We start from the raw sequence: 502044 nt of genomic DNA, 5'->3' as shown, positions 1-502044 counted from the left end.
AGCCTTCTTCCAGCATTCTTCCACTCCTGAGTTTCAAGACTCTTCAAACAGCCTCACCAGAGACACTGCTATGAGTTCAGCCAGTTCTTTCAGCACTCTTGGGTGCAGGTTGTCTGTCCCAGCTGACTTGAAAATGTTCAAATGTCCTAAGAGTATCTTCACCTGTTCAGGACTGATTTTATGTGGACTGCTGTCATCGCTGTATTCTCTGGGCCTCTGGACAGGTGATGAGTTCTCGCCTGGTTTCAGGAATACTGATGAGAAGTAAGTATTAAGGAGCTCTGCCTTTTCACAGGTATCAACTGTGGGCTTTCTCTCCATATTCAGTAGGGGTGCCGCAGAGGAGCTTGATTTTTTTTTTTTTTTTTTCTTGCTCCCTATGTACCTATAGAAGGACTTTTTTTTTTTTTTTTAATCTATAATTTCAATTGCCAGCTTGATTTCCATGCATGCCTTGGCTTTCCGTGTCGCATGTCTGCAGACCCTGGCCATATGGGTGTACTCTTCTCTGGATGTTGTACCATTTTTCCATTGCATGTACTCTTTTTTTTTTTTTTTTTTTTTTTTTTTTTTCTTTTTGAGAAGTTCCCTAATGTCCCTGTTGAGACAAGCAGGTATCTTGGCCCCTTTCCATCTTTTTGACCACGTAGGGATGGCCTCTTTTTGAGCAGTGAGAATTGCCTCCTTAGGGAAGCACCACCATTCCTGAACTCCCAAATCGTCCAGTCACTAGTTGCATAGGGTCTTTCTGGCTAGACTCCTGAATTTACCAAAGTCTGCCCTTCTGAAGTCTAGGACTTCTGTTCTGCTGGCAGAATTCCCAGCCTTCCGGTGAATGGTGAATCTAATCAAATCACTGTTGTGATCACTGTCGCCCAGAGTACCTCTGATCTTCAGGTCACCTACCACGTCCTCCCCTTTGGTCAGCATCAAGTCCAGAGTGGCTTTACTCCTAGTCAGCCCCTCCACAGCCTGTGTCAAGAACAGGTTGTCTATAGTTGCCAAAAAGTTGCTGCACCTGCTGACCTGCTGGAGCTGGCTGTATGGTCTTTCCATACAGATGTCAGGGTAGTTGAAGTCACCCATGACAATCAAATCTTTGGTGCTGACTGCTTTGGTCAGTTCTCTATAGAATGCCTGGTCACTCTCCTCTTCTTGGTAGGGAGGCCTATAGTAGACTCTTACCATTAGGTCACCTTCTGAACCCCCTTGTATCTTGACCCAGAGGGTCTCAAGGGACTCCCCCCTGCAATCAAATGTAACCTGCAGGGAGGGGTAATGCTCTTTCACATAAAGGGCCACCTCTCCACCCTTCTTCCCAAACCAATCCTTTCTATAGAGCCTGTAGCCTTCTATATCCACTGCCCAGTCATATCTATCATCCAACCAAGTCTCCATCAATCCCATGAAGTCAAATTCCTCATTTGCCAGGAGTGCCAGTTTGTCCTGTTTGTTGCCCATGCTAACCCCTAGTTATCTCAAGTTTTCTGTCCCTCTGCAAGTGTCTCTGGGCATTGGTAGTCATCTGGATGTCCCCTATGTAAATACACTCCTCTGGATTATTTTGGTCAGAGGATTTATGCCCAGCAGTAGAATATTCCCCCACATTCCCAGGCTTTCCTGGACCATCACAGCTACAACAACACTGCAGTCCTACTACAGTTATTTTTCTTGCAGTTTCTCAGAAGATTCAGATAAAGAAGAGAGAAAACATATTCTAACTTGCCCCTATCTTCTGTTGGAATCTGCTTTTGACCAGCCACTTGCTCAAATCATTACAGCTGCAATTTACATCATGAAGACACTCAGTCTCAGTACTGATAACAATTAGTCCCCATAAGTGGTTCCTGTAGGTCAAATAAATGGCTATACATCTTTTAAGTCTTGAGCCTGAAATGATGGCAGGTATTTTCAGTCTGAATTGAAGGTGGCATGTGTATTTGTTTGATCTCCTCAGATCTAGGAAAGGGCAAAGATCTTCTTTCTTCATGATATTCAAAGCCAAAGCCTTTTCCCCTGTAGTCAAGTAATATACCTTTATAGCAACTCAATTAAGCAACAACAGCTCTTCTGTTTAAAAAAAAATGTTTTTTGAGAAGGGTTCAAGAACAAAGATAGGGTAGGTAGATGGATAGAAAGTCTGGGGTGGAAATATATAGGGTAGTCTTGGCCTGGTGTCTGAAGCCCATTTGTTAGTTGTGATTGCCACCTTGTCTCTTGTCTTTCCTGACAGCAAAGATAAGCTTTGGACCAATCCTACTGACTTTCAAAATTCCCTTCAAAACAGCTGACCCTGAAAAGTCACTGCATTAGTCTAGTAGATCAGTGTATAGGTAGGTACCCAGAAACTACCAAAGTTACCCTCAAGTCCTTGAGGGACTAGAGCTTTTTGTCTATTTTGTGACTGAACATCTTGTTTCCCTTGAAGTATGGGAGCCATATAGAAGCCTGCACCTTGTTTTGTTTTCTCAAAGCCAAGAGCTCTGTCTCAGTGTGACAGCTGCATCTATGGCAGCCTGTAACTATCTTGATTTTCTTAATCTCAACCACTCATCCTTATACTCTTTCAGAATTTCTGATAGGCAGTGTGCGACTACCACGTGAGGTGAAAAGGGCCCGATAGTCTGCCACAAAGCTTCAGTGAAGCTGATTAGTATGCATTGAACCCTAAAAGGTACATTTTTTCTTAGGATTTTTATATGTAGGAGCCCCTTTATTGGACTGCTTCAACAACAAAAGACCTACATCCAGACACCTGGGTGAGCATAAACATTTTCAAAGGTCTCTAGGAAGACCTAGTATCTCTCCCTCCAAAATGCTTGGAAATGGGAGGAAAAGTGGTGAGATTTGTCATAGCTTATGGCAGGTTTTAAGATCTCTTCATGAATAAGGATGACAATTCTGAACAATACCATGACACTCAAAAAATCAAAAAGTCACCTTTTCTGGTCTTCATCTACACAGTCTTGCTGTAAATCTATCAGCACTTGCTATCTTTTTTAATTGCATCCTTCTGATGCCAAAGAGGTACAGATAGCTGTATTATCTCAGGATTATTATTCAATCCCCCTAAATTAGATATTTTCCTTCTAAATCCATTTCCCCCAAGGGTCACCATCTTGTTTCCTGTCACCATGTTCAAATTTCAGTCCAGAAACAGGTACATACCATTGTTCAATTGCCACATTAGTGAGGTCCTCATTGGTACCTGGTTCCCCTGTATGTGGGCAGGCCAATAGGTGTTCTGTAATCTGAAAGTTTTACCCACGTCCACATATGGTGTTTGTATCATTAGAATACCCCACAGTTGCATGTTAACTTTAGTCTTCCCAACCCCTGTTTAGAAGAGGTTCACGCTTCTCTCAATGTTGGCCAATCCAGCTATGCACTCTGCATTCAGCAGTTTTGATATTCATCCTAATTCCCTCTTGTATAACCTCTAGTTGTGGTTGTTACATTTTTAGTATTTGTTATTTAGTAGCTGAATATGCCTGATTTGGGAAAGATTGGTACATGCAAAGAAACTAGACTCTGTCCCGAACAAAAGTTGCAAGTACATTACTGGATGCCTTAACCAAAAAATGGCATTAGTCTCCAACTACTTGCCAGAATCACCCCACCAGACATCAAGAGAGCAGTAGCAAGCAAAACAGAACACACCCAGCAGCTCAAAGACAAGAAACGCCCACTGCATCACCACATTATGGTTCCCAGTAGTTTAAAATCACAGAAAAGTTTTCTCTCTATAGTGCAGTCACTGCATGAAACAGCAACAATCACATGAATAAAAATGTGGCACTCATGACTAGAGATGACCCCCAAGGGTAAAATGAAAGTTAAAGAAAACTAAAAAGACTGCACTGAGTGCACCTTTGCTAGCTAGGGAGTTGCAGTTTTCACAGGCAATTAAGCTGAATGTAAATTAATTTTACTATGTAAATCGGAAAACATGTTGTTTTCACACTCCATTAAAAAAATTCTGCACCTCAACCCATTGATTGTGCATCTGTGAAAATGAATGCTGAATGGAATCTCTTCAGTTAATTTAATCATGTTTATGAGTGTTATAGTAATTCCAGTGGACAAACCAAGACTAGGGTCCCATTGTGCTGCATGTTGGGCAACAAAAAAAAAAAAGTGTCAGTCCCTGCTCAGAAGAAGTTTTTATAATTTAATTAGACACAAGTTCAGGGATGGAAGGGATATGACAGTGTGGTGGAAGATAATGGTGTGCTACTTCCATGATTCATTTTGATGGGGTTAGTTAGGAAGGATAAACTACAAGGGACAAAAAGAAAAAAATGAAGGGAGAGGCAGCCAGGGTAAGGTGAAGACAGGCAGGTAAAGGTGTAGAACACAGCCAAGGTTAAAAGACTGTGAGGGAGGGGATTGAAGCAAACCAACACTTGGCACACAGGACAGAAAGATTAATAAACTCTAGGGCTAGGGACAGATGTTCAAAAAGCCTGAGCCAGAATTGATTCAATCTTTGCGAGTTAGTCTAACCTGGTTAGGCTAAACTGGTTTGTGACCACACAGACATCCCTTCTGGACTAAGGAAATGCCAGCACATGCTTGCAATGGTTCAGGCTAGAAGCTGGGGATGCTAGAGCAGCCCTCCCTTCCCTTCCATAGTGCTGAGCTGAGGGGGGGGGGGGGTTGTGGCCAGGCCCCAGTAGAAGGCTTTGATTAGGGAGGGGTTCCCTCAGCCCCACGCTGCTGATAACAGCATTTAGTTACACAGCAGGGAATTACACAGGGAGTTATTAGCATTTATCAGCCCATCAAACAAAACAAAAGCCTCTCTCATAAGTTCAAGCTCTTCTAAAACAACTTTTTTTCAAGGAACTAATGGCAAGACATTACCAGCTATTAATTGGTAGCTGGTCTCCAAAAAAGACAGTGTCCAAAAAGCCCTAAGCTGACACTGTCCTATCTGCTTTTTTTCTGTCTCCCACAGCACGGACCATAGACACCATGTGGTATGCTAGCTAATGCTGAGAGATGTCTGTGTAAGGCAGAGGGGAGGGAAGAATCCCTGCTTAAGCAGGGAGTGCTGGGGGTGGTGGGGGGAGAGCAGGAGAAAGCCAGGCACACACTGCAGTACCTGCTGTCTCTGCTGGAGCTCCAGCCAGGTAGAAAAGAGGCGGGGCCAGCTATGCTGGGTTACAGCAGAGAGCAGAGCCACCCTCAGGGTTGCAAAGCTTCTGGGATGATGGGGGACTCTGGTTTAACTTAAACCAGGAAGAGGTTTGGGACAGATATTGCATAAACCAGTTAGCCCCAAATCAGTTAAGACTGATCATACATTCAACCAGGTTTATATCAAACTGGTTTCAGCCATTTTCAAGCTGGTTTATGCGCACTGAACTTCTGTTCTGGTACAGGTTTAGACAAGTTTATGATCACTTAAATTAGTGTGTGTCTAATGTCTGTCCCTAGCCTAGTACACCACCACACACACATACATACAAATGCATACCATCACCCCACAAATTATTTTAAAAAAAAATTCCATGCTCTGAGGGATGGCTCTGTGCTCCATAAAAAGAGGCCATAGGTGGCCAGAGACATCCCCCTTTTCCTTGCCAGTATGATGCTCAACCCCAGAGATACAATGCACACCTCCAGGGCTACTGGCTTCCTCACTGCTTGGGCCTCAACTGTCTCATCTTCCCAAAAATTGAAAAAGAAAAAAAATACATTGGCTTCTCAGGACATTGGAGTCAGAAGCAGACTGGCCAAGTTCGCTGATGACACCAAACTTTGGGGCAAAGCATCCACACCTGAAGATACAAGGGCAATCCAGACTGACCTGGACAGGTTCAGCAGATGGGCGGATGAGAAACTGATGGTGTTTAACATTGAAAAATGCAAGGTTCTCCACCTTGGGAGGAAAAACCTGCAGCATCCTTATAGGCTCGGCAGTGGTACGCTGGCTAGCACTACGGAAGAAAGAGACTTTGGGGTCATCATTGACTACAAGATGAACATGAGCCTGCAATCTGATGCTGCAGCTAGTAAAGCGACCAAAACGCTGGCTTGCATCCAGCTTTTCAAGCAAATCCCAGGACATCATTCTCCCCTTGTACTCGGCTTTGGTGAGGCCACAGCTGGAGTACTGCATCCAGTTTTGGGCCCCACAATTCAAAATGGACGTGGAGAAGCTTGAGAGAGTCCAGAGAAGAGCCACGCGCATGATCAGAGGTCAGGAAAACAGACCTTACCACAACAGGCTGAGATCTATGAGGCTCTTTAGCCTGGAAAAGCGCAGGCTCAGGGGTGATCTGATGGCCACCTATAAGTTTATCAGGGGTGACCATCAGTATCTGGGGAAACATTTGTTCACCAGAGCACCCCAAGGGATGACAAGGTTGAACAGTTATAAACTACTGCAAAACCATTTCAGGCTGGACATAAGGAACAATTTCTTTACTGTCCCAGCCCCCCAAGGTCTGGAACAGCCTGCCATCAGAGGTGGTTCAAGCACCTACATTGAACAGCTTCAAGAGTAAATTGGATGCTTATCTTGCTGGGATCCTAAGACCCCAGCTGACTTCCTGCCCTTCGGGCAGGGGGCTGGACTTGATCTTCCGAGGTCCCTTCCAGCCATAATGTCTATGAAATCTATGAGCCTGATCCTGAATTGATTCAATCTTTGCAGGTGATTCTAACCTGGCTTGGCTGAACCGTTTTTTTAATCACACAGACATCCCCTCTGGACTGAGGAAAAGCTGGCATATGCCCACTGTGGCTCAGGCTAGAAGCTGGGGTGCAATACAGCAGCCCTTCCTTCCCTTCCACAGTCTAAGTGGGGGAGGGGGTGTGTGGCCAGGCCCTGGCAGGATGCTCTGATTAGGGAGTGATCCCCGCCCCCCTTGCTGTTGATAACAGAGCATTTAGTTACACAGCAGGCAGTTGGTAGCATTTATTAGCCCATCAAGCAAACCAAAAGCCTCTCTCATTAGTTCAAGCTCTTCTTAAATAACTTTTTCCAAGGAAGGAATGGGGGGACATTACCAGCTCCCTGTTGATTATCTCCAAAAAGCCTTAAGTGAACACTGTTCTTGCTGCCTTTGTCCCGTCTCTCACAGCATGGACTGTAGCCACCATGTGTTATGCTAGCTAATGCTAAGAAGTGTCTGTGTAAGGCAGAAGAGAGAAGGGACTCTCTGCTTGAGCAGGGAGTGGTGAGCAGGAAACCAGGCAGTTGCCTGAAGTCTCTGCCGGAACTCCAGCCAGAGAACAGAGAGGAGGGGCCAGTCCAGCTCTCTGGAGCAGAGGGCCCCTCCAGAGCTGCAAAGTATCTGGTATGCTGGGGGACTCTGGTTTAACTTAAACCACTAGGGGGTATGGGACAGACATTCCATAAACTGGTTTGACCCAAATCAGTTATTAAGTCTGATACTACATTCAACCAGGTTTATCATCTCAAACCAGTTTCAGCCTTTTTTGAACTGGTTTATGTGCACTGAACATCTGTTCTGTTGCAGATTTAAACCAGTTTCTGATCACTTAAACTGGTTTATGTGTAATGTCTGTCCCTAGTCTACAGAATATGAACAGCTAAAGGTCTCTATTTTGGCTGTTGCTTCAGCTGCTTCCAGCACCTCAAGGCTGTGGCTGGGTTGCTCTCTGCAGCAGAGTTTGAATTACAGGGGGATTTGGGGGGGAACTGAGCCACACCCATAAGAGACAAGCGCCCCCCTGGCAGCCAGGCAGAAACTCGTTCAGTGCAGGGAAAAGTGGCCCCTCCCCCTCGTCACTGCAGGGCTGTTTTGGATGCAGCCACCCGGAGCCCACGTCCAGGCTGCCCTGCGGCTTCTCTCTGTGATTGCCACTGCTGCAGCCTCCAACCCCCCCAAGAGTCAAAGTGTAATTTGCCCCCTGCTCTGCAGCTTGCTCCCAAAGCCACATGGTAGGAAATGGAGAAAGGGAGGCACCAGCACCTATCAGTTTCGTCAAAATACATGTGGGTGGGTAGGTGGGTCTCCCCTGCACAGTTCTGGAGCTAAAGGGATTCTAAGGGAGAAGTTGCCCTATCTAGGCCACATTTTATCTTTTTCACTCTCATGTAGCAGACCCTGTTTGTCCTGCTTCTGCCTGGGAACTCCATGAAGAGCTGTAGAAAGTATGAAGTCTGGGAAGATCCTTATAATTGCAGGTTAAAGTATGTTATCTAAATTGATCTTAATCCTCTGTTATTTTGGCTTTGGTTATTTTGACTACAGACCTGAACACTGCCCTTAGCTTATTTTGTTAAAAAGTGCTCATCTCTTTGAAATGATCTAGATGAGATTCCTGTGAATTATCAGCTCCCTTTGTGTATCTGAAGTGAATATCCACAGAACATTTCTGGTTGTCATCTTTATTGTTTTTTAACTAGCGCATCTCTCTACATCTCCTTCCCAAAGTTGAAGTATTGCTTGTGAAGTAAGAATTTGTCTATGGGTAAACTTAAATTATCTTTAATTACATATTGTGGTTGCAAGCAAGAGAAAAAATGTGTTTTCCCAGCCATTATTTCCATTCTTGTTTTCTTCATAACTATTCCCTGTACTTAAGAAACTGGTCATATTAATACATTATATTAATGATGCTATATATGATATATATATATGATATACTGTGGACTAGCTTAATGTGACAAGGTCCATGTAGAATTGCATTAGAAAAAATTAATTGTTCATTCCATCAATATGACAAAGTACAAGAGCCATTTGGTGTGGAAAGAGCTCTCCCAAAAGTAACCATCATGCTGAAGAACTGCACAGGTATTCATCCACTGCATCTAACAAATATTGTTTGTGGGGACATAAAGTGTAACGTACATTTACTGCATCAATTACTGGATCACAATAGGAGTCAAACATATGGTTGACTAACAATCAGGGAGTCTCGGTATAATAACAATAGAAGAAACCATGAAGGCTAAGACAATTTTGTCTTCCCTCTCTTAAAAAGGAAAATTAAGCTCCCTGGCAGACAGATTGGCATTTTACACTGAACTAACTTATAGGGAAAAAGGTATATATGACTGTAAATATTTGTTATCCCTTATCCGTCATATAGGAATATGAATGAAAAATCACAGCCTGAAATAAAGAGAAGAGTCCACCCTACCTTTAACCTGGCAGACAACTTGAAATTCAAAGGTGGTAGAGAGAAGGGGAAGAGAGCAAGAGGGAAGGGGAAAATTTGTTGTTAACTTTTCACATTTATTTAATGGTCTAAGATTTTGCTCATGAGTTAGAAGATTTGTGACCTCTGATACTAGTTTGACAAGCCTACGGGCAAAGTTCTCAGAGCACTAATGCAGTGCAGACTTTAGAGGGGAAAAAAGCGTTGAAGTTCCAGACTATTTGGCACCAAATGAATAAAAAAATAAAATACAAATCCCTGCTTTACTTTAGTGTAGGACCTCCATGATAAGTACACTGCACAGGAAATTATTCTGCTTCCCAGAGTGGCTATGCTTCTAACCTTATTTTCCAGACAGTAGTTTCTAGCAGGCCACTGTGTAATGCAGTCACTCAGTAATACTTCTCTAGCTGTCAAAGAAGACTAACCCTGGGATAAGTTACAAATGTTGAGTAATAGTTAGAATACATGAGGACCTTCCATCATTTTCAATGCATATTTCTTTTCATATCTAGACAGCTGTCAGCGTCAAACATTTGGGTATAATTGCCTTTGCACTTTTACTCATGCTGCCTTTTCTCTATATGAAGGGTTAATTTTTCCAGGCATTACCAAAAGTTATGCAAGGAATTACTGTGTTAAATATATATATCATTCTACATTAGATGAGGGATATGAAGGGAAAGAAGTCAGTGTGAATGAAAGGAAGAAACTTAACCTACTGGCTTTCTGCTTATTTGTTTCTGATACCCTCTCAAATTTGAGTCCTGTTTAGACTGAATTAAAAATGAATGCAGGTAAAATACTTTATCGTACCAGTTTTTGTAAATTTGAAATGCTTAGATAGTATGCAAACTTCAAGATACAAGAAAAGGGTCCCTTTATTTGTTTTTTTAACATGTTATTCCACACCTGTAGCTACAGTTAATAAATGAAAACCATGTTTACTCATTGTTTCCACTATCTTGCATCATTGGTGTGAAGGAGAGGAAATTCTGTTCCCCCTTTTCTGACCACATGTACATTCTGGCCTTCTCTTCCCTGGCCACTTTCTTCCAAAAGCCTCTCAGATATCTGTATAAGGGGCAACCACATTCAGAATTTGTGTTTGCTTTGGGTGAAGCCACTGGATGCAGCAGAGGCAGTAGATTAGATGTTCACTCCTTACATCTATTTTATTATAATATTTTACTTATTCAAATCTAGTTCAACAATCTGATGAAACAAGTGCTCTACTCCCAGTTTAATTGTAATTTCATTTTAATGTTTCTTCAGATGCCTCATTTAAAAAAGCTGAAAAATATTTAAAGATTGTGTGTGTATATGTTTTTTACTGACCTTGATGGGACTGAGGACTTGAATATTCACACTCAAGTCTTCTTTGATAATGTTCAAAGAGCTGAACAAAGCAACTTTTTTCAGTATGTGCTATTAGGAATGAGTGGCACTGAGATCCAGGCAACAGGAGAGTGCGTGTGGGCGTTTGCCACAGGTCACTCTAACCTTTCCTTACTGCAAGCTTGCTGAACTTGAATGGTTAAGAGGAAGGGAGAGGTATTTCTAGGAAGAACAGAAGAAGAAGAAATAGGCAAGATAGGTGGAAGATGTTGCATTACCTAAGCTGCCACCACTGTCAATTCTCTTGCTGCCTGTACCTGTGTGAGCTTTGCCTGTAGGGAAGGTGGGGGGAGTAACCTACAAGTCTTCCACCTAGGTCCTGGTCTGACTTTCTGGGGAGAGCAGTTACAAACCAAGGTTGTCCTGGGATAGCTCCCTATCCCAGCAAACCTCAGTTCCACTGTCATTATACTGGACCCTGTAGCTGCAGTAAGAGAATCTCTGCCAGCCCCAGGTGGCCTCTCTCCAGAGAGGCCTGGGTTATTCCTCTCTCCACTGAGAGACCGAGCCTGGAATATCACTTGTCAAGAAAACACACCTTCTACAGGCAATCTGTAATAAGACAAACAACAAAAGGATTTACTATAAAAATAGAACAAGCATAAGAAATCTGCATAGGCAGATCTAGGATTTTAAAAGGGGGGTGCAGATAGTATGGTGCCTGATTACATATAAACGCAATATGCATTTTTCTCCAGTTAAAAATTTTACTAAAATGCTGGGAGCCCAGGGATGTATTATTCATCTCAAAATCAAAGCAAATTTTTATACACACACACACACACACACACACACACAGATATATAGAAAGATATATGATGAATAATATATATAGATATATGATGAATAATACAGATTCAGATATATAACTGTATTAGAATGTGCATTTATTTGCTATACCATCTATTATGCATAAAAAAATCAACAAACTAGGCAAAAATAATCAGAAGATACTACTTCATTAGTCCTGTACTCATTGGCACTAAACATACATCTCTTTTTCAGATTCATAAAACATAGCCTCCTTGAGCATCTTGACAGTGTGTCCAGGGCTTCACTAAAAGTTATTTCCACAACTGAGTTATCATTTCTAGCCAAAGTTAAAAACAGTCTGCAGGGCTGTGAAGTAGGAGCTCTATTACCAGGAGCCACTAGCAGAATAGCAGAAGAAAAGATAGCTTAATTAGTGGGACATTGGGCATTTATACACATACCTTTTAGTTCTTGGATGCAGCAGAGATCTACTGCTTCAGAGCAGACTCAGTTAATTGAGTCTGCTCCACACAGGAGCTGATGTGGACTGTGCTGCACCACTGGCAGTTGTATAAGCAGCAAAATATGCATCAGCACAGAGAAAATAGCAGCAGTGCACTTTTGAACTAAAGCACCTCCAAGAACCTTTGGTTCAAAAGTGCACTGCTGCCATTTTCTTCATGTTGGTGTGCATTTCACTGCTTATGCAACTGCAAGCACCGCAGTGCTGGGTGCTTTTCAAAGCGCCTAGCCCTGCAGCACTTACACATGTAAAATGCCCATCAAGACCACTAAAAAGACAGAGGAATGAAGTTTGCAAAGAATCAGGTAGATTATAATGAGCCATGAAGTCAATGGACACTTTCATTGCTGCCAAACAGAAATGCTGTTACCACTGCCAGGCAGTTGTTTTTAAATTTTGGGTGAAGCAGGAATAACAATGGGGTACAACTGTACCCATCCTCCAGATATGCTGGAAATCAGTAACCATATGTTGGGAGACAGGCAGATATAAGAGTAAACAAACAAGAAAATACCAGAACATTGACCTGTTCTTACATTGCACCTTAAATCCAAGGATGCAGTCCCTTCACAAGCCTAAATGCAGGCCCTGCCTCTGACCCTTCCTGGCAGGGCTTCCTGCATCTTCCTGTCAGCTTGCTTTTCACAGCCACCTTAGCTGTGGGACCTCATCCCCCTCCTTGTATCCAGGAAGACAGAAGACCAAGTCATGCTTTTGAGGTAGGCTTAAGTACCATTGCCAGTCTGGAAATTAACATATATCACCACTTCATGTCTAGGGGGGCTCACATTATGCCAATAACTGCCTGTCCCCCAAAGGTGCACATTTACCAGAGTACAAACTTGCATCCTTTTTAGACATGTAAATTCACTAATCTGATACCTGCCTCTCCTGTAATTTCTTCTCAGTGGGAGATGTTTCCCCTTCCTCCTCTCCTCCCTTCCCCACCATCTAGATGTACCTTTAAAGTGTAAAATCATCATTGTCCAGCAAGGACTATTCCAGAGAAAACAACTTGTGTCAAATGCTAATTTTCAGACATTGTCTTTTCTGATGGCCATTCAAATTAAATACTGCCTTACTAAACAACTCTGGCTGAAATAGAGGTCCATCAAAATACATTTCAAACACAAATGGATAATAGAATAATAAAACTGAACACAGCTTTGCACTACTTACAATTAGAGCCTAAAACATCCCAAGAGTAAACCTAATCTATGGTGGGCCCCCAAAGGATAATTTCGCTTTGGGGTGAACTTGTGACAGTTAGGCTCCTTATTAAAAGTGAAGGAAAATGCAATAATAGATGATGCAGAGAAGGCTGAAGTATTTAATGACTTCTACTTTAGTCTTCAAAAACAAAGCAAGCTACCAATTGAGAAGCACAGTTGGCAGCAAAGGTTGGGAAGAAGATAAACAGTGGACTGGAAGTACTTCTGGTCCACTTCTGGGTCTGCTGGGGAGTGTACTGCCCCCCCCCCTCCATGCTTCCCTGGCTCAGCAATTGGCTGCAGGAGGACCCTGGGTGCCCCCCAAGATCCAGGAGGCACTAGTTGCTGAGCTTCTGGTCCACTTCCGGGTCTGCTGCTGAGTGCACTGGGGAGCCCCCTGTGCTTCTGTGGGACACTCCATGCACCCCAGTATCACAGCATTCATGAGCCCCTGCTACCTAGAGGTATGTAGAAAAAACATTTAAAGCTTTCTCTGTCTCCAAATATCTCCAAATCGATTCGGAAGGTTCTGATTTGATTCGGAGAGATTAAGGGGTTCTTTAATTCAATTCAGATTCAGAGGTTCAGCCACCGAATCGGGCTGAATCTCCACTGAAAGGAATCAGGGATGAAGCTTCACACAGCCCTAATAAATGGCCTAGACTAGTAGAAGAACAGGTTAGACATTACGTAAGCATACATAGGGAAGCTAGATATTTTCAAGTCAGAGGCTAGACCGGATGCATCCTAGAGCACTCTAGATATTGGCTGAAGTGATTTCAGAGCCATTGGGTATTATCTTTGAGAATTTGTACTGGTCAGGTAAGACAGATAACCGGAAAAGTGCCCTTCTTTAAAAAAGGAAAGGAGAAGAATTTGATGCATTCCAAACCAATACTTACAAAGATTGTGGAGGGTACTATCAAGATATCTTTTTGTAAGCACCTATAAGAGAACAAGGTAATCAAGAATAGCCAGCAGATTCATCAAGAGAAAGCTATGCCTGAACAACCTGATTTCCTTTGATGACAAGGTGGGGAGAGAGCGGTGGTTGTAAAATACTCTAACTTTCCTAAGACTTTTGACACTATCTCCCATTACATTCTCATTTCTATTATGCCAAGGAAATATAGTCTGGATGTTTTTGGCACTCTATTTTCTAGCCATCAGATGTAACTACCGTAAGGTGGTTACATAACTTGTTGGATCATTGTGCTCAAAAAATAGTCATCAATGGCTCAATGTGAGATTGAGGTTCCCCAGAGGTCCATTTTGGATCTGGTATTGTTAATGTGTTAATTATTTGGAGGGTGGAACTGAGTACATGGAAAATTTTCAGATGGCATGAATCGAGGTGGAGTTGCAGACACTCTGGAGAGTAAGATTATGATTCAGAATGGGTTTATAAACTGGAGAAATGATCTGAAAGTAATCAAATTAAATTCAACTTTGAACGGAACAATTTCACACACACACACACACACACACACGCACGCACAGGTGCAGAACAGGGAACAACTGGCTGGGCTATGGCTGTACTGCAGTAAAGGACCTGGGGTTATAGTAAACAACAAGAGGAATATGAGCCATCAGTGTCCTCTTGTTGCAAAAAAAGCCAAAAGTATACTGGGCTGCATTAATAGAACCATGGTAAATCAAAGGAAGTTATCCTTTAACTCTGTTCAGCACTGGTGAGGCCTAACCTCCAGTTTTGGGCCTCACACTTCAAGAAAAGCATAAACAAATTAGAGTTCAATGGAAAGCAACAAAACTAATTAGAAGAGAAAGAAACATGATTTACAAGGAAGGGTTGGGAGAAGTGGGATTATTTAATCTAAAGGTGCAACCATGTGGCCTGGAACCCAGGATAGCTGTCATACTCAGGGGCAGTGGCAACTTCTGGCTGCTGCTGTGCTTCCACTGTGATTATGCAGCCAGCTGAGCCCTACTCCCTGCACTGTCTGGAATGGTAAGGGGGGAAGGGAGTGGAAGGGGGCCCTGGCGGTTGCCCAGCCAGTGCTGGAGGGAGGGCTTCAATCTACCAGCCCCACCCATTCCAATCCTGCACTCCAATCCACCCTTCTTGCCCTCCAGCACTGACTGGGCAAACCCTGGAATGAGCTCCCTCTGCTCCCTTCCCCGCTCCCATTCTGAAAACAGCACTGAGGCTTGGAGTGGGGAGGGGCAGCACTAGGGAAGAGCAGCTGCAAAGATTGGCTGAGGTGCTAGGGAAAAGTGGCTGTGAATGTTTTTTGGGTCCCAGGGATACCTGTAACTTGTGGTGCTTCCTGCGAAGCTCCATGAGTTACAGCAGGAAGCTGCAGTTCTCTCTGTGCCCTCAGTCTCATCCCTGCAGTTAATTCTGAAAGGTGAAGAGCAGATCTGGGCACATAGGGTTTTACAGCCTGTTTTACAGCATGCCCATTTTATAACACTGCCCATTTTACAGCACTACAGTTACTCCATACCTGTTTTACAGTACTGTAATTTAAAGTACTTTTTATAGCAGTATAAAGTTACAGCTCTCTTAAATATGACAGAAGTGCAGTATTTGGTGGAGGGAGGCTTCTGCACCTTCCTGCAGTTTCCAGGTTAGGAGGCAGGGGGCACTTTGCAGCCTCCTGGAGTTTCTTCACTACTCAGAAATTTGACCAGCCTACAGAAGTTATTTAAAGTGCTGTGGGTTGTTAAAGTTCAGTAAAATACAGCACTTCAAATGTAATACTTCATTTAACATGGGTTAATTTAAAGCACCGTGCCCATTTTTAAAATGCTGTAAAGTCATGCATTTCTGTTAAATCATGGCAATAAAGTGCTTTATATGACAAAAAAAGCAACTTCTATACATACCTATATACAGGGAAAATTATAGATAACATCTTCATGTTTTCACTGTAGAAAAATGAGATTAGCCATTGGAAAGCCATTGTATATTTATACGTTTCCTGCTGAAAGATCTATAGTACAGATAATACAAATCTAAAGTATAAATCATGTCCCTAATACAAACCAAGTCCCCACACTTTATTCCAGGATTCTTTGGTTCAACTTCTTACATAATAAGAAACGTCAATCAGGAATGTATGCTAAAGGTTTGAATTAAAATGTACAGGACAGATCAGACAGTTAGTATCAGTGGCATGTGCATCAAAACAAGTTGACCCAAAATTATTTCTAAAATATGATTTGACTTAATCACGGAGGAGGATCAACTGTACAGAAGCAGATACTTGGCTGCAGCTCCTGATACCTTCTCCTATCTGCTCCCTATTTCATGAAGCAGCCACACATTCTTATTCTGCCACAGAGTGCCACAGCTCTCCTTTCCAGTAAGTGACCAATTCTGACCTTTAATCATTCACATCATGCTGCCCATTTGCTTTCTTCCTCATTGCCAGATAATAATCTCATCATGCTGACTAAAAGTCCATAAATCATAACTGACTAGTCTCTCTTATAGCTCCCCTAACCAAAAGATGCAATCCACCTGACAAGAGTCTGCCTGACTCAGCCTACCATTGTCCATAACAAGATGACCTCCAGTATCTTAACTTCTGATAGGACAAACTCAAGCACTTTTTTACTCACTCTTTCCAGCCCAAATTTATTTTTTTGAAAACTGGTACTTGCTTTCTCATAAGTATTTATTCTATTCTATTTTTTAAAAGGATGAGATTTCTTATCAGGATTCATAAATCTATCCATTCTATATATTTGTTTGAGAGGGGTTTTTTGTTGGGTTTTTTTTTTCCCTTTCATGGTGCTAGCTCACTTACATCTATTATAAGCTTTAGGATATTCTTCATTAAAAGCTGCAACAGAGGTAGCTGAGTTTATGCTGTCACTTTTTGAGGTAGGTCCTGCTAAAAGGCAATGGTAGTTTTGCATATATCTTCCTGATGAAGGAAAGGATTTTTTGAATACATGAAAGAAATGGCTTACAAAAAAAAAAACAAAAACAAACCCAACAAAACAATTCCCTTAAAAGTGCAATTTCCCTTACCTTCTTGAAAACATTCTGTTGGCCCCAAATCATCCCTGCTTATTCTTGTCTTAGAAGTCTCATTCTAGCCATCCTTAGTCTTATCCTTGGAAAACATGAGCAAAACTGGCTCAGCATTTGTACAGGAACAGGAAAAACCTTCCTACTCCTCTTCCTCCTATGTCCCAATTAAAAAAAAAGTGCCCCTGTATACACTTCTCTCAAGAAGAGTTTTAAATGACATTTATCCACAGCTGGCTTATTTCATAGATGTCCTTAAGATTTAAGGACTAAGCCATATTTGAATAATTATGACAACTAGTTTTTAATTTACAAACAATTGAAGTGCTCTTTAATCACATTGAGGTAATGACATTAATCTAATGGATTTTTGTTTTGATGTTTTTGTTCTGCCAGACAGTGTCTACACAGTTTTTAGTAACTCAAGAGCACAGCTGCTTTGCCTATCCCTCTCTGTTTCTATTTTCCCAAGGCCCCCTTCCTGCTGTGCCAGCCATGGCCAAGGGCAGCCAGTGTCATCTGACAAAGACAGAGAGTTCAGGAAAGGATCCATTTTTTCCCTCATATTGAACAAAGGAAACAATTTTATCCCTATAACAACTCTTTCTGCCTGGAACCTTCTTCAGACCCCTTCATTCTTGGCTTTCTGTTACAGAATTAAAGAGCACAGATGCCCTCACAATTCTTTCTTCAGCAGTCTTAGCCAAAGATGTGGCTGACATTGTATGTTGTGTTAAAAAAAAAAGATAATAGAATCATAGCCTGTAAAGAGAGAAACCCTTTTAGGCATAAATAAACCTGGGTATGGGGCATGGCTATTGAATTTTCAAATTTACCTACAGTTACCTACAGTAACTTTGATGTACTGATGCTAGCTTTTGCTCTATAAATACATATAAAAATAGATAAATATTTACAATAAAGAGAAATATGTCAAAAAGTTTTACAAGACAAACTGTAGATGTAAATTGTTGGCATTGTTTTTTATGTAAATACATCATTTTTATATTGTCTCTATAAACACAAATTCTAAATATATTTTACAACATAGCAAATTAATATAAAATATAATCTGTGTTTCTCATACACTTTCTGATTATGGAGAAAAACAATGGATTTAAATATGACTTATACTTGAGAAAGAGTATATTCTTTTGCTGTGAAAGCAAAAGTAAGTGTGTCTGGAATATGTCAAAAAGTAAAGTATTTGAGCCCAAAAAGGACATCCAAAACAGAGTTAAACAGAGAGTAAAAGACATCAAAAATAGATATATCATCCAGAATGGACATTTTGTATTAAATTATGCTCTCAAAGGCTGTAATTCAACCTGTAAGTTACAAAAATGTTTCCATTCAAGGTTTGTTTAAATTTCTTCTTATTGAAAAAAAAAATCATCTGGGACTAATTTAAACTCTTCAAGAACTATTGCTCTTGATAAGTCAATTTATCAAGCACTTTTTATGGAAAAAACACAGACATGCTGTGTTTGGCAAAATGTTGTTATCACACAAAGTCAAAAAAAAGTTTGGAGGGGGAGAGAGGAGGGAGGGAAGAGGGATATAAGGTCTGGCATGTAAGATTTTGCAGGGGAGCACATGAAATTTTGCTCCAGTTGTTAATGTCTGTTGATGCACCACTGACAACACTGAATTTTTTTCTTGTTACTAACTCTTTAAAATCATAGGGCCAAACTCTGATATACTTGCTTGTTCTCCATCATACCAATATGCTGACTTGTGAATTTGGGTTGCAGAGAGTCTATCAGATGATTTTAAATAAAGATGAAAAGGTGTGATAGTAGCAACTATTTTAGACTAGGTTGGGAAATGAGGACATGAACCTTTTCTGCTGCTAAGTGCTTATCTCAGGCATCAGAGGTCCTTTGATTTGAAGGAAACACACAACATACTGGGTAGTCTGACTTCAGGAGCAGGATGCAAGAGCTACTGTAGAGCAATAATCCCTTCTGTGAACACCAATTTCCATTTATGATCTTGGTTAAATCAATTTACCAGTTTCTCATCTGTAACACAGATCATTCTTATCTACCTACCTCTCCAGAGTATCATGAGAAATATCTGTGCAACATAACAAAATTACTTCACATTTATATAACCCTTTTTTTCTGCTCTTTTTTTTTTTTTTTTTTTTGAAAAGTTGTTTAGGAGCTAGCAGGAAATACCTAAGACAACAACTAATTATAGATTTGCATGTTATAACAACTACATTAACTCCTGTTTTGAAAGGTTCCAGATAATTACGTTACTATTTTTACTGATCCTTTTTGCAGTGGGAAGAAAAGTTAATAGATATTCACTTCACAAGGTGTCCACACTTTTTACAATCCCTAGAATGAGGGCTGTCTTGTATTATAATATGAAAATAGAAGACGGCTTCCCAGGAGAGGCACAACAAGAAAAAAATAGCACAAAAATCTTGCTTATTATTTCCTGAATAAAAAGATTTTCTGAAAGAATCAATTAAGCAAAAAGTAACCCCACTACACTCAAAGTCTGCAAGGCAGAAAAGCAGTGTCATAAAACAAAAACTTTTCTCTACCATTTTTGTCATGCCATGCAAGGCTTGCCTAAGAATAAAAATGGAAAACTGTTAGCAGTTGCCCAGAATATTAATTGAAATATGGAGTTATCTAACCCAATTTGAAGTGCGCATCATCCTCAGATCAGATTTCTTAAACAGCACTCTTTAAAGAGCAACTTGAAATTGGCTGCTAGGATTCCTCAAGAGCAATATAAAAACTCCAAGCTCAGGGGTGAAATTTACAAAGTGAGAAAGCCTGCGAAATCCCTCAGACATTTTTTAAATATCTCTGTTCCAAATCTGCTTCACATGGTTAGTCATGACAAGTAGCACCTACTGAACCAGAGACAACTTGCATAACTGCTACCCACCACAAAAAGTATTAGAACCTTTTCCTTTCTTATACATGTAGCTTAAGCGTTATACAAAAACAAAGGGGGTAGAAATTACTATGACAACTACAGAGGTATCTCTCTGTTGAACAGCATTGGAAAAATTGTCACTCACATCATGGTCCCTAGGCTGCAATCGAGGTGAAAGAATCCATCCTGAATGTCAATGTTGTTTTTGCTAAGGACTGTCCACCATTGATATATTTTTGGTCAAGAAACTGCAAGAAAACTGTAGAGAAAAATGAATACCACTGTATCTAGTCTTCATCAATCTGATGAAGGTTTTCAATACAGTCAACAGGCAGGGCTGATTTACTGTTCTGAGAAACTGGGTTGTCCCCCCAAACTGTTGAACATCATTCACTTGTTACATCAAGGTATGAAGGCAATGGTAGTATATAAAAACAAAGAATCAAATGCTTTTGACATCAATAATGGGGTGAAACAGAAGAGTGTCTTAGCCTCTGTGCTTTTTAACATCTACTTTCCATTCCTGCTTCTTCATGCATTCAAGGACAGCAATTATGGCATTTATCTTTGAACCAGACCAGATGGAGGCTTATTCAACACTACGAAGTTTAGAGACAAAACCAAGGTGAAAGAACTGGTTCTGAGAGATTTCCTGTTGGTAGACAACAAGACCTTGGTTGCCCACAGTGAATCTTCCCTGCAAAATCTCTTGGGAAGATTTCTGAATCATGCAAAAGCTTTGAGAAGGCAATTAGTCTCAAGAAGACTATGATCATGTATCAAGGGGTGAAAGAACCAATACCTGACATCACTCTGGAAGATAAATCTCTTGGTGGTGTTGACAGTTTTTGCTACTTGGGTTCTATGATTAGCAGGAATTTTGACCTTCAGACTGAACTAACTAACAGAATTGGAAAAGCATCTAAGAATTTCAGGCTGTTACAGGAATGTGCATGGAATAACAGAAAACTATCAGCTGAGGTGAAGATACGAATCTACAAGGCTTGTGTACTGTCATCCCAGCTTTATGGTTCAGAAATATGGACTACATATGCTAGGCATATCAAGAGACTGAACAGCTTCCACACGAAATGTCTGTATAAAATCTGAAAATAAAGTGGGAAGACAGAATACCAAGCATAGAAGTATTGGAGTGCACTGGACTGAGACACTTAGAAACCACTATCAAGAAGAAAAGGTTGCAATGGATCAGCCACGTCAGGAGAATGGGAAAAGACCATACCCAAGAATAGTGTATAGTGATATTCAAGATGGTTCTAGAAAGTGGGATTACTCTCTATGGCAATACCACAACGCATGCAAAAATGATATGAAGTAATTCCATATCAACGTCAAAAGTTGGGAGGAATGCAGAATCCCATCCAATCTGGAGGGAACATCTGGCACTGGGTGCAGCTCAACATGAAGTGGCTTTGATCCAGAGAATGCAAGCAAAGCAGGAAAGAAGAAAGCAACATGCTGTAAATTTGGACTCCACCTTAGACAACATATAGATCTGTGAAACTTGTAACAAGCTGTGTTGCTCTTGAATTGGGCTTGTCAGCCACAAACAGATTCATCAGGCATCTGACCAGAACTCTTATGTGTACACCACTATCCAGAGGATCTATGGTTGCCTACATAAATAGTTCATGAAGGTAAAACAATTTCTCTACCATTCTGCTTTTGAATACCAATTTCTATATCTGTATACACATATAGATCTACCATAGCAACATAAATGCACAGGCAACAGTCAGTGACAGACACATAATGGACCCCCAAGGGCTTATAATCTAAAGACAGACAGAGACAAGCTTTGCATGCATGACATGAACTTGCTCATAGTGACATTCTGACACCAGAGTACAAATACTTAGCAGAAAAGGTAAGTTTACTTAAATAACCTTCAAATTTGGGTGGAATCTGAAGAACAGATTTAGTTGGCTGTTCAAAGCATGGGGGAAAACAAATCTTCTTATGGATTTAGAATATCATAGGTGTGAGAAAACAGCTTTCTGCTGAGAGATTTCCTACAGTGTTCTCTGTGAAGAAATCCTCCTCAAAATGCCTGCCACAGGACAAAGGAAGAGTGAGCTCCCTCTTCCTTTAGGAATTTGTTTCAGCCCAGTCACCTAGGTGATCAGGTAAATGAAACCAGGCAGTGTGAAAAAACAGAGGATGCTGGGCTGTCTCAATACAGAGGTGAGAAAGACTGAGGAGGATTTATTTACACCTCCCCCCTTCTTTCAAAAGCCTCTGCCCATTGCCTTACAGGGCTGTGGGCACCAGCTTTCCTTGTCGAGAGAGGTTATTTTTAATACCACAAAAAAAAGAAAAGAAAAGAAACCCGAATACCATACATAAGACTAACTATAACAACAAACAACAGAAAAAGTTGGGGTGTCCAAGTGCCAGAGAGCTTTGGGGTGGTTCTGTGTTTTCCAGTCTGTTACCCAGAGTCTTTTCTGGACAGCGAATCTGCTACCACCTTCTGGCATCCCTTCATGTGTTCTACTGTCATGTTGAACTTCTGAAGTCACCATGCCCATCTTTGAAGCTTGGCATTGGTGTTCTGCATTGTCTGCAGCCACTGAAGTGAGGCATGGTCTGATAGGATGGTGAACTGCTGTCCCCACAGATAGGCCCTCAGCTTGTTCAGTGTCCAGATGATTGCCAAACACTCTTTCTGTATAGACAATAGGTTTCATTCACAGGGAATCAACTTCCAGCTTAAGTAAGCCATGGGGTGTCATGTAGGGCTGTGCGAAGCTTCGGTAGCCGATTCTATCTGGAGATTTGGCCCAATTCTGCAGCCAAATCTCCAAATCCAAATCACATCGGGAGACCCATTAAAAAGTCCAAACTGAACTGGAATCCTCTGAATTGATTTGGAGAGATTTGGAGATTCAGCCATAGACTATATAGGCAGTCCTCGACGATACTGGACACAGCTGCCTCCAGCTGGTGATTCTGTTGTGGTGGATGGAGGGGGGAGGAAAGGGGCTTGGGGGTGCAGATCAACGCCCCACAGTAAGGGAAGGATTGGTGCTGGGGCTGAGACAAGCTGCCCAGCTGGGGCAGGGAGGCGCGAGACTTGGGGATGGTGGCTTTCACCACTGCGTGCCACTGCATGCCACCAGACGGAGAGCTGCTCTTCTGGTGGCTCCTCCGGTGGCCCTCGCCACCAGTCTGGGAGGGCATGGGAGTGGGCAGGTGCCTCTGGACCTGCACGGGGCAGGCTAGGCCAGGCTGTGCTCCAGGAGGCTAGGCCCAGCCACCCACCACCAGGCTGCACTCCATGGGGCGGGTGGAACCAGGGTGCACTCCAGGCAGTAAGCCCCCACGCCCTCTTGTACTCTGCAGGGTGGGCGAAGCCAGGGCTGTACTCTGGGAAGCTAGCCCCAGTCGCCCACCTCTGGGCTGCACTCCATGAGGTGGGTGGAGTCAGGGTTATGCTCCAAGTGGCAAGCTCCCACTGCTGGGTCATGCTCTGTGGGACCTGTGGAGGTAGGGCTACACTCTGGGCAGCTAGCCACAGCCACAGCCCAGAATACAGCCCTAACTCTGCCACCCTGCAGAGCACAGCCTGGCGGAGGGTGGCTGGGGCTAGCATCCCGGAGTGCAGCCTGGCCCAGCGTGCCCTGTGCACATCCAGGGGCATACACCCACTCCCGTGGCCTCCCAGAGCAGTGGTGAGACCCACTGGAGGAAGTACCAGAAGAGCAGCTCCCAGTCCAGCGGTGTGCAGTGGTGGGAGCCCCACTCCCCAAATCCCATGCCTCTGCTGGGCAGCTTCTCCCAGCCCCAGCCCCAATCCCTCCCTTTCTGTTGGGGCATTGATCTGCCCCCCACGCCCCTTCCCTCCCCACTTCACCCACCACAACAGACTTACCAGCTGGAGGCAGCTTTGTCCAGTGTCATCAAGGATGGCCTGTATAGCCTGTGGACGAATCTCTGAATCAGCGCTGAATCTCTAAATTGTCTGAACAGAATCAGGACAGTGATTTATTTGAATCACCTAATCAGCCAAATCTGAATCCTAAGCAACTACTTGCTGCTTCACACAGGCCTAGTGTCATGTCCCTTTGTGCTCCTGCAGGAGGGGAGCTCCAAGTCCAGTGTCTGAGGCATCAGTGGCCATGCAGAAGGGCTTATCATAGTCCAGTGCCCTTAAAATTGCCTGTTTGATCAGGGCTGCCTTCAAGGTCTCAAACGCCTATTGACATTCCAGCTTCCAGACTACCCTATCAAGGTTGTCCTTTATTTTCAGCTCATGCAGGGGAGTGGAAGTTGTTCCAAAGGAGGGGACAAACCCCCTGTAGTATCCAGTCAGGCCAAGGAAGGCTCTGACCTGCTTCTTAGTTTGTGGGGCTGGCCAGTCTCTAATGGCCTTGATCTTATCCCTCATCAGCTGGCCCCCACCCACATGATGTCCCAAAAACACCACTTCAGGTAATGCCTGTGAAGAAGTCCTCTGCTCTCTTTCTCTGTCCCTGAGCCTGAGACTTCCCATCCCCTCCCTTCCCCCCCACCTGTTTGGTGATGCTGAGCCCCCCCTCTCCCCCCTCCCGCCCCATCTGGGGATGCTAATGTCTTTTAAAAAGATTGGTCTGCCTCAACTAATGCCTGCTGCTGGTTGGGACTTAGTGTTGAGGTCATAAAGATTATAAAAAGGGAACACTCCATCTTGGAGTGAGGGGAGACATTTTTGCGATGCTGAAACAAGCAAAAGGCCTCCAAAGCTCCATCAGTCTCTAGATGAACATGTGAGTAACTCACCTGAAATTTAGGCAGTAATTTAGGATTAAGCAAACTAGAAGTGTATCAAAAGGGCCAACAAGCCTATTCTTTTTTTCTTTTTCTATTCTTTTTGCTCAAGGTGCTGTTTTTTTAATACTCCTCCATCTTATACTCCTTCCCCTCTTGGATTAGTAAAAGCTACCTGTTACAGCACACCTAGCTGGGAATGCTTGAGAAGAGGAACAGGCCTTTATGCTCCTAGTAGAGTTCATTGGAGTATTACCTGAAAACCTCCTGGGTGGCTCCAGGCTCTAAGGAGCACCCAGAAATACTGCCAGTGGGCAAAGCACCCCCAAGGTCAGCAGGGTCTGTGTACCCCAGGCAGCACAGAGACCTAATGGAAACCAAGGCCCAGGTGGTGGAAGCATTTGCCCCAGACTTGTAGGTGTGCTCCAGGAAACAGATCAGCTAGGCATGGGCACCCCAGAGGAGACACTTGAAGCACGGTTTTGGTTGGGCACAGTGAGGCGGTTGGCTCAGCGTAGTAGTGCCCGCTACTGGCCTGCAACAATGCCAATTGGCAGTTCTTTGCTTTCATTATAAGTCAAGCCTGTTTGATCCTATCTAATAGGGCAGTGCGAAGCTTTGGTCTCTGATTTGATTCAGAGGAAATTTGTCCCAATTTGGTGGCTAAATCTCTAAATCTGAATCAAATCAGAGGATCCTTTAATTTCTCCAAATTGAATCAAAATCCTCCAAATCAATTTGGGGAGATTCAGGAAGATTTGGTGATTCGGACATAGACAAGGTTTTAAATGTTTTTTCTACATACCTCTAGGTAGCAGGTGGCTCATGAATGCTGTGATGCTGGGGTAGACGGAGCGTCCCACAGGAGCATGGGGGAAAGAGGGTCCTCAGCACACTCGGCAGCAGACCCAGAAGTGGACCAGAAGCACTTCCAGTCCATTTCAGGGTCTGCCAGAAAGCACATGGAGGACCCCCCCCTGCACCCTCTGGCTCAGTGACTGGTGCCTCCTGGGTCTGAAGGGGCACTTGGGGTCCCCTCATGGCTGATTGCAAGTCAGGGGGGCATGGGGGGGTCCCCCTGTGCACTCCCCAATGAACGCAGAAGTGGACCAGAATTACTTCCGGTCCACTTCCAGATTCATCATCAAGTATGTCAAGGGCAACCCATCTGCCCCAGCATTGCAGAATTCATGAGCTGCACTTGGTACCTTGAGGTATGTAGAGAAAACATTTAAAGCTGTGTCTACATCTGAATCACTGATTCTCTGAATCAGCATCGAATCTTCAGATTCAGATTTGGCTGAATCAAATTGGGAACAGTGATCCAAATCAATTAATCAAATCGCTGTCCCTGATTCAGACTGAATCCAAATCCAAATCAAATAGGGCCTGTTTCGCACACCCCTGCTATCTAACACAGTGGTTAGATGAATCAGGTGTGAGTCAAAGTCCTAACTGAAGGTGGTGATGTCATTAATGTAGGCTACTGCAAACTGCTCAAATCCTCATAGTAAGTTATTATTCAGTCTTTGAAAAGAGGTAGGAGAATTACACATACTAAAAAGTAGGACTGTGAACTCATCAAGGCCCAAAGGTGTGGTAAAGGCAGACTTGGCTATGGCATCTGGATCCAGTGCAGTCTGTCCTTTGGCTAGATCAAGAGTAGAGATGAACTTGACTCAGCCCAGTGTGTTGAGCAGAAAGTCCAACCTGGGCATCGGATAAGCATTGGGGGTAGTGATCGCATTCAGCTTCCTATAGTCCACACAGAACCTGATGGTCCCATCCTGCTTCCATATGAGTACCACTGGGCTGGCCCAGGGACCCATTGAAGGCCATATTACCCCCACCTCTAGTATGTTATTGAGCTCACGTTTTATGTCCTCCAGCACCTTCACATTTACTGGGTAGGGCATTGAATATATAAGGCGGTGGCTGCCCATGTCTATAGTGTGTATTGCCAGGTTCATCCTATCCGGCTTGTTCAAGAACACAGTTTCAAAGTCTGAGAGAACTGGGCACAGCTTATTTTTGTCCTGGGAAACAAGACAATCAGACAGGCAAAGCTCCTCTATCCCTGCCTCTCTGGCCCAGTCAGCAAACAGAACCAGCTCCTCTTGGTCCTCAGGTGATTCCTTGATGAAGGAAATCCAAAGTACAACATCATTCCATAGTAGGGTTTAAGCATATTTACATTTACCACCTCAGACCTTTTGCCGGACTTGTGAATGTCCGCAACATAAATCATATCATCCAGCTTGTCCGGATGATATGGGGACCTTCCCAAGCTGCTTGCAGATCGTCTGTCTTTAATGGCAGGAAAACCATAACCTTATCCCCCAGTTCAAATACATGCAAGTGAGCTACTTTGTCGTACCAGACACATTGCTTCTCCTGGGCCTTGGCCAGGGAGTCTCACACCACCTTCATCATTTTAGCAGCTTATTGCAAAAGCCTAGCACATACTCTACCACTGATGTTTTGGAGGAGGAGATTTTCCCTTCCCATCCCTCTCTCACAAGACTGAGGGGACCTCTGACTCACCTTCTGAACATCAACTCAAATGGCAAGAACGCAAAGAGCAAATGTGGAAGCTTCTCATCCCAGTTGTTGGGGTTAGAGTCCGCATAGGCCTTCAGCATACCCTTCAAGGTCCCATTGAACCTCTCTACCAGCCCATTAGTCTTTGGCTGATAGGCTGTTGTCTTGAGGTGTTTAACCCCACAGCACTTCTACAGGCACTGCATCACCTCAGCCAGGAAGTTCCCACCCCTGTCAGTCAGGATCTCAGAGAGTAAATCCAACTGGAAAAAGATCTTTGTCAAAGTGTTAGCAATGACAGGAGTCTCTATGGAGGCTAAGGCAACTGCCTCTGGATACCACATCATGAAGTCCACAAGAGTTAGGATATATTTTTTCCTTCTATGAGTCTTATGCCTCAGATGGCCCACAATGTCTATCCCCACTCTTTGGAAGGTTTGATCAATGATAGGAAGGGGCTGTAGGGGAGCCTTTCTCTTGTCCCCACTCTTGCCTATTCACTGGCACATCCCATATGACCTGTAATGGTCCACCACGTTCTGGGCTAGCCTGGGCCAATAAAAGTTTGCCAGTAGCTGCTGGTGGGTCCAGCTCATGCTCATGTAACCAGCACAAGGTAAGTCATGAGCCATGGTGAGCAGTTGCCACCTGAACTTAAGCAGTACCATGAACTGGCGATAGGGCGCCCATGATTTGGCATGGTTCTTAGGTACCCATAGCCAATAAAGTAGTCCCTTATCCCAAACTACCTGTTCCCTCTTATCTGTGGTGAATTATGTTTCTTGCTGCTGGGCTATCTGTCAGAGTTCCTCCAAGCTGGGGTCCTCTAGAACCTCCTGCTTAAACTCCTCCTACCCAGCTAGGCAGTCAGCAGGGAATCCCAGTGCTTCTGTAAGGGGTGCACCTGCCTTCACATGGCTGTTCTCTAACTCCTCCCTGGGAGCCTCAGCTCCTTCTGCTACTGGCTGGCTGGGCTCCTTCCTGGGGCTGTCACTTAGCTTGACCCCAGGGTCATTGGTTCCCTCAGCAGTTGGCTGCCTGCTGCAGTCAGGGGCATTCTCTTCCCTTGCCTGCTCTACCTCCTCAGCCAACTGGGTTACTTGGCTCTGGGAGGTTTCCCCACCTCCCAGCTTTGCCTGCTTGCTCTGCTGGCGAGTCACCACATTAATGTGGAGGGATTCTATGATGTTTCCCCACTCTGCTCTCATTCACTCAAGCTCTGTAATATCCCTCTCCACCAGCATGGGGGCAGGAGCATTTTCCATCACTCCTATCTCCACTTCCAGTCCCCAGTTCCTCCACTGGAGGAGAGACATGCTACTTGTACCTCAAATGGCTGACGCCCCACCCCTTCAATGGTCAGAGTCTTACCAGGTATTATATCTGAGGGTGAAACAAGGTTGGCATCAGTCAATGACACACTGGCCCCTGAGTCCACCTCACTGATGATGGTTCTCCCATGTACTGATACCTCCTCCCTGTGGAAGGCCGTCACCTTCTTTGGGTTTGTAATCCTGTAAATACACCTGTCAGAGTGGCTTGGAGTTCCCCCCTCATTGTGGCTCAGCTGAACTGAGGAGGATTTCTTCATACTCTCCACTTATTCTTGCACTAGACCTCTAGTTTCTCCCCTGTTGTGCCTGCTCACAGCTTTATCCATTAATGTTAGTTAAAGGGCCATATTTACAGAGTGGTCTTAACCTGGCCTTTAATTCTGTGTGCCATTAGTCTGGCAGCCAAATGTTTAGGGCATCCAACACTGTAAGTTTTTAAATGATGTGCACACAGTCTGGAGTTTGTAGTTCTGAAGCTGTGGTTGAAAGTTTGGCCCAAGCTGTAGTATATACTTGCCTTTCAGAAAGTAGCCTTGAGCTGGGTATATTCCAGATGCAGCATTGCTTTCACAATTTATTTCTTTCACCTGCTTATACTGGGTGCCCCTCTAGTTTCCTGGCAAGCAGTGGGAGACTCCAATTCAAAGGCAGTCTTGTATTTTTCGCATTTCTTTCTCTCACTCCCTCTCTTGTGTTATTCTAATTGCAGCAAACCACCCCATGATCTAAGCTAAGTGATCAGCATTGTGACTTTTCTCCCTCTACTGAATTCTCCATAAACTTCTTTCCACAATGCCAATGAAAAAAACTTGAAATTCTAAATCAGAAATCTGAAGTGACTAGATATTAGATTTCAAGCTACATTGTAAGAAAATAGCATAGACATTCATGTCAGCAGCAACTGCAGCTGTGAGAGAAATACTATTGTTTCCTGTATTTCTAGAGAACATAAAAACTCAGAGTGACACATTAGTTTTGAGTAGCAGCTTAAGTGACACAATATGAAAATATTGACACATATCTGTAGGTCTGAATGTCTATTAATACACTGGCCCACACTTTAGCTTTGGTATTCATCCCTGTCCTAAAATGTCAGAAGGAAGATTACTCAATGTTTGCTCATTCTCTCAGTGGAGACTGAGACACATTTAGTAGAGAAAAAGAAAATACACGGCTGCCTCAAACGTACATTTAAAGAGAGCAGGAAGCTGCTTTGACTTAAGCAAGCAAACAAACAAAACAAAAAGCATTAATCCTGCTGACCTATTAAGCCTCTCCCTGATTACAGCCAGTGCAGGAAGGCATTTGGAACAGCTACTGTAGGGAGCTGAGGAATGGTTGTTTTTAGTGTGCCACACTGGATGTTTTTCAGAAAGAATAGCCACCTTCCACTATTTCTTATCATTTTACCTCAGGAAGACAAGAGGACCAGAAAGTAAAAATTTAGCAAGGACTGTTTGGCATTACTATAAAAGGACTTATATATATAGGTTTGTGCCCAATAGAGAGAGCTTATTATGAGTTCCGGTAATTTCTAGTTTTTTTTTCTATTTATTTATTTGAAATGTCAAGTTATTCCACTGATATAAGAAGAGACCTAATTTACCGAAGGGAACAGAACATACTAGCTCACTGTCATATAATCTAGGCTCAGTCATACCTCAGACAATATTTTTACAAGGTCACTTCGCTAAAGTATGTCTAGCCTCCCCAAATGACAATATTATTTATGCCAAAGGTTTCTCTTTAGGGATGGAAGTAGTCCAACTACTGTTTAATAGGCTATATGGATAGGCTAGAAAAACATCATTTTTGTAGCAGACACAGTTTATGTATATAGTACATAACTAAGGAGTACAGACTGATCATTGGAAACATGGACTAAAACTGGCACTAGCAAAGAAAAAAATAAGAATACCACAAAAGCAATCAGCTTTTTAGTTTTCCTCCTCAATATTATTTTTGGAAGTTCTAAGCTTAACCAGAAATATGAATACACAACTAAGAAACACTTCTGAATTCAGTGGCTACCTGAATATTCAAAATGACAAAGCTGTTTTCTGAAGAATTTGTAACATATACATGTGACTGTATAGATTATCAAGGCAAGATATTCTAAAATGCAAAATCTTAGAATGGTCAAATGAATTAAAGGAATGACACAAGCTGGTAAAAAAACTCATTAGACATACTTACCCAGCTTTTCCACATATGATGAGCTGAAGATAGTCATCATTTAAAATCAGATGTATAGTTACCACTTAAAATCTAAATTGGTAACAGGCACAAATGTCTTAGAGTAAAGTGGAATGGGCATTTTCCTTACATTTCAAAAAACCCTTTCTAGAATCTTAAGCCTGGGACACAAACTATTATTTCTAGTCACCATGTAGTGATTTGGATAACGTCTAAAACTTGCCAGTATTCTCATTCAGCATGTTTTCCAACTTGTAAATCAACATGATATACATCTCACTGTCTAAAACAGGAAAAGAAGTAAGTTACAGCTGTTCCAATTGATGAAGCTGGCTTTACTGCTCACAGGAAACTCATTGGTCCTCTGTCAGAATCTCATTTCAAGCCAAGAAGTGCCTTGATTTCAGTCCTCAACTGACTGTGAGTCTACTGTCCACACTTCAGCAAAGTATTGCCATATGTTGTAGAATGTTACCATGCCTGAAAAGTTCAGTGATGTCCAAATAATCTGGAAGTATGCAGATTTAACACGACATTGTAAATAGGAACTGGACAAACAGAAGCAGGAAGGGGACCCCACAGGCTGAAAAATAAGCTAGAAAAAAATTATTCAACTGCATAAGCATCTTAGGCAGAAAACTACTGTTCAGGAGTTTATTAAAATTTATTTTGAAAAAAAAGAGAATATTATGAATTTTAACTAGGCTTCAAGATAAATGTATCCATCGTCCTTTTGTATGATAGTACTTCAATCATTGTGTAAAAACAAACCCTTACTCTATGTTTCCTGTGATTATTCCAGATATTAGAAGTCCACTGTATGTTCCAGCTATTGGAACGGAGCCCACCGTATGTGCACACATACTTCATGCACAGGATTTCAATATGTGCTTTCCACACAAGCTCAGCTCCATCATTGTGCTTGTGTCTTATGCTTTAAATTCTCAAGCTGAGGGCAAAAAAGATGGCGTAATCACAACCTTCCCTCAGTTTATGGCCATGTCTACCCAACACTCCGCAATGTAGGTGGTGGAAGGCAGATTATACAATCCATAACTACAAGTAAAAAAAAATCACAGTTATCATATCCTACTTTGAGTTTTGACCATCCCGTATCAGTTACTGGAAAACGTAACCCCTCTGGAATGTCAGAATGAGAGGTATCAGCTACAGTCAGATCGGGTTTGGAGGATGATGCTTCCGGATTTGACAGCTGCTCTGACACCTAAATTCAGTGCCTAATGCTTAGCAAATGCAAACGCATGGCTCCGAATAGATGTCTTGGAGATTTCACATAGTAACACATTTTGCAAGGAGGCCAAACTTATTTCTAAGGGTTCTATGAAGTGCGATCGTTAATAGACAGTAAGGAAGGTACTGATCTGAGTTGACAAGGGAGGAGGGGGGTCCTTACTTGAAGTAATAAAAAAGGAACAGGGATAGCAGAGAAATACATTTCCAAGTGATGTTATTGCTTACAAGGTCAATTCAAGTGACTCCAGTACAAATACCAGTACAGTATGGACTCCAACATTACTGTACACAAAGCTGTTGCTTTCTACTGACTCTTCATTGTAGTTGGTTCCCTGTCCCCAGTCCTTGCAAATGATTGCAGGCTTATAAGATGCATCTCTGAAAAAATGTGGAGCTGGGATTGTGCTTGGCACACAGCTTTGACACTCAGCAAGCCCTGAGTTGGCAAATCTGTCTCAATGTTATCAGCACCTATGTAGTTGATGCAGAGGGTACTAGTGGCAAAACAAGCTGGAATCAGACAGCCTGGTACTAGTCATTATGGACCCTTTTTCTCTCTGCTCAGACTGGTATTAATAGTTTCTGGTAACTGTGGCAGTTGCTCTGAGTTACCCTCCTCAACTCAGACTTCTTGGTTTTTGTACCTTCAGGACCAGAAGTAACTTTACATCTACATGCACAGAAGGACCTAGAAGCAACAGGAGACCAAAAACTAAATATGAGCCAACAGTGTGCTCATGTTGCAATAAACAAACAAATAAATAAATAAAAGCAGCAGCATATTGGCTTGTATTAACCAGTGTCACTTGCAAATACAGGGAAGTGAATTTCTTTGGCACTGATGAGGCCTCACCTTCAGTACTGTGTCTGGTTTTGGGCCCCGCACTTCAAGAAAGATGTAGACAGACTAGTAAAGAATCCAGTGTAAAGAATCTAGCGGAGAACAAGAAAAAATGTTTAGAGGCCTGGAAAATATGACTTCTGAGGAAAGACTGAAAGAACTAAGGTTATTTAGTCTGGCAAAAAGAAGACAGAGGGGGTTTTAATAACAATCTTCAAATACCTGGAGGCATGGACAACTGGTGCCTCCTGAGTCTGGGGGGGTACCTGCAGAAGCTAGCAGTGGGGAAGGGGCTGCCAAGCACCCACAGAAGCTGCTAGCACCATCAGCAGTGGGGACGGCCCTGTTGGGGGGCATGTGCCCCTCCATGCCCTCCTACCAGTCACCTATGCCTGAGGGGGAATTATAAAGGGGCTGGAGATAAACTGTTCTTTGTGGTCATAAGGGACAGAGCTAGAAGCAATGACCTTAAGCTGCAGGAGCAGCATAAATTTAGTTTGGAGATCAGGTGGAACCTTCTGACTATGAGGGTGGTAAAGCATTGGAACAGGCTACCTGAGAGGCTGTAGAATCTCCAACCCTCAAAATTATCAAAATCAGGTTAGGCAGACACTTGACTGGGATGGCTTAGTTAGGGATGGTCCTATTTTGAATAGGAGGCTGGAATAGGTGAGCTCATGAGGTCCCTTCAGCCATACTGTCCCAAGATACTATAATTCTTATGAGTAATTGTTTAAGTTATCCTTCATGTCTCTCAATTTTTGGTTGTAGGACACAAAAGAGCTTTAGGTCAAGTCCATGTCACAGATATCCCCCTTTCCCAAGGGGCACACTATGCTCATCAACTACGAGTCAAATTCTATTTCTTTTTATGTGCATATATGGCATATATACTGCCATATAATTAGATTTTTTTGTTGTTTACTTGGGATTCAGCTGGGCATGCCCAAGCCAGTAGGGTCCCACTGAGCATGATCAATAGGCCATATGGAAGTCACTGATCAAGAGATTTCACAGCTAAGATCCAGGAGACAGCATTGTTCACCTAATTGAAGAGTTGGGAAACATGAGATTGCTTGAAATGCCCTTATCAACTGCAGTCAAACTACAAAAAAGCTCTCTAGCTACAGTTATCAAAAAACATAGTGAAAAGCCATGTGGATTCTGGTAAAGAGACAAAGAATCCTAGCTGTAGAAATGCCTACCAGATGGAGAGTAATTTCTTGCAAGAGCAAGGAAAAACAAAAACAACCATAGAGCATGTTTGAAATGTTAGCTCCATGGTGCTTGGCCTTTTTAAATTCAGGCTCCCCCCACCCCCCATTAACTTTTTTAAAAATTTGGCAGTACCACAGTTGAGAACTACCATTTTGTTACCTCCACTTACCTCAGTGGTTCTCAAACAAAGCCTACTTTGCTGCAATTTCAAGCCATTGGTTTGTGTCCTGTTCTCTACAGCAAGAAAGAAAAGGTGTTCTCTCTCCTTATGGCAGCCCTTCGTGTTTGAAAACTGCTGTCTTACACTCTCTTTAACTTCTCCATGTCTTTCTTAAAATGTGGAGCCCAAAACTGTACACAGTAGTTAAGATGAGTACAGTGCCAAGTAAAAGGCACTATCACATTCTGTGTCTTGCACCTAATGCTCCTATTAATGCAGCCCAAAACTGCATTTACCTTTTGTGCAGCTGTCACTGCAGATTCATATGGAGTCTGGGATCCACCAAGACTCCAAGATTCTTCTTCTCCATAGTGCTTCCTTCCAGCCATGTCACCCATTTTGTTTTTGTATTTTTAATTATTCTTCCTAAGGTGTAGAACCTTCCACTTGTCAGCACTGAACTTCATCTTGTTAGCTCCAGCTTAGCTTTGCAATTTCCCAAGATCCTTCTGAATTATGCTCCTGTGCTCTCAGTCCTTACCAGTTTTGTGTCATCTGCAGATTTGCTCAAGAAGCTTTCTATTCCAGTATCCAAATCAATAATAAACACATTGAACAGCAGTGGGGCCAGGACAGAACCCCTGTGAGACTCCAGTCAAAGCCTTCTGCCATTTTCATAGAATCATACAAGTAGGGTCAGAAGGGACCTTGTAGATCTTCAAGTCCGACCCCTGCCTGGGCAGGAGAAAGACTGGGCTCAAATGACCCCAGTCAGGTGGGCATCAAGCCACTTTTTAAAGACCCCACAGGTTAGGAGCCAGCACCACTTCCCTTGGAAGTTGGTTCCAGATCCTAGCTGCCCTAACTGTGAAGTAGTTCTTACAGATGTCTAATCTAAACCTACTCTCCAACAACTTGTGGCTGTTATTCCTTGTTATCCCAGGGGGCGCTAGGGGAAACAAGGTCTCCCCCAAACCCTTCTGGTCTGCCCTAGTGAGTATATAGACAGTCACCAGGTCTCCCCTCAGCCTTCTCTTGTGAAGGCTGAACAGGCTCAGGTCCCGTAGCCTCTCATTGTAGGGTCTGCCCTGCTGTCCCCGGATCATGTGGGTGGCCCTCCTCTGGACCCTCTCAATGTTGTCCACATCCCTCTTGAAGTGGGGTGCCCAGAACTGGACACAGTACTCCAGCTATGGCCTGACCAGTGTCGCGTAGACGGGGAGGATCACCTCCTTGGCCCTACTTGAGATGCACCTGTGGATGCACGATAGGGTCCGGTTAGCCCTGCCGACCGTGACCTTGCATTGTCGGCCCATGTTCATCTTGGAGTCAATAATGACTCCAAGATCCCTTTCTGACTCCGTGCTCTCAAGAAGGGAGTTTCCCATCTTATAAGTGTGCTGCTGGTTACTACTGCCCAAGTGCAGCACCCTGCACTTGTCCGTATTGAAACGCATCCTGTTTTTGTTAGCCCACCCCTGCAACCTATCCAGGTCTTGCTGCAGTCTTTCCCTCCCAACTATAGTGCCCACCTCACCGCAAATTTTGGTATCATCAGCAAATTTAAACAGGTTGCTTTTCACCCCATCATCCAAATCGCTAATAAAGAAACTGAACAGTGTGGACCCAAGGACCGAGCCCTGGGGGACTCCGTTGCCCACTTCCCCCCAGGTCGAATATGACCCGTCCACCACCACCCTCTGAGTACGACCCTTCAGCCAATTTGCAGTTCATCTGACTGTGTAGGCATCAATACCACAGTCACCTAGTTTTTTAATGAGGATAGGGTGGGAGACAGTGTCAAAGGCCTTGCTGAAGTCCAGAAAGACTACATCCACGGCGACACCTGCATCCAATGCTTTTGTGACCTGATCGTAAAAGGCAGTCAGGTTGGTCTGACATGACCTGCCCCTAATGAAACCGTGCTGGTTGCCCTTGAGCATCATCCCCGATGCCGGTCCATCACAGATGTGCTCCTTGATGATTTTCTCAAAGAGTTTCCCCAGGATTGAGGTAAGACTGACGGGCCTATAGTTGCCCGGGTCCTCCCTCCTCCCTTTTTTAAAGATTTTGACATAGTTCCATTTATAATTACCCTTTGCTTGCAGCTACTGAGTCAGCTGTCTATCCACTTGATAGTAGTTTTGTTTAGCCTACATTTCTCCAATTTGCTTATGACAAGGACATGTGAGTCCTTGTCAAGACCCTTGTCCAGATACACTATATTAACTACATTCCCTTCATCCACCCAACTAGTTATCTTGAAGAAGGAAATCAAGATTGTTTGGCATGGACAATGGTTGTGTTCATCAGACTCTTGTGATCAACAGTCAAGTTGAGATTGCAGGTAAAAATAAATAAAGATGAAATGAAAAAGGAATCCCATCTCCCACCCCCAATACACATGCCTACTGCATAGACTATAAATGAGGACCCTAGAGCTTAGAATGGAAAATTCATTGCAGTCAAGCTAATCAGGAAAGCTAATGGATGTGCAACTTAATTGTTACTACCACTAGATTGGAATTAGAATGGAAACCCTTTTCAGGACAGGCCATCTTTTAATTTTGTATTTTGTACTGTGCTGAACAGAATGGAATCCTGCTCTGTGGCCTATGGCTCTTGAGCACTGTAATACAAATACTATTACAAAGAGACAGAGAAGAAAGTAGTAGCAGCAGCATCTTCTAACAGGTACTACACATTCAGAATGACTGAAATAGTCATTTGTGAGATGTTATGCATCCATGTTTATTAGTTATTCAAGCAAAAAAATAGCATTTATTACTCAACATGCTACAAATAGGTATAATCCTGGGTAAGTGTGAATGCTCACATTGGACACGTCTACACATGCACAGTAACTTAATTTACTGTGCAGTAACCAAAAATTACTGCACAGTACAGGTGTGCGTCTACACATGCATGCCCGTACTACACAGTAACTATGGCAACTTATGTTGGCTCAGGAGTAAATTTGCTACCTGTATGATGCAGATAGCAAATTTACTCCCAAGTAGTTATTGTGCAGTAAGGCACATGTAGACACCTCACTGTGCAGTAACCTTGTTTGTGTGTAACTTTACTCCCAAGTCAGTGCACGCATAGTGTTACTGTGCTGTAACGCCTACAAGTGTAGACGCCAGTCTAAAAATTGTTTACTGTGCAGTAAATGTACGTGCAGATATGCCCAGTGTGAACAAGATAGCAAAATTGTTATTGAAAATCTAGGCTATACAAGGAAATAAGACAAAATAATTTGAAAAGAAATAAAATGTAAATATGTGCCAAAAATGGAAAATGAAACAACAACAAAATTAAGATAATGGAAATAAATTAAGCACTGTAAGGATCAAACAGAAAAGGAAAAAGAGGAGAGACACTGAAGGGTCAAAGTGGAACATTAGTGATAGATTGATGATATGCTGAAGGCCGGAATGGCTTTTTCACATCAGTACACACAAAAGAAAAGCAGATAACATCCTAGCGACTCAGGCATGTTTTTCTAGGGCTTCAGGGAGCAAGTTGTTGAAAGGTTTTACCCTCATCCTAGAACAGATAAGAAAGCAATTAGAACTACTGAAAGCCAACAAAGCACTAGACTCCAATGACTTAGATCCCTAAATTATGAAAGAAGAAGAAAGGGAAACCAGAAAGATTTATGACAGCTTACCAGAAATAGGATATTACTCAAAGACTGACTGCAGTTACCATATTACTGAGCAGCCAGGGAACAATTTATTTAGCTGTAGGCAAAGATATAGGGAAAATGATGAAGGAAATTAAAACTGCACATGTGGTGGCAGTGAATCTTCCAAAAAAAAATTTTTTTTTAAAGCAAATCAGGAAATTAACTGCAGTTTGTTTGTTTGTTTGTTCCTTTGAATGTCTCTTTGTAGATCACCAATCACAAGATTTTTGCATAGCTATTAAGAGCACAGAGAGTGAGGATCATTTATCTGGGTTTCAAGCACAAGTATAAAACTGAAAAGGAAAGCTGGGAGAATTAAAACTGAGTAAAACTAACTGCCTTTGATTCCAATTTTGTTCCAGTCATTAGTTGATCATGTAAAAGAAGAGCATAATTCCTCAAAATAGTTGGCACTATGCACCAATTCCATCAGGAGTTACCTGAATAATGTCAGCCCACTTAGTAGTAATTTCAAAAGCTGCTGAGGAACAAATACTTGCACATAATCCTTCAGGAGCTACAGAGCATCAGAACTTCACTGAACAGCACAAGTCACAATTCAATAGATTCATAGATTCATAGATGTTAGGGTCGGAAGGGACCTCAATAGATCATCGAGTCCGGCCTCCTGCATAGGCAGGAAAGAGTGCTGGGTTTAGATGACCCCAGCTAGATACCTATCTAACCTCCTCTTGAAGACCCCCAGGGTAGGGGAGAGCACCACCTCCCTTGGGAGCCCGTTCCAGACCTTGGCCACTCGAACTGTGAAGAAGTTCTTCCTAACGTCCAATCTAAATCTGTTCTCTGCTAGCTTATGGCCATTATTTCTTGTAACCCCCAGGGGCGCCTTGGTGAGTAAAGCCTCACCAATTCCCTTCTGTGCCCCCGTGATGAACTTATAGGCAGCCACAAGGTCGCTTCTCAACCTTCTCTTGCGGAGGCTGAAGAGGTCCAGGTGCCCTAGTCTCTCCACATAGGGCTTGGCCTGCAAGCCCTTAACCATATGAGTGGCCCTTCTCTGGATGTTCTCCAGGTTATCCATATCCCTCTTGAAGTGCGGTGCCCAAAACTGCACGCAGTACTCCAACTGCGGTCTGACCAGTGCCCAATAGAGGGGAAGTATCACCCCCTTGATTCTGTTCGTCATGCATCTGCTGATGCACGATAAAGTGCCATTAGCTTTTCTGATGGCTTTGTCACACTGCCGACTCATGTTCATCTTGGAGTCCACTAGGACTCCAAGATCCATTTCCGCTTCCATGCCTCCAAGCAGGTAATTTCCTAGGCAGTAGGTGTGCTGGACATTTTTCCTCCCTAGGTGCAGCACTTTGCATTTATCCTTGTTGAATTGCATTCTGTTGTTTTCTGCCCATATGTCCAACCTGTCCAGGTCTGCTTGGAGTTGTTCCCTGCCATCCGGCGTGTCCACTTCTCCCCACAGTTTTGTGTCATCCACAAACTTGGACAGAGTACACCTCACTCCCTCGTCCAAGTTGCTGATGAAGACATTGAAGAGTATCGGTCCAAGGACCGAGCCCTGCGGGACCCCACTGCCCACACCCTTCCAGGTCGATACCGACCCATCCACTATGACTCTCTGGGTGCGACCCTCTAGCCAATTTGCCACCCACCGGACTGTGTAGTCATCCAAGTCACAGCCTCTTAACTTGTTCACCAGTATGGGGTGGGATACCGTATTGAAGGCCTTCCTGAAGTCTAAGTAAACGATGTCAACCCCTACTCCTGCGTCCAGGTGTTTTGTAACCTGGTCATAAAAAAAGACTAAATTAGTCAGGCATGATCTACCTGCTACGAACCCGTGCTGGTTTCCCTTCAGCATAATTTTTCCTGCCGGGCTCTCAAATGTGAGCCTTGATAATTTTTTCAAAGACTTTGCCTAGGATGGAGGTGAGACTGGCTGGCCTATAGTTGACTGGGTCCTCCTTCCTCCCCTTCTTGAAAATGGGGACCACATTGGCCCTTTTCCAGTCCTCCGGGACCTGGCCCGTGCGCCATGAGTGTTCAAATATTCCAGCCAGTGGCTGCGCAATGACGTCAGTCAGTGCCTTAGTGAAAGTAGTGAAAGATACTTTCAAAAAGTGTCCTTCATAAATGAGCACATAATAAACTAGTTACCACAGTCTGAATTTACAGAGACAAAGAAAGAAATAAGAAGAAGTATTAAGAGAGGTTATCTTTGGTTTAAGGACAAATGCATTACAAGTAGAAGCAGGAGGAACACCAGCCCACCTACTGTCAGTGCCAACCTGGTAAAGAGATACTTGAAGGGACTGGATGTTTTTAAGTCAGCGGGACTGGATGAGCTCCATCCAAGGGTGTTGAAAGAATTAGCCAGTGTCATAACAGAGCCACTGGCATGGCCGTTTGAGCACTCATGGTGCTCAGGTGAGGCCCCAGAGGACTGGAAAAGGGCCAATGTGGTCCCTGTTTTCAAGAAGGGGAGAAAGAAGGATCTGAGTAGCTATAGACCGGTTAGTCTCACCCATATCCTTGGAAAAGCTGTTGAAAAAATTATGAAGGAACACATTTGTAGCAGTCCAGCAGGTAATATAACGTTGAAGGGCAACTAGCACGGGTTCATAGCAGTTAGATCCTGCCTGACTAACCTTGTTTCTTTCTATGACCAGGTCACTAAATGCTTAGATGCAGGAGTTGAGGTACATGTCATCTACTTGGACTTTAAGAAGGCCTTCAATATGGTATCTAATCCTATTCTCATAAACAAATTGAACGGCTGTGCCACAGATGATTACAGTCACGTGGGTGGCATATTGGCGTAAAGGTCATACCCAGAGCATGGTAGTGGATGGGTCAGTATCAACCTGGAAAGATGTGGGCAGTGGGGTCCCCCAAGGCTCGGTCTTTGGTCTGGTGTTAGTCAGTATCTTCATCAGCGACCTGAATGAAGGTGTGGAAAGCCTTCCATCCAAATTCACTGATGACACAAAACTATGCAAAGTAAACACACTGATGGCAAGAAAACAAATCCAGGCAGACCTAGACAGGTTAGAAAAGTGGGCAGAGAACAATAGGATGGAGTTCAACATGGACAAGTGCAAGGTGCTGCACCTAGGGAGAGGGAATCACCAGCACACCTATAGGCTGGAGAATGACCTTCTTGGCAGGACAGCCATGGAAAGAGATCTCAGAGTCATTGTCAACTCCAGGATGAACATGAGTCATCAATGTGGTGAAGAAATTAGCAGAGCTAACCGCACTTTGCATTAGGAGGTGCATCATGAACAGGTGCAGGGAGGTGAAGCTTCTCTTCTATGTGGCACTGGTCAGGCCACAGTTGGAGTACTACATCCAGTTCTGGGTGCCACAATTCAGGAGGGATGTGGAGAACCTTGAGAGGGTCCAGAGGAGAGCCACTCGTATGGTTAGAGGCCTGCAGGGAAGGCCCTATGAGGAAAGGCTGAGGGACCTGGATGTTTTCAGCCTCTGCAAGAGAAAGCTGAGGAGATATCTTGTGGCAGTATACAAACTCGCCAGGTGGGGGCAGCAGGAAATAGGAGATGCTCTGTTTACCAGGGTACCCCTTGGAAAAACCAGGAACAATGGACACAAACTGATAGAGAGCAGATTAGATTTACAAACTAGTCAGGGGGGACCAGCAGGCATTGGGGGAGTCCCTGTTTCCCCGAGCACTACCAGGAGTGACTAGAAATAACGGTCACAAGCTGGCAGAGGGTAGATTCAGACTAGACATCAGGAGGTGTTACTTCACAGTCAGGGTGACTAGGATCTGGAACCAACTTCCAAGAGAAGTGGTGCTGGCTCCTACCCTGGGGGTCTTTAAGAGGAGGCTAGATGAACACCTTGCTGGGGTCGTTTGACCCCAGTGCTGTTTCCTACCATGACAGGGGGTCAGACTTGATGATCTGTCAAGGTCCCTTCTGACCCTACCAACTATGAAACTAAGTTTTAGGTTGCACATCAGATAGAACTTCTTCACAGTAAGGGGTGCCAGAATCTGAAATGGGCTTCCAAGGGAGGTGGTGCTCCCTCCTACCTTGGGGGTCTTCAAGAAGAGACTGGACAAGCACTTGGCTGGGCTCACATGACCCAGGCACTTTTTCCTGCCATGGGCAGGGGAGTGGACTCAATGATCCATTGAGGTCCCTTCTGACCCTAGCATCTATGAAAACAACTGTCAGTAAACAGAAGGTATTCATAAGCAAAAGGACTATATAGTAGTCAACAGTCTGATCCTGTCTCACCACCCCCATGTACATATTTGGTCAAATTCATCACTCTAATAAAGCTACTGACTGCAGGTAAGTTACTCTAGGGATCTATTTGTTCCATTGCATATAAGTTGCTATAAAAAAACCTTTATTTCAGAAGTAGTCAAATGTGTTTAAAATCCTCAGGGACTTAAACGTCTAACTCCCCCCTAAATTCTTCAGGGCAAAACTCCATACACTTTACAGATAACCAAACTTTGGATTTTTTTTAGTCATAATCTGAATCAGCACACCAACCTGAAAGAGAGTTAGCCAGCCAAACAACACTTCCCATTTCACAAGTTAACAAAGTGCTATACAATCAATACACTGAGGATTTTCCAGAACAAAAGTATTAACTTTCCTAGCAAAATACAACTTGTTAGCCATGTGGTGGTGCCTATTTCTATCATAATGAGAAAGTATTTGTGTAGAAAACCCTTTCCTCCTCCTGTTGGCAAATCTGTGCACTTCCAAAAATAGTGTGTGATATACCTTCTTTCTTAAAAGGCTGGAAGTTTTTGTGGGAAGTTCTTGTTAAAAGGTTGGAAGCACTTCCCTGACATAAAGCAATTACAAAAAAAAGAAATGTTACTTGCTCTAATACTAAAGAGATGTGCCTGCTTGATTAGCAAAAAAAAAGAAAAAAAAAAAGAAAAATGTATTTTCTGGTGGCCAGAAATGTTACCAATAGGGAGGAGGAGGCATGATAAAATGAATGGATCGTAGAAGTTTAGTTTATTAGAAAGTAAAATGTCAGGTTTCTACCAGATACCCACAAAGACCCCACCAACACTAAATAAATAGAAAGCTGGTACAATACTGGAGCCTGTCTTCATTTACATATTACCAAAAAACACAAAATAGAAAAAAGGAGACACACCAAGGTGGCGAGTAACTTTACCAACTACACAGGTACACTATCTTTACAGGAACAATGTGTTTAGAATACGGTATAAGATAACAAAATTAGCAACAGAAGAAAAAAGCATATATCAAATTCAAGGGAGAAGTGAGACATTTAGAAAAAGGGCTGTTGAGACTTGGGGCAACATAGCTAGCTAATTCTAGATGGCAAAGACTGAGAGATGACAAGCCATAAAATCATGGCAAATGAACATTAATTTAGGTTTAAAGGAAACTCCATGCATGGTATTTAGTATCTATCCATTTGTAGGTATATTAAGCTATAAAGTCAACATTGCAGTTAAAATTAATTATAAAAGAAATTCAAAATTAAAAAAAAACAAAACTTATTTACATGGCTGTACAAAATAAATGTAATTTCCTTAACTAGACATTTTCTCACATATTAAACAGCTGAAAAAAAGAAAACAAAAACAAAGACTTGGCTCCTACATCTTTATTCAGACAAGTTGTCCATTGCAAAGGTAGGAATTATAGAAATAAATTAATATAGTTGCTAAGAAATATCATACAGCAGCACACAGATGAATACATGCTAGTTACAGAAACACAAATGAAAACTGAAATTTTTGATTTAGCAGCTGAGAACAGCTAGGGAGCTACTGGATGCTACTGGAACTGATTCAACTATTTTCTAATGCAGCACACCAATCAATAGTCTTCTTTGCTTAGCAGATATTTGCTCTCTGCTCATTTCCTTCACCTGATAGTCTGACTTATTGCATTTTACCTTCCTGGGTGGCCAGAAAGGCTTTTTACTAAACAAATGCATGAAATATAACAGTTTAAAGACAGCAAAGTTTGCACCTGCAACTATCTACAATCCCATTTGTGGCATTGTAACCATCTATTGCTTGAGGCTTCAGAAGCTCTATGTCCAACCTTTTGCATTATAAATCAAGCAACTTTTGCAGAGAGAGCTTCTCCCCCTCTGAAACAAATGGTTTTGTACAAGTATGCAAATAGAGATTTCAGGCTTCATCGGTTTCATGCTTTCAGAGGTGCATAGTCTGTTCAGGAGAGGGGAGAGTTATTGTGAGGCATTTCAAAGGATCATGGTGAAACTAACAACCCAGCTACTCAGAAAATAAGTAGCATATCCTGGGATATGCATTTGTCAGTCATTAAAACACATGGCATGGTGTGAATGTAGACAAGCCTTGCCAGGAGCTTTTATTCAGTGTCATGTTGAACCGATTTTGCCCACAATCTAGCTTGAAGTATTTCTGTGCCATGAAATGGTTACAAATTAAATGAGCCTATACATTTGAAGAAACATTTTAGTTTAAAGTCTGTTCATGAAAGTAGTTTTTAAAAAACTATATTTGGTTATATCATTTATATTTGGTAAACAATAGTTAGGATCAGGAGACAGATGAAGTAGGGGTTTCTGTATTTAGGGTAATGGTAAAATTTTTTTCCAAAGGACCTGTGCACAATTCCCATTTAACTCTTGATTCTAAGCCCTTGTAGGTTATGTTCACAAGGAGGACTTACGGTCCTGTCACTTTAAATGCCAGAATCCAAAGTGCACGTCCTCCAAACTGCTGCCAAGAAAGTCCCTACAAAGCTAAAATTCTGTTACCAGGCACAAGCAGAACTGCCAAAGTCCTGACAGTCCCAAGCTGTTCAGTGCCTCTTACACCTGAACCTTGTTGGGATTCAGAAAATAGGTATTCCCCTGTTACCTTCAAGGCTTGAGCCGACAAGTGTGCTCAGACCACATTTAACCTAAAAAAATAGTGAGCAAATGCCTCCTTTTACCTGATAGCCCAGTGGTTAAGACAGCCCTCCCAAATATTAGAGGCACAGGTTAAAATCCCTCTTCACCTGAGGGAAGTAGAACCTACAACCCCATAGAGAACACACTGAACACTAGGCTATATAGACCATCCAGCAGGAATCTCTCCTGCTGAACACGTTCCACTTTGCATCGAGCAAAGATATTTAGGGGCTAGGGAGAGTGAGAATGATTCTATAGCTCTAGAGATAGGATACTGACCTGAGATGGGCAAGAGGTGGGTTTGTTTTTTTCCTAATCAAAGATGGACACCTTCCTACAGCTCAGTGTTTCACATCTAACTTCTTGAGAAGGGTGTGGGTTAAGATCCTGGGCAACCAGAAGGGAGATGTGAAGGCAGGAGGCAGTAGGCCAATGGGCATGTGGTTCTGTTTTTGGTTTTGCCCTAGACCCTTCCTCCTAAGAGGACACATACTTCCACCATGTCATCCAATTTTTAATCCATTTTATACTATGCTCATTAATACAAGGGGTACAGTGCCCTCGCTTCAAGCCAAAGGCTGAAAGTATACTAGAAAATGACTAACCTGTGACTTGGTGGTTAGATCACTGAAGTAGAAAGCAAGAGAGATGTAAATTCAAACCCATCTTGGGTAAGGGGTGGGAATAGAATTTATGTCTCCCACTCTCTGGGAAAGCACCCCAAACAGCAATTGGGCTAAAACATAGGTGTATCCTGGTCCAACTGTTATGGTTTCTTGCATAGCTCCAGGTTCAGCATTTAGGTATGTACATATGGGCTGGGGACAGAAGTTATGTATAAACCGGTTTAAGTCACCAGAAACTGGTTTAAACCTGTAACAGAACAGAAGTCCAGTGCACATAAACCAGTTTCAAAATGGCTGAAACTGGTTTAAGATAAACCTGGTTGAATATAGTATCAGACTTAACTGATTTGGGTCAAACCAGTTTATGCAACTTCTGTCCCAGGCCCCTTCCTGGTTTAAGTTAAGTCAGAGTCCGTCAGCATGCTTTCCAGCCCTAATCTGGGGCTGTCTGCTCTTGCAGAGAAGTGTTAGGGGTGGGGAGGGGAGAGCAGGGACTGCTGGGGTCTGGGGCCAGGGAGGGGGGTTAAACCCCAAAGTAAAGGTCTGCCCTGACCTGTGAAACTTACTGAAAGGTACTGCTGGCTCTGACTGTAGACTACAAATCCCAGAGGCACCTGGAAGCAGGAAAAGGAAGTGATGAGCAACCCTGCAGAGTCCTGCTGCTGTAATTCTGGACTGCAAATCCCAGAGACCTCAGGGGCAGCAGGAACAGGAATCAAATACACAGCCCATGCTGGCTACATACCAGAGATCTGTACTCTAGCACGCCCCAGCTTCTGGCCTGAACCACTGGAGGCATGTGGCTGCATTTCCTGAATCAAAGTAAATGTGTGTCCAATTGTTCCTCTGTTTAATCTCTGCAGTTTAGACTAACCTGCAAAGACTGAATCAATTCAGCCTCAGGCTTTTTGACTGTCTATACTTAGCCATGGAGCTTTATATCTGCCCATCCAAAACATAGCCTAGTGAGCATGCATAGTAGCTGAGCGGACACTTTAATTTATGCATCCACAGTGCACATGGAATAAGATCACTAACTGTATATATGCCAAAAACAACACTTAAAAAGGCTGTTTGGGTGAGAAGTGAAATCGGATTCTGACATTTGTTTTCAAGGGAGGCTATTAAAAATAGAGCCCTTAGAAATTTGCTACTGAGGTAGCATATATTGCTTCCAATAGAGAACTTCCCCATCAACTAGTTCTACAACCACATTGTGGGATGAAAAAAACAGAATTTATTATGAAACCTGCCCTGATCATAACATATTATTTTTTGTTCCCTTACTTGTCATTAGAAGTATGATTTCTGTTGCTTATGTTGCCTGGAGCCACAGCTTCTTATAAGCTGCAGCTTTCTGAAATAATTCATATATAGAAATTTAATTTTTTTCAAACGTCTAAAGAAAAACCATATATTTTCCTTTTGTTTGAAAGGAATTGCTTTGTGCCTTAGTATGTTTGTTTCCTATCAGCCTGGCCTCTGGATTGGCACGGGCTGTAACCTATCAGCAAAAACAATCTTTTTTTAACTTATACATTTATTTTCCTCAAACTGATGATATACCACAATCCACAAAACTTTCCCTAGAACTGAAAATGAAATAAAGGTACCTCTGGATTTTTGTGGGTGGAGGAGAAGGGGTAGGATTTACTATGTTAGCAGTTGCATTTAAGTTTCTGAATAGCTTTTTGTAAAGTCCAGAGCAGACTAGACTGACTTACATTCTAATTGCCAGATTGCCTGATCCGCAACAAAAACAACCCAGCTGTCTCTGTTGGACATGGGCAGATATACAAAGGAATGAGTTCTCCAGCTGGGTTAATGTCATCACTACAGTTTAGACTAAAGGGGAGAAGGTGCTGATTATAACCTTGTTAGTCAATATAATTTGGAGGGGGAGGAGAAGACACCACAGACACAATTTTTTTTCCTCTAATTTCTGTAAAATCTATGAAATAACAATTTAGGAATATTTTTTGTTCACAGAAATTATTCAATTTTGGGGCATATTCTGGTGTCAGGTACTGAAATGGCCAGTGTATATACATCATATACTTGGGAGCATCTTCTTTGTTCTTCTTAAATCAAAATCTAAGGATATTTGTTTCTTTTAGAAAGTGAGGCCAACAATATCTCCAAAATCAGATCCTTTGTAAAAATATTATTTAGTAAACTTTAGATTGCCGAATATCTTATTTATTCACTTTGGAAAACCCAGTCAGAAAAGCTATGCAAAATTATTTAGTCCTATTTAATAATGGAAGCAGAAAAACAGTTGCTTAATAATGTGGAAGCATATTGTATGTGCTAAAAGTTGTTTTAGTTTTACAACATTAACAGCTGAACTGCTGATACATTAATATCATTATTGAAAAGCCAAGAGAATGAATAAATGGATCAGAAAAGAAAGAAGACACCTGGCACATTGACAAATGGTCTTTTTAGGTCTCGTTCAAATACAGAATTCAAGTACTCTGGCTAAAAACACCTTTCTATTCACTATGTATTGAGTATAATCAGGAATTCAAGAATGTAACCTGTGTGGCCTAATTTAATGGACATACCCCTGGGGTCTCAATTCCATAAGTGATTAATACATGAAACAAATGTCTGCTTGTCTTCCATTGGCTGCCATAAAATGTCATCATTGCTATTAGAGGAACAGCTTCAGTTACTGAAAAGAAGAATAAATGAGCACCCCTCTGGGCTACATGACCCTAACTCAGAGTAGCAACCTCACAATACCATTAACAGCTGTAGAAAATGTTTAGCATGCTTAGAAGAGAGGTGTTAATGGTTGGAAAATATTTGTATTTAATCTTTTAAGCAAGAACTTTAGACTATTCAATTGAAAAAGACCATTTAGAATAATAATAAAGATCAGGCAGCGTGATAATTTGGGAATGTGAATTTACAGTGAGATCCTCAGCTTCTGCAAGACAACATACCTGTATCAAAAATGTATGGAATAACCAACTTTGTATCATGTCAGGAGGTAAGGTGTAATGCGATGGTCCACTAGAATGAGAGTAGACCAGGGTTCCACTGCTTGCTTTGCCAGTGACCTGTTATGAGACCTTGGGCATGTCCTTTTGCTTTTTCCCTGCACTGAGCTCTATGCTACTGCAGCTAAACTGTTCCTGGTATCTAGTAGTCTGTTTCATAGAAATACCCTTAGGCTGTGCTATATATTTAGACTACATGCTTTTCATGGCAAGGATTCTCTTTACAATCATGTCCTGACTTGGGCTTAGGCTTACAGGTATTTGGGAACGGACACAAACACAGTCAAGGCAAGGTAAGAGAGGTTGAGTTTCACCAACTGCTCCCTAGTCACTCCCTGTGTACATGTTCTTTTCCCCACAAGTAAGTAAATGGAGGCTAACCAGTGCTACCTTGCCCTTTAGTGAAAAAGGGACACAGTTTAGCTTCCATTTTGCATGCAGTAAGAGTGCACCCTTACTGTTAGACTGCTTTCCAATCTGCACGCTGCAGGTGGCAGGTGGTGGTATGTTTTAAACATAACCCTTGTGTCAACATCAGACATTCTTAATATATAGTAATCTGGAGACTGAATTAAAGCAAAGTTTATATAGGAGCTGGAATTTTTCTGTTGCTGGAACATGCAGACTTGAATGTATATGCCTATTACTTAAGCATGGCTACTGATCAGTTCTTTTTCTAACTACATGCTATTCCTATTCTAGATACATGCTTCTGTAATGGCTCATAATTGCAGGACTGTGCTTTATCAGCAGATGTCACTTAATAGCATAGGCCAACATCTGGTTAAAGAGGCTGTACTGGACTCCCCTTTTCCACCTCTCCCTCCTCTCCAAATCTATTTGTACATGTTTAACATTATGCTATCTTCCTTCCCCAAAACATAGGAAGAAAACAAGATATAAAGAAAACAGTTAGTTTAAAATTTAAAGTAAATTTTAAAATACTACTATATTTTTACCAAAGCATTTTAAAATGAAAGTGTTGTCAGTATCAGCAGGGTTTATTAAAGACAGAAAACCATTTCTTCAAGCAGTTCTGAAAGACATAGTACAATTCCCACTCCTTAGATATCCAGTCCCCAAAAGATACAGCAGTGATTTTCTAGCCCATATATAAAGACCCAAATTAGTTTCTCTTAATCCAAGGTAAATAATGAATAAAATATGCAATATTGCTATCAACTGCAAATAATTGCATATATAACCCAAGAGATAAATACATCCAGGACTTGCTATTGTTAGTGGAATTTTGCCTCCTCTTCTTCCTTACACTTGCAATAGCATACTTCAACCCTCATCCCACCTTAACCTATACTGTGTATGTTGTGCCTCATTGTCTCAGTGCACTGGAAGCCAGAAATACGAAGTTAACATAATTCAGATAGATCTTATATTGCAAGAATAGGGCCTGTGTAATGGTAGATGGTGGAAATGTTTCACATTGTCTAGCATTCAAGACACAACTCTGGGCACCAACAAATCCCCCACAGCTGCAGTTTATTAAAATATTCCTGTAAATTAATTCAAACAAAATTCAGTTACTTTAGTAACTCAGGTTTCCAATGAAGGATATTCTTCAAGAATGATATAGGGAAAAAAATATTGCCATGCCTTTAGGTAGAAAGTTTCAGTCAAACCAAGCATCATCTTGTAACTGCTCTTATATAGCCTATTTCTCTGGGTTGTCTTTTCTGTGAGTAGTGCACTGATCTCACTGGGTTAGAACACAAGCCAAGTCACTGACTTCATATGCCAACATTACCTGCTGCTTCAAGGGTTTGTTGTTTGCAAGCTTGTCATTCTTCAGTGATTTTTTTTTTGTTTTGTTTTATGTCCCCGGCATACTACACAAAGGCTTGGGTGGGTTTCCATATCAATCTTCATGGAAAGTTAACCACTTACATTTCTCAAGCAAAGTCTAACATGTACATCTTGAAAGATACAGTAGAAAAAAGTTTTGAAAAATAAAGTAAACCAAATACCCAAATAATTTAAACACTATTTTAAAAAGTCTGACTGCTGTTGGTCTCAACAAATTATAAAAATCCTGTTTCAAGATGTGTTAAGTTCCACATTTAGTCTCACAATCCTGAATTGTAATGACTGTTATACAAGCACATGGGTGACTAGAAAGAATAAAGATAAAACAGTGACTGAATACAGAAAAGTGGCTTCCATTTTACTTTTTTTTTTCACTATTATCTAGTAACCCTGAGTCTCAGCACTCATTGGGTCACGTTCATCCAAAATTAACTTACACAGATTTTTCACAGATCATCTTTATGGTTCAGTACTGTCATCACAAGCAACAGAAATAGAGTGATAGTACCACAGCTGGACAGGTTAGTATGTACATGTAATATTAGTTGCAATTTGACAATGTAGGGTCAGATCCAAACATGTTGATCCAAACATACTATCAACAGAGGTGTAAGAGCAAGGGCGGCAGCAGAAGTAAGGGCCAAGCTGGCTGCAGAAGCTATAGCAGCTGCAGTTCATTTGCCTACCTCTTGTTACACTACTGGCTACAAAACAAGCCAGGTATTTTAAGTCAGACTGACAAGGTTCTTTGGGTGAATCTGATATCTTTTATTAGACCAGCTTAGATAGTTGGAAAAATTTTTCTTAGCAAGTGTTCAGATTTAAGTCAGACTGGTTTTTAATATTATACTAGTGGGGTTGCCAATAATCAGCTGATGAAAAGAGGCAGAGATGGTATCTCATAATACCTGTTCTTACCTCACGTCAGGTATGGACAAGGAAAATACATTTCAAATCATTTTAGAACCTCCAGCCCCCACATCCCTATGCCATTACTTCCTGGCTGCTCCTGCTGGATTCTAAACTGCTTCCGATAGAGCGGGGCTGTCCAGCTTCTAACCAGTCAGGGCCATATGACTCTCAGGACACACAAGCAGCAGCTGCATGCAGCACAGGATGTACTAAGGTAAGCCACAGGCCCCTCAGGCTGCATGCCATGTGGACAGACCCCCCAGCCTTACCCTCGGCTCTCCCCACTGCTCTGGGCTGTGCAGGGGCCCCAGGCTGCAGTTTGTGTCCTCCCAAGCCAGAAAAGGGAGAGGGAGCACCCCCCCCCCCGGTTGGTGACAGGCTGCTGGTGCCCCCCAGACTTAGGAGGCACCAGTTGCCCATGCTCTTGAGTGAAGAAATTGGAAGGCAGCTAAATATGGAGTGGGGCTTGGAGGTTTTCCTTCTGAACCATAGACCAGCTAGAAAGCAAATTAAGTTGTTAGGGTGGTGTGGCACAAGAGCAGTTAGCCAAGATGGAGGTGACTCTCAAGCTAAGCTTACAGACTTGTGTGGGCTGGGATACAGAAAGCATGGCACCACAATATGGAGGAGTCAGAAACAGGGCTACAGGAAAACAAATCAGTTTTATGACTCACTTGCTAACACTTTTTGTTCTAGCAGTGCAAATGCATTTTATGGTAACCGAACAAAAATGAGTGGCCCTAACAATTCATGCTAATAAGCATAAAATAAGTGAAGTGATCTGAAGATAAGGCAGTGCTAAGATAAATATGATGACATACCAATGCTGTATGTTTTGTTACCTTTAACTGGGAAGTTAAAATAGTAATTCAAGAGTATTTTACCCTGTAAGTTGCATATATGACTTATAGGGGCCAATTTTCCAAAAAAAAAAGCATGCTTTGTGATCATCTGTAGATTGCCCTTCCAAAATCTGTACTGCAGGAACAAACTGCTGTCAAGCTGGTAGGATAAGACAACAGACAGGCAGGACTCCTGGGTTCTGTAACTGAATCTGCCACTAACGTTTTGGTGCCCAGTTGACCCAACTCTTACACAACTGCAGAGACAGAAGTTCATTTTTGTAAATGATGTAGCAGTGTTCAGTAGCTATTGGAATTACGTTCAAAATAGGCTTGCAACAGGATGCTGAACATATCAATAATGACTTCTATGCTGTCAATAAGCAATACTAACAAGGTCATTATGCCACAGTAACATCATTGTGGGAGACTTTCCCAATGTCATGTTTGTGATATAACGTTCTATAAATATTTCCATTTATATAAAAGGTGTGAGCAAATTTTAAAAGCTTCTCCTTTCATTAGTTATAACCACATTTCTCAGAAAAATGCTGCCACTTGTACTCCAGTTTGGCTTCAATTACAATTCTACCAAATTTCCTTAATATTCACATACACATTCTATTCTCTCCTGCATCAGAATACTATATAGAGGCATTTAACAATACGATAAGTTTCAGAAGTATCTTAAGATAAAAGGAAAAACAAGAAAAATACTTATTTGAGGAAGGTATTAGCCTGCTAATAACTATACCAAGAAATTTAAATTGCTTTACTAGTAATTTCATGCGCAGGATCAAGACTCAATATATTTTTTTTTGGTGCAAACTTCAATAAGCTTTCCAGCTCCTACTAAAGTAAATAAGCTTTCTGACTACTAAAGTTTTGCATTATTATACATGAGTCACAGGGGCACCTGGTTATCACCATATAACTGGAGCCTTTCTTTTAGTACTCATGTACAAAAAATGGGTCAGAATATCTATCCAGAGAAATCACACTCTTCCTTGTATGTTTATTTCAACATTGTTATGTACTTATAAGGAATTGTTAAACTAATAGTATTTTTGCCAAATTGGCTATAACATAATCCACCAACCACTGACCAACTACAGAAGAAAAATTAAACAAACATTTTGCTGTTGTTAAACTTTTTTCTATGGGTTTGAGCTTCTGAAGCCAGAAGGTCACTTGGATTATGTATACAACATTGGTAATTACATTCCTTTACTCTACAAAATGCCACGACACTCACTATTTTCCAAAATAGCTTTGCAAACAATGACAATTACTGCCCAGACATTTTCAAACACAGCAGGTTATTGGCTTAGGCAGTGATGGAAACCGTAAAAAAAGATAAATATTTTGAAACACACTGTAAATCAAATTTGTGCACTGGACTAAGAATGGATTATCTGCCTCTAAACAGCCAAAGATGTTTTAGTTTGAGGGGCTTTTTTCCATGCTTATTTACTAGAGGATAATTTAAAATAGAATGTTCACAAACATTGGGGGATAAGAAAAAACAAAGTTTTTTTAGAGGTTGCATTACAAAAGAATATTCTGTAACGATTAATTATACATTTACCTTTCATAATTGCTAAACACCAAAGTAGTCACAGTGTCTTCAATGCTTAATGAAGTACATATTTCAGTTTAAAAAATAATTAAGAACAATGCTAGGTCAGCTTGATCCAATCCTGAAAGTATTGGTATCAGCTGTATCTCAAGCCTCCATGCTGGAAATGTCTGGGCCCATACTTAACTGCATGCATGATAATTACTGAATAAAACTGCTCCTGAGCACGTCCTCAATGGACTTGCATCTGTATTGTAGAGGTACAATACTCTAGTCTAACACTCTTTTAAAAGACCAGCTTTAGACCCTTCAAGATCAGAGGGTGGTACCCATAGTGAAATACAGCTGAAATTTGAGTAAATTTGATTAAATACACAAGTAGTGTTGACCTATACCGACACATGAGGAATATTAGTACAGTAAAAAATATCATGGGCATATCCACATGAGCAGGCACATGTGCTTTGTGGTACCTCAAAGGCTTTTGAGGCCTCAAAGGCTTTTGAGGCACCACAAAACACATCCCATGCATGTGATATGGTTCTCTATACCGCATGTTTGCAGTGGGGAGCCAAATTTAGATAATGGGAAATCCTGATATCAGAAAAAAAGCATACTGAATAAAAGCAGGCTGGCACACATGGCAGCAGCGTACCCTACCGAAAACCAGAGCCTGGCTGCCAGCCAGGTTCTGCAAGCACAGATCACCACTGGTACAGCCCTGGGAGGCCTCCAGGACTGCACATAAGGCTACAGGGGTCAGATTAGGTGCTGGCCCCAGCCTCCCCTACCCCACCCAGGGCAATTTGCTCCAGGTCAGTGTGTGTGCAGGAATGTTCTGCCGGGGGCAACTAGCAGTGGCACAAATATATGCTGCTGCTATTTGTCCCTGCGGAAATGCATGTATGTACTCATCTGGACGTGCTCCATTTGTCCATTTTAAAGTTACTTTTAACAGTATCATATTGTGAACATTGGAACAGATTCACACCCGCAGCATGAAGAGACCGCTGAGGCGTAGGAGAGGCAGTATTTCTATTGCAATCCTCTGTTGGGATTTCTATCAGAAGAGTACAGCTTCCCATGCAAGGAAAGCTGCTGGATCTTCCTAGCTGGAGCTTCACTAGCTGGCATTGAACTAGTTTTAGGCAGTCTCTGTTCTCCCAAGCAAAGGGGACATGCTGAGGGCCAAAGGGAGTATTACTATACTCTGGCAATCTTTAGCTTGAAGAGAGCCCCTTGAAACAGTCTGAGAGGAAGGAACATTTCACTAAGTCAGCTCATTAATTTTATAAAATGGGGAGTTAAACTTAAAATATTTATAAAACACTTGCCTTTGCTGAGAAGGATAAGAGTAACTGATACTGTTCTTAAAAAATACGTTGAGCATTCCATCCCAAAAAGGAATGTAATACAAATATTGCCAACCTTGACAATTTTATAGCATACTTGACAAACTTAGTTGTTTTTATTGAAAGATCCAACTGCTGGAGTCATGTCATTGCACAAAAATCCCAGCCTTCTTTTTTAAAGTAAGTTTCTAGTTTCCTGGAAAACCAGATTGAAGTGAAACATTAAAAAAATTAGAGGCAAATAAAAGAACCCAATTTTATTCTTAATTTTAAATAGCCAAATTTCATATTTTGGGGGGCCCACACTTAAGACATTTGAACACCTGGAGTGGGCAATGCCATAATAGACACTCTCTCACCAAGTACAGCAGACTCTGCCTGACAAAACATGGACCTTTACAAGCACCCTCTGAGACTATGCAGAACTGTGTGAACTTGGTGTCAAAAACAAAGTACATATATGACCATTTGAAATGCAATATATAGTAATAAAGCCACAAGGAAAGACAACCATTGTGTTGATCAATTTAAACAGCTAGCCCCATTCAAAGTGTACTACCTTTGCTAAACAACTATTTTTAACTGAAGTAGGAGTGTTGAAGAACAGAACTAGAGGGCAAGTTCTAACCAAGTTCTTGAAGTCACGAGCCTCAGGAAAGCCCCAAGTTGAAGTTAACAGGGAAATTATCACGAATTTCAGCCCAGATCTCCCCATTCCGCCCTCTCTCAGAAAGGACAAACAAAGTTTTCAACTGGCAGCTTTCTGGGCTGCACAGAATTTCACCCTGCTCTCACTGTGTGGGACATATTTATTGACACTATTCAGTAAGTCCCTGTTTTTAATAACTACTTGCCATTTTAATCATTTTCTGTGCACAGTGCAACAATCTCAGGGCTGCACATGGTGGCCAGTTAAACAGCATGTGACTGACAGCCCTGGCAGTTGACATTAAAGACAGTTTCTCCTTGAGCCATTGCAGAAAAAACTGCAAATGGTATATTCAGGACTTAAAGTAATGGGATAGGAAGAGGGGGTGTCCAACTCTCCACAGCTACAGAGTGGACTCTTTTGTGTCCTACACCCACTGCTTTCACCTTGTGTGGCTCCTCATTCCCTCCCTGACACCCACCCCTTACCTGGAGGGCTGTTGGCTCCAGACCAGGGCCCTCCTCAGACACCATACCACTTTTTCCACTAGGAAGAGGCACCTGGGGTCACCTCAGCAACTCTCCCACACACACCTTAGTGCATTGTATGCAGTTTCACATTTCACTGCATGCAGCTTCCTATGTCACCAGGGCTTTGATAGCAGTGCCCAAACAAACTTCTCTGAGCAACACCAGGCTCCCAGACCAGCCACAGGGCCAGGAGGGAGAGCAGCAGCTGCCTGCACCCTGTTTCTCTTCCCCAGATTCAGTGCCCCACTCCGGGCATTTTACAACTCCTAGCTGCTTACCCCTAATCTCCCCATACTTGAGTCAGGTAAAGGCACTGGCTGAGTGGAGCAGCTGCTGTCCTGCTTTCGGTGAGTCGAGCAGCCCTGTCACCTCCCTGCTTTCTTTGCTCTCACAAGCTCCCCTGGAGTTCAAGGGAGGAGCAGGACTGGTAACAGGGTTGACAACTGTTCATATATTTTGCAAAAAAAAAAAAACCCCTTAAAAACACCTGCCCATAAGGTCTATTAAAAATTGAGCCACTTGTAAAAACACTAAGAACTGAAGCATGTGAGGATGCCTCATAAGAAGCAAGTGTTGAAGGACAGACAGAGCAGAGATATGCCACCTGGTATCTGAGCTAGAGCACAGCATCCTGCAGGAAGCATTATCTCAAGGCTTTGTAACCCATACCCACTAGCCCACAGCGATGTGCTGCTGATGTGTCCCTCCCTATAACACTACTGCAGGTAGACAGTCATTCTTCTTTGGGAGGGGGAGTCTGTGCTGGAATTGGGTGGGGGACAGGTCCAGCAGAAGTAAGGTTGGGGATTGCACAATAGAAAGCAGGTTGAAGTCAGAGACATCAGGGTGTGGGAGTTAGTAGGGAACTCCCGGGGTGGGGGTAGCATGGTATAAAATTTGCAGCCAAGCAGTTTCCAACCCAAGACAATTTTTTTCCTGATAATTTGAGAACTTTTTACTGACAAACTTTTTTACTATGGTTGGTTTAAACCCTAAATTGGAATCTATCCTTGTCTAGGACTTTGACAAAGGGTTCATAGATCAGTAAAAATGTTTGGCTATCAGTAAAAAGTTTGAAGAGTGTCAGTAAAAAAAAAATTACCTTGAGTCAGCAACCCTGCTGATGATCCTAACTCCAGTCACTAGACTGTAGTACTATGTTACATACCACCCCAAATTACAGCTACTATCTAGTATGACCTGGGGCACTGCACCTTTAAGAAGCTGCAGCTGGTTGGAATTTGCTGTTGTGTTACCTGAAGACGCATTATGCAGATCTGCTGGAGGGAAGAAGATGTATCTGGCCGAATGATTAGGCCTCCAGTGATTCCTGATCAACACATGGGACCAGGAATAACACAAACTAAGATGTACTGTCTCTCTTGTATCTTTGATTAAGGGAACAGTAAAACAAGAAAAAACAAAAGTAAGACCTTCAGGAGAAAAAAACAGTCTTCTTTAGCACAAGCATGCTCCATACCCTTATGCATTCAACTGGATACAGTGCCAGCAGTCATTGGTCAAGAATGTAATACTGCTCATGGGTTTTAAAGGATTAAGAAGACCTGCTCACTAATGCATGTACCTAGCAGTCTGCTACAAACTGCCTCTGTAGCCAAAGAGTCTTACTGGAGAGTTGGGGTGGATTTTTAAAAGTGCTCAGCACTGGTCTACCTTTGCTCCCAGAGAAGTTGATGAATTTGTTTAGCCAACACTGGATGCATCTACATGTGCAATTAATGTGACATGACATGATAAACTCCTGAGCACTTTGAGCTGTTGTAATGATAATTATGTATTTCACATTCTTGTGTGCGATATATTGGCTGGTAAGACCAAAGTTCTGTTTCTGTACATACTTTAAGTATAGTTACCAGTTCTTCAAATCTGTCCCCGGAAAGAAAAGTAGGGTGGGGATGGATAGTTATAACCTTGCCTAGGAAACACATTGAGAAATTGCATGAAGTATCTTAAGCTGACTGTGTAAATTATTAGTTATTAATCATATAAACACTCTGCAGATCTTCCTGGTCCTGACCATAATAATTTCCAGATATCTGAGTCACTAATGTGTCAGTTGTCACCCTGTCCAAAAACTAAAGGCTTGCCAGGTATTTCTTCAGGGCTCCATAAACATACTATTTTCTATCTCTAATAATGCAAGACTTTCTCTAACTTTTACTGAGACAAGAAAAACTAAGAGTCAGCCCAAGAAAAATAAAAATGAAAATGCATTGAAGTTTTTATAGTTTTTATTCAAGCTGAATTTCCATTGAAATGACTGATTAGTACTGTCAGTATCCTCCTGTAAAGCTACTTTCCCCTTATACATTTAAGGACAGAGAGAGAAAAAAAAAATCCTGATTTTTCTCTATGTTCCTTTTAGGTTTAGTTTGTGGCACATATATTGAGATCTTAATGTTCTTGATATAAAATTGTGGCGGGCTCGGCGCTTTTGCCTGGCAAGCCCAGTTTGGAGAAGGACACTTCGGATTGGTGGAACATTTCCACCAATCAGGTAACAGCTGGGAGGGGCTTGCTCCACCCCTGCTTGGAATTGAGGCAATATGAGAAGCCCCTGGCCCTAATTGAAGACTGTGCTTTGCAGGTCTGGCAGACTTCAGAGGTGGGGCCTCTGGTGTAAATAAAAGCCCAGTGTGCTCAGTACGCTGGGAGATGCAGTGAGGGACGGTGAGGAGAAAGGAGCTCCAAAGAAGACCATTATCCAGACCCCGTCTGAGCCGCGATGATGCATGGATCAGCACATGGAGAGCCAGCCCTGGCACCTTAAGGCTGCTCAGGCCCCACACGGTGCACAGGTCGGTGCATGGAGAGCTGGCCCTGGGACCAGCTCGAGGCTGCTCAAGTTTGCCCTGGCTCTAGGCCGGATAACCAGAGCCTTGCAGTGTGGCTCAGCATTAAACTAAAAGAGCCCCAGTGCCCAGAGCAGGGCCTGGAAAGACCCCTGGCATGAGGCTGGGGAACTGGAGCCAGTGAGGGTTTGGCTCCCATAGGAGCTCCCTGGGTGCCCAATGCAGGGCCCAGAGGGAAGAACCCTCAACTCAAGGCCAGTGGCTCCAGGAGGCCTAAGATGGTGTGGGGACCTAGAGGCCAGATTGACAGCCCCTAGAGGAAGGGCTGTGAGTTACCGGGAACCCTGGTCCCACAGGGGAGGTGCCCCTGGGCAAAGGACTCTGGACGGAGTGGGCCTAGGGGAAGAAGACCCTATCCCATTTGAGGGACCAAGTGGATGGAACCTAGATAGGGTGCGTCTAATATCTGGTATAGTTATGTTTCTTATTCATTATCTATTGTTGTTGGTGGTGTTATAACTAGTTGAGTGTATTAATTCTGTATAATGGGCTGTGTAGCTTTATTAGCTAACAAATTTGTAGTATAAACTTGCTGGATTGACTGTCCTGGGATCCACCCCTCCTCTGGGCCTGAGGCATGGGTACTTACCCGAATGCCTTCCCTAGGACTGACTTCCTCCAGCTAACAGACCTTTATATGTGTATTTGTATCTATATCTGTAATTACATCTATCTTGAAGAGTTTTATATATACATATATATATATATATGTTGGTAACTCATTAAATTGTATACAGTTAAGAACTTTGGGTTTGGGCTAACTCTATAGAGGAAAGAGGGATCTGCTCGAAATTCTGGCATCCCTCTCACAGCCCCCCCCCCCCCCTGCTTACCCGTCCTATCTGATTGAGAATAGGGCACACTCATGGGTACACCTGGGTTACAAAATGCGCGAAGGTTTGTGCTTATCTTTTTGCACAACCCAATAAAGTTTCACTCTTCAAACTGCTATGTCACTATTGACGTGCATGCAGGGCTTGCTCCCACTCCCATTTAAGCTTTGGTAACATTCATAGATTCATCGATTCATAGATGTTAGGGTCGGAAGGGACCTCAATAGATCATCAAGTCCGACCCCCTGCATAAGCAGGAAAGAGTGCTGGGTCTAAATGACCCCAGCTAGATACTCGTCTAACCTCCTCTTGAAGACCCCCAGGGTAGGGGAGAGCACCACCTCCCTTGGGAGCCCGTTCCAGACCTTGGCCACTTGAACTGTGAAGAAGTTCTTCCTAATGTCCAGTCTAAATCTGCTCTCTGCTAGCTTGTGGCCATTGTTTCTTGTAACCCCCGGGGGCGCCTTGGTGAATAAATCCTCACCAATTCCCTTCTGTGCCCCCGTGATGAACTTATAGGCAGCCACAAGGTCGCCTCTCAACCTTCTCTTGCGGAGGCTGAAAAGGTCCAGTTTCTCTAGTCTCTCCTCGTAGGGCTTGGTCTGCAGGCCCTTGACCATACGAGTTGCCCTTCGCTGTACCCTCTCCAGGTTATCCGCATCCTTCTTGAAGTGTGGCGCCCAGAATTGCACGCAGTACTCCAACTGCGATCTGACCAACGCCCTATAGAGGGGAAGTATCACCTCCCTGGACCTATTTGTCATGCATCTGCTGATGCACGATAAAGTGCCATTGGCTTTTCTGATGGCTTCGTCACACTGCCGACTCATGTTCATCTTGGAGTCCACTAGGACTCCAAGATCCCTTTCCACCTCCGTGCCACCCAGCAGGTCATTCCCTAGGCTGTAGGTGTGCTGGACATTTTTCCTCCCTAGGTGCAGCACTTTGCATTTCTCCTTGTTGAACTGCATCCTGTTGTTTTCTGCCCACTTGTCCAGCCTATCCAGGTCTGCCTGCAGCTGTTCCCTGCCCTCCGGCGTGTCCACTTCTCCCCATAGCTTTGTGTCATCTGCAAACTTGGACAGAGTACATTTCACTCCCACGTCCAAGTCGCTGATGAAGACATTAAAGAGTATCGGTCCAAGGACTGAACCCTGCAGGACCCCACTGCCCACACCCTTCCAGGTCGAGACCGACCCATCTACCACGACTCTTTGGGTGCGACCCTCTAGCCAATTCGCCACCCACCGGACTGTGCAGTCATCCACATCACAGCCTCTTAATTTGTTCAGCAGTATGGGGTGGGATACCGTATCGAAGGCCTTCCTGAAGTCCAGGTATACGACATCCACCCCTCCTCCTGTGTCCAGGCGTTTCGTAACCTGGTCATAGAAAGAAACTAGGTTGGTCAGGCATGATCTGCCCGCCACAAACCCATGCTGGTTTCCCCTCAGCATAATTTGTCCTGCCGGGCTCTCACAAATGTGAGCCTTGATAATTTTTTCAAATACTTTACCAAGGATGGAGGTGAGACTGACCGGCCTATAGTTGCCCGGGTCCTCCTTCCTCCCCTTTTTGAAAATGGGGACCACGTTAGCCCTTTTCCAGTCCTCCGGGACTTGGCCCGTGCGCCACGAGCATTCGAATATTCCCGCCAGTGGCTCTGCAATGACGTCGGCCAGTGCCTTCAGCACCCTCGGATGGAGCCCATCTGGGCCTGCTGACTTAAAGGTATCCAGTTCTTCCAAATGACTCTGCACCACCTCAGGATCTACGCATGGAAGTCTGGCGCCTTGCTGCTGCCTCTCTACAACCCCAGTGAGAGACTTATCGTGCCCCTCACTTAGGAACACTGAGGCAAAGAACTCGTTGAGGAGTTCAGCCTTGTCCCCTCTATCTGTCACCAATTGCTTCTGCCCATTTAGCAGGGGTCCTATTCCTCCCTGGGCCTTCCTTTTACTCCCTATGTATCTAAAAAACAATTTCTTGTTGTCCTTTACTTGGGTTGCCATCCTCAGCTCCATGGTAGCTTTGGCCCGCCTAACTGCCTCCCTACAAGCACGAGCAGAGGAGGTATATTCATCTTTAGTGATCTCACCCTGTTTCCACTTTTTATGTGCTCCCCTTTTGGCCCTTAGGCTGCCCTGGATTTCTCTGGTCAGCCATGGAAGCCTCCTGGCCCCTTTCCCTCTTTTGCCTCGCTCGGGGATCGTCTTGCTTTGTGCCCAAAGGATCGTTTCCTTTAGGCACAGCCACCCTTCTTGGGCACCCATCCCATCAAAACTCCTACTCTGCAGTGCTTCCTTGACTAATCGCCTGAGTGCAATGAGATCAGCTTTCCTAAAGTCTAGCACTTTCACCCTACTAGTTACCTTACCCACTCGCCGTCTTATGTTGAATTCTATCATAAGGTGATCACTGTCTCCCAGATAGCTACCGATTTGGAGGTCCCCTATCATGTCATCTCCCGTTGCCAATACCAGATCCAGTATGGCATTCCCCCTAGTGGGACCATACACCTCCTGTGTCAGGTGGAGGTCCTGTACACAAGTTAGAAACCTGCATGAGCGATGGGACCTTGCTGTCTGCGTCTCCCAGCAGATGTCCGGGTAGTTTAGGTCCCCCATGACTACCGCCTCTTTAGCTTTTATGGTCTCCGAGAGTTGCCTCAGGAGCCCCGCATCTATTTCTTCCCCTTGGTGTGGGGGTCTGTAACAGACCCCTACCACCAAATCCCTTTCTCCTTGCCCCCCATGTAGCCTAACCCACAATCCTTCTACTTCCTCAGCCTCGGATTCTGTCTTGATGAGGGTTGATGTATATTGCTCACTGACATAAAGTGCAACCCCCCCCCCTTTCTTCCCCGACCTGTCCTTTCTGTACAATCTATAGCCCTCAATATGTACCACCCAGTCATGGGATGAATCCCACCAGGTCTCTGTTAGCCCCACTAAGTCATAGGTGTTTAGTGCAAGCAGGAGCGCTAATTCATCCTGCTTGTTCCCCATGCTCCTAGCATTAGTATATAGGCACTTGAGCCCTGCGACTGGCGCCTTTGCTGCCCCCCCGCTCCCAGTCCCATGGGGCCCATTGTTTCTTACCTTCTTGTTCCTTACCTGTTCTGTTGTGCTGGCCTCCCCATGGCTTTCAGGTTCCCAATGTTCTCCTTCTTCAGGTTGGGCTGTCCTTGTGGGTGCCACATGGTTTGGTGGTCCACAGCTTCCCCTGCCCTCGTACTCCCCTCCCCCCGACGAGCCTAGTTTAAAGCCCGCCGGAGGAGATCCGCCAACCTAGAAGAAAACACACGCTTACCTTTGGGGGACAGGTGAAGCCCATCCCAGCTGAGGATGTCCCTCGTCGTGATGTGCGGGTCATGGTCCAGGAAGCCGAAGCCTGCCTCGAGACACCACTGCCGAAGCCGCCAGTTGGTCTCTCTGATGCAGTTCTCCTGCCGTCTTCCTCGTCCGGTCACTGGTAGGATGGAAGAGAAAACCACCTGGGCACCGAACTCCTTCAGCACGCCGCCCAGAGCACAGTAGTCCGCCATCAAGTGATCGGGGGTTCTCCTGGCCGCATCATTAGTACCCACATGGACTAGGACCATGGGGTAATAATCGGTGGGCTTGATCCTGGCCTGGATTACCTCCGTCACATCCTGAATCTTTGCTCCAGGGAGGCAGCATACCTCTCGTGCCGAGGGGTCCTGGCGACAGATGGGTCCTTCCGTACCTCTCAGGATGGAGTCTCCTATGACGAGCACACGTCGCCTCTTCCTCTGGGTCATCGTGGATCTCTTGATCTGTTTGGGGTGTGAAGAACGTGGTGTTTCTTCTTGCCCAAGGGTGTCCTCCTCCCCTTCCATCTCCTGCAGGGTCGCCAGGGCCTCGTACCTGTTCACCAGTCAGACTGGAGAAGCTGGTACCGGTTCTCTGCGTGCCGCTCCGGTCCTGGCTGTGACCGTCTGCCACTCTGCTGTGGAGGGTATTCCCCGGGGTGCTTCTTCCTTTGATGTCAACCAAACACAGATACCACATATTCAGTGTGTTTAACAAGACCTCCAGTCCATCAGATATGAATTTGAATCAGTGCAGGTCAACCTTTTAGTTAAATCCATTTTCAGGGAACTCTTAGAGGACACAAAAAGGCTGTTGAAAGACTGGATTTCTTTATTTTAGATTTAGATTTAGGGACTAACAAAGGAGAGTGGAATTAGGGGATACTTCAGCCTCAGGGGCCAGGATTCTCCTGCCACAGAACTGTCTTAATGATTATTTAGATGTAATGTAAGTTGAAGAGATAATTCGATTACAGCAGTGGTGTTCAACCTTTTTTCCCAGTGGCCTGGATGGGCAGCGCCTGGTGTGTTTGTGGGATGGTACTGGCTAGTGGTCTTGATCCAATGTCTGGGGTGGGCACAGTGGGGCCCCATCCTGCTATGTGGAGGGGGGAAGAGGGCAGCCAAGCCCCAACCCAGGCCTGGGGAGCAGGGAGCTTGACTTGGTGTTGCAGGGTTGAAGAGGGCTTGAGCTGTTTGCAAAAGGCACAGGAAAACCCGCAACCCCATCCAGAGGGGAAGGGAGAGGGGGAAGGGTGAGGCCCAATGCTCACACTTACCAGAGGCTGCTTCAGGCTCATTCTTCTTGGAGGTAAGTGGGGCTTGGGGATTGTGGGGCAGGGCAGGGCTGTGGGGAAAGCTGGCTGGGGGCTGAGGGAGCAGGGAGGTTTGCAGCTGGTTGGGCACTCCAGCTGGGAGGCAGGGGGTTTGCAGCCTCCCCACTACCTCAGCCCCCAGCCAGCTTGGGCACTCTCTGGCTGGGCGGGGGTGGAGTTTGCAGCTGGCTGGGCACTGTGGCTGACAGCGGGAAGGTTGCAAAACCCCACCCCTTGCTAGTGTGCCCAGCCAGCTGCAAACCCTTGTTTGCAAACGCTGTGCTTCCCGCCCTGGTGCCCTCCCCCAGGCCCTCCAGATCACAGCGTGTGCAACTGGCAAAGCAGGGCACAGCAGGGCTATGCAGGAAAGCTTCCCAGGCCATGCTTCCTCTATGTGCACAGGGCAGAGCAGGGTTGTACCCCTTGCTGCTGCCCCCACCTTCAGGGTAAGTGTGGCCAGGGCAGCACGGAGCTCGCAGCAGTGGGCAGCTTTCATGCACATCCCCCTGTATGCTGCTGCACTGGGTTGCACACACTGCACTCTGGAGGGTAGCAGGGTGGGAGCACAATTCTGCAGCATGCACACACCTGCCCCCACCCCGCACAGATATTGGGGGTACAGGTCCCCTCTACCCCCCTGGGAGTGCATGCTGCAGCTGGGAACCAGTACTACCTGAGCCTGCAGCAGGTAGGAAGCAAGGGGGAAACTGGCTCATGTTCCTGCTGCAGCAGCCTCTGTCTTCTTTTGGGAGCGGGCAGCTGTGGACCTGGGTCCCTGGCCCCATAGCCCTGGCAGCTGGGGCTCCCTCCAGCAAGGCTGGGGGCAGGGGCTGTGGGTGGGGGGCAAGTGGCACAAGCAGAGCTGGGGGGGCTGGGGGAGGCATTTAATTTTAACCATGGATTTCGGGATTTTTATCAGTGAATTTGCAATTTTTTATCAGAGAATTTGTGATTTTTTTTATCCATAAAACCAGGATCCCTGCTCATGACAGACCTATTAACCATAAGCCAAACTTGGGTGAATTTTGCATTTGGGGCCTAACCCTTCAGATGATGCCTGAATGTTTTTGGTAAATCAGACTCTTGATGGGAAATAAAATACCAAATTAATGGGTTCTGTACACTTTTTATTAAAGTTACAGCACCAATGTATTTAAGTCCATATGGATACAAAGTGGTATCTCAGAAATAGCAACCTCTATCTATAATCTGAGCTGTAGATAAAAAGGTGTGGTAACTTGGTTAATATAGTGTCACAAGGCACTTAGGTGCCCTGCTCCTAAAGAGGGGAAACTGCTAGAGAAAGACCCCTAGCAGTGAGTAAGGTGCCCAGCTGTTGGTTGCCAGGGCAAATGGAGCTAGCAAGTGACCCACACCTGCCAGCAGTCAGCTGACTGAAAGGGGCAGGGCCTGGCTCCCTTATAAACCCTAGGAGCTGAGGCCAGAAGCAGTTCTCTGCCAGCAGCCCAGGAGGAAGGAGCTCCTTGCTGTGGAAGAGAAGCCAAGCCTGATGAAGGAGCAGCGTCTGACACGGCTGTGAGATGAAGAATCTCCGGTAGGCTTGAACGTGGTTATAGCTGGGAGACTTCAGTTTAAGTTATAGCTGAAGGGCTTGCATTTGTGTTGCTGTTTTATCACCGGTGGTTTGGGTGAGGCGATTAGGGGTTGGAGGAGGCCTCATAAGGGATCCACAGCAGTGTGGGAACCTCACTGCCAGCGAGGGCGCAGCATTCAGGGTGCACAGACCCCAGCCCTGGAGAAGGGGGCAGCGTTACAGAGAGGGCCCAGTGCGGGCATGGTGAGTCCCAGAGAAGGGGGTGGCATTACTGAGAAGAGCCCTGAGCGAGGGCGGTGTTACTGAGAAGGCTGAGAGGAGAGGGGCAGTGAAGAGCCCCAGGAGAGGGGGACTGCGCTTAAGAAGCCCCAGGAAAGGGGGCAGCATTGTGGAGAAGAGCCAGAAAGAAGGTGCAGAGACAGAGGGCCACGGAGAGCCCACGTGCCAGAGAGAAGGCGCAGAGAGAGACAGGGCCATGGAGAGCACGAGCACCACAGAGAGGGTGTAGACCCAGACCAAACAACGTCTATTCCATCTGCGAGGCTTGGGGTGTGGTAAAGGGATGGCTGGAGCCACGCATAGCCCCTAAGGCTAGGGTGCCCCTGAAGCACCCATTGTAGAGTGAGACCCACAAGGGGTCCGGGAAACCACGGGGTCTTAGGATCCATCGAGAAGTGACTAAGAGGGTGTAAAGGCAGCCTCCCTAATATATTGGAACATCAAAGACATGGCAGGCGAGAATTTGAGGGTGCCCTTGGGCCAACTTGGCACGGGAAGGGGGCCTTGAGGAAATCATGGCCCTCCTGTAGGACCCTGCTGTGACTTATAGCAACCACCATATAACAGGATGGAAATAGCCCCATTCCATACTAAAGACAATTCCCAGAAGCTATTTTGTTTTAGAGACTGGAATAGGATCTAGGCTTTATATATAAGATCTTCATGAATGATTATACTGCTTGGGATAAGAATGAAGATGAACTTCACAACACTGAAATTTAGACCTTGATCCTGCATCATTCTTGTCAATGGAAGTTGTCACTGACTTAACTAAGCAGAAGATCAAGCCCTCACAAAAAAGACAAACCAGGAGATGCATGTCAATAGAAATTAGGGTGGTCCACAGGGATTTACAGTCACATGTAATGTGAGTTGGGTACCTAACCTGTTAGGCTGTTGAAAAATCCCAGCTTGAATTCTTTACTAAAACTTACATTTGTAACTGAAACAACTGAAATATAAATCCCTGGTTTTTGTATGCACTGTTATAGGATTCATTTCCTAATATAATTATTTAGTTTTGAACAAGTTACAGTTAATTGCTGCATGTAATTTACAGCAGTAAAATAAAACAAAAGAACATTCAAGGAGGAACAGTGATAAAATGCCTGTGAAGAATAATGTGTTTGGAGTCAAATGTTATCTGTTAATTGACAAGATGGTTTCAACAATGTAACTCTATCTTGGGTAAATAAACCTCTAAGGAGACTTTGAGCCAGAAAACGCAAATGAGATGTTTGAGATTCCTTTTGCTGTGGAAGCTCTTGTTTTTATAATGCAATTTAGTGACAAACCTAGACATGAAAAGGAATTAAAAAAAAATCCAGAGAGATTCACTGGTTCAACTTCCTCTAATTATGTTTGGGTTTCTGACTCCCTTACATTTTTCATGATAGAAAGCAACATTTTAGTCTGCTTTTAAATTTCATTTTAGTAAACCAAAATGGCAGAAACCTAGGAAAACTTATACTTCCTCTTCATCTACTACAGTATTTTAAGAAGGTAACTGTATTAATGAATCTATTTTCTTAGGTTTTATATTTATTTTTATTGTTCAGAACAAACCTCCCATTTCAAAAACTGAAAATGATAAACTTAAAATTATCATCTGTTATGCACAGTATTAACATGCAGATGCTAAAACCGTTTTAACTACCATAAATATTAAACCATACACTCAAATAAATGAACATGTTACACCTAAATGAGGCTACACAGGTGAAGGCAAAGTTGGAAAGGAATGAAAAGAAATGAGCTGAAAAAATGCAGGAATGAGATGAAAGGAATAGGACAGAGAATGAGGAAAGACACAAGCTTAGGAGAACTTTGTGAGAGTAGTGAGGGCCCAGTCCTGAGAACGTTGTGGTCCCAGTTTCTATTAACCTTGGACTGCTTTGGGACATGTAGCTTAAATGTTCCTGGTGAGCACAGATTATGGGCACTTGTACATGTGACACCCAGATGATGTACTCGTGATGAAAATTTCCCCTTGTGTGGCTTAATGGCATCACACTTTACACATGTGAGTTTTTGGCACTTTAAATGGATTTTCATTGTCACAAATAAATACCCATCCTAATGTAGTTTAGTTTGTAATGATGCAACATGAAATACTGCAGCCATTAATCTGTCACTGAATGACATGGAGTGAGCCCCTTTGTCTACTGGGTGTTGCTACAATTTTTATGTAGTGAACCCCTTTGTCCACCAAGTGCCACCACAATTTGGAGGGATTTGTGTGTAATGAATGTTTTAGGACATCAGATGTAGCTGCAGAGCCTGACAGGAATCAATCTTCTGCTGACCAGTTATTAAATAAAAAATTCAAAGATGCCAATCTGTCATCTCTTATTTCACTGGTGTGGTGGGTGTCCAAAGGGCCCCAGGGTGTGTTGGGGGGGTTGCAAATTTGGGTGATCCCAGGCTCTTTTGGAGATCAATCAGTGTGTGTTGTATGTGCTCTCTTCTCCGTTATCAGGGATAGTGCAGTGCATGGTGTACCCCGACCTCTTCAGCACTATTATACAAATCCTGCACAGTAAAGCATGCTATTGAATGCTGATCATCTAACTTGGGGTTAATGCTGTGAGCAGTGTCACGAAACCACTCATTGGAATAAAAATGACCTGTGCTGGTGAAAGGTGTATCCTGTTCCTCTAGTTCCAGTTTTGGGGTTACTGCATGGAATTAATAACCAATTCCCGCTTTATGTGGGCTGCAGAGTATGGTTTTATTTGCCATTAAAAGCAGTAAGTAGGTGCCTAGTCTCAGGATCATGGATACTAGCCTGCAGGCATCATAACCTTTTTTTTTTTTTTTTTGGTATGCAGCCTTCCCCACCCCCAAAGCTGACCTGCAGTTCCAGGAAGGCAGACATTTTTCCTGGTTCACCCTGGTGGTATCTTATGGTAACAGCCCTGATGAACCCCTGTGCCCCTGCACCTCTAAAACTTCCCTTTTTGGCTAACTTCAGTGTAATTGTCCCCCTAATGCCATTAATTTACTCACTGGTTTTACGTAAACCCAAAAAGCAGAGTTCTGTGAACCTAATTATGAGCCTTAGTATGCCCGCTTTATGACTAGTGAGTGAGTTCTGTCGGCAAATCATTCCCTCACTGGCTATGTCTGAACTGCTTAGCATTTCAGACCATGTCCTGCTGGGAGTGATGTCTTGATACATGATGGGTCACTGGGCAGCCTGCTACTGTGCCATGGCATACACAGTAGCAAAAGGACCTAGCAGGGCTAAAACGCATCCAGAACAAACATGCCCATAAAATACCAAAAGTTGCCACTGGTGTAGACAAAGCCTTCCTGGCCTGCCACCAGCATGTGCCATGTGAGCACTGCTGACTGGTGCCAAAACTTGCAATAGTTGCAGAGCATGTCTGCTGTCCGAGCTTTGCCCAGACACAACAAGGTGGGAGAGGAGTGAACTTCCCTTGGCTTTGTCACCTCAAGACTTTATAAACTGAACACACCACTCCCCAGAGTACCCCTTATTGTTCTGAGATGTCTGTTTGGGGGAGAATGGAGCAGACTAAGGCACATAGTTCTAGGTTCAATTGGACCTCCGCAGAAACAAAAAATCTGGTGCGGGTGCTGGGGGCCCTGAGGTTGTGTGCCAGTTCATCTGCAGCCCATGGGCCAACTGGCACATCTACTTTGATGTTGCAAGGAGAATGGGCCAGCAGGGGCACAACAGGACAGCACTGTAGTGCTGGCCTAAAGCAAAGATGCTGCAGGCTGTCTTCCACAGGAATGTCACCAGAGCACGGTGGCAGGATACCCCACTGCATGATGTGACCCGCTACAGATACTTCCAGCCACTAATGGAGGTACTGAATTGCTATGAATGCACAGGGACAGAAGCCTCCAGGGTGTCCTTGTGTGCTGAGACATTGCCAACCACCGCTGTGACTTGCAGGGCTCCAGTGGAGAAAATAGTGGAAGGGTCCCACTCATGTCACCTCCTGCTTCCTCTGAGGTGGATAGACCACAAAACTTGACCTCCACACCTGGGGACCCTTTAAGTTGCCTGTCATTTGAACTGACACCTGCAATTAGGCTGGGCTGTGAGGTGAAGGGGGAGGGGGATAGCATAGGACCATGCTTTAAAGACCCAGGGAGTTAGTGGGCAGTGCATGGAGCTACAGGGCAACCCACAGCAAGGAGGTGCACCGGTGGCTACAGCAGGTGGTCACTTGTTTTCAGCCAGTCAGGGCCTGCTACCAGCCGTCCCTTTTTGTTCATTTTGGGCCAACCGCTTATCTGTTCACAAGATTCCCTGCATGTGTCTTTTTAGAATGCTGAGCATCCTTAATTCACTCTATTTCCTGCATTTCTTGATTTTGGTTTTTTGGGGGGTTTTTTTGTTTTTGTTTTTTTTAAAGCTCCACTTGCAACGCTGCAGCCAATGATACACAGGCTACTGAGGCAGGCTGCTGCTGATGCACAAACCAACATGGTCATGAATGCCCCTAGGGACTGCAAGCATTGGCTGAGACAGCTTCATCTGGCTATGGCAGATTCATGGCATCCAGCATGAAAGGAGGCATTCTGAGACCCGGCAGGACTGGCAAATAATGACTGGCCCCTCTCCTGTCCCTGCAGGGAGCAGCACAGGCCAGTGTGCTCTGTCAGCCACACATTCTCAGTCAAACTCTGAAAGTCCAACTTACAGCCAAATTCTTTTACTTAGAAACTATTATTGTTTAGATTTATTATTATTATTATTATTATTTTCCTATGGCTCATACACCATTATGGTAGTTAAAAGAAATTCCTATTATGTAGTAATTATGCATCACTATCTTATAAAAGTTGCTTTGTGGTTTGTTTAATTTCTGGTTTATAAATAAAGGTTTCTATCTGCTTTGTTCAATTCTTCACTTCATGTTCCCTCTGTTTAAGAGGGGGGTGTAGATGGGGGTGGGGATGGGTGGTGTCTGCTTGCTTGTAGAAGGGTGTGGGGAGGGCTTTTGCTGGCTTGTATTGGCAATTAGAATTTTGTCAAGTCTGCCTGACTGGTTTTGAAGTTGTTCTGATCTCTAACACTGTCAACCATCTGGTTCGACTTCTGACACCTGATAAGCTTGACGTAGTCAGAGGACCAACCCAATTAGTGCTCTGAACTTGATGTGCTCAGAGCTCCCACCCAATTAGCAGTCCCTGCATTACTAAATTCTGGGCCAGTCCACCACCACCCAGCCTTGGTTTGGCCACTGTGTCTTTCTCTGGTCACAATAATAAAAGCCCAGGACTTGAAAGCCCCTGCTCCCCCCTTGGGTGGGGTGGCCAGGGAATGATGGAAAGCTGCAAGCACTCAGAGGGAATTTGCAGCAGCCCTGATTACTGCTCACTACTGTACCCTGTGGTACCCACATTCTAGGCAACCCCCCCTGGTCAGTCTAGAGGTGGGTGTGTCTTCTTTCATTAGTGCAATGTGTCTGAAACAAGCCTGTTTTTCTTTGGTTTGGCTTACCTCCCCCCACCCGACTCACGCCTCCACAACCCTTCCCGTGTCAGCAAACAAACGTGGACAAAAATTCAATTTAACTTCACCAAAATATTTATTTTACTGTCATTAACTGAAACAGAACTGAAATAACACAGGAAAACAATGCCCACTCCCTCATTGCTACAGAAGCATCAGCACAACACTAACAACTAAAAACCCAGCGCCCATCATTGGCTCTTCTCCACCTCCCCCACCCTGTGCCCACTCTGTCTTACCCTCTCTTTCATCCCTAAAGTGTTGTGGCACTCTCCTTGTCCTGCTAGAGTAGGGGCACCCCTCACTTGAAGGCACAGTGGCTGTCACTGAGGATGTTGCTGTGTGGGGGTTGATCATGGATAGGGGTATCTCTGAGGGTCAGCTCACAGATAGAGGGACACACAGTGGATGTCACATGGGTGGTCCTAGGGGGGAGCAGCTCATGAATGGGGGCCAGAGTCATACATCTAAAGAGCTCCCATCTAAACTTACCTTCCATTCACCAACTCCAGGAGATGTTCTGAAAGCAATTACAAGCCAGGTCAAGAAATTCCCTTGGGCTGGCTATGATGTACTGCTGAGCTGCTGCCTCTTGCTCTTCAACCTTTCTATACACCTCCCAGAGTTCATTCTTCCATTCACTTGCTGACTGTACTCATGATTAAGAGGCCTCCACCAAAGCCTCCATCAGGCTTTCTCTTGACAACCACTGCCTGTGGCAGTGTTCATTAGGGCTGTGTGAAGCTTCGGTCACTGATTTGATTCAGCAGAGATTCAGCCCAATTTGGCAACCAAATCTCTGAATCCAAATTGAATCAGGAGACCCTTTAATCTCTCCAAATAGAATTGGAAACCTCTGAATCGATTTGGAGAGATTCAGAGAGATTCAATGATTCGCACATAGACACAGCTTTAAATGTTTTTTCTACATACCTCAAGGTATCAGGCAGCTCGTGAATGCTGAGATGCTGGGGCAGATGGAATGTTCCACAGGAGTGTGTGGGGGGGTCCCCAGCATACTCAGAAGTGGACCCAGAAATGGACCAGAATTACTTCCAGTCCTCTTCCAGGTCTGCTGGGGAGCGTGTGTGGGACCCCCCCACCCCCCAGCTCAGCATCTGATGCCTCCTGGGTTGGGGGGGCACCCGGGATCCCCCCATGGCTGATCGCTGAACTGGGGGTGCCTCTCTCAGCAGTGGACCCGGAAGTGGACCGGAAGTACTTTCAGTCCACTTCTGCGTTCACCGCTAAGCATGTGGGGAGTGGGGCCCTGCACTGTTGTGGGATGCTCCATCCACCCCACCATGGCAGCATTTATGAGCCACACCTGCTACCTTGAGGTATGTAGAAAAAACATTTAAAGCTGTGTCTATGGCCAAATCGCTGGTTCTCCAAATCAGCATCAAATCTTCAAATTCGGATTTAGCCGAATTGAATTGGGACAGTGACCTGAATCAACAAATCGAATCACTGTACCTGATTTGGGCTGAATCTGAATCCAAATTGAATACAGGCCATTTCACATACCCCTAATGTTCATGCATTTGCTCATCTCCAGTCCATGCTGGAGTCTGCATTTCAAGCGAATGTCCCAAAATTCCAGCTGATGCAGTAGCTAGTAACAGGAATGGGAAAAAAAATAAGTCTTCATGGTCAAAGATCTTGTCCCCGCTCCTTGTAGTGCCTGGACTATTGGTGATAACCAAACAACATCACTGCCACGTGCAGAATTAATACAGTCATTTTGAAAGAATGATTATGCAGGAATCCAGATGTCTCCCCAGTCCACTAAGGAGTTTATTGTACATGTCTCAGGAGCACAAATTCCTTCAGCTAAATGAATTAATGCTTCCCTCCGGAAGCAACTTTAAAAGAGGGCCCATCATGTCCACACCCATGTAAGTGAAATACTGCACACCTGCAATCAATGTACATAGTTGCCACTAACAAAATTAACATCCTTCCTCCTGCCTCACTGCACTTGGCCCTGGCACAAAAGTGGGGCTAGATCAGCATAAGCCCTAGTTGCCCAAACTGATCTAATGCCCCTTCCCCATAACTTACAAGTCCTGGGGCATGGATCCTCAGGCGTCTCCAGCACCAACACTGATCTTTAGGTCTCTGGAATTTCTGGCGTGTTGCACAAATCCAGAGATGGTACCATTGTAGAATATGACCCATCCTCCTCCTCTGCATTATGCAGGAAAAGCATCGGGGAGGCTGGGGTCTTGGTCAAGACAACTTTGCCTTGGTTCTCCCTGTCATGAACCTTCTGTGAGTACTCACCCCCCACCTCTGACTGATTGCCTGAAGGCTGCAGTGCATATTGCACTGCCTGCTGCAGTGGCAGGACAGTCTGTGGACTCTTGTGGGCTAGGTGATGCTGTGACATCCTGCAACCCTGTCATGTCAAAGGATTGGAGGCAAGTGTCACTTGCATCCTTCACAAAAATGCAGGACAGCTGTTCATAGAATGGGGCTGCTGTGTGTCCTGCCCCTAAATGAGAATTCTGGTACTTGGCCCAATGGAAAGCACATTTCAGGGCCTTCATCTTGCTGTGGCACTGTGCCCAGTCCCAGTTGTGGCCATGCTCCTTCGTTTCCTCGGCAATGGATGCATAGACTAGTTTATTTCATCGATTTTCCAGCTGTTCCAGAATGTTTCAGTCCCCACAAATATCAATCAAATCTTCCAGTTCTTCCTGGGCCCAGTTGGGGCCCATGGCTATGAGATGTATTTGGCTGTTGCTCCAAACCCAGCAGACATGGCTTGTTCTTCAACACCTCCATTGAGTGTATTTTTGGGGCCAAAATGAGTCACTGAGAAAGGGCTTGCTATGCTCTGATCAGAGTCATAAGAAGTTTTCTGCTCCTGACTGGGAGCAATTATATAGACATGTGTATGGAACCTTTTCATGCAGGTCTGACTTTCCACATATGCATTGCAGCTCTAGAGTTGGTGCCATCATGTGGGTTTTGGCTTCTACAACCACGATCCGCACTTCCATGAGAGAGGCATCGTCGGACAAGATGGTCTGCATCTCTCTTCTAAAGGTAAGAGTCTGTTCTCTTACAGGTTGGCTGATCTCCAAAGGACTTTAAACTACATTCATCAGGGGACGGGGAAGCAGAGGATAAAGAGAACCTAGGATCAGTGAGCCATGAGCAATGCACTGGATCAGCTGAGGTAAGCCCAATAGACATCAGGGGCCCGATAGACATCAGGACAGGGGGTACTAAGGGCGCCCATCGGGGGACTTAAATGTCTCTACACTAATGCTAGGAGCATGGGAAACAAGCAGGAACTTGCACTCCTTCTTGCAAGCAACAACTTCAACCTGGACTAACTAAAACCTGATGGAACCCTACTCACAATTGGGCAGTAGTCATTGAGGGTTACAGGTTGTACAGATGGGATAGAGTGGGGGAAAAGGAGGGGATGTTGCTTTCTATGTTAAGGAACAATATACATCCTCTATAATCAAGATGGGATCAGAGGAGGGCCAAACCGAGGTACTGTGAGTCAGGATACAAGCAGGTCATAGATTCATAGATTCATAGACGTTAGGGTCGGAAGGGACCTCAATAGATCATCGAGTCCGACCCCCTGCATAAGCAGGAAAGAGTGCTGGATCTAGATGACCCCAGCTAGATACTCATCTAACCTCCTCTTGAAGACCCCCAGGGTGGCGGAGAGCACCACCTCCTTTGGGAGCCCGTTCCAGACCTTGGCCACTCGAACTGTGAAGAAGTTCTTCCTAATGTCCACTCTAAATCTGCTCTCTGCTAGCTTGTGGCCATTATTTCTTGTAACCCCCGGGGGCGCCTTGGTGAATAAATACTCACTAATTCCCTTCTGTGCCCCCGTGACGAACTTATAGGCAGCCACAAGGTCGCCTCTCAACCTTCTCTTGCGGAGGCTGAAAAGGTCCAGTTTCTCTAGTCTCTCCTCATAGGGCTTGGTCTGCAGGCCCTTAACCATACGAGTGGCCCTTCTCTGGACCCTCTCCAGGTTATCCGCATCCTTCTTGAAGTGTGGCGCCCAGAATTGCACGCAGTACTCCAACTGCGGTCTGACCAGCGCCCTATAGAGGGGAAGTATCACCTCCCTGGACCTATTCGTCATGCATCTGCTGATGCACGATAAAGTGCCATTGGCTTTTCTGATGGCTTCGTCACACTGCCGACTCATGTTCATCTTGGAGTCCACTAGGACTCCAAGATCCCTTTCCACTTCCGTGCCACCCAGCAGGTCATTCCCTAGGCTGTAGGTGTGCTGGACATTTTTCCTCCCTAGGTGCAGCACTTTGCATTTCTCCTTGTTGAACTGCATCCTGTTGTTTTCTGCCCACTTGTCCAACCTGTCCAGATCTGCTTGCAGCTGTTCCCTGCCCTCCGGCGTGTCCACTTCTCCCCATAGCTTTGTGTCATCTGCAAACTTGGACAGAGTACATTTCACTCCCTCGTCCAAGTCACTGATGAAGACATTAAAGAGTATCGGTCCAAGGACCGAGCCCTGCGGGACCCCACTGCCCACACCCTTCCAGGGCGAAACCGACCCATCTACCACAACTCTCTGGGTGCGACCCTCCAGCCAATTCGCCACCCACCGGACTGTGTAGTCATCCAAGTCACAGCCTCTTAACTTGTTCACCAGTATGGGGTGGGATACCGTATTGAAGGCCTTCCTGAAGTCTAAGTATACGACATCCACCCCTCCTCCTGTGTTCAGGCGTTTCGTAACCTGGTCATAAAAAGAGACTAGATTGGTCAGGCAGGACCTGCCTGCCACAAACCCATGCTGGCTTCCCCTCAGCATAATTTGTCCTGCCAGGCTCTCACATATGTGAGCCTTGATAATTTTTTCAAAGACTTTGCCAAGGATGGAGGTGAGACTGACTGGCCTATAGTTGCCTGGGTCCTCCTTCCTCCCCTTCTTGAAAATGGGGACCACATTGGCCCTTTTCCAGTCCTCCGGGACTTGGCCCATGCGCCACGAGCGTTCGAATATTCCCGCCAGTGGCTCTGCAATGATGTCGGCCAGTGCCTTCAGTACCCTCGGATGGAGCTCATCCGGGCCTGCCGACTTAAAGGCATCCAATTGTTCCAAGTGACTCTGCACCATCTCAGGGTCTACGCATGGAAGTCTGGCGCCTTGCTGCTGCCTCTCTACAATCCTAGTGAGAGACTTGTTGTGCCCCTCGCTTAGGAACACTGAGGCAAAGAACTCGTTGAGGAGTTCAGCCTTGTCCCCCCTGTCCGTCACCAATTGTTTCTGCCCATTTAGCAGGGGTCCTATTCCTCCCTGGGCCTTCCTTTTACTCCCTATATATCTAAAAAACAATTTCTTGTTGTCCTTAACTTGGGATGCCATCCTCAGCTCCACAGTAGCTTTGGCCCGTCTAACTGCCTCCCTACAAGCACGAGCAGAGGAGGTATATTCGCCTTTGGTGATCTCTCCCTGTTTCCACTTTTTATGTGCTCCTCTTTTGTCCCTTAGGCTGCCTTGGATTTCTCTGGTCAGCCAGGGAAGCCTCCTGGCCCCTTTCCCTCTTTTACCTCGCACGGGGATCGTCTCCCTCTGTGCCCGAAGGATCGTTTCCTTAAGGCACAGCCACCCTTCTTGGGCTCCCATCACTTCAAAACTCCTACTCTGCAGTGCGTCCTTGACTAATCGCCTGAGTTCATTGAGATCAGCTTTCCTAAAGTCTAGCACTTTCACCCTACTAGTTACCTTACCCACTCGACATCTTATGTTGAATTCTATTAGGTGGTCACTGTCCCCCAGATGGCTACCGATCTGTAGGTCCCCTACCATGTCATCCCCCGTTGCCAATACCAGATCCAGTATGGCATTCCCCCTAGTGGGACCGTGTACCTCCTGTGTCAGGTGGAGGTCCTGTACACAGGTTAGAAACCTGCGTTAGCAGTGGGACTTTGCTGTCTGTGACTCCCAGCAGATGTCCGGATAGTTTAGGACCCCATGACTACCGCCCCTCTAGCTTTATGGTCTCTGAGAGTTGCCTCAGGAGTCCCGAATGTCTTTCTTCCCCTTGATGTGGGGGTCTGTAGCAGACCCCTACCACCAAATCCCTTTCTCCTTGCCCCCCATGTAGCCTAACCCACAATCCTTCTACTTCCTCATCCTTCGATTCTGTCTTGATGAGGGTTGACGTATATTGCTCATTGACATAGAGCACAACCCCTCCCCCTTTTTTCCCCACCCTGTCCTTTCTGTACAATCTATAGCCCTCAATATGTACTGCCCAGTTGTGGGATGAATCCCACCAGGTTTCCGTTAGCCCCACTAAGTCATAGGTGTTTAGTGCAAGCAGGAGCGCTAGTTCCTCCTGCTTGTTTCCCATGCTCCTAGCATTAGTATATAGGCACTTGAGCCCTGCGACTGGTGCCTTTGCTGCCCCCCCGCTCCGAGTCCCATGGGGCCCTTTGTTTCTTACCTTCTCGTTTCTTACCTGTGCCTTAGTGCTGGCCTCCCCATGGCTTTCAGGTTCCCAATGCTCTCTTTCTTCAGGCTGGGCTGTCCTTATGGGTGCCACATGGTTTGGTGGTCCACAGCTTCCCCCGCCCTCATCTTCATCCTCCCCCCAATGAGACTAGTTTAAAGCCCGCCGGAGGAGATCCGCCAACCTGGAAGAAAACACACGCTTACCTTTGGGGGACAGGTGAAGCCTATCCCAGCTGAGCATGTCCCTCGTCGTAATGTGTGGGTCGTTGTCCAGGAAGCCGAAGCCTGCCTCGAGACACCACTGCCGAAGCCGCCAGTTGGTCTCTCTGATGCAGTTCTCCTGCCGTCTTCCGCGTCCGTTCACTGGTAGGATGGAAGAGAATACCACCTGTGCATCGAACTCCTTCAGCACGCCGCCCAGAGCATTGTAGTCCGCCATCAGGTGATCGGGGGTTCTCCTGGCCGCATCATTAGTACCCACATGGACTAGGACCATGGGGTAGTAATCGGTGGGCTTGATCCTGGCCTGGATTACCTCCATCACATCCCGAATCTTTGCTCCAGGCAGGCAGTATACCTCTCGTGCTGAAGGGTCCTGGCGACAGATGGGGCCTTCCGTACCTCTCAGGATGGAGTCGCCTATGACGAGCACTCGTCGCCTCCTCCTCTGGGTCCTCTTGGATCTCTTGACCTGTTCAGAGTGTGAAGAACGTGGTGTTTCTTCCTGCCCAAGGGTTTCCTCCTCCCCTTCCATCTCCTGCAGGGTCGCCAGGGCCTCGTACCTGTTCTCCAGTCGGACTGGAGAAGCTGGTACCTGTTCGCTGCGAGCTGCTCCGGTCCTGGCTGTGACCGTCTGCCACTCTGCTGTGGAGGGCATTCCCCGGGCTGCTTCTTCCTTGGGTGCCTGGGCCTGCAGGGAAAGGAAATAACTTTCAATTTCATCCTCCACCTCCCTGATCCCCCTCAGCCTGCTAACCTCCTCCCGGAGCTCCCTCACCTGCCCCTCCAGAGCCCTAAGACGGGCACCTGCTGGACAGGTGTGGGGGCCCCCAATCTCTGCCCCCCCCGGCCCTGCTGGGGATCCCCCACAGGCCAGGAGGTAGGGGGACATCAGCTCCCCCATGGGCTCGGTCTGGGTGGAGGCCTCAGACCAGCCCCGGGTAGCCTTGTCCCCCTGGGCAGAGGCCCTAGCAGCACTCCTCGTAGACACCATTCTAAGCTGCTGTTTGTAGATCTGTGTGGTGTCTACGCCCTACCCCTACAGGAGTCCCACTCCTGGCCCTTCCTGCCCGCCCGCCGGCACGAACGCCTGCGCAAACACTGGCGCGCTCTCGCAGAGCGTGCCTGTTTGCGCGCTCTGTTCACGCTGCGCGGCTCGGGAGCACGGCTCCCTACCGGCTCAGCTATATGGGCCCCGGGGGGCTTCCCCTCCAGATCCGGCTCAGCTGTGCCGGGTCCCTCCGCCCCACTTACCTTCGGGGGATCAGCTGCTGCTGCCCCCGCTGCCGATTCCTCTGCTGCTGCTGCTGCTGCTGCTGTTGCCACTGCTGCCTCCGGTCAGTCAGTTGGTTAAGGGGCACATGTGCATGCGGGACACATGTGTACCTGACTCCTCTCCTTCCCACTGCTGGTTCCCGAGTGCTGGGAAGGTCAGGGGGAAAGAGACTTGGTAGTGGGGGTCTGCTATAGACTGCCACACCAGGAGGATAAGTTATACCTGAAATTCTCCAGACAGCTCTCAGAGGCCATACGGTCAACAAAGATGGTTGTCATGGATGACCTAAACTACCCTGACATCTGCTGGGGGGAGCAGTCAGCCAAATCTAACCGCTCACATAGGTTCTTAGCCTGCATACAGGACCTCCACCTAATGCAGGAAGTATACGATCCCACTAGGGGAAATGCCTTGCTAGACTTGAAGTTAGCTACTGGGGATGACCTGGTGGGGCATCTGAAGGTACAAGGTAACCTAGGGGATAGTAACCATCGATTGATTGAATTCACTATCCAGCAAAGGGTGGGTAAACTAACCAGCAGGGCTGAAGTGCTAGACTTCAGAAAGACTAACTTCAGTGTGCTCAGGAGATTAGTTAGTGAGGCATTAAAGCTCAAGAGCATTGGTGAAATGGGGGTCCTGGAAGGGTCGTCATTCCTCAAGGGAGCAATCCTATGGGCACAGGAGACAATCCCATTGTACATAAAAGGGGGCAAAGGGGCCAAGAAGCCCTCTTGGATGAATGGGGAAGCCCAGGAAAGCCTAAGGGCAAAGAAAGAGGTATACAGGCTGTGAAACAGGGGGTAGCTACAAAGAAGGAGTATACCTCCCTGCCTCGCACTTGCAGGGAATCAGTTAGGAAGGCCAAAGCAGGATTAGAATTTAGGCTGGCAACAACAATAAGGACAACAAAAAGTCATTCTTCAGGTATATAGGGAGCAAAAGGAAGGTGCAGGGTAGCATAGGACCCCTACAGGACAAACTAGGGCAATTGGTGATAGAAAGGGGGAACAAAGCTGAGCTCTTGAATGAGTTCTTTGCATCTGTATTCCTAGACACAGACCAAGACAAATCTCCCAGTTGGATCATAGATGGACACAGGAGGGATACCAGCCCACCAACTGTTAGTGCAGACTTAGTGAAGGGGCACTTGGAGCGGCTGGATGTGTTCAGATCAGCGGGCCCGAATGAACTTCATTCAAGGGTGCTGAAGGAATTGGCCAGTGTCATAGCAGAGCTACTAGCATGGCTGTTCGAGCACTCATGGTGCTCTGGTCAGGTACCAGAAGACTGGAAAGGGGCCAATGTGGTCCCTATTTTCAAGAAGGGGAGGAGGGAGGGACCAGGAAACTATAGGCCAGTTAGTCTCACCTCTGTCCTTGGGAAAACTGGAAAAAATCATTAAGGATCACATTTGTGGAAGCCCAACAGGGGAAATAATGCTGAAAGGAAATCAGCACGGATTCATTGCAGGTAGATCCTGCCTGACTAACCTTGTTTCTCTTTATGACCAGGTCACAAAATGCTTAGACACGGGAGTTGAGGTAGATGTCATCTACCTAGACTTTAAGTAGGTCTTTGATATGGTATCTCATTCTATTCTCATAAATAAACTGACAAGCTGTGATGTAGATGATTACTAGGCCTGTGCAAAGTGGCTGAGACTCACTTCAGATTCATATTCAGCTGATTTGGGGGATAGTGATTTGATTCAGTGATTCGCATCAATGTCCCAAATCGATTCGGCTGAATCTGGTTTGGAGATTTGGCTGCTGCCAAATCTCCAAATCACCCAGGCCCAACCCCTGCCTGCTCTCCAAGCCCTGGCACTGGCTGTCCCGCCTGCCCCAGCTCCCAGCAGTTTGAAAAAAAAAGCTCCCGCTCACTGGCTGCTGCCCAGCAGGGGAGTGATCCCCACTGCCCCCCTCTGCCACATGCTGCATAGGGGCCTCTGCACAAGCCCCCTGCCACCTGCCCCCACTGTCCCAGCCCCACCCATGCCCACCCACCCCAGCTCCGGCCTTTTAAGAAACCCCCCCCAGCTTACCAGTTCCTGCTGGCGGGGGCAATCCCTGCTGCCCCCCACTGCCCCACGCCACATGGGGAGATCTTCCATGAGCCCCCTGAAGCCCCAAGGCTGCTGCAGGAGATGGTGAGTCCTGGCGGGGGTTCTTAAAGGGCCAGAGCTGGGGCAAGCGGGTCAGATGTGGGGGGGGCTGGGGGAATAGTGTGGGTCAGAAGGCTCATGGCAGAGCCCCCCATGCAGTGTGGGGCAGTGGGGGGCAGCAGGGATTGACCCCCCCACCTGGTAACATCCAGTGAGTTGGGGCTTTTTTCAAAGCACCGGGAGCTGGGGTGGGCAGGGCAGCCATGTGGGGGCTGGAGGAGCAGGTGGGGGTCAGGGAGCTGGGGGAGCAGGCAGGGGATGGGTCCTCACAGGGGTCCCCCCATTTTCCCCTCCCTCCTCCTCCAGTCTCCCCTCCCCCACCCCCTACTTACCAGCATGGAGTCCAGCTCCAGCTCTCTGCTGAAGTGGGTGGAGAGTGCCTGAATCATCTCTGAATCTTTTCCAAAGATTCCAAGAGCTTCAATTTGATTCAGACCTTTTTATTGGTCCCCTGATTTGGATTTGGAGATTCAGCCACTGAATCAGGCCGAACCTCCTCCAAATCGAATCAAGACCTGAAACATGGTCAGGTGGGTGGCAAATTAGCTTAGAAGTCACACCCAGAAAGTGGTGGTGGATGGGTCAATATCAACCTGGAAAGATGTGGGCAGTGAAGTCCCACAAGTCTCAGTTCTTGGACTGGTGCTATTCAGTGTCTTCATCAGTTACTTGGACAAGGGCATGGAGAGCACACTGTCCAAGTTCACAGACAATACCAACTTATGGGGCAAAGTTAACACACCAGAGGATAGAGAATGAATCCAGGCAGATCTGGACATGTTGGAAAAATGGGCAGAAAAAAATAGGATGGAGTTCAACAAAGACAAGTGCATAGGGCTGTACCTGGGCAAAAAAAACCATCAGCACACTTATAGGCTGGGGGATGACCTTCTCAAGAACACAGTGGCTGAAAGGGATCTTGAAGTCATTGTTAACTCCAGGATGGACATGAGCCACCAATGTGAGGAAGTGGTCAGTAAGGCTAACCGCACCTTGTCATCCATCTACAGATGCATCACAAGCAGGTCCAGGGAGGTGATCCTTCCCCTCTGTGGTGCTGGTTCATAGATTTCATAAAGACTAGGGTTGGAAGGGACCTCGGAAGATCATTGAGTCCAGCCCCCTGCCCCAGGGGCAGGAAGTCAGCAGGGATCATAGGATCCCAGCAAGATTAACATCCAAATGTCTCTTGAAGGCATTCAAAGTAGGTGCTTGAACCACCTCCAGCAGCAGACTATTCCAAACCTTGGGGGCTCGGACAGTAAAGATGTTCTTCCTTAATGTCCAGCTTGAAACAGTCATGGAGGAGTTTGTGACCATTCGACCTTATCATCCCTTGGGGTGCTCTGGTGACCAAACGTTCCCCCAGATCCTGGTAAGCACCCCTGATAAACTTATAGGTGGCCACCAGATCACCCTTGAGCCTACGCTTTTCCAGACTGAAGAGTCCCATGGCTCTCAGCCTTTCGTCATAAGGTCTGTTTTCCTGACCTCTGATCATGTGCATGGCTCTTCTCTGCACTCTCTCAAGCTTCTCCACATCCTTTTTAAATTGTGGAGCCCAAAAATGGACACAGTACTCCAGCTGTGGCCTCACCAAGGCCGAGTACAATGAGAGAATGACGTCCTGGGATTTGCTTGAGAAGCATCTGTGGATGCAACCCAGTGTTTTGCTTGCTTTACTAGCTGCAGCATCACATTGAAGGCTCATGTTCATCTTGTGGTCAATCATGACCCCCAAGTCCCTTTCATCTGTAGTGCTAACGAGGACAGCACTGCCCAGCCTATAAAAATGCTGCAGGTTTTTCTTCCCAAGGTGGAGAACCTTGCATTTTTCAGTGTTAAACACCATCAGGTTCTCATCCGCCCATTTCCTGAGCCTATCAAGGTCTGCCTGGATCACTCTCCTGTCCTCAGATGTGGAAGCTTTACCCCAGAGTTTGGTGTCATCAGCAAACTTGGCTAGTCCACTTCTGACACCAATGTCTACATCATTAATGAAAATGTTAAACAGTATAGGCCCTAGGACAGAGCCTTGAGAAACCCCACTGGTCATAGGGCACCACGACAATTGACTTCTGTCCACCACCACCCTCTGGGTCCTACCGCAGAGCCAATTCCCCAGCCAGTGGATTGTGGTGAGGCCAAGGTTGCAGTTTGCCAGTTTTGCCAGGAGGTGATCATGGGATACCAGATTGAAGGCTTTTTTGTAGTCAAGATATATGATATCAATCTCTTCCCCCTAGTCCAGGTGACTTGATGGTATCCAGCCTCTCAATGTGTTCCTTCATGAGATCAGCTTTGATGGAGGATAAGGAATCTCCTTCACCTGGGCCTCCCTGTCCTGTGGTGGGCAGGGGGGTCCCTTCCTGGTAAGGCCACAGTTGGAGTACTGCATCCAATTCTGGGCACAGCACTTCAAAAGGGATGTGGTTAACCTTGACAGGGTCCAGAGGAGGGCCACTCGCATGGTCAGGGGGCAGCAGGCTAGGCCCTATGAAGATAAACTAAAAGGCATGAATCTATTCAGCCTCCACAAGAGAAGACTGAGAGGGGATCTGGTGGCCGTCTATAAACTCACCAGGGGGGACCAGCAAAAAATAGGTGAGGCTCTGTTTCCCCAGGCATCACCTTGGATAACAAGGAATAACAGCCTCAAATTGATTGAGAGTAGGTTCAGGCTTGATATCAGGAGGCATTACTTTATGTTTAGGGCTGCCAGGCTCTGGAATGGGCTCCCAAGGAAGGTGGTGCTCTCCTCTACCTTGGGGGTCTTCAAGAGGAGGTTGGATAGCTATCTGGCTGGAGTATTATAATCCCAGCACTCGTTCCTGCTCAGGGTAGGGGGGTCAGACTTGATGATCTGTTCAGGTCCCTTCTAACCCTAGAAACTATGAAACTATGATCAAGAAGGCTAACTGCACTTTATCATGCATTAGCAGATGCATGATGAACAGGTCCAGGGAGGCGATGCTTCCCCTCTATGCAGCACTGGTCAGGCTGCACTTGGAGTACTGCATCCAGGTTTGGGAGCTGCACTTCAAGAGGGATGCAAAGAATCTTGAGAGGGTCAAGAGGAGGGCTACTTATATGGTCAGAGGCCTGCAGGCAAGGCCCTATGAGGAGAAACTGAGGGACCTAGATCTCTTCAGCCTTCACAAGAGAAGACTGAGAGGTGATCTTGTGGCTGCCTATAAATTCATCAGGAGAGGGCAGCAGAGAATAAGAGATGCTTTATTTACTAGGGCACCCCCTGGAGTAACCAGGAACAATGGCCACAAATTGATGGAGAGATTTATGTTGGACATTAGAAAGAACTTCTTCCCAGTAAGGGTTGCCAGAATCTGGAATGGGCTTCCAAGGGAGGTGGTGCTCTCCCCTACCTTGGGCATCTTCAAGAGGAGGCTAGACAAGCACCTAGCTGGGGTTATGTGAATATATCCTTAGACCAACACGGCTACAACCTAAACCCCTTGAAAGTTTCAAAACGTTTCAGGTTTTGAAGCCAGCAGTGAGGTGGTGAGAGACAGGAGAGAACCTGGGCTGTAGGAAGTAGATCACAGTGTAAGGGAAGGGAACTGAGCCTGGGCTCAGTTCCCCTCCCAAGCACTGCAGTCTGGCTGGGGAAAGGAAATGACCCCAGCTGGCCCAGCCTGATAGTCAGGCTGGGGTTGGGAACTCAGCCCAGCTGGGCTGAATTCCTTTCCCCAGCACCATGGTCAGGCTGGGGAAACGAACTCAGCCCAGCTGCATTGAGTTCGTTTCCCTAGCCCCAGCCTGATCTAGCACTGGGGAGGGGAACTGAACAATCAGGCTCAGTTCCCTTCCCCAGTCCTAGGCTGAAGCATCGGCTTCCCTCCCTCATCTGGCAGGCAGATCAGAGCCCGCAGCCTCAGTGTGCCTGCCAGATGAGAGAGGCTGTTTCAAGCTTCCTCATTATAGCTAATGGGCGAAATGTCAAAACAGCATCGAAACAGGCTCACTGTTTTGATGAAGCAAAGTGGAAAATCTGTTTCAAATTGAAATGAAATTCGAAACAAAACACTGTTCCATGGAACCCTCAAAACTCAAGTTGAAATGGACTGGTGCTGTTTTGCACAGCCCTAGTATCCACTTCTCATGCCTTGCTATACCAGTCAATGGGCCATGAGCTGGAGTTGGAGAACTGAGAGGAAGCCATGGATCTCAAGGCTGACATGGTTCTGTGGATCAATCTACAGAGAAAAGATCTTAATGTCTGGGCCCAAACAAGCAGCTCTGACTGGTGGGAATGCATCGTACTGTTGACTTGGGATGATCAGCAGTGGCTCAAGAGCTTCCACATGAGCAAGGACACATTTTTGTACATAGTTGTGCTGCTATCATCACACATTAAGCAGTGTCAGCACACACTGTCCAGTGTCACCCCATCACACCAGAAAAGAGGGTGGCCATAGCCATCATGAAACTGGCCACCCCCACCAGCCTCCACTTCATTTGGAACCAGTTCAGCATGGCTGCTTGCATAGCTGGGGTGGCAGTACGTGAAGTATGCCAGCTGCTGCAGGGCATTGCAGCGAACATCTTCATCTGCCTCCAATAACCCCAAGGACATTGTTGAAGGCTTCAAGGCCATGGGGGTCCCTAGCTGCATGAGTGCATTGGACAGCACACACATCCCAGTCCTATCCCCATCTCAGGGGAGCCAGTCATTCACCAACAGGAAGGGATTTGCCTGGGTGATCCACCAGGCCACAGATGATCACTGAGGATGCTTCACTAACATTTATACAGGCTGGGCAGGAAGCTCTCATGATGCATGTGTCTTTTGAAACTCGCCACTGCCTGGCATAATGAAGAAAGGACAATATGTGACTGGGGTCCCCGATGCAGTGATCTGGGGTGTTGCTGTGCCCTCACTTATCATAGCGGATGCAGATTACCCCCTCCTGCCCTGGCTCATGAAGCCATATGGAGGACAAGTTACTGACTGGCAAAAGACAGCATTCAACTACTACCTCAGCAAATGCCAGATGACTGTTGAATGCACCGTTAGCTGTCTGAAAACATGGTGGAGGTCACTGAACTACAGGCTCAAGGTGGAGCCAGAAAATATTACAACATTCATTGTGGCAGCCTGCATGCTCCACAATATTTGTAAGACCAAGGGGGAGGTTTTCAGAGACTCCTGGTCTGAGGAAGTGCAGGAGGCAGTGGCCAGACAGAGACATGGGAAGGCACGGCATGGTGCCACCTATGATCAGCATGCAAATGGTGGTCAGGGAGCCATTGTTCAGAATTGCCTCACCACGCTTTCTGGCTGCTGCAGATGGCAAGGGTGCTCTGTAGGGCACTGATCAATCAGTGCTAAACGCAGTTTAACTGCCATTCAGCAGTTACCTTTGAGTGTTTCTATAAATAAAATTTAAAATTTCATTGCAAAACTTTTGACTCTTAAGTACATCATCTCTAGTTGGGGGGGTGAGGGGGGAAGGCTGTAGTGACAGTGTGGGACAGGATGGGGTGCGGGGGAGCCAGAGAGGGCTGAAGTCTAAAGGTTTTTCCTTTGCTTTGTAGCAAATATTAAAATACATTACCTATCACTGGGCACATTAACTCAACACCTGTATGCACAGAAGATCATCACCTCTGCTATAAGACCAGCAGGAAATATTTCAAAGTTTAGAAGTGGCCACCCTGCTAAGGTACAGTTTGCAGGACTTCTTGGGCCAGGGCAGAGTGGGGGAGGGAGGGGAGGAGCCACCCCTCAGAGCACTCCTGAGACTGTCCCCCTGTGCATGACCCTGCTCCTTCCCTGAGGGCTCTCCTCCTGGCAGAGGATCCTTCCCACCCCATGTTAAGGGACTGGGCATTTGTTTCCTCTAGATCCCCCACCCAGCTGCTGCCTCCCCACAGCATGGGCTCCCCCTCTCGCTCCCTCCCACTGGCCATCCTGAATACAGCCCAGTGCTGGTGTGTGGTCACTTTACACCCGGGCAGTCTTGGTTTGGATGCCCCTCATGCCCCATCCCCTGCCTGAGGTCTGTTCTGAGCCTGCCATTCCCTCCTCTGTGCTAGCTAGCTGCTGAGTCCCTGTGGCAGCTGCCATCTTGCCCCAGCTGTGCCATGGAGGCAGCCAGGGAGCTGGGCCTCCAGCCCTCCACTTGGTCCTGGGGTGAAAGTCAGTGCTGTGGCAGCTGCCCTTCACTGCCCAGCCTCCCTGATCCCCCCGCTCCCCTGGACACAGCTCCAGTGGCAGCACAGATCTGGCTTTTACTTTTTTACAAGCATCTTTGACCCTCTTTACCTGTGGGAGGCAGCTGTGAACAGAAGACACAGGCATCTCATTCCCCCTTTGGGAAGAGCACCCCCCCACCAGCTGTGTGAATGTGCTCACCACTAAATCCTGGTCTGAGGCTGGAGCAGCTCTTGTGTGGGATTCCCACAGGTCTCTGGACATGGTGGGCAAGCGGCTGCTTGCTCCTCTATATGCTGGTGTGGGGGGATCCTTAAAGCAATGATTGTTATAGGCAATGCAGCTTGGGCTGAATATGTTAATCAATGATCCCCAACAGTACAGGAATCTGAGTTCCAAGAATCTTCTGGGATTTGGACCCCCTGTGAGATAATACAGGGAGCGCATTATCAGCCTTCCAATTAGTACACTACAACACTATAATATGTGCGAGAACATATATTTAAGAAATTCATGGGGTGCAGATTTATGCACATATTATAAGCGATAGGTTAATTTCAGTGCCCTGTTTGTAAGGGTGGATGTTTGAATAAAATAAAAAAAAAGCAGATTTCCACATGAAATAAAGTTTACTTGATAACATAGAAATAGGAAAATAAAAAATAAGACAAGAATAAAAATAAAGATAGAAATAAAAAGAATAAATAAGAATTTAAAAAATTAAAATATTGGTTAAAAAAGTGTAAAAAAATAATTAATTTAATTATACTTAATTAAATTATTTAAAGTAATGAAATCATACCACTTTGAGTCATCTGGACATATCAGCGTGCTGTGAGCTACAGTCACCCCCTGCTGTAATTTAATATGAAGAGATCAGTGGGGTGGATTATGTGGCACCCTCTGCAGTAATTTATTGTGAATAGTGCACAAAGTATTTCATGAGATTTAAGAGCAATGAAGTGTACACAAAGATGGAAAAATAAAACCCACCATTTCAATTTAGGGAGCATAGAATGGAACCCTGAAGTCACAGAATGCAACCCTGAAGGACTAAGCCCCCACCACGTGTATACGCACCCTACATAGCAGGCTCATATTTAGAGCTGCTAGGACATCTAGAACTGCAGATAATACATAACAGATAACAATTAACCCCTTGAACTTCACCCAGGAGATTACTGTAGATAATGAAGACCATTTATATAAAACAGAAGTGTTACATCCTAGGTTAGATAGATTTTCCTGGTGATCTTCATAGTTAAATCCAAGCATATTGTGCTGCAAAAGTAGAGACTGAGATAACTGAAGTTAGGTGTTCTTTCAAGAGGAAGAGATACAGGGCCTATTATTTTTTCAGTAAAATCCAATCTATTGGCCAGCTGAAAGGGGAAAAATAACTTCTACATCCTTGTTAATTAGAAGCTCTGAACAGGTATCAGTTTAATAGTGAAGTTTGTTGGAGTTTAAGAAATTCAAACTATTCTTATTATGATTCTTTTCCATATCCCCCAAAAACTGACTATATAACTAAACTGTTGAAATTCTTCTGTTACTGAGTGTATAACCAACATGGTTACTGAAAAATAAATCTAGTATTATTTTTTTGACAATGTATTTTTCAATAAAAGTTGCTTATACTTAATTAAAACAACAATACACCATGTATAAACTTACAGAATACTTACATCACTGTAAGACCTATTAGCTTAAGTGCCTTGGTTTTATGAAGTCTTGGTCATGCTGAATGACTGCAGATTTAAAATGTATGTGGAGCTCAGCTTGATTAAAAGAGCAATGCTAGGCCAGATTTTGATCTCAAAGGGCGTAGCTACACAAGATGTGTTAATATGCATTAGCCTAACTAAATGTGCATTACGGGCACGTGTCTACACATGCACACCCTTAATGCACATTAAAAATGGTGAAACTAAGCCAATCATGCCTAAATTTGATACTTGCAAATGAAGGTATCAAATTTAGGCATGATTAGTTAAAGTGCATTAACGTATTCATGCATGTGTAGAAGTGACCTGGCACTAACTTTAATGCCAGGTCTGCCCACTGACTAGGGGCACATGGCAGGGCTGCAGTCACTCGGCACTAACTTCAGTGCCAAGTCTCTGTACTTGCATATACCTGCCAAAAATCACCTAATGTACATCAGCTTAATGCACATTATATTTAGTTGTGCTTAAATGAATGTGTAGATGCACCCAAAAGCACCTGTTTAATTCCAGAATAACTTGCTGAAGTGTTCTTGCTCCTGACTGGCACTGTGCAACTAATCCATCCTTTTTTTTTAACTTCAGCTTTAAAAAACTGTACCTTTTGCAAATCCCAGTCCTGTGGTTCTTCTTTGGAGGTGAATCTCAGTATAGGCAGCTTCTACATAGTTTATTTTAGAAAGTAAACGCATGTAGTTAGAAAGTAAGTTTTACATGTAGTTTTAGAAACGTAGTTTTAGAAAGTAAATTACATGTAGTTTTATTTAGAAAATTAATTAAAATAAATTCATTCCATTTTAAGAATCATGGATGTTTGAAAATAGGTGACAACTCTAAGAAGCAGTAAGGCAAGGTTCAGGTATACAATTCAGAAAAAAAATAATTTTGCTTAGAAGTTCTTTTAGCAGGGATGTTTCAGTGGAAATAAAATTTGCAGCATTTCCATATTAACACTAAATGTTATGAATGCTATCACCTGTAAATAACAAATATTATTTTTAAGAGAGGGTTTTGATCAAATTATACCATTTTTTCATCTGAATAATAGTTCAAATAACAAAGTTCCAAACATTCCTCACGATTGCTAGCATAAAAGGAGGTCTGCAAAATCCAGAAGGAAGTCAGCAGCCTTTGTTCCACTAGAGAACTGATTTGGGACATGTTGACCTTAATTGCAAATGACAAATCATGTTCTGAGATGAGTTTTCAGTCAGTTTGAAGGGTAAAATTATGTTGCACTAAGGGCATTGTAAAAAAAAAAACGTAATTAAGTATAAAGACCCAGATGTTGATTGGTTGATGGAGCAAAGCACAAGGCCAAAAACTTTGTTGCACTGAGCACTGAAGAAATCTATTCTCTGGGAATCTTCGTTGAGCTCCTAGAAGCCACGATGAATTTGATTCCTCTGGAATAACACTGAAATAGTGGTTATCACAACCACAACCAATGGAATGGTGCTCTCTACATACATACCTTGCTTTTGAAAGACAAAATGAAGAAAAAAAGATTTTCCTTGTAGTACGTAACTTAATAGCAGCAGCTAGGGAGCCAAAACTGCTCACTGTTCCGTTCCCTGTGATCTTATGCAGACTTTATTTTTGCTTTCACCCAGTAAACGGTAGAAATTGCTCATACCATATTTCCTTGCATATAATGTGCATTCTAATTTCCAGAAGCTGGCTTGTGGAAAGAGGTGTGTGCTGTATGTCAGAAAACACAACACCTTAAGCAAATTCTAACAGAATGTAATGGTTTAAAATATAGATTACTTTTCATCTCATGTAATTTGTTGATAGGAAATAGCTCTAATTGTATTAATATTTCATCTGTCACCTCTTAATCGTATAACCAGAGAACTCTTTCACATTTTCTGATGTCTTCATTAAGCAGTAGTAGACTAAGTACTTTATATCTTGGGAAGGCCAGATTTCAGAAAGACATTTTCTGATTGCACACACAGGGTCTTCCAGGGAACATAAATACTTGTGTTCTTTACACTGGCCTATTCAGTGAAAATCTTGGCTACATGTATCAAGGGCAGGGTAGTGCAGCATCTACCTTAAGGCACAGTGGGTATGTCTACATGAGGTGCTAACTGCACAGTAGCCTAATAACACTGTGCAGTAGCTTGCCAGGCAAAAACTGTGCTAATACGCTACTGTGCAGTAAGCATTACTAAAAACCTGTGCACTGGTGCTACTGCTAAGTAGCATTAGTTACTCTGCATTGATTTAGTATTCGTTTAACCAAGTACTAAACTTAATGCACAATAACTATGATACATTAACGAACATGTAGATGTGCCCAGTGGGCATGCAAATGAGCATCCTACTATATTCTGAGCAACACTTTTTTCTAATGTGGGCATGAGCACTCCCTTGTGCACTTACCAAACATATAGTTCTATAGTGAAACCTGCTACATGGTTGACTGAGTCCTTACAAATCTGTTTCAGATTCCATCCTGATTATGGCATGCTGCATGAAGCCTCTTACAGTGAATCGTTCAATATGTTGATTGCAAGACCACACAGCAGCAATGATCTCCTTTCTACCTACTTGTCATTTGTGGTAGAGGGAAGCCAGCCAGATGGGGTTTTACTTGTCACTGGGTGACAGTCACAGCTCAATCACAAGACTGTCGGCAAGCAGAAATTGCTACCCTATACAGATCCCTTATGGTCCTTCTACACATCAATGACTTCAGTTCCAAGAATGGTTTAGTCCAAAGGCCACTGAAGTTGGAGTCAAAATCCATGGGAGAGATTCAGATGAGAGCCTTCATGAATGTGCAAAATTCAAGATTGATAACTCTGTGCAAGATAGAGTCTATTATGGTATTGAATAATATTTGTAGAAACCAAGATAAATCAGAAAAGGGAAGGAATATTGTACAGGAAGTAATCAGAGACTCAAATATAAGTGTAGTTTTTCAATAGCAGGCAAAAATTAGAGAGTCTTTCAGTAGAGATGGCTTCCATGGAGGAGGAAAGGGCAGAAGGATTGTGGAGAATCTTGAAACTAGGATTGGCCTCAGAGTAAAGTACAGGATCAGGAAGAATGTATTTACGAAGATTTTAAAAAATGCACTGGACAGAGGATTTGAAAATGATAGATTCTACATTTTAAGAAGAATGGAAGCTTTAAAGCATGTCATTTACCACATGCAGTTTGTTGTTATGTTTGTGCAATAATGATCCAAACACAAGTCAAAAGGGGAAAAATAGTAGTATTATTGTTATAATTCTGGAATATGAGCAACAGTGGACAACGTATCAAGTAAGAACTTGTACTCTGAAAAACTGAGAAGAAAATCAACATTACTCTGGAATGCACATAGAGATGTATTATTAGACTATATATGATTGACAATCTCTTCCATCTTTACTTTCTGACCTGGAAGATAGTAGCATCTTCATATTAGATAGATGATAGCATTATTATCTCTAAAATACAGAACTGTTTCTAGGGTCCTTAACACTGAAGAGAAGTCAACAAATAAGAAAGATCAGGGAAGAGTAATAAAGTGCTTAACCAGTTGAGTTAAAAACTTTTAAATTTTCTGTATTTTCTTTGACATCTAATAATAGCTATAAATCAGTCATTTGTGCTAAAAACTGAAGTTAGCCTTAACAGTCATCCTAAGAAAAGCTGAGAAGAGAGCAGGAAATATCTCTCATATTCAAAGGCTCCAGTACACAAATAGTTTTACAAGAGCAGATGAGTCTCAGGAGTGATGACCTTCGTTATCAAATCTTCTGAAATAGTTTCATTTCTGATGTCTCAAAAGATTATGGCAAATTTTCATAAAACTCTAAATACTAATGCTAGAGAGACATTTTATTACTGACTGACTGGTAATAAAATTATGCCAAAATATACAGGATGTTCTGCTGCCTATTAACTGCATTCCTGATTTGATCTGCTTCAACATTTATTGCTTAAGCTATTTCTTTAATAATGTACATGATGATACTCTTTCACATTTTCCCTCTGTTTATTGTTATACTTATATATGACAAACATTGCTGTAGCCAGTGACAGGATTCTGAGACAACATATAAATGTTATGTAAAATAAAACACTGAAATGCATTTGATGAAATAAATTTGTGCTTGTAGAATTCTAGCATCTTTATATTAAGAAACAGAAAACTGTGTACCATATGAATCATTCTTAAAAGCTGCAGTTTTATTTTACTAAAGTATCTATGTTAAAAACAAATCTGTGCCTGGTGTGGAATTTCACTGCATCAAGTGTTACAATATTTTTGTTTTTATTACAAGCAGGAGAATGCATGTAGAACAAGTGTTAGGAAACATGACAATAAATTAGAATATAATTTACAAAAGCAAAAATAATAAAGTAACAGTGTACCACATTAATACTGAGTATAAAATAATAAGCAACTAATCACAATAATACAAAGGTAATTTCAGTCTGTATTATTAAGGATATCTATGTGACATTCACTCCATTAATAAAATTCCTAATGAAATGGACTATTTCTGGGTGTATACACCATGAGGGATTTATGTATAGATTTTTTTCCTTTTCGTTTGATCTGTCTCATTTGATGGTATTGTTGAATGGAAGTCCTGGCACCAGATTGCTCTTTGTATTTAGTACTCTACTATTCGATTTGCCAATAGTCTATACGCCAATAGTCCTATTGTCACTATTTAGGAATATAACATTATTTAGCTTAGATTACATAGGTGGCTACAGTGTAGCAGCAGCAATGAACTGTGCTGTAGAAACCAATGATGTTTCTTTTCCTTTCAGTTAAGTTTTATTTTCATGTCTTAGTCTGAAGTGTTGGTTAGTTTGTAAATCCAAATACATTCTGTGCTTTGTTCCCTTTAACAATGCAATTCTATGTTGCTCCAGGGAGATCCTTAAATTCCAACCTCAGTGCTGTTTTATGTTGCAGCGTAAACATTAGACTCCCTAGTGTTTTAGCACCAGTTAGAGAGCAAAATGTGTCTGTGGAAACACTCCTTGCAATTTTAATGTCCTAAGTGAGGTAAAAAAAATCTTTTTTTAATGCACTTAAAAGCAACACTTTCTTGTTGGTTGAAAAGACACATTAGCTAATAAACACAATTATGCCCTGGAGAAAAGCAGACCCTGATATAAAGAGGTATCTTTCTTGGAGAATGCCATGGTAACACCTTTCCCTTTTATTGTATTTTGACTTAGCCAAGGCATGCTAGCACCGTGGTGTTCTCTGAAAAGGATGTATAAAGGTCATTCACTCACTGGCTAAGATGTATATACTGCCCTTTATCCATGGGTGCTTGTACATGTGACTGCCATGATGTACATGTGACAAAAATGTTCCCTTGTGTGGCTTAATGGTGTTACACATTACATGTACATGAGTTTGGGGTGGGGGGTACAAATGAGTTTGCATTGTTGCAAACTAAGCTACATCCTGATGTAGTTCAGTTTGCAATGTTGCAACTTGGAACATTGCCACTATTAGTGAGTTCACCCCCCAGCTGTGGGAGAAGCAGGCAAGCTCCACAGAAAAAAACCATCAGGCCCCTTGCCACTTCTGCCTTTGACAGGCTTCTGCAGCCAGCAGGATGACTGGGGCTGCTGGGAAACAGGTTGTCTTGCCCCTGGGGCAGCACTGGGAAGTGACAGGAGGTTGGTTAGAGAAGGTGGCAGGGATGGTGCATGAGGTGTGGGGCCACTCAGGCGGACTGCTCACTTCCCTGAGCCTGCCCAGGCTTCCAGTGCCCTGTGCACCATCCCCACTGCCTTCTCTGGCCATCAGCACAGCCAGCCACCCTACTGCCACATCCCTGCACTGCCTCAGGAGCAAGCCAGTCCATTCCCAGGCAGCACTAGGTGTCCTGCAGGTCACAGGAGCCTGCTGAAGGCAGAAGCGGTGAGGACTCAATCCTTTTTTTCTGCAGAGCCTGCTCACCTCTCCCATGGCCAAGGGGTGAGCTGACAGATTAATGGCACAGATTAATGGCCCCCCAGCTGCAAGAGAGACAGACAGGCTCTGACAATAAAAAAAAAAAAAAAGATTGGGCTCCTCGCTGCTTCTGCCTTCACCAGGCACCTGCAGCCACCAGGACAATAATATATATAGAGTGATGGGGAAAAAAACCCCATCGTTTCAATTAAAAATTCACCATTTCAATTTAGGGGGCATAGAATGCAACCCTGAGGACTAAAACGCCGTCACGTATACAAGCACCCCATGTGTACAACTCCTGGCACTTTTTAAAATTTTATTTTATTTTCTTGGAGCCAGTATCAGTGGGAGCTGTGTACATGGGACTGAAAACAACAGATGGCCCAGTATGAGCCATACCTAGCCAACTGAAAATTAATTCCACTGGTCACAGGTGTATGGAAGTGAAAATACTGGCAAGAGGTAGCAGATGACAGGAATTTGATGGTTGTGAATAAGCGGGCAACACAAAATCCCATATATAGATTGTCAATTCTGTTTGCTTTTCATAGTACAAACATCCTGTTAAGAATATCTGTTTTTCTTCTTAATTCACATTAGTACATACTGTGCAACACATTTGGCTTATTATTTGTTAAATACACTGACACACTGAGATATCATGTGATTTTTTTTTTTCAAATGATTCATTTCACGGAAAGAGTACTTTTTTTAAAAGTGCCATTTCAATTTTAGTGTTAACACAAGATTTTTTCACATAATTTTAATTGCACTACAACAATGGAGGCATAGCTGGACACAAAAGCACATACATCAAGTACCTGCTGCAAACTGCAAGTGTTCAAGTACAATATATTAATATAAACAAGTATCCACTTTCCTTATCTCCTTGTTGAGTCTTTTATCAAGAGGTGATGGGAAGGAGGAGCCTAACATTAAGATTTACTCACACTAGATTTTGGAAATGACTTGCCCAAGGAGTTCCATTTCACATTTAAATTAAATTCAAAGTATTGATAAAAAGTACTCAGTGAATATTAAAACAATGGTAATATGACCTAAAAGACCTTGTAAGTCTTTTATTCTTTGGTTGTAATCCTTCCCCCCTCTGCTATAGTCTCCAAAACTGTGCATTCACATGATCTTTCTCATAAATAAATGCCCTTCTATTGTATCAAAGGAAGGAACATCTGGAACTCATTGCAACTGTCAGCAAAGTTTGCAGAGGGTCTGCCTTATTATTATATAGTAGGTTTATCTTTTGCACTGGAACTTCTTGGTGATAGTGAGTAGAAAGCAATGTGTAAAACACAACTAGATATCAATAAAACTGATGCCTCTTTATGGCTAGTGATGTAAACAATAGTGAGCTGGAGTCAAAATGTGAGCCTTAGGCACCCTGTGCAGTGGTAGCGAAGTACTTGGCAATATGTTCTTCACCACTATTGGAGTCTGGCTTCACCATTGTATTGAAATGTTTTTTCCCTTTTAGTGGAAATCTCAGCTTCACTTGTACAATGGCAAGATGGCTATAAACCTGCAACATGGATTTCATTTCATAGCACACTTGTATGTCATGCACCACTGCAATAACTGTTGCACCTCTTAAAACTAAGTCCCTCATGGTTGTTCTGTTTATTTATGGCTCACAGCAGCGTTCAGGAAATATGGATTATTCCTAAGGGAATTAGCTGTAATGAAAGAAAAATACAATTTTCTTTACTTCTGATTTATAACTGCTCCTTAAATAACATGTCCAAGCTCATTTTATAATTTAAGTTGTGGTGCTGTGTAGTGAGATAAAATAGATAAAATTTTTAAGCTATGTCTTAAGATTTTTGATTCTTCATTACTTCCATAGTAGACCAGGTCATAACAGCTACATTTTGAACAGTTTTAAATACAAATGGATTCAGTGTCATTGCTAAGTCCATAATAAAAATTATTTTAATGGTCCAAGGAGGTAAACAGACTACTGGATTTAGTCAAAAGAACACAAATGTTCCACAGTAAGCTATTCTAGATGTGTTGTGTGGATCTTTCCAATTTGGCATGCCCTCCTTATACTGTGTCCAGCACTTTGGATGAATAAATCCCACTTCACAGAAGTTAAAATAATATTGAAATCCTGTCAGCTGGGGCTGACCAGTGGTTACGTTTTCCACAGGGTAATGCATTTGCAAGGACGTCAATCTCATTCCGCTGTGTGGCTCTCTTTGATGGACACATTTCCACAATGATATAACAAGGCACTCTCTCTCTCTCACTTTCTGTGGGTCAGTGTCCTTGGCAGGTCTTACAGCACATCTGTCTGAAGTATGCTCGGCTGCAGAACTTGAACTTCAGTACCAGGGGGCAATAAGCCACTTTGTTCACATCTTTGCACTCTAATGATTGAAGGCATAAAAGAGTGGGGGAAAAAAATCAGAAATGCAAATTTACAGTACAAAATTAAATTTCTTGAGATTGAGCATGAAACTACCATGCCTATCCACCTTGCCTTCTATGTTGCTGTTCTTTCCACTACTACAGCCTAGTAGAATTTTAAATACATTTTTTAAAGTAATAAAAATGTTTGCAAGACTTCTCTCCCAGATGTTTATAAATGTGCACACTTTGTCTTGAAAGAATTACCATTTATTGGGACAACTGATCACTTTAGATAGCAAGGAAATATGAGTCATTTTTCTTATTATGATTTTATAGCTTCTTTCTCAGGAGTTATTTTATTAATCTGCGAAAGGCTATCCAAAATATAATACAAGTTGAATTGTTGAGTATTATGTCTGTGCATTTATAGGAATATTTGAAACAGAATGTACACTAGAGCCAGCAGCACCAGAGAAGATGAAAAATGCTAGAAAGATGCAGTAACTGCATAGTACAGTGGGTTTTACTGTAGCTTTAGCCCCATACATGAAACATTGTTTTATGCAAAGGAAAATTTATTTATATACTTCTAACTATCACACAAAGGCTTTTTCATAGTTATCACTTTCCTCTTAGTTTGGCCTTGCCAGAGGAGCAACCACTGTTAGATCGGGCTGACAGGGGCCTCTGAGGCAAGGAAAAAAATTGCTCTGCCATGGGGAGGAAAGATTCTTTCCTTTGCACCTAGCGCTATGCCCTGAAACTGTACTGACTACTCAGGCTTGATGCTTGACAGAGGATTTGTCCCTCTGTAAACACCTGCTTTCAAGCTGGTATTTAAATGGGACTTTGGCAAAGAGCCTAGCCTTGTGTGTAGGGAAATGGAATAGATGTTCAGGGAGGAAAAGCAGAACCCACAAGTTTGCACTGCAAAAATGAGGTGGAAAAAATAATCAGACTTGATTTCTCAGAAGTTAATCTGAAAACAGTGTTCTAATTTCTTGATTTCACATGTAACTATTTGATACTGCTCAATCCCTGATCACTCACTTTGACTAATTAAAACAGCCATAAAGAAAGTGTAAGGAAAGTGTTTAATGAGGTATAAGAATTAACAACATATTGAACACCATCATGTCACTTGTCCTGACTTAATGGCAGGAAGTGGTGACCAGGAATTGGGATCCTATTATTCTAGAACTTGAACACAAGGAGCTCATGGAAGCAAAAGCAGAACATAATAGACAAACATACTTAGTGTTTTCACACAATCAGGTGTCCTTACATCCTCAGAAAACAGCCACTTTCTACACAGTGAGCGTGTCTACATAAGACTCCTTAATGCTCAGTGGACTGTTCTACTGCGCATTAGCACGTCACAACAAAAACTGTGCTAATGCACAGCAAAATTAGTCTACTGTGCATTGTTACCAAAAAAAGTTTTCCTTTCCTACTGTGCATTAGTGCAGCTGCTATGCCTTTATCTAGTACCTGATATTAAAGATATAAACTTAACACACGCTAGCAAAGACGTATTAATGAACATGTAGATGTGCCCACAGGCCCCTACCAAAATATTTGCCCTACAAAACCATAATTACAAATGCTTAATATGGAAGTTGGTTATGTTGCATAGGGGCAGTATAGCAAATGGTTGTGTATAGAAGGGCAATGTGTGACACAAGCCTGTCATCCTTGTAACATCCTTGGTCATCAAACCCAACTGGAAACCCCTGTGTGTGGCTGGGAAGCCATGTGATAGGAAGGCATGGGGCTTTGGGGCGCATAAGCCTTGTGCCTAAGCCCAAGCAGACAGTCTGGGCCTGCATGCTGCAGGGAGAGGAGCTCCCAATAGAGAAGGCCTGCTGGAGACAGATGAGCAGGCACCCAGGTCATGCAGGATGAAAGGGCTCCAAGGGAGGCATGGTTTGCAGGCACTGTTAACCCAGAGTGTGGAAGACTTTTAGTTTGTGAAGCAGCTTGCTTGTGTTTATATTATGTTTTGAGCTTGATACCTGAGGACCAGATTGTGGCTATGAGGGAGGTAAGGAGCGGTTCCTGGTGAGGCACTCTGTGACAGGCAGCCCAGCCTGGGGTCAGAGATCCAGAGGACTGAGGCTGACACAGTGGTAGCAGTCCAGGCTGGTGTTGGGGGATCCAAAGGGCTGAGGACCAGGGACGCAGAGAATGAGACAGGGCCAGGGGTCCAAAGCATGTGAATGTGAGATAGCGCTGGGGCACAGGAGCCAAGGTCTGGGGCAGTGGACCTGGGCTGATGGGTGCAAGCAGAATAAAAGGGCCAAGGCCAAGAAACCCAAGGCCCAAACAAAGGTTTGGGGCCTGAGGGCCAAAAGCTGCACCAGGGCCAGGGGGCTTCCACCCAATGAACATGGAGTAACGTGTATGAGGCATGGGTGTAACTACAGGGGAGGACAGAGGCCACAAATATACCCAATAAGGCAACTGGTAACCTGAGGCCCTGATGGGGCCAAGAGGGCCACAACTTAGTGCACGAAGGCAAGACTGGGGCCAAACAGGTGCAAGAGGTACTAGCTGGCTAAAGTAAACAAAGCTTACTCTGGGACCCTGGAGCATCCTCCCATAACACCAGTATAGTTCCAACAAGGTGTGGCAGGTGAGGAAAAAGGAGGGTACCCTAAGGAGATGAAGAGGGGACAGGAGTTGTGTGGCCACCCCTGAGGTGTGGTCCTGCCACAATCCTTAGGGAAGTAAAATCAGAGTTACAGTTTGTGGTGTACCATTAGTAATACTTCTGGTAAGGTGTAAAGATATATGCTTGGGGATAGGGAAGCCTATGAGGTGCCTTTTCCCCCTTGTTTTTATGGGCTTGTATCTAGCATTTAATTTGTATAGTTTACTAAAATGCTAGTATAGCAATTTTCACGTGTTTACATCCAGGTTTCTTGCATATTAATTTTCTAATATTACAATTCATCATTTGGTATGACAGTTGTCTTGGAGTCAGGGGGAGGATAAGAAGTGGGCCTGTGGGGAACTAAAATACAGATTACTGAACAGAGAATACATCTATCTATCAACAAACACTTAGAGGGGCATGGAAATCAGAGGGGGATCTTGGTGGACCAAGAGACCCCACATGTTATATGTGGTGCTAAAAAAGTAGCATTACAGAGAAGCTCCTGTACAGAAGCATTCAGGAACATTTCTGTAGCACTTCAGCCATTTTTGTAGTGCTATGGGGACATGCACACCTAAGCCCTCCACTTCTGTAGTGCTACAGGAGAGTACATAGCACTGCAAATAAAATGTCTCACCATGGCTTGGAACAAAACACTTCAGAACTTTCTTGCAGCAACTGTTTTAAAAATCAGTTTTGAAATAGACATGGTGGTTGATGAAGTAGCCTATTCTGCATTGGACAGCCAAAGGAAGCAGAGACATTTTTATTCCAAGTAGGAGTGATATCCACAAAAATCACTGTTACTTAATCAGTCTGATTCCAGTGGTTCCAGTAAACCACAAATATTAACCTCTCCTTTCCTGAACTCTATGACTAGAATGGAGCATACCATGAAATTATGTGTTACACAACAGCAATAAATACAAAATGACACAGTACCCTCAGTTACTGAGGCTTCAAAGACACACCACATAAACTGTATGGAAAATTGAAACTACATGAAAGAGGATAAAATAGCATTTCAGACAGGGTTTCAGGTGACCTTGCACAGTCCAGATTCAGCTGCCGTATGTACTCAGAAAATAAAATCATTCTAAATAATTTTTCAAATGCCGTGGTACTTGTCTGTAATTCACTTCCAACAGCAAATGTAATGTTACTCTATTCAGTGGCAGTCTGTCAAAATCTGGCCTACAGTACACTAACTCTCCAATGAAGGGTTTGCTGAAACAAAGAGCTAAAGCTGAATGTGACAAGATGTATCATCACTTTCTTTTGCTCGCCTCTTATTCCCAAATTTTGACATTATAAAATAAAAACTACCTCAAAGCTTTACCAAAACAATTGTGGCAAAGGCTATTAGTAACACACACTAAACTGCAGTAATATTCATTATGGCTCAGTTGTATAGTGGGCATATAGCCAAAGTTCAAACATTCTTGTTTAGGAACTAAATATTATTTAAAAGAAGATTTTTTTTAAAGTCTTACTACAAACAGCTAGAATTGTCTGCTTAGCTCAGTCTACTTTGAGAGGAATGCAAAGGAGTTGATCTTTATGAAAAGAAAGGCTTTCATGTATTAAAGTCCTGAGATTAGTTAGCTCTTTCGGATTAGTTAGTTTTTTGAAATCCTAAAAGCTGTCACCTCCAGCATGCTGAAAGAAATTTGCCTGACCATTTACTTCAAGGTTGACATTATAATAACACAAGCAATTTGCTCAGGTAGTCTTCATGGTCAGAAGCCATTTCACAAGTTAATTCAAGAACATTCAGCTTCTATCATGTTTAAGAGGATTTATTTAAGATCAAGGGCCATGTCAACACATGGCGTGGCCGTTTGGTTCCCTGGGGACAACTAGCCACAGTGCACCTTGTGCCTGGCTAGTTGTCCCTGGGGAATGCCCATGCCAGGCATGCTATGGCATGCAGCACTGGGCTGGCCCCAGCCACCTTACCTGGGTTCTGATGGCCTCCTGGGGCTGCAGCTGCAGTGATTCTGCCACATGGAGCCCGGCTGGCAGCAGCTGTGCAGCTCCAGGCAGCCCGGCTCTGCTTCTGAGCGGTGCACACTGTGCAGGTATGTGCTGCTCTGCTTTTATTCTCCACAGGTTTTTTTGACCCCTGGATATCCAGGGGTCAAACAACCTGTGCACTGCTCCCTTGCACTGTGGAGAACACCTGAATGTGTGGTATGTGGCACTGCAGACATGTCTGCAGCGCCACATACCACATGGCCACACTTGTCTTGATGTGGCCAAGAAGGGCAAGGAGAAAATGTACAATCCATGCACTTTATTTTAAAACTGTGTAGTTTATACTGCATATAGTTATCAGATGTATATCAATACTGAGTTAGATGCAATAAGTACCTGAAAAATTTAGAGGGAAACTTATTTAGCAGTCAAAAACTAGTTATGCGCCTTTAGAATCTTGGATCTTTAATATTTCATAGTTCGTGGCCAAATTTTGCTTATTTGTGTATGTGTTCCTAATGAATTCAAAGGTGTTGTTCTAGGGTAGGCAAAAAAGGGACTATCTACCCTGTTCAGAATCATATACATTATGGGCTTGTCCATACATGCAGACATGTGTGTCTGCAGCAGTTCAAATAGGAGCAGCACAAATTTGAGATGGGGATTTTTGCCTCAGCACACATACCTGGAGATGCACTTTGATGTGGGACAAGTTGTGCCACTTGCCTGATGGAACTGCAGCCAGGAGGAGCTATAGCCTGGGGCCAACACCTGCGCTGGCTCCAACAGTATAAAAATCTGCCCTGGTGAGCAGCTCAGTTGTCCTCAGGAGCTTCTAAGGTCTGACCACTTGATATCTGGGGACAACTACCCCTTGTGCCAGCTGGACTGCTAAAGCAGTCCTAACCTGAAGTGGCCCCTGCACCCTCTATCCATTGCAGGAGTCTGGCAGTGGCGACTGCTGCCTGGCTGTGACTGCTGCCTGCTGCCACCTGCAACAGCATCCTTCCCCTTGGAGCTGTAACCCCATGGCTGCACCCCTGCCAGACCCAGATGGAGTGCCCCACCTCAGCCATCTGGGCAGTTATTGCCCAGAAGATGTGCTCCTTGTGGTGGCCCGCTTTGAACTAACAAAGCATGTCCTCTTGGCCCCAAATGGCCAAGAGCTCAGCCACTTTTTCTGCCCTCCAGCTGGATCCCCAGTGCTGGCCCTGGACAGGCTCCTCTGCATGAGTTCTACCACTTGAATCACCAGCAGAGATCCTTGTGTTCCCTGTTTAAGAATTGCAAATACTCTAATAAGAAACCCAAATTCTCTCATTAGAATAACCAAAATAGTGCTCTTCTGCTATTAAAATGAAATGCCACTATATATAGAGAGATCAGCTGGGCAATGTTTTATTGATATACTTACAAGCGTAAAGCAATTTGGAGGTGGGGAGATTGGGTGAGTTTATGGGTAGGTGTAGGGTTTTGGGGGGTGAGGTTTGGTGGGGTATGGGGCTTGTGCGGGGGTTTGTGGCTATGTATGTGTGCGAGGGGTATGTGGGAGTGGCTTGGGGATGTGGGTGTTGTGGGTGGATTGTGGAAATACTGTGGGGGGGCTGCTCAGGAGGGGTGAGTCCCCTGCCCCCCCACAGGGTTCAGCCCCCCCCACACAGTACACAGACTGCCCCCCCCCCACAGGGCCCACAGGGCACACACCGCCCTGAATGGCACACATGTTCCCCCACAGGGCCCACATGCCCCCCACACAGGGCCTTCATGCACCCGCACAGGGCTCCAGCCCCCCCACAGGGCCCACAGCTTACTCAGCTTGTGGGGCACTCAAGACCTGCTGTGGCCAGAGCCCCCAGTGGCACGGTGCAGCCCCAATCACCTCAGAGGCAGCACCACCTGTGCCACTTGGGCTGTAACCTGGGACCTGGCCCAGCTCACTGGGACCGTGTGTCATACTGGGAGCAGCAGCTGCTGCCATTGGGGCACTTGGAGCCTCTTGGCACAGAACCCTGAGTGGTGCAGGACAGCGGGGTGCAGCACAGCTCAGTCCCAGCTGCCTGGCACCCAGCGCTGCCTGTGCCATATCGTGCGAGCCCCACTCAGCTTGGCATGGGGCTGTGTGCCTTCAGGCAGGTCTGGGCCACTTGGGCTGTCACCCAGGACCCCACACCCATTATGGGGACTATCTGTCACACTGGACTGGGTCCTGTGTGCACGGAAGAAGCTGGGTCTGACAGCGTGTGGGGCCCAAGCACACAGGACCTGGCCCGGCATGACAGGTGGTCCCTGTGAGCAGCTCAAGGCCCTGAGTGACAGCCTGAGCAGCCCAGAGCTGCCCGAAGGCTCACACAGCCACACTGAGAAAGGCAGAGCCCATGCAGTGTAGCACAGACAGTGCCAGGTGCCAGACAGCTGGGGCCAAACCCCATATGTGGGCTGTGCTAGGAGGTCCCAAGCACCCTGATGGCCATCGCTGCTGCCGGTGAGTTGTGGGCCATGCAGGGGGGCATGTGGGCCTTGCAGAGGGCAGGCAGGGGACCCACTCCTCCCAAGGTGCTCCTCCATGGTCTCCTACACCCTCACAGCACCCCGCTCCATCCCCCCCACCTCTTACTTACCTGGAATGCAGCTCAGATCCAGGTCACTGCAGCCTGAACTACTCCTTGCCCTGCATGTTCTGCAGCATGTTGCAGGATCAGGAAAAGGGGCAGGCATAGAGACACTCTGGCCGGCTACCAGAGCATCTCTTTGGAGGACCTGAGCCTCTGGATAGCCAGGTATCAAATTTTTAGCCCACGCTGCAAATATGCAGCATGGGGAAGGTTATTTTGTCCCCAGTGTGCCTCTTGCTACATTCTCAAACTGCTTTGAGATGCAGCAACAGGCATGTGCGGGCTCATCTGGACACGCCCTATGAGTTTATCTGATGCTATAAAATAGCTCTGGAAGTAACTTTATATGTCAGTCTTCACTATCCACTTTCATATATCACAAGTCTCCACTGAATACAGTCCTGCACTTAGGACAAAACAATACCATGCACTTGCACAGGCTGGGGACTGATTGGCTAAGCAGCAGCTCTGCAAAAAAGGACCTGGGGGTTACAGTGGACAAGAAGCTAAATATGAGCCAACAACATGCCTTTGTTGAGAAGAAGGCTAATGGCACACTAGGCTGCATTAGTAGGAGCATTACCAGCAGGTTGGGGGAAGTGATTTTTCCCCTCTATTCGGCACTGGTGAGGTCATATCTGGAGTACTGTGTCCAGTTTTGAGCCCCCTATTTCAGAAAGGATGTGTACAAGTTGGAGAAAGTCCAGTAGAGAGCAACAAAATGATTAGGGGGTTGGGGCACTTATGAATAGGGGACTTATGAAGAAAGGCTGAGGGAACTGGGCTTATTTAGTCTGGAGAAGAGAAGACTGAGAGGGGATTTAATAGCAGCCTTCAAGTACCTGAAGGCTGGTTTCAAAGAGGATGGAGCTAGACTGTTCTCGGTGGTGGCAGATAACACAACAAGGAGCAATGGTCTCATGTTGCAGCAAGTGACATTTAGAGATATTAGGAAAAACTTTATCACAAGAAAGGTAGTAAAGCACTGGAACAAGACCCAGAGACATGGAATCTCCATCCTTGGGGGTTTTTAAGACTTGGGTAGACAAAGCCTTGGCTGGTTATGATCTAGTTGGGGGTGGTCCTGCTTGGAGAAGCGGGGTTGAACTAGATGACCTCTTAAAGTCTCTTCCAGCTCTAATTTTCTATGATTCTAATACCTTTAATGTGAGCCAAGAGCAGAAATGTGACCCTTGGTGGCAATGTAACTATTTAAGCATTTACTTGAGAGAAAAGTTAGAAATAGGAACTATCTTCATTAAAAAGAAATTTTAACATCTTTTCTTTGTCTTATTTTTCTTAGAAGATCATGATATTTTCCTGGTGCTAGTACTGAGTTATTATGTAATAAGGAAAAACTGTATGAAATTATTTCCTAGAAATTAAGAGGTGCTAGAAAAGGCCTAAGTTAGGGTCATTAATAAGGAGTTATTTTATGTTACTTGGCCTAAACAAAAAACACCCATTTATACACTGCAGCAACTGAATAATAAGCTCATTATCATTAGCAGGCAGAATTTATTTTTATATTGCTACTTTCATTAACAGCAGTTGGCCAAAAATAACTTTAAGACATTACCCTATCTAAATAGGAATTAAAAATGCTAAAATAAGAACAGTAAAGTTACTTGTAAGGATACTTTTCAAACAATATGAGATTATAAACAGAAGCTTCTGAAATCTGAATTCTAAGAGGCAATATAAGATGCTCACTGAAACTCAGAGAATCACACAGGATCACGTCACAACTGAGTTTTTTTGGGAAAATTTAAATTTGCTCCTCTAGTCCCGCAAAAGTCTCTATTTGACTAGCTTTCATGCTAATTTTGAATCTGTAAAGTCAACCTAAATGGTAATAGCAACTATTTACTGTCTTTCAGCTAGATACAAGTATTAGAGTAAATGCATGCATTGTTATATAGTAAAAACCTGAATGCCAAAAAAAGAAAGACTACAGTGTACTTGAGCTTTCCACATTAAAAAGCAGACTATTGTACAATACAAGTAGGATGATAAACCCCAGTTTTGTTGGAAAACACCAGTAAAATATATTGCATGCTGTTTGTTAAAACATACTCTTAATATAGTAAGAAACATCAAGTTTGCAAAATCAAGCATTTACAAGTTAGAAAATGCCAGAATTAAAACTGTCCGTGAAACTTTAATTTTACCCCCTTGTGTGCATGTATTATGATACAGGCTTCAATTACATGATCACATACTGTTTTTGGCCCTACAGGACCCCGACTTCATTCAGTGTAAAGAATGGAATGTGCTCACTTGATGAGCAGCTATTCAATATTGTTTTTGTCTCACTGTTCAGTGTGTGGCCCCATGCTTTATTTAATGCGTACTATTCAAAACCTGCTCTGAAGACAGGATTCTTAATTTGCTCACAGGCTTTTCTGTGCCACTCATCACTATAGAATTGGAGTCCTTCATAAACAGAAATAAGTTCATTTTCACACTAGTTCTATGAGCTAATTATTATCCCCATTTTACAGAGAGGGAGCAGAAGCATAAGGTTAAAAGTATCCACTGATTTTGGGTGCTCAATCTGAAATGCCTAAAGACTGACTCTTTAGATTATTTAGCATTATATAAAACTCTATAAGTTCAAAGCACAGCTCCTCTTGACTTCAGCTGCAGCTGTACAAGTCATACCCTAGGATTTAAAGTCAGTTAACAAAAGGAGAAGGAAATTAAAGGCCACCTGTGAAGTTTTAAGTAACTTGCCCAGAAACCCTATGGCACCGGCAGGACTAGAATTCAATCCCCCATGGCAGCTTATAGATTCATAGACATTAGGGACTGGAAGGGACCTCGCAAGATCACTGAGTCCAGCTCCCCTGCCATAGGCAGGAAGTCTGATGGGGTCAAATGATTCCTGCAAGATAAGCATCCAAATGCCATTTGAATGAGTCCAGAGTAGGTGCTTGCACCACCTCTGGGGGGAGTCTGTTCTAGACCCTGGATGCTCAAACTGTAAGAAGTTTTTCCTTATGTCCAGTCAAAATCGGCCTTCCAGAAGTTTGTGGCCGTTAGACCTTGTTATCCCTTGAGGGGCCCTAGTGAACAACCGTTCTCCCAGATCCTGGTGCATCCCCCTTATTTACTTATAAGCTATCACCTTCTTAATCATAAAGATCATAAAGTTGTCCTTTTTCATCATGAAATCCCCTGCCTCATTCACTACACACCTTCAGCAACAAAAGAAGCAGGTATAGCTCAGGGGCAGGCAAAACACACCATTCTATCCGACCTGCAGGTCCCCTAAAAAATTCCAAAAATTATCTGCCCCTGGCTGCCTGTCAAAGATGACATGGCGCCAGTGGCAGGAGGACCCAGGGGGAGCTGGCAGCAGAACCTAGGGGAAGCAGGAGGCAGCAGCGGCAGCAGCAAGGTCTGCCCAGCCCCGCCCCACCCCAGCCCCCAGCTGGAAGCCTCTGCCTAGCAGAGGCTAGTGACCCTGGGGCTGTTCCCCACCCTCCCTCCAGGAGTGCAACTCAATTAACAAAGGCGGGGCAGGGGAGGGAGGAGAGGACCACCAGCAATTGCCTCAGTCCTCAGGGCTGGGCTGGCTCCTGCTGCATTCTGCTGTCCTGTTGCTACAGCTGGGAACTGCATGGTGCTGGAGTGACGGTGGGCAGACGGAGGGTGGGAGAGGGGGGAAGAGAAGCAGTAGCAGTGGGAAAGTGGGGAAAAGGTGGTGGCAGCAACTGCAGGTGGGGGGGAGTGGCAGTTGGTGGGAGCGCAGGGCCCGTGTTGGTGCTCTGGGGCCAGGGCTGGTGGGGGACCAGGGCAGGATGGCAGGATTGTGGGGCCTGGGCTGGCAGGGGCTCTATGGAGCTGAGTCAGTCTGTACCAGCAGGGAGAGGGGGGAGCTGACCTGGTTCCATAGAGCTCCTGCCAGCCTGGGCCCCACGCTCCTTCCAGCCCACCCCGGGCCCCAACCGGCTGTGGCCCCAGAGCACCAGCACAGGTGCCATGCTCCCGCCCACTGCCACTCCCCCCCTCCACCTGCCACTTCTGCCACTGCCATTTCCCTCCTTTCCCACCTGTCACCTCTGCTTCTCCCCACACCCTGCCTGTGTGCCCAGGCACCATGCAGTCCCCAGCTGTATCACCAGGACTGCAGGATGCAGCAGGAGCTAGCCAGGCCAACCCCCATAATTCCTGGCTGCTTGTGTGTGATGCCAGCTGGGCTGGGCCAGCTCCTGCTGCAGTCTGTCTTCCCTATCATGCAGCTGGGAAGCATATAGTTCTGGGGCAGTATGGGGAGGAGGAAATGGCAGTGAACAGAGAGGTAAGGAAATTGCAGGAGAAGGGCAGTGGTGGCAGATGGAGGGGTGGGATGTGGCAGTGGAGGGGAGCACAGGGCTCACACCAATGTCCCCGGGCCAGGGGCAGCAGCAGTGCTGGGAGCACCCTGAGGCCTCACGACCAGGTGCTGCCACTGGTTGCAGGGACTGTGGGCATCTGCACCCCCCATGCACACCCCACACCCCCTCACACATCCTAGCCACCCTCCCCCTCCACGCATGCCACAACCCCCCTGTCCACCCTCCCCACCCACACTTACATTCCCCCACAAACCCCATACCTACCCACGCCCATATCCACACACACACACACGTTCCCCCACCCATGTGCTTACACACCCCCAAGTCCCATATACATCCAAACCCCACACATCTATCAACCCCCTCCCACAAACCCCCCACACCCTATATGCACACATACCGATACACCCACAGCCCCACTTCAAACCTATACCCACCCACCCATACCCCCTACACTCCCCCCACATTATACAAGAGTAAGTATTCATTTTAAGCTATTATACAATCACCTCTATGTACACTACACAAACACAAGTAAATGAAGAAAAAAAATATTTTTTGAAATCAAATTAATGAATGTTGTAGTAGATGTTTGATTTTTTTACTATAATTTGGTATTTTTCTGGTTCTGAGATGGCAAACCCCCTTTCTGAAAGGAGTACTTCTAAGGGTAAGGGGAAGGAATTTTGGTGGCAAAGGTCAGGGGTTAGGGGGCAGGACTTCCCGTCCCAAGATGACAAGGAACCTGTCTAGGGGTGGGGCTACCCATGTGGCCTTCAACAGCTTACCAAAACTTGGTAGGCGGCCCTCCAGTCAAAATAATTGCCTGCCTCTGCTATAGCTGATAATCTTTAAGGAACCTCGATTCATCCTCAGAATAGGACAATTCTGTGCATTGAGGTAGCAGGGATCCTATGTTAAGAACATGATCATGAAATAAATCGCCAAGAAAACCCTGTAATATTCCATGTGGAGACAAGAGCTTTATCAAACCAGATCCCTTCCCCAGCCCAACTGTCCCTATTCTCTCTTTCCCCATCCCAAGCTTTTTATCTATTCTAATTCTCTTCACTTAGCTCATCCCAATTTCATCTCCTCAAGCTTTGTATCCCAGTCTCCTTTCTAAGGAGGTCATCATCTAATTTTTGGACTCCCCAGTTCCTCCCAATGTGTTCTCACAGTCCTAAAGTCCTTCCCATCATTTCCAGTTCCCCATTTACTAACTGCTTATCTGACCTGTTTGTCCCCCACTGTGTTTTTTCCCCAATCATCTCAATCCCATTCACCATCCTCAATAGGTCCAGGTTCGAGTCTCTTTTCCCAAGTTCCTTATGCTAATCACAGTGTCCTCATTTCCTGCTCCTAGCCCCTGTTTATTCATACAACCCATTCCTTGTCTTCCATCTCATCACAGGTATTCATCAGGTCTTTTTTCCTTTCTTCTTGCCACCTCTCCTCTGCCACCTGCCCTCAGTCCCAGTTTCTTTGCCCATCTGGTCCCTGGTTTCCCCTATCCCCACTCTCCTCTTAGATCCCAGTTTCATCAGCTGCTAGTCCCAGCCTCCTTGGGCAGCCAGTCCTAGTTTTCACCTCTGATTCCTAGCTTCCATTGTTTTTGCTTAACCACACACAGCCTCCACCCAATCCCAAATCTCCCTCTAAGTGTCCACACCCTTCCTTTGCCACCCTCTAGTCCTAGTTTCTGCCCTCTTCCAAGCTCTTTTTCTCAATGTAGTCTCTAAGAGTCAAAAGTATACACTGAGGCCCCCTCTACACATTACAGTTATTGCACAATTAACTAATTAATTGAGCAATTACCTGGATACCAGCTACACGTGCAAAGTAGTTATTGCACAATAAAAAGCCAAACAGTTATAAAGTAAGACCTCAAAAAATGTGTACTAACTTTATAACTGGTTACTATGGAACATTAATTTGCATGTGTAGCAGGGTTTTCATAGATTCATAGATGTAAGGCTGGAAGGGACCTCAGACGATCATCAGGTCCAGCCCCCTACACCAAGCAGGAAAGACAACTGGGATCAAGTGACCCCAGAAAGTGACCATCCAGTCTCCTCTTGAAGATTTCCAGAGGTAACTGCACCACCTCTAGAGGGAGCTTATTCCACAGTCTGGACACCCTGACTGTGAAGAAATTTTTCCTAATGTTGAGTCTGAAATGGGCTTCCAGGAATTTGTGGCCATTCATAGGTGTCTGGTGTCCAGTTGACACCAGACAGTGACCGGTGGGGTCCCCCGGTGGCTGATCCTGCTGACCGGAGGGGGTGGTCCCCGCAGCCGATCTCGCTCACCATAAAAGCAGCCGCACTGCTTCCAGAACTCCTGCTGCCAGTTCCAGAAGAGGTGCAGCCACTTTTGCTGGTGGCCCCTCTCCCTGGCCAGCACTCACGGGGGGCACTGGTGCTCCCACCTGCCCACCTGCCCACTCACTAAACAAGGAGCGCAGCCTGACAGGGGGTGCATTGGCGCTCTCAGGGGGTTCACATGCACTCCTATGCACTGCCTACACTTCGCCCCTGTGGCCATTACTACTGGTTTTCCTCAAGGGTGCCCTGGTGAACAGCTGTTCACTGAACCCTTGACATACTCCCCTAATGTAGCAGTAAGCTGCTACCAAGTTCCCCTCTCAGCCTTCTGTTTTTCAAGCTGAAGAGTCCCAGGTCCCTCAGCCTTTTCTTGTCTGACTTGCTGTGCATGTCTCTGATCATACAGGTGGCTCTTCTCTGGACTCTCTCAAGTTTGTCCATGTCCTTCTTAAAGTGCAGTGCCCAGAACTAGATGCAGAACTCCAGCTGTGGTCTCACCAATGCCAAGTAGAGCCAAAGAATCACTTCCTTGGTTTTGCTGGGGATGAATCGATTGATCCATGCCAGTATATTATTTGCCCTGCTGGCTACAGTGTTGCACTTCTGGCTCATATTCATATTGTGGTTTATCATAACTCCCAGGTCCCTTTCATTCATGGTGCTGGTCAGTGTGGCGCTGCCAACTCTGTAGGTGTTGTTTGTCCCCAGGTGAACACTTTACATTTCTTGACACTGAACTTCATCTGGTTCTGATCCGCCCAACTTGCTAGCCTGTCAAGTCCACCTGTATCTATAGCCTATCTTCAAGCATAACTTGGTGTCATCTGCGAACTTAGCCAGAGAGCTCTTCACCCCCACACCTAAATCATTGATAAAGATGTTGAAAAGTACTGGACCAATCACCAACTCCTGTGAGACACCGCTGGCCACTTCTCACCAGGACAACACAGATCCATTCATTAGGACTCTCCGGGTCCTATTCCATAGCCAGTTTCCCACCCACTTGACTATCTCAGAGTCAAGCCCACAAATTCCAAAAACAATTATTCCAAAACAAGCATTAAAGCCCAGGGATCTAGAGATAATCAGGGTCAAAGTTTTCCAAATGCAGGGTATACCACACCCAGTGTAAAACCAATGGAGCCTGGGGTTTGTGGCTGCTGCAATCCCTAGGGCTCAAGGGTATGTGGAAACCCATGGGGCTGGAGAGATCATCCCTGCAGCAAATTAGTCCTGCCCGGGGGGGGGTGCATGGAGTGCTTCCACAGTAGGGAGCTCCTCAACTGTTGTGCATGGGGTTCCCAACTGTGGAAGCTTGCTTTTTACTGGTGCAGGAGGAGCCCGGGAGCCCCCTGCACCAGCAATAAGGTATGATAGGATCTAATGTGTGATGCCACAATCATGCCTCCTGCCATTATGCCTTTATCTGCACATGTAGAGGAGGCCTGAGATAGTCCAGTACATTGGCGATGCATAGGGGGTACATAAGGGGGCGTGAGATTGGCCGTGCACCTCCCAGTACCAGCCATGAAACTGGAAGTGCTGGTGAAAGTGCACTTCCGGTTTTGCCACTGGTGGTTCTGGCCTCAGCGATCAGCCACTGGGGGACCCTCCCCCCCCCAGGTCGGTGATCTGGTGCCCCCCCAGACACCAGAGGGGAGGCACCAGTCGCCCATGGCCCCATAGTGGGGGAGGGGATGATTGAGAATACAGGAAAGGCATTCTTATTTTTCACAGTCTCTGATCAGCATCTGACACAGTCTGCAAGAGCCTGAAGCTACAATTGAAGGGAAGGTTTTGTTTGGCCTTGGACTGGAGCATGCTTCAATGATAATGGAATCTATCTGCTAAAACTGAAGAAGCCTCCAGTGAGCATGTGCAAACTGTGATGTTTCAAAAGATTATAATTCAGCCAAATTTGGGTAGGTATTCACAAAAATGCCAAAAGGAACAGGCCTAAAGCAAATGCCACTTCTCTGCTAAATATCAAGCTCCTGCTTCACACCCTGAGGCTACCACTACTTTTCAGAAAGAGGTTGCCAGGATTTTTTAACTTTCCAGAATTTTTAACTGAAAAAAACAACATGCAATTCCCTGATCTCATTCTCAGAAATGGCTTCACCTTTTTCATTGAAAACTTAAAAATAATACAGACTGACACATACCAAGGCAAACTGCAGTCATTTAAGATCTGCTAAAGCAATGGGAAATTGGGTGCAATAATGGGAAGTGTTCAGCAATCTTAATAAGCAGTACTTTCCTCCCAGCATATAATATATTCTCTGACAAAATGTAAATTAAACTGAAGCTAAGGCTAAGAGAACATATGACTAAATTAGAGTAAAAGTAATTATAAGAATATTGTAATGATTCCAAAACAAGCATTAAAGCCCAGGGATATAGAGATAACTTTTTTAAAGTGTATTTCTGTACTTTTTATGGTTCTATTTTAACATACTCAAATGATAGAGATTACACTGAATTTAAGACATTATATGTTTTATTTTTTTAATCGTTCTTGCTTCTCTACTGTGTTCTGTTAAAGTTTTTTGAAAGGATAACAGCTGATTGTCAGGAAAGTCATTGGCAGCGTGGGGTCAAGTGAGGACTGTGCCTATGCAGCCCTGATTTTCCTGCTGCCTCATGATCCATCTCTGGCCCCACTGCTATAGCCACTGCCCCTGCTAGCACTGCTTCTGCCACTTGTTCTGCTGCTACCAGCTCCAGATCTAGCCCAGAAGGAGCCCCATGGTCCAGAAATGGTTCAGGGCACAGAATGACACCCCCAGTCTATATTATATCAACAAAGATACTGAAAAATCTTTAGAGCAAAATGCTTCTAATGTGTTAATGCAATTGCTAAAGAGGAGTGGTAAGAATGAAATGACTCTAGCACTACAAAACATAGCTTTTTAAAGGGAAAAAATGAAATTTTTAAATGTTGTTCCTATATTATACCATATAAAGTTTTGTCTCGCTGTTTTAAAATTAGCAAAGACATTTAATTTTTTAAAATAATTTGCATCTTTGTTTTATATTTTCAAGTCAATGACAAAATTCTGTAGGATTAATGAAGGTAAGCATTCACCCATGGTCTCTGCCCCAACAACCCTGTCTTTGTCAGTAAGTTAGACAATGTTATAGGAAAAATTCATTAAAAATACATGAAACTGTGAAATGCACTTTGGCCATATGGCATCATGAAGATCAGAGAGACTGTTTTACACTTGGACTTTAAATATCAAAATTTCCTTAAAACCAACAGTTACCACACTATGGTATCTGAGACTGCTCAGTAACTCCTTTTACTTACAACAGAGGAAAAATAAGGTTTTTCAGTAGGTAATGTTAAATAACTTTTTAATGAAGTCTGCTGTGGGAGACCAATATTTGTCATCTCCAAATCAGAATTGGTCAAGTAGTGGGAAAAAAAAGTTTGTGAATGATTTGTTAATTGAGTAAGGTGGGAAAGGGGAATACAAAAAATTCAAAAAAATTCAACAAAAAACAATATTCATTATTATTATTCATGATCTATTCTTTTCAGGAATTGAATGTACAAAGAAGCCAAACTTACCTTCCGTGTTGGAAATGGGAGTACTGTCACATTTGCTTTCACACTGTTGCATTGATGGAGGTCGAAGAGTTTCTGGACACTCACTCGATGCTTGTCCAGTGTATGAGAGGCACTGCACCGTTCGCATTTGTTGTCCTAACCCACACTGTGCAGAACACTAAGAATAAGGGATATAGGAAGAAGAAAAAACAACCTAGATCAAACTCTAGAACAACAAGATAACAGGAGAATGAACATGGAAGGGTTATATGTGAAATGGAAAAACCGTCAACTAAGGATGTGTGCTCACTAATAAAGTAAACTAATAAACCTGGTTGAATGTAGTAATAGGCTTACCTGATTTGGGTCAACCCGATTTATGAAACTTCTGTCCCACACCCCTTCCTGCTTCAAGTCAAATCACAGTCCCCCAGCATCCCAGCATGCTTTGCAGCCCTGGGCTGAGCTGTGCTGTCTGTTTGAGAGAGCAGGGTTGGCCACACCCCTCTGTTCCCTAGCTGGAGCAGTGAGGGCAGGCTGACAAGGGGATAGGGGTGGGAAACCTGGCTGGGGACTGCAGCTAGGCCTGCCTGGGGGAGGATGAGGCAGCCCCCGCCAGACTTTCCCCACTGGAGTGGAGAGGGCAGGGGGCAACCTCCTGAGAGGGACTGCCCCTCACTGGCAAACCCCAGCTGGAGTCTGGGGTTTAAGAGGGGCTTTAATATCCCCTTCCCCAGCTCAGTGTGCTGGCCATGCCCCCTACTCTTTGGCTCAAGAGATGAGGGCTGTGGGATCTCCACTCCAACACCTTAGGCCACCTGCTGATTCCCCAGGAAGGACTTTCTGAATATCTGGCTGTAAGGAGACACTCTGCCCTCATGATTATGTAAGATTTATGCAAGGCTTTCCCTTGCATCCTTGGTTTACATTTAAGTTAGACTAAGTCATGTGTGCTCTCACTGTGTTTTACTGGGTTGTATCTTAGCTTAGGCAAAGATTTTTGGTTGCTCTTTACTGTGTGCTTGAAGTTGCAAATTTCTGTGTTCAATACATGCTCGCTTCAAAGAAAGGACTATTCTTGTTCAAGCTTTTATGAATTGAATGCCAACTCATTTTTTCCCTACCCACCCCCTCCTCAGCCTGGCAGCCTTAACCAGGATGGAGGGACAGGGCTGAAGCCTAGCAGGCACTGCCCCACTCCCAGGCAGACCCAAGCTGGGGTGCCCTGTGGGCTATGGAGGGGATTTAAAAACTTCCACTCTCCAGCATGCTAGCTCCAGCCTAGGGCCTGGCCATGCCCCCTCTGCTGCAGCAGGGAGTGGGGAAAAGCTTTGGAGATTCAGTCCCTTCCCTTTGGCAGTGGCTGTCAGGCTGGGAGGTGTGTTCTAATGTCCCCCAGCTTCTGACCTGAGCCACTGCAGGCATGTGGCTACATTTCCTGAATCAAAAGTGAATGTCTGTTCACTTCCTTCTCAGTTTAATGTCTGCAGCTTAAACTAACCTGCAAAGACTGAATCGATTCAGCCTCAGGCTTTTTGACTTCCTGTACTTAGCCTAAAGGGCAATGAAGATTGCTGAGTTGCTTAGCAGGAAAGCACTTAAAGTAAGCCAATAGGAATGCAAGGCCTAGAGATGCATCTAAACTTCTGCTCCTTCTTGAAGTTTAGGTATCAGACTCAGGGCTGCAAGGGAGGATTGTTTATTCATTTTAAATTAGATAGGCATTGGTTAAAAACAGAATAACTCTAGTAGCAGAAGCTAGAACCATTACTTCCCCATTACAGGAGAAGGGCCCTAAACACCATGCTACAGAGACATTCGCTCTTTTATTTACTTCCCTTCTGCCCCATGAATCTTGCACTCCTGCACACCAAGTGGACCACCTACACAGAAGGATGAAGTTTTTCACCAGTCTTGTCCAGAGCACGATGGTTATGGCACTTGCCCAGAAAATGAGATCTGTGGGTTTGAGGTTAGTCAGACTGAGGTGGATAAGTGGCAAAAGTACCTATTTACTTCCTGGATAAATGCTTTTGCCAATAGGGTACTGGGCAAAAGAGGAGTGGCATTTTCTGTTGAGTTTTATTCATGTTTCTGACAGTAGCTTGGTATGGTTTGCCTCATTCCTGAGGAATCAAGGAGTTTATGCAACTTTGGATCACAACAGAGCTGTGGTAGGAAAGAGGCACTAAGATGACTGGTCTGGATTACTTTAAAGAGTGCACAGCAGCCCAAGTCTGGGTGACTTAGGATCTTGTAAGGCTAAAATGGAGGCACCTGATCATTCTTGGAGCAGTTGTGTAGCCACTAGGGCTGTGTGAAGCTTTCATCACTGATTCAATTCAGCAGAGATTCGGCCCAATTCAGCAGCTTAATCTCTGAATCTGAATTGAATCAGGAGACACTTTAATCTCTCTAAATCAAATCAGAACCCTGCGAATTGATTCAGAGAGATTCGATGATTTGGACATAGACACAGCTTTAAATGTTTTTTCTACATACCTCAAGGTACCAAGTGGCTAGTGAATGCTGAGAAGCTTGGGCAGATGGAGCATCCCACGGGAGCATGGGGGGGGGGGGGGGTTCCTAGCACGCTCAGTAGCAGACCTGGAAGTGAACCAGAAGTACTTCCAGTCCACTTGCACGTCCCCTGTAAAGTGCACAGGGGACCCCACCCTCGCACCCCTGGCTCGGTGACTGGTGCCTCCTGGGCCCCAGGGGGCACACAGGGTCCCCCCATGGCCAATCGCTGAGCCAGTGGGATGCAGGGCAGGGGGGGCCCATGCGCTCAGCAGCAGACTCGGAGGTGGACCATAAGTACTTCTGGTCCACTTCCTGGTCCACCGCCAAGCATGCTGGGGACCCCCGTGTGCTCCTGTGGGTTGCTCTATCCACCCCAGCCCCTCAGTATCCATGAGCTGCCTGGTACCTTGAGGTATATAGAAAAAAACATTTAAAGCTGTGTATATGACCAAATCACTGATTCTCTGAATCAGCATCGAATCTTCCGATTCGGATTAAGTTGAATAGAATCAAGACAGTGATCCAAATCAACTAATTGAATCACTGTCCCCTGATTCAGGCCAAATCTCTGAATCTGAATTGAATATGGCCCGTTTCACACACCCCTAGTAGCCACGGAGTCAAGTACATATGAATAATTCTATGCAATTTAGGTGCCTAAATCCTGGCTAACTCCTGTTTAAGCACTTTAGGAGACTGATTAGCATCACAAGCCATGAACCTTGAGAAGTTAGAAAAATCCTTGGAGAAAAGGGTCTTGGCTCCAGTAAAAGATAGCAAATATAGCACTTTTCCATCCCACCCCTTTTTTTGGCTAATACAGAAAAGGACATTCATAAGACAGTTTACAATTTTGCAGTACATCCAAGCATCTGGTTTACACAGGAAATGAAGAACAATGCCATGCTAGCCGCCTGAACCAATTCAGAGTTGAATGCAAGAGAGTATAATTTACACTACCTGGCACATCATATGAATTTAAGCAAATGTCTTAATTTGGAATCTTCTCCAACTTGCTTGTTTACCTCAAAGAAAAAATTACAAAGGAAAGAAGAATTTAAATCTCCCTGTTAGTTATCTTGAGAGACTTCTGGCTTTTGAGATAGCCGTGCTGAAGTATTAGAAATATTTCAAATGTGCTAAATCTGCTAAACCAGGGACATGTAAAAAAAAAACAACAACAAAAACACACCTCGCCCAAACGCCAAAACAGAAAAATCGCATTAGTTGCTACATAAAACTAATGACCTATTCATGGGTTTCCATGGGGTTCAGTGACAAATGATGTCCTCTTTTTAAAAAGGAGGTATTTAGGGCCCAGATGTGGTAAACCAGCCAATGGGAATATAGCTGATATAGCCATGCTGCAAAAAGGAAAAGAGACTTATCTTCCATGAAGAAGTCACTGCTTATATTCATTGTCCCCTTTTCCCACGGATCCCCTAGAGCCACAATATTTGGAGGATTTGCTCAATTCCAAAACCTAACAATGCCTTTTCTATGTAAGGCATGATGATCAGACTGCAGGTGAGTTATAAACTATTCATGGAGCTCAGAAGATCAAGCTTACCCTTAATAAAAAACAATGGATGAGGGGTGGGTAAAATATGGTCCTCAGGCTGTATCCAACCTACCAGTTGATCCTATCTAGCTCACTGGCCACTGCTGGAAGCCTGAGGAGAAAGCCCTGTGCTATTCCACTCTGTCATAGCTGGGGCCAAGGCTGGGCTAGGTCACACACCATGCAGACTCCTCCCACCCCCATATTCATTCCCCACCCCTGTTGGCGCTGCAGCTGTGCAGTACTGGCACTGTGGCCACTGGGCCCACACAGGATGGGAAGGACGCAGTGTGCCAAATCACTGGCCCACCTACCCACTATGATGAGCTGCTGCTGCCACAGCGCCACTAGTCTGTGCTGCCCATTGAGGGTGGGGGGACTCAGCCCAGGGCAGCCAACCCCAAGTTTCCTGGGGAAACTGGTAGTGTTTCTGGTAGTGGCAGTGGCTCATCACAGCAGGCAGGTGGGTGGGATGGCTACTCAGTGCACTGCATCACGCCCTGTCCCAGGGGGGCCTGGATGCTGGCAGCCACTGTGCCAGGGGGAAATGGATGCAGGGGGGCAGAGGAGTCTGCATGGTGTGCAAGTCAGCCTGGCTGTGGCAGAGCGGAGCAGCATGGGTCACAGCCCTCCCTCCCTCAGGTTCCTGGCAGTGGCTAGTGGCCAGATAGGACCAAATGGCATCTCCCCTCCCCGCCCCTGCTCCACTGCCCCCCTATCCCTCAACACCTCATCAAAACTCATGAAATAGCCATCCAGCCCAAATAATTGCCCACCCCTGCTACAGATCATACCTTAAATTGCTAAATCATGATCAAGGAGAGAATACATTGTAGTAAATTCAGCATAAACAGGGGTATTCACTTGCCTTACCTGACAATGTCTACTTCCAGTGTTGTGACAGCAGAGACCACTGAAATCATAGTTCTATGTTATAGGTAAGCATGTGCCAACTTAGTCAGCATAGCAATTTTGCTATAATAATACTATGGCTTTACACTTTCAATCTTTCAGTCTCTCAACTGAGAAGTCCAATATTTTTTAAATATTTATAAAGCCTAGCTACACTGTGACAGTCTATGTACTTGCTAGCTATTTTACATGCAGGTAACCAGAGGCACAGAGTCAAAGTGAGACGTACAACTTTGCAGAATCAGCCAGAGAAAAATTCAGATTTAGACTCAGAAGTTCTAAGTCCCAAATTTGCTGCTCTAACAACTAGACAATACTCATTGTAAAACACACAGTTTAAAATTGGTGATCAATAGTAAAAGCAGAGAACAAGAAACAAACCGTTACATCTTACCTGTCCCCAGTCTCCAGTAACCCAGCGAGGAGGTGGACACCGGCCTAAACTACAACGGATGCGGACTGGAGGCTTGCTTTCCTCTTGACATTGTGCAGCTGAAAATGTTTTTGAAAGGTCACTGCTTTTGCACAGAACAATTCGATGCTTGAATCCTGGACCACATTTTGGAGTGCACTGGAAAAACATGCAACCAAGTTTATAACAGCAATTTGACAAGATAGTAAACATTTTAGAAATACTCTTATGAAAATGCACCCCCTTGCATTTTTTAAATCAAATCATAACCACAGTTCCCACAAGATCTAATGACAATATCCTCTGTCTATATGCAGATCAGATGCTCACCTATATACATAGATGAGACACTAACATGTATGAATTATATGTGTGCTTTGTATGGAGTATTTTAAAAATGCTCAGACACACCAGGCATTTTTACACATGCTTTGGGGGTGGCGAGGAGGGCTTTAATTAGAGTGGCTCTGAGAGCCACTCTAATTCAAGCACCCAAAGCGTCTTGTGTATCAGCATCCCCACACTTCAAAATTGCAGCAGGGATGCTTTAACTAAAGCTTATTTGAGAAGCTTTAGTTAAAGCACCCCCGCTGCCATTTTGACACATGGGGACACTAATACACGAGACATGGAGGCTGCTGGACCTTGCTAATTAGTATGCACATAATTACAGAGCATCAGAGCAGTCTCCCTACACCCACAATTCTTTATAAATGAGGGGGCTAGAGATTGATTTCTTCATTATCCCTTTCTTATAGGTTTCTTTTTCTACCCTTGATTTCAGTCTACTGCAATAAATTACAAACATTTTGACATGTGATTCTCTGGCTTTTCTGCTGGGTAACTATTTCTCCACATATTTTTTTGCATTATTATCAATAATACATGCTTTACTTCATGAAGCAAGTTAAATATTTTGAGAATTTGAGTCTGAAACAGAGAGAGAGAGACTTATTTTGCCCTGCATATACTTTTGCCATATTAAAAAAGCCATAAGGTTATATTTAAGAAATACACCCTGTTGCAAAGTTAGCAAACTACAGTAAGGGTTTCATTGCCAGCAAATATTTCTGAATATGTAGTTCAGAGATTAATGTAAAATTCTTTGGCATATAACAAACCTCAGCAGTACAGCTTCCATTGACATCCTATATAGATTAGTGAAATATTGGAACTGTAGGGCAATGTATCAAAATGCAACATAAGAAAATTTTCAACATATGGAAACGTGAATATTAGTGGACTGTATAGACATGGGATTCTTGGTCAAGTAGAAAATATCTCTTCTATTATGTGTGATTTTCTTTTCGTCCCTTTTTCAAACTGGTACTATCTACTCTCAAATATAATCTTTCTTCTTTCCTTCTTTGTTGTCTGCTGGTTCTAATAATAAATGGGATAATAATAAAGCAGGCACTTGATTAAAGAAAGTCTGAAGTCCATCCAGCCTTTTCTCCTCGTTCCATTCTTCTCTTGCCCTTTTTTCCTTCCCTGTTTTGTTACTGTCCATTACCTGTTACTAGCATCAGTAGAACACCGAAACAGGGAGAGGACAGGGAAGCAGATAACAAGGTGAGGGAGACAAAAGGCATCAGAACTTCAAAATTCCACCTAGTGCAGTAAGAGGTTCCTAATATCTCATAAATCCTAATAAGGTATGTCCATCTCTCTCCTGCAAGCTTTTGATTAAGAGATTTGGAAGAATGTTTCTAAATGTACACATATGGATTGTCCTAAATCTGGCAAAAGACCAAAACTCCTTTTCTTGTGCACCACTGAAGAACTGCAAGCAAAATTCATGGGTAAATAACCAAAGGACTCCTAAATATAAACAGGGCAGTAAATATCAAAGGGCAGAGAGAAACATATAAGGCCTAGATCCACAAAGGGACACAAGTGCTCTGACATTAAGTAGTCACAAAGGGACATATATACTGAGACCTGTATCTGTTCAGTACTTAATTTTCAGATTCTGGTGCCTGTACCCAGTCTTCAGTTAGATGCCTAGCCACTTGGTACAGTACATATGCAGAAATTGGCTCTTTGGAATAAGATGACCAAAAACAGGACGCCTAAGTTAGCCAGTAGAGAAATGCCAAGGACAAGGACAGAGGTTCCTCTTAAAGCCCACCCTTGCTGGGGCCCCAGAGCCATACTCTGAGCTGAAAAAAGATGACACCATTTATTAGGGCTTCCCAGCCTGATATTTCAAAGTATGCCTACTCTTTCTTTCAAAAATCACAGGAACATAGGACAGAAAGGGAGTTCCTGAGTCATCAAATCCAGTCCTCTGTTCTCACAAGCACCAGATCATATAATCACTTTCATGAATATATCAACTCCCCACTCCTCTTATTGAAAGGCCGTCGCAGAACCTGACTGCTCTAATGATTAGAAACCTTCTAATTTCCTAGATTTACTCATGGTGAGTTTATACCCATCTGTTCTTGTGCCAACATTCTCCTTTCATGTAAATAGTTCTTCTCCCTCCCTCATGCTTATTCCCCTGATGTATTTACAGAAAGCAATCATATCCCTCTCGGCCTTCATTTTGCTAGACTAAACAAGCCAAACTCTTCTAGTCTTGATTCATACTGAAAGGCTGTCCATTTCCATGATTGTCCCAGGAGGCCTTCTCTGCATCTGTTTCATTTTAAGTTCAACTTTCTTGAACACAGGTAACCAGAATTGTGGGCTGTGTTTCACATGAGGTCCCCACAGCACCATACACAATGGTATAAATACTTCATTATCTCTAGTGAAACACTTCTCCTGATGTGCCTTAGGCAATATTCCAACTTTATACCTAGAGTTTTGATATCACTGGGGAACCTTTGCCCTGCCCTAAGGATTCAAACCTTGCCTACTTCCCAGGAAAAAGCTTTAAGCACCAAACTATAAGACATTCTGCTATGTGGGTAGATGTAAGGAAAGGTATTCTGAACCTCTCCTATTGAAGCTGCTACACTCTGTAAGAAATCATTAAAAATTCATGAGACAGAGAATGCAAGAGTGAGCTTGACTCTCTAGGGCACTCTGCTGGGAGAGAGGAGCCCTGTATATGAGCCTCTGCTCCAAAGGCTGTTTTTATATTTTACCAATGACAATTTAATGTAAAACATATAAACATGCCTTAGACCGGGGATTAAACCCAGGCATCCCCTTCATAGGTGAATCACTAACCCAGTCAATTCACTCTCGTATACTCTCTCTCATCCACTGAATCTCTTTAAGTATTCAGTACAAAGTAGAACATTGTGAGCAAAAGGAGTCCCTGCCAATTCTGAATAGCCTATAGCCAGGTGATCAGGGCACTTTCTTAAGGGGCTGGAATCATGGGTTAGAATTCCCAGAGGTAGAGGAGGGAATTAATCCCAGATCTCCCAAATCCTGCATGAGTATGCTACCAACTGAGCTATCACGTTAAAAGGGATACTATCTCTTCTTTGGCAATTCTAGAGACCACACAAGAAAGTGGCATTCTTAGATGGTCTCTAAGAACACTTACCAGCTAGAACCTATCAGCTGATATAAGTAGGAGAAAACCCAATTTGTGGATCTCAATGAGATTTGGCTGTGAGAATGGCATTCAGCTGGTGAGCCCAGTCAAGGCTAAGGCACATCTGGGAATACACAGAATCAAAACTTGAAGTGATTAATGAACTTAACATAAAAAAAACACAGGTGCCTAGGGGGGTTAAGTGCCTTCAAGGTAAAGCAAGAGTTAAGGGGGACTTTTAAGGATTGCAATTTTGGCCTTGGGTTCCTAAAGGTTGCCCAAGTCCCAATTTAGGCACCCAAGTTCTTTTTGTGGATCTGTGCCAAAGTCCTTATCTGAGAAACATGCAGTTGTAGCTACTGGTACTAGCAAAAAATAACATCCTTTAGAAGGAAAAATTTTATGGGAATATAGCCAAAATTCCACAAAATAAGATGAACTACACCCTGTCCCCAGAAATGAAAATTAAGTAAGGAAATAATCAAGTTGCCTACAATAATATTGAATCACCAAAAACCAAAGGCATCGCTAGAATTTAACAAAAAGCATAGGTCTCCAAAGCAAAAGAAAGAAAAATGCCCTTATAAACAAAAAACAGGAAATAAAGTTTCCTTTTACTACATGCACTCAGAATTTTTGACTCATTCAATAGAAGGAGGCAACCATGACTAAGGGGGATATGAATGCAAAGGAAGAAATGCATGTGTAAAAATTCTGATAAGTATCCTCCCAAGAAATCCCTATGGCAATTTTGGCTGTTTTGAGTTTATTACCTTGAGATACTTTGAATACATATGAAAGACAACCACAAGTTATTTTTTTTAATTTCAATATATGATTCTCTGCTTTGCCTAAATACCTTTAGATTATCCCATCAACCTAAATATATATTCACTCTTTCTACCTTTTAAAATTGCATTTTGTAAATTACCTCCAGTTTTCTATTACCGATTGTGTGAATGGAGGGTGCTTAAGAGAGGCGGGGAAAGTTTTATGATAATTTATTCACATAGTAAAACTGCTTTTCTTTCTTCACTAGTGTCAGAGTGATAGTGAAGCCATGATGGTCCAGAAATAATGTAAGACACAAGGACTTCTTAGGGTGAGATCTTTTAGTGGATGAACTTTTTCTTCTAATTTCTTAAAAACCTTGTCAGAAAACCCATCAAGATCAGTGGTTTTGACAAAGGTCTGAAACTATTTGGGGTGAAGAAATTCCTATTTCAAGACATAACACACGCAAACATTCACAAGGCTAGACATAAAAGACATGAAAATCCACTGAAGCTGCACATATTACTAGTCCCAGATATAATGGATTAGCTAGAATATACAGAGACAGTCAAAGGTGCATATTAAATGCAACATACTATCTGGTTCTATAATTTATCTCATATATTCCTATTATATTGCTATAGTGTCTGGAGGCCCACTCAGAATCAGGACCCAGTTGTTCTAGACACTGGTTCCAACAGCCTTAAACATGTATCCACGCTATGTAAGTGACATAAGAAAGGGTTTTCTATCTATCTCCTCACTCACTTGCTTCCATCCTCTAATCATCCCCTTTCCTGCTTCCCTTCTCAGCTCACCCTCTTTCCCAAAATCATGGATAAATCTTTAAATAGATAGTATACACTTGTAAATCTGTAAAGGAGAGTGGGGAGCCCAGTTTAAATGGCTCCTAATTTTTGCTTCTCTGCCCTAATCCTACCATGCTACTTCTGGTCATCTGTTTGAAGTCCAGGGGTGAGGATCTGCCCTCCTAGTCTGTAATGATGGCAGGCCAATACTGGGATTAAGAAATGCAGCGTAATACATGTTTTACAAAATGACTGCATAATTTTAGGGTTTTTAAAGACCTGATTCTATATAAAGAGAATTTGGAACAGGGAACTTACAGTATTCGGTATGTAAACCAAATGTCTTCTTAGGTAATAGACACCGATAGCATCACCATGAAGGGCCAATTATATCCCACAGTTCTTTGCACACTGCCATGCAAATAATATGGATTGCATTATGAAATTCAGTGTTCAATGAGATGGACCACAGCAGCTCCACAGTAGCACACAGAACCATACTTTAATACTTTATGACTGGAAGTGGCATACATGTGGCAAAGAGAATCTGGAGATGGTGTGGAACTAGTGGATCTGTTCTACCCCAGTCCCAAATGGCCTCTTCCATAGATGGGTGCTTGAAGAACTTCCCCAGCCTTATTTCCAAATGCTGAAACAGTTAATTGGAGCTAAAGGCAGTTGTGAGTAAAAGATCTGGGCAACTAAACACCCACTATCTGACTTCACAGTTTGCAAGATATTAGAATTAATTTGAAGGAAAGAATAATTAAAGATATAAAAATAAATAGAAAATGGGATAAAATACAACATGGATTTACTAGAAGTAGATTGTGTGAGGTTAACTCAAGATGTTCCTTCAGTAAAATAAATGATTTTTAGATATGGGAAATGCAGTAGAAGCATCTCTCACAGTGTTACCTGGGAAATTATTAGAGTAACTCGGGGAAAACAATAATTAGAAAAAGAATTGTAAAATGGGTAAGAAACTGGAGAGATGACAACAGAATATCTTGGAAGGGGAAGTATTGGGTTGGAGGGAGGTATTTACTAGAGGTCCTCAAGAATCAGTTTTGGGGCACATTTGATTTAATATATTAATTAACTTTTGGGAGAATCAGTAGGAATGTGTTAGCGAAGTTTAAAGATACCATAAAGTTAGGAGGAGTTATTAATATAGAAGGAGCTCTAACACACAGGAAAAATGGATTGACCTTTGAGTACTGGAAGAATAGAAACAAGATGAAATGTTATAGTATACAATGCCAGGCTATGCACTTAGAAACTAATAACATGATTTTCTGCTATAATACAGGAGCTCATCAATAAGAAATGACCCAGAAGGATCTGTGTGTAGTGGTTGATCACAAGATGAATGAGTCAGTAGTGTGATGCAGCTGTGAAACAGGCAAATACAGTTCAAGGTTGAGAGGGGATATAATTGCTCTCTATAAATGAATCAAGTAGCGGGACATCTGAGAGGTAGAAGAACTATTTAGGCTAAAGGATGAAGTTGGTACAAGAACTGGCCATGAACTGGCCATAAATATATTTAGGTTTTTAACTGTTGGAGTAGCACCATTCTGGAACAGCTTCTTTATAGGAGTAATGTGAAAAAATATAGTATCTAAAATTGTATGGGACTGGACATAAAGACCTAGGTGAGTCCCTTCTATTTCTATATTCATAACTTAGAGAAATCTCGAGGTTTCTCAAATATAAATTGGGGACTAAATCAGAATGGGAATATCAAGAGTTCTGAAAAACAAGAGTCACAGAAGATACACAGCCATCTTTACTCCCTTCCAGGTGGTGTTTGTTTGTGCACTTTTATAATTCAATTCAGAACAAGGACAAGTCAACTTCTGTTTTCCTTGCATTGGTTCACATCATTGTACTGGCTCATTCACCCATAATTAGGCTAATATATTAAGAGATAGGGCCATATAGATTAAAACTTATGTAAGGGCTAGTAATCTCTTTTTCATAAACAAGGAGTGCTAGGGATCAATTCTTAGTTTCACTTCTCATGTCTCCAAGATAAACTCTAAATTCTATGTCTCTAAATTCTATAAATTTAAATCTAATTCTATAAATACGTCTACATTCTGTAACTTCTATATGTCTTCCTGTTTACTGTTGGAAAAAATGGCATTTTTTGGTACACTAAAAATCATTATATCCTCTTTTCCGCTATATTTTCATACAGAAGTCCCTAGAAATTAGAATCTCTTTCTGTACCTATATAACTACACTTCAATGGTCTAAATCAGATGGGTACCTTTATGGACCCCTGCTCTTGGAGCTTCATTTTTAGACAGCAAACAGCAATAGGAAATTCATTTACATTCACTGGAAGGAACTCGTGACTTCCTCATTGTCAATGTATTAAAATGCTAATCCGTGAAATTTCCTTACTTCTGACCAGTCCAAAGCGACCCACTGAGGTGGACAAGACTGATTGTTACAGGGTTCTTTTTCGATAGGCCTGTGTGTTAAACAGTTGGCATTGTCCAGTGTCTCCTCCTCAGAAGGTCCAATCTTTCTGATACAGAGAACAGTCCGTGAACGCATTCCACCATCACAGGTCTTACTACATTCTGACCAATCTCCTATAAACCATCTGCAGAAAGAAAAAAATGGGAAACATTGCATTTCATGAATGTAACAGATTTAAACACACAGAGTCTGAACTGTTTCCATGAATAATCTTAAATTATTGCCAGTAACACAATCTTCTCAATGAAAAAATATAGGTACTGACACAGTCTTTTCACTATACATTTTTAATTAAAAGTAATTATTTTATCATAAGCAGCATTGCAACCATTATCTCCAATAACAGTGACATTTTGCATTTTTCAAGAGGTTCATTGTAAGACCAGAAGTCAAGAAATGTGATTATCCATTGTCCTGGACATTGTGCATCGATCACACTAAAGTGAGTGGGAAGTGAATCTAATATCAATATTCTGGCTTAGAAGAATTCTACAAAAACTCCGTATTTACTTTTCATCAATCTAAATGTCTGTACAATGTACAGAACATCAGAAAATCAAACCCAGGTACTATGAGTTCTATAACTGATTTTGCCACACACTTGCTATGTGATCTTGGGAAAGTCATTTACCACTCTGTTGGTCTGGTGTCCAGATATATAAAATTGAGTATTCATTCACATATGACACACATCTTTTTCCCCAAAAATTAGCTGCTGGAAACTGTGGGGGCGGAAGCAGACAGCTTGATTCTGTGGGAGCCAAACTGCTCAGCTCTTTTTCAGCTGGGTGGGCAGCCAGTGGTCCCTGCTGAGTAAGCAGAGAGACCACCCAGCTTTAAGAAGTGGGGCTGGGCAGTTGGGCTGAGCCAACAGATTCAGCTACTGAACTCAAATTGGGTGGGCACTATGTCCTGAAGGTAGGGGGTTAACAGAGCAGCCACAGGTTTTAATTCCACCTTCCTACTGAAGTTGCCTGTGTTTTCCCTGCAACAATACAATGCTTATTGCTATTTTCAAGGAAAGATCTTTTTTTGTATTCCACCTTCTAAAAACAAGAGGCACATGTCTTATATGGGGATGTGTGGTACTTGAGAATATAGGATAGATTCTGTGAGGCTTAATTCATGAAAGATTACAAAACACTTTAAAATATCTTCATAGACACATAATTTCCAGATATTAGAAATGCAAACACTGTTAATCACAATTCATTATATCAGCAACAACCCGCAAAATATTTTTCAAAACTTAATCATTGCAGCAGATCTGCTGGTGGAAACTCAGGGTGTTGGTGTACAAAAGGAGATGTTAGGAGCTATGGAATATTGCATGGCCAATTCATGCTACTTGGTGCTGCTGCAGAGTGGGATGAGGCAACTAGAATGTATTGACAAATCCGCATCTGTAAAAGCTACACTAAACTGGATATAAATATTGAGAACACGTGTCAAAATATAACAGTAAAAAATATTGCAGGGATGCTGTAGTTACCCTCAAAACACAGTCTACAAATCTAGAAACTTCAGTGACAGGTGAAGCTTAGATCAAAACACAAAAAGGTATGAAAAGATACTATTGGAGCAGTCAAACAATTCTATGTTCAATTGGTGATGACTGAAGAAACAAATGGGGGGGAGAATCTAATTTATTTTAAAAATCAGGTTAATTCAATCTGGTACCAGAAGCACTCTATTATATAAGTTGAGTTTGCAATAATATAAGCACTGATAACATTCTTGACATGAAATTTACTTAAAATCTCTGGTATGTACTGTCAACCTTAACTCCATCTTAAGGGCAAAACTCAAATCAGACCTAATTACAGTAGTTACAACTGGTATTTCCATCATAACCTAATTTCCTACAATGAATAATCAGTTCTCTACAGGCCAGTTTGTCTGAAATAACAAAAAGTTTGATCAACTTTCAGCAATACTTGCTTTCAATGTTTTATTTTTAAAACAGACTCTTGCTCTTGTTTTTATTTGAGAATGCCTGCCAAGTGTACAAATTATTATTTTATTTGATCTTTCATACATAAAAAAAGACTTGAAACTATCAGTTCCATTTTTGGTAATAAGAAAATTAATATACACCCAGACTGACAACCTTGAGACCAATGTGTTCTCCCTAATTCAGTGTGAAATACCGGAGATACTCATTTCCAAAAAATGAAGATTTTAATAAAAACAACATCTGAGTTATAAATGGGACAGCATCAGCACCACAAGCTGTGATTTCATTAGATCAGACATACTAAGCAGCATTGGGTCTGATCAAGACGACCTTCAAGGAAAACCCAGATGCTGCAGGAAGTGGTTTTGATGATTTAGTAGCTGGCATTTTTCCTTATGAGTCATTACTAAACCCATGCTCCAGCATACTTTTAGATGACAGTAACTATACTAATGGAGGGATAATCTTTTGAAGAAAACATACTGAAGATTCTGACCACTTGTGTCCATTAAAATACTCGAGGCACTTATGAATTTGACTAGGCTACTCATATTACTAAATCTACTCTTTCCAACTTGGAAAACAACATTCTATTTACCCACTGACATACAATATGGTAGCTGTTCAATACTGACTAAGAACATTGAAAAATTTTTTAGGACAAGATTTGTAGGATATTGTATCTCAAAGGCAGCAAATTTTTAGTGGTAACTGAACTAGATTTTGTGTCTTGTATGCAAATTTTAATGGTGCTATGGGCTCTGAAAGGAGGGGGTTAAGGTAAAATTTCACAACTATTTTTATTACAGTAAGTGCGTGCCATCAAACACATTATTCTTATTACAGATGGGTTCAAGCTACAAAATTCATGTAACAGTAAATGACAGAATTCTTAGGTGCTTAGGCACCTAGGTCATATTAACAACGGACATGCCGCAATGGGGAGGAGGAATCCTGAGATAACATAACACTAACACAATAATGTTCTTTCCCACTCCTATTCCAATGACCATGATAGAGCAAAAAGAGTGTAGCCAGGGCATACCTGCATTCCAGAGATCCTTGGCTGCCAGAGAAGGCCATTGCAGACAAATGCAATTCAGAACCCTTTGAGGCTGCTTTGGTTGCATGGAGGGCCAAATCAACCTGTATTCAGTCCTCAGAGTAGATGGAACTGGCATAAAGATATAAAATGATCTTTGCACTACCCTCAGCTGCTGCAGGGATAGTAACAGTGAAGCTTAAGGATCTGAGCCAAGAACTTTTTGCAAAATTTGGATGCTAAAAGATGTTTGGATTTTAAAAACACCTCCCAAACTGGAGTGTGTTCTGAGCTGAGGTTTTAGTGTGGGCCTGTCTCTAGATCTTGTTCCAGTGAATCTGTTGGCTTGTCTTTTAATACAGCACATCATGTACACAATAATTTGAATGTTTGGCAGAATATTTGTTATCAAAGATTGCTTAGTGTTGCTATTTAGATTCTCGCCATAACATGAAAGAGACAGTATGGCAATTTAACACTTCAAAGTAATGTACAGAAACTTTCAGAAGAAAGTGAAATAATAAATAAGCATGGTAAAAAGGAAAAGGAAGGAAAGAGGCAATACTTAGGCATGTAGAGGAGCTTCTACCTATCTCAGATGAAAGCGTTCCTTCTTCCCTGACCTGGTTTCTCATTCTTTAGAAACTCAATACAATTTTCATTGTCCACACCCAAAACTCTGAATTAGTCACAGGCTCCAGTGGAAGCCAATACCCAGCTACTGTAGTTCTGCATATGAGCATAAAGCAATATAGCAAAAACAGTGCAAAATTCAGGCTGCATTCCTTCTTCCTTACATACTATTCTCTCTCATCAAGCACTTCTGAGTAGACTTCTGTAAGTTCCTATAAGAAATCATACTATAATTCCCCCTTTTGTAAAGCTATTTACCCTATCTTCTCTTTTGTCAAATTTATTTGAGGTACAAAAATAAAATCTGAATACCATAACTGACAACATTTATGGGCAGAGTGCCAAAAACATCTGCAAACTCAACTCGTAAGATGCTGGTGTGCCAGGGGTGGATGGTGAGGAAGCTGTGAGGGGCCTGATCCTTGTTGTGGCGATGCAGCCTCGGCCCCTTCCCTGCCATCCACCCCAGGGTGTGCATGCACCCATTGCCAGCAACAAGCTGAGCCAGGGCTCTGCAGACCCCAGTGCACACACTTGCAGCTTCCCCGTTGCCTGCCATGGTTGGTCTTTGCTCTGGGCAGGCTCCTGCTGCCTACAACTGAGTCTGGGGATGCTGCAGGCAGCTGCACTAGGGGCCATGGAGCCCTGGCCTAGCTCATTGCTAGTGGCAGGTGCACGCCTGCCTTGAGGTAAATGGCAGAGAAGGAGCTGAGGCTATGCTGCCATATAAGGATTGGGCCCCTCGCACTTCCCCCACCATCTACCCATCCAAAATGCCTTCACATGCCACACACTCTGGCATGTGTGCCAGGGCTGGCTACCCCTGGTCTACATTTATCACACAGACAACTAGAAAAGGACAGATACAGTAGCAAGCATTAAAAGAAGACCCCAAGATTGCAGGGCCAGTAGACCTAACTTTGAAACCAGGAAAGATATTATAACATATTTTCATCCAATCAGTTTGGAGCACCTAGAGAGTAACAGATGATAAATAACAGACAACATAGAGTTATCAAGAGTAAGTCAAGGCCTAAATCAACCTGATCTCATTCTATGACAAAATGACAAGTTTTGTGGATAGGGAGAAAGCACTGTATATGATACATCTTGAATTTAGTTGGACTAGTAACATTCTCACCCATTCTCATAAGCAGGGATCTGGGTTTTCCTCTTACTGTGGAAAAATGCAGTAAAACCTGGATTTTCTAATTTTAAGGAGAAAAACCTGGATTTTCTCCTTTAAAGGCAAAGAACACAGGAAATTCCCCTTGCAGGATTTCCCCTTGCAGGCTTAAGGAGAAAAACCAGGATTTTCTCCTTTAAAGGAGAAAAACATGGGAAATGATGGGTTTCCTCTTGCAGGCTGGCAGAATGTGTGTGCATGCACATATATGCACACATATACATGGCTGTCAGCCAGCCTGGAGAGCAGCTCCCCATGGTAAGTGGGCAGGGGGGAAGGAATTGAGCTCTCCATAGTAGAGGAGGGAGGGATGGAATTGGGTAGGGCTAGGACTGGGAATGCTGCCCAGCTGGGGTGCTACATGGGGCCCAGGGCCAGAATGCATGGCCACAGGGACAGGGCAGAGAGCAGGATGGGGCTGCAAGTAGGATGAGGGTTGGTTCCCTGCTGCTACACATGCTCTGAAGGGAATTGGGGGCATGTGCCCCCCCAGATTTGTACATGGGGCAGATGCACACTGCCCACTGTGAGCTCAGGCTCCCTGCCCTGCTGCCCTTCCTCTGGGGCTTCTGCAGCCCAACAAGTGGGACTCAGCACAGCGTGGCAGAGTAGGGTGGAGAAGTTCAGTGCTACTGTAAGCCCCACGGCACCATGGTGAGGTACCCCCTGCCCATCCGGCAATACCAGGTGTAGCAGCATGGAGTTGTGCCCCCCGCTGCTGGGCAGGAGAGGGCACCTCACTGTGGCAATGTGGGGCTCCCACTGATGGCACTGAGCTTCCCTGCCCAGTCCTGCTCTGACCTGCTGCACCAGGTCTCACCAACCAGGCCATGGCGCTGCCGGGGCAGGGCAGTTGGACAGGGAGTTCTGAGCCCATAGCAGGAAGCCCGCACCTGCCTCGCCGCCCATGGGCTCATCTCCGACCATGCCACCTGTGGGGGAGGGGGGCCTGGGCTCCGGGTTCCACACTCCACTGTACCGCAGCAGCTGCTGCCTCCCACAAGCAGCAAATGGGGCTCTGGTGCTGCTGGGGGGACAGGGGGCTATGGCCCCAGGTCTCTGACCCTGTCACCCTGGCAGCTGGGGGCCCCCTCTGGCAGGGCTGAGGGACTGGAGGACTGTGGGTGGGGAGTGAGGGGCCTGCATTCTGGTGAGCAAAGGGGGCAGGGGGAGCTCTGATTTTCCATGATAAAAAACCCAAAATCAAATGCCAAAATGTATTAGTATTCAGAATTTATTTTATTATAGTGATTGAGGCACTGGTAGGCTTCCAAACTGCTTTAAAATTGTAAATATATTAATAAAACATTGTGTTCAACTGAAACATATATATGTATATAGTGGCATTTCATTTAAATCATGGATTTTGGGGGTTTTAATTAGAGAATTTGCAATTTTTATCAGATAATTTGCAATTTTTAAACACAGAAAACCAGGATCCCTGGTAAATAAGCTATGAAAATACAGTCTAATGAAGCTATTATGAGGGGGGAATATAAATAGTTGGATAAATGGATTTCAACAAGCAGTCATCATTGGTCAATGTCAAACTGGGAAGAGGCATCATACGGAGTTCTCAAGGCATCTGTTCTCTGTTCTGGGTCCAATGGGGGTTCACTGTCTTCATTAATGACTTGGAAGATAGAATTGGGTATAATCTTAGTATATCTGTGGATGACACAAAGCTGTGTAGGGTTTTAGACATTTTAAGGGACAGGATTAAGATTTAAAATTAACTTAATAAATCAGAAAAATGGTCTGAAATACACAGAATGAAATACAACAAATACAAGTTCAAAGTACTACTACACATAGGAAGAAAAAGCACATGAACTAATACAAAATAAAGAAATATGATAAGGCAGTATTTCCTTATTTTGGAAAAGGATGTACTGCAGAAAAGGAACTGGGAGTTATAGTGGATAGCAAGCAAAATATGAATGAACAATGCAATATTGTTGCAAACAAGTAATAGTATTCTTGGATGAGTTAACAGGAAAGTTGCATACAAGTCATAGGTTGTGATTCTTCCAAACTATTCAGTGCTGGTGAAGCCTCATATGGAGTACTGTGTCCAGTTTTGGACACTGCACTTCAAGAAGGACTGGAAAAATTGGAAAGAATCTAAAAGAGAGCAACAAAAATTAGAAGGCTACAAAATAAAACATATGAGGACTAGTTGAAGGAATTTGGTCTTATTTAGACTAGAGAAGATAAGAATGAATCAGTGTTCCTAAGCGAGGGACACAACAAGTCTCTCACTGGGGTTGAGGAGAGGCAGCAGCAAGGTGCCAGACTTCCATGCGTAGACCCTGAGATGGTGCAGAGTCACTTGGAAGAACTGGATGCCTTTAAGTCGGCAGGCCCGGATGAGCTCCATCCGAGGGTGCTGAAGGCACTGGCCGACATCGTTGCAGAGCCACTGGCAGGAATATTCGAACGCTTGTGGCGCACGGGCCAAGTCCCGGAGGACTGGAAAAGGGCCAACGTGGTCCCCATTTTCAAAAAGGGGAGGAAGGAGGACCCGGGCAACTATAGACCAGTCAGTCTCACCTCCATCCTTGGCAAAGTCTTTGAAAAAATTATCAAGGCTCACATTTGCGAGAGCCTGGCAGGACAAATTATGCTGAGGGGAAACCAGCACGGGTTCATGGCAGGCAGATCGTGCCTGACCAATCTAGTCTCTTTTTATGACCAGGTTACGAAACGCCTGGACACAGGAGGAGGGGTGGATGTCGTACACTTAGACTTCAGGAAGGCCTTCGATACGGTATCCCACCCCATACTGGTGAACAAGTTAAGAGGCTGTGACTTGGATGACTACACAGTCCGGTGGGCGGCGAATTGGCTGGAGGGTCGCACCCAGAGAGTCATGGTAGATGGGTCGGTTCTGACCTGGAAGGGTGTGGGCAGTGGGGTCCCGCAGGGCTCGATCCTTGGACCGATACTCTTTAATGTCTTCATCAGTGACACTCAGGAACCAGCAGCGGGAAGGAGAGGAGTTGGCACACGTGTGTCCCGCACGCATGTGTGCCCCTTTTACCAACTGACTGACCGGAGGCCGCGGCGGCAGCAGCAGCAGAGGAATTGGCAGCGGGGGCAGCAGCAGCTGATCCCCCGAAGGTAAGTGGGGCAGAGGGACCCGGTGCAGCTGAGCCAGATCCAGAGGGGAAGCCCCCCGGGTCCCATATAGCTGAGCCGGTAGGGAGCCGCACTCCTGAGCCGCGTGGCGCGAACAGAGCGTGCAAACAGGGAGGGCTAGGAAGGGGACTGTCCCCCCAGGCCAGGGGGCACCCCCGGGGCTAACCCTTGGGGGAGCAGCCTCCTGCAGCAGCAGATCCCCCCAGCGGGGGAGTGTAGGGGCGGAACTGACGGAAGGCACTTCTGGGTAGACCGGGGCGCCTGACTGGCCGTTGGAGCGGGGCGGGTAATTCAAACCGCGGGCTTTAAAGCCGCAGGGTGACGTAGTTCCCAGCACTCGGGAACCAGCAGCGGGGAGGAGAGGAGTCGGCACACGTGTGTCCCGCACGCACGTGTGCCCCTTTTACCAACTGACTGACCGGAGGCGGCGGCGGCAGCAGCAGCAGAGGAATCGGCAGCGGGGGCAGCAGCAGCTGATCCCCCGAAGGTAAGTGGGGCGGAGGGACCCGGCACAGCTGAGCCGGATCTGGAGGGGAAGCCCCCCGGGGCCCATATAGCTGAGCCGGTAGGGAGCCGTGCTCCCGAGCCGCGCAGCGCGAACAGAGCGCGCAAACAGGCACGCTCTGCGAGAGCGCGCCAGTGTTTGCGCAGGCGTTCGTGCCGGCGGGCGGGCAGGAAGGGCCAGGAGTGGGACTCCTGTAGGGGTAGGGCGTAGACACCACACAGATCTACAAACAGCAGCTTAGAATGGTGTCTACGAGGAATGCTGCTAGGGCCTCTGCCCAGGGGGACAAGGCTACCCGGGGCAGGTCTGAGGCCTCCACCCAGACCGAGTCCATGGGGGAGCTGATGTCCCCCTACCTCCTGGCCTGTGGGGGATCCCCAGCAGGGCCGGGGGGGGCAGAGATTGGGGGCCCCCACACCTGTCCGGCAGGTGCCCATCTTAGGGCTCTGGAGGGGCAGGTGAGGGAGCTCCGGGAGGAGGTTAGCAGGCTGAGGGGGATCAGGGAGGTGGAGGATGAAATTGACAGTTATTTCCTTTCCCTGCAGGCCCAGGCACCCAAGGAAGAAGCAGCCCGGGGAATGCCCTCCACAGCAGAGTGGCAGACGGTCACAGCCAGGACCGGAGCAGCTTGCAGCGAACCCGTACCAGCTTCTCCAGTCCGACTGGTGAACAGGTACGAGGCCCTGGCGACCCTGCAGGAGATGGAAGGGAAGGAGGAAACCCTTGGGCAAGAAGAAACACCACGTTCTTCACACTCCAAACAAATCAAGAGATCCACGAGGACCCAGAGGAGGAGGAGGCGATGAGTGCTCGTCATAGGCGACGCCATCCTGAGAGGTACGGAAGGACCCATCTGTTGCCAGGACCCCTCGGCACGAGAGGTATGCTGCCTCCCTGGAGCAAAGATTCGGGATGTGACGGAGGTAATCCAGGCCAGGATCAAGCCCACCGATTACTACCCCATGGTCCTAGTCCATGTGGGTACTAATGATGCGGCCAGGAGAACCCCCGATCACCTGATGGCAGACTACAGTGCTCTGGGTGGCGTGCTGAAGGAGTTCGGTGCACAGGTGGTTTTCTCTTCCATCCTACCAGTGACCGGACGAGGAAGACGGCAGGAGAACTGCATCAGAGAGACCAACTGGCGGCTTCAGCAGTGGTGTCTCGAGGCAGGCTTTGGATTCCTGGACAATGACCAGCACATCATGATGAGGGACATGCTCAGCTGGGATTGGCTTCACCTGTCCCCCAAAGGTAAGCGTGTGTTTTCTACTAGGTTGGCGGATCTCCTCTGGCGGGCTTTAAACTAGGCTCGTTGAGGGGAGGGGAGTACGAGGGCAGGGGAAGCTGTGGACCACCAAACCATGTGGCACCCACAAGGACAGCCCAGCCTGAAGAAGGAGAACACTGGAAACCTGAAAGCCATGGGGAGACCAGCACTACAGAACAGGTAAGAAACAAGAAGGTAAGAAACAATGGGCCCCTTGGGACTCGGAGCGGGGGGGCAGCAAAGGCACCAGTCGCAGGGCTCAAGTGCCTATATACTAATGCTAGGAGCATGGGGAACAATCAGGATGAATTAGCGCTCCTGCTTGCACTAAACACCTATGACTTAGTGGGGCTAACAGAGACCTGGTGGGATTCATCCCATGACTGGGCGGTACATATTGAGGGCTATAGATTGTATAGAAAGGACAGGTCGGGGAAGAAAGGGGGGGGGGTTGCACTTTATGTCAGTGAGCAATATACATCAACCCTCATCAAGACAGAATCCGAGGTTGAGGAAGTAGAAGGATTGTGGGTTAGGCTACATGGGGGGCAAGGAGAAAGGGATTTGGTGGTAGGGGTCTGCTACAGACCCCCACACCAAGGGGAACAAATAGATGCGGGGCTCCTGAGGCAACTCTCAGAAACCATAAAAGCTATAGAGGCGGTAGTCATGGGGGACCTAAACTACCCGGACATCTGCTGGGAGATGCAGACAGCAAGGTCCCATCGCTCACGCAGGTTTCTAACCTGTATACAGGACCTCCACCTGACACAGGAGGTGCATGGTCCCACTAGGGGGAATGCCATACTGGATCTGGTATTGGCAACAGGAGATGACATGATAGGGGACCTCCAGATCTGTAGCCATGTGGGAGACAGTGATCACCTAATAATAGAATTCAACATAAGACGGCGAGTGGGTAAGGTAACTAGTAGGGTGAAAGTGCTAGACTTTAGGAAAGCTGATCTTAATGCACTCAGGCGATTAGTCAAGGAAGCACTGCAGAGTAGGAGTTTTGAAGGGATGGGAGCCCAAGAAGGGTGGCTGTGCCTTAAGGAAACGATCCTTCGGGCACAAAGCAAGACGATCCCCGAGCGAGGCAAAAAAGGGAAAGGGGCCAGGAGGCTTCCATGGCTGACCAGAGAAATCCAGGGCAGCCTAAGGGCCAAAAGGGGAGCACATAAAAAGTGGAAACAAGGTGAGATCACTAAAGATGAATGTACCTCCTCTGCTCGTGCTTGTAGGGAGGCAGTTAGGCGGGCCAAAGCTATCATGGAGCTGAGGATGGCAACCCAAGTAAAAGACAACAAGAAATTGTTTTTTAGATATATTGGGAGTAAAAGGAAGGCCCAGGGAGGAATAGGACCACTGCTAAATGGGCAGAAACAATTGGTGACAGATAGGGGGGACAAGGCTGAACTCCTCAACGAGTTCTTTGCCTCAGTGTTCCTAAGTGAAGGGCACGACAAGTCTCTCACTGGGGTTGTAGAGAGGCAGCAGCAAGGCGCCAGACTTCCATACGTAGATCCTGAGGTGGTGCAGAGTCATTCGGAAGAACTGGATGCCTTTAAATCAGCAGGCCCGGATGGGCTCCATCCAAGGGTGCTGAAGGCACTGGCCGACATCATTGCAGAGCCACTGGCAGGAATATTCGAACGCTCGTGGCGCACGGGACAAGTCCCGGAGGACTGGAAAAGGGCTAACGTGGTCCCCATTTTCAAGAAGGGGAGGAAGGAGGACCCGGGCAACTATAGGCCAGTGAGTTTCACCTCCATCCTTGGCAAAGTCTTTGAAAAAATTATCAAGGCTCACATTTGTGAGAGCCCGGCAGGGCAAATTATGCTGAGGGGAAACCAGCACGGGTTTGTGGCGGGCAGATCGTTCCTGACCAATCTAGTCTCTTCCTATGACCAGGTTACGAAACGCCTGGACACAGGAGGATGGGTGGATGTCGTATACTTAGACTTCAGGAAGGCCTTCGATACGGTATCCCACCCCATACTGGTGAACAAGCTAAGAGGCTGTGATGTGGATGGCTGCACAGTCCGGTGGGTGGCGAATTGGCTAGAGGGTCGCACCCAAAGAGTCGTGGTGGATGGGTCGGTCTCGACCTGGAAGGGTGTGGGCAGTGGGGTCCCGCAGGGCTCGGTCCTTGGACCGATACTCTTTAATGTCTTCATCAGTGACTTGGACGAGGGAGTCAAATGTACTCTGTCCAAGTTTGCAGATGACACAAAGCTATGGGGAGAAGTGGACACGCCGGAGGGCAGGAAACAGCTGCAGGCAGACCTGGATAGGTTGGACAAGTGGGCAGAAAATAACAGAATGCAGTTCAACAAGGAGAAATGCAAAGTCCTGCACCTAGGGAGGAAAAATGTCCAGCACACCTACAGCCTAGGGAATGACCTGCTGGGTGGCACAGAGGTGGAAAGGGATCTTGGAGTCCTAGTGGACTCCAAGATGAACATGAGCCGGCAGTGTGACGAAGCCATCAGAAAAGCCAATGGCACTTTATCGTGCATCAGCAGATGCATGACGAATAGGTCCAGGGAGGTGATACTTCCCCTCTATAGGGCGCTGGTCAGACCGCAGTTGGAGTACTGCGTGCAATTCTGGGCGCCACACTTCAAGAAGGATGCGGATAACCTGGAGAGGGTACAGAGAAGGGCCACTCGTATGGTGAAGGGCCTGCAGACCAAGCCCTACGAGGAGAGACTAGAGAAACTGGACCTTTTCAGCCTCCACAAAAGAAGGTTGAGAGGCAACCTTGTGGCTGCCTTTAAGTTCATCACGGGGGCACAGAAGGGAATTAGTGAGTATTTATTCACCAAGGTGCCCCCAGGGGTTACAAGAAACAATGGCCACAAGCTAGCAGAGAGCAGATTTAGATTGGACATTAGGAAGAACTTCTTCACAGTTCGAGTGGCCAAGGTCTGGAACAGGCTCCCAAGGGAGGTGGTGCTCTCCCCTACCCTGGGGGTCTTCAAGAGGAGGTTAGATGAGTATCTAGCTGGGGTCATCTAGACCCAGCACTCTTTCCTGCTTATGCAGGGGGTCAGACTCGATGATCTACTGAGGTCCCTTCCGACCCTAACATCTATGAATCTATGAATCTATGACTTGGACGAGGGAGTGAAATGTACTCTGTCCAAGTTTGCAGATGACACAAAGCTATGGGGAGATGTGGACATGCCGGAGGGCAGGGAACAGCTGCAGGCAGACCTGGACATGTTGGACAAGTGGGCAGAAAACAACAGAATGCAGTTCAACAAAGAGAAATGCAAAGTGTTGCCCCTAGGGAGGAAAAATGTCTAGCGCACCTACAGCCTAGGAAATGACCTGCTGGGTGGCACAGAGGTGGAAAGGGATCTTGGAGTCCTAGTGGACTCCAAGATGAGCATGAGTCGGCAGCGTGACGAAGCTATCAAAAAAGCCAATGGCACTTTATCGTGCATCAGCAGATGCATGACGAATAGGTCCAAGGAGGTGATACTTCCCCTCTATCGGGCGCTGATCAGACCGCAGTTGGAGTACTGCATGCAATTCTGGGCGCCACACTTCAAGAAGGATGCGGATAACCTGGAGAGGGTCCAGAGAAGGGCCACTCGTATGGTTAAGGGCTTGCAGACCAAGCCCTACGAGGAGAGACTAGAGAACCTGGACCTTTCCAGCCTCCGCAAGAGAAGGTTGAGAGGCGACCTTGTGGCTGCCTATAAGTTCATCACGGGGGCACAGAAGGGAATTGGTGAGTATTTATTCACCAAGGCGCCCCCGGGGGTTACAAGAAACAATGGCCACAAGCTAGCAGAGAGCAGATTTAGATTGGACATTAGGAAGAACTTCTTCACAGTTCGAGTAGCCAAGGTCTGGAACGGGCTCCCAAGGGAGGTGGTGCTCTCCCCTACCCTGGGGGTCTTCAAGAGGAGGTTAGATGAGTATCTAGCTGGGGTCATCTAGACCCAGCACTCTTTCCTGCTTATGCAGGGGGTCGGACTTGATGATCTATTGAGGTCCCTTCCGACCCTAACATCTATGAATCTATGAATCTATGAATGGTGATCTAATTACAATCTTAAAATACAAAAAGGATTATTATAAAGAGGTTGACAGTTGATTTTTCTTTGTGTTTAGAAGGGACAGATTAAGAAATAATGGGAATAAATTCTAAGATGGCAGATTTAAGTTAGATATTATGAAAATTTTTCTAAATATGAGGGTGGTTTAAGCATTGGAACAGATTATCTAGAGAACCTATGGACTCTCTATCATTGGAAGCTTTCAAACGGAGATTACAGAAACATTTCTCAGTGTGGTGCTCATATTCTTAGCTCTGCAAATCAAATGAATGGTGTGGAGCTGGTCCATAGTCTTGATCAGTCCCCACACTGCCCCCACAAGCCTGGATCTGGCCCCAGAGCCCTGCATCACTTCCACCCAGCTGGAGTCTAATCCTGGCTGGGTGTGGGTGGAGTGGGGCCCTGGAACCCAATCCAGGCCAGGGAGAGGCAACACAGGGCTGTATACTGCCCCCACCCAGACAGGATCAGGCTGGCAGGGTAAGAGGGCTGTGCCTTCACCCATCTGGGATTGGACTCTGGTGGCCCTGCACTGTTCCCACCCAGACAGATACTGTCCTGCATGTCCAATAGCACACAGGGCTATGGCCTGTGGGACTTCCTACAGGACTCATTAATCTGGCCCCCACAGGATCCATAGGGAACCTCAAGGGCTGGATTACATGGCTCTGGGGCCAAATCTGGCCTGCAGGCTGGGAGTTGAATGCCCCTGGTTTAGATAAGTAATCTTGCCTTAAGCAAAGAGTTTGATTAGATGACCTCCTGAGTTCCTTCCAATCCTATATTTTTACGATGAAGACCAAATCTTTCACCCCTTATTTCTATACAAAATATTATATGTACCCTGCAGATGGTTTGATGTTGGTGTGACTGTAAGTCTTTGTAGCGACTACAGAAGATGCTTTGAACTTGACTATTCTGTGGTGTTTTGAGATCATATTCTGTTATCATTTGGCCATTGTCCTGTGTTCCTTTCATGTCCTACTGACCAAATATTACAGGAGCTTATCTTTCATCTTCCTCCATGCTCATGCTTTTACCTTGTCAGAGAAGGCAACTATTTTCGCAGTTCAGGTGAAAGGTATGCCTAGCCAGTGCTATGTTACATGAATATCAGTTTGTTTGTGTAACAAAAGTAGTAGGTTTTCTAGAACACCCTGAAAAAATAGTTTGATCTTGGTAATCCCCTGGCTAAAGAGCAAACATAGTGCCCATCTTTAAAAAAGGGAAGAAGAAGGACCTGGGAAATTACAGACTAGTCAGTCTGATCTTGATACTTGGAAAAGATTGTGAAGCAGGTCCTCAAGGAACCTATTGTGAAGCACATAGAGGAGAACAAGGTAATCAGAAACAGCCAGCATGGATTCACCAAGAGCAAGAAAGTCAAGCTTGAGCAACCTGATTTCCTTTTATGATAAGGTGACAGGCTCTGTGAATGGGGGGAGAGCATTGGAGATAAGAAAATCCACCCAAGACAAAAGTGCTGTAGGGTGGATACTGGTTGTACTATTATATTCATCAAAAGTAGTCCTCAGTGGCTCAGAATCTAGTTAGGGGAGGTATCAAGTAGGGTTCTCTAGGGGTCTGTCCTAGCTTTGGTTTTGTTTAACATCCTCATGAATGATTTGGACGATGAGACTGAGTGCACTTAGCAGATATGTAGATGATACCAAGTTGGGTAGAACTACAGACACTCTGGAGGGTAGGACTAGGACCCAAAATGACCTGGATAAACTGGAAAAATGGTCCGCAATCAATCACATGAGATTCAGCAAGGACAAATGCATAGTCCTGCACTTGGAATAATTACATGCATAAATATAGATTGGGGAATGATTGGCTAGGCTGCAGTAATGCAGAGAAGGACCAGGAGGCTTACAGTAGACCATAAGCAGGTTGGACAGGCACTTGGTTGTGATAGTTTCATCCAAGATGATCCTGCTTCAAGTAGGGAGCTGAACTAGATGATCCTGTGAGGTCCCTTCCAGACTTCTGGGAACTAGACATTGTTGCAAGCTACTACTATGACCATCATAGACAAAAAAAAAGGAAGCATTTTAGCAGGTATGTTTCCTCTGATCCTAAATTGTGAGAGGTCTTTAGCTTTTCACTCACAACAGGCTTTGGCTCCTGCCTGTGTCTGTCCTTTTAGTTGTGACTCTCTTCCACCACCATAGCCCCAGCATTAGTACAGCCAGCTATAGACCTCAAAGCTGTTTTTTGTCTTGACATCAAGCAAGTACCAAGCAGCACTGTAGGCATCCAGTGGAAGAGTTTCTCCATTAATGAAAGAATATTTTTACAGCTTTCTTTAATGGAAAATATTCTGCTTAGCCACCTGACTGGCTGTGGTGATGCCATGAAATGACTGAATTCCTATTCCTGAGTAAACTCAGTGCAAGTAAGCTGAGGTCTGTTGTTTGTAACTACACAGGTTTGGAAAACATACCTGCTAAAATGCTTCATTGTTATGTCTATGATGGTCACTGTGGTAGCCTGCAACAGTGTCTACTTCCCAGAAGTCTGAATAGTAGTACAATAATGAAGTAATCTGGTTTGTGGTGAAAAGGTCTGTTCCTATTTTTCTTGAGGCTTGTTGGGAAGGCTTGTCAATTTTCACAGCTTCTTCCTATTGCCTGGCCTGCATTTCCCTTTATATTACAACTGTCACCAGGCTCCAGATATCTTTGGTTATATTAGGCAGTATATGGGATCTTTAGCTTTCCCGAGACATTCTTCTGTTATGGAATAGTTCTGACATATTTTTGAGAGAATTTCTGTTCTCAATGACCTGGGTATTTTGATTGTGTTATAGTATAACTTGAAATAGGCTTTGTTGCTCACAATTTTTCTTTCTTCCCTTGCACAAATCTGTGTCACCTGGCACAATAATTGATACCCAACTTTATATTTGTCATTTAATTTTCTGCTTGCCTGTGTGGTTCTTGTTTTGCATCTGATGCTAGTCTAAGCTTTATAAACCATTTATTTTTCCTGTTTTGCATTGCATTAATGGCATAACTGTGCAAAATCTCATCCTCTGAGTCATGGCTTACTTCTTTAACATGTTTCAGTTTTTAATCTGCTTTTCTTCTTTGAAAACTTTGGTACAATGATTCACATATGGGGCATTTTCCATTATCATGTGTATACCCACAAAACCACAGGTCTTCCTTTGCATGTTGCTTGTCCCTTTTGATTTAGATTCATGTATCTGCTTTTACAAAAATGTTGGTGTATTTCTCCTTGTAATGTAATGCCTTCTCTGTGCTATTTGATGAATTATCTCTGTCGACTCTGCTTACATTCTGCATTTGGATGTGAGCTTTCTTGCTAACTTTGCACATGTCTGTAACAGCTGACAGAGTTAGTGTGGGCTCCCTGAACATTCTCATACATGCTACAACATCTTCTGTCCCTATTACAACTCTAGCACAAACTTGTTCACCTTTTAAAATGTAAAAATCATGTGAATCAGCCATGTTGCATCGCTTGGCAAGCCTATTGCTTCTCCGTCATATTATTTTACACTTGTTACAAAGATAATTTTTACATATGACATGTGGGTTGAAAACACTTTTGGAACGCTTCTAGGATTTTGTGTGGGCCAGCTGCTGACATGTGCAGATACTGTTGAAGCATGAGGCAAGGTTTACCCAATACACTCACAGTGATGAGCTTTAATGTGTTCATTTGTATCCAGTTCTGTCGCAATTTAATAGTTTTTCTCCTGCCATCTAAAGAAGGTCCAGTTGCTACATGTACCCCTTTCATGTCCATTTGCCAGACAGGAATCTGGCAGGACATCTATTTTTCCCATCCCTCCACCCCCACTTCACAATTCTTCTGATTTCACACACCTCACTTCTGAAGAAATACTCAGTGTATAAGCTTCAAGAATTAAAGCCAAGACACTACAATATTCTGGCTATATCCCTCCAAACCAAGTACTTAATGAAAGTAAACTTAACTCTGATTATACATGCAAGTACTATACATACAAGTACTTAATGAAAGTAAACTTAACCCTATTATACATGCTCACACTGCAGTGATCCTGTTTGGGAATTTGACTACTATAACATCCAGAGTCTTGCAGGATCAGTCCCACAATAAATCTCTGACCCAGTGGTGTAACAAGCTGAGCTGGTGCCTGGGGCAAACCCTATGCAGGAGTGGGGCACGTGGTTCCAGATGCATGGAAAGGGCTGTGAGCTGTGAAAGTGGTGGGGGAAAGGAGGCACAGGGCACACAGGTTCTGAGAACAGGGAGAAGTGGAGGGCATCTGTTCTGAGAGGTGGGGGGCATGGAAAGGTAGGAGAGCTGGGGCAGTAGCCCAGGAGCTTCTAAACAATCCCAGCTGGGCTGCATGTGTGCTCTGCCCACCCAGCTATTGCTCTTAAAGGAACAGCAGGTGGGAACTGCTTCAGAGTTCCCAGCGGGGCAGTTCTACCAGGATGTGAATTCTACAGGAGTGGTAGGCAATTCCAGAACCCCTCCTAACTTAGTGCCTAGGGAGGTGTCCCTCTCGCCCACCCCTACTTATACTACTGCTCTGACTTTCTCCTTGTCAGCCTTATGCAAGAAGAATGCCTTGTTTCATTCTGAGGGCTCCAACTGCAATTACACTTTCTTGGGCTTTTAGATAGTTGGGTCCTCCCTCATTCAGTTATACACTCCTTTGTCAGAACTGCAGGATCTTGGTGTGATAAAATTATTGCAACAAATATAAGCAGGGAACACTGAACAGCAACCATAGCTACAATCAGGAAGAACCATGCTGGAGCAGCACAGGTCAGAGACAGGGATAAACTGTAAACCAAAAGAAAAGATCCTAATGAAAAAGGTAAGTAAAGAAACTGTGGGGATTGCCCACTAATTGAGAGGGCTAAGGCTAAATAATAAGAACTGGAACAGTAATGCATCCTGTTCCAGCACTAGACAAAAGAGTTGTGAACAGCAGAGACTCTGGATGAGACCAAAAAAAGCAACCAAATCTGCTGGCAGGATGAGTTGGAGCTTACCTAGCACTTAATTGGTAACATAGGTAAAGTGAACTGTTCGCCAGAGGAAGAAAAGAGGGAATATTTATCCACAAGCCTAATTGAGGAAGTCCTGCCAAGTCTTGCTTCAGGCAGCATGGAAAACTTTTACAATAACAAGGGCTTGTGTGAAGCATTTGCTGTCAGTTTTGGGGTGGAGAAGCAAGCGCTTGTTCAACTCATTCAGTCCTTGGCACAAAGGAAGGAGGCAGATAAGACACTACCGAGTTTCACTGAAGATTTGCAGTGGCAAAGAGACAGTGTGGGGCAGTGAAACTGAGCACCATACTAGTTTATGAGATGGGATCTGAACAGGAAATAAACAAAGCCAGAGGGCCACCCAAGTACATTATAGTCTTGTGCCTATTGGTCCTCATCCTCCCAAGGGGTGCCTTTCTGAAGAGTTGCTCCCCTAGATCATGGTGTTTGCCCCTGAAATACTTGTAGTTGGCTATCAAGTCACCTCTCAGTCTTCTCTTACTCAGACTGAACAAACCCAGTACCCAGAGTCTCTCCTCATAGGGCCTATCCTCCAGGCCCCTGATTATGCAGGTGGCCCTTCTCTGTACCCTTTCAAGTTTATCCACATCCTTCTTGAAGTGCGGTGCCCAGAACTGGAGCTGTGGCCTCACCAACGCCAAATAGACGGGGAGGAGCACCTCCCTGGATCTATTGGCAACACGTCGGCTGATGCACGCCAGACTTCTATTTGCCCTGCTGGCAACTTCATTGCTTTGTTGGCTCATATTCATCTTCTGGTTGATTGTCACCCCCAGGTTCCTTTCAGATGCTGTGCCAGCCAGTGGACCACCACCCATCATATAGTTATGGAGAAGGTTCTTCCTACCCAGATGAAGAACCCAACACGTGTTCCTATTGAATCTCATTTGATTGCGTTCAGCCCACAGAACCAGTCTGTCAAGGTCATCCTGGATCCTTACCCTATCTGATGTGCCCTCATTTCCCCACAGCTTAGTGTCATCTGCAAACTTAATCATTGCACTTTCCACCCCCTCATGCAAGTCATAGATAAAGAAGTTAAAGAGCATGGGCCCAAGCACTGATCCTTGGGGGACACCACTGGAGATGGCCCTTCACGATGATACCATCCCATCGATTACAACTCTCTGGGATCAGCCTCTGACCCAGTTGATGACCCACCTCAGATGGACATGATGTCTGTAATGCAAATTTAGGCCCATATTGGAAACCAAGCTTCCCTGAGCCTTCAGGCAAGTGGGATAGAGACAGACATTCAGAAAGCTGGAGCCTGAATTGATTCAATCTTTGCAGGTTAATCTAACCTCTGTAGATTGAACCAATTTGCAAGTGAATAGACGTTCACTTTTGACTCAGGAAATGCAGGCACATGTGTGCAGTTGCTCAGGCCAGAAGCTGGGGGCACTAGACCATGCCTTCAGCTGCAGGGAAGCTGTGCTGTGGGGGGATGTTATCAGTCCCAGCAGTAGCCTCAAGTGAACTGGCCAGGGAGGGGGTTTACTTCCCCCCTCCCTGTCCCACCAGCATGGACCCAAGCTTGGGTCTGCCAGGTTCTCCCCCCTTTCTGCTGCAGTGGCCAGGGGCAGAGGCTTGGCCAGATGCCAGCCAGAATGGCCCACTGAGGCAAAGGGGGCAGGGAGGAGATTTATTCCCCCCTCCACTCCCTCTACCCCTAGGGGACTGCAGCCAGGGTCTGCCAGCCCTGACTGCCACCTCTGCCAATCACTACCTGCATGGGGCAAGTGGTGGGATAAGCCAGACACCAGAGGGAAATAAACTCCCTCCCTGCCCCCTTCACCTAAGGGGGCCATGCCAGCCAGCCTCTGGCCATGCCCCCACCCCTGCCACTGGAGCAGCAAGGGGGAAGGGACACTGGTGGGGCAGCAGCCCCAGTGATGGTATCCCGGGAGCACAAGACCCTTCCCAGAAGGGGTGGGGGGAAGCTGTGCTGTGGGTAGGAGTAGGGCGGGCAGAGCTCTTGCAGACTGCACAGGGGAGCAGAGGCACTGGGGCTTTGAGAGGTGGCCATAGCCCCCCAAATCCTCCTAGCATGCTGCCACCACTTGCCCCACACAATCTGTGACAGCTCTGCGCACCCTGCTCCAGCCCACAGTGCAGCCTTCCCTCTAGGAAGAGATTTGCACTCCCAGGAGACCATCACAGGGGCTGCTGCCCCATCAGGGTCCCTCCCTCCTTGCTGCTCCAGTGGCAGGGGTGGGGGCATGGTCAGAGGCCAGCCAGCATGGCCCCCTTAGGTGAAGGGGGCAGGGAAGGGGTTTATTTCCCCCATCCCTCCAGCATCTGGTGAAGGGGCCAGGAAGGGGGCTTATTCCACTGCTTGCCCCATACAGAAAGCGATCGGTGGAGGCAGCAGTTGGGGCTAGCAGACCCTAACTGCAGTCCCCTGGGGGGAAAGGGGGTGAAGGGGGAAATAAACTCCCTCCCTGGCCCCTTTGCCTTAGGGGGCCATGCCAGCTGGTGTCTGGCCATGCCCCTGCCTCCGCCCCTTCTGCTGAAGCAGTGAGTGAGGAGTGCCAGCTTGGGTCCATCCCACTGGGATGGGGAGTGGGGAATTAAACCCCCTCCCTGGCCAGTTCACTTGGGGCTACTTCCAGGGCTGGCCACACCTCCTGCTGCTCCAGCAGTGATGGTGAAGGGAGGGGGAGGGAATGCCTGACAGGGGCTGCTCTGCTTTGGCCAGGCAGACCCCAGCTGGTGTCCTGGTGGGGAGATATGGGGGTTAATAAACCTCCTCCATGCCCCCCTTCATCTCAGGGGGCCATGCCAGCTGGCACCTGGCCACACCCCTGCCATCCCTGCAGCAATGAGGGGGGACCCTGATACAGATTGCTGCCACCCAGCCAGGCAAACCCTGGCTGGGGTCCATGCAACTGGGACAGGGGATGGAGTGGAGAATTAAACCCCCATCTCTGTTCACTTCATGCTGCTGCCAGGGCTGGCCGTGCCCCCACCGCTGAAACAGTAAGCAGAGAAATGTCTGGCAGGGCCTGCTGTGCCCTTGCCTGGCAGACCCCAGCTTTGGTCTGTGCTGGTAGGACAGGGAAGGGAGGTGAGGGAATAAACCTCTTCCCTGTCCCCTTTGTCTCAGTGGGGTCAGCATCTGGCTGCACCACTGCCCCTGCTCCAGATAGGGAGCAGAAGGACAAGGCCAGCCCTGCTTTCCTGGAGCAGAGAGCACAGCCCAGCTCAGGGCTGTACAGCATGCTGGGATGCTGGGGGACTCTGGTTTAACTTAAACCAGGATCTGGGAAAGAAGTTCCATAAACCAGTTTGACCTCAATCAGTTAAGTCTGATACTACATTCAACCAGGTTTATCTCAAACTGGCGTCAGACATTTTGAAACTGGTTTATGTGCACTGAACTTATGTTCTGTTACAGGTTTAAACCAGTTTCTGCTCACTTAAACTGGTTTATGTGTAACTTCTGTCCCCAGCCCTGGTGTTGAGGGCAGAATACCAGACATAAAAGTAGCATTGAAAGCCCCAGAGAAGCTATTAGAGGTAGATCAGATTCCAAAATAGGAGTACAGATGAGTCACTTGCGTACATGGGAGACTGAATCATCTTGTTCATAACTGACTCTCAACATAAGGAGAGCAATTCAAAAGGGAAAAACTGCAGACAAGCCTTGGGTAAATTAAAGAAGGGTAGGAAAAAGGGAAAATAATCAACTCTTACTGTGGATATTAGATTCCCACCTAGAGACTTACCAGGGAGGTTCATCAAGAAACCTAAAAAACAACACAAGAAAGCTGAACCGAAAGGGAAGAGAAAGAACCTCAATGGATAGACAATGTTTTTGTAGACCACAGATAGAATGTTGCATTAACAAAAAATACTGAAGGCTTTATCGGGGGTCTTTGTAAAAAGATAGAAGTCTTTGATTACATCTGTAGACTTCAAAATACATAACCCCAGGAGTATTACTCTTGAATCTTTAAGCATATAGCAATTTACCCATAACACTAATGGATAATTCACTAACTTTTGAAGGCCAGTTTCTCTAGAACCATTACAGTGTTCCTGGACATTTAGAACTATGAAGATCTCCCCACTCCAATGACAGTGGCTATAGTCCTTTTTTGGCTGTCTCACACAGCAGTCCCAGTTGCATCCAATATTACATAAAATGAAATTCTGGCAGTGAGGTGGCCTGAAAACATAATGGATGTGGGGCAGAATTCTATTTCTCTTTGTGCAGGTTTCTATCCATCTACCTGGCTGTTTCTGGCCCTTGCTTTATGCTGTGGGCGAGTAAGCCAGCATGTAGACTGAACACATACAGTAGGACCATGTGTTGGCTGACCATGTACTCAGCTAATGTGTACTCAGCTAAATCCACCCCCCCTCCCCCAAAATGACCAGGGGAATGGTGACATTTCTGCATCTTGGCCCCAACCACTAATTGATTAATGCACTTGCACAGAAAGCTGGAAACCCAGATCCTAGGGGGACTGAATCTATATCTCTCCAAGCTCCTGGTACAGTGCTCTAATCAACATAGCACAACTGCAGCATGTTCCAGCATCTTTTGAAGCTGAGCTGTTTATAGTGGTTATAGTGCAGTAGTATTTAATAGTCACTGGATGAAAGGCAGTAACCAGGGAAGTTTCTGCCCCATTGGGAGCAAGACTCCAGGTTAGAACACAAGCCTCCCTTCTGCTAGAGCAGCAGCTCACTGAGCCACACTCCGTCTACCTTGTGCTCCTCCTCCTGACTCCACATACTCCCTTCTCTTGGCTGCCCAGAATGCCAGCTTCAAAAGAACACCAGAGAGGTCTCTGGGTAGTGTCTGACCTGTGATGTGATGATTAGACCCCATTGCTAGCCAATTAGAGAGAGGTAGCTTCAAACACTCTTTGTGGGAAAGGGGAACATCTCCAGCTTCAGGGACAACTGTTAGGATCTTGGGGCTAAAATAGGAGAGGGTCTTCTTCCTGAGTCTCATACCTGATAGCCATGAGTTCCTGGTCACTTATATTTTCTGGCCTCAGATGATGGTACCTGACCAGAAAGGGTGCACATATGTGGCCATTTAAACTCCCAGCCAGCATGTGACTATTGTGCATGCTCAGTCTACGCACATATATACACTGCGGGGGTTAAAGCATCATTTCCTGCCTGTAAGTGTCAAAAATGTCACTTGCACAGATAAAAAGCTGTCATTTGGCTGCACAAAGAATTCTACCCTGAGTCGAATACCTGGAGGATTTTATTTCCTTTGGCAGCTGCCCAGTCAGAGCACAGCCCTACTAAGCATGCCCAACAGCAATACTGGATCACAAATTGCGCATAAATGACAAAAATCACAGTTATACAGCTATGCATGCACTGTTTAAGCATATAAAGTGAAACCCAATATATCCCATAAGAATCCACAATGTTTAGAATACGCCCTATGGGAAAAGGCCCAGGAAAAGGAAACCTAGCTAAATGGCTTGTTTGTTTGTTTTTTCAATAAATCAAATGGGCAAAAATACCTTCAATCCTAAACACCCTCACACTAATGAAAGAGGTGCTAAGCTAATACTTCTGTTGTGCAAAGCAAGGGATATGGGCAGTAAGAAGGAACTGAGTTGTGCTCCAGGCCACCTGCCCTCATGTACAAGTAATGATAGTGCATTTTGTGTAGGCATAACCATAGGGAACAGGATCCCATATATACAAAGAGTGGAACAGATAATCAAATAATTGCTGCTTGTATAGTGGGAGGATAACCCACCATATCTGAATGTGTCTGAGGGTCAGCAATGTAATGTATTTCACCTGTGCCAATATCTGAGTTTCAGGTGAATGTAGTTTGCAGAGTGCAGGAGTGACTGACAAAGTATTCTTTACTGTGTGGTACAGCTTATTTATCAAATGTGTTAGGGGATACAGGAGCTGTTGCATGAAGATTTTTGCTACATTAAACTTTGCTGGATATTCCTTCTGATGTATCCAATGCTTAGTTTTGTATATCTAAAAATGTCCAACAGTAATATTTCCAGTACTGGGTGATATCTGTACTAGCACAGAGTAAAGATTTGCATTTGGTATTGGATTACCGATGATAAATTATCACCAGTCTCAAATTGAGCACTGTTGGTGAAGAGACAAATGGCTATATTACTCCAACTGTTTCCACTGCAAGTTTTTACTTGTCTCAAAATCATAAAAGGGAGCTATTGCATATGTGCTATAATTATTTTCCAAGTGAAATATTCCAGCTGTTTCTAAACAATTTTCAAGTAAAATTAGTTCCTTTTGAGGGCTAGCTCCTTGCCAAATTATTTTTAAACAAATGAGCTGCTATGGTTTTACTTAATTTTTAAATAAATTGTCAGTAAAATGTACAGTATCTTCAAACACTAAAACAAAATAGACTTAACCACTTAGAACTTAACCCTACAAGGCCCTTTGTAGCTCTGTAGGCTTCTGAACAGTTCAGAACCAGACAATTTCATTCCATTCATTTGTTAAAGAAGGTTATTCCTAGTATATAGTTGAAAGTGGCTAAAAGGTTATATATCTACTTTCATCCTTTTGAACATTTTATCTTAAATTTTAACTTGACACAATTTGATAGCAAACTCTTAGCTTGCAATATAAACATTACCTGGACATTTCAACTATATAAGAATTAATATAAAGACACTGAAATTAGAGTTTCCTCCTCATTTCAGGATTCCCCTGTGCTGTCATTGGTTCCTTACGGATGCTCCTTGTTCTTATTTTTAAGCAATCCTCCCTATGCTTTACACTTGCACCTCCAAGAAACTGTTGCAGTACCATCTTTTTGAGCAGGAGTGGCTGAGCTGTACTAGCTTTTCAAAAGGTTTATAATTACTGCACTATAACCAAATGGGAACCCGCGTATGTCAGAACATACTGCCTCCACATTCACTTGGTTTCTACTAGTTTCATATGCAAAAGACCATAACCATAAATTTAATACAGGTCTACTACATGATAAAGTAGGCCCAAAACTACCAGCTCAGGAAATTAGATTTTATGCCATGTTTAGCCAGAATTAAGTACTACACAATATTTTTGTACTAATAAAATAAATAATTGCTTTGGTGGTTGATGGATACATTTCCACTTCTCCCTAGTACTTACTCAGGTGGGCAAGGCTCAGTGTTGCAGGTTCTTTGGTTTTCTGGTGGCTTACTCTCAGGGTCACAGTAATTGTTCTGTACAATGGAGTTGTCATCCAGCCTTTTACACACTACCTCTTGTTTCTGTGTACCTTGAAAAGAAATTGGACACCACTGATTAGTAATGGCTACTCTTTTTCTACTTACTGGCTGTGTCTACATGAGATGCTGACTGAGCAGTTATTACTGCACAGTCCTTTAGTACTTATATATCCAAGTACTAAATTACTGTGCAATAACTAGCATTACTGCTCAGTAGCATCCCAGCATAGTTTCCTGGTAATGCTGACTGCACAGTAGCTCATTATTACTGAACAGTAGTGTCACATCACAGTTTGTGCCACGCAACACTACAGCACAGTACTAACAAGCTACTGTGTAGTAGTAACAAGCTACTTTGCAGTAAGTGGCTTGTATAGATGTGGCCACTGATCAGTAAAATTATGCTTCATTTACTAGCCATAAATGTTACAGTTCAACTCTAAAAAAAATACAAATAAAAAAATCATTGACAGAATATGACCACAAAATATCTTTCAATTTACTGTAATTTTAGGCAACCACACTGCAAAGAGAATTCCAAATAATTGCTGTATTATAAAACAAAGAGAATATATTTATAGGTTTAGTAACAGATTGTTTTTATTTGCATATTGCACGAAATCTACTTCCCATCTTTTTCCTCCCCCAGCAAAAAACTCCAATTCCAAGCAAAATACCAGCAGATAGACTGTGGTCACATTTCAGTGCAGAATTATTGTTTATATGTTTTGGGCATAGTGTAGGATGAAATGCCTTATTTTTTAACATTACATCCAATAAACATTTTTTCACTTAAATTATAAAACTGTAATCCATTCTGAGATGCAGCTTGTCCCTTTGAGAGCTCATCATGCCTGACATTCCCAGCTCCTCTTTAATTACATTAATTAGCAAAGGCAGTAAGAAATTGATCATTAGTCTTCCAAAACCAATAGTAAACTATTGTCCAAAAGGAATATTTTAAGGTAACTGGACTTTACTATTTAAACACCAGAATTCACAAGTGTAAATAAATCTGTTGGAGCTGAATTTGCATCTGATAATCCTTTAGACCATGGACATAAATGTGGTACATGCATGTTGAAAATTTGCATTCAATATGCTCCCTTCCCCCTCTTTTTTTATAACAAGCATTTTGATTTCTTTCCTAGCGTTAAAAGAGGATAAAGACCAAATATATAAGTAGTTCTTTTATGTAGTGTCAATGTAATAATGGGATTATTTGTGAGTAGGTTGCAGGGCTGGGAGCATAACTTGAAACAAAAGCAAAGTTAAAAAATGTGTGGTTTGTTTTTTTCTAAATTGTGAAATATCACAAAATAAATAGGAGTTAACACAATGTGGCTTTGAATTATCAACCTTTTTTTTTTCAGAGCTGTCTTCCCAGCTTTACATGTTCCTTTGCCCTTGAAGACAAGGGATTTATAGGAGATGAACTCTAACAGTGGTAAAATGAAGAATGAAGAAAAGAGAAGTGCACAGTGTTGTTTCAGCAAGCACAGCATTTTAAATATATCTTTAAAACAAAGAATACTCAGGAATTCCAAATTATCCCGCAGGAGGAAAACATAATCAGTGTTAACAACATTCCCTTAAACAACAGTTTTGGTTAACCGTTTGTTCCATGAAGTCCATCAACTCTTTCCCTGTGATGGAATTTAAAGGAAAATAGTGTGATACCATGTTAACTTAATTAATCTGAAATATGATCGTTAAACATGGGAAATTATCACCTCAAATGCTAGGCACCTAATTCTTTTTCTGACCCCAAGATAGTCATTAAAATACCGTCAGATTTCTTTTCACGCCTTCTGGTTATTTTACTTAAGATGTGTGAGTTCTAAACACTTCCCTCCTCTCCCTCCCCCCCAGTATTAGGCACAAGAAGCTGAAGGAAAACCCATCAGGCCCACCAAGCTTGAGGCCAATGAGCCATCAAGTCAGTCAAAAGAATACACCTCAGAGCTTCAGGAAGCATTATTTATGGTCTACAAGGACCCAAGGGCCTTACAACTAAATTTAAAATTTTCCTCAAATTATTTTTAAAATACTTTTGCTTGTTTTAAACTAGCCAGATAAATTATCTAATCACTTCTTATTCATGGAGGCCCAAATCAACAAAGGGACATAGGTACAGAAACACTCAGTGTCGCTTTGACTAACTTCTGGGCACACAGCTCTGGTACTGAAAGTCACAAATCCAAGTTAGGCATATTTTTTTTTCTGACAGCACAAATTGATGGGCAGTAATTATATCCCTTCCCAGCTTTCATTTTGCTAAACAAACCAAGCTCTTTTAGAATCCTCTCAGCTGATTGGTTCTCCATTCCCTTACTTAACCTAGTACTTCCCTAATTACTTCATCTTCCTTGAACATGGATGATCAGAATTGCACAAGATATTCTAGATGAGGTCTTACTAGTACTGTGACTCTAAATAAGGATGCTGTGGCACCCTGGGGTGCCTTGAGACATTTTCAAGAGTGGCACAGGATGCCACACAATGTTAGCACTGTTATGTGTGCAAACATGATTCACAGGATAAACCCAGAGGGCATGTGCAGATGAGCATGGCTGTATGGTATGTAGCACCACAAACATGTCTGCAGCGCCACATACCGAACAGTCTGGTGGTCTCTGTGCTGCAAGGGTGTGCTGCCCATGTGTGTGCGACTCCAGGTTTTTTTTCCCACAGATTTTTTTGACCCCTGGATATCCAGGGGTCAAAAAAAACCCACAGAAAAAAAAACGAGCAATGCACGCTCAGGCAGCATGCACTGCTGAAAAGCAGAGTCAGGCTGCCCGGAGCTTTGCTGCGGCTGCTGGCCAGGCTCTACCCAGCAGGATCACCACAGCTGCAGCCCCAGGAGGCCCTCAGGACCCCAGGTAAGGCTGGTGGGGTCAGCACAGTGCTGGCCCCAGCCTCCCCTACTGCCCCCAGGGTAACTTGCCACACGCCAAAGCACGCATGTCACAGGCATTCCCTGGGGACAAGTAGGTGCAGTGCAAGGTGCACTGCTGCTAGATGTCCCCAGGGAATCAAATGTCCAGGCATGTCTGGATGCGCCCAGAGATTTCAAATCAGAATCCACAGTGTTAAAAACATTCTGACATGTTGTGGTCTTTCTGGGTTCTCTGCAACAGAAACACTCTATAATTTTTTTATAGTAAAAAAATTAGTGAATATTAAAACCCAGCATTTTCCAGGGGGTGCCTTGTATTTAAGGAGGGGTGCCATGTGTCTAATGAGGATTGAGAATCATTTCTCTACTAGAAATAGCCAGCTTTATACATCATAGAATTGCAGTTGCATTTTTCATCCTGCTACATCCCATGATCAGCTAGAGCACCTTCTCCTCATCATTTCCAGCTGATTAGTTCTGAACATACAGCAAAAATTCTTGGCTGCTTACAGACATAAAAAAAAACCCCAAAACAGTGCTTTGCTTTAAACTCAGTGGACCCCCATCCCAAGCTCAGCGTATGCCCAGAAAAGGCATCATGTTAGTTTGACCCAGCTTGCCCAATGTCTGTAGACTGGGCCCTTCACTGGGGCTTTTTTGGAGCTTTTATCTAATAGCTGATTGATTCAGCTATTAGATAGAAGTGCCAAAAAGCCCCACTGAAGTTGTGATCTATACAGACACTGAAGAGCTGGGTTGAACTGACGTGCTGCCTGTTCCAGTAAAGCACATTTTTTTCACATCTGTCAGCAGTCCTTCTTATCAGTCCTAACCACATGATCTTGGACTTTATGCTATTAAGTTTCATCCCAGTTCTGTTATACAGGAGTTAAGGTCATACAGTCAACAGATATGCATAACTGGAACCAGATCTGCCAAGTCTGTCACCTAAGCAAGAGGGACATTTTTCTACTCAACCCCCACTGTGGGTAACTGTAAGTGCTTCATAGTACTAACATGAGCACTAATGCTAATTGCCCTCTTTCTCCTAGAGTTGCTAGTTAACAGTTACTAGATGGCAAATAGACCAACATTTAATCCTTTCAATTTCTGACCACACCGTTCTTCTCAGAACTGGAGAGTGCTACTCTAGAGATGACTTTACCCTCAATGGACATGTCCAGACGAGTGCAGTCGTGAGGTATGTGATGCCAGAAACATGTTTGCAGCACCATGTACTGCACAATCCAGTGTCCTCTGTGCTGCCAGCATGCGCTGCCCAAGCATGCGCTACTCCAGGGTTTTCTTCCTACAGGTTTTATTTACCCCTGGGTATCCAGGGTTCAAAAAAATCCACAGGAGAAAAAAAATGGAGCAGCACACACACAGGCAACACACCCTGTGAAAAGCAGAGCCTGGCTGTCCAGAGCAGCGCTGTGGCTGCCAACCAGGCTCTGCATGGCGGGATCAACATGGCTACAGCCCCAGGAGGCCCTCAGGACCTCAGGTAAGGCTGCTGCAGCCAGCACAGTGCTGGCTCCAGCCTTCTCTACTGCCTCTGGGGTAACTTGCCATGCGCCAAAGTGCATGTGGCACAGGGGGTCCCTGAGGACAAGTAGCTGCGGCACAAGGTGCACCAGTGTTGGTTGTCCCTGGGTAACCAACCATCCACACAAGTCTGGATGCGCCCAACTAGTATAATTTTTTTAAGTAATATTAAAATATTTTTAATTAACATGGGATTTTTTTTGTTTTATAAATTCATGCATTGAAGGTCTTCATGAAGTTACATTATCTTTTTTGAACAGAACTGATACATTCCTACTAAAGATCAGTAGTTTCCTCCAAATTTCCCTCTAGCATCATATTAATCTCCCTAGGGCTTCTAGCTGAAACTTGGCAGCTATGAAATTCATTTCTGAAGAGTTTGTAGTAGGAAAACGCTTTAACCACAGTGAACACAAAGCTTTACTGTGCTCAGCTTTCAATTCAATTTTAAACCACCAGGGTTGCTAAGTCCAATATAGGTAAAGTTTCATAAAGCAAACAAGACAGTGCTCACCACTGTCCATTCATACAATGAAGAATCTTTAATCCATACCAGGCAGACAACCCAGATGAGGACTTCCTGGCCAAAAAATATGTTGATCCAGTGTTAAATAAGCTACTTAGTAGCACCTTGCAGTACAGAGTATATTTTATGACTCAAAAATGAAGACATGGATTAAGGAAAGTTTAAATCATTGCCACAGAATTGAAATGCTACTTAAAATACTGTCTTTTAAACTTTTAATTTTAGAACAACAACAAACAACTGGAGAAAGTTGTCAATACTGTGGGTTTAGGTAACAGACATGGTCTAATTTAGCCCTGTGGACCTTGTGGAGTCTTTAAAAATAATCAATTCTTCCCTGAGTATATGGCTTTTCCTCAAATAATCTGAAAAACATTGCAAACCAGGTTCATTTAAACCCATGGGGGAATAATTGCAACCAGTTAGACAGAAACACTGCTTTCAAATCTACAGATTTATAGTATATACTAAAAGACATAAAATGTCCTCATGACTGGTCAGTGCAAGTGTAATAGAAAATAAAACACTAGCGGTTTAGTGACCATATTCCCTGTAGATTCGGAGATGTTTTGCAGATTTCAATTTCCAAATAGTCTGCATGACTTTCAGTGGCCAAATTTAAAATTATATGGGGCACATTTTATTCTTAAATTAAAATTGCAGGCATGTACATGCTAAATCTATTTTTAAAAACAACCCCCAAAAATTGTGGTTTGTGATTGCAACAGTTGATTATAAAGATGCCAATACCAATACATGGTGAGTTTTGCATCACTAAAACTAGTGCATGCTGGTTAACCCAGACATACTTTCTGAGCTCACTCATCAGATCACAAGATATTCATCACAGAACTAAAGTTACATTTTCCTTGATGAGGGCAAGTATATTTTATTTGTTCAGAGACAGTTTTACAATTCTTCTGGGAGCACAGAAGAAAATTAGTGGGCACCATTTTATCATGAAAGGAAAGCAGCCAGTTATTCATTTTTAAAAATGTGTTGATTGAAAACTTCATCTGTCAGGTGAAAAAATCCAATTTTCCTTCAGGTTATCTGTAATGAAATGCCTCAACTAAAGAGCAATATTCAGCACATTGTGATAGAAAATTTTATTGTGTTTCCTTTCCTACTTAGCTTCCACTTGACTTCTTGATAAATTAAAAAGGCTGGAAAGTTGTGAAATATTTCTTTGCATATTACTGGCTACAGGCAAATTGCTTCCTCATAGAGCAAGGGAGGCACTAGGGCAGGAATTATGGCCCTTACTAAAATCCCTGGACAAAGTCACAGACTTCCTATTTGAGAGTTAAGAAGTATCATTTAAGAAAAAAGTAGAAAGAGGATTAAACTACAACTCAATAATCTAAATAGGATGTACTTTCCTTCCCATTTTCTCCATTTGCCATTTCTTTATTCCTATCTTTCCTACCATTACTCCCATTATCTCCCTATGTTTCCATATTCCTGTGGGACTTCTATATGTTCTCTTGGCTTCCTTTTCATGCTGTTCTCCCTTTTTTCTCTTTCTAGTTCATCTTTATTTCTGTTCTTTAATCCTTGGGTTCCATTTTCCATTCCTACTAGTTATTTTTTCACTCATTTTCATCCTTCCTTGAAGGCTCTATTTGTATACCACATTCTGTTGCTTTCCATTCATTCTCCTTTATTCTTGTTTCTATTTACCATATGTTCTCACACATAACACACTCCAGCACACCTTGTTCTTAAAAAGCATGATGGATTTTTTTGTCCAGTTTTGGCTGCATGGAGCAGGGACAGACCCTAATCCTTCAGCTCCCTCACCCTACCTGTCCTGCTTAACCAAACCTGAACCCCTATAATGTTAAAAAGATTTGAAAAGTCTCCAAATTTGTGAAGCAGAAGCCCCAGAAGCAGCTAGCAGACAGCAAAATTGCCCTTAAAAAGGGCAATCTTATCTTAATTAGTGGAACATCAAGACCATTAAAAAGGAGAGATAATCATTGACACCTACAGAGTGAAAAACAATGAGCCATTAAAGTCAATTGGCTCCCTCAGTTGCCTGACTGGTAATGTCAAAGCTGCTGTACTGTGGAGCAGAAGTCAAAACAAGGTATCTTGGGCAAAAAATCAGTTTCCTTGCTTAATACATGCACCTCATTCTTGGGGGGATGATTTTTGGGGAAAAGGTGTTTAATGCAAGAACATATGGCATATATTAATCTCACCCTCAACATCATAGTTTGTGAGACCCCCACCTAATGCATTTGATTTTTTTTGGACTGTCCTTCTATCAGTTTACAGGAACCCATTGTGTTAGATGCCCAATAAAAATGGAGACACTGTTGTGCCTGGTAGTGGGGGCAGGCAATGCACGTGTTCTGCCCAAGCATATCTGCTTCACAGACCTAGACAAGCTATTCATTTTCATGTATAAAGCTTCTTACTACAAATCTAGCTAAGCACAGATTTTACTGCATGCACACAACATCTCTGTTTAGAAGATACACTAACTTGTATGTTTCCCCTGGGTTTTGATTTGAATTCAAGTTTAAGGGTAAGTTTTTACTAGTATCAATAACAGAAATTTAAATGAGGCAGTAAGGCTAACCTCTCCCATTTTTATGCAAAAAAACCCTGTAACTCTTATCAGGGGAGAGATGCAGTTAGCCATGGGTGTCTGAGGCCAGTCAGAAACCAGGGTAGGGTAGTACCTTAGAGATTAACTCATTCAGGAATGCATAAGTTTTCATAGGTAACAGCCTACTTTGCCAGATGCTGAGTTGACTTGCAGAGAGCAGGTGTACTAAATAAAGGAATTAAGTGTTTTAAATACATATGACAGATGTGGGGGAGAATAGGGTAAGGTCTACTGCTGAGAAAGGCAAAGGTGGGTTGAAGACATCAAAATAGATAAACAACAGTTAACTCACTGAGGGACATAAAGGTTATAAAAGCTAGTCCAACTGGGTGCTTCTAGACACCGGGATGCTGCTCCAACATGCTGTAATTATAGCGCATCAGAGCAGACTTGGTTAATCGAGTCTGCTGTAGCATGCTAATTAGCACACTCCAGCAGCCTCCATATCTTACGTACAGGTAGTCCTCAACTTACAACTGTTCAAGTTACGACAAATGTCACTTACAACCTTCGTAAATTAGGACAGTGTTTCAAGGTTCTGATGTGGTTTCGACTTTATGACCCTGGACACAGCTGCCTCCAGCTGGTAAGTTTGTTGTGGTGGGGAATGGGGGAAGAATGGCAGATCAATGCCCCCACAGCAAGGGGGGAATTGGGGCTGGGACAGGGGCTGCTCAGCTGGGCAGGGGAGCATGGGGAGGGGATGGGGCGGCTCCCACCACTGTGCACCGCTGGTCCAAGAGGGCATGGGGGGGAGGCATGTGTCCCCAGATCTGCATGGGACGGGTAGGGCCAGGGCTGCACCAGGCTGTACTCCAGGCCAGCGGTGGAAGGCACTGGGAGCAGGGGCTATGCCCTCCTGCCGCTTGCCAAGCTGAGGCAGGGTGGAGCCACTGCATTGTCTATGGATAAGAGGCGTGCAGCTGCCTCAGCCTCCCTGCACCTCCTGGGTCTGCCCCACCCTGACTGAGTGAGCAGCAGCAGGGCATGAGAGGGGGAGAAAGCGTGTGCCCCCAGATCTGCATGGGTAGGGAGAGGCCAGGGCTGTACCAGGCTGTGCTGCAGGTGGGCGGTGGATTTTTAGGGCACCTGCAGCCCCCACATAGGCCCCGCTCTGCTGCCTGCCCCGCAAAGATCCGGGGGCACATGCCCACACCATGCCCTGCCATCACTTGCCCAGCCGAGGAGGGGTGGGGTGAAGCTGCAGCTCATCTGGGAGGCGGGGGGAGGCTGTGGCAGCTCCAGCTGCTGCACACCGCTTGTCCATAGGCAACACAGCCAAAGACTCTCCAGCCTCCCTGTGCCTCCTGGATGAGCCGTGGCTTCTCCCTGCCTCGCCCTGGCTGGGCAAGTGGCAGGAGGGTATAGACCCTGCTCCCAGGGCCTTTCACCACTGGCCTGGAGCATAGCCTGGTGCAGCCCCGGCTCTGCCCATCCCATGTAGATTCAGGGGCACATGCCTCACCCCATGACTTCCTGGACCAGTGGCACGCAGAGGTGAGAGCCACTGGGTGAGCCACCAGACAAGCAGCTCCCAGACCAGCAACCCACAGCAGCAGGAGCCACCCACTCCCTCCCCACAACCCCCCCCCCACTCTGGCTGGGCAGCCCTTGCCCCATCCCCTGTCCTAGTCCCAGCCCCAATCCCTCCCTCACTGCAGGGGCATTGATCTGCCCGCTCCCCTACTACAACAGATTTACCAGCTGGAAGCGGCTGTATCCAGCATGGTAACAAATCCACCATCTATAACATTGTATCTATGGGAAAACTGGTTCCGAGTTACAACAATTGTACTTAAGACACGGTTGTCAGGAACCAATTACGTTGTAAGTCTGAGGACTGCCTGTATTCAGCGTCCCCGTGCTTTAAAATGGCAGCAGGGGCACTTCAACTAAAGCTCCTTGAACAAGCTTTATTTAACCCATTTAAACCCCGCCACCATTCTGAAGCATGGGACTCTATAAATGAGATGCAGGTGCTTTAATTAGAGCGGCTATGAGAGCTGCTCTAATTAAAGCATCTCTCCCCCCACCCCTGTAGTATGTGTAAAGATGCCCAGTAATGGTATAAGAATCCAGAGTCTCTGTTAAGACCATACTCAACAACATCCAATCTGTGGATGATTTCTTGTTCCCCAATTTTGCTTTCAAGTTGTTTCTTAAAATTCTGGATTCTTATCCCATCTACACCCTATGCAACACCACAGTATGCAGTAGACATACCCTTGGAAAAGTGTGGCTAGCTTTCTACTTTTGCCACACATTTTTTATTTTTGTGCACTGCATCTTTTATCCAATCAAAAGGGGAAAAGTGTTCCAAAAATAACCACAATTAATCGGAATCACATTTTTTGTGAAGTTCAATCCCAAGTTTGAAATTCAATAGGTTTGAGCACAGACAACATTCAAATAAATATTCTACATCCTCAGGAAAATGTGGAAGAAATCTGCATTATTTTTATGAAATATTATATGTGATTTAGTTTGCCTATTTAAATACTGCTTCTTACCTGACCTCAGGGTAACACTTCTTTCCAAAGACATACGCTCAGAGTTGGGAATAGGTGATCAATGGACTAACATGTATGCCTGGGGTGGGTAAGTGGACCATCAAGACTCATTAATAGTTGAGGAAGTCTCCTGGAGAAGTTCAGTGGATATGCTGGCCAAACAACTGATTCTGTCAAGTGAACTGGTAACTGGAAAAGGATCAGCTAGCAGAATTCTAATCTCCTGACAAGGGTAATTAATGGATCACCTGACAAAAGGATTTGGAGGTTATAAAAACTCTGGGTATGGTGTAATTAAGCTAGGGATATTTTGGAGGTCAACACTGATTTTAGAGGCCTACACAAATCTACATTAAAAGAACATTATCAAGGTTCCCCAAAAGTGAGGAAGAGCCAGAATTAAAGATGTCTGTGCAATCTTAATTTGCCCATTTTCTGTATGCATGTTATAATACAATCTTCTACATAATCAAATATATTATTTAAATAATATTTTTCCAAATTCCTTGTCTCATTCACTGCACAGAATCATGATGCTCAAACAATGAGGAGCCACTCAGTATTGTTGTATCTTCATTTCTAAACAGGTGACCTTATGCCTTATTAAATGCACACTATTAAATCCTTGGAAAAATTCAGAATTCTGTATTTTAACATGAACTGTCAAATGGATCCCATCATTATAAAGTTCAAGGGCTTTGAACAACATTAATTAATCTTTATAATATTTGAGTTGAGGGCTGGTAAGAATGCACTTTTTCGATGGAAGGCAAAAACAAAGAAATTGAAGTCAAAAGTTTGCATTCATTTGGGATGCCCAATTTTAGATACTTGAGTCCTGATTTTTCAGGGTACTTGGTATTATACAGCACGTTAAATATTGAAAGAACGGCTCTTGCTGACTTCAGTTGTCCTTGTGAGTGCTCAATAGTTTTCTTGGTGTCTAGAGTTCTTGTGAATCAGGCCCCAGGATCTCTAGATACCAAGAAAACAAGGAACACATAATGACTGATCCCTTAGGTAATGCTTGGTTTAAGTGACTGCTTAGCGTCACTTAAACACACCTCTGCTGTGCCAGAATCAAGTTCTCCAGGACAAGAATTTTTGTGGGTGAAATCTTTTATTGAACCAACTGTACCGTCAGTGTAGACATAGGTAAGCTTTTGGATATCACAGTATCCTTCCTAAGGCCTCCAAGACAGTAGCAGACACAGCTGAGCTAAAAAGCAGATGGAATAAAAGCTTGTTAAGTAGGGTCATTATGACCTGTGAAGTACAGGAGTTAGTATCAGGAAGATTATAATGGACCATAATGTCATTGTCATGTTCAGTCCCCAGTGTTTAGCATCCCATACACTGATGAATTTGCATTCCCATGCTTGTCTTGTGAAGGTGATGGAGAGATTTCTATTGACCACTAGAACTGTGAGGTCAGGCAGGGGGTGATTTTTCTATGAAAAATGTTCTCCTACATGTGTTCTATCTCTCTGCTTTATCTTTTTTTTTCAGTGGTTATTCATTCTGGTGTATAGTTTTTTGTCTGATTTCACTCACATGGTTTCCATGAGAGCATTTGTTGCACTGAAAGAGGTAATCCACATTCTACAATAAATGTGTATGATCTGTAGATTCTGATGGTTTTGTTTGAGGGAATTATTGATTGTTGTGGCAGTAGAGATATGCTGACAGGTTTTGTATGCCTTTTATTGTTAAGGAATGGCTGCATCCCACTAGGTACCTGTTTACTTGCAGGGAGTTTACTTCTAATGATGAGTTGGGTAAGCTGAAGGGCTGTTTGAAGGTCAGGAGTGAGAGTGTTCAGATTATTTTTCTCAAGGAACAGTCCATTTCAGGTATGGGCTGTAGTTGTTTGATGATCTTTCTTAATAAGTTCAAGTGTGGGATGGTACATGACAACCAAGAGTATGTGGTCAGTGGGGGGTTTTTAATACAAGTTTCCTTCGCTTTATGCTGTCCATGTGTTCCTGGAAAACGGCACACAACTCAAATTCGCATAAAGGGAACTCGCTTTACAATGTAGCAAATAAGGATACGTTCCAAGACCTTGACTATATTGACCCCCAGGCCCATTTCTACCACTTTTACAGGACAATTTTGGTACTCACCAACAGCAAACAGTACACACAAGCACAGGGTGGTGATGAATGTTACCATAATGGGGATGGCAACTACAGAAACACGTCACAGACAACGAGCGAGGAGCACAGATCCACACAGAAGACTATATTTTGGTGTGTATCACTCCCACAATGCACTGCACAAAGCAGCTGACTGTGGGCTTCCACCACACCGATCGCATAAGAGTGAATTTACCTTGCATAAAGCAAATTCTTGGTATAAAAAGGGTCATCGCATAAGAGCAAATCCATACATAACCCGCATAAAGTGAGGGAAACCTGTATATATATATTAGAGTAGGTTGCTGTGGGGAATCTAGGTCGGTCTTTCAAAGATATGGTCTATTTTGCTGCTGGAGTGCCCTGGCTGGCAACTTTCAGTTTGGCCAGATGGGTGTCAGAAGTTGTGACAAGGAAGGCCTTGGGGCTGGAGGGAAGTCCAGGGGGAGAATAATCCCCCTGTACTTACCTCAGGAGAGGAAAGAATCACCATGGCAGCACACCACGTTTCTGGAGTCAATGCTCCCCAAGGATTGACAACCGGTGAGTACAGACAGGTACTTCCAGCCCTGGAGAGGGGCAGCCTGGGAGAGACATCAGTGTCCAGGAAGCAGAGATATCATGGACTCTCCTGCCAGTGCCTGCCTATAGCCATCTGTAGTACAGAGGTACTCAACAAGAGGTATGGGTGGTGGGAGGGCCACTGCAGAGGGAAGCTCACTGCTGGAGCATGGAGGTCGTGTGCCTGAATCTGGTCAAAGCTACTGCCAAGTAGGTGCCAGGGAGGTGGAGGGAGATCCAGAGGGCCAATCCCTTGAAGAGTGAAGTGTGGTGTCATAGGGCCCCAAAGGGACTGTTATTTTCTTTTTTTCTTTTCCTTGTTCTTGATTTGGATTTAATTTGACTGCCTGATTTTTGGGCAGGAACAACAAAGGCTCTGACTTAAAGTGATAGGTAAGGCAAAGTGCACCAATAAGATACTTGCCTTGATACTGATCTAAGGCCTCACTTTTGGGGACACTGAAACATGAACTCTCCTTTTGGCTGTTAACTGCCTTGGCTGCTAATTGGCTGCTAGGGACTGCCGGAGATAAGATCTAGCACAGTACCCCTTCCCCCCCCCCGGGAGTTTGAGTACCAAGCACCAGACTATGAGTTTTTCCTGGCCCCTGGCCATCTTTGAGTAACCCTACTTTGGCCAGAAGGGGTCTGTCCCCTGAAGAAATCAATCAGAACCAACATCCAGGGTGTGGTAAGGGTGGATGTAGGGGAGGCAGAGCCCCATGATTACAATGTTCCTGAATCAGGATGGAATGCATATTGTGAAACATGTAGCACCAGATCCTATTCCATCTCTTGGGTACCTAAATGGACTTAGGCACTTAAAGGCAATTAGATTCTATTCTGCTAAAGTCCATAAAAATGCATTAATGTGTCTACTTTTGTAATATACCATCACATTCTTTTAGATTGAGTCACAAAAAGGCAAGGAAGGAAGACTTAGCCACTTTTTGTATTAATGGTTTTTCCATGACTTAAGCAGGGTGGAATAGGATAATGCTTTGGTACCCAAGTCCACTTGTGTGCCTTATAGGTAGAATACGTTCTGGCCTTCAGTATTTGGCTAGGGACAGAAGTTACACATAAACTGATTTAAGTGATCAGAACCTGATTTAAACCTGTAACAGAACAGAAGCTCAGTGTACATAAATCAGTTTCAAAATGGCTGAAACTGGTTTAAGATAAATCTGGTTGAATGTAATACCAAACTTTACTGATTTGGGTCAAACCAGTTTATGAAACTTCTGTCCTAGACCCCTTCCTGGTTCAAGTTAAATCACAGTCCCCCAGCATCCCAGCATGCTTTGTAGCCCTGGGCTGTGCTGTGCTATCTGCTCCAAAGAGCAGGGCTGGCCCCATGCCTCTGCTCCCTAGCTGGAGTAGTGAGGGCTGGCTGATAATGGGATGGGGGTGGGCAAGCCCACAGGGGGATACAGCCCAGTCTACAGGGGGAAGACTGCCCCCCCCCCACGGCAACCTCTGGTTGGGGCCAGGGAGAGGAGTTAAACACACCTATCCCTGCTCAAACTTAGTGCTGGCTGCAACTGTGGACTACAAATACCAGGGGCACCTGGAAGCAGAAAGAGGAAGTGATGAGCAGACCTGCAGAGTCCTGCTGCTGTAATTCTGAACTGCAAATCCCAGAAACCTTGGGGGCAGTAGGAAGAGGAAGTGAATACACAGCCAGAGATCTGTGCTCCAGCGTCCCTTCATTTCTGGCCTGATCCACTGCAGGCATGTGGCTGCATTTCCTGAATCAAAAGGTAAATGTCTGCTCACTTCTGTTTCAATTTAATCTGTGCACCTTAGACTAACCTGAAAAGACTGAATCGATTCAGCCTCAGGCTTTTTGACAGTCTGTACCTAGCCTTTATGACCTGCATCTTATAAGAGGACAGTAACAGCCAGTTAGGAAAATTTGAAAACTTCTACCCTATGTCACCTTAAAAATCAGCATTGTATTTAATAAAAAATATTTTAAAACCCCTAAAAGATAAAAGTAGCCCAGCTACCAATTTCCCCACTGATGTTTTTTTCCTTATTTATTACCATGATTTTTAAACTTTTAGTCATCAATACTTGCATTAGAAAAGTTTTGCTAATCTCTCACGTAGGTTGAATGAAAAGATAGCATTTGAATAGGTAAAACTGCAGTAGCTGGTAGTCATATATGAAAGATATCCTATAGAAATAAGAAAAGCCAAACAGTAGATGTATTTCTAGAATTTTTCTACCCTTCTTATTTTAATTAACATATTTTTAAAGAAACTGTCTCTTACCTCATTCTATTTTTCCCTAACTAAGCTTTGTGAATCTCTCTTCTTTTGATATATGAAAAAAGACGTTTTACATGATAATAGCTACAATGAAACAAAGATTTCCTGAACAGGCCTTATTTTCCTTCTTTAAAAAAAAAATCAATCACCATGTGACAGCAGAGTGACTACAAGCTCCACCCTCGGGCCACTCATGTCACTGGCCCGCCCCTGCCCAGGTCAGTCCACCCTGTTGTTAAAGCAGGAGGCTGCCCCAGTTGTGGCCCTGGTGTACTGGGCCAAATACATGGCTCAGAACCACCTCTACACCATGACCCACACCTCACAGATGGCATCCAAACTGCTGACAACTCTGGCCCCTTGCCGGGATAAATTCTGGCCCTTGCTGGGTCTCTAACACTCTGCCCTTTGCCAGGCCTCAATCACTCCACCCACTCCTGGCCCTCACCCTTCTTCCCTACTCCGTGCAATCCTTCAGGTCCCACCCCTGCCCTACTCTACATGGTCCTTTGGGCTACATTACTTACACACTCCGGCCGGCCTATGCTCAGTCCTTCAGGCCACCCACAGGCCGTTTCAATGTGGCCTCTAGCTTTCTGCCCCACACTGGGCTGAACTCAGCCTCTAGCCCCTCTCTGGGCCGCTACTCTGCCCCTCATAGGGCCAGTACTCTGCCCCACACTGGGGCCACTGGTCTTTACAGTCCTTGGGCCTCAGGTCCCACTCAGCAAGCCTCAGCCCCTGTTTCAGGCCCCACCCAGTGGACCTGGGCCCTGTGCCAACCCAGGGCTAACAGGAACCTCCTCCATCCCCATAGTTCCTACCCTAACCTCCAGGTATTCTGGGAGCTACTCTCCTCAGGCTATGTGATATTGCTCCACTGGCTCCCTGGATGTAACTGCCAGCTCAGCTCCTATGGCCTGGGCTTATACTCTGGATGCCTCATCCAATCTGGAATGCAGTCATGTGACTGCCTAATTGGGCCTAACTGCACCTGCCAGCTGCTCCACAGCCTGCTTAAACCTTTTAAAGTGACAGGTACAAGTTGGCCTCTGCCAAACACCACAGTATTTTTGCACATTAAGCTGAAAGAAAGGAGAAAAAAGGGTCTCATTTTAGCTACCATGAACTGCTTACAAATGAATTTTCATGCTGGGTAAAGTTTACAAAAACAGTTCGAATGTAATCACCTTTTAGTCTTTCATACATTTGGCTTAATTATCTGTGCCAATCTCTTGCTTCAGGATAGTTCTGTATTTCTGACATAGAATAGTTCATAATAGTTTGCATGACAAGAGAGTCATGAGGGAAATCTTCACTCTATTAAAATCAGTTCAAGTTCTGCCAAGATTTCATCCCTGCCATAGATGTGGGAGTTCATTACTTGTAGCCTCCTTATTCTTGGATTTACCTTTCTATCCTAATGAACTCTTCCTGCGTCCACCTCTTTCTTTCAACTTCCTGTTTAAAATGTAATTATTCTACAATGCTCACTAATGTACTACACAACAAAAAAACTACAACAAACAAAAAAATCTAAGTACCTTGCCTAGGTTTCCCCATGTATTTTTAATTTCAAACAAATTTCTCTTTAGCTCCACTGAAGAGGAAATTTATCTTCTTTTGAGTCTTGTACAAAAGCACAAACATAAAGTTGGCATTTAACTGCAAAATGAATAATAAGGGCCACTTTGGGATGCAACAAAAGGATATTATGAGGAAAAAACCCCTAAGCCCTATCATCTCCATCAGTAAGAAAGAAACAAACGAATACTTGGAATTAATTACTTTTAATCTTTACAAAGTATTAGTTTCCCTTAATTTCCCTTAAGTTCCCTTAGTTTTCCTTAAAGATATTTTACAGAAAAGGAACTACATAGTAGAAAACCAAAGTCCACGGATGGATTTAAAGGTCTCATTCCTTTTAAATCAATGTGTCTTGTGGAGGCCAGATATTTAGTCTCCAGAGAGAAGAAATATATTGCTTACAGGGCACTTATACTCACCAGTCCATGCAGCAGCAATCTTGTTGGCTTTGAAGGAAGCCAACTGTCCTGCTGTCCCAGTCAGAGGTAAAGAATTGCATTGGTGGCCACTAGAGGGAGGATGATTAGGAATACCATAAATTGTGGGCAAAAGGCACCCATGATGAAATCACCTGGGACCACCCAAATATCCCCCACCACTGCCAATAGAAAACAGTCCTCAGATACTGCTATGGCCTGGGAAATATCATCCAACTGTGAACTATCAGCTAGAGAAGGGCTACCAGTATGCATGCTTTGTTTTGGTAGCTGGAGGATAGGAGGTCCTGGCTAGGATCACATGAAGCACGCATACACCAATCCCTTTGTTACAGATGCCTTCTATTTGCCTTCTGATTCTTGTTCATTTCATTTCTTAAATCATCAGATGTCCTTTATAAAGAAAGCTTCTGTGAAAAGCAAACATCTTAGCTTCAAGAGAATCTCAGGGAAAGCATCTGCAGACAGAAACTCACTGTGCCAGAATGTACTGTTTTAATTTTAAAAATCCACAAAAATTACATGAGGTTGAAAACATATGATAATCAAAATATTTTCTTTCACCAACTTAAAGCTTGATGAAGATCTGAAAAAAATGTTTTCAATTAGTTACTGAAACAAAGATGCAGCTAAGCGTGTTATGCAATCCAGCTTACCCTTCAGATTGGTTGTCTGGTACATCTCTTACCTCCAGCACACGTGGCAGAACATTCTGACCAGGGCAGGTGATTCCATGCAAAGCCAACTTCATTGTCTCCACTTCCAGTGCGAGAGATGGGAACATTAAATTTATACCTTAGCCCCAAATTCTGTTCCTGTAGTAAAATCTGCAGTTGAAAAGAACTGGTTATCCCATTAAAACAGGCAAGCAGAGAGCAACTAAAATGATATTTTTAATCTGAGTGTGTGTTATATATTGTAAACAGAGAGAAAGTAGTAAAAATGCCACAATAGTTCATTCAGGTATTGCCAAAAGAAATCTCAACTAACTTTTTAAACACACACACAGTTTTTTCTCTTTTAGTGAGATTTTTCATTAAGTGAGATTTTCTTTTTCAAAATTTCCCTTAAGGACAGAAATTGTAAATTTTCATTGCTTTTTAATATATCAACACTTCCAATCATGCAGTTCTCATAAACTTCCTGTGTACTTCATGACTTTCTCAAGGCCCAAAATAACAAAAGACCATATTGTAGGTGACTGTACAACTGTTTAAAAACCGTTTTCCATCCTCCATACTGAGTTACTGTACAGGGAAGTATCCACAAAGTGACTAGGGAGCTAACAAGGATCTCACCTGGTTATATCTTAGGCATTACTGTAACAACAAAAATGATAATTCAATTTATTATCAACAATAGCTTTAGGTGCCATGAAGGTGCAGAAAGTATGGAAGCATTCCCATGACTTCCTAGGTCTAGTTAGGCAGATGGGCAAGCACAGACTGATGCCCTGAAAGGGAAGGAAAGCTCCTGCTGCAGGCGGTTCATCACAGATCCCAACATGGAACTACGCAGAATCATCACTAATTCTTGTTGTTTGCAATATATCCTCATACCACCTGCCCAACACAGTACTGGAAAACAAACAAGCCCTGAATCACCAACATGACAACATCTTATTACTGCCACTAGCATTTACCATACATATTAACATGACTCTCAGAGATATTTTTACTCTGTCTTGCCTTCAGTTACAGTTGGTTAAGGTATCAGTAGCTCTATAAGGGACAAAAGTGTGGAAAACTTTCAGTAGGGAAGTCAGTAGTGTTGAGCAGCTGAGAAAAGCAGATATGCAGCAGGCAGCATAAAAAAGAATTCTACTCAAAGCAAAATAATTTATTTAAAAAATCCACGCAAATTACTATAGTCTTACTCACTTTGCAGAACACTACACACTCATAACATGTTTAAACCTGTTGAAATTTACAGGGCTAGTGATGGAAGAAGAAGCTACTCCACACAGGTAAGAGCACCCACTCCAGTACAATTATCTCACCTTATACATTGATGCTTCAGCATAAGGTATGGGCAAACCATAAATCTAGTTCACAATTTCATAGTTTCATAGTGCTTAGGGTCAGAAGGGACCTAAACAGATCATCAGGTCCGACCCCCTGCCCTGGGCAGGAACGGGTGCCGCAGTCATATCACCCCAGCCAAATCATATCACCCCAGCCATATATATATCTGTCCAGCCTCCTCTTGAAGACTCCAAGGTAGGAGAGAGCACCACCTCACTTGGGAGCCCATTCCAGAGCCTGGCAACTCTGACTGTAAAGTAATGTTTCCTGATGTCCAGCCTGAACCTTCTCTCTAACAATTTGTGGCCTTTATTCCTAGTACCCCTGGGTGGTGCCCAGGGGAACAGAGCCTCCCCCAATTCTCACTGGTTCCCCCTGGTGAGTTTGTAAACCACCACCAGATCCCCTCTCAGCCTTCTCTTGTGGAGGCTGAATAGGTTCAGACCCTTTAGTCTCTCCTCACAGGGCCTGCCCCGCTGCCCCTTGACCATGCAAGCCCTCCTCTGGACCCTCTCAATGCTAGCCACATCCCTCTTGAAGTGCAGTGCCCAGAACTGGGCGCAGGTAAATTTATGTTACTATTGCTCTGAGGACCCATGAAACACACTAGACTAGATGAGAATCCTTATTTACACTTCTTACAGCATCATGGAAATAAATTAGTTCATTGCTTTTGTCCTCTTTTTCACCACCATAGCTAACCCATCTGTATCCAAAGCCCCCCGCACCAAATTGGCCACGTATTTTTACTCAGTTTTACTCAGTTCATGGCCCCAAGACATCTGGAACACAAATGCATAGTTTAGAGTTCAGAAAGATATGAACTGCAACTTTACCATGACTATCAGATTTTCTGACGTGGGGCCTAAAGCTTCCAAAGATTCAGGTTCATCTGTTGGTCTCTTGTAATGGAAAGCTGTCCCAGCAACATCAAACTTTCTAGGCCAGTCAATAGTCCAGGCACCATTAATATAGTAGTCATCCTCTTCAGATTTTAAAGCTTAAAAAAAAATACAAGCCACCTAAAAATTGGAAGCAGCTTTTATAATAGAGAAGCCATTGCAAATTAAGCTACTAATCTGACAAGATGCATGTGAACTTCAGTTCTATACCACTATTTTCAAAGCAATGTAAAACCTTTTCCTTGTAGCAGAGTGGCCAGTGTGGCCCAGGGAGTTCTACAATACTGACTCTGACTGTCATCATCTTCACTATGCAGGTGTGATCTACAGAGACTACAAAGGTCAACATGTACAGGCCATACAAATCAAGATAGAGTAATGCATGCTAGAATTGCATCTCTGCTGAGGGGACCTGCATCTCTGCTGAGGGGACCTCTTTTATATTTAAAAATTAGACTTGGCCCTTAAATTCATGACAATTTGTGAGCAAAAACTGAACAAAATTTATAACCCATGCCCTTTAAAGTATGACAATCAGAAGCATTACAAATAAAACAATAGATGGAGAAGTTTCAAATCTGGCAGGTGGAGTCTCAAATAGGCCCCTAGCGGCATTTGTTTTCTTATCTTTGACCTTTGCTATTCAACTTTAGAAGCATGCACCTAGAACGAATATGTTATTCAAAATAAAACACCTATTCTCAACCCAGATGATTTCTCAGTATTCCTGTTGTAAGGTCAGATAGTATGGAAGATAGTTATCTGTTCAATCATAGAATAAAAATGTGGCCCTCTAATTTTAGCATTAGAACAAGTCAGTTGGACATTCTATTCCAAGTGAACATACAATTTCAATTACAGTCCATATTATGGTTAAGCAGAATATCTACCTTTTAATAAGAAAAATATCAAGTTGCTGAAAATAATTTATGTCAGCAGGAAGTTAGTAATAAATACCAATACCTTAGTCAACTTAAACTTAGAAAACCAAACATTAGCTATTTCTTTTCTTAACATATTTGGTTATTTAATCATAAGATGTTATCAAGACAGCACTGCACATAGAATATCTATTTCTTAGTGAACAATTAAATAAAAGTTCCAGCAAATCGATAATCATATTTAAGGCAGCTTGAAACAAGATTTTTTTAATATAATCTTCATTTTTTGACAAAAGTAGGCAAACGGATTCCAGATACGGTGTTATAGCTGAGGGGTTTTTTGTTTTTAAAAAGCAAAATAGATTTTTGCATAGCCAAAGGACTTACCTGGAATACTCATTTGAGACTACTGACCTCCTTGGTTAAGGTTATGAATGGGGTTTACATTTGCTTGCCAGCAAAATTTGTCTATAGTAGCAAGTGACAATTTTAAAATACAAGGCCAAATCATGGAATCAGTGTTTATGGAGGCAAAACTCTCACAGACCTTAATAAGAAATTCAGGATTTTGCTCACAGCTTATAGGAATAAGGAATAAGGTAAGTAACTATCACGGGCCAGTTTTTCTTCTCAGTTATGTCTTTGTACATCTTATTTCATAGAATTCATTGGAGTTATTTTAGAATGATGTATAACTGAGAGAATTTGGCCCTCAAATTTTCACTCTTCCAGGATTCCTTAGTTTACTCCTGACTATGAGGGGGTTCTAATATCAGTGAAGCAGGTAAGAGAAAGAGAATGCAATGCAAAGAGAAAGGCTGTATTTAGGAGTGCACCAATAGAGATTTTTGGGGCCAGTATCAACAGCTGATTTTTAAGGAGGCATATCGACTGATCCCAATCTGATTTCCTATACGCAGCCTGGCAGCTTGAAGAACAGTGTCCAGCTAGTAAGTCTGTTGTGGTGGAAGGGGAGAAAAGGGAAGAGGCGTGCGGGGGGAGGGGGCAGATCAAAGTCCCTGTGGTGAGGGAGGGAGTGGGTCTGGAGCAGGGACTGTCCAGCCAAGGTGGGGCAGGGCATGGGATGGAGCCATGGCTTGTCCAAGGGGCACAGGGAAGGGAGGGCAGCTCCTGCCACTGCATGCACCCCGGGAGGGCACAGGGGACATGTGCCCCATGATCTATGTAGGACAGGGTAGGCTGCCACTGCAGGCTGGGGCTGAGCTGGGCTCTTCCTGGTGGGTGCTGGGCCAGGCTGTGCTCAGGGCAGGTGGTGGTGGTGATGGGAGTGGGGCTACATGGAGGGCTGCAGCCACCCCAAAAATTTGTCATAGCCCCCTCAAGCCTCCCCCTCCCAGCGCCACTGTCTGCTGCACCCTGAGTGCAGCCTGGCCCAGCCCCCACTGGGAAGAGCCCAGCACAGCCCAGTCCTAGCTTGAAGTGGCAGCCCACTCCACCCTGCACAGATCCAGGGGCGCATGCCCCCCCATACCCTCCTGGGGTTCATGCAGCAGTAAGAGCTGCCTCCCCTCCCTGCACCCCCTGGATGAGCCACAGCTCCATCCCATGTTCCACACTGCCCTGGCTGGGCAGTGCCTGCTCCAGTCCCACTCCCTCCCTCATCACAGGGACCTTGATCTGCCCCTCCTCATGCCCCTTCCCTCCCCACTCCCCTTCCACCACAACAGACTTACCAGCTGGATGCAGCTCTCCATGCTGCCAGGCTGTACTCCTCGCTGCCTACGTGCTATGCTGCAGCTGAGCACATGCACAGGGCATTTATCAGCCACATCAAATAAAAAAAGTCAATTTCTGATGCAGTAAATTTTCTTTATATCAGTGCCAATCTCATATCAGACTGATATATTGGTGCACCTCTAGATATATTTATTATGTGGTTTCTCACAACCTCCCATTCAGTCCCAAACTATCTGAACTACCATCAAACTCTTTTGAGAAAAGAAAGAATAAGTTATTACATAATATAGTACTAAAAGAAAGCAGCATTACTTGCAGTTACTCATCTATTTTAAGTAAGTGTATGAAAATTTATTAAACTAGAATTAGATATCAAAAATTTGGTAAGAATTTTTCCTAATACATCTTTGATGTTATGCTTCCATATAGCTCTATTTTTTACCTACTCAAAATTCAAAGTGTTCAATCACTTTAAATCAACAAGACGGCACATTTAAAAAATGGAGATGAGGAAAAAACGCAACCTGATATAATGCTTTACATTTTTAAATCTCGGTGCAATACTCAATTTTTAAAAAATATCCCTGCAGGTTTTTGTTTCACAAAATAAAGCAACATGTTTGTCCTTCAAGAGATTTTGTAAATAAATCCTTCAACAGATTTGTAAATAAAAATGTTTTTCAAATAATCTTTATATTATTTTAGATACTAAGGGAAATTCTTTACAAAATAGATGAGGTTTTGTGCAATCTGCACCTGAAAAATAAACTGCAGTAGCTACGAAGAATACCTATATTTCAGTTGATTTATATACTCAGGAATATAGAAATACAAGTGCCTTAATTTGTATCTATGTGCCAACTGTAGTTGTATTAACATGTTGTAGACTTTACAGTTGCAAACTGCCCTTCTAAAGTTGGTTCTTAACATGAAATATCTGCGCTGGAATATCCTCCCCACTGCTTGAACTGTTGGTTGTGAGATTCAAATGCTACTTTACTAGCAATGCATACTGACATATTTTTGGAGGGAGTGTGGTGTTGTAACTGTAGTAAACATCCCTGACTTCTGGGAGAGGGTATGATGCCTCCAAAAAAAAAAAAAAGGATGGAAGCTGACAGTCTTGCTGAATTACAAGGGGAGAAAGAAGCAGGCATTGAACACTAACTACAGCAAATAGATAAATTAGCTCCAACCCAAAACTACAAGGTTAAATTCTCTCCTACCTCTCACACATCTCTGTCCTTCACAATCGTTTGTGTCACTAGCTATTTGAATTCTTGTGAACTAGAGACTGGCAAAGCCTAGTCAGTCATCTGCTGCCTAACCAAATAAGAGCTTTTGGGAATGTCAGATCATAAGGTTGCTGGAAAACTGACTCATCAGTTTTTTGGAGCATTTTTAACTGAAAAATGTGTTCTCTTTCATGTTTCTGATCCAAATATTATGCAAAAGAGGTCTGGGAAATTTCTAGGCATGAAGGCTCTCTTGTGCTCACTCCATAGGCCTGGTTTGCATATGTCTGGCCCCAGGATTGGGAGAGTGAAAAGTATATTTAAAACTATGTTTAGAGAGGAAGGGGATATAGGAAGCTTGGATTATATTCTCTGCTCCATCATTGGTTACCTTGAACAAGTTGCTTAGTTCCTCTATGCCTCACTCTCTCCATCTATAAAATGTCAGTGACAATACTACCCTACCTCACAAAAGCATGGTGAGGATAAGTACACGGAAGAGTGTAGGATGCACAGATACTAAGGATATAAGGACATGCAAATACTTCCCTGGTCCTGCACTAAACACAGCTTAGCCAGACCAGAGAAGCACTTAACAAAACAGTAAGCAGTTATTTAAGCTCTTGTATTTAAACCAGCCTCTTACCAATGTAGTTCTTTGAAATTGCTACTTCTTTTATTTCAATATGAACTGAGCCTCTTGGAATTTGAACAACTTCCATGTACCCTATAAAGGAAAGGTAAACCTTGTTATTGTTATTACCCTTCAGCTTGAACTTTGAAACTAGCATATAACAAATTATCCAGTACTAACACTTTATATAGAATCTGAGATCCACTTTTATATGAGACAAGATAACTGAACACTGTTTTTCATGTACCATAATGGAGAGCTTTCTAGGTCTCGGAGACAATATGAAAACAACAGCAAGAACAGAACAAGCAGCTATAAGTCCCCTGTTTTAAAACACTAATAAAGCCCTTTTGACAATTATTCAGAACGAAATGATTGAACTAGAAGTTGGCTATTAAACAGAACAAAGTAATTTATTTCAACAAGTGTAAAATAAAGTACTCTTTAAAGTACTTTAATTTGCTTAAGATTTTGATAATGTGAAAAATGTAGACAAATACAGAGAAGCTTCCAGCTCTTTCCTAAAATTTCTTATATGCCCAACCATTGAAATCAACAACACAAAACAAACCTGAGTAAGATTTTATCAACAAATAGTTCCCCGCAAACCATAATGAATGCACCACAGAAATTATTCAGTTCTTGTTTACATGCACTGAAATCCATGAGAAGTGGAACAATATATTGCTATATTTGACATAAAGTCAAAGGGCAGAATCCTATTTCACTTTATGCACCCAAATGGCAGGTACCTAGCTGCATACCAGCCATTTCTGGAACATTAGTACAGTTTGTGACCCTACTCCATGTGCAGTGCATCGGCATTCCCTTGGCTACTGAGCACGTATGGTTGTCTGTGCTCAGGCTAGGTAGGTAGTTGGGTCATCACGTTCTTGTCCAAGGTGAGCATAAGTGACAAAATTGTGTCCAGCAAAAAACCTTGATTAGCAAGTGTCAGATACAAGAGAAGGGCCCTCACATGAGGTAGGCCAATAGCCTAGGGCACTTGTCCAGAAAGCAGGAGAGGTACTAGACCTTCATACAGACAGGGCTTTAACCTACATCTCTTTAATTTCCTAACTTCAGCATTGTCCAGTCCCCTCTCCAGCCTTCCTTTTTAAGCTGGGAAGCCAAAAGAGGAAGATATGGGACCAGGAATCAGGGAATTAATTACATTTTGTGGAGCTCAGTAACAATGCTGCTCTGGAAGGGAAAAGGTCCTTGTCCTCAATTTGGCAGGAACTTCCACATTATTCTCCCTATAATGTATCCAATAACTGGAAAATGTAGCATACAATGGCTCAGCTTCAAGATCAGGACTGGAAAGAGGACTGGGCAGAGTCTAACCTGTGGGAAGTATAGCAGGCCCAGGCCCCTCGGGTAGCCGTGATGCCCCCTGATGGCTGAGCTACTCTTGCCCCACTTCAGCTCCTTGGGGTGCCATCTTCTTCTTTATCTTTCCTGCCATGTCTTCATGTATCTTATAACACTCAGGGAGGCCACCCTAGGGTCCCAATGTGAGCCTCAGTCTCTCAGCTATCTATTGTCCACATGATTGGCACCAGTCATGCCCATAAATCATGGCCCTCCTGGCCCTATTCATGTGTTAGGGCACAAGCCACCTAAGAGGCAATAATTGTGGCCTCCATCCTCCCCTATAACCATGCCCATGTCTCAAAGGTGTTACTTTATATCAATTCAGAGGGGTTTCCCTGGCCCCAGCACAACACTTGACCCCCTCAGGCCTCAAACCTTTGTCAGGGCTTCAGCCATTCTGGCTTTGGCCCCTTTTCTCTAGCTGTGCCCCTCAGCCCAGGTCCATTGCCTCAGACTTCAGCTTTTGGGCCCTAGCCCTTTCTCACCCACTTGGGCTCTGAGCCTCTGACCCTGGTCTCACCATCTTGGACTCCAGGTCCCTGGCCATGGTCTCTTGTGACAGCCCCCTGGGGTCCCTGACTCAAGCAAGGCTTGCTTGCTATTCAGTCTCCTGGAGTCCATGACCTAGGTAAGGCTGCTTGCATGCCACTCAGTCCCCTGAGGTCCCTCACCCGACCCTTGCAGGGCTCTACATGGCATGCCTCTCAGGCATTGTTGTGGCTGCCATGCCACCCCTATAGCCACAATTCAATCCCCTGGCTTTAAACTCAACCATAACATAAATATAAGCAAACCACTTCCCAACTAAAATGTATCCCCACTCTGGGTCAATACCCCACCACAATCCATATTTCCTCCTTAGCTGTCTGTCTAGCTCCCTTGGGTAGCTTGGGTGCCTATGGGCCTATCTTTTGAACCCCTTTCTGTAAAAAGCTCCTTCCCCTGAAACCTGCAGGGCCAAACTGCCCTCCTTGCTCTCGGCACTGGTTTTTATATGCCTCTAAGCACTGCCCCTTCCAGTCAGGTGGCTCCCCAGACACCCACAAGGATTTCCCCTTTGATCAATGACCAGCTCGCCCTCTGCTACAGCCCCACACAACAAATTTAGCTAACCACTCTCCACTTAAAACTGACAGGAGCCTCAGTCTCCCTGTCACAAAAGGCAGAGAGATGAAGTTTCAACCCCACTCGGGAGGAGGAGGAACCTAGAACATGTGCCACTGCTTCCTGAGTGAATGCCCTAACCATTAAGACACTGGGCTAAAACCGTAAGGGGTGGGGGGGGCTTCTTCTCTTCCCTCCCTTTGCAAAGCCAGAATTTTGGGACTCGCGCTCAGGTGCACACGTATGGAGCCATGAATCTCCACAGCCTACTTCCCATGCTCAGAAGGTGTGTAGATGCTCGCATTTTCACACGGCACTTTGAACAGGATTGCAAACTCTGTAATTGCCAATTTTGGCTCTTAGCTCCTTACTCCTCGAGTAACTGCCAGCTGAGAGAATAATGTAAGAGAATTCTGCCCAAAATGTCAATAATTTAATAAAGCTTTGAAGAAAAATTTGGCAAAACAAAATCATCTAATTAAACAAACAATGAAAACCAAGAATAATATAAAATCAAAATACTAAACAAGAGGTCAAATGTCTGAAAAGAAACTATAGCTACAATTCTGAAATTTGATGTGCATAGTGGACTGCCATTCCAGGGTTTTTTTTGTGGTCTCCACAGTCCATCTGTACAAAATGATTCACAGGAATGGAGCCCATACATACCTCCTCTGGGCAATGAATCATTGAAGAAACCTTCAATGGCTTCACATGTGCTCCCATCTCCTCCACATACACGACATCTATCCTCCTTAGCATCAGAACCCAAAATATTATCACAACCTACATGCTGAGAAGAGATAAGGGAAAATAAACATTATAGCAGGAAGTGGTTTTCTGGGCCACTATCTGAACACAACTAATACATACTTGGTGTTTTTAGTATCTTTCAGAGAAAAATCTAACTGTGCTTTAAACATATGACTGGATTACATCTTAAAACAATTATCATGCAGTATTAAACAGTGTCCCAAAATATTATGGATCTGTCCAAATCATTCTAGCCCAATGATTCTATTATAATTCTATTATAATTTTGTTCTACCTTTAGTCCTTTGTTAAAGCAAAACTGTTCTGTATTGCTTTTAAATAGGTGCCTAAAACAAGTATTGCTGTATTTCTGTTTCTTTAACCTTTCCAACTTCCCCACCTTTGCTCTCTTAACCTATAGAAAAGGCTTTCAGTTAAATAATAACAAAATGATAATAAGTACTTAAATCTATGTGCTCACTGCAAGATCAAGCAGACTGAAAGGTTGAGTTAGACACAGAGAATGTTTGTGTATAATCTGGATATGATTTGTGTAGAATCTGGACATGGTTTTATCTTACATCTATTCTACAGCATCAGTTCTACAGGGAGATGTTTATCTTACTTTACCAGTCAGAGATAATATGCCAGAATAACAGTAGACGATGATGATAATACCTAGTGTTTTATACTTAGAGTGTAAAATAGGTCCTATTGAAGATAGGCTTGAAAGAACCTCTGCAAAAAATCATGAAAGGGAAGAAAGTCATTAAAGTTAACAGCTGATACGTTAATGGGGTTATACAAAGCGAGTATCTATATGGAATGATCAGCGCATTTAATCCTTATGAATTAAGGAATTGCCTCTTCTAGAGAATTGGAGAAAATAGATGCCAGGAAAAAAGGGAAGGCTACTTAGTAACAAAAGACAAATGGAAGAGAATGAACACTGTAGTTTTACTTTTTCCGATAATTATAATATGAAGAAGAATCAAATCATCTCCACAACAGAACAGATGGCAGCCACGTGGATATAATTTATATTGGGCTTACTGCCTGCAAATACTATTTTTCTACCAATATGCTTGAAAATAATATCAGATGTGATAACACAAGCTAAGAATTCAAAATATTTTCAGAATTTGACAAGTTAATAACTAGGCCATGAAAACTTTAATTTTCTTACTGATCACAAAAAAAACACTGATTGGACTAAAATAGCTCCTTGCCTAATCCTCTGGGGATAAATCTAAGTTCTATTTCTGGTAATTTAGTAAAATAAAGCATTATCTGAAAGCAACACAAGACTCCTGTATTTATTACATCAGTATTCCATAGATCATGTCTTGTAATTTTTTTCTTAGTTCAGCAATGAAATATACGGCAATTTTTTTGCTCTTTTCAACTTTGACCCAATCAAATATAAATCTTGTAAATATAAAACTTAGCCCTCCTTTCAGCAAAGTGCCCAAAATAAGGTACTAGATCCAGTGAAGCTGGAAGGTTTTTTAAGTCACCTATACTATTCAGTTATTTAAATATCTGGATTAGGAACTTCACTGAATCAAGACTTTAATGGAAATACAGCACTACAACTATACCTTTAGCAGAATTAACCCTTCTATCTCTCTTCATGTTCCTGTAATGTATACTTGTTTTATGCTCATTCCAATGAATCTGACCTCTTGTAAAAAGACAAATGAACCACAAAGCAAAATTGACAATTTGAGGGTAACAAATCCAACCAACCCACAATTCTCTTTAGGGAAATGGAAGGGTATAATGCTGAGTTTCTTCAACTCCATTTAAAGTCAGCAGGAGTTGAGGGTACTCAGAAACTTCTGGAGTCAAGGCCGCAGAATATACAGGTTATGCTCAGGAAACAAATGCCAACAGAAAATGTGATTAGAAATTTACACACGTACATGATAAAACTGATGTGAAATTCAAAACATTTAAGAGAATGCCATCCAAAGTGGTCAATGTTCCAAATATTATTTTCAATTTAAAATCATTTCAGGGATCTGTCTGTACCACAACTAAAAAGTGATGAAAAGTCATAATAATTATGAAATTAGATAACAGGACTATATTATTTTTCTCCTACTTACATAAGAGTTCAACTGGCACTCTCAACAACCCTTTTTTATAAAACCAGGGTGTAGAACTCATCCTGATCCATGGGCCAAATGAGTAGTGCAGGGCCAGACTGTGGGCCAGATTGGGCCCACAGACCAGTCCTGTGTCCTAGATATGACTGGTGGGGCTGGTCCCATGTGGGTGTTGCTTGTAGCATGTGCACTGGATCCAACCCTATGCTGGATACAGCGTGTCTGCTAGATCCAGCCAAATGCATGCTGCATACAGCACATGGATCCAATCCAAATACTGCAGGCAGCACCATGGGCTGCATGATAGAGCTCCAATTGGCCCTCATGCAGCCTTCAGGCTGTATCCTTGACACCCCTGATCCAGAATAATACAATCTGTACCAAAACTAAAAAGCTATATAGAATTATCATTGGTACATATGAAACACTATGAGGTGATCGATAGGTACTTTACAAAATGTATTGAACCTTGCATTCTCCATTGATGCAGATATCCAGTGAATCAACATTGCATTGAGTTCCATCTATTACTGCAGGGGCACGTTCAGTGTAAAAGTTGTAACCTTCAGCCAAACAGTTTAATGCACATGGTTTAACCCCACCTAGAAAAGCAAAGCAAAAGAAAATAACAAACCTGTTTAAAAGCCTAGAGAAAATTAGATTGGTCGGTACAGTCTCAACTCTTCTCAGCATCCACAGATTTTTAAGATTTATTTTACTACTACTAATTAATCTCTCTACTTGATTCTTTCTTTCTAAAAATATTATTTCAGCTTATACCAAAGCATCCTATAGTTGTCAAGAGTTAAGTAACTATAGTTATTACTATATAACTATATTTATAGTCAAAAGATTCTGTAATGCTACTATAACTTAGTGAACAATTTAAATTAATAAAAATATTATTTAAAAACTCTAGTACCAACAGTATAGTTATGGAAATATATCAAAAGGTATACAATATGCTTTAGAAGGTGAATAACATTTGGAGCACTAGGACCTGAATTTAAAGGGAATGTATCTGTTCTCTCTTTTCTTCACGGCTTATAAGACTGTAAGTTCAATTATTTGTGGAAATTAATGAGTATGTCTGATTGCCTGACTTTGAACAAAATCTGTTACTTAAATATCTAGGGGTGCCTGCAGACATTAAAAAAAATGGTGCTTTACTTTAAACTCAGCTCATTCTCTTGCTGAGCCCTGTGCATATGCAGGAGAGGCAGTGCATTACTTCAACCTGGCTGTGCAGAATCTATAAAGATTGGGTGCTTTAGTGGGGCTTTTTTGGTGCTTTTATCTAGTAGTTGATTGAATCAGCTTTAGCTAAATGCCAAAAAGCGCTGCTGAAGCGCCTGCCTAGGCAGGGGGTCAGACTTGATGATCTGTTGAAGTCCCTTCCAACCCTAACATCTATGAATCTATGAAGTAATGTGCTGCTTCTTCCCATAAAGTGTGTTGGGGGCGGGGGGGAGGAGGGGTAACATCTGCAAGCAACTTAGGTGTCCTTATTTGCGCTAGCAAATAATGATGCCATCACAATTTGATTCACTTAGTAATCCTCAGATGTGCTAAGTGCCCACAGCTCCCACTGACTTTATTGAGAGCTAAAGAGGCTCTGTTCTTTGCGGGATAAGGCCCAAAATTATATGTGCACAGAGAAAAAGACTGAGTTTAAATATCAGGCCACTTGAAACAGTATCTCACACAAGCACTAAAAAAATTATCTTAAACAGCTATATAACAACAAGGCACTAAAACTGCAAATATTAAGCAGAATTCTCAGCTGTGTAAGGAGTAGGCAAGAAACAAGTTCTTGTACAGAGATAATTTCCTTTCTTGTTTTTCATGTCCTTTTTATTGCTTACTATGCTAGCTGACATGTGGGTTATGGAATCTTAGAACTGCAATATGATCATTAGACAAGTGATTTTTCATTTATGGTTAATGTCCACAGTATTCTAAATCCATTAAAGCTTCCAGTATGTTTTAGATCAGGACAATCCAAGGTCTAAGCAGCCGAGGGCCACAGGCCCCCTGGGCTGCACTATGCTTGGAAATCATTCCCACTCCCAGCTTTCCAGGCCAAGGGCTCCCCCAACTCTGGAAGCTGTGCTGCTACACCCCACCCCATCCTCTTGGGTGGGGGCAGGAAGTGAAAGCCAGAGGAAAAAGGGGAGCCAGGGGACTCCAGCTGCTGCTGAAGCTGGAGCAGTGAAAAGAGTAGCAGCTGGATGGAAGCCAAGAAGCCTGCAAAGTAACCCCTTGCGGGCTACATGTAACCCCATAGGCCACAAGCTGGACAGCCTTGTTTTAAATCAAAAGATAACTAACAGTCCTAAGTGAATGTTAGTTGGAGAGGTATTGAAGAAGGCTGCAGATTAATAAAGACTGGGGAAGTGATCAGTCATGACGAGTACAGGTCATTGATAAACATGATACGGAATGGTTGGTAAACTGCATGCAGTTAAACACTACGCATTTCAGTACATCTAGGGACCAAGAGAGTGGGTTGGAGAACTATCTTAGGAAGAAACATCTAAAAAAAAACTACAGGTTATGCTGGATCAGCTAAACATAAGCTCCCAGTGTGACACTGTGGCCAATCAGGAACAGTGGAATATCTAGCAAGAGATGGAAAAATAAGAAAGACTAGAGAATAGCTTCATATTGACAAGCTCCAGGAGCTTGATGTATTTAGTGTATCAAAGAGAAAGTTACGGGGTCACTTCATCACACATACCTACATGGGCTCTTCAAGCTAACAGACAAAGGTCCAATGCCCAGAAACAGAAGTTAAATGAATTCAGATTAGAAATAACATACGATAATTTAACACTAAAAATAATGACTGTAGGAACAATTTACTAAATATTATGACAGACTATCCATAGTAAGAAATGCTTACACTAAGAAACATGCTCTAGTTCAAACAGAAATTAATGAAGAACGTCTTCTGGTCTGCATTACGCAAGAGGCCAAACCAGATAATTTACCAATATCACTTCTACTTTAAAATCTAGTGTTCTATGATTAGGTTTGTAAGAACACTGAGATGCAAGAGTCATCCCTATTACTAATGACATTTGTGAAATCAAATAGCAAAATCTTGTTTCTGTGTTGAAAAAAGAAATCTTTGCCACATAAAGCAAAAACGAAGAGAATAAACAAAAAGCTGCATCCCAATCCTATGTCATCCAATGTTTGACTCAAGTATGGAAAAATGTAAGTCATGAAAAATATGCACATGAAATACCTTCTTGAGCCTAAAAAGTTAAATTTAATTCCCTACAGAATAATTTTATTGTGTTATTTAAATTTAGGAAGGATTCTCACCAGGTAAAGTTATATTAATTGCATATAACAATTGAAATTAAAATCGAAATATATTTATTTATATGCTGTCAGCCCCCAGAAAACCAAAGCAAAACACCAGGACAATTTACAGTACCTGTATGCTAACAACAAATTATGCTCTTAATCATGTCAACATAATCTCAGGCAATTAAAAGTAGAATTCAGCCTTCATTTTTACTAAAAAAATTATCAAGACCAGACCTTGTGTCACTTCAGGGGCCCAAGTGATTAGATAAAGTATCCAGTTGCCTGGAATGCATAGTGTGTGGCTGGACAAAGGGAGTGATTCCTGGAAATCAGGAGGAAATGGGAGCTGTCCAAAAGTTGCTCCAAATTGTGCTGAGGTCAACTGGACTAAGGCTAGCCCTAGTATTGGGAGCAGATGGTTTTGCAAAGTCAACATAAAGTAAGAACCCAAGTCTCTAGCCTACCTGATCTATACCAAAATCAACTGACCATCTTTCCCAACTCCACCTCCTATTTTAAGTACAAGAAAACCAGGGAAAGAAAACCAGAAGCCAGAGCCATGTCAGTGACTGAAGAAAAAATAGCAAAAGTCAGAGGAAGAGAAAGTGGAAACACGCTGCAAAGTTTGTAGTCCTGAGGCTACTTTATGCAAGCCTGCTCTATTAGCATGTTAGATCAGCTGAGAACTGCTCTAACCTATTCCAGCTGCTAACGACCCCAAAATGATAAACTGCAAAACTGAGGTATTCATAGTTTTGTGTTTCTGAAACTACAGTTAACATTTAGGCTACGGACAGACATTCAAAAAGCCCAAGCCTGAATTGATTCAATCTTTGCAGGTTAGTCTAACCTGCAGAGATAGAACCGATTTGCAAGTACACAGACATTCACTTTTGATTCAGGAAATGCAGAAACATGTCTGCAGTGGCTCAGGCCAGAAGCCAGGGGGGTGCTAGAGCAAGCCCTACCTTTCCTTCCACAGTGCTGAGCTGAGGGGGTGGTGTAGCCAGGCCCTGGCAGGATACAATGGTTAGGGAGAGGTTTAAGCCCCTACCCTGGCCTGCACAGTCCCCAGCCAGGGTATGCCTGGAGGGGTAGGGGGAAGCAGCCCTCACCAGGCTTTTCTCCTCTCCTCACTGCTCAAGGGCTGGGAAACGTTGCTAGACCCTGGTCCCTGGCAAGCACTCTGAGGCAAAGGTGGGAAAGTGGGGAGGAAGCAGGAGAGAGGACTACTTGTGTGGATTGCAAGCATCTGCTGATGATACTCAGCTTTTCAATCTCCCTCTCCCTACTTCTTCATACTGTCTGCAGCAAACTGACAGGCACAGCATTCGTTGCAAACCAGGTCATTTCTCAAACCTCCCTCTGTCCCCTGTTGAACACTGACAGCAAGCCAGCAGGGTGCTTATCAGAACACAAAGCTGATCAGCCCATCAAGAAAACAAGGCCTTTCTATTAGTTCAAGCTCTTCTTAAACAGCTTTTTGGAAATATTTTTAAGGAAGAATGGAGGAACATTACCAGATGGCCTGCTAATTAACTCCAAAAAGCCTAAGCAGACACTTTTCTGTCTGCCTTTGTTCCAGTGAGATTGGAGACACACACATAGACACCTCTCAGCATTAGCTAGCATGGGGGTAGCATGACCATGCTCAAATGCCACTGGGGTCCTTGCTGTGAGAGAGGGGGGATCCCTGACTGAGCAGCAAGCGGGGAGGGAGGCATGGAGCAGGGAGAAATCAGGAAGGCACTGCTGTCTCCCAGCTGCAGTCTCCACCTCCTTCTTGGGCACCTGGGGCTCCAGCTAGGGAAGAGAGGGACAGGGCCAACCCTGCTCTCTGGAGCAGATAGGACAGTCCAGCCCAGCCCAGCCCAAGGCTGAAAAGCATGCTCACATGCTGGGGGACTCTGATTTAATTTAAACCAGGAAGGGGTCTGGGACAGAAGTTCCATAAACCTGTTTGACCCAAATCAGTTAAGTCTGATATTACATTCAACCAGGTGTTTCTTAAATCAGTTTTGGCCATTTTGAAACTGGTTTATAAGCACTGAACTTGTGCTCTGTTACAGGTTTAAACCAGTTTCTGATCACTTAAACCAGTTTATGTGTAATTTCTGTCCAAGCAGTACCCATACTGTAGTTTACCATCCTGCATTTGATGTAGGCAACGAAATTATCTAGTAAAGGGACAATATCTTTAGAGACTCAAAATCAGTTTTATAAAAATATTTTCAGTTCACTTTTGAGTGAAACTTTCCTATACTGTAATTTGTGGAACTGAGTTGCAAATCAATGAAATTATTTCTATTATATTATATAACCACCAAACTAGCGTACATGTTGCACAAACTCATAAGAAGAGAATTGAAAGAGCTTACAAAGTAAAAGACCAAAATAAGCAAGGATTAAAGGGAAGCTATACAATATACAACATACTAAGCAGAGTGATGACAGGCACACATCTGGCATAAACTAAATCTAATAAATCTATTCCAATGTGGGAAAACTATTAGTGCTTTTTCACTGCATTCAAATGCCCAGAATATCTGGCACAAAGAGCTAGGTTGAGTATTTTGCTGATGTGCAAGGCAGCAAAAATTCCACTTCCCTACACAATGGAGCTTCTATATTGTAGTGACTAAAGAAGTCTGTCAAAGTCTACTATGCAAGCTGCCTTTTTTTCCTCCAAGCCTGCACCTTCCATCAGCTCAGGTAAGGTAAAATCTATCTGGGCTTGTATATTGTATTTGTTCCTGCTGTACACAAATTGCATATTCTGTTCAATCTGCATGGTGCTGCCAATGCTCCTGATGGAGGATGGCTATATAGTACAAAGCGGTGTCCTCTTCTTACATAGCATTCCCTGAATCCAGACCTCCCCCTTTCACAGCTGACCCACTCCTATTCCACAACCAACATGGCCCTTCCTCTTAGTGAACTGGCATTTTTAATTAATGATTTTACAATATAAAAGATTACAACATTAATTCTATTGTATCTTGATTGAAACTCTGTGTTTGCAAATGTCACTTTCTTTGTAATACTCATACACTTTCATAGACCAGGCATATTTATCTCTCTTCTAAATAACACATTACCTCCAGTGTAGGGTTTCCAGTTATAATATTTTCCACGGAAAGGCATATTGTCAAAGTCTGCACATTGTTTTTCTCGAAAATCACGGGACCCTGAAGGACACGGCTAAAGTAAAATTAAAATGAGAGAGTTAATTTCTAATAAATCTCAGTATAAAAGAACATGGTTATAATATTATATAGAAAATGGTGCTACAGTCCATCAAATTGGCTCCCTGCTTCTTTTTGTGGATCTGATTCTGGCACTTGTTTTATTGTTTTACAACTGGTATTCAAACCAAAGTGTCTATTTTGTAAACTTAGGCAGGCATGAAGTAACTGAACTAATTTAAAGTTAAGTGTTACAACTCTTACTATATAACTTTACACACAGAATCATGTCACAGTTCACTCTGTAATCAATCCATCCATTATCTCCTTATAAACACATGTAAAAACAGCTAAAGAAACTAAAACACAAGATCATTTCTGGTAACTGTTCCAGTCTCAGTTGCTACAGCTGTTCTCAGGGTTGTATTAGAAAATCAAGAATGAGATTAGTAATGTTTCATCAGTGGTTCTCAACCTTTTCAGAGCCAGGCCATCCTCCACAATTTTTCTGAATGTGGGATCAACCCTGGTTGCCTTATCTCAGACATTCTCAACTGGGTGTTATTGCCACCAGGTAAAAAACTGTCCAGGTGGGGCAGCCCTCCCCAGTCTAACCCTGCACAGTATCTCCTGGAACCAGAGGCATTTAGGGCAGATGGAACTGTCCTGTGCACCTCTGTTTCTGGAAGGAATACTGTGGGAGATGAGGGGGCGAGGCAGACAAACAGACACCAGGAAGGGTTGCAGCACAAGCTGCTGCTTTCCTGCCTGCTTTAGCATTATCAGAAAACCCTAATGCAAGAAGAGCATGCATGCATACTCCAGCTCCGCACTCAGGGCAGTTTTACCTGACTACTACCATTGCAGAAGCACCCCTGAAGAAAGTCTGCAGAACCCTTGGATCTTGTGAGACCTCGGGGTATATGGCACTCCAGTTGAGAACCACTGCATTACATTTTACAGTTTGGATCTGTATCATTTAGGCTAGGGACAGACATTACACCTAAACCAGTATAAATGATCAGAAACCAGTTCAAATTTGTAACACAACTCAAGTTGCACTTAAGTGCACATAAAGTTGCACATGAGTGCACATAAACTGCTTTCAAAATGGCTGAAACCAGTTTAAGATAATCCTGGATGGATGTAGTATCAGGCTTAACTGATTTAGGTTAAATCAGTTTATTGAACTTCTGTCCCAGATCCCCTCCAGATTCAAGTTAACTCATAGCCCCCAGCATCCCAGAATGCTTTGCACCTCCACGCTTGCAGGCTGGGTGGGCTAGCCTTGGCCCAAGCTGTCTGCTCTAGCCGAGCAGGGACTTTTGCTCTAGTGCCACCTTGCTTCTGACCTAAGTCACTGCAGACATGTGGCAGCATTTCTGGATGCAGAAGTGAATATCTGTTCACTGGCTTATCAATTCAATCTACGCAGCTTGAAGACACCTATGAAGATTGAATAGATTCAGCCTCAGGCTTTTTGATTGTCTATACCTAGCCTTAACATTTATCCCTTGCAAAGCCATATTTTAACAATATATTTTGTAACAATTTTAAGCACCTTCTTAGTTTAAAGAATTTAGACTATTTACATGTAAAATATTTTTAACAGAATTGATTACTGAATCCAGAAATAAATTAAGTAGTGTGCTTATTTGGGGTGATGATGATAGGTAAGGAAAATTCTACAAATAAGAATTACAAGAACAATATTTCTTATTACAATTTTGTAGTTAACAATGTTAACTAATTGCCAAACTTTGAATTTATATATAATTTGTAGAAAAACATCGTGCAGTGTTTGAATAGAATAACCCAAGACAAATTGTCTTTTACAGTATTGAAACCTCAAGGTTTAAAATGTTATGGTAAAGTATCTGAAACATTAAACATATTAAAAATATTCCTTTTAAGCAAGAGTAAAATAACTTATTTGACAGAAATATTAATTGTTAATAAACAGTCCTGATTTTATGAGCAGCATCAGAGTTGACAGTTATCATGGTTTTACTTTTCTTCCAATATTTCTAAGCCAGTCTATGTTAAGCAATATTAAATGAATTCCTGTGAAAGAGGCCTTATACAAATATTTGCACACTCATCATAACTTTCATTCATATTGTAGTTCACATTCCTACCATCGCAAGCCCATAGCATCATGACTTGAAACTACTGAAGTTTTCTCTGCATTTAAAAATATTTTAAGCACAAAAAAATGTAGCTCCATCTTGCAACTCTAAAATCATATAGTATTTACAAATATTTCATAATAATTTATCATTATAGTATAGCATAATATAATGGTAGTGCAATATCAATTATGATAACTTATAATGATTGTATTTACTTGCAATTAATCCTTCTATCCCATTTCAGTAAAATACAATAGGATGATTATTGATGCATATTGTACTACAAGTTTCTTATCCTGGAGTCTTGTACATTCAGGAAAAAAAAAGATCAATCCTCATGTCTCAAAAAGTTTTTGACTGTTTGAGGTAGTGACACCTAAATTTGAATCTCCTGTATGAACTCCAGTTGGGAAAAGAAACTCCCATCCTCTCAATTCTCATACCTTTTCAGTTAGCAGCTGAACTGCACAGAAAGCAAAAGCTTCCTACACAAATCAATTACTTACAAAATAGAATCTTTAAAATACTGGATAATTATTTAAATACTTGCATAAACAACAACACAATGGGCATGTCTACACCGTCATTAATGAGTTTTTGTTAATGCACATTAAATTTAGTACCTCTATTGAGATGTAATAGAAAAGGTTCATTAATCTATTTTAATTCACATTAGTGAAAGTACGTTTTAATGAGCATTAAAATAGGCTAATGTTCATTAAAATGAACATGTAAACAAACCTAATAAGATACATGAGAATTATTACAGAAGAAGCAAGCTGTGATTGTACATGCAAGTTGTGTAACAGCTTCTATTATTACGTTTTCTTGTGGCCTTTATCTTTAAGAAAAACTCATATCTCTATTGTTTGTAACTTCCATAACAAGCCTGGCTATGAAGGAAAGTTAAAGAAGCTAGAATAAGTTCTGCAGAGGGGATAGGATGATAGAAAAGGAACTTATGCTTCTCCTGTGTATTGTATTTGTGGTCCCCAAGTTACAGTGCAGAGGGTGTCTAGTTAGCCCATGCTTCTGGGCTTTGCTGAATGCCATGGGGAGCCAGGAAGGAATTCTCCCCTACTGTTGCTACTGGTGCCTGGGTTTCCTTTTTGCCTTCCTCAGAAGCATTGTATGGAAAAAGCTGGTAGCTACTGGGTAACTGTAACACAGAGATGAAGATGACGCTGGGTTGCCCTCCCACTATACCTGATCACAGTTCATATCTGAAGGAGAAGTCATTCTAACATTTCATGAGTCTAACATTTTTCATCATGGGTGATAGTGAGGTTGTGCAAAACATAATTTGTTTTATGATATTACAAGAATTTTCCCATAAAAATACAAAATGAAAACCCAATTTGCAAAACTGGCCAAATCAAAGACATTCTGAGGGGGGAAGGGGAAGAAGGAGAAAGAAAAAAAAATCAAAGGAAATAAACCTCTTGGAGGTGAGAGTTTGAACACTTATCTCTTGAAACAGTGTTGAAATACTGAACACTAAAACCAGTGATTGTTGACCAGGATGCTATGACACCCTTGGGTGCCTTGAAATCTTATCAAGGGTGCCACGGTGTGCCATGCAATATTAACACTGTCAGATATAAAAACACAATGCACAAGATAAACCCAGAGGGTGCATCCCCACACTCAGAGGCATGCACTTGCTGTGGCAAAAGTAAAAGCAGCACAAATTTGTGTCACTACTTTTTGCTGCAGTGCACGCCCCTGCATGTAGTTTGGTGTGGGGCAAAATGCACAAACTTCAGGGAAACTGCCATTTCCCTGCTTCTAAGCGGGGGGGGGGGGGGGGGGGGGGGAGGGGGTAAGCGGCGGGCGGGTTGCTTGCCCCATTTTTTTTTTTATACCGGGAGTTCCTGGTATCAAATTTACAGCGTGGCAAACAGTTGCACATGCACCATGTGCAGTGTGTAGTGCCTCAAACAGGTCTGAGGCACTGCAGACTGCACATGCGCACTCATCTGACACAACCAGATTTCAAATAGAAATTCACAGTCTTAGAAACATCCTGACCCGTCATGGTCTTTAGGGCCATGTCAAGATGAGCATGGCCATGCATTATGTGGCATCACAAATACGTCTATGATGCTACATACTGCACATTCAGCTGTTCTCCGTGCTGTAAGGGAGCAGCAGGGGTTTGTTTTTATTTGCCCCCTGGATATCCAGGGCTCAAAAAAAAAACCCATGGAAAAAAAAAAGCGAAGTGGTGCATACAGGGACAGTATGCACTGCTCAAAACTTCAGTCTAGCCAGCTGGAGTCATGCTCCTGCAGCTGGCCAGGCTCTGAGCAGCAGGATCACTGCTGCTGCAGCCCCAGGAGGGCCCCAGGTTCCCACATAAGGCTGCTGGGGCCAACCCAGTGCTGGCCACAGTCTCCCCAACCCCACCCAGGATAACCTGCCACATACCAGAGAGCACATGGCACCGGCATTCCCCAGGGACAACTAGCAGTAGAACAAGGTGTCCTGCTGATAGTTGTCACCAGGGAAACACACATCCACATTCATGGGAAGACAGCCTATGAGTTCTTTGTAACAGGAGAATTGCTCTATTATATTTCCAAAAAAAGAATTAAAACTAAGAGCTGGCATTTTTGAGGGGTGCCTTGAGTCTAAAAAGCTTGAGAACCACTGCCTTAAACAGTGACTCTTTTCTAGAAGCAACATTATTTCACAATGGTCTATGGAAAGAACAACATAGTTTTTTTCTTTTTAATTGAAAATCTGCTCTGTGGCATTTAGGCAATTACACAGAGCTTATAACCATCTTATTTTAAAAGATCTGAGGCTGCCGAACATGAAAATGGCTGTTCATCCATGGGAAGGCTGGATTCCAGGAAGATGTTTTTCTTTTCCCTTTCTGTAGAACAGGTTAGAGTAGGGCACTAATCCTAGAGTGAGACAATGTTCCCCAGGCTCAATGTTCCAATGTCACCAATTAGGCTTTTCTTTGTGTGTGGTAGGTCCTCAAGCTTTTATTTCACCTTTCAAAATAGAAACTAGACATCTGCAGCCATGCATACGTATTACTATCCTGAAGCAGCTATTCTCACCATGATACCTCCTACTTCCAAGGTGTACACATATCTGATTTCAGTTCTGATCAGTATTTTCAAATGTCCACTCACACCTGAACTACACCCAAGAAAGAAGTTAGCCACTGAATGAGCTTTCTTTAATAACTGAAACTGACCTTTCTGCTAATCTACAACTTTCAAGATAGCAGCTGTGGCCTGCAAGCACTGCTGAATTGCAGAATTCTGGAATGCAGTTAGTATAAGTTTGGCTGGTCTTTTTTCTAGTTTATCTGAGTTCCCAAGGAGCATGGGAGATGTTTCCAGGGGCATCCTCAGGTAATATATATTTCTTATCAGCTGTCAAAAACAGGACAAGGAAGGTAAGAATTGAATAAAGTCCAAATAAAGAAACACCCCAGGCTAGTTCTGAAATACTGAGCAGAGGTCTCAGGGCAAAGGTCAGATCCTCCATGACAGTCAAAACTTACTTCCTTTTGCCCTTGGATATGAGTCTACTCCATCAGCAGCAGAATCGTGCACAAGCAAATAATTAATAAGAGAGTTGTCGATGCCAAAGAAGGATTTTGCATTGTCATCCACAAGATCTTGGCCACATGATGCACTGAATTTGTAGTGAAGCCATTTAATCTACAATGATATGAACAGGTGCTGGCCTGGGTGAAATGGAAATCCTTCAGTTCTGAACTGCATCAAAAGCAGTATAGGTACATTGTGAATAAATGATGGTATAGTCATTTCCAAGATTACCTTGATTATAAACCTGAATAAGGGGAGCAAATCAGTCATCAGACACCACCACTTAGTTTTGCACATTGTTTGCCAAATACTGCACTTTGATGAAAAATGATACATCTCAAGATTTCAATACAACACAGAGCTGCTTCATCAAACTCTTATGTTGTACTGTAATGGATCTCTGCTTCCTCTATATTTTTGGTTTTTGGCACTGCTGCAAATGCTTGATATTGCAAATGCTTGATTCCTAAAAAGGAGTGTAGCCATAGTAAAACTGACTTTTTTTGTTAACATAGCAAGTATGTCTGAATTTGGTTTTGATGATGGTGCAGGCAGCTTCAATTCAAATGATTAGATAGATCCACTAGGCTCTGAGAGAAACCTGAGTCTGTCACTACATGGCCACATATTCTCAGTTAATACAGCCAACTGGAGGAACTCATCTCAGGAACCTAATCCTGCTCTGGAGATAAATCATTCAAATTAATCCGAGTGACTTTAGGCTGAATTTAGTAAGACTTTAGATGCCCTCCTTGAAGCTTACCTGTACAAAGTGACAAACAGATCTGCATCATGCACACTAAGCATAAGGTGCAGTAGTTGTGCTCAGCTATTACAGGCATCTTTCTGTTACCTTTTTGGGGGCTTCTCCATTTATCTCTATTGAAAGAAAGGGCAAAATCCTTAAAGTGAAATTGCAAAACAAGAAGGTAATTTTAAACTGTTGTACTGCACTGTAAATCTTGAGACAGAAATGGCCCCAAAGGCATCAACTTAAAGTTTGAAGCCTGGCACTGAGCAGACTGTGCTGAAGTAATAAAAAAATACTGAGTCAGACTCTGAAAGTGGGTTTCAAAATGTTTAAATGTGGGGCTAATATAAATAGTTTGAAACACCGTTAATAAATCACCGGACCAATGTAGACATAGCAACAAAGCTGTGGTCTCAAAGAAACCCAGTGTTCTGTGATTCTAGATCATCAAGACAGACAGACTACAACAACATGAATTTATTAGGAGTCTCTCCCAGGAAAACACCAGAGTTCATAATGAACAGGACAAAAAGCAGAGCCAGAGAAATTGTGGTTGAAACCCAGACACCATTCGACAGAGAGCTCATTACATAACTGCAAATCAAAAATAACAGACTGGAAGATAGGGATCATTCTACATGCATGTCTGTGCATAAAACAGTGAGATAGTGGGTAGGTATAGACGTTAAAAAAGCCCAAGGTGGAATCGATCTAAGTTACGCAGTTTTCTGTAAAAGGCATAGTTTAGATAGTGAACAGAACACACAGTTGTTCTTTGGTGACGGGTGTACAAATCTTAGACTGGGTTCCACCATTTTTAAACCAGTCTATGTGTGCTGAACTTCTGTTCTGACTATAGACCAGTCTTATGTGCTGAACTTCTGTTCTGTTACATGTACAGACTGGTTTCCAATCACTAGAAGTCCAAGGGTTTGCATAAATATCTATATTTTTTTACACTTATATAGTGGCTTGGTGATAAGGAATAAGTTTCTGATAACTCTGTTCATTCTACTACCTTTTATTTCCAGGACTCACTAGCTAATGTTCTTTTCTGTTAAGCTCAATGTTTCCATCAGCAGATGTTTTCAGTATTACAAAGTCAATGATCTGAAAGTTTGGATGAAAAATATGCCTGGTAGGAGTGAAGTTAAAAAATGAAAATACAGTCAAAGCAAGGAGCAGGAAAATGAACTGAGCCCTGAAACAAAAGTTAGACCAGAGGTTTGGTTTTGTTTATGAATAGTAGAAACTTTGAGTAATACCTTTTTAAACTACTGACAGGTAGTTTGATAGGTATGGACACAAAAAACTTCAACACAGAGAGTACAAAACAGCATTTTTGGTTGTCTAAATTGCCACTAATGACATTTATACACAGGTTGGAAGTCTATACATATGTAGCTGTGCAGACTGAGCATGCCCAGGAATAGCTGAGGTTTGTGTGTGTCCCTTGTAAGGTTTTGTTACACTTGTACAGCTATAGATTCCTACTTATCAAATTTGCTATAATGTAACAGCTGCTAAACAGATTGATGCAGCAGCTTTCTCCCTGCATACACACACTTTTGAAACCAATCCCAGGGTTCAGTTTCCTTGCACAGAGTAATTTAAATAGGACTCACACACAACAGAATGAGCAACAGAAATTCATGAGTGCCAGTCATACTAGACCAGTGGTGCCCAAACTTTTTGAACCCATGGACTGCTTGAGTGGTGCCAGGTAGGTCTGCAGGCTGGATCTGGTCCACAGGCCTGATCTGGTATGCAGTAGAGGCCCAGCTGGGGCCCAATCCAGCTGCATGGGAATGGCCTGGCTAGGGCCTGATCTAACCAAAAGGGAACATCACAGCTGGGACCTGATCCAACTGTGTGGGAAAGGCCTGACCAGGGCCAACCCAGCTGTGCAGGGTTTAGAAATTTGGTGATGCGGTAGTGGTGGCAGTGTTAATAGCCACTGCATCCTGACTGGCAAATTTCCAGACCTATGGGGATCCCTACATGCCAGATGACATGGCTCTATGGGCAGGATCTGGTCTGCAAGCCAGGGTTAGAGCACCCCTGTCCTAGACCAATAAAAGAACATTCTATGATCATGAAAAGGCAGGGCTAGAATGGGCCTCCTGAGGTTAGAAATTCACCCAACGGAGTCTGATTTATCTTTTGTATATTATCCCCCTAATTCTCATGAAAAACTCACAATTGGTTAAAAATATCCAGTGAATTATCTTGTACTACTTGCCTGCCAAACTGACTAGAAGTATTTGCAAATATTTCTTTCAGATCTCTTTTAAAGGGTGAATTAGTATAATCAAGTAGAATTATGAACTGTGGAAAAGCTGCAGCGAGAAAAGAAAGTACCTGGATATTGTAGAGATGATACGGGCTTTTATATTAAATTATTATGGGTCAAACACAATAGTACTGTTATAGAAATACAAAAACCTATATATACAATGTACAAAGCCTTCTTACATACATACACTGTAGTTTTAGTTAGGTTTCCTGGCTTCTAAAACACAGACCACATAACAAAAAAGATTAAACAAGTTAAGGGAATACTAAACTATTCTATACACTGTGTATTTCTCACAATTCAATGAAAAAAAGATATTAAAAAGAAAAACGTACAAATGCATTACTATAATTATATGCATAACATGCTACCAGTTCAATCTGAGAGTTGACTCTGGGACATGCCTATCCTAAAAGTTTTGTGTTCCACAGCTCTCAGCCATACCAGGATTTGGGTTTGTAGCTAGAAGGATTAGGAAGTTTGGCCACCTCTGCAGTCAATCAATAGAAAATTTGCAATGGAGTGTTGTAAACAACCTTTATTTGGAGCTATGATATAAATCAGTTACTTAAATGTCTAGCCAAGCTTTTCATTAACTCCTGTATGGCAGGGAACATGTCTGGCAGTGAGGAGGAAGGGGTGGTGGCATGCTTGGTACCATTTCTTTTTCCAAGCTATCAAAAATCTTTGGATCCAACTACAGTTTTGTTGTGATAGAGGAGCAGTGGTGTTGATCAGTTTCATCCCAAAACTTCAGGTGACTTTTAGATATCGTATGCGCACTGAAATACCTGAAGATAAGGAACAAGACGCTGAACTTGATTTGATAGTTAATGGGAAGCCAGCGTAGAACTTAGAAGACAATTGGATGCATTCACAGAAGCTTATGTTACTGAAGAGAACCACTGCAGCATTCTGTATTGGCTAGAGTTGCCTAAGAGCTGAAGATGGCATAGCTGTAGTCCAACTGTGAGGTAAGAAAAGCATGAATAACTGCAGGCATGTCACTGTCCTTCAAGATGGGAAAGAGTCACATGGCCAATCAAAGTAGGTAGAAAGATTTACTGTTATGTGATCTTAGCATCAGTTAAGAAATGCAAAAATCTAGAACTCTTGGTTCAGAGATGATACCTTTTATTAGACCAGCTAAGAAATTGCAAAAAAAAAATTATTTTTTTGCAAACTTTCCGGCTCACACATCCTTCATCAGGCTCAGGAAAATTCAGGAAGGTAAAAAGTCCCCATAGATAGAAAATAAACCTGCTTGCCACAGAATCCTGCGTCACAAAGACACTCTCATGGACCCAGATGGACAAATTTCCATCTTCAGCTTTCTCTGTGCAAAAATGAAGTTTATTTCCTACCTGTGGGGACTTTTTACTGTCTTTAACTTTCCCAGAGCCTGATGAAGGGCATGTAAGCCCAAAAGCTTGCAGAAAAAGATAATTTTTTTGTGATTTCTTAGTTGGTCTAATAACAGGTATCATCTCTGAACTAAGAGTTCTAGTTTTTTGCATTTCTTTTTGTCTCAGACCAACATGGCTACCAAATAAATCCCTGTAGCATCAGTTAAGAAACCCAAGCACACTCCTAAACAGAGGACTGAGCTGACCAATGGTGAGATTTCACTTTCAGTTAGAGGAGACTGTACTGTGGACCAACAATTTTTTTTCCTCTGACTACCAACATAATCTCTCTCTCTCTCACTCAGGTTCAGCTTCATGCAGCTCATTTTCATCTATGAACTGATCTTGCTCAAGTACTGGCCTACTACAACTCTATCCCTATACGCTATAGTTTACATTTGCATATCTGTCAAACCTGCATACCATTTCCTACCTCAAATCTTTGAAAATAATTGCAAATTAATAAATTGAAAAACTCCTGTCTTCCAAAATTTGAGGTGGTCACATACTGATTTCTTCTTTTCTTATATTAAAAAAAATCAATTTTTTTAAAATATCATGAGTAAATCTCATTTTTAGTCCCCAGTAGGCCTCTTACTTCAAAAAATTACCCAATACTATATACAGGCACTTTAGATGTTCTCTTTATTAATAAGGTTTTCTATATATATGTATTTCATAGATTTCATAAACATTAGGGCTGGAAGGGACCTCGGAAGATCGAGTCCAACCCCCTGACCCAGGGGCAGGAAGTCAGCTAGGGTCAAAGGATCCCAATGAGATAAACATCCAAATATTTCTTAAAGGAGTCCAGAGTAGATGCTTGCACCACCTCTGGAGGGAGTCTATTTCAGGCTTTGGGGGCTCGGACAGTAAAGAAGTTTTTCCTTATGTGTAGCCTGAAATGGACTTGGGGGAGTTTGTGACTGTTTGACTTTGTCGTCCCTTGGGACTCTCTGGTGAACAGGCATTCCCCCAGATCCTAATGCACACCCATTATATACTTACAGGCAGCCACCAGGTCCCCCCTGATCCTGCCCTTTTCCAGGCTGAAGAGTCCCATGGCTCTCAGCCTTTCATTATAGGGCCTGTTCTCCTGCCCTCTGATCATACAAGTGGCTCTCCTCTGGATTCTCTCAAGCTTTTCCACATCCTTTTTAAATTGTGGAGCCCATACACACACACACACACACACACACACACACACACTGATAAACAATATACATATTTTCAATATTTATACACACAGTATATATACACACACACACACACACACATACACACACAGATATTGAAAATCATGTTACTAAAAATCTTAAATGCCTCTATACAGTATGGGGTAAGTTTTTGAAGTAAGAGGCCTACTGGGGACTAAAAATAAGAGGTTTACTCGTGATATTTTTAAAAATGGATTTTTTAAATGTAAGAAATTAAGAACTATATATATTTGGTATAACTGGCAAGAATTTTTACCAAAAAGGCCAGTATACCTCAATATAAAAGTTGTACCATATTTTCTTGTACACAACATGTACCTGCTAGAAATCAAGGTATTCATTATAATTAAGGAAATATAGTCATAGCAATAACATTGCAGTGCTGCATGTGGGACGCTGTAGCTGATGGCTATGGACACTTTCTCCTTCCACCTGGCAGAAGCTCTTGCTGTAGAAGCAAGAAATGATCTTCTGCCTTTCAAAAACAAGGAACATATCTTATTTAGGGGTATGTTGTATATAAGAAAATATGGTATATAGCTTATGATGCCATAAATCTAAAATATGCATGTTGCATACTTGGTACTTGGCGTACCAAAGAAGTTTATGCCTTCATCCCCCAGCTGCTGTCACCATGCCAACTCTAACCACCTATGGGAGAGAGCATCATCTCCTTTGGCTAGCGTCCAACTTACTAAATTCTCTATAACCTCAGGATTATTTCTTTATCTTTATGTAGTTCTCTACCTGTGACTAACAAGTGGCAATTACTTTTACATATCCAGTTTCAATCTTGCACATTAGAACTTACCAATTTTGCTGAAACCCAAGTCTTCGGGACAAAAACTATTGTCCTTCCTAAAACGGGTGATTCTCTGTAGCTACTAACTTTGCTATTTCTCAGTTTAGGCATAATATAGAGGTTCCATTTAGAATTTCCTGCATCACTGAGGCCACATTCTAAATGTTTAAGGGAATTGGATGGCCTCTACATCTACTGCAAAGTTTAGGGGAACAAAGAAAGAATATATTTTTGAAGGGGAAAATAAGAAAAGAAAACAGTTGCCCATATTATGCTCAAATGAATAAATGGCCTTGGGAAATAAATTTATTCAAATGAATACATGGCCATCTTACTCATTCCCACCTAGATCTCAGTGCACCCCTGATTTACCCTAAATTTGTTCATTCCTAAATCAAGCATAATTGGTCAAAAAGTAAAATAGAAAATACTAAAACAAAAAAAATGAAATTAGGGTAAAGGGGAAGAGAAGCAAATAGGTGACAAAAAGGTTTTATTTTGCTTACTGAAATTATTATTTCATAAAATGTATATATGAACATTTTAAATGTAAATGTTTTCATTCAAAAGAGTAGCTGGATTTTTTTTTTACTAGGTCTGCTTACATATGTTTGCAATAAAGCAGTAACCCTGGGAAGATTTAGAGAGTAGCACTAAAAATAGTGAAATTGTGCAATAGGGTGGTAACTTGAAACTTCTATACTTCTGACTATTAATGCTTCCCAGTGTGTTCTGTTATCTTGTGTCGGTTTATCCCTGTTATAATTCCACTTGATGCCTTATTGATTTTTCTTAATAATTATATAAACAAAAATCATCAATGCATATGAAGGTAGTTTCCAAGTAAAAGGCCAAAGTGATCTACAAAATGATTATGAATAATCTTAAGTTTCAGGTAAAAAAATATAAACTATAAAATACAGAAAATAGGCCAATACAGATTTTTTTAATTGACTGATGAGGCTAAGTCAAAGAAGTCAAAGAACACTTACACAAAATCAACCTTTGTTACTAAAAAGTACTCAGAGATTTACTTGGCTAAGCACTTAAGACTGTTCAAGTCAAGTCTTTGGATATGTATAGGCAGCAATATATACTCATCCCTTGGCTTATACCCATAGTAAGTTGAGCCAGGCAAGCCTTCCTCTGATTGCTTACATTGCATTGCAGTGCAAATGTTACAGACCTGTGTCAAGTTGGAACCTTTCTAGGAACTGACTATGGTAGGTATATTTTGTGACAAGTTTTCTTTTCCTCTTAGCTGAAAGGGCAGAAAAGGGGTTAAGTTAACTGTAGATGTTCTGCTCTTGATTGTGGGACAATTGTTTATACTGTTGGGGAGTTGATTCAAAAGATATTTGATAATTTTCTGAAATGTTGAAGCTTGCTGAACTTGGAGGAAAAGGATGATGTATTCTTAACAGATAGGGCAGATACACTATCTGGAGGGTAGGGCTAGGATTCAAAGAGACCTTGAAAAAATTGGAGGTTTGGACCAAAATAAATCTCATGAAGTTCAGTAAGGATAAATACAAACTCCTACACGTAGGATGGAATAATCCCATATACCAGTACAGGCTGGGGACTGACTGGCTAAGGAGTAACTGCAGAAAAGTACCTAGGAGTTACAGTGGATAAGAAGCTGAGTATGAGCCAACCGCGTGCCCTTGTTGTGAAGAAGGCTAACGGCAAACTGGGCTGCATTAGTAGAAGTGTTGCCAACAGATTGAGGGAAGTGATTCTTCACCTCTATTCAGCACTGGTTAGGCCACATCTGGAGTACTGTGTCCACTTTCGGGCCCCCCACTGCAGAAAGGATGTAGACAAATTGGAAAGAGTCCAGCAGAGGGCAATGAAAATGGTAAGAGGACTAGGGAGCATGGCTTAAGAAGAGAGGCTGAGGGAACTAGGCTTATTTAGTCTAAAAGAAGAGAAGACTGAGTGGGAATTTTATAGTAGCCTTCAACAACCTGAGGGATGATTACAAAGTGGATGGAGCTAGATAGTTCTCTGTGGTCACAGATGACAAAACAAAAAGCAATGGTCTCAAGTTCCAGCAAGGGAAGTTTAGGTTACATAAAAGGAAAAACTTTCTTGCTAGGAGGGTAGTAAAGCATTGGAACAGGTTACTTAGAGAGATTGTTGAATTGCCATCCTTGGAGGTTTTTAAGACCTGGGTACACAAAGCCTTGACTGGGGTAATACAGTTAAGAGTGGTCCTATTTTGAGCAGGGAGTTGGACTAAATGATCTCCTGAGGTCCCTTCCAACCCTAATTTTCTATGATTCTATATGAGTTATGCCACAGTTGCTACTCAATCACCACATATACACTGACACTTCCTAGGCATGTTTTTATATAGTTTTTAAATTACAAGGCCACAAAGAAGAGGTTGTTACAGTCTTTTAGGCAGTAAATGGTTCTTTATGACTTTTTGCTCTGTATTGGCTAAAAGCTTTTATCTTGATTACATGTAACTATTGTTTTGCCTGCTGTAAATACCTTTAGTTCATTTTATGTTAGTGGGTTTTGGACCCTGTGGTTCTGTGTATTTTTAGTATGAACTAGATGTGTGGTATTGTTAAATAGCAAAAAGATATAGGTGTAAAGAACTCTGGGTATGCTACTAGTATCTGTACTTGAGTTTTCTTACTATGTTACACCCACCAAGCAAAGTGCTGTGTTCTTGGGGAGAGGAAACTGAAAGAAAGGGTGGGTTGTAGCTTAGCCTTGCTACATACCCATACAGCATAGCCAACTTGCAAGCTTAAACTGTGCTCACCTCTATTTGAATGACAGATATAGACATGGGCATTTACAAGTGACAGAACATGTATAGAACCTACATATTAAGCAAACCTCCCTGTGCTACAGAGCCATGAAGTACAACATTTGCTACCTCCATCATTCCAATGTAGTAAATGAAGTTGAACCAGGATAAGTTTTGTCCATTGACTCCTAGAGATAAAAGAAGCTGATTAACTTTTATACTGGGATGAAGTTTTACTCACATCTGTATTACAGGAGCGATAACGTTTCCTTTCTCCAAGACAGTATTTTCCTCCACCTGAAGGTCTGAAAACACATTCATTTACATGTTGCATAAATATATATATGATTTTTATGCTGTATATACATATATATGTATAAGATATAAATAAATAAGCATATAAAATTCTAGGGTGGGATTTTCAAAAGTGATCTAAGCAGGTTTAACTCTTTTCCCATCAGAATGAATAAGAATTTTATCATTTTCCTCAATAGGAATAGAGGTAGGTTAATGCCAAACACTTCAAACTCCTAATTGTATGTAATATTTGCATAAATCCAAAGAATTACAAATTAAAGTATGTACAAAAAACTGCAGTTAAATGACATACCTTTGAATGATTGATTTACTGGCCTTTAAAATTAGAAAAATAATATAAAACAGCCTATATTATATTTTATTTTACTGATTACATTTGTGAATATAACAAGACTATATAGAAATTGTCTGTTACAATATTGAAGTACGTTGCAAAAGCTTCATTCTTTATCAACTGAAAATGTGATTCTGTTCTAAATTAGACAGTGCTAAGTTTGTAATAATAAATAATTATAATGAAGCCACACGTGTATTCCAGATTTATAATAATATGACTGAACAAAAATTGACCCATAGAGTGCCCAGTTACATCAAGGGCTTCTTTCATCAAGGAAGACTACCATTGACTTCAGTGGGAGTTGAATCAGGAACCAAAGCATTAACAGGTAACATACAAATTGAAAGTAGGTAAAAATAGAATTTCAGTGTTCCGTTTTATTTCAAAGGATATCAAGGTAGCTACAAATAATTAGAAAAAATACAAAATACAGATTTTCCTACTTTGGCTAGTTTATAATTTACTTAATCAGATGACATCATTGTAAAATAACAGTCATATCACTTGAGGAGATTTAAATTTTATCATAATAGAATGGAAATACCGTATTTACCAGAATATAAAATGACACGGATTATAAAACAACCTCACAATAATTAGCTTTTATATGTAGAAATTTAGAAATTTGTTACCTTTTCCAGGTATTGAATTTAATTGGAGGTTTGCCTTGAATTTGTCCCCCTCCCACTGGTACAGCAGAAAAAATAAATCTGGGGGTGGGGTTAGGCAGTCTCCTTGGGCTCTGCTCCCACCAACTTCATTCCCCTGCAGCTCCTTCCCCACTTCCTTAGTGTCAGACCCTGCTCGTTACTGAGCACATGGAAGTGACAAGCAAATTTGAAAATACTGACATAGAAATAAACATACCTGTAGTAACTTGCATATATGGAAGTTACTACAGATACTTACAGACCTACTTCATTCAAAATGGATGCATTTTACTTTTTTTGAAACTATTGCAAGTTTTAGCACAGGTACTCAATAAACACAATTTTAAGCAATACTTTTGTATGTACTTGTATATAGTACAAATTATGCAAGGTATTAGTTCAAAAGGCTCATGATTTACCATTAAATTCATTGGGCTGGGCCCCAGCAGATACAGTAATGTTTCAAGACATGGTGATCCCACAGCTCAGCTCTACTCAATATGGGCATCTTTACACATGCTCAAGGGGAGGGAGAAAGGGGGTGCTTTAATTAAAGTGGCTTTCATGAGCCACTCTAATTAAAGCACCTACAGCATCTCATGTATTCAGTGCCCCATACTTCAAAATGACGGTGGGTGTGCTTTAACTAAAGCTTGTTCAACGAGCTTTAAAGAGCCCCCACTGCCATTCTAAAGCACAGGAACAGTGAATACATGTGACACTGAGGCTTGTGGAATGTGCTAATTAGCACACCCCAGAAAACTCAATTAATCAAGTCTGCCCCAATGTGTTGGGCACATGTAATTAGCACGTGTCAGAGCAGGCATCAGGCATGTGTATAGGTGCCCTATGTATTTATACTCCAAATACCCCCAACAAAGGTTCCATATGCTAAACAGCTCCCCACTCATGACTGGAAATAGGTATTCTTATCATGAGTCCTGGGATTCTCCAAAAATGTATATGCAGATGAGGTCTGTCTCCATGTCATGGAGGGCAAGGCCACACTTTTATCATATGCAACAGGCTGAGATAGGGGGTAAAAGAGGGATTCTAGGTAAGTTGTTTGGGGCCCTGTTTGGTGATGTTTGCTAGACATTTAAGGCTGATTAAAAACTGGCCTCACTGGAAATGGGAAAGAAAGGTGCAGCTCAGCTGTCAGAATGAAGAGGAAATTGAAATGTATTCAATGAAGTGGCTCACTATGACTTGACAAAGAATCAGTGCTGAGGGAGACTGTGCTCATTGGGGACTACCGTATATGTTAGTCAGATGGGTTACACTAACCTAACCGAACCTTATAGTAGGTTCCCATCAGTATGTTTGCCCCATATCGGAACATGCATTTTATAGTTGTGCTTAGCATTGGCTGCATTTAATCAACCTTATATTTGGTTTCCATTTGCTTTTGGCAGCAGTTTAATAATAGGTAATATATTTAGCCCGATTTCCTTATATGTGAATGCAAGATGAGGGGCTTTTTCCCCCCACCCATGTTGATTGTGGGGGAGACCTTGTGTTATATTCAAGTAAATACGGTAGTATTTTTATTCATTTGCTAAGCTTTGAAATGTTAACAGTAGGAACATTTAGATACTGTGCATTACAATGACAAATGAATTATTTTTCCATTTTACCACTGCCTTCACTGGAAGCAGGATCCAATCAAAAGAACATAATTTACAACTACTTTAAAAGTTATTTTTATTGATGCTGAAAGATGCATTTGTTTTAGTTATGATGTTTTCATAATAGTATAAACTGTTTTTTTTATATTTATGCAAATAGCACTTTTAAATTTAAGAATGTTTAGCATGTGTTTGGCAGATATTTCTAGTGCTGAGGGCGTGAACATCTCATCTTGCACAGTCACAATGTCATAAGCAATATATCATGATGCTTTGGGCCATATACTATGGTGACTGGGCAGAAGCAGTTTGATCTACATAGTGCAATGATGAGGTGAATGCAGCCTGACATACAAAAGACCAACATAACAGGCAGAAGTCCCAAATCTAAAGAGAGCAGTAGAGAAGGAAGGAGTGACCAAAACTAGGGAAACATTGTGAGGGAAGGAGCAAAAGAACCTACTGTTTTAAAGAAGACTGATCCTAGGTACACAGGAAATAATGGTGGGGATTGAAATGGATACCATTAGGCATGACTTGAACAAAAATAAGGGTAAAAATGTTCCAGCTGCATGGGAACTATAGCTGGAATGAGGAACCTACAAAGCAAACAGTGGTAGAAAAAGCTGAGGTCCCTTCAGCAAAGAGCAACAACAGGGATAAAGAGGCATTTTAGGCTTAAAATGAGAATCAGTGACAACATAAAGAAGAGCAGCCACCTGATAAACCTCCTCTGAAACATTAATTAAGACAGAGAAGCAGATGGGGATGATAGAAGCAACAGGACTGGATAAAGCAGACAAACCAGCAAACAACAGGAGCAGCAGGGAAGAAATCAACCTAAAGGAGAGGAGCAGGTTGGCCAAGTGATAGTAATGGTGGGGAAAGGAGTAGTTAAACCATTTGAGGATTCAGTGGATAGAAGCAGCTCAGAAAAAGTAATTGCTGTTGGATGTGACAAAAGGAAAATTTACTGTATTTATGGTATTATTAGTCATTGTGATATATATGAAAATCACTGTATTCCAAAAGTTTTAAATATTCTGTTATTTTTAATATTAATTAGTAATAGTTATTTTATATTTAGGCAAATATTTGAGACAATCACATCTAAAAATATAGAAGCATATCTAAGACATAATAAAGAACTTTTGCATAAACAGGAAATTTGAGAAGGAAAGCTTGTCAGTTACTAAGAAATTTAGAGAGTGACTGGCTTTACAGTACATGCATAATGCATACATTTAAAAATGTGAAAGTATGTCTAGCAAGCTTCTCCTGCATAGCTGTTCCTGTCTGCTATTTTGAAGACAAGTGTTGGCACACCAGTGAAACGTTTTTACAGATAACACGTGAAACCACAGTTTTGAATAATTTCCAAATATATCTTTTTGTTGGCTTCGGCTTACTTTAGCTACTTACGCTGGACTGTCACAGTGTCTTATGGATGAGGAGACTCCTCCCCCGCAGGTCCTGCTGCACTCTCCCCATATTGACCACGGACCCCAACCCCCATCTATGCTCTGGGGCCAAGTGCCAAAAGGTACGCACTCTCCCTGATAACACCACTGAAAGATTTCACAGAAAACACAGAATTAGCTTTCAGGCTGATAGAGTTATCAGGACAGAAAAATATAAGGGTCAGGCAATGACCAATCATAGGCATTAGCATTCTCTGTATAGATAACTGACTGATATTTTACTTTTTCTAGCCATGTTTAGGCATTAGTGAAAGTATGTATGATCTGTTAATTATATTTAGTTAAGCCCTGAATTATAGATGACTAAAACACATGAACAGTTTAAGATAAATTTCTTCTTTCTTCTTTTTTTCTTCTTAAGTCACAACCCTACTTGGTGTGTATCATTAAAAGGACTAAAACTCAAATTCTTTTAGACATTAAGATCCATTTTTAAGATCTTTTAAATAAAAAACCCCACCTATAATTCAACTAATAGCTCAATAATGCAACATGGAAAATTCCCCACTATGGAATTTTTATTATGGTAATTTCTTCTTATTTTAAAAAGTAAGTCTGGGTGAAGTTACAATGGAAGAGGAATTTGTTGCTGTATTTCATCTACACTAAAAATTATGCCAAAAGATCAGAGGGGTATAGAAAACCATTATACACACATACTTGTGATATGTTCCAAAACCAAATGAACATGCGTATTGAAATACTGCTCAGATAATAGCTGGACTAATTTAAGCATAAAGCCATGAATCCATTGTAAAAAGAACAGACATTAAAATAAATTATTTTGTAAGTCCAGTTTGACAAATCTTATTTACATCATACAGAGCCAACTCCTATTATCGTTCCTTACAACAAAATTCTGATTTCTGTTACATGGCTGAAAATTCAAATAACTCTACTGAAACTAAACTGAGTTGCACTGAATTTACCTAGGTATAACTGGGCATATCTGCACGTGCGCTTTAATGTGTAGTAGCCTATTTTACCGCACATTAAAGCATCACAACAAAAACTATGCTAATATGCTAATTTACAGTAAAGATAGGCTACTGCGCATTAAGTGTCACTAAAAAAGTATGTGCATTTGCTACACTGCATTAGGGCAGCTTAATGCACATTTAGTAGAGTTACTAAATTTAATGCATAGTAGCAAAACTGCATTAATGAATGTGTAGACACTCCCACTGAGATAAGAACTTAACCTTCAACCTTATTCAAGCAAATACCACTTTTCATTAGGAATTCTATGTGAATAAGAATTACATGATGCAGCCATAGTAAACTTACGGTGCTTTAGGTTTTTTAAATAGAGAATTATGTTCTTGAACACTCTATTCTATATCATCAAGTATGTTCTGGTATAAACAGTGCTGTAATGAAGGAACATTAACATTTCATATTCTTGTCAATAAAAAAAATACTCTGTCATTTATTCTCATAGATCTTTATTGCACAACATGAAATTACTGATATGTAATTTGAAACAACTCCATTTTAATATATTTTTGTCTGCAAATTTCATTGTTTTTTAAATTTAGAAATCTACATAAATCTACATATGAACGCTAAACAAGAAATTCAAAGAAAACATTCCCAAGTGATATCTCTAGTAATATGAAATCTTACTTAAGTTTAACTTTTATGGCAAGATTCACCAATATGTCCCAGCTATTTTACATCACACTGGAGCACCAGAAATCAGCTAGAGCATACTGGCTGGCTAAATTGGGTTGGACCTGCTTTTCTCTTTCCAGAGGACTGTAAAGAAACCAGCATATACACCTTAGTTTTGTACTCTCTCATTCTCTAAATTTGATTTCTTTCTCCCACATGCCTCAAATGAGCTCTCTCTTATACAGAGTAAAACTGACAACTTTTGAAAAGAAATATTTAGGGTTATTGCTCATTTTTGCTGTTCTATTTTTTAAACTGAATATTTATCCTTTAGCAGAGGCTGGAGTTACTGAACATCTCTTTCAGGAAAACTCACAAAAATATTCTCTTTCAAAATGGTCATCATCTCTCCATCACTGAGGAAGGTGGCCCCACCTGCTCTCAGGAACAGACAAATAATATTGTTACCTGTGGAGCAGGTAAATGATAAATGTGGGGCGTTTGCAAAAAACAGTCAGCGGCCAATATTCCCAGTGGTTATCTCTATATTGTCAAAGGATCACAATAGAGATCACCACAGTGAAGCATGCTATGCCCATAACAGATGAACAGGTTGCACATTAGGCACACAACAATAAATTTACTCTCTCTTAATGATGTAGACATGCCAGTGAGAACAACAAGATATGACAATTCCTCATAGAAATCCGGTATTAAATCATTAATCTTCCATCCCTGCTGAAGGAGTACCATTTCAGTATGAAAAATATCAGTAATTAATGTGATATATAGATTAAAGCATTTGAAAATTTCATATTAAGATGTTAATTAGAATTCGTAATTGCCAAATTAAGATTTTCATATAGGAGGTATCTGCTAATTCAGTTAGTCTACTGGCTGTCTGTAGGGACCAAGAGGGAATTTTCCTCTCATGAATGCTTTATTGAATGCTGTGTGATGGTTCACCTTCTTCTGAAACATTGGCTGTTTGTCACAATTAGAGGTGGGAGTTTTGACTGGGGATGCTGCTACTTCTTTCTGCACTTTGAAACATGAGTACCTGGCTGCACTTATATTTCTACTCAGGGAAAAATTATTCACAAGATTTGCAATTGGAAAAAAAAACTATTTCCACTTAGTCAAGCAAGAACTGTGGAGATTTTTTTCTATGCTTTACAGAATAAGATATGGTCCACTTTTTAGAATCATCTCAGCATTAATTATCTTAATTATAGTAATACCTTGTCTGCCATCGCAGTGGCAGGCTACTGACAGCAACTTATTCACCTCGCTTTTTGCCTGTGACACACTGTGCAATGTTTTTGCTTTTGTTACTATAGGCTCCTGCAACGTGCTATATATATTATGCAATTGACTGGTTAACTGCATAATAAATTTAGACCAGCCACATGTGCAAAGTAATTATCACATGATAAAAATGACTAGCCAGTTAAAAGAGAGCCACCCAGCTATAAAGTTAGTGCTTGAAAATGTGTAACAACTCTATGGCTAGTTTCTAGCCAGCTTTATTTTGAAAGTGTAGCAGGGCCCCTAGAGTACTTTTGTGGCTGTGTGTGTGTGTGACAAAACTAGAGTGAACATTTTATAGGACTCTGGATCGATAACTGAGAATAAAGGAGATCGGACTAGATGGCCCAAGAGTCCCCTTCCAGTCCTAAGTTCCTGTGCTCCTATTATAAATTAAAAATACTTAAAATATAATCTATGCATAAGATTTTAGTGAGGGTTAACTACATGGAAATCCATTTCTGCCAGTAATGAAAATCAGGATAAAATGAAGTGGGATATCATGTGCTAAATTTAAAACCGCTATTAAATTAGTTTTAATTCCTAAACTTAAAGTTAATTAGCAGATTTCTATTTGTAATTTTTTTAAACAAGCCTTATATACTTAAAAGAAATTGAATAAAAACTTGTCTCAGTTTAACTACAGAACTGCAATTGGTGATTCCATAATGTTATTATACAAAGCTTTATGTCCGATAATAATTTCAATGAGAAGCTCAGGAGAATGCTTCAACTGAAACTTCTTTGTGTACAGTAGCGGCAGAATCCTATTTCACTTTCCAACCTCAAATGACATTTACTACTGGCAAATGACACTTGCCATTTTTGGCACTTACACTGTTTGCAATCCTACTCCATGTGCAGGGTGGATAAGCAAGCTCAGTAAACTATACTTTTGCTGACCAGGTATGCAGATCTATACACACATAACTAGAAGATTGTAAGTCCTGAAACTCGGTGAGCATAAGTTCTGAAACTATAGCTGGGAAAAACCTATGACTCACAGGTGTTAGAGGGGGATTCCCCACATTAAATAAATGCCTAATGGTTAGGGCCTTCACCCAAGAAGTAGGAGATAAAGGTTCTAAATCTTCTTCAGCTAGAAGCAGGGGTGAATCCAGAGGGGATGCAGTGGTGCAGTTGCACCCCCTCCCCTTTCTGACCACACTGTGGGAGCAACATCAAAGGACTTTTTTAAGTCCCCAAATCAGAAGAAGACTAGTAAGAAGTCTAGTGTCCCTTTTCTTCCATGCTCAACAGCAAGTACCTTCTCTTCTAATTCTCCCCTCTACCACCTACTGCTGCCATTGTCTCCAGGGCTAGGGACAGACATTCAAAAAGCCTGAGTCTGAATTGATACAATCTTTGCAGGTTAGTTTAACCTGGCTAGGCTAAATCAGTTTGTAACTGAACAGACATCCCAAAAATGTAGGCACATGCCTGCAGTGGTTCAGGCTAGAAACTGGGAGGTACTAGAGCAGCCCTCACTTCCCTTCTACAGTGCTGAGCTAAGGCATCATGGCCAGGCCCCGGCAGGACGTTCTGATTAGGAATATATCCAATTTACTTTTGCACGTGAAGACCTGTTAATTTAAATTAGCCCTGGCTTTATTTAAGACAGATCCCTGTTGCAGAGAATTGACAACACAGTATTTATCACTCCTAACTCAGTGTGTATCACCCCATTAAGAAAACAACAGAGCGATATTACCAGTTACCTGTTGATTCTGCCTTTGTCCTGTCTACCACAGCAGGGACCATAGCCAGCATGTGGTCTGCTAGCTAATGCTGAGAGGTGTCTGTGTAAGGCAGAGGGGATGGGGAATCCCTGTTTAGCAGGGAGTGGGGAGGGCAGGCGGGGAGCAGGGGGAAGCCAGGCAGACACCTGTAGTCTGTGCTGAGCTGCAGCCAGGGAGCAGAGGGGGTGGGCCAGCTCTGCTGTGGAGCAGTGAGCTGCCCAGCCCAACGAGTATGCCGGGATGCTGGGGGAGTCTGGTTTAACTTAAACCAGCAAGGGGTATGAAACAGACATTGCATAAATCAGCCATTTTCAAATTGGTTTATGTGCACTGAACATCCATTCTGTTACAGGTTTAAACCAGTTTCTGATCACTTAAACTGGTTTATGTGTAATGTCTGTCCCTAGCCCAGATAAGCCAGATGTGGGAAGAGCTCCTGAGCCACTCCTGCCCTACTCCATCTGGGCTGCAAGAAGAGCTGGGATCAGCCAGGGATAGAGGCAGTAGCAGATGATGAGTTCCTCCCCACTGTCCAATCTCCTCCCTCCTCCCCCGTCCAGGACCAGTCTCCCTTACCAGCCCAGGACTAGGCTCAGGGAAGGGAATCTTGCAGGCATGGGAAAACCATCACTGTCTCTGGCTGAACCTGGCTTCCTGTCCAGCCTGGCTGGAGCAGAACAGAAGCAATTCTCAAAAATACCCCTGACCCCCATGTCAAGAAGGACAGCAGCAGCAGCAGATAGGGGGAAAGGGAATGGGAGGGGAGGACATGCCCCTGAGCATGGAGGGAAAGGAAAGGGGTGTCAAGAGTTGAGGTAGGGATCCTTACCCAACTTGGGGGCTTAAAAAAGTCCCCATCTGTTGCTTTGCAGTGCAATCTGCCCATGCTGGGGAGAGAAAGAAGTTGGAAGTGAGGGTACAGCTACCCTTGCAGTGCCAGCCACTAATCTCAAATCCCACTTTTCAAAATCCTGGACTGTCCTATGCCTAGAAGGGGTTTGAAATTACATCTCCTACTTCTTAACTCAGTACTCTAACCATCAGGTGTTCGGAGGGATCCTCCCCAGCCACCTTCTTGAAGCTGGCCTCCTGTGCAGCCAAGAGAAGAAGATATATAGGCCCAAAAGAAAGAGAGAGTTAGAGAGTGTAAAGGGGCCTTAGCTTTCAGCCTAAAACCTTACTCCCAATAGGACAGAGACTTCCCTACTGCTCTTAGTCCTTTTTATCCAATGGATACTATATGCAAGGTGCAATGGGTCAGCTTCAAGAGCAGGGCTGGAAGCAGATGTGATAGTGTCTAATCTGCAACCTAGTTGATAGAAAATGTATTGGGACAAGGCAATGTAGGTTCAAACCTTATCTGGGGTGAAAGGAATATAGAACCGGGGTCTCCCACTAGCTGGGTGAGCATCCTTAGCACTAGGGTACTGAGCTAAAAGATATGAAGGGGCCTGATTTCTTCCTAGCAACAATTTTGTGATTTACACCTGGGCACATGCATGCAGAGACACACACAAACTTGCCCAGAGTGCAGCCTACTGACCACGTTCAGTAGCTGTGTGGATGCTTTGAGAATAAGACTGCAAACTGTGCTTAAGTGCCAACAAATGACAGTTACACAGCTTAGTAAGTGCTGTTTATGGGTGGAAAGTGAAATAGGGATTCTGCCCATTTCAGCTGAAGCATTATTCTGAGCTTCTCATTGAAACTATTATTGGATAAAGAGCTTTATATCATAACAACATTATGAAATCATCAACTGAAGTTTTACAGTTAAAATCGGTATGTATTTTTCACTCTACTTTTAAGTATGGAAATTTTTTTGTAAAGATATTGACTTATCAGCAGCATAATGTGCTATTGATTTAAGGAAAGGAAAGAATAATTAGAAAGACTTATGAATGCAATAATGTCCAGGACATTTTTCTGAGCAAGATATTGTGAGGGGCATAATTGTAAAGCAGTTTTTATCAGTAGGTAAGATACAACTCTCTCTATAAAAATATCCCAAACTTTGTTGAGCTATGTGTCTGAAAATAATAATTTAAAAAATGATCTTGTCCTCTGTTGACTATTCCCTACTGCCTATTGCCTATTTATCAGCTATTTCAGATGTAAGCAAGGCCTGAGAGAAATTTGGGAGCCCAGCACATCCTAACAGAAAGATTCTCCCCAACACCTCCCATTGGAAACAGGAAATAAAGAAATATTATTTGAATTTTATGCTGAAATAAAATGTTTTGAAATAATCTTCTAGATATGATACTTCTACATTATTTACACACATTCTTACAATTAATATTTTACTACCTATTAAAAAATAAAATTATCTTCATTTTGAACCAGCAAAACTGTATCCTCATTCCCTTCTCTCTTAGGTCCTGGCTGTAAGTTTTGTCTTTATGTGTAAATATTTTAAATTGGAAGAACACTGAGTCCTTTGGTAACCTAGCTAAAACAAGTCCACATTGATGGCTAATGAAAAGTCAGCATTTTTAAGCCGTTATAAATGTAATGATAAAAATGCACATTGCCATTTGTTCTGTCTTTTTATTTTACTTGTAAACTCTGTGTGACAGCTTTTTGTTTAAACTACTTATAATATTATGTACACATATACAAAAACGGAAGCCTCATCCAAATCTGAATCAAGTTTCACAGGGACAGGAAAAAGCACCTTTCTGATTCAAAGTGACATTTTGCTAAAATTAAGTCCTTGCATAAAAGAATTATTACAATAATAATGCATTATTCCCTGGTCAGATTCTCAGAAACAGCTGAACAGTTTTTCAGAATTATTCAAAAAAATTCTTTAGTCTGAGGCAGATACTTAATGTGGAAAATTTCAGCCCAAATAGTTAATGTTTGGCAGGGATATCTAAGTGACTGAAAAGAGGGTCTTATAATGGAGTGTTATGCAATTTTATCCATCTCTCTCCCAGCTTTGTCAACTAGACGTTAACGTACACAATTACACCCCCTACCAAATTCTGCTCCTATTTGCAGCGTATAGCTAGAAAAAGGTCACTGTCTTACTCAGAGTTTATACCAGTGTCACAAAGCAGAAATTAGTCTCCTGAGTACCTTTGGGTCTGGTTAAGCTTTTGGGAGCAGGAACTGTCTTTTATTATCTAACTGGACAGATCCTAGCACAATAGGGCCAAATCTGGTTGTCAATTTTAGATGTGGATACAATATAAATGTTATTAAGTGATATACAATAGCAAGCCATTAATTTCTTCTTAGTGTATGGTAAAGTAAGCTACGTATTGCGAAATAATTCGTATTTTATGCCTTTGTAGCTATCAAGAACCATTCATTTACAAGAAGCTTTGAAGCTGGAACCTATGGATAGAATTCTCTACTGTTTAGTGGGATGGATAGCTTTATCTCTTTAAATAAAATACCTCACCTATGCCTGCTTCTAAAATCCAGAGAGGAATTATTGATGAGTGGAAGTGATGTCTTTTAGAGAACAGAAAGATTATAACTTCTGGTAAATGGACACAGCAATAACGTCTTAAAACATCTTGACTTTTACACTGTAGTTTCACAATTTTAAACACATACATTGAGGTAAACTGCTCCTTGTCATTGACAAAAAGTGGTGGTTCCAAAATAAACCTAGACTGTTGATTTAAGAAAAAGCCTCCTAGCATTTTCTATTACTCTAATAAAAGGTAACATTTTTGTAGAATGTGAAGGTCTCCCTATTTTTATTGGCTAACTGTAAGTGCTAGGTTTTTGTTTTTTTAAATGACCCCTTCAATGAATTTATTTTACATGGTTTACCAGTATTTCTAAACTCAGCATGGAAAAGCCATCAGAATGGTGCTAGGTCATGGGTCCTGAATGAAGCCGTCAGCAAAGATTAATAAACCGTGACAGCTGCCCAAAAGCTTTCATTCTCTGTATTTAAACATCAGATTGCAAGTTGAAATGCAGTGTAATCTTTGTTGAAACTAGCCCAGCAAACATGGCAAGAGTCAGGACTGAGCACAGATGACAGTAGTCATTGTTAGCATTAATCCAGTCTGGAGCAGTAAATTGTAGGGACTCATCTGCAAATGAAGCAATCCCCAAAGAGTTATTAGGAATAGGTTAATACAATTACTCTTATCAATTTGAACCAACCTATGAAAAGTGTCTTTTACATATTCTTAAAAATGGATATATGAAAGTCAATTTATTTCAGTATTCTGCAAACAAATGTATTTTAAAATATTTTTCCCCATGTTCCTGTCATAGTTCTGAAGGAATTCAGGCTTTAGTTATGCAATACTTATTCTGATACAAGTCTTTTTTCCATTTATAAAATTAACATATCTTCACTAACCAAATAAAAAATGTTAAACTTTGTTTTTTCCTATCGTACGCACTTGCGGACACACAGATATTTATCTCCATAGCCTGCATAAACATGAGGAAAAAAAAGAATAAATCAAGATGCTGTCCCCACTGAAACAACTGTTTTCTACAGAGATCATTTCTACCCATTATATCCAGAAGTTTATCAGCTTTTAAGGCAAAATCCTTTTAAAGTGAATATTTTACATAAACAACAGGATTCTATAGAAATAAGTGAGACCCAAAACAGCACTGTCAACAGGAAATGAGAGTTATAAGGATCTCCCTTACTAAAACTATAACTATTTTACATGCTATAGAGTGATTTAGCTTGGATTTAAAAGAATAAAAATGATTTTATCATCTAGAAATATAATAACTTTCAATCTCGAGAGAGAACTTGAGAGATAATTCATAAGCCTACGATAGGCTCAAAGTTAAAATAGTCTCATATGGAAGAGTGCTATAACATTTAATAAAAATGAAACAAATAGAATGTTTATAGAAATTACTCTGAAAACACGAAATTTAATAAAAAATCTTACTATATTTTTTGTCAAGCCAGCCTATAGAATTCTACATCAGGGATAATTTCTTTATTAAATGAATATATATCTTATTTTCTGTTAAATTCTATAGGAATTTTCCATTAGGGTGGAGTTCATTATGCAAATGGATTCTAAATTAGCACATCTCAGTTTTAAAATCTCCTATCCAAGCATAAAAAAAATAGCTCTCTCTGGTCTTTCTCTTCTTTCTTTTTCATCTTCAAACTTCTCATAGAACAACAAATCACTTGAACTCACCCCTTTCTCAATGCTCCCTGTCTGGCAGAGAGTACCCTCAGCTGCTGGAATGCTGTTGGTAACACAGCGGTTACTCTTGCTGAGGCACCAGAGCTCTCTACACACTTCCTAGGAAAGAAGGCAGAAGCAAGTTGATCAGAATAACAGTCTAAAATTGTTACCAGTCTTCCCATACACAAACACGCACAGTTTTGTTTTGGATAAAGACAATAAGAATGGACTGGATTTTTTATATGTATTTAGAGAGTTGGAAAATATTTTGGAGCAATTACAAAGCAACATGTTTGCCTAAGCATATTATGCCAATAAAATCTGACACTATTGATTCCAGATTATAAAAATGTGTTTCCCTCGTTTCCATGGAAGTGATGTTCTGTCATAAGCAGATGCTACTGCTTAATGCTAGCAGTGTGCTTGATGTTTTCCAAATTCGGTTTTGAAAGCAGTCTTCATGTTTCCTAAAGTATCTTCATATATTTATTTGCCTCAAATACCCAATAATATAGAACTGGATATTCTGTAGTGGTATGCAAATGGGCCATATTTGATTTGGATTCAGATTCAGCCCGAATCGGGGACAATGATTTGATTCATTGATTTGGATCACTGTCCCCGATTCAATTCGGCCGAATCCATATCTAAAGATTTGATGCTGATTCGGAGAATCAGCAATTTGGCCACAGACACAGCTTTAAATGTTTTTTCTACATACCTTGAGGTACCAGGCACGACTCATGAACACTGCAATGCTAGGGCAGATGGAGCATCCCACAGGAGCACAGGGGGTGCGGGGCCCACGTGCTTGGCAGCAAGCCTGGAAGTGGACCGGAAGTATTTCCAGTCCACTTCCGGGTATGCCAGGGAGAGTGCTGGGGGGCCCCCCCAGACCCAAGAAGCACCAGTTGCTGAGGCAGGAGGGTGTGGAGGGTCCCCTGTGCACTCCCCAGTGGACCTGGAAGTGGACCAGAATCTGGTACACTTTCAGGTCTGCTGCTGAGTGCGCTGGTGAGCCCCCCGCACTCCTGTGGGACGCTCCATCCGCCCCTGCACTTCAGCATTCATGAGCTACCTGGTACCTTGAGGAATGTAGAAAAAACATTTAAAGCTGTGTCGCTGTCTGAATCGCCGAATCATTCTGAATCAATTTGGAGGGTTTCGATTCGATTGAGAGAGAGTAAATGGTCTCCTGAGTCGATTTGGGTTTGGAGATTTGGCCACCAAATCAGGTTGAATCTGCCAAATCAAATCAGGGACTGAAGCTGCACACAGCCCTAATATTCTATATTCTAGAATAATATAGCTACTTCTGAAATATGAAAAAGCAATATTTCATCTTTTTTTCTTTTTTTTAAATCATACCAGTTCTAGATTCAAAATACCTACAAGTCATTTGTTTACTGGATGCTAAAATGAAGTATGAAAGTGCATTTGGTAATAAGACAATAATATAGCAAATTAAAGATTTCTTTTAGATTTTTCCGATTTATACATATTTCCATGACCTAATTTTTACAATCGTGCCTCCATCGATTAAATCAATCAGTTTATACCATCATGCTTCCAGTATATAAAAAAAAAATCAATATCGTTTTTCTTCTATTATACATCCAATTTACTTTTGCACATGAAAACCCGTTAATTTAAATTAGCCCAGGCTTTATTTAAGGCAGATCCCTGCTTCACTTTATGTACCAAACTGACATTTATCCAGCTGTGCAGCTGCCATTTGTGGCACTTACACACAATTTTCATTCTCATTCCACATGTAACATGAACATGTAAGCAGCAGGCTGTGCTCCAACTAGGCAGGTCTGCAGCTCTGCACACACATACCTATACAAGCATAAGACATGAAATTGTAGTTAGGTGAAAACTTACAACTAGGAGGTGTTATGTGCCAGTGGGACAGGCCACTCCCATGTTTTAGTCCAATGGGCTAGCACTCCCCAGGAAGCAAAAGACCCAGGTCTAGGCCCCTCTCCTCCAGAGGAACATGAGTCTACATGTCTCTGACACTATTCTAACTGCCAGGCCATTAAGCATTAGGCATTTCCAAGTTCCTTTACTAGGCCTCATCTTGAATCTTCCCCATAGGCAGCCAAGAAATGGAAATAGGGCAGAAGAATGTAAGCTAGAGGGTGTGTGAGCTAGAGCTCAGTGAGAAGGCTGCTGCTTCTGAAGGAAGTGGGCCCTGGGTTCTTGCCTGCACTCTTGCTTCCAGTGGGTAGAAACTTACACATTAGTCTCTATCTTGTTTATCCATTGAATATTACATGTCTTAGCTCAGGAGGACTAGAGAAGCAACCAGCTAAAACCTGACCTGTGGCCTACTCATTCAACCACAACACTAGGGCTAGGGACAGACATTCAAAAAGCCTGAACCTGAATTGATTCAATCTTTGCAGGTTAATCTAACTTGGCTACACTAAATCAGTGTGTAACTGAAAAAACATCACAGAAATGCAGGCACATGCCTGCAGTGGCTCAGGCTAGAAGCTGGGAGGGGGCGGGGGGCGGGTGCTAGAGCAGCCCTCCCTTCCCTTCTATAGTGCTGAGCTGAGGGGTCATGGCCAGGCCCTGGCAGGACACTCTGGTTAGGGATGAGGGAGGGGGTCCCCACCCGCCACGAGCCCAGCAGGGAATTGATAACACAGAGTTTATCACTCCTAACTCAGTGTTTATCACCCCATTAAGAAAACAACAGAGTGATATTTCCAGCTATCTGTTGATTCTTCCTTTGTCTGGTCTGCCACAGCATGGACCATACTCAGCATGTGGCTAATGCTGAGAGTTGTCTGTGTAAGGCAGAGGAGATGGAGAATCCCTGCTTAGCAGGGAGTGGGGAGGGCAGGGGCAAGCCAGGTAGACACCTGCAGTCTGTGCCAAGGTCCAGCCAGGGAGCAGAGTGGAGGGGCCAGCTCTGCTGTGGAGTAGTGACCTGCCCAGTCCAGAGAGTATGCTGGGATGCTGGGGGAGTCTGGTTTAACTTAAACCAGCAAGGGGTCTGGGACAGACATTACATAAGCCAGTTTAACCCAAATCAGTTAAGTCTGATACTACATTCAACCAGATTTATCTCAAACCAGTTTCAGCCATTTTCAAACTGATTTATGTGCACTGAACATCTGTTCTGTTACAGGTTTAAACAAATTTCTAATCACTTAAACTTGTTTATGTGTAATGTCTGTCCCTAGCCTAGGGAATTGGAGTCCTACAGGTTCACACCCTATCTGGGTGAAAGAGTGCCAAAATCTGAGTCTCCCAGTTTCTGGACAAATACTCTAACCATTAAGTTGTTCTAAAACATGAGATGGTCCTCCTCCTGGACCACAGTTTCAGGACATACTCAGGTACATGTGTGTGTGTGAGCTTAAAGTACATGCTCATGAATCCACACTGCATTTAGAACAGGATCACAACTATATGCAGAAGTACTATTTAGGCATGTAAAGTGAAATAGGATTCTGCCCATAGGGACACAGAAAAAAAGTCTACCTTTTGGGTTTTCTGGAAAGGGCTGAAGCCTAGGAGTTTGAGAACCTAACTCAAAATTTCTTATAGCTCTGGAATTCTATTCATTTCAAAGGCCTTTGGATCAGGCATTGTATGCAAAACATAATGTGGAATATTTTGCTTTTAAATTAATTGATTGCATTGTAGTTTTTATTATGTTGGACTGTGAGCTAATATCTTTATGTGGGTAGAAGTTAATTCAATTCTAATCTAGATGAACTATCTAAAATTTGTTTATAGATTTTTTTCTCTTGTTAAAGGTCTACACTTTTTAAATTCAAAATCCAAACCAAAGGATTCATGTTTAAAATGACCCAATGTGATTTTTGATAATATAATTATTTTAATGGATCTTTGACATATCGAAAACATTTTCTCATATAGATTCTGTGAAAAAAAAATACAAAGAGTTAAAGGAAAGAGCAATATCAGTAAATAAAAGGTATTGGTTATATAATCACTCAAAATGCATTACTTTCCTGAGGAAATGATTGACAGACTTCAAGGCTACACTTTATAAATGCATCTATAATAACAGCTATTAAACTTTGCTACAAACTTTCATTTCTTTGCATTATGCTATCAGTGGAAATATAGATATTTATTAGCAGCTATAGTATTTGTTCTTTACTATGACATTCTACTACATAACTGTAATTCACAGACCTTCCAGCCTGCAAAATTCCCAGAGAAGTAATTCAGATCAGCAGAGTACATGGATAGAGAATGTTTGCACGATTAGTCTCCTAGTAAATTGGCTGTATTAATGGTATAAATATGGAACCTTTAAGGAACCATTTTCAAAGGTTCCTTAAAGGAACCTTTACACTGCAATGGAATGCACCCTGCTTGTTGGGAGCTAAGTTCTGAGGCTACAAGGGCTTTTTAATTTTCTAGAGATTTAATTCTAAATATTTTTTCTCAGTTTAATTATAAACCAGATGGACAATTTTCATCATTATTTGTGGCTCTGAAGTAGATATGATTGCTCAGACATCAGATTACTAAATGAATTATGTGACCATTCTTTTCTTCTTTAGAAGAATCATCGCCATATGCCAGATTCTTTATTAAACCTGAGAGAAACCTCCTAGTTTTCAAATTAAGGATTTTTTTCCATTAAATTGTTCATAACATCATGGGTGTTTACTTAAATATTCCCCTTCTGAGTCAAACACAGGTTTTTACCTCACCTGAACTATTTATGTGACAACTTTCATAGATGAAAATACATATTTTCAGATGCATATATTACTTAAAAGAACATAGGAAGAGGGAAAGCAAAGGAAAGAAGTTAAAAAGATATCATTTAAAATATATTTCAAAGATGTATTCATTTTGCATTCATTACATTGTTTGTTGCAAAATCACGATCTGAATCAAAACCATAAATAGTGCCTTAACCAAAACTTCTGATCTGAGTAAGGATGAAAAACTGATGTCTTAACAGGATGTCTTAAAACTTATAGGTTTAGCTTCCTGATAAAGTGTGAGGGCTTGTCTAGTTCATTTCATTTTTTTATTGTCATGTTTCCTGTTACATGTCACTTGAGCAACTATGTAAGCCAGGGCTACTCCACTTATTAGGCACCTACGCTAAGTACAGACATTCAAAAAGCCCAAGGTGCAGCCAGGTCAATCTACCCAGGTTTCTCTAAGCTGGGTAGACTGAACTGGGAATGAACACAATGCACATTTACTCTTGGGTGGGGGAGGCATGCAAATGCCTGCACTGGCCAAGCCAGAAGGCAGGGGGTACTCTTGCAAGCCTCCCACAGGGGCCTCTTGCCCCAACCCCACCTCTTCCCTCCCCACACCATCAGCAACCCTGTCAGCAGCAGGGGAAAACCCCCCAGCTGTGCTTACTCCAGTGGGGGGAGCAGGGCTACAGGGTTAGGGGGGCCTCTGCTCCCCCACCGCCTGAGGCTGCCTGGCTCACCTGACCACCCAAATGGCTCTCAGCCCTGGTCCCCCATGATGGTGTCAACTGAGCCAGGCAAGGTGGGGGGAAGGGTGGGGAGCACAGGCTCCACCCAGCTGTGCTTACTCAGGCCTGGGGGACTGGGGATGGGGCTGCAGGGTGGGGGGCTCTGCTCTTCCCCATCCCCTGGTGCTACCCAGTTCAGGTGATGCAGGCAGGCAGGAGCCAGGACCAAGAGCCATGCCAGGACTGTCAGCCCAGCTGCTCAGCACCAGAGGTGGAGGAGGGAGGACAGAAGAAACCTGCTCCCCATGGGCTTAGCTCCAGCCCCCCCAGACCTGAGCAAGCACAGCTGTGTGGACCCTGCACTCTCCCACCCTTCTCCCCACTCTGCTGGGCTCTGCTGACATGGGCAGGCAGGAGTAGGGCTGAGAGCTGACTGGGGGACAAGGGGCAGCAGAGCCCCCACCTAGCTGTGCTTGCTCAGGTCTGGGGTGCTGGGGCCAGGCCCACATGGGGCAGGGGAGATGAACTGACAGTTCTGGTGTGGCTCTCGGCCATAGGCGGCATAAGGGGGTGCTAACAGGGCTTCCCCCCCCCAAACATGGGGCAGTGGTAGGGCTGCAAGGCAGCCTGACCAAGGGCTTCCGGTGCAGCACGGGTGGGGAGGGAGTGGGGGTGGGGCTGGGGCCAGGGGAGAGGCAGGTGCTGCACAGCCAGTGGGGCATGGGACTGAGCTGTGAGTGGCTTGTCTGGGGGGTGCGGCTCCTGTTACTACCCACACCCTAGGAGGCATGGGGGGAATGTGTGCTCCCAGATCTCCATGGGGCAGGCTGCTGCTGCAAGCTGGGGCCAGGACTGAGCTGGGTTGTTCCCAGTGGGGGGCAAGGGGTGGGCTAGGAAGAGCCCAGTGCAGCCTCTGCCTTAGCCTGCAGATCCAGGGGCATGCTCCCCCCATACCTCCCAGGATATGTGCAGTGGCAGGAATCACCACCCCTTCCCCATGCCCTCTGGAGAGAAACGATGACTTGGGGCGAGGCGGGCACGGGAGCCCCATCCCCTCCAGCCTGGTGGCGCAGCTGAGACTGGCCCCACTCTGGCCCTCATGTGGTGCAGGGCCAGGGCCAGTGCAGGGAGGCAGCTGGGATTGATGTGGGGATGGGAGGGTGCCACAACCAGGCAACAACCCCAGGCATGGAGGAAGGAGCAACCACATGGGTGCAGTGGGCTCTTGTCCCGATTCTGGGCCCAGCTCATCCTCAATCCCTCCCAATCCCTGCTCAGTCCCAGGCCCATTCACTCCCTTCCCCCACTCCCATGACCCTTTTCCCCGCTGACTTTCCCACCTGGGGGGGGTGAGCATGCATGCACATGCATGCACACACTCAGCCTCCCCATCCCATTTTTTTCTCCCTCCACTTATGCTCTCAACCCTAGCTCCTGCCTGTCCATGTCAGCCAAGCTGGGCAGCAGTGGGGGCTGGAACAAGCAGAGTCACCACCCTGCAGATCTAGCCCCAGACTCCCCAGACCGGAGCAAGCACAGCTGGGGGAGCCTGCACTCCCCCACCCTTCCCCTCACCCTGCCCAGCTTGGTTGACACAAGCAGACAGGAGCAGGGCTGAGAGTTGTTCAGGTTATCAGCCAAGCCAGGCAGCATCAGGGGGTGCAGACCAGAGGCCCCCCACCCTGCAGCTCAGCCCCAGCCCCTCCAAGACCCAAGCAAGCACAGCTGGGGGGGCACACAACAGCGTGCCTCTGCTCCTCTCCCACCACCACTGGCAGGTGCAGGCAGGACACAGGCCTAGGGAGTAGAGGCTTTGCTCCTTCAGCAAAGTAACAGCCCAAGGGGTGGTGCCAGCCCAGCTCCATGGAGCAGATAGCATGGACATGCAAAGGATCATGGGATGCTGGAGAACAGTGAAGTAACTTGAGTCAGAAGTGGATCTGGGACAGAAGCTCAATAGATTGATTTAACTTAAATCAGTTAAGCCTGATGCTACATCCAACCAGGTTTATCTTAAATCAGTTTTGGCCATTTTGAAACCAGTTTATGTGCACTGAACTTCTTTTCTATTACAGATTTAAATCAGATTCTGATCACTTAAACTGGTTTATGTGTAATGTCTGTCCCTAGCCCTAAATGACAAATGTATAATTTAGCCACTTTAAAAAAGGGAGTGGGACCTGATGCTTTGGAGGATGAAGCAGCTGTTACAATGAAGCTGTTCAATCTACATGATGCTGTAGCAATACAGGTTAGCTAAAACACCCTAGCTTTGGCTCTGAATGAAGCAAGGTTAAAGTCCGAATGGTTTTGCTACGCTCGTATCTCTCAGAATCATGTCAACGTAATAGGTACACTGTAATACCTTGTATTGGTATCCTTTGATATGGATACAATCATGACATCCACCTATACCTTAAATAAACTTAAGCTGTTGATAGCAGTTCTATCCCACGCTTTTCAAGGCCCTGAAAAACTGTTAAAATAAAAGAGTCCTCCTCTTCCTTGCTGCTTTTTTTTACTTTGTCTTAAGGTTAAGGTAATAGCATGTTTCCTAAACTGATTTATTAATGAATTTTCAGGGAATCAAACAGGGTAGAATAGGATCATATCTAGGTGCCTAATAAATGGAGCTGGACCAGGTTGCAAAAGTTTAAATTAATAGCTGTACTTAGCTTGCAAAATTTGGATCAGGAAATTAAATAGCTCAAAGTCTGGATGTATTGAAAACATGGTTTTGACTCAGCCCATAGATACATAGAATCCATTTGCAAAAATCAGGTCTTAATTCTAATATGGATTTTAACCCATCTTTAACCTTTCATGGTTATTTAAATCCAGGATTCTGCTTCATACTTATCCTATCTCTAGTTTAAACACGGATGATAAAGTGTTTTTACCACAACCTATAGACTCCAAAATCTATTTGTAACTTCTAATAGGATCTTCTATAGTTTCACTCCTCAACTTTACAATATTTATGTATTAATACTAAGGGGAAATGATACAATAATTGCAGCTGGCCAAAGAAAGTATAGCTTTATCTCAGAGAAAAGTGTTTAAATATTTCTCATCAATTTGGGACAGGTTCTGCTATACCCTAGCTACTTTGCAACACAAAAGCAGTACAAAGCTGCTAAAGCATATTGGTAAATTTTTTCTTATATTTTATAACTGCAACAATTAACCAAAATTGCAATGTAAAACAGTGAATAGGATGCACCAGTTTGGTTCTATTCTAATCTCAACCACTGAACAACTGAATGACCTTGGTTAAATTACTTTACCTCAATTTCCTAATCTGTAAAATGGAGCAATGATGCCTATAGCATCTTCATAATGAAAAGCACTATATAAAAACTAGGTATTATTGTTAGTATAGGCCCATTCTGGCAGTCATTACTCAGATATTAGCACCAGTAGAAATTTGCTTTAGTAGTCTGCAGGCTGGGGCCCCAGAAAAGAAATAAAGAATAAGTAAAACTACCAAAGGCTATTCCATACTAGTATTTTTTTAATCAGAGACCCCATTTAAATGAGAAAGGAGTTCTCTTTAGAAGCTGATGACATGATATAGCTTCAACTGTATAAAATATTTTCCTTGTGGAAAGTACCAAAGCCTTAATGACCACAATAGCAAAATATATCACTCTATATAGGGATTTAAAAAATTAGGAACATATTTTTGTACTTTATTTTAAATGTTATGGGTTATAAAGAAATTGTTTCTTTTCTCCTAATATACTAAGTTTAAAAGAGACTAAAGGTTGAAATTGAAATTCCATAACCCTTTGTATGAAATCAAAGGTAGCACTTTATTATAACAAAATGAATACTTATTAGAAAACAAATATAGGTATTAGAATAAAAAGAAAAAAATCATCTGTAATACAACTTTGTTGAGTTATATTGACTAAATGTCTTCTTTACTTTCAGTTAATTTTGGAACAGTTAGAGATAAAGGCTTTAAAAGAACTGGAGTGCACCAAGTGACCATTGTCTAGGGCAGCTCTGAACCCGGTACTACCTCTGGTGCATGATTAGGGATTTAAAACATGCTCCTTATAACCATTATCACATCAGTGGTATCTCTAACAGCTGTTTCTAATAAGCCAGCCTGAAACCCATCTGAGAGCACTGCCCTGGAAAGGGCAACCCTAGAACCCCTATGAGAAAGTATACTGACTTTTTATCACACAAAAGAAAAAAAATAATTAGCAGAAGGTGACCTGATAGCCCTACTTGGGCTGATTTTTTCCTTAGCAGGCATCAAATTAGGATAATATATCCTTTTCCATCTTCAAATAGAATTTAATCCTGTTGTGTGAACAACTTGGTGAAAAGGACAAGAATAAAGGAAGGAAATGAGCTGAAATCTAATCAATAAGCTCGAAGTCAGTCACTGAATTTGTGGATATAATAACTATTAATTTACAAAGAAAACAAGGGAAAGTGTTTTAAAAATCCAGGAAACATAAACTGAAGCTGAGGCCTTTCACAAGATCAAGACAAGATAGATGACAACCTGTAACGGTGTATCTTAGGGCTCCATGACTTCAGTTTGGAATTCGGATGCTTGTATTTGCAGTAAATTAAACAAAGCTGAACCCATCTAGAGAAAAAAAACAGCAAATCAAATTATCTTCCTTTTGCCTATATCTTACCAATGATGGAGCCTCTTTCTGTATGTCATGCAGAGTTACATACAGGCATTTTAAAATTATGTAACAGCTAAGCAGCCTACATAATAATAATAGTAGTAATAAAATATAATAACAATACAGCACAATGAAAACTCTGTAATATGATAAAGTATCAACTTTCTGTGCTGTTTCAGAATCTAGACTCTATTGAAAGCCTCAAATTAAGCTAGTACAGTTTGGCTTGTTTCAAACCCACAATATTAAAAATTAAGATGGGAAATACATTCACAACAAATACAAATGTAGGCAAAATTTGGAATTTTCTTTAGTAAGATTAAATCCTATTCACTGGGATTTTCCATTCCTTCAGCATGTGTTGATCCATAGTATGCTGCACCCCTTGATGAGCATTTGTTAAAATAGAGCATTAAAAGAATAACCTTAAATTCTAATTTCTGATCCAGGTCTCCAAAAACTTCTGCCTAGTTTCTTCTCACCCTCATTACAGAAATACTGTTTGTAATATGACTAGAAATCTGAGGGTGATTATTAATGATGGGTGAACCTCAGAAGGTTCAGACCTATGGCTCAGTTCAGATAAGCACCCAAAAGTTAAAATGTTAATGCTCCATTTCCATAAATGCTCATTAAACGGTGCAGCATGTTATGAATCAAAACATGCTGAAGGAATGTGAAATATCGTTCTTAGACTTAAATTACACAGGTATATTATATAACTATCTTGTTTTCCTAAATATTGGGTGCTTATTTGAACCTTACCAAAACTAAGGCAGTCCCATCCAGGAACAATAGGGTACCTTCTGCTAGAAAAACATCTTCCCTTCTAGACCCACATAACATCTCCCTTCTTTATCCCAACCATCTTCCAGTATTTGGACCCTGCTTTATGGCCTTCTCCACCATCAACCTGACCATCATTTGGCCAGTAGTTTTCCCTCCTTGTTTTGAAAGTGTGTTATAGAACCAAGGTGCCCTTGTGATAAACCTAAACTTAATTTGTGTGTTCTGGTATGCATCCTTAAAAATAGAAAGAGAATGGAGACAAAGAGTGTTAGGGGAGTGAAAGTGGGAGCTAAGTCAGGCTGGTGGATGATGTTGCTTTAGTGGGAATCTATAAAACCAAGGCTGGAACAAAATGCAAAACTTAGCAGGAATCAGAAAGAACAAAAAGTCTGGGGCCCTGCTTAACTAATCTGACCTTAATCTTAAAACAAAGGTTCAAGCAGGGCCTGTGAGAGAAGTTTGGGGGCCTGGTGCATCCTACTATGGGGGCTTTCACACCTCGCATTTTAGACACTGTGCTCTGATTATAGAGGCCCTCCCAAGCTTGGAGGCTCAGTACAACTTTACTCCCATTCAGCCCTCTCATAGACCCTGGGTTCAATAGTTACCCAGCTGCACGTTCATACAGTTAATGGTGCAAGAAAACAGGGAATAAATCACAAAGTACGTGTAATAACTGTTTGGCTGGTTCCCATCTCACCTTAAATTGAACGTATGGCCAGCACTGATAAGCTGACTGGCACTCCCTGCCATGGGTGCAATGAGGCACCCAACTTGCTACTTACTGATGCAGGGGGAGCCAAGGATCATGATCCTAAGCTCCTCCTTTACCAGAAATAGGGCACAATTGGGATTTGATCCCCAGTCCCACAATTGTGCCTCCTGAATACACATATGGTATGCCAGGAGACATGATTGTTGGGATTGTGGATCAGATCCCATTGCGCCTTTAACCTGTCCAGGCCTACTTAAAGGATGATCCTGCAAGTCCTTATTCAAGCAAACTTTGACAGGCTTCAGTAATTATAAATGAGAAAGGTCTGTATGACTGTGCCCTTATTGATAACAGGCTTTGCACTTAATGGCCAAGATACTATGACCAGACAATAAAAAATAATAGAGAAGCTCATGTTAATGATAGAACACAATGTCAAGAGCTTACATTCTTTCTCAGCCTATATGTAGTTTTAATGCATGTTTATGATGAAATAAGCAGACAACAGTGTTGAATTTAACTACTTATGCTATGCTAACAAACATTAAGGACAGACTTCACTGTAAAATGAATCAACAGGAAGAAGGATTTCTGTACAGTGAGATAAGAGGCATTACACAAGGACTCATAAAAACTTACTGAATGATATGGAGTATGGTATCAGTGGTTGTGGGAACAAAAGCAGGAATTGACAGCTGTATGTGCAAAGGCCCATTCTAATAGCTTTATTTTCTTTTCCTTTCAGAAAAGCAACTTCTAGAATATGCTTTCATTTCCCCACATTTGCTTGCATAATTGCAAAGGGTCCAAGCAAGGTCATTACGGGTAGAATTCTATTTCCCTTTGTGCATCTAAATGGCAGCTTTCTAGACATGTAAGTGGCATTTTTGGCACAGGTAGCAATTCTCTTTCTATTGTAGTATGGATGTGTAAATGTGTGCATGTACACTGAGTAGGTGTAGTAAGGTATGCACTGGCTATGCAGCTGTGTACACATACCCATTCTGGATGGTTACTTCCAAGTCCTGAAAATGTAGCTGATGAGAAACCTATGATTACCAGGTGTTAGGTGGCCCTCTGTGTTTCAGCTCTGAAAGCTGGGTGGTTAGGGCACTCCCCCAGGAAGCTACAGATTCAGATTCTAGACAACCCTTGTCCAGGGGAGGTTTGAATGCATAGCTCTCTGACTTCACAAGTAGAAGGCTATAACCACCACGCTGAAGGTTAGGCATAAATCAGTGTCTTCTTCAGAGCTCCTTTTGAAGATACTCCTAAGCAGGCAAGAGAAGATGATATATTAAGCCCAGGAGGTAGTAGTGTAAGTAGGGGTGGGCAAATGGGTCATGATACCTGGGGGTAAGCAGGGGAAGAGGAGGGTGTGCAACAGAACAGAGGCAAGGGGGCTCGAGGCTCTGGCTGCAGGGAGCAGAAGCAAGAGTATCCTGGTCAGCTTCACCCCCACCCCCACTTCTGCTGCTGCAGGTGGAATTGCCAGCGTGGCCAGTGCCTAGAGTGTTAACCTGCTCCCACAGCTACTTTTTTATTGCTGTATTCATGGTTTTAAATTGCTACTCAGGATGGAAAATAGTGGTGGCTGCTCCCTTAATCCTGAATCTTCAGGCCACTGCAACACCTCCCCCCCAAGTAGTGCTCTTTCCCACAGATGGGGGAGCAAGGCTTTTGTGAGGACTCCTACCCAAAGCACAAACTCTATGATATATGCCACTGTCAGGAGGAAGCAAACAAACCAGTGGGTATGTGGTTTAGTAAGATGGCTACTGCCCTGGGAAGGAGGAGACCCTGGGGTCTAGGCTGGACCCTCTCTACAAGTAGGATAGAAATTGCATTGCCCTCCTGTCCATTTTATCCAAGGATCATTAAAGGCAAGAGGCAGTAGCCCAGCTTCAAGAGGAACATTGGCAAGGGCTCTGGCTACTGCCTGACCAATGGTAGGGGGAACAGAGTGCTATATGAAGAAGTCAGAGGGTATGGACACACAAACACTTGGTGCCCTTCCAGTTACAAAAGGGCAGCAGCTAGTACATTCTAAATCAGAGACGGGCAATTATTTCAGTTGGAGGGCCGTTTAACGAGGTTTGGTGAGCCCCCTCCCGGTCACCATCTTGGGACCAGAAGTCCCACATCTTAGCCCCTGACCATTACCACCAGAAGTTCCTCCCCTTGCCCCCTGGAAATACTCCTTTTGGGAGGGATGGGTTGCCATCTTAGAACCAGAAAAAAAACCACATCATACACTAAAAGTCAAACACCTGCTATAATATATTTTAATTTTATTACAAAAAATATTTTTGTCATGATTTGTTTTTGCATACAAGAACTCAAAAATAAATTCTTATTTTTATATGTTGTGTGGGGGGTATGGTTGGAGGGGTGTATGGTGGGGTGTGGGTATGGTGGGGTTGTGAGGGGGTGTGACTGTGTGGAGGGAAACAGGATATGTTGGGGGTGTCTATATGTGGCAGGGTTGTGGGGGCAGGATGTGGGTGTGTGGCATTTGTGGGGTGTGAGGGAGTGTGGTGGGGTGTAGGGACCTCCCCACGACTCCCCCCATTGCACGCAGACCCCACAGGCAGCAGCAGCAGCAGGAGCAGCACGGGTGCTTGGGGTGCTCATGTCTGGCGCAGGTGCTGGCACCCAGCAGCACACAGCTTCAGCCAGTGCTGCACAGTGTGGCAAGGAGCACAGCCCAGCTGAACTGCTTCTGTTGCTGGGACTTCATGCCATGCACAGGCAGCTCCCACACTTGCACGCCACTGGAAGGAAGTCCCACGCACTAAAGCCAGCTGCCTTCACCACACCCTGCCATGCAGGTCCCAGGACTCCACCGGAAGTGGAGGGGAACCCCAGCCCCTGCTTCCCCATGGAGGCCTGGGACCTGTGCAGCAGGGCGTGGTGAAGGCAGCTGGCTTCAGTACATGGGGCTTCTCTCTAGTGGTGTACGAGTGTAGGAGCTGCCCATGAACAGCATTGAGTCCCAGTGACAGAAGCAGCCTGGCTGGGCTGCACTCATTGCCACAATGTGCATCATTAGCCAGAGCTGAGCACCCCTGCCTGCTGCTGCTGCCACCACTATTGGCAGGGCTGCACACCATGGAAGGAATGTGAGGGGGTCCCCACACCCCTCCCCCACCCTCCCTCACACTCACACCCTGCCCACCCAAGCTCTGCACTCCTACCACCACCCTGGGCATGGGCTCCATGCTGCCACCAGCCCCAGTCCCATGCTCCCTGCTTCTGCCCAGCTGCAGCTCTCCACACCCCCGCCCTTGCCCCTGCCATTTCCTTACTTGCTGCCCACAACAAGTGGGATGTCAGGGAAGCTGGGCAAGCCCCCAGTGGCTGCAGCAGTGGCAACAGCAGCCCTGCCCAGAAGCTGTGTGCTGGCCAGACCTGGCCCTTCCACTGACAAGGCTGGGAGTGAGATGCAATAGGGTATGTTGGCAGGGTATGTGCATATATGGGTGCCTTGCTCCCACTCTTGTGGACAGAAGGGCTGGGCAGGGCCCGTGGTGGGTGCCACAGGCTGGATGAAAGTGCCTAGTGGGCTGGATCCGGTCCACAAGCCATATTTTGCCTGTCCGTTCTAAATGTTATATGTGAACAAGATAAGAGTGATTCAAATGCAGCAAACCAGCTCCAACTTTAATCCATGTTGAAGGAGTGTTAAAGTTGGAGCAGTTTTGTTGCATTTGAATCCTCCTCAGCTCATTCATACATAACAAATGAACCAAATCCTGCCCTTGTGAAACATTCCCCTTTAAGTGCTTCAAGCATTCAGGTCCACACTCAGAGAGCAGCAGATTCAAATCCACTCAATGTAAAATAGGGCCAAGAACTGGGTCTCCAGGTTCTTTAGCAATTTATTTTAATGTACAGGCAGTCCTTGACTTACAACGTTTTGAGTTACAACGTTTTGCACTTAGGTTTATAAATTGACACCCTGTTTCGAATTTACAACGCCAGTTTCGACTTTACAACGCTTGATCTGATCCGATGCCACACCAGCGAACAAGTTCGCTGCGTCACCCATCTCCCTGGAGAACATCTGTCCAAACGCCCTTGGACACTTTCTTTAAGAAAGCAGAGAATATTGCAGCCAAGACTCCTGAGAAAACTCCAGCAAAGAACCCTTCAAAATTTCAACCAAGAGCCCTTAAAAATGTCCAGCAAAGTCTCCTCAAAGAAGTCCTTCCAAATCAATATGATTGCTATTTACAATATAAATACATTAATGTAGCTATATTATTCATCTATAATTTATCAAGTATAAAATTCTGGGGTATTTTTGGTGAAAATATGGTTTCGGGCCTTGGTTCAGGAACCAATCCCCCATTTATAACATTGTTTCTTATGAGAAAATTGGTTCCAAGTTACGACATTTCAACTTAAGACATGGTTTTCAGGAACCAACTGTGTCATAAGTCCAAGGACTGCCTGTATATAAAATATGCATTAGCACTTTAAAATAATATGGGATTGATGATACATTATTTTCAAGTTTCCTACCATTTAAATCAGCAGTACCCTACCACAAGGGCCTACTATACCTTCATTCTTTTTACATTTACATTTACTTTGCATTGGAAAAATGTTGGAAAATTAATTAATTACTTGCCTTTTGGGATTTTTTAAAATTAAAATATCTGATAGTATATACTGTGACCAGCTACAAGAGGTTTCTAAAATGTAGATAAGCCATGTAGTGTCCTTTCTTTTATTCCTGGTCTGAGAATGTGTGCTTATACAATTTGTCTTCAGGCAATGTATTTCACACACAAAATGTCAAAAAAAAACAAACCTAAACCCTGATAGCAAGGCACCCATATATACACACACCCCGCCAATGAGTTTTATGATATCTTAGCTTACTGACTAGAGGGCTCAAGTACAAACATAAGATGATGACCAACAAGAGAGTTGCCAATTATTAGCTAAATTACATCACCTGATATGGGTCACATGGGCCATCGCATGTGCATTGATAACTCCTGATAATTTGTTCACATGAAGCCATGAACTGAGTTCAGCTTCATATGTATTTGGCTGTATTTTATTAAAGATGGAGCAATGAAGAAATAAACTGAGTATATTTAATGAACGTTAAGGCACTAACTTTGAGCCCACACAGTCAACAGATTCACAGATAATAAAAGGCATCACAGCAAGTCAACCATATGCATGAAGTATTAACCACTATAACTAAAAGGCTGAGGTTTTAGCTTCTGCCCTAAAAATGTGTGTACCAGATCTATGATTTGATGCAAACTAGCAATAACACTACACATTAATTTTACACACAAAATCCACAAGTTACAGACATGCATCTTCTTCATCTAATAAAACAAGGAAACTCACAGTAAAGACTCAGATTATTTTTTAATTAACCCAGAGTCAAACTATAAGTAGTTCCTATGCATAAGTTCAAGTGGTTGGGGAGATAATGCAAAGAACTCCCCTCCCCCATACACCAAGCTTTATGATCCTCATACAAGAAGCAAATAATGAATATTCTCCTGGCATTCACCTGAGTACAAGGTTTGAGCACATCTTCCAAAGCAAAATTTCACAGTAACAATTGCGCCTAAAGATAGTGGAGGAAAATGGGGCCATGGCTGATGGACCACAGAAGAGAATATTCACTCTATCATCTTAAAAGATGGCAATTAAAATTAAATTCTGGAGCTTTCTGAACACTAGGGAACTCAAATATGTGTTGTGCCATAACACTCCATCAAGCTGCCATTCTGCACTTCACCCAAAAACAGATAGTGCCTTAAAGGCCTGGACTAATTTCAGGGGTGTAGGTTGTAGTTGTGTTGGTGTAAGGGCATAGACAAGGTTCTTCGGGTAAATCTAATATCTTTTATTAGAGTTTGATTTAAGTTGGTCTAATAAAAGATATTGAACTCATTTCAGAAAGTCTTGAGCACATTAAGAAAAGTTTTCTTCACAGAGGTGTAAAACTGGAATAACTCTTTTAGAACCTCATGTTCTTCTCTCCCTTAGCACCCTGTGATAGTCCCTCCATCAGCATTCACATCCAGAAAGAGCTAAGGGGTCAGTGACCACTTATGATGAGAAGGATACACCAGCAGGTATCCAGGAAAAAATTTATGTCCTATAAAGTAACATTAGGTCCCTGGGCAGGGAGTTTTAAAAGTGCTCAGTGTTGAGCTAAATCTGTAGGATTTTTACCATTAGCTGCAATTGGAGCAGACGTAGGCCAAAGCTGAGCTAGTCTGCACTTGTGCTTCCTATTCTAACTGAACATCTATATGAAAGCAGCTAATGGCAGTGAGGTTCTTGCTGGAGCTATGCTGTCTGTAAAAATAACAGAGGATTCATACTGCAGCCAGGCTGTTTGTAGGTGAAATAACAGAGTTAAGGTCCTACTGCATTATACAATCAATACAGGGAAATGAAAGGGAAATGAGGGAAGGAAACAGTGATGAGCATAGGAGAACTAGGACCACATTTAGCTGGTCTTCATTCAATCAGTTTCTTCTAAAACTAAATAAGGCAGAAGGCTGAAATTTTCAAAAGACCAAATTGCAGCTAGACATCTAAATCAGCTGGAATCAATCATTTGCATTTCTAAGACTACTTTGAAAATTCCAACCTAAATATATAAAATAGCTCTAAACCATCTATCACACTAGATACTACAGGAAAGTTTGAGAAAGGATCTAAGTTTTCTTGCCTTTCTTCTTCCCATGACTTTCTCTATTGGAAGGTGTCATATGAGCTCTAGTGCAGTCTGAAATTATTCTAGGACTAATGAAGAGATCATGGCCCACAGTGACTGACATACAGTGATATGCATTTAATTTTTAACTATGGGATAAATTCTGCTTCTTCTTATGGAATTCCCTTAAATAAAAGGTTTAAATTTCTTTGGAGAGTGGGAACTGTAGAGATGTAAATGATAGCAGAACGTATTCCACAGGCTTTCATAGTTCACTTTTATTTCAATAAGTTTCTAGCAGTAATTCAGGGAAGTGAACTTAACCTAATCAACCTAAAATAATTTGAGACAGTAGAATTTGAGAGGTTAACTATACCTTACAGTCCCCATACCTCCTTATACCTTACAGTCACAAATCAGTGAAGACACTGAGGATAGAGCGAGGTGCCAACTTACAGATACATTTCTGGGAGATTTCTTTTACTTTAAAATTCACTTTTCTCTTTTTTTTACCAGGGCCCAAATTTCTTAATACAGTGGAAACACTGCAGTACCCATCTCTTCTTCTAGGCATTTGGATGAGGAGAAGCCTAACAATTGGAACGATTTTATTATTATGTCTGCTGTGTGTGGGTTTTATTTTATTATGTCTACTTGTGCATATTTGTATATTTATTAGCTGGAGCAAGATGAACACACTATTTATTGTGAAAATTAAATCCAATTGGGACATCCAGAGCACCAAGAGCATTGTATGTTTATGTTTATGCCAGTTTATGTTTTAAATTATATGTAAATACTCATCTTAACCCTATTTAGCATTTTGATGCAGTCTGAATAAGGATTCAGTTTTGCTCATGTTAAATACTTTCAATCTGCACTATCAAATGCACGTGGAAGATATTTTTTTTTTCTTGAGCTATTTTTCAGACATGTTACTTTGCTTGCTGATATGATATAAAATATCACATCAGTGCACAGCATTGGTGATCCTCCACTCGAATTGTTCGTTTCTTTTAAATGGTTATTTCTTCTAAGTTTTCTGGCTCTGTTTCAGAGCAGCATAGGGTAGGTACTGACATTCAAAAAGCCAGAGACAGAACCAATCTAAGTTACACAGTTTTCTGTAAGCAGCATTTTAGATCAGTAATAAACAGAACACACATTTGCCCTTTGGTTGGGAGGTGCAGGGGGACAAATCTGAGCCCAGGTTGTGCCATTTTTAAATCAGTCTGTGTGTGACAAATTTCTGTTCTGCTATGAGTACAGACTGGTTTTGTGTGCTGACCTTCTGTTCCGTTATGGGTATAGACCAATTTCTGATCACTTGTACCGGTAAAAGTATAATGTCTGTACCTGGCCTAGAAGTCTTTCCTAACTTAATGCATGAAGGGGGGGGGAACAGAAAGCTAAAGGGATCAATCGAATGACATAAATCTTTCTTACTTCTTATTGTTCTCATATTTTAGGCAAAGATCTTGGTTAAAGAACAGCATACTACTGTACAGCATGCTCATCACAACAGTAATAATATGGTTTAGCAGACTATGAAAAAATAATATACATATACAGTAGCCAGGTTTTGCACACTATTAACTTTCCAGTCTGATTTAAAATGCAGCATATCTTAAAAGGGCATGCTCAAAACAATGGACTAAACACCTGAAAAATTTCTGATTCTGAAACTGTGTGTGTGTGATAGGAATTTAAAACAAAAAGATTAAAAAAAGCACACTCCATATAATGAATTAAACACCTGCAAATTTTCTGATTCTGAAAGTACTAGGTGTATATGATGGGAATCTGAAATAATTTTTTTTTAAAGCGTGTACCTTAGATGGAGGAAAAGAAAACATGGCCCTGAAAAGCAGAGGAGGTGAGAAATAAGAGTTTAAAGAGAAACAATAAAGGCCAAAGAAGGTTTGCTGAGGGATCAGGAATAGGAGACCCAGCCAGCTAGCCAGCCAATTACACAAAACTTTTAAATCCTTTGCACTACAGGATCTGCCAAAGAGTCATCCCAAGAATAATATTGTATTTATCACCCAAGGGATATTAAAAATGAACCTCTTTGTACTTCTGCCCTAAGAGAAGTGATTAGTGCAAGCTCAATTATTATACTGTTTTATTTGAATTACTAAACGTTTTAATTTCCTTTAATATTTTCTAAAGGATGCAATAAAATAATGCTATTGTAAACTGTTACAAAATAATTTTAGGTTTATTTTGATTTAATCTCAGCTATTAAACTTGTCTATCCAGTGACTAGCACTGTAAAATTTATTTTTATTAATAGATATTTTAGACTGGAAGATTTTCCTTCAAGCAATATCTAAAAATACATTTCAAAAACTGAATAAAATATTAGCATGCTTACTGATATTTCTACTATAAATTGTTTTAGTTTTATACACAGCTGCTTGTAACAGCATATATTTTTGTGTCCTTTTCAACTATTTATTTTCACATTCCCCTAAAAGCCTACCCAATTATTATTTTTACCAGAGACTTGAACAGTGTGTGAAACAACCGGAATGCCAGCAAAAGTAAAATAAAACAAATTTGGCAAGCAAAACAAGTACAAAGTCACTGCAAAAATTGAAAAAATGAGAACCAGTACCACAAACTTCATATTCCACAATATAATACATTATGGGTCTGATGCTACTCCCCTTGAAGTCAGTGGGAGTCTGTCAACAGACTTAAAAGTGAACAGGATTAAGTCTCATGAGCTATTTTACTTGCTTTGTTTAAGGGACACTCGTCCAGCTCATTACCCAAATGTTTGGGAATACAGTGCACACAAATGACTCAAGCAAAAGATGCAGCATAAGGATTAAAATTTAGTCCTTCATTTATACTGGCAGCACTGCAAAAATTACTACAGGAAAACTGTAATGCACTACTGCATCTAACTAATGATTTAGGTAATGAAGGAATATATACAAATAACTAAGTAGAATACTCAGCAAAAGGATTAAGACTTCTTACCCCATATTTACATTGGCGGGATGTTGCTCCATACTGGAAGCGACACTGTTCATCAGCATCGTACACCTGACCTGGGGCCACAGCTGGATAAAGAAAGTCACGCTTGGGAGGCTCATTATCAAGGCAAGTACCACGGCCCGAACTGTTCAACATAAAGGACCAAAGGAATTAGGAATTCTACTGACTGTTAATCACAGTTATGATATCACGTATCTAGTTCTTACTTTTAATAGTGCTGGGTGTGTGAAACAGTTAAGGCCACAAATAAACAAATATACACCCACAGTGGAAAATTCTAATTAGAAAGGAATTAACAGATCAGGAAAAAATTCTCAATGATTATTAATTAACAAAAATGCTCATTTTAGACAATAAAATGGATTTCATGCTATCCTGAAAAATTTTAAGATAATTTCTGAGCCACACAAGACTGATTTTCATTTTTGTTCTAAGCCTCCTATTTGCCTTAATTGAAAACATAACTACATCTGGTTGCAGAATTAAAACAAATAAGCAAATATAATAAATATAATTTATAACCCTTAAGGACATAGGTACTAATCTTACAAACAGTTAAGCACTTCTGCAACCCTGCATATGTATCTTTTGATTTTAATGACAGTATTTAAGTGTGTAAAGTTACACATACTCTTAAATGTTTGCAGGATTGAGTCTTTTATGCACATCCATCAAAGCAAAAAGATATAGTGGTAAAGACTGCCTAGGATATTTAAATGTACATGCAGAAAACTTGTATGCAGCCAAAGGTCTCCACTAAGCACTTAGTAGTGTTTTATATTCAAAATGTCATATTTTAACTAGGGGTCATCTCTTGAAAAAAGTTAATGTTCTCTTCTTTATTCTTAACATAATATTTTAATTCAGTGGAATAAATAACATGAATACCAAAGTCAGACAGAATTCTTTTTTAATAATGCTTTATACTAAATATAATATTCAGTTGTATTTAGTCAGTGTGCATAACATAGGATAGATGCTTTTTTACTTTCATTCCACATGCAAATAAGTTGGGATTTTAAAGAATTACAATACCAACATTTTAAAGAAATTTCCAGCATTCCTGTAAATTTTGCCAGCACTCCCCCGCCCCATCCCCCCATCTTTTCATTGCATCTTGCCAAAGGGAAATAAGTGAACATTTTATAACGCTTAGTTCGAAGATCTCAGATTCTCATTGTTTTCTGTTTGTGGCTAAATAAGAACAAAAAACTCATTAATTATGCACTTATATGATCAATTTTCATTCCAACAACAACCTATTGAGTTATACACAAAGGTACTAGTCATGTAAAAATACAAATAAGTCATTTTACTTAATGTGACTTTAGTAGGTCTACTCAAAATCTGTTCCAATGAAGACAATGGGAACATTCCCACTGATTTAGTAGTTCAGGGGGGGCAACCCATTGGCACGTATGCCACAAGTAGCACAGGCAGCCTCTACATGTGTCACAGCAGATGAGAGAGGGAGCAGAAAGCAGAGCAACAGGTTGGGTAGGGAGCACTGTCCAGGGAGCAGAAAGCACAGCAACAGATCGGATGTGGGAAGGGAATCAGAGTAGTACACAGGGGTGCAGGACTTACTTTGTGGTACACCTGCCAAAAAGACTGCCCCCCCACTACAATAGTTGGCCTAGCATAGGATCTGTAACCTCTGGGCTCCTATACACATGCAGGGAACCGGCTCCAGGGAGCTGGAAATAAATTCGCTGCAGCACACTCTGGATTCATGTGTATTAGCATTCCCACACTGAAAAATGGCAACGGGGTGCTTTGAACTAAAGCTCATTTGATGATACATGTGACATGTGACACTCAGGCGCTTTTAATTAAAAGCGCTCGCTAATTAAAGCACCATCCCCCGCTCCTTCTGAAACATATGTAAAATGTTCTCTGATCTACAAGTTGACAAGCAAAATCTGATCTTTGCAGAAGTTCACTGGTTTCAATAAATCCTTACTTTGACATAAGGATTTACATGCACAAATAAGCTTACAAAATCAGGCCTGATTTTGTAAATCTGTAAACTTGCTGGTTCCCCTCTACCCCATATATTTCTCCACCAAAAATAATTACAATAAGATTATAGAATCAAATCATCCATGTTAAATTCCTATCATCTAAGTGTAAGTCCACCTAGAAAATTCCGGTTTTCCTTCTCTGTGCTAATAATAGCATCCTCACTAAAATGAAGTCCAATTAGACAAAGTAATAAAACAAGGAAGTGATTGAAAAGTAGTCATCATTTAGAGTCAGTGGGCTCAGAGGCAGAGGGCTGGATTACATTACCCATACTGCATAATATTTCTGTCTTTCATTCTCCTTCTTTTTATCTACTTGGACAACTAGAACATTTTGCACACTTTATGTAGAAATCTGATATTGTGTATTCTATAAAGTAAGATATTTTCTAACAGAAATATCAGTAACTGTAAAAACTGGGAGGCCCCAGTGGTCATCACAGATCCATGAGATGCTAGGCAAAAAAGGATAATTGAATAGATTAAGGCTGTATTAACTTTTCCATACAACTTCCAGAAGTCAAGAGAAGTACAAAAGTGTCTCTGATCCCATCTCTCTTACCCTCTCCCTTCTTCTTTCATCCCAGACACTAGAGAAAGATATCAGCAAAATCTGGAGGGAGGGTAGTAGAGGCATCTAGACCACTTATGTACAAAGAGAAGATAAAAGTGTGGAAGACCCTCTAAATACCAATTCAGTAGGTTAAGTTATTTAAAAAATGCTCACTGCCATGCATACAGAAGTACAAAAAATTGACAAGGACACTGGGAAAGAAAAAGGTACCCCAATTCCAACATCTCTGTAATTGAAACAAATGTATGTGTGTGGAATATGTATTGTGATGTCTGATATAGATGCCAAGGATAAAGTTGGGAAAAAAATCCAGAAAACCCTTGCCAGACTAGTGGATGTGTGAAATGGTAAGGAAGAGAACTATTTTGGTACCCCAAATATGGTGTTCACTTAAACCTGAGAAAGATACTGCAAGATACCATTATGTTCAATGACTCCTATTTTCTTAATTGTTAGGTACATTCTACTAGTGTAGCAGAGAGACCACCCCCCACCCCATTTTAATTTTGAGCGCACAATAGAATAAATGAGATGTAAGTTCATGGAACGTAACAGCTACACCATGGTAAATCTGAGGGACAGTCAAGTATTGCATGACACTTTAAACCAAGTGTTCAATTCTAGTATTTCGGGAGAATATACAAATTATATTACTTCTTGGATAGCACATTCTCTGACCAAAGATTTTGCAACAGCCTCTTCTCTGAATTGTATACGCTTTATCTCCCAGAACTGCCATCATAGCTAAGATCTGCTACAGCTGTGATCAGTTCAATTGCATCTGGGAGAACCCGCATTTGAATCTGCAGTTCTATGTGGCACCTCTGCAGATGTCACTGCAGCATAAGAGCAATTAGAGATGAAGTGCTAAAAACTTAATGAAACATACTTTTTCCCTTCATTTTACACTTGCATCACAGAACATACATCTAAAAGTCTCAGCAACACACACAATGTTCAACATAGCTCCATTCAGAGGTTGCAGAAAGTCTGTTCTTAGTTTAAACAGCACTGGACCTGATTAATAGTGTGAACATATGGACAATATACTTTAAGGTAAAAGGGAGCAGAGTGGTAAGTACAAAGTAAACCTTGGTAATTTTTCTCTTATTAAAAGCTAAGTTACTATTAGTTAGCTTTCATCTGCCACAGCATAAGAGTGTACACATGGGCAGTTACCAGGGAACAGCTGATGCTAAAGAAAGCCCCACCCTCTCTGTACTACAGTGAATTATTCATTTATCCTGACCTTTAATGTACCCTATAAGAATGTTTTTTTTTATGTCAAGTTCACATATACCATTATGATTATACATAAAGTAGCTTTTGAAAGGTAGGGCTTATAATCAAGCTCCAATGCTGATATCCTGCCCTTTCCTTTGCCCTCCCTACTCTCCTGCAGCTTCGTACTGGCTTCACTTGCTGGTTTCCAAGGACTCCACTCTTAGTCCTTGGAACTCTCCCCCCACATTGTGTGGGGAGCCTATATATCTAGTTCAGAGGAGAGAATTCCACTATGTCAGGATGCCTAAAAAGTATAGGCATTTATACACGTGCTCCAGGAGGCATGGGGGGTGCTTTAATTGGCATAGCTCTGAGAGCCACACTAATTAAAAACACCTTGAGTGGCATGTGTAGTAGTGTCCCCATGCTGCACTGGTGGGGCACTGGTGGGGCACTTTGAATTAAAGCTCATTTGACAAGGTTTCATTTAATGCGCCTCACTGCCATTTTTCAGCACGGGAACATTGATACAAGTGACGCTGGAGGCTACTGGAGCGCATAAATTTCCATGCTCCAGCAGACTTGATTAATCAAATCTGCTCCAACTCCTTGGAATTCCAGTGCATCAGAGCCAACTCCCTACATGTGTATAGAAGCCCTATGTGTCACTTTGCCAAGAACTGCAATGGCTAAATCTCTTTGTTAATTTAACCCTGCAATGTGCAGGACTGACTCTTAGATCTTTCTCCAGCTATGACACATTGTATTATTTTGTACTGTCCCACTGAATCAATTTGCCGTCCAGTTTGTAAACCTATATTTCAACTGATCTTTGTTGGCTTGGCAATAAGGAAGTAGCAACAACATACTTTGTTCATCCAAACAAGCAGCTGGAACTCTGAACATACAGGCTAGGGACAGACATTACACATCAACAGGTTTAAGTGATCAGAAACTGGTTTAAACCCTTAACATAACAGACATTCAGTGTACATAAACCAGTTTCAAAATGGCCAAAACTGGTTTGAGATAAACCTTGGTTGAATATAGTGTCAGACTTAACTGACTAAGCTCAAGCTGTTTTATGCAATGTCTGTCCCAGACTCTTTCCTGGTTTAAGTTAAACCAGAGTCCCCCAACATGCCAGCATGCTCTCTGGGCAGGGCGGGGCTCTCTGCTCCAGAGAAGCATGGTTGGCCCTGCCCCTCTGCTCCACAGCCAAAGCAGAGACAGGCAGGGGCAGGGGCCTGGCCAGATGCTGGCCCCAGAAGGGAACAAGGAAGAAGTTTATCCCCCCCTTCCCTCCCCTGTCCCACCAGCACAGACCTACACTTCTCTGTACTGGCTTCTTCAGTGGCAGGGGCATGGCCAGCCCCAGCAGTAGCCTTGGCTGAACTGGCTAGAGAAGAGCTTAATTTTCCCCTCCCTGTCCAATGGGCAGGGACCTAAGCCAGGTCTGCCAGTCATTCCCCCTCACTGCTGCAGCAGCAGGGCCAAGCATAGCCAGACACCAGCTGGCATGGTCCCTGAGGCAGAGGGGGCAGGTTATTTCCCCCTCCCACCCCACTGCCCCCAGGGGACTGCAGCCGGGTCTGCCCACCCTGACTGCCACTGCCACTGCTCACTCCATGCTTGGGGCAAGCAGAGGAATAAGCCCCCTACTGCCCCCTCTGCTAGACATGGAAGGGAGAGGGCAATGACCCCATGGTGAAGGGGCAGAGCTCTTGATGGGCACAGTATCCCCTGTCATAGTGTCTGGGAGCATGAGCCCCTTCTTGATGGGGGCTGCGCTGCAGGGCAGGCAGAGCTGCAGCAGACTGCACGTGGCAGCACTGGGGCTTGGAGGGTAGAAGAGTCCCCCCTCCGGCACCACCACCACAATCTGCAGCAGCTTTCCCCAACTCATAGCATGGTCCCCACACTGGGAAGGGGCTTGCACTCCCCAACACCATGACAGGGGCTGCCACTCCCATCATGGTCACTCCCCACTCACTGCTCCAGCTGCTGGGTGGAGGTGGGGTCAGCTGCCAGCCAGCAGGGCCCCTTAGGTGTGGGGCAGGGAGTGGGGTTATTCCCCCACCTGGCCCCGAGGGACAACATCAGGGCCTTCCCTCCCTGACAGCTGCTGGCACCACCGCTCACTCTCTGAGCCCAGGGCAAGCAGCGGAATAACCCTCCTCCCTGCCCCCCTGCCTAAGGAACCCTGCTGAGTGGCCTCTGTCACCACCCCTACTCAGCCACTGGAGCAGCGAGGGGTGGAGCGACCATGACAGGGTGTTGTCTACTTCTGGGTCCACCACTGAGTGTGTGGGGGGACCCCCCCCAGCACCCCTGGCTCAGTGATCAGCCATAGGGGGACCCTGGGTGCCCCCCTGACCTAGAAGGCACCAACTGCTGAGAATGCAGGGCCCCCCCCCACCCTGCTGCGCTCCTGTGGGATACAACATTCACCCCACCATCTCAGCATTCACAAGCCGTGCCTGGTACTTCAAGGTACACAGAAAAAACATAAAGCTGTGTCTATGGCCGAATCATTGAATCTCTCCGAATCAAATCGGAGGCTTCCAATTTGATTCAGAGAAATTAATGGGTCTCCTGATTTGATTCGGATTCAGAGATTTGGCTACAGAATCAGGCCGAATCTCCTCTGAATTGAATCAGCAACCGAAGCTTTGCACAGTCCTAATACCTAGTAATATTAGCATGACTGTAGATTTGTTATTGTTTTACTGTGTGTTTTCTGTAGTGCCTTTGAACTGGATAAAATTCACCGTTCTTTTTGAAAACTGGCTTGTCACTTGTTATTTCTGTCATAATGCCTGGAAGAGAATAGATTTACCAGTTCTGAGCTATACTCAGACCTGCTGAGATAATGTCATAGAACGACAAAGGATTTGTGGGAACAGCGAACTGCAGAACTAAGAAAGTGTATTCAATTTCTTAGGGTCACAGGGAAGAACTTGATACTGAAATTAGTGGTCCAGAAAAACAAACTGTAGATACACTTTCTGGGGCAGCTGGATTGATTTATGCAGGTAATTAATTGGAGATGCAGGGAGCAGAACAGTTTATCTGGAATTACAGAATAACTGGCTTTCAGAATAACATTCTGCAGCTCAAGGCCTTGTGGAGAGGCCACCTCAATTTATATACAGGGCTAAATGAATATTCTCCACTGACTCGGAGATAGTGAAATAGATGCAATAGATTTTTCTGACCCTCCGATTTTACCAAACTAAGACTGTGTTCTGTATTTTAGGAGATTATAGTGAGTCTTGGGCATCCTTGTCATTGCCCAATATAGCACAAGCTACAGAACAAAGCAGTTGCAGAAAGATCTCATGCTGAGCTATACTGTGTATCTATGCATCTGTGGAGAAAACACTGCTTAGCTATCATTTTGGCCTAAATATTAAAGACATTTTTCAGCATGTCCCTGATTCTGATACAATATGCAGCATGAATTTATTAATTCTCCTTGAGAAACCTGACTGATTTTTAAGAAAGAGTTTTAAAATTAGAGGATGAAGGTCAAATGAAAAACGAAAAGTATTTGTATCTTAGTAAAGAATTTAATACGGTGTCACACAAAAATCAAAATAATAAATGCAAGTTGATCTGGAAATAGAACACTGGCGTAGAATATAAAAATAGCTGAAATATGAATAAATGGTTGTTCAGTAAAGAGTTTATGTTTCTAGTGGCTACTTGGCAGAACTGTGCTACTTTCAAGTATATCTTCTCTAATGATCTGGAAAAGTACATAGGATACCACTACAATTCACAGATAGTACAAATCTAGCAGGAGTTACAATAGAGAAATATAGATATTAGAAATATGTGGACTAGCTCACCACAGTTCAACTCCAGTTTTATGCCAGTATAATGACTCCACTAATGGCATTCCACTGACATTAAAGCTGGAACATCAAGTAGTGAATCAAGACCATAGAATGAAAAAGTGAAGGGAAAGGATAGTAATCAGCATATTGGGCATGAATTTAATGATGATATGGCAAAAAAACTAAAAAGACTGTATCATTGGACAGTACATACAAAGGTATGGCATAAGACAAGAAAGTGATTTAATAAATTCACAGATTTTATGACTAAAAAAGGACTGTTATCTTAAAACAGTCCTTATCATGTATCCTGGCCGCCTTCACAATGCAGGCTATAGAATTTCACCAAGTTGTTCTTTCACCAAGTCCACAACTAAGAAATAAGTCTTGTCATGGCTCTGGTATGGCTATATGTGGAACACTGTATTAACCTGAAGACAGCTCATTTCCATAATATTGAAAAACCAAATGGAGTTCAAGATAGAAAGACAAAAAAAGTGTAAGATAGCAGTAAAAGTAATGGACTGCTAAAAGTTAAACATAAACAAACCAAAAAGCCCTGCAAAACACATTAATTCAGGCTGAGCAACAGGAAAAATTTCCACCAAGTGAGATTGGTTATCTTGCAGAACAGTGTCCCCTAAGAACTGGAAGTTTCATTATTTGGCACAATTCAAACTAGGCTGCATAATATTTCAGAAAATGTGCTGAACAGAACATTCCTGAATTGATTGAAATGGACATTGACAAGAAGATGTAGTAGACTTATCTTTAGAGTCTAAATCATTTTTAAATAAATCTGCTTACAGATTGTATTGGAAAATTGATTTTTATTCCCAAAAATGCAGATCCCAAATATATTAATGATTTTAATACTGAAGACACTGTATCCATGCTGCTTGCCTCCTAATAAATAAAGTTCTTTCATTATAAATATTTCCTTGATATTCTAAGTTATTCTTCTCTTATTCTCTGCACTGTCCTTGTGCATCTCTTTTACACTCTAAACTTTTTGTAAAGAAACTGTCTTCATCATATACATGTAAAGCACTCAGTACCTTGTTGACATGCATGCATCAATAATTCTTTTAAAGATGACATTGAACTAAGTAGCAAAAGTCAATATGTGATTATGAAAAAAGGGAAGTGTAGTTTAAAATACAGTTTTAAGTTACAGTGTTGACATCCTGTCCTATGACACTACTTGACTTCACAAAAATGTATCTATGGACATTTGTAGAAGAAAAAATAGACATGGTGGAGGAGTAGGGAGAACCCAATTTAAGATCTACAGAGCTAGGATCCTCAACATGAGGCTTAGGCTATTGTCAGGTTTAGTATAGTGAAAAGGTATCTCAGAAACACTCTTCTCTCCTAAGCCTTGTTTCCTGAATAACAAATCCCCTTGTAGTGGTGGATTTAGGGGAGGGCTGCACACCTCCTGGCCCCTCACATAGCCACATAATAGATGGATCAAGTGGGAAGGGGCTTGGCAAGGTTATTTTGCACTCAAAGGATCCCTGGACAATGCAATACCTCCAGCTGGTAACTACTACTAGCAACCCTATGGACCAAATAGTCTGTGCCTGACCTTGCAATTGATAAAATAGAAAAAATCTGATTGAAATCACCCTTTGTCCACAACATCTTGAGTCTTCTACTGACTGCATCTCAGTGGGCGCATTTACACATGCATTAACATGCTTTAATTAAATGTGCATTAAATCTAGTATCTCTGGGCACTTTTACACATGTTCTGGGGGTGGGGGGAGTGCTTTCATTAGAGCACCTCCAAAAGCCTCTTTAATTAAAGCACTGCAGCATCTCATGTATCATAGTCCCCACGCTTCAAAATGGTGGAGGGGGCACTTGAATTAAAGCTCATTTGACAAGCTTTAGTTAAACCACCCCCACCACCATTTTGAAACACAGGGATACTGATACACAAGATGCAGGAGGCTGCTGGAGTGCACTAATAACCATGCTCCAGCAAATTCAATTGAGTCTGCTCCAACATGCTGTAATTACAGCACACCAGAGCAACCTCCCAGCATGTCTGCAGGCATCCTCCATTTTGAGGTACTAGGAAAATGCACATTAACCCAGATTAATGTGCATTAACTAAAGAGCATGGTTTTAGTGATGCTTTAATGTGCATTACCCAATTTAATGTGCATTAGCAAAAGCTCACAGTTTTTAGGTCATACCTAGGACCTTTGACTTAAACAAATAGTTCTTATGCAAATAGTCCAATAAAATTCTATTTAATTAAATATATTATGGTGCAGTACATTTTAACTATTCTGAGAAAATCTAGTAATCCAAGTTCTGACTGATTTGTATTTTCTGAATTAAAATGTATGACAGCTGGTGAGAGCTGGCAAGGCTCACCAACTCTCAGAATGAACCCATTTAAGAATGTCAAGGGAAAATACGGAACAGTTTAAAGACTCTTATAGGAATGACTGTACCTCATGGAAAAGGCAGCCTGTGATCTCACTGAGCTGAAATGTCTGCTTCCTTCAGGGCTTAATTTTGTTGTCATTGTTGTTCTTGTTGGTTTACAACTACAGTATTGGAAATCTGTGCTGTACTTTATTTTGCATGAGTAAATTCCAAAACCATGTAGTGTTCTAATAACACTTTGGCCAGTACCAGAAATGGATCCAGGATTTTAAAAGTAGGGGGGGTGCTGGAGCAGTGACTAGTACTTCAGGGGGGCTGCATCCCTACTCCTAGCCTCCTTCCCCCACACCAAGGCAAGCAGATCATGACATGGGAGCAGCAGCTGGGGACTTGTTTTAAATCCCCAAAGCAGGTAAGAATTTAAGCACTCCCCCACCTTTCCTTCCTCTCCCATCCACATCTCATCCCTTCTATATCCCCTTCCCCTGCCTGTCACTACTGTCCCTGTTGTCCCAGGGGTGAGGGGAGCTCCAGAGCCACTCCAGCCAGGCTGTGCAGTTTCTGGGCTCAACCTGGAACAATGGCAGTGGTGGCACAGGGTGGGTTCCCCCGCCCTGCACTTGCTTCCAGACTGGTGGAGAACACCTGAAGGACCAGGTAAGGAAAGGGAACCCCCCAGCCCACTGCCACTGGCATTATCCCAGGCTGAGCCCAGCCCCTGCACACCTAGGTTGGAGTGGCTCTGGAGCTCCCCTCATCCCCAGGGCAGCAGTGACAACAGCAACAGCAGGAGGGGGAGAGGGGAATCAGAGGGAAAGGGACCAAGAAAGGAAGGGAGGGGATCTGCCTCTGATCATAGAGGGGAAGTGAGGGGGATTCTTACCTTCTTTGGGCACTTAAAAAAGTCCCTGGCTGCTGTTCCTGCCACATGGTCAGAAATGGAGTTGCAGCCTCACCCTCTCTGGATCTGCCCCTGGCCAGTACTCAGGATCAAGAAAACAGAAGTCCAAATACTGTCTAGCATCATTACACATTGAACAAAACAAACCTTATCATTCCCCTTTAAATAAAAACCTTCCCATTCTTGTTCCCCATCTCTAGTATTAATGCAATGATTAAATATGTTTAGCATGGTATATACTGAACAGTTCAAAATTGGGGCTTGGGTAGATAGAATACTTGTCACAACATAAAATAAATGATCCATGACACAATCCATGCTGTAAAAGTCTGGAGTGATTCATCATATATCTGTTATATCTACTCACTCTACATTGTATGAAGTATTAGAGTAGATCACCATATCTTCACCAATTATTCATTTTAATGACTATGAAATTGTGGAGCAATTTATCATTGCTCAGTAGAAATTACTTACTCTAAAAAGCTGGTGATGTAGTCCCGGCTACAGGCTGACCAAGAAAAGGGGTTGGTGTTTGCTGTAATGTGAGCTGCCATAAGCTTTGCTGCTTCATGACCTTTGGTCCCACAAGAATTTCCAATTCCATCATGGTTCATGCCAAAACTGTCCAAAAGAGGGGGAAAAAGGCAATCCATTACTTATCTAAAGCATCAGATAGCTAACATAACTTTAGATGGCTTCCACAAAGATAACAAGTTTTGAACTAGAAGGCCACACTTAGTTGGCCTTCTGTATAGTTTAGTCATAACTCAAACTACTGTACCATTAAATAGTTTCTTTCTTCCATACAAAGGTCTTAACCATTTTACTACTTCAAGCAAGTTTTACAACATGCCTATGAAAAAAACAGAAGGGTCTTCAGCTACAATCCTTATTTGGGGTTTTCCCTAAATGAGGGCTATAGGTGGTTGACAGCACCTGTGCTCAGATTAATAAACTAAAACAAAAAAAGATAGGTACTAGTGCCAAGCTCATACTGGGTGTATTACATTCATTAATGCACTTTTGCTGCTGCACATTAAATTTAGTACCTCTAATGTGAGGTACTAACTAAATGTGTATTAAGCTGCCCTAATGCACAGTAGCAAAAGCACATGCTTTTTTAGTGACGCTTAATGTATAATAGTCTAATTTTACTGTGCATTAGTGTATTAGCACAGTTTTTGCCATGACACTCTAATGTGTACAGTTTTTGCCATGACACGCTAATGTAGCAGTAAAATAAGCTACTGTACATTAAAACACACATGTAGACATGCCCACTGTGAGGCAATGATAGTTCAGATAGAAGTTAGGTGCTCTACTCCTAGGATCCTGTTCTACTAGAGAACGTATGCTCCCTCTATGCTTCCACTTGTGGTGGGCCAGTAGGAGGTGCTCCTGCAATGAGCCATCCTCCCTTACTGTGCCCAACCAAATGCCAAGCTTTGGATGCCTCCCCAAGGGCACCAATTTCTGGCCAACTCCCTTCCTGGAGCACATCTACAAGTCTGGGGTAACTGCTACCAGTACCCGAGATCTGGTCTTAAGTAGGACTCTGTGCCACGCCGTTTGCTTGTTGCCTAATCATCGTCCCTCAGAGCTTTAATCAGGTCCTGTTTCTTTTGCCTCTTTTTCCTTTGGAGGCCTCTTTCTTTCATTTCCTTCACCAGGCCCTCCGTAGTCAGGTGGTCATACTTGTCAGCCATCTTAGCTAGCTATCCTGTCCAGTTGACCCAATGCCAAATTAAAGACTCGTTTGCTCAAGGGTTTTCAGTGACTCTACTTCCTTCCCTGAAATAATGCCTTCCAGACAACAGGCTGTGGGATCCCACCCCTGTCACCATGTGTGGCAGGCCAGTAGGGGGCACTCCTGCACTGAGAAACCTGCCTTACTGTGCCCAACCAAATGCCAAGCTTCAGATGCCTCCTCAGGTGCACCAACTTCTGGCCAACCCCCTTCCTGGAGCATACCCGCAAGCCTGGGGTAACTGCTGCCACCACCCAGGGTCTGGTCTTAATTAGGGGTCTGTGCTGTCCGGGTACACAGACCCTATGGACCTTGGGGTTGCTTAGCCCACCATGGTACTTTGGGGTGCTTCTCTTAACCTGAAGTATTCACAAATAGCCTCCCTTAGCCAGCTGAACAAAGGGAGCAAAATGGCCCACCAATTCACTCTCAAGCACATACAGCAAGGTTTGCTATAATGAATAGCTTTATTGGGTAAAGAGGTTAGACATGGGGAGGGGTACAACTCAGAGTAGTATCAAGAGAATAACCCTGAGCAAACAGAAGCAGCTTGGTAGTCTTTTGATATGCTTCTAGAACACTGTTACTGGCTAAACTGGGAGAGGGCAGCTGTGTCCTGGATCCCATGGCTACTATATGCTGGCTTGGGACTCCAGGTTGCCCTGGACCCCATCCTAATGCTCAGCTGAGCATCTGGATAGGGCATGGGGCAGCTCTGGTTCTTGGGTCACCAGAATTGCACCATAAAAGTAATATCTACCAGGACCCTATAACATTCCTTTCCTAATGTAAATCAAAGATCACACAGTTGTGGAAAAGGGATGAGGTAAGAGCATCCTTATACTTCACAGATGCGAGACAGCTGGAACAGTTCCTTAGGGCTAAGGATAGATACATAATGTGGAAAAGAATCATCACCAAACTAAAACTAAAATGAAATTCCTGAGAATGGACTATAACAGACTACTTAAGAAGTACTGTTCAATTGTATGCATAACATTAAAGATGAAATAATTATTGATTTTAATACAGAACCAGTTAACAATATATTCAAATTGATAATGCTCTGATTGATATGATATAAATTAGTCATTTTAAAGGACATGAAGAAAAGTAATCTATCGTAAAAATGTATCTTCTCTTTGTATTTTATAAAAAGATTAAGTTTGTTTCAGTATAGCATATTTTTCTTAGTAGTCAAGTCATTTTGTAGCTGTGGAGGTCCTGAAAATACATGAGAAGCAAAGATTTTTGTGGATTAAACCTTTTATTGGACCAACTGCATGGTTAGGATGGACTTAGACACGCTTTCATATGAATTTCATTTTTCTTTAAATCAAAGAACATATTTTCCTTAAATATTCTTCTTTCCTCTCACAAGTGCTCAACAATCAAGAAATTGCTGTATTCAAGTCTGGATCACTGACAAATTTAAGGTCTGATACCTCACAAACCAGAAAAGAATGGCAAATTTTCAGGTCATGGGAAGGGATGGAGAATAAGTAGGGAATACAAAAGCAGAGAAAGAGAAATACTTATTTATACTCTATATAACACTGTCTTCCAAAGCCATACCACAGGAAAAAAATCAAGCAAAAGCATACATGTTAACTCTAATATGTGGTGCATTAATTCCAGTTTAATTCCTAATGGTATCACTTTTTAAATGTTAAGGCAAAAAGAAAATTCTGATCCTTATATGACAGAAAGAAGAAAATGCATTTTTATTCTCACGCTGTTTAGATCTAAAACTAGTCACATCTTTCTGTTCTGGAAATGAGTAATGTGATCCTAAAAAAATATGAAAATACTGTAACTTAATTCTTCATTACAATGTATATAAAAGGATGTTTATATATTCATTGTACAGATTTTTTGTAATAAAGTATAACTAAAGGTTTCCCAGCTCTAAATTGGACCTCTTTGAGATATACTTTGTATATTCACATTCTTAGGCTATACTAACTGTGCAGTTCTGATGGCAAAACCTTTTGATAGCAGTACTCATTGGAAGGCCATATGACCCATTTCCCTTTCTTCCTTTCACTGTTCCTACATATGCTCAAGGAAAGACTTAAAAGTAGTGTAGACCTCTAGTCACCTCAATGACACCTACTTCTTGCAAGTGCAAGATACTTATCAAGACCCTGATAAAAAACCAGGGGAGAGTGGGCCTGGAGTATAACTGTAATGAGTGCATGTTGCAGAACTGCAGTTGCAGATGAGTTACTTTGATTTTTTCTTTGAGTATCCTCTTCATAGTCCTACATAGGGGGTAGTTGGACTGATAGTATTCCTTGGAAGAAGATGGTATATGGAGCCTTAATTAAAGAGGGATTGAAATATTACTGCTCTGCCAAACTAAACATCCAATTTGGATCATCAGTCCAAAGCACAGTGTGCTGTAAATATAGCTTCAAATTGCAGTTCTAAAGATTTCTGTATGTGGAATATGCCTAAATTATGACACTGAATTTGCCTTCGCCTTAGCAGAATGGGACCTGGTCATCTAATGATGCCAATAGATAGACTTTCTGTATCATAGTCTAACCCATTCTGACAATGCTTGACTCTTTTTAATAAGCATAACAAATTAACAAATTCAGAGACCTTCTGCGGCAGGGCACTGTGTGTGCCTGCCACTTTAAGGGCCTGGAGCTTGCAGCTGCCAGGTGCTTGATGAGGGCAGCCATTTTGAATCTAGGGCTGCCCATATAAACAGGGCAGTTCTGCTGCTGGAGGCCAGGCAAGAACATTGCCTGGTCAGAGGGCTGCTGGTATCATCTGGAGGTAAGGGAGGAGCTGTAGGGGATGGTCAGGAGGCTCCTGGTCCTGGGTATGCCTTAAAACTGCACCCTGCCAGGAGTGGGTGGCCTGGTGGGGCTCTCAGTGGCATGAGAGCCCCCAGGAAATGCCAGGCCAGTTTCACCCTGGTGAAAGGTGGGTTGGGGCACCTTAACCCCTAGCTCCCACAACCGGGTAAGTTACCCCTTGTTTGGAGGGCCTGGAAGGTGGACACCTGGAGAGAGAGAAAAGGCCACAGACTCATGCCTGGGACTTCCCCTGACCACTGCATGCTGGGACCAGGACCAGAAGGGTTGAAGGGCCAGGGGCACACCACAAGGAACGCCCAAGAGCTGAGGGCCTGGGGTTCCGATTGGCCTGGAGGTGGGCCAGGGCTAGTGAGCCAAAGGTCCCTGGGGGACCACACATGAAGGGGAAGTGGTTCAGGGAGCTGTGCTGCCTAGTATGAAGGTGGATGAGACCGCCTGCGGAGAGGAATTCAGGCGGTGTTCAATTAGGAGGATTCTGGGGCCCAGTGTGGGGGCCGGTGATGATGAGAACATTGAGATGCCATCAGCGAGGCTTGGGCTGCAGTGTAGAGGAGGAATGGAGCTGCAGATAGTGCCTCCTGGCATCAGGGCAGGAAATGGGCAGCCTCCTGCTTAATTACATCATTTAACTAATTAACAACAAGGCATGGCAGGTGAGAACATGGGCAGTGAGCCCAGAAACAGGTGGGCAGGCCACAGTTAAATCAGCCCTGAGAAGGCCCCCTGTTACACCTTCTCAATTATTTCATCAGTTAATATATTAAACTCTGTCACAACCAAATTAAGTAGTGCCCATGTCACAAACAAGTAAAACCATTCAAAACAGTTTTTTTCTGCACTAGGTTAAGTAAGGGTTAACAATAATGATAGTAACCGCTTTTTTGCTGCGCATGTCAAAAAAAAATTTATTGCTGCGCCACTAACAGAGATAGAACTTAGCCTTCTGTGCTATACATAAATCATTATAACTGGTCAGAAGAAACAGGGAGTGTCCCTATAATAACACCCTAGCAAAGACCGCTAGATAATTGGCGATTCTAATTAAATTTATGACGTGGCGAAAAGCAATTGGCTATTACACAAATAAAACCCATCTTCACTTCCGTGAAGAACGGAAAACCTCCGCGCACACACCTGAAAAACCTCTGAACGTATGCGTGAGAATAACTAACAAATTGATCGCTTGTCAGTCTCCCCCGTCTCGACCTTATCAGACATAAATCAACGACCTACCGGCCCGACTTTTTTCTCCATTTATCTGCCTGACCAAAAAAATTTTATGCAGACCGACCTATGACCTACGAACCTTAAGCTGTAACTAACCAAGTATCGCTGACCTCCGCTATTCACCACCTTGATGGCGTGAATAAATAATCTTGCTTTGCAACCGATAAGCGTCCACCTAATTAATTCCACTCCAAGCGTCACTCCTGACGGCCTTCTAAGGCCCCGGACCCTTATCTGCCCAGGTGGGAGTCAGGGAGAGCTGCTGGCCGGCTGCCCTGGGTCCCGACAAACTCCTCTTAGCATCTAATGTACATAGTCAGTTTATGCCTACATTTGCATGAGGTCTTGGAAAAAGCACTAGAGGTTAGTTAACTAACTCACTCTTTTCACTAAAGTTATAGTTATAGTGAAAGCTATTGTAATTCAAGAATGAACATTCTATTAACTAAGAATATGTTAAGTTTCCACATTAGTGGAGGATCCCTAGATGGCACACAGATATTAATTCAACCTTTCATAAATATTTTAACTTGTATGTTACCAAGCATTTATTTTTTATGAGTGATATTCTGGTAATACTGCTAAATGAACCTTAACTAACTTTAGACAAGGGCCTGAAAGTTTCAGTTGCAGCAAGGACTCCTGCACCATTGCTCGAATTGCAATAAATATTATTTTTTGCTGGGAGAAGCACACTTCATTAGAAGCTGTGACTTGATTCTTTTCTAGACTTACTTTAAAAGCTGTTGTACCTCTAGTGAACATGTTTGTTCTAACCATGATAGAACTGTATAGCACAAGCCATTAAGTATATTTAATAAGGGTCAGAGTGAGCCTTCTTATTCTGCAGAATCAACAGATCTGAAATAAGAGGAAGAGATTGCAAAATCTTTTTTAGATATTTAAGGAGATCTATAACCCACAGTTGTTTCAGCCATGCCAGAACAGCTAGGATTCTTTTGGTTCTGGCCTGTTCTTTCATTTTTACCCTTAGAGTAAGCAAGAAGAGAAAATGGAGAGAAGGCACGTAGAAAACCTTGTTTTCAGTTTATCACAAATGTGCCTGAGATGGGTGATTACCGTACCTTACACTTTAGCAAAATTGAGACATTTCACATTTCAGTTTGATGCAATGGGGGTGTCTAAACATGCATTTACACTGGCTTAAATTTACTGTGCAGTAAGTTACTGCACAGTAAGCAGGAATAGGCCGATGTTTACATGTGCAGGTGTTAAAACACATTAACAGTGTGTGTGAATTGACCTGGGACTAAGTTAGTCCCAAGTCAGTAGACACAGTGTTACTGCACAGTAAAACATCTACATGTGCATTACTATGCAGTATCTAATTGGGAGTAAATTTGATACATGAATGATGCATGTATCAAATTTACGCTCAAGTCAGCATAAGCTGCCATATTTACTATGCAGTAACTTTGGTTACTGTGCAGTAAATGCGCACATGTAGATGCACCCAATGTGATCTACCTCTAGAAACTGCTACATGTTAAAGAACTCTTGAATCAGCAACTTTAGAAATGAGTCATGAAGTTCTATTGATTCCCTCCTGTTTCCTTCCCTGCCGGATGTACAGGTGGAGGGCAGATCTTGTGCTGAACATATTGCTTTTGCAGTGTTTACCTGAATATATGCACAGAATGAACCACTGAATGTGTTGTTGTTGTCCATGACAACCTCAACTACTCCATAATGATGATACAAAGAAACATGAATCTGGTATATCACTCACAGTCCTATTTTACTTACTTCTGGAACAGCCAGCTTTCCCTGGACATTCCAATAGCCACAACCTAGCTTCCATCCTGAGAGGTACGGAAGGACCCATCTGTTGCCAGGACCCCTCGGCACGAGAGGTATGCTGCCTCCCTGGAGCAAAGATTCGGGATGTGACGGAGGTAATCCAGGCCAGGATCAAGCCCACCGATTATTACCCCATGGTCCTAGTCCATGTGGGTACTAATGATGCGGCCAGGAGAACCCCCGATCACCTGATGGCGGACTACTGTGCTCTGGATGGCATGCTGAAGGAGTTCGGTGCCCAGGTGGTTTTCTCTTCCATCCTACCAGTGACCGGACAAGGAAGACGGCAGGAGAACTGCATCAGAGAGACCAACTGGCGGCTTCGGCAGTGGTGTCTCGAGGCAGTCTTCGGCTTCCTGGACAATGACCCGCACATCACGACGAGGGACATGCTCAGCTGGGATGGGCTTCACCTGTCCCCCAAAGGTAAGCGTGTGTTTTCTACTAGGTTGGCGGATCTCCGGCGGGCTTTAAACTAGGCTCGTCGGGGGGAGGGGAGTACGAGGGCAGGGGAAGCTGTGGACCACCAAACCATGTGGCACCCACAAGGACAGCCCAGCCTGAAGAAGGAGAACATTGGGAACCTGAAAGCCATGGGGAGGCCAGCACTACAGAACAGGTAAGAAACACGAAGGTAAGAAACAATGGGCCCCATGGGACTCGGAACAGGGGGGCAGCAAAGGCACCAGTCGCAGGGCTCAAGTGCCTATATACTAATGCTAGGAGCATGGGGAACAATCAGGATGAATTAGCGCTCCTGCTTGCACTAAACACCTATGACTTAGTGGGGCTAACAGAGACCTGGTGGGATTCATCCCATGACTGGGCGGTACATATTGAGGGCTATAGATTGTATAGAAAGGACAGGTCGGGGAAGAAAGGGGGGCGGGTTGCACTTTATGTCAGTGAGCAATATACATCAACCCTCATCAAGACAGAATCCGAGGCTGAGGAAGTAGAAGGATTGTGGGTTAGGCTACATGGGGGGCAAGGAGAAAGGGATTTGGTGGTAGGGGTCTGCTACAGACCCCCACACCAAGGGGAACAAATAGATGCGGGGCTCCTGAGGCAACTCTCGGAGACCATAAAAGCTAAAGAGGCGGTAGTCATGGGGGACCTAAACTACCCAGACATCTGCTGGGAGATGCAGACAGCAAGGTCCCATCGCTCACGCAGGTTTCTAACCTGTGTACAGGACCTCCACCTGACACAGGAGGTGCATGGTCCCACTAGGGGGAATGCCATACTGGATCTGGTATTGGCAACGGGAGATGACATGATAAGGGACCTCCAGATCGGTAGCCATTTGGGAGACAGTGATCACCTTATAATAGAGTTCAACATAAGACGTCGAGTGGGTAAGGTAACTAGTAGGGTGAAAGTGCTAGACTTTAGGAAAGCTGATCTCAATGCACTCAGGCGATTAGTCAAGGACGCACTGCAGAGTAGGAGTTTTGATGGGATGGGAGCCCAAGAAGGGTGGCTGTGCCTAAAGGAAACGATCCTTCGGGCACAAAGCAAGACGATCCCCGAGCGAGGCAAAAGAGGGAAAGGGGCCAGGAGGCTTCCATGGCTGACCAGAGAAATCCAGGGCAGCCTAAGGGCCAAAAGGGGAGCACATAAAAAGTGGAAACAGGGTGAGATCACTAAAGATGAATATACCTCCTCTGCTCGTGCTTGTAGGGAGGCAGTTAGGCGGGCCAAAGCTACCATGGAGCTGAGGATGGCAACCCAAGTAAAGGACAACAAGAAATTGTTTTTTAGATATATTGGGAGTAAAAGGAAGGCCCAGGGAGGAATAGGACCCCTGCTAAATGGGCAGAAACAATTGGTGACAGATAGGGGGGACAAGGCTGAACTCCTCAACGAGTTCTTTGCCTCTGTTCCTAAGTGAGGGGCACGACAAGTCTCTCACTGGGGTTGTAGAGAGGCAGCAGCAAGGCGCCAGACTTCCATACGTAGATCCTGAGGTGGTGCAGAGTCACTTGGAAGAACTGGATGCCTTTAAGTCGGCAGGCCCGGATGGGCTCCATCCGAGGGTGCTGAAGGCACCGGCCGACATCATTGCAGAGCCACTGGCGGGAATATTCGAACGCTCGTGGCACACGGGCCAAGTCCCGGAGGACTGGAAAAGGGCTAACGTGGTCCCCATTTTCAAAAAGGGGAGGAAGGAGGACCCGGGCAACTATAGGCCGGTCAGTCTCACCTCCATCCTTGGTAAAGTCTTTGAAAAAATTATCAAGGCTCACATTTGTGAGAGCCCGGCAGGGCAAATTATGCTGAGGGGAAACCAGCATGGGTTTGTGGCGGGCAGATCGTGCCTGACCAACCTAGTCTCTTTCTATGACCAGGTTACGAAACACCTGGACACAGGAGGAGGGGTGGATGTTGTATACTTAGACTTCAGGAAGGCCTTCGATACGGTATCCCACCCCATACTGGTGAACAAGTTAAGAGGCTGTGATGTGGATGACTGCACAGTCCGGTGGGTGGCGAATTGGCTAGAGGGTCGCACCCAAAGAGTCGTGGTAGATGGGTCGGTCTCGACCTGGAAGGGTGTGGGCAGTGGGGTCCCGCAGGGTTCGGTCCTTGGACCGATACTCTTTAATGTCTTCATCAGCGACTTGGACGAGGGAGTGAAATGTACTCTGTCCAAGTTTGCAGATGACACAAAGCTATGGGGAGAAGTGGACACGCCGGAGGGCAGGGAACAGCTGCAGGCAGACCTGGATAGGTTGCACAAGTGGGCAGAAAACAACAGGATGCAGTTCAACAAGGAGAAATGCGAAGTGCTGCACCTAGGGAGGAAAAATGTCCAGCACACCTACAGCCTAGGGAATGACCTGCTGGGTGGCACAGAGGTGGAAAGGGATCTTGGAGTCCTAGTGGACTCCAAGATGAACATGCGCCGGCAGTGTGACGAAGCCATCAGAAAAGCCAATGGCACTTTATCGTGCATCAGCAGATGCATGACGAATAGGTCCAGGGAGGTGATACTTCCCCTCTATAGGGCATTGGTCAGACCGCAGTTGGAGTACTGCGTGCAATTCTGGGCGCCACACTTCAAGAAGGATGCGGATAACCTGGAGAGGGTACAGAGAAGGGCAACTCGTATGGTCAAGGGCCTGCAGACCAAGCCCTACGACGAGAGACTAGAGAAACTGGACCTTTTCAGCCTCCGCAAGAGAAGGTTGAGAGGCGACCTTGTGGCTGCCTATAAGTTCATCACGGGGGCACAGAAGGGAATTGGTGAGGATTTATTCACCAAGGCGCCCCCGGGGGTTACAAGAAACAATGGCCACAAGCTAGCAGAGAGCAGATTTAGACTGGACATTAGGAAGAACTTCTTCACAGTTCGAGTGGCCAAGGTCTGGAACGGGCTCCCAAGGGAGGTGGTGCTCTCCCCTACCCTGGGGGTCTTCAAGAGGAGGTTAGACGAGTATCTAGCTGGGGTCATCTAGACCCAGCACTCTTTCCTGCTTATGCAGGGGGTCGGACTTGATGATCTATTGAGGTCCCTTCCGACCCTAACATCTATGAATCTATGAATCTATGAACCTGAAAATTTGTAAAAATATGCTTCCCAAACCAAAGTGTTTGTTATTGATGGAGCCAGAGAGATAAAAGCTACTGCCCACATAACATTGAAACTTTTAGATTCCTATGGCCCCATCTACATGTTACATTTAATGTGGGACTAACCAGTTAATCATGGGATAAATTGTTACCTAGCTGCATGTTCAACCAATTAATGGTGTAATAAAACAATAAGCTACAAAGTTATTCCAAAATTGTTCTTATCATGTCATTAATTGAACATGTGGCCAGATGCTCCACTGTGGCTGTGAGCCCCATCAAATGATGAGCTCCCAGCCACAGGGTGCACCACCCACTGCAAGCCCTGCATCAGACAAAGCTTGCAGTAGTGGCAGCATTCCCAGCTCTGCCCCCACTGTGAGGCTTATCCTGTAGGGCTTGCAGCTGGAACAGCAGGGAGAATGCTGCCCCATCTGTGAGCCTTGTCAGCTGCAGGGCTTGCAGGGCTCACAGCATGAGGAATGCTGTGAGCCTCATCAGATTTAGGGCTCGCAGCCATGAGAACCCCCTGTACCAGCAATAAAATGTGATTGGATCTGATGCTGGAACCCACAATCACACCTCCTGTCATGTGGCATGGCAGGAAGTGTGATTGTGTGGATCATGCATCAAATTCTATCACACCTTTATCTGAACATCTAGAGGGGCCATATGATAGACAGCAGAGTATGTCCTTTGGTATGCTGTCCAAGTTTTGTTTCTAATTTCTCCAATCAGCATTGGAGAAATTTTGTTTTAGTCGGGTATGTAGATTCCCACTGGTCTGAGAAAAAATATTATTCTGGTGCCAGCAAAGCTATGGAAGATTAGACCTTTAAAAGTCATTTTCCTGGTAACTTGTACTATGAAAGGGATCATTTGAGTTGGTAATAAGATCTACTTCTCTTGATTTATCCTTAGTGCCCGCTTCACAAATAAGGAACATGTGTAAAATAGTATACAACTGTGAATAGATTTTACTCCGAGAATATTTTGATTAGTCTAGGTATGGGTATATGTGAAACCTCTACCTTAAAAAAGATACTGCCACTTCCAAGGAGCATTTTGTAAAATCTCTAGGGTCAGTAGAAAGACCAAACAGAATGACTCAGAAAAGAAAATGATCTTTCAGTACTAGGAAACAGAGCTAGTTGTGGTATGACAATCTGACTTAAATATGGAAATATGTGTTCTTCAGGTCAAAAAGTTGCAAACCAATTTGCGTTGAAAGGAAAGGTATTACAGATGACAGGTTCAACAAACTGAATTGGAATTTCCTGATGAAGAAACTGAGTTTTTTCAGGTTCAACGTGGATTGAAGACATCCATCCTTTACTGGGATTAAGAACTATGTCAAACAGAAATCTTTTCCTCTCAGTTACCTTGGCACCACTCTTTTTGCCCTGCTTCCAAAGGAAACAGAATATCTAATTATAACAGACCCTCCTGAGAGGAGTTTCTGAATGGAAGGATTGGGAAAAAGAGTGATAAACTGGATGGGAAATCCACCGTGAAATATTTCCAATATTCAATTGATTAGCTTTACTGAATTTCAGTTGCTGAAAAAGTGACATGAGCAGTCTGAAAATTAGGGGAAGTGGGGAAGAAATGCTCCAAATGTTGTTTACTGCACTTAAGCCTCACATCAAAACTGGAGTTGGCAAGTGTGATGAGTCAGCACTCCAGCTGGGAGATGAATCATCCTTCTGGCAGTCAGGTATTGGCTGCTGAGCTGGCAGGAAGCTTACCCTATCCCTAAAAACAGCAGGGCAGACAATGAGAAGCTGTCTGCACAACTCTTCTGGTGAAGTTGTAGACCACCTTGATCTGAGCATATGTTTTGACTCTGGTCCTGTTCTTGATCCACATTCCTTTGTTCTTGGTATCTTTTCCTGGTGTCTGACCTCTTGCTTACTCCTCACTATGATTCTATGTCAACTTCACAAAAATCATGATACTTTACCAACACACCTGAAACCAGACAGCTTCTCTTCCACATGTTACAATTAAACAGCAATTCTTGAAGAATGTTGAGCATTTCCCCTATCCAGGTAGACAGGTGTCCCAAAAAGTAAGCATTGATGACGATATTCAACACTGGATAAAATCTGCCAGTGCTGCCTTTGGACATCTATGAAATCATTTCAACAATGATCATGACATCAATACCCAAACCAAGCTTCTCATCTACCAGGCTATTGTCATCCCTACCCTGTTGTACAGATGTGAAACTTGTACAACATATCAGAAACACCTTAAAGCTTTGGAACATTACATGTCTTTGGAAAATTCTTCCTATCACTTGGAAGGACAAAAGAATGAACACCAGAAGTTTAACCCAAGCAAAGACCACTGACATTGAAGCCACATATATATGGCACCAACTCTGTTGGACAGGATATGTCATAAGCTTACAGCTGACTCCCAAAACAGGTCTTATACTCCCAACTTGCCAATGGTCACTGCTCTAGAAGTGGGCAAAAAAAGATTCAAGGACACCTAGAAGGCTGATCTGAAGAAATGCAATATTCACATAAATACCTGGGAGACTCAAGCAATGAATTACCCTCAGTGGCACTGTGATGTATGACAAGGCATTGACCACTTTGAGCAAACTCACTTCACTATGGAGGCAGATAGATGAGAGAGGCAAAGGGAAAAAACTGCAACCTGACATTACCAAGATCTACTCCTTCCCAGAACTATTTGCCATGTCTGCAATCAAACATGCTGAACTTGTATTGGCCTCCTTAGTCATCAGTGACTTTCCTATTTACTGGAAGACTGTCATCCTCATATTGAAGAACTGACACCAGCACTGCTGACTTTTTGGCTGCTCCTATGATTCATAGTTTTTTACTTCCAGACTATTTCTGACTCTGCCTCCTGACCCTGGTTTGTCTCTCAACTCTTTATGTAGGCATGATCTGTAGCATTCTGATTTTAGCTTCCTGACCTTAGCTTGAGCCATAGTTTCCTCATCCTTTACTTTGGCTTCTTCCTAACCATAACATTGGATGGTTCCTGACCATAACTTCAATATCCAGTCTCAGACTGTGACCCTCTCTTGGCTCTGGATGTCAGGCTTAATAACTAGCCCTGGCTATTCATGTCCTTGTCTATATTATCTATGTGTCTTCTCCTCATGACTTAAAAGGTCTCTTCCTTTTCTACCAATGTTGAGGATGTTACTGATGGCAGTAGCATGTCTGAGAAAAGTAAGATGAAGGTAACCCTGGGTCTTTTCTAAGGCATATTCACAAAGATCTGGATGTAGCTCTAGGGCTTAGTCCTGTTTCACTTTTATGGGCTTAAGTGATTAATATAACTGCAACAGATCTAAGTTCGTATTTGCTGAGCAAGTGCCTTAACCAGTAGGCTACTGAACTAAAAGGTGGGAGGACCTTCCTCCTCTGACATCAACCTTTTGTTAGCCATTGCTTTTCTATGACTAAAGTTTATGGACTTACCCAGCATTATGCATGCAGAGATTCTATTCTGCCCAGGTGCCTTTGTAGCCACAGTGCAGAAATCTAAACATGTTCAAAAGGGTATCAGAGAGTGAATAGAATCCAAACTGCACATAAGTGCCAAAAATTGCACTTACATGTATACTAAGTGCCACTTCACCATGTGAAGTGAAATAGGATTTAGCTCACATCCATCTTCCTAAATAAGCCCCACCCTTTAAAGAGAAGGTTCACTACCTTCTCTCTTCTCTTTTCAGTGAGATAGATGGCCTAAGCATACATGGTGCTTGGAAAAGATGGCTGACAGATACATTCACTGAGTAAAGTTTAAGTTGTATTTTATGATAATCTGTCCTCAGAGATGAGGACTTTGGCTAAATTTCTCTGTTCCTCTGAAATGGATTTTGCAAAACTGCCATGTTGGAAGCATGCTATTATGTCCTGCTATTTATACCTAAAGTTGCAAATAAATTCTTTTTTACCTAGAATATCCTTTTTGTTGCCATCTTCATAAGAAGAAAGAGAGTAAATCTGGCTAGCATTAGATTAGGATTGCATCTCCTACTCCAGAAAGAAAAACAAAATATCCATCACGCACTAATCAAAATAATTTATCCATCTTCTTTGACCTTGCTTGCCTAAGAGCAAATCATATTGCTTTCATTGGTTACATAACCCTGTCTAGAATTGACAGTGTAATTCTATTCTTGAAGAAAAATCCAAGAATACCAAAAGATAGAGTAAGAATTCTCCTCAACTGACAGTGAAATTTTCAAAGAAGTTTCTATTCTGTCAACAAACTCATGAAATAATACCATATCCTCAGACAAGAAAGATGCCTCTTGTTTCAAGAGGCTGGATCCTACAGCTCAGGATCCATTTGCTGGCATTCTTCAAGCATCACAGACATCAAGAATGCATCAAAAATAATAGTAATAAATTGTTCTCTCTCTTTATGAAATGTAGCCAGATCCAGGAGCTTTGGCTCCAATAAATGAAATTCTCCAACTATCTTTCGGAGAAGGAAGTCTATTGCTATAGCTGGTGATACAATCCCAGAAATTCCAGGGAGAAGGCCAATAGGGCCATCTATTCCACTCATATACATGCCAATCCCATCAGTAATCCATGCTCATCTCCATGTCTGCCATCTACATATGCCATCCATATCTGGATGTGCTTTTCCTTATAAAATGATTTAAAAGTTAACTGAGTGAGACACTCCCTGGGCCACTTCCTGGTCTTTGGAAATCAGTGTATCAGGTACATTACATAAAAGGGCAAAAGAATTTTACTAGGAAAGCCTGAGGGATTCTTAGGCAAGGGGAGTGGTGATAAGACATGCATCTCTTTCATCCTTCTAAATAGTGTGGGTATTCAAGGAAGCCCTGCTCTTCTTTCCTAAGTGCAAGCAAAAAGCACAGATCTGCTTGTGGATCTAAAAGTGCATTATGCTATTTGGGTGTAGGTTGTAGCCATGTTGGTCTAAGGACATAGGCAGACAAGGTTCTTTGGGTGAATCTGATATCTTTTATTAGACCAACTTAAATAGCTGGAAAACAATTTTTAAGCAAGCTTTTGGGTTCAAAAACCCTTCGTCGGGCTAAGAAAGTTTCAGCAGTTGGTGTGTGGTCTTCCTGGATGGAAGCTCTGGCTTCTTTACTATTCATTCCATCCAGGAAGAGCACACAGCACCTGCTGAAACTTCCTTAGCCTGACGAAGGATTTTTGAACCCGAAAGCTTGCTTAAAAATTGTTTTCCAACTATTTAAGTTGGTCTAATCAGCTATCAGATTCACCCAAAGAACCTTGTCTGCCTTATGCTATTTGAGCAGGGATATCAACAAGTAAAAGATTTACAAAGACAAGATCATGACCTCTCTGGAGGAGAAGTTAATAAGAGCAGGATAAGACTTTATATCTAACCGGGGAGATGAGTTCCCTGGTTAATAAAAATTCTCAACAGAAGTCAGCAACCCTAAATACATTGCATGCAGACTGTGGGGGACCTTTTATGGAAAAAGAAGGCTTTTACTTCACCTGATACCTCTCCTTGGGACACTTTTAGCATTCAGTGGAACCAGATAGCAAAGGCAAACACTGGGAGGCACAATGTAAACTGCTCTCCTTCAAGACTGCTTTAAGGCTACTCAGGCAGCAGACTTAGAACAACAAGCTGTCATTCAAAAGCAGAAAATTTACGATCAGAAGCAAAGGAGGAAATCTAACGCCTGCAACTAAAATTGGATGAAAAAGGAACAAAACTATGTTCCAGTGCTTTACAGACAGAAGCAATTCAGAATGCCAAAGGACATTATAAAATGGATGCAAAAGGTCTCCAAGGACAACTGGAGAAACTTCAAACACAGCTTGTGGAAGCCCAACCCAGCATGTGTGCTTTTGTTGCAGAGTTGCCATTAACAGCCTAAGGCACATTTCCTCTGTAAACGAGACAGTACCCCTGTAAAACACCAACTACAGGCAAAATCAGGAGTCATAGCAACAACAATTGGAAGCAACTATAATGATGATAACTCCATACTTTCCATATTAGGATGACAGGGACAATGGAAACAGAAGCATTGCTGGATACCCAAACACAACCTAAAAAAGAACCTAGAGACAGTGAGAAACCAAGGAAGATCACTACAGATATAATAGAGGTGGTCATTAACTGCAGAATTAATTACATTAACCACCACCACCACATATAAAAAAGCCTAAACAGAATGAAGTCTGGGATTGTTCAATTAATTACAAGAGATAACCTAGTAATTGGTCATATTCGTCAGGTATTACAGTCCACTCTAGATCAGATTGGTGGGGAACTAAATTGGAGTGCCAAGAAAGAGAAATATGTGAGGCCAGGAAGAAGAGAGCAAATTTGAGACTTTGGCCTAGTAAAATGACTGCAACCCTAGACAGGAGGAAGCCCTGGGCTCTAGGGTAGACCCTTGCCAGAAACTTACCCACTGTACTACTCTCCATCCAGTGATTATTACATGCAAGAGATTGTAGCTCAAGTTGAAAAGGAGCACTGGAGAGAACTTTTAAAAATGCCTGACCGGTGGTGTGGTGGCTAGGGGCTACACTAAGACGTCGGAGAGATGCATGTTCAAACCTACTATAGATAAAGGGGCTGGAACCTAGGTCTTCAGTTGCCTCAGTAAGTACCTGCTCAGCTACTGGGAATGAGATGTGCATTTCCCCTGCTCCCCCATCACTTTTTCCAGGATCTGCATGCACTTGCACATGTATATAGCTGTGCAGCTGCACTTAAGTGACATTAAATTAAACAAAAAAATGAAACCTAAGTTCTTAAAATACATTTAACTTATTGTAGAGTCACAGATACCAATACATGTTAATACATGGTTATTGTATTGTGTCTGCTGAGGGCAAAGTTAAAGTTGTTAGTGAGCCTTCACTCTGCATTCCCATGCCTTAACCTGAAATTATTTTACTTTTAACTGCAACTGTAAATTTAATTAACTTAGAATACATGTTTTGGGGATAATTACAATTCTTTAATTCTTTTAACCCTAATTGTTAAAAGAAGGCTCAATTTAAATTCTTTCAATATATTTTTTTCTGGAAATTTTAAGGGAAATGAATGCAAAGTTAATTAAAAAGTACTTCATTTTAATAAGGACACCATAACTTTGTACTGTGCTACTTCCAAAGCTCTTTAAAATACGCTTAAGTCTGATTTACTGGGGAAAAAAAACATTGGCCACTGGGGCACAGGCGTTTTCAACAGAGGTATAGCCACTCCCATCTTACAGAACAGCACAGGGAAAAAATTGCCTCCTCATGTGCATTGTAGATAACCATCCTGCACTCTTAATCACCAGTAGAACACCTACAAAAGTTAGTTAAGTACCACAGAAAGGAGAACTATGCAATACAAATAAGCAATACAAAACTGCACTGTGTGTAAAAGAAGAATGGTCTGCCTTTAATCAGGAAGTAAATTGCTACACTCAGATTTCCTTTGGTAATATGAAACTAACATTCAGTGTTCTGCAGGTTAGTAAGCCTCTTTTTTCACCCTCATTTATTCAACTCCACTAACACTTTTATTAAGATTTGTGAAGAGTTATTGCATTCCTTTTCCTTGATTGGACTGTTTTAGTGCAAAACTAATGATTTTAGTATCTCATCATTCTAACCTTCAAACTATATTTTCCATAGAACATTAGATGTGAATCTTATTTCATGTCTATTATAAAGTTAAATATATCATAGAAACCAGAATTCTTTGTCTAGCCTCACATTTATATCAGTAACATTTCAGTCTATTTGGGTAATACATCATCAAAGCTAAAGTCCCAATGAAGTTTGTTTTTTTTATGTTTGTAGAAGCTGTGTATTTTTACAACTGCAACATAATGAACACAGGCATGAGACATAATAAAGGTCCATTTCTTGGACCCAAAATGGAAATTTAGAGTAATGAATACATTGTCTTTCATGATTTCTCTAATTAAGTTACTTTGCTTTTAAGGTGAAGAGGTTACTCATTAAATAATGGAGGAAAGACACAATGCTTGGACCCAGTGGATAACTGTGTTTCCATTACAGACTGACTTCAAAAATGGCCATTCATTCTCATTGATTGAGCTGCCAACAGCATAGTAGGGGAGTCTCTCCTGCATATGGCTGACTTGAACTATAACATATTGTTGAACTGGTAATTCTGGCAGCAGGACTTCAGAGATAATAGATTCTGGATAGATAGATTCTGGATGGATACTACGAATAGAAGATGGAGACCATAACAGGCACCAATCCCATCCATGACAAAATAATGAGGATTGATTTATGGGAAACCCAAATGTTAGTTGGTGATAATGCAATTCTAGTTAGTTCTAAATGTGGTTTAGGCTTTGGTATGCATGTCTATGTTGTTTTAGCTTCGAGTCTTTTCTGTCCTTGGTATTCACTTCCTTTTACATTACTTGAGCATGTCTTCAGATAGCTTAAATTTACATCAAATGCCACACAGCTCTTAAATGAGAAGCTAGATTCCCCTAGTTTAATGCAGTATAGGGAATCTCTCAATTCTAGATATAGGGAACATTAAGTAGCTAGGATATGAAGAAACAGGAATGTAGTCCCACTACATGATAGGAGAATGACTGCAAAGCCCCATAAAAGAGGCAAAATGGGGGAAATCAGGCATTTTTCTCCAGCATGTAGAAAGAAAAGCCCCACATATTCATCTAGTACCTGAAGCACAATACCACTGCATGAGCTACCTCAAAACTGAAGGGATATAGGTTCAAAATTGAAGTGTTCATCAGCTGTAGTAAATTCCTTCTCCATTTTCCAAGTAACTCACCAGTCTAAAATATATTCTTTTTTTTAACTATCTCCACTTCTTTCATTTCATCAGGATGTGGCTTCTGGGTTCCCCAGCAGCTTCTGGTATTGAAATTTCAGTTTTGACTTATTCCAAAATGATTTCACTAACTCTTTTTTCCCCTGCCTTCTCCATATAGTTGTCAATCATTTTCTCTCCTGATTCATTTCCTTCCTTAGTCTTCAATGTCTGGCTCTCTGTTGTCATTTTAATTCATTATCTGTGTCCTTAGAGATTAACATTAACAATCCAGGTTCTTTCACTCTCATTTTTTTACAATCATTTTTTAAGTTGACTTCCTTTATTACTGCTATTCTCTTTACCTTGAGTGTGTCTTTCTCCCTACCCCCCATTTCTAATTTTCAAACACTGTTCCTGATCCTAGCCAGCTTCATATTTCAACATTAATTGCTATTAATTACATTAATGTAACATTATTTTTTTATAACATTAATTGCTCAACAAACGGGAAGAACTGGCTCTTCTCCGGGCCGATAAGGAACTTGACCTCATTGTGCTGACAGAGATCTGGACGAACGAGATTTATGATTGGGCATTGGATATTGAGGGCTATAGACTCTACAAGAAGGATTGAGTTGGGAAGAAAGGAGGAGGGCTGGCCCCCTATGTGAAAGAGCAGTACCTCTCCCTGCAGGTCATGTTTGATAGTGGGGAGAGATCTCTCAAGACCCTCTGGGTGAAGATACAAGGGGATTCAGGAGAGGAAGACCTGATGGTGGGAGTGTACTATAGACCTCCTTCCCAAGAAGAGGAGAACAATCAGGCATTCTCCAGGGAAATGACTAAAGCAGCCAAAACTAAAGACTATTTGCCTCCATCATGAGGCAAGTTTGTTCAAAATGATTGATTTTGTGTTCATCATGGTGCGCTGGGGACAATTCATTGCTTGAGTCTCCCAGGCATTGAAATGAATATTACATTTTTTTAGATTGGCTATCAAGGTATTCTTGAATCTCTTCTTTTACCCACTTCTAGACAGGTGACAAGTGGCAAGTTGGGAATATAGGACCTGTTTTAGGGGCCTGTGGCAGGGCTTTGTGCCTGCCACTTTAAGGACCTAAGCCAAGCAGCCAGCAGGTGCCTGATTGCAGCAGCCATTTTAGATTCAGGGCTGCCTATATAAGCAGGGCATTTTGCTGCTGGCAGGCCAGGCAGCAACACTGCCTGGTTGTGAGGCTTCTTGGAACACCCTGGAGGTAAAGGAGGAGCTGAAGGGGATGGTAAGGAGGCTCCTGGTCCTGGGCTTGACCTAAAACTGCACCCTGCCAGGAGTGGGTGGCCTGGTGGGGCTCTCAGTGGCATGGGAGCCCCCAGGAAATGCCAGGCCAGTTACCACCCTGGTAAAAGGGGGGTTGGGGCGCCTTAACCCCAGCTCCCACAACAGGGTGGGTCACCCCCTAGAAGGGCCCAGAGGAAGACCCCAGAAGACAGAGTGGGGCTAGAGACTCAGAGACCTGATCGAGAGAGTACCCTTGACTAGTCAATGCTGGGGCCAGGACCAGGACTGTCAAAAGGGCCAGGGGCCTACCATGAGGGACACCTAGAGCTAAGAGGGCCTGGGGTTTCCAACTCACCTTGGAGGTGAGGCCAGGACCTGTGTGGCCAAAGGTCCCAGGGAGACCATACCCGAGAGGGGAAAATAGTTTCAGGGAGCTAGATAGCCTGAATGAAGGCACGGTAGGCTGCCTAAATGGAGCGATCTTGGAGGGGTCCTGATAGGAGGATTATAGGGCCCAGTGTGGGGCTGGTAAGAGAAACAGCTGGATGCCATCTGTGAGGCATGGGCTGTGGTGTAGGGGAGGTACGGAGCCACAGATAGCACCCCCTGGCATCGGGGCAAGAAATGGGCAGCCTCCCGCCCAATTAACAACTATTAATTATTATCAACAAGGCGTGGCAGATGGGCAGTTAGCCCAGAAACAGGTGGGCGGGCCAAAGGTAAAAGCAGCCCCGAGAAGGCCCCCTGTTATGGAGCCCATTGTCAGGCATCCTTATGACATATCCTGTTATCAGAGTTGGTGCTATATAAACATGGCTTTGATACTGCTAGTATTTGCTTGAGCCAGAATACTGGCATTTGTTCTTCTGTCCTTCCAAGTGATACGAAGGATTTTCCAAAGACACAGCTGATGGTAAAATTCTAACGCTTTCAGGTGTTTCTCATATTTCATCCACATTTCACATCCACATTTCACTGGCAGATTTTCTCCAGTGATGAATACTGTCATTAATGCTTACTTTTTGGGAAAGCTGTCTACACAGATAAGGGAAGTGCTTATTCTCCAAGAACTGTTGTCCAATTGTAATGTGTGGAAGAGCAGCTGCTTTGTTTGGGCTGTGTTGATAAAGTATCTTTGTTTTCATGAAGTTGACAGTGAATCCGAACATTTCATATGTTGCACAGAAACAAACAAGAGCGACCTGGAGCTCTGCAATTGAGTTGGCACAGACAACACAATACGTAGCATATTGAAGATCACCCTGCACAGAAGAGACAGAGTAGAAAAAAAAGGCGGAGGGGTAGCTCTCTATGTGAGAGAGCGGTACACCTCTCTGGAGGCTGACATTGGCTCCAGAGATAAGCAGCCTGAAACCCTCAGGGTCAAGTTACAGAGGGGAGGGAGAGGGCGAGGTGAGAGAAACCTAGCTAGGTATTTACTACAGGCCACCAAACCGAGGGGAGGAGCTGGATCTGGAGTTGTCTCAAACTGACAGTCTTAGGGAGAGAGTGAAAGGAACTTGGTTGTCATGGGTGATTTCAATTACCCGGACATAGATTGGGAGGAACACTTGGCTAGGTCAGATTGTTCATGCAGTTTCCTGACTGTGCAAGGGCCAACCAGAGGTAACACTCTCCTAGGCTTTGGTTTTGGCCAAGAGAGATGATCTGGTGTGTGGCTTGAACATTGAGGGTGACCTGGGCAACAGTGACCATGAAATTATCAGGTTCACCATCCACCACAAGGTCAACAAATCAACCAGCAGGATTGAAGTACTGGACTTAAAAAATACTGACTTCAACAGGCGTAGGCCATTAGTAGGGGAGGCGATGAGGGACCAGGAAGGCAAGGCATATGGGGCACACAAAGAGTGGTCATTGCTCAAGGGGACAATCCTCAAAGCACAAAAGAAAATCATTCCTGCAAAAAGGAAAAGTAGCAGAAGGGCTGGCAAGCCCCCCATACTTAATTGGGACATTGCAGTCCTCTTAAAAAAGAAAAAAGAGATGTACGCACAGTGGAAGCTAGGGATGTTCCTCAAGGAGGACTATACAACAGTGGCCAGCACTTGTAGGGGAATGATCAGGAAAGCAAAGGCAGCGATGGAGTTTAGGTTAGCTACGGGAGTCGAGGACAATAAGAAATCCTTCTTTAGGTATGCAGGCAGTAGAAGGAAAACAAATGGAAGCACAGGGCCCTTGCTTAACACCTTGGGACAGCTGGTAACCAACATTCAGGAAAAAACTGAATTCCTGAATACCCACTTTGCTTCGGTATGTCACCGAACCAAGGGAAAAGACAAGCAAGATAAGGCTCATAGGGGGCATGCCAGGACTGACAGCCTCCCCACTGTGGATGCTGAGCATGTGCAATACCAGTTAGAAAAGCTAGACATTTATGTCAGCAGAACCAGATAGACTCCATCCGAGAGTGCTGAAGGAGCTGGCTGAGGTCATCGCAGAACCCCTGGCAAAGCTCTTTCAGAATTCGTGGCACACGGGGGGAAACACCTGAGGATTGGAAGAGGGCCAACATTGTGCCCATCTTCAAGAAGGGGAAGAGGGAGGACCTGGCCACCTATAGGCCAATCAGCCTAACCTCCATCCCAGGGAAAATCCTGGAAAAGCTCATTAAAGAATCCATGTGCGATATGCTCGGGGAAGGTAAAATACTGGATGACAGCCAGCATAGCTTTGCTGCAGGTATGTGTTATCTTACCAATGTCATCTCCTTCCACAACCAGGTCTCTGGCCACCTGGACACGGGAGACATGGCAGACGTTATATATGTAGACTTCCGAAGACCTTTTGATCTAGTATCCCACGATATCCTTATGGGAAAACTGGAAGATTGTGGGCTCAGCTGCTCGATGGTTCAGTGGGTGGGAAACTGGCTACAGGGTAGGACCCAAAGAGTTCTCATGAATGGATCTGTGTCATCCTGGTGCGAAGTAGTAAGTGGTGTCCCTCAGGGGTCTGTGCTTGGACCGGTGCTTTTGAACATCTTTATCAATTATTTGAATGGGGGAATGAAAAGCTCACTGGCCAAGCTCATGGATGACACCAAGTTATGGGGCAGTGTGGTCAGAAGATAGGTTGCAGATTTGAGGCTGTCCAGGTATGCCTGTGAGCTGGGCAGACCAGAACCAGATGAAGTTTAACACTTCCAAGTGTAAGGTGCTGCATCTGGGGATAAACAACCGTCGACATACATACAGGCTTGGTGGTGACAGCTTGACTTGCAGCACAGCCAAAAGGGACCGTGGGGTATTGATCGACCATCACATGAATAAGCCGTCAGTGTGAGAAAGTGGTCAGCAGGGCAAACAACATGCTAGCATGCATCAATCAATACATCTCATGTAAAACTAAGGAAGTATGGCACTGTACTCAGGACTGGTGAGACCACAGTTGGAGTACTGTGTCCAGTTCTGGGCGCCACACTTTGATAAAGATGTGGAAAAACTTGAGAGGGTCCAGAAAAGAGCCCCCTGTATGATCAGGGACTTGCAAGGCAAGCCATACAAGGAATGGCTGAGGGACCTGGGCCTCCTTAACATAAAGAAGAGAAGGTTGAGAGGGGACTTGATAGCGATTTACCACTATATCAGAGGAGCGCATCAGGAGCTTGGTGAACCACTGTTCACTAGAGCACCCCCAGGGAAGACCAGAACCAATGGGTACAAACTCCTGGAAAGTTGCTTCAGGCTTAATACCAGGAAAAACTCCTTCACAGTCAGGGTGTCCAGACTGTAGAAAAACTCCCTCCAGAGGTGGTGCAGTCACCTACCCTGGAGGTCTGCAAGAGGAGACTCTACAGTCACCTCGCTGGGGTCACCTAACCCCAGTTGTCTTCCTGCCTAGAGGGGAGGCTGGACCTGATTATCTGCAAGGTCCCTTCCAGCCCCTAACAATTTATGAATCTATGAATTAATTAAGGTATTGGTTATCTTGGATTTGGAATGTAACCAGTTATGTTAAAAAGATTCCTGCCCATGAGAGATGGGTAGGGATCTCAAATTCATGCCAGAAGTGTATGGTGTTGCAGCTTCTTTAATCTTGGAGTCTCCCCCAGGCACCCTTCCACTATTCATTAGTGGAGGGGCCCTGTCACCTGCGCCTTATGGCCAGGAGGTGAAAAACACTGTGGGTTTCACCTCACAGCCATCACGCATGGGCGACAAGCAACCGGGTCCCCTCTACCAATCAGCAGTGGTGGGGAAGTGTGGGGGAAAAACTCCAAGTTTAAAGAAGCTGCCGTGCCACATACTTCCAGCACAAATTCTGGAGATCCCTAGATCTGGAATGCTAACTCCAGATAGAAGTCTATCAGCAATCACAAAATAGCTGTGATATAGAAAGAGTATTGGTTTAATTGCACATCCTTGCTTGACTCCAGTTTTAATAGCAAAGAGGTCCATTTCCAAGCTGCTGTTTAGGATGGTTGCTGTCATGTTGTCATGAAGGAGTCTGATAATTGTAACAGGGGGCCTTCCCAGGGCTGGTCAGAAGTTGGCCCACCCACCTGTTTCTGGGCCAACTGCCCGCCTCTCACCTACCATGCCTTGTTGTTTAATAATTGGTGTCTTGATTAGGTGGGGGGCTGCCTTTGGTGGCCCTGTTCTCCTGGGCCTATGTATGCAGCTCCAACCACCCCTGTACTGCATCCCAAATCTCACAGATGACATCCACATGATATTCCCTCACACCAACTGGTGCTCTTGGGTCTCAGAGGGACTCTCACTCCCTCCCTGGAGCAGCAGGTCATTGTGCTCTTCCTTGCTGTAATTTTTTACTGAGACTCAGCCTCCTCTCAGTGGAGGACTTACCAGGGTCAGGACTTGCCCCTGAGCCCCACTATTTGACCTCAGGCCCAACTACAGCCTCAGGCATCTGAAAACATACTTTGGCCTACTCCCCACACATGAGGTTCCTACTATGCCCACTCTGGTGCCTCTACACCACGGCCCACCCTGGGGCCTTCTCATTTTCACAATCAATTATTCATGGGGTTGGCCCTTGCACTGCCCTTCAGGTTTACTCCCAGTTTGGCCCTAGTCAATGCATCCCTGGGACTGCCCTTCAGGCCTATTCCTCATTCAGCCTTACTCAGCCCCCCTCATACACAACTCTTCAGGCCTACTCCCATTCACCCCTACTCTGTGCAGGGCCACTTATATCCCCGCCCTCTCAGGGCCTTCACAACTGCCCTCTCTCTTCAGGGCCACACAACTATCTCTGACCAGGGGCCTCCAGGATCTTCCTCCCCTGTGGGCTCAGGTAGTCACAACTGTGCCTGGCCCCACTCCTCTCCTAGGGTCTTCCACACCCTAGAGCTCAGGTGGCCATAGCCGTGCCTGGCCCTTGTACCCACCAAGTTGTGCAGGGTAGGGGTTATTAAGGTGCCCTGACCTGCCTTTCACCAGGGTGGTAACTGGCCTGGGATTTCCTGGGGACTCCTGCACCACTAGGAGCCTCACCAGGCCACCCATCCTTGGCAGGGTCCAGTTTTAGGTCACGCCCAGGACCAAGAGCCTCCTGCTCTTACCTTTTGATGTTCCTGCTGTAGCTCAGCCAGGCGAAGTTTGCTGCTGCCAGCCCAGGGAGAAACAGCAGTCTCACATATATATATATATATATATATATATATATATATATATGGTTCTCAAAATGGCTGCTACCATCAGGCACCTGCTGGCTGCCCAACTCTGCCCTTAAAGTGGCAGGCACCCAAAGGTGAACTGCCACAAGTTGGTATCCAAATCTTATCAAGAGCTTCCATAGGGCTACTCTGTTGACTGAATAAAAGCTGTTCAGGTCAGTGAAGCCCATGTAAAGATATTATTGTTGCTGTGGCACTTCTGAAGCTCTCCAGCAACAAAGATCATATTTATTGTACTTCTGAGTGGTCTGAAATCACACTGGCACTCAGGTTGAATCTCCTTAGTGAGAAAAGTGAGTCTCTGAAGAGAATGCAGGTGAGGATCTTCCCAGCTACAGACAGTGGTGCAATACAACTATAATTGTTGCAATCTGATCTATTTCCTTTCTTGAATATAGTCATGATTCTGGCACCTCTCAAGTCACTGGGACTCTGTTCATGTTTCCAGATTTTCAAAAATAACAACATGTAATAGGTGAGAGAGCTTTTTTCCAATTTGCTTTTAAATTTCAGATGGTATTTCTTCAGTACCATGTGCTTTATTGGGTTTTTTCCCATCTGTTTAATGGTTTTCATGACCTCTTGATATGTTGGTGGATCTACAAAATAGTCCTCAATCGGGTGGTGTACAATGGCTTTGATGGTATTGTCTTCAACAACAGAATCTCGGTTCAGCTCTTGAAAGTACTCTTTTCACCATGCTTGTTCTTTCACTCACGAATTTTCTTCCAAGTCTTGGTTTTAATGTGGTGATAAGTACTTTGCTTCTGTTTGGAGCTGATGTTATTCTGCCAAGCTTTGAAGGCTTTTCTTTTTCCATTATTGAGAGCTTGCATTTTCCTATAATTCTTACTGATCCAGTCCTAATATTTCTTTGTGCAGAAGCCTAGAGATTCTTCTCACCCTCAAAGATGCCTTTCCTAAGGCTCTCCCAGTAACCAACAGTGTCAAGATCATCAGGGAGGTTGGAGAGTTTCTCACTGAGGCACTGCTGGAGAGGACTTTCAGTAGGATCACTTTTAGTAGGGTGTTTCAAGCACTCAGTATTAATCTGGTAAGAATTAGTTACCTCAGGGATCCATAAAACCCAGGCCATACTGAATAGACAGCTGCCTAAGTTAGCCAATAATGGAAATATTGAAGACAATAGTGTGTCTTAAATTTTACCCCCCACCAGGGCTTGTGCCATCTAGGAGTGCATCAAGGAACTGCCACCATCCATTAGGAATTCACAATCCAGAACCTCTCCTGAAGGTATGTGCTATACTCTTTCCTTCAAAGAAGGACAGAGTTCACTTGTTTCCTAAAAAATAAGGGTGGGGGGGTTGCTTATTTTTATAACTATTCACACACCTATGGTGAAGGAGATCCAGGTTCAACACCCATCTTTGAAGGACTCGCACTGATATCTCCTACCTCCCAGGAGAATGCTCTAATCCCCAGGTTGTATAATATTTGGAGTAGGGACACTTTTTTTATTTTTACTTTTGAAGCTGTTCCACCTACCACACAATTCAAGAATTATTAAATCAAACAGAACAAATCTAATCCTCCACATTAGTGGTTAGGACAATTACCTGCAAAGGGAGGAATCCTGGGTTCTAGTCCGTGCTCCAAAATCTGTTTATGCATTTTACCCAATTGCTGTTTAACCTCAAATGCAAAAACAGTCTTAGGAACAGGTAGTGGAATCCAGGTTTCCTGTCAACTGATGAATGACTTAATCACTATGTTAGAGAGAGGTAGCTACTTCTACATTTGTCTTTTGTCTGATTATGCTAGACAGTTATGCTTATTCTTATACTCTCTCTCTTTATCTTTCTCTCTCTCTGAGCCTATGTAATTGAATTTTTTCCTAAAAGGCTTCAAAATATGGAATGGAGGGTTTTTGTTCCCTTCTCCTAGCACAACACATAATTTAGTGGGTAGTCTCACTCTCTTAAGAGGTAAGAAATGTGGATTTCAATCTCCTATAACACAGAAGTCATGTTCATATCCTGGGTAAGTGCCCTAGCAACAAAACTTTAGTATAAAAGAATGAATCACTACTTTTAAAGAAAGTGGTAGCTGCCACTGCATTTTGTGTGGAGTCCAATCCAGTAAGTCTGTGGCAGGGATTTTCAGTATAAACCTACTACATCAAGCCTCTCAGAGTTGATTAGATGAAGGAATGACTAGTTCATAGATTCTGACAGTTTAGGCATGATGAATTCCTCAAACTGGTCAAAAGTGAGTGCTTCTAGGCATGTGTCTAGGCAAACTTCAGATGCCTGGGAAGCATTAAGGCTGAAAAGAAAGACCAGACATCTCCAGGATTAGGCAAGAGCTAAGCAATCACTTACAGGATTGCAATTTGGAATGTATATACCTAAATTCCCTCAATCTATTTCTGACTACCATCTATCAGTTCACTCTGATTTCTTTGCTACTTTCAGCCTTCTCCATCCCTTAATATAATGCCTTCTCCTCGGCTGATTCTAAAGCGTTGCTTAAATTACAATCTCTCTACCACATTTATCCTTTTTCTTTGTTTCCCACACATCCCTAAATCTAGAAGACATCCAGAATTCCTCCTTCACAAATTAGTCTCTAATTCTTTACCATCTTTCTCTGCCAATATCTTCCCAATTTATTTCTCTATGCAAGATCTTTCCCCCTCAGTACATTTTCACTTTTCTATCTTTCCACCATCTCAATTTGGATGTCCAATTGTCAACTCAAATTCAACATGATAAACACTGAATTTTTCGGCACTCATTTCTTATCTTGTACTGAAAAGAAACACCTGCTGGCCATGTTACATGTACATTCTACAGAAAAGAAGAATCTGTGAATTAAACTAATTTTCTAATTAAATAATAAATATAACTTCTTAGGATGTTTGTAACAGGGGGCTTTCTCGGGACCAGTTCAACATTGGCCTGCTCGCCTATTTCTGGACCAACCACTGGCCTCACTCATCTGACATGCCTTGTTGTTTCTTAATTGGTTCTAATTAGGCAGGAGGCTGCCCATTCTTGCCCCGATGGCAGGGGGCATTATTTGCAGCTCCATTCCTCCCAAGTCTTGCAGATGGCATCCAGGTGACACAATGCTCCCGGCCTACAGCTGGACCAAGCTTAGTCTTTGATGTCAGGCCTCAGACACACACGCATTCACACCGCCCTCCTCTCACTAGGGTCTCTCACACTCCACCCCCTCTCACAGGGTGTCTTTCACGCATCAATAACTTATAACACCTTGCTCCCTCTCAGAGCGGGCCCCTTTGGCCATAGGCCTTATCTAACACACACCTTACAGGGGTTCCACACCCCTACTATTAATTTTGCCAACCTTGGCCTACTGTTTCCAAATGTTCTTTCTCGTAATTTTTCCTGCATGATAGTCCATGGCCTATTTCCCTCCTATGGGTTTTCTGTAGTTTCTTCCTCGGCCATTTATAGGGAATACCTAACCACTTAACAGTCAGTTCTTGTAATTAAATAGTTGGCAATTACCAGGGATCTGGGTTTTCCATTGGCCATGGAAAAATGCGGATTTTCACCTTTTAAAGGAGAAAAACACAGCAAACCATGGATTCCAGCCTGCAAGGGGCTGCTTAGGACTGGGAGCAGCGAGATGCAGGAGGTGCCACATGCATGTTTGCATGCACACACATTCACATGGCCAGCAATACAGCCAGGCAGCAGTGGAGAACAGCTCCCCCAGCTGCCTGCAGGTAAGTCTGTGGGAAGGGGCGGGCAGGCATAGGCAATGCAGGGGGACAGAGGATGGACTGAGGCAGTGGCAATCATGGTGAAGGAGGGAGTGGGGCAGGGTTGGTGACTGGGGCTGGGGCTGGAGCTGGGGCACTCTGCAGACAAGGTGGGAATGAATGGCCATGGGGCCCAGCTGGGGGAGCAGGACGGAACACTTTTTGGTGTTGGTGTGGGGGGCACATGCCCCCCAGATTTGTGCACATGGTGGGGGAGGATGTGGGCTTCCTGCTGTGGGGCTCAGGTATCCCTGCCCTGCTGCTCTCCCCATGGGGGCCTCTGTGGCCCAGCAGACAGGACCCAGCATGGGAGAGGAGAGAAACTTGATGCTGCCACTACCATCACCGGGACTCCCGCACTAGCCCACTGCCATGGTGAGGCACACTCTGCTGACCCAGCAGTAGAAGGGGCAGCAGCAGTGTGGAGTTGGTCCCCCACTTGACTACTGTTGATCAGGCAGTGGGTGCCTCACCATGGTAATACAGCAGGTGCAGGGGTCCCTTACTCACAGCAGGCATCCTCCCCCACCCCTGCTCTCACTTGGACTCTGCTTTGCTCTGCTCTGGCTGTGCCACCCATGGGGGGAGCCAAGGGATGGGCCAGGCTCCATGCTTTGCTCTGGCCATGGTAGCCAGGACCCAGGCATTGTTGTCTAGCTGCAGCTGGTGACCATAGAATAGGGAGTGGGCCAGATGCAGCTACCAGGTCCCATAGCCTTGGCAACTGGAGGCCCCTCCAGCAGGACTGGGGTGGGGGAGGGCAGGGGGCGGCAGGTTGGGATTAAAGGGCACCAGCAGGGCTAGAGGGCTGTGGGAGTGAGGGGTACTGGCAAGGATGAGGGGCTGTGGGTCAGGAGTGAGGCGCACTGGCAGGGCTGGAGAAGCTGTGGCTTGGAAGTGATGGGCAACGGCATGGGCAGGGGCAAGGCACTGGCATATCAGGGATGCTCAGTGCCATAAAATAGCAGAGGGGCAGCCACAGCTGGAACTGTATCCTGGTGAATGAAAGGAGCAGAGGAAGCTCTGATTTTCCATGATTTAAAAAAACAAAAACAAAATGAAACACCAGAATTTATAGGTATTTAGAATTTATTTTATTATAATGATTAAGGAACTGACTGGTAGGCTTTCAAATTGCTTTAACATTGTTAATATATGAATAAAACATTGTGTTCAACTAATACCTATATATAGTGGCATTTCATTTTAATCATGGAAAAATCACAGATTTGGGGGGGTTTAATCAGAGAATTTGGGATTTTTAAACAGGAAACCAGGATTCCTGGCCATCACTAATATTCACTTAATTTTTTCCTCTGTTGTAATTTGCTTCCTGTTCCTTTTTTTTCTTCCTGCTTGGATTCCACCACTTCCTCCCTTCTCTCATTTACTTCCTTTATATGCATTTTCAAAGCAGAACAGTAGAGTTGGAAGGGACTTCTACAGTCTACTAGAAACATGCACAGAGATGCAGGATTAGCTAGTTCTTAACATTCGAGACAGATGCCTATTCAGACCCTTCATGAAAACCTCCAGAGAAAGAGATTCCACAGATTCTCTAGGCAGCTTGTTGTATATCACTGTGCTCTTATGAGGTTTTTCCTGAGACATAATTTAAGTCTGCTTAACCAAATCTTACCAGATCTCACTGTAGTATACATTCAGAGCAAGGAATTTGTCTAGCTTCTAGGATCCTGGAATCACCAACCTCAAGGATGTTTCTAGTGAGGGATCAATATTCTTAAACACTTTAATTGATTTTTCAAGAAATATAAAGTCATTGCTGACAAAATTTGTAGATGATACAAAGATTGGCAGAACAAACAAGACCCTATCAATTTTACAGAGTGATCTGTATAGCAAAAAGGTTAACACAATCTTCCAATGTCTAACAGTTCAGTGATAAAATAGGCATTCCTTTCTGATAAAGTGAACATATAAAACTTTTAAGTTTCACATCTTAAAACTTTTTTCCCAGCCCACAAATAATATTCTGCCTAGAGCAGGGGGGCTGGACCCAATGATCTGCAAGGTCCCTTCCAGCCCCTAACAATCTATTAATCTATTTGTGGCTCTTTTTGCAATATCTCCAATTTTTCATCATCTTTTCAGAAATATATATCCCAGAACTGTATGCTGTACTCCAGTATTAGACAAAAAGGAGAATGAGAAAGGACTTAATTACATGAAATTATAAATAATTTCATATTGGGGTATATACTGCATACTAGCAACAGTTCCTTTCTCTAGAGGAAAAAGGGTGACAACAGACATAATGTTTTAAACATTTCCAAATGTAACAGACTTAGAAACATTTAAACATACCATTACAGCCACCAGATATACCTACACCCTATGTTGCTCCTCTCTGCCCCCACTGGATCTCATCAAAAGTTCCATCATGCACCCCACCTCTTGGGACTGTGGCTCACCTTAGGGAGGGGGAGGGGCAAAACTACTTTTAGTGAGTGCTCCCCTGCTACTTGGCCTCTACTCTTATCATGCCCTTCTTAAGCTCCTTTTCTGCAAGGTTCCCTCCCCTCCACACCCTGGAGTAAAAGAGGTTAATGGGAATCATGGGCTAGAGAACCAAAATCCCAGCTCCAGCAGTGGGGCCCCACCTATCTCATGGCAGGGGCTCAAAGTCTCCTGACTTTGGAGGTGGGGCCCCAGGAGTGCTCTAACTGCCAGAAGTGGCAGGCTCCATTAGTACCCTAATCGCCCTGAATACCAGAAGCCTCAGCAACACTGTCCATGGCACTCTGGGAAGAGGGTGGCAGCAAAAGCTGGGATATAAGTTGATGGGGGTGAACAGCAGTCCCTAGAGTGCTGAGAGACCATGGAGGAGGGTGCTGAATTATGGAGTACTGGAGGACTGACCAATCCATATGATGCAAAGTGTAACAAAATGATGCTAAATAATACTTATTTCCTGCAGGTACATTTCTGTCATGCTTGGGAGCATTTTATTCCATCAGTACAGCTGTACAGTAGCCTTTTGAAATGTTTCAAGGGCATTTCAAAACTGTCTGAAATCATGGAGAAGCAGGGCTGAAAGGGATCTGCAGAGGTCATCTAGTCCAATCCCCTGCCTGAGGCAGGATCATCCTTATCCAAACATCCTATACATTCCATAAATTAAACTATTTGTGAGACTATCATAAACCCTGAGGCAACAAAACATAACCTATACTGTCACATGTAGAGCAGGGGAACCGTGACAATCAATGTCCTGCTTCTATAAAAGGTTGTTAATACATGCTTAAGAAATCCAAGGCAGAGAGTCACACACACCCTCCCCCCTCAACTACAGAGGAAGGCAAAACCCCCCACAGTCCATGCCAATCTAGACAATGGGGACAATTTCTTCCTGACCCCAAATATGGTGACCAGTCTGACCCTGAGCAGAGGGGCAAAACCCTCTAGTCAGGAACCTTCAGCTTTGCTCCCAGCAAGAGCACTGGCACAACTCATTCAAAATCCCCAGCCTTGGCTGTACTCAACACTCAATATCTCTGAGGAAGGCTCAAAAACACCTTGACACAGCAGAAAGGGGGAACAGGGCAACTAGCAAAGCCCAAACACATGGGAAATACTTGTAGTAGGACATAGGCATAGCTATGCCTATATCACCCCTGACCAGTGGCTGTCCTGCTTCTTCTTGAATACCACCAGTGATGGGGAGTCCACAACTTCCCTAGGCAGTCTATTCCACTGCCTTACCATTCTAACAGTGAAGAAGTTTTCCTGATATCCAACCTAAACTTACTTTGCTGTAACTTCAAACCATTGTCCACATTCTACTCTCTTCAGCAAGAGAGCAAAGGTGCCTTTTCGCTTCTTTAAGGCATCCCCCTCAAGTGTTTGAAGACTGTATCATACCTCTCTTAAGCTCCTTTTCTGCAAGCTGAACATGCCTAACTCCTTCAGCCTCTCCTTGTTTGCCTTGCTTTCTAAGCCCTTTATCAGCTTTGTTGTCTGCCTCTGGACCCTCTCTAACTTCTCCACATCCTTTTTAAAATGTGGAGCCCAGAATTGTATGTAGTACTCTAGATGAGGCCTAACCAGTAGGGGTGTGAGAAACGGGCCCTATTTGATTCAGATTCAGCCCAAATCAGGGATAGTGATTTCATTTGTTGATTCGGATCACTGTCCTCTATTCAATTTGGCTGAATCCAAACCTGAAGATTTGATGCTGATTCACAGAATCAGCAATTTGGACATAGACACAGCTTTAAAAGTTTTTTCTGTATACCTCGAGGTACCAGGCACAGCTCATGAATGCTGCGAAGCTGGGGCAGATGGAGCGTACCACAGGAGCATGGGGGGGCCCCCCCACATGCTCAGCAGTGAACCCAGAAGTGGACTGGAAGTAATTCCAGTCCACTTCCAAGTCCACCAGGGAGTATACAGCCCCCCCCCCCACACACACACACACTCCTTGGCTCAGGTGCCCCCCCAGACCCAGGAAGCACCAATCACTGAGGTGAGGGGGGGCATGGGGACCCTGCCCCCGCACTCTCCCCAGTGGACCCAGAAGTGGACCGAAAGTGCTTCTGGTCCACTTCCGGGTCTGGTGCCGAGCACACTGCGGAGCCCCCCACCCTTCTGTGGGACACTCCATGCACCCCAGCATCTCAGCATTCATGAGCCGTGTGGTACCTAGAGGTATGTAGAAAAAACAATGAAAGCTGTGTCTATGTCCGAATCACCAAACCTTAAAGGGTCCTCTGATTTGATTCGGATTCAGAGATTCAGTCACTGAATTGAGCTGAACGTCCACCAAATCAAATCTGGGACTGAAGCTTCACACAGCCCTACTAACTAGTGCCAAGTAGAGAGGCAATATTACCTCCTAAATCTTACCTCTAATGCTTCTATTGAGGCATCCCAAAATCACATTCACCTTTTGTGTGGCTGCATCACACTTCGACTCATATTAAGTCTGTGATCCACCAAGACTCCTAGATCCTTCTTCCAGAGTGCTGCCATCCTGCCAGGTATCGCCCATTTTATGTTTGTGTTTTTGATTATTTTTCCTGAGGGTATAGCACCTTGCATTTGTTCACATAAAACTTCATCCTGTTAGCTTCAACTCAGCTTTCCAATCTGTTGAGATCCATTTGAATTGCACTCCCACCCTCCAACATGTTCACAAATCTTTCTCAGTTTTGTGTCATCCACAAATTTAATCAAGAAGCTTTCTATGCCAGCATCCAATTCATGAACAAACACATTGAACAATACTGGGCTGAGGACAGACAGACCTCTCTGAGACTCCATTCAAAACCTACAGCCATTCTGACATAAATCAGTTAATAATTACCCTTTGCTTCCAGCTATTGAGCAAGTTATCTATCCACCTTATAGTAGTTTTGTCCAGGCACATTTTTTCAATTTGTTTATGAGAAGGTTACTGTAAAATCTTCTCAAAAGCCTTGCTGAAGTCCAGATTCATTATATCCACAGCACTCTCTTCATCCACTCAAGTAGTTGCTTTGTCAAAGAAGGAGATCAAGTTTGTTTGACATGATTTGCTCTTTGTATATCCATGCTGGCTGCTTGTGATCAGCCTTTTCTCCTCCAGGTTTCTTAGGAGGAAACATCCTAGGTACTGAGCTGAAGCCAACTGGTGTGAGGTTCCCCAGTTCCTCTTTTTTGCCTTTAAAGAAGGGCACTACATTAGCCCTTTTTCAGTCCTGGCCCATCTCTCACAACTTTACAAAGATAGTTGACAAGGGCTCTAAAATCTCCTCTGCCAGTTCCTGCAGTACCCTGGAATGAAGTTCATCCAAGTCTTGGTAATCTGAATTAATTCAGGTCCATCAAAAGCTCTCTGACAATCTCTTTTGTTATTTTATCCTTCACCTTGCCCCTTTCCTTATCAAAATAGTCCTTATTAGGTGTCTGGCTGCAGCTTAATTTTTTTGTGATGGTAAAGGCAAAGTTAACAATGGATCCACAGATTCCTTGGTCCTTCTTTTCTGGCTAACATATTTATAGAATCTCTTCTTGTTGTCTTTATCCTTTTTTGCCAAGAGCAGCTCGTTCTTTTATCTTTGACTTCCTGATTTGTGTCCTGAAAGTTCTTGATGTTTCCTGGTACAATTCCTTAATGATCTGCCCATCTTCCATTACCAATATGCTTTCATTTGCATTTGAGACATCCTAGAATCTCCTCATGCATCCACTTTCATCTCTTGACTTTCTTCTTGCCATATTTCAAATGTTTTGTCTGAGAGAACTGGAAAAAAGTTACTTACCTATACAGTACCACTGAGTTCTGAGTTCTCTGAAATGTGGTATACATAAATATGTTCTCTCTTGGTACAGAAACATCCCATGCAGTTGATATTGAAGTCTTTAAGTCAGCTGTGTTCTTTGAGGCTACATATTATGTTCCTGCACCCCCATACTAATGACATAAAACCAATGAAGGATAAACTTTTACTCAGTTCCTTCTCCACTGCTTAATGGGAGAAGGAACTGAAAACTAGGAAGTACAGAGGACTCTGAAGTAGATGGCAATGACAGGAGGACCTATAGACAACATATCTCAAAGAAACACAGCTAATGTATAAGCAAATAACTCTTCTTTCTTTTTGGGGTGCTTATACATGTACATACAAAATTCTTGTTATTTCCCAATGAGTGACCGGGTTTAATTTTAGAGTCCCATCTCAAAAGAGGTGGTAAAAGTGTCTGCTCAAGAGTCTTGTACTAATAGGAATTGTTAAAGGCGTATATAAAACCCTAAAGGCTTTTACATATTAACAAGCTGCCTATGCCTTAGTGAAAGGGACATCTGGAGCATCTCATCTAGCTGGTTCGTAATAAAGTTTGATGCATCCACAAACCTATATAGATAACCTTTACATATTTATAAGCTTCTCGCAAGGATCAAATATAGTTCACTCCACATAAAAAGATAAGGCTATGAACACTAAGAGTATGCAGCTTAGATTCCCCATGATTAGAATGTATTTTAGTGAAAAGTGCAACTAGACGGATGGTTTGATTTAAATGGAAGTGTAGCCTACAACATATTATTGGAGTGAAATATTGTGTAGGGAGGAGCCAACCATGAAAGTAATTATCTTTCCAGTTCTCTCAGGTAAAATGATTGCTAATAGGAAAGTTTTCGTAGCTAGATGGGGCAAAAAGCACAGGAACAGAGAACTGAAATGGACTTCCTAGGTCTAAGTCCAGTACCCAGACTATATCATCATGTGTTCAACTATCATGACATCGGGAATTGAACAAAGCTCCTATTATATAAGACTGTGGTAATCCTAATTCTCCTCTACAGCTGTGAAGCTTAGGTGACCTACAGGGACTGCCTGAAAAGCCTGAAACACCTTTCACCAGTGCTACCTCCAGAAGGTCCAAGTGAAAGGATCGTCACACAAATGACAGTGTCCTTATCAATGCTGATACCACCAGCACTAGTATTCAACATCAGCTGCAGTGGACAGGGCATTGTGTGTGCATGCCTGATGTATGTTTACCAAAACAACTGCTATACTCTCTACTCAGCCAATGACAAAGGACACAAGGGGGCGACAGAAAACACTTCAAGTATACCACATAGAACCATTTTCATCACAAGTTGGGAAGAACTTGCCTGGGAAAGGGCTACATGGCAATGCCTTGTGAGAGAAGGTACATCTTACTTTGAGGAAAACCACCTCGCCCTGGAAGCAGAAAAATGACAAAAATGAAAGGAAAGGAAACAAGACTAAGAAATCCATGGTTTGACCATGGTTTGACCCCCACATTTACAGGCTGGGGGATGACCTTCTCAGCAGCACAGCAGAGGAAAGGGATCTTGGAGTCATGGTTGACTCCAAGATGAACGTAAGTCATCAATGTGACAAAGTGATCAACAAGACAAACTGCACTATATCATGCATTAGGAGATGCATGACAAACAGGTTCATGGAGGTGAACCCCTCTATGCAGCACTGGTCAAGCCACAGTTGGAGTATTGCATCCAGTTTTAGGCACCACACTTCAAGAGGGATGCAGAGAATCTTGGGAGGGTTCAGAGGAGGGCCACTCCTATGGTCAGAGGCCTGCAGGCAAGGCCCAATGAAGAGAGACTGAGGGACCTAGATCTCTTCAGCCTTTGCAAGAGAAGGCTGAGAGGTGATCTTGTAGCTGCCTATATGTTCATCAGGAGAGGGCAGCAGGGAATAGGAGATGCTCTATTTACTAGGGCACCCCCTGGAGTAACCAGGAACAATGGCCACAAATTGGTGGAGAGCAGATTTAGGTTGGACATTAGAAAGAACTTCTTCACAGTAAGAGTTGCTAGAATCTGGAATGGGCTTCCAAGGGAGGTGGTGTTCTCCCCTACCCTGGGGGTCTTCAAGAGGAGGCTGGACAAGCACCTAGCTGGGGTCGTCTGGCCCCAGCACTCTTTCCTGCCCAAGGCAGGGGGTTGGACTCGATGACCTACTGAGGTCCCTTCCAACCCTAACATCTATGAATCTATGAAACTTAATTATTGAGCTTTCTAACCTCTCATCCAAGTCATTAATAAATTTGCTAAAGATCATGGGTCCAAGCACAGATCCCTGGGGGACACCACTGGAGATGGCCCTCCAGAATGAGGCCATCCCATTGATTACAACTGTCTGGAATTGGCCTCTAAGCCAGCTGTCCACCCACCTCACTGTAGACTGGTCCAGCCCAGTACCCTCCAGTTTAGTTGTGAGAATCTCATGAGAAACAAAATCAAAGGCTTTACTGAAGTCCAAGTAAATGACATCAAGCTCATGTCCCTTGTCCAGATGGTCACAGAAGGATTTGTCAGGCATGAGCTACCCTTGACAAAGCTATGCTGGTTACTTCTTAATACCCCACCAGTTACCAGCTTGTAATTGATGGCCTCCTTAACAAATTTTTCAAAGATTTTTTCCTGAACTGAAGTCAGACCTACCAGTCTGTAGTTTGCAGGGTCATTCATCTTCCCTTTCTTGAGGATAGATACCACGTTGGTCCTCTTCAAATCATCTGGGACCACTCCTGAGTTCCACAACTCTTCGAACAGTTTCACCAGTGGCCTTGCTATAAGCTCAGCCAGTTCTTTCAGGAATCTCAAATGCAGGTCATCTGGCTCAGTAGACTTGAAAATGTCCAAGTGTTCTAAGAGATGCTTCACCTGTTCAGGCCTGATTTCATGTAGTCTGTTATCTTCCCCATATTCCCTGGGCCTTTGCACACGTGAGAAGCCCCTGTTTGATTTCAGGAATACCAATGTGACGTATGTATTTAGGAGCTCTGCCTTTTCATGGGGATCAACTGTGGGTTGCCCCTCTATATTCAGTAAGGGTCCCACAGTGGAGCCCGATTTTTTTTCTTGCTCCCTATGTATCCATAGAAGGACTTTTTTTGTTGTCCTTTATCTCGGTTACCAGCCTGATCTCCATGCCTGCCTTGGCTTTCCATGTCTCACACCTGCAGACCCTGGAGATATAAGTGTACTCCTTTCTGGCTGCTGAACCATTCTTCCATTGCTCGTAAGCTTCTTTTTTCTTTTTCAATAGTTCCCTAATATCCCTGCTGAGCTAAGCAGGTCTCTTGCCTCCTTTCCCACTTTTGGCCATGTTGGGATGGCCTCTTTTTGAGCAGTGAGAATTGCCCCATTAAGGAAGCACCACCATTCCTGAACTCCCAAATCGGCCAGTTGCTGCTTGCAGAGGGCCTTTTCAACTAAGCTCCTGAGTTTGCCAAAGTCTGCCCTTCTGAAGCCTAGGACTTCAGTTCTACTAACTGGTTTCCTAGCCTTTCAGTGGAGGGTGAACCTAGTCAAGTCATGATCACTGTCGCCCAGAATACCTCCAATGCTCAGGTTACTTATCGTGTCCTCCCCTTTGGTCAGTACCAAATCCAGAGTGACCTTACCCTTAGGAGGCCCTTCCAAAACCCGTGTCAGGAACAGATCATCTCTAGCTGTGAAGAAGTTGGCTGACCTCCTGGAGCTGACCAAATGGTCCTCCCAACAGATGTCAGGGTAGTTGAAGTCACTTATGACAATCACATCTTTAGTGCTAGCTGCCTCAGTCAGTTCCCTGGAGAATGCTTGATTGTTCTCCTCTTCTTGCGAAGGAGGCCTGTAGTAGACTCCCACCAGTAGGCCACCCCCTTAGGAGGTCATCTGGTCTACCCCCATGCTGAAATCAGGACAAACCTCAACTAGATCATCCCACCCTAGGATTTGTCTACCCAGGTCTTAAAAATCTCCAAGGATGGAGATTCCATAACCTGGACACACTGGAGGGCAGGGAACAGCTGCAAGCAGACCTGGACAGGTTGGACAAGTGGGCAGAAAACAACAGAATGAAGTTCAACAAGGAGAAATGCAAAAAGCTGCACCTAGGGAGGAAAAATGTCCAGCACACCTACAGCCTAGGGAATGACCTGCTGGGTGGCACGGAAGTGGAAAGGGATCTTGGAGTCCTAGTGGACTCCAAGATGAACATGAGTCGGCAATGTGATGAAACCATCAGAAAAGCCAATGGCACTTTATCGTGCATCAGCAGATGCATGACGAATAGATCCAAGGAAGTGATACTTCCCCTCTATCGGGCGCTGGTCAGACCGCAGTGGGAGTACTGCGTGCAATTCTGGGCGCTGCACTTCAAGAGGGATGCGGATAACCTGGAGAGGGTCCAGAGAAGGGACACTCGTACGGTTAAGGGCCTGCAGACCAAGCCCTACGAGGAGAGACTAGAGAAACTGGACCTCTTCAGCCTCCGCAAGAGAAGGTTGAGAGGCGACCTTGTGGCTGCCTTTAAGTTCATCACAGGGGCACAGAAGGGAATTGGTGAGATTTTATTCACCAAGACGCCCCTGGGGGTTACAAGAAATAATGGCCACAAGCTAGCAGAGAGCAGATTTAGATTGGACATTAGGAAGAACTTCTTCACAGTTCGAGTGGCCAAGGTCTGGAACGGGCTCCCAAGGGAGGTGGTGCTCTCCCCTACCCTGGGGGTCTTCAAGAGGAGGTTAGATGAGTATCTAGCTGGGGTCATCTAGACCCAGCACTCTTTCCTGCCTATGCAGGGGGTCGGACTTGATGATCTATTGAGGTCCCTTCCGACCCTAACATCTATGAATCTATGAATCTCTCTGGGTAGCCTTCTTCAGTGCTTTGCTACCCTCCTAGTGAGAAAGTTTTTCCTAATAACTAACCTAAACTTCTCTTGCTGCAACTTGAGACCATTGAACCTTCTTGTGTTATCTGCCACCAGTGAAAACAGTCTAGCTTCATCTTCTTTGTAACTTCAGGTCACTAAGGGTGTTATGAAATCCCCCCGCAGTCTTCTCTTTTCCAGACTAAATAAGTCGAGTTCCCTCAGCCTCTTCTCATAAGGTATTCTCTGTTTAAAAATCACAAATTCTATGATATTAAAATAAAACCCCAACAAGTTCTCTGATGAAAAAATCCAAATCTATGATTAAAATGAAATGCCACTATACATATAGGTATCAACTGAACACAATGTTTTGTTGATATATTTACAATTTTAAAGCAATTTTGAAGCCTATCAGTGCCTCAATCACTATAATAAAATACATTCTAAGTACCTATAAATTTCAGTATTTGATTTTGGTCTTTTATCATGGAAAATCAGAGATCTCCCTGCCCCCTTAGCTCACCAGAATGCAGGTCCAGGCCCTTCACTCCCCACCCACAGACCCCTGGCCCTGTTGGTGCCCCTCACTCCCCACCCACAGCCCCACAGCCCTGCCAGAGGGGGCCCCCAGCTGCCAGGGCTATGAGGCCAGGGACCCGGGTCCACAGCCCCCTGCAGTAGAGCTCGTCTCAGCTGCTGCCCATGGGAGGCAGCACCTGCTGCGACAGAGCGTGGAGCGGGACTCCTCCTCCCCCACGGGCAGCATGGCAGGGCCCAGCATGGCAGGGCAGAACAGAGTGAGAAAGGGAAGTTTATTGCCACTGCTGGGAGCTCTGCATCACCATGGCAAAGTGCACCCTGCCCACCCAGCACCAGTAAGGGGCACAACTCCACACTGCCACCCCCTCTGCTGCTGGGAAGGCAGGGGATACCTCACCGGGGCAATGCAGAGCTCCCAGCAGTGAGAGTTTCCCCACCCAGCCCTGCTTTGCCATGCTGGGTCCTGCCTACTTGGCCACAGTGGCCCTGGGGGGGAAGGCAGCAGGGCACACTGCCCCAGCCTGAAGCAGGCAGCCCACCTCTGCCCCCACTCCACACACAGATCTGGGGGCATGTGCCCCTCATGCCCTCCCAGGAGTGCCCTGGACAAGCTACCCATCGCCCCATCCAGCTGTCCACCCAGGCCCTGCAGTTATATTCCAGTCCTGGGCCCCAAGCCCCATGCACTGCCTGGGCTGGGCAGCATCCCCAGCCCCAGCTCCAGCCCCAGCCATGACCAACTCTCTCCCTCCCTATAGGGGCCTCAATCCCACCTCAACCCCCCTACCCAGACTTGGAGCTGTGGGAGCTGCTCTCCAGGCTGCCTGGCAGCCATGTGCATGTGTAAGCGCGTACATGCAAATGTCGCCTCCTGCCTAACCGCCCTTCTCCTACTCCCCCCAGACCCTTGGAGGTCAGAATTCTGCCAGCATGCAGAGAGCTCTTTGCAAAAGTGGAAAATCCACATTTCTCCATTAAAATGAAAAATCCACATTTTTCTTGGTTAAAAGACAGGCGGAAGACAGGCGGATGATCCAGGCTGACCTGGACAGGCTCAGCAAGTGGGCGGATGAGAATCTGATGGTGTTCAACACCGATAAATGCAAGGTTCTCCACCTTGGGAAAAAAAACCCGCAGCATCCTTATAGGCTCGGCAGTGCTATGTTGGTTAGCACTATGGAAGAAAGAGACTTGGGGGTCATCATTGACCACAAGATGAACATGAGCCTGCAATGCGATGCTGCGGCTAGTAAAGCGACCAAAACGCTGGCTTGCATCCATAGATGCTTCTCAAGCAAATCCCGGGACGTCATTCTCCCCCTGTACTCGGCCTTAGTGAGGCCGCAGCTGGAGTACTGCGTCCAGTTTTGGGCTCCACAATTCAAAAAGGATGTGGAGAAGCTTGAGAGAGTCCAGAGAAGAGCCACGCGCATGATCAGAGGTCAGGGAAGCAGACCCTACAATGACAGGCTGAGAGCCCTGGGGCTCTTTAGCCTGGAAAAGCGCAGGCTCAGGGGTGATCTGATGGCCACCTACAAGTTTATCTGGGGTGACCACCAGTATCTAGGGGAACGTTTGTTCACCAGAGCGCCCCAAGGGATGACGAGGATGAATGGTCACAAACTACTACAAGATCGTTTCAGGCTGGACATAAGGAAGAATTTCTTTACTGTCCGAGCCCCCAAGGTCTGGAACAGCCTGCCACCGGAGGTTGTTCAAGCGCCTTCATTGAACACCTTCAAGATGAAACTGGATGCTTATCTTGCTGGGATCCTATGACCCCAGCTGACGTCCTGCCCTTTGGGCAGGGGGCTGGACTCGATGATCTTCCGAGGTCCCTTCCAGCCCTAATGCCTATGAAACCTATGAGAAGGGAAAATCTGCAGTTTTTTTCTGTTTTTCTGTGGGAAACGGAAAACCGAGATCCCTGCTCATAAGTCATGTTCCCCAACCCTAAACATTTTCATTGCCCTCCACTAGACTCTCTCCAATTTGTCCACACCCTTTTGTAGTCAGGGGCTCAAAATTGGACACAATACTCCAGATGTGGCCTCACCAGTGCTGAATAGAGGGGAATAATCACTTCCACATCCCTTGATCTGCTGGAAACATTCCTACTAATGCAGCCCAGTAGTTGTTATTCTTCTTCATGAGGGTATACTGTTGGTTCATATTCAGCTTATTGCCCACTTTAACCCCAAGGTCCTTTTCTGCAGCACTGCTGTTTACCCAGTCAGTCGCCATTCTGTTCCAGTGCATGGGATTGTTCTGTACTGAGTGCAGCTCTTTGTACTTGCATTATTGAATTTCATGAGATTTCTTTTGGTCCAATTCTCCAATTTGTCTAGGTCTCTCTGAATATTAGCCTTATCCTCCAGCATATCTACTACTCCACCCAGCTTGGTGTCATCTGTAAGCTTGCTGAGGATGCACTCCATCCCATCTTCCAGATCATTGATAAATATACGGAACAAAATTAACTCCAAGACCTACCCACTGGGGCACTCCACTTGATACCAGCTGCCAAGTAGTCATCGAGCCATCTATTACTACCTTTGAGCCTGATGATCCACCCAGTTTTTTATCCACCTTCATCCAACCTGTACTTCGTTAGCTTGCTTGTAAGAATGTTATGGGAGACTGTATCAAAAACTTTGCTTACATCAAGGTACATCATATCCACTGTTCTCCCTTCATCCACAGAACCAGTCATCTCATCATTGAAGGCAATCAGGTTGGTCAGGCATGACCTTGCCTTGGTGAATTCATGCTGACTGGTCTTAATTACTACCTTGTCCTCCAAATGGATGCATTGAGGACCTACTCTATGACTTCTCCAGGGACTGAGGTAAGGCTGACTGGTCTGTAGATCCCTAGATCCCCCTTCTTCCCTCTCTTAAAGATGGGCATTATATTTGCCCTTTTCAAATCTCTTGTTAGCCACAAATTTTCAAAGATAATGGCAATCACATCTGCCAACTCCCTCAGCATCCTTGGGAGCATTGCATCTGGCCCCATGAACTTGTGCACATCCAGCTTTTCTAAATAGTCTCTAACCTGTTCTTTCACCGCTGCTGGCTGCTCACTTCTTCCTCAAACTGTGCTGCCAGGTGCAGAAATCTAGTGAAAACTAATGTTAAAAAAGCATTGAGTGCTTCAGCTTTCTCTACATCATCTGTCACTAGGTTGCCTCCCACACTTTCCCTGATCTTCTTCTTGTTGCTGACATCCTCGTAGAAACCCTTCTAGTGACCCTTCAGATCCCTTCCTAGCTGTAACTCCAATTGTGCTATGGCCTTCCTGATTTCATCTTTGCATGCCCAAGCAATACCCTTATGCTCCTCCCTAGTTGTTTGTTCAAGTTGTCACTTCTTGTAAGCTTCTTTTTCGTATTTTAGCACATTAAAGAGTTATCTGCTAATCCAAACTGGTCTTCTACCATACTTGCTAGTCTTCCTATGCATTGGGATGGCTTGTTTCTGTGGTCTTAGTAGATTCCTTTAAAATACAACCAGCTTACCTGGACTCCTTTCCTGCCTCAGATGGGCTTTCCAGGGGATCCTGCCCATCAGTTCCCTGAATGAGTTGAAGTCTACTTTTATGAAGTCTAGAGTCCATATTCTGCTGCTCTCCTTCCTTCCTTTGCTCAGGATCATGAACCCAGTCATCTCATGGTTGCTGCTGCCCAAGTTGCCATCTACTAATACATTCCCCACCAATTCATCCCTGTTTGCAGGCAGCAGGTCATGAATAAGCTGGCCCCTTGTTGGCCTTTCCAACACTTGCACCAGGAAGTGCAACACTCAACACTCTCCAGAAACTTCCTGGATTGCCTGTGCACTGCTGTATTGCCCTCCCAGCAGATGTCACAGTGACTGAAGTCCCCCATGAGAACCAGAGCCTGTAACTGGGAACTTCCACTAGCTGTTTGAAGAAAGTCTCATCTACCTCTTCCACCTGGTCTGGTGGTCTATAGCAGACACCCTCATTGCTCTCCCCTCTGACCCTAACCCAGAGACTTTCAATAAGCCTACCTCCAGATTCATACTAGAGCTCTAAGCAATCATACAGCTCTTTTACATAAAAAGCAACTCCTCCTTCTCCTCCTCCTCTCCCCTGCCTGACCTTCCTGAACAGTTTATGCCCATCTATGACAGTGCTCCAGTCTTGCAAGCTATCCCACCAAGATCTGTTATTCCAATCATATCATAGTTCCATGACTGTACAAAGACTTCCAATTCTTCCTACTTGTTTCCTAGGCTCTGTACATTTGGTAACAGACATTAGGCAGGACAGGGCAGGGGGGGCAGCAGGGAGCGCTCCCTGCCCTGGCACCTGCCTGGTAGCTGCCCCATGGCGTGGGTGCAGCACATCTCAGCAAGGTGCCACGCACTGTCTGGGAGCTGCGGCAGCTCCATGTGCCAGCCAGAGCCTGGCATCGCTCTCAGCCCCAGCTTCCAGACAGCGCGCAGTGCGCTGCTGCAGCCGGTGAGTGTTGGGTTTTTTGTTTTTTGTTTTTTTTAAGTACTGGGACTAGGCTGGGGCTGGGTGGGGGCTGTGGCAGGGCAGGGCAATCATGGGGGCTTCTCCTGTGGCTTCCCCCACCCAGAGAGAGGCAGGCACTAGGGCTGTGCAAAACAGCACTGTTCCATTTTGACTTCTCCAGAGCGATCATAGTGCTGGGGAGGGGAACTCTGCTCAGCTGGGCTGAGTTGCCTTCCCTGATGGCAGTGCTGGGGAGGGGAACTGCATGATTGGGCTCAGTTCCCTTCCCCTGCACTGCAATCAGCTTCCCACAGCCTGGCCAGGGGAGGCAGGGAGAGCCAGGGCTGAGGTCCCCACCCAGCTGAGCCACATGGCACTGCAGAGACATTGGGAGCACAACCCTGGTTCTCCCATGTCTCCCACCCCCTAGCTGCTGGTTGCTTTGAAACTCAAAACGTTTTGAAACTTTCAGAACATTTCAACTAGCCTTGTTTTGTTTCAAAGCTGTTTCAAAGCCCTTTGTTTCATTCCAGTTTCACTGTTTTGAGCTCAAAATGAGTCGAAACAGTGTCCAAATGAAACACCTGGTGAAATTTCACAGAGCCCTAGCAGGCACAACTGGAGAAGCTGCGGGAGAACCTGAAGCTGCCCGGCTGTGCCTGCCTCTCCCCAGCCAATCTGAATCACCGAAACTCTCCGACTCAGTGCCAAATCTTCTGAAACCGATTCAAGCAAATCAATTAGGGACAGTGATCCGAATCTCTGAATCAAATCACTGTCCTCCCAATTGGCTGAATCCAAATCTGAATCAAATACTTCCCTATTCGCACAGGCCTAACAGACATCTGAGTTAACTAGCTGATTGCCTTAATTTCTCAGGAAGAACATGAAGGCTTCACTTGGAATTCTGCAATTCTGGATACAAGAAGAGCTATATGGCTACAACATATCTCATCATAGAATATGACAGTACCTGTATCATCCAGCACTAATTGCAAAAATTAAGGATTTGAAATTTTCCCTATGTTCCTGTTGACACCTTGTCAACAAAATCTGTGTCTTATGAAAATCAGTGTGCAAGCTGGGCCTGATAGTTTGAAATTCTAACTTGTAAGACTGCCGATGAATAACTCTTGAATGAGAAGATCCAATAACTTCAGCTGTTTTTCAGCTTGAGTCATCTCAGATTGGCACTATCTATTCTTTAAAACATTCACAAGTAAGTAATTCAGCATGATAAGTAAATAGTTATTCTGCTTCTACAAACATATCTTTGTATCTTTAGTCTTCCTTTTCTGAAGGTAAGGTTAAGGTCACAGTGGCTAGTGTCTGTCAAAAGTTCTTGACAGATTCCGTTAAGGCCTCAGTAATGAGAAGCTATTCTTCCTGGCACCAAAGTATGCAGGATGTCTATACTGTGAAGGGTCACTCTTACCTCTTCAGTCAGAATCTGGACCAATTTAATTACTCTTTATAACATGTCCTGAAAACTTTTCAAGCTATTTGGGTAAGACAAGCCAAAGTGACTGGTATATTATATGGAGAATAAGATGAGAAAAGCCACTGGTGCTAACTTGAAGTTCTGTATATACTGAGGGTCTTCTGGAGGTGTCTGAGGTTCCACCACTTTGGACCTCTGAGTATATCTTTCTTTGATATGGCACAAGAGGAAGAAGCCTAGTGTAAGAACCACAGAGTCCAGTATGGCCATGAAGAAATATGTAAGGAGTAATAGTTCAGTGAGAATGGTACTGGTGGTGTGGCCATCCTCATAACTCCCATGGTGTTTGGATTTGTCAGAGACCCTGGATTCCCCATCCAACTACCAGAACTCAAAGGGGTCCCTAGAGTGATCCCTCCTCACTACGCTATAAATCACCAAAATATAAGAAAACTCGATCTCTAAAGAAGTCCAAAATACTAACCCAACAACAGCAAGTGGAAAAGGTCAGTAGCACTGCCCATGCATGCATTCCCATGTGGGTAGGGAATGAAAAAGAATTTAGACCTTTCTTTGTTGGCAGCTTTAAGAAGTTATCTGCTTCTAATCTTATGGGAGAAGCAATGCTTTTTTTCTCTAAAAATATTTAATAAGAACAGTTCAGTAAGAATTCCTGAAAATCAGTCTTGGTTGATAGACACCTGGAGGTTACTGAAACCAAGTTCCACAGCAGCACTTCCTGACACAGCGAGCAGTTGCCTAGGTTTGGAAGGGGTGGAGTGAAAGTCAGTTGGTTCCAGATCAGAGACTGGATACATGAAACAGTCAAGGATAAACGTGTTAAGTCCCACCTCTCTTGCCTTCAGTGCCTTTTTAAAAAGGTTTGCACACCATGACTTACTGGGGGCATGGGACTTCCCTAGAAGAAAAGGAACAATTAACTGAAGAGATTGAAAGAAAGAAAGAGAGAGAGGGAAAGAGTGGTGTCATTAGCTGGAATTACCATCCTACAAGAGTGACAATACTTAAATCCAGAAGATTTAAATATTAGAATATGTATTTAACTCTATTTAAGTAAAGAAATCATAAAGTTCCCAGTAGCAAAATATTTAGAAAGGAAGAAAAAACTGAAACCAAGCAACAAGAGATGCCAATAAACAATTATTACAAATATATATACCCGCTATAGTTTTATATAAAAAAGTGAGAGAGTTGAACATGGACAGTGGAACTCCTTCTCAAGGCCAGGAGTCTACACTTGAGGTACTGAATGGCAGTTGGTTTCACATGAATCTTTATGCTCTCAATACAAGAACATAAGGGAACTTGCAGCAAATGCATAGCCTTAAAATCTAAAGTCTTACATAAAAGTCTCTGATCTTGAGATCATGGGATACATCTACACTTCAGTACATACATATATGAACTTCAAGAAATGCCAGTGGCTGGAAACTGAAACTAGATAAATTCAAATAAGAAATCAGGCACAAACTATGATTAATCACTGAGCAGTGATTCTTAACCAGGGTGCCGCATCACCCTGGGGTGCCTTGAGATCCTTTCAAAAATGCCAGGATGGCATCACACAATATTAGCACTGCTCAGTGTGCAAATATGATTTATGTGATAAACTCAGAGATCTGAAACAGGAATCCACACTGTTAAAAACATTCTGACTTCTGACCTGCTGGTGTTGGCTGTAGCTGTGTTGGTATAAGGAGACAAGGATCTTTGGCATAAACAGACAAGGATCTTTGGGTAAATGTGATATCTTTTATTAGACCAACTAAATAGTTGGAAAAATTGTTCTTTGCAAGCTTTCAGGCACACTCTTCTTCGGGCATAGGGAGATTCTGCTGTTGTTTTGTGTTCTCCATGGTAGAATAGAAGCCAATATGCAAAATACAGGTCTGTGAAAATGTAAATGCTTGACAGTGAAGATCAGAGGCGATACGAGACAATAGGTGTGAGACAGGTAGGTGGGGGGGAGGAGGGAAGGTTGACCTAGTGAAAGAATGTAGCTGGTAAAATGTAGAGAGTTCAGGTCACCTGGGTTTACCAGGTGTCAGGCAGGTTATAACGTGCCATAAATCCAATGTCTACATGTAGTCCATGATTTCTAACTTGCTAGGCTCTTTCTGAGTTCTTTGCAACAGAAAATTTGCTCTATTATTTTTGTGTAGTAAAAAAAAAAAGTGAAAGCTAAGAGCTGGCATTTTCTGAGGGGTGCCTTGAGTCTATCCAGGGGTGCCTCAAAACTATCCAGGGGTTTCCCGAGACCTTAATTTCAAACAAAGAGTACAGAGCCAAAAAGCAAGAATGCAGATAGTTACAAACAGCTGCAGTTCAATAAGATAGAAAGATCCTTTGGCCATAGGACACGGAGGATGACTGCATCATTGTTCCCAAATTCAAATCCAAACCTTATGCAAAAAGATTCAGAAACCACTGTCATCATAGCAGTTTTGTATAGCATAATAGCTATGCATATACTTCACTATTTAATTATATTTTATTTATGTGTAGAATAACCTGCATAAAATGTATACCTGCATGATATAATGTCAATATGACATGCAGTAGCTGAGAGCAGATATATTCTATGAAGTTCTTTTTCCCTGTTAACAGTCCACTAAATTCCCAGTAAGACTGGATCTGATCATCAAAGATGTTAATGAAGATGTATTCCAGAATTATTAGTGTATCATAGAGGTTAATTCCTCATGAGTGGAAAATATTTCCTCTCTCTCATGTAAGTAATTACAGAAGGAGAAGAAACATAAAGAGAGTGAGACTACATGTGATTTAAATTAGGTTTTCTTATTTTTTATAAGGTCTTAAGCAATTGTATTTGGATTTACAAAAATGATCTACCCCAGTGCAAATGCCTGTAAAAATCAGGGTAAAGCCTTTTTTCACAGATAAAATAAATTAGATCATACTTGCCCAGCGATTATCTTGCCTGATAGGTGGGCTGGAAATAAGCGTGTACTTCCAACTGCAGATCTGATTAGTAGATTGACAGTTTCCATTTTAGTCTGTATGGGAACTTTTAGTTGCATCAATTAATGACTGGAAAAACATGTCATCCATAACTCAGCATTGGTCAACCCATGTAAACAAAGAAGGAAACTTGATGAATTATAATAGGAGGTGCCTTGTCATTTTTTATTCATCAGAAGTTACTCCTAGTGCCAGCTTTCAAATGGGGACCTGAAACATTGGAAGCCAATTTCTACTCAGATTTAATTGGTGTCCCATAACATCATGTTCTTTTAAAATGATGTGCAGGTGCTTTGTACGTGTGACTAATGTCATTTCTGTTTTGCATGCTTCATGGCTGTGTGAAATATGACCACAGCTGTACCAATGTTAAAAATAAAAGCAATGGTTTAATCAAAATCATATGAATTATGATTTAAAATAAAATATGAAAAGAAAGATTACCTGCTAACTGTTTTTGATTCATTGATAAACATAGATAAAAGAAGGAAAAAAGACAATATCACAGCATGTGTGTGTGTGTAACAGAGTAGGAAAACTGTAAGCAAAATCTCAAAACCAGAGATTAAACTGGAACCTGCAATTGAAGGGTAAACAATGAGTCTTCAGTTCTAAAGCTGGAGTTCTAGGTAAGATACATCAAACAAAATGTACTGCCTCTCATGAATGATATTATCTACAGAAACCAGCAGCACCAGGGGAGAGATGGTACAGCCAAATTTAGGAGATCATGACAATTATTAGTATTATATTGTTAAATGGTTTAATAATTGTTATTATAATTTTTTTAAACTCACTCACTTGTGACCAATCTCATGTGCAATGGTAAAAGCTGAACCTAGGCCAATGTCTTCATTAATGCTGCAGCTCCTTTCAGGCTCACACATTCCAGCCACAGAGGCCAAGCCTGAATAAACAGAAGGAGACACAAAGGGTCATGCCAAGGTGTTTCAGTCTTAAAAGCCCTAGTTATAAATGCCTGAATTCTTTTTAATAACCTCCACACACAGAAGGAGCAGTTGGCAAAAGGTTAACTTTCTAGTCATTTGCAAAATCACTGGGGGGAATTTCACTTTGCCGGCTAGACATTAATATTTTTTGAACTGCAGTCAGTGCTGGAAAATGTCTAGACTAGGGGTTAGATTTATAAATTTTACTTCTGGTAACTTGGGACCACCTAGTAACTTGAGCCAGGAGAGGGAATTCAAGAAAGCATTTCTATTTTAACATTCCTGAGGCTGCAGAAAGCAAAATGTATCCACATTATTTTTCTAAAGAAATCTGTTTAAGTTTAGTGGGTTCATAAAAACATACAAGCAACTTTTTTAGCTGCAAAAAAGCCCCAAGTGGGTTTTTTATTTTTGGAATTTTTATAAAAACAAAACTAAATGCATCAATGGAGGGAAAGGAGACATGTTAATAACAAGCATTCACTTAACCGTGGCAGGCCTTTTCATTTATCACCCATCATCTTCTGAAATTAAATCCTCATTGTATTATAAGTTCTGTTTAAAGATTTCTTAATGCAGAAAGTAGTTCTGCTATGCCATGCACACACTCTTCAGCATAAAAATATCATGCAGGTTGAATACTATTACAGACTAAATTTACTGACACTAATGATAAACTTTAACCAAGAACTTTAACCAAGGTATTCCTGTTTGGGGGTCTATTATCTGGAAGAAGCATTAACACCTCCTCCAAGGGAATTACCTGCAAGTACTCCAAAACAATGACTGGAAAAAGGATAACTGCCATGCAAGGCAAACTATTACCCTTTATGAGAAAAGGTTTCCCAAACTATGCTTTTTTTTTTAACCTAAAAAGATGTAGGAATAAGGTGAATAGTGGTCACTGGGGAAGAAGGATGAGGTGCATGAGGAAAAAGAATTGGTCATGAAAGAATTAAGAAAAATGTTTAAAAACTGTTGGCAGTCAACTATCCATAGCCATAATAACAGTAATATTCCAGCTGCCTACATTCCCCTCTTTTAACTGAATAAGGTATTTTTCAGTTCCTGACTCTGAATGCCATATAGTATCACTGACATTTCTATAGATGATTGTCATGATCTCACACTGACATGCCACATTTCAGTGGTGTGTAAAGTGATCTCTCTCTGTATGTTTAAGACACGATACAACAGCCCCTATTCACATGATTAACAACTACATGATTAGGCTTGTGGCTTTTAATTCTCTATGATGCTTTTAGATTTGCAGAAGACAGTGGAGGCCAAAGCCAGAATTCAGTGTCTGAGCCAGGTGCTGAGCCTGTATGCGCAAAGGATGGCTAAGAAAGCATCCACTGAAGTCTTAGAGCAGCTGCAGGCACACTTTGTGAGGGCTACTTTCTTCTACACAGCTGCTTGCACAGCTCCTTATGCTGGGATTTTGGAAGGAGAGAAAGATCTGTCTAGTCCTTTTCTCCTGCCCATTGGCCTGCTGCCATATAGGAACCTATGCTAAAGTTTAAAAAAATGAATAGTAGAGTACTAAGGAATAGTTAAATATATTTAGTATAAATATCAGGTAAGAGAAAGCTTTCTTGGTTGAATGCTTCTTTGCAATTTTCTCCTTTAAAACAGTGTTAGTGATAATTCTGACACCTCTTCGGTTCTCATCTGTCCACACAAATTTCAGAAACAGTAGCTTAATTCAAATATAAATAATCTAAAAGTGTTTGTTGAACAAGCTTTAGTTAAAGTGATCCCGCCCCGCCTCCATTTTGAAGCTCAGGACACTGAATACATGAGTGGTTCTCAAGAGCTGTTCTAATTAAAATGTCCCACCCCTACCACAGAGCACGTGTAAAGGTACCCTACTGCATTATTCAAGGTTGCAAAGTTATTTGTTATTTATGTATCTATTAGAAGTAACCCTTGCATGAAATCCCTTTAATAAACAAATTTTCAGTTAAAATCACTAGTGAAATGCAATAATTGTGACAAATAGCAAACACCTTTTTGGTGACAAACAGCAAGAAAAACAGCTCTCTACCATGACTCCAGTCATGTCCTCCATTTTTGACAAGCACACGTTACGTTGTCACAGCACTAAGGAGTTTCCGCATTTGCTCTTATTTATGTCACTATGTTACATTACCACAGGGTGGTACAAAAAAAAGTATTCTTGATGCTGTGCTTTGATGTATGTAACATGGTGGCAATTTAAGCCACAAGGTCCAGTTGCTGTTATTAGGGTCAGGTACAAATGCTACACTTATTCCACAATAAGCACTCAAAAGCACTCTACACCTGTAACTGAACAGATGTTTACTGTACATAGACTGCTTTAAACATGGTGGATCCCAGTCTAAGATATACCTGGATGTATGTAGTATCAGACTAAAGCACTTCAGGTTAGAGCACACTATCGAATGCATGCGCCAAATCCCCTTGCGACTTAAGTTACGCTACAGTCCCCTGGTGTTCTGGGGGCTCCTCCCTGGGCAGCATGCCAGCCTCAGCCAGAGGTCATCTGGTCCAGGAGAGCACCGGCCCAACCCCACTCCCTAGGGCTGTCACAGAGAGAAGACAGAAAAGGCTGGATGGCCTTTTCGCCATAGGGGGAAGAAACAGAGCCCCCTGCTGCACAAGCCCCTTAGCCTGCTGGTTTGTAGTCTTGGGAGGAGCCGATCTGGGTCATGCCCATTTTGCAGTAGGTCTCCCCCACCCCTCCATCCCCAACTGGGAACTGGGATGGGAGGAATAGAGCCCCCCTGCTGCATGTATCCAGCCTGCCTCCCCCCCCACCCCCCCCGCCCCCCCCAGGACCCAAGCCAACAAATTGGGGAGTCTGCTCATCTGGACTTGGCATTCTCCAGCAGCACAGGCAGGTTTTGAGCCCACCCCCTCCCCACACACACAAAAGGGCAAATGTCTGTTCTGTTTGCTCCCAACCTAACCTAGGGTACTTTGAGTAAAGCTCAACACTTAGAGCACTTCCACCTCAGGCTTTTTGAACATCTGTACCTACCCTAGGTGTCATCTTCTTCTGCCTGGGATTTTTGAAATATATGATGAATAAATATATATATATATATATATATATATATATAAATAAATTATATGGAAATAACAGTAAGTGCTCTCCTCTGATAATTGTTTGGTAAATTTGAATGATCTACTAGGTTTTATCAGCACTACCATGAGAAAACTTACTGGCACCAGTGGTAAAAATGAATCTATTAATCAAGCAAATGATAACTAGCAATAAAGCAAACAGCAAATACCAGCTGAAGTTCCACTTTGTAAACTTACCCAATGTTCCACAGGGCTTGTTTTTATAAGTGCAGATATCGTATCTGTTGAGATGAAAAAAACAGATAAATACAAAAGAGGATCCAACCTGTGTGATATTTTATATATTTATCACATTTCTGTTTCAGAGCTCAAGTTGTCAGACTGCAATCAGTGCAATTATGTGCTGCCAGCTGGTGCCGGCATTTTCTACACTCTGGTGTAAACCGCAAACTGCAATACACTCACAGCCTCTGGCCTCATGCCAGTGGGACACCTGCCAGTAAGAAAAAAACGGTTAAAGTAGAGCTTTGTAATCACCAGCTCTATAAAACAGCCTACCATGCTGTTACAGAGTTATAGCAGCATATCTTCAAACTGCTACTGCTTCTTCAAGAGACTCACTAGCAACTTCAGTTCTAAACCTACTTATTCTTTTTTCTTACATTAAACATGGCATATTTTAGAACAAACAAACCACATTAGTTTTAATTTCTACCATATCAACTTTTATTCTTTTTTTTTTAAATGAATTCTTGACAGTTGCCACAAATATTATTAAAAATCTGATAGAGATATTGGGTTTTTTCTCTAATTACCTTCCAATGATTATATCTGCTTTAAAAGTAGTCCATGAAATAATATTTTTTTTTTTCAATTTTTTTTCTCTAGTACATAAAGGTCTAAAAAAAGAAAACTCTCCTCCAACAATCAGTCTCCATTCAAATAGCATGGTGGAATAAATTATCAGTGTTTGGGGCTTCAGAAGTAATTAAAATGTTTTCTGAAACAGAGCTAATGTACAGTGTAAATAATGTAGCCAACATACTGCATGTAATACTTGTGTTATATCCACAACCTTACAAGTTGCCAGCACTATTTGATACTAAGCCTTTCCGGGATTTACATATATGTATATTGATTTCCTTGCAATACAACATTTTTAGAACATGTTTCTAGGGTTTTTTGAACCATTTGAAAGCAAAAACAACAAAGATGAGGAGACATGGCTTCTTTCACTTTCATTTTTTAATTCAGTTATTTTTTTAAAAATCAGACTACCAAACAACATCTTTAAAAATTAATACCTGTCTTAAAACTAGTGACATCTACGAGCATGGCTAAATACATATATAACTTGAAATGCCAACAGATACGTTTTTTCTCTACCCCAAATTTATGAGCTCAATTTGAAAGAGTAAAATTTGGCCCCCGTCTTTTGACTGCTGTATGCATGAAGACCACTATAACCACATGGAATCCCAGGGATTATAATGGGGGTCCAACTGAATGCCGAGGCCAGCCTTCATGAGGATCCATTTTCAGGACCAAGGCCAAATTCATTTTTCAGAAACATGTTTGTACAATTCAGAATTAGGCATCCAGGTCACCTATATAACTTGTAAAATGACAGGTGCCTTCAAAGGGTGATTCAGAAAGCTCCAAGATGTACCGAAGTAGCTGATAATAAATACTAAAGCACAATGCTAAAGTACATCTGAATTCCCACCCTCTTAGGAGCTTAAGCGCCTGACTCAAGCCAGCTGCTAGCTCCATTTACTTGCAATTCAAAATGCTTAGTCCCACTTCTGTTCTACTCCCCTCTAGCCAATAACCTAATAGTTACAGCATTTGCCTAGGAAGCAGAAGACCTAAGTTCTAGGCTTACCTCATCCTGATGAAATCTGAACTCAAGACTCCCATTTCTGAGAAGAATGATCTAACCATCACACTATAGAACAAACTGAACAAGGAGACTCCCTGCACCTGCTCTAAGGTGGGCCACGCTATGTGGTCAAGCATGTAAGAAGCATGGGGCTAGAAGAACAAAAAACAGGGAATCAAACCTGTAGCCTAGCTTTACTGGAAATGCCTATAATACATCCAACATATAACTTTTCTCATATACCTTTCCCCCCCTAAAATCAGCCCCCTCAAAATTGGGGTACATGTTTTAAGCAGGAAAGCTGTTTTCTTCCTTGGAAAAGAAGCAAGTCTAGAGACACTGTTCATGCCATTCAGCTGCCAAGAAAGCAGAGGCCTTTCTTAACCCTCTCACAGCCTGTAGTTTGTGTCTGAAGCAGAAAGTGAACTACTGGTAGTATCTTGATGAGGCTTGTGATGTGGAAACAATACTTTATTTACAGAAACTTATATTAAAAACTACTTACGGTAACCAGGATTAAAGGTCTTGCTACCACTTTTGCAAACGTCTAGGGCATGACTTTGTGTAAAATAGGTTTAAGTCCTCTTGGGAACACAGTGGACACATCTACATGTACAATTAATGTGCTTGAATGTTCTGCACAGAAAAAATTCAGGTGCATTAAATAGCACCTGGAATGCATCTGCACATGTGCCTATCAGGAACAAATTTGCTCCCAACAGGAACAGTTCATTCCAAGGCTTCTCCTGCCCTGCTGTGCCCCCCTGCAGCAGTCAGGGAGAGCTCCAGGCTCCCCTAGGTGGTAGCCCCAGGCTGACAGAGCCTGGTCCCAATCTCCACAGGGCAGGGAGAGCTGTCCTGGCTCTAGAGCAGGGGCAGGCAATTATTTTGGGTGGAGGGCCGCTTACTAAGTTTTGGCAAGCCATCAAGGGCCACATGACAGGTAATCAGGGGCAAATAAATATTAATTTTATAAATGTTTTCAGGGCCCCGCAGGCTGGATAGAATGGCCTGGCAGGCCGCATCCAGCTCGTGGGCCACATTTTGCCCAACCCTGCTCTAGAGGTAGCTGCCTCCCAGCCATGTGGAGATTGGGCAATTTCTGCAAGGTGGGAGGAGCTGTCCCAGCTTTGGGGACAGCCGCCTCCCAACTGCACGGAGATTGGGACCAGTCCCAATTTCTGCAGAGCAGAGAGCGCTGTTTTGGGTTTGTGGGGACTGGTCCCAATTGCTCTGCAGCTGGGAGGGAGCTGCCCTGCAGCCAGGACAGCTCCCCCTACCCCACAGAGATCAGGGCTTAACTAAGTAGCAGGGGCCCCCTGCTGCCTGGGTGACCAGGAGCAAATTGCTACACATGCGCTTCAGCACATTAGTTAGAAAATATGGTGTTTATGAAACAACTAACAGTATAAACCTATAAATAGGGACCTACCTAATTCATAGTGGCTGCCTCCAGATTTTGCAGTCCCAGTAGCATAAGGTGCCATTTTTGCAGTGGAGTGTGGTGGGTCCCCCCACGCCTTTGAGTGGCAGAAGGGTCCCAGCAGTCCCACCCGTCTCTAGAAATTGACAAATGAACATTTATCAATCTCCAGGGAGGGGCAAGACCTCCAGGGTTTTGTGGCCAATCAAAGGCATGGGAGGCTTGCTGTGCTCTGCCATGAAAATCTCCCCCTCTCTCTCCCCACCCATGCTTCAGGATGCCAGGGCTTCCTGACAATGTTTGCAGTTCCCTTCCCCTTCCCTTCCCCTTGTCCTTCCCCCACCTACTCCCTTCCCCCTCCCCCCACCCCCACTTCCTGACCATTTTCCTGCTTTTTTGCAGGGAGCAGGCTTTATTGTGAGAACTGAACTTTTTCATGGGGGCATAACAAATTTGCAGCTTCCACAAAAATGACAGAATCATGAATTTGGTAGGTCCCTACCAATAAGTGCAGTAGATATGCCTGAAAGGAACTAATTAGTGGATGGGAACAAACAATAGTAGAGCACAGTATATACTTTCTGCATATATCATAGATTAAAAAAAAGAGTGAAAATTGTCATTAGGTAAGTACAGACAGTCAAAGGGCTTTCCCCTCACAGCTCTGCTGGGCTGTGAATGCCCCAGCTCCACCCACTTGCCAGCCCCCCATCTGTCAGCCATGCGGGGGTCAGTGGGGATAGGGAATCGACCCCCTACTCTGTCCCGCCCCACCAGGGTCTGCATAGTGGGAGTATAAACCCCCAAGGCTGGCACGGGGGCTGGGGATGGGTGAAGAGTTGGGGCTGAGTTGTTTGCAGTCCAGCAGAACCACGCTGTTGAATAGAAAGCCCCCACCTCAGGGACTTTCTCTCCCACCTGCCATGTAGACCCCAGCTGATGGGCTGGGGCCAGAGCAAAGTTCCATTCCTCCCCATTGCCCACTTCCCCATAGCTGAGAGGGGGGAGGTAGTGAGGGGGTGGGGCTAGGGTGGCAGAGCTTTGCTGCAGAAAGGGAAAGCCCCTACACCTCAGGGGGATTCCCTCTACCCCCCCTCGCCACTATGCAGACCCCAGCTGGGGGGAGCCAGGGCCAGGGTGGGGGTCTGTTGCCCTCCATGCCCACACCCATACTACCACTGACAGGGCTGGGGAAGCTGCCTCCATTCTCTGACAGTCAGGGGTGGGGCCTCCTAGCTTAGCTGCAGCAGACAAGGTGGAGCAGAAGCTAGCCCACCCAATCTGCAAGTGAAGGCATTAGCAGGGGCTGCAATGCATCTTGGGATTCAGGGGGACTGAGACCTAATTTATGTTGGGCGGGGATCTAGGGCAGATGTTCAATAGACTGACTGGTTTAACCTAAATCAGTTACATCCCTATCCATGTTTATCTTAAACCAGTTTCAGACATTTTCAAACTGATCTATGTTCACTGGACTTCTGGTCTGTTACAGGTTTAAACTGGTTTCCGATCACTTATATTGTTTATGAGTAATTTCTCTCTCTAGCCTAGAAGTGTAAGCAGGCAGAATTAACATGAGACAGATGTAGACACGTGACACATTTAGTACAAATACATTGATTTAATTCCATAGTAAAAGTGAAACAAACATGTGATGCACAGTCTTACTCTGGGGTAAGTCACTCCATTTCAAGACAAGGACATCCTTCATACAGTAAGTAATAACTATATCCAGTGTAAGTTAAAATGATGTACTAGTTCTGTATCCACTTTCCCAGTCAGTTTCATCTAGGGGTGGCTATTTGTTAAATGAAAACTGGGTCTCTGCCATCTAGTGACAAGGTATGGGAAAAGCACCTACTTCAGTCGTCTTGGAAAAGTACCAGCTGGGGTACTTGTGGGGAAGGGGCACAAAGTGAAGGGGCTCTGATCCAAGCCCCCTCCCCTCCAGCTCAGGTCAGACAAAGCCCAGCCATCGGTTCAGTGCTGCTCACTTCCCTTTCCCCCCATGCCCCTCCCTCCATTCTGACACCCCCGGAGCTCGGAGTGGGGGAGGGGCTGGGAAGATGGGTGGTTCAACTGCCTTCTCAGAGGCTGCTGGAACATCCCCACCTGCTAGCCAGGAGGGCCAGTCCAGGCAAGCTCAATCCCCCACAACCCAACAGGCAAACAACTGTTGGGTTGGGAGGGGGGCACTCTAACTCATGGCTGTCTCGGACAGCCAGAGCCGACTCAAGGTGATTTAGTACTTACTCGTTCGTTGGGCGGGCTGGTGAATAGAGAGGTAGACAAAGCTTAATGGTTGCAAAACTTTACTTACGCCGCTTGTAGCTGCGACGCAGACGGTCCGGTCGTTTGAACAACTATGTGAGTTGTTCCAGCTGGCAGGGCTCAGGCCAGCTCATCCGTCCACAAATCAAGCCAGCGGGGAAAGGGTACGTTGAGGATTGTGCTCGGCGACGGGGAGAAGAATCGATAGGTGATCAGTCTATCGATCAGCTCAGCCGCAAGTCAGATCTCTTTTAGAAGCACTCTGCAGCGTGCTCAAAGTTTTCCGACTTGGGCGGAAATCACACGAAATTTTAAACGGCTAGCAAGTCAATTACTAGCCACCACGTAGGAATAATTTAGAACTGGCCAATAGCGGGACACAAATTTGCATTCGAATGGCGGGAACTCTCTTGCACCGGGGTTTTTCTGTTGCAGCAGAAAACTTTTGCTGTGCAAGAGGCTCTCATGTGGCGGGAAAATTCCATCGTGCCGAGGCACCAAAATCACTGGGTTGTGACAATGGCACCGTGAGTTAGAGTAGGGACCTGAATGTCTGTCTGCACCCTGTGTGTCCACTCTTTGCCAGAACAGATTCACTATAGATTAAAATCAGGGCCAAATTACTCCATAGTAATTGTGTTGGTGTCCAGACCGAGAGATCCACAAAAATGTAAGCACTAAGGAATATTACAAAATGACCTGAAAGCATCCCCATTTATAGAAAATTACTTTAGACATTAAGCAGCACTTGTGAATAATGTATTGTACTGAGAGAGCTGGTGTTAAGCAGGGCTTTTGAAGGACATACATTTCTTGTATGTAGATGTTAAGTTGGGGAGTGGGAAATAATTGTGGCTGGGAAAAAGTGAGTAGCAGACACTGCAAGGAGAGGCGAGACTCTCTTTGACATTCACCTGAAAGATGGAATTTGCTGTAAGATTAACTGCAGAAGCAGTTTCTCCTACTCAGCTGAATCAAGTCTCACTGGAGAATCAGACTGATTGCCAGGGAACAAAATTAAGCCTAATGTCTGGTTAGACTTCTGTACTGACTATATTCAGAGGAAACACAGCCATGTACTAAAATAATTAATTCGCCTTCCATTTCAAGAAAAATGCTGAACATTTTAAATATGAACTGAAAGTGGGTTTTTTTCCTACTGACTCTTATTTATTGGGGTGCACCAATAGAGATTTTTTGGGCTGATACTGATGGCCGATTTTAACAAGCCATATTGGCTGATACTGATCCTATTGCCGACATGCAGCCCAGCAGCTTGGACAGCAGTGTCCAGCTGGTAAGTCTGTTGTGGAGGAAGAGGCAAAGGAGGAAGGAGGGGGTTTGTGCTTTGTGGGGGGAAGACCAAGGCCCCTGCGGTGAGGGAGGAAGCGGGGCTGGGGTAGGGATAAGGGCAGGTGCTACATAGCCAGAGTAGGCAGGGTGCAGGATGAGGCCACAGGCAGCTTATCTGGGGGGTGCAGGAATGGAGGGGCAGTTCTCACCACTGCATGCACCCCAGGAGGGCATGGGTCCCACCCCAAGCGCAGTCTGGCCCAGCCCCCCACCAGAAAAAGCCCAGCACCGCCCCTGGCCCCAGCCTGCAGCAGCATCCCACCCTCACTCTGCGCACAGATCCAGGGTCATATGCCCCCATGCCCTCCCAGGGTGTGTGCGGTGGCAGGAGCCCCTCCCACCCCAGTGCCCTATGGATGAACTACTCACAGCAGCATCCCGCACCCTGGCTGTGCAGTATCTGCCCCAGCCCCAGCATCAGTGCCAAGCCCACTCCATCCCTCACTGTGGGGGTCTTGGCCTGCCCCCTCCCATGCCCCCTCCCCCACAACAGACTTACCAACCAGACACTGTTGGGCTGCACTTCCGGCTGCCTGTGTGCTGCGCTGAGGTTGCACTCATGCATGGGGCATTTATCGGTGACATTATCGACCACATCAGCCCCAAAAAGCTGATAGCCAATAATGTCAATTTTCCTTATATCAGTGCCAATACAATATGGGACCAATGTATCAGTGCACCTCTACTTATTTATTCTAGCCTTGTTTCTCATCATCTCAGATTTTGATTTAAGCTCTTCATACCAGGGACTGTCTTTTATCATGTATTTATCAAGTCCCTAACACAACTGGGCTGTCATCACAGTTGAGGCCAGCAGGCATGGCCATGATATAAATAAGTAAATAATCTGATTCACTCCACTATTATGCTCTTCTCACCCGTTTCTTCTGCCCTTATGCACACTCCAGACTTTTCAGGGGAAAGTCTATCAGTCTCATACTGGTAGACTTTCCCCTGCAAGGCCATAGCTTATGCGGAATCTGGCCCCATCAGTTTAATTTTTTTTTTTTTAATTCAAAAACTCAAAGCAAAAAATAATCAGTTTAAAAAGTCAAGTTCACCTAGCTGCAACACAAAATTATTAACTGGCCTAGATTTGTTGAAAAGGATACGCTCTGAGTTCAGAGGATTCACAAATCTCACAGAACCATTAGATCAATCTGTCTCATATTTCAAAATTACAGCAAGTGAAAGCAGGCCTATCTTGTCTAGTTTGGAGGTTCACTGTGAATATTTTGCACACACACAGTTTGGATGTACCAAAACATGTTGCCTGCATTTTACAGAAGCAAATGGTGCCCTTACTTTAAAGGAATGCATAGATAAAAATTCTTAGCATATTTAGACAGCTTTTGTGTAAGGATTAAATTTATAGAGTACTCATCAGCTCATCATTTTTGCAACATTTTAGCCCTACATCTGATGTGCATACCTTACAAATACAATACTTTTTATGACACTGAATCTTTTAAATTTCTTTCTAAAAGCTTTACTATAGCATTTGTTTAGCCTTAAGAAAGTGGTACACCACAACAGCATTTTGCCTTAAAATAAAGTACACGTCTTTATTTGATTTCTTCCTCAAAAACCTCAAAACCAAAAGAGCTATTTAAACCAAGAAAGGAAAAGCATATTATACATGCTACATATCACTCAACAAAAATAGCTTTTTCTATTATTAGTTTTCCATATCTTTTAAAATTGTCCGGGACAACCAAAGTCTGGCTTTACAGGCAGTCCTTGACTTATGGCGTTTCAATTGACGGCGATTCTCACTTGCAGCACTCCGCCATTTACACCCATGTTATTACTTACAGCGCTGGATCCTCGCACTTACGGCACAACAGGGAAATTTACAATGAGAAAAAGGGGACAGCAAAAAAAAATCCCTGGATCAGTTTCTCAAAAAGCCATCAAGTGGTCCTAAGTCTTCCCAAAATCTCCCCAAAGAAGGCCTTCTGAATTCCATGACCCTGATGAAGGTGTTCCTTCACCTTCTGATTAAATAAAATTTTATGTGATTAGTTACTGTATTGCCCTGTTTAATCGATTTTTATATAGTACATTTTAAAAAGCTTTGTACTGTACAGTGTATATCATTTATACTTGATTAAATAGTTGATTTAAATATGGTGTTTATGGTTGTTTCTATAAACAGTTGGGCATCAGGCCCTTGGTCAAAAACGTAACCCCCTATAATAACATTGTTTCTATGGAAAAATCAGATTCAACTAACACCATTTCAACTTACAGCACCTTTTCCAGGAACATAACCCGCTGTAAGTGTGAGGACTGCCTGTAACACTAATATGCAAGTAATATACAGTAATATTGCATGTGTACATGGGGAAATTACAAATTACAAAGAAGCTGATTTTTAAATACTTTTAAATATATTGTCAAGTCATATTTCACCCAAAAACATAGTCTTTGTAAATATAAAATTCCACAAAACTTAAGTTCAACAAAAATGAATCAATTACATGTTCCTTGAATACTATCACAAAATATTGCAGGACTGCATGACAGAGCTGAAGGGAGAAATAGTGGAATGAGACTGAGGGTATTGTTACATGTTAACTTAAATATGCACTAATGGCCATTAAACCAGGAGTCTCCACACATTAGGGCAGGGAAATACATCTGAGTAGTTTAGTTTTCACTTGCAGACTCCTCTGGAAATTTCCAATGGAGGTGTGGACCCCTTTGAATTGTATGTGTGGATATTCACATACTTTTGATTGATCATAGTACTCTTTTGTGCACCCCTTAGACATAGTCTGTGGACCCCTACGGGTCTGCAGACCACAAGTTGAAAACCACTGGTTTAGAGATCCTCTTCCATCAAGGATTATCTCTAACAGGTTTTTGGCAGCTCATGTTGCAGTCACATGTGACTGATCCACAGGCCCAAAATGAGTTGGGAGCAGTCTTCCAGCATCCCAGGATGCACTGCTCCCCATCACTCCATCTTCCCCCACAGTGACAGCACCTAAAGGCAAGGTTCCCTCTAAGGTGCGCGTGTGCATGGCTGCGCACAATTTAAAATTTTGCCGTGCACCAACTTTTTAATGCTGTGCACCTGCCCGGAGGCATCAGGGCCGGAGCGGGACACTTACCAGAGGTAAGCTCCTCACTACTCAGGCAGTGGCTTCTGCCCGAGGTGAAGCAGAGGTGGTGGCGGGGACTGGGGCTGGAGCAGAGTGCCTTCTTATGGTGCTGGGGAACTGCTCCAACTGGCTTTTTTACCTTGTTGCAGCCAGAAATTCTGGCCGCCACCTCTTCCGCTGCATCCAGTGTGCCGGGACATTCATTTAGTTACTGGCTGAGCAGAGGAGCAGTTCTGGGGCCCCAGGAAGGGATCAGGGGGCCCCAGAACTACATCCTTCAGGGGATCCCCAAAGATTGTGGGCCAGCCCTGCATGTGATTTCCCTCTCATACAAGCTTTACACCACTGTAAGTTTCTATTTTTTAATTAAGTCACTGCTGATTTGCAAAGGCATAGATGAAAAGAAAATATGGGCCTATAAACACCATAGAAGGAATCCATTGCATGTAAGCAGTTCACATGACTTCTAGCGGTGCACAAAACTCTTTTACTGCTTTCTTTATTTTACTTTTCTTTGGCACAATGTTTGGGTAAAGCTATTTAATTTAATATGTAAGTACCTATAGGAGTTTCTTCATCAATATACACTCAAGTACTGAGGTTATGCTCGTATCTGATTTTGTGTGAGGGGAATCAGACCCTAACCCTCTAGCTGTTTGTGACAACTGACAATTTTAACTCTTAAATCTGTTCATGAATGTATTATACCCCATAAACACAATACCTTACTGCTTTCCTTGAGACACATTGCAAAACCCCACCAGGCTTAATCAAACAATACGTAAGAGTGCTTAAGCAGAACTCAATTACTATTCAGGTGGTCATATGTTTGTTACACTATTAACAGGAACGGACCAAAGCAGTGCACTCCTGGACCGAAGTGGCGCGCTCGTGGATAGCTACACCTTAGAGGGAACGTTGCCTAAAGGTAAGAATCCCCCTTCCCACTCCAGGTGCTTTCCAGCATCCAGGGCTCAACCCTGGCCCCTGGGACTCCTTTCCTGTACCCTTCCTCTGTCCCTTAAACCCCCCCCCCAATCCTTGCTGCCCCTCAGATCTCCCCTTCTGCCCCACCCACCTGTCCCCTGGCTTGCCTGTACTGCAGACACTGTCCCAGGGGAGCAGGCAGGGAAGGGGAAACCTTCTGCTCAGCCACTGCTGCTGGGAGCTGCAGGGTAGCCCAGGCACAGGCTCTGTGTGGCTACAGCAGGAAGGGCCTGGCAGTGGCGAGGGGAAGGTGGCTGTTTTTTCCCTGCACCCAGCAGCAGCAACATCTCCCTGGACACCATTGCCGCCACCACCACCACTACCTCTGCCACTTGTCATGGGCAGGCAGGTCCAAAGTAGAAGCAGGATGGCCCAAGATTAGGACTGTATGTGTGGGTTCCAGCTGGCCCGCTCCAGTTGGAGTGCGTTCAGAGTGGATGCAGTGGGGCTGGGCCAGGGCTAGGACTGTGCACACGGATCTCCACTAGTCTCCATGGAGCCAGGGCTGGTGGTGGCAGCAGCCAAAAGGAGCCTCCACCTCCTGCGCTGCTTAGAAATGGAGTCCAGCTGTGAAGCTGTCTGAACCCCACTGTGTGCCTGGGGGCGGTGGGATGTGCCACAGGCATGCCATATTTTGCCCACCCCTAGTCTAGGGGCAGATCAGAGCAGTGCACATTACAGGATGCATTAATCTTTAATGGGTGACTGCTCAAAGAACGTGCTAATTTTAACACCAATTAAAATTAGCATGTGCTAAGTGTAATGTGTAACAAGGCCCTAAGGGAATTTAGAGATGACTGAGGAAAAGGAAGAGAAAAAGATAGTTGGAGAGACAGGAGAACTCGAGGGCAACTCCAGGCATAAGTCATAACACCGAAAAAATCACCAAGCATGCCACAAAAATTGACTTAATATCCTGTGATTTTAAAATAATAAATTTAAAGATTTGTTTTTGACTTCTAGAATCTGAACTTTAGGGTGGAATTCTATTTCCTTTTTTGAATCTGAATGGAAGTTTTCAAGCCACCTAGCTGGCCCTTTTTGGCCCTGGCTTTACACTGCATGCATAAGCACAGTCACATAGACTGTGTGTGTGTGCTTATTTGAGCATAAGTCCTGACAAAATGATAGAAGGGGAAGAGGGACCTCCCATGTTTTAGCTTCTAGAGATAATTGGTTAGGGTAGTTGCCCAAGAAACCAGGTTCTACAATACTCCTTTGCCCAGAAGAAGTTTAAACCTTCATCCTGACTTCCCAACACAGTGCTACCCATCACATCACATGTCAGACACTATCCAAACCTGTCTGTAGAGCTCCACCTGAAACTGACACTTGGATTTAACATTCATTGGAAAGCAGTGCTGTGGGGAAATTCTGCCCCCCTGGGAACTCCTGTGGTTCTACTGTCCTCTGTTTCAGAAATGTAATAATCTCACGGACCCACAGGCTTGTTCTCTTCTGCCTGACACCACATATCTTCCTCTCTTGCAGGCCCAGGGTCCCAGTTCAAAAGGCATACTGGAAAGAGCCCTGGATAATGCCTAACCTGTGGCCTAGTGCATTATATTAGGAAGTCAGAAAGATACTCGTTTCTTTAAGCAAAGCGGGCCTAGAACATGGGCAAGTCTCCTAACCACTCAGCTACTGGGGCTAAAACAGAGGAGGGTCCTCCTCCATCTGCTGATCATAGGCTTTTGGCCAGCTATACTGTTGTAACTTGTACAAAGGTGGGTGCATGTCTACAAGGGGTGTGTGTACATAGCCATGTATGCAGATTGATCATAAAAACATGAGAGCTCACACCATCATTGGAGGGTGAAAGTGTAAGGAAATTTAAAAGTGTAGGGAAGGAGTGAGATAATTAAGTAGCAGAGAAATAAAAGGCATAATGCAATGGAGCTAATGAAAAAAGTAAAGAGGGGATAAGCATATAGGATATTGGACGAGACCACAGAAAAGGAAAAGAGTACACTGAAATTAAACGTAGGCATATAAATCAGTAACTTACAGGTAAAATCTTTCAATGATAAGAAAACAGTAATGAGGAATCAAGAGTTAATTTAAAAGAAACTAATTAAATATCTGAATGTATGGAAATACCCTATTAAAGTAACTTAAGTAACTTTATCTTCATTACAATTAATCATTCCTGTCTGTCATGCTATGCTTTCTTCATGCCTATTTTGTAAGTTGTTTTATTTTTTCACAGTAATTGAAGAACAGACATACCTTTGGTCTAAGTTACTACTCATGTTGCACACCATGCCTTCCAGGCTATATAACCTGTTTCTCTGCCCACCCCTTAACTGAAAGCTCTGTAAAAAAGGATGTGGCCATTAATGTAGATCACAAACTGAACACAAGTCAATGATGTGTTACTGTAGCAAAAAAAAAAAGGAACATCATAGTGAGAACTGGATTTGTTTAGTCAAGAGAAGAGAAGACAAAGGGAACATGAAAAAAACTTCAAGTATGTTGCTGCAAAGAAGGGGGCATGTGTTCCATGTTCATCAAGGATAGAACAAGAATCAATTCACTAACATTTCAGCAGGGGAAATTTAGGGTAGACATTAGAAACAACTTTCTAACTATAAGGCTAACTAGCACTGTAATAGATCACCCATGGAATGTGTGGAACCTTTGCCTTTGGAGATTTTAGGACCAAGTTAGACAAACAGTTACCAGGAATGGTTTGATCCTGTCTTGGGTCAGAACGATGGGCTGGGTGATCTCGCTAGGTCTCTTCCAGTTATATTTACCATAATCCTATGATTTCTCCCTTGGTCCTCAACCAGCTCCCTCAGTTTGCTCCTTTTCTGCCCCTTTTTTTCCTCTGGGCAAGAGGAACTTGACCCCCAACCTTCTGTGACATGAAATGTCTTTCCTCTTATATTTACCTGTGTTTCATTATCATAATATGCATTAACTGGATCCACTCCTGGATATAGACTCTCTCAGAATTCCACTTGTTTCCTGTTCAACAAAATCAAGCTTTCCTAATTTCTTTCCTGATCTCTAAATAGAGTCAGCCAGGAAAACCAAAGCAATTGCACAATTTACAATTGAAAATTAAACCAAATTTAAACTAAAAGGTAGTTGGACTTGAAGCTGGAAATTGTATGTGAACTCACATGCTGGCTCTTGTTCTCAAGTTAACTTACTGGTTTAAAATTCATTGGGAATCTTGGGCATGCACACGAAAATTACAATCATGAATTCGTAAGTGATTAGAAAAATTATCTTCAGCTTAACTGGTTATACTTCACATTTCACTCTGTGTCCACACAGTAACTTTTAAGCATGTGTGGCATAAACCCACAGGGAAAAAGTATAAAGTTTTGGAGCTGGATTATTACTCAGTATACCAATGATATGCATCCTCTAGACTTGCAATCAGATCCAGGCTAGGATCCAGAATGATATGGATAAACTCATGTGCAAATCCAGAATTTTTAAAAGGGGAATGCAGGTGCAGTAACTGATGCTGCAGGGGTGGCTGCACCCCCTGCTCCCAGGCTTCTGCTCTCTCCTCAGGGCAGGCAGACTATGCTGCAGGAGCAGTAGTCAGGGACATTTTCTTAAGAATCCTGCCCTCCCCACTTTCAGCACCCCCTTCCTTCCCCTCCAGGCTCGGCAACACCTCCCTTTTGCTCCCTTCCTATTCCCCTTCTTGCCCTTTCTACTTATGCTTCTGGGAGCAGGTAGACCCATATACTGCTATGGCTGTCCCAGCTATTCCTGCTCTGGTACCACCAAGGCTGGAGAGGTTTCTATACAGAAAACCAGGTTCAGCAAGGGACAGTGGTGGTGACAGGAGGGTTCCCCTGTCCCTTCATCTGCTCCCAGGCTGGTGGGGAACACCAAATGGGGTTGGGCAAGGAGAAGGAACCCACATGCTACCACCACCATTGCTGCTGAACCCAGTCCTCTATGCAGCCTGGCTGGAGCATGGGAGGGAGGACTTAAAGAAACTCCCTGACGGCTGCTCCCACAGTGTGGTTTGAAAAGGGGGTAGATAAACTGGAACGATGGTCTATAATGAATCATAAGAAATTAAACAAGTAAAAGTGCAAAGAGCTATACTTGGGATGCAATAATTACATGCACAAATACAGACTGAACAGTGAGTGGCTAAAGTTGTATTAATAGGAATTTCACTTGCAAATAAAGGGAAGTGATTCTTCTACTCTATTCAGCACTGGTGGGGCCACACCTGGAGTAGTGTGTCCAGTTTGGGGTCCCACGCTTCAAGATGTGGACAAACTGCAAAGAGTCCAGGAGAGAGCAACAAAAATTATTAGAGGCCTGGGACTTCTGAGGAAAGGTTGAAGGAGCTAAGGTTATTTAGCCTGAAGAAAAGACTAAGGCAGAATTTGACAATCAACTAATGAGCAGTTATAGGCTAAGAAGATATTCAGGGAGGTTAGGGGGAGTTTAGATTGCATTAAAAATGGCCACCTGATCTAAGGTCAGTCAGAACAAGGCAGGGGCTTGCAGCAGAGGAGGTGCAAGCGGCATCCGCGGTGGAGATCAGGGGTGCAGGTGGTGTCCAAGGAGGTGGATTAGAGGCAGACAGGAGCCACAGGTGCAATCAGGGGTGTCCATGGGGGAATAAGTGGGGTGGGCAGGCCTGGTCTGCAGGAAGAATTGGGGGGCAGGCAGATCCACAGGGGTTGCTGGGGCCCAAGAGGGTTTAGCAGGATCAAAAGGGCTCACAGGGTCTCCAGGGGGTTTGGAGGGAATCAGGGGCTATTTTTAGCCCCCAACCTACCCAGTGAACCTACACCTCCATCCCTCCTGCCCCTCCCCCCCACCAACAATTACCTGCTTGGCTCCTGTCATCCACGAAAGCTAATAAAACTAGAACCTGGGTGGGGGGGGAGTCAAGAGGTGAAAAATAGCCTGGTGCCAGAGGGTGGGTAGGAAAAGTGCAGCCCTGGGGCTCGGACCAGCATTTGGGCTTTCTCAGCCCTGGGGCTATGTAGATAACTGTACAGGTTTCCCTCAGTTTATGCGGGTTCTGTATATGTGAATTTGCTCTTATGCAATGACCCTTTTTATACCCAAAATTTGTTATATGTGAAGTAAATTCACTGTTATGTGCTTGGCATAGGCGCCACCCCCACCCCGCAGCAGGTAAGTTTGTTAGAGGAGGGGAAAGGGCCATGGGGCCGGGACCCCACTCACCTCAACCCCTGCTGCAGCTGCTCTGGGAGTGGCCGACACCAGCTGCCTGCAGCTGCTGGGCTGCACCGTGCCCCGAGCCCCTCAGGGCTCCACTTGTCCCCATTGTTCATGGGGAGAAGCAGAGGCCCGGGGCTGCAGCAGGGAGCAAAGCAGAGGGGACTGTAAGTGGGTGCAGGGTGTGGAATGGGGGGACATGGCTCTTGTTGCTAGGTGCAACCCAGGAGGGTTGCGGGCTGGAGGGCTGCACTGGGCTCTTCCCAGGGGTGTGTGCCCCCAGATCTGTCCATGGGAAAAGAGCAGGCTGGCACTGCAGGCTGGGCCCGGCACTCGGTGCCAGTGCTGGAAGGGCAGCTTGTGGGGGCTACAGCAAATTTTGGGGTGGCATCAGCCCCCCTCCCAGCACTGCCACCCACTCTGAGCGCTGGGAAGAGCCCGGTACCACTGCCGGCCCCAACTGGCAGCAGCAGCCTGCTCTCCTCCCACACACACATCTGGGGGCACATGCCCCCCTGGAAGAGCCTGGCACAGCCCCCCAGCCCACAGCCCTCCTGGGGTGTGTGTAGCAGCAAGAGTGACGCCTCCCTGCCCTGCACCTACTTACAGTTCCCTTCACTTTGCTCCCTGCTGCAGCCCCGTGAATGGCCAACAGGTTGCGCCACACCCCTCCCCCCACCCCTTTCCTAGTCCCAGCCTTACTCCCTCCCTCCCTCCCTCACCACTGTGGGAACGTAACCCTATTTCTTACATTATAAACTAGGTTCCCTTTATGCAAATTCGATTTATGTGCAGTTTTCCAGGAACGCATGCACCACATAAATCAAGGGAAACCTGTACTGAAGTCCAATGCACCAATCTAATCTAGATCAGTTAAGTTTGAGTGTACTTGGATCCAGGTCTATCTTAGACCAGATTCTGCCACTTTTAGACTGCTCTATGTTCACGGAACATCTGTACTGTTATGGGTTTAGACTGACTTCTGATCACTGAGACTGGCTATATGTAAGGTCTGCACCTTGGCAAACTAAGTTAGATCAGGTGGCCATTTTAACCCAATCTAACCTCCCCTATCCCTCCTCCCCACATTGTTGGCACTTAGCTGTAGAAAGGATGGAGATGGGCTTTTCTTTGTGGCTGTAGGAGATAGGACTGGGAGCAATGGCCTCAAGCTGCAGCAGAGGAAATTTAAGTTGGAGTTTAAGAGGAACTTTCTGGCTATGAGGCTGGTCGAGCAGTGGAACAGGCTACCTATGTTGTAGAATTTCTATCCTTGGAAATTGTCAAGAACATGTTGGTCAAACACTTTAGCTGGGATGGTTTAGACAGGAATGATCCTGCTTTGAACGGGGGCTAAACTAGATGACCTTGTGACATCCCTTCTCGCCCTACTTTCCTATGATACTATCTATGATCCTCTTCCACAGATCTAAGTTCTATTATTTCATTGCTTTCCCATCACCAAGCCAAAATTGAGGTGGAGTTAATGGGTATGATATAGCTGAAGTTGGATTAGAAACAAGTTTCTAAGTCTGCTTCAAGTACACTGCTAATGTTTGTACTATGTAATTTTGACAGCTAAGCAATGGAACCTTACCCTAAAGGGCATTCACAGGTAATCACAGATAAATTTTCTTATTCCTTATTGTGATATGGGACACATATCAGCTCCAAGGGCATTTTCAGAGCACTGTGTTCCCAGGATGAGTGCAGAATTATTCTTGAAAAACAGCTATTCAAAAGAAGTAGATTATTCATATTCCATTATACCCTGAGACCTAAGACACAGAGAACCTTTCTGCTATCCCCACCCCCCAGAATGAAATTGAAAAATTTTCTTAAGTTGCTGTTTTCTAGTTAAGAAGGTTGATAACTGCAAGATGGCAAGCAAGCTGAGTGACCGTGATCATTGAAATGAGAGAGTTTATGATCCTTGATCCTAAGGAACGAAGAAAAAAAGAACAGCAGAATAAAAAATTAGCTTTCATAAGAGTGGAAGATAAACTGGTAGGCACTAGCCCATGAGTGGCAAATCTATGGGAAGAAGGATACCAGGAGAACTGGTTGTTAAAAACATAACAAGGGCACAAGAACATTCTATCCTGACGCAAAGAAAGGACAGAAAGTCTGGCTTGCCTACACAGTAACTCATCAAAAACTTGAGATTTTTTTTTTTTAATCTAACAAAAAACAAAAACTTAGCCATACTTCTTAACATGCAAAAAAGTATGCTACCAGCATACAGGGACAAAATCAGGAAGGCTAGCAAGGGTCATGTCAGGTAATAAAAAAGCATTCCATAAATATGTTAAAAGTCACAGGAAGACCAAAGAAAGTGCAGGTCTCTTACCGAATGTGGAGCAGAACCTGACAGTGGACAGTGCAAAGACAACTGAAATGTTTAATCTTTTTTTGTTCATGTCACTCTTCATAAAAAAGGTCAACTATCTAATGATAAGCACAGTTAGTGGCCAGTATAAAGGAGGTAAATATAATCAGCCTACAATAGGAAAATAACAGTTTAGTGATTACTTAGGGATATTTTCAGAGCAGCAGAGCTGAATAAAATGTATCCTAGAATATTCAAGGAATTAGCTGAAGTATTTGCATTGGCTATTAGCCTTGAGAACCCATTGAGCTTGTTCACACCATGCTAGTGGTGTGTCTAGCTAGCCTATCCCTAAGCACTCTTGTCAGTGATGTATTTTGGCATTGGCAGCACACAGAAAGGCATTGATGAGTGGGAAATGTTCATGTAAGCCCCAGCTGGAGCATGCCACCAGTGTGGTACTGGCATTCCCAGGGGGGTCAGAGAATGTCCTACAAAAATGGAAAAAGGTAAATACAATGCCCATTGTTAAGATTCATAGATGTTAGGGTCAGAAGGGACCTCAATAGATCATCAAGTCCGACCCCCTGCATAGGCAGGAAAGAGTGCTGGGTCTAGATGACCCCAGCTAGATGCATATCCAACCTCCTCTTGAAGACCCCCAGGGTAGGGGAGAGCACCACCTCCCTTGGAAGCCCGTTCCAGACCTTGGCCACTCTAACTGTGAAGAAGTTCTTCCTAACGTCCAATCTAAATCTGCTCTCTGCTAGCATGTGGCCATTATTTCCTGTAACCCCCGGGGGTGCCTTGGTGAATAAAACCTCACCAATTCCCTTCTGTGCCGCCGTGATGAACTTATAGGCAGCCACAAGGTCGCCTCTCAACCTTCTCTTGCGGAGGCTGAAAAGGTCCAGGTTCTCTAGTCTCTCCTCGTAGGGCTTGGCCTGCAAGCCCTTAACCATACGAGTGGCCCTTCTCTGGACCATCTCCAGGTTATCCGCATCCCTCTTGAAGTGCGGTGCCCAGAATTGCACGCAGTACTCCAACTGCGGTCTGAAAGGACCTACTACATGGTGAGTCCATAAATGGTTGGATAAAGAATAGCCAGCAGTGGCTCTATGTCAAACTGGAGAGACCAACTATGTTGGGTTCCCTAACTAATAGATACACTGGAATTGCAGTATGTAATTAAGTATACACTTAATAAATCTGCTAATGACACAAGGCGTGGTAGGCTAGCAGACTGTTCATAGGACAGGATTAGAATTCCTGATAAATTGGAAAAATGGCCTGAAATAAATAGGATGAAATCCAATAAGGGCAAATGCAAAATACACTATACTTTGACAGAAACAATCACACATACACAATGGGAAGCAAGTGGGTAGGCTGAAGTACTGTATAAAAGAACCTGCAGTTACTGTGGACTGCAAGCAAACAGTACGCCGACAGCATACTGTTTTTGCACAGTACTCATATGGAATACTGTGTCCAGTTTTAGATACCACACTTCAAGAAAGATGTGGACAAATTGGAAAAAGACAAAGGAGAGCAACAAAAATTTATTAGAGTACCTGAAAACATGACATATGCTGATAAGTTAAACGAACTAGGTTTATTTAGTCTGGTGAAGAGAAGGCAGAGAAGACATTTGATAAGTCTTCAAGTACAAAAATAACTTTCTAACTATGAGGTCCCTGCTACACATTACATACAGTATGCAATTAACTGGTTAATAATGCAGTACATTTAGACCAGCCACAAATGCAAAGTAAGATTGGCCACAAGTGCAAAGTAATTATCCCATAACTAACTGGTTAATCACACAATAAATTTAGGCCAACCACACATGCAAAGTAATTAACATACCATAAAAATGGCTGTCCAGCTATAAAAAGACCCAACCAGCTATAAAGTTAGTGCTTAAAAATGTGTAACGACTCTATAGCTGGTGTCTTCCCATTATGTAGGAAGGGAGGTAAGGGGGCAAAAAAGCCCCCTTGGCTGAACAGGGAACTCCAGCAGAGTCTGGGGGCAAAGAAAGAGATGTATAGGCAATGGAAGCAGGGAGCAGCCACCAAGGAGGAATATATCTTCCTGGCGAGCTATTGCAGGGAATCAGTTAGACAGGCCAAGGCAGGGCTTGAGCTCAGGCTGGCTTCAACAATCAAGGACAATAAAAAGTCCTTCTTCAGGTATATAGTGGGCAAAAGGAAAGCTCAGAGCACCATAGGGCCCCTGCAGGACAAATCAGGACAGTTGGTGGTTGACGCGGGGAAAAAAGCAGAACTCTTCAATGAGTTCTTCGCTTCAGTATTTCTATGTACTGACCAAGCCAATTCTCCCACCTCGATCATTGACGGATGTCCACATGGCACCAGTCTGCCTACGGTTAGTTCTGAAATAGTTAAGGAGCTCCTGGAGGAGCTGGATGGGTACAAGTCAGCAGGCCTGGATGACCTCCATCCATGGCTGCTGAAAAAATTGGCCAGTGTCATAGCTGAGCCACTGGCACAGCTGTTCGAGCACTCGTGGTGCTCCGGCCAGGTCCCTGAGGACTGCAGAAGGGCCAATGTGGTGCCCATATTCAAGAAAGGGAGAAGGGATGAGCTGGGTAACTTTAGACCAGTCAGTCTTACCTCTATTCCTGGGAAAATGCTAGAGAAAATAATCAAAGAACACATTTGTGCAGACCCAGCAGGGGAAACAATGCTATGGGGAAACCAGCATGGGTCTGTCACAGGTAGATCCTGCCTGACAAACTTTGTAGCCTCCTATGACCAGGTCACACACTGCCTGGATGAGGGAGCTGAAGCTGAAGTCATCTTCATGGACTTTAGGAAGGCCTTCGACACAGTTTCGCACCCTATTCTCATTGGGAAGCTAGCGGACTGTGTAGTGGACGCCTACACGGTCAGGTGGGTGGCCAACTGGCTTAGCGACTGCACCCACAGAGTGGTGGTGGATGGTTCCTTCTCGGCCTGGAGGGAGGTGGGCAGTGGGGTCCCGCAGGGTTCGGTCCTCGGACTGATATTATTCAATATCTTCATCAGTGATTTGGACGAGGGTGTGGAGAGCACCCTCTCCAAGTTCGCTGATGATACCAAGTTATGGGGCAAAGTTAGTACACCGGAGGACAGGGAGCAGATTCAGGCCGACCTGGACAGGTTGGATCAATGGGCAGAGAGAAATAGGATGCAATTTAATAACGATAAATGTAAGGTACTCCACCTGGGAAGGAGGAACCTTCAGCACACCTATAGGTTGGGGAGTGTCCTTCTCAGCAGCTCGGAGGCAGAGAGGGATCTTGGAGTCATAATTGACTCCAAGATGAACATGAGCTGGCAATGTAACGAGGCCATCAACAAGGCCAATCGCACCGTTGTGCATTAGCAGGTGCATGACTAATAGAACAAAGGAGGTGATGCTCCCCCTCTATGCAGCACTGGTCAGGCTGCAGTTGGAGTACTGTGTCCAGTTTTGGGCGCCACACTTCAAGAGGGACGTGGGGAATCTGGAGAGGGTCCAGAGGAGGGCCACTCGCATGATTAGTGGCCTTCGTGATAGACCCAACGGGGGGAGGTTGAGAGAGCTGAATTTCTTCAGGCTTCACAAGAGACGGCTGAGGGGAGATCTTCTGGCTACCTATAAATTTATTAGGGGAGGTCAATGGGGAATAGGGGAAGCGCTGTTTACTAACCAGGGAGTGACTAGGAATAACGGGTGTAAACTAGTTGAGAGTGGATTTAGGTTGGATATTAGGAAGAAATTTTTCACAGTAAGGGTGGCCAAGATCTGGAATGGGCTTCCAAGAGAGGTGGTGTTATCACCTAGCTTAGAGGTTTTCAAGAGGAGTCACCTGGCTGGGGTCATCTGACCTCGGTCCTCTTTCCTGCCAGGGGCAGGGGGTCAGACACGATGATCCATTGTGGTCCCTTCCGACTCTACAGTCTATGAATCTATGAATCTACGAGTCTATCCAGCTTTAATCTGAACATGTAGCAGGACCTTAAGGGTGGTCAAGTACTGGAACAGATTACCTGGAGAGGTTCTGGAGTCCCAGTCATTGGATGTTAAGTGTAGATTAGACAAACATTAACCTGCGGTAGTTTAAACCAGGATGATCCCTCCTTGAGCACATAGGCTGCCTATACATACACTTGTGGGATAGGGAGGGGGCATATTTTAATTAAAGCAGTTCCTGGAGAGCCACTCTAACTAGAACACCTCACAATCATGTGCATTAAGCCCCCACATGTTTAAAAATGGCCACAGGACACTTTATCTAAAGCTCATTCGACAAGATTTAGACCAAGCACCCCACAGCCATTTTAAAACACGTGGGGGCTTGTACATGTGACTGTGAGGCCACACTGGAGTGTTCTAATTAGAACACGGAGAAAACTCGATTAATCATTTCTGCTCCAACTCATTCTAACTAGAACATGAACCAGCATGTGTATAGGCAGCCATAGTTAGCCTAGATAACTTCCTGAGCTACCCAGCAGATCTCAGTACAGGAGATGTGATTTCTCTACCCTGAGAGCCTCATTTCTTTCTAGGGACAAAGTTTTAATGACTAAATGGAAAAAATATTCCTTGAATTTACATTTGGAATGAATTATGTGGAAATTATGAGGACTGCCTCTTTGAATTAAGTACAGGAGAGGGGTTTTGTTACAGAAAGCTCCCAACTTCAAAAAGTAAAACTCACCCTAGTGGAGGTAGCAGACAAATGATGCTCTACTCAAATGGATAGGGAGTATAATAATACTGGCCCTGGAGAGATTCAATCTGGATAATGTTGTTAGAACTATGAAACAAGTTTCCAAGGTTGTGCTCTGCAGTTTGTGGGTAAGCACTCTAAGGAAGCTTTTTTTGTTGGTATTAATACAAAACTACTTCTTCTTGAATATGCTGTGAATAGTATGCTATGGGCTTGACCTTTTTTCCTTGGACAACCATAAAAGCCCTCTTAAGAGAACTCAGGGCTATGTTCCACTTGTTTAACATGGTAATTAAACTATGAACTTTACTCAGGCTCTGAAATAAGTTCTGGTTTTTAATTCATTTTAGGGTCAATGAGAATTATAATCACTTCATTTAAGCATTCATTTTAAACTTGAATGATCCCAGCTGGAAGACTGCAATAGATCTCCTCCTTTGAGATAACATCAAGAACACAGACAATACCCGTCATACCTTAAATACTGTGTGCAGTGCACCTATCTCTATATTTACTTACATGTCTCTCACATAGGTACAGTGAGTTACCTGAGTAATAGGGGAGTTATTCCCTTTCAGGAAGGCAACAGGTTTATGAAAGGAAATCAAGAGCAGAGACTAAAGTCCTAATGAGGACTCAGATGGTAACCAAGTCTAAGAGGGAGACAATTTATGAGATTCCACTGTCATAAAAGTACAAGTTTTTCATATGCTGGTGTGTGACAAATAGAACTACTAGTGATAGATATATGTCCTCTAAGATGCTATCAGCACTGTGTCCTTGGCCAGCTACTCATGACTACCTGAAAATTGTCTGCTGAGGTGAACACTAGCAAGTTATGAATACCTGAAAGATGTAGGGCCAACACTGTGAACTGGTGATGAATACACCAAGGCTACAGCCAAATGGCCTCCTGGTAAGGTGCAAATGAATAGATTCCTCCTTAATTGTGAAGATAATATATAGTCATGGTGCTGCCTATCAGAACTTGGACTGTGAAACCTTAAAGCATGAATGTTTTGCACGCTAGGCAGACAGGCTCTGAATCCCAGGATGTTTATGTGCAGATAAGCTGTCTGGTGGGACCACATGCACAAATTTTGAAGGAGATCTGTATGCATTCTACATCCTTAAAGATGGTGCCCATCATGAGAGTCTTGATAAGTGGAGATACAGAACAGGATACTTCATTCTGCACCTTAAAAATATATTTCTACTATAATGAGGAGAATTTTTGCAGAACAACAACTACCAGATCCATGTGATGCCTGTTGGATAAATACAGTGATTTTAGCCACCCTTGTTCAGAGTGGAAATTAAGTCTTACAAGCTGCATTACTTAGATGCATGCATGTGTCCCAGATACCTGAAGTATACTCTTACTGATGTCTCTGAGGAGCCTGAATTTGGTTGAGGCACTTAATTATGGTTTGGACTCTTTTTCTTTTTGTAGAAGTTAAACTCTCATTGACCTTCCATCTAACACTGCTCCTAAGAACTGTCTGCTTTCAGTTTGAGGAAATGTGGATTTTTTGTGTTAACTTTGAGGTACAGTGTAGCAAAGACCTGTAAGATCACTTGTTAAAAGTTGGTCATATGTTGTGCTAATCATCTAGGATTAACCAGTCATCAACGTATAGATAAACCTGGATCCTCTAGATGGACTGTCACTGTTGCCAATGACTTGGTAAATACCCTTGATATCATAGAAAGAAAGACCATACATCATTAGTAGCAAGATGTTTCTGCTAAGAACATTATGTACGGATGTACAGATATATAAAAATATAACTACAGTACAATCCTCATTGTTTGAAATCACACCCCCACAACTAATCAATTTGATTCCATAGTAATGCTAAATTCACATAGCAATTCCCATAATTAACACTTTCTACTATCTTTAATTGACTGCAATCCCCTCATTCTGGTGAGCCATCACCTGAACTCAATTATTCACACCTTCAACACTTCTCAGAGGGACTATAACAAAGCAATATACCTGATTATGAGGCCTTAGTGCTTAGGTAACTCTAGGTAATATAGAACCTTGCGGTGCATCCCTTCAGCAGTACCGGCAACTCTGAATACATCGGACCTATTCTTTGCTCTCTACGCTATCATCCCATAAAATATCAAGCCAAGTTCAAGGTCTCGGTTCTTATTTTCAAGGAGTTCCCTGGTCAGAGCTTTAAATATCTAAAAAGTATCCTAAAGTGAATAACTGCATTTTTCCAACAGACTGGAACTCAACAATAAAATGAAGTTCATCAGTGTAGGAGACATACATTTCTCCTGGGCCTATCTAAGCCTGTGGAATGACCTCCCTCAGGAATTAATGATTATCACAAACTTTTCACTCTCTGTTTCAAGTACAAAACAAATTTCTTTGGCCCTGGCTCCTCTAACACATATAGAACAGCATAAAAATAAAAAACAAAACAAACATGCAAGCCCCCCTAAGTCTTTCTGCTACATACGCCTGCTTTTGCCTTTGGGGAGAGAGTTAATTCCACAACAAACATATAAAATATGTTCATTAGACACTACAATGATCACCTTGAAATAAATATTTATATGTAACAAAGCAGCTGGAGCATTAGAATTGAGACCATCCTGACCTTGAAATGATGGATTCATTTGTTTAGACATCAGAGGTCCAGAATGAGATACCACCCCTGTTCTTTGAAATGAGAAAATAATTAAAATAATCCCCTTGTAGGCTAAGGACACCAACTTCAACGCTCAACAATATATCAGGAGAAGGGTCCTTCAAAGTATATAAATGACTGAAAGAAAAACTAGCTTGCCTATTATTGATTAAAAAATTGCATCATTTTAAATTAAAAGATAATCTAATTTTATTGTAGATTGCTTTCCAACCTTTCATGTACTCATGTCAAGCCAGGTGTTGCTTACAAAGCACTGGATACTCTGCAGCTTTTCTTGGTTCAGCAAGACAAGTAAGTTCATCCATTCCAATGCCAGAATTATCTTCTATTTTGGTAAAGATACTGCACAATTATCATGAATGAATGGATTAATTAGTCATCGCCACTAATCCTCTTGGAGTGACAAGTTAACTGGATTTTACTGTATATATAGTTATTTTGTTCTTTCATTGCCCCACCCATAAAACTCCCTTCTGCAGTTTCTCTTGCACTTTTCCCAAGTTTGAAACACTTGTTTTGGGTTTTTGGTTGTAGTTCTGTTGGTCTAAGAACTAAAACCTTGCCTGCCAAATACTTGTTTTCACTTTCAAGTCTTTGTATTACTCCCCTCTTGCACCTGACATCTTTCTAAATGCCCCTTTATTCTTTTCTCATCCCTTTCTTCACGTTATTAATTCTGATATTCCTTATACTTGGAATATGTTTCTTGAACTCATTCATTCAGCCCTCAGCTACAAAAGTAGTTCTGCAAATAATATGTGCAGGAACACTCAGCCCTCTTTGGCATCTAATACACACACATACATTTGCACACTCTGCTATGGGAATGCACCTTGTCAACCACCTGTATCTGTCTGTATCAGTTATGTCCAAATCCTGACATCAGTTACATCAGTGTAAATCCAGACAAATACAAGAAAGTCCATTAAATTATTACAGATTCATACTGGTAAACACATTTGTCTCTTAAAGTATAAGCATTTTAGGTATCTGATTTGTCTTCCTCAATGTCTTGTACAGATATAATAAGAATTTGCCAGCTTTGAGATTATTTTTATTACCTATCTATAAACAGATAGGCTGCTTACAGATGTGGAAAAAATATGGTGCTTTCCTTGGCGCACCCCTGCAATGAGCGCAGCACATACCGAAAAGAGGCACTGCATTAGTTGGACCCAGTTCACCCAAAATCTGCATAAACTGGGAGCTTCAGCAGGGTTTTATTGGTGCTTTGATCTAATAGCTGACTGAATCAGCTTTTAGATAAAAGCACCAAAAAGCCCTGCTATAGCAATCTATACAGAAGCTGCAGAGCTGGGTTGAACTAATGCGCCTGTCTCTTCCGGTAAAGTGCTGTTTTGTTTTGTTTTGTTTTTTCATGTCTGTCAGTGCCCATATTTATTATTCATCTGTGTTGCTGAAACTACTGGTGGACACTGTATTATAAAACCTGTCATGTATTTGACAGTTTATTATTTATAGCTATTCTGCACCCTGGAGGAGCACTTAAGTGTACACCTGTTCTGTTAGGATGATATCCTGGTTCTATTGAAATCAGCTGCAAAACTGCATCAACTGTGGGTGGTGCCAGCAGGTTCCTGCCAGGGATTGGGGTGACTGCCTGGGACCGCAGCTGATGCACTGATGCAGTGTCACCTGCAGAGGGGCAGAGGGGGAACCAGAGAGATCCCACCACCCCACACCACCTTCAGGCTGCCCTGGGCCCATGGGGTGGCAGCAGTAGAAGTGGGAAGGAGACAGAAGGGCCCCAGAAGCAGCAAGCACACCCACTGCCAGGTCCTGCTTTTGCCTGTTGCCCAGCACTGGCTGCTGCCTCTTATCATGGGCTAGACCACCCCTCTGTCTCTCTGGTCTCCCCGTTTCCTCCCCTTCTTCCCTCTCCTCCCTGCCCACCCCCACCTCCAACTATCCCACACCTATAGCACAGCCCTGCAGCTTATACCATCTCCTGACCCATGCACCAGAAGCAGAGCCAAGTTGCACCCAGCACTGATGCCAGCATGCACCCACGGCTGCTTCCAGCACACAGGGTGGGACCTGGTGTAAGCTGTAGACAGGACCAGGACATGCCCACACACCTGGCACACAGCAGCAGCCAGAACTGCCAGATCCCTACAGGCCAGATCCTGTGACTTTGCAGGCGCCTACCCAGGTGCTGGATACAATCGGTTGCCAGGCTGGATCTGGCCCACAGGCTATATTTTGCCCACCCCGACCTAAGGGGTACAAACAGACATAACATTTGAATGGTTCTAAGAATGTCGCCAATTGAGAACTTTTGTGCACAATTGTTCCAGTTTAGAGATGTCTACACATACACCGCCAAGGGTTCTGAGCATTGCAGTGCTGTCAAACCACCCAGTCAATACCCAGCCCAGCATGACTCCCAATGGCAAGTGCCCCAGGGCATTTGTACACATGCACGCACCGCAGCAACGGGCACTTTGAAAAGCACCCAGTGCTGTGGCAGAGGCAGTTGTATAAGCAGCAAAATGCACATCAGTGCTGAGAAAATGGTAGTGGCATGCTTTTGAACTGAAACACATCAGAGGTGCTTTGGTTTAAAAGCTCACCACCATTTTCTGTGCATTGATTCCCATTTCGCTGTTGATGCAACTGCATGTGGTGCAGTGTAGTTCGCATCAGCTTGCATACTGAATGGACTTGATTAATCAAATCTGCTCTGACGTGGCAGATCTCTGGCATGTTGTGAGACAAAAACATGTGTATATAAATGCCCACAGTTTTCCGATACTTTAACTGACTGAATGCCAAGGAAGAAGAATAGTGCAACAATGTCAATTGCCTGCAATTGCAATTTTCTGATCCCCCTTCTCACTAGCATTGAGTTCAATAAAGACCATTCCCGCACTTTACCAAAATCTATGTGGTGGTACATGGTGGGGGCAGGGAAGTGAGGAACTACTTAGACCCCTACTTCCGGGTTCCTGAGAGCTAGGTGTTTTAGGTCTGTCAGTGATTGTTGTGTCTTTTAAATAGCATGTTCCCCCAAGCCACTCATCAATTTACTTCACTTCCTAACAAATACAGGATTTGGTGCAGCTCAGGCTGATTTTGGGGTGAAGGGGTGGCAAGCTTGTTCAGAAGGGAAGCTACCTGGACCCCTGCTTCTCCATTTCCAGGGTGTTGGATGCTCCATGGGGTTGCCCCAGGTCTCTGGTTCAGGCTACTACCTTAAGAAGATCTTCCTTAAGAAGATTTTCCCTAGGGGTGGCCAGGTACCCCTGTCTCTTGGTTCCTAGTGAACTAGGTATTCTGGGGACTGTGCAAAGTCTCCATCACTTTTAAACAGCATTTGCTCCCAAGCTGCTTACCCAATTCATTCCATTTATGGCAAATGATCAAGCTCTGGAGCATCCCAAGCAGATTTGGGGTGGGGGATGGGCTGAGCAGAGGGGTACACCTGCTTCTGGGTTCCCAGGGTGCTGGGTGGTCCGGGGGCTGCCAGGAATGGAATGGAATGGAATTGACCAGCAGCTTAGAGAAAGTGCTGTTAAAAGCTGCAGAGACTGTGGGCAGATCACTGGAATGTAGAAGCAGGAGTAGCCCCCTACCCATGAGGACAGCCCTTGGCCCAAAGCAGCTGGAATGCCTCAAAGCCTGGTCAATTGTCATGAACAGAATGGAAATGATAAGCAGCTGGGGGCAAAAGCTGTTGAAAAGCTGCATAAATATTTAGCAGCTCCAAGGAGCACCCAGCACCCTGGGAACCCAGAAAAAGCAGTACCCCTTTATACCTGACCATGGTCCCCAACCCAAATCAGCCTGGGGTGGCACAGACTAGGTTAAGTACAGGCAATATAGGTTGGGGCAGTAGAGTCCTGGGTGTGTAACAGAGTAGCCAGTTCCTCTACAGGGGTGGGAGTGGAGGGTGAGAAGCAGTGCAATGTGGGATGCCTGGAGGACAGATTAGACACTAGTAATGGAAAGCTTGGTATCTGCACATAATATTAAACTCGCTCTCGGATAAACTTTTCAAAATAACATCTGATTATCCAAGTATACTTTTGAAACATTCCAAGAGGTTTAAACCATTCTAAATTAGCTTTTACATCTGGATGCTTGTGGAAACATTTTAAGTGGTTTAAGTGTTGTATCTCTCCATGCTCAAAGACAGACATTACATAGAAGATTGCTTTCAGGAACATCAGAAAACCTCCTGGGTAGCCATCCTGTGTATATAAGTTAATTTATCCATTGAATCTACTTTTTACAACTCGTTATCAAGCCAAGCACATTAGTAATCCTGGATCTGTGGGCACAGACAGAAGAGCAGCTCCCTGTTGTAACTTATAATGCTTTGCACGAAGCATTCTGAGTTACAATGATACCCTACACCAAACAGAAGTTCACTGTTGGGTCCAGGAGGGAGTTGGGGAATCTAGCTATGAGCCTGCACCCTGTTTCCCCTAGAAATGGCCTCTTTTCCCTTCCAGTGGGAGTGGGGAAAGGGAGAGGAGGTGGCTCAGTCTAGGGGTTCTCCAGCTGGCACTGGAGAGTGGGGTGGGTGGATTGGAGTCCTGTCCCCCTCACCTTGGGGGGTGGGGGCAGGAGGCTCCAATACACCTTCCCCACCCTCCAGCACCAACTACAAAAACCCCAGACCAAACTCCCTCTGCTCCCTTTCCCCCATCCCATTCTGAAAACAGCTCTGAGGCTGGAAGGCAACCAGACACAAGTTACTAAAGACACTATATTTTGAAACTTCTTCATCTGAACCCTCATACAATAAGGGTACTTGTAAAGCACTCTGCAGTCATGCACTTCAGTTTGGTCACAGCCATAGAGCACTTTCAGGGGCCAGATTTTCGAGTGAAAATTGTCAGTTCTGTTTGTGCCTTGAGATATCTGAAAAACTGACTAAATCTTCAGGGGTCATGTTCAACAAATCCATTTTTCTCACACAATGGAGCCATCTAATGCAAGGATAAAATTCAGTGGTACAGGATTCAAAACTTTCTAAAGGGTAAGCCCAAGACTGCATACTGACTTCCCAAAAGATCTAAAACCGATTGCAAATGCTATCCTTCTTATTCAAAGTACAAGAAGTACCTCAGCCAGTCTTCACTAAAACAAATACTTACAAAAATACAGAAATACAAAAATAAAAACACAAAAAACTTTCCTCCCTGAGAAGGGGAAGAAAGGAGGATATAAACTAGTTATGTTTGTTTAACGCACTGCCTAGAAGGTGGTCATATACACTAAGGATGGATATCATGGTATAAGAATTTCAATAGAATAACATTATTGCAAACTATCATTATTAGAACATCAATCACTCTGTAATGGCTGCTCCACGGTGTAAAGAAGAAAGTTCCAAATATAAATACAGATACATTTTGTTGTTGGACTCATTGCAGTCTTGATCTTACAAGTTGGTCAGCTCAGGCTCTGCACTTGCCAAGAACTTCAATTATCTCCATACAGGTCAGTACAAGACACTAGAATGTGTCCACATGAACTGAGTCACTTGGTTGACTGGGTGCTGAATTTGGTTAAGTCATTTAGTTAAACCTTGAAACAGCATTCTTACAGTTTGATGTATACCTCAGCATGGAAAACTGACTGATATGAGATTCTTTTGTATATAGTTTTTGCTTTCATCACTGGTAATTTCACACCTTCATTCATGGGGAAAAAGATAGAGTCTAGTTCTTTTCTCCTGTATGTTTACTAGTTTTCACTACACAGCTGCTGTGACACAGCACTATCAACTATTCTACTTTTGATTAAACTCCTATTCCCATTGCCTTGGATGTTAAATTCTCACTGACATCAACAGAATGAGCTCAAGCCTTTTCAGTGAAGAAACAATGAAAACTTTTAAAAAGAAATATTATAAAAATGGAGAAAGCCTGTGTTGAAATTATGCCAAAATATACAAATAGAACAAACCTATGTTTTATATTTTTAAAAGCCTCATGTAGATCTTGGATAAGGCAAGAGTGGCCCGTGATCTTTGTTATGTCTTCTAAACTAAATTTTTTAAAAAAAGAGGGGAGACTTCACAAAAGAAAAACTGCTTTTTTTTACTAAGTACTTATGTCTTACTTATGTCCTTAGCCAGCTAAGCCATTAATCATTGTTATGCTTCATCATTTTTCTAAAATAAATATTAGGAGCAGCTTGAGTAAAGCAAATAAGAACTCTGCTTACGGCCAGCTCATAGACTTCTAATACACCAGTGCTGATTATATGTAAAAGCAAATGGGAAATGTGTGTTAACTAAAAGTGAGAATATCTCACAAAATTAAGACCTTTTTAACTTCCAAACTGTAGGCAGAAAAATGCAACTAAAAGAAGTGCACGTTGAATGATATTACAAATGTTTATTATCTACTATATTATTCCTGAATGGATATTAAGAACATTTTCCAAGGGTATTTTATATATATGAATGCCTCAGACTGATATAATTGAAACTGTGCTAGAAATTAAATCAGAGCTTAATTAAAAACGAAGATAGGCCCACATTAGCTTCCCAGCTTTGCTCTACCCCATCATATCCTATGATGCCATTTTATAGTAATATTTTTCTTTAAATTCTTTGATACTTTTTTTTAAACAGATAGCAATCTGCAACCAGCTCTTGCTGAAATCAGCTAGAGCTTTCATACATGATAACGTAACCCTCTTTCTCCCTAGGGGAGCCTTATAGCTAACCTATTGTTAAAAGGTTTATAATTGAAATCATATGCATAATGCATACCTTTGTTGAAAGATTAGCAGACTGCAATTGTGACTGATTTTTTCAAAGGTTTGCTATCACACCAAGATTCATGATTCTCTTCATTTGCATTTAGACGTTAAAGGAAAATAACTATAGTTTTCCTTCTAATTTGGCAAATTCTCCCTGGCCATAGCAATTTTTGTGTTCAGATATGTTTACAAATTGTTCAACTTTTAAAGTTATCATATATTTTATAATCTGATTAGTTTGCAAAACAAATTCCTGAAGTATCATTTTTGACAAATAAAATTAAAGTCCATTTCCTGAGACAATCAGAATAAAACTCTTGAAAAAAAACAAATAAATTTAAAATGTTGGGGATACCAGAAATATATCTAGGGAAAAAAACCCAGAAGCTTACATCCAAACCTTTATTTTTACTCTAAAGTTATAACATTATCTGCTACATCAAGGACTGAGAAATATTTCCAAACGTGCTACGATTAGCACTTCTTCCTTTCTGGTGCATTTTATACCAGCCAATCTTACAGATATTTGGAAGCAGACCACTTTTTTTCACACCTCTTTACTTTCTTACCTGTCAACTCCTTTGCCCTCTGGTTCTTTTAGATCTGCCTGTTGTTCTTTAACACTGACACAAGGTCTGTTTCGAGCATGAATTTAATTACTCTTTGGGTGTGTCTACATGTTGCCCTACAGCAACATAGCGATCATGTGGATCTACACGTGATCAGCAGCTATGTCACCATAATGACACGCTCCCCTGTTTTAGTGTGCCGTTACAGTGACATAGTGGCAAAATCTAACTGCGCTGCACACACAGGGCAGTATGGGCAGTTACTGCACCATGCTTTAGTACTTCCAAAGGGAAGTAGTAAAGCATGGCAATGTGTAGACACACGCTTCATATACTATTAGTAAACAGATACTGAGGAAAAGCAATCCAAATTTATACAGTAACATTTTTAAAACTACATTCAAACTCTCAATACAAGTGAAAAGTTTGTGTTATATCTATATGTACCAGGATCTCAAGCATATGGAGAATGCACCACTTTGAACTAAATTGATCCTATCTCCTGAACAACTTTCCAAAGGTAGGAAGGGGCCCAAACAGCGCAGATAGATGTAAAATCTCTACAACATTAGGATCTGCAAATGTCTGAAAGCTACTGATATGTCTAAATGCAGCTATTAAAAGGTGTATTTGGCACTTGAGTGGATTGCAGATCCTATTTCCATCTATGCAGCTATGCTTGTCCCTCTGAGCATGCTCAGAAGGCTCCACTATGTTCTGGAGTGACCCTTTTCTGTGCAGGCATATAATCATATCCAAATCCCCAGAAGTGTGGTCAAAGTAAAACTGTAACTAGTAATTGTTTGAGGAAGAGGACATTATTCCTACCCCCAGTCATCTGGAGGTTAGGGTATTTGAGCATGGACTGACAGATTAGGGTCTATGTCTCACCTCACTCAGAGGGGAATTAACCTACATCAAAAACTTCCCAGAAAAGTTTCTTAACCAGCAGGCCATAGGTTTTGTATACCTCATAAGGACAAAAGGTCATCTAGTCCAACCCCCTGCCTGAGGCAAAACAGCCCTATCCACATTACCATCTACAAATCCATAATCTAACCTTGTAGTAAAACAACTACAGGTAAAACCCTACAAGGAGAGATTGAGGGACCTGAACCTCTTCAGCCTCTGCAAGAGAAGGCTGAGAGGTGATCTTGTGGCCGTCTACAAATTCATCAGTGGGGGACAGCAAGGGAAAGCAGGTGCTCTGTTAACCAGGGCACCCCTTGGAGCAACTAGATATAATGGCCGCACACTGACAGAGATCAGATTCAGGTTAGACATCAGGAAGGACTTCTTTACGGTAAGGGCTGCCAGAATCTGGAATGGGCTTCCCAGGGAGGTGGTGCTCTCCCCTACCTTGGGGGTCTTTAGGAGGAAACTGGACTATACTATCTCTTGGAGGTACTATACTATCTCTAAGCACCTGGCTAGGGACCCCAGCACCCTTTCCTGCCTGGGGCAGGGGGTCAGACTTGATGATCTGCTGAGGTCCCTTCTGACCCTAGCATCTATGAATCTATGAAACCATCAACCCTGACACAACACAAGACATAACACCCTAACATGCCAGACAGGGGAACCACGGCAGTCAATGTCTTGCTGCTGCAAAATGTTAATATATGCTCAAGAGATCCCAGGTAGGGGGCCACAACCCCCGCTACAAGGCACCCTCCCCCCCAGCACACGCATACATACATGGAGTCCATACCAATCTGACCATGCAGTAAAATTCCTTCCTGCCTCCAAATATGCAATCAGTCTGACCCTGAGTGAAGGGGAAAGATCCTCTAGACAAGGAACCTAACTAAGGGTTTAAGTCCCAAGAGCAGCATTGGCACACCCCAGTCAAATCCCCAGCCTTGGCTGTAGTCAACAACCAATGCCTCTGAGGAACACGGATGTATGTAGCTAAAGAGGGCAGTGGGGTTGGAATCCATTCCAGCCCCATGTCTTAACCAGCAAATGACAATGGCAATACTACTGCAATGACAGGGAAGCAGTTGGTTATATGTGCTCAAAAGATCCTAGGAAAAAAAACGTGTTCCTTGTGTAGAAGAAACCTTGCCCAGTGGGAAAGATTTCTTCCTGACTCCACATTTAGTGATCACTATGAATGGACTAGCAAGACCCTTGGAAACCTGGGGCTCTGGGCTTTCTAGGTACGCAGGAGCATTCAACACATTCCAGCCAATGTTTATTATTAAACCCGGCTTAGCTGCAGCCAATATCCAATGCCACAGAGGAAAACAAACTCATAAGAAGGTAGCTGTTGTAAGGAAAAACAAATTCCTCCTTGGTTCCACCTACTGGTGACCACAGAAGCCCTGATGCATGGGAAGACCAGACACCTTCCACACCAAATAGCTACCTTTATAATCCAACCAGAGGACTGCAAACACGACTCCACATCACACATACTCCATAACTACCTGTCCTGTACCACCATACCTCTCATAAACCTAAGCAGTCCAGTCCTAAGGCAATTTGGATTCTCTGCCCCTACCCCCTTGCTTGGTAGATCATTTCAATGCTTCATTCTTCTGATAGTTAGAAATCTTCTAATTTCCTTTGTAAATTTACCTGTCATCTTGTAAATCAGAATAGCTTTCACAACCAAGAGAAAAAGTTCAATGTGGTACTCATCATTATTGAGGTAGTTAGCTATGTTAGTCTAACTAACTGAGCTAGGGCAGAGTGGCACTTTAGGGCATGTCCAAATGAGCACATGCATGCAGGGGCACATGTTGCCCATGGCACAAATAGCAGCAGCATATATTTGTGCTGCTGCTTTTTGTCCCAAGGCACACCCTTGTACATGTGCTCCAGCATGTGCCAAATTGCACTGGGTGGGGTAGGGGAGGCTGGGGCCAGCACCTGGACTGGCTCCAGCATCCTTACCTTGTGTCCTAGGTGGCTCCCAGGCTAGCAGCAGTGCCAATCCAGCCACACAGAGACTGGCCAGCAGCCAGAGCATGGCTCTGGCCAGCCAGACTCTGTTTCTGGTGGCACATGCTTCTACTGTGTGTGCCAATGCTGCTTTTTTGTAGCAGTTCCGCTTTTTTTTTTGCTACCTTCTGCCTACTCTTCATTATAATGACCATCTTTATAGATATCCTTGGAATAAAGTGCAGTTTTGTATACTCCATTAGAAAAGCTAAAAGTTAGGATTTGGATCACTTAGTGGTACTAATTCAGACAGTGTAGTCCAAGGCATATCTTTGGACTGGCATATGAACGATTTTGTGGTATGACTGTATAGCACTATCATGACTAGCATATTGCACATTAAAAAAAAATCTAAATTAAATCTATCAGCCTAAATAATCATGTAGGGAAAGAAGGGAGTTTGCAAACAGGTCACAGATCCAGCCAGAGATGATGGGGTTATTAGGCTTTTTGTGTAGAATCAGCACATGCATGCAGCTAAAACTTATAACCAAAGGAACTTCAGCAACAGCGCTCTAAAAGTATTTATACACTGAAACAATTCTGCATAACAGGATTTACTGTATACCATTATGCTGCCTATCATCATTGACAACGTTACCATATGCAAACATTATTTGCTCAGTTACTACTTACCAAATGTAGAGAACTAACCAAAAAGCCAAGAAAACTAACTGCTGAATAAACACCACACTGATAAATCAAAAGTAACTTGTAACTCTGTTGGAGATTATGTCCTAGGGTTAAATGCTAAAATAATATTCCAATCCACATTTATCATCATCACAATGACATGTGATGCAATAATATTTTAGAACCAGTGAGGAACCTACCAGCTTTTGGATTTGCTTGACAGCATCTTACTGTTGGGATTGCCAAAACATTCCTGCATCATCTTAGTCAGTCAAAGATGTCATTGACTTATAATAGATAATTAACAAATGCCAAAAAAATGGAGCACATAGTGTACATTTCTTGCATGAGACATTTCCAAACTTTCATCTCTTCATGATCTAGTGTCAAGTGCCTTTTTGATAGGTGTCCAATAAAAGCTCTTTTTTTCCTTATTGTTTTTGAAATTCATTCCATGTGCTCTATTGAGCAAGGCTGTCAGCTTATGATCATGTTCTGTATTAGCATCTTCATAGAAATTTCCACAAACTGATATTAAGAAGTCATTTGCAGTTACATCAAACCCCTCAAGTTTCTCTAGCACTTCATGTTGACATCATGGATACTTCTCTGGTGCTGAAGAAATGACAAATGGCCTGCAGAATCATCTGTGTCTTCCAAAAGGAGTCCATTAAGGCTGTGCAAAGCTTTGGTCCCTGATTTGATTCGGCAAAGATTCAGCCCGATTTGGTGGCCAAATCTCCAAATCTGAATCAAATCAGAGGACCCTTTAATCTCTCCAAATCGAATCGAAACCCTCTGAATTGATTCAGAGAGATTTGGAAAGATTCGGCAATTCGGACATAAACACAGCTTTAAATGTTTTTTCTACATACCTCTAGGTAGCAGATGGCTCATGAATGCTGCAATGCTGGAGTGGATGGAGCATCCCACAGGAACACAGGGGGGTCCCCAGCACACTTGGCAGCAGACCCGGAAGTAAACCAGAAGCACTTCCGGTCCACTTCAGGGTCCGCCAGAGAGCGCACGGGGGGCTCCCCCGCACTCTCCCAGCTCAGTGACTGGTGCCTTCTGGGTCTGGGGGGGCACCCAGGGTCCTCCCATGGCCAATCTCAAGCCGGGGAGACATGGGGGGGCCCCAGCGCATTCTCCGATGGACCCAGAAGTGGACCAGAAGTACTTCTGGTCCGCTTCCAGGTTCACCACCGAGCACGCGGGGGGGGCCCCCACACTCCTGCGGGACGCTCCATCTGGCCCATCATCACAGCATTCATAAGCTGCACCTTGTACCTTGAGGTATGTAGAAAAAACATTTAAAGCTGTGTCTATGTCTAAATCACTGATTCTCTGAATCAGCATCAAATCTTCAGATTCAGATTTGGCCGAACCAAGTCAGGGACAGTGATCTGAATCAATGAATGAAATCACTGTCCCCGATTTGGGCTGAATCCTAATCTGAATTGAACAGGGCCCGTTTCATACACCCCTAAAGTCCATGCATTTAACCAGAGTTTGTCTGTTATTTTACAAATTAACATATTGCTAATCCAGCATTTTTGCTACTTTCATTAAGGTTTCTATTTCCACAATGGTATCAGTCTATTTTGAGGTCTGTCTTCAAAGAAACTGTTTATCTGCATAATAGTTATTGTTGTTCCCCTTTCCCCACAAGTTTGATTTCCAAGTGATATCCTCGAGGCATCCACAGCATTTAAAAATAGCTTTATGTTAATTATGGTTTGCTTTTTAAATATGTAGGCAACTGGCTAGATGTATCAGTGGCACTGTATATTATTATATAATCCCCCAATTTTTCACTTTATTCTAATGGAAGTACCTTTATGTTCACAACTGCAGAGGGTACACTAATGTGCCATTTATAAAATGTTAGTTTCCAGTTGCTTTCCAATAGTTAGGGCAATTTATCTTGTACAACTTTGAAGTAATAGTTAAAGTTTATTAGATGCAAGCAATCAATGTCAATGACAACATGACATTTTAATGTCTAAAATGCCTTTGTGATGCTGGAAACTGTAATAATAGAAGCTATAGGTATGTAAACCATCCTTTGCATTTCAAAGTCTCAACTGAGTAGGCACAGGTAAAGGTGTCACTTTCATTCACAATTTATTGTTCTTGCTGCTATTAGTATATTTTTGTACAATTATTTCTTTTCCAACTGTAATCACATACAGTACCATTTGGTAGAAATGACTCTTGTGTTTTCTTCCATAATGTATGGATTTCTTGTCTTTCTTGGCAGACTCTGTTTTAATCACTGTTTGCCTCTATTTTGTATGTGATGTATATTTCTTCTGCTTTTACTAGTGCCATATATCACTAGTACAGTTTTGTTAAAATTCTTCCTCACAACAGGTACAGTATGTTCTGACTTCATAATATCTGGCTTCTAAAACTGTACTATCTCTAATACTTTTATCTGTAAGTGTGCCAAATTTTCATGATGTACCTAACTGACAAGGCCTTAAAGCAAAATTTGTTTGATCTCTTTTATTACACCAACTTCTTAGTTGAGAGAGATGTCAGCTTTTGCACACAAAATGCTTTTCTTCAGATCTGGAAAAGATGCAGATACAGCCTAATTTAAGTTAAAGTTAAGTTAGTCACATAGCACATGCTCCCTTTCTTCCAAAACTGGGGTGTACACCTTAAAAAAAAAAGCTGTTTATTCTCCACTGGAATAGAAGCAGGATAGAAAAGAGCAAGCAGACACTGGGACTCATGGCTGTCAAGATGGCAGCCACTTTTCCCTAGGGCTGCAAAGAGCAGGGACTGAGTCCAGTATTAACTCTCACAAGTGCTCCTGAGGCAGTAACTTTTGGCTGAAAAGTTACTGAGCTGGTAGAGGGCAAGTGAGCTACTGCATGTATTCAGTAATATCTTGATGAGGCTTGTGATGTTCTCAGAATGTTCTCAGCTGTACTTGCTTAATTATTCTTCTTATAGGTTTAAGTGTGGAATGGTATGTAACAACTGGGGCTGTGCAACCAGTCAGGCTTTCTTTTTGTATTACAATAAGTTTATGTGGGGGATTCGGGTGCCTTACTCAAAGATGCGATCTTTCTTAGTGTATTTGGGGTGGTTACTGGCTTCTTGAAGGTAAACATTGTGGTCATAGGATTTTTGTATGTGGCTGTTTGTAGCATGCCTGTGCATTATGGTACCTAGAAAATTGATATTAGTGTAAGAGTCTTCCACAGACAGAATATGATGGAAGGGTGGTAATTACTGAAGTTGCAGTGAAAATCAGTATGTGGATCCAGGTGCTTAAAATGTATTTTATGTTCTCTAGATCTATAGTTTTTCTAAAAATTCTTCAAGGTGGCTTATGAAGTTTAGCATACTGAGTTCAGCATCTTTATGCTCTTACTATACTCATCATGTGGAGAAAGTATTAATTGTTAAAGGTAACAATTGTGGATGAAGGTAAAAGGGATGAATTCTACATTGTGACTGAAAAGCCAAGTGTTGTCCATAATTTTTAGGTATTTCAGGTGGGTTGTGATGTTTTCCCAGTGGCATAACTGTGGCAGGAGGGGAAGGGGTGATAGGGGCAACTGCCCCAGTGTAACAAGTGGGCGTCCCAGGGCCAGTGTAAATGTAGGCCCACCCACTTGCTTCAGGGCAAACTGCCCACCTACTTCACCTGCCACACCTTTGATGATATTAATTAAGAGATGATAACAAGGCAGGAGGCTGCCCATTTACCTGCCCTGATACCAAGGGCCTATATACACAGCTCTGACCTCTCCTATACCATGTTCCATGCCTCACAGATGGCATCCATGGCCTAACACCCAGCCTATAAGCCTGTGCCCTTGCACTGGGACCCACACTCCAGAATCTCACATAAGAGTCTCTCCCCCCACTGGAGCTCACAATCTCTGTGCCCTCACACCGGGCTCTTATCCAATCAATCAGGGCTCCAAGCCCCTACCACTTCAGGGCTCCAAGCCCCAACCACCTCAGATACCATGCCTGGCTTGGGATCCTTTTGGTCCCCTCACGCCCCCATACTGAGGCCTCATCCCCTGCCCTACACTGGACCTCACAATCCCCTTATCCCCTTGCCTGAGGAGCCTCACATATAGCTCCCTTGGCTTAGGGCCCCACCCCCTGCTGCCACCCACCTGGCTCTGTAATGCAACTCAGGCCTCACAGTAAATGTGGAAGCTACCTCAGGTCCCTTCCTGACCTGGGCCCTGCCTCAGGACTCACCATGAGCCTGGGCTCCTGCTTTGAGTTTTGGGTGTGCTCCCCTAGCCTTTCTCTTCACGGAGTTACCCGCAAGGCAGTGGGGACTGAGGCTTTCTAGCATCCCATACTAGCCCTTCACTGGGGAAGCTCCAGATGTGGTATTTACTGGAGACTGCCCTGCCACTGGCAGTCCCACCACACCTAATCCTCTCCAGGAGGGTGTAGTTTTAGGTCATGCCCCAGGACCAGGAGCCTCCTGCCATCCCCATAGCTTCTCCCCTTACATCCAAGATGTCATGAGCAGCAGCTCCAGCCAGGTGGTGTTCTCCCAGCTGCTAGCCGCAGACTGCTGGCTACACTGCTCAGGGCCCTGTTCTTATAGGGAACAGCTGGACCCTGTTCCTAATCAGGCAGTCATGCCCATGGGCAACTGGTCCCTCCTTAGTCAGGGGGGGCATATTCCCCCCCTGCGACCAATCCTGCTGACTGGGGGGATCCTCCCCAGGCAATCTCGCAGATGGGGGGGGGGGGTCCCCACTGAGTGATCCCACAACAGCTGATCACTGCGATTGCTGCAGCCGCTTCCAGGAGTGGCTGCGGCCACTTCTGGGAGCAAGTGCTGGTGAATCACTGCAGCTGCTCCCAGAAGCAGCTTCAGTGATCACAGCAATCACCCAGCACTTGCAGGGGGGGCACCAGAGCTCCTGCTTGCCCCCTCTGCCCATTGCCTAAGTGGCAAGTGCAGCCAGTCAGGGGGTGCATCAGCACTCCTGGGGGGTGCACCCCCATACAGCCCCTGAGAGTGCCATATGCGTTGCCACTGGTCATGCCTGATTGGGAGTGCAGCCACCTGCAGCTTGCTTTGCTGTCTGCTCATGCCCCTGTGAGTAACAGAGCACACCCTGTGCTCTTTTATACCCAGGCACCAACTTGAGGGGGAGAGGGATGAGAAAAGCAGCTACCATCAGCAGCCACACGTTCACATTCATGGTCACTTCAGCAACCAGAAGTTGCTGCTTCCATTTTGCCCTGGACACACAGATGCATTTCCTGGTGTGAAATGATGTCCATGGTAGCTAGGATAGTATTCTCAGGGAGGTAAGTTATGTTGTATATTTTGTTAAGGAAGTCTTGTGTCTTGTAGAAAACTTGCTGTTTGAATGATGAGTGGTTTGGGGATGCTTTCTATGAATTTGGACAGTTTTTCAGTGAAGGTCCCACAATTGGATGCAACAGGTCTGCCAGAGCTTCCTTCTTTGTGTAACTTGGGGAGCATGTAAAACAATCCAAATAAAGCTTTGTTGAATATTAGTAAACAGTTATGTTTACAATACATAAGAAGTGCTATACTAGGTCATACAAATGGTCCACCCAGCCCAGGATCCTGTTTCTGACTGTAGCAGTAGTAGGTGCTTTAGAGGAAAAGTACAATATATAAACAGACTATGTATAGCGTAGTACATCCCCTGCCACACTATCCCTGATATCCACTATCATTGGTTTAGGAATATCAAAAAATACTGTTTGAACTTGCTTCTAAAACCTGTGGCAATGAGTTTCACAAGCTAACTCTGTGCCAAGTCCGAAAGTAATTCTTCTCATTTGCTTTAACCTGTTTCCTATTAATTTCAGCGGGTGTTCCACAGTTCTTATATTCTATGACTATTCTTGTATCCTGGGAATAGTTCCTTATTGACATCGTCCACATCCTTCATGACTTGATAGACCTCTATCATATCTTCTCTTTTCCAAACTGAAGAATCCTAGCCTTTTTGGATGCTTCTGGTACAGCAGCTGCTCCATTCCCCTGGCCATCCTTGTTGCCCTTCTTAGTACCTTTTCTAAATTCCACTACATGCTATACAAGATGCAGAAACCAAAACTACATACAGTGTTCAAGATGTGGGCACACCTTGAATTTATACAGTGCCATAATGATGCTTTCCATTTTGGTTTCAATTCCCTTTTTTAATAATGTCCACCGTTGCATTGCCTTTTGTTGTTGCTGTTGCACACTGAGCCAATGTTTTTAGACATCTACAATGACTCTAAAGTATTTTTCCTGGGTCACAGAAACTAGTTCAGAGCCCATATTTTGATAAGAAGTACTGAAAATATATTTTAAGTATTTTAAGCATCTCAGACTTTTATTTGTATCTTTCTCTGTTTGGTGCAAGTGCTGATAAATAAAAACTAGTCCTTACCCATTACTCTTGTTAGTGCAGTCAAGCAGACTGCTAAGCTTTTAGAATCCAATCTTGAAGCTGTTTCAGTTTTATCTATGTGACTTCAGTCAACTCAGATGCCCCTAAACATTTATATAACAGAAGAGGATGGAATGTAGCTCACAACCACTGCTGTGCATCCAGATAGCCACAATAAAGAATTATTACAGTAAGAATGTATTTATTTCTGACACTATATTAAAAGCTATACTCAGAAAGCTATTTACAACACATTACAACTCTACTGCTAGTATAAACTTATAAAGAAAATGACTTCTTATGTGCCTATAGATGACATCTAATATTCTTATGGCAGGAGTCACCAGATGGTGCTATTACATATGATTTTACAAGTTCTTTTTCTGCATGCGAGTGCTGTGTAGAATTGGAAATAGCACTGTTGTGTTAGTTTGGTGAAGCTGTTTGAAGTCATTTTTGGGAGGACTGGCAGTAAGCAGAAGGAAAGTCTACTCCCGGAAACCAAGTATTGGTATTTTGACTGAGATTTCTGAAAGCAGGATTGTTTACATGAGGTTTAGCCACCTCTATTCAAAGACTGGTCTATCTGGTAAATAAGTTAATAAAACACACACTATACCCTACAAGGTACACTATGAAAAACTCAGAGAACACATTGCTGTTTTTTCCTCCAGCAAGAAACCAAAACCTACCACTGTCTCAAATAAAGTGCCAATATTAACCATCTACAAAGACATATTTACATGGATATAAAACAGGAGTGTCACTTGGAAATCGAGTTGGATTCTAGTCTATTCTGTTCAGCACTGGTGAGGCCTCACCTGGAGTACTGTGTCCAGTTTAGGGCTCCACGCTTCAAGAAAGATAGGGACAGTTTAGAAAGAGTCCAGCACAGAGCAACAAAAATGATTAAGGGCCTGGGAAGCAAGACTTATTTGGAAAGGCTAAAAGAACCAGGAATATTTGATAACAGTCTTTGAATATCTGAAGGGTATTACAGAGAGGATGGGGATGGGCTTTTCTCAGTGTCCATAGAGAACAGAACTAGGAGAAATGGCCTCAAGCTTCAGCTGGGAAAATTTAGGTTGCAGATAAGGAAAAGCTTTCTGATTATGAGTATGGTCAAGCATTGGAACAGGCTACCTGGAGAAATTATGGAATCTCCATCCTTAGTTTTCAAGAACAGGTTGAACAGACACTTAGCTGGGATAGTTTAGTCAGGGATGATGCTGCCTGGAGCAGGGGGCTAGAATAGAGGACCTCAGCCCTATTTCCCAATGATCCCATATGTATCAACTGTAATGAATTCTCATAAAAGCAACCACAACTGTAATACTCTTATTATTTCTGGCCATCACATTCCCTGAAAGAAACTGACAAACAATAAACATAGGGGGTGCATCCTAATGAGCGCACAGGTGCTGTTTGCAGTGCTGCAAACCACACACAGCACATGTGCACCTGTTCTCCACAATGCAGATTTGCAGAGCCACACCAAAACTTGACACCGGAGATCCTGATGTCAAAAAAAACAAACAACCCTGCTGCAAAAAGCGGCACCCAGGATGTTTATAAAAGAGCAGTATTTTGTTTGTATATTTATCAGGGATCTGGAGAATCTAAGTTGGAAGAAAAGATTAGGTGACAAGTGGGCTAAATGTAATGGTTTCAGGTAGGAAAAGATGGGCATGGAAGCCAAAAAAGGAAGAAAAATTATTTGGTGCAGTACAAATCCTTAATGATTTGGATGACTGGATTCAGTGTACACTTAGCAAATCTGCAAATGACACCAAGTTGGGTGGAGCTGCAGACACTCTAGAGGGTAGGGCTAGGATTCAAAATAATCTTATTAAATAAACCACTATAACCTTAATAAACTGGAGAGATGGCTTAAAATTAATTGAATGAAGTTCAATAAAGGCAAGTGAGAAGTCCTGCACTTGGGCTGGAACAAATTACATGCACACATACGGACTGGGGGACAACTGGCTAAACTGCAGTACTGCAGAAAGAGAACTGAGGAATATAATGGACCAGAAGCTGAACATGAGCCAACAGTGTGCTCACTGAAAAAAGACAATAGCATTCTGGGTTGTATTAATAGGAGCATCACTAACAAGTGAAGGAAAGTGATTCTTCTACTATATTCAACACTAGTAAGACTTCACCATGACTAGTTTGGGGCACTGCACTTTAAGAAAGATGTGGATAGATTAGAAAGAGTATACCAGAAAGCAACAAAATTGATCAGAGGTCTAGGAAACTTCACTTACAAGGAGAGGTTTAAAGAACACAGATTATTTAGTCTAAGGAAGAGAAGACTGAAAGGAGATCCGATAATAGTCTTCAAATACCTGAAGGATAATTGCAAAGAAGTTGGTGATAGTCTATTTTCTGTGACTTCAGGGGACAGAACAAGGAGCAATGGTCCTAAATCACAATGTCAGCATCAAGTAGCAGCTTCCTCCTATGATATCCTAATACTTGGCTGCCTTGGTTCCAGGTGTTCCCCTCCCCTGCAAAACTAAGACACCTGAAGCCTCATCTCCTACAGTCCAGCAGAGTGCTCAAATTTAGGTATGGGCTGGAGCCTTCTCACCACTCTTGCTGAAGCTGACCCACTGAAGTACCAAGAGGAAAAGAACCACTCAGACAGAGGAAAAGCAAGCAAGAGAGCCTAACTGTGGCTCAGTGAGATAGACTGTGCCTTGGTTACAAGTTCTGAGACAGTTATGAGCTCTGGCCCACGTTCTCAATTTAGTTTTTGCATTTGATCAGGTAACTATTTAATGTAAAATGTAAGACAAAACAGCAATGATAATGTAAATTTGGAGTAAATCCACTGTCAGTAATGGCACTATTCCTGACTATGCTTTTATAAAGCAGGCAGGACCTGTCCCATTCTCACCAAGATGATGCAGATCTTTTGGCCACAGGGCACCAGCATCATCTTCACAACAGAAAAGGCACTGAAGATTCTCTTTCATAAGTCATTCCATTTGCTGCATGTGAAAGCTGAGAGCTGACTTTGAAAGGACATGGATATGAGCTCAAACACAGAAGTTCCTATTCAGTGCCCATCCTTTAACACCAGAGACGATGACATGACAGGAATAGATATTTTCACATGGCAGGAAGGTTTGGAAGGTAGATTCCTGCTGCACTTTTTGGACAGGAAGCATTTTATCCAGTCCATGAAGACAGAGCTGAACAGTGAGACCATGTGATGACCTATGAACCTTGTGCTACCTCCCTTGCTGTGTAGACTTTGGATTGACAGGCAGACAGAGTCCATAGAACCACAGGGCAGGGAAAGTGCAGGAGCAACACTTCCTGGGATACTGAAAGACTGAAGCATGCACTCAGGGATGGATTAACACATAGACATACAGGACCTAGCCCCCTGAGGAAAGTTCAGAGGGGAGGCTAATTGTGCATGCTGGGGACAAGCCACACAATAGCTGGTTCGCACACTAACTGACCCAGGGCTGTGTGAGGCACGGGAGCAGGGCCCCCACTGTGTGGGAGCTGCAGAGTCAGGACCAGCAGCTCTTCAGCCTGGCCAAAGCACTGTGCAAGTGGCTGCAGGAGGCAGTGGGTGACAAGGCTGCAACATGGGGCTGGCTGGAGCAACTTGAGGGCACAGCCCTCCAACAACTGCAGCACCAACAGCATGGGCCCACTGCAGGTGAGAGCATGGCCGTGGCACCAGAGCTGGGCTGGGGCTCCTGAAGCCTGCTGCTAAGAAGCCATGCAGAGGGGAGCATCCCATTCTCCTGCACAGCGGCTCAGCAGTGTGCTGGCTGTGCCGCAGGGGGCCCATGCATGGGCCTGTGGGGGCTGGGAAGGCTGTTGGCAACATGCACTGCTGGGCAACAGAGGGCAGGGACCTTGAGGCTGCACAGAAGGGGAGTTGCTTGGGCCTTGTATGGGAGCTGGACTGAGCAATGCCGCTGCCGGAGCACCTGTCATCTGGCCTGTGGTGAAAGCTGAGACTATGGGTGAATCTTCCCCTCTGTCACAGGCACTGATGGATGCCCAGAACACAAGGATCAAGGCACTTCTGCAGAAGATGAAACAGCAGCAGTACAAACTGAACAAGCAGAGAATGTGCAGATCAAAAGCTTGTAAAGCAAAGTGTGCCAGCTACACCCCTGCAAAGCAAAAAACAACCTACACCCCTGCAAAGCAAAGTGAGTTCTTCAGTCTCCTTCCTTCATGCTAATAGCAGTGCAAATCCACATGACTACAGGGAGCAGATGCTGGCACCAGTGGTGTTCCCTGCCTGCTGGGAACCTCTTGAAAGCCCAGGTCTAATTTACAGGGGTAATTTGTAGGTTGTAGCCGTGTTTGTCTAAGGACATAGGCAGACAAGGTTCTTTAGGTGAATCTGATATCTTTTATTAAACTAACTTAAATAGTTGGAAAACACTTATTAAGCAAGCTTTCAGATTCAAAAACCCTTCGTCAGGCTAAGGAAGTTTCAGCAGTTGGTGTGTGCTCTTCCTGGATGGAATGAAAAGTAAAGAAGCCAGGGGCTGGGCTGGTATGCATACAAGACAGGTAGTCAGTGAAAATGTAGATTGAGGAGTCAATGCGTGAGAGACTGGCTGGGGGGGGGGGAAGGGGGGGGGGAAGAAAAGGGGGATGAAAGTGGAGAGATACCTGAGGAGTAAGATGTCAGGCAGGTTATAATGTCTCATAAATCCAATGTCTATATTTAGTCCATGATTCTTAGTATCCTGGAGGTTGATGAAGTGGAGTTCATAGGCTCATCTCTGGGAAGTGTTTTGTAAGTTTCCTTTGAGGATCAGGACTGAGAGAATGGAGAGAGAGTGGTTTTCTTGTGAGAAATGTGCCCCACAGGTAATTGGGTATTCCTGTCTTTGATAGATTTCCTGTGTGCATTCATTCTGGTGCGCAGTTGCTGTTTGGTCTCTCCTATGTATTTTCCATCAGGGCATTTCATAGAACCATAGAATCATAGAAGTAGGGTCAGAAGGGACCTTGTAGATTTTCTAGTCCGACCCCCTGCCTGGGCAGGAGGGAAACTGGGCTCAAGTGACCCTAGCCAGGCAGGCATCAAGCCGCTTCTTAAAGACCCCCAGGGTAGGAGCCAGCACCACTTCCCTTGGAAGTCAGTTCCAGATCCTAGCCACCCTGACTGTGAAGTAGTTCCTACGGATGTCTAATCTAAACCTACTCTCCAACAACTTGTGGCCATTATTCCTTGTTATCCCGGGGGGCACTAGGGGAAACAAGGTCTCCCCCAAACCCTTCTGGTCCCCCCCAGTGAGTTTATAGATGGTCACAAGGTCCCCCCTCAGCCTTCTCTTGTGAAGGCTGAAGAGGTTCAGGTCCCATAGCCTCTCATTGTAGGGTCTGCCCTGCTGTCCCCGGATCATGCGGATGGCCCTCCTCTGGACCCTCTCAATGTTGTCCACATCCCTCTTGAAGTGGGGTGCCCAGAACTGGACACAGTACTCCAGCTGTCGCCTGACCAGTGTTGCGTAGAGGGGGAGGATCACCTCCTTGGCCCTACTTGAGATGCACCTGTGGATGCACGATAGGGTCCGGTTAGCCCTGCCGACTGTGACCTCGCATTGTCGGCCCATGTTCATCTTGGAGTCAATGATGACTCCAAGATCCCTTTCTGCCTCCGTGCTCTCAAGAAGGGAGTTTCCCATTTTATAAGTGTGTTGCCGGTTACTACTGCCCAAGTGCAGCACCCTGCACTTGTCCGTATTGAAACACATCCTGTTTTGGTTAGCCCACCCCTGCAACTTATCCAAGTCTTTCTGCAGTCTTTCCCTCCCTACTAGGGTGCCCACCTCACCCCAAATTTTGGTATCATCAGCAAATTTGAACAGGTTGCTTTTCACCCCATCGTCCAAATCGCTGATAAAGAAACTGAACAATGCAGGTCCAAGGACCGAGCCCTGGGGGACTCCGCTGCCCACTTCCCCCCAGGTCAAATATAACCCATCCATCACCACCCTCTGAGTACAACCCTTCAGCCAATTAGCAATCCATCTGACCGTGTAGGCATCAATGCCACAGTCGCCTAGTTTTTTAATGAGGATGGGGTGGGAGACAGTGTCAAAGGCCTTGCTGAAGTCCAGAAAGACTACATCCAGGGTGACACCTGCATCCAATGCTTTTGTGACCTGATCGTAAAAGGCAATCAGGTTGGTCTGACATGACCTGCCCCTAATGAAACCATGCTGGTTGCCTCTGAGCATCATCCCCGATGCCGGCCCATCACAGATGTGCTCCTTGATGATCTTCTCAAAGAGTTTCCCCAGGATTGAGGTAAGACTGACAGGCCTATAGTTGCCCAGGTCCTCCCTCCTCCCTTTCTTAAAGCTGGGGACCACACTGGCTATCTTCCAATCATCTGGCACCTGGCCCGAGCACCACGAGCACTTGTAAAGCCGTTTGGTGCATTGCATGAGATATATTACATTTCCAGAGGTGCAGTTGTAAGATCCAGGGATGCTGCTGGCTCTGTTGTGGAGTGTAGTAATTGTGGGGGTGGTGGAGATATGTTGGCAGGTTTTGCATTTCTTGTCATGGCACGGTCTGGATCCTTTTGGTGTGTTCTGGGCTTGAGGAAGTTTGCTTCTGCTGATGAGGTTAGCGAGGTTTGGTGCTTGTTTGAAGGCTAGGATGGGTGACTCTGGGAAGATCTTTTTAAGAATAGGGTCTCTTTCTAGTATGGGTTGCAATTGTTTAAGGATTTTCCATACAGGTTCAAGGGAGGGATGATATGTCATAACCAGCGGTGTGCAATTTGTGGGGGGTTTTCTTCTGTACTGCAGCAGTTCTTCACATGGTATCTGGGTGGCTCTTCCAAATGTGTGATCTATCTCTCTGGAGGAGTGTCTTTGTTGGGTGAAAGCCTTTTTAAAATTGGTGAAGTGGCAATCTCGGGTGTTCTCTTCAGTGCAAATTCGGTGGTATCTGAGGGCTTGGCTGCATATCACAGCTTTTTTGGTGTGTTTAGGGTGATTGCTGGTTCTGTGCAGATATGTATGTTGGTCTGTGGGTTTCTTGTATAACGTGGACTGTATTTTATCATTCTGGATATTGATCATCATGTCCAAAAAGGAGATGTTGGTGCTGGAGTATTCTAGAGAAAGTTGGATGGAGGGATGGTGATTGTTGAATTTCTGATGGAACTCAATCAGAGATTGTAGGTTTTCAGTCCAAATGATGAAGATGTCATCGATATATCTTAAGTATACCAAGGGTTTGATGGTGCAGTTCTTGAGGAAGTCTTCTTCCAGGTGGCTCATGAAAAGGTTGGCATACTGTGGGGCCATTTTGGTGCCCAGAGCTGTTCTCATCATCTGGAGGAAGTGTTGATTGTTAAAAGTGAAATTGTTGTGTGTGAGGATGAAGTTTATAAGGTCAGTAATATCTTTTGGTCTGGATTCTGAGTTGTAACCTTGTTCCTGTAGATATGTAAGGCAGGCTTGGATGCCACCCTGGTGTGGGATGTTGGTATATAGGCTGGTAACGTCCATGGTGGCTAATTTAATCATTCACAGCCCAGCCCACAGGCTTGGATGGTGCAAGTAATGAGAGTCTTTGTCATCTTCCTCCAGAGGGCTCTGACCAGTGCCCAGTCTGTTTTGGTGCCCAGTTTGGATGTGCAGTACTTTTTGCCTACCCCAATCAGTAGAAGGCCAACAACTGGAGCCTTTTGTCCAAGTTCTCTTGCAGAATGAAATCTGAAGGCTATTCATGGGGGCCCAGATCTAACCCACTTTGCTCTGCTGCCTCTTTGGTTTGTTTGCAGAGCAAACTTCTGACAGAGATGGGCAGACCCCAAACTATTCCATGCTCTGACAAATTCCAAGTAGGAACCTAATGCATAAGCTTTACAGGGGAGGTCAGTGCTCTCCAGAGGACTGCTCCTGCAGCAGAATCACTGGGAGTGTCATTATTGACTTCAGTAGGAGCAGGAGACAGTGCTGATATGAGACCAGTTCACACAAGCAATCATAGTGAAAGCTAGCTAAATAAATGGTTCACAGACTTGTCCATGGTTTTGATACAGGGTCAACCTATTAATCCCTTTCCATTTTAAGGACAACAAAACTCAGAGTCCAAAGTGGAGGACAGACCTAAAGAAAAGCATCAACCATGTCAACCAAAGTCAAAATGCCAGTATGGAATCTGCACAGACACAAAGCAAGTACCTGCAAATGCCCTTGTGACCCTTTTTAGTGGAGTCATCCTGCCAACAGTTACTTTTATGGCCCAGAAACAAAAGTTTCAACAGAAACAAAAGGTTATCCAGCCACAGTCCCACAGCCATGTATACGTTTAACAGGTCTATTTATTAATGCTTTTTGACACATTCATGCTTATAATGGGGCATGGGGGGCCTCCAATTTTCTGTTTGCCCAAGGCCCCAATAAATCTTAATCTGCCATTGCATGCACCATGGCACTATGCATAACTGGACAGGTGTTAATGGAGCTGAAAAATACTACAATGCCAAGAATTGCTTTTGAAAAGCGCTAACATTTGTTCATGGAACTTCTCCTTTTTTTCTGCAAAAATGCTTAAATGGCTTTTTGTAGTGCCACAATGGTGTATTTTTCACTACACACCTAAAGCTTGTCCATGGCCACAGTTATGTATCAATTTCTGTCCCCAAAATTAGTCTAGTGTTGAATGCAAAGAAAGAATAATCCCAAAGGCTTGTGGCTAAATATTTTTTGTTTTAAAAATGTCCTGCAACCAAAGCTTTCTGATTTTATTATGCACTGGCTATTAAGTTAAAGGTGCTCCGTACAATCATTCCCATAAGCATTGTAATTTTGAAGAAGTTGCTCAGGATTCGAAACTTCAAAATTATGGAGGAAATTAAATGAAAAAAAAAAGTAATTTGTACACAAGAAGTGGAATCTTTGCAATGTTCATGGCATTACTTATCTATAGACAAGACTACTTACTGTAGCCCAAACATTTTTTCATTAGAAAAAATAAGAAAAATAACATGCTCTTCTTCCCCACAATCTGGAATATTCCTGTGTCATATCAACAACTACCCATTAAATCTCATGAACTATATAACCTGTAGTAAATGGGCTAAATTTAAAGCTTCTGTATTTCTACTGTAAATCCCTGACCCCTTCTGCAAGATTGACAAGTCCCCACTAAAACACAAACTGTTATGGAACAAAAAAATTATCCAAGCAGAAAGAGGAAAGCAGAAGTGCATCCTACTTCTTTTCCAGTTGAAAAATAGCTTCTGACAATTAATGATAGGGAAAATACTACAAATTCATAAGCACAACGATCTACAAACATGGGGAATTAATTTCCACTAAAGTCAAATTCGGCTAGATAGTAAAAACAACTTTATTGGCTCTTAACCATAAATTATTGTGTTATCCTATATAACTGAGATAGCGTGCCTAACTGAACCAGCTAAACTGAGGCTCAATAAAATCAGTTGAAGCCATTCATGTTTGGGGTACTCGGGGAATAGAGTAACAGATATTTGGAGAAGAGTCAGAAAAAAATTAATTAGGGAAAATGTCATAATCTGTTTAATTAAGTAAAATGCATTTAAAAATAAAGAAAATCATCCTTGAAATTACTACTATCTGTGTTATAGCCTAATCTATTACAATAACTTAATTGAATAATACAGTGTTCCATCAATGAGTCCTTGGATTTTACTGGGTTAAAGGGTGGTGATTTTTCTTTAATTTCATAGACAATCAGAAGGGAAAACATTTTTAGCTCTTGAGGTCAATTCAGGCTTTCTAAGTATGTCACAATGTCATTTACTGCATTAAGTAAAAAGCTGTGTTATTCTCAGTCTTTATAATGGACCAAATTTAGATATATTTTCAACATATAAATTCTTTCATCTCTGTTTCAGATAAAAGCCCTTATCTTAATCACTTCTGAATTTAGCTTAGCTAACAGGTGCAAAGAGAATATTTTTTCACTTGAATTAGTTGAATTAGATCACAGCTTAAATAGTTATTGGGAGCTTGGGGAAGGGGGGCAGTAGAAAATTTGTTTTCCTTTTCTAATATATGAACAAAGATAGGTGGGAGAAGACGAAATTAACTAAAGACATACAGACAGATTTACAAAGGTATTAAAATATCTAGAGCAACATTTCCCAATGGGTGTGCCGTGGTGCACTGGTGTGTCGTTGGCCATGTCCAGGTGTGCCACAGAATCTTGGGGGGGCGTGGCTCCCATCGGGGCATGGCTACGGCTACAGCCAGTGCTGCCACTGCCACCCCGTACCACCACTGCAGCAATACCCCACCCCCCAACCCTGCATCCAGCCGGTCTGCCGTGGGATGGAAAAGGCTGGGAAAGTATGCCATGGGACGGAAAGGTTGACAGATGCTGATCTAGAGATGCAGATAGGTGTCTAGTGGAATTTTCAGAAGCACTTAAGCAGATTTGGTTTCTAATATCATTTTAAATGGAATTTAGATAATCTGCAGGACACTTTCAAAAATCTCTCTAGACCAGGGGTGCTCAACCCCTCGACCCATGAGCCAATCCGACCCACAAAAGCATGGCATCTGGCCCGTGGGGCTCCCCACGTCAGAAAATTTGGCAGCAGGGGAGCAGTAGCAGTTAACATTGCTATCACTCCCCTACAACCAAATTTTCAAGCTCCATGAGGTGGGATAGGGTACAGGCCAGGCCCAGGCTTTTAATAACATTTTAATTTTCATTCAAATAGAGCTTGATACCTGTCCTGAGTAAAAATCTACACTCTAGTAAATAAAAAGCAACAGTTATAACTTTCTGACTTAATGTAAAAAATGGAGATTCTAAATGTATGTACATTTAGCTTCACAGTTGCTTAAAGATGTATATAAATTTGTATCTAAAAGTTCAAAATTTAGTATAAAGGCTGTATTTGACTGCAAGACAGCCAATGGCTACACTGAAGAGAATTAACTTTTCTTTATGGGTATAAACAGGCATAACATTATATCACTATCAAAGAATGCCAATACAAGTTGTTATGATTAAACTGTTATTTCTGCATGATTTTGTAGTAATACAAATGTAACAAAACTGTTCCAACTTTAAGTCTGCTTCATTCAGGGTCAAAGTTGGAGAGATTTAGCTAGCTTATAATGCAGACATAACATTTAGATTGCAACACCTGCTGCATGTATTGAGCTCAGTTACCCCTCCCTTTTTAAACCAGCTAAAATGTATGTTTGTGCACACCTCATAAAGTACAAAGGCACAACAATCATTTATTTGATTTCCAGTATGTATTTCAAGGAGAAATGGGCAAATATTTATGTCATTGAACAAGGCAATGGTAAAACTTAATTGGGAATATTAACTACTGTTCTGGTCACCTATGTTCAAATTACTTCAAAAGAGACAGATACAAAGAAGGGCTACAAGGATTGTTAGGAGAGTGGAGAACTTTGATGGCTTAAAGAACTTGGCTTTTTTATTTGGCCTGGCAACACACAGGTGCAAAGAGAAATTACTGCTCTGTACAGATAGCTTAAATAGTTATTTTCCCTCCCAGGTATAAAGGACAATGTTCGCACACAAACAAATGGGTGTAAACTAGCCACAAATATACATTTAGATGGGAAATTGAAGGAAGATTTCTAACCAGCTTAGGAAATTGGTTCTAGAACAGCTTCTATTAGGAGCAGTAGGTGGAAAAACTCTTATTAAAGATCCCTTTTTTTAAAGGGATTGCGTGTCATCGTTGCTGGTAGAAGCAAGGAATCATGGTAAGTAACTGAGAAGGGTCCTTTTCTGTCCTCTGTTCTTGAGACAAGGCTTCCTGCTTGGTAGTGCTGGAGTGATTTAGCCATGACAGTCCAGGAAATACATGAGGGGCAAAAAATTCTGTGGGCAATATCTTTTATTGGACCAACTGCCTGGCTGAGATGGACTTAGACAAGCTTTTGACCACAGTGCTTCTTGCTTGCCAACTTACATCATATATGACATTGGTGACTTAAGTCAGTGAATCCTGTTTGGTGGGTAGACTGTTTCATGTCAGTCATATAATTTAGGATTCTGGTTTGTTATAAAAGGTGGGATATAAAAACAAGATATTTTGGATTACCAAACTATCTATCAGGCTGACAAACGTATTACCAAAAGTAATTTTACAAGGTATCACTGCACTTCTAGCTAGTCAAGTGTTGTTACTGGTGTCTTATTTGTTTTTTAAGAACTAAATTCAAGAATTTGCCATTGGTTGAGACAGGGTCACCAGACAATGAGACTGAAAATGAAAAGTTTCAAAAACAAATCTTTTTCCTGATGCACCTAAAACCTAAAACCTATAAAATGGAGTTTATATCCATTGGTCCTAGTCTTCCCCAGGGGTGCCCTAGTGAACAGTTGTTCACCGAGCTCCTGATGCACTCCTCTGACATAGCGGTAACCTGCTATCAAGTCCCCTCTCAACCTTCTCTTCTTTGGGCTAGAGGCCCAGGTCCCTCACCCTTACGTTGTATGGCTTGCCTTGCCAGTCCCTGATCATATGGGTGGCTCTTCTCTGGACCCTCTCAAGCTTTTCCACATTCTTATTGAAGTGCGGTGCCTAGAACTGGATGCAGTACTCCAACTACGGTCTCACCAGTGCCGAGTACAGTGGGAGTATCACTTCCTTAGTTTTAAACGAGATGCATCAGTTGATGCACGCCAACATGTTATTTGCCCTGCTGACCACCTCTTCACACTGATGGCTCATATTCATGCAATGGCTAATCACTACCTCTAGGTCCCTTTCAGCCGTGGTGCAAGTCAAGCTGTCACCACCAAGCGTGTAGGTATGTTGACGGTTGTTTGTCCCCAGATGCAGCGCCTTATACTTGGAAGTGTTAAACTTCATCTGGTTCCAGTCTGCCCAACTCTCGAGCCTGTCCAGGTCTGCCTGTATCTGCAACCTATCTTCTGTGACCACACTGCCCCATACCTTGGTGTTGTCTGTGAACTTGGCCAGTGAGCTTTTCACTCCCTCATTCAAATCATTGATAAAGATGTTGAAAAGCACTGGTCCAAGCACAGACCCCAGAGGGACACCACTGGCCACTTCGCACCAGGATGACACAGATCCATTCATGAGAAGTCTCTGGGTCCCACCCTGTAGGCAGTTTCCCACCCACTGAACCTTCAACCACCTAATGCCACAATCTAACAGTTTTCCCACAAGGATATCATGGGATACTAGATCAAAAGCCTTTGGGAAGTCTAGGTATATAACGTCTATCTCATCTCCCATGTCCAGGTGACAAGAGAGCTGGTCATAGAAGGAGATGAGATTGGTAAGATAAGACCTACCCGCAACAAAGCTATGCTGGCTGTCATTCAGTATTTTACCTTCCCCGAGTGTATCGCACATGGATTCTTTAATAAGCTTTTCCAGGATTTTCCCTGGGATGGAGGTTAGGCTGATTGGCCTATAGGTGGCTGGGTCCTCCCTCTTCCCCTTCTTGAAGATGGGCACAATGTTGGCTCTCTTCCAATCCTCAGGGATCTCCCCTGTGTGCCATGAATTCTGAAAGAGCTTTGCCAGGGGTTCTGCGATGACCTCAGCCAGCTCCTTCAGCACTCTCGGATGGAGTCCATCCAGGCCTGCTGACTTATAAATGTCTAGCTTTTCTAGCTGGTATTGCATATGCTCAGCATCCACAGTGGGGAGGCTGTCAGTCCTGGCATGCCCCCATGAGCCTTATCTCACTTGTCTTTCCCCTTGGTTCGGTGACATACTGAAGCAAAGTGGGCATTCAGGAGTTCATTTTTTTCCTGAATGTTGGTCACCAGCTGTCCCAAGGTGTTAAGCAGGGGCCCCATGCTTCCATTTGTTTTCCTTCTACTGCCTGCATACTTAAAGATGGATTTCTTATTGTCCTTGACTCCCATGGCTAATCTAAACTCAGTTGCCACCTTGGCTTTCCTGATCATTTCCCTACAAGTGTTGGCCACTATTGTATAGTCCTCCTTGAGGACCATCCCTAGCTTCCACTCTGTGTACACCTATTTTTTCTTTTTTAAGAGAACTGCAATGTCCCTGTGAACCCAGGAGGGCTTGCCAGCCCTTCTGCTACCTTTCCTCTTTGCAGGAATGGGGTATTTGTGTGCTTCGAGGATCGTATCCTTGAGCAATGACCACTCTTTGTGCACCCCATTTGCCTTCCCTTCCTGGTCCCACCTCACCTCCCCTACTAATATTCTGTGTAAGTAATATTTAAAAATGGTAATGAAGCCATCATTGAAAACATCCTATACCAGGCAACATTAAACAGTCTATGATGGCAGTCAGAATTTCCAAATATGTTTTTCAGAGTTGCACAATATATCACCCCAGCTTGGCAGGTGTTTCAAAGAACTAACAGGGTAGAGGTTTGTTCTCAAAGAATCTGGACAATGAATATTTGTCATCATTAACTACACCCTTCCAATTTTTAAATAGGATTAAATGTACTGAAATTACAATGTAAGCAATACCTTTCATTGCAGCTAAATTAATGTGCAAGTTATAGAACTCACTGTACCTCTTTTTTCTTATTTATCCCATCACTTAGCACTCAGCTTTCTAAGCTGCCAATAGAAATAAATGGGAAAACTGCCCATGATCTGGTTTAAGAAGTATAAAGTCCCTCCAGCTTCAATCATACTCAAAAAGATCATCCATTTAGCAGTGCATTAAGGTCTGCTTACATGGCATACTCCTCTCAAGGCTGGATGCGCTCCTCTCTGTGAAACACTGATTTTCATAGTCCTAGAGACAGAAGTGAAATAAAATGCAACAAAATAGCTAACAGAGTGATAGTACCATGATACATTATTAGCACTTGCTGCTCATACCATAATGCCCTGGTGTATGTAGTAGCGATACAACCCAACAGCAGCACACCTGTCCCCTCAGGAGAATACATATGCCTATTGTGAAAAATCAGAATTATGAGTAGTAATAGGTAATGTACATTATGTTCAAATATTAAAATGGCCTGGACCAAATTGGAGCTAGCAGACTCAGCATTGTCCAAGTTTCCCAGGCCCAACTTTATAGGTAGGATTAGAAGTAGGATCAAAGGGTGCCTGCACACGAGCAGGGAGGCTGCTCCAATGTGTTGGAATTCCAGTGTGTTGGAGCAGATTCGATTTATTGACTCTGCTGAAGTGTGGCAACTACTGCGCTCCAGCAGCCTCCTGCATCTTATGTATCAACATCTCTGCAGTTCAACATGGTGGTGGGGCTGCTTGAACTAAAGCTCATTGAACGAGCTTTAGTTCAAGCACCCCCACTGCCATTTTGAAGCATGGGGATGCCAATACATGAGACGCGATGGTGCTTTAATTACAGCGGCTCTCAGAGCCACTTTAATTAAACTGCCACCCCCTCCCCTACGCCACCACCACCCCTAGAGCATGTGTCAAAGTGCCCAATAAGCCTTTGTAATCCCGGGTCTCTGTGAAGAAAAGAAAAGAAAAGCATCCAAAAAGGAATCTGGGCCCCTTGAACAGAACAGAATATTTGGTATATTTTATTTTAATCTGGACCCTTGTGGGAAGGCGGGCCTCAGCCCTCAACCCCCAAGACTGCTGACATTCAAGCAAAAACCACAGGGTAGCATTCATGTACTGGCCGGGCACACTGTTCCTCTGTGACACATTTAGATAAGTAAAAGCAAAGGGGTGGGGGGAGTTAATTTGTCTGCCTTGCCTGCTTTACTCTTATCTGCTATGACTGTGTATCAATAAAATTTGCCTGTTATCAAATGGAAGAAGTCATGGTCAGTCTGAGGGCTTGAGTCCACCTGGAACAAGGTATCAGGACTGGGTCATAAATCCATTGCCAACAGTTACCGCTGAAATGCTTTTAGTGTACAAATCTATTAATATACTAAATTCCATTGAAGCCAAGGAGTTACCATGAATCAGCAAGATTTGTAATATAATAATAATAATGATGTTATTTTTCTTGACTGAACAACAGCACATGACACTGTCTGGTATACCAGTCTTCTGGCAAAAATATCAGGAATTCTCCACATTGAGCCACTCATCTAGTTAAACTATTACTATGTGGTCTATGCTTTAGACTTCACCTGGCCAAATGAACTAGCTCTTGGAGACATCAAACCAATGGCCTCCCTCAGGAATCAGTACTGGTACCTCCATTTCAACCTGTACATTAATGACCTGCCTGTGACAAGCTCACAAAAATGTATTTACGTTGACGACAGTGTCTTTGCCACCCAAACCCATGACTTTTCAAAAGTGGAACTTGCACTTGAAGGAGACATGTGACTGATGTCAGATTACTGCCTTAAATGGCACCTCAAACCAAATACCTCAAAGACCGTCTCAAGTGTTTTCCATCTGCATAATGCCAGCACTAATTATGAACTCACTATCACTTTAAATGCTCAGCTTTTCAAATTTGAAACCCACCCAGTTTATCGTGGAGTCACCCTTGATCAGACTTTAACTTACAAATCATTTCTCCAGAAAACTGATTTAAAAATCAAGACAAGAAATAACCTACTTGTCAAACCTGCAGGTTCCACCTGGAGTGCCAATGCCTCCATGCTACGTTCATCTGTCCTCGCATTGTGTTATTCAGCTGCAGAATACTGTGCCCCTGTATGGGCTCATTCATTGCACAGCAAACTAGTGGACACCCAAATGCATGCTACAACATGTCAGACACATTGCAACCCACTCCACTCCATGGCTCCCCCTCATCTCTGCCACACAAATCCTGAAGTAAATTTATTAGCCAGGCTCCATGATAATCCTATGCTGCCAGTGCATTGGTACATATTCCATGCACCAATAGCTAGGCTCCCCTCAAGACACCCAATATGAACTACCCTTTCAAAACCCCTTGACTTTTCCTTATTTATTCCATGGCATGAAGAATGGTCATCACGAGCACCGATAAATCATCACATCATCACTGACCCTACAATCAATCAACCAGGATTTAGCTGGCTATGCCATTACTGGGCACTAGTCAATTGTTTTCAAACTAGACAGGATCACTCTGTCTGAAACCTATACTAATGGGACCTCTGCAATAATAAAAAATACCCTTGTGGACAAGTTCAAACCATGTCCCACATTGATTACTTGTGTCCATTGACTATGCTACCTGGTGGACTTCAAGCTCTTCACACTGGTAATGACATCACCTTAAGATGGCTGAAACAATATGGTGAAACCACATATGCTAAATAAATTAATTAATAATGATAATCAAAGAATAGAGAACCCTTCCAACTAGGACTAAGAGCAGACATTCACAGCGGTTAGGGGGAGGTTAGATCACATTAAAAATGGTCACCAAATATAAGGTAAGTTCAGATGCAGGGGGCTATTAGGGGGAGGTTGGAAGGATGGGGGGGGCAACCAGGCTGGGGGGGATTGGGGATCCATGGGGGGATGGGGGCCAGGCACAAACTGTGGGAGGTAAGGGGACAGGTATGATATGTGGGAGCAATGGGAGGGAGGGCATGCACAATCCACAGGGGGTGGGGAGACAGGCATGATCTGGGGGAGGGATGGGGGGCAGGTGTGCTATGCAGGGGGATGGGGGGGCAAGTGGCATCTGTGGGAGCAACTGGAGGGTCAGGCAGGGACTGTGGGGGGTTGCTGAGGTCACCAGGATCCATGGGGGAGGCCTGGGGGGACAAGGGGCTAGTTTTAGTCCCCAACCCCTCCAGTGAACCTGCCTCCCATCCCCTCTACACCTCCCCACACTGATATTTACTTGCTAGGTTCCCAGCATCCATGAATGCTGATAAAATTGGTGGCACCCAAACAGCTTGCAGGATGGAGGATCGGGGGTGGTGGCTGGTCTGCAGCAGGGTGGTGAGAGCCAGAAAACTAAAAATAGCCTAGTACCAGGGGGATGGGTAAGAAAAGTACAGCCCTGGGCCTGAGGCAAGTAGCTGGGCTTTCCCAGCCCTGGGGCTGTGCAGATAATTGTACAGAAGTTCCATTCACCAATCTCACCTAGGTTGATTAACTTTGAGTGTACAACAATCCAGGTCTATCTTAGACCAATCTTTGTGTGCAGAACTTCCATACAGTTACAGGTTTAGATTGAATTCTGATCACTGAGATTGGGTCTAAGAGCAAGGTCCACACCTGGGCAAACTAAGTTAGATTGGGTGGCCATTTTTAACCCAATCTAACCTCCCGCAATCCCCGTGAATGTCTGCACTTAGCCCAAGAGACTCATACACCCATCTACTTTAGAGGAATATATATATATATATATATATATATATATATAAATTATTATTAAAGTAGAGAAATGACCCACCATTTAAATATTACCATCTCTGAATACAAATGTGGTTCAACATTAACAACACACACAAAAGTATAGCATAAAAGTAGGAAAGAACTGTTTATCTAGCTGAAGTGATAAGTAAAACAGAATTAAATCAGAATGTAATGCTTGAACAGAATTTTTGGCAGAATACCACAGCTAATGCTCTTGTAAAAACTGCTTAAATCACTAATGAGTATAAGCAGTCAAAATATGTTCTACAGCTCATTTGAAAAATGGTACCTCTAGTAAAAGAAATCCAGACACCTTAGTGGGGGGGTTGGTTTTAGGCTGACTCAGAGATAAGAGTGCCACCTACTGAGTGAACAACTCAATTATAACTAAAAACTACAAACCATAATTTTCTGAAAAACAATATGTAATCTATTTCTAAGGGCATTTATATCACCCTTCTTAATTTTAAAAATTCTACTGAAAAGGATTTACCATGATAATTATTAGAAATCTAGTTCTATTCTTCTTAAGAAACTAATGAAACTCCTGTTCAAGTCTTGGACCTACTTGGGCATAAATTTTCAAAGGTGGCTAATTATATCTCGCCATTTTGGGGCATCTCAGAAGACCCCCCAGTTTTCAGGTGGTATATCAACAGCATCTTTAAAAAAAACCTTGCCTATTTATAACTTCTCACAATTTGTTATCCAAACCAGTGTTCAAAATTACAAGTCACTTAAAAAATGCAGTTTTATTCCTCCTTTATGCCCCAAGAACATGGCTTTAACTATGCTGAAGGTGATAAAAAATAATTTAAAAACTAAGAAACCCTCCCCCTCATCAAAAACTGATATTAGCTCTTCTGACCTTTGGTCAGGGAACATGGTGATGATCAAATCTGCAACACAAGAAAGCATGCCCTCTTGCAGAAAAAAGAAAAGCATTATCTTTAATGCTTACAGTGTTCAAAACAGAATAAACATGTAACCCACTGTTCAGCATGTCATGCATTCTTTTCTCTAACAATCTACAAAGAATATGAATCTGTTACAGATCCCAACAACAGAGCCTGGCTCTTCAGTTCAAGACCTGTATTATTAGTTCTGGAAGTTTTTGGTTCAATTTCCGCCATGGCAGCCAAAAGTTGTCATTTGCACATGTACATGGTAGGCATTTGAAATCACCAAGTCAATGGAAATTATTACAAGTGGATACAAAGCTGCATATCCAGACTTTTTTTCAAAAAAGTTTAGCAGTTTCTAGGGATTTAATTTTAGTTTGAGTCCAATTTCAGAAATTACCCATATATTTTTAATATAAGGTACTTCACTTTATTTCACTGCACATGATTATCATATAAACACAAAAATATGGAAGCTGTATCCCTCTGTGATGTATGTACATGTTAATGGAAAGTACAGTTTAAACTAGGAAAAAGTCAAATGGCACAATACTGGATATCCCAAAACACCTAAATAAGATATGCAGAAAGTATCATTTTAAAGTAATTACTGAACTAAACTGCTATATTGCACTGTCAAAGCTCTATATCTCCAAATGCTATTCAGTAGCAAACAGAAAGTATGGAAAAAATTATATTAGGGCAGAATCGCAACTGCAAATGGGCTTCTTCAGGTGGTCCCCAGCATGCACTAAATAGATGCTGGCTGTAGCAAGCACTCCTATGGAGTCCTGTCTCAGCTCTTGCAAATTTTCATTATTTCTACCACACAGCTAAGTTTGCAATACATGCTCACTTCTTATTTGGGCACTTTGTACTATACATTGAAACTAGTTTATCCAAAAACAATCAACAGCACTTTTTCTCAACCAGGGCTCTTTCCATTAAAAATTTCAAGTGTAATTCCAGGCATTGCAATTTTGGAGCTACTAAAACAAAGCTTGTAAAAATATATTTTTGTACCTGAGGAAAACGATTCCTTCCCCATCTTCCTATTCACAAGTATAATGACTGCTTTCCAGATCTTCCCCAAAAGCAGTATGTGAAAACTTTTAAAAGCCTTAGGACGGCAGTGCTCCTCTGAGCCCCTGTCACAGACTAACAAGCGGCAATCTCTTCTCTTAGGTGTGGAAGGGGGGCAGTACCCTCATCTTTATAAAGAATCAGCAAATGTTAAAATTCATTTTACTTGATATTGTATCTTGGGGGTAGAAAGCCATTTTTATTAATATAGTTATCATATTCTTTCCCTTTAAATGAGATCATCACAGCAGTGAAATTATTTCTATTTGATATAGCTGAAACAGAAAAGAGATTCTGTTTGAACAGTTCACAGAAGTATTGCAACCCCTTTCTATGTATACAACTCCTGAACTGAAACTAAAATGGAACTAATTAAAGCAATGTAAACACAACTCCAACTATCTGTTTTTCTTTGTACAAAGACACACATTGAAGTCCTAACAAAACCTTTCTGCTTTGTCAACTCTAATCTGCAAAGCCTTCTCCTTCAAAATGTTCAGGGTTTAACAAGCATCAGTCACTGTAATCTCTGTTCATAGTAACTGAGCATGTAGTCTTTTTCTTTCCAGTACAGAACAGCAGCAGTGTTTATTCAAGGGAAAAGGGAAATAGAACTGCACAGAAGTCAGTCCTGATATATTTCAGGATACCTTGTTAGAATGATTATCAATAGAGAAAGTTAAAGCACTAGTCCAAGAAACTTAGAAACATAAAATGTATCATCCCCAAGTAGTTATTTCCAGTGCATTTCATGCTCATATTTTTACAAAAGAGATGGTTACCAAAGAGCAGCAAGGTGCCTGAACCCTACTATAATGTATGCAAGTCTTTCCATTAATGTCAGCATTCATTCCATCTCACTCACTGGGATGGGATAAGACTTTGAGGTATGATATTATGGATCTATCCCTGTTTATGTTCTTATACCTTTATGAAGATCCAGGCACTCAGAATTATACCACTGCATAACTGGAAGCCTGAATGTACCTTTGGTATCTTTTCTGCCTATCCAATACTAAATAATGCGTCTTCCAGCATAATTTTCTCTTTGTAATCATAGCATAGCTACCCCTTTCTAAAACATCAATAGTCCCATGAGTGAAACTATTTTAGGGTATGATCTGTGAAATAGAATACTTTAAGGCTAGGGGCAGACACTCAAAAAGCCCGAGCCTAAATTGATTCAATCTTTTCAAGTTAACCTAACCTGCAGAGAGTGAACCAGTTTGCAATTAGACAGACATTCAGCACATGCCAGCAATAGCCCTGGAGGGGGACTCTTCCCCTTGCTACTCCCGCATCACCAAGAGGTGGGGAGGGGGGCTCCATGTAATGCTGCCCAGCCCCAGATGGGCACTCTTCCCCAACCCCCCCCCCTATGGAGTGGGCAGGGGGGCTCTATTCCATACTGGGAGGTACACTTCCCCCTCCTCCTCCTCCTTGACCTGCCCCCACTCCAACCACCGAGGGGCAGGGAGGGGGGGCAGGGAAGCTGCCCAGCCCCAGCCCTAGAGAGGGACACTTCCCCCCCGGCAGGAAGCGGGGGGCTCTGTTCAGTGCTGGGGGGGAACTCTTCCCCTCCCTCTTCCACCCCACACCAGCATTTCATGGGGCGGGGAAGGGAAGCTCTTGAGGTGCTCCCTGGTCTGGCCCAGCCCAGCTGGGGAACAGGGAGAGGCTTTAACAGAGCTGCAGCTGCCAAGGTTGGCCTGGCCTCACTCAGCCCCAGCTAAAGCAGCCGTTTGGTGGGGCTGGGCTGGCCAAGGGGGTGCTGCCACCCCCAGTGGGTGCAGCTCAGTGACAGGGAGGTCAGTGCAGCCAGGAAGCTGCTTCCCCTGTCAGTGAGTACAGCCCAGCAGACGCAGCTGGTGGCTGGGTGGACAGCAGCTTATCCGGGCTCGCTCAGAAGCACTGCGGGCCCAAAGCATGGCAGCTGTCCACCATGGAGGTGGACCCCATGGTGCCTCCAAGTGGGCCCACCCCTGTGGCCCAGCCTGGCCCCACCAAGTAGCTGTCTTAGCCGGGGCTGAGTGAGGTCAGGCTGGGCCAGGTCACAGGTCTGCAGCCAGCCCTGGCAGCTGCAGCTCCATTAAAGCCTCTCCCCATGCCGCAGCTGGGCCGGGCCAGGGAGCACCACAAGAGCCGCCCCTCCCCACCCCACAATGGCAGGGGGCAGGGGATGGAGGAGGAGTAGGGGGAAGAGTTCCCCAACTCTAGCACTGAACAGAGCCTCCCCCCCACCCTACAGGTTGGGGGAAAGTGTCCCCTGCTGGGGTCAGGGTCAGGGACAGGGCCAGGCAGCCTGCACAGAGCACCCCCTCCCCTCAGCAGTGGTGGTGGGGTCAGGGGGAGGAGGAGGAGAAGGAGGGAAGGGGACGAGTACCTCCCAGCATGGAAAAAAACAAACCCTCCCCGCCCCGCAAGGGGTTGGGGAAAAGTCCCCATCTGGGGCCAGGCAGCATTGCTTGGAGCCCCCCCTCCTCACCATGTGGTGCTGGAGGAGGAACAGGGGTAAGACAGGAGGGGGGCTCTATGCAAGGCTGCCTGGCCCAGCCACAGCCCTGGGGCGAGAGGGGGGCTGTGCAGCACTACCCACCCAGGGTGCGGGGAGTAGCTGTAACAGCTGCAGCCACAGCTGGTGACAAGCAGGGGAAGAGTCCCCCACCCAAGGCCAGGCAGCCTTGCATAGAGCTCCCCCCCCACTCTGGGGGGGTGGGAGGAGTATTCATCCCCCTCCAGTGCCCCACAGAGCTCCCCTTTCCCACCCTGGGGGAAGGAGGAGGAGAGGGAAGAGTCCCCCGCAGCACAGAACAGAGACCCCTCCCTGCCCCGCAGGGCAACCATCCCAGCACGGCACCATTAAGGTGAAGGGGGCAGGGAGAAGAATTAATTCCTCCCTCTGTCCGTTCTGGTCCCTTCTGCCCTACAGCTAGGGTCTGCCAGTCTCAGAAGCCACTGCCACAGCCCCCTCCCCTCTGCTCCCCAGCTGACAGGCAGACCCTAGCTGTGGTGGGGGAGGAGGGGAAGGAGGGAAGAATCAATCCCCTCCTTGCTAACTTTGCTTTAAAGGGGCCATGCTGCCTGGTGTCTCGCCATATCCCATCTCTGCTCTGGCTGGAGAGCAGAGGGGCAGGGGCAGGAGCAGCCCAGCTCTGGAGCAGAGCAGAGCCCCACCGAGACAGCATGCCAGGATGCTGGGGGAATCTGGTTTATCTTAAACCAGGAAGGGGTCTGGGACAGACATTGCATAACCAGTTTGACCCAAATCAGTTAAGTCTGATACTACATTAAAACAAGTTTATCTCAACCTGGTTTCAGCCATTTTCAAACTGGCTTATGTGCACTGAATGTCCGTTCTGTCACATGTTTAAACCAGTTTCTGATCACTTAAACTCGTTTATGCGTACTGCCTGTCCCTAGCCTTTACGAGTGAAGTAATGATTGTAAACATGGCTTTTTTTCTACTAAAATACATTGGCTATACAAATATATAAATATAAACACAATTTGTAAGAAATAACTCAGTGACAAGGATTTTATCAATTTAAGTTCTTATTTTCTTTATCCCAGCTCCACAAACTATTTTAAGTAAAGGAAAATCCATAGTCAAGTTTCATAGAAATAAAATAAAAACAAGTATTAAACTAACCAAACAAATCAAAAAATACTATTATCAAAAGAATACTAAGGTAGTACTACAATGATTATATTTAAAACAGTACTAAAAAAATAATGGTCATGAAAACTGAAGTTCACAATAGTACCAGTGTAGTGTTTTGAGTTATTAATGAAGAATACAACATATTTTCATATAGTTCTGAAAAGAAAAAAAATTCCTACAGAGCTGTGTATTCCACAGAGTTTAGCATATCACTGATGACAGACAAATGCAAGAAACAATTTCTTGTCTTCTGTATGGCCTAAATCCTATCACAATGCAAGGTGATATAGACAGACCCTAGTTAAGTGCAAAGCCATACCACCTAATGCAGATATAAAAGAGTTTCTCCCCCTTACATACACAAATAGAATCAGAGCAGCTCAATCTCTAGTTCATTAAGGAAAACTACTTACAGACAATTACATGTTTCTAAAAAAACAAGGGCAAAACTATTCTAATTTTTTTAATATATCGAATTGGCTAGGGAAGATCAAAATTCTGCACAAGTTAAGAAGGTCCAGACTTTCTAACAATTATCTTCTCATAGATATTGCAGTGCCCGGTACAACTGTAAATCTTGGTAGAGTAGTATATACAGTGACCACTCAGAAACATATCTAATATGTAATTTAATAGAATTAAAGTTGTTTTTAATAAATGCACCATGCAGCAGCTGAAGTTGCAAATGATCTCTCTCTCCTAGCTACTTTAATGGCAACAAATTCATCCACAAAGATCCAAATGTATTAGAGCCTACACACGTTATCTGGATTACAGTGGTGTTTGTTATATGGTATCTTAAATGTAGATAGATATACAAAGACAAGATGTGTTTCTTCTATTGCTGAAATAATGAATTTCTTTTAATTGCTGAAACAATTTTGACTGCACAGTCTTTGTTTCAATTCATAATTGCAATAGGAAATTTCTATGAACTGTTAGGGGATACAGGAAAGAATGAATGGAAAGGTTTTGTGTCTTAATTAAAAATGCTTATCCATTATTGCATGATGATATGAAAGGGAGATGGTCTAATAGGGACAGGTGTGATAACAGAGATATTCAGATTTTTTTTAACTTGATAAGCTTGGCTTTAGCTGGAATTCAAAATTATTTCGTAGATTTGCCTCTGTTGTTCAGTTATCTGGTTCAATGTTTGAGAGGCAACTGTTTGCTAAAGGCTGACCAGTTAAAAAAATAGTACAATATGTGGGAGAAATTAGTCCCTTGAGTTTGGTTTAGCAATTGCAGTAAATTATGTCAAATAAGTTGTTATTTAAAAGATGATCTAAAATAACTTTTAAATTATGGATTTATACTTTCTTCTCATTTCTCTACTTTAATAATAACAAACTTGGCCTAAATGTCATGGTATTAGTTTGAAGTGATACCAGCATGGCCTGATCCTATAATCAATCTGCACACTATCCCATTGACTTCCATATGAGTTTTTCAGGTAAAATTAATACATTGATGGGAATTTGTTCTTTTCTGTTTGGTACTTGTTTTTCCATTGTTGAAATATTCCTGTCTTTGGCTTTATTATTTATTATTTTTTATAGTTACATCTTTGGAATTCTTTTACATTATTATAGATAAAAGTATATATCAAAGTGTTGTCTTTATAATGTCTGCACATGCTTCTTTTCTTGTTAGTAATAAGAATTCTTATTACTTATATAATACTTTATATTATCTATGTATTGCACAAGCATTAAATTACAAAGCATTTATTTAAAACAAGAAAAGAATTTTAAGGTACATACAGAACATTTTCATACCTGTGGTTGGGGAAGCAGATGAAACAAATTTTGATCTTTCCTTCAGGTCTAATTACACCAACATTCAAAATTAAAGGCTAACTCTATCTCCCCTGCTGTGTAATGTAAATCAGATGTAAGGACACAAAGTCGGCTCAGGACAAAAGACCTATGGCAATACTACAAAGAATAAGTTGCAATATTAAAATACTAGCTGCTACAAGAAATTAAAACAGTTGGTTCATTTAACTGTATACAATTTTTTTTTAGGTCACTCCACCAATAAAACAAGATCAGTCAGGATTCACATTAGCCAGGACAACTTCATCCATTTTAAAGAAATACCTTAAACTATTTTGGGTCCTGCAAACTTGAAAATATGGAATATCACAGACTGTTGACATCAAAAATGATATTTAATACTGCTAAATAGTAAGGGGGGAAAAAAGTTCTTTTTTGTTACATTGTTGATGTGTTATTAGATGGTGGCCTGTTATACTTCCAGGGATTCTTATGATAATTAAACATCCAATCCTGAAAATCTTTGCCTTTACAGACAAAACTCCAATTATGTGAAAATTAAATGCTTCAGTTTAAAGTCTGGAAGGTAACCAGGACATGCTTCTGAGATGAGAGAAGTCAGAAGTGTGTGCTGATTCAGTCATATGATATAGTAATCATGGCATAAATCAACAAGAGAGTGCAAGAAGCTTAAATTAATATGCCAAAATCATGCAGATATTTTCCTCCACATAAAGGTAATCTGCCCCCATCATCAGAGATAGATATATAAAAGAGTAACAAACACACAAAGTAAACCAATATTGATATACTGTCAGCGGGCAGATAACTCTGAATAGTTCTTTTAATCCTAAATAAAGGATTCACTCTGACTTAGAAAGGGCTAAGTAAGTTTTTCTGTCTATTCCCACCTTCTGTTTCTTCTAGTTTGAAGAGCAATTCAGACAGTGAAAAAAGAGAAAGCAATGATCACTCTCATTGTTTCAAACTGGCTTATAAAGCCATGGTGCTCATGTGCAATGAAGCTATTACAGACCCGAGTTCTCCATTCCATTTTCCTGGGAAGTAGGATCTTCAATCAAGGGCTAGTACTTCAACCTAATCCAAGCATAATTACTGTTAAGGACGTCATAGCTACTAATATGGTAAGATATATTATATAGAATTTACTGTAGAATTCATCCTTTTTTGCACATACTAGGGTGACTTCTCGCTCTCATATCAGGCATAACCACTGTTTACATTTTCGTCTGATAGGTAGTCTTTATTCTCTAGTCAACTAGTTACCTCTACAGCAAATCTAAAAATATCACTTTCTAGGGGATAAACAAAAATCCAAATACAAAGCAAAGGTTTGGAGAAACCAGTCCTTCACCTGCTATGAGCCACAGGCTGTTTATTAAAATCTGTATGACCATCTACCATTATTTGGAAGGGGTTTTCAAAGTTATTTCCCCCTACTTGCAATGATTGTAGGGCTACATAGGGGCTGTGTTATCCTGTTTCTTGGGATGCGTACAAAGTGCAGGGTAGCACTTGCAGCTGTGCTGTAACTTTTGCGCTTCACATAACACTTTAAAAGTTACAACACGATCAAACAGTCCCCTGCTTCTTCCCCTGCTTGTCTCCAGCCTCAGAGAAGCAGGGGAAGGAGCAGGGGACTGGAGACAGCAGGGGAATGTCTCTGGGGATGTCTCCAGTCCCCTGCTCCTTCCCCTGCTTGTCTCCAGTCTCAGGAGAGCAGGGAACAGCAGGGGAATGCGTCCGGGTCTGTCTCCTGCCCCCTGCTCCTTCCCCTGCTTGTTTCCTGAGGCTGGAAACAAGCAGGGGAAGGAGCAGGGGGATGGAGACAGCCAGGGAATGTCTCTAGGGCCTGTCTCCAGCCTCCTGCTCCCTCCCGAGGCTGGAGACAAGCAGGGGAAGGAGCAGGGGGATGGAGACAGCCACGGAGATGGCCTGACCCGGTGTTTTCCCCCAGGTTTTTGTTTGACCCCTGGATATCCAGGGGTCTAATTTTCTCCCTGTATTGCAAGTTTGCAGCATGGGGAACATTTTTTCATTCCTGCACATGCCTCTTGCCCCGCCTCAAAGGGGTTTGAAACGGGGCAAGAGGCACGTGCCCGCTCATCTGGACACACCCTTTAACTTCAAACTTGACCTCTTTCCCAGGCTTGTTCAGCATATCCCTTCCTAGATTGCTTGCATAGCTCCAGCACTTCCAGAGAGAGAATGGAACCTTGACCACTGAGCAGTAAGATCTAAACAAGATGAAATATCTAAGCAAAGTTGCTGAGATTCTTCCTAGCTCCCATGGGCTATGTAAGGACCCAGGGCAGTAAGACACAAACATATATATAAAGACCTTCTGTATCCTATCAGTTTTGACATTATTAGTCTCTTAAAATTCTTGTTGCTCAAATTCTTGTTATTCTTCCTATGAAGATTACTCACTAAAAGCCTAATTTTCATTTCCACTTAAGCCATTTCACATGACTTTCTTGGATCCATTGTATGGCCCTTTTCACTGTCCAAGTGGTTTAAATTGTCCTGAGTGAAAATGAGGATAGGTTCTAAAGTATGAGTAGACGGTGGCTTTAAGTGAGTTAGGGAACAAGAAGGTGAGGGGAATGGAATAAATAAAAAGGTGGATGAGAATAAGAACAAAGCAAAGAGTGGATGATAAAGGGTACATAAAAACAGAGGGATCAATGATCACCAAATTTATTGCTGAGGTCACATTCCCATTTGGAAGGCTGTTGTAATCCCACCACCTGACAATGACTGGTTTACAGGGCAGCAACACAGAGCTAAAGAGAAATAAAAAGGACGGTAGAAGAAAGCAGAAAATAGCATAATGGAAAAAGGGGTGATATGTAAATACAGGCCCAGAATGAATAGGTTGGCAATTAATTCCACACACACCCCTTCCCAATGGGCAAGAATTGCCTACATTACCACACATATTGCATGGTACTTATTCAGAGTATATCATCTGACCAAAATATGTTTTATCTCTCATTATAACTTTAAAAATATTTTACACTAATAAAGCTATTAACTGTAACTTTATATACTCTATAAAAAAAGCTTGCACTGCCAGTTCCTAAAGATCTCTTTGTTCTATCTGTATATTTCTATTCTATTCATAATCCCCTTCTAACACATTTATTTCACGTACAGGAGAGTGATCTTTAGAAAAGTATTTCTCATCCAAAGTGTCAGTTCAGAAAAGAATTAAGAATGTGGCAATTCCTAATCACTTTAATTTGAATATGTTACATGTAAGCAAATGGTGAATGCTTTCCATACTAACATCTCCTGTGTCTTGGACATAGCATTAAATCTTTTTAAAAGTTTAACAAAGTTTTTGAAAAAAGGTTATACAGGATCAGAGGCTGCCAGCTTAGTTTCTTATCAAATTTTCCTTTTGTTTAAAAATGTTTTGACATGGAGATATAGCAGAAGCACCTTATCTCATCTCCTGTAAAACAGATTTTTTACAATTATCTTTGAATCAACATTAGTACCAATTAACAGACTGCACACCCATCTTAACTTTAAAATAAGGTACACAATTCTGAAAATTCTTAGAAATATAGAGAATTTTCCATTTAGATAATGACTAAGCTATATTTGATAAAATAAGCATGAAACTGAGTAGCCACAATTTAATGTCATGAGCTGCAAAGTAGTTTTCTACTTAGAACAACTCCATACACCCTGTGTTTCTGTCTACTCACACCTGCTCTCTGTGTGGAAAATATCCAGACATTTCCTGTTAAAGATCACCTCTCTGCTCTGAATTCTCTCTAACCACAACTCATAAACGCAAGCCAAAAAAACTCATCCATAAGCAGTGCTAATCAGTTTGGTAACAATTTCCAGTACATGGAATGCATTTCTGAAATTAGTTAAGAAATTACCTATCTTCACTTAAAGTGGCATTTAATTTATAAAGAGCACTTAGTGAAATGCAAAAATAGCTGGAAAAAAAACAATGAAAAATAAAATACTAGGTACAATTAAAAACGCTCCATGGGCATTTATATTTAATTTCAACGTCTTGCCTTGTAAACATGTGTGCAAAATATTTTAGAAATTTGCTAACTACCCAAGACCAAATCCTGCTGATCTTTATTTCAGCAAGACTAGTTGAATAAATAAAATTAACAGGATTTGACCCCAAACTGAGATCCACTGAATTCAACAGGAATTTTGCTACTGATCTCCAAACATAAACAATTAGACCCTGTGTTAGAACTGGTCTGTAAACTAGTGCAAACTAAAGACTACTGAACTAAAGATAAATGGATATGTTGTTATCAGAATTAATTTATAACCTGACACAAGTAAAATCATATGCTGTAAATGAGTTCTTATGCAGAAGCAATCCAACAAAATCTGGTCATAAAGTTATGCTAAACAGTCCATGCTGATATTTCAAAAGTAATGAAAACATGAACATGCACTATATATACACGTGTGGTAAGAGGCAAAAGCTCTGCAACATACTGCAGCCTCTGGCCAAATTCATGCTTGGTGCAAATCCACGGTTGAAATTGGCCTAATATGTTTTTCTGTATTGTTAAAACTGAGGAACAGAACCACTCACTAGCATATGTTTTATTCTGACTGTCAGTGGTAACTGATAAAAATAAAACAATTACTGTGCCTCAAAGAGAGTGAGAGAAGAAGGAAAGAGGGAAAAAAGACTACTAGGATTTTACTTAGATTACTAAAAAATAAATAAGAGATATTTTGAACCAGTGAATGTTCTTTAAAAAGAAGTAAAATATGACATTTCAGGCTGTTAGAAAGTTCTTCCTCAGATATCTGGCCAAGCAGTAACTGAATGTTCTAACAGATATCCCAAACTATTACCACCAAACACATTTCCTGGAAAAACTATCATTTGAATAGTTTTATGACCGTTTGTGAGACACAGTCAGAAGATAAGTGCCTGAAAAAAACAAATAAGCATAGCACACAGAAGTGTTTTCCATTGATTATTTTCTTTTGTAGTAAGCTCAATATGTGTAGCAAGAACAGGATTTTTTTGTAACCTAAACCAATCTTTAACAGATTGTTAGCGTTCATAAAAACTTAACTTTTTACCCCTAGCTTATTAAATCATCCTGATGTTCTTTTTATTACTAAAGAATCAGTTGTGCCATTTAGTCACAACCCTAAGTTGGGGACAGCATGGGCCAGCCCCTCTGCAACAGCACTAGTGGCATCTTCCTCAAACTCTCCAGGATATAAGAATAGTATGCTGGCTACTACACCCCATTTTATGACACACCCCATTCTCCCTACTGCACTGTTCCTGCTCAGCGAGCCAGTGCACTTGGGGAAGAAAGTGAAGTTGTGGTTCTCATTTGTGGTATTAAGTAAACTGAGGAAGTTAAGAAAGAGGAGTCTTGCTCTTCTTAGTAAAACAACTGCATTAATGGCAGGTCTTAGCGTGGTATACAATGTTATCTTCCATCCACTATAAGCCAACATAATAATCACACAAAGACGTTCCCAAGTGACTATTTTGGGACATGAACCTGCAAAAATTATCCCTCAAATGGATTTACTCACATGAGCAGTTCAATTAAGCTCAATGCATTTGGCTACATGAGTAAAACCAAAGTTCTTGCAGGACTATACTAACGTTTTCCATTTTAAATTGAGATAGAAGTGTATTCTTGGTCTTGTAAATGTTGCGCAGTCATTCATTGCACCTCCAATATTAAATAAAACTTTCAGACTTTCTTGCAGTTAAAAACATGAAAATCTGGACTTTATTTGTAATAGTCACTTTTCTGGATTTGGTATTAAATAAAACACATTGGGGTCATCTGGAATGAATTAGGTAGTCTGTGGGCATACCTTCCCTCCACCATTACACCCCAACTCTCCCATTACATCCCTGCCACCTCACTCACTCTCACACACGCATATTTTACAAACTGAGTCTAAAGACATACCTGCTAACCATCTGAAAATCACAGGTCAGCTAACTCCATCACAAATGAAAAATAACTACCCTTTTAGTGATTAGAAAACATTCCACTCACATAATGCCCTTGTTAATTAGCTGCAAATCACCTGCTGGTTGACATTTGCTGTGTAATAAGCAGTTTTTCAGAATCACAGTCTAAGTTCTTAATTGTTCCTTTAATTCCCACAGAGTCTATTTCATTCCATTCAGCTACAAAGATTTACGTTCAATAAATTTGAAGGATATAACTTATACCAGGGAAAAAAAACAGCTAAGGGTGGATTCACCCTCTGGCTAAAAGTGAAAATCTGAGTTGCATCTTAGACTTCAACTAAATAAGAAGTGCACAAAAGAATGGAAATAAGTAAATTACAATGGTAATATCAATTGAAATTAAGGCCAAATTGCTGAGTGGATTTTTTTATTTTAATGTATCTGCTTTATAGCAATTTTCCTATCATCATTCTGCAGCTTAGAACATGCCCACCCAAGGAAAAGCTCAGAGAAGACTGGTGATGGCAGGGAGGAAAGGGAAGAAGCTGCCTGTGGAATTGTGCCTATTTGTTCCACAGCAGGGGAGAAGAAAGTGTTACATTTAGATCAACTGAACCAAAGTTAGGTCAATCTAACTGTCACTGTGTACAAGCATTCACAGGGCTTAGGTTGCCCTAAAAATGGTGGACCCAATGGTGGACCTCAGAGGTGAACTAACTTCAGATGAAGCACTGGTTAACCTGATCTAACGAGGATTAACCTGACCTAGTGAACACCTACACACATTTACAGCACAGCCCCAGGGCTGGAAAAGTCTAGCCACTCCAGACAACCCTGAGGCTGTGCTGTTCTATAGTCCCCCTTCCCCCGGTCCTGGGCTTTGGAGCCCAGTGCAGCTCTTTGCAGCTTCCCGGCTGCCTGCTCCAGCTGGCTTGAGCCTAAGTCAGGAAACCCTATTGGAACTTCTGAAAGGACAGTTGCCAGGATAGGCATCTAAGTAATAATCTCCTACAAAAATGTGAAGAACAAAACTATTTTCCACTTATTAAAGAAAAAAAGTTACACTACAATTTTGCCTACAATTCCCAAAGCCATCACATACACTAATTCTGAATTTATTTGTACAAAAAGTTGTTCCTGAACCAAAACTTACATGTTAAATTTTGAAATACTGTCTTAAGCAAGTAAATTCCTTGCTGGTAGTTGCATTTCCTATAGCCTGTGATAATCTGTGATACCTGGGCCTCTTTTCTGCAGATTGTCAAGGTCCCTCAAAGGTGGCTCACTGCTGTTGCCAGGCTACAGCTCTTAGCCCCACCAACCTCACGTAGTCCATCAAAAGAGTCTTCCAAAGATTTATGCAAAGGTGTTGACCAGATATTATTATACCTGCCACCTCAATTATTGACGGCTATTGATATAATGCCCAGAATGACAGAATTGTAGGAGATGTTGCTAACAAAAAAGGAAATTATCATATAAGAAATTTTCTGCTCTGTAGCCCAGCATCATCCATACTTCTGTCATGTAAGGAAGTAGTGATCAATGACATTAAAAAGTAGGGAGGGAACAAGGAAAAGTAGGAAGAAACAGTTCTTCCATATTATAAGATACATCTGAAGACATATTTCTTTCAGAACCACCATACGCTACATCTTACTACCAAAAATTCCTCAGCAGAAATCCTATTTCATAGTTTGATATATGATTTGCAAAACACAGAGTTTGATGGATTAAGACTTTGAAAATGCTCTGGAAATTTTATCAGATGAATCTTTCTATTCATAAAGCCACTAGGGGATCTTGCAGAGAAAGCCTCGATTGCAAAAAGGAACATTTATCTTGCGGTTAATATGTGAAGTGGTGTAGGATTTTAAAATCTTGGTCACAACAACCAAAGGCCCTAGCATGTTGTATGGAATAGGATGCTCAGAATGGAATGAGATTAACTGTTGCAATCAGTGTGTGTACTCTAGAATGCAGCAATACCTTAAGAACTCTAAGAATGATCATTTTAGTGCAGCCCTTCTCAAAGAATTCTCCTCTTGAAAAAGTATCTGCTTACTCCTTGATTTGTTGAGAGAGAGAAATATTTGTATTCATAGCAAACTCTTAACAAAGGGGGAAATTCCTCTTCCATAAATTACCTTTAAAGGGTTTCTAGTACCTTCATCTGAAACAGCTGATAATAGTCATGGTTAGAGATGGAATTCCAGATTCACTGGCCTACTACCAACAAGACCCATGTTTTTATTCGAACATACCACTGATGTTATCAAAATGATATTCTTGGAAATTAAACAGCACAAGCCCAACCCAGCAAAAGTTGAGATTTTCCTTTTCTTACGTGAGCTCTAAATCAGTGATTTTCAACCACAGTGCCGCACCACCCCCGATGCCCTGAGGTCTTTTCAAGCATGCCTAAGGTGCCATGCAATGTTAGCATAGTTAGATATTATAACAGAGTGGTGTCTCCTGTTAGAAGGTTTCAGCCAACCCTGTTAAGGACATTCAGCTGTGGGCCTCCTGGTAATAAGGAAGTGGCCCACTGGGAGTTTAAAAGCCTGGAGGATAAGGCTGAGAGGGAGGCTTGTGAAAGGACAGTTTGAGAGGAGGAAGCAAGTAGTGAGTTTGGGTGCAGATAAAAGTGACAATTTTTGCCTGATCTGGTCATAGAAAGCAGTTTATAGCTGTGACCAAACACAAGAACATGGCTGCAGAAAGCTTTAAAAATGGCCAGTTGAGTGAAAATCTGACCCCTCATTGCATGAGGTATCAGATAAAGACATTTCTAAATGTAGTGTCTTTTGTAACTTGCATCTGCAGAGCTCCCAGCCTGTTGCTGTTTTCAGAATAGGAAGGGGGAAAGGGAGTGCAGGGAGTTCAGTCTGGAGGTTTTTAAACACCCCTTTAAACACCCCCACCAAGGGTGGGGCAGGTGTTACAAGGTTACCCCAGACCAAACAGAAGTTCACTTTTGGTTCTGGGGGGAGGGGAATCCAGCTTCGGGCTGCAGCCAGGTTCCCAGAGCAATGGCCATAGCTCTCTGCCATTGCTGGCTGTTTTCAGAATGGGAGTGAGGAAAGGCAGTGGAGGAAGCTTGTTCTTGGGTACACCCAGCTGGTGCTGAAGGGGTGGGTGGATGAATTGGAGCCCTCCCACCTCAGGGAGGTATGCAAGTCCCTGAGGTGGGAGGGCTCCGCCTGCCCCACCCCCAAGGTATGACTTGCAAACTAGAGTATTACCTGACTGGGGACACATACTGGGTCCTGAAATCTGAGGCCACGTGCAGTTATGACACCCTCAGGTCTGCCATTTTAGAATGTGTGAGGCTCACAGGAGACATGCAGATACCAGGTCTGGGCAAAACCACTGCACTCAGACTGCTGGCCACAAGCCTTGGCACAGCACCTCTGTAGATTTATGCACCCAGTGGCTGAAATGAGACTGCAACTCAGCTGCAAAGACTGTGGAGCTGGAGACAATAAAACAATCTGGACAAATATTGGCAGTGGGGGCCCAGGCATGAGTCTGTAGACACCATGTTACAGAACTCAAACAGGCAGTTTGCCTCACTGAAGGCTTGTTTAGAGATTGAATTAGAGTGTGGGAAGCCTTCAGGCATGACAAATGGACAAGTGCAAAGCCCAGCTCTAAAGTATGGAAAGCTACTCATGGAGCATAAGCCGTGGGGTGGAGGTCATGCCCTTGGCCCAGGAGCCATACCTCACTCCCCAGAACAACAGGGACAGGCTCAGCAATGTCAGGCCATAGAGTCAGTGGGTGGAAGATGATCATCTCCAGGAGATGATATTAGACCCAGGAAAAGGGGAGCCTTGGCCTGTTTTTTGTGCCAAGCCTAGTGACTGTTGCCACAGCTGCCAACTCATGGGCTTCAGTTTTGCCTGGCCTGGGGTCTCTGACATCCTGAGACACCGCCTTCCCACCCCCACAACAGAAGGTCTACATATTCCAAATCATCATAGTGGATGTCCAGGTCCTGGGCCTTCTGGACTTTCACTCGAGCCAGATATTTGTGCACAGGCTTGTGGACCCACCCAACTATCATTTATAAAATGCATCTATGTAACCTGCATACATGGGGAGCATATCCAACTATAAGAGTGCAACCACTGATTGGGGCCAGAAGGCTGAATTGACTGAGGCTGTGGCCAGCCACCTTTCCCACCCAATGGTGGGTTAGGATTTGGGCCCACTGACCAAGCTGTTGCCTCTGTCAGTAAAAACAGGAAGGATAAAAAGATGCAAAATTGCCCCAAGACGGCTAGAGAAGATATTACCTTTTGACCCCAAAGGTCTTCAAAGCTTGAGCTACATCACACCAGGAATACCTAAGGGTCAAGAGGGATACCCTCTCAGTAGAGAAGGGACATGGTAAAAGGTCTAGCAAAGGTGTAGAGATCCAGTGTGATCTGAGTGGTCCTCAGCAAAATTCTGCAACACTGTTCCTCAGGCAACATGCCAGATGGAGAGGGAATGCCCCTAAGGGAAGGGCCTGATTTTATACAAAGGCAGAAGGAGGACCCCGTATTTGCTCCCCTCTATAGATGGTTGGCCCAGGTGAATGGCAAGGTGATAGACCCTCACCTAGACACTAGGATCCCCAATTCAAGTTACAGGGAAACATCCTGATAAGGGCTGCCAAAGACCAAGCTACTGGGACCTGGAAACCCCAGCTATTGGTTCCCAAAATCATACCATAACCAGGTGTTAAAGCTGGCTTACAACATACCATAGGCTGGCTATCAGGAAGTCAAGAAACCCCTGGAAAGGGTACTTGCGAGGTTCTTTGGGCCAAGGATCTACCAGAATCTTAAGAACTATTGCCAGTCCTATCCACTAGTGGCCTCACAGCCTAAGCACTGGACTCCACTGGTGCCTCTGCCCTTGGTTGGTACTCCTTTTGATTGGGTTGGAACAGGCATAGAGCGCCCCATAAAACTGAGCACCACTGGTAGATTACTGGTAGATTACACAATTCACTATCTGAAGATTATAGTTATCCTTAACACCTTGTCCCAAACAGTGGCTACAGAACAGTTGAAAACATTTTCACGGGAGAGTCTTCCACAAGAAATATTAACAGACCAATGCTGTATGTTTAAGTTCCATTTGATATAGGAAGTCTGGGCCACTTTAAAGAGCTACCCAGTCAGAACCTCTGCCTATCACCTATAGACAGATGGATGGTGGAGGGTTTTAATCAGACTCTAAAAGGGATTCTAAGGAAGTTCATGATCACAGAGCCCTGGAAATGAGATAAGCTTTACCCTATCTATTGCTCATGGTCCAGGAAGTTCTCCAGTCCTCAACAACATTTTTCCATTTTGAACTCTTGTACAGGAGACAACCTAACTGTATACTAGAACTCCAGGAGGTCTGGCAGAAAAAGGGCCTGAGATCTCAAAATGTTGTACAATATGTTGTACAGCAGATCCAGAAATCTGGACTCCAGCTACAGAAATGGCTGGATCTTGTGGGAGCTTTTGCCTGAGAGAATCTCCAAGCTGCACAGCAGACTCAGGAAGCAGTACAATAGGAATGCCTGACTCCAAGTATATCAACCAGGGGATGGGGTCCTGCTGTTACTCCAGTCTTCAGAAAGCAAACTATTAGCAAAAGGTTGTGAGGTGAATTGGGGAGATAGATATAAAGCATGCCTGGGAGGCAATGTGAGCACATGAATGTCCTAAGACCCGAGAAACATTTAATGTCTCAGTAGGTTTTGCAAGAACATATGAAAATTGGGCAGGATGTAGTCCAACCTTTGGTTGGTAAAGTTACTCTGGGAGAGAATTTGCCCACAACTCAGCAGATAGGGGCAAGGGCCCTATTGAAGGACTTCCCACAACTAAACCTGAGGAAACCCTTGATTAGTTACGGTATTGTCTTAAAACCACAGTGTCCAGTCCAAAAGGGGTTCTCCAGAATACCAGAATGGTTGCAAGAAATTGTGAAAAAGGAAGTACAGAGCATGTTAGATAAGGGAGAGGCTGAAGAGTCTTCAAGTGACTGGAAAAGTCTGTGTTAGTAGACCTGACAAAACAATCTGGTTTTTCACTGATTTCCAAAAACTAAGTGTATTATCAAAGTTTGATGTCTACCCAGTGCCCTACATTGATGAATTGCTACAGTGGCCAGAAAAAGCTAAATATATAACAACACCTGATTTGATGAAGGGTTAATTGCAGATTCCCCTCACTGCAAAGTCCCAGGAGCTAACAGCACTTACAACACCTGAGGGCTGTATCAGTTCAGAAACCTACCTTTCAGGCTCCATGGTGCCCCAGCCACCTTCCAGTGGCTAATGGGTAAGATACTACAGCCTCATTGAGCGTATGCTGTAGTGATATTCACAGAAACCTGGAAAGAACATTTTCAGTGAATCAGGGTAACACTCCAGTTGCTCCAGGCTGCAGGTCTTACAGCAAATCCAGCAATACACATGCCAACATGGACTTTTTTGACAAGAAAGATGGGGCCGCTAAATTTGGAAGAGAGTGTCTCCAACTTCACTCTTGAGAAGAGGTATGTAACAGCATGGCATGTTCCCTTAAGTGGAGTCAAGTAGCCCTGCTAAGGGCATTCAACTGTGGACTTTCTGGTAATGAGGGAGTGGCCCAATGAGAGTTAAAGCCCCCAGAGGAGAAGCCTGTGAAGGAATAGCTTGAGAGAAGGAAGCATGTGGTGAGTGCAGCTGCTGGCTCCCAGAGAGAGCCAAGCTGCTGGGCTGGGAGCAAAATAAAAAAGGGGTCCCCCTCAAGTGCCTGGAAAGAAGCAGAAGGGCTTGGTTTCATTTATTTTGTTTTGTTGTGTGTATACTTTTAAGGACTGTGTTATTGGGAGGCTGAAGTGCTCCTTGGGGGCAAAGCTACCTGCAAAAGTCAGCAAGCTGAATAACCCACTTACAGGTATGCAAACAGGATTCAGAAGATAAACCCAGAGATATCATATAGGCCGTAAAAATGTTAAAATCATTCCGACTTGTTGTGGTTGTTCTGAGCTCCTTCCAACTAAAGAATTGCTTTATTTTTTTCTGTAGTCCAAAAATGAGTGAAAACTAAGAGTTGGCATTTTCCAAGGGCTGCCTCAAGTCTAAAAAAAGTTGAGAACTACTACTCTAGATTCTATGTTTGCTCATACCACACAAGGCTTTCTAGTGTGTAGAATATGCTAGAATCCAGAATGAAAACTGAATTTGTGTTCAGCATGCTTTTTTATTACAAATCTGTCCACAGTGGAATGTTCACAATGATCTGGAAACAATCATTATGAATCTATATAATGTTTGTGACTGGTTCCTCAGAAAGAATTTTTGGAGACGCATTCTGTGGAATCTGATGCAGGAGAGAATACTAGTGCATAGCAGTAGCAAACCTAGCAACAGACACAGCGAACCATGGATGATTGTTGCCAGGAAAATCTGTCTGTCTCAAAAAATGCTTCTTGATTATGAACAACCAGTATATTTGATACACTTCCAACATCTGGCAAGTTGCAAGTGGGTCTACTTGTTCAGACAAGTATTGGGAAATTGTCCATGAACACGTAACTTGCAACATCAGGCCTTATGGTGGCTTCTGTCATCAGGCCTTATGGTGACTTCTGTCACTTTTAAGACTTTAAAAATGCAGATGGTAGATGGAAAGGAAACACGTTTTACATCTTTTGTAAGCTCCCATACACAAAAGCTCATTCTATGTTTGACATGGTGAGGATGTGCTGGTTTAGGAAGGAAATCTACACTATTCAGGTCTTCCACAGGATTTTCTGCTGCAAATTTTTCCTTCTGCTAGGGTTTTATTTAAACATCCTTTGTGTTGCTAGAGACTTAACCTTTGTCATGAAATCTGTATGGAAAGTTTTTAGATATCTTTACATTCCCATATACTGTTTTCCAGTGTTTTCTTAAATAGCCTGTCACCCACAGACCTAGAAACAGATGATCTGCCTCTGTATAGGACAAGGCCTCTTGCATCACCTAGTCAAGTTCCTTTAGGATGGGCTGCCTGATATTCATAGATTTTTGCAAACAGCTGCCTCAATTACTGAATGAGGGAGCACTGCCTTTACTGTAAATTTTATTAAACTTCAAGAAAGACTGCTAAGAATATTTTATACACCACTGGAAGTTGTCATCCAGAACCTAAGATCTCCCATGCTCAGAGAGACAGTATTCAATGAGCCAGTTGCTTGCAACAAAACCGATTTTCAAAATTTTGATTTGAGTAGCCATAGCATAGGCTTTGAAATGTCCACATAAATTATTCTCTCTCTCCTCTTTCACTTTGTGAGATCTTCTAGAAAGGAGCCACCTACTGAAAAGTGACTATGCTTTCACCACTGGGTCTATCAATACACTAACCTTAAATATCTAGCAGATGCACTAGTTTTCATAAGAAATATGCTTTTATTTTTAATGGTTTAGTTTTTACCTGACATCTACTTACTGCTTGATAGGGGGAGGATATTTTCTAAATCCAAGATGACTCTGAATTTAAGATGAACCCCCAGTAATGAGTTTCTATACATGAAAATAGATAATTTTTTTCAATTTTTCATGTATAGAATCTCATTACTAGGGGAGTCATCTTAAATGTGTGCCCCCACCCAGTGTAGCAGGGAAATCAATGGCAGGTGGTAGGTGGGGGAATCCAAAAGTTTGACCCCTCCTCCTTGCCACCCACACCCTGTTACCTGCCTCCCCTCCTGGAACCTGATGACCCCTCCAACCTCAGTCCCCCTGCTCCCAACCCAGCCAGAGCTGCAGCTACTACATCAGCTGCTACCAGACTGGACTTAGGCCAGAGCTCCATGCCCCAGGCTGGAAGAGGACCCAAACCTACCACAGCCCAAGTGATGGTAAGCAGTGGGGCAGGGGATGGGGGTGGGGTGGGGTGGGGTGGGGGGGAGCCAGTAAGTGAGAGACCTGCAACTATTTAAGACTTTTTTTAGAATTCAAGAGTCAGTTGGTTCATTTCTCCTTCATTCCTTTGTATTCCATAATGGTGAAGCAGCATGGAGAATGGAGTGCTTCTGTTCTAGACAAACACTGCACAAAGTGGCCATTACATTTTAAGTGCCTTTAGAAATAGGGATCATGGGAAAGGAGCCATGAGATACTTTCCTGCCTTTGAAACACTCACTTTTTTCCCCCTCCCTCTAAAGCAGGGGTGTGTAACTTTTAATCAGCCAGGGGACACAAGACCTACAGGCTGGAAAACCATGTGTGCAGGCCCCTCCCCTTGCTGCATCATGTGCAAGCAACCCTGGCCTCATCCCCAGTTCTCTGGCTGCCACCTCTCCTGCTGCACTGTACCACACCATGCTGCAGCACACCACCTCCTGGCACAGGGGCAGGAAATAGATGCTGAAGGAGAGAGGGGGAGCAGCAGCTACATGGCAGCCCAGGGACCATGAACTGACCCTCTGAAGGTTACCAGTTGGACAGCCGTGCTCTAAAGAACCAATACCTCCTAGAGTGAGAACCAGGCAGGCACAATTCCCATTACATTGTTCCCTGAAATCAGACACCTTTTCATTAGGAAGGTGAGGGACTGTGGGTTGATAACTTATGAAATGGCTTCATGCAAGTAGCAGGCCTGAGCAAAAGCACTTCTTTGCATGCCCAGGCTACAGATTAAGGGAAGAAGCATATGAAAAAAGAAAAGCCCTAACAAAGAAGTTCTGAAGCCAATCAACACCTGAAACTTTTCAGAGAAAACCTGGAGTTGAAGAATTGTCAAGAACAATTTTGTTATAATCAGTTTCTTTTTGAACTTGGGTCATTCTTTCCTGACAGCAAAAACACTTGAAGGAAAGGAATATTCAGTTGAAATATTCTCACTGATAATCCTCCACTGTGGTCCTGAGAGAAGAGGTTTTGCCTACTGAAGGGGTGGCCAACCCATGGTATGTGTGCCAGAAGTGGCACGTGTAACCACTTACTTTGGCATGTGGCAAATCCAGTAGGGATCAGAGAGAACAACACTAAATAGGGAAGAGAAGACAGAGCAGAGTTGTGGAATGGGCTGGGCAAAGGAACTGGAATGGCTCTGGTGAATAGGCAGTGCTTACCTTTCGGCACAGCTGACCAAAAGCTTGCCTACACTGGTATAACCCTCTCCCTTACTCCACAAAAAGTATGCTATGGAGCTCTCCCTAAAGCCTGGTGAATCCCAAGGTATCTATCTTTATCACGGTAACTCTGCACTTCTAAACCAGATTAATTTCCAGCAATTCCATCTAATTGGCTCTCCTAGAACCATGCTATCAGGAACTTTTTCAAGCACAGATAGCCCCTGGGACTCTGGAGAGCTGCTCTGTGAAAAACATAATACAACCCATGTTGCATTAAAATGATTTCCACAGTATAGTATGGATGAAGATCAAAGTTTATCTCCATTCCAGTTCACCTCTTCCAGCCTGACCAGTTTCAACAACTTCCTCCTCAGCATGGATTCCTGATTTCTCTTCCATGTTCAGCAGAAGGGAGCTCGTGGCTGCCCCTCTCTTCTGCACAGTAGTGGAACACAGTACCGTTTATGGCTTGAATCATCATCTCTGGGATCTACAAGGCTTTTAAACTGTCCCCTTAGCATCTGTTTTCTCAGTTGGCCTCTTCACTTGCTTTGGGATGTTGAGATTTGTGCAAGCAGATCTTTGCAGAGATCTTCTTCCTCCAGAAATCCCTTGCATGACTTCTGCCATAGGAGAGGATGATCTGGTCTTAAAATCTCATACTTCAAAGATGTATCTGAAGTAGCTTTCCCTTTTATTAATCATTTTATTAACCCAAGTTTCTTTTTCTTCCTATGAACTCCATTAACATAAAATTTCATGAAGGTTATAATCCAATAATTATTATAACAACTGACTTAAGTATTTCCTGATCTCCTGAATATAGGAGCAACTGAATGGTATAAAGAGTTTATAGAACAGAAAGCCAAGAAATATATGCATTAGCCTATCATAAAGGCTAAATCTTATTTAATCTTTACACATAGTTTCATAGTAGCTAGGGTCAGGAGGGACCTGAACAGATCATCTAGCCTGACCCTCTGCCACAGGCAGGATGAATGCTGGGTTCACAAGACCCCAGACCGGTGATCATCTAACCTCTTTTTGAATTTACCCAAGGTAGGGGTGAGGACCACACTTCCCTAGGAAGTTGGTTCCAGATCCTGGACACCCTAACCATAAAATATCGTCTCCTGATCTCTAACCTAAACCTATTCTCCATTAGCTTATTACTATTGTTCCTTGTCACCCCAAGTGGTGCTGGGGAGAAAAGGGCTCTTCCTATTTGCTGATGATCTCCTCTGATGAGTTTGTAGGCAGCCACCAGGTCCCCACTCAGCCTCCTCTTGCTGAGGCTGAACAGGTTCAGGTCCCTAAGTCTCTCCTCGTAGGGTCTGCCTTGCTGCCCTCTCACCAAGCGGGTGGCCCTCCTCTGAACTCTCTCCAGGCTGGCTACATCCCTTTTAAAGTGCAGCGCCCAGTATTGGATGCAGTACTCCAACTGTGGCCTACCCAGTGTTGCATAGAGGGTGAGTATCACCTCTCTGAACCGGCTTGAGATGCATCTTTGGATGCATGACAAGGTATGGCTGGCCTTGCTGGCTGAGGTCTGGCATTGGCGGCTCATGTTCATCTTGGAGTCAATGATGACTCCAAGATCCCTTTCCGCCTCTGTGCTTTCAAGAAGGGAACTCCCCAGTCTGTATGAATGCTGTGGATTCCTTCTCCCAAGGTGCAGCACCCTGCATTTGTCTATGTTGAACCCCATCGTATTCAAATCTGCCCACTTCTGTAGTCCGTCTCAATCTAGTTGCAGCCTCTCTCTCCCTTCAAGTGTGTCCACCTCACCCCACATCTTAGTGTCATCAGCAAACTTGGACAATATGCTTTCACTTAAGTGACAATTAGGTAGCAGTGTAAATGCCATTTTTGGCACTTCATGGTTTGGATTCTATACCCACCTCTGGTGGAATATGATCGCCCAGCATATATTCATGCAAAGAGAAGAGGGAGGGGGCCTTACACCTTTTAGCCTGGTAGTTAGGACACTCACCCAGAGAATACAAGACCTGGCTTCTAACCACCCACCTCTTTACCTTGAACAACTGCCACAGTGTGCGGCCCATATGTAAGAAGTAAAACACTCTTCTCCCCCTGCATCCAGCCCTCTGCACCTACTGCAGCATCTCTTAGACCAGTAGCATCCCCAACCGTTCCTCTGTAAACTTCAGCCGCTGCTACCCTCCCCTGCCTGCTGGCTAGAGTGACCACCTTTTCCAAATTGACAGGCAGGACACATGCCCTGCCCCCTTCCCCTGATTGTACAGCCACAGCAGAGTCGAGTGGAGCCCATGGGGGCGTGGAGGTAACGGTGAACGTGGGCTGCCTGCTGCAGGCTCCCCACCCTGCTGCCCTCCCCCAGGAGCCTTGTGCTGGCTGTGTTGCCATGGCAAGGTGCCCCCTGCCCACTTGGCAACAGCAAGGAGCACAACTCCATGCCACTCTGCCAGGAAGGCAGGGGGCACCTCACCATCTCAGCATGGCTGGGGTGAGGTTCCTGGGGGAAGGCATCAGGGCAGGGAGCCCTGAGCCTGCATCCCTGCCCCACACACAAATTTAGGGGGCATGTGCCCCCCAATTACCCCTCCCCAGGAGTGTGCACAGCAGTAGGGAGCTGCAGCACCCCCCCCCCACCTCTGCTACCCCTTGGATGAGCCACCCATAGCCCTGTCCCACTCGGGGCACTGTGGCTGCACATTCCTGCCCTGGGCCCCATGCACCATCCAGGCTGGGCAGCACCCCTAGCTCCAGTCCCAGCCACCGACCCTACCCACTCTCTCCCTTACCATGGGTGTCTCAATCTGCGCCCCCCCCATAGACTTACCTGGAAGCAGCTGGCAGAGCTACTGTCTAGCTCTGCCTGGGGTTGCATTCCTGCCCAGGTGCATTAGTACATGCACATGGCGCCCCCTGCACCTCCCTCCCCTCAGCTCTTTGCAGGCTGGAACTCTGCCAGCCTAGAAGGGGAAACCCACCATTTCCACAGTGAACAGAAAACCCAGACCCCTGCATGACACTGCAAATCTGGGACAAATGCATTCTGGAGTTATGCAGCCCGGGACTGAGACTTGATGTTCCCATTTCAAGACTGTCCCACCCAGTTAGAGATGGGTGGTCACCTTATCTCTGTGCTACCCACTCTGAGCAGTATGCTCTGCTGCTGGCAGGCAGGCATGTAGACAGAGCTGAGTTCTTCAGCTTATCTTGTCCCTGCAGCTTCTCCCATGCTCCCTGATGGCACAATTAGTTCCTACAGTGTCGAATCATTAACTTCTATTCCCACTAAATTTCCCTTGGATATTTGTAGTCTACATTATTAGTGTCCTTGAGCAATGGAACAGAGTTTCCAAGTGTCTCATCACAGTGGATCTGTCCTTCAGTGTACCATGATGGGGTAAAATAATTCTTACGCACATATGAAAAAAAAAACCATGAAAAGTTCTCTACAATTTATCACTATTTGAAAAGGTTTGAAAAATCCACAACTATAAATCACATGACAATGTTAATGCCTCTCATGTGGATACTGACAGTGCCAAGGAAGACTACCTCTGTCACCAACCAGTATGTCTCATATATTCTGTAACAATATATTTAATGAGAAATAAGAACAGTAGTAGTAAGAAAAGCAAGAGTACAGAAAAGTGTTGAGATAAGTGCTCAAGGGCTATTTAATGCATCTTGCACAAAGATGAATATGTAAGTTATTAAAACATAATATATGTAAGCTACTTAAAACTAGAAAATACGCAGAATAGATTATATATGGCATTATCCAGTTTTACTGAAAACTGTATAAACTAAACTTTATAAAGCTATTCGGATTACTCATTATAAGATACATTATGCACCTGGTTTTTTGTTCATATGTATAATACAAGCATATTCTGCTATAAGTACTATTATTTAACTATTGCTTCCTCACAAATGGGGTACTATTTAATTCAGTAGGATTATGGTGTTAATCAGGATTGAAAAAAGAATTTATATATAAATTCATCATTTATGTGTGTTTCAATTGCTTTAACATTACGAAATTCCCAAATTTCTAAACATTAGGATATTAATTTCAGAGGCCAAATCCATGTCAGTACAATTTGTGAACACAGAGAGAGAGACCGTCTCTAACTCAGTTTTTTTGCACAAGATAAAAAAAGTCTTACTTCCTTTGTGACTGTAATTGATTCTGTTACACAAAGGAGTGGGCACGTCTACGTGAGTGGCCAACTGTGCAACTGTTACTGCGCAGTCCTTTAGTACTCACTTTAGCAAGTACTAAAGGACTGCTCAATAAGTGCCGGTACAATGCAGTCCCAGCGCCGCATGGGTAGTTTCCGACCCTACTGTGCAGTAGGAATGAGCTACTGTGCAGTAGTTCATTGCTACTGCACAGTACCAGTGGTGTCATGGTTCGTGCCTGCTGATGCCATATCACCAGAGCTCACCACTGCGATGTAGCGTCTCAGGAAGACATGGCCACTGTGATCATACTTTTGCAAAACACAATAGATTTGCTTTTCATTTTCAAGATAAAATCTTCAGATGTGATACTACCAATGGAAAAAGACATTTCATGCACTGAGTCTTTTAAATAAACATATCCCTTTAAATGAATGAAGTGTTTCTTCATTCAAATGTTTAAAACATTTAAATTTTAAGGGCCAAATTCTGCCCCTTTGGAGATGCACACACACATCTCCATTTCCCCCTGGAACTCTCTTCTGCGTGGGTTATTGGGTACGTGTTTTCTTTGGTCTTCTACCAAACTGGGAAGTAAAATTAGATGCAGATCTCTCCTGACAGGAGAAGATTCATTCCCTGAGCAGTTTATTCAGTCTGTCATATATGTTATTTGGAAAAACAGCTATTTAGTATCTTGACAAAACAAGTTATTGGTCTCAGGCTATAAATCCAGACTTTAATAAAAACCTATTTTTTCTTTAAAGATTTTTTACTTTGTAAAAGTAAAAAAAAAAAAAAAAGAAAGAAAGACACAGTATAAATCTTTGTATTTTGTTATGGCCCCATAGCCTAAGAAGCAGGTAGCTTTTGCAAAGGAGGAAGAGGACACTTTATGCCTCCTTTCTTTTCTATAAAAGTGTGCAAGACAAGAAATGTTCTTGTCTATAAACTCTATTTCTATAGAATTAACCATGGTATAAGGAGACTTAAGAATGGTAAAAAGTTGTCAGGAAGATAAAGTTACATTCAGTTTTAATGATCAAAAAATATGTTATACTACCTTTAAAATTAAGGGCAAGAAGAGAGTGACTGAAATGCAAATGTTTCATATTTAGTTGAGTTAGGTCTGCCATGACAAAATAATTTCACCTTGAACAATGGATATTTTACCAACTAAATTTTCATATTTGGAAAGGAAACAAAGTACATGATTTTTTAAGGCTCACAAAGAGGTGAGGAAGCAGGTGGTCAGTCATAGACAGTCAAGAGACTGCTAGGAGGAGGGTGCTGTAAAGCTACAGAGATATGAGAACCAAATCATAAGAGGAAAGGGAAATGGGTAGGTCTGAGTTTTTCTTTGTATACAGATTCAAAAACCCTTACCCAGTTCTATACCACTGAGCAATGTAGTAATATAATTTGCGACACCAACAGTGTGACATCCAAACGTAAGGACTAAATTTTGTCTTTATATCACATACCACTGCTGTTCATATTCAAAGACAAAATACAGACTTCCAACAAGTGTCCAGCCTATTTTTTATTTTTATTTTTTTAAGATAAGAAAAAGGTTTTAGGATTCAAAGATCATTCCCTAAAATCAAAGTCACGCTGGGGAGAGAAAAAATACATTTTCTAAGCACTTTTACTCTATTGATATTCAGCAACTTTCTACAGAATCCTGTCAGCTAAGTATCCTAGCATTACTAATATTTCTTTTCAATGACTTCATTGAAACAATCACTGAATAAAGATATTGTATGTAGCCTAAGACAAAAAAAAAAGATTTGAATAAAATTTACAATAAGGAACTTACATTTTTTTTGATAGAAAAAACAGCTTTCACTTGTTTAACTTTTAGTTCAGCAGAAGTCTTGTAAAAAATTAATACCTAGTAATATTGTTCAAAACTGACAAAACCAGAAAAAACAAAATACTTTTATACAGTTCTGCAGTACATAGATAAGAGCAATCAAAGGCAGAGTAAATGTGTAAAATTCCTTTATCAACTAATCCCACTGTGTTAGATAACTGCTGTACATGTTTGTAAAGTCAGCCATTATCCTGGAACCCTCTAATACATATAGAGTGTATGCCATATTACCTACCTATTTTTAAGACAAAATCCCATTAAAGTACTTAGCTCCTATTGATTCCAGGGGCTTTAGCACCTTGTGCCCTCAGAGACTCACCAGCTCTGTTGAAGGAGGGTAAGGTAGTTTGCTGCTATAATGTTGCCAGGAAATGCTCTTTCTAGTCAGCGTTCCTCTTCCTATAGTATAAACATTGGCAGCACTGAAGAAGCAAAAACTACATTCCCAAGACTGATTATAGCAACAAAAACATGCAATTTTTTTATAACTGCAATAAGGGACCATCATATGAAAAGAATGCCTCATATCCTTTTAAATTGATTGGTGCTAGCCCCCAAATAGAGACTGTGAATTCAAGTATGATATTTCATCTATAACTTGGCAATTACTTTTCAGCAAACTGTTTATTCACCAAAAAAATAATTTTGGTGAACCCAAAACTATCTGTGAAATTGACCTGCAAACATTGCACCTTGCTTAATATAACTTATATTCAGCCAGCTCAATGGTGAGAAAATGACTTAATAATTTAAAATAAAAAATACTATAGACATAAGACTTTAATTAAATTCAAATATAATTAATTTTAGGATGGAATGTGTGGTTTCTTCAGAATCCCTGATCATAGCATAAAATTATGTCAGCTTCTTCAGGGAGAGTAAATCCTGATTTCAATTTTTACCCACTGCTGTAATACTATTCAATTGAATGGGACTATTAAAATAAGTAAGAATTACTCATATGAAGTCAAAGGAAATTTTGTCACTAATTCAGGCCCAGGATCTGCAGTTGACTACAACCACATCTACAATAGCAGTGTTTTATCAGAAGAGGAATATTGATCTATAAGAGCAGCAACATGCTCTTTTAGATACAGTAATGAAATTAAAAACAGCAGTAGTTTGTGCCAGTTTAGTAAAACTGCCACCCCCTCTGCCAGCAGGGGGCTAACCTTTTTGGAAGACATGTCACAAATTAAGTCACATGACCTCCCTAAGTGTCACTCCAATCCCCTTTGCCTGCCCAATCTGCTGCTCTGCTTTCTACTCCTTCCTCAAGCTGCCGCTGCATTCCTGCTCCCTCCCCAGTCTGCTGTGTGCAACACACAGAGGATACCTTTGCCACTTGTGGCACACATGCCACAGGTTGGCCACCCCTGACTCAAGCAAACAAGTTAAGGTGCTTTTGCTAGCACAGTTATACTGGTCCAGGACCACACCTCTTTACAGTTGAGTGACATCACTATGTTAGCAGAAGTTTACACTGTAAACAGATTTAGGCATTTGCTTAACTTTGTGAGCAGCCACGGTAAATCAATGGAATTATACACATGCATAACGTTAAACTTTTACACACGTTTTTGTAAGATGAGGGCTCTAAAATGGAATTTTATACTGTACTGAGGGATCTTTAAAAGTGATTTTTGACCCAGCACACCAAGACAACTTATTCAATTACTTTGGAGTTTATTGTATTAATCTAACTACTGCATGTGCTCATTAAAAGTAGGTATTAACATCTACCTATGACATATTAAAGAAATGTTGATAGAAAAGCATTTTGCATTAAAAATCATTCCATAAAAATACCTAGAGTCTTTAAAATTTTCCTGCTGTGCTTCTATACATTTTTAAAAGTTCCAATATTTAATTTAATAATTAATATTTAAATAAATTTAATAATTTAATTAAATATTTTATTTAATATTTTTCAACATATCATGCCTTTTAGAATAAATTACAGTAAGGAATTAACTTGTGAGGTGATTGTTCTACATTGTTTCAATGCACAGAACCTCCATTGATATTCCACATAAGCAACAAGTGTAGAATATAAATTTTCTAAAAAAGGGCATCTATCATAGGGAAATTAAGGATCCTTAGTTATATGCAACAATATTGGGGTCACTGCCTTAATTAAAAAAAAACACACAGTCTGTAAGAAACAGATGCACACACCATGTTATTTGAATATAACCTCTTAGTAAAGTATAATATTTTTTTGCTTTAAACTATAGGAGGCAAAAAGGAATACAATGATATTTACCAGAATTGCAAAATTATTGAGCAAGCAGTGTTGAAACTTTTATAATATGAGTAGTATTTACATCAAGGCTGATTTATATATAAATAGGTTCAGTATGGGTGTTGAAAATATCAGTCTCTCTTCATAATTAAGTGCAACAAAGAGCAACAAATACTAGGGCAAATCCTCAACTTGCAAAAATCTGCATGTGTCTACTGACATAAAGGGAGTGACGCTGATCTTTACCAGCTGGGGATCTGGCATATAATTCTTTGCACAGAAAACATTATATAATACCAACAAGACCTATGTTTTTCTTACACTTTTTTTTCGTTCTTCCCCCCAGAAGTTCAAGAATTTTTTGTTCAACTATAAAAAGGATGATATTTTCAAGCAAAATCATCAACTCTTCTGTAAGATTTTTTTTGTTAACTGGAGCAGTCATGAGAAGTACAGTTACTTTAGACATTTTCTTTCCAAATTTTAATCTATATTTTAATAGTCTGATATATGCAAGACAAGCAACCTATTATCTTTTTGCCCTCGTAAGATTACCTACCCATTAAATTACTTTAATTGAAGGTTCTATATACATGAAAATATAAAAAAGCTATAGAAAGAAAATAAAATAAACACAAGACTTGCAGTAAACCATACCTAGTAATAAGAACCGCATTATCATGGTGAGCAATCCCATTTTCTGGAATGGTGTTTCCATCACTTTGGTGGGAGAGAATGGATTTCTGCCACTTACAGAAGCTATCGAGGGACTTGTCTGCATGGTGGTTTATCTCCAAGTTTGGCTGCAATACAACATGCATACCAGAAATGTTCCAAACAAATTACTAAGGTCAGTTGTTAAGACTTTTGAAGACTAAAATGGGACTATAATTAGAAGCAGTGGTTTCTAGGAATAATCTCTTTCTGCCAATTTTTATCTCTGTAAAATCTAACCCAGAGTTTAGTTTGTGCATTACTGAATATGCATTTTTTTCAGTTACAGCTTTAATAACAATTATGTCAATATAAAAATTGCAGATTATCAAAATACAGAACTAGAAACAAAATTGCAATTTTAAGTTTCCATCACTGCAAACCACAAAAGTAAGCTAATATTCACCTAATGTAAATAATAAATATATACAAGATATGACAAATATTCCTTCAAACTACTCAAAACTTGCTTAAAATAGTAAAAGCTTACAGATGATGGTTTTACTAAAATGCAGGCTTTCCAAATAATAATTAGATGGATTCTATAATGGTACTCATTGAAGTACCCTGTATTTTAAGGGTAAAAGGTTTATTTGATTATAGTTTATCATACCTGATCTTCGGTAAGAACAATCAGCCGTGTCACTATAATATTCACAACGTTTCCAAGACTGGAATCACGATAAAGTTTGGCAACCTGACCTCCAGAAAATAAGAAAAGACACAAAGTCAGACAAGAAACACTGTTCATTTCATTTGTATTTAAACATTAGCCAGCAAAATATAATTTCATAATCTGAACAATTATTAAAACATCTAATTAAAAGCTATTTATAAATCAGTCTTAATGAGTCTGTAAAATAAATCACAATTATTTCTCACTACATAACTGCCTATCCTTAAAATGACATGTTCATTATGTTAACATATAGAGGGGTCAAACTTACAATATTCATTACACTCAAAATGTAATGCTCAATGTCTTTGCGACCATGGTATCCCACCATCATTTTGTCTGCTACTACCAGCGTCTCCACAAACCGTTCAATGCTTACTGATCTCTTCTGTCGACTGTGACTACTTAATGTGTCATTATTTGGAAGTGAAGTTGGAAAAGCAGATGTGTCACTCATCCACCCAGGTTTACTCCTTCTTGTGAGGTCTTCTAGGAATCAAAAGAATTAACCACTTCAGACAGGTTACTAGCTAAAGTTGTTCAAGTACAGCTCTTTTCTGCTGATATAGTCTTAAAGCTTCTAAAAAAACAAGCTCTTCTGCGACAGGAAGACATTAAATCTTTTCTTTAAAAATAATATATTTTATATTGCATTAGAAAATGTGGAAGTTAAAAAGTAGCTTGATTTAATTTTAAATATATAGCAAGTTACCTGAAAACTGGCAAGTAAATCAGTAAATTAATCTGAATTAAGTTGTAATAGGAATGGGTCCATAAAGACATGCGGTACCCTGAGTCAGACCATTTTTAACTCCCAACTGTACTGACAGCATGAAAATAAAAATGAAAAACATCCAGTGGCTTTTAAAAAAATCAGTTAATCTACCCTAGCTCTACAAAGACTATTATTCAGTACGTAATTATAATTGCATGGTTATTGTATAGTGTCACTAAGGAGAAAACTTAACATTTGGGTGCCTTAAGAGAGTACTGTAATAGTGCAAATATGTTCTACTGTTCATATTTAACAAACTTAAAATGGGAACAAAAATATTACAATAATGTTGCAATTATCACCAAAGCAAGTAGCATAAAGATTTTCAATTTAATTCTAGTTTAAGTGCAAGTTAATCCATCCTTATCTATGGAATAGCAACTGGTACTTACATAATTAAATGTCTTTAATTAAAATTTAATAAAGCACTTAATCATATACCTAATTTTAACACACATGCTTTAAGTACATCCATATCTGGCAGCAGACAAACATACAACCTTAATTTGAAATACCATATATACACAAATACAAGATGTGTTTTTTCCCCTAATCAGCATAAGGAAAAAACGCACTGCATCTCACATTTCTGTACAAAAAAACTTCATTAAATACATTATCTATCATTAAATTGCTGCCGAAGGAAAGCAATGGAAACCAACTATGAAGTTGGTTAAATGCAGTCAACACTGAGCATGACTATTAAATATGTGTTTGCCCATATTGGGCAAGCATGGATAGAAACCTTTTTGTGTGTGTGCGTGAGAGAGAGAGAAAGAGAGACCCTTAAAAAACAATGGGCAGTTGTTCCCCTGGAAGAGAATGAACACCAGGGCTGGATGTACTGCAATACCAGGCCAGCACTTGGAGAGACTGGAACACGCTCTGACACCTTCTCCTATTGCCAAAAATACTGGTGGGAACTTACCTTTTCTGAGGAGGGGAGGGGAAATATATATGTATAAAATTCTCTGTCATAAACTTTCCATCACACACCTCAAACCGCATTAAGAAACCCGCGCACTCGTTACAATAAATGCACCCACTCCTCTGCGCCCCCACGCACCCACCAACTGCCCTTCCCTAACCCAATCACAGTTCCTTAGTCCAAGCCCCAGTTTGGGTTTACAATCTCAGTTCATTCGCAGTCCTTGTCACTTTCGATGTCGCTGTCACTTCCACTGCTACTGATCCTGTTGTCCTCGCTGTCTCCAGGTCCAGTTGCATCGCTGTCCTCTCCATTTTCCTTTTCGACTTCCCCTCCCCAGAGGTCTTTGAACAGCCTGTGCCACATATCCCTTTTCCAGGTACAGTTGGCTGTATTTTCTCCATCCTCTCCCACTGACTTCTGGTAGTAGGACTGGAGTTCACTCAGAAACATTTTAACACAGTCTTTCCTTGAGCTCAGCCTGTCTGTACAAAAGGAGGTTCCTGCATTGCCACAGGGCGCTCCTGAGGCAGGACACAAACTGATTGAAGTGGGTTGTTAGGGACCCCTGATATGTTTAGTCAGGTGTCTGTACAGTGCCACCTCCCTTGTCATCAACCTGACTCCAGAAGCTGGCTTACCTTTTCCCACATTCCTTTGGCATAGGGACAGAGCCACAGGAGGTAGTTGATGGTCTCATTCTCACTTCGGCAGCTTTCCCTGGGGCAGCTGGATCTAGTCTCTCACCTCACTCTGTGCCTCCATGCCTTCACTGGGAGTGCACAGTGAGCTATGAGCCAGTTCAGGTCTCTGTGGTCTTTACGTAGGTCCTTGTGGAAGTTCTGATCCCAGACGGCCTGGCAGTCATCGTCAGAGAGCAGTTCCATGGTCAATAGTCTATCTCTGTCTCTGACTGCCTTCTGTATCTTCCTGTGGTTGGACATGGTCTCTGGGCTTTCCTTCTGTAGCCCGTACTTACTCCAGAACTCGTCCAGCACACTGTAGAACCAGGGGTATTCCATGGTGCACGGCTGGAGTGTACACCCCCACAGTCTCAGGAGGTGACCTGTAAAATACTTGACAAGACAGGCTGTTTTGGTTGCTGGCTTGTGTACCGTGCCTGTAGGAACAGGTGGATGTCTGACACCCCCCTGCCCCTGGCCCATTTCTTTTTGTATAGGGTCTTTTTTGCCACCTTCTCCATTCTAGATCCTCAGAAGAAAACGCACATGGCTCTCTGGATTCTGTGGGTGACACTCTGTGGGGGGGAGGGAGGGAAGCCCCATGTGGTGTACAGAAGTAGTGGTAGCAACACTGCCTTCATGGAGTGCCATGCACCTCCCCATGAAGAGGCGGTGCGCATGCCACAGACTCAACCTCTGAGTAATCTTGGCCTCCTTCTTCTCCCCAGCCTTCCACTCAGCTCGGGGTTGAAATCCACCCCAAGGATCTTGACCCCCTCATGGGGGACTGAGACCCCTAGGGACTCCAGGTCCCCGAGATCACCCATGGTCAGACAGGTGCTTTTGCTCCCGTTGAGCTTGGCCCCTGCTGCCACCTCATAGACCTGTGTGTGCCACAGGTCTCTCTCTACAGCACACTTATTCCAGCACAGGATGTTCAGGTTGTCTATGCAGGCCAGGACCTTGGTCTCTCCTTTGCTTCCTCCAGGGATCCGGACTCCATGCATCCCAGGGTCCTGCCTGATGCGCTGCACCAGGGGTTCAGTCATGCAGATGAAAAGATGGGGAGACTGGGCACCCCTGCCAGACCCTTGACTCTACCATGATCTGTGTGCTCAGGAACCTATTGACCAGCACCTCGCTACTAATGTCTGTGTATAGAATCCTTATCCAGCCAGTGAAGGTTGGCGGGAAGCCCATTCACTTCAGCGTCTCAAAGAGAAAACGGTGTGACACTCTGTTATAGGCTTTTTCCAAGTCCAGGTTCAGTCCAGGAGGTGCAGATGGCAGGTAGCTATGCACATGCTGCAAAGAAAGGCACGAGTGCTGGAGGACCAGGACCAGTGAAAACAAAGAGAAGGGGCTTCCCCATGGACTTCAAGGTGTCCAGGTATGATTCACAAACTAGGTATTTCCCCAGTGGCATGAGAAGAGAAGATTTCAACAGGAAAGTCCTACGAGAGCTGCTCCAGGTAAATAAGGAGAATGTGATTTACATATGGAAGCAAAAGCACTCCCGTGATTGGGTGGTGGGACTCAGGAGCCCTGAAGCCAGACAGCATTTCTGGAAATGTCTGGAGCAGGTGGGAGAGGACCCTAAGCTGAAGGATTATGCTTTCTATAGGGGAGACACAAAGGGAACTCAGTGGAGACAGAAAATTGTAAAGATTAATCTGAGCACAACAAAAATAGATGAGGCAGACCTTCGTTTCTGGCTAAGCAGCCACTGTGAGGAGGTGAGAACAATAGAGGAGGAGAAGGATGGAGAAGGAGTATGGACTGAGGCCTGGATTGCTAGAGTATTCTTAAAAAAAGACCCCAGTAGCTCTGGGGCAATGCAGCATTTGCCAGCCTCCCTGTACCTGGGGCACCACACAAAGGCCTGATTTACTATAGAGGCCAACCCAAACTGTGCCACAAATGTGGACAGGAGGGGCACCTGAGCTCTGCAAAATAGAGCTCTGTGCTGTCTGCCATCATACTGGGCACAAACCCCAAGAATGCAACAAAGAGAAACACTGCAACCTCTGTGGGGAGGAGGGCCACCTCTTCAGAAAATGTCTGCAGACAGGCGAGTACATGGGAAAACAAGAGGAGGAGGAGGATTTCAAGTCCTTCACCTCAGAGTCAGAAATTCAGGATAGTTCAGAAGAGGAGAGTGAGGAGAACATGGAGCAGGATGGGAATTCTGTGGGAACAGGAGGAGGAACCCCTCCCCCAGGGCTAGAGGACACTCCTGTCTCTGAGTCAGTTTTAAGGAGCATTGAGATGTTAATGGAACTGAAAAGGAATAAAACAGGGTCAGCCATGGAACAAGAGAATGAGTGAAAGAGGGAAAAGAAAGAATCAGAAGAGAAAGGAGAGGAAGACCTAAGCCCAGGGAGAAAGCAACTACAGAAAAGGAAGGAGCTAGAAGGGAAGAAAGAGAAAACCCAAGAAACCTCTCCCCATTTCGAACCCCTAGAGGGGTACAAGTGGACTCGCACAAGAGTAGGAAGAAAATAACAAACAGAGGACAACAAGATGAGCTCTACAAGGGAATCCAAGGGAAGGCCCAGGCAGGTAAAACAACAAGATCCAGAGAGTGAGGAAAAGAAAGCCAAACTTGAAATTGAGACAAGAAAGGAGGTACCTGAAATCCTACCAGCCCTCTTCACTTTAACTACCCCATTTAACAATGAAAACTCTTAAAATTGCTTCTGTGAATGTGAGAAGTTTGTTAGGGAAAAGGAAATGGAACCAGGTAATACAGACTCTGGAACAGATAGAAGCAGACATGGTCTGCCTGCATGAATGCGGTCTCCCCAGTAACACCAGCAGCTCTTTGTTCTCCAAACACTGGCAGCATGGGGCAGCCCTGTGGTCGGATGACATTAGGGCTACTGGGGTCACAATCCTGCTGAAAAGGGACACTATGCGCCCCCTGCAGCACAGAGAAATAGTGGCAGGCAGGCTACTGCAAGCCACCATGGAAGCAAATGGGACAGAGTTCAAGGTGCTGTGTGTGTACACGCCAGCCAAAGTAAAGGCAAGGTGTAAGTTCCTAGAAAACATGACCCTAACAATGCCAAGTGGCCAGCCAGTAATCATTGCAGAGGACTTCAACTGCATCATCAATGAGGAAGACAGAGTCAGTAGCACCCAGTGGGTAGGCATAGACAGTTCCTCCAGGCTACTGAAACAGCTGATCAAAGACCACAGCATAGTAGACACCAGGAAAGGAGACCAAGGCCCCAGTGAGAACTTCACCCAAGTGGACCCAGCAGGGGGAACCAAGGCCCGGATAGATTTTGTCCTCCCCTCAAAGGGGCAGAGGGCAAAGGAAGCCTGCTCCATGCTTGTATGTTTCTCAGACCACTGCCTCCTCACAGTCCAGGGAGAAATGAAAGCACAGCTGGAAAGGGGCAGAGGGGTGTGGAAGCTAAACACCAGCCTGTTGGAAGATGAAAAGACCCAGCACAGTTTCAGAGAGTACTATGCAGGCTGGAGGACCCTCAAGATCCTGTATCCGAATCAGACAGAGTGATGGACCAGTATCAAAGGAAGGACCAAGGTCTACTTCCAGAAGGCCGGCAAGCAGCAAGCTTTCTTCCACAGAAGGCAGCACGAGTGCCTGACCCATAAGCTACAGAACCTGCACAGGCAGGCGGCAGCAAACTGGGATGTGAGGGAGGACATGCAGGAAGAGAAGGCCCAGATTGGTGCCTGGTACCAGGAGGAGGCCAGGAAAAAGATCTTCCATGCTAAGGCACTGTGGGTGGTGGAGGGGGAAGAGTGGTCTGCTTATTTCTCCAAGCTAAAGAAGAGCAAAAAGAAGCCCATGACGTGCCTGAAGCAGAGCACCGGTCGAAAGAAGGCATGCTGGAAATGATGACCACTTTCTACTGAGAGCTCGACACCGCACAACAGCAGGACCCAGGGGCCATGCAGCAGTGCCTGCAGGGGCTAACTCAGGCCCTCAGAAAAGCTGAACAGCAGCAGCTGGAGGAGTGGACACTGGAGGAGGTCAAGTAGACCCTCTGGAGGTTCAACAATGGTAAAACTCCTGGGTGGGTTGGACGGACGGCCCAAGGAGTTTTATGTGATCTTTTGGGACCTGGTGGACCCTGACCTGCTGGAACTCTTTTGAGAACAACTGCAGCAGGGGCGGCTAGGGGCTGGAATGGACCAGGGCCTTGTGACCTTCTTGCACAAGAAGAGTCCAAGGAAAGAGTTGAAGAACTGGAGGTCTATCACACTGCTAAACTTTGACTATAAGCTGCTGGCCAAAGTCTTGACTGAGCATTTTAAATCTGTCCTAGGTGCCATGATCCATGAAGACCAGTCATGCGTGGTACAAGGATGCCAGATCCACGGGGCCCTGCTGCAACTGAAGGATGCATTCCAGCTGGAACATGGCAGAAGGCAGAAGTGGGCGGTGATGGGATCCTACCACAAGGATAGATTAGTGCAGCTCATCTGAGTAAAATATATGGTAGTGCACATTAAGCATAGTCCCCCTCAGCACCAATTTTTTCAAATCATACTGAGCCACTATACTGAATATATTTTTACTTCCTGTTCACTGCCACAGCTGAGCTACACCTTTCTTTCCCATTTCCAATTATTCCTGTTTCTTCACCAGCCTTAAATGTCTGGCAAATGTACTCAAAGAGGGACCCAAATGGTTCCTCCAGAATCCCTCCATACACTTCCTCCCCCTCCCCCTCCCCCCCCGCAACAACTTGTCACATATGATTAGTGTGGCCCTGCCCTCCATGAGGTGGTGCAAGACCAGGTCCCCCTGTGCCTCGTTTGTATATAAATTTTTGGAGGATTCCAGAACTCATGACAATAACACCTGGTTCAAGTCATGAATGGGGAATAATTAGCACGTGGATCCTTTGTGGGGAGGGCTATCCAGAACGCACACACATTTGAGCAGTGCTGAACCATGGGATCACCATGGTTTGAAATGTTGACTCCGCTGGGTCCCAGCCCAATGAACTATATGGCAAATCAAAAGCCTTTTGGCTTATGCCTCATGAATAGTTTGTACTATATATAAGTAAGTACAAAACTGCTGTTTAAAAGTGTGTTTATGGAGTTACCTGTGTTAAAGTTACACTAGTTTCAAAAATGGTAAAATGCATCAATTCTGGATGAACTAAGTCTATGGGTACCCATAGTAATTTACCTTTATATAAATTACTACAGGCATGTTTATTTAAAGTCAGTGTTTTCAAACCTGCCCCTCACTTTCATGTGCTCAGGAAAGAGCAGGGCCTAACAATAAGGAGAACAAGAAGCTGCTGCAGAGGGAAGAATGTGGAGGTGGGGGCAGAGGGCAAGGAGACCACCTGACTCCCCCAGATTTACTTTCCCTGCTGTAGCACTGGTAAGGGGACAAATTAAAAAGAAAACAAAACCCTCTAATAATTAGATTCTATACCTGGAAAATAACAAACACATGTCTAAATTTTTCTGATACAGAATCTAATTATTGGAGGTCATCTTGGCTAGGGTCAGAAGTTACAAATAAATCAGTTTAAGTAATCAGAAAGTGGTTTAAACCTGTAACAGAACAGAAGGCACATAAACCAATTACAAAATGGCTGAAACTGGTTTAAGATAAACCTGGTTTAAGTCCCCCAGCACGCTTTGTATACCTGGGCTGGGCTATGCTATGCTGCCTGCTCCAGAAAGCAGGGCTGGCCCTGCCTCTGTCCCCTAGCTGGACTAGTGAGGACTGGCTGACAACAGAGTGGGGGAAGGGGCAAGCCTGGCTGGGGATGCAACCCAGTTGGGGGGTGCTTTCCTCCAGGCAAACCCTGGCTGGAGCCTGGGGCCATGGAGGGGGGGTTAAACACCACTTCCTCCACTCAAACTTACTGCTGACTGCAGCTGTGGACTACAAACCCCAGGAGGCAAGAAGAAGTGAGGAAAACCCTACAGAGTTTGCTGTAATTCTGGACTGCAAATCCCATATACCTCAGGGGCAGCAGGAAGAGGAAGTGAACACACAGCCAGAGAGTTGTGCTCTAGCACCTCCTGGCTTCTGACCCAAGCCACCATAGGCATGTGGCTGCATTTCCTGAAACAAAGGTAAATGTCCGTTAACTTCTGTTTCAATTTAATCTATGCAGCTTAGACTAACCTGCAAAGACTGAACTGATTCATCCTCAGCCTTTTTTGACTTTCTGTACCTTGCCCTTATATTAAAGTAAATAAGGTATTTTCTGAATAGTATTTAACTAACAATTACAGCTAAACATATTTAAATGCCCTGCTAAATAACAATGGGCTAAAGTATCTGTTTGCTGGCCTGATGGCTCTGAATAGAACTAGTCTGCAAGTAATACCTCCAGAAATAAATATTTATTTACTACAACTGGTTAAACTTGAAGAGTGCCTTTGGTGTCAAAGGAAGCCTCTGGCAGAATCCAGATACTTCACAGATAGGTCCCTTATCCCGCTGCAATGCTTCAGGTTAACAAATTAACCACACAGCTTCAGAAAACTACAACACAGGAGCCAATCTTTGCTGCAGCTTTTATATCAAAGGGCACCATTCCTCTGACCAGCTCCGGGGACTACTGATAAACTCAAGGATCAGAGAAACAGGGGCCTCTTGAAGAAAATGCCACAGCAGACACAGCTGAGCAGCTCACCTTAATTAGGCAGCCTGCTACAAATTAGATGGGTTCCACCCAGAGCTGAATGATTCAGGTTCTACTATACCTAATTTTTGCTGGAGAATAATTCATCAATAAAGAAAATGTTTTGGGTCTTGGTTTCAAATCCTCAGGTCCTTTTGATTATAATATATTTCTTATTAATTAATTTATACAGTCCATAAAACAGATGGCTTTAGAAGACCCATATTAAATTTTAGACAACTTGGAAAATGAAAATAAGAAGGTCCTTTCTCTGGGACACTGGTTTATTACTACAGTCAAACCTGTTTTATCCATATGCAGGTGCTTCACATACCACTTAGTTCATAGAATGTTGCCAAATTAAGGGAGGGGGATTCACACAGCTGTTTTCTGCAGCTATTTTTTCTTCAAAAGGACTCTGCTTCTCTATTTAGCTAAAGCAGCTTAGTGGTATCTTATGGTTGTTTCCTGTAATTGTATGCACTCTAGTTGGTTTACAAACACTCATTTTCACAAGGAGATGAGGAACCTAACCTGACAAACCATCTGGGTTCTACTATATTGCAGCTCATAAAAGATTATAGTAATTTAAGCAAAATATCTTCGAGTACTAAAACTTGCTGAAGTTCTTGTAATCGGTACAAAGCACTTTCCTGAATTTCATCACTGTCCAAGAAAACTTAAGTTAGCTTTAATTGTTCAAAGATTTTGGCATCAATGAAGTAATGACTTAGACTTTGATAAATTCTAGATATTACTGATACATTTTGTAGTTAGATTTTTAAAAACCCAACTTTGATAAAACTTAGTTGTTTGAGAAGTTTCAGTGCACTTCTAACTTATTTTATAAAAATAACATATAGATTAGAAGGAGGTTTTTTTTGGAAACATGCAAGAATTATTTTTTTTTAATTAATGTATTCCAATATGTACCTTTCAGAAAGTATATAACAAACTCATCTTGATAGAGAACCTTGCATCAAGCACATTAAGTCTACTTTACAAAAATGAGTAGGTATTTTTTATCCTTATTTTGCCAATGAAACAGAGGAACAGTGCCCAAGGTTCGAAATGAACAAGCATAAAGAAAGAAAGTATATATCAGTAAAGTAACTTAAAAGTAAAAAACCCCATAAGAATGTTGTAATTATTGCCAAAACTAGTATTATAAAACTAGGGAATTAAGCATTAAATATGAACCTAAAAGAAATTCAAATGTGTTATGGAAATACTAGTTAAAATATTCAAACTTGTAAAACTCAGTAGGGTCTATTTTCCACATTGTTATATCTTTATAAAACAGAACAACTATAACTACTAACCTTCCTATGCCTCTTTATCTTTAAAATCTGTTGAGCTAATCTGGTTTAATCTATCATTAAAATCAAATGATCTAGACTGGAATTAGAAGCACTAAAATGCTTTAATAACCACCTGGTTAAAACAAATTTATGTTAATTATACATATATTCAACCATAATAATTGTTTTTTTCCCTGGAAATTTTATTTATTTCAATTATTTAAAAAAATAGCTATGCATAAATATTAAACAAACACAGAGATAATGCTGATGCTATTGAGTTGAAAATACCATATTTACTCATATACCACATGTACCTTTCCCCACAAAACCAGCCCTCCAAAATTGGGGTACATGTCTTAAGCAGGGAAAGTGATATTCTGCGCTGGACAGAAATCAGAAAAAATATTAGACCAGTGTCTTCTTGCTTCTGGCTGTCAAGATGGCTGCCACTTGTTTTTGGCCCCAACAAGGAGAAGGAGCAGAGTCCTGTGTTAACCCTCTAGCAGCCATAGCTACTGTAGCTTGTGCCTGAAGGAGCAATTGAGGTGGCTCCAGGTAAGTGGGCTGCTGTAGCCTGTAGTATCTTGATGAGGCTTGTGAAGTGGTAATAACACTTTCATTATTTGCAGGAACTTAAGTAACTATTTACAGTAAAGAAGTAACAGTATTCCTACTGCCCTTGCAAGGGTCAAGAGTCTAGTCTTTTTGCTGCCCTGCCATACCAGAAATTTCCTTCATCCTCACCAAGACTGTCTCCTGAGATGATACATTTTCTGAACACTCCATATTTCCAGGAGGATTTACTCTGTCACAGTCAGTCATGACTCTGGAAAAATCTTTTTTTTCTACATTATGCCTTCCAAAAACAAAGTAAATTATTTACTTTGGGGCACATGGTATGTGCAAAAATGCAGTAGATGTGGGTGTGTATGGAATCAGCTCTAAGTCATTTTATTTTAACTTTTAATGCTATATTGCTAATATACAGAGGAGGAGGTGCAATGATGCAGTTGCACCCCTCTTTGCTTCCTGTTCCACCTAAACTTTAGAACCAACTGCCTGGTAGTAGCAGAAGCATTTCTATTCCAGCAGCAGAGACGGAGTCAATTGATGTCATGGTTCATTGTAATCTACCTGATTCCTTCTAAACCCTTTATTCCACAGGTGTTAACAACTCCCTCTCCTTTTTAATGGTATTAATGTTCCATTAATCAAGATTCCTTCTTCTACAATTTTGCCGTCTCTTATTTCCTCCTGGTAATGTAGCTCCTAATTCACAGTCTTGCAGACTGTTTTTTACTCTACATAAAAACATCAACTCCACTGTGGAAATAACTTTCAGTGAAGTATTGGATTCACTGTCAAGATGCTCAAGAAAGCTTTATTTCATTTTATGAATTAGAAAGAGATGTACATTTAATTATAATGACTACAGGACTAAAGAAACAACTTTTTATTGCTTTTGCCTAATTTGTTCTGTTTTTAATACAAAATGTATGATATAGTAAATTAATATACCTTCCAATAAAGTTGTATTTGTTCTTGCTTTGAACTGGAATTGAATAATATAGCCCTAGCCCCCTACCATATTAGTAAAGCTTCTAGTTTCTTTTTACCTCTAGAAAAATATGTATTGTATTATATGTAATGATGCATCACACCATCTGCATCCCTTTTTTCAAAATCCTAGATCCACCCAGGCTAATACAGCTTATCATCAGGTGCTGCTGATGAACTGACTGGTGGGGCGGTGGAGCGTCGCATGGGAGCTGGGATGGGGAGAGGTTGCAGCAGGCTGGCAGCGCGGTAAGTGAGGGGTTTGCAGCCAGCTGGGAGCAGGGGGGTTGGCAGCCTCCCTGCTACTGACCGGATTGCCCGGCTGACTGCAACCCCCCCTCTTCCCCCCCCCCCCCCCCGGCCAGCTGCAAACTCCACTCCCGGCTGGCTGGCTGAAAACCCCACTCTCCCTATGGGATGCTTCACCACCCCACCACTCTCAGTTCACCAGCCATGCCTACTTACCATATTTCTGCAATTCCACTGCAGTTCAAGGTGACCACTTAAACCAGGTTAACAACTGTTTGCCTCACTGAAACGGTACAGAATCAGGCAGAACATACCAGTCAACCAAATCTAAGTTGCTGCTCTTAGTGCAGTGACAGGTTGTGACAATCTAGTGACAGCTAGGACCAAGTAATCTACCAGTGAAACTCCTGATGGATTTAGAGTCTTCTGCCATTTGAAAAGAGTCGGCATGTATGAAGAACTGCAGCACGCAAACTATCAGGAAAAACCTCAGTGAGCAAATTTTGAAGTCATAAAAGTCCCACTGAAGATGACTTGAATCATTGTCTTGGCCCTATTAGTCTGTAGTCATAACATGTATTTATAAATAATTAAAATTAGTTACAACATAATTTCTCCAAAAGTAGCCTAGCTTACAATTCTAATACATTTTTACTATATGGAAATGTTGAAGCATCTTAGTTATTCTGCTATTAAAATCATTTGGGACAAAAAAGGTCTGACAATCAGTGTGAAATTTCTTAAATTATACACATTAGAGTGTCGCTACACAGAGCATTAGGTATTAGTAAAGTATTAGGTAAAGTTTAACTATCTGATGTAAACAGAAAACTCAACTAACTTTACCTTTGGAAGCTGATGAGAATTTTACCTAGAGAGGTGGCCCAGCTTGACAAAGCCCTGGCTGGAATTATCTAGTTGGTGATGGTCCAGCTTTAAGCAGAGAGTTGGTTTAGATGACCTCTTGAGATCCCTTTCAACCCTAATTTTATATGATTCTATGATTTTACCATTGATTTCAGTAGAAGCAGGAACAGACCACAAACTCTTTTACATGGTACAGAATGATAATAGTGTTAAATTAGTTTTGTATACAAATGATGAAGTCAACATTCACTCAGCAAGTAGTGTGATACAATGGAATTAATACAGGATACAGAATAATAATTCAAAGAATTTATTCTCTTGCAAATAATACTTTTTCCTGAATTAGCAGAGGCTTTAGGATTATAACAGTGCTAACATGAAAGATGATAACAATACTATCCAATTTCATTACTTCTGCTCTTGTCCTTGGTGCCATGGTAAAGATGAAAAGATAGCAGACCACAAAAAATATATTTCAGTAATACTGCAGTAAATGTTACATACAAAACCATACAGTTCAGGCACCTCAGAAAAGAGACTGAAATGCAAACCTTAACTGATTCACTTAAATTTTATATTAAAGTGACTCCAGATCATGGGTCATCTTATTTTGTCTGTGCTACAATGCCTTGTTCTAACAGAACAAGACAAGATCATAGATTTGTGAATTTAGGTAAGGCTATCAACTTTATACTACCAATTTATTCATGCAAATTTATACTGGGCCAGGTTCTACCACAATTTCAATTTGAATTTTGTACCACCTCTCTGGAATCCATGAGATTACCCAGAGAGTACTCAACACAACATAGACTGGAGCTGGCTCTTTGTTACTGCCAAACAATGATGCCCCCTCTACACATGCAGGCAGGGCTGTCCCTAGTGGGGGGCCAATTGGGGTGACTTCCCCAGGCCCCTGTGCTTTGGGGGCTGTTCACCCCCCCACCCCCGCCATGTCTGGGGCTCGCAACTTGCTATGGTCATCTCTGCATGTAGGTAAAGGCATGATTGGACTTAATGCACGATCCACGCACATTCACCTCTTGCTGTGCCACAAATGCATGGCAGGAGGTACTATTGTGGGATTGTGTATTAGATCCAATTGAATCTTATTGCCAGTGTAGGGGGAGCCCAATCCTGGCATCAGCAAGAAGCAGGTTCCCATGGCTGGGAGCCCCCATTACTAAGGAGGCTCCCACACATGGGGGCCATGTGCAGGCAGGACTGAGAATCGTGTGCCTGACTGGGCTTTTGGTCTGCACAAGCAACTGGGACTAAGAGTCCTGCACCTGATGATGGGGCTCTTGATCCTGCCTGCACAGGTGGCACAGCTGGGACCAAGAGCCCCATCAGGTGTAGGACTCTCAGTCCTGGCTGCACATGTGGTGGTCTCAGGGGTTTCATGCACCCCTGAGCCTTGGGGATCGCAACTGTAATGATCCTCTGGGCTTGGGATTTTCACGCTGGGCATGGTGTACCCCTGCAGCCAGGAGCCCCATCAGCTGACAGGGCAATGCAGGGAAGACCCTGCAGCACATGCAGATTAAGACTCAATAGCACCAGCTATAAAGTTAGTACACATTTTCAAGGTTTAACTTAATAGTTAGTTGGAACTTTTTATTGTGTGATAGCTACTTTGTGTAGCTGGTCTTAACCGTGCAGTTAACCTAATTGTCCATACATGTAATGTGTAGAGGGGGCCTGAAAAACATATGCTAAATATACTCATAACAAACCTAACTCAGTTGTGATTATTTTTGTTTTGGGGAATACACTTTCCAACATGCATTCTTCTATGAAGCCACGTACTGAACCAGATAAACAGGAATAGAAAACAAATAGATCTAGGCCATGTGACCTTGTTAATATCAATTTGTGTAACATTCTGTGCTGCATTTCCTGACTTCTTTGATATTGTAATTATGCAAACTTGTTGATACTTGATTTTTTTTTTCATATTAGGCTAAACAGTGCATGTTAAATCTGCCCTATATATGAAACAGCAACACTTATGCCATCCCAGAATTATACTTGCCAGTTTTCAGGTTTCAAACTGCAATCACTTTTATTGTCACTACATTCAGTTCAGAAGTGTCTGTTAATGTGCCAGGGAAATATACTGTTCCCTCTCCAACAAGACAGCTGAAAACATTTTGTTTTTAAATTTTCAGGAACAATAATACATCTCCACACAAAATCTGCATACAGAATATATCAACAAAAGGATATTTCTGAAAACGTTGAGTATGAAAAAAGCATGTTATAATGGGAACCTTTGCAACCTTAACAATACAAGTAAGCACTAAACTTTTTTGCACAAATTATGTAGGTAAATGTGCTGTACAACGTGAAAGTAAATATGCTGCATGAAGTTTGTTGCAAGGTTAATGGGAGAAGACTACAATACATTATTTATGAAACTTGTATATTCATACTGACTGTAAACTATGAGCCAAATTCAGCTCTGAATTATGGCAGTTTTACCTGCTTACCTCACAGCTTAATCTGATTCTGCATTTGGAAAACTTTGCATGTATTATTAACATTTCAGAAAGAGGCATACAACTGGATAGAAAAACAAAGGTAATCACAAGGGCTTGATTCCACAAGATGCTGCACAGTTACCACTGAAGTCATTGCAATCTGAAGGGGCCCAGCGACTCACAACAAAATTCATATTGAATTTAGTATGAATCTAGAAGCATATAGGACCTGATTTCACACCTACTGAAATCAGTAGCAGTTTTGTTATTGACTTCAAGCCCACAGTGAAGGAAGAACTTAATTGATTAGTAAGGACTGGAAGGTGAGGGATGAAAATGTGAAACCTTTTTCTGCTGGGGGAGAGAATAATTTCACATATAGGCTGTCAAACTCGCTTGGTTCCTCAGGTGAGATCCGGACTGTAAAAAGCCTCACAGGCTGGATCAAGACCCACCACTAGCAGTGGGGTGAACAGTGGTAGAGTTAACTGCTGCAGGGATTAAAGTGCCTGTTGCTTTGCCCCTCCAACAATGACATGGGATCCCAGCAGGACTCCATACACCAGAACTCAGCACCAGCTCCAGACCCTCCAGGAGGCCAAATGATATGGCTCTGTGAGCTAGACCCAGCCTGTGGGCTGTATCATTGATAGCTCAGCTTTATATTATAACCTTTATATTTAAACAACAGTTCCATTGAAACTAGTGGTAACACTGTGGATTGTACTAGTGCAACTTAAACAGAAAAATGATCCTAGTAGACAACAACTTTGCTCACAACAAAACCAGTTAATGTAGTGAATTTATACATGTTTAAGTGAACTGTTAACTGAATGCATAGCTTAGTGAGCTAGGCACTGCCCAGGGAAAAGGTCCTGAGTTCTGGTCTCATGGGATAGAAGCTACCTATCCATTTTACTCAATTAATATTAAAGTACAAAAATGCCATTTAGGATAGGAACGGGGACTGAAACCAGGACCACCTCCCTTCCAAGGCAGTGCTCATCTTACTGAGCCATACTCTCCCTAGCTAGTGCTCTTTCTTACCCAACATATCTTTCCTCCTTGGCTGCCCAAATGGCCAACTTCAGAAGGAAGAGAACAGTGCCTAGTGGTTAGATTAGTTTACTGGGAAGTGGGAGATGCATGTTAACCCCCTCTGGCTCAGCAAGGCTTAGAATCAGGGTCTCCCACTCTGGAGGCAAGTGCCCTAATCACTAGAGTCCTGGACTCAAATATGGAAGAGGCCACTTGCTCCTCCACTAACAAATAGTTGCTGGTTATAGTTTTATCTGACCAGACTTTGGGGAAATTGCACACCTATGCAGGCAGAACAGAGCATGTACCGCCATAATAACAAGTCTAGCTGTACAGATGGAAACAGGATCTAAAATCCATGCGCATGCCAAAAATGTCTTGTATGAGGCTATATTGAGTGCATAGTAGGACTTACATGTGTTCAGGTAGTGAAACATTAACTTAACAAAGTCTAAACAACCCTAGAAAAATACTGCCAGGCTTGCTAGACTGATGTAGCTGTACCAGCAAACCCCACGTAGCACAGGAGCAATTTATATCTTATCTCCCCTAACTTGGAAGGAATGATTTCCTAACTACTGGGCACATCTACATGTTCAGTAATACACAGTGGTTACTGCACATTTAATTTAGTACTTCTATGATCAAGTACTAAATAAATGCACAGTAACCAGAGTTACTGTGCAGTAGTGCCGGCGAACCCTTTAGTGACACTACTGTGCAGTAGCATATTATCACTATCTGTGCTGTGACCCACTACTGCAGTTATTAGGCCTGAGCAGTTAGTGAGTGTCTCATGTAGGTGAGCCCACTGTTAATTTCTCCTTCCTTCCATTTGTGAAATGTTGTCCAAAGGAGGGGCTAATATTCGCTCCTGGTTCTGGGGATATGATCATGGGAAATAAAGCACTGACTGGTATTCCACAAACCTCTCACTAAACAGGAGGAGTTGAAGAGGTGGTTGTTTCTGTAAAAGTTGATTGTGACATGAACAAATTAGAACACCCAAATATGTTAATATTCTTATTCTCTGGGGCCAATTCTTTTTCCTAACCAGAGGACTGCTTGGGTACCCACTCCCTGACTGGTCACAAAAGAGTGGAAATCAGCTAGTGATCCATTCCAAGCCCTGCCGTACACGGCAGGAGAGAAGATGAAGGACTTTATAGCCAGCAAAAGAGGGTTATGGATGCAATAAGTTTCCAAGCCAACACAGAAGTTTTACACAGAGTACTAAGGAGCACAGAATGCTTAACATTTCCTGCTACTAGACCCTGAACCCAGTTAAGTGAGTCACTCAGGAAAACTCTTCTCCAAGCATGGCTCTTGTAGACAACCTGTGTTGTAACCTCAGTCAGTTAGTGCCAGCAGAAGTTAGAGTCTCCAGCAAGAAAAGCCAAAAGAGGTTACATCAATAAGCCATTTGTTATTTTTTATTTTGAAATTAATATTTGCCAAATCTGTCCTACGCTAGATCTCACTAGGGACTAATGCCCGAGACTGGAGTGAACTTGCAAGAACAAACTTTCTTGAGAGATATGTAAACACTAGCTTGGAACATTTTTCTAACAAGTAAAAAATCTTTTTCTAGATCTGTAAATCAAAACCAGCCTGTCAGATGTATTCCAAACTGTCCTCAAGAAATTATCTTTTGGCTTAAATTCAAACAAGTGAAATTCAGGACAAAAGGAAGATATTTGAGAAGGTTGGATAGAAAACGGAAGATTTGAACAGAACCATCTTTCAATAAAATCTATGAAGGCATTCTTGTAACACCATAATTTGATCACCTACCCATCTATCTTTGGAATAATCTTAACAAATTGAATGAATAATTAGTGTCAATGAATCACAAATACCCTTAAGTAGGAATTCTTACTCAGTTCTAAATATATTACCAATCATGACACATGACAGATGTGTATTACTGTTAAGTTTGCTCAAATGAGATCCAACACTTACTAATCATTAAGCTGTAACACTTAGTCACTCAAGTCCTGCCTTCCAGTCAAGATTGAAGTACATTTACAGGATGCTGGGAAGAAGCCTGTGCTCATCACTACCATTGTACTCAATACAGGAATAAAACAAGACTTATGCCCAGTGCCTTAGTCTTCAAGACACTATATTCTTGACTTGAATCTGAAAAAAATGCAAAGCTACCTTTCAAAGGGGTGCATGGCATCATCCAAAAGGAGAGTTCCTAACACTAAACTCACTCCAATGGAATTCTGTTATATTCTGTACATGGAACCAGTGTAGAAATCACAGCATTATCTTAGTTTTAAATCTGAAATGACAATTTTATAAAGAAATAAAAATATAATTGATATTCAAGCTTATTTACCTGAGACACCACAGTGAGTGTGATCATAGAGATGTCGTTGGTACATGGTAGACTTTTTGTAAATAACATGAGGATGACCATTTTCATAACTAAAATTATTGGAATTTTCAGTTATATTCCTTAAAGGTTCAATAAAATACTCTTCATCTTCTGTAGCAATAACACCATGCTTAAGGGAGAAAAAGGGAGACAAATAAAAGCTGGCAAAAGGCAAAAAATGTAAAAAGGTGTCTTTTAAAAACTGATATTTGCAGTGAAGCTTAATTAGTTATTTTTCCTCTGGCAAATCTAGTTGTCCTCCTCTCACTGAGACAAATGGTAAGATTCCCACTGACTTCAGTGGGAGTTGGAGCAGTCCTCTAAAAGCAAAACAATGGGTAAATAAAGAGAAAAAATATATTGTCTTGTTTTCTTAGCTTTTTCCCCACCATTTTGGGAGGGTGTGGTAAGTGAGCAAGAGACAGTTTGGTGTATAACAAGCAATCAGCATTTTTCTTCTCATGAAATAATCTGTTCACAAAGTCGTTTCAGAATTATATCCTAGAATCATGGAGAAGTGCAGCTGGACCCATTAAAAATTATGCTAAGCCAAAATCCCTTTATTCAAAGAGTGAATATAGTGTCCATCTATGATAGCATCCTGAGAGATGCTTTAATACCATGCCATGCATCAAAGGAGAAAAGTTACAAAACAGATTTATTTTAGACAGATATTATTCAAAGTAATCACTCTGTGTATTCTAACACCACATATGTAGGGTCATATTATTATTATGAACTTAATTTACACTATTTACATGAGACTTTTTAAAACACATATATTCCTCCAGATGTTTAACATAGATCTTAGGTACATCATCAGTGTTACAAACTATGCATTAATCTGCATTCCCCATTGAAATTGATATTTTTTCTTAACTCTGTAATATACAAGGGTAGACCACATATTCTTCCCGATTTCCCCATTTGTGATCTCAGATTCTCCCAAACAGGAAGTGGGTTGTAGAAGAAAGGAGAGATTTTAATCCAGCTTTATAAATTCATGGATCTTCAGCCAACAATACTGAACTTTAGAAGAAATGCCAGTTTTAGAGACCCACTGAATGTAGAAATACCAGGGAATTGTCCTGACAAGCGTATTTCCACCACTATATCTGCTAATTTAAAAATTCTCATCCCTACATCAACACTCAAAGCATTATAAACTCTCTACAATATGAGCAAGAGACATATGTGTTAGGTAGAGGTCTGGGAAGCAGAAAGTTCTAAAGTCCAAACCCAGTTCTGTGGTCTTAAGCAAATTACCAGGGAAAACAGAAAAAAATGTGGATTTTCCCTTTTAACAGAGAAGAAAACGGATTTTTCATTATAACAGAGATACCCATGGATTTTCCACTTTTGCAAAGAGCTCTCTGCAGGCTGGCAGAGTTCCAGCCTGCAAAAGCTTCTTGCAAAAGGAGTGGCAAACCCTGAGCCCTGTCCTGAGGGAGAGGAGAAGGGGCAGGGCCTGAGCCTCTGTCATCCAGGGCTTGGCTCAGGCACGCTTTCCCTCCTGCAGCCTTTCAGGTAAGTGGGGCTTGCAGGGGGCTGGGGACCAGCAGGGGAGCAGGGCGGGGGCTGTGGAGTGAGTGAGGGTGACTGCCAGGGCTGGGGGGTGGGGGGGTTGAGGGTGTGGGAAGAGCCAGTGGAGTAGGTAGAGGCTGAGGGAGTGGGGAGGTGTCCATGGGAAGCCCCATGTGGAGGGCCAACCCGTCCTGATGGTGCATGGACCAGGAGCTGCATGCCATCAGGCCAGGCGGGAAGCCACACGTGCAGGTACAATCATGCACCATCAGGCCAGACAGGCTCCTTGCCTCCATGAGCAGCTTCCTACTGAAGTGCTGGAAGCCCCACATAGAGGCATGAAGCCCACCCAGCCTGATGGTGCATGGCTCCTAGTCCATGAACCATTGCACCAGGCCGGCCGGCTCCATGCCTCCACATGGGGCTTCCAGCACACCAGCAGAAAGCTGCCCATGGAAGTGAGGAGCCCACCCAGCCCGATTGCCTGCAGCTCCCATCTGCAGTGCCGTGATCCTCCTGTGCTGCTATTGAGCCAGCCCAGTCTGGTCCGAAGGCACAGACCAGTGGGCCAGACTGGCTCCATGCCAGCACATGCAGACCCTGGGACTCAGAGGCACATGCCACCAGGGGCTCTGCTTCCTGCTGCTGAGCCTCCAACCAAAGCCCACACCCACCCACAAACCTTACACATGCACCCACACCCCACTGCATTCCCTCCCCAAGCCCCACCCACTCACAAACCCCACTTACTCCCATACCCACACCTCCCAACTCCTTCACAACCCCCCATAAATCTCACATATACACACACCCTCCCACACCTTCACAAATCCCCCCCACACACACCCCACATGCACCCCCAACCATACAAAGTACCTGTATATATTTCTAAAGAAGATTCAAATAGTGTTATATTTAGGTTAATTTGTAAAAAAATAAATAAAAAAATTGTATAATTTTGAATTTTCCTGCACATAATTATGAATTTTTCTGCACATAATTTTGAATTCTTCTGTGCATAATTCCCTGGGGTGTACAGAGAGGTCTCAGCAGGAGTTCTGGTTTTCCATGATGAAAAACCCAAAATCAAATGCCAAAATATATAGGTATATAGAATTTATTTTATTACAGCAATTGAAGAACTGGTAGGCTTCCAAACTGCTTTGAAACTGTACAAATATCAATAAAACATTGTGTCCAACTGATACCTATATATATGGTAGCCTTTCATTTTAAGCATGGATTTTGGTCATTTTAAGCATGGTTTTAATTAGAGAATTTGTGATTTTTTTAATCAGAGAATTTGTGATTTTTTATCAGAGAAAACGAGGATCCCTGCAGATTACTCAGGAATTGATCCAGGTCCCATTACTGCCACAGAAACTAGAGGTAGTGCTAGCAGCTAACTAGACATTACCATATTTACTCACATACCACATGTATCATTTACCCCAAAATTAGCCAATGAGTGAGTTGAAGGCTCAGTTCCTGCTCCATACATCCATGATTGGAGAAATCTTTTTTTCTTCATTCTGCCTTCCCAAAACAAGGCACATGATTTATTTGGGAAGTGTGGCATGTGAACAAATGCAGTAATTTATCAGTATTTAATCCTCTGAAATTAAAGTTGAGAATAGTTAGCATCTACCTGATGGTACTCAGCACCTTAATTTAAAAAAAAACAGCACATTTTGCCTCTGCAACATTATTTCATTGGAACAAGTTTGGAAATGGTCCTGTTTAAAGCTGTAATGCTCTTCTGACAACCCTGTATATTTTCATTTCCATATATCAGCATAAATAGTTTGTGTATAAGTGTGTCCTGTGCTCACAGGGCTTAACACTGATTTACTTAACTAATAAACCTAAGATAGAAAAAAAATCATTGAAAACTTGTAAATGAACAATGGTTATTTCAACACAAATTAAAAATACTTATGGTCTTTACAATGTTAAAAAATACATGTGCTGATAAACATTTCCAGTTTATGTGCCTTCAGTAACTTTTGCCTAAAAGAGATCTGGGAACTGTGCTACTATATTCAATTAACATTTTAAAGTACACTTTTGGCCTGATGTTCTACTCCATCAGGCAAAACTTACATGGAAAGCTCTTTGATTGAATAATTTGAATGAATTTGAAATTGGGCTTTCTAAAATGAGCTATTTTAAGAAATGAAATGCTTTTCGTTCTTTGAATTCATGTTTCATTTTGTGTTTGCAAATATACAGCAAACAAAAAAACCCCATGGAGCCACAATACAAGTCAACATTATCAAGATGTAAAGGTAGCATGCAAAGCAATTGGATCAAATTTTATCATTTGAAGAAACAGGAGCTGACTGCCCTCAGTAGGTGACTACAAGCAACGTTCTATAGATTATCATTTTAAAACAGACTTTCTTTATGCATATAAGGTTTGAATCTAGCAACTGGATACTCTCAGGCAAATCCCTGCTTATCTGTGAGGCTCCACTGATTTTGTGAGCAGGGATCTGCATATAAGATTACATGTTCAGGCGTTAAAATATATTATGCTGATGATGTCAGTTACCAAACCATACTAGAATATTAAAGTCAAGTAAATGCCTTTTTTCTTACAATACTGAATGTTTTCCTTTTTATATTATATTCCTTATGTATTTTGAGACATAATAATGAAAACTTTTCTAAACCATTCAATATTGTTTAAAATATAATAATTGCTACTGAAAATGTGACAGATGATAAATTTGCTTCATCACAGATAAGCAATAGAATCTATGTCTGCATTTTCAGATCTTCCCAAAGATCCAAAATACTACCACTTTATAACAAACCCTTGTTTTTTGTTGTGCAGGCCACAGAGGAATAATGAATATATTCCCATGTATGTTTGGTTCCTGTCAAATACTAATTTTGTTCTTCAGAAGCCCCCTTTCTAATTCAAGACACCTAGACACATTTTTTTAAAAATGAGCAAATGCTAGCCTCTTTCATAGCTTTGTGTGCTATATGAATTGTCAAAAATTATTTAGTTGATACTTTTGTCTTAATGTGGTGGATGATACTGGAAACTGTCTACACAATTTCATAAAGTTTCAAATGTGCTAGCAGCTTCACCCACTCCCCACCCATTTGCACTACACATAGGTAGTTGCACATAGGTAGTTGCATAGACATTCCATGACTGATTGACTGTGCATGCATGTCTGTGCTCATTTCCCATTAATTATATCCTTGCATAAAACAGCCTGTGTATGATCTTGTAAAAGCTAAGCTTCCAGAGAAAATATCCATTGAATCAATGGGAATACTGCAAAGTTTTAAAGGAGTAAATCAGTTTTTAATTAAACATTTAAATCAACTAATTTTAAATGCCATCCCATGTCACATTCTACATTTCTGGAATAATAATCTCTTTTTATTCGTGCCAACTTTATGGCTTTTAAACTCCTCTCATGAGGTCTACTTAATTATTTCAGTTAAGATAATATGGAATTATAGAAGCATGCGATTTACGCCAGTCACCAGAAAGTTAGCAAGAGGATCAATGGTGTTATTTGGCCTTTAAATATAAACAGTAACATTAAGTATATAACATGAAGCAATATATGATCCCTAGAAATAGATTAAAATTCCAATTCACCTTTTTAATAATACAAGCTTTTCACTAGATTCTGAGATGTTTCAGGTGCTGCACATAACCAGACCCATGGTTATTATGGAGAAGTTGCTTGGTAGACAAGGTTTTGACAGATAGTAGTGAGTCAAGGTAGGAAAGGTACTGCATCCTTACTTGTCCTGCTACTAAGAGCTTTAACATTTTTCTCCACTGGTAACTATTTACTTCTTTTATCTCTCGGATATGAAGTTCCTGTCATTTCCCCACTCCTTGTTCCTTCCCCTTTTTTTTTTTTTTTTTTTTTTTAAGTATCACAGGACACAGCCATCTCTAGTTACCCAGTGTTGCTGTTACTCTTGCCACAACCTCGCACCAATCTGACATTTTTGGACATCCTGGGCATGTCTGCACGAAACGCTACTGCACCATAGCTCATTCCTACTGCACAGCCAGCCACTAACCATGACATGATGCTACTGCACAATAGTAACAAGCTACTGCACAGTGGCATCAGGAAAATATTGTGTAACAATGGTACTGCAAGTAATGCAAGTAGTGCAACCATAAGCAATTACAAACTGATTGTGCAGTAACAACTGCACAGTCCACTGCTCTTGTAGATGCAGCCCGTGACAATTTTTTAGAATCTATTCACATATATAACTCCCATTGAAATCAATGTTAATTTTGTGGATGGAGGGCTTAGGCCTTACATTTCCTCATGCTATTTTGCACATTGAATTATTGGCCATTTTTGATAGCTTCAGAAAATTCATAGCACCATCAGCCTAAATCAATAAAACAGAGCTCAGACATAGAAGAATCAATGTGTATATGCCGAGTGCAAACATAGCATTCTGAAGCTAAAACTATAAACAAATATGTGGAGAAGACTAACATAGGAAATAGAGACAGGGGAATGACTCCCTGGGCACACAAAAGGAGATATGTATGGCCGGGAAGAAGACAGCAAACCAGAAAGTGCATGGCTCAGTCAAACAGTTGCTGCACTTGAAGTTTTTAACCTAAATTCTTGCTCCTGATGGGACAAAACTTTTCCTTTGCTCACTATCCATTCCATGCAATGATTAGTATGTAAATGCAAGGGGCAGTGGCTCAGCTTCAAAATGAGTACTGCAGAAGGGTCTGGATAATGCCAACCCCATAGGGTGCTGGTTAGAGCACTGTACTGGAAAGTGAGAGAGGCAGTTCAAGCTCCCTCTACAAGAGGCAGGCCTAGAATTTATGTCTCTTGTTTCCCTGGTGGCTGCCCCTAACCTCTCAGCAATTGTAGCTAAAGCATAGGGAGGGATATTCTCTTCCTGCAACTTCTTTCTAGGATTTACACCAGTGTACATGCCTATTTAGATATGCAGATTCTGGCTAGTGCATAGCCTACTGAGCATGCACTGCATGTGTGTATACATCCACATCTACACCACATGGATAAAAGAATCATAAACTCTGCTTACATATCAAAAAAGCCACTTACACAGCTGAACTGCCATTTAGATGGACAGAGTAACAAAAGTCTACCCTTTGGGTTTCAAAAGGGTTGATATCTCAAAGTTCAGAAAAAATTAGCGAAACAAAAGTGTGAATGAAAGTTGCAGGGGTTTGGGTTGTAGCGGTGTTGATCTAAGGACATAGGCAGACAAGGTTCCTTGGGTGAATTTGATATCTTTTATTAGACCAACCCAAATGGTTGGAGAATAGTTATTAAGCAAGCTTTCAGGTTCAAGAACCCTTCGTCAGGCTAAGGAAGCTGCAGCAGTTGGTGTGTGCTCTTCCTGGATGGAATGAAAAGTAAACAAGTCAGGGGCTGGGCTGGGGAGTCAGTTGCCAGGCAGATTATAATGTATCAAAAATTCAATGTCTATGTTTAGTCCATGATCTCTAGTATCCAGCAGGTTGATGAAATGGAGCTCATAGGCTCGTCTCTGGGAATTGTTGTGTAAGTTTCCCTTGAGGATCAGGACTGAGAGATTGGAGAGAGAGTGAAAGTTGGGAGTTCTTAAAGAGGAATTTATTAGATGACAAAAAATGTCATGATTTCATAATCAAGTTGGAGGACATATTTGTCTAAAAGCCCATTTTGGTTCAAGTGACGAAGTGGAGGAAGCAAGTAGAAACAGAAAAGTGTCAGTAAGACACAACAAATGGAAAAAAGAAGAAATAGATTTGCAATTAATACAAATTAGAAGTTAGAAAGTATAGAAAACTAAAGACATTACTAAATCTCCATCATTGGCAATACTAAAAGCAATAAGTTTTTAAAGCATATGGAATGAAATAAATCCTATAAATAAAAGAAGATGAAAAAGTATACATCTAGGAACAATGTATACAGAACATACATCTAGAATGGATGTCTGCATCCTGTAAAGCAGCAACTTTGCAAAGGATCTATAGGCTAGAGTGGCCAAATATCTCAGTACGAACTCTCTGCATGATCCTTTGGCTAAAAGGATAAGATTTTTTTTTTTAAAGAAGACTGAGAGGTGACTTGATTACTGAGTCTTAAGTACCTGCACAAGGAGAATATTCCAGAAACTAAAGGGCTCTCAAATCTGGTAGTGAATACAAGCAATGCAAGAATAAAATATTACTATTTCACTTTTTGTACTACCTCTTCTAAACAGGGTCTTTATCAATTCTATGGGATTTATTTTGGAAAGAGCAGGTCTTAATGAACACAATTTATTTTTTCTTACAGCAAAGTGTCAAGAATTTAAAGCAAGGCTTTCACACTATTACAGAGTAGAATTAAATGAAGAATAACATTTTTCACAACTACTAAAGTAAGATTTTAAGCCAAGGCTATTAGAAAAGGAATCACTTACCTTTAGTTTTGTTCTCCTAAAGATATCACTTGACTTCCTATTCTTGGGGGTCACATCCCCAGCTAAACTTCCCCTAATTCCCAAAAATATTTGGTTCTTTGAAGCACAGACTCATGCTAAGATTTACTGCCTCAGTACCCTCAAGAGCATTGTTTTAATTCCTTGGTCACCCCCTCAAATCGAAAATATAATGAAAACCAAAAGGGAAGATAAAACCTTCAGAAAAATATCTGAGAAAAAGGAGGCAGACAAGGTTCTTTGGGTGAATCTGATATCTTTTATTAGACCAACTTAAATAGTTGGAAAACACTTATTAAGCAAGCTTTCAGGTTCAAAAACCCTTCGTCAGGCTAGATTCATAGATTCATAGATGTTAGGGTCGGAAGGGACCTCAATAGATCATCAAGTCCGACCCCCTGCATAAGCAGGAAAGAGTGCTGGGTCTAGATGACCCCAGCTAGATACTCGTCTAACCTCCTCTTGAAGACCCCCAGGGTAGGGGAGAGCACCACCTCCCTTGGGAGCCCGTTCCAGACCTTGGCCACTCGAACTGTGAAGTTCTTCCTAATGTCCAGTCTAAATCTGCTCTCTGCTAGCTTGTGGCCATTGTTTCTTGTAACCCCCGGGGGCGCCTCACCAATCCTCACCAATTCCCTTCTGTGCCCCCGTGATGAACTTATAGGCAGCCACAAGGTCGCCTCTCAACCTTCTCTTGCGGAGGCTGAAAAGGTCCAGTTTCTCTAGTCTCTCCTCGTAGGGCTTGGTCTGCAGGCCCTTGACCATACGAGTTGCCCTTCTCTGTACCCTCTCCAGGTTATCCGCATCCTTCCTGAAGTGTGGCGCCCAGAATTGCATGCAGTACTCCAACTGTGGTCTGACCAACGCCCTATAGAGGGGAAATATCACCTCCCTGGACCTATTCGTCATGCATCTGCTGATGCACGATAAAGTGCCATTGGCTTTTCTGATGGCTTCGTCACACTGCTGGCTCATGTTCATCTTGGAGTCCACTAGGACTCCAAGATCCCTTTCCACCTCTGTGCCACCCAGCAGGTCATTCCCTAGGCTGTAGGTGTGCTGGACATTTTTCCTCCCTAGGTGCAGCACTTTGCATTTCTCCTTGTTGAACTGCATCCTGTTGTTTTCTGCCCACTTGTGCAACCTATCCAGGTCTGCCTGCAGCTGTTCCCTGCCCTCCGGCGTGTCCACTTCTCCCCATAGCTTTGTGTCATCTGCAAACTTGGACAGAGTACACTTCACTCCCTCGTCCAAGTCGCTGATGAAGACATTAAAGAGTATCGGTCCAAGGACTGAACCCTGCGGGACCCCACTGTCCACACCCTTCCAGGTCGAGACCGACCCATCTACCACGACTCTTTGGGTTCGACCCTCTAGCCAATTCGCCACCCACCGGACTGTGCAGTCATCCAAGTCACAGCCTCTTAACTTGTTCACCAGTATGGGGTGGGATACCATATCGAAGGCCTTCCTGAAGTCTAAGTATACGACATCCACCCCTCCTCCTGTGTCCAGGCGTTTCATAACCTGGTCATAGAAAGAGACTAGGTTGGTCAGGCACGATCTGCCCGCCACAAACCCATGCTGGTTTCCCCTCAGCATAATTTGCCCTGCCGGGCTCTCACAAATGTGAGCCTTGATGATTTTTTCAAAGACTTTACCAAGGATGGAGGTGAGACTGACCGGCCTATAGTTGCCCGGGTCCTCCTTCCTCCCCTTTTTGAAAATGGGGACCACGTTAGCCCTTTTCCAGTCCTCCGGGACTTGGCCCGTGCGCCACGAGCGTTTGAATATTCCCGCCAGTGGCTCTGCAATGATGTCGGCCAGTGCCTTCAGCACCCTCGGATGGAGCCCATCCGGGCCTGCCGACTTAAAGGCATCCAGTTCTTCTAAGTGACTCTGCACCACCTCAGGATCTACGTATGGAAGTCTGGCGCCTTGCTGCTGCCTCTCTACAACCCCAGTGAGAGACTTGTCGTGCCCCTCACTTAGGAACACTGAGGCAAAGAACTCGTTGAGGAGTTCAGCCTTGTCCCCCCTATCTGTCACCAATTGTTTCTGCCCATTTAGCAGCGGTCCTATTCCTCCCTGGCCCTTCCTTTTACTCCCAATATATCTAAAAAACAATTTCTTGTTGTCCTTTACTTGGGTTGCCATCCTCAGCTCCATGGTAGCTTTGGCCCGCCTAACTGCCTCCCTACAAGCACGAGCAGAGGAGGTATATTCATCTTTAGTGATCTCACCCTGTTTCCACTTTTTATGTGCTCCCCTTTTGGCCCTTAGGCTGCCCTGGATTTCTCTGGTCAGCCATGGAAGCCTCCTGGCCCTTTTCCCTCTTTTGCCTCGCTAAGGAAGTTTCAGCAGTTGGTGTGCGCTCTTCCTGGATGGAATGAAAAGTAAAGAAGCCAGGGGCTGGGCTGGTCTGCATACAAGACAAGTAGTCAGTGAAAATGTAGATTGAGGAGTCAACGGGTGAGACAGGCTGGGGGGAGGGGGGGGAGGAGGAGAGAAGGGGGATGAAAGTGGAGAGATACCTGGGGAGTCAGATGTCAGGCAGGTTATAATGTTCTTTACTTTTTATAATGTTCTGGCTTCTTTACTTTTCGTTCCATCCATGAAGAGCACACACCAACTGCTGAAACTTCCTTAGCCTGACGAAGGGTTTTTGAACCTGAAAGCTTGGTTAATAATTGTTTTCCAACTATTTCAGTTGGTCTAATAAAAGATATCAGATTCACCCAAAGAACCTTGTCTGCCTATGTCCTTAGACCAACATGGCTACAACCTACGCCCCTGAGAAAAAGGAGAGCATCTAAGTGCAAATTCAATCAAAGGGAAATAATCACTTCCCTTGATTAGCTAGCAACATTCCAACTAATGCAGCCCAGTATGTCATTAGTCTTCTTGGCAACAAGGGCACACTGTTGGCTCATATTCAGCTTATTTTCTGCTGTAACCCCCAGGTCCTTTTCTGCAAAGCTGCTGCTTAGCCAGGCAGCCCCCAGCCTGTACTGGTGCATGGTACTCCATAGAACCGTGGAAAATACACAAATTTCCAGCCAGAACAGGTGGTAGGAGAGCTGGAAACAGGAACATGTTAGGGTCCTGGTTCTTGGAGACATGCAAGTACAACATAATATAAGCATTTGCTTTTTTTTAAAAGGTTCTAACTCCTGTGGGTGTGCAGAAAAGTTTGAAAATTAGGTCCAAGGACAGCTAATATAGTGGCATACCTGAATTCAGTATACCTGAATCTGCACAGAGCCTGAAAATTAGCTCAGAGATGTATTTATCTAAATGGAGCATTGACTCCAAGCACCTAGCTGCAGATGCCCCTACCAGCACTGCCCAGCAAAGAAGCCTCTGTTAGTGATAGGGGAAGAACGCAGTGATTTTGACCCACATACTGGCAGATGGGTTAGATGGGTTCCCACGTACTGGTAAATGGGCAGGAGGGTTCCTGCCTCTATTAGGAAGAAGAAAGCCCATCTGGCTTGCTACCTCTACTACTATTTCTGAAGAGTGAAGGGAGTCTCATGGTTCAGTGTTTCTGGAACAGGTAGTGGCCTCCTGATACTGCCATTCCAAGTAAAAGGCATGGCCATGATGAGGGGTGAAGGCCACTGGAAGCCTCACTCTATGGTGTGCCTAGGACCCAGAACTGCCTTAATCCATCAGGGCTTTGGAAAGCACAATATGATGATAACATCACACTGAAGTTACCAACCTACCAAGAAGCAAAAAGAATATCTAATGAAAAGACAAGGACAATAAGCACAGTACTGAAATCAGAGGAGCATGTAAACTGTAGAAGCCAAAAATTAAAATAATTAAGTATTTGATATTTAAAATAACCAGCAGTGATACAGTTAGAATACGCTGTGAGCGGTTGCAGATTATGGGTTAATACCATTTCTTGCCTGCACACCTCTGACTTCTGAAAAGAGGGCTGATGAGCAAGGGTATGGCTAGGATCCAGGACATCTGGGCTCTATCTCTGCTCTGGGGAGGGTGGGAAGGGCTGGCAGTAGTGCATCCTAGGATGCTGGAGGTCTGCAAATTGCTCATTTTATCTGTGTGGAGCAGACAGAAGTTACCTTAACATGAGCTAAGTAGCACAACCCAAAGTTAAGCCTGAAGCAGCATAACTTTGAGATGTTGCATTTAGCATGAGCTAATGAGCTTTAACTTGCAGACACTAGCATTAAGTGCTCTTAGTATGGATGATCTAAGTATAACCTGTAATTTTACTCAAAGACAGAGAAATTCTATCCAAACAAACTAAGTCAATATCTCTAGGGGCGGCAGAGAGAGGAAATCAGCTGCAGCAGGAGCTTATTGGCTGACCAAGGGGAAGCAAGAGCTGAAACTATTTGGGGGCACCAAAATGCTGATTGTTGCTCTCAAAATGATGCTTGCCACCGTATGCCTCAAAGGACAAATTCCTGTGAAAGGAATAAGGGAATTCCAGCATGTTTAATTCTGGTGAGCAAAGACCCAAGAATGGAAAGCCAGGCACTATGTCACCTTTAGAGAAAAGGAGATCACATGCAGGTGACTCGGGCTTAGACTTAGACTCATGCTGCAGAAAGAAAATAAGTTTCTAAAGATGAATCACAAAGTGAAAACTGGGTTCAGCCCAAGTATGTTCACTGCATATCCCCATTAATCAGACTACACTATGGGATGGCAAACTTTTGCCACCAGAACACACTGAATGAGACTCAGACGGTGCCACAGGCCACACCTGTGCACTCCCCAGCAATCAGCAGATGCGAAGAAGGGCATACATAGAAGAGGCACGTGCTAGTGCCCTGGTCATATCAGCAGCAATGCCTTCATGCAAAAAGTTTTACTCCCTTAAACTACAGCCAAAGCCTACAGTAAGGATGCCTCCTCTGCTGCTGTGGCAGAATACCTGAGCTGCTGCAGGCTAGATCCAGTCTATTCATAGGCCACAGGTTGCTGACCCCTGCATTATACAAAGCATTCAGCAGAGAAATATATTTTAACTAAGCTTCTTAAAAACAAATTATCTGGTTTGAAATCCTTCTCCAATTTCTATTTCCTGAAGACTACCCAAGAGTGTGTTACTCTGTGAAATCGTGGATACCATTCATTATACACACTGCAATCTATTCTAGTTAGCTTGGTTCTTATCTGGCACTCACCACTGTAGTAGTAGTAGGCTTTTGTTATCAACCGTGCCCTAGCATGTATTATTCTATGGCATTTTCAGGGATAAAAAGAAAGTTCCCAAATGAGTTCTGGAGGAAAAAAGCTCTTTTCTAAAAATTAGTTAAATCTTCCTGTCCCCAACACAACAAGATGCTACCTCTGCATGCTACCATAGTGGGAATAGTGAATGAATAATGATTTTCTCATAGAAAATAGCAGTGTATATTTTTTAATTTACAACAGTATTCGGTAGATGTTTGTTTTGGTATTTCCCAACTATTGTTCTTTTTTATCACTTTATTTTAGACATAATAATGTCATGTTATGTTTAGGCTTTGGCTCTAGTTTAAGGAGTAAGACTTTTTCCAAGCAAAAATTGCTGCTGGTATGCCCAAAAGTGTCATCAGGAATGAGAACAACATACAGAAAACACTAGGATTTCTAACACTACTTTTACTTCATGCAGCTCTTTCATTTATAAACAAAGATCTTGTAAAAGGTTTAAATGATCATTTTGTGACTCTGGTATTTTGCCATGCGTTCTGCTTTTCTCTTCACTCTTTGGGTTTATAGCTTTGATGACTTTTACACCAGTTCTTCCCCCTCTCTAAGTTTTTCTGTATCCAAATCTTCACAGGTGCCAACACCTTGAAATAGGATCTCAGAGCAACCAGTGCCTCACATGAAGCACTCAGCACTTTACAGGATTAGACATTTTATCCTTAAAGTTTAAAACATCTGACAAATCTAGTCTCTCTCTAGCCCTATTCTTGCAACCATAATACAGGCACAGGCAACAATGAAGAGGCTGCCTGTTGTATGACAAAAGGATTAATGCCCTAGTGCTTACACTGAAGTTTAAAAGTGTGTTGACTACTTTTCTTCAGAACCCAGTTGTTGTTTGTTTGTTCGTTGGGGGGGGGAGGGGGGAGAGGCAGAGGGGGTCTTCCTGGCTGCTTGCTTCTTGCAAGAACATGAAGATATGCCAATTAAGTTCTTCCTCTGTATTTTAAATGGACAAGTACACTATCATACTAAAATATATAACATACACTTACCAGACCATTGCAGTTGCTTAAGGCCACTTTAGTTGTACTATGCTGGTCTTGCAAATATCCTGTGTAATGACAGTGGTCTAAAAAATCATGTTTCCATTGAGGTCCATCTTTCCCCCAGTATTCTACTGTAAAGTGTTTGGACACCAAATCTGTGTTGAGAGTCAGGTTTAAATGAAAGTGCTTGCCATAGGCAGAAAGTTTAAAAAATAATTTAGATGCTGCCAGTTCTTGGTCATAAGAGTCTGTACTTCTCCTCCTCCTCCTTGAGGGTTTAGCATTTTTCACAGTAAAGCTGAGGAAGGCTCCATTTTGATCAACCCTTATTGGGATTGTTAGTTGGTAGTGTTCAAGGTATGACAGGAATTCCTCTTTGTAATCACAAGGTAAGACAGTCCAGGAAGTGGGCATAAAAGAGAAGAAAATATAACAGGAAACAACAAGTAGTAGTATAAATATTAACTACATATGGCTAAATCCCATTGCATAAATGACTGAAAGTCATTTTTCAGGGATATGCAAGATGAAAAGATTTGCTAAATAAAATAGAGGAAAAATTCATTTTAAAAATCAGCAAACTTGTGCAGATTATTAATTTTATGCTACTAGAAATAAAAACATATTTTAAATACATTATATATCTGCCTATTTAACCATGCTACATCAAAGTGTGGGACTAAAATCTACCCTGGGAAGGTGTTGATACCCAACGATAAAACTATTAGATCCACCTGCAAGAATAAACATAATTACAATGAAAAAAGACTTTTATACAAAACATTTAAACATCTTTTCATTTTTCTACAAATGGGAATAGTACAATATATATTTTGACCTTTTAAGTCCCGCAGTTTTAAGAGATGTTTATGGTCAATTTTTAACATGCTTTGCATGTAGCATTATGGCTAGATTTAATTTGCAAGACTCCTTTATAGCTAAAATTAGCCAGAAGAGAAGTTAAAACATCAATCTTAGAATTGACTGACATAATTAATTTCCCTCTAACTGAACTTTCACAGTAATAAATCATTACAAAAGTACCTTTGGGCCCATGTGATCTATCATCTCTTATATAGTCATGGTTTAGGAAAGAATTACTTAACCTTAGAGTAAAATGCCTTGCCAGCTATAGAACTAAGACCCCTACCTTGAGAACTATATGAAAGCCTGTTGTCACTGTGAAATTCCGATGAAGCCATGACTAGGCTCAAAATCCAGGTCAACGTCTTCCACAAAATTTCCATAATTTAGAAAAAAAATGAAAGTTTGTTTTTCTTTGGAGGGCTACCTATGTGCTATAGAGTTAACTCCACTCCAGAATCGCACCATAACAGGTATATTAATTTTATCTTACTTCCAAGCTAATTATTGGATGCTCCACTTTTTGACAGGCACTCTTTTCCAACAACCTGCACTTTCTTCTATAACTGTAGTCATTTTCTCAGTTTAAAAATAAGCATTTTTGTAAAAATCCTTAGGATATCAGTAAGATGTTAGAGTGGGTAGTTACTGAACTTTGCCCATGTCTTTACCTGAAAAAAAGAAAAACAAAAACAAAAAAAAATAAGTTAAAGATCTATTTTAAATTGGAAGAGCTATACTATACTACCGAATCAGAGATGAGTGCCATGAACATGTTTAGCAATTATTCTTTATCATGAATTCCTTAATTGTTTGAGGCCCCAATTCTATAGAAACTTACACACATCCTTAACTTTCAGAATGTGCATATTTCCATTGACTTCAGTGGATATACTAATCTTCTTGAAATTAAATGGATGTGCATGATTTATAAGATCAAGGATGCCAAATTTATTAATGCCAAATATACTGATTAAAATATAAATAGTGAGCACATGCCTGCTTGTAATGTCTTCACTAGAGGACATGGGTAGACTTAGGATTTTGAAAAGGGGAGTTCAAATGATGTGGTGCATCATCCCACATAAAACAACACATAATTCTCTCCAGTGAAAAAGAAATCAGATATTTTATAAATATGCTAGGAGCCTAGGACTTGATTATTCAATTTAAAATTGAAACAAAAATAAATAAAACTTAATTGGAATGTGCATTAATGTGCCATTAAGTATAAAAAGCACAACAAACTAGGCAAAAATAATCAAAAGATGCTGTTTAATTAGTCCTGTAATCATTACAGTTAAATACACATCTCTTTTTCAGCTTCATAAAACAAAACCTAGCTTTCTAGAGCATCTCAGTGCATCCAGTGCTTCACTAAAAGTTATTTTCATACCTGAGTTAATATTCACCTGAATTAATGTTTATAGCTAGAGTTAAAAACCATCTGTAATGCTGTTAAATAGGAGCTACATAACCAGGAGCAGCTAACAGCAGAATTGCCAAGAAAGGATAGCTGAATTAGTGGAACATGAAGACCATTAAAAAAGAGAGAGGACTGTTAACACCTATGGACGGAAGAGTATAGAAGAAATCAGGTAGATTATAATGAGCCATGAAGTCAATTGAGTACCTCACACCTGCCTAAATAGAAATGCTGCTGCTGCTTCCACCACCAGACACTTGGTTTTAAATTTTGGATAGACCAGGAATCAAAAGGAGGGTGCAAATGCAGCACTGTACCCCTCCTGGATCTGTCCCTGATACTAGCTAATTAAGCCTAAGACACTTGAGGGCATTTTTACACATGCAAGCACTACAGTGCTTGCAGTTGTATAAGTAGCAAAATGTGTATCAGCGCTGAGAAAATGCAGCAACGTGCTTTTAAACTAAAACACATTGGAGGTACTTTAGTTCAAAAGCGCACCGCCTTCTGTGTACTGATGCGCATTTTGCCATTTATACAACTGCATGCGGCACAGCGTAGCGCGCATCAGCTTGTGTGCAGAGCAGACTCAATTAATCGAGTCTACGCTGAAGCAACAGATCTCCAGCGCATCATGAGACAAAAAGATACGTGTATAAATGCCCTGACAGACAACAGAAGAACCTTGAAAGGCATCCAGTGCACAGTTACCTTTTTACAATGTAAATTTTATTATTAGTCAAGGCCTGGTTCTGCTGATGTTGGCAAAATTTTCATTCACTTCAAGGTGAGTTTTAGTTGGTACCAAACAATTAATGTCTGCATTTAAAACTGTTAATTGTATATATTGGCAGTCTTTTAAATGTTAGCAAAGATGTTTTCTATGCACAATCATTTAATGTATTTTTATACATGTCAAGAATTTTTAGGAGACTGGGGGAAGTTGGGCTATATAAATTGTTGGTACTGATTCAATGTAACAAATTATCTGTTATTTTGTTTTAAATGTCAGTTTCCATATATAATATCACGATGTGTAACTGCTTTCAATACCCATGTCTCAATAGTAGTCAAACAAAGCACCTGAAAAGTTGAAAACAACTTAAATAAAAAGGCCTAAACACATATGAAATCACTAACTGTATTTTACAGCACCTTTGTCACTTAAGACAAGGATTTATACAGTTTATACATTTCTGTAACATGGAGAGCCTGTCCGTACAGCTTTTATTCACACATACCTTCCCTTTGAAGTTAGTGGAACTGTTTGCATAAATAAAGATTGTAGAACTGGGTTCATAACGTGCATCACTGTTCAAAGTGCACACCAAATTCATCTCAATACGTTCATCCTCAAGGAAAAGCTATTTATTAGTATTGAAATTAATACAGGGAATGTTATGTAACCAGTCATTAAACCATAGTTTATTATTACTATAAGAATAAAACTAGACACAGGATTCCATTTCCTTTAGCCTTCATTCACAACTGAATATAGTATTTAATTATAGCATGCTGAGAAAATAAAATAGAGATAAAAGATGCTTTGCAAGTGGATGGTGTGGCATGGATTTGTTATTTTTGAAGGAGGAGAACATAGATATACTTCTATCTGCCGTTATTCTCTTTACCACAGGGGTGGGCAATTATTTTGGGCGGAGGGCCGCTTACCCAGTTTTGGCAGGCTGTAGAAGGCTGCATGGGTAGCCCCACCCCTTGACAGGTGCTCCGGCCCCTGGTCACCATCTTGGGACCAATGTCCCAAGGCCAGCACCGGTGGGGCCCAAAGAGAGGCGCAGGCTGGCAGGGGTCTGTACAGCTGGGTTGGGCTGCACCAGCAGGGAGAGGGGGGAGCTGGCCCGGCTTCATAGAGCCCCTGCCAGCTGGGGCCCCACCAGCACTGACCCTGGGGCACCGGTGCGGGCCCCGTGCTCCCACTGGCCCCCCAGCCCCATGGTACAAGCTGGGGGCAGCACACAGCCCTGACCCCCTGCTCACTGGCAGGGAAGAAGCTGGTGCTGAGTGTGGGGAAAAGCATCCCCTCACCCGCCCCATGGCCGACGCTCCCTGCTGCAGGCACTCGCAGCCCATGTGGCGCTGTCTGGATCAGGCACAGGCAGTCCCAGGTGGGCTGTGAGCAGCTGCAGTGTGGGGCATTGGCCACACAGTGAGTGAGGAGCCACTCTTCTCCACGCTCAGCACCAGCTTGTAACCCAGCCCTGCTACCAGCCTGGCAGTGCGGCTGGGTTACAAGGTGGTGCTGAGTGCAGGGGCAGGGGGGAAAGCAGCCCCTTGCCGGCCCCATGCCCGGTGCCCCGTGCTGCAGCCGCTCACAGCCCACCTGGGGCTGCCTGTGCCTGCTCCAGACATCCCCGCGTGGGCTGTGAGTGCCTACAGCAGGGAGCGCCAGCCATGGGGTGGGCGAGGCAACGCTTTTCTCCATGCAGGGAAGGAGCCCAGGGAAAAGCTGAGCCAGGGGGAAAAGTGGCCTCTGCCCTGCCCCATGGCTGGCGCTCCCTGCTGCAGCCACTCGCAGCCCGCACAAGGCTGTCTGGAGCAGGCACAGGCAAACCCACAAGGGCTGCGAGTGGCTGCAGCACGGGGCGCCGACCACAGGGCAGGGAAGGGGCTGCTTCCCCCCCATGCTCCTTCCCTGCCTGGAGTCCCCCCCCCCACCAGCCTTCTCCCCCCCACTTACCTGCAGTTCCCACGAAAGACAGCCACATGCTCCCAGGCCAGAAGCCCCAGCTGGGGCTTGGGGGGGGGAGGGGCAGGGCCTGTTGTTGGAGCCCACCGGGCTTCCCCTGGGTCCTACTGCCCTTGGTTCCTGTCACTTTTGACAGGAACCAAGGGCAGAGAAATATTAATTTTCTACATTTTTCAGAGGCCCTGCGGGCCAGATAGAATGACCGCGTGGGCCAGATCTGGCCCGTGGGCCGTATTTTGCCCACCCCTGCTTTACCATGTCACACAAAGTGGCTGCTAATGCCATGGGGTTGGTCACCCTGATTTTAGATAGACATCCAATCTTGATTGAAGCATTTAATGATACAATCTATCCTACAGTCTTAAGACAAGTTAAAAACTTAAACTTTAATTTAATTTTTAACTCACAGTTAAAATTCTGCCTTACCTCCCACTTGAATGTCTAGTTTCATCTTCCAGCCACTAGATCTTGTTATAGCTTTGCCTACTAAAAAGACCTCTACTATCAGAAATCTTATCCTCATGTAGGTTCCTATTGCCTGATCAAATTATAGCTTAACCTTCCCTGAACTCTGTCTCTAGTCAAAAATCAAGTGAAAAACTGATTCTCTAAGGTTGGAGATTGTGACTGGGTTGTGCCTGTGGTCCTGCTGGGATTTAAACTTGGAGATGCCTGGCTAGAAGGTCTTGCCCCTCTGGTCAGGGTCGGACCAATCTTAAACAATTCCCTGAACTGTTCATCTTGGACTAATCTTAAATCTCTCATTGTAAGGCAGGGTTTTCCAGATTTCTCGCTACTCTTGTAGCTCTTTTCTGAACCCTTTCTGAAAGATATATACTAGAACTAGACATGATATTCTAATAGTATGTCTAATGACATATACTGGGGGAATATCACCTCCCAACACCTATTCAGTAGTCTTCTCTTTATACACTGAAAAATCATGTTACTTGTCTTAGCCACAGTCTCACAATGGAGAGCTTATTTCCAGCAAGTGCCTATGATATATTATCTTAACATTATAGTCTCTTTAAACTGTAAAACATAAGGAGGCTATATAACTCATACTTCTGCTAGTACTCATGGTGCCTGTCACCTTTATATCCCTACAAGTTCAGCATTTGTCGGTAGAGGCTAAAAGTCATTATCATGTAACATCTTTTCAGTGACCTACACTAATTGGTTTGAAATGCCCCATCAAAATAAATACAGGAAAAGTGTTCATGCAACAAAATCTCTGATTTAGTAGTGGGATAGAATTCCTTTACCCATTGGTTTGGCAGAACTGCAGCCAATATAAACCACTAAAAATAGGCCAAGCATGTTTTCCTCATGCTCTGGGACAGGGGCATGGAGGACAACCTGCCCACAGTGCCCCATGTACTCTCTCTCACTCCAGCATGATGCTGGGGCAGTATATAAAAGCTTCTGCTGCGTATAACCAATGTGCTCTCTGCATGAATTGAGGATCCAGCCTTCATTGCCCTCAGTGACACCTTTTGTCAGCAACAAATTTGTAATAAGCCAGGCTGTGTCTACCTCAGTAGTTCTCAATCTTTTTTAGACGCAAGTCGTTTCTGGGAAAGTACCAGTTCTTAGTTCACAGTATCATAGAGAAGTAGGGCCTCCAGAGGTCATCTAGTTCAACCTCTGGCCTGAGGCAGGATCACCCCCCTGTACGAACCATCCCGGACAAACCATAATTTCAACTCTACATAGGACTGCCGTCAACCCTAACACAACACAGACCTAACACCCTAACCTGCCACAGGTAAAGGGGGATGGCAGCAGCCAATGTCCTGCTGCTGTAAAGGTGGTCAACATACACTCAAGAGATCCTAGGGAGAGGGTGCTATAGAGGAAGGCCAACCCCCCAGTCTGGACCAATCTGACCATTTTAAAGCAGCAGGATGTTGTCTGCCGCGGTTCCCCTGCTTTACCTGTGGTGGGTTAGGGTGTTCAGTCTGTGCTGTGTCAGGGTTGAGGGCAGTCTTATGTAGAGTTTAGATGATGGAGTGTATGGGATGGTTTGGGTAGGGCTGATCCTGCATCAGGCTGGGGGTTGAACTACTTCTCCATGACTCTGTGTGTATGATTATAACCAGGGGGTAACATTTCTTCCTGACCCCAAACCTGGCAGTTGGTCAGACCCTGAGCGGAGGGGCAAGACCTCTAGCTGGGAGCATCCAGGAGAAGTCCCAGCAGGAGCAGAGGCACAGCCCAGTCAGTCCCCAGCCTTGGAGAATCCATTTTTCACTGGATTTTTTACTACAAACACTAGCAATCCTGAAGCTGCTGGGAACTGTGAGGGGCCACAACCCACCCACACACTCTTGACCCTGGTCCCTGCCGATGCCTACTTGAACCCTCAGGGCTTCGCAGCCAACTCCATCTGAAAAAGGGACACATGGCACAAGCTGTTTAAAGCCCCCGGGGAAAGGAAGTGGACAGGGAGAACAAAGAAGACAATGACACAACTGGACCTGAAGACAGTGAGGAGGACAACAGCAGGATCAGCAGCAGTGGAAGCACAGCAACATCAACAGCGACAAGGACTGTGAATGAACTGAGATGGTAAACCCCAAATCAAGGCTGGGACTAATGAGACACTTCGGGTTTGGGAAGGGCAGAGGATGGGGGTGCTGTTATTGAAACGGGTGCACAGGTTTCTTAAGGTGGTTTGGAAAAGAAAAGGTGCAGTGGAAGTCTATGATAAAGGATGTGTATGTCTGTGTATATATATATATATATATATATATATATATATATATGTATGTATGTATATAGATATATTTTAATAATTTAAAAAAAATTCTCTCCTGAATCCAGTTTGCAGCGGGACCACCCGCGGGAAGGCGCTCGGGCGCGGGCAGCCCCCGGGGAGAAGCCAGGTCCGCCTGGTGCCGGGACGGGGCGGGAGGGCAGCTCCCAGGGCGCCGGGGTGGGGCTCGGCGCGGCTCCAGCAGCTGCAGTGTCCGGCGCCCTTCCCTCCTCCCCGGACCCGGGCTACGTCGGGGGCGCCTCCGAGGGCCAAGCAGGCACCTGTGGGTCCGCCGCCGCCTCACGGAGAGCCGGGAAGCTTCCTGCGGCCAAGCCCGTCCGGGGAGTGCGCCGCAGCCGGGCACACGCGGCCGCGCCAGCCGCGGGGCCCTCGGGGCGGGCACAGACGGGCTGCGGCTTAGCAGGGGCCCGGGCCGCGAGCGCAGCCCCGTCAGAGGCTTGCGACCGGGTCCCCCCGAGCAGGCGCGTTGCCTCTTGTCCCGAGTCCTGCCCGCAGCCCGGGAGCAGCCTCCCGGTTAGACACACATGGCTGGCTGTCAGCTATGCCCCGGGGGAAGCGGCATACGCCGCTTGTTTGGTTTAGGGCCGCATCCCGGGCGGGGCGGGGCGGGGCGGGCCAGGAGCCGCCCTGCCTGCCTGCCTCCCGCCTCGGGCTCGCCCTCGCCCTCGCCCTCGCCGCCTCTCACATGCGAGTCACAGAGACGGGACAGAGCCGCGTCTCCAATGGGCAGAAGCGGGCAGTCCGCCCCGCCGGGGCTACGAGTGGTTGCTACGGAAATGCGGAGGGAGGGGCGAGAGGGGACAAGGAGGGGGTGGGAATAAATCAAACCACATTCAATTACAGGTATGGGGCTGCCCATTACCCCGCTGCTTCAAAAGCCTGAGGATTAGAGAGTTGCCCCTGGGAGTTACACAGGCAGAAACAGCGACACGCAAACCGCGCTTTAAAGGCTCGCCGCAAAAGTGGGCTTTCTGGGGAGGAGAGGGGGGTGCAAAGTACACACAACGGGGAAAAGGGGCCTTATTAATCAAACACCAAGGCGTGGACAATACAAGTGCTGCTGTGTGCGCTGTAATGTAAACCATCAGCTCAGCTACCACCTTGAGGGAGAAACAAAACCGCAGTTATCTGACCAGCTCTTTCCCCCGAGCCTGCCCCGCTCCTCCCCTCGAGTCCCGCCAGACTAATGTCATGGGCACTACGTAAAAAAAAAAAAAAGGGGGGGTGGGGGACAGACCCTCAAGAAGAATTCCGCAGTAAATATCAATAGAAAAGAAAATTGGAGTTAATCAGACACACTCCCCTTAAAGAAAATTCTTGGGGGGAAATAAAATTTAAAAGCCCTGTTCCCCCCCGAGGGACTGAAGGGTAGAGTCTAGCTGCTCTGGTGGAGTTGATCCTAAAGTTAACATTCAGCAGCCCATTTCCAGACAGCAGCGCTAAATCTATTTGGATAAAACGCGTGTGACCCAGACACTTGGCACCTCGCCACGCTGCGTTGCACCGGCAGCCCAAATAAAAACAAGAGTCTGAGACACTCTCCTCTCGCGCGCTCTCTTTTTCCACTCTTGTACAATGAAAGAGATGAGCGAAGACACGAACTGGACACACATCATCAGGAAGCTGGATCCCAATTATCTCTCCCCCCACCCCTCCAAAAATCCCTTTGAACTCAGTGCCATAAGCTAGACACACACAGACACACACCGATAAATAAGGCTCCTGAGGGTTAACTGCGGAGCAAATCCCAAGGGGCTAGAAGTAAATCAAAACCACACGCTCCCATCGCTTTGATTAGCCTATTAAGAGCTTAACATCCAGAGCATCAGAGCTGCAGCCCGCACGTTAATGCGGACCCTTGGAGTCCAGACACAAAATATGCACTTGTCTGACCGCTGAAGCAGACTCTGACATGACACTACCAAATGCTTTTTTTTTAAATTGAAACAAAGTCGAATAGTTTGTTTTTTTAAATCACAGTTTCCACTAATAATTCAGTGTAAACCTGGAAAAGAATGCTCGGCTCAAGAATACACTTAATAAATCACCATCCTTTGCAACTGCAAAGTCTCGCATCCCCATCCCCCAGTAATCCTCAAGCCTCAAAGGTTCCTCTCTGAAATTATTCCAAATGCACCTCGCCAAAATGCAGTCTAAACTTTCCCCCCTGCTCTCCCCCCAAGATCTACACGCATCGTTATTCAGGAGACAAGAAAAGCACAAGGAAAAGTTGCATTGTATAGCGTGAAGTCTTTCCTTACCGTTTTCATCTTCAATTTCTGATATAAAGTTAGTTTCAAACAATAGAGATTGCACTGGACGATTCCCGTATTCCTCTCTGCTTTGCCCTCTTTGCAGGCAACACCAGTTATAATCTCCAACAGAATGAAATCCTCTAACTTTCCTAAAACGGGTTTTTTAGAAAAACGAACGGACTTGGCAGAGAAGGGGATGCCATCAATTCACCCAGGCTATCACCCTGCACATTTTGTCTTTCCAACCAAAAGAAGTGAAAAAGAGGGGGAAGAGGAAGGAAGGAAAACAGACTTATTTTGGGGTGGGGGTGGGTACCCTCTCCTTGACCAGCCTCCTCTGTGCAAAGTACCATGTGAATATCATCCGAGTTGGGGGAAGGGAGGGAGGGGAGAGAGAGAAAGAGAGAGAAAGAGAGATAGGGAAAGCAGGCAGGGAGAGCAGGAAGGACTCAAGAAAGTTTTGTTGAAGTAGCCCTAGATCTCTTCTCACTACCGGCCTCCAGCCAAGTTTCGAGCTGCAGCAGCAGAGGAGAATTTTGGCAGCTTTGCCCGGGAGGCTGAGCACACACTGACGTCAGTCTGCAGATGTGCCTCTGGCTCCCCTGGCGCTGCTGCGCATGTCGGGCCCATCACGTGGAGGGGGAGGGGGATGCAGAGGTACAATCAGGGTAACCAGAGGGGAAAAAAATCATTCACAAGGGTTTAGACAATGTAAACTTTTCCACCACGCGAACGGGAGCAGCCCCGGCCCCGCAGCCCTCCCCTTTCCTCGGGGAACCTCGCAGAGGCAGGCGAGCTCCCGCGCTACCTTTCCGGAGGGGGAGGCTGGCCGGGGGCAGAGGAGTTAAGCTTCCCTGGCAGGACCCCCGGGCTGCAGCGTCCTGGTGCGATTACAAAAGCCAATGGAAAGGCTGTGGGCTTCACCCCGGGCCGTGCTGGGGGGAGGGGGCGAGGGACCGGACCTGGGCTGAGCCTCAGCCTGAGGAGCTGGTTGGATTCTCCCCGACCCAGAGCTGGAGAAGGGGCTTGTTGTCGGCTGCCTCCGCACTAAGCAATCAGGACTTGTGGGAGAGGTGATATCTTTTCTTAGACCAAATAGATTTTTGCAAAATTTCTAAGCCTGCAGACGTGCTGGCAGCAGGGCTTTCCTAGAGCATCCCCCCCGGTAAGGCTCCCGGCGGGTTTGCACACAGCCGGCGTGTCCCTTTTCCCGGCCTTCCCGCAGGGATGTGCTTCTTGCTCGGCGCCCGGCACTCGCACCTCCCGGGCGGTCCGGCGGCTTCCGCCTCCCCAGGGCTCGGGCTCTGCCTGCCGCTCGCTGGCCCCGGGCTCTGCCAGAGCCCGGACAAAAAGCTGCATCCTTTCCAGATGGGGTTAAGCGACGCGGCTGGGGTTTGAAGTGGCAGCTGGGCCGGGCGGCTTTGCGGAGCGAGGTTACTGAACGGGACTAGGTGGGAGCTCCTTTCGGGGGCGCACAACAAAGAGGCGAGTGCGCCTGTCCCTCGCGCGCCACATGCGCTCAGCCCGGACTTTACACATCAAACAAGACGAGACGTTGCACTTTCACTTTCATTTGCAATGAGAAACCTGCTGGCACCAAACAGGGAGGAGGAGGGGGAGGGAAGCCCAAGGATGTCTTCCATGCAGTGAGATCCTGAACATAATCTGGCATACAGATCGGAAACGGGAAAGGGTCTAGGGGAAGGTCGTCTCGCACTGGTGTGATCTGCTGAATCATTTATGCGGAGTGAGGCGAAGGGCGAGCTGGGGGTGCTGGTGCTCGGGGGGCGAGAGGGTGGAACTGGCGTCTTGAAATCCCAGCTCTCACACCCGCCAAGTTAATTTCCGATTGCCAAAAGGAGAGAGGGGTGGGGGAAAAATCCCTTCCTGAATCTAGGCTCTAAGATTTCAAGCTTCTGCTAACATTATTTCCCATCTGATGGGGTTTTTTTCATCCTACGCCGGAGGTAGTAGGTGTAATTCTTCTGGTGAATCCATGAATAGTTGGCTTAAGTCTGAAATGATTCAGACTGGAAACGTCCAAGAGGAGTTATTCCAATTCTTCTCCGAGTCCTGAAAGCGAAAAGCATCAGTCTACAGAGTCAATCGTCCTCATCGTGACCTTAATCAGGATTTGGCTATGTGCCACTTCAAATGTAGAGCTTGGTCCTGTGGTTGGCATTGACAGCTCCAAATAAACACGCTCCATATGGGAGCGGCACGTTTGCTTTTAAGATAAAGAGCCATTCTAGAGGAGTTTGGATTGCTGCACACAGGCACGTGGGCTCGCTCCTCACAGTAGCTCTAAGTATTAAGAACCTTTAAAAGTAGTTTATTTGTCATCGATCGCACTGAAATGTGCCGGGGATGGACAACACAACACGACTCCCGCGCGGTCTTTGACCAAACTACTGTTCCAAGGACTTTAGGGTAACAAAACATCTCCAGAGCAGAGTGTAACTACAAATGTCATGTCTGAACTGTGAAATAACGCCCCTAAGAGATGCCAGAATTCAGACAGAAAACTGTTTTATTCTCGGGATCTGTGGTCAACCTGACGATGCCCTTCATGTAATTGCTTATTCAAAGAGCGCCATCCTGCGGCTGAATGCGGTAAGCGGCGATGAAAGTGGCTGGCCGGACTTAGAGGTAGCAATTTTCTCCCCTCTGTGAACAACGTGCTCCGTGTGCAGGGGTGTGAGTTCCTGGTCTGCTGTGTGCTTTTCTCTTTGTTCTGTGCACACAGTAACTGTGTGTAGCTGAAGTGTCTGTGTTCATGCCTTTGTGGATTCTGCCTCTGTATAGCATATAATATGTATGTGTATTAAAGAACCCCAACTGATATTTTCTTTAAGTTCATGTATGGCAATCAATGTGATGGATGGGTTGTTTCAACATTTTGTTCAGCTGCGGCATATGTATTATGTGCTCACATTAGGATGCATTAGGATGCATCTACAGAATCATTCAAAAAGCAAGAGGCACACGAGGAGGTGATTACTACCCTATTTTGCTGCAGCATACACCTTTAAGGCCAAAGCACCAATGACTTGCTCTTTTTACTTTTTTTTTTTTAAAGCAGATGTATGGATCAGTAGAAGAGTACTGTCTGTTACTTTGCTCCTCACTTTCAAAAAGAACAGATTGCAAGCAGAGGCAGTTGGTTACCTCCTACCCTTCCAGATCCAGCAGGAATGTGAGAAGCATATTGGTGTCCTTTACTCCACTTCCTAAAATTAGTAGGATTGCAAAGAAAGCTATAGGGTGTACTGCTGCTCCTCCTCTAGAGACATCAGAATAAAGCTGCATGGGGGACAGTTTCCCTGTCCTGTCAAACTGGGATTTCAATTTTATTTTGCATTCTACACACAGACAAAACAGACATAAATCTTATAAATGGACATAAACCCCAGATAACATTCTCCCAGGTTTAAATCATCTTTATTTTTCATGATTCAGATGAGGAATTTCAACCTGGCTTTCTCACATGCATGCCCTGATCATCATCAGGCTATGGACTACTGTTGCCGAAACTTTCTTAAGTTTCTCCTGGTCCAGCTATTCCACTATGCATAACTGATTAAATATTCATCATGGTAGAGAGAAACTAACTCTGTTGCTAAGTATTTAGACCTCTCACATGGGAAGTGAAGACCCAGGTTCCCATCCTGATCAACATCAACAAGAGAAGCAATTTAAGCTTGGGTTTGGTAATTCCAGGTGATGGTCCGGAACATCAAGGTCTCCCTATTCCAGAATAGCCCTCTCTTCCCCTCCCCTTCACTCAGAGCTAAGACACCTTTTCCAACAAAAGTTTGTTTAAAAAAAATTTTGTTAAAAAAGTTTTTCCCATGTGGAAAAATTCCTGACCAACTCTGATTAGACCTTCTAAAAGACCTCCAAATGCAACAATAGATTTACTGTACCTTTCTCCACTACATCAAATATTTTTTTCAAAGTGAACTAGGTTTAAATTTAATTCCGATACCTAAAAGTAACGAGTTTATTTGACATCTATTTTCATTTTCAACAGCCCAAACAATAATCATACAGCATTTTTGAGAGCTTGCAGGTTTTTAGAGGAGACAAGCAGGAAGCAGGATGTATAGGCATGATATGAGTTGCTTTGTTGAGAGTGAAAAGCAACATTTACTATCACATAGCAGCAAAAGGCAGGATGTAATTCCATCTTGAGGTTCTGGTGACACTATTAAACCATTTGAAAAATTATGTTATCGGAAGCCTTGAATGGGATTATAGATACATTGAGCAACCTGTTTGTCAGTCTTTTTTTGATCATAGAATAAACTGGCTAAAATATTAAGTATTGAGCCTTGATTTCATTTTAGGCCTTTAAGACCTTTAGCTTGTCATCAACCAATGATAATTGTTAGATTTATCTTATGTTAACAATTGAGTTATACATAAAAGTAATCTGGGTCCCAATCCTGGGAAATTTTCCATTAACTACAATGAGAAAAGAATAGACATTTTTAAGCCTTTGTTAGACTGCAATTTTAGTGAAATGAACTTATTTTTCTATACATTTAAATGGATATGCTCATGTGTATGTTTCTTCCAAGACATTTTCATTTACCCCCTTTTAATTTTCTCAATGAAGACTGGAGAAAAAACAACCCAAAACACCTAGGAAAAATTCCAACAATGCTTAGAGAGAGAATAAAACATTGTTAAAAATTAAATATGACAAGAATTTGTCATTAAATTAAATATGACTCAAAAGACTTTTTTCTTCTTTTATAACAGAGAAAATTGTAACATGTCAGCTTCATATCATACATTTCAAATGACTTTTGTTCTTATCCTTTGCCTTTCAGAACTTTCCTCTGAATATTTGGAGGAAGAAGTCTGTGGACATCTCTTAAATACAGTCTAAGAAAAAATATGAAAAATATTGCTCAAACATATACATCATGAAGACACAGAAAACATGTCCATGATAATGGCCATTTAAGAAATACCACAAAAAGGTAATTTGGAAGTACAGTTTTTAGATACTGAATACAAAACAAAGGCATACTTGTCTGATGTGTAAAACTAAGACAATTAAGGAGTAACTCTACAATCTCCCCATGTTGTCCCATGTACAAGACTGGCACTCAATGTTCTAACCAGGGAGCCTACTGTTACCCTCTAGCTTTAGGAGTTGGTCTTGGCAAACATTATAGTCTATTTCCTTGTGGTTAGTTTGTGTATACTGTGAATACTTTGTGTAGTCTTTTATGACTTTGTGCTGTTCTTGTTGACCAAACTATGGATCCAGTGGCCCCAATTCACCATATGCAGAGCATGGTACACAGACCAAAGGGAAGTCACCTGCATCTTCTCTGATCAACCTCATACATGGGTTTGTGCAGTCTTGAGGATCACCATAATGTGTCCTGTAGGTATCCCACAGAAGGTAGAGTGCAAAGGTGCCTTCCCATAGAAGGTAGAGTCACACAAGGTTCTTTAGGTAAATGTGATACCTTTTATTAGACCAACTAAATAGTTGGAAAAATCGTTCTTTGCAAGCTTTCAGGTGCAAACAACTTTCTTCAGCCTGAAGGAGGGTGTTTGTACCCAAAAACTTGCAAAGAACAATTTTTCCAACTATTCAGTTGGTCTAATAAAAGTTATCACATTTACCCAAAGAAGCTCGTCTGCCTACAACCTTAGACCAACACGGCTACAACCAACACCCCCAAAGGTAGTAGAGACGATTTTTAACTTGTTGGGGTGGCCTTTCTCTGAGGCAGAGGTTTTTGCAGCTGTTTCATTGCTCCTTTACAATGGCTACACATCAGAATTAGGCTCACATGGAGTACCACATAATAATACCCTATTAGATGAAGCAACTGTAATAGCCATTTAGCTTAGAACCAATGCTGTATAGATGTGACCTGCCAACTCCATAGAGCTGTTAACTGCTACTCTTCTTTTAGAACAAAATGGGCAAAAGTTACTTAAGCAGAGTCATATAAAATATACTTAATAAACAGATTTTATTTTTATAAATAAGCCTGTGCCTTGCTAGAAATATGAAACTCAGCCTTGCAGGGTACCACATAGAAGCTTTAAGTCCAGTCTAATCAGGTTCTCTCTCTCTCTCTCAATAGAGATAGAGATACCATTCTCTCCTCTTTTTAAAGTGTTCCTCCACTTAAATCTGGAAAAATCATATTTCCCCCTTCATAAGTTTTTTCCTTTAATTTTCTAGTTTTTCTTAATATTTTATCTTTCTGTTGGTATTTGAGGAATTTTACTATGACAGGCTGGGAGGGTCACTTTCTGCTGGTTGTGGCCTTAGAAACCTATATGCACACTCTATTTCTGGACAAGGAGAACAATTTTAGTTGTCATTATGAATTTTGTACACTTGTCTTCTCACAGTCCCTTCCCTGAACCACAAGAAGCTTTGATTAGGGCCCCCAGCTCCTGTTTTACAGATTTTCAGCTTAATCAGAAAGGAAGCGTATTTACGGTGTAGTGATCTTCCAAGTCAGAAATTCTGGCTTCTTCATTTTGCATTCTACACTGCAGGGCATCAATCTTGCCCTTGGTTGATTGATTAATTTATATCTTGCCTTTACCAAATAGCTCAGAGAAGCTAATCTCATTAACAGATACCTTAACTGCAGAAACTTCAGCCAGAGTCAGCTTGAGCATTTTAAATTCCTGTTTCATTTCTGATAGCAGTCTCTCCCAGCCAACCCTACTCACTTCTTCTAGGCTTAGCTCCACTTTGTTTGTAGTAGAAGGAGAAGGGCTCAACTACTCAGCAGGCCTCATAGAGCTGGAATGCTAACATAAATCCTTGAATTACAGAGATTACAGAAAGGATAGAGACAGGCTTTTTTTCTCTTTGGCTATAGGGGACAGTACTAGGAGCAATGTGTTCAAGCTGCAGCACAGGAATTTTAGGTTGGAGATTAGGAGGAGCTTTCTGTGAGAGTGGTCAAGTATTAGAACAGGCTACCATGAGAAGTTGTGCAGTCTTCATCCCTGGACATTTTCAGAAACAGGTTGGACAGACACTTGGCTGGGATGGTTTAGTCAGGGATGATCCTGCCTTAAGCAGGGGCCTGGACTAAATGACCTCCTGAAGCCCCTTCCAGCCCTACTTTCTTATGATCCTAAAGGTCAGGGAAAGAAATTACACATAAACCAGTATAAGTGATCAGAAACCAGTTCAAATCTGTAACACAACAGAAGTTCAGTGCACACAAACCACTTTCAAAATGGCTGAAACTGGTTTAAGATAAACCAATCTGAATGTAGTATCAGACTTAACTGATTTAGGTTAAATCAGTTTATTGAACTTCTGTCCCAGATCCCCTCCAGATTCAAGTTAGCTCACAGTCCCCCAAGCATCCCAAGGATGCTTTACACCTCTCCTGCAAAGTCCCCCTTGCAGGGTGGGTGGGCTAGCCTTGGCCCAAGCTGTCTGCTCCAGTAGAGGAGAGAGGCATGCTCTAGAGCACCTCAGCTTCTGGTTTGGGCTATTGCAGACATGCAGCTGTATTTCTGGAATCAAAAGTTAATATCTGTTCACTTGCTTATCAATTCAATCTATGCAGTTTAGACTAACTTGCAAAGATTGAATCAATTCAGACTTGGGCTTTTTGATGGTCTGTACTTAGCCATAGTATTTTTGGACTTGTGCTGACTGCTTTTCTTCATGTTACCTTCAACAAAGACAAGTGACACGTGTGAAAATGCTCATTTAATGCTGTTAATCTGCTTATTTTAAGCAGGGTTTGGAAGAGTGCAGGAAAAGCACTGAGCATGCCCAGTAGCACTGCCACACTAGATTTTATTTTTAAACTGTTTGTTAGGCAGACAAGGTTCTTTGGGTAAATCTGATATCTTTTATTAGACCAACTTAAATAGTTGGAGAACAATTTTCAAGCAAGCTTTTGGGTTCAAAAACCCTTCGTCAGGCTACAGAAGTTTCAGCTGGGCTGATATGCATACAACATTTCTACAACATTCATCCTGTGGGGGCACGTTTATCGTGAATGTTGTAGAAATGTTGTATGCATACCAGCCCAGCCTCTGGCTTTTTTACTTTTCATTCCATCTAGGAAGAGCACACACCAACTGCTGATACTTCCTTAGCCTGACAAAGGGTTTTGAACCCAAAAGCTTGCTTGAAAATTGTTCTCCAACTATTTAAGTTGGTCTAATAAAAGATACCAGATTCACCCAAAGAATCTTGTCTGCCTATGTCCTTAGACCAACACGGCTACAACCTACACCCCTGTAAACTGTTTGTTAAGCATTTAGGATCATTCCATTTTAATATAGTATAAACAGTTTGTTTGAGCTATAAAGAGTTTAGGCTCAAATCATACCCTGCCTGTTAAGCTCCATGTGAGGGACTCAAAACTCCTTCTCTTATGACATAATCTGCCAGAGAGCAGGATTTGCCCCTAAACAGGAAAAACAGGGAATTTGGCTTCCAGAATTCATGTCTTTCAAGTAATGTGTCAGAGATTAAGCTGTTTGCCCATCTCCCTAATCAATCTGCTGCCTGCCCATATATTCCATATTCTAAGGTCACCACTGCATGATATTTGTGGAGGCCTCCCTTTCTAGTCCCTCTGAGGAGGCTAAAGGGACAAGCTGAACCTCACGTGTACATCCCAATCATATTGCATTTACTAACCACCCCATTTTAAATGAAAACATGCTATCCCAAGCATGATGAGCTATTATGCTACTAATGTTATTTAAAATAGAATTACTACTAATGATAGATACTAACATGTATTAGTAGCTCTGACTCAGTACTTCTTGATGTGATGGATTAAGTAGTTCAACTTTGTTAAAGGATTCATCTTTGCCATATTTTTGGAAAAGAAAACATTACCAGGATTTGCCCACACTACAGGTTCAAGTAGGAGAAATACTGTTTTGCACAATATCGCCTTTATTTAAGCACAGAGAAGGTTGAAAGACACTTTCTAAGGACTAGTTGTCCCTTAAAAGTTGTGTATGCAAGACTGATTTGGGGATTACTTACCTATCCAAACTTGCCTGCTTCTATGAGGTGTTGCAACTGAGTATGACCAGCCCAAGGTCTATAGTAGCCTTGGAAATGTAATTGGGAAACTCACTGTATGAGCACAGTACATCCTACACAACCATGGTATAAAACAGTTTCTTCCCTAGTAGAATGTCAGCCAGGCAGGGAGAAAATCAGTTGGGATTTCAACCAAATGATCAGTTGAAAACTACAAAACAGAGTTAATTCAAAACAGGAAAGAAAGGGCAAGTGGAGAGTGAAGGTAAAAGCAAGCCACTGGCAGGACCTGGCATTCACTCTGGTCAAGCTGATCAAGAGATCCTGCACCAGTGCTCTGATACAGACCCCGTTCTCATCCATTGCCAGATAAACTGTGGGAGTTGATCCAGTTGGTCCCAGGACACATATACGAAGTTGCTCTAGTTTTGCATGGCATTGATGGGGGAAGAAAGAGGGACCCAGGATAGGAAACTGCTTTGTGCAGAAGATAGGGAGCCTGTTTTATTAATTTGTCTATTTTAAATTTTCCAAGGATTTATATCAAGGATGAATTTGGCCCAATGGGCTTACTCATGGAATGAAGAGGAGCAGTTCTTGGCTCAAACCTTATGTTTCACTGTTTTGTTGTGTTTCCATTTGTAGAATAAGTCATTTAGCAGTCATCTACAAGATCTATGAACAGCAAAGTTGAGACAAATTTTAAAGTTTTCCACAATGGAAAACCAGATTGGAAGAATTGCTCATAGTTTGGGGTATGTGAAGACATGGAAACTGTCAAAATTCTCCACATACATGCACAAATTATTAACTTGATTAACTGCTAATTTTGATTGTAGGATGAAAGTTCTAAAATGTCAAGTTATAACTATCAGCAACATAAGACAATTCCATAGGAATTAAGTGATTATAAACCAGATCACTTATGAAAAAAATCTCTGCCTGAGAGGTATTTTGTTTAAATGATTATCATGTTTGTATTTATAGACATCATAGAAAACTTGAAATGATCTTGAAATTATCAAGAGTTAAAGAACTGAATGAATCTAACTTCTTCCATATTGCTGGATTAAATGTCAGGAAAAGATAAATTAAAATGATTATTTACAGATTTCTAAGTAGCATTAGGTATGCATATTGCTTTGCACACAGAATAGAAGTCAGTATAATTTAGATAAATTCAAAGAATGTTACAGACCTTGGAAAAATACAGTCACTTATATCTTACTGACTGATTGTCCCAGAAAATGTTAAGGACCTATATACCCCTTCCAAGATAACACTGACAACTCAGAAACAAAACTATCACTAAGACAGGAGTTTGGCCATCAGATAAAAGACCCTTCCTTTCACAGCAACTGGAAACGACAAGATACCACTCATTCGCCACTGCAACTTCCAAAACTGTATAGCAAGCATGGTATGGATGCTGGGAGGGAATCAGTTCCTTTCCCAGCTTCTTGCCAGTAGCTTCATGGGTGGAGAACTATTGGGTGGAGGAGACTATATCTATAAATGGCTGATTGTAGAAGCATATTTGCATGAGCTCCCCACCATTTGAATGTTTCTACATAAACATAACAATTGGCTGAGGATTTGTTGGCTTGACCTAAAGCTAATTTAAATGGGAAATAAGTGATTTACACCTAACCTAGTGCTATGGACATCACTCAACTGGCAAGCCCACATAATCATAGTTATATCACCTGTGTAACTTTTAGATAAGACATGGCCCTCTTGACATTATAGAATAATGGGTTGGAAGGGACCTCAAGGTTTATCTAGTCCAATCCCCAGGAAAAATATTCTAATTAATACACTTAAAATGCATTAATTTTGTATAAATTTTGGCATGTTATATGGTAAATTCATATTGTTGTAGTTAAAGATAAAACAAAAACAAAGACTTTCAAATAAAAGACTGGTGAGTCACAAATAAGTATTTCCTGAAATCTTTGGAAATCTGCATGGATCCATCCTTGAGCTACAATTATATTATTTCTTTGTTTATTACACTTATTACTTTGGGGGAAAATGTTTTGTCAATTAACTAAAGAATTAGTTATGCATCAAATCCCCCTAAAGTATGTTTCTAAAGAGTTAAAGTTTTAATTGAAAACTCTAGGTCTACATTCTGGGCACAATCAGGGAAATGAAATATAAAATAGATTCAGTTTTCTACTGTCCCTGCTATAGCCATTAAGTGATTATTTGCGTCAATAGACAAGTTACTGAAAAGGAATCATATTTGATTGTTCTCAAAAACCTTCAGAAAGTGTAATATTACAGTTCAGCAGACTTGCACTATGTCTGCTGACAGTTCTGCTTTCTAATGTAAAATAGCCATAGGACAGCGAGAGAGATTATTTTTCAAGGTGTCAGATGCTAGTAGGGGGAAGGTAGTTTCTTTCCTGCCTCTATACATATGGTTGACTGTGCAGGATCAAAACAGGCCCCCACCTCCTTGTGGTCATTTTTGGAAATTGTTGGAAAATATTCAAGTCGACTATAGCAGAAACCCTCTCTCCCCACAAAGTATACTCACTCTTCCCAAGAGATCTGCTATTCTCTTTCTTTGAAATAAGCACACCTCTCTTTGACTCCATTTACACTATATTTAAAACCATGGTGATAGCATTATGTTGATCATATGTTTAACAGTCCCTTGGTAGCATCAGGAACAGAAGCTAGGATGCATGAAAGGGGACAGTACATTTATAACTACCAAGAGGATTGACTGGGATGGAAAAGCAAACGCCAACAGACCTCCTGCTGTGGTGCATCTGGTACTATAGGGGCCAAAGAGGCTCAATTACATTGCTTACACAGTATTGCAGAACTAAAGAAACTAGAGAGAGGTAGTTAGCCATGTTAGTCTGAAATCAGGTATAAACCAGGGCAGGGTGTTACCTTAAAGATTACTCATTCTGAGAGGCACAAGCTTTTGTAGGAGCCCATTTCTTCAGATGCTATAAATAGGCTTACAGAGAGCAGAGGTACTAAACAAAAAGGAATAAAGTAACTTAAGTATAAAGAATGGGGAACTAGAGAGAAAAGGATAGGGGGAGGGGGAACTGCTGAGAAAGGAAAAGGTGGATTGAAGAGATCAAAAAGGAAAAACAAAGCAATCAGGGTACTTAAAGAAACTGCTAGAAAAGGGATTAATAATTGTAGACACATTCTGAGCGCCCACAATCATAACTACTTTAAAGCCTAACTGCAGAGTTTTACCCAAAAATTTGTTAGTAAGGTTATTAAATGGAAGCATTTGTTGGTGTAAATGACTGCATCTGTAGTTTTGTGCCTGGATTTAATTATGGACACAAAACTGCACCCACAATACAACAGGCCAGCTAAAAATAAATGCCTACAGCTATTAAAATTTACAATCTTAAGGACTTTATTTGTTTGGGTAAATAATGGGTTCAAATATGCATATAATGGGTATAAATGTGGATACTAATATCCTGTTGGTAAGTATATATCTATAGCTTAATATTGAAGGCATTTTCTATAAAGTAAGCATCAAAGCTTGTGCTCCTTTTGCTAGTATCCTTTCTTACATTCTAGTGAGGGAGTTAATATAGGTATAATTGAACTTGTTTTCCACAAAGAGTTTCTCTCACACGCTGCAAATCCAAGAAATTACAAGTAACAGAATTCCATTCTTTTCTAAAATAGCCAAAGATAATATTGAGATCAAAACATGAAAGATTAGTTTAACATTTTTCTAAATATAGTTGCCCTTTACTAGGAGACCAATTTTCAGGAAGCCTTTTCAAATATCATGCATCTGCTTTACCTGCAGCCACAAGCCAACAGCCTGCCAGTGTAACAATTATACAATATTAATGCACAACCCCTCTGAACTATATATCACACATACATACATATATATATATAATATATGTGTATATATATATATACACACATACATACATACACACATATATATGTGTGTGTATGTATATAATATTAATATTACACAACATATATGTATGTTAATATTACACAACATATATGTATGTCCAGATTTATCTTTTTACTAAAATAACAAATACAATAACAAATTAATAACCACAATAAATGAAAGAATGCAATGTTTTCACAAAGAAAACACTAAAAATCACTACACACACACTGTTCCTTTGTGACAAATAAGCTGCTAACCAGCTTTGCCATTCCTGATACTCATATTCTGAGTTCAGTTAGCACAGATTGAATCCACCTCCTTTGGAGCCTCTGGATGAATCCAACGCACTTATGTTATTTCCTTTTCCCAGCAGGGGCTCAGAGCAGGATGCACATTTCTCTGGCTGAAAAAAAAAGTCATTAAAATTTCCCTCAACCTTCTTCAGCTCCTAGGACATGGGACAGTGTTGTTACCTGTCTGCCAGCAGGAGCCAGATCTCACCTAGCCTTGTTCAGTCAGTTTTTCAAAAGAACTGTCCATTATAGTCAACCAGACCCTGCCCCTGTTCACAAAGAGGTCTCCCAGAACACTTCCAAACCTGCTTTAGGATAGTGTTTACTCCCCTCAACCTCAGTGGCACACCCAGCATAGGCACCAGCCACACCATTTCCCCACTGAGCATGCTCTAGAGGGTCTCACTGACCTTCCCAAGATGGTCACATTTTAAAAAGTTCTCTCCTGCAGTACAAGGGGTTACATCTGCATTCCCAGAGTTCAGTGCATTCACACATCGACATGTTGAGGGTACTCTAAAGCAGTCAGCCTACACATAACCAGTGACTTAAAACGCCTGGCCTTTCTAGCTTGTAAAAGTTAAAAGCAACTGATCCCACTTCTCAATGAAACAGCCAATCGTTTAAAAAAAAAAAGAACTTTCCGTTCCTCCTCCACATAGACAAATAGTTCAACCAAGACTGAATGAAAAACATCCTGGATTAATCAATTCTAGCAGCTACTGCCCAGTGACTATAAAAGTGGCCAAGCATTGGAACAGGTTGCCTAGAGAAGCTGTGGAATCTACATCCCCAGAAATTTTCAGAAGCGAGTTAGATATTTGGCTGAGATGGTTTACTCAGAGATGATCCTGACTTGAGCAAGGGGCTGAACTAGTAGACTTTGTGAGGTCCCTTCTAGCCCTACTTTCCTATGATCCTTTGATTGAAGGCACACACACACAGCTAGTCAATTCAGTCCATAGCTAAGAAAGTGATTTTAAAATCTTAATTGAAACTACGCTTTCAAATAATAGCTCCTATGAGTATGCCATATGTAAGTGTGTCGGAAACTTCATTCTGCTCTGGCAAACAGAAACCTGGCCTCCATTATTCATTCCTCCTAGTTTAACTACAGCAAAACAATACATGTGGGCATGAAGGTTTCACTAAGAAAACTCCGCTGGTATAGAACACTGCAGTGTGTTTCCTCAGTAACACTGACTACTACAAACATATCACCCTTATCTTCTGCTTTCTACACTGTGTTTCCACAGTATTTGGGATCAAGTTCAAGGCATTGCTCCTTATCTTCAAAGCACTCAATGAACTTGACCCAGGATTTCTAAAAGAACGTTTCTATGCATTCTGAGGTGAAGACCATGGATAATAACTCTGCTTCTCTGGAACAGTGGAACTCTCCACAATACAGATACAGGTTCATCTGTGCAGCAGAAAGATCTTTCTTGTGGGCTGGCCTAAAACTGGAATGAACTCCCACAAGAACTAAAGATCACCTCAAAACCCACTACCTTATACTCTATAGGCATACATTAACTGTCCCTTTCCTATAAAAAAGGGAAAAACATGCATATGCATATATATTTTAAATGCTGCTTAAAGTGTCCACAAAATAAAAGGCTTTATGCACCCATCAACAGGAATCAACAGTAACCTTTCATGTATTATAAACACTACAAATAATTAAATAAACAGTGAAAATCCAACATGACTGTTGTCTGTGAAAAGAAGGGAAAAACAGCTGCCTTAAGCAGTGTTCCCCCATTTGACAAAATGTGTGTGTCATTAAAAATCACTGAAGGTACTCTTACATTTATATATGCATATATATTTATATATGTTTTGAAATATATATTTTAATCAAATATATACTGTATTCCAAAGCCAAACATTCCACTGCCATAGTCTACTCTTCAGAAGAAGATGAATACCCAAACACATGATAGATATTACTAACATCACTTAATGCACTACTGGAATGTGCTTGGGAATTATAGTTTTATAAGCAGAGTATATGAAGAACAAAATACCACCTCCTCCAGTGGGGCTGTATTATTCAGTATGGGGAGGAAAAGGGGATGGAAAAAGCAGGTATGTGATAGAGTAGGTCACGACTACATCTAAGCATTCACTGGCATAACAGCCCTGCATATTCCTGCAGCTTTGATTTCAAGCAGTACAGAATCAGGGAGCTACAATCTGCTCCTTGTCAGACCTCCCTTTCAGTTCAAGGCTTTGCGCTAAGGCAACATAAAGTTAAGCCACATTATTTGTGTATTGTTACCATCAGACATGTAATAATGTGCCTTACCCCTACATTTCCTTCTGCAAGGAATGCAATTATTTGAATTGTAAAAAAATCTGGAGTAAAATACACTGTAAGAGAACCTTCAGTGATTTTTAATGACACATACATTTTGTCAAATGAGGGAACACTGCTTAAGGCAGATGTTTTTCCCTTCTTTTCACAGACAATAGTCATGTTGGATTTTCACTTTTTATTTAATTATTTGTAGCGCTTATAATACATGAAAGGTTCCTGTTGATTCCTGTTGATGGGTGCATAAAGCCTTTTATTTTGTGGACACTTTAAGCAGTGTTTAAAATGGAAATATGAAAACAGGCATAGGGCCAAATTCAAAGTCTAAGGTTTTGTCTACATTCACAAGTTGCATTGGTTCAACAAAGACTGTGATGTTGCACCGATTTAACTAAATTGCTTTAACTTTATATGTGGTCACCCAAATCAATTGTCAGGCTTTTTATTGTTTTAACTTGCCCCATAATGGACCAGTTTTAAACTGGCATAGACTATTAATGTGCAAAATGAGAGTGGCTTAAGTCAGTGCAATTTTATGTATAGACCATAAAACAGGCTTACATATTTTGGAGACTGAAAAACTGAGGTAATGTATAGCTTCTTCCAGCTTCCTCAACTTGCATGTTATATCAGTTATACACTCATGTCTACTTACTGACATGTAACTTACACCATTTTTACACATCACTTCTGCCTTTGACCTGTCATTTCTATCTTCAAATCTATACATAGGACATGCTTTAAGTTTTCATTTTGAATAGTTGACCTGTATGCTGAAAGCAGTTCTCTCTTTCTCTGGCCCCTCGGATGACTTTCGGAGGTGAGGACCAGAATTTGGAATCTCCCTGCATGGGGTCAGAATGGGAGAGAACTAGGGCTAACCTTTGCTCTTGCTTTGCCTCAGATTCTCAACTTTGCACATGAATGGATACTCCTCTATAGAGGTCTTTCATTTTGGGATGAAACCAATGAATTGCAGAAGGATACTAGGGAATTCACTCTTTATAGTGTCTCTTCAATGAGACAGTGAGACTGTCCGGATAAAGAAGTTCAAAGGTCTGAACTGAGCTATTAACAAATATTTCAGAATAATCGGAGCAGCCAGGTATTTCTCAAGAATTATTCTATACTAAAACTTTAAAGAAATTTCTAATCTACTAGATGATTTATTATCAGAGAGAAAAGGTATGACACATGACTGGAATTCTTCTAGAACCTTAGCACTATTGCTTTAATAATGAGTTTGCATAGTGCATGTATTGACCACTCGCACTAATTCTGAATACTGATTTTTTTCTCTCTTTTTTCTGCTGTTTTATTAGACTATGCTCAGTTTTTATGGTTGATACATAATTCACACAATATACATTCCTCCATATGTAGTAAAACATGTACTCCTGGATATTTCATATTTTTTTATACATTTTGAATAAAAACTTGTCTCTCATGTCTCCAATACCAATTTTCAGGACATATTTTGATTTAATTTGGATCCAAGAACCTCTCAAAATCTGAATTTTCTACATGATGTGTGGTATCTATAGCAGTTCTTAGAAGGGTGGTAAATGAGAAAAAGCCCAACTCAAACTGGTTAGGAAAAACCTGCAACCTATTAAGAATCAGGCTCAAGTTCAGATGTTGCCAGTAATGACAACCATTATAAGAACAGAAGCAAACAGATACCCCTCCAGAAGGACTGAGCACTTTCCTGTTTCAAAAATGACATTTCGCCTAATTGAAACATCCAAAAGTTACAATCTAATAGCACATGGCAAGTAGGACCAGCCTGTCTTTTTCTGCAGTTTAAGACAATAACAAGCTTTAATTTTTTTCAAAAGGAATTCCCAGATGCCCACAATTAGGTTTCAGGTTTCTCTACTATATTAATTGCATTATCACCCTGATCCTATTTGTCTTCTTTAAATAAAGATTATCACTCAGCTGCCAAAAAGTCCATTCCCTGCTGACCCAAGCCTAACTCAAGTTAACAATTCCATAGTTCCTATAGGATTGAACTATCATGGGAGACTGAGCCCCTAGAGAGTAAGGCAGTCTCTCATGTTACAAATGCGTGGATGGCTGAGGCCAGGTCATCATCCAACAGGATGGGATGCAGCCTCCTATCCAGATGCAAATGGAAGAACACATTTTTTGCAGCTGTTGCTTTTTGAGAGACCAGTATTAATGAGGAGTCCAGAAGGGTCATAAAACTGCAAACCAATTTGATGACTTCAGGATGGTGTTAGGGTGGCAACAGTTTATTCACAGTGTTGCCTTTTTCCACCATCATAACTTTAGTATTTACTGGATTGAATTTCAACCAACTCATCTTCATTCACATTTGGGTTTTTGTCAGGCCTTCTGACTGCTGGGCTATGCCTGCATTTATTACAAACAGAAACTTGATGTCCTTGGCATCGCTAACTTTTGAGTTTCAAATGTTTTAGAATTTCTCCCAGTGATTTCATACTGATAGCCAGGGATCCTAGTTTTCTCTGTTTAAAAACTGCAAAATATGCGATAAAAAATCCCAAACTGATTAAAAAACCCCAAATCCACATTTTGCTGTGATTAAAATGAAACACCACTATAGATAGATAGATAGATAGATAGATAGATAGATAGATAGATAGATAGATAGATAGATAGATTCAGTTGAACATAATGTCTTATTGACATGTTTACAATTTTAAAGCAATTGTAAGCCGCAGCCTCCTGGCCCTGCCGGTGGTTCTCACTCCCAAGCCACACCCCCTTGGCTCTGCTGGTGCCCCTCACTCCTGACCTGTAGCCCCCTGTCCCCTCCCAGCTCTGCTGGTGCCCCTCACTCCCAACCTGCAGCCTCCTGCCTCCCTCAGCCCTGCTAGAAAGGGTCCTCAGTTACCCGCTCCCTGAAAGGCTCCACACAGACTCACAGGACTCCAGCAAGAGAAAGGGGTGGGGGGGTCCTTTGGGGAAGTAGAGAGCTGTGTGGCCAGGCTGCCAAGGGCTGGTGCCTGTGTTCTCAGGGGCAGGGGGAACACGTGCAGCTGGGATATGCTGCTTTGGGGTGGGGGGTGGGGGTTAAGAGGGCCGTGAGCCCTCTTAAGAGGGCTCACAGCCCTCTTAACCACCTAGAGCAGTGTGGGAGCCTCAGCCCAGGGTAGGCAGTGCCATTAGGGTTCCCTCCTCTTCCCTCCCTGGCCGGGCTCGCTTCACTGCTGCCTGCATGAGTGGGAGCTGCTGCAGCCAACACGGGCAGGACTGAGACCACCCGGAGCCCCTTACCCTCCTGCAGCTGCCCACAACATAGGCTGACCAGAGCTGAGCTTCCCTGCTGCACCCCAGCCACAGCCCAAGCTGGCTTCATGGGGCAGTGTGTGGTGCTTCAGCGGCTGCCTGTGCTTCTGGCCACACAGCTCCCTGCTGACTCCGAAGAACCCACCGCCTCCTTTTTCTGCTGAAAGGGCAGGCACCTGTGGACAGGGTCTGCTAGCAACAACGCCAAGCTGGACTCACTGGCAGCAGCAAGCGCCGCTTCAGACCCTCCCTGCCCACTATAGTCCCAGCACCTGGATTCCTTCTCCCAGTGCCAACAGGCACTCACAGGCACATAGACTCCTACACGCACACACACCCCCCACACACACAGTGCCCAAGCCCTGGCCCTCCAAGACTTATCTTACCCCCCTGTCCAGCTGTCGGGGCTGCTCCCGCTACCCTGCCTGGCTGTATGCCAGTCACGTATATGTACACACACAAACGCATGTGGCACCCCTGCTTCCAATTGCTCTCCCCCTGCTTCCTTGAGCCCAAAGCTGCTCCTTGCAGGCTGGAATGCTGCCAGCCTGCAAAGGGAAGCCCATGGTTTCCCACTTCAAAGAGGAAAATCTGCATTTTTCTCCTTCGAAGGGGAAAATCTGCAATTTTCTCCTTTAAAAGGGAAACGCTGTGTTTTTCCAGACAGAATGGAAAACCAGGATCCCTGCTGATAGCTAACCAACTGGGGCAAAAGTACAAACACCAGTAACAGGGAAGTCATTGCTCCCCTTTGGGTTTTCTCTGTTATGAAGGATTTAAGAAATTTTGACACGTTCTGATTAAATCAAGTAGTGTTTTCCAGAGAGACACTAACAATCCAGAATTGGCAGTATGGATTGTTGTGGAGAGCTGTAACAGTGTGAGTGTGAATGCATACCTTGTCCATGGACAATAGGCCATCATCTAACAACAGCAATGTTTTGTTTCTAAATCTTAGCTTAAAGACAAAATAATAGTGAGTCCCCCCAAGTTCCCTCCCTACTGACCCTATTCAGAGAGATTACAAATTCTGTTCCACACCATTGAGATGTATGAGGAGAGTTTTAAACCAGGGTGGGCAAAATGTGCAATGAGGGCTGGATCCATGGAAACTCACCTGCGACCCTTGTGGGCAGGGTGCCCTTGGTTGGGCAGATGGGATAGGGCTGCACATAGGCAGGGAAATTCAGTGCACCACACCAGCTTCAAAATGGCCAACACTGGTTTAAGAGAAACCTGGCTGGATGTAGTATCAAACTTAACTAATTTAGGTCAAGCCAGTTTATGGAACTTCTGTCCCAGACCACCTCCCGATTCAACTTAACTCACAGTCCTCTAGCATCCCAGGATGCTGTGCAGCCCTGGGCTGTACTCTCTGCTCCAACAAAGCAGGGCTGGCCCCACCCCCATTTGCCAGCTGGGACTTTTCCATCCCTGGCAGCCAGGAGCTGGGCAGATTCCCCCAGCCCCACCTCCACTGCAGGCTTCTCCCTGTAATGGGCACAGTGGGGGGGGGGGGGCATTTCACCCCCTAGTTCCTCAGCTGACCTACTAGCTGGGGAGGGGGCATGGCCAGGGAATCGCCCCAGGTCCCAGCTCAGGTGACAGGAGTAAATACCCACTGTTGGGAGGAAATGTCACTAGGTGATCAGCCCTGCTTCCAGCTTCAGGGAAGCCTGCATTGGGGGCTTTGCTCCCCAACCTGAGCTGGAAGCCAGAACAATCACCCAGCCATGCCCACCCCCCCAGCCAGTGGCCTGCTGAGGAGGGAGTGGGGTGGGAAAACAGCCCTCACTGTGGACTTCCCACCCCCTGTGCCGGGCACAGCCTGGCTGGGAGTCCAGAGCTGGGCTGGGGGAGGGGAGTTTGCCCCCGCCTTCTCAGGTGGCCTGCCAGCCGAGCAGGGGGCATGGCTGGGTGATCGGTCTGGCTCCCGGTTCCAGCTGCGGGGAAGCCTGCAGTGGGGGCTTTACCCCCCAACCTGAGCCAGGAGCCAGGCTCATCGTGCAGCCATGCCCCCTGCTCAGCTGGCTGGCCATCTGACGTGGAAGCGGTGGGGGAAAACTGCCCACACTGTGGGCTTCCCACCCCCTGTGCCAGGCACAGCCTGGGTGAGGGTCCAAAGCTGGGTGGTGGAGGGGGTTCTCCCCACTCCCTCCTCAGCTGGCCTGCCAGCTGAGCGGGAGGCATGGCCAGGTGATTGGTCCAGCTCTCAGCTCGGGCAGGGGAGTAAAGCCCCCACTGCAGGCTTCCCCACAGCTGGGACCAAGCCAATCACCTAGCCATGGCCCCTACTTGGCCAGAAGGCCAGCTGAGAAGGGAGTGGGGGGGAAAACGTCACCCCCCCTGCCGCCCAGCTTTGGACCCCCAGCAAGGCTGTGCCCAACACAGGGGGTGGGAAGCCTACAGTGGGGGCCATTTTCCCTCTATATTCCCTCCTCAGCTAGCCTGCTGGCCGAGCAGGGGTGTGGCAGGGTGATTGGCTCCTGGCTGCAGTGAAACCTGTAGTGGGGGCTTTACTCCCCCACCCTAGCTGGGAGCCAGGAGCTGGGCCAGCAGGGAACTTGGACCTGGCCAAGTTCCCTGCTCGGCCGGCAGGGCAGCTGAGAAGAGAGTGGTGGGGAAAATGGCCCCCACTGAGGGCTTCCCTGCTGCACCTGGCACAATCCAGCTGGGGGTCCAGAACTGGGCGGGTGGGGGTCACTCCCCCCCCACTCCTTCCTCAGCCAGGTGATGGCTAAGGAAAGGACATGGCCATGTGATTTGCTCAGCTCCTGGCTCTGGGTGTGGTGGTGGGGAGAAACACCCTGCTGGGGGTTCCCCCCTCCCCCCCACACCAGGGAGACCCCAGCTGGTCCAGTGCCAGGAGGAGGGGAGGGTTTCCCTCCATACCCCCTCCTCAGCTGGCCCAGACTGAGGAGGGGGCATGGCTAGGGGGACCAGCTCTGGGCACAGAGAGAGAGAGAGAAACACCCCACTGAGGGCTTCCTTCCTCCCCCTTCCCTACCATACCCTGGCTGGGGGGCTGGGGCTCCTCCCATGCCCCCTCCTCAGCTGACTGGAGGCTAAAGAGGGGGTTTGGTGGGAAAATCACCCATCTCTTGGCTCTCTGCACTGGCTGGCAGGCTGGGAGGTGTGTTTTAGCACTCCCTGGCTCCTGGTATGAGCCACTGCAGAGGTCTGGCTGCCTTCTGCTTTTGAAAAGCAAATGTCAGTTCACTTTCTTATCAGTTCAATCTAAGCAGTTTACAAAAACCTGCAAAGATTGAATCAATTCAGCCTTGGGCTTTTTGACTGGCTGTACTCAGCCATGCTGTCACCACCCAATGATCCCAGCCCTGGCCCCAATCCCACCTTCCCATCCCACTCCCGGATGCTACTCCCTGCCTGCCCACATCCCCATCCCACCCACCTGGCTAAGCATGCCCTGCCCACAGGGGTTTCAGGCTGGTCTCCATGGAGACCCCACCCACCTCCCACCTGCTCCATCTGGCACACCCTGGCAGTGAGTGCAGGGCAGGATAGGATCAATTGCTTTCTCCCCCTGCCATGCTGGGCCAGGTCAGCACCACCCCGCAGCCCCAGCAGCTCACCAAAACTCCTTAAGTGGCCCTCCAGCCCAAATCATTGTCAACCTCTGGTTTAAACACATGTTTAATGACAGTTCCATTTTAATATACCAAACATCGTTTCACAAATGGGAAATGGAACCTTGAATGCTTGCTGAAAATCTCCAGTGGGTTTAATGATGTTTTAAAAATGTTTATCACACTCCTGTATGCATGGGTAGATCAAAGATTTTGGAAAAGGGGGTGCAGGAGCAGCAACTTGTGCTGCAGGGGTGGCTGCACATCTGCTCCCACCCATACACACACATCAGGGAGGACAGACTGCATAGGAGCAGCAATGGGTGACTTTTTTTTAAGGTTCTCAATTAGGTAAAAATCTTTCTTCCTCCCCACATTCCCCTCCATGCTCAGCAGCACATTCCCACCCCTTCCTTTCCCCCACTCCCCTGCCCATTGCTGCCACTGTCTGTCCCCAGTTGATCCTGGGATGGAGGGCTTCAGAGCTGCTCCTGTCCCACGGCAGCCAGGCTGCATGTGGAGCCAGGCTTGGGTAGAGACAGTGGTGGCAGCGGGCAGGTTCCCTTCCCCATGCCTACTTCCAAACTTTCAGGGAACACAGGGAGGGGGAGACTGGGCAGCAAGGAAGGACCCACCCCCTGCTGCTGTTATCCCTGGCTGAGCCTGGCTCAGATATAACAAGAAATGGAGGTTCACTCAATAAATTGAAAGCACCACTTGCTTGAAGACAAGGGGCAATAAAATGTAAATTTAATTGCCATCAGAAACTATTTGGCTGGACACTATGAGAACTCTGTCAGTCATTTTAGGAGGTTTGTATAAAACAACTCATGTACCAATTGAGAGGAGGGCTTGTCTCTGTATATTAGAGCATGTTTCTACTCTCCTGCATATTTATAAGGTACACAGGTAAATCAAGAATTGTTTTGTGTTTACTAGCTGAGGCAGCATTGTAATCTATAAGCTTTGATGACATCAAGTGAACAGAGCAGAGCAGATACACACGCAGTACAACTTGTATTATCAGTTAAGTTTAGAATCAAACAAACTTCTAATAGTAAGAAGGATTTTAGAGAAGGACGAGCTTGATCAGTGATGCTAATAAATCCAACAGTGAAGTGGCTGAATTTCTGCCTTGGAGTAAAATTTTGCCCTAAATAACATAGATAACTAAGTCCCATTTTCAAAAGTGACTCAGGAGTCAAAATCCCACTGGTTTTCACTGAGACCCAGGCTCCTAATGCCAAAACTCTTCTCACAATGGGCCTTGACCACTTTGTGATTTAAATCCCATTTGTAGAATAAAGTATATCCTAACTCACAGAGACTTCGTAAGAATCCAGACATTATGAAACATTTAAATATTACACTAATGGGAGGTATATAAAAACCATTGATACATTAGTAACAGGTTCTTGATGCTCGTTACACTGAGCAGATAATAGAATCACAGCAGGTAACTTAATTGTATTTAGAAGTTTCTGGGACCTATTTTGAGATTGAACTGAATTCAGGAAAGATGCTGCCATAAAATTTTCAGAGGTGAATATGTAGTTATTTAGTTGGTTTTTAGATTTCTATCTTGCCTTATCCAATAGGCTCAGAGTAGCTTATAAGAAACTATTCACAAGGATTCCCCAAATAACACCCCAAACCTAAGAACTCCAACTCCCCACTTCTCCTCCCAGCCACTGCTTCTTTGCCCAAAAACTCACTCAAGTAAACCCTCCCAACAATCCCAACCATGCCTCCCAAGTGCACTCGCATCCAAATACAAGAAGCCCCTTCCCATGCCCCCACCTAGTTCCACCCATCTTTAAGAAATTAGAATCAGACACATTTTACAGAATCCAGGATTTACTGATTCAAAGATTCTTTCATGGACCTTCTAATCCTCAGACTCTCTGTCCAGCTAGACAGCATGATTGTCTGAGGTGCTGCATTAAAACCTGACAATGATATTAGTGCTGACTACAGGTAATTGGGGTTAATAGGTGATCAACCATTTTTAAAACATAGTCAACTCTAACCTATTCCTATTAATTCTGCAGTTAACAGGCAATTTAAATAGATTACACCACTATCTCTTTTCCTTTAGGGCAAAATTAACATAATTAAAATCAATCCTCTTCTAAATCCTGTTTAGTTTGTTTTTCCTCCCTTCTTGCCTCTTATTTTACTAAAATCAACAATCAACAAGGTTGCAATTTTTTTTGCTGGGTACTGGTAATGAATCCAAAATCATCCTATAAAGGACTACACCTTCCTATCATTAAGCAATAATCTTTAGTCAGACAGAACCATTATTTAAACCCTTGGGCTGTAAAGCACTGGATTTGCTCATCTGGGAACATGATTTAAACAGTTGCCCCTCTACCCTTGCCAAAGTGCTGCAATCAGACTACTAGTAATTGCCTAAAGAATAATTACTAACTACTTGGCACACTGGATCTATTAAGTTTAAGAAGAGTCTCCTACATTCTAAGGCTTTTAAGGAATAGAGACAAGTCTCTATGGCAGGAAACACTATGATTTAGTCTGACTGAATTGGGAAAGGGACTTTGACTAACAATCAATTTATTGAAAATTATGTCTTCCTTCCTTGTCTAGTTTTAAGGAAAGAAACAATCTAGCAACTAGGAAGAAATGACAAATGTCTCCTACCTTAAATGTAATATTTCGGCCAGATGCCTGTCTTATCCCAGATCTACCGGAACACCTTTAATTTCTTCAGAAATTAATCTGCATTACCAAACTTTTCAGCAATGGTATATGCATCAAATATATACTCAGCAAATCTGAATTAAATATATATTCATTATATTCAGCAAATCTTAATTAAACTTAAAAAAGAAATTGAGGGTAGGGAATAATAGACCAATTATTCACTGTTACTTGAGGAAAGAAATTCTGATTAAAGGTGTCAGTTGTTACCTGGAGCTCCATTTAAGATTAATTCAGCATAAAATCATATGGAGGATGCTTGGCCCCCCACCCTCCAATTGTCTAAAATAAGCACTGCTAAATCAGACAAATATTCAAGGTGTGATTTAGTAGGTGCTAATATAATCCATATGCTTTAGGAAAATTCCTACATCCATTTGTTCTTCGAAGAACTTTAATTGCAGGCTTTTTTCTATCAAATAAAAATGTATTAGAATCTAGCATGGTAATTTTAAGCCTGGTGGATGCTAAATGGAAGCTGAACAAAATTGAAAAACCCTGCTTTAGCAGAGCACCAACAGCTGCTAAGAAGCTACCATTACAGAGGTGGACACCCAGAAAGTGTCCGAATGAAGAGTACCAAACATAGTAAGCCTGGCCACTGTAGTAAGAAATGTTCAACAACAATGAAGAGTCCCATATTTCTGGAAATACAGGATGCTTCCATGGAAGAAACTGAATAACATTCTAATATTATAAAAGCCTAAGTCTGTCTGTAATGCTTTATTCACACTCTGATTAGCTGATGGAAACAGCCAATCGGAGTGCTCCAAGCATGGGGGAGCACCGCCCTGATTCCAGGGCCATGCTGAGGACCGAGCAGCACTGGCCTCAGTTCCCCCACCCCGCTCCCTGCAACTAGGACCAGACAGGGGGTGAACCCTGCTCCCTGCAAGAGGCAGAACAGTGGTAGCATGGGGCGTTAGGTGGCGGCACTCCATCCCAGCCCCACTCCTTGGACCCCCATCATTCTTGACAGGCAATTGGCTAGTTATTAAATATTTATTAAAATCTTTCTCTTCTTTCCCCAACTTTATTCAGTACTTTTCTTTTCTCTTTTTTTTTTTAATTATCTTATCTCTTCTCTTGTTCAGCTCTTCATATTTCTTTCTTAGCCTGTCATATTACTTTCAGTATCTCTTTAACTCTGACAGGGATAAGACAGAACAAGATGTAAAGCTAGCTTTATATATATATATATAAGTCCATTTTGTAGGTGGTGAAATTAGCCATTCATATTTTTACACCAATACATATCAGCTATTATTTTTAGGAACTCCTAGTAGTCAGGTGAGGTACCATAAGATTGTTAAAAGGCGAAAGTATATCTATCTTTAAATTAAAAAGAAAAAAGAGGATCCCACTTCAGTACACAAAAAGATACAGTAGCTGTTTAGCATATCATCAAAGAATTGATTTCTAAGCAGGTAGTAGGAAATAAGGTGACTGATAAATAGAAGCCAACATGGACTTATTAAGAGTAAGTCACACCTACCCAACCTGATTTCTTTCTAAGAAAAGGTAACAGCCCTTATGGATACCAGCATGGGGAGCAGTGGATCTGATGTACCTTTATTTTTATAAGGCAAGGTTTTTGATACTATCTCCCACAACAGTAAACTAAGAAAATACAGTCTTAATCAAACTACTATAAGGTATTTGCATAATTGATTGGACAACCATCCTCAAAGTGTAGATATTAATAATTAAATGTCAAATGGAGAGAGTTGGAGCCATGTTGTTATAGTCTCGATGATCCAGGAAATATGTGAGAAGCAAGGGTCTCTTGAAGTATTGTCCAGTTTTGGGCACCACACTTCAGTGAAGCATACTGGACACAGTAGGCTCTGTGAGACCTTAACAGTGCAGCATAGGGTAGAAGAATATCTTCTTCTGTCTTGCACATGAAACTCCTGTTAATATGCCCTAATAACCTATTAGCTTTATTTACAGCAATATTAAATTGTTGACTCATAAGCTGCTTATGGTCTATTGTAACTTCTAGGTATTTTCTGCAATACTGCCCCCTAGACAGTCATCCCCTATTTTTTACTTGTGCATTTGATTGCTTCTTGCTAAGCATAATACTTCACACTCATAATTACAAAATTTTATCCTTTTAAAGTCAAACCATTTTTCCAATTTATGAAGGCAATTTTGAATCCCAATGCCCCAGCCTTCTTTATGTGGCATATTTCCTAGACCTCCAGTCAAACTTTCTTGAAAGAAAAAGTGAACAAATTGACAAGTACAGAAAAAGAACAACAGAACTGACTGGAGGTCTAGGGGACATACCACGTAAGGAAAGGTTGGAAGAACAGGAATCACTGTCTAACAAAGAGATGATTGACAGGGATTTGATAACAGTTCTCAAATACAAAAAGGATAATTATAAAGAAAATATATATTTTTTTAATGTCTGTAGGCTACTGAACAAGAAGCAATAGGCTAGAATTGCATCAAGGGAGATTAAGGATAGATAACAGGAAGAACTTTCTAACTATTAGAGTGGTTAAGTAGTAGAAAAGATTATCTAAAAAGGTTGTGGAGACTCCATCTTCGGATGTTTTTGAGTGCAGATTAAAGAAACGTGTCTTGAATGATTTAGATAGGGAGGACTCCACTGTTAGTAGGGAGCTGGATTAGATGACCTCTTTAGGTCCTTTTTAGCCCTATTTGTCTGTGATTCTACACAATTATGTTTTAAGTATAGTTAACATCAGGTTTTAAAAAACTAACTTATGGGCATTTTTTATATTTTTTTGTTCATTTGTTTTATTATATATGACAAATCTTAATAAAAAGTTAACTAGAAAAGAAAGTGATTCAGAATACTTATGTTAAGTTACTTTGCTGCTGTGAAGGAGGAGGAAATGGCTTCTTCCATTGCAGCATATCAGTATAAGCTTTAGAAATGTCTTGTGGTTCAGTCTATCATCTTCAGCTTCTACTTTCTGCCCTCAAACCTCAAGGATTTTTTCCTTGTTCCCATTCAATTGGATACCTGAGAACCTAGGTGATTCATGAAGCAATGTAAAGAGAAAGGGCAAAGTGAAAATAGTTTTGCTATTGTTTTAAAGCAACTAATGAGAAAAGCTTGATCAACTTGGTAACTCTTTCTAGGTAAATTAGTGTCAATACTAAATTGGGACTAGAAATAAGTGTCTTACAATGGAAAAAATGGAAGCCATAATTGATTATTCTAGCTTAAACATCATGGGCGCATCCAGATGAGCCCCCACGTGCCTCTTGTCCCATCTCAAAGCAGTTTGAGATGCAGCAAGAGGACACTGGGAACAAAACATATTTGCAGCATGGGCTCAGAATTTGATACCTGGATATCCTGGTATCAAAATAAAACACAGCGGGAAAAAGCAGGGCATGGCATGGTCCCCGACTGTGCCCTGAGGTAACCCAAGAGATGCTCTGGTGCTCCTATGGTGCTCCTGCTGCCTCAGCATGTGCGGCACGAACCCTTAGCATGCTGGTGCAAGCAGAAGTGTGGCATGGAGCAGAACCAAGGCGCTGTCATGGGTAAGTAGGGACATGGGGATGGGGGTGTTTATGGGTGTGGGTGGGTGTGAAGAGTATCAGGGAGATGGGGTGGATGTGAGGAGTGGCAGTGTGATGTCAGGGGGGTGTGGGGTATGGCAGGGGGATATGCGGTTTGTGGGTGGGTTTGTGGAGGGTCTTGAGCGGGGGCTGCCACATGCCTGCCCGCCCCCATATGGCACCAGTGGCAGCAGCCAGCATGGCTGTGGCCTGGCTGCAGGCACAGCTGGTGGCGACCTGGCCTCTGTACATGCTGAACAGACCCAGCCCGGCCCATCAATGCATGGCTTTGGACAGGACCGGAAAGCCATGTGCTAGCAGGCCAGCCAGCTCCGTTCATCATGTACGCAGCCCGGGTCACAAAGCACATGGTGGGACCTGACCGGGCGCGGCCTGCTAGCACACATTTACACAGAACTGGGAGGCATGGTTCCAGGACATGCAGCTCCTATGCAAAGGCATGCTAGCTGAGCAGCCTGGGCTGGGTCGGGTCAGGCCAGCTGGGCACATTTTCCATGGTGCTCAGGCAGCGATGCATGGCTGCGGCACTGTGCCTACAATGGGCCGTGTCATAAGACCACCTAAGCCTCATGGAAAATGTGCCTGGCCCAGGCTGCACATCTAGTGTACCTTTGCACAGGAGGCATGCCTCCTGGTCCTGTGCAAAAGCGCACTAGCGGGCTGCACCAGGCTAGGTCCTGCTGTGCACTTTCTTTCCACACACACTGTGGGTCCGGCAGCACTGCCACTGGGGCAGGACCCAGCCTGGCGCAACACCCGGCCCCTGCAACTGGGTGACAGCCCTAGAAGCCCAGGGCTGCCTGAAGGTACAAAGCCCCATGCTGTGCCGCATCGAGTTGGACCTGTGCTGAGCAGCACAGGCAGTGCCGTATCTGAGGTGGCTGGGGCCATGCCATGCTGCTGGGGGCTCTGGCCACAGCGGGCCCTTAGCGCCCAATGGCTGCTGCCTCTGAGGGGGAGAGCCGTGAGCCCTGCAGGGGGGGTAGTTCATGTGCTGTCTGTGGGGGGGGCAGGGGACCCACCCCTCCCAAGCAGCGCCCCCACAGCAGCCCCCCTCCTCCCGAATTTATTTTATTATGACACTGGTAGGCTTCCAAATTTCTTTAGAATTGTAAATATATCAATTAACATTACCCAACTGATCGGTCTCTCTCTCTCTCTCTGAGGTCAGGAAGGTCAAAGTTCTTAACTTCACAATTGTAAGACTTTCTTAACATGGTATTTTATATAGAACTGCTTAGAATTCTTATTTTTATTAAAAAATAAAGATATAACAAGAAATGGAGGTTCACTCAATAAATTGAAAGCACCACTTGCTTGAAGACAAGGGGCAATAAAATGTAAATTTAATTGCCATCAGAAACTATTTGGCTGGACACTATGAGAACTCTGTCAGTCATTTTAGGAGGTTTGTATAAAACAACTCATGTACCAATTGAGAGGAGGGCTTGTCTCTGTATATTAGAGCATGTTTCTACTCTCCTGCATATTTATAAGGTACACAGGTAAATCAAGAATTGTTTTGTGTTTACTAGCTGAGGCAGCATTGTAATCTATAAGCTTTGATGACATCAAGTGAACAGAGCAGAGCAGATACACACGCAGTACAACTTGTATTATCAGTTAAGTTTAGAATCAAACAAACTTTTAATAATAAGAAGAATTTTAGAGAAGGACGAGCTTGATTGGTGATGCTAATAAATCCAACAGTGAAGTGGCTGAATTTCTGCCTTGAAGTAAAATCTTAGAGAAATATGGATTGCATTTCCAAGAATTCAGCTGTAGATACTCCTACATAAACAAGAAACCCGTTCTATATTTTCTTTTTTTCTTGGTTTTGTGTTTGCAGTTATTTTTTTTAGACCTTACAGAAAAACATCTAATGGTGTTAAAATCCTATATGAGTGGACTGCTTTGCTTCTTCCTATAAAAACCTCTGCAAACAAAGCATAAAATGAATTATACCAAACTCCTCTGTGGATTTTGTTGTATTTGTATCACATAGTAAAAGAATGAGGACATTCACTGCAAGACAGAATTATTTAAAAGTAACTGAAGTAGTTGAAGCTTTCTGAAAAAATTTGGTGGCTGTTGGTTCTTATTTAACTTTTTCACATTGCTTTTCAGTAAGAAACATGCTAAACTACAAAGTTATTTTTTTTTTCCCAGAAGGAAGAATGATAAAGGACGGTGGGTGGAGACGCCAGTGTCTTTTTGGAAGAGCCTGTTAATTCTTTGTACTTTAGCATGAATGATAGATTTTACAATATTTGTTCATATTCCAACCATGATAGATAAAAACAGTTTTATATAAAACCAATAGAAATAAGAAAATCATAATACAGACAGTAGTTTCAAATTTTAACCTTTCACTATAATCTCTATTAACATTTTCCATAGGGAACAAATTGTGCAGCTTTTACAGCCAGTGGATCTCTAAGTGGTTATCTATCTAGTAGCCACTTCCTTGCAGTTCCAAACAGAGTTGTTATGCCCTTTTCAGAACCCACAGGCAGTGCATGGAAAACCTTGTGTAACCACCTCATGGCCCCTCTAGTTCAAGACCTAAGTGGTGCAGAAAAGACTTGTGTTGCACCATGAGTGGCTTTTATTTCTAATGAAGCGAAGCTCATGTTCTCCAGAATTATTTCCTGCTCTAGGTCTAAGAAAATGAGCGTCTTTCTCCCACCAAAGGCAAATTAATTTGCGAGAATGGGATTGGGCCTCTAATCTTTAGTAATCAAGCTTTTAACCATAGCATAAGAACTGCCTCATGTCCAAAACCTTCATCCCTACATATTGCAAATTAAGAGATGAAGTGGAACTTGTGAGAGCCTTCTTCTCTCAGACTTTCTCATGTTACCATCTCATGTTAAAGGAAGTCTATTATATATTTATATATAAGCCTACACACAATTTAGTAACTGAGTCTTTATTAGCTATGATATTTGTCCAATAGGCTAAAGCTTTAGCAAAAAAGTGGTTCTTACCTAATTTATTAGCTAAATCAATCTCTTTAAGTCAGGGTGGAAAAATAAACTCAAAGAAACACAAATAGTTCTCTGGGCCACAAATGTCATCTCTTCTTTCCAAACATGACACCTTAGTAAGTACTGATAAAGAATTAAGTAGGTAATTTTTTTTTCTATCTTGCAAACCTTTTTGAGATTTTAAGATACCTCCCATTTTACACGGGGACAAAACAGATCTTTTGTGAAGTAAAAGAAAACCTGTTTCATGGATACAGCACTCATTAAGAGCTGGGAGATCCCAGTTCAAATCCTTGCTCCAATGCATATTTAATCATTTATGCAAAGAGGTATCCAAAGAGATTTATCCTAGAATAACCAGTTGTCTGGTGGTTATAGATATGGGAAGCCTAGGTTCATTTCCCTGTTCTGAAGCAGGCAGAGCAGACGCGAACAAGGTGTTCCCAAATTCCAGCTGAGAGTCCTAGCCAGTATTCAGGGGTAGCAGTAGCATAACTAGTGGTGCATAATAGTGGTGGACATGAAGCCCACATTCTGATTATGATGATGAGGAGGCACTGGAACGCTATGCTACCAATCTGGCTGCTAGAGCTTTGGCTATGTAGAATGGAACCAGAAACTGGGCTGTAATAGCTGTCAGGACCCAAGAGCCTCCCTGACAAGTGCTTGGCAGTAAAAAACAAGGCACGAAGACAGAGAGTGACCTGTCTGCCAAATCAGTTTTATTTCTTCACTCAGCATGGTATTCAGCTGTGCCTATGTGAGGAAAGGGCAAGGCGAGAGGCTTAACACCTTAGTTGGGGGACCTCTTCCCCCAGAGCTGCCAGGCCCCTAGAGCTGCCCTAACTCTACTCCTTGTCTCTTTCCCCCCTGCATAGCTGGAACTTGCAGTGGCCAGGATCCAAGAGCCCCCTGCCTTCACACCCTGGGTCCTGGGCACTGCCCAGAGCCTCAGCTATGCCTTTGGGCATCCCTCCTGCCCCCCCAATGCTGCCCAAGGTGAAAAAGGAACTTGTTATATTTCGGAGGAGTGGGTCTCTTTTTCCTTTTGACCATAAATTCCATCTTGGTTCTGTGAAACCTTCTTATTGTTTTGTGAATATGTTTTCATGAAAAGTTTCATTTTTTATGAACTAGCATTTTTTGATGAAAAACTATTTTGTCAAAACCTTTCTGATGAGCTCTAGTTTATAGACTGTGTTTTTATCTTGCACAACTGACTTGGTTCAACTCCTATCTGTTTTGACCTATAATGGAGGATATACATACACACATCTCAAACTTGGGGAATAGCGGAGACAGATAAAGAATAAAATAAGATACCTTGAATTTTACTCTATTTTTCCAACAACTCCACTGTTACGATCACAGAAATCCCAAATCTGATTTGTTGCAAAGTTAATACTGTTCTCCCCAACCTTCTTTCCCTTCAAGAAACGTTTAACTTGAGAGCAGTACTGTTCTTTAGGTTCTTTTTCTATAAGCAGATCTCATCATGCAGAAGTCCATGCCTGGGCAGTGCCCCCCAAAAAGTCAGTGGGGCACAAGTTTGGCTTAGGCAGGTTCATTTGTTGATTTAAGGCTTCACATTGTTAGATTTGGTTAGACAAACAAACAGTAAATCTTCATACAAAGAGCCTGTTTTTCAAACTCATTTTCCGAGACTAGGAAATACTCTATATAATGGAGAAGTAAGCATTTATTTTTTACGAAGGGATTATTCTGGATGAGAATACTAGAATGACAGTTATGTATGTTAAAGCAGCTTTTCCCTTTATCATAATTCAAATCTGACTCCAGATAAACTTTTACCCTCCTTCAGACACAGGCACCTTTATGTTCTACCAGGTGCTCCAAAGAAGCCAAACTGGTGGAAGTGAAAGAAAAAGAATTTATTACAGTTCATCCTTAAGCAGCAATGATTCCTTTGGGGACCATTCTGCCATTCAATGGGCTCTTTGGCAGAGGTGAGATTGTAACTACATTCTAGTTCTAAGTGTGCCTGTGGACTTTCCAACACAAAGAACACTGTACCTGGGCCTAGACTAACTTCAACTCTTCAGTTAAACTTGCCCTGATTTGTGGTGCTCTGAAAGGCTGAACAATCCAGACTCTATTCTTTCTTCTCCAAGCATGTGCTAAAGTCAGCTGACTCTGAATTTTCCTCTCCTTTAACATAGAAAACGTATAGGGATATAATATGAACTTCAAATCTGATTGTCCGGGTATTACCCCAAATTTTCTACTTTATTCACATCCATGTGTCATCTTGTCACATCTAAAAGTCATCTGTTGGAAATAGAAGAAGGAAAGCCTAATGATTCATAGATTTAGCCAGGTTATCCTATTGCATGTCTCCTTGGACAACTCCATGACATCACTTGGATGCCTGTCTTATATGGAGTCTGATATCTGTACTTATGTTCTGCCTCTCTGGATTCAACATTAAGTAACAGTTGACTAGTAATGATGAATACCCCAAAAGACAAAAGACTAATGTATTTGGACCAAGAGCTTTATAGCTTTTCTAGGTCAGGGATCTATCTGGGTTTTTTTGTTTTGGAGAGACATTAATAGGTTGGATAAAGCCAAAAACTTAAAAATGTTGGGGTTTGTTAGAGATAAGAAAGTGATTAGTGAAACCAAAAAACAGACTCTGATGGCATGCATGTACTGTCATTTTCCAAAGGAAAATGAGTAGATACTTTATCAGTCCCTATCTGATCCCTGGAGGAGAGGAAGTAGATCCATTCTGCTCCTCCTGCAGTTGGGTCTGGATCAAATATAGACTGAACAAGCAAAATGGAGAGGAAACTGATTATTTACTGCCCTGTTTCTTCCCCTGGTCATATCTGAGGGCTGCCCCTCAAACCTGATTCAGAAACTGAATTTTTTTTTTAAATTGGTAGTTTTGAGGAAAAGACCTTCAAAGCTAGCTGTGCCATTAGGAAGATTCCTGAGAATTCTTCTTGAGGCAGATCACCTTCCACCCGGACTGAACGCCAAAGCTCTGCTGTACTTTCACTTGCTACAGAAATAAGGAATGCCCCATTTGGAGCAGTCTGACAAGAAGGGGACAGATACAAGAGTAGCATGGTACTGAGGAATCAGATTTTGGAGGGAGAAATGGAAGAAAAAAAGAGAGAGAAAATATAATGAATAAAGTAGAGGCAACATACGTGGAACAAAAAAATAATATGATATGCAGGGAGACAGAAAGAGACAGATACAAAAAAACTTTCCAGGCAGTGGCTTTAATATCATGGGGTGGTGATGGCACAAATATTTGTCACTGAAGGTAGGGAAGGATAGGTAAATATTTCATTTCCTTGGTAATATAGCAACATAACTGTTTTCCCTGCTTAACCTGAATCTATTCTACATTACCAAAACAGGGAAACAAATTATCTTCATAAAATAGAACATGCCTTCTATTATCCATTAACTATCAACCATTTTGGAAAGAAAAAACAATGCAAACAAAACCACATTTTAATATCTGGAAATAATGCAAAATGTAAGCAAGGTCCTAAGATGATTACAGACTGCTTAAGTATAGTTAAACTATGATATTAATTAAGTCTAAAATTATGAACATAATACTTTTAAGGAATTTATGCAAAGTTTTTTTCTAAATATCAGATGCTCTCTGAAATAAAGCATTTGCATAGCCCAAGAGTAACATCCTTATTAGTCAAGTCAGTCTCAAGGCTACAATGACCGTTGGGACACCTTTAATGTAGCAATAGCTTTCCTCCATTCTTCCCAGTCTTTTGCAATCACATCCTAATTAACATACAAAAATTACATTTGATCTGATTCAGAGATGTATTTGTAGTGAAAGGACATCTAGGCAATGAAACACACACACACACACACAAAATACATATACATACAGATATATATACACATAATACATATATACATACACGTATATATAGTGCATAATTTTGTTGCACAGTGTGTCATTTGTTAATTTGACAAAATCAGTCATCCAATAAGATTTTTCACATAAACAAAAGTGATCCCTGACACAAGAGTTATGTGTATATATTTTAAAACCACATACTAGCATAATTTAAACATCATTCAGCCACTTAAGTGGGTTCAGAGCTTCTACTACAATTTAAATGTTTAAAAATCATAAACATATGGACATCTTGTGCAAGTCCAATTCTTTTGCTAAACTTTTTTTTTATTTGAAACTTTTAAGTTGACAGCAGATGTGTGTCTTCACTTACAGAATTAACTACACTCTGACCACCTTACAGGTTTGGACCCATGACCAGCAGCAGCCTGAGAACAACTTTGATAAATGTTGCAAGAGAATTCTGTTAAATATTAAGTTATTAACAACAGTGCTTCAGTTATACTAGTGCTTGATGTTCCTACTGCATTTCATAAATGGTGTTATTCCACTCATATGCCTCTCCTTAGTGCAGCAGGGTTATACCAAGAATGAATTTGGTCCAGTAAATAATTCCCTCCTGAGTCAAGATGAAGGCTTATGCATGTTTCTAGCCAGAATTAGATGATCTTTGTAGAATATCATTTGTATTGTATAGGAAATTCTATATCAAATTCCATTTTAAATTCTATTTTTATTATAGTTCAGACAGAGAATCTGTCTGCCCTTCTCCAATCTCATTTGGCTTAGATGATTTATGGCAGCCTTAAAAACCTTTTTCTTTGTGATAATTCATAGTTGTGATAATTTGTAGTTGATGTACAAATTTAATATTCCATAAAGTTAGTGTCTGTGATCCATTATAAAATGTGAACACTTACTGCAACTGTACTTTCCTTGATGTAGAGCAGTTACTGTTTGACTAAGTCAAGACAGAGTTGTTATTCTCAAGGTCAGTTTCAGTGTTACTGAACTGTAACCCATATGTGAGAGCTTTCTTTCTGAGTTAATCATCTCAAATGTAGCAGTCAAGAAACTCTCAAAGGTTTTTTAAATTCAGCTCTGTTGTTACTGATCACATCGGTCCTATTTGTAGAAAGAAAGTTACATAAGAAGTCATATGGTCTTCTTAACAGAATTCTGCTGAGACCCTAACAGATGCAGTTATACTATTATTTTTATACCTTTGCCAGCTTTTCAGAATTATATCTTCACAAATCACAGACTATTCATAATGCTGCCAGATTCCTGTCATGTATAAGGGACTTTGATCAGGTTACACTATTTTTGTCACGCTTGCACTCACTCAGTCAGTCAAAGAATGTATTGACTGTTCAGCCTCAGCCTTTATGTGCAAAGAACATCAAACCCCAGCTCCTGTTCACAATCTAGACGTATTCTACAGGATTGGACGTGTCTGGGAAACTACTTACTGGCTTAATTTCTTATTAACATTTCATTTCTTAAGAACAATTGTGCAACACCATTGCCTGTACCTGCTTGTTAATTTTTACACAAACCATATTAACCCTCCAAATTTGAGAATTTCCAAATATACGTATAGAAAACATATTTGAAAAGTCAGCAGATCTAATATTCCCTTCAACTACACCAATGAGAATATGAAAGCTTTCACTGAATCCAGTGAAAATATTCCAGATCTACCTGGTGAAACTGATAATAAAATGAAGCTAATTCTTTTTTAATTTTTTAATTTTAAGCTGTAAAAATAAACCACTGCAAGTAATAAAGCAAATTATATTATTGTTGAAATATTTTATATAACTTTTAAACTTTATGCAGAACTTACAAACATGCAATGAAGCAAATTCCCTTCCCTGAAAAATGAGAGAAAAATATTACCAAATAGATCATTTGAAAAACTAAACTTTTGCTGTCTGTTATATTCACTGTACATGTACATTAAGAACATTAGATCATAGGTAGGAGTATTGTCAGGAATTCTAAATTCAACTCACATATGCAGCTTCATCTGTTATGAAATACAGATGCCCCCCCTTTCTATTAAGCGATTATTTTCACGGCTACTTTAGTCATTGGGTTTTTCTGCTGAATACAATGTCATTATTTTAAAGTCTTGTTGGAGGCCGGAGAAGAGCAGGGGAATGAGCAGGCAGCTAGAGACCAGCAGGGGGGCTGAGGGGGAAGCTGTACCCGCTGGGGAGGCCTGGGACTCTGCAGGCAAGGTAGTCCATGTGCTGGGGAGGGGCTCTGCCCTGTGGGGGGCAGGGGACCATTGGCAATGCGTAGGTGCGCCTCCACGGTCCACCCTGAGTGTGGAGGTGCACTCCCTCAGAAAAGGCACCGCTGACACTATCAGCAGTGCCTGTGGGCAGTTGCTGCTTGCCACCACCCCCAGCTGCCGCCAGCAGTGTCTGCGGGCAGTCAGCGATCGCCGCTGGCCACCACTGTCGCTGCCAGCGGTGCCTGCGGGTGGTCACCACTTGCCACCCCTGCCCCCGCTGCCAATAGCGCTGGCAGCATCTGCAGGAGCAACCCACTTACCACTGCTGCCATGCTCCCACCATCGCCAGCACTGCCGTGTCCCACCAGCTGCTGAGGGCATGTGGCATTCATACAGGGGACCCACCCTCCTAAACAGCCTCCACACCCACAGTCCCCCCACACCTCCCCACACAATGACTCACATCTCCCCACATCTCTCCACACCCACCCACATCCCCCATCACACACCCACCATGTGATAAGGAAACCCACAGCAAACATAAAAACACATAGATATTTAGGATTTATTTTATTATGATGCTAGAGACACTGGTAGGCTTCCAAATTTCTTTAACACTGTAAATATAGCCATAAAACATTGCCCATCTGATGAATCCCCCTCTCTTTTGTTCTAATTGTGTAAGAATGTGGATTTTGGGGTACTTGAAAAAGTGAATTTGGGATGCTGCTTCAGCAGTCTAGCTGACATAAGGGGCTAACGTCTCCAGATACCAATTGGCTGGGCCCCACAAGCTCCTGAGGGCAAGTAACCTTGACCTGCTGGCCAGGGCAGCTTTTTATACTGCTGGGGACAGCACAGGTGCTAGCCCCAGGCTCTAGCTCCCCCTGGCTGCAGATCGGGAGGAGCCAGGAAGGGTTATTTTGCCCCAAGTGGCATAATTTGTTACACAATAACGTACATGTCCAAGCACATTCACTGAGGCAAAAAACCCTGGCTCAAATTTGCACCACTTTATTTGAGCTGCTGCAAACGCACATGACTGCATGTGTAGATGCACCCAATGACTTCATTAAGGAAAGATATTCAAATAAAACTATACTCTGCTTTCTAATGAAAGCTGAATCACTAAAGCCTGATGCCACTGCATTGGGTTATACACACATGCACGCATGCAAAGTAATTTTATAAGGTATTACCAATATTAGTGATATTGTTGTATTAACAATATTAGCTATATAACAATTTAGTCTTAGAAGCATTACATAAGGTGCAAAAAGCATAGAGGAAAATTGAGCAGTTCTGACCTTATTAAGGAAATAAGAAGATATAGAAAGATGTTCATGTAAGATAGATACTAATTTATTTTGAGTAACAATGATTTTTCTGAGGTTGGATTTTTTGGAATTAATTTAAAATTCTGGCAAAGATGCCTATAAAAAAATCACTGCACTGAAAGTAATAACTTCCTTGCCAATCAGAATTCCCAGTGTTCTCTTTAGCAAAACAAAGCACTTCATAACATTGGGGAAACCTAAGCAAATGACTGACGAGGAAATGATTTATTATAAATAGTAAAGGACTGTAGTTACCACACACATTTATCAAGTATACTACAACATTAATCTAGTTTAATTTGTATTTTAAGTATGCCTGCCTGAAACAGCCTCAAGCAACTCATTTAAATGGGTCCTAAATTGCAATTACAATAGAAATACCACCAAAATTGCATTTGTCTTGGCTCACTGTAACTCAAAGGCTCATTTGGAAGCACCTGCAAATAGTATTTGTTGCCAAAAAGGGAAGGCAAGATTAGGTTTCATTTGACATAATAAATTTTTGAAAAGTACAGAATTTTAAACTTTTATAGAACAAAGGACTTTTTGTAAGTATGGCTGATTATAATTATGGGTAGTTCAGCACTGCTGAGGTGCCTTGGAATGTTCATTGTTTAACCTGGAAACAATTTGAACTAAGACACACTGTTAGTGTTGCCCAAGAATATGCAAGAAAAAAAGGCTCAGTGGCCTAATCATTGGAATTTCACCTTTGGGAACAACAACAAAAAAGATTCTGATTGATAAGTAACCAAAAAAAGGGTATTATGGTGAGGAGGGGGATGAGGAGGAAATCATTACTCTCCTTCAAGAGCACATCAAGTGGCTGTCTTCATAATAAGGGGAACCATTAACAGGAGTCAGAGATTCAAATTAAATAAATATAATTTGGTACGCATCTCCACTGCTGTATTTTATCTACAATTTAGTGGAATCTAGAAAGGTGATGCTTAACAAATTAGGGCTACAAATCCATCTTTGAAAGTCAAAATTTACACAAAAGCATTTACTTGATGTTTTCATAATAACTTAAAATTGAATGTCTCTACCATGCAGAATCCACACCCAACCCAGTCCATTCCAGATGCACCTAGAATTAATGTTCCTCAAGGGTACCTTTTAGGATGCAGCCACCAGGTCAGTACTATGACATAAGATGGAATTAAACCAGTCATGTTGTTTATCTAATGCTTAGCAGAAAAAGAGAGTGACTAAGCCAGAACTATAGTTCCCCACTCAAAGTCTGGATAGCAGCATTATGTATGAACATTCAGATATATGGCCTAATAAGGCAAGTCTATACTGTTGAAGCTGAGTGCAATGGCACCTGGTTCAGTAGCAAATGAAGTAAGAGGAACCTGTCTTTAAGTGTGCCTTCACTATCATGCAATCTATCCTGACCACAGAAACTCTATCATGAAACTCTATTGTCTGTCATGGAATGAGAGATGTTTATTTCATTAGGAGCAACAGATGAGGCAAACAAAGAAGGGACTTAGCAGAGGCCTCTCAGAAGTTTCTGATGTGATGCGCCTCTGGTCATCCATTTGCCTATATATGAATAGGCAGGAATGTTCTTTTTCCATACGAGCGCCAGCACTGTGATAAGATATTTGTATCATAAAGACTTGTAGCATTGGAGTGACCATAGGCAATGTGTGTACCGGAATGACTTGGTTCCTCTCTAGTACTCAGATATTGTTCTTGTGTACTCTTTTAATAATATTGTACCCATAGTAGTATTTATAGTGCCTACTTACGAGTATTGACAAACGAGCAAATCAAAACAAATTCAAAGAAGAATGGGAGGGGAGATGACTTACTGCAGAACAGCTGACATGCAGTAACTTTTTTGTGTGTTTGTTTCTATCCTGTAGTAAGTAGAAGCTAAACCAGGGCTCTTTACCTGTGAATGAAACAGAGCCAAAGTACTAGTTTAGTTTCCACTTACATGGGGATAAGAATGGATGCACAAAAGTTACCAGAGCTTTACTTGGTAAGTTGCTCTTCCTCCAGCTTTTAATTTGGTGTAATTTGTTGACCTGTTTGTATTATAACTCAAAAGAGTCACAAACTAGTCCTGGCACTTAAGTGATGGAAAGACGGAAGTGTTTGCACCTTGAATCTTTGGCAGCTCATATATTCACTTGCTCTCCTCAAATCCAGGACAAAGACCCCTTCCCTTCTTTTCTTTTTCAGAATAAAGAAATATCAGGAATCAAAACTTCTTCATTTACAGTCCCATGGCATCTCTTCTATAGTTCGTAGGTGAAGCAATGTGTAGCATACTGTGGAATTAAACCTGAAATTCTTGTGTTTCAAAAGGCTCAGCTCCGATTACTACAGAAAAATTATATCTACAGTAGCCTGCAGAGCATGGCCAGCAAGGACAAGTAACTTGGTATTCTAATAAAGATTTTCATTCAAAGTTAAATGTTATAAGAGGAAACCATAAGGTAATGTGACGGGCTGGCTGGTAGTGACTTAGCCCAGGGGTTTTGAAAGGGCAAAAGATGATTGGAGGACTTGGGATTCCCTTTCCTCACCAATCAGGCCCCACAGACTCACCCTCCATGTCCCCTGATTGGCCCTGTGGGTCACCTGGAGGGGGATAAAAGGGGCAGAGCGGCTGACTCAGGGAAGAGACCGGAGAGGGCCCACAAGGAAGGAGCTTCAAGGAGCTGGCAAGAGCTGGGACAACGGGGCAGGAGCAGTTGTCCTAGAAGAGCCTGAAGGAGTGGGACCTGCAGGCAGCACTGGGGTCCTCAGCAGCGCGGTGTGCGGCCAGCAGGAAAGGCTCCCCACTGGGCTCCAGAATCCCCTACGAGAAGCTGTGGCCAGCAGGAGAGGCTCCCCAGCTCCAGCAAGATCTGAGCAGCGACCTGAGAGGTTCCCAACTCTGCTTCCAGCTCCTCCAATAAGAGGCCAGGCAGCTTGACATGAGGCCAGGGATCCAGGAAGGTCAAGATCCCTAGCAGCTTGGAGCAATACCAACACTGGTGGCTGTATGGCAGAGTTTCTGCCTACCATGCCGGTGATCTGAGTTCAACTCCCAGCTTTGGTGACTTGGGATAAGTGAGCTAACAAGGAGAAATTCTTCTTGCAGTGGAAAGGGGCCATTGTGTTTTCCCCCTTTCTCCCCCTCCAGGTGCCTAGGCCCTATATTCCTTGTAATTTGACATTTTGTATTTTGTGCCTTTTGTGCTTCCAGTAATACCAACCAATATTGTTTGTTCTGCTGTTTGTGTTTTACATTTTGGTTAACCCTCTCTTTTGTCTCTGGATGACTAATGTCTATGATTGTAGGTGTCTAATCTTTGTTGAATCCTGCCCTTTTGGGGCATTGTAGTGTCCCCTATACCCCCTGGTTTATACTGGTTATGTTCCCAGTATTTCTCTCTCATTAAAAGGTGTATATGGTTAAGGCCCCACTGGTGGTCTGGCTCTGCTGTATAGGGGGAGGAGAGTCCCTACACCTCCCACAGTGCTTGTGCACCTGCTTTTGATCCCTTCAATTGGAGAGGGGGTACCTCTTGGAGTACCGCCCAGGTTACAATAAAAAAGAGAAGCTACAATAGGCAATGCATGTTCCATTTTCTACTCTCACATTCTTTGGGAGGTCTCTGGACCATATGGACAGGCAGAAAAGCAGGCACTCAAGTGTCTGCTTAACCTTCCCCATTCTGAACTTCTAAGGATGCCCTTCATATGCCCTCTACAGCACTACATTTGCATTTGTGTAAGCTATGCCATTTTACTATTTCCTCACTGCAATGTTTCCAGGGCACACACATCAGATAGGTTATGTCTATCAGCATTTTAATTAGCAGTTGTATGATATTAATATCAGTCTGTTAAAATGTGGTTGGAGCTGTGCAAGAGTTAGTGCATTTACTTTCCTCAAAAACATCCAGTGTTAAGGAATAGGTACACATATTGTTAAACCACTTGTTCATCCTTTTACTATTAGTTTTAGTGACCCTGGATTAAATATTGGTCTCTTTCTCTTGCTCAGTAGGCCCAAGCACACACCTTCTCATATCAAGCTCTTTAATCATAAGCTTTAAGTCTTGCAAATTCCTTATTTGCATTACAGCATAGCTATTTCTTGTAATAAGTGAGACTGTTCTTGTAATAAGTGATTTTGTGAAGAACCCCTGAAGAGAAATGGGCAACAGGAACAGACAAGAGGAAAGAAAAGAAACTGGATGTGGCAACTATTGCCAATAATTTCCAGCTTCCATTTGCAAATGGAAATCTGACCATGGCCAAAGGAAAGCATCAAGGTAGTTTCCAAGTCAGCACCAGGATGGTTCTGACATAGTTGTCAATCATTTTGCCAAATTGCATGCTGCTAGGAAGAAGCATGGGGTGCCATGGAGGAAAGAGATGACTGGTCTTCCTAGAGCAGGAGTTTCAAACCCACCCTGTGCCCCAGACTCACTGGGGTTCTTGTGGGCTGGATGCAACCCAGAGCATGTGTCAGCAGTGGTGACCACCATGGTACCAGCAAGAGTGACAGCAGCCACCATGGTGGTACCAAGAGTGGCAGCAGCCACCATAGCAGCAACAGTGCACTCTACAGTGGCAGTAGTATCAGGGAGCCTACAGTTGCAGACCAGGAGGTTATTTGCCAAGGGTGCAGCTGCAGGGTTACTATAACCCTTGCTTGGCCCCTTGCTGCTTCCTATGTCCACTAGGGCTTTAGGACCTTGGATTCCACAGCAGGCTATGCCCCCAAATTAACTGCCCCACAGGTAGCCTGGCAACCAGGATGAAGCAGCTCCACAGGCTGTTAGACACCCCTGTCTGAAGAGTAGTGAACTTGTCCACTGGGTAGGTGATCTAAACCTATTCAGTAGGTTGGCTAATGAGGGAATAAGATGGCTTAAAGTGGCTGGTACTGGAACTGGAAGTGTTTATGCTACGTTATGCTTATATTCTTGAGGAAATGGGGCACCTTGTGTACGTGGATACCAAATAGGTTCATATCCTCAAAGAACAAATATACTGTTATTGGCCAGTCTGCAGTTGCCCTATCAACTACCTTTCATGTTTTGGGATCCAATATGGGATGCTTCCGGAGTACCTTTTTGGGAGCTGTCCCTGCTTTCTCAGAGAAGTTTCTTTGCTTGAAGCAGGAAAGGGGAAATACAGAAAAATACATCTCTGGGAACATCAGTAACTTTGCATGCAATGACAGCATTATGTCCAGTGCCAAGGGGAGGGACAAAAGTGGCTTGCCAAAGGCATCATTTGGTAACAGAAAAAAACTCATTTGTCAGTGCTTGGGGCAGATCTGAGATTTTGCATCCTAAGTCTTCCTTCTGAGGTGGGTGTTTGCACTTGTGCTTGATGCAAGTATATTGCTTGGTAGCTGAAGTCAATAGCAGAGGGCTGTGAATCTGGGGTTAGTGCTAATGCAGCTCATGCAAAAGGCACAGGCTGCAAAGCTGTTGCATTCAGTGCTGGGCACTCTGCTGCCAATGGTCATGACAACTAACAGGGAGCCAGAGGCTCCTGTTACTTAAGAGACAGGCTAAGCTGGCTGTATGGGGATACAGCAGAGGAGCACAGGCTGGGTCTTAAACAAAGAGGAAACTCCTTTATGTGGCCGGGGAGGCACATGACAGGAAGGGGAAAGGAATTGGGCATATAAGCCCAGTACCTGAGCCAGAAGGGGCTCTGTGGGCCTGCAGGGAGAGGAGCTCCTGAGGAAGCTAGCTGCAGGAAACAGGCTCCTGGACACCCAAGCTACATATGAGAGCAAGACCAAGACAGCTAAGGGGAGAAGTATAGCTTGTGGTGGGATATTGACTCAAAGTGGAGACAAACTGACATGGGCAGTAGTTTGCCTATATTTCTGTGATGCTTAAGTTTAAGACCAGGGGACGGGATTGTGGCTACAGGGGTGGTATGGAGGCCACAGAGACACCTGAGAGGCACTCAGCCTAGAGCTCCCTTACCAGGGAACCCAGGGATGGAGCAGCACACAAGCTGCCTAGCGAGGGCCAAGGATCCTGGGGCAGAGCAGCATGCAAGCAGCCATGCCAAGGTCAGGGACCCTAAGGACTGCCACAAGAGACCGGGTCCAGGAAGCTAGAGTTCAAGAAAGCGGACCCAGGCTAAAGAGTCTCAGTCAGATAAAACGGCTGAAGCTAGACAGGCAGAGGCCTGGACAAGGGTCTTGGGGTCTGAAGGGCTTCGTATTGATTCAGATGTAGGGGTCAGCTACGAAGGGACCACTGAAAGTCATCCTAGAAATATGGGCATGGTTGTGGGGGCAGCTGGAGGTCACAATTCGAGCCCCTAAGGCAACCATGGCTCTTTTAAAGAGGGAGTACACCCATAGGTTGAGTGGAGAGAGGTAACAGACACCAAGAAGTAGGGTACCCCAGGTTCTGTAGGCAGATTTCTCTTTTATACATGTAACAGGAGGTGAAAGAAGTTGGGGAACATGGACAGGCCAGTCTGAGCACAAGAGGCACCAGACTCCAGGAAAGGAAATTATCCAAGCCTGTCTCTGTGACTTTTTAGAGTTTTCCTCTCCACTGGTCCTACAGGCCCTGGAGTAACAAGACAGACAGCTTCTTTAACTCTGGCTGATAAGATGCCTTTTTTGAGGACCGGATATGACCTACATAGACAGCTCAGAGATGTAGGTTGAGACTCACATCTTGATTTTTCAGGTGATATGAAACAAAGAAAGTAATGGAATACCTGTCAAGAATACACACACTTAATTTCATAGTAGCTAGGGTTAGATCATCTAGCCTGACCCCCTGCCACAGGCAGGAATCAATGCTGGGTTCACAAGACCCCAGACAGGTGATCATCCAACCTCCTCTTGAATTTGCCCAAGGTAGGGGCGAGGACCACTTCCCTGGGTAGTTCGTTCCAGATTTTGGCCACCCTAACTGTAAAATATTGCCTCCTGATCTCTAACCTAAACCTATTCTCCAACAGTTTATTACCATTGTTCCTTGTCACCCCAGGTGGTGCTGGGGAGAAAAAGGCTCTGCCTATTTGCTGTTGATCCCCGCGATGAGCTTGTAGGCAGCCACCAGGTCCCTCCTCAGCCTCCTCTTGCTGAGGCTGAACAGGGTCAGGTCCCTCAGTCTCTCCTCGTAGGGCCTGTCCTGCTGCCCTCTCACCAAGTGGGTGGCCCTCCTCTGAACCTCTCCAAGCTGGTCACATCCCTTTTGAAGTGTGGCACCCAGTACTGGACGCAGTACTCCAACCGCGGCCTGACCAAAGTAGCATAGAGGGGGAGTATCACCTCTCTGGACCGGCTTGAGATGCACTTTGGATGCATGATGAGGTACGGCTGGCCTTGCTGGCTGAGGTCTGGCATTGGTGGCTCATGTTCATCTTGGAGTCAATGATGACTCCAAGATCCCTTTCCGCGTCTGTGTTTTCAAGAGGGGAACTCCCCATCCTGTATGTATGCTGTGGATTCCATCTCCCAAGGTGCAGCACCCTGCATTTATCTACGCTGAACCCCATCCTATTCTCATCTGCCCACTTTTGTAGTCTGACTAAATTTAGTTGCAGCCCCTCTCTCCCTACAAGTGTGTCCACCTCACCCCACATCTTAGTGTCATCAGCAAACTTGGACAGCGTGCTTTCCACCCCCTCGTCCAAGTCGCTGATGAAGATGTTAAACAGTGCAGGCCCCAGGACTGAGCCCTGGGGTACCCCACTGCTCACATCTCACCAGGTTGAGTACAACCCGTCCACCACTACTCTCTGGGTGCGCCCCATCAACCAATTTTTGACCCATCCAACTGTGCAGGCATCAATGCCACAGTCGCTTAATTTATTGATGAGGATGGGGTGAGAGATGGTGTCAAAGGCCTTCTTAAAGTCTAGAAAGACTACGTTCATGGCGACACCATCATCCAAGGATGTAGTTACCTGGTCATAAAAGGTAATCAGGTTGGTCAGGCAGCACCTGCCTTTGATAAACCCATGCTGATTGCCCCTGAGCATGATCTCCCCTGCAGGCCCCCCACAGATGTGCTCCTTGATGATTCTCTCCGAGATATTCCCGAGCACTGAGGTGAGGCTTACAGGGCTATAGTTACTTGGGTCCTCCTTCCTTCCTTTCTTGAAAATTGGGACCACATTAGCCAGTTTCCAATCCCCCGGCACCTGTCCAGATGACCACGAATGCTCATACAGCTGGGCCAAGGGCTCTGCGATGACCCCTGCCAGCTCCCTCAATACCCTTGGGCGGAGGGCATCTGGACCTGCGGATTTAAAAATGTCTAGCCTTCTTCCACAAGGCAGAAGAGACATCTGCTGTGTCCATCAATTAATGACATTTCAGGAAGGACCAGCTTAAAACCTTGTGGGGTTTAAGTTTGGTCATAGCAAACAGCAGGTGGGGTGGTGTCTATTCTCTAGTTTTGTGGAGGGGAGGAGGGAAAGTTTAGGTAAAAATATTTTAATGTGGAGAAAAAAGATAAGCAAATGAAATGTTTCTTTTATACAAAGATAGGGTTTAAAGCTCTGTGAAACAAAAGGGGTTGGACACTTTCCAGGGCCTGTCTCTCTGCCATGGGCAGTAAGAAGGAACCAGGAAAGGGTCAAGAATATTTTGCTTTTATATTAGAGCACAAAGAAGTTATGTATATGACTTTACAGGACATAACTATGCAAAAGATTATGCACATGTATGAGGCACATGCATACCTGCAGTGGAATTTGCACTGACATATATATGAATAAGTATGCTTGGACTGGTGGAAGGGTTACTTTTGAGTTTTTAGAGAGTAAACCTAAAACTACTCAGAACTAAAGGTCCATCCCATCAAGTCACCCCCCACCTCCCCACCAAGATGCAGCTTCAAGACAAATGATTCTTGGGGGATGAAAAAAGAGGCTGAGTTAAGGAGATTTAAAACACAAGAACTAGAAAGGAATACTGAGAACTCTACTCAGTGAAGGAATACTGGAGCCTACCCAGAGAAACCAACCTAGAGAGACATGAGACAGTAAGGAAACGGAGCAGTTGCACAGTACCACATTGTTGAGGGTTTTTTCTTTTGGATTGGTTGAAAGCTATTTTGGCCAGTGGCAGAAGGTGGTTCCTGAGGTAGTCTTGCCACTTAATGGGGCTATGACTAGGACTTACATAAATGAATACATGGAAAAAAGTGAAGCCAGAATCTTATTAGGAAGTTCTGGAAGAACTGAAAGCAAAGCTACAACTTATCGCAACAGCAGCTGGCATGCATCATTTCCTGTCACCACAAAAGGAATACGTGTCAAGGAGGGTCCATGAGCTGTACCAAAACCACTCTTGATTCACAGCTAGAAGCCACCAATTTATGCCTCTGGCAGGCTTTCAAAACAGTAAAGGCTGGTGCACTAAGGGACCTTTTCCTCTGCAGGTGGTCCAATCATTTCATATCAGAAATGTAGTGTAGAACATGAGCATGTACAGATTTTTCCCGGGTGGACCAGCTGGAGGACAGTCAGCCTACTTAGATGGTGCTTTGGAGGTAGATGGAGTATTTAGGGAGCAATGGCAGCTGTCAAGCTCCAGAGGCCAAGAAATAGAAGTGGTGGAAGCATTATTTGACAGAATCAGTTGGGTAGAGATCTATACAACAAGCTGTCCATAGTAGCAAAATCTAAGTTATCTTGTTAAATAAAACTGTTTATAAAAAGTTAACAAAATGTAAAACTAAATCCAAACAAAAATACCCATTGATACTACCCAAGAACTATATTAAGAACAAATCTTGTAAACAAAAGGAATACAGAATTGGGAATTAATGGATCATAATTGGTGTGCCAGAAATTAGACTTAATTGGCCGATTCTGTCCATGACACTTCCTTGGGTGCATGTTTTGATACCAATACCCAAGAGAGATGGCTGGATCAAAAGGAACAAGCTTTATCACTGTGGCTTCCAGAACTGTCTTCTAGGATACTATGGTCCATTAGCTCTTCAGCTACCTAATCCTTGAGCATGGACACAGATAATATCACAGTTTCTACTGGGTTCAGCTAAACCCTGAAAATCACACTGAATGTGAGACTGGCTCTCACCCCCTTCCTTCTTGCTCATTTTCTCGCCTGCCCCTTTTTTCCCCTCTTGTTTTCTCTATCTATCTCTCTTTGCCTTCTGTTATAGTGTGATTTACCCAGCCAAGACCACATCTTTTGCAATAGTGCTGTAAGTCTATGACAAGAAAGGCAGCTAAAAGTACTAATACAAGTTTGCTAAGTCTCAAATTGACTGCCAGAACTGTGCAGTACACCTTTCTGTACCAGTGAAGCTGGAAGTCAGCATCAGAAACAAGTTAGATTTTCTATCCCTTTTGTGAATTTGACTTGCTTTTAACAGTACCACCAGCCTTTTCCTTAAAACAACTCTTTACAGTTAAAGGAAAAGAAAATGAAGAATATAGTTAAAATGAAAAACTTACTTAATCCTTTACATTTTAAAAGCCTTATTCTTTGCATCTTTAGCAGGAACAGTTATTTAAAACAACTCCCACAGTGATACTTTTCCATGGGATTCAGCAGACTAAAGTCTCTGTACTCAAAATCCTGAAACATATTTACTGTTTCTTGGTATGCAGTGACAGAATCATGTTTAGACTATGCCTTTAGACCAGGAGAGGGCAATTATTTGGGCCTGTGAGCCACATAGGGAATTTTGGTAAGCTGTTGGAGGCTGGGTCAGCATTCCCCTCCCGCCCCCCCACCCAGCTCAGAACCCTGAGCCAGTCGGCATTCTCAGAATGTTTCCAAGAGGCACAAAAAGAATGAGACCCACTTCATTTTAAAACCTAAGCAAAGGAAACAAGCACATTTTATCTAATACCTACTGGTTGGAACACTCCTCCAGGAAATATAAGATTCAGATTCACTTCCTACCTTAAGCTGAAAAAGATGTTGAGTTTGAATCCCCACCTCCCAAAAAGTGCAATCACTCCCAAGGAAAAACCTGAGCCTCATTATGGACAAACTCAATACATAGTGGTGTTCAAAAACATAAAATGATGTTAGGTTGTATAAAGGATGAGACAAAATAATACTGGCTACAATATAAATTGATGATAGCGTGATCATCTTTTCCCTGCAGGACCAGGCACCCAAGGAAGAAGCACCCGGGGGAGTGTCCTCCACAGCAGAGTGGCAGATGGTCACATCCAGGACCAGAGCTGCTCGCAGTAAACCAGTACCAGTTCCTCCAGTCCGACTGGAGAACAGGTATGAGGCCCTGGCGACCCTGCAGGAGATGGAAGGAGAGGAGGAAACCTCTGGGCAGGAAGCAACGCCACATTCTCCACACTCCGAACAGGTCAAGAGAACCAAGCGGACCCAGAGGAGGAGGCGTCGAGTGATCGTCATAGGTGACTACATCCTGAGAGGTACGGAAGGGCCCATTTGTCGCCAGGACCCCTCAACACGAGAGGTCTTCTGCCTGCCCGGAGCAAAGATTTGGGATGTGATGGGAATAATCCAGGCCAGGATTCAGCCCACCGATTACTACCCCGTGGTCCTTGTCCATGTGGGTACTAATGATGCGGCCAGGAGAAGCCCCGATCACCTGATGACAGACTACCATGCTCTGGGCGGCGTGCTGAGGGAGATCAGTGCACAGGTGGTATTCTCTTCTGTCCTACCAGTGAGCGGACGCGGAAGACGACACGAGAACTGCATTAGAGAGACCAACTGGTGGCTTCGGCAATGGTGTCTCAAGGCAGGCTTCGGCTTCCTTGACAATAACCCGCACATCACGACGAGGGACATGCTCAGTTGGGATGGGCTTCACCTGTCCCCCAAAGGTAAGCGTGTGTTCTCTTCTAGGTTGGCGGATCTCCTTCGGCAGGCTTTAAAATTGGCTCGTCGGGGGGAGGGGAAGATGAGGGCGGGGGAAGCCGTGGACCACCAAACCATGTGGCACCCACAAGGACAGCCCAGCCTGAAGAACATCGGGAACCTGCAATCCATGGGGCGGCCAGCAGTACAGCACAGGTAAGCAATAAGGGGCCCTTTGGGAATCAGAGCTGGGAGGCAGCAAAGGCGCCAGTCACAGGGCTCAGGTGCCTATATAGTAATGCTAGGAGCATGGGGAGCAAGCAGGATGAACTAGCACTCCTGCTTGCAGAAAACACCTATGACTTAGTAGGGCTAACAGAAACCTGGTGGGATTCTTCCCACGACTGGGCAGTACATATTGAGGGTTATAAACTCTACAGAAAGGACAGGTTGGGGAAGAAAGGGGGAGGGGTTGCGCTCTATGTCAATGAGCAATATACATCGACCCTTATCAAGAAGAAATCGAAGGAGGAGAAAGTAGAAGGATTGTGGGTTAGGTTACATGGGGGTCAAGGAGAAAGGGATTTCATGGTAGGGGTCTGTTACAGAACCCCACACCAAGGGGAAGAGCTAGATTTGGGGCTCCTGAGGCAGCTCTCGGAGACCATAAAAACTAAGGAGGTGGTAGTCATGGGGGACCTAAACTACCCAGACATCTGCTGGGAGACTCAGACAGCAAAGTCCCACTGTTCACGCAAGTTCCTATCCTGTGTACAGGACCTCCACCTGACGCAGGAGGTACATGGTCCCACTAGGGGGAATGCCTTACTGGACCTGGTATTGACAATGGGAGATGACATGGTAGGGGACCTACAGATCGGTGGTCACCTGGGGGACAGTGATCACCAAATAATAGAATTCATCATAAGATGTTGAGTGGGTAAGGTAACTAGTAGGGTGAAAGTGCTAGACTTTAGGAAAGCTGATTTCAATGAACTCAGGCGATTAGTCAAGGACGCACTGCAGAGTAGGAGTTTTGAAGAGATGGGAGCTCAGGAAGGGTCGCTGTGCCTTAAGGAAATGATCCTTCGGGCACAGAGGGAGACGACCCCGATGTGAGGAAAAGGAGGGAAAGGGGCCAGAAAGCTTCCCTGGCTGGCCAGAGAAATCCAGAGCAGCCTACGGGCTAAAAGGGGAGCATATAAAAAGTGGAAACAGGGAGAGATTACCAAAGAGGAGTATACCTCCTCTGCTCGCACTTGTAGGGAGGCAGTTAGACGGGCCAAAGCTACCATGGAGCTGAGGATGGCATCCCAAGTTAAAGATAACAAGAAATTGTTTTTTAGATATATAGGGAGTAAAAGGAAGGCCCAGGGTGGAATAGGACCCCTACTAGATGGGCATAAGCAATTGGTGACGGACAGGGGGGACAAGGCTGAACTCCTCGATGAGTTCTTTGCCTCAGTGTTCCTAAGCGAGGGGCAAGACAAGTCTCTCACTGGGATTGTGGAGAGGCAGCAGCAAGGCGCCAGACTACCATGCACAGACCCTGAGATGGTGCAGAGTCACTTGGAGGAACTGGATGTGTTTAAGTCGGCAGGCCTGGATGAGCTCCATCCGAGGGTACTGAAGGCACTGGCTGACATCATTGCACAGCCACTGGCGGGAATATTTGAACACTCATGGCGCACGGGCCAGGTCCCAGAGGACTGGAAAAGGGCCAATGTGGTCCCCATTTTCAAGAAGGGGAGGAAGGAGGACCCAGGCAACTATAGGCCAGTTTGTCTCACCTCCATCCTTGGCAAAGTCTTTGAAAAAATTATCAAGGCTCACATTTGCGAGAGCCCGGCAAGAAAAATTATGCTGAGGGGAAACCACCACAGGTTCGTAGCAGGTAGATCATGCCTGACTAATCTAGTCTCTTTCTATGACCAGGTTACAAAATGCCTGGACGCAGGAGTAAGGGTTGACATCATATACTTAGACTTCTGATCTGATGGCCACCTATAAGTTTATCAGGGGTGACCACCAGTATCTGGGAGAACATTTGTTCACCAGAGCGCCCCAAGGGATGACGACTAGGTCGAACAGTCATAAACTACTACAAGACCGTTTCAGGCTGGACATAAGGAAGAATTTCTTTACTGTCCGAGCCCCCAAGGTCTGGAACAGCCTGCCATCGGAGGTGGTTCAAGCGCCTACATTGAACACCTTCAAGAGCAAACTGGATGCTTATCTTGCTGGGATCCTATGACCCCAGCTGACTTCCTGCCCTTTGGGCAGGGGGCTGGACTCGATGATCTTCTGAGGTCCCTTCCAGCCCTAATGTCTATGAAATCTATGAATTCAGGAAGGCCTTCGATACGGTATCCCACCCCATACTGGTGAACAAGTTAAGAGGCTGTGACTTGGATGACTACACAGTCCGGTGGGTGGCGAATTGGCTAGAGGGTCGCACCCAGAGAGTCGTAGTGGATGGGTCAGTATTGACCTGGAAGGGTGTGGGCAGTGGAGTCCCGCAGGGCTCGGTCCTAGGATCGATACTCTTCAATGTCTTCATCAGTGACTTGGACGAGGGAGTGAAGTGTACTCTGTCTAAGTTTGCGGATGACACAAAAATGTGGGGAGAAGTAGACACGCCGGAGGGCAGGGAACAACTCCAAGCAGACCTGGACAGGTTGGACAAATGGGCAGAAAACAACAGAATGCAGTTCAACAAGGAGAAATGCAAAGTGCTGCACCTAGGGAGGAAAAATGTCCAGCATACCTACTGCCTAGGAAATGACCTGCTTGGTGGAACGGAAGCGGAAAGGGATCTCGGAGTCCTAGTGGACTCCAAGATGAACATGAGTCGGCAGTGTGACGAAGCCATCAGAAAAGCTAATGGCACTTTATCGTGCATCAGCAGATGCATGACGAACAGATCCAAGGAGGTGATACTTCCCCTCTATCAGGCGCTGCTCAGACCGCAGTTGGAATACTGCGTTCAATTTTGGGCGCCACACTTCAAGAGAGATGTGGATAACCTGGAGAGGGTCCAGAGAAAGGCCACTCGTATGGTTAGGGGCTTGCAGGCCAAGCCCTATGAGGAGAGACTGGGGCACCTGGACCTCTTCAGCCTCCACAAGAGAAGGTTGAGAGGCGACCTTGTGGCTGCCTATAAGTTCATCACGGGGGCACAGAAGGGAATTGGTGAGGTTTTATTCACCAAGGCGCCCCCGGGGGTTACAAGAAATAATGGCCACAAGCTAGCAGACAGCAGATTTAGACTAGACATTAGGAAGAACTTCTTCACAGTTCAAGTGGCCAAGGTCTGGAATGGGCTCCCAAGGAAGGTGGTGCTCTCCCCTACCCTGGGGGTCTTCAAGAGGAGGTTAGATGGGCATCTAGCTGGGGTCATCTAGACCCAGCACTCTTTCCTGCCTATGCAGGGGGTTGGACTCAATGATGTATTGAGGTCCCTTCCGACCCTAGAATCTATGAATCTATGAATCCTGAATACTACACTCAATTTACATCCATCAAAATACTGTAATTCAAGCAAAGTGGGTTGGAGGCACTGCCATTGAGTCGTCTTATATTTCATAAGTGTAAGCAACTACAGAAGCAGATCATGACAAATAGCTTCACAGTTGCCACTTATTCATACATTTTCCCAAATTAATCTAAGACACCGTATGAACTGAAAATAATAGGGGTTTATATGTTATTTACATGTATACCCAGGTAACCTTAAATCTGGTTAATCAAAGGCAGATTAGATTTTCTGACACTTGTTGCAGGAATGGAGCTTCAGGATTAGCCATATGCTTCTTATGAAACCTTGGGCAAGTCACTTAGGCTAGGGATAGACATTCAAAAAGCCTGAGCCTGAATTGATTTAGCCAGGTTAGACTAACCTGCAAAGGTTAGGCAGAACAGGTTTCCAAGCATACAGACAATCCCTCTGGACTGAGGAAATTCAGGCACATGCCTGAAGTGGCTCAGGCTGGAAGCCCAGGGGCACTAGAGCAGCCCTCCCTTCCCTTGCAGAGCTGAGCTGAGGGGTGTGTGGCCAGGTCCCAGCAGGAGACTCTGATTAGGGAGGGGTATAAACCCCCAGCCTGCCTGCAGTCCCAAGCTTTTCCCAGCTCGCTGCTCAAGAAGGGTGGCCATCATAGAGGACAGTCCAGTTGTCCTCTGTCCTCTATTGCTATGAAATCAGATACCTTTATGTCCTCTATTTTTTTCTTGAAGAGAAAAATAGAGGACGTAAAGGTGTCGGGTTTTGTATCAATAGAGGACAGAGTAGCAGAAAACCGAAATGTCCTCTATGATGGCCACACTATACTCAAGGGGCGGGAGTGTTGCCAGCCCCCAACTAGCACTGAGGCAAAGCGGGGTTGTGCAGTGCATGCATCTGTTGATGATACGGAGCTTTTCAATCTTCCTCCCTGCTTCTGTATACTGTCTGCAGCAAACTGACAGGCAAGCAAGCTGGGGGGTGGCTGGGCTAATAACAGTGTCACCCCTGTCTCAATGTTTATCGCCCTATTAAGAAAACAGAGGGACATTACCAGCTACCTGTTGATTCTGCCTGTTGATTCAGCATGGACCCAGCAAGTGGTCTGCTAGCTAACACACTGATACCTTCTCCGCTTAGCAGGCAGTGGTGAGAGGGTGGTGGGGGGAGCAAACAGCTCTTAAACAGTTTTCCCAAGGAAGAACATTAAGCTACCTGTTGAATAGTTCCAAAAAGCCTGTCTGCCTCTGTCATCTCCCACAGCAGACTGTAGCCAGCATGTGGTCTGCTAGCTAATGCTGAGGTGTCTGTGAGGGATGGGGGAATGCCTGCTTAGCACAGAGTGGGGAGGGGAGCGGGGGAGCAGAAGCTAGACAGATGCCTGCAGAGACTGCCAAGCTCCAGCGAGGCAGCAGAGGGGAGGGGCCAGCGCTGCTGTGGAGCAGAGAGCCCCGCTCAACCAGAGAGCTTGCGGGGATGCTGGGAGACTTTGATTTATCTTAAACCAGCAAGGGGTCTCCGACAGACATGGCATAAACCAGTTTGAGCCTAATCAGTTAAGTCTGATACTACATTTAACCAGGTTTATTTCAAACCAGTTTCAGCCATTTTCAAATTAGTTTATGTGCACTGAACATCTGTTCTTTTATAGGTTTAAACCAGTTTCTGATCACGTACACTGTTTTTTGTGTAATGCCTGTCCCTAGCTTTTATATATGTATGTTCAGACATTACTGTGATGAGGGGTACATGCAAATAAATATTATACAGACTACTGGTGGCCACAAAGGATCAGTCTGGAAACTGACAGATTCACTGAGTCTGAGATGTAATTTAGAAGCTGTAAAAAAGCACAGACAATATTCAGTATT

General features: G+C 43.3%; 1 protein-coding gene and 2 long non-coding RNA genes across 6 annotated transcripts; 2 read left to right on the top strand and 1 right to left on the bottom strand.

Moving 5' to 3' along the window:
* Positions 1–94044: 94044 nt before the first annotated feature.
* Positions 94045–446293, bottom strand: ADAMTS6 (ADAM metallopeptidase with thrombospondin type 1 motif 6). 2 transcript variants are annotated; one of them, XM_019496068.2, is made up of 25 exons: positions 445736–446293; positions 436846–437230; positions 435702–436069; positions 421438–421606; positions 402840–403057; positions 402506–402589; positions 401836–401981; positions 308063–308106; positions 304602–304707; positions 252966–253112; positions 241500–241641; positions 220201–220308; positions 210328–210473; positions 206214–206277; positions 190937–191039; positions 184986–185119; positions 182323–182446; positions 179185–179265; positions 174659–174822; positions 172487–172625; positions 154614–154743; positions 128559–128763; positions 121044–121220; positions 115675–115831; positions 94045–98196 (listed from the first exon to the last, which is right to left on the bottom strand). In XM_019496068.2, the coding sequence occupies exons 2-25, from the start codon at positions 436940–436942 to the stop codon at positions 98087–98089; spliced, it is 3363 nt and encodes a 1120-aa protein (XP_019351613.1). In that variant the 5' UTR covers positions 436943–437230; positions 445736–446293; the 3' UTR covers positions 94045–98086. The 2 variants fall into 2 exon arrangements, with proteins under 2 accessions (XP_019351613.1, XP_059581119.1); XM_059725136.1 differs by lacking the exons at positions 206214–206277; positions 210328–210473.
* Positions 410857–425584, top strand: LOC109285308 (uncharacterized). 2 transcript variants are annotated; one of them, XR_009461121.1, is made up of 3 exons: positions 410857–411038; positions 417741–417864; positions 420682–421444. It is a non-coding gene; the product is annotated as an uncharacterized LOC109285308 (long non-coding RNA). The 2 variants fall into 2 exon arrangements; XR_002093044.2 differs by lacking the exon at positions 420682–421444 and adding an exon at positions 425233–425584 and having other exon boundaries at positions 410858–411038.
* A 94-nt stretch (positions 446294–446387) lies between the features above and the next one.
* On the top strand, positions 446388–488317 carry LOC109285327 (uncharacterized). Of its 2 annotated transcripts, XR_002093085.2 has the most exons (4): positions 446388–448342; positions 450568–450720; positions 485943–486023; positions 487086–488317. It is a non-coding gene; the product is annotated as an uncharacterized LOC109285327 (long non-coding RNA). The 2 variants fall into 2 exon arrangements; XR_002093086.2 differs by lacking the exons at positions 485943–486023; positions 487086–488317 and adding an exon at positions 455293–456696.
* The last annotated feature ends 13727 nt before the right edge of the window (positions 488318–502044 follow it).

This window comes from Alligator mississippiensis, chromosome 3 (assembly GCF_030867095.1).
Source record: "Alligator mississippiensis isolate rAllMis1 chromosome 3, rAllMis1, whole genome shotgun sequence".
Classification (NCBI taxonomy): domain Eukaryota; kingdom Metazoa; phylum Chordata; order Crocodylia; family Alligatoridae; genus Alligator; species Alligator mississippiensis.
Note: the sequence above shows the minus strand (reverse complement) of the source record. Positions and strands in the feature narration are given on the sequence as shown.

Excerpts from the sequence above, each read along its gene's own strand:
- ADAMTS6 (XM_019496068.2), bottom strand. The coding sequence starts at position 436,942 with ATGGAAATTTTGTGGAAGACGTTGACCTGGATTTTGAGCCTAGTCATG. Across the intron at positions 241,642-252,965 it reads TACATCACCAGCTTTTTAGA|TTCGGGCCGTGGTACTTGCC; the intron begins GTAAGTAATTTC and ends TATGTTGAACAG. Across the intron at positions 179,266-182,322 it reads TGATTCATTGCCCAGAGGAG|GGTACATGGAAGTTGTTCAA; the intron begins GTATGTATGGGC and ends TTTCCTTTATAG.